Source organism: Leptinotarsa decemlineata, unplaced genomic scaffold (assembly GCF_025532065.1).
Source record: "Leptinotarsa decemlineata unplaced genomic scaffold, Ldec_3_MD MMD2_tig00000505_RagTag_RagTag, whole genome shotgun sequence".
NCBI lineage: Eukaryota > Metazoa > Arthropoda > Insecta > Coleoptera > Chrysomelidae > Leptinotarsa > Leptinotarsa decemlineata.
The window spans coordinates 752839-1300560 of NW_027412549.1; the positions used below are offsets into that span (position 1 = coordinate 752839).

The 547722-nt window shown below is 33.7% G+C and overlaps 34 protein-coding genes and 1 long non-coding RNA gene across 60 annotated transcripts; 17 read left to right on the forward strand and 18 right to left on the reverse strand.

Moving 5' to 3' along the window:
* Positions 1-12973: 12973 nt before the first annotated feature.
* Positions 12974-15261, reverse strand: LOC111518269 (uncharacterized). Its single transcript, XM_023174673.2, has 2 exons — positions 13834-15261; positions 12974-13773 (listed from the first exon to the last, which is right to left on the reverse strand). Exons 1-2 carry the CDS (start codon positions 14099-14101, stop codon positions 13106-13108), a joined length of 936 nt encoding a protein of 311 aa, XP_023030441.2. The 5' UTR covers positions 14102-15261; the 3' UTR covers positions 12974-13105.
* Positions 15262-22392: 7131 nt separating this feature from the next.
* LOC111518268 (uncharacterized) lies at positions 22393-29318 on the forward strand. Its single transcript, XM_074174210.1, is given in 10 exon segments — positions 22393-22414; positions 23768-23802; positions 23805-23838; positions 24514-24653; positions 24789-25133; positions 25300-25372; positions 25375-25839; positions 25842-26270; positions 26273-27567; positions 27570-29318. Coding segments are annotated over 10 exon segments (3972 nt in total). The 3' UTR covers positions 28704-29318.
* Positions 29319-31610: 2292 nt separating this feature from the next.
* LOC111518259 (cysteine-rich PDZ-binding protein) lies at positions 31611-32381 on the reverse strand. The gene is given in 3 exon segments (XM_023174654.2): positions 31611-32013; positions 32072-32224; positions 32226-32381. Coding segments are annotated over 3 exon segments (303 nt in total). The 5' UTR covers positions 32246-32381; the 3' UTR covers positions 31611-31883.
* Positions 32382-34319: 1938 nt separating this feature from the next.
* Positions 34320-39356, forward strand: LOC111518267 (uncharacterized). 2 transcript variants are annotated; one of them, XM_023174669.2, is made up of 6 exons: positions 34320-34498; positions 35555-35768; positions 35951-36103; positions 37464-37673; positions 37724-37858; positions 38934-39356. In XM_023174669.2, exons 1-6 carry the CDS (start codon positions 34475-34477, stop codon positions 39188-39190), a joined length of 993 nt encoding a protein of 330 aa, XP_023030437.2. In that variant the 5' UTR covers positions 34320-34474; the 3' UTR covers positions 39191-39356. The 2 variants fall into 2 exon arrangements, with proteins under 2 accessions (XP_023030437.2, XP_023030438.2); XM_023174670.2 differs by having other exon boundaries at positions 35951-36059; positions 37486-37673.
* A 1802-nt stretch (positions 39357-41158) lies between these two features.
* LOC111518270 (coiled-coil domain-containing protein 42) lies at positions 41159-44450 on the reverse strand. 2 transcript variants are annotated; one of them, XM_023174674.2, is made up of 6 exons: positions 44104-44413; positions 43752-43956; positions 43007-43180; positions 42779-42931; positions 42213-42350; positions 41159-41491 (listed from the first exon to the last, which is right to left on the reverse strand). In XM_023174674.2, exons 1-6 carry the CDS (start codon positions 44223-44225, stop codon positions 41270-41272), a joined length of 1014 nt encoding a protein of 337 aa, XP_023030442.2. In that variant the 5' UTR covers positions 44226-44413; the 3' UTR covers positions 41159-41269. The 2 variants fall into 2 exon arrangements, with proteins under 2 accessions (XP_023030442.2, XP_074029840.1); XM_074173739.1 differs by lacking the exon at positions 42213-42350 and having other exon boundaries at positions 44104-44450.
* Positions 44451-50511: 6061 nt separating this feature from the next.
* On the reverse strand, positions 50512-54107 carry LOC141481715 (coiled-coil domain-containing protein 42 homolog). 2 transcript variants are annotated; one of them, XM_074173741.1, is made up of 6 exons: positions 53874-54105; positions 53626-53824; positions 53185-53358; positions 52969-53124; positions 50699-50842; positions 50512-50644 (listed from the first exon to the last, which is right to left on the reverse strand). In XM_074173741.1, the coding sequence occupies exons 1-5, from the start codon at positions 53996-53998 to the stop codon at positions 50840-50842; spliced, it is 657 nt and encodes a 218-aa protein (XP_074029842.1). In that variant the 5' UTR covers positions 53999-54105; the 3' UTR covers positions 50512-50644; positions 50699-50839. The 2 variants fall into 2 exon arrangements, with proteins under 2 accessions (XP_074029842.1, XP_074029841.1); XM_074173740.1 differs by lacking the exons at positions 50512-50644; positions 50699-50842 and adding an exon at positions 52228-52608 and having other exon boundaries at positions 53874-54107.
* A 3030-nt stretch (positions 54108-57137) lies between these two features.
* On the forward strand, positions 57138-62435 carry RpLP2 (Ribosomal protein LP2). Its single transcript, XM_023174667.2, has 4 exons — positions 57138-57296; positions 57478-57649; positions 59927-60019; positions 62303-62435. The coding sequence occupies exons 2-4, from the start codon at positions 57478-57480 to the stop codon at positions 62374-62376; spliced, it is 339 nt and encodes a 112-aa protein (XP_023030435.1). The 5' UTR covers positions 57138-57296; the 3' UTR covers positions 62377-62435.
* A 3777-nt stretch (positions 62436-66212) lies between these two features.
* On the reverse strand, positions 66213-108854 carry nSyb (neuronal Synaptobrevin). 3 transcript variants are annotated; one of them, XM_023174665.2, is made up of 6 exons: positions 108728-108854; positions 83586-83794; positions 81672-81751; positions 80888-80939; positions 80620-80653; positions 75844-76056 (listed from the first exon to the last, which is right to left on the reverse strand). In XM_023174665.2, coding segments are annotated over exons 1-5 (357 nt in total). In that variant the 5' UTR covers positions 108730-108854; the 3' UTR covers positions 75844-76056; positions 80620-80639. The 3 variants fall into 3 exon arrangements, with proteins under 3 accessions (XP_023030432.1, XP_023030431.1, XP_023030433.1); XM_023174664.2 differs by lacking the exons at positions 75844-76056; positions 80620-80653 and adding an exon at positions 66213-69242; XM_023174663.2 differs by lacking the exons at positions 75844-76056; positions 80620-80653 and adding an exon at positions 66213-70030.
* A 10899-nt stretch (positions 108855-119753) lies between these two features.
* On the forward strand, positions 119754-133303 carry Cul2 (Cullin 2). The gene is given in 13 exon segments (XM_023174662.2): positions 119754-120061; positions 120148-120337; positions 120412-120692; positions 120787-120962; positions 126000-126212; positions 126269-126460; positions 126568-126828; positions 129215-129373; positions 129489-129710; positions 129987-130210; positions 130212-130251; positions 130303-130518; positions 132842-133303. Coding segments are annotated over 12 exon segments (2235 nt in total). The 5' UTR covers positions 119754-120061; positions 120148-120218; the 3' UTR covers positions 132974-133303.
* Positions 133304-133443: 140 nt separating this feature from the next.
* On the forward strand, positions 133444-147213 carry LOC111518263 (putative ammonium transporter 2). The gene is given in 12 exon segments (XM_074173738.1): positions 133444-134267; positions 134826-134912; positions 134998-135196; positions 135471-135616; positions 140701-140864; positions 140997-141186; positions 141588-141658; positions 141713-141770; positions 143627-143704; positions 145367-145545; positions 146298-146453; positions 146455-147213. Coding segments are annotated over 12 exon segments (1629 nt in total). The 5' UTR covers positions 133444-134149; the 3' UTR covers positions 146638-147213.
* Positions 147214-153024: 5811 nt separating this feature from the next.
* Positions 153025-153791, reverse strand: boca (LDLR chaperone boca). The gene has a single exon (XM_023174657.2). The coding sequence runs from the start codon at positions 153649-153651 to the stop codon at positions 153076-153078; it is 576 nt and encodes a 191-aa protein (XP_023030425.1). The 5' UTR covers positions 153652-153791; the 3' UTR covers positions 153025-153075.
* Positions 153792-154648: 857 nt separating this feature from the next.
* On the forward strand, positions 154649-160019 carry LOC111518261 (hemicentin-2). Its single transcript, XM_023174656.2, is given in 6 exon segments — positions 154649-154829; positions 155275-155603; positions 155698-155728; positions 155730-155900; positions 157593-157756; positions 159348-160019. Coding segments are annotated over 5 exon segments (1101 nt in total). The 5' UTR covers positions 154649-154829; positions 155275-155536; the 3' UTR covers positions 160016-160019.
* A 6234-nt stretch (positions 160020-166253) lies between these two features.
* On the forward strand, positions 166254-174372 carry LOC141481716 (uncharacterized). 2 transcript variants are annotated; one of them, XR_012465123.1, is made up of 4 exons: positions 166254-167320; positions 173173-173307; positions 173553-173709; positions 173802-174372. It is a non-coding gene; the product is annotated as an uncharacterized lncRNA (long non-coding RNA). The 2 variants fall into 2 exon arrangements; XR_012465122.1 differs by having other exon boundaries at positions 173553-174372.
* On the forward strand, positions 170149-171722 carry LOC111514923 (retinol dehydrogenase 11). The gene is made up of 4 exons (XM_023171165.2): positions 170149-170384; positions 170615-170944; positions 171061-171347; positions 171410-171722. The coding sequence occupies exons 1-4, from the start codon at positions 170240-170242 to the stop codon at positions 171587-171589; spliced, it is 942 nt and encodes a 313-aa protein (XP_023026933.2). The 5' UTR covers positions 170149-170239; the 3' UTR covers positions 171590-171722.
* On the reverse strand, positions 171867-173150 carry LOC111514927 (uncharacterized). Its single transcript, XM_023171169.2, is given in 5 exon segments — positions 171867-172309; positions 172361-172408; positions 172411-172478; positions 172538-172628; positions 172678-173150. Coding segments are annotated over 5 exon segments (480 nt in total). The 5' UTR covers positions 172820-173150; the 3' UTR covers positions 171867-172178.
* Positions 174373-174957: 585 nt separating the features above from the next.
* On the forward strand, positions 174958-181568 carry Acat2 (Acetyl-CoA acetyltransferase 2). Its single transcript, XM_074173742.1, is given in 9 exon segments — positions 174958-175082; positions 175140-175261; positions 176134-176183; positions 176185-176244; positions 176294-176361; positions 176364-176485; positions 176550-176811; positions 179379-179533; positions 181189-181568. Coding segments are annotated over 9 exon segments (1164 nt in total). The 5' UTR covers positions 174958-175039; the 3' UTR covers positions 181471-181568.
* Positions 179438-189004, reverse strand: Sse (extra spindle pole bodies like 1, separase). Of its 2 annotated transcripts, none has more exons than XM_023171167.2 (11): positions 188733-189004; positions 188414-188671; positions 188172-188339; positions 187935-188083; positions 187754-187878; positions 186007-186241; positions 185477-185784; positions 185235-185402; positions 184749-184897; positions 183649-183862; positions 179438-179563 (listed from the first exon to the last, which is right to left on the reverse strand). In XM_023171167.2, the coding sequence occupies exons 1-10, from the start codon at positions 188815-188817 to the stop codon at positions 183672-183674; spliced, it is 1836 nt and encodes a 611-aa protein (XP_023026935.2). In that variant the 5' UTR covers positions 188818-189004; the 3' UTR covers positions 179438-179563; positions 183649-183671. The 2 variants fall into 2 exon arrangements, with proteins under 2 accessions (XP_023026935.2, XP_023026934.2); XM_023171166.2 differs by lacking the exon at positions 179438-179563 and adding an exon at positions 183457-183579.
* A 3417-nt stretch (positions 189005-192421) lies between these two features.
* On the reverse strand, positions 192422-276851 carry LOC111506437 (uncharacterized). Of its 6 annotated transcripts, none has more exons than XM_074173748.1 (5): positions 276757-276798; positions 252262-252316; positions 197733-197975; positions 196033-196125; positions 192422-192756 (listed from the first exon to the last, which is right to left on the reverse strand). In XM_074173748.1, exons 3-5 carry the CDS (start codon positions 197956-197958, stop codon positions 192422-192424), a joined length of 654 nt encoding a protein of 217 aa, XP_074029849.1. In that variant the 5' UTR covers positions 197959-197975; positions 252262-252316; positions 276757-276798. The 6 variants fall into 6 exon arrangements, with proteins under 6 accessions (XP_074029849.1, XP_074029846.1, XP_074029848.1 ...); XM_074173745.1 differs by lacking the exon at positions 276757-276798 and adding an exon at positions 253694-253885; XM_074173747.1 differs by lacking the exon at positions 252262-252316 and having other exon boundaries at positions 276757-276851.
* LOC111506230 (solute carrier family 41 member 1) lies at positions 204038-221168 on the forward strand. 5 transcript variants are annotated; one of them, XM_074173743.1, is made up of 9 exons: positions 204038-204483; positions 208749-208849; positions 209979-210150; positions 210928-211107; positions 212924-213068; positions 213633-213779; positions 216228-216378; positions 216453-216658; positions 220259-221168. In XM_074173743.1, the coding sequence occupies exons 3-9, from the start codon at positions 210136-210138 to the stop codon at positions 220588-220590; spliced, it is 1176 nt and encodes a 391-aa protein (XP_074029844.1). In that variant the 5' UTR covers positions 204038-204483; positions 208749-208849; positions 209979-210135; the 3' UTR covers positions 220591-221168. The 5 variants fall into 5 exon arrangements, with proteins under 5 accessions (XP_074029844.1, XP_023017043.2, XP_074029845.1 ...); XM_023161275.2 differs by lacking the exon at positions 204038-204483 and adding an exon at positions 204520-204735; XM_023161352.2 differs by lacking the exon at positions 204038-204483 and adding an exon at positions 205872-206075.
* Positions 237076-317071, forward strand: LOC111506640 (Dynein heavy chain at 93AB). The gene is given in 55 exon segments (XM_074173750.1): positions 237076-237321; positions 237600-237718; positions 240532-240868; positions 244395-244756; positions 248189-248704; positions 248758-248868; positions 248942-249096; positions 252726-252921; positions 252973-253228; positions 255540-255900; positions 259551-260161; positions 260344-260942; positions 261145-261417; positions 261699-261728; positions 262033-262543; positions 262779-263110; positions 265123-265671; positions 268911-269045; positions 269110-269372; positions 271376-271577; positions 271728-271952; positions 272162-272384; positions 272537-272801; positions 278646-278796; positions 278798-278878; positions 278880-278930; positions 279478-279651; positions 279717-279972; positions 279975-280086; positions 280199-280547; positions 286818-286979; positions 287814-288013; positions 288226-288457; positions 288525-288878; positions 288938-289120; positions 291746-291847; positions 291849-292098; positions 292434-292819; positions 292927-293096; positions 293706-293851; positions 293900-294063; positions 304271-304464; positions 304539-304743; positions 305281-305586; positions 306260-306430; positions 306505-306821; positions 310542-310744; positions 310899-311110; positions 311179-311580; positions 311773-312015; positions 312115-312292; positions 312295-312470; positions 315443-315461; positions 315464-315590; positions 316493-317071. Coding segments are annotated over 55 exon segments (13440 nt in total). The 5' UTR covers positions 237076-237083; the 3' UTR covers positions 316788-317071.
* On the reverse strand, positions 273272-274855 carry Gas8 (Growth arrest specific protein 8). Its single transcript, XM_023161170.2, has one exon. The coding sequence runs from the start codon at positions 274768-274770 to the stop codon at positions 273379-273381; it is 1392 nt and encodes a 463-aa protein (XP_023016938.2). The 5' UTR covers positions 274771-274855; the 3' UTR covers positions 273272-273378.
* A 6828-nt stretch (positions 317072-323899) lies between the features above and the next one.
* LOC141481718 (uncharacterized) lies at positions 323900-335331 on the reverse strand. Its single transcript, XM_074173751.1, has 6 exons — positions 334940-335331; positions 333967-334130; positions 331464-331557; positions 327434-327663; positions 326785-326982; positions 323900-324155 (listed from the first exon to the last, which is right to left on the reverse strand). The coding sequence occupies exons 2-6, from the start codon at positions 334115-334117 to the stop codon at positions 323968-323970; spliced, it is 861 nt and encodes a 286-aa protein (XP_074029852.1). The 5' UTR covers positions 334118-334130; positions 334940-335331; the 3' UTR covers positions 323900-323967.
* Positions 335332-338004: 2673 nt separating this feature from the next.
* On the forward strand, positions 338005-375068 carry IntS2 (integrator complex subunit 2). Its single transcript, XM_023162042.2, has 14 exons — positions 338005-338327; positions 338379-338654; positions 340200-340568; positions 342130-342394; positions 342658-342867; positions 342929-343088; positions 343757-344039; positions 344871-345097; positions 345276-345567; positions 348990-349408; positions 349463-349660; positions 363429-363596; positions 366499-366712; positions 369792-375068. The coding sequence occupies exons 1-14, from the start codon at positions 338312-338314 to the stop codon at positions 370079-370081; spliced, it is 3387 nt and encodes a 1128-aa protein (XP_023017810.2). The 5' UTR covers positions 338005-338311; the 3' UTR covers positions 370082-375068.
* LOC111506711 (probable ATP-dependent RNA helicase DHX34) lies at positions 353513-363230 on the forward strand. Its single transcript, XM_023161932.2, has 7 exons — positions 353513-354443; positions 355950-356350; positions 356549-356744; positions 357768-358076; positions 359145-359718; positions 361192-361655; positions 362421-363230. Exons 1-7 carry the CDS (start codon positions 353615-353617, stop codon positions 363038-363040), a joined length of 3393 nt encoding a protein of 1130 aa, XP_023017700.2. The 5' UTR covers positions 353513-353614; the 3' UTR covers positions 363041-363230.
* On the reverse strand, positions 374128-403044 carry LOC111506892 (uncharacterized). Its single transcript, XM_023162144.2, has 16 exons — positions 402019-403044; positions 401411-401594; positions 397159-397419; positions 396762-397066; positions 394707-394770; positions 394414-394590; positions 392150-392363; positions 391772-391850; positions 391465-391682; positions 388554-388941; positions 388401-388503; positions 384060-384219; positions 383756-383950; positions 380252-380463; positions 377825-378040; positions 374128-375067 (listed from the first exon to the last, which is right to left on the reverse strand). Exons 1-16 carry the CDS (start codon positions 402792-402794, stop codon positions 374834-374836), a joined length of 3786 nt encoding a protein of 1261 aa, XP_023017912.2. The 5' UTR covers positions 402795-403044; the 3' UTR covers positions 374128-374833.
* On the reverse strand, positions 403043-409237 carry LOC141481719 (uncharacterized). 3 transcript variants are annotated; one of them, XM_074173753.1, is made up of 3 exons: positions 409069-409237; positions 406889-407017; positions 403043-406831 (listed from the first exon to the last, which is right to left on the reverse strand). In XM_074173753.1, exon 3 carries the CDS (start codon positions 404690-404692, stop codon positions 403043-403045), a length of 1650 nt encoding a protein of 549 aa, XP_074029854.1. In that variant the 5' UTR covers positions 404693-406831; positions 406889-407017; positions 409069-409237. The 3 variants fall into 3 exon arrangements, with proteins under 3 accessions (XP_074029854.1, XP_074029853.1, XP_074029855.1); XM_074173752.1 differs by lacking the exon at positions 406889-407017; XM_074173754.1 differs by lacking the exons at positions 406889-407017; positions 409069-409237 and adding an exon at positions 409001-409047.
* A 5443-nt stretch (positions 409238-414680) lies between these two features.
* On the forward strand, positions 414681-436156 carry LOC111506994 (small G protein signaling modulator 1). 2 transcript variants are annotated; one of them, XM_023162247.2, is made up of 19 exons: positions 414681-414938; positions 417934-418080; positions 419655-419886; positions 419937-420141; positions 424679-424923; positions 425010-425108; positions 426250-426389; positions 426440-426640; positions 426691-426880; positions 426958-427064; positions 427142-427337; positions 431434-431584; positions 431819-432083; positions 432149-432334; positions 432399-432547; positions 434454-434581; positions 434641-434904; positions 435471-435664; positions 435728-436156. In XM_023162247.2, exons 1-19 carry the CDS (start codon positions 414926-414928, stop codon positions 435814-435816), a joined length of 3201 nt encoding a protein of 1066 aa, XP_023018015.2. In that variant the 5' UTR covers positions 414681-414925; the 3' UTR covers positions 435817-436156. The 2 variants fall into 2 exon arrangements, with proteins under 2 accessions (XP_023018015.2, XP_074029857.1); XM_074173756.1 differs by lacking the exon at positions 414681-414938 and having other exon boundaries at positions 417918-418080.
* Positions 436157-441379: 5223 nt separating this feature from the next.
* Positions 441380-447133, reverse strand: LOC111505919 (uncharacterized). 2 transcript variants are annotated; one of them, XR_012465124.1, is made up of 2 exons: positions 445301-447133; positions 441380-441819 (listed from the first exon to the last, which is right to left on the reverse strand). XR_012465124.1 is itself a non-coding variant. In XM_023160860.2 (2 exons), exons 1-2 carry the CDS (start codon positions 444000-444002, stop codon positions 441515-441517), a joined length of 372 nt encoding a protein of 123 aa, XP_023016628.2. In that variant the 5' UTR covers positions 444003-445294; the 3' UTR covers positions 441380-441514. The 2 variants fall into 2 exon arrangements, 1 of the variants encoding a protein (XP_023016628.2); XM_023160860.2 differs by lacking the exon at positions 445301-447133 and adding an exon at positions 443936-445294.
* A 2980-nt stretch (positions 447134-450113) lies between these two features.
* Positions 450114-472337, reverse strand: Mdh2 (Malate dehydrogenase 2). The gene is given in 7 exon segments (XM_023162360.2): positions 450114-450636; positions 467232-467434; positions 467437-467467; positions 467545-467696; positions 471524-471606; positions 471671-471840; positions 472181-472337. Coding segments are annotated over 7 exon segments (1005 nt in total). The 5' UTR covers positions 472244-472337; the 3' UTR covers positions 450114-450333.
* A 9644-nt stretch (positions 472338-481981) lies between these two features.
* On the forward strand, positions 481982-482732 carry LOC111505455 (uncharacterized). The gene is made up of 2 exons (XM_023160305.2): positions 481982-482199; positions 482269-482732. Exons 1-2 carry the CDS (start codon positions 482103-482105, stop codon positions 482730-482732), a joined length of 561 nt encoding a protein of 186 aa, XP_023016073.2. The 5' UTR covers positions 481982-482102.
* A 46-nt stretch (positions 482733-482778) lies between these two features.
* LOC111507169 (pygopus family PHD finger) lies at positions 482779-499661 on the forward strand. Its single transcript, XM_023162474.2, is given in 6 exon segments — positions 482779-482867; positions 482869-483038; positions 483321-483578; positions 491891-492334; positions 494880-495108; positions 496891-499661. Coding segments are annotated over 6 exon segments (1311 nt in total). The 3' UTR covers positions 497012-499661.
* A 6936-nt stretch (positions 499662-506597) lies between these two features.
* LOC111507259 (uncharacterized) lies at positions 506598-527057 on the reverse strand. Of its 6 annotated transcripts, XM_074173760.1 has the most exons (8): positions 524767-525250; positions 524263-524408; positions 512340-512652; positions 510347-510454; positions 510092-510289; positions 509869-510039; positions 506955-507032; positions 506598-506896 (listed from the first exon to the last, which is right to left on the reverse strand). In XM_074173760.1, the coding sequence occupies exons 4-8, from the start codon at positions 510398-510400 to the stop codon at positions 506777-506779; spliced, it is 621 nt and encodes a 206-aa protein (XP_074029861.1). In that variant the 5' UTR covers positions 510401-510454; positions 512340-512652; positions 524263-524408; positions 524767-525250; the 3' UTR covers positions 506598-506776. The 6 variants fall into 6 exon arrangements, with proteins under 6 accessions (XP_074029861.1, XP_074029859.1, XP_074029863.1 ...); XM_074173758.1 differs by lacking the exons at positions 512340-512652; positions 524263-524408; positions 524767-525250 and adding exons at positions 520521-520776; positions 526391-527057; XM_074173762.1 differs by lacking the exons at positions 524263-524408; positions 524767-525250 and adding an exon at positions 526391-527053.
* A 6690-nt stretch (positions 527058-533747) lies between these two features.
* On the reverse strand, positions 533748-535311 carry Jwa. Its single transcript, XM_023162748.2, has 3 exons — positions 534943-535311; positions 534655-534872; positions 533748-534188 (listed from the first exon to the last, which is right to left on the reverse strand). Exons 1-3 carry the CDS (start codon positions 535134-535136, stop codon positions 534052-534054), a joined length of 549 nt encoding a protein of 182 aa, XP_023018516.2. The 5' UTR covers positions 535137-535311; the 3' UTR covers positions 533748-534051.
* Positions 535312-537955: 2644 nt separating this feature from the next.
* Blos1 (biogenesis of lysosome-related organelles complex 1 subunit 1) lies at positions 537956-538654 on the forward strand. Its single transcript, XM_023162863.2, has one exon. The coding sequence runs from the start codon at positions 538185-538187 to the stop codon at positions 538560-538562; it is 378 nt and encodes a 125-aa protein (XP_023018631.2). The 5' UTR covers positions 537956-538184; the 3' UTR covers positions 538563-538654.
* Positions 538655-545699: 7045 nt separating this feature from the next.
* On the reverse strand, positions 545700-546719 carry LOC111507596 (uncharacterized). The gene is made up of 2 exons (XM_023162971.2): positions 545994-546719; positions 545700-545941 (listed from the first exon to the last, which is right to left on the reverse strand). Exons 1-2 carry the CDS (start codon positions 546476-546478, stop codon positions 545803-545805), a joined length of 624 nt encoding a protein of 207 aa, XP_023018739.1. The 5' UTR covers positions 546479-546719; the 3' UTR covers positions 545700-545802.
* Positions 546720-547722: the final 1003 nt, after the last annotated feature.

Genomic DNA, 547722 nt, shown 5'->3' on the forward strand with positions numbered 1-547722 from the left:
GGTGATCTAGGTGGCCAATAATGTTCCCAGTTACGTCCAATAACTTTGCCTCTGAACATTTGTTGAAGAGACTGTTTTACAGCAACCGTGTGATGTATTGGTGCGCCATCAAGCTGATATCATAGGTCGTATTTAGTATTTAAAGGCATATTGTCTAAAACTTCACTAACCTCATTATTTAAAAGGTTGAGATAACCGACGGATGATAAAATTTTCCCTGAAGAAAAATAGCCCAATTATTTGTTCGTTAAGTATCCCACACCATACATTAGTTTTAAAGGAATACTGATCACCACATTCAACTGTGAAATTGGGATTTTCTTGGGCCCACCATCGGCAATTTTGAGAACTTACCGTTCCATTTGAAGAGAACGTTGCCTCATCTGTCCATAAAATTTTATACAGAATGAAAACCCCAAACGGACATCAAAATCTCGTTCTTTTAATGTGTTAATAAATTTTGGCTTGTAAGGCCAAAATTTATCCTTTAATAAAATTTTTCTAACACTTTCTCTCTTGTAATCGGTATTTTATATAATATCGGTTATGCTCGTTTGCCCGTGTTCAATAACTTTTAAACAAATGTTAAGTTGGGCCTCCTCATCATATTTACTTGGAGTGTGCTTTTTCTTAAATTGATTTGCTACGGATCTTATTTCCCTGAATTTCGACATTATCCTTGGCACAGTAGTATGTTTGAACAGGATGCCGTTCATTAAAAATGTTAGCTACTTGCCGTATTGGTGTATTCTCACCACATATTAAAACTATTTCTTTTTTCTGAAGACATGCAAACATTATTAAGAAAATATTGACAAGTAAATCAAAATACTTGACACTACCATAGCATGCATTTTGTTTGTCAAGACCTACTTAAAAATTTTATTCAACGTGATTAAGCATCCTTCCAACAATTTATTTGAATACAATTTAGTTTCGTTTATTTTAGTTTATTCTACATATTCAAAATTTCCTGAAATAAAATGTTGACATTTCTTGCAAATTTTATTAAAACAAATACTGATTATGCACCCTTGATACAAAAATAACTATTTCGCTTAAGGATGTCATAAAGGAACGTACCCAACAGTAATTACCTCTTCAAATGAGTAAAACGTCAAATTCATTTCCAAAGCATTCTTGTGAAAAAAGCAAATATTCGTATTCGTATAACTTCAACATGCATCGATTATCAAATAATCGACTTGAAGTTTTCAAGTCCAAATATTTAGAAAACGATTGCTTACAGCGACTAGTAACAAGGGTAGCTTATTTACGTAGATATGATAGAGGAATCGATTTTTTTACTGAAAAATGTGCTAGAAGTACGCCCAAAAAAGTAATGAATCTTTAAAAAAGAAAAAGACGTGTAGGTGGCGCCCCCTACGAGTAAGAGCAGTAAGAATATCAGGTTCGAATTCGACACCTCAAAAACCTCTTATTACCAAGTTTCGTTTAATTAAGTTCAGTATTTCAAAAGTTATTTGAAAAAAACAAAAATAAAACTTCAACATCCTGTATCTTGGAAACGAAGCGTTTCCGGACATTTATTTATTTGGACAATTCATATAAGAATATTGTGAGGAATCACCTCCTGAAGTTTGTCAAAGTACTTTTGAATCACCCTGTATATAATTATATTATTATTATTATTATTATTTAAATTTGACGTGTTTCTGGATTCTGTTAAAATATGTACCGTAGGTAACCAAAATAATGAATTTGTTCCATTTGGCTTTTACACACCGTATAAAACTTCCTCATGAATCAATCTATGTAATAAAAAACCCGCATCAAAATCCGTTGCGTAGTTTCAAAAATATAAGCATACATAGGGACAGACAGCGGAAAGCGACTTCGTTTTATACTATGTAGTGATTTTTGCCACAGAATGCATAGAAAAACGTTAATACCTCCTCTTGCATTGTCACTTCCTAAGGAAGTTCACCAACGGATATATACAGTTAATGTCTATTTATTCTGCATATCTTACGCACTCCACCCATAAATACATTGCGTTATGTCATGAGTCAGGAATGCAAATTTGCAATGGGTTCTAGCCACGGAATTATAAACAAATATGAATAAATATTTTGCCTGTTATTACTCAGGTACGCCTTTTATCGTCCCGCAGTACAAGCACGAATTCATACGGAATTCCTAGACAATTAAACATGCAACAGGGCGTATTTTTTTAACAAATTTCTATTTTGCAGATAGTCAAATTGTCGAAATATGGACCGAGCTCTGATATCGAAAAGTCTAAGTTTACAGCTTCAAAGTTCAAACTCATTCAAACAATTGGTGAATTGTTTATTATTTTATATTGAAAGAATATTGGAATTACACGTTGAGAATAGCTAAGAAATCGATTTATTGTGAGCCAATCTCTAAAATATGTTCTGTGATAGTTTGGTGCTAAGTCACTTCAACTACTGTGACTTCAAATATGGCCATACTTATATGAATCAGATAAAAAAAGAATACAAAATGTTCAAAATTCTTGTTGCCGTCTAATTCATGGAATTTGTAACTATGATTCCATTTCTAAAGCCTTCAAAAACTCCCGATGGCTCAATATATGAAACCGTATGATTCATCATTTGGGTTGTTTCGTTCATAAATTGATTCCCCCCATGCCCCCTCTCGGGTTGAGTGCCCTAAAGTAGAAGCTCCCCCCCCCAGCTAGTTAGCGAGGAGAACCTACTACACCACTCCATCCACCCCCGCTCTCCGAGCGTTCCTCAACTTACTGATGGGCACTTCAGCAAGATTGACATCTGACCTCTTTTGGTTGAAAGTCAGCCTTTAGGTGCTATTCTTTCGCGATCGGTTAAATTGTTTTGTCGTGACTATTCCTAACTGAATTTTTGCATGGGGCCCCCAAAAACTAACCGGCGGCTATTGTTGTTAGCGTCGAGCATTCCTCAGTGAATCTAAGGATAATTGAATCATTCATAGACGAAAAATAAAGATACTGTGATTTATCGTTATTAAGTTTAAGTTTATTAGCTGCAAACCAGTTTTCAGATTCATTGTCTAAGTCTTTTTGAATTCTGTGCAAATCTAATCTCAGTTTGCCAGAATATATAAACGTCGTATCATCTGCAAACTAATAAGTTTTAATTGGAACCATATACTTACTTACAATAACGGTCCTAATATTGACCCTTGAGGAACACCATGTTTATTGTGTTTGAAAAAAAAAAGGAATTTTTAATACTTACCGCTTGAAGGCGGTTTTTCAAATAGAATTGTATCAGATTGAGTGGTACCCCCGTATCCCCGTAGTAGTTTTATTTTTCAAGTAGTATATCATGACACGCAGTCAAATCCATAGAAAGGTCACACAAGGTGATAGCCGCTTGCATACCATCTTCCAATGTAGATATACTATGTCTTTCACGACATTCATGACAGCGAGAGCAGTAGAGCGAGTTGGTCGAAAACCATATTGGATGTTGGTAAACAAATTATTTGACTCAAAATAATACCTCAATCATTTATTCAGAATTGTTTCTATCAATTTCGCAGAAACAGATAATGTAAATAGGACGGTAGTTGTTGATATTATTTCTATCACCTTTTTTGAACAAAGGTGTTATTTTGGAAAGTTTAAAACAATCTGGAAATATTCCTGATATGAAGATTGACTTTATCAGATCAGTGAGTGGAACTAGAATAATGTCACTAGTATCTGTTATTATTTGGGAGTTGAGTGCATGAATATCGAGGCTTTTAGTTTGCTTCAGAGATGTATGGCATCCATTACTTCTGGAGGTGTTACCGTGATAAGTAAAATGACTCGCAAGGGGCTGGAAAATTTTTGAAATTTAGAAGTTCACTGGGCGATAACAATGGTAAGGACTTTATTATGTCAACAGCAATATTGACAAAAAAATCATTATAATCGTCAGGAGTAAGATCAGGAACCGATTTGACATGGAGATATTTGTTTCTTTCAAAGTTTATTGTCTGCCAGCATGCTTTCGATTTGTTTTCAGCTGAAGTAATATATCGGTCATAAGCTGACTTTTTTGCTTTCTTCAATGAACAGTTGTATGTAGTTTTGAATCGGGTGTAGTTGTTGCAATCAGTGTTTTTTAGTTACATCAGCTTTAAGTTTCAGAGCTGATAGCGAATCTCTCATAGATTTAAGACTATCATCGAAACACTTAACTGGAATGTATTTTTTATTTGTAGAGTATTTCCTTGATAGGCAGTATTTTGTCACCGCATCGTTGTAGGATTTTACCAAAAGATTTGCTAGGTAATCAACATTTCCACTAGATTCAAAAATTGACCAATCAACAGAGTCTAGGGCATTTCTTATATTTGAAATAGATTTCTTAAGACCTTCGATAGAAAAAATTTGAATTTACAACTCCTTTTTCCGGAATGTTCATAAACTGACCACGGTGGTCAGAAATGCAAGGTTCTAAGACGCCACTTTCATATACACGAATTCACTGAGATTTGTTATTAAATTATTCAGACATGTGGACGATGTAGATGTGATTCTTGTATAATCACTTAACGTAGCTAATAAACCAAATGACGTTAAAATACAATTCAGATCATTCAACTCTTTTGAGTTAACCTTGAAATTTATATTGATGTCGCCCACTATTATTATTCTTGTATCAGTTGAAATAATTTGACTCAGAACATTCTCTAATTTTTCAAAAAATACATCAAAATTACCCTTGCCGGATCTATACAAAGTTAAAATAGTAAGATTCATCTTTGGCAACTCGATTGCACAGAACTCACATGCCTGTTCTATATTAAATTTATTAACGTTTAGTACTTTAAAAGTAATACCGTTTTTCGAAAATATTGCAGTTCCCCCGTGAATCATATAGATTCTCGAAAAGGAAGCAGCACAGATATAACCATTTAAGTTTATACTACAAAGATTAGGTGCATTCAGCTAATGTTCACAAGTATCAAATTTGTGCCCCTGTAGAAATACATCAAACATTTCAATCTTGTTGGTTAGACATTAATATGAGCATTAATATAAAATATACGAAATATACTCGCCCCATCTTCCTTCCATTGTGGTGTACTGTCTTGATTTTTATCAAATGGTGCATCGTTGTTGTTCAATTTGTAAACTACGTGGTTGGGCTCGTTCTGGAGTCCTTGAACCGGAATCTGCGAACTTCGTCACCTTTCGGCCAAATAGCAGGGTCATAGGCGACTTTAATTTTATCTAGTGGAAAGGATACTTTGTATGTAGAAACTAGATCATTTCTGTGCCATTTCTCGCAGGTGAATGTCAATTTCAGGTGCAGATTTTTTTAAGTACCTACTTTCAAAATGTCATCGGCAGTTACTTCTTGCCCAATTCGAGACACATGTAAATATCCTCTTCTTGGAACTACTGCAACATTTTGAGTCGTTATTGCTTCCGATGATCGAATTGGTCTGATATATTCTTTTGAATGGGGGATTCCGTTGGTGATTCACATTGTTGATATCAGCTGTGTTCACCGATAAATGTTCCCGAGTTTTCATGTTTTTGTTGTACTTAGTTTATCGACAATTGTTTTTAAGGTATCGCTAAATGTTTTATAGCTATTCTTATCTTCTGGCTTTTTATCATCTGAATTTAAGCCATGATTGTTTAGTAGATCAGTAGATGAACTCGAACTGTTACTAAGAGATGACGCAATGGATTTCTTCATTATTATATTGCATTCTTCTTGCTTTTGTGTGCGCTTTTCTAAATGAAAGACTAGTTTGCTAATTGAACTTATATCACTTCTTGCTCTCTCCAAGTCTTTAAGGCTATTTTCACATGAAACAAAGATTGGATTATTCTGACAATCATCGAACTTCTCTGCTACACTGAACCGATTGTTGCTATTAAGTTTACTCACGTAATTCACTAATAGAATGTTTGTCACTGACGTAGGTGCTTTCAAAGTAAGGATTAAATCGATCAATTCGTTTTTCTTTAGCTTCTTCAGCTCAGCCGTCAACACTGCGACTACGCTGGACTCCGCCAGCATCTTGAAATCTAGGCGGGTTAGTAAACAGATTTCAATTTCGTGTCAAAACTTTATTCCAGTTTTGTTGGCCGTGAGGCCAAATGGCCGAAATGTTTTGCATGTCCTCAAAGTAGATATACTACAGTATTGTTATGGGTTTTCGAATTCATTCCATTGGTGGTGGGCTTGGCATGGTTGAAATTATTTATCTGCTTCTGAATTTTTATCTCCTCTTCCAATATGAGATCTATCGATGACTGGGGTCTCTTTAAACTCGATAACCTGGGTACCTTCTCTAAGTGCATGTTCCGCTGTTGCTAATTTTTTGTTATTATTCAGGCGACAATTTCTTATGTTTTCTGAAAGCCGGTACTTTCCAAATCCCGTCAGAAACATCATTAGTCAAGTGTATTTGTTATATTTGTTGTTGAAGAATCCACAAAGACGTAATGATACTATTTCACACTCCTCCAAGAATAAATTCAATGGATTGTTTGGGATATTTCTTTGTCCTAGGCCGCATTACAGCACCGCGTCTGATTTTGAAACCGCGACTTATTACAGAATGGCTAGCGGAAGAAACCGCGCCAAAATTTGTAGTTCATAAAACTTATATTGGAGCGCACACATTTAATACGGCACCATTGTCTAAGGATATAGACAATGGCGGCACATTATTCGGCACACCGCCATGAAGAGTCGCCCTCTTCTGGTGAAATACATAAGACAAAATGTTGTATTCATGTAAATGATGTGTGGACGTACAATATGCAAAATTTTATCGAAACTGGCTAGTGAAATCTGATAGAGTAGTTGAAACATTGCTCAGGATATTTTCCTAAATCTTGATACTTTTTATAAAAGAAACCTTTCTCAAATCTTCGGCTAGTCAGTGGATATACCTAATATTTGCGAAATATTTGATGACGTTTTCTTTTTCTGCTTCTTAGTATTAGAGCAACAATACATACAGCTCTCTTGAAATCCATCTTCAAAATGAAAATAGTATCCAGTTTCGCGGTTTTTAATCGTAGTGTGTGCATCTCGGGCGGTTTTGCGGTTTACTTGCGGAAAAAATCGTAGTGCGGCCTCGGCCTTTGTTCAGAATTTTTTAACATGTAAACTGAGTTCTCATTATTCCTATAAATCTGTTTTCCATTGACATTATTTATCACCCATGATCTGAAGTATGAGTACTAAAACAATTAAATATGAGTCAGGCTTCATTAATTTCCCGTTCGCGGTCACTTTTTTCCACTCCATTAATGCGTATTTACTTACTATAGCCTAGAGCATGTGTACCAGAAAAAATGGCAATGTCTTTCAGGATCTCACAAGAAAAGATGGATATCTAATTCTACGTGAAGAAACTATTTGAATAACGTCAAGGTCTGCCCGACTATAAAAACGTTGTTACATTGATATTCGCGAATGGTCGTGAACATGGGCGTATTCAGAGGATATTTTCTCTTCATTTGGTGAGATAGTAATACCTTGTAATCCAGTCATTTAAGCTTAAATTAGGTAAGAATCTCGGAATTCGAGATACCCAGCTGTAAGTCTGTAAATACTTGTATATTAACACCCTAAAAGTTGTCTCAAAACCTACATATGGTAGGGTGTAAGCAACTATTAAATTTCAAGGTCAAAGGTCACAAAAATCGGTTTTTTGTGCTTTTTTTGGAAATATCTCATTTCCTATGGGTTTGTTGCTATTTGTATTTATTATCAATATTGTAGAATACAAAATTCTCTACAAATTTTGTTTAAAAAAATTTTTTATACGGTGAACCGTTTTCGAGATAGAGGGCGGAGAGCGCGCGGTCACAGCATCACTTCAGGTCAACCGGTGCCTCCGGTCGAAAACGCGCCATATATAGTTGATGAACTATCGATAAATCAATGATTATAAATATTTGTCAATTTTTATTAACTATTATATTATATTTTATCATTTTCTTCATGCATTAAATCTATATCTATTCAATAATACTGATAACCGTTTACTAAAATTAAAAAATAATTAAGAGAAAAACTTAAATCATAATATAATTACATTCCCATTTACAGTAATGACATTTTAAATAGAAAATAATTTAGTGCCTCTTTAAAATCTGTAAATTTTAAAATTCTTCCACTACGTCAAATCGAAATAACAAAGATAAGTTCATTAATATGTTAATTGAAAAATTACAAGCTGCAAATATTACTGCTAAACAAGCCAGAGATGATGCGGATGTTCTTATTGTTGAAACTGCAATTGAAGAATCAAAGTCTAAAAAAACTGCAGTTATAATAGGACAAGATATTGATTTACTTGTCATTTTAATTGGGCGTACACTGTACACGAACAAGAAATTTTCTTTAAAAAAGTTGGGAAAGGTAATGTAAAAACGGAGATATACTCGACTAAAAGTTTTGATAATTATCCTCATTCTAAAAAACATATTTTATTTCTGCACGCATTAAGTTGCTGTGACACAACTTCTGCGCTTTTTAAAAAGGGAAAAAAATCATTTTTAAAAGTTTTTGAGAAACTGACAAATTTGGATGAACTAGCTGCAGCATTTGAGGAAGAAAATTGTTCGGCCCAGATATTATTAGAGAGTGGAACTCAAACCTTATTGGCAGTCTATAATGCTTCGAAATCTGTGAAAAGTCTCGATCATCTTCGTTATATGCATTACGTAAAGTCTACAAAACTTAATAAACCTGTGCAGCTTTCAAATATTCCACCAACAAGTGCAGCTGCTCATCAACATTTCAACCGTGTATATTATAAAGTTCAAACTTGATTAGGACATGATTTGGAACCCAAGGTATGGGGTTGGGCAATGCGAAACGATTTTCTGGAGCCTATCATGACAATTTTACCACCTGCTCCAGAAGATTTGCTAAATACAATTTTCTGCAACTGCAAGAGTGGTTGTGGTTCGCGATGCGGATGCAGGAAAGCGGGCTTGCAATGCTCTTTAGCTTGTGGCCAATGTAATGGGCAAGCTTGCCTTAATGTTCTACCATATCAGAGCGACATTAACGAAGATGGAACCTTTGACCCCGAAATCATGGAAGAACTTGAGACAAATGTCGTTGAAGACGATAATGAAGACCAGTTTGAAATTTACCAGCAGCCAGAAGACGACGATGAAGAGGAAGAAGATGATTAAAATTATAAATTGTAGTTTTTGTACCCTTTATTCCATTTTTTTACTTTAAATATAAATAAATGTATTCAATGATATTTTTAATAAAAAGATTAATTCATAATTTATTTGTTTTTTTTTTTTCATCATGTAAGAAGTTATGAATATTAATTAGGTTAGAATTCAAATATAATTCCTATATTTTCATTAACAATTCTGCAATTACATGGGCAGGTAAGTGTTGTTAAATAAATTAATACTGAATAAAAAGTGGATAAGTTAGGAAAAAAATGATAAAATGATAGTTAATAAAAATTGACAAATATTTATAATCATTGATTTATCGATAGTTCATCAACTATATATGGCGCGTTTTCGACCGGAGGCACCGGTTGACCTGAAGTGATGCTGTGACCGCGTGCTCTCCGCCCTCTATCTCGAAAACGGTTCACCGTATAAAAAATTTTTTAAACAAAATTTGTAGAGAATTTTGTATTCTACAATATTGATAATAAATACAAATAGCAAAAAACCCATAGGAAATGAGATATTTCCAAAAAAAGCGCAAAAAACCGATTTTTGTGACCTTTGACCTTGAAATTTAATAGGTAGGTAGGTAGGTTTTGAGACAACTTTTAGGGTGTCAATATACAAGTATTTACAGACTTACAGCTGGGTATCTTGAATTCCGAGGTGAACTTACTATAATGACTGGACTATTGAACCTGAGTGTAAATAGATAAGTATACCTAATTATCATGTGCTCAGAACTCAATCCGTTTTAAAAGTATGCTGAGTATAGTATACTATAAGGATACTATTAACGTGAAGTTAGCCACAGATTTCTAGCCGCACTTTCTGACGTAGGGAAACTCTAACGTGGGACAGAGGAGCAAACACAGGCGGCGTTGTCAGATTGTTAAAATCAATTGTCAGAGTTGAAATCAATTTGTTTTGTCGCAGAATAACGATGGGTCAGTAACGAAAGTGTGGCTGGGCAATTAGTACCAAAAATAATTGTTATGTTAAAAAAGTTGATTGAATCGACCCAAGACATATCAAAGTGCACAAATATGCAACTTAATCCGAAAATTAACAGAAAAACTTTTTTAAAGGCAATAATGCAATCCATTTGAATTGTCAGAAATTCTTGAATATGAAATTCTTATAGAGGATTGAGTCCATTGACACTGAACAAAAATTATTGCATGATAAAATATTCATGAAATTGCCTTCCGATTTCTTTGGATGGCCGCAGGAGGATCGGGAAAAAATTAAAACTTTTCCTTGTACTATGAAATTTCTATCTAGAGGTCCGCTGCCACTGAACAAAAAATGCCGTGAGAAAGAATATCTGAAAACATTCATGAAACTGCCTTCATGAAATATTCATGAAACTGCCTTCAAATCCCTTTGGATGGCCGTAGCAGACTTGGAAAAAAATAAAAACTTTTTCTCGTACTATGAAATTTCCATCTATAGGTCCGCTGCCACTGAACTAAAAATATCGTAAGAAAGGGCATCTCAAAATATTCATAAAACCGTCTTCAGATCCCTTTGTATGGCCATAGCAGACTTGTAAAAAAATAAAAACTTTTTCTTGTACTATGAAATTTCCATATAGAGGTCCGCTACCACTGAACTAAAAATATCGTGAGACAGAGCATTTCAAAATATTCATAAAACTGCCTTCAGATCTCTTTGGATGGCCGTAGCAGACTTGGAAAAAAATAAAAACTTTTCTTGTACTATAAAATTTCCATATAGAGGTCCGCTGCCACTGAACAAAAAAGACAGTTGTAAAGAGCATCTGAAAACATTCATAAAACTGCCTCCAGATCCCTTTGGATGGCCGTAGCAGACTTGGAAAAAAATAAAAACTTTTTCTCGTACTATGAAATTTCCATATAGAGGTCCGCTGCCACTGAACTAAAAATACCGTGAGAAAGAGCATCTGAAAGCAGTCAAAAAACTGCCTTCAGATCCCTTTGTATGGCCGTAGCAGACTTGTAAAAAAAAAAAAACTTTTTCTTGTACTATAAAATTTCCATATAGAGGTCCGCTGCCACTGAACAAAAAAGACAGTTGTAAAGAGCATCTGAAAACATTCATAAAACTGCTTCCCGATCCCTTTGAATGACCGTAGCAGACCTGAAAAAAATTTTAAAAAATTCTCGTACTATGAAATTTCCATATAGAGTTCCGCTGCCACTGAACAAAAAAGACAGTTGTAGAGAGCATCTGAAAACATTCATAAAACTGCTTCCCGATACCTTTGGATGACCGTAGCAGACCTGGAAAAAATTTAAAAAAAAATCTCGTACTATGAAATTTCCATATAGAGTTCCGCTGCCACTGAACAAAAAATACAGCATGAATGCTTTCAGATGCTCTTTCTTACAGTATTTTCAGTTCAGTGGAAGCGGACCTCTATATAGAAATTTCATAGTACAAGAAAAAGTTCAATTTTTTCTCAAGTCTCCTACGGCCATCCAAAGAAATCGGAAGGCAATTTCATGAATATTTTCTCAAGCAAATATATTTTTGTTCAGTGTCAATGAACTCAATCCTCTGAAAGAATTTCATATTCAAAAATTTGTGACATTTCAAATGGATTGCTTCTAGAGCCTTCAAAAATTTTTTTGTTAATTTCGGTCAAACAAATTGATTAAGTCACGTATTTGTGAACTTTGATATGTCTTTGGTCGAACATTCAATCAACTTTTTTAACATAACAATTATTTTTGGTACTAATTGCCCAGCCATACTTTTGTTACTGACCGATCGTTATTCTGCGACAAAACAAATTGATTTTAACCCGTATACTTATAACCTGTCTTGAGAAATTATAGAATTTCTGACACTCAAAATATTTTGGGTGGATTGCTGATTCTCCTGTAGAATTAATTTTTCCTGTCTCCAAGGGTCGAACAAATTATTTAGGTATATACCTATCTCAACTATCTCAACGTGTACCCATATTTGTGAAATTTTGGCACTCGAAATATATTGAGTAAATTGTGAATGATTAGAAGCTTCGTATCGAATTACTTCACTACCCGACTCCAATTACCTAAAGAAATGTTGATCGTAAGAAGTTAAGGAAAAAAACAATCTGACAACACCGCTTGTGTTTGCTCCTCTATCCCACGTTAGAGTTTCCCTACGTCAGAAAGTGTGGGAAATCTGTGGCTAACTTCACGTTAATAAGGATACTGCTAAAACAACATTCACTTGTGACTATACCAATAAAATTTCTTAAATGTTTAGTGAATAATATTATATTAGAAGTATCTTGTTTTTTTTTTGAGTTTTGTAATATTGCTTAGTAATGGGGTACTCGAGTACAAAGAATCAGTATGCACCCGATTCTCAAAAGTACTCGTTAGTACTCGATTACTCTCAGTGAAGTATTCGAATACGGTACTCGCTACTGTCAGTACTTCATAATTGTTTTTTTACATTTTTACCGCATAGTTGTAATAAGGGATGTGATTGAGAAATGAATGAGAACAGCACACCACAATAGTAAGCCGAGTCTCAACTTTAGCGTCAAATAGAAACCGGAAATTATAGATATCTGACTACGTAAATGAGAGATCAAGATGAGAAACAAAAAAAAAAGAAAATAGGGCTCGAAGAAATGGATGCCATCAATGAAAATCGTACATGTTACGTTAAAATTGTATCGGTATTAACTTATTTCTTTGTATTCGAGTACTCAGTACTCAGAAAGTACTCGATTCTTCTAGAAGAGCTTGAAATTGAAAACAAAAATAATTCTCAACCTAATAAAAATAATAATAGGATGAAATGAAGAACAATGCCCCAACCAACGCATTGTTCAATGTGTACCAAACCGATCGAATGTACACTCTTCTTTTCATTTCATATTTCATTTTTTTTATTATTTATTAAGGCAATTGAAAACTATTGAAACAAAAAAACCTACAACTTAATCTACTACAACTCATCGAAGAGGTTGCCCAAGTGAAGAAGTAATTTGGACATTCTCCCCTTGATACGTTTGAATCGAGCATATCTCTTTTTATGACGCTCAGCTTCTAACCGGTCACTCTCAGCAAGAAATTCAGATTCCCGGGCAAGTTCTGCATCTTTCCAAGCAATTTCAGCTCGTTGCCTGACAATCTCTTCCTGACGATGCTGATTATCTTCCCTTGCAGTCTCACTTTGTTGGCAGGCAAGTTTAGCAGCATCGTACTTCTTCCTGAGAGACAAGACGATATGCTCAACTAGAGCGTTCTCCTCTTCTGAAGAGTCAACCCCTTCGATAAGCACGGTGGTGGCGGGAGTATTGTTTATGGTAGCGGCTGCTGCAGGAGTCGATGGGGTCGCCAACGATGTCGATGGGTTCGCCGATGATGTACATGCCTCCACCTCCTGGGTTGAGGCCACTACCTTCTTCGACCCCGTAGTTGGGGCTGGATTTTCATCATTCCGGATCTGGGAGAGCATATCCGGGATGATTCCCTCACCTAGCACACTCATGACATCCTCGTAGCTAGGATCTGAAAGCTCACTCTCGATGGAGGCAGTCATGGCACCCTCCTTAAGATCCGGCATGATGTTGTCAATGGCAGCGTTGACCTCGAAGTCGGAGAAATCCATATCTGAAACACATAGAAAACATACAAGTGGACTCTGACCTGAATATACCAGTGTATATTTACCACTCGATGAATTGATGCAAGTTATATCATCATCACTAAATTGCATTGAGATTTGTTTGGGTAGCCATGTTTTGAATAATTTATTATTGTTCCTCACATCTTCCAAAGTTAATAAAATTGATTTACCAAACCGAGTGGAAAAAAGGGTCATATTCCTTATTACATATGCTTCATTTATTGGCAATGATGATAAGACCCTTTGCTCCAAAACTTCCACTTCCTGTATATTCACATTGATTTTTTGCAAGTATACTTTCGAAACAGGCATGATGAATAATTGAATGGAAGATATAAACAGTTTTCAACAGAAAAACGCACTCACACAATTGCTAACTGCTGCAGATATGGCACTGAATAACTCACTCACAAACAAGTTCTAACTGCCGCAGATACTTTCTTTTAAATGATTTCATATGGAAATATTCATTCCTTATATAATGGATAGCGAGCCACCTCCCACCACAATCTAGGCAAAAATGCGCACACATCGGTAGTAGGGCACTCGGCACGGACAACCCCACTACCAATTCTAACTCAATGCGCCGACAGAACGCGATCGGCGATACGAACATGCATGCATGCAGTGGTCGTTGGAACTTCATAGAGTGCAGACGTGTGTACTCTCCTACTCTCTGTCTCGAGAGGTAGCGTCCCAATAAAGTCGACGTCACAAGCGACCCCACCACTCACAACTCGATGCGTTGACAGAAGGCGAAATCAGTACGGCAGGCAATCATTCGTAACTGAAACTTCAGGGAGTGCAGATGTGAGGTGTAGTGAGTGCTCGTGTTGTTGAATCTTTGCTTGCTGGTGTGTGTATGTGTACTCTATGCAAACTAATTTGTACAGATGTCATAGTGGAGGGGGGACAGCCCTACCATTCCTAATCGATGAGCTTACAGAAAGCAGTGCGGGCATTCATTCGCGGCTGGAACTTCGTGGAGGGTAGATGTGTGGTGTGGTGAGTGCTCGTGTTGGTGAATCTTGGCTTGCTGGTGTGTGTATGTGTACTCTATGCAAACTAATTTGTACAGATGTCATAGTGGAGGGGGGACAGCCCTACCATTCCTAATCGATGAGCTTACAGAAAGAAGTGCGGGCATTCATTTGCGGCTGGAACTTCGTGGAGGGTAGATGTGAGATGTAGTAGGAGCTAGTGTTGGTGAATATTGGGTGGCTGGTGTATGTGCGTGTATGTGTACTCTATGCAAACTAGTTCGTATAGAGTACACATGAAGGATTATGCTAAACCCACTCTTTACCGTGTATGCAAACACTTGAAGGATTATGCTGAACCCGTGTATGCAATCTATTCTTCATACTCAAGAAGGATATCTTTACCGTGTATGCAAATTCCACTGTCATGTGTACTCTGTACAAGATAGTTTGTACTTAGTACAAAGGATAATCTACATTGTATGCACCTTGTCCAAGGTCAACCAATTGTCATGGCGTCACACACACCCAATGTCTCCCTAGAAATAAAAATTAACGTGTTCTTTGAAATTTTTGATTACACATCCGTTTCTGACTTACAGTGGGGGGGGGTCAAGTTTTCGTTGGAACGCCCTGTATAAGAAATTGACACGTGAAAAGTATATAATAACCTAACATAACCAAAACATATTGGTTTATTTTTTCTAAAAACTCTTCCTACGTGTAAAATGCCCCAGATTCTAAATATTTATACAGAGAGTTTTAGATAACCCTCAGATCTGCCAGATCTACTCTGCTGAATAACTTCATAAAGCCATTATAAGATAATTTCATTTATGTATTTCATGAATGTAAGTTATCACATTTTCCTGTATCGTACCTGTGTGAGAGAACTATTTTCAAGAATGTGTTTTATATTCAATTTGATTTGAAAAATGCATAGAGAATGCACTGTTAAGGTACCCATCTTTAGGAAAATTGATTTACAAGATGTATTCGGCTTGACTCAGAAAAAGAAACATGTCATGTCATATATTGACCGCTTTTCCTCTTCGCTATCATTCCGTTGATGAATTTTTTTATGTTGGTACACTCGTCTCGAACATATGTTCACAGTCTAAGCTGTTTAGTTTGTTGGCGGGAGGCATAAAAGATTGGAGTGTTTTGCGTGACGAATCATGGGTATAATGGTTATAACATCTAAACCAAAATCCAGTCCAACGATTATGGACATACAGGATTGCTTACTTACATACAGGGTCCTGCAACAGTGGCGCGGTGTTCCATATCTCTATTTAGGAAACAGATAGAAATCTAAATTTCTTTAATATTACCTTATTACTTGAGCTCGACAAAATAAAAATATTGGCGGTCACACAGGGTGTGCCTAAAATTACCTGTTGCTAGATAAACAAGTTTTGAATTACACCGCAAAATGTACGTTCTTGAGTAATTACAATAATTTCAATAATCTCGAAGTTTGTGCCATATTTTTTCGGTCTAAAACAATCTTCAGCGAATAAAATATAATTAAACGATTTGTTAAAACTGGATGTATCAATTATTCTAAACATGAGCGCATCAAGCCAGCTACTAATGAAGATAATTAATTGCAAGTTTTTCTTGCTGTTGAAGATCGTAGTAGGAGTCAACGACAAATTGGTGAAATAGTGGATATAAGTGAGAGATCAGTGCAACGAGTTTTGAAGAAACATCGCTTTCATCCATCTCATACTACTGTATACCGATTTCGAGAAAAGAGTGAGATTTTGCAATTGGACCATGGGAAAAATTCGTCGAAACGAATATTTTTTCAATAACATTTTATGGTCGGATGAATCGACATTCCATAAAAGTGGATTTGTGAATCGACATAATTACCATTATTATTTGACAGAAAATCCCCACTTATTGAGACAGGTGGACTATCAATATAGGTGGTCGATAAGTGTCTGGGGAGGCATCATTGGAGAATATGTAATTGGTCCATACTTTTTTCAGGTACATATGAATGTAACAATGTATATGCACCTGCTCACTATTCGGCAGAAGTGAGAGATCATCTAAATGAAGTATTTCCCAATAAATGTATAGGACGGAATGGGCCTGTACGGTGGCCCGCTAGATCACCAGATTTAACAAAACTGGATTTTTTCTTATGAGGATACATAAAAAATATGGTTTACGTCGAGCCACCGATCCACCTAGTCACCAACTTCTTCCGAAAATATGCGACTTAGAATAACGAATGCTTTTGGCAGCATTGCACCAGGTGTCTTGCACAGGATAGAACAGTCTTTTAAACATAGACTTCAGCTCTGCATTCAAGAAAATGGAAGACATCGACATGTCTTCATTATCAACCTTATCAACCTTCATTAAACTCTTTCTTTTTTAGTTTTGTAGTTTATCAGTTGACAAATTTAAATATCTAGAACTTAAGCCCTGAATAATTCATGAATATACACCATAACATGAAAAAAAAAATTGTAATATTCACAATGTTTTTTCATTTAATCTTGTTTGGTTTAATATTGCACGATTTATGGAAAAAATTCTGCATCCAATGAAAAAAATAATTTTCTATTCAGAAAATTGTGATAGGTACAAACATTTATTTCGTAAATAAGGAAGATTCTGCAAATTTTTATTTACAATATGTGGCAAGCGGTTTTTCATACCCTGTATATCACAGGTCTACTTCAGATACATCGTTTGAGAGAGTTACCACTGTAGAATATTTGATCAAAAAAATGCAATTGGACTTGGCACAACTTTATAATTTCAAATATCCTGAGTGACGAATATTGGGAAAAAATCTGTCATGCTAGATATCTCGAAAACCGTCAATATTTTCGAAGTGAAGATATACATAAAGTGTCTTTTATTTTCTATGTAGAAACCGAAAAAGCAATAAAAAATATAGGTTGCTATTTAAAAAAACACAGTTGGGATCAGCCCAGAAAAAAATTGAACACCCTGTGTGACCGCCAATATTTTTATTTTGTCTAGCTCGTGCAATGAGGTGATATTATAGAAATTTAGATTCCTAACTGTTTTATAAATTGAGATATGGAACACCGCGCCACTGTTGCAGGACCCTGTATATCGCCATGTTAAACAAGCGCCAAGCAGATGTGACGTAACACTGGTGACACTTTTAGTAGCTACCATAAGACTGTGATATTTTAACATTTTTTGAGGATTATTTTCGGACAGTATTACATTGTTTTTGTTTATTTTGAATACATTTTTATTTAACTATACCAATTAGGTTTCTGAAACATTGAGTTTGTTATTGTGAACGTAGTATTATTTTGTGCTTTTGGACATTTTTTAAACTGGTGTAACGAGTAGACGCCATATAAGACTCTGTTATTTTCTTCCGTTTTGAGGTTTGTTTTTTGCCATTGTGGAACCTTTTTTTTGTTTTTTGAACATTTTTAAATTAAATTCAGGTAAAAATGGGAAATATTCACATTTTTGTAAGTAATAGCAATAATTGTCTAACCATTAAATAACCTTGTAATTTTTAGTTAAAATGCCTGGTGTAGTGTCAACTTGCAAAAGCAATCAGTTGACTTTGAAGAAAAGTGGTGTTACTGATGTAATATTTCATTTTATTTCCTATTGCTAAGGATATGGTTTCCACAACTTTGCAAAAAGAATGGATCCGTCGTTGCAAAAGAGGGGATAAATTCACTCTCAAAAATGGATTTGTTTGTTACAAACATTTTACAGAAAATGATTATGAACGGGACCTTGAAAATTAATTGTTAGGTAAAAACCTATTTTATTAATGTACTGCTTAAAATAAATATGTTTTTTTATAGGTTTGCCTTTGCGTCGTAAATTAAAAAATACTGCAGTACCTAGTGTTAACCTAAATTATCCAACAATTGATAAAGATAGGGAAGTTTTACAGAATACAAGTCGCAATATTAGAGTCTTACAGAAAAAACACAATGAAACTATCAGTATGTTATTTGAATCAAATTTGGATAATGCTCTAATGTAGTATTATAATATATTAAATTGTAGATTAATCAATTCCATCATTTATGAAACAAAGTTCAAGTTAAATTATTCTATTTAAATTTTTTATTTTCCTAATAAAAAATTAAAACCATATCATGTATTTTCTGTCAGATAAATAAAAAAAGTTGTTACACCTATAAACAATTTATTACTTTTGAACCGTCGTATATACGATTGTGTCTATTTATCGTTTTAGCAAAAATGTTTTTTTCGTAGTCCCCATTTTAAAATAGATGGTAAAACCTAAAACTTCCTAGATATATTTTATAATGCTGAACAATTTTTTCAAATAACATTTCCCGAGATTTTTCAAAATAAGAGTACTCCACTCTTATCACAAAATCAAATATTTGATTTTGTGTTGTACTGTATTTTGTTGTTGCATGTTTAGTTTTAGGGATGCACAAACTTTTATCAAGAATAACTTTTTGTCGAAAAACCCTTAATAAATAAATTTCCCTTATGGTGCATACTTTGGGGACGACACTGTATATCCATGTTGGTATGTCATAGTGACAAAAAAGCAACCATCCTCTAAAGTCTAAAGCGATCGTTTCAATTGAATTTTGCATCAACCATATATTTTTCTCAATTCTATTGCATACTTTTTTTTTATTGTGTTCACATTTCGAAATAAATAGTTAAAAAAATTGTCAGAAATATTAACACGTTCAACTTTAAACACTATTATCCTGATATGTTCAAACGAACATATCGGGATAATAGTAAGTAATAAATAATAGTAATAATAATAATAGTACCTAACTAATAAAATCATAAAAATGTAATTTCTTTTCCAAATCACTAATTTGCGCAAATATTGAACTTCATTAGTGGAATTGCTTAACTCTTACCGAATTTAGACTTTAATCAGCTGCAATTAAAGTGGTAATAAATTATCAACAATTTTTAATCCATTGAATTTATGATGTGAAATTATAATCCCATAAGTTGTGAATTTGAAGCATGAGTTGTGAATGTAAAGCAAAATAGATGAATGATGGAATTAAATTTTTTCAGTGCACAGTTTTTTTGCAAACACCCTGTAGGAAATTCTATTTGCTGGTTAAGAGCTACTGCTTTTGGAATGTGAAATTTAGTGTCTAAGAATTTACCTGTACCGTGTACAGAGAAATGTAATTAGACATCGCAAAACGACATAATTGGTTTTCAGTGGATCCTTAGAAAGGATACAATTCAAACTCCTTTGAAAAATAGTTTCGTAGTGAAAACGGACGACGACGTGGTACATATTCAAACAATTTTTGTCTGGTCTACGAATTATAATTTGAAAGATTTACTTCAAACTGAAACCATCTAATACATGAATATTGAGCTTGTTCAGTTTGAAAACAAACAAACTTGTCGATCTAGTTAAAGGTTATTTTTGGTCAAGATGCTTTCTCTCTCAAAAACCCCCTAGACCCCTAGACAGTCTGAGTTATTTATTCATATACATTGATGAAAATATTGAAGATGTCATCAATACGCTTTAGTCTAGTTTTATCAATAACATAACAAGACATTTTTACTATGACTGTGGATTGTTTTTGGAAATTCATAAAATCGTAGAGATCAAAAAGATGCTCACACTTCGAAGAATGCAAATATTGATCATTCACCTCATAAACGTCAAAATAAATTTCCATCAATGTGCTGTCAGTATGTTTGAATATTCCTTAACGATAGATATAGACATACTCGTATACCGATATAGACTTATTGATCAAGAATATTGACCGTGCTTTACATTGATGACCAATTTTGTTTTGGCTTGTGCACAATAACAATATACTTAGCCGAAAGGAATGTATCGTGTTGACAACGTGATGCGTTAACAATGGAAAGTAAACATGGAAGATATCAGCTAAGATGACAACGATAATTACCTTATCTACTCTAATCAAACAAAGACATCTGTAGCTGCCTAGTGAAGATGTGTTTTTTGTATATATATTTATATCACCTTTGTAGATACTACTAGAAATAGTATTTGAATCGTAAATTCCTATAATTTTTATTTCATTTTCGATAACATTCATTTCGGTACACGGTCATCCTCATATTCTATAAATTCTAATAAACAGATAAATTAAAATGGCAAGGCATCATACTATCCAAGTCAAGTTCAGAATAAAATATGCCGAAACATATTTTTTTAGAAATATGATAAAATAATATGGAGAACTAAGTAATTAGTTCACCTACTATCGAAATACCAAGGAACTTAATATAATTAAAAAATTCGCGATTAACAAAAGGGGCACTAAAAGTCTTGTACAATTTTTTTCCATTTCAAAAACAATTGGCTTCATAGTGAATTTTTTGTAGAAGTTGACAAGTTTCTTAGTTTTTCATGTAGTGTCACAAAACTACATAAAAAAGAACGCCGTATCCGCATGCCACATGCCAGTAACTGAAGAATTCAATAATTAATAAGTGCAACTTACCTTAAAACACTAGTAGGGGAGACCGGGTTGAAAGTCACATTTTTTGTCTTTTGCATTTTTAGTGTCCTTTTTTATGAATTTTTTTATCAATAGATAGTGTTTTATACCCATTTGGAAAAAATATTCTTTTTCTCTCCAACATCATCAATAGAGGAAATATAACAATTCTAATGGAAAAGAAAAAGTGTGCCTTCTACCCCCGGCCGGGGATGGTTGTCACAGTAGAGATATAAAAAACATTCAAATGAATATTTTCATTGAAAGTGGAATAATATACGTAATTAATTTTATCCAAAAAGAGAAAAAAGTGTCTCATTTGTAGGAAAAAAACATATTTCTTCCAAATAACTTCCCTCTGGTAACTAAAATACCGAAAATATCCATCAAGCCGCAATGCAGTCAGTCTAAAATTCAGTGAATATTCGAAAACATAATTATGGTAAATATAACCTGGTAGCCTTGTATGGCATATGTAACCCGGTAAATGTAACGCTGTTTTTCGAATATACTTGGGAGACGAACCAAAATAAATACTTAAAGCCATGAGTATGTATCTTTCTGATTTGTTCTTCTATTTGTCGGTGAAGATTTGTCGATACCTTTGATAACCAATTTTTGTTGATGGTATTGATAACACCGAATTGCTTATCTCTTCGACAGAGTGCCAAAACCATGTCAGAGTGCGAAATTAATTAATACGAAAATCACTTCTTATGCAGCACGTAGTATCACTGTGTGTAATACTAGTCGTTCAGACTTTCTCATAAGATGCCATGACATGTCTATGATTTTTTCTAAATCAAACAAAATTGTATGTAGCAGAAGCTCAAAAAGCCAACAAAAAATGCAGCACACATATATAGTGTTGGTTGTCACATGTGACTACCAGCCTCCGTCAATGTTGAGACAACCAGCTCCAAAACACATTTCAAAATATAACCCCCTGAAATAACACGGAATCGAAATTCATTCAAAAAAACGAATAGTGATATCATGAACCACCAGGGCCGTCGCCATTAGGGGTGGGGGGAGCCTTCCCCCCTGCTTTTTCGACTTGGGAAAAAGTTGGGAAATTTTGGGCTGTGAAGATACAAAAAAAAATAGTAAAAAATGAATAAAAATTAAAAAAATAAAAATGGGAGAAAAGAAAGGGACACGTAATAAGAAAAGGTAAAGAACCAGGAGAAGGTTGGGATTTCCTAACATGCATAACTTGGAGATCTCATACTTTGAAATTCTGAGTTGTTTGAAAACTTCAAAAAAGTTGAATTTCTCCCAAGTAAGAGAACAGTCTTGAACAGTCCACAAATTTTGAAGTGACAATTTTACATAATTCTCAACTTTTCGCTGTTTTTCGACCTGGAAAAGTTGGGAAATTTTGGGCCGTGAAGATATAAAAAATAATAGTAGAAAACAATAAGCACAATATTATTCAAGTGTTGTTTCCTTTCATTTGTATTTAATATTCCTATACATGTTGGATATGGTGGAAGACCAAGGGCCTTGGTCCAAAGTAGAATAATTCTCATTATTATTTTTATAATTACCAAAATTTATTTTTGTTTGTGCATACCCTAACGGCATAAGCATTCAGCTAATCTTTGGATAGCTAAGTACGAAAATTAATATATTATAGTAGTAACTAGTCCCACGGCTTTAATTTTTTCGAAAGTTGGGAAATTTTGCTGGTGGGGTTGGGAAAATTTTGATTCCCTCCCCCACTGGATTTTCTTTTCGCTACGGCCCTGTGAACCACATATGTCACATCAAAAATACATGAAATAATATATAAATCTACATTCTAGTATACTTATGAGACCCGAAAAAAACAAATGTACATATCTCCCTCACAAAGTATGAGAGTGAACTGAAGTGAAGTTAGGATGGAGATATTGCTTTCGCGAACCTTCGATTTTGTTCGATAAACTCTTTCGTTTGTTCAATTTTCCAATATGACCGCTGTGACAACCAACTCGTGAGACAACCATACCCGGTCTCCCCTACTTATAATTCCGTAATTTTTTTCATTCATCAAATAACATTTCACAAATGTTTATGGTTTTTCTGATGCGTATTTTACATATGTTGTTTAATTTTTTATATTCACATATTTGTCAGATGGAATTCTTCTTGTATTTTATCTAGGTATTCTTCTTACTGTTTGTAGGAACTTTCTATCAATTGGAACTGCATTTCTGGTAGTATCTTCTGAATTGTTTTGTCCATAAAATTTCAGGAAGGTGGCTTTGTAAACTTTCTCTAGATTTTCCTTTTTTTTCCAGTTCTTCACTGCAACTCTTTTAATTTTTCATCCTTTGCTTTTTAATCAAAGTTTTTTTTAACAAGGGATCATTCTGTGTGCTGTGTATTTTGTTTGAATGTCTTTGAATGTGTTCTACTTTTTATAAATGCTTCACTGCTTTTTTTGTATTCTTTTGAATTTTTGCGACCAGATCCTTCATTATTTATCACTTCAATTCTTTAATTTTTTGCATTTTACTTTTTTTCAGACCACCTGATATTAGAAACCGATCCTGAAAAAGGAAAACCGAATATGCTTTCGATAATCCTGGATTCAAAGGTGAGTCAAACAACAAACGTTTTAGAATTAATAAATCTCACTTGTGGAATGTAAATGAAAATTCAATAATTTTTATGAGTGAGCAATATGATTTTCTGTAAAAAGTATTTCAGTAGTGAGCACAGTTCGTTCATTATTGTCGATTTTTTTAATCGTTTATTAAATTTTTCTTTTCGTTGCGACACCTTCATTTACAGAAAAGGTTCATTTTAATTCAAACCAAGTATTAATTTGATGCCAAGTAGAAAAAAAATGTAATTCGCTTTTATTATTCGAAGAATCAAAAATGCTATAAGATTCAAAATATGTATGTACCAAAATTCTTCTTTAAAAATAGATAATGAGCTTTTTTAGAAATCATATACTCGTATGGGACACCGACTGATACAGTTGTCGCCAAAATCGACTTATTTGGTAGATGTTTTGAATAGCTATTGCATTAATTTGTTCAACTTTCAAAATTGAAATTCATAGATGTTTGGGATAACCATTATACACCGATTGCAGAGGGATACGTAAGGTATCGGATAGGTGGCTCTTCTCAGATTTTCTACGAAATATCTTTGAATCGAAATGTTTCTTTAAAACCTCAAGCTATAAGTATAAGCATTTTTTTTCTCCTACTTTTTCGTAGCATACATTTCGAGTAATTTCTGCAATATTTTTCACTTACAGATGCGAGCTACTTGTCAGTTACCAAAACTCCGGAAAACAAATCAGAAGCCAGCAAATCGAAATGGAGTAAATGGTCTCCACTTTCGGCTTTAACTACCAAATCTGAAAAAAGAAAAACATTGGATGATATGGCTTTAGAGGTGAACATATGAACCCTTCGAATTTCAAATAATATTCTTATTCCTAACCAATACGAAGCAAGAAATCATAAGAATTTTTTTATGTTATTACAGTTTTCATATCGAAACGACAGACATATTGTCTTTTGTTTTCAGGAAAATGAAGCGAAAGTTGTCGCTCTCAGAGGTCACGATTTCACAGGTTTGGGATTCAACATATGTGGTAACATGAAAGAAGGCATTTACATCAAAGATGTCTTGCATAGAGGCCCAGCTTTCGAATCTGGAAAACTCTCACCGGGCGACAGAATCTCTAGCATAACCATCAACTTTGAGCACATGGTTTATGAAGATGCTTTAACGATTTTGAGTTATGCTAGTCCCTACGACGTCATGATCGAAGCGAGAAGCGGAAAATCATTCCATAGCAATACTTCAGGTCAAGGAGGCCAGCCAAGTCATCCAGTATATCGGAGCTCTTCCTGCGCTGATTTATATCATGTAAGATTTATTTTTATTTGTTTATTAGAACTTTGTTCATTTTAAGTATCTGCAATATGCACCAAGCACATAACAGATGGTTTACGTGATACTTCAGAACCGAAATAAATTTATTTATCTTTAAAGTGACAAATACACAATTTTCATAATGAAAACTCTGTTTCAGGTGGAGAAAGCAGCGAAAAAGAGACTATTTGGAGAGGAATACGGCGGCTCACTAAGTTCAAATTACTCCAGTTTGCAAAATCGGGAAGTAATATGACTACTCTGGAAAGAAGAGACTCCAAATCGCCTTTAACCAAACAGACTCATGCTAAAAAGCCATCGAAACATTTGAATCCTGAACAACTGAAAAGTAATTTAGAGCAACGTATCTTGACCGACCACCAGCATAATCTCAGGGTGAAAGATAGTACCCAAGAAGTCCAGGCTGATACCCAAAAAAACGAGTATAATTTTTCCAAATTCGGTATTCGTGTAATGCCTCTAGAATTGCAACAGAAAAGTCCCAAAAGTATGGAACAAAACGAGAATAACATAAACATAGAAAAACACTTGGAAATCATGAGTATTGACGAAGTGGACGATTTGTGTAAACCTGCGCCTCCCGTCAAACGTCGCGAAAAAAAGGCAATGGAAGCGCAGGAAACTTTTGAAAGGAACAGTTTGAACGGTTCTGGAATCAAACGAAACCAAGATGGTATCCCTTGGAATTACCCCCTCAAATGCTGAACGCTGCCAACGCTGCTCTCAAAAATCGCAAAAGCCAAAAGGAAGGGGATGAAGGTAAACCCATTAGAGAAAATGACGTTGGAGAATCAAGAGAAGAAGAGGCAAGAGCCATCAGAAAAAAGGGTAAAGCGCCTTCTCCTCCTGATGACCTCAAACTTCCCACTAACTTTGACGAGATCCACTCCATCGAAGACGAAGAGGCGCCGCCTATTTTACCAGACTCTCAATGGGAGTACATCGACGTTAAAAGAGGGTCTCCTCAAGAGGACGCTAAGGCCTACAACTCAGACTCTGACTTGGAAACGGATAATCAATCCTCCGTTAACACGATAGAACTCAACTCTACAGATATAACCATCCATCAAACCGAAGAAGAAGAACGTCAGAACCGGAAAACGGTGAGCACCGAGATCTTTCAAAAATCAGAACCAAAAAGTCTGTTAATGGGCTTGAGAGAGCACAGAGCCTGGATATATCCGACCCGAAACATAAAGGCGGAAGAAACAGCGATGAGGATGATCCTATTTTGAACAGGGAACCACGTCTGTCGCTAATTCTTGACGGTTTGAACACCTTTCAACGGAATAGACTGAAGAAATCTACTGAATGGGGTAATCTGGAAGATGCTATTATGAAACTGGACCACGAGGATCATAGTTTGAGTAACGAAAGCTCGCAGATGTTAGATATATCGAGTGTAAGCGAAGAGACTCCGGAATTTGACGCGTTGGTGAACAAAATCAATGAAATTAAAAGAGAATCTGGAAATACTAACTCGCCTGACAGAGACGTACAGGAAACGAATGTCCAGAAAATAGTGGAAAATCTTATTTGGCCTAGTTTGGGTTCGCAAGGATCTGAAGAAAAAGTCTATGTAGTGAGAGCCGATAAGCTTAATAGACAAGTTCAAAGAGAGGGAACTGCAGAAGAATCTGCTGTAATGGACGAAATACCTGTTTTTCAAAACTCAAGTGATGAGCTCAATTTTCCAAAAGAAAATGTGGTACCCCGCAAAGTAAATAACAGAATATTTGAACCCTTTGAAAAAAACACAGAATTCGAAAATGTGAATACCATCAGTGTTCCGGAATTTAAACCTTCAGAAGATTTCAGTAAATCAAAAACACCCACATTACAAAAAGAGAGCCAATCAAAAAATTCCGTTAAATCTTCTATAGTGCCAAATAGAATAAGTAGTCGACAAAGAGTACCTGAAGACATTCCCCTTCTGCCGCCAGAAACCCAATCTGAGCCAAATCAAGTTCAGAATATGACAGAGACTGGAATTACCAACACTTCTCCGTCTCTGCGACTGGAAGATGATTCGCTTGACATCAGAGGGGACTGTCAATCTACAGAGGTCCGAACGTCTTCCAATATTAAACCAGAGGAAGTTCTCTCAAAAATTCCGCTGCTAAACTCCATGGTGAAAAACCAAAAGGAAGCAATACAAAATACGCTCGTCGGCAATAAAAACACGGATGAGACTAAGACTGCGGTGACCCTTAATATCCAATCTTCACAACCGGACTTGCTAGACATTACTCAAAACTTTTTGTACACAGAACAGCTGAACTGTAATCAAGACGATTATACATACTCCTCCAAAGGCACAAATATTCCGGACGATATAAAAGTATCTCGGCACTCATATGGAAGTTTGGAAAGGGAGATAGTCCCAAAATCGGACGACGCGAAATCCAAAGATTTCTAAAGCATGTATGTAATGTGAATGTTAATTCGAATGGAGACACAGAGTTACACAGTCTAGAGCTTAGCATAAATGATCCAAGCGAACTATATACCACAGCTATGGACAGTACTGCATTAAACTCTGATATGATAAAAAACGCAACCCTTAAGGAAGTCCTGACTGCTTTGAAAGATGATGGCGATAGTGTAGCAGCTGATGTGTCTAAGGACAATGAAGAGCTAACAGGAGGTCAGTTCTCTTCGTCAACTAAGATCTTCCCGCTCGACACCCCTGACAACTCCGTAGAGAGTTCTTCATTCACGTACATCACCGAGATCCAGGTTACTCCAAATACTAGTGCAGAAACTAATATTTCAGAGATACAGATAATTCCAGAAGCAAAGTCCAAGAGAAATTTAGATACAGAGTTTGAGAACTACGTAAAAAGTTTTGACTCAAAGCTAGAAAGCTTCGAGAGCAATATCCAGGAGTTCGATAAGAATCTGGAAGAATTTATCAATGAAGAACCTACTAGCATCATAGTAAACGAGCAGGTTGATGAGAATGAGCTGCACAAGATTCAAGAGATTGCGGAGCAACAACAGTTGAAAAAACTGCCTGAAATGAAGTTCACCACTGCGAGCTACGAATCGTCGAGGATACCCGAGAAGCGACAGTCGCAAATCGAGCTGCTCAGATCTAACTTTGAAAAGAGTCCGCCAAAGACTGGCAAACCGGAAGTTGTCGTCAAGTCGCGAATTCCTATCTCGACATCGGCAAAGACGCCTCCGACTTCTCCTGAGAGGCGCGACTCCCACAACTTAGAGATGGAGAACGACAGAGCTCTTCTTGAGTTGATGTCATCTTCGGTTAGTTCCACGCCATACACTACCTCAAAGTATCAGACAAAACCACTCAGTAAAAATGTGACCGTTACGTCAATAAGAAGTAATTCAAAAATTCCGTCAGGATTGCCTACTCTTGGTGGAAGCAGAGCGTCTTTTACTCCTCGGAAGATCGAGTTGGGCGACTCAAATGTGGTACAGGTGGCTTCAAATGGAAATTTGGAGAGCACCTTCAAGCAATGGGTTTTCAACCCATCCAATGTGACTAATGTCATAGTCACTAATAATAAAGAGAAGTAATGTTGTAACTCAGTTTTTGATATGGTGCAATTATTATGCTCAATTATAGATATTACCTACATATTGACTGTGGCAGTCTTTGATCTCATTCAGTCTAACCTGAAGTTTTAACTAAGATAGTAATAACTTTCTTAGCAGCTGACTCTAGAAGTATTGCATTCAATTTGGGATAAGTATTTGTTTTATAGAGAATTTCAAAATTGATCCCATAGGTCCAGCATTCTTTTAATCATGATTCATATAAACGGGGGTCCCAATATTAAGTTTAGAGTAATTCAATATCCTAAAATTTTATATGAAACTGCAGAATTTTTATACTTATTAATATTGAAAGTATTTTAACTTTCTTAGCAGCTGAAAAGGTATATATTGAAATTAGATCGAGGACTGAACATTTGTTAACGTAACATTTAAGCAATAAACTGTTTTTCAGTTAACGAGATCACTCTCAGATATACCCTATATTTAAGATTTTTATATTGAAATTGTTAACGATTTTATGTACATACTGTAATGATATATGTTTTTAAAAGTTATTGTTGAAGGTTCTACAAATTTTAAAGGTGCATAACATATTTGTATATACTATGATACTTGAATAAACTTTTTTTTCCATGGCTTTTTTCTTTAACACAAATTATCACATAATTATTACTATGCTACATTGAATTGAATGAAACTGACTATATGAATCCGACGAATCACGGTTTACAAATAATGGCAAAATTTTCGGTACATGCCATGAGAGAAGGCAATTTTCAAAAAAGGTTTGGCATCAATATGTGGGCTGGTATCGTTGAAATCAGAATAATTAGGCCAATATTGTTTCAAGGTTATTTAATAGGGATTAGGTAAGTAGGTTTTCTTCAAAATAAAATCGAGGATTATCTTAATAATCTATCTTTAGCAAATTTACGTCCAACAAGATGGAGCACTCTCTCATAATACCAGAGACCTTCTTGATTACTAAATAGAGTGTTTTAATAATCAAGTTATTGCAACCAATGGTCCAGTATGGTGGCCTGCTCGCTTACCAGATCTGATTGTGCTAAATTTCTTCATTTGGGGATATGTTAAAGAAAGAATCTACTATGCAACAGACCCAGCCACTCTCGAAATCTTAGAAGAAAGTATTCTACAGGCATTTAGAAGTTTAACTCCTCTAATGTTATGAAACGTGTTGAGAGAAACAATTGAACGAACTGAAATGTGTCCTGAACAAGGAGGAATGCACTTTGAAAATTAACTATAGTGGAGTTTTCAAGAAATTAGGATATTGCAAAAAAATGTAAGTGCCTTGCTGAAATTATTAGTTAGGTAGTTGTTCAAAAATGATACAATATAAATTGAAAACCGGGAGCCATTTCCGGTAAAACCGGGAGTGAAAGATATGTGAAAACTCACCTCTTCACACACCATTTACCTATACCAAATCTCATTTTCATTCACCTAATACTGTAAAAGTTATGATTTGTCTAGTAGATTCGTTGACACCCGGTATAATGACAAAAATGGCTTCGATTTACTTTTTAAGGTTGATCGTAACGGTAATATAAATACAGTTTAGGTTGATCCGAAGTTCGAATTTTCTCTAAAGAAGTATATTCCGATAAAAGACATTTGGTGTTTCGGAAAGAGCTGAATATATTTTTAGTCTGATTATATTTTTTGTGCATTAAGTTTGATTCTAATTTTCAAGACTGAATCAACTTCCTCCACTGTTTACAATATTTGCTACTGGTCTCCCTACTGATTTGATGAATTTCAAGAATTTTGTTGGTTGTGCCTTCCTACTCTTCCATCTTTATACAAAAAAATGTGAGAAACTTCTAAAAGATTGAAGATGTGTAGATCATGCATACTTTCATACAAACATTGAATTAGATAGACAGATAATCTTTATTAGTTCCTTGGTACAAGGACCCTAATGGGTGTAAAACTTTTCAAATTATGAAAGTGTATGAATACAAAATAAAATGTTACATACTGAGAGACATACATATAATATAAGCGCTGAATTGGTGCAACAGCGGAATGTGCCCGACCCACCATTGAATGGTCGTGAGTTCGATCCATACCTCGACTAGATATTCTTGAGATAATTTATCTAGTTAAAGTTGGGATGTTTCAACAACGTTGCGTGGCTGACGGACTGTGAATAGCCATGACGCTTCCTAGGTGGCTCGGGTGGTTATTAACTAATATTGTTAATTTTGGCTAATCACCAAAGTAACCGATGCCGTTGATACCGAAAAAAAAATTATAAAAAAAAAGATTAAAGAAAACGAATACAAATTGGCAGACAACTCAAAGCCTTTCAGTGAAATATTCTTCTTCCAAATAATATGCCTTTGACAAAAGTAAATTTGAAGACTGTATTGAGGAAAGATAGTCGTATAAGGAAATGAAATTTTGGAAATAAAATTTCGAAATATTCATCTCTCCCAACTTACTCGACTGACTTCAGCATGGTCTTGCTGCTGGATGAACGAGGAATATCTGCAAGACTACCTCTGAGGTATCTTGGATATGGTTCAATGTCCACTGTGATATTAGCTGGGGGAAGTAGTTGTTTTCAGACAGGCATTTACCAGAACCTACTGTATAGGTAAGTTAATAGAGATTGATATTTCTATATATATATATGCTCCGGGTTGCCCCTTTCCTCTCATGCAGACCTACGACTTTGTAGGTACGTGTGGCAAATACCCAACAGAAAAACAAACAACCCACCCAGCTAATGCCGCGCAGAGTTGAAGTAAAACCATCAGGCACATGTGCAACGTCTTCGATTTGGAAGATTCGTCGCAAATTATTTCCCACTATGAAAAGCAGAAATAGAAATGAATAAGTTGGAAGCCAAAACCTCCCAAAAACTAATCTCTTTCAGAAATATACCTCTGTCAATTAGTTTTAACTTGTTTATTAAAATATTTTATAAATTGAATCAAATCACAAACATTTTGGTCACTCTTAAAACAAAATGCCCATTTACAACAACTATACATTTTTAACTGGATGTATGAAAATATCTGAAACAATAGTAATGTAAAAATGTTATCTCTAATACATGTAACATTCAATAGGTGTCCTTAGGCGGTACACAGGTTTTCATTTAGTCTTCTTGTTCCATACTTAGGATGGGCGAAAAGTTGATGCCGGTTTGGGTGTAAATCCTTTTCAAGCAGAGGACTGTCGATAATTTTTAGTACTGATTATTTTCTTTCCACACATAGCACAAATTCCTCTTTTATAGGCACAAGATTGACAATAATGCGACCCTACTTGATGAACTTTCTGTCTGCAAATTCTGAAACAGAAAAAATTATAAACACGTACTTTTAAAAATGTTTTATGTACAAGCATACTTGCAAGTTCTAAAGGAGGTAGTCTGTGAACTGAATCTATTTTTTGCTGCTGTAAGAGCCTTGTTTTCATTAACTTTCCTGCCACCAGATTCAGTAGTGTTTCTTGCACCAGTCTTCCATGGATCGGGAGTAATCACTCACTCATGCATTTTTCTGGCACTTATCACAAACCATTATGTTCGTCTTAAATTCGTGAGCAAAACGTTTCAGAAAATTCACAATTATGATAATGTTATTATTATGAATGATGTCAAAATACCAAAAAGTCAAAGACTATATTTCAAATATTTGTCTTCTTCTTCTTTTCGATTATATAATAATACAATGTCAGACAGAACTGTTTGTATTCTGTCACACTTTCGGTAACTGACAAGCAGTGTTGCCAATGGTAATTGTACAAAGCTAAGGACAAAATACTTGCGTTTCACTCGAAAATTAATGAAAATCCTTGAAATGTCTGACTATACTGATTTTTTGTAAATAATTGATTTTTAGTATTCCATAGTTCAACTTGATTCAGTGTTGCCACTACCATTCAGAAAAAGTACCAGATCCAAATATAGAAACAAGATCCAAAACAAGCGAATCCATGGATGATTGATATAATCAATTTACATCCATCGTTTCCAATCAACAAAAAAATGAGAAACACGAGACAACGTATTAACTTTTGTAAATGTGACCATGTAGAAATTATTTCATGTCGAAGATAACAAAAATGTTCGTGTGTAATGAATGTAACAATTGTATATGGGCAGTTTGACTCATTTCAAAAACAAAATAGTGAAAAAGTATTGAAACATTTGAAGGAGTTCTAAAAGTGTTTCAAGTTTCCAAATGTACTGAAGTACCATAACGGCAACGCTGATCTCAATGCAAACAAAGTGAAGTGGAAACCAGAAATAGGATTTGTATATAAGAACCCTGAAGTGGATAGATGAAACTATAATAAAAGAGTACTTACCATATGAATTGCCATCTTAGAAATCACACGAAAAATTTCTGCCTCTCGAATTTTAAATCTCCAATTCCATTGAGATATTGACCTTATTCATAATTGGGACAGACCATCTTATATTTTTTCATACTGATTCTTCATTTTGGAGCTCCAACTTCATATATAACGACTGGAAATCTCTTTTCAGACATATTCTGGAAGTCAATTTCTCATTTACCAAAATGAAAATGCAGAAGGAACTCAGAAAGATAGGTTATTTATTAGCAGGTGTCAAATTATCAAATGTCATTATTTTAACGCAGTTGGTAACCACGGGGTCGCATCACTTAATAATCCATACTGCTTTGATATATAGATTATGGAAGGATTATGTCTTGAACCCTTCTCATAGATACGCCACTGGCGTTTAGCGTTTGGTGCAGATTTGCCTCAGCATGCTGTTGGTTGTTACGAGTCCATATATCTTTCCTTGTCTAAGCTCAATAAGGTCAATTGCATGTCTAATCTATGTTTAACAATTATTTGTGATATGATTGATGAATAACTGCCTTGATTGTTCACAAAACGTTACTTCAGCTAATTTTCAAGAAAACTAAATCAAAAGTTACTGCAATGAAAACATCAAATACATATAGTAAATACACAACGTAGCCAACTCAGAAAAAATACATGTGCCACAAAAGTAAAATCAATAGAATGGAAATTGATTTAAATCTGTTCACAATACTCAAAATGGATAATCTATACCTGATATTAATAATAATCAATACACAAAATCGCCTATCCGATGAAGTCTTCAAAATTTTCTCCTGACTACTTTCATAAGAGTGACAATGAAATGTATTTTATCAGACAAAAGCTCTGTGAACAAATCTTTTTAGGCGAGATATGGGAACAGAAAACATAGATATTATGTTGAAATATTGAACTTGCTTTCAAAACGCAATAATGGCATTATTGCAAAAAGATGGAATTCAGTTGTTTCTTCCTAAATGTAAGCAAGAGAAAGATGGTAATAGATAGAACAATTTAGGGTTCGTTTATATTGGAACACTGATTTAAGGGAATATGAAGCTGTGTGCGGATTTTTGCTTCATGTGTAGCGATTTTATAATTCATCCAGTTGGCAACACCACATAGTTCCGATATTCTGTGTCAACACTGACTGATTTATTTCGTTACAAACTGGCCGGATAGCCTTAGTTGCTGAGACCATTGAATCGAATAGAAGAAGAAAGAAGCCAAACTCAACTTATTTTTCACTGCCGCAAGCCGCAAGCTAGAGTAAGTAGTTTGTGGCTGTGGCGCTGTGGCTATAATCAAATAGCAAAGTTAGGAGACCGGCGGACTAATAGATACGAATACAAACAAAACTTTCAAGTGTTTCTAAATTTTATTATATGAATTTCAGATAATCATCATAGCATATATTATCATTGGACAAAATGAATTTGAATAAATTCACAATTGTAAGTGTGATTTCAACAAACTTCAAAATGAAACATTCTCAAACATTTCGTATCCTACGACTGGCGGACAAATTATTATTTATAAAACTAAATTTTTCTTAGATTTTACTTCATATTTATGTTCTAATAATATACTTGTGATGTACTGTTTGGAACCTTCAAAAGAAAGATTAAACTCAGTTTAATCTTCCTCTAGAAGATGATCACTTGTTGATCGAAAAATGTGTGGAGGTGTTGAAACGGTTTGGAGTTGGGGAAAAACTCCATTAATATTCTAATAATACAGTTGTTAGTCAATTTCAACTTGATTTGATTAAAAAAACAAAGTATTCATCAAACAGAGGAATTAAATAGGACAATAGCTTATGGTCAGTTCTAAAATTAATTGAAGTATTCTGTAAATTTTAGGTTTGCATTTATTTTTTTATTAATGATATATCTATAATATATAGTCATTATGAATCAAAAATTTAAAATAATTTGATATGTTGAATGATGTTCACAGCTGATAAATAATCACAAAATATCTTTGAATTTTGAAAAACCTTCATAAATATACCTACATAAAAAAATGGAATGTATACATTAGCTTGACCATCAAGAAAACTTAAACTATAAAATACATTATAAATTTGAATTGAAGGGCTTATATATTCAGGAGTGATTAATTTTTGGGAAAGAAAGTTTTTGGCTTTCTACTACTCCATCTTGATACAAAGAAATGTGGGAATCTTCCAAAGAAAGGAAGGAAGTAATCAATTTCAAAATGAGTAACTCTATACATGGATGTGTAGATCATGCAAAGAAGCAATTTTCAGATGCAAACTGGGAGAAAGCCCTCCTGAAACAGCTACTTTCATATAAACATTGAATTACACAAAAAAAAATTCTTTCGCAAACTTTTTTGTGTCAAAATGGAGTAGTAGAAAGCCAAAAACCTTCTTTCCCAAACATTATAAAGTTGTACTTCCAAATACCTACTAAAAATGTTATGCAACAAATAAACACCAATAAATTATGCAAATCGATCAGAACATACATTGTACAAACTTTCAGGAATCTTTTTTATTCTCTTCCGAATGTGAAGAATACTCTTATTTGTTTGCAAGCAGTAGCAGTAGTGATGATTCAGATGAAGACACAGAAAAACCTAGAAAAAAATTGAAAAAAATAAACGTTTTTTCAAAGGCAGTTATTGATCCCCTATTGAACCCAGATGATTTCAAAAATCATTTTAGAGTTAATAGGACAACATTTGTCAAAGTTTCAGGTAAGTCCTGATTCAAATTGTTAACTTATATAAAGCACTATTCAGATATATTTAGTTATTATTTCATTTACTTGAGTACCTACATTATGGATTTTCATCAAGAATTGGCAAATTCCATCACATATCTTTTAACTAATTTAAATTAATCATACAGGTAGTAATGTTACTTTATTTTGTTTCAGAAGTGATACAGAGTGACTTCTGTATGAAAGGAATATCACCCCAAAAAGCAGCATTAGTCTTATTATGGTATTTGGGTAATCAGGAACATTTCAAGAAGACATCTGAAAGGTTCAATATCACCATGAGTTGTGTACATAATATTATTAAAATAGGTTGTTATTTATTATCATGAAAGATATACCAATGAAATAATTCTCAATGTATTGATAACACTTCATGTGAGACTAACACGAATGGTTTACAAAACTACAACACAAGTTTTTTCTATAATGGCTTCTTCAGGCGTGTCTAATACAGTATTAGATATACGAGAAAAAGCTATTTTCTGGTGGAAATCGCGTTGAAGTTTTTCACCTATTTTTGTGAAAACCTAGCAAAATGTATTTTTTCATTATGTTTTCGAAGAACTAACAAATTGATATTACTTTCGAGCCTTTGTTTTTCAACAAAGTTCTTCAGTAGACCCTGTTTTTCCAACAACTTTTTAATTTTCTTTCATATAGAATGGTTTACACTCTACACTATATCTTTCCAAATTTGGTCTGCCTCTCTTCTTGAAGAACTATATTCTATTAATTTATGTATACATACTTTTTCTTCTCTTCTAGGTATCATACTCATATACCATTGTCCTATTACATCTGATAGCACATTACTTCTTTTGATTTTTTCCTTTGACATGCTGCCTGCAAACATTCTTGTTAGCACACAGCATGTACTCTGTCAGTTTCTGTTTCTAATTATTTTTCTTTTCTTATGTACCTTTCATATCTACGTTGCATACATCATAATACTTTATACTAGTTAGTCAATTTTAATCGTATATCATAGGTATTTAAATGCTTCTTTTCCTCTTATATTCAATTTCTAAAAGGAATTGATGTTTCCTACACTAGAACAAAATACTTGCAAGACACGCCTACCAAGACACTATCTAAATTTTCTTTTCGGAATTAACTCATTCACTATATTAGAAGGATACTGATTACTTTCAGCTATTTCCTCGATAATTTCATATATTTCTTTGCTCAAGGTGAATGTGACCAATCTATGTACAAAAAAATGTAGCCCTACAATTTTTTGTTATTTGGAAAAATGACAATATAACAATAACTTGTTCTAATAAATTGATGGATGTAGCCGTTTTTACGTGGTAGGAAATAATAAGTTGTTCTATAAATTAATTTCATTTCATTGTATATAAAAACATCAAGATACCCATAAAAATTAGTTCTAGTCATCTCCTGATGATGGTAACATAGTTAACAAAACGCGTGTGTGGGAAAAGTGTTTTCAATAAAAAATTCGTCTATTTCCAAGTCATTTGTAGACACTTCTGTTTTTGCAAAATTGATTTTGAACTCAACTTCTTTCTAAATTAAAAATAAATTGATGTTAATTGTAACAAAATGTATTTTAATATTGGAAATCAATTTTGTGTATCAATTCTAAGTTCAAAATTACCAATATCATCATTTTTGACAAAACATAATACATTTTAGTAAATTTTAGGTACTAGAAATTTATCTTGCAGAAAATCAGAATACATTAAGTGGCCTGCTTCTTGTGAATACCCATCCATTGCTCGGTTGTTCGAAGAATCTTGTGATCTAAAGGGTGTAATAGGAGCAATTGGAGTATCACATATAAAAATTCCAAAACCTGAAAAAAATTCTCTACTTTATATTTCCAACAATGGTTTCAACAGTGTTGTTCTTCAAGGTAAAATCTACCCATTTATTTTGCATTAAGAGTGTAACTTTTGTTTGTAGGGGTAGTTACAGTTAACAAAAAGTTCATTGATTTTTTCATCAGCGAGGAATCTGATGTTCCAGAAGTTGTTCTGAATAAATCATCTCTTCCACTGGAGGTAAAAAATGGTTTACTTGGAAAGTACTTTTTAATTGGTAAGCATTGGCAAAATAAACTTAATGTTTGGGTCCTCAATGATCACTTATAACATAACATTGGTTGAAAATGTCAAGATTTTTGTAAAAAGTTTTATTTTCTGTTGGTATTTTTTTCTATTTTTTCACCACTAGTTGTTACTATGAATTTAGTATATAGTGACAACCTTGATTTTTACCTTGTATTTTTAGATATACATGTTGATCTATTGAAAAAAAAATGTTTCCTTCCCATATATTATTTTTAGATAAAAATGCAATAGATTTGAGAAATTATATATTTTGCACTGATAGTTGGAACAGATTTACTTTGTCTCTATGCCTGTAAATAAATTATGAATACAGGCAGTATCATTCAATATCTTGAGGTTTTCTAACTTTATTGACAAAGAAACTTGTTATTTTCAAAATTTGGAAACTTATGAAATAAAATACATTTGAGAATTGAAATCAAAGTCCACAGATAATTCACTCAACAAATAACATATTTTTCAAATTAGTCGAAAATACCACAACCAGCTTATTTGGTTCCAGTAGTTGTCAACCATAAAAGGCAACTCAAGCATTTCAAAATTTCGAAACTATAGAGCTCTAGGCTGGTACAAAGAATCCAAGTTATACAGACCATAATTTTCTTTAACTGGAAGTCTATTGTATGTCTACATCTACAAAACTCCAACATTATATTATAAATAGTTTTCTATGCATCAAGTCAAACAATCTATAACATTTTGAAACTGTGCAGGTCAGGTGTTGATATAAACTAGAAAGAAAACCCAAATTCTCATTTAAAATTTACATATTTTTTTCAAAAACTACTTTCACAATTTGTAATCCTCTCTTCATAATTTAGTCTCAAGTTATTTTTAGTTATTTCACTTATTAATCTCATAGTTGAGAATATTATCATATAACAAAATGATTTCAGTCATGTAGGTTAGTTAGACTTTTGAAAAATATACTTTTCTCTAGAAGAAATCTCCTGAAAAACGATTACAACGGTAAATTTACTCTTTAGAGTCAAAAAATAAAAAACGAATCTTATACAATATCAACATATTTTATTGTTTTCTAGGACATCAAGATCATCCAAAATACTCTTGGCTGCTACATCCTTTTGATAATGATAATATGCGTTATAAAACTGGTTATTATAATATTGCAGAGGAAGCTTTTAATTTACTGAAGGGGCGATTTCAGCATCTGCAGAATATTGAGAATGGGGATGTGGTTTTGATAAAGCAACTAGTGGAAGCCACATGTGTTCTCCATAATTTTTGTATAGACTGTGAAGATGAAGAAGAGAACTTTTTCTGTCATGATTCTGCTTGACTGCTTGAGAAAAATTCAGCAATGAATGAAATAGAGATTACAACTATGAATGAAACTGAGAATAATTGGCAAACATAACATACATTTTATGATTTTGAAGGGACAACCTTGAGAATGATACAAATTGTTTAGAATATGTTTTTTAATTACAATATTTGATTTAAAATGTTATGAAAAATGTACATAATTTTGATCGAAAGATATTTCAGTTTTACTTTGTAACAGAATTTTATAGCAGATTAAAAAAAAATTAATATGTGTAGTACTAAAAAGTAGAAGTTTTTCCAATATGGGCAGTGGGCATACTTGAAGACTGGTTATAAATCAAATCGTCTAAAGGAACAGTCGTCACGAGTCTCAACTCCCTACACTGATAGGGTGATGGGCACCTATTGGTGATGTGAAAAGTTTTCTTTCCATATACGAGGAATTGGTAAAATTTCGGATATGTGGTTGGTTACCTCGTTCACAGGCAGATAGGGCGATGACAAACCTGTTGTTTGTTGTCCGCTTTAACCTAGTAAGTTCAAAGAATAATACTCTAAAAGAATTCAATTTTCAGTTATCGGAAATCAGTGACTTTATGTTGATGATAGACACTACCTTACACTGACGAGTGGCCAAACAGTCCAAAACTGGTCTTCAAGTGTGTTATACTAATTGAAAATCTATTGCGGCAGTTGTATCGCCAACAGCATATGCAGGAATAACTTCAGTGAAGAATCATGCACTAACACCTGTCGAATATAATCCAACGCCCTTCGTGGTATAAGGCATGGGAGTAGTTGTTTTCTGATAAGTGTCAATCCATTTACCTACAGTGTAGGGAGTTGAGACTGGCCTGAACGAATTGTTCTAGATGATTTGAAAAGCTAGAAGGTTGCCTGATGTCAAACAAACCCAGTGTGTCTGCGAGTTGACAAGTATCCCTTTTGTTCCATTGTGCTCAGCACTCAATTGTGATTAGATGTTTTACAGTCTAATTAAATTGGCGTAAAATGAATCTATTGTCTCTCAGAGACACTATTTTTATTCTGGTGTGGAAAAAGTGGCAAGTTTCGTTAATACATAACATGATAGTTTTCAAGATTCACATTAGAATGATATAAAGTTTTCATGATTTTTGAAGATCAAGATTTGTTATAAAACATTGCAGTTTTGGAAAAAAATAAGGTAATAACATTTTTCAGATTGTTTTTTAAAAGTATCAACTTCCTGGGAAGACTCGGTATGGTACTACATAATGAAGGGCAAACTTTTCATGTTTGAATAGAAAATAATTTCTTTTTGAACTGCCTGAAGACATTCGAACTTTTGAATAAATTTAATGATAATGAGTAAGGAGTGTCTCATTAATCTGAACTGTATATGTATACTATCAAATGAAATTGCTGTATGATAATATGTACATAAATATTTTTTAATTAATTTTATCAATATGAAATGATTCATCTACAAATATATATTTTTGTTTGTATAGTAAAGAGTGACCTACAAACAAATCGCCCTCTTTTTGAATGTTCTTATTTTAAAATAGGTAATAAATAGTACATTAAAAATACTAATAACAGAATTTATCAATAATTATAAATCTACACCAATTTTCGAAGAATATGATGTGATAGATGTGATAAATAAACAAATTTATATATTTTTTTGTCAATGAAGTTAAGTATCACTACATAAATTTGAAAACATCAGTTTGCAGACAACAGAAATATGTGACACTTACCTAACTTCTGGCATACACGAGAAATCCTTTTAAGGAAAGGCTATTCACAAAACTGGATTCATTTTATTTGAAGAAATTATAATGATAGAATGTCATATGTTCAAATATTAATGACTTTTTTATATTGTACATTCAAGTGTTCATTCCAATGTTTTAATATTTCTGTTAGCTTACATTAGGTTACTTTTCACTTCAAACTTTACAACTATAGAAAGGTTTATTCATGAATAGGTCAATAGTGATAAAATAGTTTTTATTGTAATTTCTTAGTACATTTATATCTGCTTATAGTAGATCATAAAAATATACAAAAGAGGTCGCTATTTTCGTATTCCTAGACGAGTAATCTAATTGATCTTTATTCTTATGTCTTTCGCAGGCGATTTACTACGTTTACGTAAAATCAAGTTGACCTTCGACAACTCCGTGAGGGTTCGTTTTATGTACATCATCTGTTCTTCCACATTATCTTTCTTTATTTTCACTGGATGTCTCTTCGAATGCGCCATATGAGTGTAGACATTCCAGATGGATGCTTTAACTTGATCAATTTCGCTCATTTTCTTCACCTGTAGATTAACAATTTCAGAGTTTGAAACAAACTCAAGTAACTCTTCAAATATATTGACAAACATGAAAACTATACAAATTTTAGCAAAGAGAAAATACCAGCAACATTCCATAATGTAAGAAATGAAATTGTGAATAAGTGAACAATGGAGAAATGAGAATTGAAACTTTCTATGTTTTTTACCACTTTTATTTGTAACTAACGTTACTGCAGTTTCGTCCTATAAGGACATTTTCAAAGGGCCAAAATATACACCAACAATAATTAATAAAAACAGTTTAGATACTTGATGATAGATACAGCTATTGCATTGAAACGGACAGATAATAGGGATATTGGGGCAAGTTATTCAGAATCATCCATTCTCTTCATTGAACTGTAAAGAAACAGGCATAATAAAAACTATACAACAAAAAATAAGACAGAATGATCTGGTTCTCACGAAACCTGATAAATCAAATGCCATCGTTATCCTTGAACGAGAAACATATGTTCAGAAAATTGAATCAGTCATTCAAAATGAAAACCTCCAACATACCGAATACAAATGTAAGTCCCTTGAACATTTATTGGAATAAACAAGAGTGAGTTTTGAATAAAATTTGTTTCTTAAAATTTCGGCATTTAAAATTTGTAGGAGATTCACCCTGTATGTATTCTATTAGTGATGAATGACTTCTGATTCTGAGATTATTAATTAAAAGTATCAATGTACTGACCGCATTATTCTTAATCTGAAGTACCAGCTGTTCACTTTCTAGAGATTTAATGTTGGCATTTTCAAATCTTGCTTGTAAATTGGCGATCTGGTTATTCAAACCCATGATGACGAAATTATTTTCTTCAATTAGTTTCATCTGAAATGGTCAAACTAATGAATATAAACGTATATTCAAAAAATGAAATGAAAACAAACACGAAACAATTTAAAAATCTATCAAAGAACAAATTTGAGTTACCCAAGAATAAAATATCACATATTTTCACCTTCTCTAAAAGTTTTATTGGAGGCCCGAATTTAACTTATTTCCAAGCTATACTTATTATATAATATTTATTAATTTTGATAAAAACCCAGAATGTTATGGTCACAAATGTATTACTCCTGAAAATGACTATCTCAAGAGAATTATTATCAGATGCCAGATACCTGAAGGAATACAACATTTTCATCAAATATGATATCAACAAAATAAAACTATCAACTTATTAAATAAATGAAATAATGATAATTCTTGATTGCATATTATTCTTGAATGCCGGTGAAGCAACTCCACCTGCTCACCATATCACTCCTGGCATTTTCAAGAGCTTTCAAATTATCTTCTTGTAGCTGTGCCAAACTATTTTTAGCATTCAGTAGTGACAGGTAACGATTGATCATATCCTGGATACTGGTGAATTCTTCTGAATGTTCTACAACTTTATTTAAAAAATCCTACAAGTAAAGTCAATAAGATTGTATATCAGAAAGTTAACATTGGTCTTTTAATTTGGTGGAGATGCGACTTACTTCATATAGGCGATAATCTTTAATTTTTGCATCCATGTCAAATTTTGCTTGCTTCATTTCAATATAATTTAGTAAACAGATTTGTATATCGTTCCTTCTTTGCTCCTTCAGAGCTACATCATCTTTCATCTTCTTCAGTGCTCGCTCTCTTTTCTCCATGTTCTCCCTCACAAACTGGAAAAACATTCAGTATGTAGATTGTAGATCATAAAACAATAGAAAATGTTTATATGTTAATGTATATAATTTTTATCCCCATTATAACATTTGTGAGATTTCTTGTGTAATGGTGAAGGATAAGACATACAAGATATTGATTATTATGTTCTAGTTGAATGGGTGTGTGTGCGCTTGGGTGCGCGCGTGTAAGAGTGTGTGTGTGTGTGTGAGATGCTTTGCTCTGTATAACTTGGTAGGTAGAATTGGAACCTCCGGCATAATATGAATATCCACACGAAAACAAAAATACTATCTGTTGCTCACTTGGTTAGCGAAACCCGCGTCGAGAGACAGTATTTTTTCTAGCCACTGTCATTAGACAGTATTTTTTTTTATTTGCTCTGTATGAGTTTAACAATGATCAATTTGAATAATCAGAATTTATACAGTAGATCGAGACTTCAAAAAGGTAAACCTAAACTTCATTCCAACCTAAAGACTGTTGCATTTAGATATTAATTTACAAAATGTGTGAATTGGTGAATCAAATTTTGAAAAATCTGTATATGGTGTTGCAAATGCATACCTGATCGAAATGTTTAAAGTTTTCTCTTAATGATTTCTCTTTTTCATCCAATTCCTTCCACTGTTTATCGAGATTTGTTCTGGCTTCAACTAAAGTTTTTCTCTTTTGGCGAAGCACTCTTTCAGTTTTGTTCAGCTTAATTTCAAGAAGAGCTAAATTAGAGAATGGGTCATTTTGCCGAACAACATCGAATTCTGGATATAATCTGGAATATTAAAAATTGAAAGTAGAAAAAGAGTTTATATTTTTCAAAACAGTAGCTGAATTTTAAATGTTTTTTTCCGTTTTGTCAATACAGGTAAACCTGTACCTATTTTACTAAAATTTTATTTGAAACAAAGTAAATACTTACTTATCCAACTTTTCCATATTTTTTGATTGAATATAGTCCAACACTGCATCTTGAGGCTTAATTTTGGGAAAAGTGATACGGGGAGATCGTTCGTTTTTCATTTTTCCATGTGAAATTTTCATCAGAAAAAAAAATCAAAGGAAAGACCGAGAAAATCAAGATTAAATCACAAAATAATATTTACGAAAAAAAAAGTGTCAGAATTACTAACAGTTTGATGTGTTGTCATGGAAAATATCAAGAACAACAATTGTTATGGTATATCAGATAATATTCGAACAAAATCATCAGTTGACCAAGTTCAGTTTCTGATTTCATTTCAGAATTGAAGTTTCTAATTCTTCATATTTGAGAAGTTAAAGCAAAAGAGTTGTTTTCGACAAAAATAATCTTCGTCTAAAAATACTTCAAAAACTTCTATAATCTTGATATATTTATTTGCACAAAATCTAACTAAAGTAGTATCTGTTAAATGTAGGAATATTTACTTTCGTTTAGGTATTTTGAGTTGAAACAAAAATGTGTTCGAAAAACAAAAAAATTCACTTTTATTCACAGACATGTATACATTATATGTATATTTACCTACTTTACAATAACCAACATTGGTAAAATGGAGCACCGGTTGAACTATGGGCTTTCAAATCGATGATCTTTTGTTCAAATCACACCAATTGCAGTTATTTGCTTTTTTTTCAAACTATTTAAAATTCAATAAAATAACGAAAATATGACATATTTTTTCGCAGAATGCCTCTGATTATGAAATTTAATATTCACAAATGGATTTCATTTTAAAATATTCCTGATATGTCATAGAGAAAGTATGGTATTCAACTCGTGAGAAATATCTTTTACTCGAATGATTTGCTCGCCATCGGCTCAGGTCAACCGACTTCTTTTTCACTTCACTTCAATTGTCGTGTTTTTCACTCGTTGAATAATACGAGAATACTATTACACCAGAAGACTTGTTCGGCAGTCTTATTCTTGATTACCAGATTTACAATTACTGTAAACAAGAGCAAATTGGGAATAGCAGAGCATGTTTGACTCATCAAAATAACATCAAGTGATCCCAGAATGAGATCATCCACACAGAGAAGAAAACTGCTGGTTTAGCAGGAAATTCAAAAAAGCCGCATATATATTGTCCAACAACGCTTTCGGCCAAGCTAGCGTAGATATTTGCAACATATGGAAACCCAAAATCAAGCAGAAAACGTCCAACTCCCACCAAATGGTCAGCTCCCGATTAACCGGTGAGAGGAAAGAGGGGATATGTGAAAGCACTCGAATGACCTATAGTCATCTCTCAAAGGAATAGTCCAGTCACAGTAGAAAGCTAAGTATAGGTCCAGCAATCCGAAGATGATTGTGGATACTAACAATCGAAACGTCGTGAAGTAACTTGGCTTGAATTCTTTCAATTTTTATTTCTTTAATTGTTCAATTTTCAATTTTTTCTTGTATTTTATTTCATTGTAATTAAATTTCAGTTTTTTTTTGCTTCATATTGTAACGAATCTGAAGCCGTCTCTGACCGATACGCCAGGCGACTCATCGAACAAACACGTGACCTCACCGCGAAAGAAGCAGCCTGAAACCGCCGGTAAAATTCTAGTCGAGTACCGAACCGTCTACAGAATTCTCGAAAGGACCTTTACCGATATAAGCCTGTCTTCCCGACCTAAGAGGGCAGTTCAGAAAGTGAATCGAGCGGCTAAAGAAATAACTTGAGCGTTAGTTGCTAAGTGTTGTAATAAATAAATTAGTTTGTGATAATTGAAATATTGTTGGAAATAAATTTGTTGAAGACAGTTAATTCACGAATTTACCACAATATAATTTTTATTTTCAGCTATTCATTTTGATTTTCAATTTTATTGGTTCTTTCAGGGATTTTAAATCATTTTATATCATATTAGACAATAAAAGTCCGAATTAATGGAATTCACCATGAAACATTGTCAAATCACCTTCAAACAAACGGTGTAAACTTTTGATACTCATTAATTTTCAAAGTTTTTAAGTTGAAAGAAATATTTCAGATGAAATGAGGAAGGCAACACTGTGGATTGAACCGAGACCATTGTCTGAGACCATCATATTTGCCGTTTTTTGGGATTATTGACCGCCGTTTAGTTTGATCGAGATTCTCAACTTTTTCGCCAGTAAGTGATTCAGTGACGGATCTGATTTTCAGGGGAGCATAATGAAGAAAAGAAACAGAATATTTCTGATGTTTGATATATAATCTACCAATGTTGATTGACTTTTACAAACTCTTGAAATTTTGAATTTTCAAATATATATAGAAATACGGGCTGAGATCATTATTTATCGTAGTGGAGAGTGCGACTGAATGAATGTGTTTATTCTATAGAAAATATCTTAATATACATACAATATATAAAATGTACCATTAGAAATGACACAGTGATCTACATCTAATGGTAGAGAACTAAAATTTCATCACTACTACATTACATTACTACTAACTGAATTAAACATTATAATGAAAAAATGGTTCTATCATTTTATACTGTGACATCATTGAGTCAACATCATTATTGAGGAAACAAGGGCGGCTATGAGTTTTGTTTTCAAGTAATGGTTTATTTTCGATTTAAATGTTGACAAATAATTCACTGAAGTATGGCATATTCCCAACAGGATTAAAAACCTCCATTGTGGAGCCAATCTTTAACAAAAATGATCCAGAGAGCCTAGAAAATTACCGACCAATATGCATCCCTCCCAGTTATTCAAAATTATTCGAACTAGCAATGTCAGTGAGAATTATAGAGTTTATGAATCAATGTAACTTATTTAGTAGGCTTTAACATGGATACTTACAGGGTAGATCAACACAAACGGCCATATATCAATTCACACAAAATATAACGAACGTAATGGAAGAAAAATTGATAGCTCTCGGGATGTTTTTGGATTTATCCAAAGCATATGACTGCTTGAATCATCAACTAATGTTAATGAAATTAGAAACATATGGAATAAGAGGTTCAGCGCTAAAGTGGGTTGAATCCTATCTATCAGATCGCCTTCAATCTGTAAAAATAAAACGAAATGGAAGAGTCTATAAATCCGAAACCCTTCCCACAGACGTGGGAATTCTGCAGGGGAGCATTGCCGGCCCTCTTTTGTTCGTCATTTATTTGAACGACTTATGTAATCCAAACCTAAACCAACATCAGTTCAAAACTATCTTAGCAGATGACACAAGTCTGTTATCAGGTGGTGAAAACTTCCCAAAGATGATGTTGAATAGTACAGATCTATTAAACAAAACTAAGGACTGGTTCAATAAAAATCAACTTGTACTAAATGAATCGAAGACACATGATTTTGTTTAGAACAAACCAAGACAACATTGATTATCCAGTTAGGGTGGACCTTCAAAACTCTTCTTTTGAACTGTCCCACACCAAATTTTTAGGAATCCACATAGACGAGAACATGAATTGGACTTCTCATATTGATAACCTCGCAAACAAACTAAGTGGAATATCGTATGGAATTAGAGATACATCAAAATATCTGCACAACGAGGCTATAAAAACAATATACACGGCTAATTTCGAATCGGTTGCTCGATACGGAATTATTTTTTGGGGTAGCAATTGAAATATCGAAAAAATCTTCATAGTTCAAAAAACAATAATAAGAGGAATAAACAACTTAAATTATAACCAAACTTGCAGAACAGTATTCAAATCCACCAATATAATGACAATCTACGCAATTTATATCTATGAATGCCTAATGTTCATTTATAAAAATTCACACCTCTTCACTGAAAATATACCTGCTCATAAGTATCCCACTATATATATATATATATATATATATATATATATATATATATATATATCCCCTTCATAGACTAACAGTAACTGAAAAAAGCGCCCACTATATGTCAATCAAGCTATTCAACCATGTTTTCAAAACTTCTCATAGACTTAGAGCCCTATGATTTGAACGCATATCTCACTGGAACATTCATTTAAAAATATTTATAACAAAAAATCTGTACCTTCTTGTTTGACGCCATTTCATTCTATGTTACCCACCTTTTGCAATAAAAGTTTGTAATCTACTCTGAAATAAAGCTGTTTATTATTATTATAGACAATTATGAAACAAAATTCTTATTGTGGAAGGCAGGTTACATGTGGTAGGTGAAAATTATTAACTTGTTTTGTTTCATCATTATGAGTATTGCAGTGATAATTAATGAATTCTCTGAAATATGATGGTAACATATTATTGATTATTTTGAAGATAAATAACACTGCTGATCTGTACAATCTATCTCGAACTGATAGTCACTACAATGAGTCAATACATTTAAAAATCACTATCATACCACGATTCTGTAATTTTTGCAATGTTCATATCTGATTTTGATTCAAACCATATAACCATGAGCTTATTCATAAGTCAAAATTAGGTTGTATAATAGTATTACATTGTATATATTGTTATCTTGGCTGCAATTGATAAATGCTTAGAGATTCTTGTGAACCATTTTTTTTAAATCTTTTATCATAAGGTATTTGACATGTTCATTGAAAGATGAACTGTATTCCACCATAAGAGGACTGAAAACATCTAGTTTACAAATATACTCTTCTCACCTATATATTCCCTATGGAAGTATTATTTAAATGAAGAATATTTTTCATCCAGAAAGCCTTTGAATGTTCTGAAAACACATGGAACTATCATTGGAAAATCTGATGTGTCCCACAGGGGGTATAATCTCCTTTGTATCCGCCAGCAAAGTGATTGGCATGTTAAGAAGTACATAGACTGAATTGTATTTTCAGATTGTTATAATTTAGACTGCTAGCGAAGTGATTGGCATTTCAAGAAGTACAAAGACTGTACCAGGATTGTATTTTCAAACAGTTATAATCTAGAGTGCACCTTAAATATCTTCTGATGCATATACATTGAAAACACAAAGTTCTACAAGGTGTTTTCTTTGGCAAACATTTTTCGATGTGAGCTTCATCAATCTTAGTGTCTTACAAAAAAAAAAGAAAGTTTATACAGTTCAACTTTCATCAAATTGTCAAAATGAATAAATTGTTCAGGCCAGTCTTCCCTTATCTACAGTTGCATCATCAAAATCATATGCAGGAATTGTTTCTGAGAATTCTGCACTGAGACCTGTCTGATATAATCCAACGCCCTTCGTGGTATTAGCCAGGGGAGTAGTTTTTTCTGATAGCTGTCAGTCCATAAGCCTTCGGTGTAGGTAAAGGAAGACTGGACTGATTGAATGGTTCATTAAAACGATTTGATTTAAAGCCAATCTTCAAATGTGTCAACTTAATATAGGTGAAATTCAACATATATATATATATATATATATATATATATATATATATATATATATATATATATATATATATATTTGTTTTGATTCCCATATTGGGACCCGCAACACTTTTTTATATAGAATAAAATAGTCTGGAGAATATTTCTAATTAGAGGTTATATTTTTGTGAAACTTGAAAAATATAAATTGAGTTTGGGTTGTGAATAAATAAACATATAACATACTGTTATAATAGACTGTTGATGTAGTAGAGGTGTTAGTTAAAAAATACAAAATATGCCATCTAGTTGTGAGGATTTTTCTTATACTATAACATTTACTTATGTCTTGGTTGTCTTCACCACTATCTTGCTCGGATGCCCATCGATTGTGCAAAAGCACTAAAACATCAGAAATGCTACCATAAATATAACACAATCATGCTCGTTATAAATGTAGTAGTCTTTTGAACATTTTCCAAATCAGAATAAGATTTAAATAGATACAATTTGTGGAAAAATTGTGTATTCAATTATTAGGTGAAGTGAGTTAGTGCACCTGTAGAAAAGAGGTATATATTTTCCAGATTTTCAAACTACTTTCCATGGAAAACCATTTGATATTAGGATGTTTTTTGTTTTCTGTTTGCTACTAGAAAATAGCACAATACTGATTCAAGAGCTGGGATTTCTGAATCATCAAAACCTCTCACTGCTTGTGGGATCTTCTCTCTCTCTTTATCTCTCTCACACAGTTCGTGAGATCTATGTGCTGAGTGCAAAACCTATGGTTTGGTGAAGCCTTACACTTCATGTGTTTTTAACTAGTTCCATTAGATGGACAGGCCTTTTCTGATAATCTTAATTTTTCGTCTTCTATTGAAACTATCTTCTCGTTAACAAGTTTGCACTGCAGCAGATCTTTTTTTATTATTTCAAATTGTTTAGGATAATTATTTTTATAAATTGTTGGTAATCCCTTCCTATCGCAAATATCCTTATAGATTTGCCAGCATGAATCTTTAACGGCTTCTATTTCACTCAGCTTTTTTTGAGTTTCCAGTATTACAATGTGGTGAATATTCTCCCATTTTTGACAATTTGAATGGGCTGCCTCATAGCATGCCTCGATATCAGAGAGTTCAGTTTTCAAACAGGCAATTTTAACGTATTTATCAGCTACCAGTTCATCCTGAAATGAAAATATTTCATTACAATCTCTTTTTTTTCCAAAAAACGGTTATACCTCTGGGTACTGGAAACATACATTTTTGCAGGTTGGATGCAAGTAAGGCTGGGATTGGAAATTTTATAAATAAACTGAATGGATATGATATCGAATACAGTCTAAAACTCTAAACTAATAATATGGGTACCTTCATAGTTATTACTGTAACAAATTTTATAAAATTTTCTTAGAATAATATGGAATAGTTTACTTTTCATTCATGAGAAAATCTGTAGCAGGTTCAATACTGTCTAAAAAGTCAATACTGATATTGAATTAAAATATACTATAAATGTAAGTAAAAATATCTGTAAAATTAGACTTTAATGATTTTGACCATTTAACTGAAAAATAAATGATGATAGGTTAGTTGCATAGACAATTGAGAAGATTCTGAAGCAGTCACTTACTGTAGTGATCGAATCTTTTTCAACTTGTCTGATAAAATGTTGTCAACCATACATTACTTTCGGGAAAATTAGAAAAAAAGTTTTCGTGGTTTTGTATATAAATAATTCAAAACATACTTGACCAGCAGAATTTATCGAGTGAATGGAACCTCAAGTAAAGAGAGAATATTTGTGTATGGTGTGCCACAAGTTTCTGTGTTGAGTCTGATTTTATTTAATATTTATCCCAATGATCTATTTGGTTCAAAAACTGAAGGGAAAATTCATTCTTTCAGAAAACAAAATATATCCCATTCTCTTGTCGAAATTCTTTGTTGAATTTAGGATCCCTGAATATTTGTTTTAATGTAAAAATAAACCAATTGACTGTGTCAAATTTTTGGGAATAATAATTGATAAATATGTGAAATGGAATGATGACTTCAAACTACTTAATTACTTAATAAAATAGAAAACTGGATTATTGAAACTCCTAGACATTTTGTTTATGCTGTAATTTAAACTTTCAAAATTCAATATTCATTTGAAACAACTAGATGATTACCTAAAAAGTATTATGGTTGACCTTACCACACGTAGTTAACTTCAAAAGGTTGTATTTGTCCACTTATTGAAAGTAATACCATATATCAATGAATTTCAATTTTTGAACGAAAACACATTCAGCAATAACATGAGAGCAATCAGCATGCTAATAAAACCCCAAGTCCATAAGACAGTGAAACTGTGTTTTAGCAGAATTTCAAAGGAATTTATCATTCAAATAGATTGTAATTATACTTTTTATGTATATTTCATTAAATAAACTTCATTATTATTATAACTACAACTAATATAGTTTAATTTTTTTATGTAGAGAGTAGATACGCTGGATGTACCTATGCATTGTATATAAACAGGATAGGTAAAGGCATGAACCTTAGTTTGATGTACATTTGAATTACGGTGATTGTCCTTTTGTATTGTTTGTTGTTGGTAGTTTTTTCATCAGCATATCTATGTGGTTACTTCAGACTGATTTCTCATTAAGAGTTATACCCAAAAGTTTTATGCTCAAGTGACTCCAGTGTTTTCTACTGGTAGTGAAACTGAATATTTTATGTTTTTGTTGGTTTGTCACGACCTAACCAGTTTGGGTGGTTTTCAGTGTTATTCATTTAATAATTCAGCGATCGAGAAACCTTTTCATTTCCAATTTATTCTTTTTTGTGGGTGACACAAATTTCTTTATACTTTCAATATCAGTCGACACTTGCTCTAGAAGTCCTGGATGGTGATGATGTATGGGCACTAAAGGTTCTTTATTATACTTCACTATATAACCAATTCAGTTGGAGCTATCTATGTAACAACACTTTTCACAGTCTTTGGAGGGAGGGTAGCTGGTTGATTACCTTGAGTTGTTAGTTCGTCTCATTCAATCCATGCTAGGACGCACGTTAAAAAGTAGGACCTTACTAATCCTCAACTTTCACAAGTTTGCATCTTTGAGCATTCTTGTTCATGAGGGGACGACCGCTAGTTAACAAAAAAAAATAGATTTGCAAACAGTCTCATTTATAACACTTTGAATAGCTACAACTGCAAAACATAAGAACCAAGAGTACAGTATTTCATCAACATAAAATTATTTCTAATGAAATTACTGATATTTCACTTTGAATTATTCAGTCATCCATTTTATTTCCAAGTGATAGTGTTTGGAAATAGACAGCACGCATCTTAGCAGATTTTTATTTCAGTAAAATATTTAAGGATTGGGCACTTGATATACGACAATCAATTTGTTTTTGTACTGGATGTATAGTTACCAGGAAAGGTAATGGGATTTGTACTCTCCGGTATAGTAATGAATCATTAAAAACAGGCAATGCTTACAAAATTGGTTTTAAATTTTTCTAGTCGTTGCATATCCATTTCTTGCATACGTAGCAATTCTGCTTGAGCATCCATAAGTGCTTCATACCTCATGAGTATATCTACAACATCATTGAATTCATTTGGAACACTGTCAACAACCTTACTCAAAAAATTCTGAAAGATTAAAGGAATAGAACTTCAATACTATCATTATTCTCATTACAATTTATGTACCTCATAAATGTTCATCTTGGCTATACACTTGTCCATAGTCTTTTTTAGTTCTTGCATATGATAACATTCACCAGCCATTTCATGTATTTTTTGGACTCTTTCCTCTCGTATCTCTTTCATTTTATCAATTTTTTGCAGAGCTCTTTCTCTTTTTTCTATATTTTCATGTACAAACTGCAAATTGAAATTAATGATGGAATTGGTCTACACGTGATGAAAATCCATGGCGTAATCAAGTAACACTTTATTGTGAGATTTTCACGTGACACGTTTTTTGCTATAAAATAATTTCCTCAGGAGCGTTAATTCATATAAAACCACCTGACAAAAAAGTGTACCTTGAATATAAAAATTTTAAATGAATTCAAGCTTGATGAGAATCGATCATTTGGTTTATTATTTCAAACATTTCAATTTCATCTTACATTCCAATCAATTTACCTTACTAAAATATATGAAGTTTTCTCTGAAATGATCTTCTTTCTCCATGAGATCTTTCCATTGCTCCTCCAGATTCAGTCTCTGTTTGTCAGCCAATTCCCTTCTATGTTTCAATCTCTGTTCAGAATCTACCAATTTTTTCATAGCAAAGTGATGTTCTATACTTACATTTCTATTGATGTTGTCCTCAGATGGAACTCTAAAATTGAGGTGAAGGTTAATAGGCAAATAAATAAACTTCATACTACTTCTTCCTGTGGGTCATCAATTTCGATAGAAAATAATCTTGACATGCTTTGTAATTAGATATCTTTGGAAAAGTCAAAGCTACATTTGATTGTAAGGTAGATTTATCTCGATGTTTAAGCTCCATTATTCTTGTTTAATAATAAATTCCTGTATAGCTATAAATCTTGTCAAATTCAAACTTTGTTTATTTTGACTTGACTTTGGGAAAACAAAACTTGTAATTTAAGGTGCGTTTTGTTGGCAATAATCTTATTCCAAATTAAATCTTCTCTCTCTCTCTATTTTGGATGGTCGTTGCTTCCTATTTTCAGGCGCATTTGACCAATGCTCCTCCTGTTACGTAACTGTCTGTTACATAACAAAAGCTTCGTCGGGGGACAAAGACTGTCTTGCAGTTTGCAAGTCTGTGTCCGAAATGAGGTCTACTCTTCTTGGAAATAAAACTATTGTCTTCTTCATAAAATAGTATTGTTGCGATCCCACTCCCACGTAGACATCCGGTCCGCCCGGCCTCCAACCGGCGTGAATGGGAGCAGGTATTATAAATATTTTACACAAACACAAACAATTTTTATTAACACTATTATTTTTACCATTGCTGGCTCGTTATAAAACGGCTAAATCTTCTTCAGAAATCATCCACTAAAAGTTAGTCGCTTTTTTGAGATTAAAATGGCTGTCACAAAGTTTGTTGCTGTACTTTTTGGTCACAAATGCCGTATATAATCATGGTCGACGTTTGTCAATTTTGAGTAATGCACAAACTATAAGAAAAATATTGCCAAAAAGTGATTGAAAGTGCCTACTTATCAATTTCTTCTTTTTTTTTTCGTGACATTTGCGCATACGCAGTTTCCTTTTCAGTACCATTCAATCTCTTTAAAAATGTGACGACACTCACATAAATAACATCAATGATGACTGTTGAAATATTAATTGAAAGAATTTCAATAATAAATTCTACAAAAAGGATTTGAAGCAGTACTACCAACTGTCAAAAGCGCTCGCAGATAATTAATAGAAGATATAAAGTTTCAAATCCTTTTTGTAGAATTTATTATTGAAATACTCAAAATAAAGGAAAATTAGTTGCATCAATCAAAATAATTGAAAGAAATATAAATAAACGTCACGCAGCTTGTGAGATTTATGTAATAATAAAAATTTTGCAGGAATTTATTGATGAGTATCTCGTTTATATGAATAATTTTACGTTTTATCGATTTTTCAGATGTTAATGAAGACCTTGTTATTTTTTTTCAAATAATGTGTGGAATTTTTTTATGAATGAATACTGTGATGGTTTTTAATAAGTGATTTTATTTTGAATAGGCAAGGCTAATATATAATAAGATATAACTTAGAAGCTAAGATAATAATAGTTTTAACTCGTTCGATTGATGACTTATTTATTTTGTAGAAATTCATGTTGAATATAGAATAAAGAAAATACTTTTGTCTAGTTTCTACTGTGTTTATTTATTCGTTACGACCGGTTTCGGCTTATAAGGCCATTTTCAAGTAACTACCACAAATTGTCAAGTTGCGTCTTAGATAGTGTGGACAGGTATCTGCTCTAGGTACCTGACCTAACACGTTACCAGAATTACAATATGTCACGATTAACAACTATTGGATGGATCCTAAAATTCCTAAATTCAAAAGGGGCGAGCTGCATAGATCTAGTTGGTCGTTGAGCGTTATGAACTTGGAGTCCTTGTACAATTTATTTATTTCCAACGCTTCCAATAAATTCATCTCCCTTCATTTGTTACATGTATGAAGAATTTTCATGTTTTCTTTATTTTTTGTATGGTTTGTTTTTTTTAGATGTCCATATAAGGCTGATTTTGTATCTGATAATACATGTTCTCGGTATCTTATGTCGAAGTTTCTGCCTGTCTGACCTGTATAAGCTGCTGGGCAGTCCCTACATTCTAGTCTGTATATGCCCGATTTTTTCCATTCATTCCTTTTGGGTTCTGCGTTGAATAACATGTTTCCTAAATTATTCTTATTAGAAAATGATGTGCTTATGTTGAGTTTTGAAAAATAGTTCTTTATATTTTCTGAGAGCTTCCCTGAATAACTTATTATGCTAGCATATTTTTTACCTTCTTTATGTTCTTCCTGATTTAGTTATAGTTCCTTCATGATCAATTTATTGTTCTTATTAGAGATCAGTTTTTCAATTAAGTTGAAGAGAATATGGTTGTTATATGCTATCTGCTTTATAATCTTAATTTCTTCTTGAAAAGCCTCCTCTGATGACGGTATCATAAATGCTCTATGTATCATAGATCTGAAGGCAAGCAAATTATCGGCCTTCAGATCTATTATATTATATTACTATTATTATACATTGCTCGAATCTGTTTCCGGCAGAATTTGTTTGTTGAAGAGAAATTCATTTATACAATGTATTTATCATACAAAAGAAGGCTATGCAGATGCTCAAAATCAACATATCACTGTAAACTAATTGATTTAAAAATTGTATTATTGTTTTCAGTCACGGCACGCTTTTCAAACACTTGATTGAATCAGGAGTTACCTAAAGAAATGACCAAAATTTCGTTCAGTAACATTGATATTTCATGTTGTATATCTATATTGTATATTCACCTCAAATACATATCGAATTTCCCCATTCTTTCTGATACTTCTACTGGTACTTTACTGAATAGTCATGTTTGTTTATCTGATGAAAAGGAAGGAATGATTAGGAACTTTTTTCTCTTCAATTCGGCTGTGTGGAGTAGGATGTGCTGAATTATTTTACATTTTTTAGACTTATCTATAAACTGTATTCATTCTATATGTTATTTTCGAAAGTAAATGACAGTTGACAGAAGAATACAATATATGCATTTGAATATTATCAAATGAAAAACAACGAATCAATATTTCATCAAATGAATAAAATCAATAGGAAATAATAAGATCAGATTATTGGGAATGAATTTCAAGTATCTGTCTTTTATGAACTCTGCAGAATAACGTTATGATTTTGTAGTGAAGGAAAATAATTTTCAATTGTCAAATGCACTGATAATTACTAGATATTTCCATTAAATTTTCCAAAAAAACTGTTGCCAGCTGAGGATAAGTTGATCGTATTGATGTTTATTTTTGACTTTTTTGCTATAAAAAGTCAAAAAAACTGATGAACTGTTTCTTTTGTAGACAATCAATGGCAATTTATCTATTAGTAGCAGCTACTGTCTGCAGACGCTATCTCAGAGGACGCTACTTATTCCATGTGTCATATCATGCTGTCCCATTGAAGAAGAAGATTCAGAAGTCATACAACACTGTCCACTTTCAGTTCTCCCTGAGTGGCTAGTTCCTATTTCACTTCATTTCTTTCTCTTTAAGTTGACTTGTGTGGCATACACGTTTCGTGTCTTGAAGACTTAAAAGTAAGTAATTTTGAAAAAATATTAACTTCACATTCATTTTGATTATTATTTGTTCTTGCATACACATTTTTCCAATCAGATTGAAGTTAAGTGATTCAGATTTTTACGGATTAAGATAATGTTAGGTTAATGAGTATATTTATGTGTGGAATCATTGAAATGTTTTTAATTTTTTATTTAGATGCGTTACGTGGCTGCTTATCTTTTGGCCGTTTTGGGCGGAAAAACTTCCCCATCTGCTGCTGATCTTGAAAAAATTTTAGGATCTGTAGGAATTGAAGCTGAAGGAGAACGGCTGAAAAAGGTCATTGCTGAACTAGGTGGAAAATCTATTGATGAACTCATCGCCCAAGGTTAGTACCATGCTTTATTATCAAAGTTAATTGATATTTAAAGGGTATATTCTTAGGAGAGATTTTTTTTTGGAAAGAAAGTTTTTTGGTCTACTTCTACATCTTGATACAAAAAATGTGGGAATCTTCCAAAGAAAGGAAGGAAGCAATCAATTTCAAAAATTAACTTTATATAAAGATCTGTTGATCACGCAAAGAAGTAACTTTTAGACACAAACTGTAAGAAAAAACCCTCACGAAACAGCTACTTTCATATAAACATTGAATTACAGGAAAAAAAAAATACTTTCGTAACAAAGACTTTAATATGAAAGCTGAATTATCAAAAACACTTCTTTATTCCATTTGTTTATATAAGCATTTGTGTGAAATGAAATCAGATATCATTCACAGGATTCCTACACAATATAATTAATGAAAGAAGAAAAATTTCACTTACATGGAACACTATTATCCTCACTGCTAGACATCTGATGTTTCCTGTAAGACACTTGCCCCTTCGGCTCCAGTAGCAGAGACGGATGTCTAGCAGTGATGACACTGTTCCATGTAAGTGAAATGTTTTACTTTTCATTTATTATATTGTGTAGGAATCCTGTCAAATATATCTTGATTTGATTCCATACAAATGTTTGGTATACAAACTGAATAGAGAAAAGTATTTGTCGTATAATTCAGCGTTCATGTAAAAGTATATCTTTCAAAAGCATTTTTCTTTCATGTTATTCAATGTTTATATGAAAATAGCTGTTTCGGGAGGGCTTTTTCATCCAGTTTGTGTTTGAAAGTTACTTTGCATGATCAACACATCTTTGTATGGAGTTAATTTTTGGAATAGATTGCTTCCTCACTTTGGAAGATTCTCACATTTTTGTGTCAAGATTGAGAAGTAGAAAGCCAAAAACTTTCTTTCCCATTTATTGATATATACTAACATTAAATATGTTCTATGGTTCTCGTGCTTTAACTTATGTTCAACATTTTGAGGGCACCTATTTACCCTTGAAATTGTGTAAATATTCGCATTGTTGCCAGCACAGGATTTTGAAAACACTTTTTTGTACTGAAAAATGATCACCACATTTCCTTTACACATTGTTTCATCTTGCTTCATATTTTTTTTTTGCGCAAATTCATCTTTTTTCATGTAAAAAAAAATATTTTTAGTCAGAGCTGTTTTAGTTTATTGTGCAATTTACAAATTTGAGATTATTCATTTATGTTGGTCACCATCACATCACTGGAAACCACAGTGTAAATTTTATCAACATTATCAACGGTAATTACTAAGAAGTCATTATTTGAATAGAAATATAGTGTGAAAAGGAGGCTGAATTGTCAGTATTTGATTAGTCTAGTCTTTCATCTTATGAAAGAAGTGATGAAGGGAAACTTTTCAAAGAAGAAACTGTTTTTTTATTTTCACTGAAGGATAGGACTAACCAAATTTTCAATTTCCACACGTCTTAAAAAATCTTGGACTTGAAAAATAAAGTTGGATATGTAGTATGTTACAAAAAATGAGAGAATGTAAGCGTTCTTCAAGTTTAGAGAAGTTTGTATGTAATTTTTTTCATTATTCATGAGTTTTCATAGGGAAAGATTATTTGGAATATTTTTACATAGGGTCATTTTTGTAAAATTTATACTGTTACCATTTTTGAGTTTTCATTTTGAAAAGTAGTGAAATATTTTAAATATAGGATAGAGTAACTAACTTTTGCCTAATTTCTATTTAATGTAGAAATTAGACAATAATTATTTTTTCTGTACTATATTAAATATGAATTCACAAAATGAATAGATCATCAATCGAACAAGAAAGATTTTCCTTCTCTTGAATATTCACAATGCTATGGTTGCCATGCCGAACTAGCACTTGTTAAATACTGTGCAATCTCTACATCACTCCATGCATTTGGGATCAGTTATGCTGCACAGTGAGTTTTATTGTTTCACAGCATAATCTTTACACTCAAATTTCTGTGAAGACTGTTTGAAGTGACTTCAGAACTCTCGAAGCAAAATAGTCCATTGAAGGGAAACCACTTTGGACTCATATGGTACTCAAAATTTTAATTTGTTAATTTAAATACTACTCGTGTTATAATACCACAGTTTTCAGTATTGTTTATTAACATTAAAACATGATGATTTTAATAATTACCATCTTTCGTATGAAACATGCTGATTTTAAGTTTCTATCTGATATCTACTAGAAAAAAGTAATGAAACAACACTTCTATTTCGAAATTGTCATATTTTTTACATTTATAGGACGTGAGAAATTGAGCTCCATGCCAGCTGGAGGAGCTGCTCCTGCTGCTGCAGCAGCTTCTGCAGCACCAGCAGCCGCCGAAGAAAAGAAAGGTAAGTTATTGAAATTTTATTTAACCATGAAAAATATGTGTTATACACGTTCTAACCATTTTTTTTTCAAACAAATAACATTCAGAACGTCTGGACAAAATTTCACCATTTGGAGATTCTCTCTTCCAAAGAGCAACATGTAACTTTCAATTTTTTTTGGTAACTACAGTGAACTGTTTTTTCCATGGGCTAATAGTTTAAACAAATAATCCTTTATACTTATTGTGGCATATGCAAAATATGACAAGTTTTGAGGAATGATACAAACGATAGAAATTCAAATAGACAAAAACATTCCATAAAAAATTTGTAAGTTGGAAGGGAGGTCAGTAAATATTTATGTGCACTTTGAAAGCAGTCCATTTTAGTTTCAACTTATTAGATATTGAATGAAATTGATGTAGTCTATTTTGACGTTTTGTGAAGAGATTCATCAGAGAAATAAAGATTTTCAAATGTCATATGGTGCTGTATTGGAAAAGTTATAACAAAAAAGGTATTATGAAAGTGTTATTTTGGTATCATAGAACTAAAGACTAGTTTCAACGTAAGTCCAAAGGTTTATCTATAGAGGCCACTTTTTTCACTTGTAAAATTCTCAATAATTTCGTAACAAGCAAAATTTAATATTTTCTTGGCACTTGCAAAGAATATAGCAAAAGTGAATTATTTTCTACTGTTTCCACTGATATTATATGAATTGGAACTTTATGGTGTGAGAGGGCCAGCATTGAATAGGATTGTTACTTACTTACCTTAATGGTCATAGCTAAAGAGTATATCAGAACAATACCTTCTCGGATATTCAATACATATCGACATGCGTACCTCAGGGATCAGTACTCGGGTCTCTGCTGTTTATTTGTTTTATCAATGACCTTCCGACTTACTGTTCTGCTGCTTCTCTATCGATTGTGTATGCAGATGATACCAATCTTGTTATATCAGCTGATAGTATTCCCACTATGCTTAGAAGTGTGCAGAAGGCTACAAATCAACTCTCAGAGTGGTTCTCAATATAACCAAAACTCAAATTTTGTTACAAAAAAATTCTTCAATAGAGAGCATCCACTTAGTGAAACTGAACAACACATCAGTTCAACAAGTGTGTGACATAATATACCTAGAAGTCAATATTGATTCTAAACTCACCTGGAGCAATCACGTTGAGTATATAAAATTCAAGCTTAGTGAACACATATTTCTACTCTCTCATGAAGTCTTGAAACTGGTATATTTTAGTCTTATTCAGTCTGACATCTGCCATGAAATAATTCATTGGGATGCAACATCCAAGGTACAAGAAATATTTGCCATTCAAAAAAAGCAGTAAGGTTAATGATGGTGGTATGCCTGAAAGAACACTGCAAGCCACTCTTTGTTAAAATTGGTATAATGACTACCAGGTTTGTTTATATACCACTGCATTGTCTATGTACCCTATAATGCAGATGGTAGAGTTGTTCACAGGTTTACTTGACTTGTAGATGAGGCAACATTGTAAAATGTATTTAAAGTCAATGGGAAATGTTCCTCTTGACGAAAATCAAGTAGTTTTCATAAAAGAGCTCTAAAACAACGCATTTTAAACTTATCATTTCAACCTTTTTCTTTAAAAAATTATTTGAATACTTAAAAAAGAGGAATGAAATAATGCATTCAACATTTAAAGGGATTCGTTTCTATTTCACCATTTGGCATCATCGGTTATAGCTAATAAAGGACAATGAATCTGTTACCTGTATGAAACAAACAAAGATGACATATTTCAGAGGCGTGCTGTTCTGTTTACTTATGTTCCGAGTTCTGAGACATTCTGTGACATATTACATTTTGCGCACCTAACCTATATTCCTCTATATAAAACAACTGTTCTTTATGTGTCTTGTGGAGGTGGTATTGAACTATAATTTATATTTTGCCTTAATTGTTGATTTATAAAGATAATTTTCCTTTTTCAAAGTAGAATATCTAGGTACCTATAATTTATTTCAACTTGATATAGGCGCTGTTGCCAATATGTTTATTTATTTTTTTAATGAAAAATTTGACATATGTTTCATACCAGACATTTCAATGGTATGAGAATGTTGTATTATTTAAAAATTAAACAAAATGTGCTTTCCAGTTGAAAATATCTTTCAATTATTGGATGATGAATATCTAACACACCATCTTTCGCCTGAGAAAGTAATGCTGCAACCTTAGAAACTGAAGTTTATTTCTCATTAACATTTATATTTGTATTATGTATTAGGACTGATTGAATATATTTTATTTCAGAATCCAAGAAAGAAGAGAAAAAAGAGGAATCAGAATCAGAAGATGACGACATGGGTTTTGGTTTATTTGACTAAAAATGTACATTTGTATCGTTAAGATTCCAATTTTTTTTTAAGTAAAACTATAAATTAATGTACAGTCCTTTGATTTTTATCACCAGTTCCTGGTAGGTTGCTTACTGGGGACTTGTCTCCATATACATTGTAGATATTCTTCCTAGAACTTGACCCCCCATCATTTGTTTACATTTATTTTTATATGATGGAATTGGCCAATACTCGATGAAAATCCATGCGTAGTATGGATTCTTGAGGAGGCTATTATGGGAAAGAAATGTTTTGACTTTCTACTTCATCTTTTTACAAAAAATGTGAGAATCTTTCTTTTTAATTTCAAAATGGACTCTATAAAGATGTGTAGATCATTCAGAGAAGTAAATTTCAAATGCAAACTGGAAAAAAGCCTTCTCGCCACTACTTTCATGTAAACATTGAGTCACAAGAAGGAAAAAACATTTTTCATATTCCCAAAAATTAATCTCTCCTGAAAATATATCCCTTCCAATTAGAAGCAATAATTATATAACAAAACGTGTTGCAGTTGCAATAGTGTTAACTTGAATAATTTATTTTCAGTTCTATCTGTACACCTACTATTATACAGTAGATATGTGGTTAATAAACTTACATCATTATTATAGTCACGATATAAACACGTTCAATGTCTACCTATATTTAAAATTTTTGTAGCAGTGCCACTATCGTATATTATGTATAGTGGAATTTTATTAAGACAGTTTTATTAAACTACCTATATTAAATGATGAAAGAAATTTTGTTTATAACTAAATTGAACAAATGATACACCTATGGGTGTAAGTAGGAAACTAATGCAAATTTTAAATAAGATGTCAATTACATCTATAGGTGTTCAAGAAACACTCTGAAGCTCTTTCACAGGAATCACAAACAAACAGTGGCAGTTATTTTTTTTTAATTCTGCAAATCAATCAAAAATGTACTTTATTGTCAAAGAAAAAAATCTTATTAATGAAGCTTAAATAAAAAAAAAACAGTCAATTCACAGTAACAATGGAACAATATAGATTCTAATGCTATATGTAGACAGGACATAAGACGTGAGTAAAAATTCCTTCGCAAGTTCTCGGAATGTTTTTGACTCTACTATACTTTTCATTTCAAATGGTAGATAATTGAATATCTTCTGACTCTCAAATATTGTGGAATTTTTTGTTGAAGTTGGCCTTGGCAGAGGTATATTGGTATTTTGCCGGGTGTTACATATTCTTCTGAAAGGAAAAGTATTTTTTTCTCATTTGAATTAGACACACTGTTTCTAGAATGAAGATGCAGTAGATTGTTAGTATTCTACTCTTTATGAAGAGTGGTCCAAACGCTTGGTTCTACGTATACACCTTATCGCCCTTTTTTGTAGAACAAACACTGATTGCATCAATTGCTTGCTACATAAACCCCAGAAAGCGATACCATACCTCAGATGAGACTCTACTAATGAAAAGTAAGTTGTTTTTGCTGCTACTATTCCCAACTCCTTGGTGATGACTCTGATAGCGTAGCAGCCAGATGCAAGTTTTTTGTTGAGATGTTTTACGTGTTCATCAAACTTCAGGGTATTATCAATCCATAATCCCGAAAATTTGGTGCACGTCTTATTTTCGATGACATGCTTCTGAAGGCTTAGAGGTTTCCCAAAACAAATTTAAACGAGATTATGTTAGTTTTATTCACATTGAAACATAAAGAATTGGAATCACACCAAGATTTGACTTCTCTAAATCAGTTTCAATTATATTTCTCAGAGAGTCTGTATTATTTCCATGCCATAGTAAAGTTGTATCGTCTGCAAACATTGTAAACTTTCCTTGTATTTTCCTTATCTTGTATTTGTTCCTTATCTATTCACATAAGGAACAAAATGGGACGGAGCACTGATCCTTGGGGGTAGGTAGGTAGGTAGGTTTAAAGTGAGTGGGTTTATTCGACCCTCCACCGCAACCAATAAGGGTTTATTGTGGCTCACAGCTGTTCACACTCGGTCAAATAAACCCAGCTTCTTAACGAAGCCGATCAGTTTGTATGGTGAGTGGTCTTTCAGGTCAGATGGTGAGAGTACGGATCTGCCGAACTCAAAGAACCTGATTCGGTAACCAGCGGGGCAGGCACAAAGTATATACTCTGCAGTTTCATCATTTTCCAGACACTGTCTTCCGACAGTCCAAGTCTGCATGTGATGATTCAAATGACGGTAAGAATGCCTGTTAGACATCGTACTTCATCCTTACTGTAGCCCAACAACTGTTTGGAATCAAGCTTCGAAGGGTGAATAAACGCCTTGGATTGAGCCAATCCTGGAAGATTCTGCCAGAAGTCCATAACTCTTCTTGCCATCCAGGTGTTCAGTGTTTGTTTGGCAAAGCCCAAAGCGATGCCAATGACGGTTCTGGTCCAATGAAGCCACTTGCAGCACCCTCCTTTGCAAGAGAGTCAGCAGCTTCATTGCTTTCCAGGCCAGTATGGCCAGGAATCCAGACCAGAAACAATCTGCTTAGTCTTCCTATCGAGGCAGTTTGCTACCAATTTAGACGTTGCTCGGTAGGACCAAGAGCTGCCAACGCCGCTTGACTGTCCGAGAATATTTTTATTGACTTGTGAGTGAGGTTGGATTTATCCAATCTCTCCGCACACAATTCAATAGCGTAAATTTCCGCTTGAAATACAGTCGCATAAGTTCCTAGGCAGGTAGATAACTCTGTCTTGGATCTGCGACTGAAAATACCTGCACCAGAACCGGAAGGTGTTTTTGATCCACCTGTGAACCTATCTGCCCTTAATATTTCCTTCTCCAGCAGGATCCAGTCCTCTCTACTCGGGAATAGAACTTTATAAAGCAGTTCGTAGTTGACAGTTGGAGGCATAAAGTCAGAGGAGAGAAGAGAGAGAGAGATCCTTGGGAGACTCCACAGGTGATTTTTGAAAGACTAGAATTTTTGTTCTGCAACTTTACCATTTGAATTCTATCTGAAAGATAAGATCGGAACCAATTAAGGGTTGTTCCTTTGGTCCCATAAAGGAACAATTTTTTCAACAGCACTCTGATCAATGCAATCAAAGGCCTTAGAAAAGTCGCAGAATACTGCCGCAGCCACTTCACCTTTATTGAGTCTTACATATAACTCTTCTAGGAAGACAAAGATAGCATCATTTGTACTTTTGGATCTTTGAAAACCAAATTGTGAGCTACTCAGTATATTGTGCATCTCCAGAAATTTTAGCAACCTTTTTTTACAATCTTCTCTATCACTTTTGACAAAGTAGATATGGCCCGATCCACGGGTTTCATCATTTGCCCTGGCATATTTCATAAATTTCTGCACCAATCCATCAGCTTCACTTAATATTTATAGTTTTATAACATATTTCTGGCGTTTATTTTTAATAAACTGCAGACGTCCTCGTCATAGAATCATTTACTTTTCAAGATAGAGCTCTTTTCCTGGACTGTAAATAGATTTAATTTTCTTTTTAAAATAATCCATAATACAACGTATCTTTCCTGATCGATCGTAGGAGTTATTGTCATTATCGGAAAAATGTAAACATCTCAAAATCAATAAAAATCTATTTCTGGACATACCGAGCAACCAATGTTGCAATCACTACTTGACCCGAGAATACCTACGACCCCGAACTTTCTTCATCCGATTCCAAAATATGAATCAACTTCTCGCATTCCATTGAATTAGACCATAGTTTTCTTTTCTTACACAAACCAGAAGGTCCAGCTACACTATCCATTTTTTAATAAAAAATATAAAATTGCTCTTCACGACGATTCCAACACCAATTTGCCTTCCAATAAAATTCAAGACTGAATAGAAAAATGTGTATAATTTGTTACAAAATTTGTTACAATCTGTTTTGAGGGGATTATCATTAAAAATATAAATGGCTCATTGTAAACAGCAGTAAGAGTGCAATTCTAACTGGAAAATACATAATTCCAATTTTGCATAAATTACATTACTCATACACTTTCATCAGGCCGCCCAAATTTCAAATATGCATTTTTGTTCAACATGACGCTGGTAAAAAACAGGATGTAGGTATATGAATTTTACAAAAAATTATACAAAAATGTATACACATATTCAGGTAAGAACGTGTTCATTACCCACCTTACTACGTATATTTTCGTGTAATAGACACTAATAAACGATTTATTTTTAACAAAAATAAGATATAGAAATAAAAAATTATATGGTAATTTAACTCACACTAAGAAAACTGACAGTAGAAAAATTAAATTTAAAAAAAGAACAATTAATTCTTAAGCTTCTCGTCGTAATAATAGGTACTATTTCAGAAAATTACAGAAACCGATCTAAATTTAGTTGAGGTATTGAACGTGCTAAGATATATTATGGTAAAGAAGGTACGCGTGTTTATCACTGTGATTCTAGTGATTTTTTAAAACGTCTAGACTCAAATGAATTTTTGTTTGATCAGTAAGCCGTGTCCATCAATCGCCATGTTTGCGACACAAAAGTCAATTTTTCTTTTTATAAAATAATGGACTTGCAAAGAGTTCATTTATTTGAAACGTGGTTTTGTTTTTCATAAGTGGTGATGAAAATTTTTTATTATGACTAAGGAGACATAACTGCGTAAATGGATACAAAAAATAAGGTATTTTAACATCTGCAGTAATTTTGATATATTATCGCTTTTTTCAGAATGCCAAACTGTAGAATACAATTATTGAAAAAACAAATTTATAACAACCTTGTTTCTGTCGCCAGCTTTTTGTAGAGAAGGTTTTGAATTCAACAGCTTCCTTGACTAGAACTAATTTGTCGCTATTTTAACACAAAATTGAACGAATAAGTATTTCATTTTAATTGTGAATCTCTTCCTGAAAAATCGGAAATGAGTGGAAAAATAATTTTGAGAGCTTCTTTCTCGAGTATGTAATGATCGAGTTAATTTCCAAATTAAAATATTTCTTTTTGCTTAATTGTCCATATACATTTTTCAAATTCATTAACTATTTTATTATTAGGATATCTTCACGTTATCAAATCTGTTATCAAATGACCCCACAAAATATCGTGGGGTTTAAGGTCGGGATACAGGGGTGGCTATTCTGCTGCAAACTATTTCAAAACTTTGGTTTGTGCTGCTTCACCAAAACGTTTGAGGTTTCTCTTCTCTTATCTGGCCGAAGATTAGTTGTATTCGAGATGTAACCTTTGAAACATCTGGAGTTATGATAAAAAACTAGCGTTTTGTGTAGATGGTGAATAAAACTAACTTTGTATTACTATTCATTTATTATACACTTTAAAATAATATTCAATATATTGACTTAATAGGTAAAAAACAGCCACAACATAATCTCACAGAAGTGAGATTTATTCAACCTTTTTAAATAAAAATATTTCCTACTTCTTCAAATGAGGTATACCTACCAGACAAAACACCAGGGTATTTTAACTGATTTAACTAATAATTTAACTGATTAGTTGATATAGCAATGTGATTATATACATTCTCAAAAGTGTGAGATTACATCGTTGGAATTAGCCGTATTCAAATTCAAGGGAATAAATGCATACATTAACAACAAACTGATTAATATCCATTTTCTTCAAAAGTAACAACAATGTAACAAACACTGAAATTGAATTTTCAGGCACAATTTCAACTGTAAAATGAAGTTCTTTCTCGAATAGGTACCTATATTGTCAATCAAAACCTGCAAGGAAAAGCTGAAAATCAATTTCAAAATATATAAAGCAAAGCCGAGTTTGCCAACGCTACTTAGTGAAATATGAAATGGGAAAGAAATCAATTTAATTGTTTTTCCCCAGTTTCAACAAAAGGTAACGGTAATAGTTATTCAAATTCGAGAACAAAAGAAAATGGTCACGGTTTTCTTTCGAAAAGTAGCCTACTGGAACTTTTTTTTGGATAATCGATGAAAACAATCTTTAAATTCATAAAACCCAATAGTTGAAGTTACCTCAAAAGAAAATGGAAAATCTCTGTAAATTGCGATCAACAAATCAACATATTTCATTTATACAAGGGGTCTCGAATAAAACTGTTGTTCTGAACATCTCAGATGAAAACGACTTAATGAATCGCATTGCGCGGGTGTTTTAGATTGAAAAAGGCACCCAAATCAAAAGCTTTTTTTCATTCAGCCATTCGTTGATCATCAAGCTAAGCAATTGCTCAATTTATGAGATCGTCAATTGTAACCACTATGAATTTAGAGTGCATCACTATTGCTGAGTTTGACTTCTGAGTATACTTCCATTCGTTCTGAGATAGTTAGCCTCATAGTTTTAAGTGAGACAACTGGTATATACTGGGTGATTCAGAATTATTTACTCGGCTGCTCCTACAACATGGTCGTTTATCTTACAGAACACAAACTGGGAAATGATATAAGAATACTAGATTGTTGTCAGAATATCAACATTTTCAACAAGGGAGCATAACATATACCTAAGCGAATTTTATGTACTAAGGAAGTGATGACGTTGAAAACGTAGTGAATGATTTTTCACTTATAACGACTAATGTAGGGCTGTATCACAGAAAATGATTTCTGTTTGTTTTTCTGAATATTATTCCAAAAGAATGCGAGCGCATTGAAACCCCTTACTGGTCATTCCTTCAAAGTTTCATTTCAATGCTGTTTTAATGATTTGTTTTCTCCCATTCATATTTATTAGGAACATTACCCTTTGTTAGTGAGTGCGAAAATTTACAGTGTTTGTTAAAGAAGAACTTGAAATGTAAACCAATTATTATCAAATAAAAACCTTTATTTCCATAATTCTCAGAGCTGAATAGCCTAACTGGTCATACTAGGAACCGGATGAGGACACCTGCAACATATCGCATTCGAGTTAATCATCCTTAATAGTACAGCAGTCTTGGGGCCCGTGTTTCATTCGCTATTAATCAAACTTAAACAATACACTAATTAATTTGACAAAAGAGGTGTCATTTGATTGGCTAACACACCTTAATAATGAATGTCAAAAATTCAATCTAACACCATTTAAAAAAAAAATTCATTCGTAGTTTCAGTACACTGTAACTGCTAATTGTTGATTGAATGGTAGAATAGACATATATCATATACAGATAGGCATTTATAACAACTGACATTTTAATTGACAGTTCACAATATATTTTAGACAGCAAGTGTAGCAAAGAATTCTCCTCCTTTTCTTAAATGGAATACGGTCTATTAGATGACATTAGTAAACACACAATCTACAGCGTAGTTTTGTATGATGAAAATTTGATTGCAAATAATTTCGTATCACTTCCTGTTCTACAAATATACGTTGGAAATCAAGAAGAGTGTATTAAAAAATGTAGAAGCCTTCGGAATTTCAAGTAATGAAAGAGTTTTTAATGTTTTTAAGATAAATTAGAGACAGTTTTCGAGTTTAACGCTCAGTTCAGCTTTGACACAATACAATTCCGAATCACCCTGTATGAAAATACGTCCAAAATCACTTTTAGCCCGCTTGAACAGCTGCTCCTGGTGCGTTCCCGGATCCTGCCTCTGGGGAGTTGACTACCGGTTGCAATGGTTGAGATTGATAGGATCCCGCTGGCGCTGCGGCGGTGGCGGCAGCAGGATGGTCCGGCATGAATCTCACTAAATTGTTTAAAATTTGCTTGAAGAGAATCGGCAAATCTACTTACTTTACACAGTTCCCCTCAAACAGAATGGGTTCCAGAAAAATGACATACAAGTAAGCTATCTGCGATTATCGAGAAAGTTGGCTTTTAGCTTTAACACAGCGTTTTTTAAAAGCCTGTAAAACCTATGCTACTGTACAAAACATCAAACACTCATTCAAAACAATAACACATTGGTTTGTGATACTACAGTATTCAAATAAATTAGAATATTGCATCCAATTGCTTAGTCTTTCAAAACCTTGAAGTAAATCGCACAATGAAATGTAAAATGTTTAGAAGTTAAAAAACACAAATAATTGACATTACTGGAGTTTCATCCCAACACCAAACCGTGATCACCTTCAAGAGAAAGTTTAATCTTCCTCTTGAAGATGATCAGTTGGTGATTGAAACACGTATCGAGGTGTTCAAAATAACGGTTTGGTGTTGGGATAAAACTCCAGTAATATTCATTACTACACCAAAGGTTCCAAACAGTGCATTACAAGTACCAATAATTAAGTAAACTTTGAAGAGCATGTTTTAGATAGAAGCAAAAAACGAAAAACAATTTTATTATGTTTGATGTGATTCACATCCTTCACAGATTTTTTTTCTTGTCACTTTTATGGTATCTACTCATTTCATATCAAGGGGTACTGTGGGTAGGTATATCATAAATGCAAAAAGTATAACAAATTCAGAAGGATCTAGGACAAAATTCATTTTACAATTAAATGAAAAAAGGAAAAGCTTTTCTTACTTCACTTTATTTAGGGAGACTAAAGTATTTTTGAGAGAGGCTGACAATGTTTCGTGGTGACTATTACAAGTTTTCAAATCTGAGGAAGAATAAATGAAATGAAAATGAATGAAATGTTGATATTACTGAAAATACAAAAAAATAACCGTACCAAAATATTCGGATGTTACAGTTGAAACTGAAATAACACGTGCAAATTTGAGCAGGTCCATTCTGGCGATTTTCGGACCTCAGGCCCAGTTCATACAGAATGGAAGGGACAAAGGTCCGCGCCTCGTCTCTGCCAGACGTCCGTTCTGTGTGAATTGGGCCTTGGACTTTCAGCGCCGACTCCTCCACTTACCGAAACTGTCTGTCTGTCTGCCGTCATACAGTCTATTGGGAAAGAAAAGTTTTGGCTTTCTACTTCTCCATCTTTATACAAAAATGTAGGAATCTTCCAAAGAAAGGAAGAAAGCAAATAGCTCCAAAATGAATTCTTTACAAAGATGTGTAGATCATATAAAGAAGTAACTTTCAGACACCAACTGGAACTCGAACACCAACTCGAAATAACTACTTTCGTGTAAACATTCAATTACACGAAAGGAAAAATACTTTCGAAACAGGAAAAATTCGCAGGGAGGGAAATCTAGTGAAAAACGGTGGCTGAGGCATGACTACGGTGTTGTTTTTGGCCAAAATCTAAGCAATGACGAGTGAGCAGGTGCATTATCGTGATGCAAATGCCATGAATTGTTTTTCTACAATTCCGAACGTTTTCTTCGTATTGCTTCTCGCAAGCGGCGCAATACTTCAATATAGTACTCCTTATTGACCGTACGACCATGTGTCAAGCACTCATGATGCACTACGCCATGGTAATCGAAGAAAACAGTGAGCAAAACCTTGCCATTTGATCGAATTCGGCGTGCTTTTTTGGTCTAAGCTCTCCTAGGCTATTCAACTGGGACGATTGGACTTTGGTTTCGATATCATAACCATATACCCATGATTCGTCACCAGTTGAATTACCCTTCTAAGCAAATTTGGATGGCCGTTGACGTCATTTAACAATTCCTGAGCGATGCTCATGCGACAGTTTTTTTATGTGTGATTGATGACATGGTAATTCATGATCACTTAAATGAAATGAATGAAAACACTTTTGTCTAAATACCACTGGTAAATTTTATTTATACGACCGGTTTTGGGTTTGACCCCATTATCATAATGGGGTGAACCGGTTTCGGGTTTGACCCCATTATCAATGGGGTCAAACTCGGTCGTATAAATAAAATTTACCAGTGGTATTTAGACAAAAGTGTTTTTATTCATTTCATTTAAGTGACGTTCTTTTTGGTCAAAATTCAGCAATTTTAGAACGAACTTCCGCTGCCACACGCTTCATGCTCAAAATTTTCAAAAAAATTGCACGGCATGATCCAATGGATATGCCGACATCCTCTGCAATTTCTCTAATAGTGATTCGACGACTCTCCTTAACAGTTTTCTTCACTTCCTCAACATTTTGATCCGCTGTTGATGTGCTGCGGCATCAAGGGCGTAAGTCGTCGTTCACATCTCGCCGACCTTCTGTGAAAAGCTTGTACAACTTATGAACACTTTCAAGTGTTTTTGAGCACTTAATTACATTTTTTACACAAAATTTGGTGCAAATGTTTTGATCCAGTGTTTTAGATAGCAGAAAATTACCGAACACGCAAAACACTACCAACAAACTAAACAGGCTAAACAACAGAAACGGTGAACATATGTTCGAGACGAGTGTACCAACATAAAAAACAAAAAAATCGCTTTAGAATGTACGTAGCCCGCGAAATTTGAACATTCACTTTATTTTTTGAACAGTCCTCGTACAAAAACACTTCTTGCTATTCAGTTTGCACTCTGAACATTCGTTACGGATTTGAATCAGATATTATTCACAAAATTGCTATACAATACAGTAGATGAAAGAGGTGAAATTTCATTTACATAGAACATTGTTATCCTCAATGTTGGACATCGATGTTTCGAAATAAAACTTTTGTCTCATTGTTACTCTGAATTTGTCTTAACGTTTGTTTGAAGGTGGTTGACAAAAAAAACCTAAATGAAATTACAAAAAAATAGGGGTCTAACCAATTTGGGGGAAGGTAGCCGTTTTCCGCTTGATTATGGGTTTCCATATGTTGCGTATCTCTGTGCTAGCTGAATGCATTGTTGGACAACATATATGCGGCTTCTTTGAATTTCCTCATAAACCGGTGTTCCTCCCTGTGGATGATCTCAACTTGGAACTACATTTTATGTTGATGAGTTGAAACATGCTCAGCTATTTCCGATTTGTTGGTTTCTTCTCGCTGTGTGTGTTTTTGTGCTTGGTCATTGAAAGTACGCATTGCCGAGCACAAAAACACACAGCAAGGAGAAACCAGCAAATCGGGAATAGTTGAGCATGTTTGAACTCATCAACATAACATTAAATGGTCCCAAACTGAGACCATCCACAGAAAGAAACACTGGTTTAAGGGGAAGTACAAAGAAGCTGCATATATGTTTTCCAACAACGCATTCAGCCAAGCTAGCATAGAGATACGCAACATATGGAAACCCATAATCAAGCGGAAACGGCCAACTCCCGCCAGACGATCAGCTCCTGCTAAACCGGCGAAGAGGAGAGAGGGAAGAGGGGATAGGTGAAATCACTCGAATGATCTATAAATAGTCATCTCTCAGAGGAATGAGTCCAGTCATCACCTGAAGACGATTATGAATACTAACAATTGAAATGTCGTGAAGTAACTTGGCTTGAAATATTATTATTTTCATTTACTTTCAATTGTTGCTTGTATTTCATTTTATTGTAATTTCATTTCAGGTTGTTTCTTTGCTTAATAATTGTTATTTTTCAGCTATTTATTTTAATTTAATTGATTCTTTCAGGAATTTGAATTCATTTTATTATCATATTAGACAATGGAAGTCCGAACTGATGAAATTCATAATTTGTCTCCACAGATGAAACTTTGATAAAACTTATGATATTCCAATGTTATTTTGCAAGTATATATTAAAAATAATCTAAATTCATAGCGTTCGATTCATGTGATTGCATTATTTGTGACGATGATTGTATTTCTTGACGAACGCTAGTTTCCGTTCTCTTTCGGACCTAATGCGTATTTTGTCTGGAAAGGCGCAGGTTGTAATAATTCTCGATACAGCCCAAATGATTGGTAAAAATTTACTATTAGATATATTCAATTGAATTTTTTTGTTTTCGGTAATGTTTCACCTTACTATCATAAACTTAATTACAAGTGAAATCTTGCGAAATATCTTTTATCAATGTTTAATACCCATGTTTATTGAAGTTGATGTCATAATACCCGTATTTGTTAAAAACTCCTTGTGTAGTTAAAATTATTATTCACCCTGAGATACTTACCCAAAAAAATATGATCACCTCGTTCTACAATAAAGAAAACACACATTTTGGATTTGTTTGGTGTTGAATCTGTCTGTCTTTCAATGTTAGTATATGAATGAATGATGTGATGTTAAATGCAAGCATAAAAATGTATAAAAAAGTATTAGTTTCAAGTGTATGCGTTGTAACACATGCAGTAAACCTAATGAACTACCTTTTTTGTAGAGACTGGTAGGTTCTCTCGCGTTATTTAGGGTCCAGGACCTCTCTGATTTCGAAATGAAGGAAACATTGTGCCACATATTTTATTAATGTAATTTTGGAATTATACAATTTAACAAATTAAAAAAATCTACCAAGAAAGTAACATCGAGAAATTGCTAATATTTCAGTTTTTATTAAAAAGCGATTCATATGCTATATACATTTATAAACATTTCCTTCTAACAAAACGAAGTTCAACTCAAAATATTTTCAAGAAACTCTATATATTCACTGATATTTTCTGAATATGATCACTTACACTATAGTATATTTACATATTCAGTAATCTAGGTACGAGTTCCCAATCTAGTGGTACCTCGAAAGAAATAGTTCGTTTGGAAAAATCATATCCAAATATTAATTCTACATCCTTACCGATTCGGTTGAAAATTCGAGAGTTCAAATTCTATCTAGGTCGTTGAGACTCCAATCTAACATCAAAAAATTAAATAGTCGGTCAGCTCGTACCTCAACTATCTTATGGATCATTTCAACAAAACAAATGCAATGTCTCTATTTTCGAAATGTTGAAATTTTCCACACAATAAACAGTAGAAGTGCAATGCTTCCGCCGCAGTAAAAAATATTCATAGAATAAAATCATAGTCTTCACACTAGTAACAAGAGATTTTTGGTTTTTTTTTACCCGTTTCAATCTCATTATTATTTTTGAACAAAAAAATAAATGACAAAGTCGATGAATGGATCTCTCTTCATTCTAATTATGTGTTTCTGACAATCCACTGAATTTATCGAACGGTTTACATCATAGAGATACGTGCCAATGTTTTGTAAAAGCCAAGTTTTTTATGAGATACTATTTATATTTGGATTTTCACAAATATGAACGGAATATCATGTCGCCCAAAAACTACACGATATATTTCATAGTCCAGGCAAATAGTACATCAAAACATTCGGAATGAAATATAAAATTTTCGAAACCAAAGATTTCAATATAAAGTTGATACGATTTCAGGCTATTTTGTTACTGTTTGCAATGCATAATTCGAAATAAGAATAATGGAAATCTTCTGTCAAATTAAAAAAAAATACACTTTCAATTTATTTGCCTGAACTATTGATGTAGTGATTTAGTGAAATAACATAATTAGTGTACACTCTTAACATCAAAAAATATTTAAATACGGGGATTTTTTTCTTTACAGATGGAGAAGATCACTCTCATACGGCATCTTATTTCAGGAAACCCGAATAATTTGTTTATAAACATTTTGAGGGCTCAAAATGTTTTCATCATTTTGCTAAGAATGTACACAAAAAAAATTTGGAAATGATCTCGTAGGATATACCTAAAAAGCCTACATACAAAATCTTGACTATCAAGAGTTCTTTCATCTTATTAATTATGGGTTTTTTATTACAGATTTCATATAGTCCGATACAATTGTTTACACTTTTTTCAACCAATCATCTTATGATCCTACGTCAATCCATTCTATTTTTTTATTTTAATGACATTTTTTAAGTGATATTTGTTTTGGTGTATCGAATTCATTCAAAAATTGTAGTTTTATTTTCATGCCAATAACTCGGACTGCAAAAAAATTATATAACGTGTTACTTAATATAAATCTATATGTAATGGTTACAAATATAACATTCAACGGTGTCTAATATTAAAGACTCCGTTTTTGATATAGTGAGTTAATACAAATAGGCGCTAAGAAACACTTAGTAGAAAATTTTAATACACTGATACCTAAATTTTGGATCTTTTCAATCAAGTATTCAATAATTATTTGAGTTTTTCAAGAATAAGAAATGAACTAAACAAAACATTTAAATTAGAAATAAATGAGCTACAAGAGGTAGGTACTTGAATACGGATTCACAGTATTTTTCTTTTTGACTAGTTTTGAAGGAGAATTTCAAAACCCTTTCTATTTTTCTCTGATATGAAAATGAAACTGTAAAACTTTTCTTGGATCCAATTACAGAAATAGTATCATAATAATGAAATATATTTTTAATAATGTCAATGGGATCTTCAAATGAAGTCATTATTCTGACTGAACTTAGAAAGTTCTCTGTTTTGGTTTTACAAGAATTTTCACAAACAAGAGTTTCTTTTCGCCAATAAAAAAATAAAAGCTATCGATTTCCTATCATGCAGTTTTCATGCAGAAACACCTTACTCGTGCAAATTATGTATTTGAAACCCTCCTTTTAACTTTCCCAGAAACTCATACAATCATGACGATAATTAGGTTATAAAAGCCTCCCATCTTTACGGGAGTGGCAATTCCTTTAGAAACTTCATAAGAGTAACATCATAAATACAGTCTGTAAATCCGAATAAAGTCTTTTTGGAACGTTGTTCTCGTGTTCCAAACCAATAATTGGCACAGTCAGTAAGATCAATTATGTGTATGAAAGCCTACTTTTTGCTCAGTAACTCGTAAAATGCAGACGCTAGTTAGGTTAGGTTAGGTTAGGTAAGCATCCTATATTTATAGGTGCGGCAGGTCTGTGAGTAACTTTGCCAGAGTAACATTTCAAATGAAGTCTGCAAAGCTAAATGAATTCTTTTCAATAAGTGGTTCTCTTGGAAGAACCTATAGTTTGCAAAATATTATTCCCAAATAATATCATTTTCCATTTGCAGTACCTAACATGTTTACACCAATCACATACGTTTATTCAAATATTAGGTAATATTAGACAAGTTGCAATTTTCAATAAGTGAATTCACTGAAAATATTTTAACAAATTTTGGAAAATTGAAAATGATATTTAGGTTTAATTATTAGAAAAAAAAATCAATAGAGAACATTTCAAACAGAGAAGTGGTATGGTGGGTGTTATGACTACTCAATCTTCTTATCAAATTTTGGAAAATTATTTTTGCGCCTTATGCTACTTTTCAGCAATACTCTCAAGGGCATACGCTTTTTCAAATGTTTTTGTCTGTAAAACTTCAAGTAGTTGGTTTTTGGTATAGTAATCTTCAAAATACAAATTGTTATCCATTAAAAAAATTTGTATTTCATCTTTCCTCGAATTTTTATTCGGTACTTTGATGTGCTGTCGCGAATTATAGGAAGTATTGTTAAGAACTATTACACTATTCGCATCCAAATTTGGGATCAATGCGTTTTCAAACCATTCCTCGAAAATATTGGCTTATGATAGTAAACATTGCAGTCCTCAAGTTTTTTTCCACATAATTTCAAAGAATTCGGAACCTATCCTTTACTTCCTCTGCAATGCACAATGATTAGTTGCGATCCTTTGTTTGTAGGCATGTTAGGCGTACTACCATCGTAACTATGTCGTGAATGTCACACTGAGTTTCGTCCAAATAGAAAATTTGCCGTTGTTCTTGTCTATATTTAGTTATATGTTCTAAGTATTTGTTACAATATTCCACTACTCCTCTCTTTTCCATAACTGCTTGACGTTTGTTTATTTTTTCAAATCCAAATCCTAGTTTCTTTGTGAAGTGTTTTGTCACAGCAGCGCACGTTATGGCCGGAAATATTCAATTTTTTCCTTAACGTTTCAGTTGTAGGAATCTCATTGCTTTTCTAACAGTCGTATATTGTTTTTTTCAATGATTTTATTAGATGAACATCTAAAGGTTTTGGTAATCCTGTATTACATCGCGTCTTGCGTTCGTGAGGTTTGTTTTTGACTATTTTACGTACAGTTGGGAAAGGAATTTCGGTTAAATCTGATGTTGCTTGTAATAGTTGGTTTCCCTCGAAACTAAACTTGAGATGTAGATTCTTATATACATTGAAACATACTCTCTGTGTTTCATTATCAAATACATCCGAATCTTATTCACTGGTACCTCTTTTTTGCATTGTTCACCATCGCTATTGGAATCACTACACTGAAAAAAGTCTGCGTTGTTATCACACTCGTTATTACTATTAGTACTCCTCCAAGGACGCCACCTTTCAAACATATAACAAAAATTTCAAATAATTATAACTGCACCAATAACGAATTCCCACACTCAAATCGCGATCAGTTCCTGAAGTGAACCCGACGGCGATAACTATCCCCGCATTCTCAGATTTCTATTCGTAACCGTAACATGACTTCAAATTTAATTTTATGACTCTTCAGTCAATCATAAAACTCGGTTAGTAAAAATTATCCAATACGAACCGTATTCTGCAGTCCACGTGGATTATTTCGCAGGCGGTTCATTTCTATGTATTGGTTTTTTTGGCCATTGAGAATGCCACCAACTGTAAATGTTCACAATATCGTTTACTTCGACTATACCTACCCCATGTTCTACTATTTTATAAAACTTATTTTATAAACTTATTACGAAATAACGTTATTGGCGTAATTTGAAATCCTAGCATAAGGGTGTCTTTCAGGAAAACATTCTCGTATAAGGAAATAAATGAAAAATGGAATAATCTAAATGTTTTCATTTGGTGATTTGGATAGAAATATTCAAGCTATGACAGAAATATGTTTCAATTTTAACAGTATCATTTCAGGATATTAATCATCACAATGGACAAACGCTCTATAAGTAAGGTTTCAAAGTTTTTACATTTTTTTCAACTCGTTTATATTAACTACCAGTTCCCCGAGTCACTATTATTACTATTATAATTACCACTAACTAAAGTGCATATATAGCGTGTGCGGTGAGAATATGAACCATGCAATGAAAGAAAGGATATCTGGGATAAATCATCACATGTTGTAAGCAATGTCATAAATCTATGTAATTGAAAATTACTAGTCCAACATATATAGCATCCTAATCATTGAATAATAAAAAGGATATAATAGCAAAACTTGAATCTTAACAGTTTGTCTCTTGCTGACACAATGTTTTCTGAATGATAGAGGCTGAGACTGCTGTTGTCTGCAATATTTCAGTAGAGTTAGTTTTATAGATACACATATTTAGTATCTCACAGTTTTTTAACAGTTAAATCTGTTTCTATTTAAAATCTTCTTTACGTTAACCAGCTGTTGTCCCCCAACGAACGACAACCCTCAAAAGTAGAAACTTGTGCGACCTAGGTATTAACGGAGTCTTATCTTTTAACGTGCGATTCATAGCACGGGCTCGTATTCATTTCTATGATTACTTCGGTTATGTAGGGTCTATATGCCCTACAGCCAAAAAGGCTAACCTTTTTCATTCTTTTCAATTAATCAAATCTTCAGTACAGTTCCTATTTTAGCTCTTTCTTCTTAAATGAACATAATGGATACGATATATTTTCGGTTGAACGAAATTCATTCACTAGAAAATATGCATTCTGGAATTCAATATTCTCAGTTTATCAGATTATTATTTTCTATGCTGTCCGATTTATATTTAGGATATTCTTCAACTGTGCTAGCAATATCAATCTTGGAAGATTTTCTCAAGCCACATGAGATTCTAGATTTTCAACCATCAAAAACTCATAGACCAAACTACCTTCAAAAGCGGTACATCTGTCTATCAACATTTTTCAAATAAACCCATTGAAATTCTTGTTTATGATGATATATCTGGGTAACTGTACTAGGAGGGATTTATTGGTTTGTAACCAATTTCTCTCATCCAATATGAACAACTATTCTGCAGTTCCAAGTCTTTTCTATCTTTTATAAAGACAGACAATTCCTTGGTATTGTGCTTGTCCTATGATAGTCCTAAATATTATGAGTATTTTGGCTAACATAGTTGGAATGATCATACCTGGTTCAGAAGGTATAAACGGTTTCATGAGTCAATTAAGTGTTTTAGAAAATTGACAAAACGAAGTAACTTAGTTTGAAATAATGTAACGAATACGTTCCTTTATAGTAGGTATCAATTAGAAAAGTTTGAAAGACTTTTGAATTTTTTAAACAGTACAGATTAATAGGGACTTCGCAGTGTTCCAAAATAAAACAACCATGAGTGAACAGAGGAATTATTTTTTTTTCGTCACCACCAAACATATCTCACCTCAAACGGTGAAAGAATTACATTGGCTTGCTTACTCACATGTGATGATAAAACATCAATTACTTCTTATCTAATACGGGGTGATTAGAAGAAGAGAGTTTTTTCAGATAATCTACGACAGAAAGACAGACAGAAAGCCTTCACATCAAAACACAAATTTCATTCATTTACCGAATCTTTTGGCCCATGAGTTACATGAAGTTCACTATATGGAAAAAATCAGCTAGTTAATTAAAGGGTTCATCAATGTTTTCAAAGAATTATTGATAGTTTGGGATGGAAAGATATACATATTGACTCAAAGAAAATATGCTGAATGGCCTTGTGAGAGGAATACACATTTTTTAAATATTGCATTTCTTGTTGCAACTCTTTCATTATTAATAAACGGTTTGTAATATACAGAATCATAAATAATAATAATTTAGGTAATACTCACTGACAATGATGATTAAAATTACGAGTCCAATCACACCCATTATTATCATCATCTGAAACGAGAAGAAGAGTGTAGAGAAACAATTTCAATCATAAAATAAATTGAGAAGGGCTTTCCTCATAAAAATTAGATTCTAGGTTTGAATTCAATAAAATAAGTTTGAATGAGATTGACAATAGTTTATTTTTTATGCTGAGATCCTGGACGACGTACATAAAAAAATAAATAAATCCATAGTTTGCATCCATAAAAAAAAGATTCATCTCCCATTTTTACTTTCACCTTGGTAAGTTAACATTTTTTTTAAAAATATTTATGTTTTTAATTGAATGATCATGGTTTACTGTCTGAAAGATGTAGGATTTGAAACCTAAAAATATTAAAAAAAAGATATTAAAAAACATACGGAACTAAAATGACCGCTTGCCAAGGATAATGTGGGATACAAAAATATATTGGAAAAAGGAAATATAAACTGATCTGAATAATAGATAACAGTTATAAAATTAATTTATTTATACAACTTAAAAAAGTTGAAGAGATAATAATTTGTTACCAACCAACAAACGGGTAAGATAATTATAAGGTTTATTTAGTCATCATTTTTTCGAAGATCTAACTTCGATGTAGAAGAAATTGTGTGCTTAATATAATATTTATGTCGCCATACAGAACTAAAATATTTGAACAATATTTTTCAAGCATTCATGAAATCAATGAAAATAATCCTTGTTCAAATATCAACGTATTTGGAATTGTAGGAAACTGAATGAAAAAAACTCACCTTCAAATTTTGTAACCAAAACTTTCTCTTGAGTTTTCCTGCTTGTTGTTCAAATTGTGAGGCTCCTTGTTGTAGCGCATCTGCCGAAAAATAATTACAAGTCAGTGATGATAACAGTCCGTACTGCTATGAAAGATTCATTATTGAAATAAAATAAAAATCTAGTTCTTTATAGTCAGTCTCTCAATTTTTTAATACATTTATAAAATAAATATGGAGTAAGTTATAAAATTGTCCCGTCTCCTTCGCCATTTTCGCATTTCTCCATTCACCATTTCTTCGGAACGTTTCGAGTTGGAATAAAAAAAATCAGTTTGGGATATTAGAGGTTTTAAGATCCGGCACTCAACTACAAAAAGAGTTACTGAAAGTTAGTTTCCGACAATGTACAAAATTAAAAAAAGGAATGATGATTTTTCTCAAAAAGTTATTGAAATATTATTTTCAAATAGTTAGGAAATAGTAGTAGTTCATTTATTCAATTTTCAATACATAAACGAGTAACTAACTTCTGGATTATTCGTTCATGAACTCGGAAGGCGATTAGGCCAAGCAACGAAAGATTACCGTTCTTCCTCTTTTTTGATAGAAAGAATTAGTATTGCTATTCAACTTGGTAATGCTGCTTCGGTTCTTGGCACTATTCCTCCTTCACATAATTTTGATGATATCATGCATTGCCCTCCTTTCAATACGGAACGAAAATCTCTTCAAAACAAGCCGAGATATGTGTATATTCATCAGTCTTCTATCAATGTTAATTTTGCAAGTGATTGATCCACTTTCTTCTTTATCAATGCGCTCAATGGACATAGGTCATTGCAGTCCTCATGGTTCTGGTTCCCTTTCAGTGGAAAAGCTTCATGGAGTAAGAGCCGAATCGATCCCTCTTCGAAATTCTTCAAAACTTGGAAGGATCGATTGCAGCTTGAGACATGGTTCTGATACAAATTCTGTGGAACATGTTCTTCCTCACGAATCAATAGACAGTTGTCCTGAAAATCTTGCTGAAAAATTGGATTATATAATTTAGGAAACACTTGCTACATGAATAACATTTTACGAGTGTTTCAAACAAGGTTTCAACGATGTACGAGGTTTTAACGATGAACGAGAATGTTTCCTACTTATTCACCAAACTCAAACACCTGTTCATGCAGCTGCAGTTTCGTAAGAATGTATCGTAAGAATGTATCGTCTTCAATGGTACTGGATGGAGCCTGTAAAATCATCAGGAGTTTGGATTCCCTTCTCTGCATAGTCCACGCCATGATCAGGAATAGAAGCAATTCTCTTCACGGTAGCTGCCCGAGCGGCTGATGAACTCAGTTTAGTTTTCGGCACTGTCACCGTCTTGGTGACAGAGTTAAACAGAAAGCTCATATGAAAGCTGCAGATATTACCAGATAAGATACAAGATAAGCCAACGTATAGGTTCTCCTTCAAATACACTGAAGACCTGAAATCGCTTTCCTTATGTTGAGTGAGCTGAAGTCGGGAACTGAGGCGTTCACCGAGGTCTTCCAGGAAAGTTCTGCAACACTTCACTTTACCGTAGTCACGTGATAATTATAGAGGTCCCAAAGACCAGAAGCAGGGCCGTCGTGAGGTCTCAGACCTATATCCATCAACATATCGCGGAATTACGATCGCTATATTACAAGCTTCAACATTTCTACGGTATTCACGAGACACCGGTGTAGCCTTACGCTTCGAGGAAAATTGAATCCGTTTTGAGGAATGAGAAGTGTTGAATTTGTTGGAACTATTCATTCTTCACCTTCAAGCTCATGCAAGTAAATTTAATTAGCGATAACTGCAGTGATGTTTCATAAGAATGTTTTTTTCGAAAACCAGATTGATTGATAAGCATGATTTGATTTTTGTCAATGAATAATTGATATTATCACTTACCCGCTCTATCATCTAATTCAGATAATTTCTGATCGCGTTCCAGAACTTTTTCTACGTTCGTTTTCATAATATCCACGACTTCGTCCACCTGAGCTTGAGTCTGCTGCAGCCTTCGCTGAGCAGCGATTTGTTGGGGCGTCCGGGGTCCCCCAACGATTCCATCATCGCCTCCGGTGCCAACTGATGGGGTCAACGCATCCCCTGCAGACCTGCAATAAATGAATATTATGTATCTGCCTACCTTCTTGTGGAAATAGACGAATCAATGGTGAATCATGACGGAGGGGTTAACTAACAGCAGCAGCGTAGAGAACGATCGATTTTGGTGGTTTGTCGAGAATTCATGTTAAGACATCGGCATTGATAGCAAACGAAGAAAGCTAGTAAAATAGATGGAATAATTGTAAACATTTTACCGCATGACGTATAACTGCCAAAGAATGAAGTTTTTCGCAGAAATACAAAAATTATGTTGTTTATAAGGGAAACAAGTTTTGATCTAAAATCATTGCAAAACTCCGACCATCCAATTTCATGAAATTATTAAGGAGATAAAGCGATATCTCAAAGAAAGGGGCTTTCGATTCCTTATCTATTGCTGCTTTGCTTTTGAAAATAGGTTCATTCCTTCAGAAGATACTTAGCTTTGAAATATCAATGGATGGATTTCACTTAAAACATATTTACTCATTTAAGTGAATGTTGAAAATGTATAACTCAATGCTTATAATTCAGTGTTCGTTATCTTGTTCAAGTCAGATTTATGGGCCTAGGGCCCCTTATCCTTTCGGCTGTTTGAGTTTTTCTTGGGTTCCTGTGGCGGGGCGACAGGGATTGCATGGTCTTCTGTCGTCTTCTTTTGGCTCTTTGCCCTGTGTGTAGAAGTCGCAGCGTACTTCTTTGGCTTTGCGGCCGTTTAGGCACTGTTTCTTGTTTTATTTTCCGGCAAGCATGGATTGCAGTACCGGAAACTTCACTAGAAGCACCTGCAGCTGCCCTAAGGCCGTTGGGAGACCTTCGGGAGAGCTGCAGGCGTTCTCTGACGATGAGACGGCCCTCACATACGAGACGTCGCTTCTGATTGAGTTTCTTCCGACAGGCCTTGGGTTTGTGGTCTGTCTGTTTTCGTTCGGCCTATCTGAGGCCCTTTTATATTCAGGGCGTTCTGGGCATCCATAGAAGCTCGCTGGGTGTTCTCCCTTGCAGTTAAAGCATCGCAAGGGCGAGTTTTTAGGTCTTTTGCATTCCTTGGTCATGTGCCGTCCGGCACATCTAACGCAGGCTGGAACTGCTTTACAGTTGCGTTGCGTGTGAACCTGTTCCAATATTTTTTAGTTACCAATATTTTTTAAACTATTTAACCCACGGGTTTTGACTGAAAAATTTATCACTGAACAATTTGAAATTACTTTGAAACCCATTTGAGAATTTTGCTGAACGTATTTTTTCTATTTGCTTTCATTTTAATTCCATAAAGTGGTTTGTTATTACCTCTCTTTTCTTTATAAAATTGGTTTTCAAGAAACATGTAAATTTCATCAAGTTTTTTGGAATCAGGAAGAGTACCGAAAAACGAAGCTGCATTTCCTCTTTGAATGGCCATACTCATTTAATGAATGAGAAAAGATGTGGCTCTTGATTCGTGGGTCATCGGTTACTTTTTTCCAATTTCATTGATGAAAGATAAGGCTTCAGAGACAAAAACACCAAAAGTTTCAACAGCTATTAGGCGAAAGATATAATTATTTCCCAAATTCTGATATTTCCGTAGTTTGGACATTTCTCCTAAAGAGGCAGCAGCACCGGCTTTCGCAGAAGTAGCAGGAAGATGGCAAGTTGCTGATGTATCTACACAAGTAAAGTCCCAAACAACAGATTTACCATTTTTCCATGGAACAAGTGTCGTACCATCCGGCCGTTTTCCGTCGTCTCGACTTGTGTCTATGGGTTCTAAAATCGCAGAAATTTTTGCTGAAGTTGAAGCCCTTTTAATTAGATCATTAATCGCATAATGGTGAGATAAACGACCAGCGCTAAAACGGCAGCTCAACCCATGAGTACCTGATTCATCCACAAATGCACCACATTTACCAAAGTTTTGAACACACAGTGGTGTACCAAGTCAAAATCCGATGCCAAGTCTGAAAGATTCGTCATCCAATAGAGCCCCAAGTGATGCTACAGGAACAACATTTAACCAAGCACCAGATTCTTTCACAGTTACTGCGAGAAGACGAGCCTTATTTTTTAAAGTGTCAGAAACTGTCTTCAGTAAAATACTAGTTGCTTGATCTAGTAATGGTTTATCCCATGCTGGCCCCAAAGGTAAAATCAACACCTATGCTTTTTTTGATGAATGTTCTACGGTGACCATGGTTGATGCTGTATTGGCTGAGAAATTAGCTGCTACAGAAAGAATTTTCAACTAGTTGGTCAAAATCGTCATATTGATGGTTTATAAAAACGGAAAATTCTTGATCTACTCGTCCAAAATACTGTTTTGTGTTGATTCCATGCACAACCCATCGTAACTTCGATCTAGATAAAATAGGTTGGTTTTTTTCTCCTTCGTGAACTTCTCTAGCAATGATGAGACCAATTCCGATAGGAATTTGTGGTTTCACACAGTGCATAGATTCAATATTTACTTGTGGAAGATGATTCCATTTCTTAGATAGACTTTTAGAGTTCATTGAATGTACAGGAAGAGATAAGTTATGGATAGTTCTAACATCGTTTGAATCGTATTTAGTATCTTCATTTTTTCTCTAATCTTCAAACTGATCTTCTTCGAGTGGAGTTCTTCGCAGGTCATAGAATTTGCCCAACTGAGTTCAGCTAATTTCTCAGCCAATACAGCATGTTCACTGTAGAACATTCATCAAAAAGAACATAGGTGTTGAATTTATCTTTGGGGCCAGTTAATTTTACAGAAGTTATTCTCAATAAAAATTCAGACTCCTGGATCCTGGCGGAATGATGGCAGACTGGATTTTCAGAGTTTTCCAGTACTGTTTCGGGTTCTTTATATAACAAAGGATGATGTTACTAAAGGCAGTCATTAACATCACATGTTTTCTTGCTTTTACAAAGTTTTGTGTGATGTGATGATCCTAAACAACTGAATCATACTTTATTTTCTTTCACCCAGTCCCAACATTTCTCAACTTCTAATTTTTTGAAGTTGTGACACTTCTCTACTTCATGTCCGTCTTTCTTGCAGAATTTACATCTGAATTTTGGTTTATCTGGTTGAATGGATGTTGTACAGACATATCTCTTCTTTTTATCCAGTTCTCTTTCAGAAACAACGTACATTATGGCCTCACTTACTTCTTCAAGCCAAAGAGAAAATTCTACAATTGTGACAGACTGTTTGGATTCAACAAATATTCAACACGTTTTAAACTTTGCACAGTAACTGCCAGATTTTGAATTTTATTGGAATAGTCTAAAATGTTGTCTAATTTGTCTTCTCTCAAGCGGGAATCCTCCTCACACAATCTATTAGGTCTTGAATAATTACATCGGGTCTACCGAATCGGGTATCCAGTGTATTAATACCTGGCTTTACCTCTTAGACATTTTTGAAGTCGCACAATATTTTCGGCATTGGAAAATCCACAAATTTTAGTTTTTTCTTTGAACTGATTAACGAAATTGATCCACTCTCCAGCTTGTCCAGAAAATATTGGAAGTTCCTTGCTGAACTACTGTCTGGCCATGAATTTGTTCAGTTTCTGCTTGGATATAACAGGATATGGACAATTTTGCAGCAGAAAATGTGGCTACTTGTTGTTATAATCTATATGCACTTTTCAATCACAGTGGGACTACTAACCGAGGGCATACAGCATACTGCAGACCCCCGTATACTGGCGCGTGGCACAAATACAACGATTCACACGTGTCACCAGTTTCACCAAAATCGCTTGTGAGTGGAGAAACATATGTCCTCTTTTATGTAAAGGATGGAACAAATATGCACCTTTGACATAACCGAGGGAAAGTTTCTTTTGCAATTATTATTTATTTTTTGTCAAGTTCTCACATGTACCTGTTTCGTCAATATATTCTTTAGATAATAAAAAAATAAATTAAATAAATCTCAGCCCCGGATCCACAATTTTTTGACAATTGAGTGACATTTAGAAATAATGCATCCATCGCTGTTATTTCTGTGTCAGGCTTATTTATTTACTGATATGTAGACATGAACGTGTATGAATTATATTTTACACATAGCACCGGATAGGATTTAAAATAAAAATATGTATAATGAAAATATTGAAATTATAACTGAAATTATAATTCTACTCTCCGATCTTTTTATTCAGCAAATAAATATAAGGACTTATCATAATCCAACTCATATGCCATTCGATTTTCTATCTCTAAGATTGCAAGACTCGATGAGCTTTCCTGGTTCATAGAACAATTTTTAATTAGTTTCAGTTTTCTAAAACTCTCCTTGCAGCTTTCGGATGAAGTAGGAAGCGTAGAGCAATACAAATATTAGAAAAAGCATCCTACAAATCATTCGCATAGATCTGTTGCGAGAGATAGAAACCGTTAGCACCAAACAAAAGTGGAGCTTGTTGTTTAAAAACCGTAGAGTTCCTGGCAGAATTTAACGGTGCTTAAATCTCGATCGTATTTTCGAGACAGATCTACTCCCCGCACTTTTGCAGTTCTTCAATTGACATTTTCAAAATATTGGTACTATTAAGGAAAGCAAAATTCAAATTCAGCATGGTATATAGCACAATCAAACATATTTTTAATTTCTGATATCATTCGATCAAATACCATCATTATTCCTTTAGAAAAGAGTTGAACAGTTTAGACTGTTTGTAATTCGTCTTCACACATCTCATCAAAATATGTTTCAAGTTTTGAAATTTGTTTGTTGTGCAAAATAGGATCAACCAGTTTTATCAGCAACTTCTCCAGCCTTTTTTATGTTTCATTGAATGTTGTTTCATTTTTTGCAAAGTTTTGAGCATACCATCCAATAGTACGACGAAACGAGCAAGGATAATATCTTCATTCTGAATTTCTATATTCACTCGATTGATTTCGCGAAGCATATTCGCCCAAATAGTTAAATTAAGAATTTAAAATCCTTTATAGCAGTTACGAGATGACCTGCCTCGCACTCATACTTAGCTTTTGGAGCATGATAAGTTTCTAAGGCTTCCACTACTTCCACACAAATTATTCAATAAGGCATTCACAGCAATGTGTTTCGCTGACCATCTCATCTGGCTACTTCCTTTTAAATTTGTTTTAACATATTTTTTCATAGTGTTCCACCTAGTAGTGGAACCAACAAAAAAGCAATATACTTTTTGAATCAGTCTAAATAGGTTAATAGCTTCCTGGCATGAAGAGGCAGAATGAACACCAACAAGATTTGAGGAGTGAGGCAAGCACGGTACGAACTCGGCCAGCCCATTCCTTTCTGAAATCCTGGCTTGTACTCCTTTATAGATGCCGGTCATATTGGACCCATTATCATAAGATTGGCCACGACATACCTATTTAATATAATCGACAAGTACTGAATAATAAACACAAACAAATAATACACATGTTTATAATAAAATACTGTCGTAGAGAGAGATCGACGAAGCGATTTTCAAATATAGTTTCATCTCTTTTGCACACACAGTAGCCAGACGCGTGCTGCCGCGATTCCTGCGGGCGAGCGGGCGCGTATTTTAAAATATGCCTACGCGCCTTGCGAATAACAGTGTAAGTCAAAGTTAAATATATTTTTTTTAATTTCCTGGTTAATATACAGTTTGTTGTATGACATAAATAATCATTGAATTTCAATCATCTTGAATGAGTAATTTTCACCTAGACATTAAAATGCCTGTATTGTGTTATATTACTCATTCAGATGAGAGTTCTTTACATACATTTCATAGAATTAAATACTATGGCATAAATATAATAATATTATGACAAACTCAGAGGAAACAGAAACGAACAGAAACAAACAAAATAAAAAAAAAAATTAAAAGAAAAGTATATGTGAGTTGACTATATGCTTGTATAAGAAAAGATGGTGATGATTAGGTTATTCAATGTAGAAAACTTTTTTTTAGTATATATTGAGGTTGTGTTTGAATTTATTAATTAATTTTTTTAATTATTTTCAATTCTACTGGGAGTAGGTTGTACAATTTTGGACCATAGTAGAACACGAATCTTTGTGTCTCTTCTTATAGAGTGGTATTTTAATGTTCATTTTCTCGATTGCTCTAGTTTTTACTGTTGTATGAGTTGAATAGTTGCTGAATTTTTGGAACATCCATACTAAACACAGGTAACTATATAATGATCTTACGTTAAGTAAATTCGTCTCTTGATATAGATAATCCGTTGAGAATCGTCTGTTTTTTTTCAATAGTATTTTCAAAATTGAGTTCTGTGCTATTTGCAAACTTGTAAACTATTAATGTGGTTGTTGAAAGTACCACCCCATGATGTCATACAATATCTCATAATAAATCCTGCCAAGGACCGATATATTAATAATAATTTTTTTTTAGAGAGAATATCTCTGAGAGTATAAAATTTACGCATTAGTAGTCTCATCCTTTGTATTACATATGATACTTGTTTGTCCCATCTCATATGTTGATCTATAACAAGTCCCAGATATTTAATGGACACTGTTTTTTCTATAACTGGGCATTTACAACTGAAACTATTCGTGCAATTTAAGTTCATTAATTTGTGGCTGATCATCTGCATTCAGCGAAAAATACATGAATTTCTTTTTTTTAATATTCAAACTTAATAAATTATTATTCACCCAGAGAATGATTTTCTTCAGATTTATTTCAGAAGTTTTATAGACTTCATCCCAACTTTCACCAGTGAAGATCATGGCCGTATCATCATCACTATATGACCGTAAAATTCATTAATTTGTGTTATTGCTTTATGTAAGCAAGAAAAAGGATCGGGCCAAGTACTGTGCCCTGGGGTATACCCACATTGATTTGTAATGTTGCACTAAGCTTGCTACCAATTTAAACAGTTTGATTCCGTTCTTTTAAGTAATTTTGCATAAGTTCCAGAGCATAACCTCTAATATCCTAATTACACAATTTGAGTAGGATTTCACAGGACACAGTATCGAAAGCATTTGCCAAGTCCATAAATACCGCAAGACATTTCAAAGACTTGTCCAAGGCTCCCACTGTTTGTTCCACGAAATCGAGCACGGCATTTTCAGTATTTGATTTGTTTATGAACCCAAATTGTTGCTGTGTTATTACATGATGTTTAGAAATCTATTATTCGATTTTTGACAGATTGTTCGAATAGTTTAGCAAAATTATCGATGACAGAAATTGGTTGGTAGTTGCATAAATCATTTTGACTACCAGATTCAAAGACTCTACTAACTTTCCACTGAGACGGTATATTGCCCTTTTTGTAACATACATTAAATTTATCAAATGAACTAACGATATCAATAGGTATTGATGCATATGCTTTATCAGTTTGCTTGTAATTCCGTCAGGACCTGGTGCACTATTGTTTTTAAGCTTTGAAATTAAACATATTATTTCATTTTTTGTCACTGGTTCAAAAAATAAGGAGAATGCCACCTTTGTTTTACTTATTAAGTTTTTGGGTAAGTCACATTTTTCAGTTTTATTTGCCATATCTACACCTACATTTTGAACAAATAGCTTTTTCTTCATTACAACTTAGTTTCACCATTTTCTTTGACGATTGGTGTGTTTTTTACATTATTTTATTTGTATCCATGTTCGTGATATCTTTGATCATTTCCCCAAGTTTTTTTACAGTTACCATTTACCTCTTGTAACTTATTTTTATAATATTCATTTTTTTTTCGATCTATTAAGTTATTGAGTTTGTTTATATACTCCTCATATCTTCTTTCATTTTCTTGAGTACTTTTGAGCAGAATAGTTTTTTTAGGCTATCCCTCATTTTAATCGATTGTATCAGTCCTAATGTTATCTAAGGTTTTAGTTTTAATTTTTTTTATTATTGATGATTTTTATTTCAGTTGATTCCGTAGTGTATTTCTTCAGTAAATAATGAGTTGTCCATTCGTCTGTAAATAGTGAATTATGCCGCTCTCTGAACTTGCCGCCCGGGGTATAGGCCCCGGCTTGCTCTCCCCCCCCTAGATCCGGGCCTGCCGGCTATCTATGGAATGATTGCAGTTTTTGGGCTCCAGTTGGCCTTGCAGTGAAAGCTGCCTCCTATGCCGCCATTTTGAATAGAAATGGTCATTTGGGTTATATCGTTGAAGAAATAATTGCATATACTATCGAAGCGTCTAAAGAATATACCTACTACGTTCTATTTGACATTTTGAAGTTAGAATCATTTATATCAACCACTTGGTCTATTCAAAGGCGATCACGTGAGTGCCCCCTCTTTATGCATGTCCCGCTATTGCTGATTTGTTGGTATGCGCCATGCAACAAATTTTTTGTGTTCAGAGAGCCGGGTACTTATACTTCTTTTCTACGATATGACCTTTAGCAATATTGGTGGTATACCGGCCCTCTGGGATCTTTAACTAACCTTATGTACTCTGTTTGATGGTTTTCATTGGCCTGAATACCGACTTTAGGTTATTTTTTTATGTGTCCCCATGAAGAAATGGAGAAAGCTACTTCGTATACCAATCTCAAAATCTTATCTTCCTTTAAACAACGTGTTTTTGGTATTTTTGCGAAAATGTATTTCTCTGGCGGTACGTGTTTGACGGAACTCCATACATGAGAACAATACTCCAAATAAGATCTGATCTGAGCTTTATAAAGCATCAAAAGTTGCTGAGGTGTGTACAGTATATGTGTGTATAGTTGAATAAAGGATCCCAATTTACAATAATACGCTGGTTGTTGCTTTGGCTTGGATCTGAATAACAGGACTTATATAGCGATTCACTTTCAATTCCCTTCTATCAGATTGTTTCAAAAGTGTTGTCCGCTTTCATGTCATGTGTTTTTGTAGCTCTATACAGGGTGTAACATAAGCACGTTAAAACATTCAAGTGTCGTATTACTGAAACAATTTTAAGAAAAAAAGTCTATATGAACTTGTATCCGAAAATGCTTCGTTTCGGAGATACGGGCGTTGAAATTGAATTTTGAAAATAAATCTTGCAAAAAATAAGTTATTTGCACGAATTTCGTTACGCGGGGTTTTTTTGACGTGGGAAATCATAATTTCGTATTAATTTTCATATAACATCTAGAGGGCGCTGCGTACGCTGTCATTATTTATTTCAAACTGCACTAACTTTTTTGACAGTAAACTTTTGATACATTTTATGAAAAAACCTAATTTCCACACCTTTTCCAAGTAAAAAAGGTACAGCTCCTCAACAACGCTGGAGGTGATCGTTTTCGAGATATTTACAATTTTCTATATCGATGCATATTACTTTGTAGCCAAATTTGATTTCAATAATTTTTGTCACTCTCCGCTTGCAAATTAAGTTGATTAAATCGAGTAGGTTATGAGAGTTTGTTTATAAAAATAGAAGTCCGCTGTCACATTTTTGACTATTAATTGACAAATTCACAGTTCGGAGTTTATACAGTGATTTTTTGGTACCATGCACGACTTTACGAATGCTGAAATGGTTGATACCACGTATCGAATTTGCTCAATGGCTTCAAAGAAAAGTCGAACAACATCCGCAAATTTTATCGAAAATCCTCTTCACAGATGAGGCTAATTTTTCAAGAAATGGTATCATGAACTTCCATTACAACCACATCTGGGCGGAAGATAACCCAGATGCGATAACGCAAACTCATTTTCAAGACAGATTCTCTTTTAATGTATGGGTAGGCATAATTGGGGATCATTTAATTGGGCCCTATTTTCCCCCCTTACGTTCGAATGGAGATGCCTACCTACATTTATTGGAACACGAGCTTCCCCAACTTATAGGAGATGTTCCCATTGGTCTCCGAAATCACTCTTGGTTTATGCACGATGGAACTCCTGCTTATTTTAGTGTGATAGCAAGAAATTTTTTAGACGTAGCATATCCCCAACAATATATAGGAAGAGGAGGCACTGAGCATTGGCCCCCGAGGTCACCGGACTTCAATCCCGTCGATTTTTTTTTGGGGGACACCTAAAATCATTAGTTTATGCTTGCCCCATTGAAAATGAGGAAATGTTGAGGGATCGCATCATAGCTTGCTGCGAAAGGATAAGGAGCACTCCGGGCATTCTTCAACGGGTGTGGAATTCTTTGATGAGGAGAGCAGAAGCTTGTATTACTGTTGGGGGGTCGTCACCTTGAACAGTTGTTGTAATAGTTGTTGCGTTCAATTTTTATATGTTTATTTTCCTAATAAATAACATAATACTTTTCCGAATTGTTTTTTTACAAACTTCGAAATATAGCATTTTCTAATTGAATAATTAAACTTGACAATTTTTCTATTTGGACTGAATACGCAGTTCCATAATGCTCAGTTCAGAAGAAGTCTGTACGGGTATACTGCGTATAAAGTTTGATGAAAATAACTAAAATTGCAAAAAACTAATGACAAAAACCTACCATGTTTTGAAAAATTTCAACAATCTATATTTCGAAAACGAATCATTCTTCATTAAATATTTTATAAGTAAAAGTTGTTTATTTTGACGAGATCCACCACATACTTAGTTTTTGTAATGTTCTCAGCAACTTCACTTAGCGGCCTAGGAGCTAAGTAATATGCATCGATATAGAAAATTGTAAATATCTCACAAACGATCACCTCCAGCGTTGTTGAGGAGGTGTATCTTTTTTTACTTGGAAAAGGTGTGAGAATAAGGTTTTTTCATGAAAAGTACCAAAAGTTTACTGTCAAAAAAGTTAGGGCAATTTGAAATAATGACAGCGCACGCAGCGCCCTCTAGATGTTACATGAAAATTATTACGAAATTATGATTTCCCATGTCAAAAAAAAAACCCGGGTACCAAATCTCGTGCAAAGAACTTAGTTTTTGCAAGAGTTATTTTCAAAAACCGAACAAAAAAATTCAATTTCAACACCCCGTATCTCCGAAACGAAGCATTTTCGGACACAAGTTCATATAAATTTTTTTTCTTATAATTGTCTCAGGAATACGTCACTTGAATATTTTAACGTACTTATGTTACACCCTGTATATCAATAAATATTTATTCTACTGTGTCGTGGTGCATAGTGATCGATATAGAAATTTGTACTATACCGGGTGTCAACGAATCTATTAGACAAGTCATAATTTCTAGACTATTAGGAGAATTGAAATGAGATTTGGTATAGTTGAATGGTATGTGGAGAGGAATGTTTTCACATATTTTTCACTTTCCGGTCACTTCCGGTTTCAGCGGAAATGGCTCCGGTTCTGAATTTTTAAATGGAACACCCTGTATATTGTAACATTTTTGGATTTCTGAGACAATTCTGGATCAGAAACTGACATTTCCGTAAGTTTTTCAGCCTACTTGATTTTTTCAGAGTCACTTTTAAAATTGCATCTAGGTGGCCATGATCGGACGTAAACTAATCTATGGACCTCAGGTGATATCAGAAAATTGCAATAGCGAAGTTTTAGTGACTAGTGTGTTGAATATGAATGAGACAAGTTTACAAAATAACATTTTCGTGTCTAACTATTATTTTTCGAATGGCGACCATTTTTTGACAAGCAATTTCCGAAAAAAGGATTTTTTGACGAATCTAACCTTACTAATTTATTTGCGATTGGATCAACAAATTTAACAAATTTAACTAATAATTTCAGCGATGCACTTAGATTTTTTGCAATATCCTAAGTTCTTGAAAATTCCACTATAGTAAATTTTCAAAGTGCATCCCTCCTTGTTCAAGACACATTTCAGCTCGTTCAATTGTTTCTCTCAACACGTTTTGTAACATTTGAGGCGATATACTTCTAAATGCCTGTTGAATCCTTTCTTCTAAGATTTCGAGAGTGGCTGGGGCTGTTGCATAGTAGACCCTTTCTTTTACATATCCCCAAATGAAGAAATCTAACACAGTCAGATCCGGTGAGCGGGCAGGCCACCGTACTGGACCGTTGGTTGCAATAACTCTATTATTAAAATGCTCTATTAAAAAATCAAGTACGTCTCTGCTATTATGGGGTGGTGCTCCATCTTGCTGGAAGTAAATTTGCCGTAAAACTTCTAAAGGCATATCATTAAGATGATCCTCGATTTCATTTTGAAGAAAACCCAAGTATCTAACCCCTGTTAACTGACCTTGAAACAATATTGGACCAATTATTCTGTTTCCAACGATACCAGCCCAGACATTGACGCCAAACCTTTCTTGAAAATTGCCCTCTCTCATTGCATGTTGATTTTGTTGGGCCCAGTACCGACAATTCTACTTATTAAACATGCCATTATTTGTAAACCGTGATTCGTCGGAAAATAGAATGAAGTTGATAAAATTTGGGTTAACTCTATGATTTTGAAGCAACCAATCACAAAATACTACTCTTCTATTGCCGTCGTCAGCATACAAATGTTGATGTAACTGATATTTAAATGCTCGATATCCGTGCTTTTTCAGTATTTTTCTTGCTGATTCGTGACTTATCTGCATTTTCTCTACTAATTTCTCTTAAAGAAACCGTTTTGTCAACTTCTACCATAGCAAGAACGTTAATCTCAGTCTCCTCATTTATGACAAACCTCTGTTCTGCGTCTCGATTTCCCTCTTGCCTAAAACGACTCTCAACATAGGGAAAATACTGATGAGATGGGTGTTGCCGATTGGGATATCTCTGAGCATACAACTCAGCAGCTTTCCTTGAATTTCTGTGGCATTCTCCAAACAATAACAACATATCCACTTTTTCACTTTGAGTATACATTATTTCGACGAAAAATTAAACTAAAATTAACGAAAATCAAGAGAAACTTCTACTTTCTGCTCATAAAGCTTATGTCACTGTCATAACCTAGGTGAGCGTTTTGTTCTCCAAAGTGGACTTGATGGAAATAACCGCAAAATATTATGCATCATTCCTATCCATGGCACCCTTGACAAAAGTAAATGAATTTGTATCGAGTATTTTCCTCAGTAATATTTAATTTATGTTCTTATTTGTAATCCAATCGCAAATAAATTAGTATCGTTAGATTTGTCAAAAAATCCTTTTTTCGGAAAGTGCTTGTCAAAAAATGGTCGCCATTTGAAAAATAATAGTTAGACACGAAAATGTTATTTTGTAAACTTGTCTCATTCATATTCAACACACTAGTCACTAAAACTCCGCTATTGCAATTTTCTGATATCACCTGAGGTCCATAGATTAGTTTACGTCCGATCATGGCCACCTAGATGCAATTTTAAAAGTGACTCTGAAAAAATCAAGTAGGCTGAAAAACTTCCGGAAATGTCAGTTTCTGATCCAGAATTGTCTCAGAAATCCAAAAATGTTACAATATACAGGGTGTTCCATTTAAAAATTCAGAACCGGAGCCATTTCCGCTGAAACCGGAAGTGACCGGAAAGTGAAAAAATCTCGTTTTGATACACCTAATAGTCTAGAAGTTATGACTTGTCTAATAGATTCGTTGACACCCGGTATACGTTGATGCTGTTCACTTTTTTCAATTTTTTTAATATATTGACTCTTTTTAGCTTATATGAAGTCATTAAGCGATTTTTGGCCAATTTTCCTATACAAACTCAAATTGAACCCGAACAGCCCGAAAAATTAGCCAGAAATTTGGCAATGTGTTAATGTTAATGAACTCACAGTCCGACATTGGTTTGTAAAATTTCGTTTCGGAGATTTTAGCCTCAAAGATAAGCCCCGAAGTGGTCGACATACAGCAATTCAGGACGAGGATTTGAGGACCCTGATGGAGACTGACCCAGCATCACAAGCGGTGCGTGGGATAGCGGAAGAACTGGGCTCCAGCTTCCAGATGGTTTGAAACGTATTGGAAATGTCAAAAAGCTCTAAAAGTAGGTGCTCCATGATTTGAACGATCGACAGAAACAGTCACGTTTCGAAGTCCCTTCTTCTTTGCCTTTGCGCAACCAAAACGATTCTTTTTTGGATCGTATCCTCACGTGTGATGAAAAGTGGATCGTATACGACAGTGGTTGAAAGTTTATAAATACCCCTGGCACTTCCCAAAGGCAAAAACCCACCAAAAGACCATGGTAACTGTATGGTGGTCAGCGACTAGTGTGATTCTCTATAATTTCCTGCAACCGTATCAAACCAGCAGAGCGGGGTCCTATTGTGAGGAAATCGACGTAATGTAATCAAAATTGCCGGTCAACTGTTCCGATCCTGCTCTATGATAACTCGCGTCCGCACGTTTCATACATCACCATCCGAAAATTAAACGATTCGATCGTTGAAGTTCTGCCTCACCCATAATTATACCCAGATCCGTCGTAAACCGACTACCGTTTTTCAAGCACTTCGATAATGTTCTTACCGGAAGATCTTTCGCCAATCAGGACCAGACAAAAACGGCCTTCGTCGACTTCATCGACTCCCGATCGCCTAATTTTTATTCTGACAGAATTGACCGACTAGTGATACATTGGCAAACGTACTCTGACTCAAACGGCGCTTACTTTGATCAAATTGAAAAAGAATTCAGTGAGATATTACAGTTTCAAATAGACTCATAAAAACGGGCACACATTTTGAAACAACCTAATCCAACTGAACATGAACCCATTTTGACTTTCTACTTCACCATCTTCATGTAAAAAATGTGGGAAACATTAAAAAAACAGTTGTTTATAGTAAAACCAATAATGATTGAGAGTAAAGCGCGTTGTTATATCTAAATTTTACGTTACCAGTTTATAGCAGAATCAAAATATAGTAAGCAGTAGAGTTGTAGGTTGTGGCAAATTATAGATAATACACAATACTAGTACGATTAAAAGGTATTATTTATGACAAAAATCAGTAATGAGCTTGTAATGAGTAATACTTATACATTTCCTGATTACTGATCAGTTAAAATTCATTATTTTCTGTATAGTGTTAGATATTTATTACAACTAGTGGCAACGCTGTACGCAACGATATTTCTGTCTTTGTCACTTTACCGTAACTTCCATCTCATCGTTGCAGTCCTCACTAATGTACTTGCAGCCATGAGCGTATCATTGGTTTGTGAATTATACAGCGTGAATTGTACGTTTCACAGTTAAGTTAGTCAGCAATCGACGTGTTGTGATAACAATTGGTGAAAATAATAGTGCTAATAAGTGTTTAAGAGTTACATAATTATATTTCTACACCGTTCTCAAACTACTCAAGAAATGGGAGACATGGTCGGGCCTTCCACGTCGAAAAAGGTAAAACGGTCGGAGTCTCGGTCAATAAGAGAAAAACAAATTGTACGGCGAGTATTTCACTGTCTTGAAAGAGATCATCAGCCACCAAAAGATGACTTTGTGCATATGTGCTGTAATTCTACGTGTGTACCTCCGAATAACCAACCGGACATTTCTACATCATTAAGTTCCACAATTACAAAAGATAAATTAGTTGACATGTGCTCTGATTATACCGGTGTACCAAAATCATCGATTTACAAAATACTAAGAGAAGCAGAAATTCATGGGGACGTACAAACGCCAAAAACTAGTAGCGGACGAAAAAAATCACAGTTGATGAAGAAGCCAAAACCAGTATACGCAGAACTATTCGTTTCTTTTTCAGAAATGAGCTGCCCACACTACAAACAGTTCTGGAGGCACTTAGCGATCATGAATTGGTCCCAAAAATGGGTAAAGAAACTTTTAGGAAACTTGTACACGAAATGAAATTTACGTACGGAAAAGTTGACAGGAAAAGCATTCTCATTGAACGTCAAGAAATAATAGCATGGAGAAGAAACTATCTGAGAAAAATTGACGAATTTCGGAAGCTCAAAAAAAAATCGTACTTCATGGACGAGACATGGGTTAACCAAGGACATACGGTCAAAAAAGTATGGCAGGATGGTAATATAACAAGTGCACGACAAGCCTTTATTGAAGATTTGTCAGTTGGTTAAAACAGCCATCTGGAAAAGGTAGTCGTCTGATAGTTACGCATTAATAGGAAGCGACAGTGGATTTTTACCAAATGGTGAATTAATATTTAAATCTAAGAAAACAGGCGACTATCATGAAGAGATGAATGCGGAGGTGTTCGAAAAATGGTTTGAAGGCATCATTCAACTTGTGGAACCTGGGTCTGTCATCGTCATGGACAATGCCCCATACCATAGTCGACATTTAGAACCATTACCGAAACAATCATGGAAAAAAGCAGCAATTCAACAATGGTTAATTAATAAGAACATCCAATATAACAAAAATAGTTTAAAGGCAGAACTACTTCAGCTAACAAAATTACACACAGACAAATATAAAAAATTCGCAGTGGATGAAATGGCGTTAAGTCGTGGAATTACAGTTTTAAGGTTACCACCATACCACTGCGAATTAAACCCAATAGAATTAATCTGGGCGCAAGTAAAAGGATTTGTGGCACGAGAAAACAGGACATTTAAATTAGTGGACGTGCAACATCACCTACAAGAAGCTATTCGAACTGTTTCTGCAGAAGACTGGAAGAAATGCATGCAGCATGTTTTAAAAGAGGTGCAAAAAATGTGGGACGTAGACAACCGTATTGAACACAATATTGAACCAATCATAATTCACTTTGATGATAGCGGTAGCAACAGTGACGAATCTGAGGTTGAAGATTAGACGAAAATTTGTACATTTACATTTATATTATATTCTATTATCAAAAATTTGTAATTTGTATTTTCTAGTACCCCTGACGATGAGTTTAAGTTACTCGAAAGCTTGAGAATAGTTATAAAGAGTTCACTTATCAATTGCTGCAACCCAATAGTGAAAAAAAGTTATATATATATATATATATATATATATATATATATATATTGTTTTTTATTAATATTGTTAATTTATTTAGTACCTACTATAATTACCACGATTATTACTCCGTTTTCATAAGGCCCAACTAATGACTACAACGATTAGGTAAATTACGATATTACAAAGTTTTAATGAAATAAATAAAAAATGTGTATGAATATTTTAACTAATTGTACTTAGAATTTTTCTTTCATTCTTAACCTTCTCAAAAATTAATAAGCACGCCCCCGATTTGCTGTCTCTGGGCTTACTTCTACTCTCAATCATTATTGGTTTTAGTATAGAAAGGACTTTTTTATGTAATTCAATGTTCATGTGAAAGTAATTGTTTGAAAAGAGTTTTTTCTTCACATTTTGTGTTTGAAAAAAACGTATATGCATAATCTACATATCTCTGTAAAGTGTTCATTTCAAACTCAATTGTTTTCTTCATTCCTTCGGAAGTTTTCCACATTTGTAAGAAATTAAGTAGTAGAAAGCTTCTTTACCAAAAAATATCTCTACTTAAAAATATTTCCCTTTCAATTTGGAGGAACTCTGAAAGTTCATAAGATCCAAATTGGTGAACAAGACAATTCAACTCACTAAAATTGCAAAAAATTACATTTTGAACAAAAAAACCTGTTTGTAGAAAAATTGATAATGAATAAAGAAAGTAAAAACTTTGATTATACCCGATAAATGTACACATGTACACTCTTATAATACATTTATTTTTAACCGATTGTAATTATTTTGTCTTCATCAGGTGAAAATTCGAGAAGTCAAATCAAATCCAATCGAATCTTTTATTTTTCTGTTTGAAAATTTTATAAGTAATTGTATAAAGAATAGTCTACAAGAACACCAAATTTCATGAAAGATTTTTCGTTTTCAGGGTCAAATTTGATTACCAGTTACGAGTATATAATGATATACAATTGAAAACACCCAATGAGAAAATCACCTCAGCAATCTCAATGTAAGAAGCTAGACTTAATCATCAACACAAAATTGAGAATTGAAGAGAAGGTAACTAAGAAGTTGAAAAATGTATACTACTTCTTGAAGTCCATTTTTTCGCGAAAAATGTTTCTTGATTCTACTACGCCTGTTCGTTCACACATGCCTGACTGAGTAAAAACACTCCTGGGTTAGCTATTGCATAGCGAAACACGTCTTGCGGTTTATGTATTCCAACCACCATCAACAATATCCTGTCGATTTTACCAACTTTCGACATGTCATTGTTCAACAAAGCTCACAAACGTCATTCATTCACCAATCAGAAATAATTTCTTGAACAACCTATATTCTACTTTTTCTTCTCCCTGCTACTCTATCTTCACATCTGCCTTCAATGTTCTTTTCCTTCTTTTGTACTCTGCTACGAATAAGAAAAGTGAAATTATCCTTTACTGTACCCGCGATAAAGAACAAAGATTACCTATATTTTTGTATTCATGTGAACTTGGTGGAATAACAGAATGAGATTTCATGATATTTCTGACCCAGAAGTCAATTATTTGCCTGTATAATCGTACCTATATCCGCTAAATGATAAAATATTCATTAGCATGTTTCATTATCAAAAATAAAAAAATTGCGGTTTTTTAATTCTGACCACACAATAGTAAAAGTTTGCACTGATAACGAAGACTCATTCTTGAAATTGGATGTTCTACTACGCTTCGCGAATTTCTACATGATCTGTTGAAAAAATTTGTCTGTTAAAATCTGTTTTTCCGTTAACCAGCTGTTGCACCCCTACGAACGACAACCCTCAGAAGTCGAAACTTGTGCGAGCTAAGGACTAACAAGGTCTTACCTTTTAATGTGTGATTCCTAACCTGGTTGGACGATAGCAAGTGAAAATCGATCGCTCGGCCTGGGGCTTGAACCACCGACCAATACGGCGGTCGATTTGAGTGAGTGAACAAAGCACCCACGTCGAACCGACCGACTACCGACCGACCAATCGGTTAAAAAATATGTGTTTTACACTGTCACACTGTATGAATAATATATTATTATTGATCATCCGAAAACGATTGTGATAGTAACAATTGAAACGTCGTAAAGTAGCATGGTTTGGAATATTTTTTTATTCGTTTTTCATTTTCCATGATCATTTTTCTTGATTTTAATTTTGGTTAGTGTATTATTGACATTTTATTTATTGTTCAATGCATGAATCAATTCCGATTCAGGTGAATATTACTAAGTTTTTCCCTACACCAAACTGTTATTTCAACACCTCGACACGTGTTTCGATCACCAAGTGATCATCTTCAAGAGGAAGAGTTTGATCTTCCAATTTACAAATTAGTGTTCTTATATCTACTTTCACAATTCATATTCAATGTTTATTACTTCTCATTTTTATATCCTTTTATAATTAACATATCGGAATCCAAAAATAAGCACTTTTCCGAATCACCAAAAATGAAATACTTGTCTCGATGAGCGTTTCGCACCAACTAAGTTGGCGTCTTCAGTTGGCGTATAACATTCATATACCTATGAGTGATATAAGCAAGGAACCTCTTTTGTAGAATATTTTAAATCAAACAAAAATTGATTTAATCATATTATTGATAGTGCCTGAGATAAAAATGATTTTTTGAAATTTATATTGAAAAAAGAACGCGGTAAAATTTTCTTAGCAAACGGACCTTTTTAGTTTCTAATAGGCAGCACAAGCAGCATTTTCTTTAAAGTTACCAGAAAAGTGATTTGGTGACCCAAGAGCAACTTTACAATGGTTCTGACAACCGGTTATAATACTATGAAATACGGAATAATTTTGTCGACACTAGTTAGGTAAACTAAATTTGAACACTGTATATAAGATTTGTAAAAATTATGTACCTAACACAATACTTAGAATAGCCTATTGAGATATTCTGGATCTCCTGTACAAAACTTTTTTTTTATTTAGAAATATCGTTGCATCCACCACAAAGGTTATTAGCAACATAGAAAAATAAATATATACATATATGAACATACATAACATTATCATTTACAATAGTATTTTCTTACAAATTTAACATTGGAATAAGAAAGAGAGGTTGTCTGATACTTGGGATTTCACAATTTGTTGAGTAAATCAATTTCAGAATGGAATCCGAGTATGTTTGTGAAGTTACAGTTCACTGTAACTTCACTGTCTTTATATTTCCACTAATATTGTACTTCAGTCGTTCATCCACGAAGATCGGACACTCCACCATAAAATGTTTAACTGAAATTGGCACCCCACATGTATAACAGATTTTTTCTCCTTCTTCTTTGAGTGTTCGTGAGTATACTTTGTATGTCCAGTACGCAAACGAGTCATTATGATTTGTTGTTTTCGTTGTTTGGGGATGTCTTTCCATGGTTTGATGTCATCTTTAATTTCTTTCAATTTCATTTTAGATATTGACCACATGGATGACCAGTAACTAGAAACCACAGTTTTCATATATGCTTTCAGGTCAACATAATGTACTCCATCTTGTTCTTGAATGGTTTTATTGACGGTTTCACGTGCGATTTTCTCGACTCGTTCATTGCCAGAAATCTCGACATGTGACGGTACCCACATGAATTGTAGCCTTCTGGAAGCTCCCATAATTGTGTGAGTATACTTTTTGATGGATCTTGTCAGCGGGTGATCAGAATATATATTTTCGGTATACTTTGCAGGGAACTTAAAGAGTCTGTTAAAATTAACGTGTTCGGGATTTCTTTATCAACGGAAAATTTGATTGCTTGAAGGATTGCGAAAAGTTCACCACTATAAACGCTGCAATATTTAGACAGTTTGAAACCACTTGATATATTCGGGCTCAGAAAGGCTGATGCTACCCCATCTGTGTAGGTATGTGTGTATTCTTGATATTTACTCAGTGATGAGTGGAAGTGATTGTAGAGCAGACTGGGAGTGATTTCAGATTTATTGAATTTGGTAAGGTATAAGCTGCATGATGGCAATGCAATGAGCCAAGGAGGGGTATCTGAGGTTTTGTTGGAGAGGGTTATTGGGAAGGCAACGTTCAACTCGGAGCTGTAATTGTTAATTATTTGATAAAAAGTATGTGTTATGCTACTTCGGGTTTCATACAGATTTCGGAAGCGGTTTGAGAATGTATTAAGGTAAACTGGATGCTGGTTGTCAGCCGAAACTGTTGATGCATAGGCTAGGCTCAAATACTTTCGTCGAACTTGCAACGGTGATTCTCCAGATTTACTGTGAAGACTTTCAGTAGGCGTTGTCCTGTATGCCCCTAGGGCACAAAGCTATTTTATTATTAGCTAGTTGTTGCTCGCGCCTTCGCCCGCGTAGAATTTGGTTTTTCACATTAAGTTTCGTGACAGACCATTTTAAACAAATAAACAATATTTTTATATTAATCCAAAACTTCAGATTTCCAACTTCAAAACTGACAAAATTCAATACAATTTTTTCCCCTTGGAGGTGGAAATCCCTGATTTCCTTACTTGATGTATATTTAGGCTATACAAAGAATTTACCTGCATATTTCAAGATTCTAATTCCAGTAGCTTCGGCTGTACGTTGATATAAGAGTGTCAGCCAATCAATAGGTACCCACCTATATAATATTGAATAGCATCAGCAAAAGAAATTTAAGGATTAGAATGAAATACATTGGTAATCCTACCAATCCTACTCCTACTAGTATTATAAATGGTTAAAGTTTATGAGGATGGATGAATGTAATGTATATATTTACGTTTTTCACTTTTTGATTCAAATGTAAGTTGTTATATATATATATATATATATATATATATATAGATCATGACCTGGAATAACATATAGGGTAGGTTCGCACGGTAACGTCGGTTAAAACAGCGGGGAACAACTAGTATTGTATAATTGGATACCTATTCATTGACTGACACTCTAATATTAACGTACAGCCGAAGCTACTGAACCTAGAATCTTGAAATATGCAGGTAGGTTCTTAGTATAAGCATCAAGGAAGGGAATCAGGAATGTCCACCTTCAAGTGGGAAAATAGGGGTTCAAAGATTATATTGAATTTCATAACTATTTGTTTAAAATGATCTGTCACGAAACTGAATGTGACAAACCAAATTCTACGTGGGCGAATCTACGGGCAACATCTAGTAATTTATATTCTTACTTTAAAAACACAGTAACTGAAAATGAAGCCAACTGCACTAAGTAATGAATAGCTTCGAGAATCGAATTATGTTACCTATAAAGACATTTCGTAAAACTAACACGTCAATGATATCTGCCCTCACGCGTCTGCCCGCGTCTCGGCGATGGCGCTTCATTGCTTAGACCGCCCCTCTATCACCGCGCATCGTCTTCCGTCGTCTTACAGTAGACGTGAGGCGTACCTAATGGCATACTGCGATGCGTCAAGTTAATCTTATCGTGATAACTTTTAAACGATTCATCCAAATTAGTTAGTGTAAAAGACAAAGTTTATTTATTGAATACTTAAAACGACAATTGTATAACTTCAATGAAATGAATGAAAATACTTTTGTCTAATTACCACTAGTTAATTTTATTTATACGACCGGTTTCGGGTTTAACCCCATTATCAAGTATAAAACTGAATTGTGAAGTTTGAAAACTTGGTTAAATCGGGAGTTTTCAGGTAAGATGTAAGGTAGTTGAACGACAGGTACTTGTACGGACCAGGGTGCCAACTTTAAAATTCAACACTGAAGATTATAGGGGTTGTTAAACTTATAAATTGAAGAGAGGAGACCTTCATAACTCGAGTTGCTCGTTCAGGGTTATATATTTCTGGTTTTTAATTGATTTGTTCATTTTCATGGCTTCCAACAAATTCTTTTTTTTCCTTCATTACGTATGTTTAGGATTTTCAGGTTGTATAAAATTTATAAAGTATAAGAATTTGACATATATTCTAAAATGTGCATTGTAAAAAAGTATACAATTTAATTGTATTTGTGGCTCAGTATTTTGCATATAGTGGCTACCACATAAGAGGTAGATATATGCTATCGCGGACCTTTATTTAGAACTATTGAAGATAAACAGTCTTACGATACATTATCTTCATGTAACTCTAACGGTACCTATAGGCAGCGCACGCCAAAATAGCTCTCAGGGAGAAAGAATTTTTCCGACTTCCTTAATACTTATCGATATGGCCAAACTCACACAAAATCTTTGTAAATTGTAGCCCATATGTTATTCTGATGTATACGCTGTATTTATGTAAAATTTCGTCTAGATCCGTTCAGTCGTTTAGGCGTGAAAAAGCCCCAAACATACATAAATACATTTATCCATCCTCACAAACTTTGATATTTATAATATTAGTGCAGATTTTAACAACACACGTTTTCCATTCAAACACTAGGCAAGCAACATTCGATTTTTCTTCTAGAGACATGTGATCTTTGAAAATAACTATATTTTGTCATTCATTTTGTTGAGCAATTCAACTAACTTTTCGAGTGTTGTTGAAGCACAATCACTCGAAATCTTAATTTTTCAATTCCATCGTATCTTTTTATAAAACAGCAAGCACCTTGGATCAACTCTAGAACAAATACTTTGGTACGTCTCATAAACGACTTGAGAGTTATTTCAAGTACAGGGTTCAATCGTTGAAACTCAGAGATAACAATACAACCAGAATAAAAAAATGATGTGATATTAAATCCCAAGGAATGAATCCTATATTATTCAAAAATTAATTCTACTTCGCACAATTGCATATTTCAGTGACAAATAGTATATACACCATGTTCAAATCGGGAGGGTATATTTTTAGGGGAGATTAATTTCAGGGAAAAAAGTTTTTGGCCTTCTACTTTTCCATCTTGATACAAAAATGTGGGAATCTTTAAAGAAAATTGAAGGTAGCAATCAATTTCAAAAAATTAACTCTATACAAAGATGTGTAGATCTTGCAAAGAAGTTACTTTCAGACACAAACTGGAAGAAAAAGCCCTTTCGAAACAGCTTTTTTCATATAAACAATGAATTACACAAAAGAAAAATACTTTTGAAACAAATACTTTTATTTGAACGCTGAATTATACGAAAAACACTTTTCTCTATTCCGTTTGTATTCCAAACATTCGTATGGAATCCAATCAGATATCATTCACAGGATTCCTACACAATAGAATTAATGAAAGAAGTAATAATTCACTTACATGGAATGTAAGCAGTGAGGATGACAGTGTTCCATGCAAATGAAATTTAACTTCATTCATTAATTTTATGAAATTGATTGCTTCCTTCGTTTCTTTGGAAGATTCCCACATTTTTTGTATCAAGATGGAGAAACAGAAGGCCATAAACTTTCTTTTCCATATATATACAACAGTTTGTGAAATCAGTGGTAAATCTTCCAAACTGATTGAAAACATTTACTTGTTGGAAATATATTAGTAGGTCAGTAGAAGGAAAATGTGAATTCTGAAGGTGGGTACGAACGGATTGAATTTCTTTCAAAACCGGTATACTTCAAATGGGTTTCAAATCCAATGAAACGAGCATTTGTACAACATCATCATCTAAAAATAAAAACAGAGATCTTCTAAGAGGTTTCTCAAAAAACATGTTCTCGTTACCCACGCCTGCGTCAAGAAGTTTGATCGAAAAATCAATTTCAGCTCCTACTTGAAGACAAACAATTCTCGGAATTAATGTAAAAAATTAGCCACTGTAATTATTCAGATATGCGTTAACACCCCCTACGTATAAAATAATCGATATGCAAGTAGAATGATGTTTGCAATCGACTACAGCTACATGTTTATCATACTTGTTATCAATTATGTACTTGCAAAACAGAAACTTAAAAGTAGGCATACCTAATAATTTAAAGTTGAGCGATAAAATGTATATTTTCGGCGGTTGGAGACTTGATAGTGAGTCGATTAAAACCAAGTGTCTATATTTATAAGGTACGAGATATTGGTAATACTTTTTTGATGTATCACGGACTGACTGAAAATGATAGCTTTTTTTTCAAAATTTCAACCAGAATATATTATCTTAATTTGAATATATGTTTCTGCTCAGAGATTAAATGCGACAGTGGAAGGTTGATTAGCGAATTGAAACAAAACACGTCTACTCAGATAACTGAAACATTAAAAACATAGTCCAACATGTTTTCCAAATCGTCAAAGGGTACTTACATGTTTCAAAAGATTCCAAAACTTATTTTAATGAACAATCACCAATATCACTGAGGTATATGAGATTCAAGCTCTGTCCCCTATTGATCTCTACGTCACACTGGCGCGGCGGGCTTGCGCATTGACTGAAGACACAGCGCATTGTGATAGGTCAAGTTTCATTAACAAATCTTTGACCATTGGAGGATACCGATGCCTATACGAAGAAATTCAAAAATTCTTCTATCATGATAGAGGACGTTATACACTGTTTTCTTAACTTCGGGAAATCGCCTCAAAATATTTGAACCTTGACATAGAATCAGAATCGATTTTTGGCAGCTTGGATCAAGGTAGGTATGGCACAGGATGAGCCACAGTTGGAAACCCTTGGAGTTTCTAGGTAAACGTGTAATCAAAGGATTAGAATGTCATTTAAATATTTCTAATACATGTCTGAAAGGTAGAACTGGATTCCCTGGCGTACAAGAGATTCAAAACAAGCACTGGTCTCTAACACCAGAAATGAAAAATTCTTCTCAACGTTCCTTTTACCAACCAAACAATATACATTCACTGTCAACCTTTCAAAGCTACAAATCAGTGTTTTTTTCTCGTGAAATATTTTCCTAATTTTTATCAGAGGGATTCATATAAAAGTAAATAATGGGCTCTTGGGAATAGGACCTTTGTCCTATTGTATTTCCTATTGTATTTCCTTGTATTTCTAGACTTACGAAAGCATCCAAAAGTTCACTGTCATTTACAGATCTCGAATCTTTTAGACTTAGACAGTTGTTTTTAGCCATTAGTTCCACTACTTACAAGATTTCTAAATGGCTAAAATGAAACTTTCTCAATCTCACAATCGAGTTTAACTGTTGTTAACTCATCATTTGATAAATTCTCGTTGTTTTTCAAGTACCAAGAACTACAGGAAAATCCTCAAGGCGCTCTTAGAGCGGTGCCTGTGCGAAAGTAGTGATTCACATTGAATTTGAATCGCTGGAGATTAAATCCATTTGCAAAACTTTCTCAGGAAGTTTATTCCACATAAACGCCGTTCTCCAGATGAAAGAGTTCTTAAAAACAGTGAAGTTCGCGGTGTACTTAGTTGAACCTCAAAACGATGAGCAGCAACAGTCCGTCGCCGCGTATTTCTGATATGTGCCGCTTTTGGTGGAATCAAATGTGCCAAGTCACATGAACACCTCCGTGAAATTATCTATAGAAGAGAGAAAAATCCCTAACCTTTCTCCGATGTTATTCCAGACTATCAAAGTTGCAAGTGACGTTCGCGTCTCCAATCAGGCGGATGCCTGATTCTAGATGGAATCCAGCAGCCTCAGGGTATGTATGGATCCCAATACATGAGAATAATACTCCAAAAAAGGTCTGATTTGAGCTCAATAAAGCGTCAAAAGTTACTGAGGTGTGTACAGTTTTTTGGTTCGGAACAGTGTTCCAAGCTTTTGAGCGTTTGCAATTCCAGCGACATGATTGTGCCAAAACATATTAGTGACCATTTTAAACCCCAATAAACTTATCGAAGCAGAAAGCGGAATTGTCTGACCTGACATTATTATATCCGGTTCGGAGACCTGGTTACTTCAACCCCATTTCAAAATTACTCCTAGATCCTCATTAAGATATTCAACCTCCTGCTGCGGTGAAGATGTGTATCCGCAGCCGATATCCTGGAATACAGATGTAGTGACGAGACAAGTGTGCTGTCATCAGCAGAACATTATATTGGATTTTCGGTTTTTTCCAAGGAGTCGTTGATATACAATAAAAAGAGGGTTGGAGACAATATGGATATCTGAGGAACACCAGCGTTGATGGTGAAAGTATTCGAGAGATATCCATCAACGACCACTTGCAGGACTAGTTCTTTCAGAAAGCTGGAGGACCATACACAGATGTGATTCGAGAAGCCATAGCATCGAAGTTTGGCCAGCAAACCCTCATGTCACACACGGTCAAAGGCCTTAGAAATATCAAGCGCAACAGCTCTTGACTTTCCATGTTTCTCGATTGTATTATTCCAAATATGGGTGATACAAGATAGAAGGTCGCCTGTTGAACTTCCTTTCTGAAAGCCATATTGATAATCGCTCAAGATGTTGAAGCCTTCCAAATATTTGAGGATATGGTGGTTTACGGCTTTATAAATGAGTTTTGATATCACTGATAGCAAAGCGACTGGTCTATAGTTAATTGGAAGAAGAGTTCATTTGCGCACTTTTTGAGTACGATGACGGGTATTTCATCAGGACCAGAAGCCTGTTGATAATGAGCTGTTTCAATATTCGCCTGACTAGACGCTGTCAAAAAGTTATTTTTAGCATTGTGGATTCCAATGTGGGAATAGTGGGTAGTGCCTTTCCCGGAAAATCGACTGTGTGACTTGATAGTGAGTCGATTAAAACCAAGTGTCTATATAAGGTACGAGATATTGGTAATACTTTTTTGTTGTATTACGGACTGACTGAAAATGATAGCTTTCTTTTCAAAATTTCAACCAGAACATATTATCTTAATTTGACTGTGTGACGCAAATTGTTCAGCTAGTAGATTTGCTTTTTCTATGGCTGTTGAACCATCCGCTCATATTAGTGGTGGAATTGTGGATTTTGTAAAGTTCTGATTAACAGCTTCAGCTAGCGGTGAATTGGCGCAGTGGTTATGCGCCCGACTCACGATTGGAAGTTGGTGAGTTCGATCCCAACCTCGACCAGATATTTCCCTCGAGAGAATTTATCTAGTTGAAGTTGGGATGATTCTGCAACGTTACATGGCTGACGGACTTCGAATAGTCATGATACTCCCTAGGTTGTACGGGGAGTTATTAACGTTGCCTACTCAGAACACGAGGCTAATGGCCAATGTAGTCGATACTGATGACACCAAGAAAAAAAACAGCTTTAGCTACCGACCGGAAGTATCTAGACCCGTTGGGATTGGTAAGCAGTTTATCCCTAAATCTCTGATTGTGAAGTTCTTTACTTTCATTTATCCTAAGTTTGCAGTTGTTGCGAGCATTAACAAACCCAGTTCGGTTTTTGGCACTGGGATTCTTGCGTCGCTGACAGCAGGCGAGATTTTTGAAGGCGACAGCTTGCTCGGAATTTTTGTTGAACCAAGGTTTCATTGGGAAAGGAATATATGCATCCATGGATGATAGAATGACTTTCGTGACTTCAGAAGCATAAGTTAATGGATCTTTAGAACTGAAACAAACATCTAGCCAGGGGAAATTTCGGAAATGATCTTGAGGATCATCCCATTCAGCCAAACTTTGTGCGGCTTAGATTGTTCCCTAACATTTATCGGTAATTCACTCAATACTGAAATGAGTTTGTGGTCGTAAAATTTAGAACGACAAACGTGGGTGGGATACATTCAGTAAGAAGTGTAGCGAGGGTTGTCGTTGAGAAAACTGACAACAGTTCATCATTTGTAGTGCAATAGTTACAGAGGATTCCTAATTTTTTTGCACTCATCCCAATTTTTTAAGATCAATGTCTCTTACTAGACATGTTTGTATTTGATAATGCACTTGATAAATATGGTGTTGAACTGCTGAAGAGTAGGTATGTGGCAATAATGAAAATTTCACAACTGTGCTTTGTCTTGTTAGTTTAGCAAAGGTACAGTATCTGTAATTATCTATCGAATGCTCTGATTTTGAAGCACTGTACATTTCTAGTAGAAAATGTATTCCAGCATTGACAATGACATTCCTAGAGCCATTTTTATTCTTCACAATTAATTAATGCAAAAAATATGTTAAAGTTTTAGGAATTTCGTCAATAATATTATCTAACATTCGACTTGGTGGTGGATAAGAGTCGTGAATAATTGTAATGGAACGAATATCTTCTTTAATTATTTATTGATGCAGCAGCTTCTACAATTCGAAGACGTTTTTCACAAAATAATTTTGCTTTTTTTATCCATACCACAAATAACTAGACTGATATAGCAAAATTTAGATGTGAATGTTCGTTTCCATCGTCTCCCGATAATGCTAAATTGGTAAGCGAAGCGCGCGTCGAGAGACATGAAATTTTGACTATTACAGGTTCTGTTAAAAGATATACCTACTTTAATATTCATTTATATTTATTGACAAATTTTATATTACAAACAATCTGAAAATGACAAACAATAATGTGCTTCACCTGTTGGTGAAGCAGTTCTCAAAGTTGCCAAAATCAAGTTTTACAAACAACAATGCATGACCGGCATAGATGAAATCTTAATTCAGCCCTTCTACAAGACAATCAAAAAAAAGTTTCGTAACTGATTAGGTTTATTTCCTAGAGTAGCCCTAGCCAGGCCTGCCGCTACCTGTTTGATCGCCTGCGTGCAATACCGATTATGCCGCCCTACATTGATATAATTTGATTCTGGTATAGTTATTATGCACTTGAGATGTTTTAAGTAGTCTTGTGTATGGTAGTTGTGTAGATGGTAGGCTTTTTTGTGGTTGATTTCGATTCTGGTAGAGTTGTAAATGGTATTGATTATTAGGGTATACTTTTCACGCGGTAGTTTCAAACTGGTAAAGTTGTAACGTGGTAGATTATGCCGCCCTACATTGATATAATTTGATTCTGGTATAGTTATTATGGACTTGAGATGTTTTAAGTAGTCTTGTGTATGGTAGTAGTGTAGATGGTAGGCATTTTTGAGGTTGATTTCGATTCTGGTAGAGTTGTAAATGGTATTGATTATTAGGGTATACTTTTCACGTGGTAGTTTCAAACTGGTGAAGTTGTAACGTGGTAGTCTTTCAACTAGGTAGATTTTCTGATTTTGGTATATATTAATGTTAGTATAAATATAACTGGTATACTTGCAATTAATAGAATCGTTTAGGGGTATATCTGGATATTATAGAGTTGTCATAAGAGTAACCAACCAGCCTAATTGGTCAGACCGAGGCAGAAGAATTCAGATGGAAAATCACAGAACCAGCTGGCTCGGGAACCAATTCTAACATCTAACATCATCGATGAAGGACGGAGAGCTCTGAACGGCCTGCAAAGAGATAAAACACCACGAAAATCCTACCTGCATATAAGGGAACAGCTACTGTTGTGATGGATATGGATATCTACGAACAGAAGATCGAAGATGTTTTTCAGAAGGGACAATTTAATACATGAAAATTGTATGGGGCCCCACTGCATCAGTTGAAAAAAAGTTGTACCAGACATCAAATCTATTTTTCGGAAAAGGAGAGATCATTACTAACACCGCACCACAGAAAGCCCCCTCACCTGTGAGGGCTACCCAAAATCCACAAGAAAATTGTTCCGCTCAGACCGATCATTAGTTCCAGAGATTCAGCTATTCAAAACTTATACAACCACTACAAGGAAAAACTTCTTTTTTTGTGGAGAATTCAAGGCATTTTGTCGAATTACTAGAGGCAATCGAAGTCACGGAGCAAGATCAATTAATCAGTTTTGACGTGGAAAGCCTTTACACCAAAGTTCCGGTCGAAGAAGCACTTCAAATCATACAGAGGAAGCTATCCGAAGACGAGGACCAGGAAGATAGAACGAACTTACCTATAGAAGTAATCATGGATTACTAGCATACTGTATACGTAACTGCTATTTCCAACTAAAGGAAGCAAGATGGGGGGACTGCTAATGGGATCGCCTGTTTTACCAGTTATAGCCAACATATATATGGAGTGATTTCAAACTCTGACCATAAAGAAGCTCACAAGAGTCTGGTTTGTCGACACCTCCATAGTATGGAACCATGGGAATACAGGGAATACACCTTTCTGAAACACATCAACAGCGTAAAACCTTCCATCACCTTCACAATGGAGAAGGAGGTTGACAACGAATTGCCATTCTTAGACGTATTGATGAAGACCTACAATAAATGGGAAACATCTGTATACCGAAAACCCATTCACAAGGGACAGTATCTGAATCCTAATCCAACCGCTATCAATCTACCAAAAGAGGAATCATCAAGAGTCTAGTGAATCCTGCTTTTGGAATACGAAGGAGAGACTCGAGAACGAACTAGGCATCATCAAAAAGATCTGATCCTTAACGGAATGGTTACTCCTAAGTGATAGTGGAACAGATTTTGGCTAGAAGATAGTGATGTTGAAGCTAAGATTGTACGCCGCGACGGTCGTGAAATTTTTCTATGCGATGACTTTTCTTAAGCTGTAGATGGGGTGGCTATTTAATAGGACAATGACTTTGAGTATTACGTGATTAGTCGCTTAATTTGCCGCCCCCTAGGATGTGCCGCCCCGCGCGCAGTGCACGCCTTGCACGCCCGCTTACGGCGGGCCTGGCCTTAGCTAAATCAATGTTATTGTGGAATTATCAACTTGATTACAAAACCACGATAACTGTAGTACAAAAAAAGGAGCATTAGTTAAGGCGTGTAGGAAAAGAAATCGGCTTAAATTGTGTGCTAATAATTTTATTCAGAAGTTAAAGTATAAAATTCAGATTGAACAGGGATAGCTCGTAATTTCTTACATGCGCCTTAGAGAATTGGAATAATCCCTTATAAGTGAGATAAAAGTATACATACATCCAGTGGATCATGTTAGTGAATGAAAAAGGTGTTAGGAATCGCATGTTAAAAGACAAAATTTTGTTGAATTTTAGCTCGCACAATTTTCAACTTCAGATATTGTCGCCTGTAAGAGAATGACAGCTGAATAACAGAAAACCCATTTTATTCCATTATGTTCATAGTCTGGGAAAAATATTGCCGAAAAAATTATCCATATAAATTCCACCAGTTGAGAAAATATTAAGATATATATTATATATATTATATATATATATATATATATATATATATATATATATATATATATATATATATATAAACTAGAAGTTGATTGTTTTTTTTTCAAATTGTAGTAAATCCGAAACGGTTTTACTATTATTATTATATATATACTATCCCACTGAAACATCTACGGGTTTATAGCTGAGTCTGTGGCTGAGTCACCAGAGAAATAATACGTCGATAACTGTCTATCAACCCTTGGTAACCCTTTCGCCAGTGCCGTGTTTGTTTTATTCAAATAAAATATGACAACTGCTGTCACCAGATGCGAATTTCTCCACATCAAATTTTGGATGGTAGGCAAGTCTGAAAGAGGCTTGAATTCCGCCTCCTGCACTAGGAGGAGGTCTCTAGTTGCAGAGAGAAAAGTTCTTAAAAATTCGCAGATACTTCTTTTCAAAAGGTTACTATGGTAGATTTTGAAATAAAAGCATGCTTAAAACCTTCAGAAGATACTATATTCAATAATGAAGAAAATAAAGGAAAAAAACAATTATATAACAAAATAGACAAAGAACAAAAACAAACCAAAAAATTAAAAAAAATAACCATAATCAAATCTCAAAAAAAATAAAACTCAATATTTGTGCCTTCGCCGAAAATTACTATAATATACGAGAGTGACGAAATACTCTAACTTGGCCGATGATTTCTGACCGCCAAATATCTATAAGGCAATTATTAGGTCCACTCTGTATACAAATTCATTATAGCTAACTCCATTCCAAAATCATAAAATGGTTAGTACACTATGTATATTTAACTCACCGCTGCCTTTTCTCCTGCTCGTCCCCTATTTGAACTATTTGCACTACACTGCTCGATTATCACTCCAGAATAAACGACTACCCAAAATCGCGTTAATCGCCTGTTTTTTAAGAATAACAAAATTAAAGATTCCACTCAGGAAAACTACCTCCCAAAACAAAATACCCCTCTTGATCAGCCGTCATGAGAACCCTTCAAACTCTTAAGTTTTCGAACCTCCTCAAAATTCACGCAGACTTACTTCCCGCAAAACTTTCGTACCACTTCAAGACCGCTGCCTTAGGCGAAGAGCTCCCAGAGCTCTCTGTTTTCTACTTTCAAAAGCCAGGAAGAAATCACGGATTCATTGTCCCCCCCCCAGCTCGTTCTTTCTAACCGTCGCCCACGTGCAACGGAGATCATCAAAAAAAGAACTCATTAGGCTGAATTGACAAAACATTTAATGCTGGGATTTCGATATGAGATATGTGACAGATATATCTGACTTTTCAAAACACTCCGAATAATAGTGTTTATGTTACGGGCAACGTGATTAACTGGGAATTATCAATAAGGACCGGCCATTATTAATAATGCCCAAGAGCGATGAGCAAAGTCATTAATTTATCACTTTGACCGGCCATTATCAATACTGTCCGACAGCCCGTGGTCCATGTAATAAGTCAGTGTTTGAGATAGTTTGAATTTATCACTTGGACCGGGCAGCATAAATACTTCTCTACTTGTAGCGGCAAGAAATATTTCATATTTCAAAACTTCTTTGACATCTATCGAAGAAGTAAAGAAATGAGCTCTCAAAAAAAGGAAAACTGCGTATATATTCGAATTTTTATCCATTTCTGAAGACGTAGGCAGATTTTGGCCTCCGAAACGTAAAAGATAAGTATAATTTCTTAATAATTTTTTTGATAGGCAAAATTGTGAAATACGACAAGTTACTGATAAATAGAAGATTTTTCTTTGTGAAAACTACTTTGATTTTTACGCAGTAACTGATCGGGGTAAACTAAAAAGTTTGCCCTTCTACACTTGTATAAAGTTCTCCATTATAATTTTTATATTTTTTCAGATTGTGGAAGGTAACAATTACCCAAAAAAAAAGGTCGATAAAATAACTACTGATGTTATTACTTTTTAAATAATTATTTTTTAACTACTATGTTCAAAATTTTGTAAGTTTTTTTTCATTTAATAAACAAAAACACTACAGTTCACCTATTTTATTACTTTGCCCAAGATAGGGTGGGCATTATTCATAATGGCCGGGAAAAGTGATTATTCATGCTGTTTTAATCACATTGCCCAATTGAGTCGGGCATTATGAATACAGACTGGCCATTATTAATAGTGCCCGGAATTATCAAAATGCCCGTAACATTTATATAAACACTCTCGGTCTTGCCGTAAGTTACAAGATCACACGTTTAAAAAAATTATGAATTAAAGAAATCTGACTCTTCCCGAAGTTAAAATTTATATTACCATACATAGATTTCGCTAGGTATTACAAAATTGTTAACATGATTCCAAGAGGAATTGGTATCAATTCAAACAAGATATAGCGTTTGTATCTCATAATGTTACCATACTTGCACCTATGACGTTATCGCCTATAATCTGTTGTTTAGTATACGTCCCATGACGCAGAGTTTCTTGGTTATGTCGATGGTTTCTACATACAAAGATATTGCGAATATAAATAAAGTGATTGTATATTTGATATATCTATTTATTTTTTCAATGATAATTGGATTTCCGAACAGAAAATTTGCAGCTAGCATTTTTGATGGCCCAAGTGACAAAAAACTTAAAGAATAGAGGAGAAAATGAATAGTCGTTGACCCACACTACCTCGGTGAAATATTAAAAATTCTATAAAGAAAAGCGATGGAATTGGCCGATACTAGGTTACTTATTCGAGAAAAACTTCATTATGAGATTGCCATTATTACATTGTTCATGACTACGGTTTTTTGGAGCAATAATCAATGTTTTTCTTGAGTTTTACGTCGGCCCACACCGTAGACCTTCCGAATAATTCACTGAATATATCATAATGTAAGTATAATTTGATGAAAATTCACATCCAGTTGGAATAAAATCCAGTATTTTGATTACTGTACATATTTTTAAGGCATCCCAAACCAAGTCAATTCAGCATCGTGCAACCTAAAAATTTCAATCCCACAGTCAGACCCTGTCAAGTGATATTTACACCACTCAATTTTCAATTAGGGATTAATTCTAAAGTTTTTGAAATCACCTTTTGAAAATATTAAATACAGTTGATCGATAAAATCCTCTATATCACACTATCATTAAGAGTTTCTTTTTTATAATAATGAGAAAGAATGAGAAAACAAAATTATTCTTCACCTGTATGAACTGAAAATCAAAAACCGCAAAATAATATTGAAAAAATCGAATCTGATTCCTAAACCGAAAGTTTAAAAGGAAGACTTAGAATATCAGATTTGTATTATATTTTATATTATTATTTCATATTTCAATGAATTACATCAAAGTTAGCACCTATAAATTAGTTCTGATTTGATATAATCTCAAAAAAAAATTATAATATATGAGTACCTACTTCAATCCAATTTACGAAAAAATACATTTGGAAATATCAAATATCAACGAAACTCTTTTTCTTTCGTGTTCTGAGTATGCTATTTTATCAACTGCATGACAGGAGTCACCTGGAAAGCAGCATAGGTAGACATAGTCTACTATCAAATATCAACGAAACTCTTTTTCTTTCGTGTTCTGAGTATGCTATTTTATCAACTGCATGACAGGAGTCACCCGGAAAGCAACATAGGTAGACATAGTCTCGTCAGTCATGCAACGTGGGAGAAACCCACCGGGATAAATTCTTGTGAGAAAAATATCTGGCTGGAGTTGGGTTCTAAGTTCTAAGTCGGGGTCCAGGGATGAGAGCTAGGCCTGTAACCACTGAACCAATTCACCGCTAATGAAAACTCTTGAGAAAATATGTACGTATTTCGCAGAACTTCATTACAAAAACCACAACAAGTACTTGAGTCATTTAGGTTGAAACCTCATCACACATTACAGTCAATTTGAAGGTTATCTCGTCCTATAACCTTACGCTCTCATCCAAATTGAGCAGATTGATATAGAAACCGAGCTGTCAACGTTTTCCTATAGATATAGAAATAATTCGGACCGCTGACAATAGTTAAGTTCACCGATGAATTTGACGTATTCATATATTAGTGATTTCGAAACTTTAGCATTTTTTATTGGTTAATGTAATCCATCGAAAGTTTTTGTTGATGAATATAAAATCTCGCCTGAAATGGAAAGTGTCTGCTTCTCTTTCAAGTGTTTTGTAGATCACAGAACCAAAAACATGGAACCGTGGATCCAAACACTGAAAAATATGTTTCGTGAACGTTTTCACGGTCAGCCCAAGAAGGCACAAAGAAAACCTGTCAGTCGGTCAGTCAGTCAGTTATGAATTTTTACAATTTTTTCCAAATAAAGTGATATGTGGGTTCGTGAGTGTTATTGTGTTAATTCTTAATAAAATAGTCAGATATTTTCAAGATCGACTCAGAAAAAACACATCAATAAAATACTTTTTATCAAGGCCAGAAAAAGAGTTGTTAACGTAAGTTTATTTTCATTAATGGGTTATTGTGTTTTGAACATTCCAGGAAGGTTATAATCACTAAATTGGGTCGGGGGCGTTTGAAAATCAAGGTATATATACTATTAATAAACCAACATTTTCCTATCCTCAAATTAGACTAATGCGCGTATTTCAAAAAACTGTTTTTTATTTTTAGATTTAATTTTCGCTTTGTCACTTTGAAGATTGTCAAATTGTGACTGCAAGCTTTCACTGTTAGGCGGTAAAATGTCTTTAAAACCGAGAAGAGTGGATTTTAATGCTACTTGGGGGGCTATTAAAGAAACCATCAAAGGAGTAATTACGCTCGACCATGTAGCTAGGACAGTATGGAATGATAGATTTTCGTGAGTATTTTTTTTGGAGTGTCTAATATACCGTAGGACGGGAAAGTTTCGATTATAATAAATTTTTTTTTCAGAGATGTTTATTCCATTTGTGTAGCCCATCCTGAACCTATGGCTGATAGACTGTATGCTGAAACAAAGCAGTACCTTATTGATCATGTTGCTCGACTCCTAAACAAAGTTCAGGAAGAAGGAGAACAAAATTTGGTGAAAAATTATTTTTTGTATTGGTCCCAGTACTCTGTTGGGAGTCAGTACTTGCACAGTTTGTACCTATATCTGAATCAGCAACACATCAAAACGCAAAAGCTTTCTGATGCCGAGATCATATATGGAAGTTCAGATTCTACGGGCGGTATTTAACATTTGATATAATTATCATTTACCTTACTTTATTATTGAATTCATCGTGCACTGTTTTCACATATTTTATTCTTTTTCCTTTGCAGGGGAACAGATGGAGATTGGAGAGTTGGCACTGGAAGTGTGGCAGAGTGGAATGATAGCTCCCCTGGGACAGAGATTGGTAAAATTACTTTTAGAAGCTATTGACCAAGACAGAGCCCAGCAACCTCCAAGTATACCAATTGAAGCTGTTAGAGGAACAATTCTCAGTTTTGTTGAGGTAATAAAGTGTCTATAAACAATTCTGTTTTAGTTTAACCAAATCTAAAGTGAATATTTGTTTTAACATGCTAGTTATTGAAAGAAAAATTAAACTGATGTTAAAACTTGGGGAGCTCCAGTCTACTTTCGGAAATTCGGCCATTTGAAAGTCAAAACTGTCAAAAAATCAAGTATTTCAGGAATAACTTTTGGTAATAGAAACTAGTAAAGTGACACTTTACTTTCAGTATTGCATGTTCTTACACAGTATAAAACTTCTGTTTCATCAACGTTACCCTATTATTGGAATCATCTTCTAAATGATATCATCACTTTATAAGTGAACAAATGCAAATAATTTTTCGAGAGAAAAAAATAAAAACAGCATACAAATGCTTGTATAGAAAAAAGTGCTCATTACAAGAAAAGTAAAAAACTCGATCGAAAGGTACAGGGGATGAAATATGAGGGGTTAGGAGTGGAAAAAAGGTTTGTGTGGTATTCACAAACTAGTTGAATATGAAAGTGGTAGGAAATATGAAAACCATCTTTTGTATGAATCATTTTTCCACATCATCAGAAAATTTCCAAGAAAACTGAAATAACTCTCTTATCATTTTTAAATTTTGTAAAATGTAATGTTACATCGGATGAAATATTTGTAAACCGTTGCAATATGAGATATTGCAAAAATCATAATTTTTTTTCTGGGTATTAGATTTTAAATAGTACCGGTTGAAAAGCAAATATGACTTCAGATTTCAGTGACACTTATGAAAGAAAATTTCCCATTAAAAAATGTAGTGATATAGTATTTACATTTTAAGAAATATACATTTTCAATTTTATCATTGTAACGAAGAATTTGAGCAATATACAAATGTTATTCCACAAAAAATGTAATTGGGTTGAACACTTATGAAAATTGTAATCTCCCTAACAATAGTTTTGTTCATATTCATCAGAGTTATTAAAAATACAAAAAATCATCCAATTGTTTCTGCCTACACCGCTCGTTTTGTTTTAAAAAAAATCAATCGCAGTTAATTTAATGATCTACTTATTACCACCCAAATAAGTATGAAGATTATAACTTTATGTCTGTTCAGGCTATGTAAGGTAATAGGGCAGTGCAAAAGCCTGTTACAAGAAAAGCCATAGAAATTAATTAATTTTCTCAATTAACAAGAAATTGATAATATATAATGTTAACTATCATTAGAAAGGATATGAAATGTGATTATAACGGAAAAATCAACTTGAAACTTGATTTAAGCTGAAAGGAATGGAATGAGGTGAAGTTTTAGGAATGAAAAATGGTGTTCTCCAAGGTGTTCTACACCTTTTTGAAAAAGCAAAACTGGAACATTTGGCGTAGAGTAACTCTAAAACAAGCATTTTATCTAATCACCAGAAATGCAATACTTTTCTTGACGTATGTTTCAATAGGAGATGAAGAAAACTAAAACTCTATATTTATATTTAGCAGGGTACACTTTCACTTTCCAATTCACAGCCATGATTTAGGGTATAAATTAGCAGGAATTTTTCTTGTGCAAGTTCCCGCTGATTTCAACAGAGTTATTCATAAAAAGAAATTCAATGGGATGTTTTCTGTACAAAGAAATCAAAGGTAGAGGACTTTGTTTCCACTCCTAACAATAGAACCGCAAAAATCAAGTTCACATATGAAATTACAAACAACGATGAGTTACCATTCTTGGATGTCCTACTGATTAGAAGTAACCAGTGTCTAGAATTTGATGTTCATAGGAAGAATACCAGTACTTTCAGATATATTTCTGATAGCTGATATCACTATCCACGACACAAAAGGTCTGAACTTTCTTGTTCATAGGCTTGTTACGTTCCCCTTGATTAAAGGTAAGATATTGAGAAAAATGTTTTTAGGGACATAGCTGACAGCAACAGGCATTCTTCAATTATTGTAGATGAGTTGATGAGGAAAAGTGAATTTAGGGAGGATCTTTGAAACTCCACTTTTCAAAAAGAAGGATTCAAATGTTATTGTCCTTTCAGTATGAAGCAATATACACTTACAGATTACTTCGTACTTTCAAAAAGTTTAGCATGAAACTAGTACTCAAAACTTCTTGCTCACTTCAAAAAATGCTAGTTCACTCTAAAGACGATGGCGGAAAATGAAAAGTCGGGGATTTATGAAATAAGCTGTGAGAACTTCAACAAAAAATATATCAGATGGACTAAGCGAAAAATTGAAACTTATTTCAATGAACACGCAGCACATATTCGATTTCGAAGAATGTATTGTCGCCATAGAATGGGTGAAAACTCAGAAATTGTTGAAAAAAAAATGTTTAATGTCTAAACAGGAAAATATCCCAATAACAAGACATACAAATATTATTAACAAGCATGTTACAGTTTATATCTGCCTATATACACAATACACATACATATATACACACATATACATGAATACAGTACTAATTTATCAACTAGAAACACCCGAAGCGAGTAAACAAAAAATAAAATAAAGTAAACATTTAGGAGAGTTAAGTAAAAAATTAGGTGGAACACTTGTGTGCAGCAAGCTAGGAGAGTAATTGAAAAAAAACATAAGTCAGATATAGAGCTAACAAGTAAAAACATAGTTCAGGTGTATTACAAAAAAAAAACATGATTCAGCAGTAATACAGTAGTAGTAATAAGCTCACATGGTAGAATAACTTTCAATTTGGGCTCATGTATTTTGACTAGAGTGTAAAAGTTTCTTAACGTGGTTCTTAACTTGACCAATAGGTTCATAATAAATGTCGAGATTTTCACAGAGTTGATTGTAAAGTTTGCTCATTGCAACTACTGGTGACTTGAGTAATATGTTTGTTCTAGAATTTGGTAGATAAAAAGTCAGTTCATTTCTAGAAATGATTCGTGGAACATGAAAGTTGAAGTGGGAGAGTAGTTCGGGACAGTCAATCAGATTATTCACTAGTTTATAAATGAAAATTATAGAGTAGTAGGGTCTTCGGATTTGAAGGGATAATAGATTGAATTTATTCAGTAGTATTCTGTTGTCGATGCCTTGTTCAGGGTAAACTTCTAGCTTGTAAGTAATATATTACATGAAGCCTCTTTGTATAGACTCGATTTTGTTTATGTGGACAATGTATATGGGTGACCATATAAGGGAGGTACATGGCACTAGATTTTTGAATGCTTTCGAAACTTTGGAAATATCAAAGTGTACCATGGGAACTATGAACAGTGACAAAGGTCCCATTCCAAATAGCGCCCATTGTATTACTTTTTACGAATCACTGTGTTGAATTAACAGAAACTTTCACTAGAAAATTTCCCGCAAATTTATACCCGAAATCATTGATGTGTATCGGAAAGGGAAAGTGCGTTCTGTTTGACACAAATTGAGAGTTTTAGAGCTAGGAATTAGTTATCTTCATCTCCTCATGTCGCCAACTTCATTGATGAAACGCGCGTCGAGAAGAGTGTTGCATTTATGGTGATTGAGATAAGTGCTTGTTTTGGATTTTAAGACATTTTTAATACATAAAGAAAAAGATTGACAACTTTTATGGAAACATTTTCTCGCAAAATAAAATTTTTTGAAAAAAAAATTGTTTTGATTTTATGACATGAAAAGTACTTATTTGTGTCAAAGCTTTTTCTCCGGGTTTTTAGCCATGGTCTGCAGATTTTTATGCCTGACGTTTCTTGTACTACTGTGGTAGACTTCAAAGGCAGCAGTTGAAGTGCTTGACTTCTCAAGGCATAAACTACAATTCACCCCAATTCATTCTCCGTTCCTTGGATTGATTTTAATTCATGTTTCATATCACAAGCATAATAACTTCTACCTTTTTTATTCATTATTATACTGTTATTAATTTTTACTCTTGCATTCCTAAGAGGTTTCTTCACTATTATTATTTACTAGCAATATCACGAAAAGTCGCAGCCAAGAAATCGAAATATTATTCAGCTTTGCCCTAGAAGACAAAATAAACTTTCTTATTTATTAACGTGTAACGTGTCAATTCAGACTTCTTTTAAAATGAACACTTCACAAAGAAGTCACTTATGGAAAGTGCATTCTAAATGTCATAAGGAGGTAAAATTCGGTATCTTTCGATAGCTATATAAAGGCTCACTTTTCTTGTGGAAAATGGCGTTCTGTCAAATTTTCTGGTATATTGTCAAATTGAAGTACCCGGCCTTCTGTTGGACCCAAAGGCATAACTCAATCATATGTCACTAATTTGTAAGATACAGGATGTTGAAGTTTGGATGTCCATTTTTTTATAACATACAGGGTGTAACATAAGTACGTTAAAATATTCAAGTGACGTATTCCTGAGACAATTTTAAGAAAAAAAGTCTATATAAACTTGTGTCCGAAAATGCTTCGTTTCGGAGAACGGGGTGTTGAAATTTAATTTTTTTGTTCGCTTTTTGAAAATTAATCTTGCAAAAAATAAGTTATTTACACAAAATTCGGAACCCTGGGTTTTTTTGACGTGGGAAATCATAATTTCGTATTAATTTTCATGTAACATCTAGAGGGCGCTGCTTACGCTGCCATTATTTATTTCAAATTGCCCTAACTTTTTTGACAGTAAACTTTTGGTACTTTTCATGAAAAAACCAAATTACCACACCTTTTCCAAGTAAAAAAGGTACACCTCCTCAACAACATGAACAATTATGTTGTAGTTTTCTAGGAAAAAAATTAGAGGAAATCAAATGTTTTTTATTGAAAAAGAATGGAAGTGGCAAGTGAATGAAGGTCTGAATCAGGCAATTGTTGAAGGAAAGTCTAATTTCATGAGTTTTTTTAAACAATACAGAGTTCCTGAAATAGTCGATTTTTTACTTTTGAATGGCCATATGTTCGATATTAGATTTGAGCGAAAAAGTTTAGATTTTAGATTATTGATTAATGGACAAAATATGTAAAAGTAATTAAAAATATTTTTAAAGCTGCACGGCTGTTGAAACGAAGATTTGCCAAATCTAAAGATCCCCTGAGTTTGAACATTTCTTGACTCTCTTCTAGATGCAGGGCTATAGAAAAAAAGGACAGTTGCAATTGTATCAAGAGTTATTTGAAGGACCTTTTCTTGATGCCAGTGGAGAACATTTCAAAAGAGATGCAGAAGGTTTGTTACAAGAGAGAAATGTCAGTTTATATATGGAAAAGGTTAAGGCTAAAATAGAAGAAGAGTTATTTAGAGCGAGGCGGTTTCTTCACCATAGTTCTCTACCTAAAGTGAGAGTCAGTTGTAAACATTTACTATTTTTGCATTTATGTTGACTCTTTTTAAGGTATCCAACAGATGCGAGACTCATATGGTGGCTGAACATTTACAATTTTTATACAGCGAGTGTATGAATATGGTTCAAGGAGAAAGGAGGAAAGATCTATCCAATATGTATGACTTACTCAAAAGTGTTCAGAATGCTATGATTGTTCTTGTTGATACAGTGCTTGATCACATTAAAACTCAAGGATTAGTAGTAAGTAATAATGTGAACCAATTTTTATAGTTGCTGATTTATTGTTGTCAAATCTAACAATCTGAAATGCAATACATCAAATCTGACTATTGATTATTCATTTCCAGGCCATCGGTAACTTACAAGGAGAAAATATCCACATAAACTTTGTTGAGAACCTTTTGGCTGTATATAAAAAATATAAGCAATTGATACAGGACGTTTTTAAATCAGACCAGAACTTCATGGGTGCTCTGGATAAGGCCTGCAATTCGGTTATAAATCACAGACCGAATCAAGGCAGATCCTCCTGTAGAAGTCCAGAACTATTGGCAAAATACTGTGATACTCTCCTAAAGAAATCTAGTAAAGGAATTAGCGAAACAGAAGTAAGTAGATGTATTCAATTTTGAGTAAACATAACCTAATACAGTTTAATTAAAGTTTTTCACTACAAATTTCACAGTGAAAAGTTTTCATAAGTTTTAATATAGATTTTCATCAAGTATCGGCCAGTTAATTTTAGACCTATTGCTTTATTGTCAAGTTTATATAGAACTGAACGACAGTGACTCTGTCAGGGCTGTGTTCTGGTGATTTCTCCAAAGCTTTCAATTTTGTGGATCTCGCAATGCTGCTCTGAAAGCTAAACTGTTATGGGTTCGGAAAAATTGCAAACAGGTAGGAGGAATCATACCTCTCTAACAGAACTCGGATTGTTAAAAACAAATACTCAATCAAAAATAGACATTCGAGGGTCATTTACCATGTTTACGAGTGACACAACGCTAATGTGTTATTAACTTATAATTGAACTCCATAAAGCTAATATCTCCAAGGGCTTAATGAAGATTAAACAATGATGTGATTCAAATTACCTTTGTTTCAATAAAAAGAAAACCAATTATATTGTCATTTAAGTTCATCTCTAATGACTTTCATCTAGACAGGCATAATACCAACAACAAATCATATACAAAATTTTTGAGTATATATTTAGATGATAAGCTAAAGTTTGAGGAACACATAAGAAGTTTTGATAAAAAAGAACCCTCAGGCTACTTGCTAGGCAGTCATAATGATAACTAAGGAATTGAGCTTCAACTCAGACTGAATGGCCTCTTTTTAATATATGTGAGTTACCTGATATATCATCTTCAGTCTCTCAGGAGTATGCATTGCTGCATATGATGTTTATATAAACATTAGTATCACTTTTCAATGTAAAGTAACACTCTTTGAAATATCGGACACAATATATGATAGTGATGATATGAGCCAAGAAAAATTACTCAACTTTGAATCTCAGTAAAACAGCATTGTTGAAGTTTTAAGTTGTTTAGCCTAGGAATTGAAAATCTGTCTCATCTTCAATAATAATAATGACGATGAAATCTGCTATGCAGATTTCATCGAACCAGCTTACCCTCTAGAGCTAGGGATTTGATGTTGTCTGAACCACACTGAAATACCACTGCTACACCTAAAGCTGAAACTACTCAACAAAATAGATATTTCAATAAAAAATACACCAAATCTATTCATATTCAACTCAAAGCTGAAAATATTTCTCATACAAAAAAATGGCTTCAACATTTATTACTTTTAAATTTAAAATTAATGTGTTGTGTCTTTACCTATAATTGTAATTCTAATTATAGGTCCATTGACGTCTTCCTTGTTATTGTATAAAAATGATTTCAACAAGAGGAATATTGTTATTAAGGAATCACACCTGCAATACAGTAATTCATATTGGTAGTTCTGAAAGAAGCAGTTAATGAATTCAGTATTTCTGCCTCAGAAAAGAGCAGTTTGGTACGTTTGCAAAAGTAAGCCAATGGCTCACTGCACCATGTTTTTATCAATCGTGGATTATTAACTCGATGCTCCATATTCATCTTTAAAACAGTCCACCTAACATATAAGTCCACGTCAAATCAAAGATCATCTAATACATATCAAATTGGCAATATCTATTTTTCTAAACCGAGTGTAACCGGTTGTAAGCTGACTTATGAAAATATTTTTTTTTTTTTTTCTCTTCTCTTTTTCACCTACTATTTTTCCAATCGAATATGCCTTAAAACTTTTGTGGAAACATTGGGTTTCGTACTGAATAAAATATGATGACCAAATTTTTAGCAAATACATCTATATTCCAGTAGTTATTACTTGAAAAAAGGTTTGTGATTGTAAGAATTATATTTAAAAAAATATTACTACCGAGTCCAAAAGAAAGCTGAAAAGCTTTCTTAGCTAAGTTATAACTAGAAGAACAAGAACTACCACCAGTAAAACACTGACATTACCAGAGAGTTTTTATAAGAACGCAGATTCCTGTCTTAATTTACTAAAAATAGAAATTGAAATAAAAATAAAGAAGAATTGAAAATGAAATAAAAGTTGATTGCATTAGAAATTTTCGGCTCCTTTTTCAAATTATTTATTTTCTTTTTGTTGCTATGGTATAGTTCAAGTAAAAGATATAGTGCCCCCTACCTTCCAGCAGTTCCCCTTTAATAACACACACAACGGCTGTACTCATCGCTACATTCTGTTGGTCACCGTAACATGACTTCAAATGTAATTTTATGACTCTTCAGCCAATCATAAAACTCGGTTAGTAAAAATTATCCAATACGAACCGCTAATTCTTCAGTCCACGTGGACTAATTCGTTGCGGCATAATTTTTTTGTATTGGTTTTTTTGGCCTTTGACTTCGCCGACACCTTTAAGATTACTATATCAGTTACTTCGACTATACTTTTCAGGTAGACGAAAAACTGGCTGAAAGTATAATAATTTTCAAATACATAGATGATAAAGACGTTTTCCAGAAATTTTACTCTCGAATGTTAGCAAAAAGACTAATCCATCAGCAGACACAGAGTATGGATGCAGAGGAGGCCATGATTAATAGACTGAAGCAGGTATATACATGTTGAAGTTAATGTGTAACCAAAAATACTTTGATACATAAATCCATAAATAATTTTTGATTTAGACAATCACTTGAATGCATTTAATAAAAGTTATTTTTTTAAGGCTTGTGGCTATGAGTTCACCAGCAAACTCCATAGGATGTTCACTGACATGTCTGTTAGCACTGATCTGAATAATAAGTTTGGATCGATTTTGAAGCAAGACAATATAGATTTAGGAATCAATTTCAGCATATATGTGTTGCAAGCTGGGGCTTGGCCACTTGGACAGGCTATTGTCACCTCATTCTCACTGCCTCAACAGCTGGAAAAAAGTGTACAAATGGTCAGTATGTTTTAAATCAATTTGTATAATCTATTCGAGAGGTGCAGTGAAATTACGAGTTTCATAAAATTTTAAATAGTTTGCACTTATAGGAAAATAGGCTTTCAAGTAGTAACATTATTGATGTGTAATTCTATTCTATTCAAAATGTATCATTAATTTTTATATACTTATTTCAATAGAAAGGAAATAGGTAACAGTTACTTATTGAAATTAACATGACATTTGATCTAAATCTAAAATTTATCCAGCTTATATTCATTTATTCCTTTCCAGTTTGAAAGTTTCTATCACAACAGATTCAACGGCAGGAAATTAACTTGGTTGCATCACCTGTGTCAAGCTGAACTTAAACTTGGTCATCTGAAAAAATCATATGTTGTCACCGTTCAGACTTTCCAGATGGCAATATTGCTACTATTTGAAAACACAGACTCTTTGACATGTAAGGATATCAAGGAGACATTACAGCTGAATAACGAACATTTTCACAGACATTGTTAGTCTTATAGATTCGAAACTTCTTTTGGCAGACTCGGAGGTGAGTATTTTAATCTTGTAATCAAGAGTTTGTTAGAATTTAGACTTGTAGGAGCTTTCCTCAGAAGTCACCCTCAGGCTGAATATGGATTACTCCAATAAAAGAACCAAATTCCGAATTACAGCTGCTATTCAAAAAGAAACACCCCACGAAGTAGAACAGACATTGAATTCAGTAGAGGAAGATAGAAAAATGTACCTGCAAGCAGCTATCGTCAGAATAATGAAATCCAGGAAAGTCCTCAAGCACAATCTTCTGATTCAGGAGGTATGTCAAATCAGGCTGTTGTTGAAAAAATATCAGCTCATCTCAGGGATGTAATTTGGATATATGAATAAAATACAACTTTACTCAAATTTCAAATTTTGGACTGGTATTGTTAATACAATGACCAGAAATGTGACGATCTGAAGAAGACACAAAAAAATCTATTTTCAGAAAGAATGCATGTTTCATTTACATAGCAAATCAAATAATTATTTGGCTTACCCGAAGGAAAATTACTTATAATATTGAACTTGTCCAAGTTTAGACGAAACCAGTGCCCAGAACTATACCAAATAACGCTGTTTTAATTTCATATTAGTAATTTTTTTATATGTCATATTCTGCTGGACATAATTTGGATTGAGCATTGCTTGCCTTTTATGATCCAGTACCTCATCATTTTAGCTGTTATTTGTACCTTTCTTGCAATACCTGCAGCTAAGGACTCAATTCAGGTGACAATGTCCAGTGAGTAGCTCTATGTTTATTATTGGACAATCATTGCTGTGTTGAAGCAGTTCTCCATTTATTTTTTCAGACATTCCTTTATAAAGATTTTTCCCGTGTGTGTTCCAAGATGCATTTGCTCGTTACTTTCGTTTCTTATTGACTCATTTCCTGATATAGTTTCTCATAATAGATTATGGTACCCCACAGCTGGTTCAGGGTTAATATATGGAGCTGATGATCCTTGACACCTTATCCCCTATGGTGCTAGTAATTGTAATTTGTGCATATTTTTCTGGTTATAAGTACTATTCTTTTGTTTACAAATACTCCTTTTTGACTGTGATAGTCTAGTTTTGATTTTAATTTTAATGTTAGATTGATTGGTGTCTTTTGTTACCTAAGTTAGTATGTTACAATGTAGGCTCCTCTATTGCAATTGAACATTTCTTGAATACTTCTTTAACTAATAAATTGATTGATTGATTGACTCCAGATGACATTTTTGGGTACATCAGTGGCATGAGCGTAACCTGGCTGTCTATAAAAATGCTTATCCACTCATTTTTGGTCTAAACAAGTTCACAATTCTGACTTATTGGCTTCCCAGTTGGATTTTCAGGGGTTTCGATACAATCAAAGTAAAAAATCTTCCATTTTCAAATTAGAGAGTATTCTAATTTGATCTGATCAGCTTTTCTCAATAGATATATTCCATGGTTCATAATAAACACCTCTTTCATTGATGTCAGCAATCCCTCAGATCAGGTTGTGTGCATTAGCAATACAGCCAATTATGATCTGTGATCTGTCTGTTCGGCAGGCCCTAGCTAGCTCATTCTCATCACTGGTTTTTGACAGTTCTGGATTATTGTAGGGGAGATACGCTGATCCAGCGTTGATATCTTCAGGTCATCCAGCACCAGCCACCTCTAATTTGACTTGCGGCAAGTACCTGTTATATTTTGTGGATAATTATACATGTTCTTGGGGTTTCTGAGATTCTGTTACAAGTTAACTTTAAACCACTCCCCATTTCATAGCTTTCCCTTGAATGAGATCGCCAAATGAGATAATATAATTGAAGATAATATAATTTTTTTTTTTCAAGATAAGCGCATCAACCACTAGGGTTATTAGCGCTACGTTACATTTCACATTACATGATTATTGTGTTCAAATTAAATGATACATATTGATATTTGTCAAGAATGACATGAGATTTTCAATACTGCAAGTGTCACTAAGAGTTTCTCGTAGTTCGGTATTCCGAATTCTATTCTTGCTTCCTGATACTTGGGGCAAATTTGAAGAACGTGTTTCACAGTTACTGCTGTATCACATATATCACAGATAGTTTGTTTCTCGCGTGATAAAAGAAAATCGTGCGAAAATTTGGTATGTCCAATACGAAGTCGACAGAGGATTACCTGGTGTTTTCTGGTTTTTGGTAGGTGTGTCCAGGGTTTAACGGATGGCTTTATTTCGTTTAGTTTCGAATTCGTCTGGAGCCATTCCTTCTGCCACTCGTTTTGGTTATTTTGTACAGGTTTATTCTCAGTTGAACTGATCAAGAAATTTATTGATTGGTTGATCGGCAAGCAATACATTGAGAGAACTGTCTATTCGAGTGAACACTGTAGTTATGTGGCTCAATTGCCAATAAAAATTAATTCTTTAAATGAAATCATCTTGCGTTATTTTATCTCTCAAGTTAATTTTATATAATGTTGATAAAATGGTTCCATAATATATTATTCAATTATTTTAGGATGGATCTTACTTGATATTCTTGATATAATAGAGACCCCATGTTGGGCGTCCATTATAGAGAATTTTAATGATTGATTTAACAGTTTATTGATATTGTTTACAGGTCTATTCTCAGTCGAAAGTATCATTTGCACCCAGCATTCAGTTGATCAAGAAATGTATCGAATCGTTGATTGACAAACAGTACATAGAGAGAACTCCTCATTCAAGTGAAGAGTACAGTTATGTAGCTTAATTATCAATAAAAATGAATTCTTCATCCGATATTATTATTTTGAATTATGACTATGGTTGTCTTTTCATTTTTTTAATTTTATTTATTTGTTATTATTTATGAAGCAACTGTAATATACATATTTTGATTACCATTTAGATTATAATTTGGTTATTTTGTGGTTCACGATGCATGTCATTATCAAAACGTTTATTAACCGTGTATGACCACAATTATCAACAACTGAAGGGAAAATGTTTTCAACAAAAGATTTGTTAAAACAATGCCTTCTCTCTGTCATTGACTTTGTAATTTATGTAAATATTTAAAATAAAATTTAATGTTACTCAAGTGTTGCCTTTTTTTTTGAAACTGTTTTCATCATGATTTATATCAATGTTCGAGCTGATGAATGTCTCTCTATTACCCTTGGTAAATTGAAATTGTTATGAGTGAAGAAACAATAATAGAAGATGTAATATATTTGTATATAAGGTTTTTAATTTGTCAAAGTTTCTACTTTCTATGTATCTCGGAGGATTGATGTTTTCCAATATAAAATATGACAATACACAACGTTTTCTTTGAACCTTCTAATTGATACTAACCTTTCAATATGAAATTCTAATCCCAGGTGCATGATGATGAGGAAGGTAGTGGAAAGTTTTAATCTTTTCGAGGGTGCAGAAGGGCTACTATTATTTTTTTTATGATTCAATGAATCAATTATCAAAATTGTAAAATCATTCATTTCGAAAGATATTTCTGGCTTTAAGTGTGGATTTTGATTTTTGAATGCCAGTAGGAATTTACATTGTTTTTAAGAATTAACTGAAATCCAGGAATAGCTGGACAATACAAGGACTTCTGGTCTTTTTCCTGTTCTAGAATTTGCATGGCAGTTGATAATCATCTTGCACCCTGACAAAGAAAAGTGTTGAATGTCAGTTCTTTAATCACTGTTTCCAACAAAGTGTTCCAAACTACCCTATTATTTCTATTAAATTTTTATATATACATAATGAGAAACAGAACGCAACATACAAGGGTTGATCAATTATGAATTAAGAAGATTGCTGTACAATTATGTGAAGACTACCGCAATCAAATATTTACTTGTTTACTCGAGAAAAATGCGACAACAATGACATGTAGCGGTTAAAATCTACCTCATTACAACTAGTAAATTCAAATAACATGGACGAATCGAAGACAAATGAATCCACCAAAACTATACCATGGTTGTATGATATCAATCCCGAGGACACAAATTGGGTGATAACAAGTTCATTTATGATATTCACAATGCAGACGGGTGAGGATATTATATTATTTTTTTTTTTATATATAAATCCTTTATTTAGTCAAAGACTAATAATACATTTCAGTGAGTAACAATTTTAAAAGAAATCAATAAAATCTAAAAATAAAATTGATTTGTTGTCACTTGTAGATTGTCATAAAGCAATAACATATATATACATACATGTGCTATGATACAACATACATATACACACACATACATACAAAATTGTTAATTACTAATTTACATCTCGTCTCCAATATATTAGCATAAAATCTTGCGAATACATAAAAAATATAAAAATAAAATTAATGTCGTCATATAGAAAAAGTAAAATATATATAAAAAGTTTCTAAACTAGAAGTTTACGTCTCACAACAAATATAAATACTGTTCAAAATGTGTGTAAAAAAAAAGAAAAAATTCAAATACTTCAGATCTTAGTTTATATAATTCACAGGTGTGGGTTCGGTTATAATGAAAAACAATTTAGAGCAGATTTAGCCATTTTTTTTCAGCAAACCTATATTGTTGAAATACATTTTTTCTGTTATTTTTTTAATATTCCAGGATTTGGTATGCTTGAATCAGGTTGTGTTTCCATCAAAAACGAAGTCAATATTATGATGAAAAATGTAGTAGACATTGTATTAGGCGGTGAGTTATACCCCTTTCCATATCAGTAGTGGGTTTAAGAGTAATATAATAACGAAAATCAATAATTTCTCATTTGGGATTATAGGTTTGACGTACTGGATGTTTGGTTTCGCTTTTTCTTTTGGTAGAAGCGACTTGAATAATGGTTTTATAGCTCTTGGAGACTTCTTCATAGATCCTTCGTTGAAGGATCCATTAAAAGGTGCAATCTACGCAGCATTCATATTTCAATTATCTTTTGCTACCACGGCGACAACAATAGTTAGCGGGGCTATGGCAGAAAGGTATATATATAGATATATATATATATATATATATATATATATATATATATATATATATATATATATATTTTAATCATATTAGTGACAAATTGTACCTTTCATGATGGCACAAATGCCGTGAACCAAATCAATTTTGATTTGTATGACGAGTTCATTCCACCTTCATACTATATTGTATGCTAACAATAAAAAATACCTATATATATACCTACATATATATATATATATATATATATATATATATATATATATATATATATTGTGTTGGTTTCAGATGTAATTTTAAAGCGTACTGTATGTTCAGTTTTCTGAATACTGCAATATATTGTATCCCTGCTGGTTGGATATGGGGCGACCACGGATTTTTAAAGGCTCTTGGAGCTGTTGACATTGCAGGATCAGGAGCTGTGCACCTAATTGGTAAATTTTGTACATAATTGTAAACAATTCATAAGGTCGCTAAATTGTCCTAGTGATCTAGTGAGTAAGTTATCGTAATGTTATACATATTAAAACACTTCTCCAAGGAATTAACGCACCACTTCAATGAATCAATTTTATTTAGTCAGAGAAGAAATGAAACATTTTCAGGATCCTACATAGGATCTACTACTAATCGTAGTAGAGGAGAGTGACCGTATATGGAATAGTATCCCTAATATGGAATACAGGCATTTCTATCAAACGGAAAGTGACACACGCAGTAAACAGTGTTCGTCACTTTCTACGTATTCGCGTCCGCGCGTACAGGTCATAACATGTTAGTCGAGCGAGCCCTTTCTTCACAGTAGCTGTATATTGTGTCGCTGTCGCATAACTTTCTGAGGTATGTAAAAAACACGTATTTTTTGCATAAAAAATGCACAGTATTGTTGTTATACCTTTGTAGACATTATTTAGATGTTCTTTTGTGGGTTTTAGCGGTATTTCATTGTATTAACTTATCAAATATAAATGTCAGTTTTAAGTAGTTGGAAAATTCAAATATGGACAAATCATAGTATCCAATTATGGAATATTCCATAATTGGTTCTTTTGAGTATTAGATGATTGCGTTAATTATAAATTGAAAGTATTTTTCATTAGAATGATATCTCAAACACAAAACGAAAAGACTGGAATCCAGAGGACATGGCGCAAGCTATTAAATTAGTAAGAGAGAAAAAATGAGTTGATTGTGAGCTGCAAAACACTTTGGTGTGCCGAGGTCTACCTTGTTTCGATTATGCCAGAAAAACGAACTACCGCCAGAATAAGCCGCAGTTACACTACACTGAGGTCAACTGTTTTAGGGACAACTCTTGAAAATACTTTGATGGACTACATTTTAACTATGGAGAGCAAGTTTCACGGCTTGACGGGAAGCGATGTTCGAAGAATGGCGTACATGTTGGCAAGCTGTAATCAGTTGAGAAATCCGTTTGGTGACACAGGATTGGCTGAAAAGAAATGGCTTGAGCTATTTCTTAAGCGCCATAAGGACAAACTATCAGTGAGAAGACCAACTGGCACATCTTTTGCTAGAGCATTTGGATTCAGCGAAGAAAAAGTAGACACATTCTTTAATCTTCTTAAAGGCCCTTATGCCCAAGAAAAATATAGTCCAAACCGCATATATCATGTTGACGGGCTACCGTGTTACACAGCAAGATACCCAAGTGGTTGCCCATAGAGGGAAACGGCAGATAGCTTCACTAACCTCAGCTGAAAGGGATTCATTTATGACAATTGCTGTTGATATGAACGCTACTGGTCATTTTGTACCTCCCTTTATTAAATTCCCTCGTAAGAATATTAATGATCAGCTAATGAGAGGCACTGTTGGCATTGCACATCCGTCAGGATGGATCCAAATGAGCATATTTACTGAGTGGTTCAAACCTCCTATTAAACATACCAACCCTATTCCGGAATCGAAAGTATTACTGATTTTAGATGGTAATTTTTCCCATACTCGTAACATCGACGTGATAGAACTTGCTAGGAAAAATAATGTAGACATTCTGTCCTTACCTCCTTACACAACCCACAAGCTCCAGCCACTAGACAGAACGTTTATGGGACCTCTGAAAACGTATTACAGTGAAGAAATACGAATGTGGATCAGAGACAACAATAGACCACTAAGCCAGTGTTTCTGAAAGTGGGGCGCCGTGGGCCACGGGTGAGTCTCAAGGTACAACGTTTTACAACATAGATAACTGAGAGTAAAGGTAATACGTCGGTACCTAATAATAAAATCCTCTGATAATATGATAATATCGGTAATTGCAAAATGCAATCCGTTCAGACAGCCACCTACCTACTTTTATTAATTAAATATCTAGTATAGTCTTTATGTTCGGGGCGCCGCAATAACCTTCAAAAAACATAAAGGAGCCGTGAATTCGAAAAGTTTGAGAAACACTGCACTAAGCCCTTATATGATATTGTGGAGCTATTTGGTAGGGCTTATTTAAAAGTAAAAAAGGGTGAGATAGCAGCCAACGGAACAAGATGCAGTTGAAGATGGTTGCACAGTCGACGTTACACCAATGACAAGTTTCCAACCTTCAGAAGAATTGATGGCCAATCTTAGAACACCTCTGATGATAGTAAGCCTTTAACTGAAGTTTCTACATCCAGACAAGATACAAATATTGAACTTGTGCCCTCAACTTCCGGAATTTCTCACAGTAGTTTCTCCAGTACCAAAAAAGAAAAGTAAACCTTCTGAAAGAGAGAAAAAAACATCTGTTGCAGCAGTCATCACATCTTCATCTTACAAGAACGACCTCATAGAAGAAAGAAAATAAATGTCCAAAGAAAAAAAAATCCAGAACCAGAGTATGATGCCTGAATTTATGATTTTTGCAAAAAATTTGTGTTCCTTTCTATGTTATACCAATGTTTCCAAAGAATATCGTTTAAGTCAAAGTTAAAATTTCATAGTGTTTATAGTATTCCATACATGGGGTACCTATTCCACATTTAGATACCTTTATCATTATTTAGTTTTTTATTTAAATTTTATTTAAAATTAGTTAATGTAACCAACACTTGTTACAAAATGAAGCGTAAATATATGATTATTATTAATGACTACAAAATGTTTTTTATTTGTAACTTTTGGGCAAATTATGTCTAATAAACAAAGTAGTATTACATATTTGGTCACTCTCCTCTACTGTGTCCAATCGAGGGTTGACGTAAAAGTAAACTGCAAACAAAATATTGTTGGAAAGAAGTTGCCATGATGTTAATTTCAACCTCTTCGAGGTAAATTCTGACTATCTGTGCAACATAGGATCTGGCGTTGTCTTGCATTAGTAAGACATTTTCGCCGATATAAGGGGCGAATGGTACTACGTGTTGCTCCAAGATCTCCATTGCATACCTTTAAGCTGTAACGGACCCATTGTGTATAACCACGAGGTCCGTATGTGCGGTCAAAGAAATACTATCCCACGCCATAAAGGAGCCTCCACCAAATAATGTGGTTTGTGAAAAGTTACATATCGTTCATTGGGACGTCGTAACACACGTCTGTCGTTATTGTGTAAACAAAATCGGGACTCATCGGTGAACAACACTCGTACCCAGTCAGCCTCTAACCAATTGACGTGTTCCCTGGCAAAACGTACTTAGTCTCACCTCACGATTGTCTGCAGTTAATAGAGGGCCCGGGCTGCAATCCTAGGTGTTATATGTTGTACTTCCCAAGTCGCTGGCGAACAGTTTCCGTAGTGATTTGTATAGCATGCACGTTACGAAACTGAATTTGTAGACTTTGATGTGTAACAAATCGTTGTCGAAGTGCTAAAATCCTCAAACATCCATCCTGAATAGGGGTAGTTACTCGATTTCGTCCTTACCCTGATCTACGAGCATGATCGCATGTTTCACGGAATCTTTGCAAGATACGTGTGATGTATGTGTGGAACACATTGAATTGAGGAGTAATTCGTCGGTAACTCCAGCCTTCTTCCAAAGTATTAGTGCTTGGGCACATTCATCACGGGTTAAATTACGTGATTGACGCTCCATAATAAATACAAAAAAGAATCCTTTAGAAGTAAACAGTAGGTAATCGAATAAATACACGTCTTAAACTCGTTCAGATTTGCGAACTAAATAGGTAGGTACACTTCGTGCTTCTTTTTTATATTTTTGCGGATAAAAACTAAAGCATGAACCATAGTCGAAATATATCGCATTCACAAATTGCATATACGAGGGATTTGACAAATATAACATTGTAGTAGGAGTTTTTATTAACGCAAACAAAATATTTTGAAATTCAATGTGGTTCGTTAATTTGTTGGAGAAGTGTTCTTAATAAGTTATAACATTTCATTGTCGCCAATAGCAAAAATTTCAAAATTAAATTAGAAATTGATCACCAATCATACATAATATTTAAAAGAGTAATTATAATTTTAACGCTAACTTTAGGGTCATAATGCTGAAAATATGTATCATTATTATATATATTATAAAATACATTATTGATTGGTGTATCTATTTTCTATATTCGATCGGAAACCAGTATCACTTCAGCCACACACTTTACTTCATTTAATTATTTTTAACGATATTAACAAGGTTTTTAAAAGTTTATAAAACAGTGATTTCAAATGATTTAAAACTCTTACTCTATAACACCGTTTTATAGTTTTCAAACAAATAATCTTTAATTTTTTTTTCAACTAGGACACACAAAAGTAAAATAGTTTTGCTCTTTTTTCTAACTTGTTCTGATGTGATTCGTTATACTAAGATATATTAAATCATTTCTTTACAAAAAACTATGAAAAACTAAGCTCATGCTGACGCATATGCACAGAAAAAAGAAAAAAAATTGTGATGAAAATGCCTATTTTCAAAGTTTAATTCGAAGTGCATACCTACCTATCCTGAAACTATTATAATTTAACCAAATGCTTGATATAGAACACTACTCATACCAATGAAAGTTATTCATTAAATAACCGTATAACATAATTCACTGAGCCATACATTCGCATATTTAATCTAACCTAATAAATAGATGCGATTTGTTGATTGTTTATAATTGATAATCTCAAAAATCATCTTAATCGATTTTAAAAATTCTTTCACTTATGCGAAGCTCAATTATCAGCAAGTAATGTGGACTATTTTATTTCAATAAAATTGGAAGACCCAAAGTATAAAAAATTTGTACATAAATATCAATTTTTTTGTGTGTGCGCGCCAGTAGAGTCGCTAGTCAGTTGATAAAATAGAAACTATTAATTAGCTACAGGCCAATTGTTCATAACCAAGGTTTTATTCAATATTATCAAGCAGTACCGTGAGCAATAGATAATCTATGGTTTTTATTGCCTCACAGACGTTTCATTACACAAAATGAGTGGGCATACTTGGAGACTGGCTGTAAATCAAATTATCTGAAAAAACAATTCGTTCATGCCAGTATATTACCTACAAAGTAGGTAATTTGATTTGAGACAGGTAATACACTTTTATTCCTTCACTAATAGGTGGAAGTGCAGCTTTTGCCAGTGCGCTAATGTTGGGACCCCGTCTGGGAAGGTACGATGCTGGAATTGCCCCTTTACCTTTGGGGAATCCTGTGAACGCTGTTATGGGTCTTTTCGTATTATGGTGGGGTTGGTTGGCATTCAATTCAGGTAGTACTTATGGGGTAAGTAGTAACATCACACATCTGCGAGTATTTAGGGAAGTCAACTGACTACTTAAAGACCAATAAACTATACCTACATCCTATATTTATTATATGACAGTAGGTATACGATAATGTAGTGGCGTTTTTCAGTTGAGTGGTGAAAAATGGCATTATGCCGCTAGAGCAGCAGTCATGACGATGATGTCTACTTTTGGAGGCGGTACAGCAAGCATTTTTTATACTATGATCAAAATGAAAGGAAAAATTGATGCTATCGATATTATTAATGGAATTCTTGGATCTCTTGTGTCCATAACAGCAGGATGCTTCCTTTATAAAGGTGAATGAAGTTTAATATAGTCCGTTCACCGAACAGAATGAAGTGATCATGTGTAGTTTACATGTTCACAAAGTTAAAGTCCAGATTCACAAATACAAAAAACTCAATTTTTGCAGAGAATAAAATGAAAATATACAAACGCAAAGACATGATGGTACAAATAAGAGTGAAATATGAGGTTTCCTGTGTCTGAAAATGGTCGACCATCAATAATATTGGACCTGTGAAAAATTATGCGAATGTTGCATTCTCTTACAACTATATAACTTCATCTGTTTTGTGAACAGACTAATAAACCTCCGATTTTCTAATTTACATCAATGATACTTCTCTTTCTTCAAAGTATCGCTACAGAAAAAGTAAATTTATTTTCACATCTTCTGTGTATATTAACTTTCAAGGTTGGGAAGCAGCCTTAATTGGGACTATCGGATCTCTATTAGTATGTGGCTCTATGCCTCTTTTTGACTTGGTAAGTGAATATCTTTATACATCTTTATTTAATTTGATATGTCCATTTTCTTAGGCAGGCGTAGATGACCCTGTTGGAGCCAGTGCTGTCCATGGCGTTGGGGGTATTTGGGGTAAAACTTTTATTAGATTCATGTGCTTCTGTACGTCACTTTGCTTGAATCCGATGTTCAAAATATAAAAATAAATATGGCCTAATGCGCCTCAATGGTAGCGAAAGCCATTATTATAGAGAGAAATATGGGAAACCAAAACTACCTTTCTTCACTGATCAACTCAATTTTATTGAAATCGTTTGTAAGTTCTTGTACATGTTTTTTGAGAAATGGACATTACATGTTTCTATCCTATTTGGCTACAGATTCGTTTGACCGATTTCATGTACCATTTCATTTACTGTGTGCAAATATAGTTAGGCATGATGTGCACCTAGTATAGAATATTACGGAATGAAATGGTGTAAGATATTGAAAATAACTGAAGAAAACAAAGTTCAATATAATATAAAACCCAATCTCAATACACATAAAACCAATAGATATTAGGCATATAATCCCTTGTCAACTGTCCCTTCTGTAGTTATGAGGTGTTTTCTGGCGTTTAATCGTATTTAAGCGTGTATTCAAAAACGATTCGTGTTGACGTCATTAATAATAAGATTCGCCAGAATGAAATGATTCAATTTGAGTAGGACGTAGTAGGATTCAATTTGAGTAGGAAAAAAGCTTTTCAAATTTCTCTAACCTCAATTATAATCAGATATGTGCAAGTAATAATTTCCCAGATTTATTTTTTACACCCTTAAAGCGTAATTGAAAAAAGTTTTCAGCATTTTATAAACTACATCAAAATAAAGTAGGAACTGACAACTGACGTAACGGCAAATTCCGTTTCAAAACCAATCTCACGTTAGTTTTGAATCATCATGAATACGTTTCAATCTTAGTTGATATGACGTCATCGTTTCAAAGCCAGAACGAATGTATTTGAATCGCAGACAAATACGTTATTTTGAATACATGAGCGCCACAAAACATCTATGACTGAAGGGGACGATGAGTATTTGCTCAACCAAAATAATAAAATGAAAGGTAAAAACAGGAAACAAAAGATGTAAAAGTGAACTAGCCCATAATTAAAAAACAGAAAAACAATTTCATATTTGGTGTTTCGACTTCGGGTTCCTATACTTGAATAAAATGAAATTTCACAAACGGCCTGGTCCGCGTTCCTGGAGACGCTGAATAATTCTAGAAACTCCAATGAAAACTGAGATGTTATTGTATCAAATGGCATTCATTTCATTCGAGCACCTGCACTTTTACAAACAATGGAACCCGTTCCACTCTCATGCAGAAATGGGTACTGTGGAGACAACATATGCTTTTTGAACATTGCTTTTTTCAGATTTCGACAATGGTATTGTCTCATGACAAAACATGAAATGTTTTCGACTTCCGTTTTTAATTTCGACAAACCACGCTATGAACAACCAATTTTCTGGAAAATAACTGCTCCAAGATTGGACGATTTTCTATTGTCAAATAGTTGACTATCTTTCGGGAAGGAACACATACTACGGCTTGATACAAGTTTTTTTAGTGTTAGGATATCGATTAAAAAATTTGAATCTTCCCTATACCTCAAAAGTATTTGTAAAGGAAAAGGAAATAATTTTATCTTCTTCATTGGATCCCAATCAAATATAAATGCGCGCGCTATCTTGGTTGAAAATAAAATGAAAAATATTGATACATATCCTCGATAGTTTAAAAAAATCTGTTTACTGTTGATTCGACAAAGAACATATTAATTTCACAATAATTACTTTTTTTTTAGATTTCTTTTCGAACAAAAAAAAACAGTAACTAGGTACCTACACAAATCGTTCAATTGGTAGAATAAGAAAGTTAAATTCGCAACATGTTCTGTATGACATATAATTGTTTCATCATATATACCTTTTTAGGAATTATTGCAGTAGGAATATTTGCTGAAAATCCTTATCCTCTGGGTACAACGAATGGAAGAAGCGGTTTAATAAAAGGTGTGCTGTTTATATATTTTGAGTTTAACTAAAAGCCAGTGAAGAAAACTGTATTATGATACAGTGGTTAGTGGTTTTTGGTTTTTGCCGTTATCAAAATAATTACCTATTTCAGAGTAAATTGATTCTGTCTTTCCTGATTTGGAAACCAAATTGAAATTTCATTAATTTGAAATTATTACGGGAGAAAATACTTTTCTGACCAGAAAAAAAGCAATGAAATCCACCCTTATATATGGGGGTAGTTTACCAATGTGATTTTTCAAAATATTTGCCTGTCAAAGCCTTACCATCGGAATTTTCCAATCAAACTTCGTATGTTCATCTTTGTTATTAAACATTGCTACCAATGAGAAAATTTGATTCTACCCGTTAGCCTTCCAATCGGAATATTTAGATGAAACTTCATAATTTCATCTCTTTTGATATGCGATCATTGCCATCAATGAGAACATTTGAATACATCCCTTTCGGAGATTAGGTTAGGTTTAGTTGATTTTTATTTTTGATAATACTGGTTTAAAAAAATTACCAGAGTCAACTTTCTTCCAAAAGTGATAGTTTCAAATTTTCTGATTGGTATCAAAAATAACATATCAAGAGAGTTACAATTATTAAAGCTTGTTTATCAGCAATTTTCTTTGAAAAGTCAAAATAGTTTAAAAACGGTTGAAACACCAATTCAGAGGATGATTTGGTTTTTTTTGAATCTGCTGATATATCTTTTATGTTCCCTCAGACCGTGGTAAAATAACTAGCGCCAAATTTTTGTCATTTTCTTTAAAATCGGGAGGAGTAGGTATTCCATTCAACTCGATGTTAACTGTCTGATTTCAAAATTAGTTCTGCAAATGTTGATCCTAATAATTGCCCATTATAACTCTTACCAAAAGAACAGAATATCTATGAATGTAAGTTTTTTATATTTCTTTCTGTGTTGTTGGATTTTTGTACCTATTACCTATGTGTGAGTATAGATCTCAGTGTATTTTTTGTTTTATAAGAAGTTCTAGCATCATATTTATCTTCAGATCGGCCTTATCTTTCCAAGTAGTCATGTATTATGAAGTGTAACGTTAGTTGTGAAAGGTGTAGGTGGTTGTTGAATTAATAATGGTCGAATTGGTGATTGTTGAATTGGTGGCTGTTGAATTGGTGAAGCTGTCTGTAGGGTCATTTGATTTTCAATTATTTATTTTCTATTGCATTTATTGTTGAATTCACGAAAGAATTTGGATGAGCGTTCATGTTCGGAACAGGTTTTATGAATGATACTTCTTTATCAAAAAAGTCTATAAAAAAACTTTGATATCCCTACAAAAATTAACTTTCGCTCAATACTTTAAAATACATCTGACAGACTACCACCGAAAACCATGGCCTCCTTAATCCAGATTTACAGAAACTGTTGGCGCTTTGGAACCCTCTTTTATAGCGAAGATATCGGTGTATGAATAAAATATTAAATACACCATATTTTTCACATAGTCTAAACCATGCAAACAAATTTCACATAAATGTATAAAATTATTCACTTTCAGGTTTTTTTCCATTGTGTTCATTGATGTTTTTATAGCAGTTGTACAAAATATTTTTTTAATGAAAAAACTGTTCCAGGAATCATGGTAATGATGAACATTAATGAGAAAATACTATTTCCAGGTGGAGGCTGGTATCTCTTTGGAGTCCAATGTCTAACAGCCCTTTGCTTACTATCTTGGGGCATTATATCAACTGTAATTTTATTATGGATAATAAATAAATTCATAACAATCAGAATGGATGTCCACGTAGAACTGTTGGGTGCAGACTTAACAGAACATTTGGTCAAGCACGGACAAGTAAATGTAGTTAGTGATATTTAGTAGTACTTTTTTAATAGTATTTGATTTTATCATTCTGAATATATTCAAGCTTCATTGACTTGAAATTGAAAAAAAAAATACTATCGCATATGATAAAACTGACTGATACTTGAGGCGTTTTCTGGCGCTGATGTATTTAAAACCTATTTGTCTTGTGGTTGAAATACATTCCTTCTGGCGTTGAAACAATGACGTCACATCAACTATGATTTGAACATGATTCAAAACTAGCGTGAGGTTAGTTTTGAAGAGGAATTTGACATTACGTTGCGTCAGTTGTACGTTCTGGTACACTGGTTTAAAATATGCAGCTACATTTGTAATGAATATTACTGAAGTTTTTTCCCAACACCAAACCGTTATTTTAACACCTCGACACGTGTTTCGATCACCAAGTGATCATCGTCAAGGGGAAGATCAAACTGATCTTCCATCACAAGTACATTTGTAATATCAATGCAAAACATTGTATGCCAAAATCCGATTCTAATTGAGGTTAGAGAAAATTGAGAAGTTTGTTTTTATTATTCAAATTTACATCTGACACAAATTGAATCATTCCATTCTGGCGAATCTTATTGTTAACACTACGAATCGTTTTTGAATACACCCTCAAATACGATTATACGCCAGAAAACAACTTTGATGAAAATCCATTATAACTTACTCAAAAAACACATCTTGTTGTCTGTTTTTTTGAAAACGTTAATATGACAATTTCATTTCAGGTAGGGGTTTCCCGGGCTCTTTCTGCTTTCCGACCAGTTCTTGATACTACTGATGTAGAACAATTGAATAATGTAGGGTTGAATCCGGGACACGATAAACACCTGGAAATGGTAAAAACAATGGCTAAAAAGAAGAGATACACGTTATCGAAAATTTTTGAGACAAGTAACCAAAAACAAAAATTTAGGGATCAATGTTGCCAAGAATTTATTTCCAAAAAATAAAACTCATCCGAGAAGATTATCCAAAAGATCCACTGAGAATTTCAAAATGAAAGTGACAAATCTTTGTAATGAAACTGATTATGGAATAACCCCTCATGTTGCGTGGTTGGATTAATTTTTATTTATTACTAATCAAGTCATGAAAATACTGTAGCAAGCGCCAAAAGTGATGGCGAGCGCGCCCCCATGCGCACAAACTAATTTTTAATGTAACTCCCACTACAGCTCTTGCAAGACATACAAATGCTTTGTACAGAGGCGTATCATTACTTGTCCTCCAATGCTGTTGGCGTTTGGCATTGTTTGAATAATTTGTGGTGTTTCTGAAAAAGTGTCATTGCCTAGCAAAAGTTTATTTTTGGATAATTGTTTTATTATATAACATTTTAATGAACTGTACTACTACCTATAATACTAAATGAAATATGAAAAGAAATTACAATGAAGTCATCTTCCATTTATTACCCTAATTAAAACTAATTATAGGTACGACACTGGCCGGCAAGGAGCTTATCGTAATCCAATAGTTATTTAGTTGTGAGAGTCTATACCTGCGCGATCGCTCGCCATCACGTACTCTTGCTAATCTCAAATGAAGTTTACATTGATATTGCAGTGATATAGTTTTTTCATGAGTATTCTCCGATACCATTCATCTAATTCAAATAAATATAAGCAAAAATATTGTAATTTTTATGTTTCTTGTAATTTCTTCTGTCGTACCATTTATCCTCGATTGTGTGTTGAGAGTTGAGAGTAAGTATAAATTTTAATATTGAAGACTGAACCTGGCTGTATGTATTACAATATTTGAGAAGAAGAAGAACTTTTCAATTTTGACGTGAAAAATAAATACGAAATGTCATAAGTTAAAATCAAAATAATGTAAAAGTATTTTTGACTTGAAATGAATGAAAAATTTCCAAGTTTGTCCAAACAGTGTATTTCAATACATATTAAATCATCTAGCTCCTATTAGCAATAGCTATCGGCTACTCATCATTTAGGTAAGAACTTCAGCAACATGTTTATCTAAGTCTCGACAAGATTTTTGATTTTTCCTTCATCATTCATGGCAAAAAATTTCACACTGAGACTGTTCAATTTTTCGAATCATTTGACAAATTTCCAATTTTTCTAAAGTAAAAGCCCCGAACTGTCAATAGTGCGAAAAATTGATAACCTTCCAATAACTGATTCATAAAGTCTCAACTCATCTATATGTAATTTTATTCTCATAGTTTTTCCAGCTGATCCCACTATTGTAATCTAACGGACAAGGTCGGTTAAATTGGACAAAAGTTCCCTATTTTGGGTAACTAAAATCTTCACAGATAGAGAATATAAGTGATTGTTTTTGAAACAGTTTTCTGACTCTACCGTCTCCATTTTAAATGATGAAGAAAAAAGGCAGAAGAACTTTCGATACTGTTTGATATTGGTTATAATCTGATATAAACCAATTTACAGTGCAAGGTTTCGTTCACTGGATTTCATCAACTTAATTTTTTTTGAATACTGACCTCTTGTTTTTTCATCAATTTTTGTAGCCACTATAATAACAAATTCAGCTTTGTATTACAATACAGGTCGGTATTTAAAAAATTAAGTTGATGGTGAAATGCAGCGACCGAAATGTCGCATTACAAATTGGTTTATATCAGATTATAACTAATATGAAATAGTATTCAAAGTTTTCTCGTCTTGTTTTACATCATCCAAAATGGAGGTGTTAGAGACAAAAAAACGAAATTCAACAATTCCAATTTTTGGCTAGTATTTCAAAAACAACCACTGATAATTTTAATCTGAAAAAATATTCTAGTTTCCCAAAGTAGAAAACTTTTGTCCAATTTAACGGACTTTGTAGGTTTTAATGTTTCCGAAATAGCAATTGTAGGGTCAGCTAAAAAATTACCTATATACAGTGTCACCATTAAAGTGCGCACCATATGGGAAACTTTTTTTTCGAAAAATTTCAATGAAGTTTAACTTCGGCACTTCTTTGTGCTTTAGATTCAACTTAAAATGATGCGGCCAACTGCGACCCACTGACGTTCAGTGTTTGTCAAATTCAACTTTTTTTTTTGAAAAAAATTGAAAAAAGTGCATTTCTAGATCGAATTTAACAAAAAGTTACTTGAAAAAGTTGTGTCTACGGCAATTTTATATCCATATGCCAAATTTTATGCAGCAAAGTTAACGTTTTGCTTATTTTTGACAGATATCCCCTTTACTTTAAAAAACAAGTTCGGTTAATTGTCATAAATTCATGTATACATAACAAACTCATCATGGAGTTTAACTTTTCTGATACATTTTTACTTATACGGACATTTTTAGAGAGAAATTAAAAATGTGCTATGAAAATTTTAACATGACTGGTGCAAAGTTTCAATCACTTGTCTATTTTCTTGAAGAAACGTCAGTACCTTCAATTTTGAAAAAGCAGACACAACTCAAAAACTGCAATAAGTATTAATGAAATTACTAGAGTTGAAATTATACTAAAATCTCAATATTCAGTATTTACAGATTATTTATAAACACTAACTAGGGCGGTAAGGATGCTTAATCACATTGAATAAAATTTTTAAGTAGGTCTTGACAAACAAAATGCATGCTATGGTAGTGTCAAGTTGTTGATTTACTTGTCAGATTTTTTCAACAGTTATTGTTGCAATAATGTTGTCTCTTCAGGAAAGAATAGAAATAGTTTTAATACCGGCAAGTAGCTAACATTTTTAATGAACGGCATCCAGGAAAAAATGTTCAACATACTACTGTGTCAAGGATAATGTCGAAATTCAGAGAAACACGACCATAGCAAATCAATTTAAAAAAAACACACTCCAAGTTAATATGATGAGGAGGCCCAACTTAACATTTGTTTAAAAGTTATTGAACACGGGCAAACGAGCATAACCGATATTATAAAAAATACCGATTACAAGAGAGAAAGTGTTGGAAAAATTTTATTGAAGAATAAATTTTGGCCTTACAAGCCAAAATTTATTAACACATTAAAAGAACGAGATTTTGATGTCCGTTTGGGTTTTTCATTCTGGTTTCAAGGAGAGAGAGAAGAAAATGTAAAGTTTCCGTATAAAATTTTATGGACAGATGAGGCAACGTTCTTTTCAAATGGAACGGTAAGTTCTGAAAATTGCCGATGGTGGGCCCAAGAAAATCCCAATTTCACAGTTGAATGTGGTGATCAGTATTGCTTTAAAACTAATGTATGGTGTGGGATACTTAACGACCAAATAATTGGACCATTTTTCTTTAGGGAAAATTTATCATCCATCGGTTATCTCAACCTTTTAAATAATGAGGTTAGTGAAGTTTTAGATAATATGCCTTTAAATATTAAATACGACCTATGGTATCAGCTTGATGGTGCACCAATACATCACACGGTTGCTGTAAAACAGTCCCTCCAACAAATGTTCAGAGGCAAAGTTATTGGACGTAACTGGGAATATTATTGGCCGCCTAGATCACCCGACTTGACGCCTTTATACTTTTTCTTGTAGTGTTACCTGAAACAAAAAGTGTACCGAAGTAGACCATTTACTGACATACAACATCTGGAAAATACCATTTGCGACTGCTGTGCAAATATAAATCCCCGATTTATTAAAAATGCAGTTACAGATGTCAGTAGAAGGACCATAATATGTATTGAACGTGGAGGACATACTGAAATGTAGGCTATAAGTGTTTGACAACCTCATTTAGATCAATAAGTAATTTTTTGTACCCATTGGTATTTTCTATAATATTATTGTTGTTTAAAATTTATAATAATAATAATAGTTCTATCGAAATTATTTGCATTTTTTTTAGTTGCCTCTGTTTTTCGAAATCAAAGGTTTGTTTAAGAAAATAGCCAAGTGATTGAAACTTTGCACCAGTCATGTTAAAATTTTTATTACGAATTTTTAATTTCTCTCTAAAAATGTCCGTATAAGTAAAAATGTATCAGAAAAGTTAAATTCCATGATGAGTTTTTTATGTATACATGAATTGATGACAACCGAAATTGTTTTTTAAAATAAAGGGGATATCTGTCAAAAATAAGCAAAACGTTAACTTTATCCTAGTTGCATAAAATTTGGCATATGGATATAACTTTTTCAAGTAACTTTTTGTTAAAATCGATCTAGAAATGCACTTTTTCAATTTTTTTCAAAAAACAAAGTTGAATTCGACAAACACTGAACGTCAGTGGGTCGCAGTTGGCCGCATCATTTCAAGTTAAATTTAAAGCACAAACAAGTACCGAAGTTAAACTTCATTGAAACTTTTCAAAAAAAAAGTTTCCCATATGGTGCACACTTTAATGATGCAACTAATTAGAGCTAAGAAGATGATAGCACAGCCAGCTATCAAAAGCACTCGCATATAATAAATAGAAGTTATAAAGCTTCAAATCTTTTTGTGACATTCGTTGATATTTTTTACTATATTTGTTACTTTATATCATCAGTTTCTGTTTTGTTCACACAATTTCAAAAGTTGTGAGAAATTCAATGTTTATTTCAGATACAAATTTGAAGAAAAAAAACCCTTTCGAGATAAGTAATTTCACATGAACATATGATAGAACTTTTCCTTTTTCATGTAATTCAATTTTCATGTAAAAGTAGTTTATATCTTATTCGAAAAACACTTAATTATGAGATTTTCACTAAACAGTTTTACAAAAACAAAACACGTGTTTCACTGTACAATTAGGTGCAATTTATTTTAGAAATATATCAAATATTAAAGAACCAAAATAAATTCCAATTGGAAATTACTTCAGTTTAGTTAATATTTTTACTAATACTTCAGCTGTTATTTTCAATTGAAACTGTAGTTGTTGATCCGAGAAAAAGGTGAAAGAGTTGATCCAAGGTAAACAATTCATATCCAAACATTCATTTGAGAACAATGATTTCAACATGTAGATATTTGTTCTTTTTTACTTTTCAAGGAGTGTTCATTTTAATTAATTCTAATAAAAGAAGATGGATTTTTAATTTTGTGAAACACATAAAGTTTCTATCATCCGAAGTGATCTTGGAATCAATATGAAATTTTGAGGGAATTTTTGGAACAATATACCCTTACTTACTTATGATTCTGCACGTTTGTATTAGGAATACAATTTGTAAACTTGTACACTTTATAACTTTGCAATAATTTTTGTTTTAAGAAATATTTAGTTCTTTGGTGAATCTTTATATTTCCAGATAATATCTGTAATCCCCGAAACTATACTCCAAAATTCCTCCGCCTTTTACTTCGTGATTAATTTTTTTTAATTTCCTTTCTCAACAGTTATTGTAAACAATCTTCAAATCGAAGTGATGTTAAATAATTCACCTGGTAAACATCACACCATTTTGTTTGAATTAAGATGTTTTAAGGAATAATTGTAAAAAGCCTCAGGGAATATTGTTTTTTTTGGTTGGATCGAATTGTAGTCTTAAAGTTATCATGCTCTCAAATAATTAGTAATATATAAATATCGTATTTATGATTTGAATAAATCTATATTTTGGTGAGGGTTTCAAATACCTTTCACAAAAAAGTTTGAGTATGGTTGAGTTTTCAATAATTTATTAAGCAAGTCCTTCAATCATGACAAAAGGTTATATTTCATCTGAAAATTCCAAGGTGAGGTCCTACTAGATTTGGATTATATTTTCGAGAGTTTACATGACCCCATTTTCCTAATTCAGACTTCTTTATGATGAGCTTGTTTCTTATAGATTCAGAGATCAGTTCTTTTAAATCTTATTTCCCAATAATGGTTTACTAGGACAACTTATATATAAATATATGTATTTTCCCACTTGGGGCTTTGTTCACAATATGGAGCTGCTAATAGTTAACAATATTCTCTTAGATAAAGGTTTCATACATGCAGTTGAGCCGTGTTGGGATCTTTCTTGCACTGATGAGAAGTAATACCTCGAAACCGCTCTGTAGGTGATCTACTCGAATAATTTCAGCATGGTTCTGTTTCTGGATGAACAAGAAACATCTGCAAGACTTTCAACCTCTGTGAGGTATCTTGCATAAATGTCTGTTGGATATCAATATCTAGCGTAGTAGTAGTTGTTTTCCGACAGGCATTTTCCAGAACCTCTACAGTGTAGGTAGTTGGGAAAGATGAATATTTCGTGATATTATTCGAAGTTTATTCGACTACTTGTAGCTTTCATTCATTAACTTAATCACCATGCAATCTGCACTGACAGAAGTCTCTCTGATATTGCACATGATGTTTTCATGATAGATAATTTTACTCATCTCCATCAAATTTTACAATGACATAAGTCACAATACTTGCTATGTAGAAAACCACTTAACACAGATTTTCATCTGTTTGTACTACATTGAACTAGTGACCGTAGCAGTCTTCTTTAAACAACAATCTTTTCTTGCACAGTAATTTTGTCTTTTTTAGCGCAAGGAAGTGGATTTACCCAAAATTATAAATGACGGGTTAATATTTGAATTTTATTAACAAAATATAAATGAAGTGAAATGAGTATTTTTACAATTCTTGTTTAGCTTTTTTGTATTTTCCTTCATACACTTTTGATTCTATTGTGACACTTTCACATTTTGGCTGATCTACCAGAAATTCTTTGGCTGTCCATGCCTGCGAACCATCTTTGAAAAGGAATATAGCTCTGTTATCATCGACAAGATATCTCTCAGCCTGAATATGGCTATTCCATAGGCTGGTTTGCCACAATTTGGTTATTTCCTCAGTCTCGTCTCTTGTAAGGTCTTCTCTTACCTGTACAAATGTCATCAAGGTTCTTCCTTTCTTTGTGGCTTGTAAAAGCCCTTCGGGATCATCAGGGTTCAACTGATTAAGGTTTATTTGAGGCATTGGGCGAAGATGTTCTGGTAACTCATCTTCTTCTAGTGGTTCTTCATCTTCCTCCCATTGATCTAACAGTCTTTCCATGTCGGCATCTGTGTAGTCTCTGATATCTTTTTTAGCCCATTCAGGTTTCTCTGCATGTTTTTTTGCTGATACGAACAACAGAGTGGAAAAAAATAATCCGAGTGTTACTATTTGAATGATTTTCATTTCAGAAATACTCCCACTTCCAGGCATTTTTCCAAGAAAATTCAATTCTTGTTTTTCCGTTACTTATTTTTTATTAACCTAATGGAAATTAGTGTTCGATTTTTCTTGCCAACTGTCATTAGTGTTGGTTTTTAAAACTAGAAGTAAAATTCCGAGTCCGAGTTGAAACTAATAGAATAAAAAGAAGAACAAGACATCGACCAGAGAGGGCGCCCAAGTCATAGACTAGAGAGGGCGCTGCCTTGTTCAAATGGGTTCGACAAAATATGTATTTTTCTCCCTAATCTTATTCCATATCAGTCATTCTTGCCGAAAGTTATTTACTCTCTACTAGGTCTAGCAGAGATAGCGAATAACTTTTGACAGAAATGAGTCATCTGATTGCTGACAAAACACAACTAAAGATAAACAGGTGATATCACAGAATATCTCACAGAAGAGACACTCAGTGCTGAACGGGAACTATGAACTTTTTGACAATCTTGAGATGATTATTGTTTACTTAAAAATGTTGTCGACTTGTGAACGTGAACATGTAAAATAAAACTTGGCCTACCTGCCGAGATGACATCGTGATAATTTCTCAACTGCAATTGAATTATATATCCCATGACTTCCAATAATTTAAATTTACAACGGAGAATATAGATCACAGAAACTCGACTCAACATCATAATACCCCCAGATTGTATCTTCAGTAAGATTTTCTGTGATACGAGTTATGAAGTCATGGAGTCACGGGGCATTAGATGCTTTTTGTTTAAATAGAGTAATGTAGTATTATTGGTACCCTCACTGTTCGTGCTATTCAGGGCGTTTCATTGGAGCGATCATCTGTTAACTTGAAGCAAAAAGCGTTTTGTTATAATAAATTCAGTAGTTTTCACGAAAATTTCGTAATGTCTGCCTTCAATAATCTAATTAAACAACATGAAGTCATGTTCATTTAATTCAAACACAAATCTGTTGGGTTTCGAAAATTTGCCTGATGAAAGAAAATTCCTCAGAAATGTTTGGTTATGTTTGATTCGATTTTTGACAGCTACTGAGATCTCTACTAAAATGTCACCCAAGTATTGCTCATGAGCTTGTGAAATTATTAATGAAAAATTATTCACCAAATCAAAATACACATTTGTTTGTGAACATTTTTGTACAAAACGTTTTATTCTCGTTAGCTGCAGTTCTGCAAGTTTGAATTAGTAGTAAGTAGCAATGTTTTCGAATTTTTGTTGTTTCTATCCTTGAAAATGAAGTCCATTTTCCGTGAAAAATGTTCATGTAGGGTCATGAATTGAAGTTAGAGTTTGATAGTTATTTGAGAGTTCTGGGTTTGTAAAAGTAATGTTTCAATGCACAACAACACATTTTCACTTTAAGACCAAAAAGATCAATGAAATGTGTTGATCTGCAATTTTATCATATTCAATCTGAGATTTTCATCATATTATTTCTATTCAGCTTTTAGACAAAATAAAAAACAATTCGAATGACAGGGTAGATTTTAATTTTGTCTTCAAGAAACATGTCTAGTTTTACTAAAACAAAGCAAATTCATAAAATATTTCAATTAAATTGTGTTATTCTATGTAACATACAAGTACAATTTACTTACATTTTATATACTAATATAAATTTTTTTATCCACAGGCCTTAACCTTATGTTAACAGTGAAATTAACCTTTAGATATGGAAAATACAAATCGACAACTTCTACGTAAACAAAAGAGATATTTTTCCAGCACCCCTGTAGTTTGGAACAACTTTATTATGATTCAATTTGTTGACCTCTGGTTTTAATCAGAAATGTGACGAGAGCAGGAAAACAAATGATAAAAATGTATGTTTCGATAGCACCAACCTAACGTGTAGTGAACATCTGTTGAAAATATTCCTCCAACAATCCAACAAAATGGAATTCCCCTCTAGGCTTCTCATTTATACTTTATGGATGCTGGTTTTTCCTGAACTCTTCACAGGTCAGTGAAAGCTAGTAGGCTAGTGCTTCCCTTAGCTTTTATATTTTGTGGTATTTTAAAGCAGTCTGTGATTTTTTTATTTTTGTTTTGCTAGTCTTCCATGAAGGAGAAGCAGCTCACGCTGTTTAAACGATTCACAGGGTTATATACGGGTCCATATTTTGATCCGACCACCACCACAAATATCACCACCCAGCTAGGAACTCATGCCTATATCCCTTGCAAAATAAAACAACTTGGCAACAAGTCTGTGTCATGGATAAGAAGGAGAGATGCCCATATCCTCACCGTAGATAGGTAAGTTTTTTGTTTAACTCATGCATAAGTGGTTTTTTTGGTGCCCAACTGGCATCAGTAGAATAACCAGAATTACTTATACCAGAAAAACTCCAAGAATATTGTCAGTATCGAAAATTTTGACCAGACCTCGGACATATAATCTTATATTTTGTATTTCCTCACTACTCCATTCCAAAGATTCCGTTGATTGAGATGAAACGAAAAGTAGCAATACAGCAGGTTTTGAAGATCATGAAAATTATGGGAAGGATTATCAAATATGTTAGCAGATTTGAAATCTATAGAGGAAAAATATCACAAAAATATTTGAATGAGTTGGTTAAAACCCAAATAATTTCTTTTTAGAATCTGTACATAGTAATATTGGCTTAAATAATCCCATTACACTATGCATGAAAACTTTAAATATTTTTCCCAAGGAAATAACTGTTGGCCCTAATATCAGTATCTTTAAGAATACAATAGAGTTTTTATTCTAGCATACTCAACGAAGGAAAAGTTTAAATCTTTTAATTTCTCTGTATTAATTACTTTTAGATTTTTATTTTGTTTACATTTGAATTATGAATTTTTGAGTGAATTTTGATAGTATTATTTTAATGAAGAAAAGAGACTTGAAACTTTCTATGTTTTTTGCTACTTTTATTTGTCTAAGGTTACTGCAGTTTCGTCCTATAAGGACATTCACAAATAAAAGTGGTAAAAAACATAGAAAGTTTCAATTATCTTTTCTTCATTATGATTTTCTACCACTTAGTAACTGCTACATCCATCAATTTAGTATTAATTTGTTGTGCTGTATAAAGTATTATTATATTGTTTTTAGCTCGTTTTCCGAGACCAGCATGTTGGTGCTGCTTTGGATTTTTTTTTGATAGTGCTGCTATCTCAATAACTATTCAAAATATTGATTGTAACTATGATTACATTATCTGAATAAAGTTCTTTAACAAAAACAAATACAAAAAATAAAAAAGTGAAACAATAGAAGAATAATGTATTTATTCAAATATGCAAACATAATTACATGCATATTCATATAAATAGCAAATATACTAAAAATCACTAAAAAAAACATTTACAATCAAATTTAATTTTGAAAGTTGATCTAAACATAATGAATACAATGGTTAACTGATGCTATGGTTTTATATACCTACTCTCTAATTTATTTTTTGAAAACTATGACTGATGAACTATTCTTCATTTCATTAGGTAGCTTGTTGAATTCAATAAAGCATTTAAAAAACAAAAGAAATAATTGTTATGTTTTTGAATGAAAATATTGAATCTATTTGTGGTGGAGTAAGAATGGATTTCAAAGTTGAATGTTATATATTTTGAAAATAAGAATTTTTGAATATGAATATCATTGTAAGATATAAAGATGAGTATGAAATTGAAAAAAAAATATGTAAGATTGTGAAGAAATTAAATTATTCTGAAAAATGAAAATGAATTAATAAATAGGTTAAACAAGTGAATTGTCAATTATATGTAAACAGTAATAATAAAAGAAATAATGAATAAAATGAAATAATGAAAATAAATTATGAAAAATGATAAAACATGAAAAGTGAGAAAAAAATTAGAAGACATAAAATAATTGTTTTTAAATCAGTTGTATTTTTTTCTAGTGTACTTTTTGAAAATTTCAATTTTCAATTCATTGACATTTTTTTCTTCCAGGTATACTTTTATAGCTGACGAGAGGTTTCAGGCCTTTTTTGTAGAAGCAACCGATACTTGGACTCTTCAGGTGAAATATGTACAAGCAAGAGATGCTGGACAATATGAATGTCAAGTCAGCACAGAACCAAAGATGAGCCATTTTATAACTCTTAATGTAGTTGGTGAGTGTCTTCTTTTCTTTAAAATGAATCAGATCTGTCATCTATTTTATTCATATTGAATCTTTCCTTTTTCTGCAAAATAATTCGTATTGAATATCTCTAACTCTCACAATAATTGAGTTAACTCATTTTCTGAAGAAATCTATTTTCATATTTTCTTAATGTTGATAACTCGGTATGTGAAACAGGCATTGAGAAGAATGTAATAGTCCCTGCAACATTTTTGACATTGCAAAGATAAGCATTGTCAAAACAATAAAATACTCTTAAGTTTTTATTCAATTTCATATTAGAAGGTCAACCTGAACACTTGATTTCAGTCTTTGAAATGTTCCAATTGGGTATTATTGATAACTAGTAGTGAAAATAACAGAAATAGGAACTCATTTTGTTTTATTTAAGTATACAATATAGTCCTAAATTTAACTATTTAGTTACTGTCGAAATAGTGACTCAGTTTAGTTTTATTAATAGAGTTTTATTTTCACCCTGTTTGAATTAATTATTATTTTGTTTATTATGTTTTGTTGTATGAAAGATGGTTCATGTTTATACACTTCAAGAGTGGATTGAAATAGTGGGTCTGTACTACAAAAATAGAAAATCTGCTAGGGCACATGTTTTATCGATATTCATCTGGGCAAAAATGTAAATAATAAATATATATTGGAATTGCTGAACAAATTCATGGAAACTGTCCATGTTGTCTTGATGAAAAATATGCAGTCTTTAACTATTTTGTTTTGAGCATCTGGAGTGATTCGTATAAACATTTTCAGAATTATTCTTCTACAAAAAATCCACCATTACAAAATGAAAATGATTTATGAATTCAATAAAGATGATTCTGACAGAAGAGTTAAATTTTGTGAGATCCTAAACCTAAATCCAGCTTTGTTATACACTACATGCTTCTCAAATGAATTTACCTTTTATCTCAACGGTCAAAATTTCCCCATTCTGGTGTGATTCAAATCCCAATATGACACACCAAATTCACACTCAATATTCTTAGAAACTGAGTGTTTGGGTTGAAATTATGAGTTTATACACACAACAGCAAAAAAAATTCACTTCACAGTACCTTCTTCAGACAATAGTATATTAGTGTAGTTAAGTGAAAATGACACATTGAAGTGTTTTTTTCTCAAGAAGGTATCATAAGTATCAGCCAATTCCGTCACAGAAATCTGAAATCTTTATCCTCGAAATTCACAGAGACAGTGCAAACAATACCCAAATCAATTATATCGTGTAAAAAATATATTTTTATAATTGTGAAATACTTTTTTTTTTAATTTGGTTTTAAATAAATTTTTAGTTGTGTGTTTTATATCTGTTTACACCCCTTAACTACTTGATTCATGTTCTTAGACCTAGTTTTTTGTTATTTTATTTTATATTTCCAATAACCTTTGTAACCATGATGGCACCATGCATACAATAAAGCATATTATTTTTCTCTTATAATCTTTGTACTGCATGTAAATCTTACTGAGATTTGTGAGATTTACGTTGAAGGAAATGTTAGTAGTATCATAGTAAATATATAAGTTCTGAATCATAAGCACTTTACCTTTCTTACTTGCAGTCCCTAAAATCGAGATTGAAGGTGAATCTGATATCTACGTCAAACGTGGCAGCACTGTTCAACTAAAGTGTGTCATCACTCAGTCCCTAGAAGAACCTGCTTACATCTTCTGGTACCATGATGGTGAACGAGTCCTGAAATATGACCAGAGTGCAATCGACATTCGCATGTCGCGGAAGGGTACCGACACCACCATCAGTACTATCACCATCTTCAGAACCAAACCAGAGGATGCAGGAAATTATACCTGCAATCCTTCGAATTTGGATTCAGCAAGTGTTTATTTGCACGTTCTTAATGGTAAGTTAGGGTATGATGGTAGGTATTTGTTAAAGAAGATTTTTTGGATTGAGTTTCAATACTTGCAACATTTTATAAATGTGATGGTTTTCCTAGTCATTGTTATTGTTATACCTGTTTGTGTTATAAATATTTCAGACTTTCAGGTCATCCAGAAAATACCTCGGCTGAACTTTAGTGGAAATTTCATTAATGCATTAATGATTTTGAAAAATAATAAACTTGTTTTTTATATGTTTGTATCACAGGCACTAAGGATTATGTTTATATACAGTTGTCACTATGGAATTATTTTGCAGTTTTTCAGAAGTTCCAGTCAAAGCATCCAGCTGATTTGTAGAGAAAAAAATAAAATATTTCAAATATAACAAATTATTTTATTTCACGTTATAACTTTTCAACAGATTTTAATTAATCTTTATAATATATCTGTGTATAACGTTATCAAAAACATATTTTATTTCTTCATTATTATCAAAATAATTTTGAAATTCTTGAAAACTGACTTTTATGGATGGCAATTGAGAAGTAATTGTTTCTTTGAATAGTGTTAACTACTTTTTCGGCATCTATAAATACAGAGTGAAAATATTTCATTTCATCAGATCAATCAATTTGATTGAAAAAAATTGTCGTTTTTTGAACCCTCAGAAGGCAAAATACAGAGTTATGCCATCACAGGCTAATTTGTATCGAAAATATTATAGAACTGACTGATACTTGATGAAATAATATCAAATATCAGATACATAATGTTAAGAAGGTAAACAAAAAATACATATATAGCATACATTCACTGTTGATAAAATAGATAAAATATAATCAGATATGAAAATGGTATTTTTGTCATAGTGATTTTACTGCCATCAATTGCATGAAGGTTAAGGGCAAAACAAAATCATTTTAGTTAATATCTAAATTATGATCTCTATCATTTTTTGTGATGCTGAAATAGCTTTGAATCAGATTTGAATTTGTAATTCAGAACTGTACATGAATATTCAATAAATAATTCAGGTTAATGTCGAAGTGATTTGCCATTTCATCAACCGTATCGAATATATATTCCCAGTCGATACTGTCTGAAGTGAATTGTGCTTTAAGTTGAAGAAGTCAAAGTTGATATATTTGATTGGCATATCAATTTTCCACATTATTTAACATTTAACTGAACAGTGATCCAAAATATCTTTCATTTCCAATACACAATACAATAGAATTATAAAATTGATATATGTACTGCTAGTTTCTGTAATTTTTGTAGGTTCTTAATTTTTCTAAACAGACTATATCTGCGAAAAAAAATTAATAACTGTTTGGTATTGCAGTTTTCCTCGTTAGGAATAATAATGAAATAGAATGTGGATTATCTGTAAAATGATGTTTTCAAGATTAACCAAACAATTTGTTGAATATTTTTTTCGGAGATGATGATTCCTTCATCAAGTAATTGGTATTAAATTTTTTTCACATATAATGGTACACCTTTTATATTATCTGAATAATCCTTACATTTCAAAATATCATCTGTTATGTTGAACTTGTTAGGAAGCGACCTGACAGGTTTTCTGACAGACTTAATGTATTAAGTATTCTTGAATAAATTCAGTATATATATATATATATATATATATATATATATATATATATATATATATATATATATATATATACTGCCCTGAAGAAGCTTCCCATTAGAAGCGGAAGCTTGGCAAAGTAAAGCAGAGTTTTTGACTGAGAGACCCCGTTATTCCAAACCTATCAAATCTTGTCACTAAGAATTTCAACATTTAAGTGAAAAAAATTTATAAATTGGGAAGCATAGATGTACTTGCTACATTAATAACAATATCATTCTAGGATATCAAAATATAACTGTTGGAAGTTTCATAAACAAATGAAAAAGTGCTAGACAAACAAATATTATCATTACCACAAGTCCTCAAAATTTTATTGATAAATTTTAATTTTTTTTTAACTTTGTTATTTAAGAATACCATCAGAGCAACCAGCATGAAACCATGAGTCTGTAGTACGAGTGATTTCATCTATTGATGGTGTTTGAGATTGGTATTGCTCAAAAAATTGAAAAAATTAACATTCAGCTGGGAAAATTTTTAGTTTCAGTGGCAATTCATTTTTCATTTCGGTTTTTTGTATCCATTGTATTGATGAATTTTATTTGCTTATTTATTTGAGTTGTCTCAGAGAGTCGTGTATGTTTCAAGAATAATTACATCTAGATGGTAATTTCATGGCTGTTAGTTTTGCTTGCTTTTGGGAAGAAGTGTTTTATCGCTGAAGACCTTGTTTTGGTGGCCTAGCCTTCAATTTTTTCATCATTTTATCGGTTTGAAGGAAATAATCGTATTAAAGAACAAAAATATAGAAGTTGATAAGATTCAAAAGTGTGCAGCTGTTGGTTCAGGCCACAAAGTCAAAAACATCTTGCTCATCATTATTATTATTTTTTTTTCTTGTTTTTTTTATACATATATTTTGCCTCTAAGAAACCACTATTCCTTGCTCTATCTCTTTTACATATTCAAGAAAAACTGTTGTATAGCCTAACAAAGACATTTCATTAGTTCAGACTTCCATTGTCTAATATGATATAAATTGATTTGAAATCCCTGAAAGAATCTGTAAAAATTAATTTTCTTTTTAAAAAGGTTAGCTGAAAAATAACAATAATAAGCAAAAAAACTGAAATAACAATTAAATAAAATACAAGCAAAAACCAAAAAAACACCCGAAGTCATATGTGGATACTAACAATTAAAACGTCGTGAAGTAACTTGGTTTAGAATTTTTTAATTTTATTTCTTGTTAATAATTTTTAATTTTCATCTCGTGTTGATAATTTTTTTGTTTCTGCTTGTATTTTATTTCATTGTAATTTCAGTTTTTTTGCTTAATATAATTGTTATTTTTCAGCTAATCTTTTTTAATTATGATGCACTGTTTGGAACCTTTGGTGTAGTAATGAATATTACTGGAGTTTCTTCCCAACACCAAATCGTTATTTTTAACACCTCGACACGTGTTTCGATCACCAATTGATTATCTTCAGAGAGGAAGTTTTAATCTTCCTCTTTGAAGATGATCACTTGGTGATCGAAACACGTGTCGAGGTGTTAAAAATAACGATTTGGTGTTAGGAAGAAACTCCAGTAATATTTAATCTTTTTCAATTTTATCTATATATTTTTCCAGGGATTTCAAATCAATTTATATCATATCAGACAATGGAAATCCGAACTAATGAAATACACCATGAAACATTGTCAACCACCTTCGTAATAAAGACATGTTGCGTCAATATCTTCTTCAGGCGTATAGACACGTGTTGCAGTTTTGTAAACTGTGTAGTGAAAATCTCACCGTGTTTCTTGGATACGTTATGGATTTTCATCCAGTACCAGCCGATTCCATCACATTTCTCTTCTACCTGTTTCTCTAATTGGAAATTAGTTTAACTCGAATATTCAAGAATGAAAACTCGGAATTTACCAAAAGTATTGTTAAATGCAATCTCAGAATATTGTTACATTATTCTGACTGTGAATTTGGTATTCAACAAAATTCTGACATTGAACTGGAATTTTCGTATCAATTCGTAAAATGCGAACAGCCACTATTTGAATTTCGCGCTATATCTCTTAGGTTCGGCTGCCAAACACTGGAGGCGCTGAGAAAAGTGGTTCTGTCGTCAACATTGCCGTTACCGTTCTATGTGTGGCTGTTGTGTGCTTCAATCAGTCGCTATCACCTGAAGAATATTGAATTATAAACCCCTTGCGTCTTAATCAGTGTTGTTATTAGTAAATTATACTCAACATGTGAATTAAAATGTCGAAGTACTTTGGTTTTTTCATCGGTAAACTAAATGAGCAACTGTACTTTTTCTGTTAAAAAAAAAATATTAATTAAAATTTCATTAGTTCGGATTTCCATTGTCTGATATGATATAAATTGATTTGAAATCCCTGAAAAAATCTATAGATAAAATTGAAGAAGATTAAAACTTCCTCTTTGAAGATAATCACTTGGTGATCGAAACACGTGTCGAGGTGTTAAAAATAACGATTTGGTGTTGGGAAGAAACTCCAGTAATATTAATTACTACACCAAAGGTTCCAAACAGTGCATCATAATTAAAAAAGATTAGCTGAAAAATAACAATTATATTAAGCAAAAAACTGAAATTACAATGAAATAAAATACAAGCAGAAACAAAAAAAAAATATCAACACGAGATGAAAATTAAAAAATTATTAACAAGAAATAAAATTAAAAAATTCTAAACCAAGTTACTTCACGACGTTTTAATTATTAGTATCCACATACGACTTCGGGTGTTTTTTTTGTTTTTGCTTGTATTTTATTTAATTGTTATTTCAGTTTTTTTCTTATTATTGTTATTTTTCAGCTAACCTTTTTAATTTTTACAGATTCTTTCAGGGATTTCAAATCAATTTATATCATATTAGACAATGGAAGTCTGAACTAATGAAATGTCTTTGTTAGGCTATACAACAGTTTTTCTTGAATATGTAAAGAGATAGAGCAAGGAATAGTGGTTTCTTAGAGGCAAAATATATGTATAAAAAAAAAACAAGAAGAAAAATAATAATAATGATGAGCAAGATGTTTTTGACTTTGTGGCCTGAACCAACAGCTGCACACTTTTGAATCTTATCAACTTCTATATTTTTGTTTTTTAATACGATTATTTCCTTCAAACCGATAAAATGATGAAAAAATTGAAGGCTAGGCCACCAAAACAAGGTCTTCAGCGATAAAACACTTCTTCCCAAAAGCAAGCAAAACTAACAGCCATGAAATTACCATCTAGATGTAATTATTCTTGGAACATACACGACTCTCTGAGACAACTCAAATAAATAAGCAAATAAAATTCATCAATACAATGGATACAAAAAACCGAAATGAAAAATGAATTGCCACTGAAACTAAAAATTTTCCCAGTTGAATGTTAATTTTTTCAATTTTTTGAGCAATACCAATCTCAAACACCATCAATAGATGAAATCACTCGTACTACAGACTCATGGTTTCATGCTGGTTGCTCTGATGGTATTCTTAAATAACAAAGTTAAAAAAAAATTAAAATTTATCAATAAAATTTTGAGGACTTGTGGTAATGATAATATTTGTTTGTCTATTTTGAAAGAAATAATTCAAGGATAACGAATAATATATAATCTGACGATTTCCGCAAGCCGAAATAACAAACATTCGTCGATAAAGTTTAATGCGTGCAGCTGTGTGATATCTATATCACAGTATTTATACAGAAATACTGTGTATATTTTCCTCTTCGAGTTTCTATTCATTTATTCTCTATTCACTTTTTCTCTATCTATTACTCTCTCACTCCGTCTCCACTCTGAATTCTGTTGCCATGACGCCATCACAGCTGATCACAGAGACTAGTTCGTGATGAAGATGATGATTAATTAATCAATTAATTGATGGATGTAACCGTTACTACGTGGTAGGAAATCATAATGAAGAAAAGAGAAATTAAACTTTCTATGTTTTTTACCACTTTTATTTGTAACTGACGTTACTGCAGTTTCGTCCTATAAGGACATTTTCAAATTTATATATTGTATAAGTTTGAAAATGTCCTTATATATTGTAACGTTAGTTACAAATAAAAGTGTTGAAAAACATAGAAAATTTCATTTCTCTTTTCTTCATTAATTAAAAAAAAAAATTATTTTTTTTGAGCATTTAAAAAAAATATTTTCTTATAAATACAAGTATTCTACTTAAAAAAACATACACTTATTTATTTGCATGCTATTCCCTGAGCTTTTCAATTAAGTTCAATGAATTAAAAAATATCAAAAAAAAATGTTTTTGTCAGATTAAACGAATCCCTCTAGATAATCGTCAGATTATGAGACAACACGTCTGAAACATATCATCATCTCAATGACGCTCGAGTAAATCCCCATTTTGCATCGTGGGCCCCCCTGCTATTTGCAGTTGAGGCAACCACAACATAACCGCACTTGCAGTTGAGGCAACTGACAACAAAAATTGAATGCTGTGAGACCAATATGAGAAAAAGTACACGACGGTGTACGCGGTTGGGTACGACTGCAAGTTTGTGGATAGTGTACGGCGGATGCCGCGATGACATCTCGGCGTTCGTTTTGACTTTTGTGAACGTCCGTGTACGTGTAGTACATACAGTATTTCTTATGGGCGGCTTGAGTTCGCTGGAACGCGACTGCAATTGTGTGGTCGATCCGACCGCAAAATGTGGCTCGCGTACGGGCGCTCTAAGTATAAATGAAAAAAAAATGTTATGAATGTAATAATTCTTTAAGAATACAATATCCGCCCGAAATAAAAAGTAAGGAGGAAGTAGTTCAAAAATGCGCGAGTATGACCGGTGTCAATAGATCGACAATTTTTAGAATTCTCAAGGAAAACAACAACTTTTTCGAGCCGAAAGTATCCACTGGTAGAAAGTGTTTGGTTATCGATGAAGAAGTGAAGAATTCTATTAGGAGAACAGGACACTCTTTTTACATAAAAAACGAAATACCTACATTAAATAATAAAGTTTTGTCAGTTATTCGTAAAGATAGTTTTTTTCCTGATATAAAAAGAACTCGATTATGGAAGATATTATATGAGCTGAATTTCACTTTTGGAAAGCAAGATAAAAATAGCATGTTAATAGAAACATCAGAGATTGTAGAAAGGAGAAGAAACTATTTAAGAGAAATAAAGACAGCCAGAGCACTAGGTAAATTTATTTTTCATTTGGATGAAACATGGGTCAATGAGGGTCATACCGTCTCGAAGGTATGGCAAGATCTGAACATCAGAAGTGGAAGACTAGCCTTTATGGAAGGTTGGTCCACTGGTTTGAAAATTCCAGTTGGAAAAGGTCGTCGTCTTATCATCACTCACATAGGCAGCAGTGAAGGATTCGTGAAAGATGGATTGATGGTGTTTGAATCGAAGAAAAATGGGGATTATCATCAAGAAATGGATGCCATAGTATTCGAAGAATGGTTTAAAAACATACTTGTAAAACTTCCGCAGGGATCCGTAATAGTAATGGATAACGCAAGTTACCACAGTAGACGAGTCGAGAAGCTACTGACGTCGTGTTGGAAGAAAGCAGATATTACTGAGTGGTTACAAATGAAAGCTATTCCTTTTGAATAGACCATGTTAAAAGCGGAGCTTCTCAACTTGGCTAAACGTCATAAGTCAAAATCTGTCAGGTATGTCACCAATAAGATGGCGAAGACTAAAGGAATGTCGGTTCTTCGGTTGCCGCCTTATCACTGTGAATTGAATCCAATAGAGTTGGTTTAGGCTCAAGTTGAAGGATTCATCGCAAGGAATAATAAGACCTTCAAAAGCTGTGTGAAGTAAAGAAATACCTATACAGTGCTCTGGAAACAGTCGACCGAATGCTTGGAAAAAATGTATCCCCAAAACAATCAGAATCGAAGCAGATATGTGGGATCTGGATGATCGCATAGACTCATTATCAGAAAAAATTATTCCAGTTGTCATCAATCCTAATGAAACTGATTCATCCAGTGAAAAATCACTCAACGATTCCCTATAGACTTTTTTCAGATTAAAATTATCGCAATGTCTTATTCGAAGTAAGTATTCCCATTAAATCTATAAAATTGTTTCTGAATCAACTATAAAATCCAATAAGAAATATGAATCTTCATTTCCAAACTAACAAGAATATATAAAGTGTATCTCTCAGTGCAGCCACACTTTTCTACTTCCTGAAAATGTCAAAGTCGAAACGTTGAACAACGCAAAATTTTGAACGCGGTTCAACTCGAAATCAGATGTTCAAATTTCTAACCGCGAAAATCTATTCTATTTGTATATTTACCTGGTGATGTTTCGAATATTTTATCCATCTTCATTATCATATCGACGATCAATTTGATATTATCAGTGCCAATGATAATAATAATAATTTCAAATTTATTTACATGAAAAGACGAATCATAACTACAAATTATAATGTTTTGATTTAAATAGGTTGGGTAAAGAAAATGGAAAGAGTCTTTAAAACGTCGCCGGATGATACATATTTCTTTTAATATGCAAAATTTTTTAAATTGAAGTTAATGACAAATTTAATTTTTTTCCAAAAAGCTAATTTATCAAATGCAGTAACTTTTTGCCCTTTCTACATTTGTATTTGTAAATTTAATATTCTGATTATTTTATAGATCTGTAGAAGGTAACAATTCTAAATAATGAAAAACTATTTCAAATATAAATTGTCCTTCCCAAAATAAAATATTTAAACAAAATTAGTTTTCACCATATTTTAATTATCTTCTCATCATACAGAATATATCAATGGAAAATTTATATTAATACCCCCAGTCCGACGCCTATTAATATTATCTTAAAGGTAATATTTTATTATTATTTATTATTATTATTATTATTATATCAGAAAAAACATCGAGCAGTTCTCTTGGCGGTATTTTCGCATTCTTTGTCGGTGTTTTCGCGTTCTTTGTCGCATATCACTACCTTAAAGGCTCGTTAGCGGCGTCCTCAAGGGATATAGAGGGTAGACATATCTCAATGATTATGTGGGTGAATTGCAGTACTATTTGCTTTAGACGAATATGTTGCTTTCTTTGATGTAGCGACATGTTTGCATTCTTTTACTCTCTCTCTTTTACTCTCAGACAATACTGAACGAACTATAGGTACCTATTTGGTTCTAGTATAAAGATAGTATAAGATTATTATCTTTATACTATGGTTTTATTGAGAATATAATTTTCCACGCGCTTCCTTCCTTATCGATATAAAATGAGTGCCTCGGTGCGACATGTGTCTGTTGAATTGAGTAATCGAAGCCATACGGTCGGAGAAAGATTCTAGTTTTACTGCAAAGTAGTGATTGTGAAGATATCCATAATTTTGTGTCGAGTTTCATAATTGTTACGATTTTAGCATTATGATAGTGATTGCAGCCTTTTTCAGTCTGAATGGGAAATTGCATATTTTTTCATAGAAGGGAAAGGTAAACCACCGTGTTTGATTTGCAATCAAACGGTTGCTCTTTGTAAGGAGTTTTACTTGAAGAGGTACTATGATTCGAAAATCATAAATCAAAATTCGATTGTCACACTGAAATAATAAAAATTGACACATTGTCTTCTTTTAAATCCAAACCTGAAGGTCAACAATCGATGTTTACTAAAGCTAATACTGAGAGCGAAGATGCCTGACATCAATGATCTTGGCAAAACAAGAGAAGTCAGGTAAATAGATCCTCGAGCACAAATAGTTATCCTTTGATATGATTTATAACAATTGTATATTACATACTATATAATTTAATAAATGAAATATTATAATAATTCACTACATTATTTTTATTTGAATGTGGCCCGCCTATGCATACTGCAAAATTGAGTTTGGCACCTCTGCTCTAAATTCCTATTTATGAGGTCATCCAAATGAAGGCTCTTGTTTATAAAACTCCTGTACTAGATGTGAATGACAAGGAATCTAATAATTGTAAGGAATACTCCAGGTATTTTTGAACGTGTCAGACAAAGAGATTGTAGTCGTGTATTTTAATAGAAGGTGGACATTTTCCTCATTTACTGGAAGGTCGAAATTGTTTATTAGTGACTTTTGGTTTTTATTTTATGTTGCCCATGGATAGTTTTTAGAAGTGCTTTTTTTGTCGAAAAACAAGCTTGATATGAAGAAAACACAAGCGACAACAAAGTCGTATTTTTAGTTGCCTACTCTTAAAAAATGATAAACTACAAAAAACTCAGTGGCGTTCTTTTTTTCTAAATATTGTTGGTTGTAGTGCCCATTGAGACGCCACTGGACCTAATAATTTTAATCTAATTTGGGCTGCAAATATGTCAGACAAAACAAAGTATGAAAATAAACAAAAGTTTAAAAATAAAATTGAATCAGAAGCTGATCTCAAAACCTGTCATCACGTATTCTGCCTAATGAGGATTAGGCAGTGTTTGTTTCTATCGAACTACTAGCACTGCTAGTGAGTGATTTTTCGTACTTCAGGAAAAAGGTTCATTCGGCGGGTAGGTAAATGTTGGAATAGGCAGTGTTCCATTTTTTGTTGCTCACTGTATTTTGAGATTTGTTGAATCAAATCATACAACATTGAATTTTTCAAATGAATACCTCATTTTTTCAATTTTTAACCAACTTAATCAGTTATGCCTATGGAACAGATAGGTATTCATAAATGATTTTATTACTTCACTACTTAAGGGAATAGACTATACCTATGTAACGAAAAAGTTTTCTGGAACATTGGTCAATACTTCAAGGAATATCCGACGTATTAATGCGTGGTGTGGATTTGCAAGAACTGTATGCTTGCTAAATGGAATTATGGAGGGCAATTCCATACGATTTGTTGTTTTCCGGAGTTCCGTCGTCGTAGACACTTCCAAATCATGCGTAAAAAAATATAAAATCTAATGAGATAAAAAAATATGTCCATTTTGTCTCACTTTTAGGCGGTTACTGGTAGAAACACAATGTATTTGGAAATTTTATTAGCTACTTCCTGTACTGCCCTTACTTTAGTGAGTTTCAAACTGTACATTAAAGTAACTACAGGGTTGTGCAAAAGTCAAGTCTGTTTGAAAGGAAAAACTGCCCTCATTACAGGAGCTAATACTGGTAAGTAATTTCTCTAATAATACTGGGTCTCTATTTTACAAAACGAATCAAATTTATTCGCAGTACACGAAATATAGAACGAATAAAGTTAAAAGTGTGAATTTGGTGTTGATCCTACTGTATATAAATACGAAACAGGGACGTTTTGTAGATTGAAATGTAGGATTAATACTTACTTTTCAGCTATAATTACTTATTCAAAAATTCGTTAACCATTTTTAATTTTCAAGGTATAGGTTATGAAACTGCTCTGGATTTTGCCAAAAGAGGCGCTCGAGTTATTTTAGCTTGTAGGGACGAGAAACGAGCTAGACAAGCATGTAACCAAATAATGAAAGAAACCAACAATACTGATGTAGTTTATAAACTGGTAGATTTGGCTTCTTTCAAATCAGTCCGAAAATTTGCTGAAGACGTGAATAATACTGAAGAACGTTTAGATATACTGGTAAATAATGCTGGAGCAGGTCGTTTGGGCAATCAAAGAACAGAAGACGATTTGCCAATCATTCTGCAGATCAACTATTTCTCCCACTTTCTATTAACCAATCTGCTTTTAGGTATGTCAAAATATTGAAATTTTGAAAATTGAAATTTTGAATAACAGGTTCTGTCCATTTATTGTTTTTTTAAAGGATTCATTATAATTTAGTGGAAAATATATTATTTCTTTTAGATCTGTTAAAGAAAAATCCTAGTAGAATTGTCAACGTGTCGGCAATAGGAGCTAAACTTGGAAACATAGATATAAAAACTCTCACAGTATACAAAGGAGATAGTGATCAGTATATAACTTCAAAGCTTTGTCAAATTTTGTTTACCATAGAATTGTCTTCACGGCTGCAAAATACCAATGTAACTTCTTACTCATTACACCCAGGAGTTATCAAGACAGAAATATTCAGAAACCTAGAAGCGTGGAAGAGAAGACTGATTTTATTTCTAATAGAGATATTTTATAAGGTGAATATATGATTTTTTATTTTAATGTCGACTGTTTTAATGTATTCAATATCAACTTTCAGACCGCTCCTGAAGGAGCTCAAACCCAGATATACTGCGCCATAGAGAATGGGTTGGAAAAATACAGTGGACAGCATTTCCATGATTGTAAAGTAGTCAGCAGGTATAAAAGTGCTAGGGATCCAGAACTAGCAAAGGCAGTTTGGGAAGAAAGTGAAAGAATTGTAGGTTTGACAAGGTGAAACAAATAACTGCAATGTATTTTTTTCAATCTTCATTGTTTCCAATGGAATATCTTGATTCTAGTCAGAGAGAACCAAGAATTAGATAATTTAACAGTGTTCAAACATTTTTAAAATAAACCATTTACAATAATTGGGGAACTTATTTTTCTTCCTATCATCTAGGTACTTTAATAAAAATTACTGTAATGAGGAGTCAGACTTGCAATAATTATCATCATCATATGTTGTTATGAACAACCTGTGTTCTACAAAATTATTTGAATAAAAAATAACGATCATCAAAATATTTATTCAGCAAATATTGTTTAAAAATGGTTTTGTAATTAGTATCACAGTGAACATAAAACCAAATTCAGATAATTTTTACAAAACATTTTTCATCATTCAATTTTTAATGACTTACATAAACCTGTTAATATGAGACAAAATTGGTATGAAAGCAGATAAATGATTTTTTGTAATAAACTTTTTAGACAATTTTTTAGTGTTTGCAACCTAGGTACTTGAAAAATAGGTTAATTCAAGTTACAGATGGTTTGATTCAAATATCTTCATTAGTTCAAACTTGCATATGAATCCATTACAACTAATTTTCTCTCTTAGAATTTCGTTTCTTCTTCATCAATCCAAATTTAAATTTATGATCATCCTCTTCAGTTTGATAGTCCCATATTTGCAAATGATTTGGCAAATACAGTAATCCTGCTAGTGTTACAACTGAAATATGAAAACAATGCATTCAACATATTTTTAATGCTTTCAGCTTACCATTGAGAATGCATGGGAATACTACATAAAAATTTAGAGTGGCTGCCGAAAGTAAATGGTTTCGGTGCAGTATAGTATTATTGTTATAATTAAGGAGCATATTCCCATACTGACTACCCTAAAAATCTCAAAAATAATATTTCTAGGACAGATAATTACATTTTAAATATAACTTACGGTTTGTAGTGTATGAACAAGGTACAGTGTATTAAAACTAGTGCCTTCAAGATAGAATACAACCCTAGTATTCTAGATATAGTGAACTCATCTGGAAGAAAATGTTATGAAAGAGAATTTAAGTATTTTCAAGCTGATACCATCTACATAGTTCTCAACATTTGATATTGACTTGCTAAGAAACGATTTTTTTTCTATGTAACTTTTCACTGCCGTTCCGAGATCCATGAATGCTACAAATGCAATCCAACCTCTGAAAGCATACATCATCTTCCTGTCCATCTTGGATTTGTAATATCCTTCCAGTTGGAGGAGACCCTCTTATATTCCAAATGCATATATGATAATGTATTCAATTCAAATGTAGAACTTCCAATTATAAATTTTCTAATATAAGTACTTCAATTTTCAGTTACCAAATATAAAGTAGATATTTTATACTTAAACAAATTACCTACAGTGATTTGAAGCAAAACAAATATAAACTATGTATTTATTTTCTCCTCACATTCTAACCTATTGTAGCTGTGTGGCTGCATACTTTTTATAATTAATGTCTAGTTTTGGTCTTTCCTTAAAGTTTATTGAATAAAATTGAATATATAAGTGATAATATAACCCAGTTTTTATTTTAGGTTTTGGAAATGTCTAAGAATGCGTTACCGGTTACTGGCTGGCACAGTGGCACATACTCAATACTGTAGTCTCCCGCTGCAAATACTTCAATTAGTAATGCATGTTGTTTTTAAGCTGGAATAGACACGATGACAGTAAGTAAAAATCACTGAAATGATGTATTTTTATAATGAAACCCTATTAATGGTTTGCAAATCATGCATTTATTGTATTAATATGTGGGAGATTAATAATATTTTGATGAAATAAAACTACACAATACGGCAAGCCGCCGTGATATCTTGAACGCCAATTAGAGCGAAAATAATACTCGACGCTAGTTTTTTCCGATTTTTTACGACTTGAAATTGTTTATAGTAAGTTTTATTTTGTTGTACAGTTAATTCAAAAGGAAAATAACGTGGACCGTGGAACCAGGATTTACAATGACAAACAGGGGAATATTCTTAGGATCGTCTTGTTGATGCTGGGAGAGTTTCTGGCGTATAACGAAGACTTTTGTTCGGTAGATATTCGGTAGATGTTAAAACTTCCATGTAAGTATAATAATGATCATCCGAAAACAAATAACAAAAATGAGTCCAAAGCCATTGGGAAATACTTTGAGACAATAATTCATCTTTTTCAGGTCTTTCAAATCATTTTATGATGATAGTACAGAACGTAACGCGAAGTTAAAAACGCGAAGAAAATTTGTGCACACTAAAAGGTAACATAACATGGGTGAAATACGAGAGATGAAACCTAACCTCAGAAGTTTGTTTATTATTGAATTTAATCCTTGACCAAGATAATACTGGTTTATGATCTACAAATTTTGGTAAATAATTACGTCAAAGTGTTCTTCACAAAAATTACGCTGGGCAATATTTCCGTTGAATCTCATCTTGCAGTTAAGCCACTTATTTCGTGTTTTTTTTTGTACGGGACGAACACAAATATCTTGTTCGTAGTCTTTATTGATGTATCAGTGCACTAAGGGACTGGTTTGAATTCGTATTCAATAATAGTTATCACGAAATTTATGTATGAGCTTTTGGTGTTTTCATAAGTCTTCTCAAACGTGACTTCACATCACAAGCGACGCCATGACACTTTCAAGTGTTTTGGTGTGAATTTTGAACTTGTAAATTGAAGTGTAATTATTTTATACTACTCTTTTATTCTTTGCGGAAATATAACATACCATGTAATTGTAATACATTATGTCTATTGTTGCTTATTCAAATCAACGAGTAACTGTCGCCGATTAGTCTCTGTAAATGTTAATCATATGAATTACAATTTCCTATTCCTATTAAAAAAAGTGAAGAACATCAAGATAGCAGGGATTCCAAAAATAATCTAAAAAATTCACATTTTCTGTAATAAAATACATTACCTTATCAGACGAATCTGTGTTCATGGACTGTCCAAAATATTCAGCATTAAGTTATAAAATTGATGAACTTTCATTTGAACAGAAATCACTCAATTTTTTTAGACACTGATCACTGAACATAACATTGTACAGGAAGGGGGACAAACTTCAATTACTAAATTTCACTCAAACAATCAAACAGGGTGAGCTGAAGAAAACCGTTTAATTAAAAAGAACACTTCGTCAAAAATTTCTTTGACTCCACATTTGAAATCCGTGAGTACTTTCCTCTATAGTCGGCAACATTGCATCATTACATATAAAAGTGAGGTTATGCTATTTGTCAGCAATGTCACCATGGAAAACCGATGTGGGAATGAGAATGTAGGGTATAAAAGGGGGTTAAGAGGTGAAAAATTAATTTATAGGAAATTAGAAGTGTTATGTGAAGGTATTTCCTCTTCAATTTCGAGTATTAGTCAAGTATTCATCAGTAGTATTGTGAAATGGATAAAGTTTACATAATTTCAGCTTGTAGAACTCCTATAGGTAAGATTTCTATAATTTTTCAAATGGATGTTTTTAAATGTCTTGTTCAATGTCTAGGTAGTTTTCAAGGACAATTTGAAAAATTTTCTGCTTCGGAATTGGGAGCAATTGCTATTTCTGAATCTATCAGAAGGGCCAAGCTTAATCCAGAAGATGTAGAGCATATTATAATGGGTCAAGTGAGTCAGTTTCTAGACATATTTCAATAAAAACTAGTAAATCCAGAAAGGCAGTGTTATTCACCTTATTTCCAAACTAGTTCATGATATTTTAATGAAATATGTAGTGATCTACATTGCATTTTAGTTAGCATTTCAATTAGAGAAAAATCAGTTTTTTTCTGGTAATTTGTTTTTAATTATAGCAAATAGTTCAATAATTCACCAATTACCTCTATGGCTATTAACTTTGGCCATAATTATGATCATTTATCATTCTTTATATTTTCTGTCATATTTTTTGTGAAAAAAAATTAATTATTATTTTTATTTGGTTCTGAACTACATTGATAATTGAAATTCGACAAAAAATGAGTTTGAAATTTGTAAAATATTTTAATTTTACACTTCAATGTATTTATTTAAATTGAAATGGGAATATTTTTCAGGAGAGATTATTTTTGGGAAGAAAGGTTTTTGGCTTTCTACTTCTGCATCTTTATACAAAAAATTTAGGAAACTTCCAGAGAAAGGAAGAAAGCAACTAAATTAAATTAAAATAAATTCTTAATAAAGATGTGTGGATCGCACATAAAAGTTTCTTTCATATACAAACTGAAAAAAAATCTCATTTTGTAACAACTGCTTATTTATTCTAAAATGTTACTTCAATGTGCAATAATTTATGAGTAATGTCCTTGTAAAAGTTATTTTGAAAGAATTCTATTTCACTCTAACCTGTTGATAAACATAATTTTTTTGAAGGAACATTTCCATTTACATATTCAGTTTAATCATAGGTAGTGCTCAAGAATAGAATTGTAAGATTAACTAGTTATGTGTCTTGAAGAGCATTTATACATTTCTTTGTTATGATGTGGATTAATTTTTAGGTGCTGACCGCAGGTCAAGGTCAAAACCCAGCTAGACAGCAGCCATTGGGGCAAAATTCCAAACACATCACCCTCATATACGGTGAACATGTTATGTGGATCTGGCTTGAAGTAAGATATTCAAAGATGTTAATTTTTTCTTGAAAAATATATCATTTTGATCTGTGGCCCTTGGATTCCAAGCTATCAGGAATGGAGACTATGGCATTGTGATAGCAGGTGGCCAGGAAGTATGACAAAAGCCCAACAGCAGCCTATCTCAGAGGCTGTAAAACTAGGACAGACTCAATTTATCTGATACCTGTTGAGTGATGGTTTAACAGATGCTTTCAAAAGATGTCTTAATATGGGAATACATGTAAAGTTAAGTTGATCATAGTGTTATGTTTGACATAGACAATATATAGTTGATGAACTTTTCAGCTGAACATCTGTCTAAACTATACTCTATTCCTCGAGAAGACCAAGATAAATACGCATGCCAATCCCAAAATAAGACGGAAGAGGCCATCAAGAATGGATTCTTCACAGAAGAAATAATTGGTGTTCCGGAAAAAAGAACAAAGAAACTATTGGATAAAGATGAGTTTCCAAGATTTGGTACAACTGTAGAAACTCTGACAAAACTAAAGCCTTGTTTCATCTCTAACGGAACTGTCACCCCTGGAAATGCTTCAGGTACTTATATTTATACTTTGTCTGGTATTTCTTAGAGAGAAAATTTTGCTTGTAAGGCGTGCAAACTTACAATAGTTTCACTTGTTCATTCTTCAAGTGATGTTGAATGAAAATCACACATTTGATGCACTTTTAATATAATGATTAATAGAGTATAATTTTTTCTAGATGTTTATATTTGTCAAAGATTACTGACAAACATTCAATAGCATATCTAGCAAAAATTATGATGCATTCTGATCTTTCCTAATAATTTTGTAAAATGTTAGATCATTTGCAAAAATCAGATAATGAAGTTAGCTTAGCTCTAAGTTAAAAAAACACAAATAATAGTTTTGGTTTTTGGGGGACACCAGATGAAATTTTGATAATTTTTCTACAGGCCATCTGTATTATGAAATAACTTGGATATATCTAATTTGCGTCAGTGCCCTCAGTGTAGAGTTAAAAAAAAATATAATTCTTGTGGTTACACTAGCAGGCTTGAATATACAGTACGGTTGTAGTAGTAACCTGATTTAGTGCCAAGCCATTCTATTTAATTCATAAGTTTGAACTTAACAATGAAAATATGCGACCTCTCATGTCTTAAAAAAGAGGACAGTTTTCAATCATTCCATTTTAATTATCAGATAAATTGAATAAATATTCAATTCGCATTCAAAATGTATTTAAGTTTATACATGTACTTGTTTACACATGTGTAAAAGTGAAAATATTAAACTTGAAAGTATTTTTCATATTGGCTATTTATTTATTCTTTGTTTTGAGGTTGATAAGTTTGGTTAGGGTATTATGAAAAGTGAAAATTTATTTTCGCTTCTCTGGAAATGAGAATGGCATTATTAAGAACTTTTCTGTTTTCTTTCAAGGTCACAACGAATTTGTGATTGCAAGCACATCCATACGGAGCATAATTTCTCAACTATCAATTAGGGTTTCAAAAATTGGTGCCTGTTTTTGTAAATCAATGTCGTAGACTACTATGTTTATTAGCCTACCGTCCAGGATAGGCTATGATAATGATTCTCTGAGCCACCTACCTTAGAATAAGATTATTTCTACGGAAAAAAAATTATAGAAAGTATTTAAACCTACCAGCTTTTGAATGGTAATCTGGCATCACTGCTGACTAGTTTTTATTGAATTTTATTAAAATATGTGTTCAGTTCCAAGTGAATAAAGCAACAACAAATCCAGTGATGAGACTTGGGGGTAAGGTAGATTACGACCCCGTCGTCTGGTCGCATATCATCAGTTTCAAGTGGTCCTTGAAAATGGCTTCAAAGCAGAAGTGAAAACGTTGAGGAAACTATTGTATAGTTTTTTAAACTGTTCAGTGTAAATCTCACTAAGTTATTCGAATTAGTTATATGTATATATCCCAATGATATGGCTCCTCTTATTTCAAGTAAAACACGAAAAAAAATTTTTTCTTAGGATTATACATTGATGTAAATTTGACATGACATGGACATTCAAAATCTTGGAAATATATTTTCCTGATATATTCTAAATTTCAGTACTCAATATTTATTTGGGGTACTGCAATGAAATCTGCGTTGAAACCATCAAAGTCATTACAAAATAAAACTATAAAATTACCAGTTCAAGAGCCAACAAATGAACCTATTAGTTTGTTTTCAAGTTAAAAATCAATATTTTTATTCATTTCACAAAAAATAAACGTGCAAGTATTTTCTGTATCATTATTTCTGATAGCCATGATCATCCCACCAGACAATTGCATAGTTTGAAAACCATACAAATGAAAGGCAATTTTGAGAAAAATCATCTTCACTGTAAACATAATTTATAATAGTGTGCCCAATTCAAAATAGAAAAATATTACACATCAGTTGATGATGGTAAATGATTTTTGCAATGGAGTAATATCAGAATTAACTGATGTGTGAAATTAATTTATTTCAATTTCCATTGGGATTTCCACCAAATTTTGACTGAATTGATAGTTTTTATTTTATTTACTCCAAATCTCTTTGTATAGTGATACATATTTGTATTTGTATAATTCAATTTTCCATATAAACATGTTTAGGGTTTTATTGAAGTTATTATTATTAAATCTGAGGCTAACCTTCTCACATGTCAATCTCCTAGTGTTCATGTTAACATTCAATAGATATTTTTAGCTTAGTTTATATTTTCATCCACATATATACAAAGTATTTGTAGATAGTCATATTTGAAAACACGGATTCCAAATTAAAATACAAAGAATAAAAATGTCAGTAAACACATAAATAGATTTACAAAAAGTGATGAAATGATGTCAAAAGAAGTGCCTATCACAAAAAATTCGAGTCACTCATTCGAAAGTTGAGGAACTCATGAACTGAATGAAAAAGTTTTTTCAGGCTCAAAATAATTTCAGTTTTCTCAAATGTTCTGAACAGTCTTTCTTGTTCGTTACTCGGAAGTCTATTGAATTTTTCCTGTTAATTGAAACGAGAAGTATTGGTAATAATTAGTTAGAATTTCTTATTGAAAAATAATGAATTTCGTTGGTATCTCAACAAAGAATCCAAATAGAGTTTATATTTCAGGTATAAATGATGGTGCTGCAGCTTTGGTACTGGCAAATGAATCTGTAGTGAATAGTAAACACCTAATCCCACTGGCAAAAGTTTTAGCATTCGCAGAAGTTGGAGTTGACCCAATGTGTATGGGAACTGGACCAATTGGAGCCGTTACAAATGTAGTAAGTGTTGCTTTGATGACTTTTCACTCCCTAAAAAACAAAGTAATTTGTTCGATATAAACAAGAGCCTGCAGGAGTTACACGGTCAAGATTTGTCGGTTCTTTTCTGTAGAACCAGCACAAATTCTATTAAGTACTAGTTATACTTAGTGCAAAATGGAACATCATATCTAATAAGGAACTTGATTAAGACAAAATATGCAGTTTTAGTAATATGGGTCCCTAGATTTTTGGAAATTCAAGCTTTTAAGTCTCAAAGTAGGATTCAAATTTCAGGTGATTGTCTGAATCTGGTATAGTTTATATTTTCAATGTCACTCTCCAATTGCAGATCACCAAGGATAGTATGTTTGTTTTTTATATATGGAATAATAGCAAATTAGGGTGTCATAATGACTGGATTTTTTTCAAGTCACAAAATTATTCAAATCATCCCCAGTTTTACTTTGCAACAACATTATGTTATCTTCTGCAAATATGGTTCGTTTACCAGCTGTGCCTGTTTTCAAGAGGTAGTTAACATACATACAAGGTCTGTTCCGAAAAGAAGGTGAATATTCATTTTCCTCAAAAAATATTTTTTTATTAATCAATTTCTATTTTGACCCCTTCAACGTAGTCCCGCTCAGATATAATACACCTGTGCCAGTGTTTTTCCCAATTCTTGAAGCAGTTCTGATATGAACTTTTTGGTATGTCCTTGAGCTCTCTCAATTGTCGCAAAACCCCGTCCTTTCATGGGTCTTTTCAATTTTGGGAACGGAAAAGTCGCAGGGGGCTAAATCTGGTGAATAAAAATTTGCATGGTATGAGCCAATCGATATGCCGACAACTTAGCAACTTCTCTAATAGTGATTCGACGATTCTCCATAACAATAATCTTCACTTTCTCAACATTTTTATCGGTTGTTGATGTGCTGGGGCGTCCAGGGCAAGCGTCGTCATTCACATCTTCTCGACCTTCTATAAAAAGCTTGTAAACATTTTTCTGTCTCGACAGTACAATCACCGTATGCCACTGTCAGCATTTCAAGTGTTATTGAGCACTTGATTCAAAATTTTGCACAAAATTTGATGCAAATTCTTTGATCCAACATGCTTAATAGCTGAAACTGTGAACATATGTTCAAGACGACTGTACCAACATAAAAAAAAAGGAAAATCGCTTATCAAATTCACGTAGCCCGCGAAATTTTAACATTCATCTTATTTTTTCAACAGACCTTTTATATATCAAGAATATTCGACCTAAAAGTGACCTATTTAGAATTCAATTTATTTTCAACCCTATTGACATTAGGAATGCAAATAAATTTTTGTTTCATTCGTTACAGGTATTTTTAATTGTGAAATAGCCTCAATACATCATTTTGTACTATGAGATTTTATTATACAGATATTTTAGAACCAAAATATTAGCTAGTCTTGGAATTCAGGACTTTATTAACAGATTCAGAAAGCTGTTGGTTTTCATTTGTTAAGTTTATTGACAGACTTAGAATCTATAAAAAATTATATTGATTTTTTTTTGCTCTACCTTTTGTCATATCCTCTCAGGTTCAACATCATAGATTATTTTATAATTAGTTAATATAGATCAAAGCTATGTGGTATTGAGTCAACAAACAAATCACTTATTTTTATATTTATTTCAGCTGAAAAAAGTTGGATGGTCAAAAGAAGACGTGGATCTGTATGAACTAAATGAAGCTTTTGCAGTACAGAGTATCGTTGTCAACAAGATGTTAGAAATAGATGAAGCCAAAGTAAATATAACGGGTGGAGCCATAGCTATGGGTCATCCTATTGGGTGTTCGGGAGCTAGAGTGTTAGTTACATTGATTCATAATTTGAAAAGAACTAAGAAGTCGAAAGGAGTTGCTGCCCTATGTATTGGAGGGGGAATGGGAATAGCGATGGCCATAGAAATGTGTTGATAAAGAATGGTGCCCTATTTTGTTGAAATTTTATGTATGTGACAGTATTTTTTACAAGATATATATTTGTTATTATAAATAAATATACAATCAATTGATTTTGTAATTTACCATTTCAAATCAATCAATCAATCAAGATGATTACATTTGAAGTACAGTTTAGTAACCAATCTCCTCTTCTGAGGAAAAGGGAGTATTATTGTCTATGAAATACAAATATAGATATAAAATGAATAACAATGAGAAAAATGCAGAAATATTCCTGTTAACGAACTTTATCCTCTGAACGATTTGGCTATAAGTGAAGACTGCTCAAATAAGTATTATCAAATACAACTGACCATTGAAATTTATTTTAACAACCTCATTGGATATAATTAAAGATGTTGAAAATGCCTTTCAACATGTATTAACAGGTTGACTGCCGACCATATTTTTGAGGTACTCTCGGATGCCGTTATGTTTCTTTGCCTTCCTTTATGTCACATATTATCTAAATAATAGTGTTATTATGTTTGTTATTCTCTTTCTATTTTTAAAATCAAGATAAAATAAACTCTGATTGGAGTGCGTGGCGTCGAGCATTAAATTTTCACCAGATACCGAACACTTCGGTCAGAGGCGTTTTATTTTAACAATAATACGATTAGAACATACCATAATTACGTAAAATACGTTTATTTTCATTGACATAAAAACTAAACTGGTAACATCACATAAGAATACAAGAATCAATTTGGTTCATGCCCAAATAATCATAAAAAATTAAAGTAATATGAATATTCTCAATGCAACGTGACATTGCAGATATTCCACTACTAAAAAAACTTGAATAGTATAATCATTTGTCTGGTCTGCAATTTGGGACAAAAACGTGTCGTCAATTATAATTCTGAAAAAATCTATAGGTCTGCCTCTGCCCGAAATCGGTACTAACAGCTCTTGATTTTTTTTTAATGTAAACTGTTTCAATGTGCCTGTTTTTGTGCACTTGAATTTCTCTTGCGCATTAGTTGAAGCTGGAATATTTCCTAACCACTGGTCATCACCATGTGCATCTGAATCACTTTCTGATTTATTTATTTATTTGACACTTTGGTACATTGAGTACATGTGCTAAGTCATAATTAAAGCTACACAAGTTGAACAATACAAAAACAATAAATATGGTTCACGTCCACAAACTTTCACAACATAGAAGTATTATATAAAAAATCGGAGAAGCTCTAGCAAATACTCTCAAAATGTCATGAAAAAGTGTCGTGCAAGAATTCCTCAAGACTGTAGTAACACTTCTGTAAGAGAAGTTTCTTCACCTCAATTTTAAAAAGTTTATCTGACTCGATTTTCCTAATAGATGCCGGCAAGTTATTATAACAGTTTGTTGTATTAAATAGTGGGGAGCATCTAAAGTGAACCGTTTTGTGTGAGGGGGTTCTTAACAGTTTCCCATGACGGGTGTCTCTACCATGTATATCCGCATTTGTGACAAATTCAGTTATATTGTTACGGGCAAAAGTGACACACTTCAAGATAAATAAAGGGATTCGGGGGGATATTCATCTTCGGACTCTGGCAAATATTCGTCACCACCGCTATCTTCTAAACACTTCTGTGAGTGCTTTCTTACTGTACACATGTAAATTATGTTCTTTTTTCAGCAATCCAGAAGGTCCAGGTTTGGCGTCCATGTTTAACGACACCAAAAATAAAAACCGCGTAACCAACTATAACACGTGCTCAATAATTGTGTTTAGGACACCAGTGCAGCTAAAACTTTTTCTAGCCAACGCCGAATGAATACTGATCTTTACAAGTTAGGCATACACAACACTCTGATCGGAGTCAGTGGCATCGCCGATTGGTGCCCTTATACTCCGATCGGAGTAGTTGGCTTTCAACCTGTTAAGTCGTTTTTTTAAATATCGAAATGCCTTTTTCTCAGTTGTTCAACTAGTTGTTAAAATTGGAAATGAAAACGTTTCATGCTCAGTAACGATGACTTTAATTTCTGGAAAAATATCAGAGTAATTTACACACATAGAAATTACAAATATTCATAAAAGTAATCTTTATTTCTAATAGATTTAAAGATTTAATGGGAATTACCTGAAATGAAATTACTCAGTTTATTTAAAATTTTTCATAATTAAATTATGTAGGTTATTTTTATCTCACCTTAAATATATTCTGATTTAATTTCACAGTTGTGTCCCTTTTGACTCGCTCATCGATCCCAGTGATTTGATTATAACTGGCAGGCCTCTCACTACACATGCTGCCTTCGTCATATTATATCTCAGGCCTTTTTTTGCTAAGACTAGTGCTCTAAGTAACTCGGGTTCCCATAGTTGTCCATCCTCAAGAATTGTTACATTTCGAACCAATTTTACTGAAATTAGTTTAATATTATCCAAAGCTATACATTTTGTTACTTTTTCTGTCAAATGAATGGTATCGAAAGTAATTTTCTGTGGAGAAATTTCATATTAATAATAATAAGGGTTTGCTTTGTTGCCCAAAGAAACAAAGTATCCTCATGAAATTATTCTAAATTATAATATGGTCAACTACAGAATAGTTTTTAGTGATTTCCAAAATTTACAGTTATTTTCTCTAATTTCAACATGCACAGGTTAGCCTAGTCTTTGACTAGAGTAGGGGCCGGAAAGGGTAATCAATCTCAGGTCATTGGTCTGATGAAAGATTTTTGTTGATCATAGAGACATTCCCGGTAGCCCGGTGGTTCGACATGGGTGCTTTGTTCTCAGTCAATCGGCTGATGTGTGAGTCGATGGTTCAAGCCCCAGGCTGAACGCTCAATTTTCACTTGCTATCGTCCAACCCGTGTTAGGAATCACACGTTAAAAGGTAAGACCTCGATAGTCCTTAGCTCGCACAAGTTTCGAATTCTGAGGGTTATCGTTCGTAGGGGTGTGATAGCTGGTTAACGAAAAAAACATTTTAAACAACACATATAGTGAAAATCTAATGGAATTCAAATATCTTTCACAAATTTATGAACTAAATTCTTTTTTGTGAAAGGAATCAGAGAATTTTAATGAACTCCTTTTCAGAATTTGGAAAGTGAAAAAAAAATCTTTCACTACTTGTGTATGCATATATTCCCAAATTCCCATTAAACTGATTCTTTCCCACCCAAAATTGGATTACTTCATGAGCCCATTACTTGTGCAAAATTAAACTTCCAACTATCAAATCTATCAATTTGAACAATCTTTCAACTCTCCCAGATAATATTTAAAAATTAATCTTACTCTTTTCTTCTGCTTTCTTCCATTTGGTTTTATCTACATACTTCCAGTGGATTGGAGCTTCTGAAGGTATCCAATGACTCAGAAAATCTGATGTAAGTGTATCTGTGTCAATATCAGTTACCTCCCATAACATTCCAACAACACATGGGCTGAAAATTAAAGAAAAATTACCAATTGACCATAATTGGAAGCACTGATTAAGCCATGTTAGTGACACATGGAGTTTTTAATTATTGTAAGTGCAAAAGGTCCTAGATAAAAATGTGCCCTCATGATTTAATGGTGTAATTGGATATTATTTTCCAAAGAAACGGCAGATGGTTAAATCATAAGGAAATAAACATTGTTTTATGCTCCCCTGTAAAGTGCACCATTTTTACATATGACCTTTTTCACTTCACATTGGGTTTATAAGTAATTATCATTACCATAATGGACATATTTAAATAGATTTTAAACCATAATGGACAACGGAACTTGACTTACCACCTAGCTATGAGGTACATATGGTAATGTCCGAACATTTCCACTTGAGGATCCAATCGTGTAATTTTTGTGCTACCACAACCAAAAAGAAGAACAACAGCCTTAACATGGGTCTTTTGAATCTTATCCATCGACATCAGATGACTTCCACTTCCATGTCCGATATACCTTCAATGTACAAAAAAGTCGAGAAGAATTGACCTACTTAATCGCTACTTTCTAGCTATCTAATGACTACTTACGAGAAAATATCGCTAGATGTAAGCAATTCAAAAAACTCATCTTTGCTGGGCTGGTATCCTGAGGTTCCCGTCCATCCTGGAGTCCAATAGTTGAAAAAATTCATCATCCTCGTCTCCATTGATTGAAGATCCATGTCAGGATTGACAATATATGTGCCTTTGTCGTAACTTGTAATCACTTTGTGACCATCCACAATATCGTTTTGGTGTTCTTTAAATAAGCAGTATACGAAATGGAGGGAAGGCAGTCTTGAGACAGATTCGTCTTGAAGAACATCTATCATTTCCCATGGAAAACAGTCAAGCGTCTAAGAAAATAATTGAATATTTTAAAATAAATAACAAACAATTATAATTTTATTGGAATTAAATTAATTATTCATACTTGGATAGTAATTTGTTTTTTTTCTGCAGATGAAATTCATTCACAAAAATGTGGCAAAGATACTGGTCTAGTACTGTCCAATGTAGTAAAGTGACTTAGTAACTTCATGAAGATGAAAAATTGGGTGGCGGGATAACATACTTACGTCATGTAAAACTAGGATAACAGGATATTTTTTGGTATTGACTCCTTTGGTAATGAGTTTGTTTCCCAAACTTCTTATAAACTGCACTATATTTCGAATCAAAATCTTATCCAAGAGATCAGGAAAACAAAATTGCACTATTTTCTTCACTTCATTCAGTTTCAAGTGTAGACAGTTTTTGAGAGCGCTGCATAGAATGTATTCAGTTTTTTTCGTAATTTCCAACCCAGTTACTCTATGAATAAAAAGACAAATATTCATTTGGCCAAATTGTGTGATAATTAAAAAAATTACATTCAATGAAAATCGGTTTGGACTTGAGAATGTTTACAGAAAAGATGATTGGAAGATTTATACAATTTTCATTGAAATTCATAGCAATTTAATAATAGGATTTTTTTGGTATTGACTCCTTTGATAATGAATTTGTTTCCCAAACTTCTTATAAACTGCACTATATTTTGAATCAAAATCTTATCCAAGAGATTGGGAAAACAAAATCGCATTATTTTATTTATTTCATTCAGTTTGAAGTGTAAATGGTTTTTGAGAGTGCTGCATAGAATGTATTCACTGTTTTTGTAATTTCCAACCCAGTTATCCTATGAATAAAAAGACAAATATTCGTTTGACCAAATTGTGTGAGGAATGAAAAAATTACATTCAATAAAGGTCGATTTTGACATGAGAATGTTTAGAGAAAAAAATGATTGGCAGATTTACACAATTATTCAATAAAAATCCTATGCATTTTAATGCACAATTGAATAAATCTGCCAATAAATGATAAAAAAATACAATTGAAACGAATTGTGTCTCATAATTAAAATGTAAGCAAAAACAAAACTGCTTTAACATTAATGAGTCTTAGTTTTCTATAAATTTTGGCAGTATGATCATGAAATGCACTATTGGTATGATAAATTCCAATACTCATGTAAATGTCCAGTGTAGTTTGAGAAATACACATTGACAATCATCACAATAACAGTAGCCAACATTCAGAGTTTTTTTATATCCAAGTGCAATAATAGAACAATACAGGTGAGGAGTTTTTCAATGACACAAACAGAAAATTGAACCGAAGCTTTTATATTTTTGGTCTATATGTGTTCTCCAATTTGAAACATCATTAATGACACCTTAAAAATTGACCATTCTGTGTGATACAAAACCATTACAGGTGGATAAAATGCGTTTCAGTATTTAAATTTGATTTAATTTGGGGTGAGTCAGTGCCCAAAAAATGTGATACAATACTAGACAGTGCATCAGCAGAGCTAGACTGAACCACTAATGGTTTGCTAGTCCCAACTTTCCTTGAAGGACATGCCTGCGTAAGTAAATGTGATAATACCTCCCGTTCATGAAGATGGCATCTATGGGATTGATAGAAGACCCAATCCATGAATATCAAAGATAAATGTGGCTCTCCAAGATGATTTGTTGCAAAGCCAATCTTGGACGTCACACATCAACTGTATTTCAATAAAACTAGTTGAAACCAGAGTTCAGAAATACAGTATTGATGATCCAACACTAGCTTTGTAGTAAATGACAGAGGGCAGAGGTAGATCAAACAGTTTGATCTCCCTCTTGAAGATGATCACTTGGTGATCGAAACACATGCCAAGGTGATAAAATAACGGTTTGTCTTTGGGAAAAAACTCCAGTAATATTCATTACTACACCAAAGGTTCCAAACAGTGCATCACGAGTTTATAAAATGATATTCTTGAAAACTCACTCTTTTTTAAAATAGGTGTCCATTTCAGTCTTTATTTTTTCTTCCAAATTTTCATCACAATATTTTCCCGTTAATAAACATCTCCACTCTTTCAGCCACATATCCTGCATTACTTTGACAATATTCTGAAAAAAAGGAGACATGTATTATTGCACAAAAGCAACTAAAATATAAGTATCACCCTTAATCTGTCTTCAATTAATTGTCTTCTTTCAATATAATCCATTTTCTCTTTTTGATTTCTAAACATTTTTTTCTTGTTACTTGTGAGCACTTCAATATTGCCTTTGACTATTGAGTTCATTTCCTGGGCAAGCTCTATATTATTTCCTATTTTGAATTAAAATACATTACAAAAAATAATTGGAATTTTATATGTATTGAACTACATATTTGGCAAGGTTGATTTAATACATACCAGTTACTGGATCTTTTGGTGCCCCAACATTTATTAAAAATGGTCTAGTTTCATTTTGCCCACATGAGAAAACAGAAATATGAATGGGGTTTGTATGATATACATTGTTATCTTCATTTAAAATGTCTCTTGAATTATATTGGGGTGTCAACTGTACAACCGTCCATTCTGAGAAAAAGATACAAATATGTTTAGACTTGTTAACATTATTCCTTCACGAAAAAGAAAACACATCAAATTACCTTTTGGCATCTCTTGCATTTGTTCTAACATAATTCTAATTCTGTCATTTTTTGGATATGTAGAGCATTTGAAAGCCAGATTATCTCGACTCTTTTGCAGGTGAGTGATGTTTTGTGAAACAGGATCATTTGCTAAAAGTTTTTCATACCTTAATACTGTTCTACTTCGTAATCCTGGAGAATGTGTTTCAGAAAGGTAGTAGATGCTTTCTAGTTCATTATCATTCTCGTTGATTAGAGCTTTACAACTATTTATTCCTGAAGAAATAATTTTCATGATCATTGAAAATATTAGGAATTACATTTTTTTCATTTTTACTCTGATATAAGGGCCCTGCAGGATAGTGAACATTTTCTAGTTCTTTCAGTAGGTTCAAAATCTTGAATTTCTCGTTTGAATCCATGTCTTATTTAAAATTCTGGGTTCCGGACTGTACACATATTTAAGACAATTCAACGGCTAAATAACTGGTTCGCGGTTAGATCACAGAATAGATAATTTACTATTCTGTGGCTAGATCATTTGGAGAATACATTTCAGATTTCAGCCAATAAACACCTACCATACACACACCGATTTGCACTATCTTGTCGTTTGTCATAGATCAAATTGGATAGAAATTCTTGTCATAGACATTACATTTTGAATTGCTGGTTGGTTAAAACCTCAGAGTAATAATAACTCTGAGATTTCAGAGTAATAATAACTCTGAGGTTAAAACTTCATTTATGATGCAAAGCATATTTTATTGCACAGGGTTCGCATATATTTCGTACGAACCACAGAACTAAAACCCAGAGATGAACCCCGGTTCTGAGAGACTGTAAGTCAATTCCTGCTACAAATCATCTGAATCAAAAGGGAATGTTAGTTCGTTTGGGATAAAAAACCTGAATGTTTGTTCGTAACGATTAACACACTTAAATAGATACTTTTCACTCATGATCATAGTGGAGCATCGTTGATTTTTTTTCTTTTTCCCAAAGTAGTCAACTATAAAAACTTTGTCATCTACATATCTGTAATATCACATTTTGATATAGAACGGTAGATGTCTCTGCGGTATTGAAATATCTTGGTACAGACAAGTCACAAGTGGAGTTCCCCAGGGATCTGTTCCTCTTCGTTGTTTATGCAAGTAATCTTGCTCTTCACATAAAGTCCAGCAGGCCGTTTTATGCCGATGATACTAAACTGTATGGAAATGCCTTAGTCGAACATCATTCCCTTCAAGAAGACCTCAACTCGATTAGTCAGTGGTGCGAGGATTGGCTTCTACCTCTTAACGTCGACAAATGCGTCGTACTTCATCAAAGAAAGAACAATCCACTCCATACGTACACAATAAGCGGCCACTCGTTACGTACACTGTCCTCAAATGTAGACTTTATTAATACCGACTTAACTTGGTCCGAACATATAATATCCACATGCAAACGCGCAGATTTACTTCATCCGCAAAACGTTACTCCATCTATCATATTCAAGTTCTATAAAACTCTACAAAACCTACGTTCGTCCAATCACCACACCAGTGTGGTGTCCTGTTCTGGTGCGTGATAGGGACTTGTTGGAAAATGTACAGCGTCGAGCCACGCGTATGACTTTTGGTGAAGTGCGTCCAACTTATCCCGAAAGACTGAGGATTGCACAACTGCTAGCTTTTGACCAACGTCGACTCCGTGGGGACCTCATCATATCTTTCCGTATAGCTAAGTATAATTATGCTAATCAGAAAGAACTTTTTTCAACACTTATTCGCGGTTACGTGGTCACACACTCAAATTAAAAAAGAAAAAATTCGCAACGAGGCAGAGACAATATTTTTTGGTGAATCGTATTTTCGAAACATGGAATAACTTACTCAACGCGATGTTATGAATTCCGACTCAGTGAACAGTTTCAAAAACAAAATAGACATTTGCTTAATCGGCTCTATGTATATATTAATTATTTTTCTTTTCTTTTTGCATGCATTGTAATAACTTGTTGATATCCTTCGTTTTTAGGCTCACATAGGACTTTGTCCTCAGCCTTTATTTATATGTAATAATAATAATAATCTTTTCGATGTCAACAAAATGTAATTTTGTACCATCTGAAAAAAATTTGTTTATTGCCCGTATTCACCGTTTTCTCTGCAAAGCGAAGTTTGCGTAAGCCCACTTGAAACTCACGCCAAGCTTGAAAGTTTGCGGTATGCACCATAGAATATTAAACGTAGTTTAGCCAAGCGCCAAAATGACTTGCCAACGTTGTAACGTTTCGGCTTCGGGGAAAATTACTGTTTACGCGTCAATTTTTAAATTACGAGAACTGAATGTTAGGTGAATTTAATGAAAACTGGGGTGTCGATGGTTTACTTTTACCTTGTTGTCGAAAAGTATCAGAATCAGACAAAAGAACAAACTTACCAGTGAATTTTCATATCTATAACAAGCGAAATGAATGAAAAAGTAAGGGTTCCAAACTTTACCTCAACGGAGAATAAATTTTTGCAATTCAATCATAGCCCCCTGTATTGCAAAATAAGATCTAACTGACCACGTATAGAGAGAGAAATGTTCTACTCAGGGCTACCTGCATCTCGGCCGATGGCCAGCTCTGCTGAACAATAATAATAATACTATAAAACCACTTATGAATTTTCTATTTTACATGTGGTCAGTTATATGATCACTTAGAGATTGTATTAAAAAAATGTAAAAACTGGTATACGGCGAATACGCCTCTTTGTTATGGAATCGCAATAGATGTATTATTCAAGATGCATATAAATACCATGGTGTAATCACTTGAAACCCTCCTCCCTCCGTACATCTATCAACATGTGAACAAAGTTTAAACACTAGGGTTTCTATGCATTTTCATGTGGTTAAGATTTTAAGATATAATTTTCTTACATCGTCCAGATGAAAGTAATATAGATGAGATATGCGTTAGCAACTTTAAGAAAGTATAAATTCCATTGGAGGTTATGAATTCTTTGTATCCATATACATTCTAGTGAAGTAAAACATGTATATGGGACAATTAACAAATATAAACTATAAAATAATGCTTAGAGACAAGAGCATAGTATATGGATAGAACAATAAGTCCAGCTGAACAGATACAAATATAAGTACATGAATTTATATAATGCTACATAATGAACATTGATAGCCATTTCGTGTTTCAATAACTTGTTTACACAAAGCTACATGCCAATTACTCGATAGACATTGGTAGAATTTGTCCACACTATAATAGGGCCTTCCAACAAGGAATTCTTTCACTTTCTTTTCTGAATTTCTTTTCATTATATATTCGCCTTAAATTAATGGGAAGGTGATTAAAAACATCTTGCTATTGAAAATAATATAATTTTGTGTAAGGGCTAGAGAAGGTGTGGGAAGGGAAACGGAGTAAGACTGACGTGTACTATAAGTTGAGGTGTTACTAAATTGATTTTTATTTTTTTTGTGGATAAGACACACTGTTTCCAAAATAAAAAGACATACTAAGGTCAGAATTTTTTGCTTCACAAATAATGGGCGGCATGAATCCCTGTAGCTATCCTTGCATAAATATCTGATGGATCTTTTTTTGTAGAGAGAATACCATATTGAAACGAAATTTTGCACAATTTCCCCAGAAACAAATTCCATAACGTAAATAGGACTCAATTTGTGCAAAATAAACTGATCTTGTGATAGTAGTGTCTAACTCTTTTGCAACAACGAAATCTCTCTTGCTGAACGAAAATCGCGTTTTCAAATTCTACTTATTTTTCTAGAAACGTGTCATTTGATATATTTGAATAAAAACTGTAATATTTTACAAATATAACCCATATGAAGGTTGCTTTCAATGTTTTTATTTCACGATTATGGGAGAACGAAATTCATAGAGAAAGAGGAATTGAAAAAATATGTAAATGTCTGCTTTTTTCTGAGATCAAATTGAAGTATATAATAAATTTAGTCTTCGGCATTCAAAAACAATTTGAAAAAGCACAATATTTATTAATTAACAGTATCCATTGAAATATATTTTTTAATTTCAGTGACATCGTCATATATGTCAGCGTCAATTTGTCCGTCTGTCGTAGTTGATGGCGTAGATATGGGAAGCCCTCCTCCATCTTCTGGTTTTACTAGCGCAATGCCGTCAGTACCCATTCTCATGCAGTCGAAATGCAGAACTAAAATTGCAGCATTTTGAATTCGTGTCTCGAAATCAAAACACATGTGCAAGTTTCGACCGGGAGTGAATACGTTGAACAGTTTTGCACATGCTTGTACTTGCACTGGAATATAAGGAACAGGGACCGGCAAACATAACGGCGGCGGGTTCTTTGCTGAAAATAAAAATATATTTATCAAGAGTTGACCGCATGAAGAGTACCGTAAAAAACCAGTTGGCTTGTAAATGCCTCATGAATACAGTTTCTGGTACCAATCATCTTCATTACCAATAATCTTTATTACCAATCGCTCGATCGATCCCAACCGCGACCAGATATACCGCGAAATACTATGACCAACTCATAAAGCATCTTGAACTACGGTATGGACAGGCACACCTAGAACACGTTTACATTCACAGCTGAAGAACCGCTGCCAGAAATCAGGAGAATCCCTACAGGAGTTTGAAGCCGACATAGCTCGATTGGTCCGTCTGGCATATCCTGCTACACCGCGAAAATGTAATGGAGCGGTTAGCAGTTCAGGCATTCTGGGATGGACTTCGCGACCAAGAAACGAGGCAGGCCTTAACTCTAGCTCATCTCAAACATCTCGTGGATGCACTGGCAATCGTTCTGGAGTTTGAGGCTGCAAAACAATCCTGCAAGAGCCAGGCCACTATTAGAAAGGTGATAAAAGGAGTTTTGTCTGAAAGAAAACAAATAAGATGCTGGAACCGTGGGAAAATTGGGACATCGCCGGCCCGTTCCCAGAGTCCGACCATGGGAACAAATGCATCAGGAAGTATATAAGAATGAACGTTATAAGTTCTGACTTCCATTGTCCGAAAAATGTGTTAACAGAATTGGAATCTATGGACGAACAAATTAAATAAAAATGATTAAATAATAAAGTAGATCGATGGATGTAGCCGTTACTACGTGGTAGGAGACCATCATGAAAAATGAGACATACAACTTTCTATTTTTTTTCCACTTGTTTTTGTAACCATCGTTACTGTAGTTTCGTCCTATAAGGACATTTTGAAACGAATTCAATAAACAGAAAATAATAGATAATGTTAGCCCTTATATATCTAAACACCACAGGTAATAATAGAGGTACTTAAATGAGTACCTGAATTTTATTTACCTGTGACAATGTCGATACGCTAATTTGAAAACCGGTGAGTAAACTAGATCGATTTGATCTGTCAGCAGGTTACATCCGCAATGCTTATGCATTTCCAAAAATTTAAATAATTGAATTTCCAACCCTTGCTTGCAAAATTTTCGCATCCTTTGGATTCGGGAACTTGTGGTTGCATTCCAAGGAATGGTTTGAAAACGTCGAATTAGTTTTACCTAGTCTAAAGGACCTTTCATATTCAGCATAGCGTTTTGAGACATTTCGGCCACATAGTCCCACATAAACAGTATTACACTCCGGACACTTAAGCTTATAAACTCCAGTTTTCTCCATCTTGTCCACTTTATCTTTGGCATTAAAAAATATGTTTTTCCGTTAACCTGCTGTCGCCCCCCTTCGAACGAGCACTCTCAAAAGTCGAAACTTCTGCGAGCTAAGGACTAACCGGGTCTTACATTTTAACATATGATTTCTCCGTTAGATAACCTGGCATGTGTGGCCTGATTGCCACTTCCACATTTTTTTCTGAAAAAAACCCGCAATTGTATCTGTTCTTTCACCAAAACATCTTACAGTTACTTTCTTGATTTCTGATCGTTTAATCTGGGGTGGAAAGTCGTCCTCGTTCAGGTTGGAGCCTGGCTGCCTTACCCTTTCAACTGATGTTTGTCAGAGGGACAAATGGGTCATGACTGATGGTAGGATGGCGACATGAATGTCCTCAGACATCAGTGCCGCCCTTCACGGTGTACCCTTACCTGGCTAAGGTGAGATGGATGAAAAGATTGTTCATCTTTTAACGGAGGCTCATTCGACAGTGTCGGGGCCTTCTATATCGGGAGGGGTTGTCTTCAGCATAATCCATAGCTTCCCTAACTAACGGATTATTGTGAGTTTCTGCGCAATCAAAAACTCGCTGATTCCTCGACTGAATGGACTTACGAATGGAAGGTGGCTGCAAATCTTTGCGGATGGCTTCATTCCGCACGAACCAAGGAGCATTCACAATCATCCTTATTAACTTGTTTTGCAATCTCTCCAGAATGGAGATATTAGACGGAGCCGGGTATATTAATGGTATATTAAACTGTACGTAAATTTGAGGCTTTGTTTCCAGTTAGTTAATTAGTCAGAAAATTACTTCACTACGTTTCGATTATCAGTATCCACAATCGAAGCGACCGTGAAGTGAATTGTTTTGGAATAATTTTCTTATTTTTAATTTTTTCAATTTTTGCATTTATCATTCATCTCCATCATTTTATTTCTTTTTAATTTAATTTTGTATATATTTGACATCTCACATATTTTTTTTATATGTCAACGGCATCGAGTGCTACGGTCATTAGCCTCGTGTTCCGAGTAGGCAATGTTAATAACTTCTCGTACCACCTAGGGGAGTATCATTGCTATTCGCAGTCCGCCTGCCATGTAACGTTGCAGAATCATCTCAACTTCAAATGTATAAATAATCTCGCCAAAAAAATTTATTAATTTCAATTTATGGCAACAATTACTTATTTATTTGTTTTACAATTTAGCATTCTTATTTTTGTAACTTTCATACTTGTTGTTTATTTTCAGTATAGATTTTGCAAAACCAGCAGATGTGTAAAAAATCATAATAATTTTTGCATTTTGAGCGCTTTATTTTGAAAACACATTGTTACGTTTTTACCCGTGGGTTGACCAATAATTGACTACACTGAATAATCAAACTTAACTCTATTTCACTTTCGAAACACAAATACTTCAACTAAAACGTCAACTATTATTTGAATGTCTATTGCCTTACTAGATCACTTCGCGTACCGCACTATAACATCCACTTGACTGAGTCGATACGTTCGTAGCTAGCCTTTAAATATCGTAATCGAATGCCGTAGAAATTCTGTCGAAGTTCCGTCGAAATCGGTAGCATTATTCCCGCTGATTCTAGAGCGGCAGAAAATATTGTGAATTCGCGCACTCTTAGCTACGTCACGTTTAGTTAATGGTTTCCAGTGGCGACCGGCGTTATTTTCTTTCGGGCATGATTTACAACAAAACTGATAGAAAACGATATTTCATATTGTAGGAATGAAAATAAGTAGGTAAATGTAGTGCAATAAATAGCATACTTGTATTCGTAAAATGAAAAATCTATATATTTTATTGATGCTGTATCGAAGGTCGAAGATATTTTAATTGCCTCAATTATTATTTTGTCTACTTTCAAGTTCAATTAATTCGAAAGAAAATCATTTCTAGGCTTTTTCTGAATGAAAATTCAAATAAAAGAATTACTTTATATTACTTACCAGAAAATGAGTTTGAGTAAATGCTGTTTTCGTTCATGAACATATTCATAGTTAATGCAAATTCATTGGGATCGTAGGTGAAATTCATACAACCTGAAAATGAATGATATTTTGAGAAAATGATCAAGTAGACATCAAAAACAAAAATTTGAAAACACCAATTTTCCTATTATGTTGGTTTACTTCCCCGTTTTCTTTATACCTTCTTGTACTCAAGAAATACCTAAGATTTTTAGAAAAAAAGACAATTTTCTTGCTCAACCGTTGCGACAGCAATAACGTTTATATTAAAATGTACAAGGTATATTAATTTGAAGTTCCAATGTAATGAGGGGATTAATTTACTCACAGACAGCTGAGCTCCTCTGGGGGTATTGATGATCCAGAGAGTAACACCGAGACTAGTCTAGGAAAGTCGTGAAGACCGAAGGAACTGGTGGACACGAAGTCGATATATGGACCTTGAATCAGCTGAGGGAGTATCAAAACCATTGGTATGGGACCAGATCAGAAAATTGGTCAATAAAATTGAAGATATATTTTCTGGGAGAATATTTCTGGGAACACATACGCGAAAACCTTCATGAAGAGACTTCATGAAGAAAAGAACTGGACAACTATTTCAACAGAAAGAGAGGCTCCTAGTAAATAAAGAGTTACTCACTGCACATTGTCCAAGACACCACTGAACACAAAATCGAAGGACATGTATAGTACCGAGAAGAAAACTTTTGAAGTGGAAGTCATAAAAAGATGGAAGGAAAATCCATATAAGCCCATGAAAATGCAATGTTTTCAGAGAATTGAAAAAGATGGACAAGCTAGTCGGGTTCCAAGAACCAAAATGAAAATAAAATTAGATGTATTATTATCTATTTTTATGATTTTTTTTCATGACCACGAAATGAAAATTTCTGAATGTGGAAATAATAAAACCATAAATCGAACAAATGAAGAACTTGATAAGATATTTGAAACAACTATTTTGATCTTAGTTTTGAGCAGACACACTTTCATGTTGGTTTGTTACTTGATACCATCAGTCGTCATGACAAAACCCACAAAAAATGAGTTGAAGTATTATTAACATGTGAGAAAGCTGAAATGTGTAAATTTGAGAATATTTATATACCTCTGTTTATATAACTTATGTGGAACATCATCTTATGATAATAAATTGTGATACTTATATTAAAAGAAAGAAAAAAAAAGAAAAAATTTTATTTCGAAAAATTGGTGTACCTACATCATTACCTTTTGTTATAGAGTTTAAGAAGCATTGTTAACAACATTAAAGAAAAGTTATGAACATATGAAAATATTGTTGAAACTAATGTAATTCGTGGAAAAAGTTTTAGTCAAGTTCACTCTTATTTTCTCAGAAACATTTAATATTTTTCTGAAGATAGTATGTGGTATATGTGCTTAATAGATAATAGAAAATATGTCACTCAGCAGTCAATAAGAGATCATGAACGTTAACACTGAGGATAATGATAGTATTATTATTACTCTCTTACTTATACAGGTATTGATATTATGTTTGCTAGGAAATTTATGTTTATTACTTTATGAAAATGAATTGAGTGGGTGAATAATTTTCTCCTGGGCATAAAATAAGAAAAATAAACAAATCGATAAAAATATGTACCAAAATATAATAAAAACTATATTAGAAGAATCAAATCCCGAATCCTCACCTTCTCTCTTAAAGTTGAACTGGTTTAAATTGATTCCAAGGCAACAGCCACAATTTAGTTCCTGACAAGTACATCCGTTGCTTCTGTAGCCTATTCTCCTAATATTTTTTGATTGTACCTTAACTTGAGCCGTTTTGGTTGAAGACTTCGTGACGTTCACGAGCATATTCTCTATGGAAGTCACCCTCATGGGACGTTTGGTGATTGGGTCATAATACACGTTCATAAAAGGCAGGTCAAACTCTGAAATATAAATGTTCAACTAAAATATTTGATTTATGAGTGTTAAATATTTATGAAACGCCTATGAAATGAGTTGAGTAAAAATGTCTGAATGAGATATGAAGTCGGTTTAATTAGGTATAATCTGAGTGACCTTTTGAAATTTAAAAAATTCTGATTAGTTTCGGAGATATTTGAACCGAAATTGGTTAATTTTGTTCAAAATTTCTGATGTTATTTGAAAAGATATTAAGAACCAAAAACACTTTCTCTTTGTCATTTGTGAAACTGTACAAGATGGCTTCTATAGATTTTTAATCCGTTTCGTTCCCGAGAAACCATCATCAGTTTTATTTCATTATAAGGGGCGACAAAAAAAATAAGCCGATATATATCAGTTTTTCTGGCGACAACTTCACTGATGTATCACCATAATCGTTTGACTAGTTAATTATTGAATTCAAATTTAAATACGATTTGAAATGGGAAAAATTTTCCGGTCCTGCTTATCAGGAACATCTTTTATAGAAATTCAAAATTGGAAAAAAAGAATTGATCAGTTTGTTAGGGTGCTTCGGCTGACAATGGACCAGAAGTGTATTGATAATTGAAAAAAAATACTAATGTTGTTCATTATGGAAGGTTCACAAAACCTCGACCCGTTAGGTTAGGTTAGGTACAAAGTGAGTGGATCTATTCGACTCTCCACCGCAACTCGCAAGGGTTTATTGTGGCTCAGACATATTCACACTTGACCAAATAAACCCAGCTTCTTATCGAAGAAGCGTTTAGTTTGTATGGTGAGTGGTCTTTCAGGTCAGATGGTAAGAGTACGGCTCTGTCGAACTCTCAAAACCTTTGAGCAGAGCACAAAGTATGTGCTCTGCTGTTTAATCATTTTCCAAACAGAGGCGACATACACTGTCTTCCGACAGTCCGAGTCTCTGCACATGATGATTCAAATGACAGTGACCTGTAAGAAGGCCTGTTAGACATCGTAGTGTATCCCGACTGTAGTCCAACAACTGTTTGGTATCAAGCTTCGAAGGGTGAATAAACGCCTTGGAGTGAGCCAGTCCATAAATCTTCTTGCCATCCAGGTGATCAATCTTTGTTTGGCAAAGCCTAAAGCGATGCAAATGATAGGTTCTGGTCCGATGAAGCTGCTTGCAGCACCTTCCTTTGCAAGGGAGTCAGCAGCCTCATTGCCTTCCAGGCCAGTACGGCCAGGAATCCAGACCAGAGACAATCTGTTGAGTCTTTCTATCGAGGAGAGTCGTTTTTGGCAATTTGCTTACAATTTAGACGCTGCTCGCTAGGAGCCAAGAGCTTTCAACGCCCCTTGACTGTTCGAGAATATTTCTATTGACTTGTGTATGAGGTTGGATTCTTCCATAGAAGATGGCTTCTATAGAGTTTTAATCCGTTTCGTTTCCGAGAAACCATCACCAGTTTTAATCCATTATATGGACTGACAAAAAGAATCAGCCGGTATATATCAGTTTTTCTGGCGACAACTTTACTGATGTATCACTATAATCGTTCGATTAGTTAATTTTTGAATGGCATTTAAATACGGTTTGAAATGAGAAAATTTTTCCGGGCCTGCTTATCAGGAACATCTTTTATAGAAACTCAAAATTGGAAACAAAGAATTGATCAGCTTGTTAGGGTGCTTTGTCTGACAATGTACCAGAAGTGTATTGATAATCCAAAAAAATACTAATGTTGTTCGTTGTGGAAGGTTTACAAAACCTCGACATGTGCTTCCTCGAACAATAACCTGAGAAAGCTATTGCATAGCGAAACACATATAAAAACTTTTCATGGTGAAGAACACATCAAACTATATTAGTAACAAAATGCATTTATGATCCAACACCAGACAGCGCTGTTTCGACCAGCCATAGGTCTCATCAGTGGTGCTAGGCTGAAACACAAACTAAACTAAATAACAAATTAAGAGCAAAAAGCGATGACATCTCTTCTTTGAAAGACGTCATCTATGGGATCTCACAGAGAACCCAATCCTCGAATATCAAAGATGAAAGATGCTCTGGTTTTCAACTGGTTTCCTGGCAGTGAAAAGACAGAGTATGAATCTCGTCGGCGATCGATGTCGAAGTTTAACTTTGCAAATGACCGCCTGGGGCGCCTCGTTTATCTTTGATATTCAAGGTTGATATCCATTCGAGTATTAATACATTACTAGCCTTTTTATAGGCAATATCAACAAGAAGATAAATATAAAAATAAGACAGAAATTCACAAAAATATATTTACATGTAGCATATGTAATATTGTATTGCCTTCTGGGTGCAATCTTCTGAAATATTTATTAGGTTTTCCAATTTTTTATACCTATAATTCTCGGCGGCAAAAGCGCTCTAATATTTTTTATAAGTAATAATGATATTTTATGGAAACACATTTTCCTGGTCAACTTGTTTTCTTTCAGATGATCACGTGTAGCCGAAATTAGGAAATTCCTTTAATTCATTAGTTAGGTAGTTAGACCTACCTCCTCTCCACATTTTTCTGGAGAGAGAGGCTAGGTAGACTGCATATAGACTTGTGCATATTGCCAATTGCACAAATCAATTTAATGCAGAGTGCAACAGACTGTTGCACTTGCACAAACATAATAATATTGTTATCGATACATCAGAAAGCCCTGATTGCAAGTTTCCATTTAATATCAATTTTAAATCCTAAAAATAAGGTAGAAAATCTCCAATATCGAGGGCCAGATTTAAGGAAGGGGAGGTGGGGCTACTGCCCCTGGCCTAAACAAGAGAGGGTCCCCCAAAATAAAGATAAAAAAATATTAAAATTCTGACGGGTCAGCAACGTTATTTCTACCAAAGATTTTTTTAAATTTTTACTGAGAATACTTGCACAAACATAATATTGTTATCGATATATCAGACGAAATCGCTTGAATGGAAATTTTTAAAAGACACTATCTATTGAACGCATTCATTTTCGCCCGCTTCCCCTTTTTTGAAAACTTTTAATTTTCTTAGCGTGAAGTTGAAAATTAAACTTTTATAAAATCGTGATCCTTTTTTCTTGTATATATATATGTTTGGGTAATTAGTTTTGAACAACTATTCTGTTTATAGCAAAAACCTTTGGCAACTCCAGTCTTCCGAATCCGGCCCTGTCCACATCACTGTAGTAGCGAAATAGAAGGAATGAAAATAGGTAAGATCTTTATTCTGATAGCAACGACAAAATTTCCCTTAAAGCTGCCGAGAAATTAAGAAAACCATAACCAAGTTGTTTTCTACTGAATACTTGAATATTTCTTGAAAATTATCTGATAATTTCATTCAAAAGTTTATAACAATGTCAAGAGTGGACGAAATTTACATTAGAAAAACCACATTTCTTCACTGAAGTATTGGGGATTAGTACTGAAGAATTCAGGGGCGACAAAGGTTCAGGAGCTGGTCTTCTGTCAGAGAAATCATTTGTATCGAAAATTAATTAGTGAAGTGTGAAAAAAAGGAATTTGAAAGTGCAGATTTGAATAAAATTTCTACTTTATACAATTGAAAAATTGCTAATGTGTCTCTTCAGATTTTGCTGCTATAAAAGTTTCGCCCCATTGAGCTCCACATATCATTTGAGAAAAAACACGAAGGGAAGTTGAAAATGTATTCATCATAAATCATAGTCATCAACTACATTTTTCATTTGTATTCATCAAACTTTTATGCTATTAATCTCCGTTTTTTTCTGCTTCTTAAAACAAAATATATAGTTGCACAATAACTTAATCAAAAAGTTCATTACCTTTCGTTTCATATACATATATTCCAAAAATAGCTACAATAACTACACAAATACCAAACTTGTTCATTTTTTGAAAGCACAGGTTACTTCTGGACGAGTTTCTACCTCGAGGACTATTAAAACTACTGAAAGAGATTGAGGATGGCTAACTCGATCGTTAATACATATACAAGCCATCAAACACATATTTACGTGCAGAAAGAAACCCGCATTTCTCATTTTACTCCAAAGAAAGTGAGATGAAATGTAACTAATTTGAATACATATACCCATAAATCAGAATAGCTCGATTCTTCAGTTATTTATTGAAAGTGTTGACAAACCATTTCAAGGCTGGTTTTGAGAGTTTTCTAATATAGTTTATGAAAAATATTCAAAGATATTAATGTGCAATCAATATTTTGAACAGTATACCTAATTTGCTTGGAGTATTGAAAGTCCTGTTTGAGGACTGTCGTTGATTTTGAATGATCAATAACTATAGATCATTTGCATATCCTATGAATTTTCGGTATACTCTTCAGAAGAGAAAGTATTTGGACGAATAATGAGTTGTCAACAATACTTTCATACTTATTCTTGAATGGGTGCCGTTTTCAAGTTCACAAAGAACCGCATCTTAACGTACTTTCTATTGCCTAGAAATTCAATAGAAATTCAAAAACACAGGGATGATTTCAAGAGGCAATGAACATTAATAATATATGGCTACCTGTCCTTTAAGATATCTAAACAAGGTCAGGTAATAATAATATAAAATCGAAGTTGAATATCACCATCGTAGTTACCGCGTTCGGAACGGAAACAACTCAAGCACTAACAAGGGCACTGCGACCGTTGCCACATCGCCTTCGATAAAGTCTACCGCAGTAGTAGATAAAACATCAGGCATAAAAACCTGTAGACCACTGCAAAAAAAACGAAAAATAGCTTTCACACAGTAACCTCCGGTCGTGAAGTTTACATACTTGAATGATTATCAAATCGAGATATCCATCTGAACAAGTTTTGAGAAAATTTTTGATTGAAACTGAAATGTTTTTAACCTACGGCCTATGACTCATGTGACCCTGAACCCAGACTCCGAAGAAGCTTTAACCCCGAATTACACCTTGATGAGACCATCATATGCTGGACTTTCATGTACCAAGGTCACTGAAAGAGATCTCAATTTGAGTTGGCAGGCGTCTCAAAAATTACCTGATTTGTTTTGGTGTCTATCGATACAAAAATATTTACCCACCATGATAAGAAGAACGACATGGTTCGAAAAGAAAAGTATACAGCTGGACGACGTTGTTATCATGGTGGATCCGAATGGGCCCACGAGTGTTTGACGAAAAACTGTTGTTGTCAACCTATAACCAGCCAAAGATGGGAATGTTGACGTTAAAAATGATGCTGGAGTTGTATTTGGGCGACCAGCGTCCAGACTGAGTGTTTTAGAAGTGAGAAAGTAATTGCTTCCTTGTTGTGGTTCAATTGCTGGGGGCAGAAAATGTTGAGTGTCACTTCAAATGTTGATATTTGATCTGTTACTTGAATTTTTTCATTAACATTCTGTATTTGATGTGACATATTCATTGACATAACTAAGTTATCGTGAAAAAAAGGAATTTTAGAATGACAGAAAATTAATAATTTTTGTACCATGTTTTTGGTTCTTCGAGCTCAGATATAATAAAGCACAATTCTAGGTAGGGAATAACAATGGGAATTACCGTTTCTACAATGCACTAAACTATTGTTTAAAAAAATGAAAGGAAACTGAATAAATTTCTGATTCCTATGAAATGATTGAGCAACATGTTTCAACTGTAAGGTATAGACAGAACATCTGTGTGGCATTGGCGTCGGGCTAGATTGTTGTGTTGTAGATCTAATGTGTTGCGTCATGGAGCAGGCGTAACATGCTCAACTCACACTGAAAAGAAAAAAGAAACAGACATTTAGTTATCTACGTGATGCTACGTGAGTGGTTTGTCCTGACCACCTTAGCCACACATCCGTTCTGTCTGGACTGCGCCTAAGGTAAATTAAAGGTGTGTCAACACGCCCTGACATGAAGAGCTTGGCTCACTATGAAAACTTTATAGTGCAAGCATTACGTACTCGACTTTACAAGAGAATGTTTTTGGTGGGATAAATGAAATGATTAGATTAGAATCATCTTCCGAAATTTAAAAATTTTAGTGTTGTACATGTATAAAAAACAATCCATTACGTAAAAATTGAAAACTTCTAGAAAGATATAAATAATAATAACTTCAAATGTGAGACCATGTTACTCCCCATCTCTCAGAAGTTTCGATTTTTTAAGGGTTATCGTTTGTACGGGATGATAGCTAATTATCATAGATAATTGAGTCCAACTTCTCGTTTCTCTAAACTCAACTTGTAAGGATGGATTAGGTGGCTTATATTAATGATTCACCAAAAATTTTAATTTCGTTTAAGAAGCATTCTGGATACATTTTCTCTACATCATTATTTTCAATAGCTGAATAATCTTCATTTTGAAATTACAATGTTATTCCCAGTTAAGGAAATGTACTACGTATTTTATAAAAATAACTCTAATGAGTCTAAAGGAGTTTGGTAAAACATTATTCACCAATCTCATTTGTAACATTGAGTCTTGAGTTTTTGATAAGAGTTTAAAAAAAATGTTAGTTTGTTCATCTATTCTATATATTTTTCCACGAATATTCGTGTAACAAAATATTCGGTATGTGATCTATCCGGGAAATTTTGCGGTTTTTAGAAGTTGTAAACAGAAAACAATTGAATTATTTTACAAGCGTTTATGGCTTTATTCATGAGAGCCTGGGCTTCCCACGGTTACCAATATTATACAATATTTTTTCTACATAGTAATTATAAACGATTACGGTGCGAGTTTGAAAATGAGCTTAATCTGGTGAACAGTTATTCGTATATTTTCAATCCGTATCGAACTTCTCCAATTGATTGTGATTCCGTGAGTATACGACTAGAATATTTGAAAGCTTTGATGGGTATGTAGAAACAAAAAAATTATAAACTGGGGTTGTTTATAGTCATTCTTCTTTGTTATTTATTTCCATCAGATTCAGCAAGAAAAAGTTTTTTTTGTGTTCAGATTGTGTCTCACATAATATAAAATTACAAGTGGAAAAACGGAACGTTACATACCTGTCCGTATACAACTAGAATTTTTTGGACATATCACACGCTGGGGATAACAGGTTGAAAAGCAAAAACTTTGTCTTACCTTAGAATCCTGACAGTGGAGCATATCTATATGTCTATCTATACATTAATAACAATAATGCCATTTGGTAAATAGTTTTCAACTTTAGTAGCAGTAGCAAAAGTCCTAATGAAAACTAAGTTTCTAAAAAATCTCTCTGCATTGGAAAATGTTCTTCAATTTTCAGGAAAAATAATTAAACTTCATTGCAATGAGCCAATCAAATAAACAAATTATATTCTTCAATTTCAATTATTAAGATGGATCATGAGATCTTCCTGAGTGTTACTCACTACATATCTATTCAAAGTATTGCTAACATACATTATTTATTTATACAACTTTAAAAACAGCCGGCAACATACTGTTGAAAAATTTCAAATATAAACATAACCCTATTTTTGAAAAAAAAAATAGATCAGATTTCTCAAGATTAAATATTTTCTGCTAAAAATGAAACACACCATTGTCGAGAAGCTTTTTTTACTACTATCTGTCCCGACTTGACTCCATTGCTCATCCCAAGTCTCCGGAAACCACTGCCGTCTCGATTTTTTTTTGATACGTTTTTTATAAACTAGATTTAGTAATTTCGCAAAAATTGAAAAAATTAATTTACATCCTACAAACTCCATCATGTAACTACAGTAACCGTAATATTTGCATTAGAATGATAGTTTTAATTATCTACTTCTAGTAAGTGTATGTTGCAGCATTCACATCGTCGTTTTACAATAACAGTGTTAATTAATTCTGAATCCTAATTGAGCAACAGAGTACAAATTCGAATATCAGTATCTACATCATCAGTGATGATGTAGATACTGATACATTGAAAATCTAAAAATGTTTGTCTACTCATTTTGGGACGTGGGAAGGGATGATACCTAATCTGTGATTTTATTAGTTCGACATTTCGGCTTTGACTTTGAAAATATTTTCGATCTACCTCTTTCCCAGGTTTCAATCTGCCTACCCCCAAGTGTGGACTGTCGATAGAAAGACTTGATTATCTCTGGTCAAGATTCCAAGCCACTTTGGTCTGGAGGACAGCGAAGCTGCTGACACCCTTGCAAAAAAAGGGTGCTGTAAGTGGTTTCATCGGACCAGGATCTGTCATTCGCCATATGCAGAGGCTTACGTGTTGGTCTGTTTAGAAATTGATGAAACAGCCACTTCCCTGCAACCTTACTTTCGATCTAGCCTAACCTAACACTCGAAATAGATACTTACTCCATATTAAAAAAATATGTTTCTTATGTGTTTTGGAATTTTTTGAGCAATCACTAATGACAGAAACTGAAATTCTTTCAATATAAAATCATCAACATAAATCATACTTCAAATCTCAACAGTCAGCAAAAGTTAAATTAAATTAAAAACTAAACAAAATTTCAAAATCAATAAAAATTTTATTTTTTCTGCTACTTCAAGGCGTCATTTTGTTGTATAAGATAAAGAAAATACTTTTGCCTAATTTCTAGGAAGTTTATTATTTGCTAAGACCGGTTTCGGTTTGTTAGACCATTCTCAAGTAATTGGTAGATTTTGTCAAGACAAGTTTTCGAATATACAATGATATAGGCAGGTACCTGTAGTAACTAATTTTACCTGAATTATCAATAACAATACTACAACAATAACTAATTATCTTTTTTTGATTGATTTGGCCGTTACTTGATGAAGATTCATAGTAATTTCATGAACTACACGTATTCAAATCACTGTTGAAGAAGCTACTGTGTTAGCGAAACATGTCGTGATATATTTTTCAAATAAAGTTTGTGGTGATCAAATCGTGAGGTGTAGTTCATGAAACTAATTATCTTCTATGATATATAACGATTACCAACTATTGATCCCCAAAAATCTACTTGTGTATTTTTCCAGCTATCAGTGGATCCTAAATTAATTGTCAAAATTCACAAATTCAAAATGGGAGAGCTGCATAGTTCTAGTTGTTCATTGAGGTTGATCATTAGGGTTTTTATACAATTTATTCATCTGCCTTTTTTACATATCGATAACATCGGTCATAATTTTTACTTAACGTATGGAAGAGAGCCTTCTTGAGGTCTCTCTGATTGGGTGGAACTTAGCGCAGTTCATTCATCGCTGAACATGATTTGAGTGCCCTGTACAAGTATCTGCGAACACAGCAAAATGATGTAGAAATTTATTCCTTTCTCCTCTTGGAAGTTCTTGGAATTTTCTACAACTTCGTGTCTACTAACGAACCATTGTATTTGAACCTGAACCTAACCCAATAAACAATATGAAACCGGTACTAGAGCGGTCCTATAGCGGTAGCGGTAGGAAGTCTGAGACCGATATTCGATTCTTTATGAGATTAGGTTCAAGAAGGTTCTATAACGGTTATCAATCCATTTCGTCGATGTTCTTCGGATTCTATCCATGTGTTCGTTTAGGTTTTTTCTCTAAAAATAAAAACCTGAAGTTCTCAGAGTTTTTTAGTGATCTGGACTTTTTCCGGGAGACTACTGTGACAATGCTCTATATCGTTTAAATGACCTCGAACAAATAGGCTCTGCCTGTTCTTTCCTAGGGTTAAGATAGACAGCCTGGAGGTGACTTGTGTTATAGAGAAAAGACGCAGAAAGTTATTCAAAGTTATTTTGTTTATGCAGGACAATGTCTCTACACCCAAATCATGTGTTTTCCTGCAAACAATTCGTGATTAAGGGTTCGAACCATTTGAACATCCCCCTTATTCACCTACTGACTATCATATATTTTATAAACTGAAAAAAAAAGGCTGAAAGGCCGTACATTTTACTCTAACAAAGAGTTTAGGAAAGTTGTGAAGGCCTGGTTTGCAGCGTAAAATTTTTTTTTGCAGATTCGATGCAATAAATATATCCAATTGAGAAGAGAGTATGTTGAATAGTGAAATACTTTAACTTTCAAACTTCGTTAGGTTCTACAGTAGGTTAGGAATTTTTCAATGTATACTCGTGTCTATTATCTGAATTGAGAAAGATACATGAAATTTATTAATTATTCTATAATGAGGGTCAATTTTATTAGTTATCAATAGTCAAATTATTTTAATTGCAGAGTACCTACCAAGTGATCAAAATTTTGTTTCCGATAACTTCACAATAAAAAAATTAGTGGTCATTTTGAAATTACCATAAAAAAATTATTGAGCTTTCACCAAAACAGAAGAACGTAATTGTGGTAAAAAATTGATATAAAAACTCATTTATCATCGATAAAAAATTATTTTAAATATTATAGTTTACAATTCTATAATAGGTTTTCACTCTATAACTCTCAATAGGGCATCTTATGGATTAACGGTTCCTACAACTAATTATGAAATTGAATATTGTTACGTTTTTCCCTGTGGTTGACCAATAATTGACTACACTGAACAATAATCAAACTTAACTTTATTCCACTTTAAATACAACAAACACTTCAACTAAAACTTCAACTTTTATTCGAATGTCTATCGCCTTACTAGATCGCCTCGCATACCGCACTGTAACTTCAACTTGACTGTGTTGATATGCTCATGACCAGCATTTATTATATCGTAATGGAAAATTCTTCAAACTTTCATCGAAATCGGTATTATTATTCTCGCTTCAACAAGAGCGGCAGCAAACATCTTACATTCGCGCGCTCTTAGCTACGTCGCGATTGGTTCATGGCTAGCAGTGGCGGCCGGCGTTGTCTTTTTTCGGACATGATTTACAATATATATTTTAACGAATGATTATTTGGAATTTCAGGTTTGATGAAGATTTTGAAATAGTTCGTATGACCACTGGAAAACAAAAACAACAATTAAAATGGAAGAAAAAGGAATTGTAGGGTATCTACACATCATCCAGTAATTATACTTTTATAATAAATGAATTGATCATCGATTCCATTCACACTTGCACGAAGGGAATTGAAAAGATATGGATTTGCATAGATTGATGAATGTAGCCGTTACTTCGTGGTAGGAGATCATATTGAGAAATGAGAATTGAAACTTCCTATGTTTTTATTAAACGGTTTTATTTAGCTTGCCCTGTTTGTTTGGGTCAGTTGAATTTTGATCCCCTTCCTGTTGACAGATTGATCTGAAATCTGGTTCACATATTTAGTTTTGATGACGATACAATTTGATGAATTCTGTATCATTGTAAATCCAAGATGGCCGCATCTACAAAATTGCGGATCACATATTTTTTCGCAACTACCTTAATATGAGTATCAAATCACAGTGCTTGGGACTGGTAGAATAGTAGTACACTTTGAAAAATATTCAATATGGCTGTAGCTACAAAATGGTGGATTGAATATTACTTTGTAATACTGAGGCATTAAATGAACTAAATAGAATGAGAATAATTGAGTAACAAAATTAGAAATTAAAAACTTGAAAACAAAGTAAGTTAATTTTTTTATGTTGAACGTTTTTATTGGAAGAAAAAGAAAATAATGATGTAGATAATGTACTGTAAAACTAAAAAATAATTCGGAACGTCCTGGGTAGCAGTCATCACACCACTTTCCTCAGCAATCTGCGGTATTGATCAGATAAAAAAATTGGGCGTTGTATTTACACTCTTACTCAGATTATTCTACGCCCGTTGATTTTATTATTATTTTACCACTTTAATTTGTAACTGACGTTACTGCAGTTTCGTCATACAAACACATTTTCAAACGAATACAAATGTTTGAAAATGTCCTTGTTGGATGAAACTGCAGTAACTTAGTTACAAATCAAAGTGTTGTAAAGACAAAAAGTTTTAATTCTCATTTTTCAATATGAATTTCTATATCTGAGTTACAAAAAATATACTCATATAGATTATTATATTCAGAAAACACGGCCGATCATTTTTTCAATTGTTTACCATCCTTTAAACACTCAAAAATGAAAGCTCCCATTAGTTTCGAAGCTATATATAGCTATATTTTATATACATAACCTCTTCAAAAGTAAAATTTTCTATAATTTCCAGATTTGGACGTACTTCACACTTTTACTGTGCAAGATGCTGATGAATCTATCTCGAATCAAAAAAGGTGGCCGAACAAGAAAAATGGTACAACATCATAATTCAAGTCAGCATACCTTTTTTTATAGCAGGGATTGGAACCATTGGTGCTGGACTCATTATGGCAGACGTCACAGTAAGTGTCACTTTACTGTAATTTTTATTTTAAATTATGAAATCATCAGTGATTCTAGAGAATAATTTTAATTCACAAATAATACATGGGCTACAGTATGTCAGGGAGAATAATATTATTAAAATTGAACAATATCAATTCAAAGGAAACCAGTGCAAATTACAAAAGACTAAATAGAACACAAATAAATTTCAACCGCCAAGAAGTTGAAAATAATAATCATTGTAATTATTGTAAACTTTGGAAATGTTCCTATGGGGAGAATAGAAACGAAGTTAATTCGGAATGGAAATCAATCTCACTGTTTTAGAAAAAAGAAAGAGCAATTTTTCTTTTCACATATAGTCAGTGGGCATACTTACGGTTGGTTACCTCGTTCACAGGCAAATGGGGCGATGACAAACCTTTTGTTTTGTCCGCTTCAGCCTAGTTCAAGGAATGATACTCCGAAGGAACAGACCGAAACCGGTCTGCAAGTGTGTTCCAATAATTGAAAATCAATTGCGGCATTTGTATCGCCAACAACAGCATATGCAGGAATAACTTCAGTGAAGAATCCTGCACTGACTTCTGTTGGATATAATCCAACACCCTTTGTGGTATTATCCAGGGGAGTAGTTGTTTTCTGATAGGTGTCAGTCCATTAACCTACAGTCTAGGGAGTTGAGACTGGTATGAATGAGCATTTTTTCATTTAAAATGAATTGAGTTTATACTATTACGATAGTTCAAGTTTCAACGTCATTTCGTGGTGGTCTTCTAGTTTTACTTTTTTAGACAAACGAAGTTTTCAGAGAGGTCCAGGCACTATATGTTCTTGTGCCTGCACTTCTAGGTCTCAAGGGAAATTTGGACATGTGTCTGGCATCAAGGCTTTCTACCCAAGCAAATTTAGGTAATATGAGATGCAGACAAGAACTAGTCAAAATGGTCATAGGAAATATATCTTTAGTTCAGGTATGTGACATTTCAATGATAGTAATCTTTTACGTACTTTCTCGTTTCACCACAGTTTCACCAACTCACATTATTGTTGGCTTTTTGCCCAGAAATGTTTTTACCTTTAAATGAAATTCCAACTAATCTGTTTTAAAACCTATTATTGATGTTATGGATTAAAAACTTCATCAATTAGATAATGCCAGAGCTCAAAACCTTTAGAAACTTAATCTCATGCCAAGCAACACTGTTTCAATTTGCCATAGAAATTTTCCACGGTACTGGCTGGGTCGGTCACTTTTGAACTCTTGTATTTCTGTACCTCTTAAATCAACAATCTAACAAGTTAATCGAGTACAACCTATAATAACAGTAGATAGTATTATGATGTCTCAAAAACTTTTTCCGTTTTTATGAGTCTAGTTTAAACAATAATATCTCAGTGAACACTTATTGAATTTATTCGAAATTAGCTCCATTTGGATCAGTGTACCTTTGCCAACTTTACGCAAGTGTATTGATTCCATCAGTATAAAACTCGTGTGATAGGGATAGAATGAAATCGATGAAGGCCGTTTTTACCTGGTCTTGATCGGCGAAGGCTCTACCGGTGAGAAAATTATCCAAGACGCTTGAAAATATGGTAATTAGTTGGCAAGAAGTCTGGGGAGTATGGTGGACAAGGCAGGATCGGACCTCTTCTGTTGACCGGTGCTGGCTGCTGCTGACGCAATTTTCGGTACATTTCGTTGATTTCTTTACAATAGGACTCTGCTGTGATGGATTGGTCCCGTTGCAGGAAGTTATAGTGAATTACACCAGCCGCGGTCCACCATACAGTAACCATGTTTTTTGTGGGTTTTTGCCTTCTCTTATTGTCGTAGAAGATCCACTTTTTATCACACGTGACGATTCGATTCAAAATTATTATGGTCACGCAAAAGCAAAGAAAAACAGACCTCCAAATGTGACAATTTTTGTCGATCGTCCAAACCGTGGGGTATCCACTTTTCGAATTTTTTGACCTTTCCAATACGTTTTAAACCACATGGGAGCTGACGATCAATTTTTCCGTCATCCGACGCACCGTTTGTGATGGGTCAGTCTCCACCAGGGTAGCCAAATCCTCGTTAAATCACCTGGATTACTGTTGGTCGACCACTGCGAAGCTCATCTTCTTAGCAAAAATATCCTGAGCGAAATTTCGCAACTCAACGTCAAACAGTGCTTTCAGTCGGTAGCCAAGCGGTTCGGCGTGGGTGCTTTGTTCACTCACTCGAATTGACTGCCGTGTTGGTCGGTGGTTCAAGCCCTAGTCTGAACGATCGATCTTCACTTGCTACCGTCCAACCCGTGTTAGGAATCACACGTTAAAAGGTAAGACCTCGTTAATCCTTAGCTCGCACAAGTTTCGACTTCTGAGGGTTGTCGTTCGTAGGGGTGCGACAGCTGGTTAACGGAAAAACAGATTTTAAACAGATTTTTTTAAACAGATTATCTGAGGTTCATTAACACTATCATTGCCAAATGCCTGATTGACTTTTCGGTCTGTTTTGGCAGTGATTTGATTCAATTTGAATTCGTAGAGAAAAATTGGCCTAAAATCATATAATCGTAAGCTGGAAAAAGGCAAAAAATTTAAATTTGGAAAAAATGAACAGCATCAATGTATTAAGTACAAAATTCCTAATCGATCAGTATAGATATACCACGACACAGTAGAATAAATATTTCATTGAGTTATGGAGTTACAAAACTGATGACATCAAAAGGGACAAAACTTTTGAAACAACCTAATAGTATTATCATTTCGCCAAAATTTTGATTTTTACAGGTCCAAGCAATTGTTTGTTCGTGTATAGTATCTGTTTTTGCAGTAGCTGGATCAGCTCTAGTCAACGGAAACTTCAAATGGTTACACACATTACTTCTGGCAACGGCAAGTACTTTGACGGCGACACTTTCGTGTTTAACTTTGGGTAAATCTATTATAGCAAGCGCCAAACGCGATGGCGAGCGATCGCGCAGGTATAGACTCTCCCAACTGTATTACTATTGGATTACGACGAGCTCTTTGCCGGCCAGTGTAGTACATATAATTAGTTTTAATCAGGGTAGAAAATGAAACATTATTTCTTTTTAATTTCTTTTTCATATTTTATTTAGTATCACAGGGAGTAGTACAATTCATTGAAATGTTATATAATGATACACTCTTGATGACTAGTTTTTTTGTCAGGCGATAATATTTTTTCAGAAACAACACAAATTATTCAAATAATGCCAAACGCCAACAGCATTGGAGGACAAGTAATGATACGCCTCTGTACAGAGCATTTGTACGTAAGAGCTGTAATGGGGGTTGCACTGAAAATGAGTTTGTGCGCATGGGGGCTAGCTCACCATCACGTTTGGCGCTTGCTGTGTCTCTGTTGTAAGGTTATATAAACATTGAAATCAATTGAAAAAGTGACAAGCTTCACTAGGCATTTTTATGAAGTTCATCATGACAACGCTATATCCATTTTTAATTTTTTTTACAGATATGGTTCTGATTAGTATTATTATGATATCCCATAAAATGAAACTAAATCCAGACAACTTGGCCACACCAATGGCTGCCAGTATAGGGGATGTAGTTTCTTTGGCTACTCTCTCAATGTGGGCTAACTTTCTTCATTCAATCCACGGTAAGTGATTTTACTTCCATAATAAAAAAAAACTCCAGATAAAAGCTGCATAATACAAAACATTTATATATGGTAAAGGGGATTTATAGTATTGTGAAAACATTACACCTACTATTTTTTTCAACATAAAAAATTATTAAGAACTAAAAAAAAATGATTCTGGGCGAATTTCATTGTACACTGGCCATAATTAATTCACTTTAAAAACAAACTTTTTATTGAATAACATATTTTTTATTTTTTTATTCTAAAAATGAAATCGGTATGTAATTTGAGGAATATTGGCAACTAATTTCCCTGAGTGAATGATTTGAAAAACAGTCTCGAAAAAGCCATTCAGCGAAAGGGGCGTGAAGTCACAATATTTGCGGATGGAAATCATCTTCAGTTTCAGACTTTTCTGTATAAGATATATGAGTTGTTTGTATGATGCCTATGTTGTGGAAGTATGGAGGAGAAAAAAGTAAAAAAGGACAAAAAAAAGAATTGTATAGTGAGTACATGGGCGTAATTATCCAATCCGAAATGCACCAAACAAATTGTTTGTAACTTTCACCAAAAATGAAAAAGTTAAAAAACCTTGCAAATAGCTATCCGAAGAAAACCAGTTCGTTCAATGAACTTGTTTTTGTTGCGAGTATCATTTCAATCCAAATACATATATTTATTTCAAAATAATAATGAAATAAATGCATTCATAACTGTTAATGAATATGTTGGACAAAACTTTATTCATTGCGTAAATAACGCTTCACTTTCATTTCTTACTGCTATAAAACATTTGAATTATAATAATTCAACATCAGAAAAACTTTTGATCATTGAATTAGATAAAAGAACTCAGTACATATTCTCACTGAAACATTCCACAACCATGAATAAGGCCACTCTATGGTGAATTGCATGTGCTTGGCTCAATAAAACTTTCCAGGACTGGATACATCTCAATCCAGTCATTAAATGTTTCGCTTTTTGACAGATCAGACATAGTTTAGACGTTGTAGCTACAATCACACATATCTCGTGATGTCACATTAGCTTTCGCTCAGTTTCAAAGTTGCATATCTTGATAACTGTAAAAGTTATCGATGATAAATTGCCATTGTATTATGTATGACAAGCACCATCAAAATATATGAAAAAATGCACAAAATTAGATATGAAGAACATGTTGGACATACTAAAGAATATAAGAATAGCCTTTCACGGTAAGAGTCAAGATTGAAGTTGAAAAAATCTGGACTATCAGGCCGTGGTCGAAAAGGAACTTGTAGTTACTGACGATCACGACCTGATAACCCGGATTGTGATCTCACTAATACTAATACAGATATAATTTATTATTCTTGCAAGGTATCTTAATCTCTTATAAACAGTCAACGTGATAAAGAGAGAGATCGTGGAAATCATACGTGTATTGAGGAACCAAATGAAATTATTAAATGCAGCAAAGTCAATGAACCAAAAAGTATAGCATGAAGTATACAGTGCTTTTCTTTAATATCCTCCCCTTATTTTTTGAACGGGTCAACTCAAAAAGGTGAAATTTGGGATAATAAAATTATTGCACTTTTATGATTTCGCAGAATTCTGTTTTTCGATCAGGGTCATCTACAGTTAATTGGTGTACCATTTTAATTTTGTATGGATGATACCTATTCATCTTCAAAAGTCTCCATACAATAGAAGGAGACACCTCACAAACATTAACGACGGAATAAGTAGACTGTTCAGGATTTACTACCATCTCACCAATTATTTGCACTTGGCTGTGATTTATAGTAGGTATATACGATTCCATCGTATATACTATAAATCATTCATCACTTATAATCACTGCAGTAATAACAAACACGGACTTATTTGTGGAAATATGATTCAGATATTATCCAGTAATACTGATTGGAAAATAATCTGAAATAAATCGTCATGAAGTTGATAAAATTACTACCATAATAGAGTGCTGTAGTGATAAGAGTTGTTTTGTATTCTTTTAAGATATTAATAAAGCAACAAGAGACCAAACCGGTTAATATCACTGTTTACTTGCTGTTTTCGGGTTTTTACAAGTTTATGGACCTGACATTGCCTCTTCAATGGCGATAGACATTATGAAATGCGATGCGGCAATGATCGCAGTTTCAGACGAAATACAATGCATAATATCATTGATATTATGGGTCGTACATCTAATATATAAAATAAAGTCGCAAAATAATGTTAGTTACACTATTCATAACTCAAGAACTGCTGGACCGATGCTCATGTTTTTTTAGAGGAATTGTCTCCGCCCGGAATAGCCGGAAATAAGGATCAAACGAATTGATGACGTTCGGTTTGTTAGGTTATGATAGTAGTTATAGTGCACGCAAAGGCAATTGGGATTATGATATTTGGGATTGTGCATGCATGAATAGCTGTTATGAACAAGAGTCTTTTGATTTGCAGACGAGTACCCTTGGTTGATGGCGGGTATTTTAGTCATATATGTGTTTGTATTGCTCCCGATTTGGGTGATCATTGTGAGTAATAACAAATATACCAAAATGATTCTCTTGCACGGGTGGACTCCAGTAATTTCTGCTCTATTTATAAGCGGGTGAGTTTTAATATCAATATATAATCATAAAAATGCACTTCTTTTCACTGGTGAGTATTAACGTTGTTCTTCAGATCAGGTGGTCTAATTTTGGATCTGGCTGTAGACGAATTCAAAGGCTACACAGTTTTTCAACCGATCATAAATGGAATCGGGGGCAATTTGGTTTCCGTTCAAGCAAGTCGAATTTCAACGTTGTTACATGAAAACTCTTTCAAAGGCGTAATTCCACCTCAAACAAAACAATGGGTCGCACCATGGACTGCCTTGATCAAAGGAGGTAGGTATGCCGGTTATGATTATGAAAATGGTGTTAGATTGCGATAAAAGGAACCCTATTCAACTGAAAATATTTTCATTCGGTTTCGATTCTATATCTATTAAAACATCGTCGTTTTCTCTCCACATTTTTATTAAACAGTTTTAGTTAGCTCGCCCTGTGTGTTTGTTTGTGTCAAATTTAGTAATTGAAGTTTGAATCCCTCCCTGTTGACAGATTGACCTGAAATCTTGTACACACGTTTAGTTTTGATGACGATACAATTTAATGAATTTTGTGTCATTGGAAATCCAAGAAGGCCGCAGCTACAAAACGGCAGATTACATATTGTTTACTACTACCTCAATATGGGTATCAAATAACAGGGCTTGACTAGTAGAATAGTAGTATATTTTGAAAAAGATGTAGATTCAAGATGGCTGCAGGTACAAAATGGCGGATTGATACTGAGGCACTAATAATCTGAACAGAATGAGAAGAATTGAGTGACAAAATACGAAACTAAAAACTTGGAAAAAAAAAGATAAAAAATGATGTAGATATTGTACTAAAAAATAATTAGAAAGATCATAGGACAGGCGGTCATCACACCTCACTCCTCACCAATCTACGGTATATATCAGGTTACGCTACACCCCAAGATTTTATAATTTTTTATCTGATCAATACCGTAGATTTTTGAGAAGAGTGGTGTGATGACTGCTACCTAGAACCTTCCGAATTAATTTTTAGTTTATCTACATCATCATCATCATTTTATTCGATTTCAAAACTTTGAAAGGTGTCTCAAATCCTCTGATCATGTACCGGTCTTAACAATTTTGTTAATTCTGTGGCTGTTCTCTGAGGGATAACATTAGACTTCTTTGGTCTACAAAACTGAATATGTGAAACTTGTTCTTTGAAACGTAATATCATAGTCTACGTAGTTGGACCAAAGTACTTTTTTTTTGCAAGCCTCATAGCTTATTTCGTAAATCCCAGACTTTCCCGTTTCCATCATCATGTCTTTCAAATTACCTAACACTTGTTGAAGTGTACGATGTATTTTGAAAGCCAATGTTTTCGAAAATTCGGTGCAATCAATTGGTGTGTTCTGGCTCATTAGGAAGATATATTAATTTTGAGTGTTTTAATTTTTAAAAAGTTGGGATTCACAGACACTCTAAATTTTTATACACGAATAGAAGCTTTCCGTTGTTTTCGATTCCATACGTAATATCCACGTTATATTTGTTCGTTCATTTCAACAAGTGAGCAACCTGAAAAACAGAATGACAAAAAAAAAGTTTGGGATCCACAGATAAGCTGTGGGAGTTATGACAAAAAATACGTTGGTGAAACTGAGCGGACCATACGAACGCGTTTCAAAGAACACGTTTCAACATGCCTAAGAGAACGACCACAGCATGAATGGAAAATTCTTGAAATTATTGAGACCAGTAAATGACAATAGGCTCCTAGGTGCCTTTGGAAGTTAGGAAATATATAATGTGGAAATAGATTAATAAACAGCAATAAAGGTTCCTTCCCAAACAGTCCGTTGTTTACTCTCTCACATGATAATTACGAGTAGAAACAAGAGGAGTATAGGTATAATTAGTCATTAACATACAGTGCATTTCTTTATTTTTTGAACGGGTCAACTCAAAGAATTAAAATTTGGGATAATGAAATTAATGCATGAATACTTTATTTTGAAGTGAAATTGACTGATGAAACTTTCAATATGACAACAGGGCACCATCCGGGAAATTAAAAGGAAAGGGGGGTTTTGTGATACATCATTTTGAAGCTCCTGACGAATACTTCACAACCCTAGAAATAAAGTCAATATCTTCACTTACTATAAAATGGCGGAAAATTTGATAATTTCCTGAAAACAAACACATTAATATCGATATTTCTAGAAATATTCCTTTTTATCTGCCATATGGCAATTCGAACAACCCGATTAGGTTTGTAAAGTTATTTTTTGTTTATAAAAACGTCACAAAATGTCAGTACGACAATGAACATATACATAACAAAATGCCCCAGGTCATCTATCTATTCTGGAAGAACAGCAAGTGCAAATAATTGGTGAGATGGTTAGTAAATCCTGAACAGTCTACTTATTCCATCGCGAATGTTTGTGAGGTATCTTCTTCTACTGTGTGGAGACTTTTGAAGAGGAATGGGTATATACAAAATTATCCATATAAATTAAAATGGTACACCAATTAACTGAAGATGACCATGATCGAAGAATAGAAATCTGCGAAAACATGACGGAAACCATTGCAAGACATCCTACCTACGTATCTCCACAATATTTGTTTTAGTGACGAATGTAAATTTTTCCTAAACGGCAATGTTCACAGACAAAATTGCCGTTATTGGAGTGACACCAACCCTTACGTTTTCTGGGAAACACATACCCAAAAAAGTAACGTTTGGGCAGGAGTATTGGGAAAATATATTGAAGGACCTCTATTTATTGATAAAAATTCAACAGGGGAACTGTATTTGAATATGCTGGAAACTACTGGTGACCCTCTCATCACTGAAATCGTCGAAGCGAATCCTAATGAATTCGATATGGATATTGTATTCCAACAAGATCGAGCACCACCACATTACTCCAGACAAGTAAGAAATTATTTGGATATTACTTTTCCTGGTCGTTGGATTGGCCGTCGAGGTCTTACAGACTGGCCAGCCCGCTCGCCAGATTCGACACCTTTTGACTTTTTTATGAGGCTATTTGAAGCAAAAGGTGTACGAAACTGAACCTGCTTCAATATTGGATATACAGCAGAGAATAATAAATATTTGTAGAAATATTGACGTTACTGTGTTCGAAAATGTTCGGCGTGAAATATCGGATAGGCTGTTCATATTTCAAGAAGTTCAAGGCAACCATTTCGAGCATCTTCTGATCTGACCTCAAGCTTATTACCTCATATTATGTAGTTAAATGTCAATGTATTAAAAGTTATTAAAAGTTCCGCCATTTTGTAGTAGTTGAAGATATTGACATTATATTCTAGGGTTGTGAAGCATTCGTCAGGAGCTTCAAAAAGATGTGTCACAAGACCCTCTTTCCATTTATTTTTTTTTCTCCAGATGGCGTCCAGTCGCTATCTTGAAAGTTTCATCTGTCAATTTCACTTCAAAATAAAGTATTCATGCAATAATTTCATTATCCCCAAAAAATATTAGGAGTGGAAATTAAAGAAATGCACTGTATAAATTAGGATACAACAAACTAACACGATAATCAATTCTGGGAACCCATTTAATAACGCCAATTCAGTGACCCTTACCGAAAGCAATGGTTGGTCTAGATATTATAAAAGGGTCTGACTTAAATGCAATTATTTCTTGATGATGCTAACCTGTTTAGCGAAACGCGCGTCGAGAGATAGTGTTTTTGTTCTAGTGTGAGAAACGTTTTTTTCATTAGTTTCATTTCAAGCCTATCAAAATAATAGTTTGTTGTTAATTAAAAATCCATAATCATAACTTGAAGATCTGTTGAGTCCCTGTTAACTGAAGTCAAAAAATATGTGGGACAGATTCAAGACTAAGAAATAATCCGAGCATCTTTTGTTGCAGTACTTCCGGCTAAAACAGCTAGACTCCTACTTCTGATCTCCATTCCCGGACATGCAGTATTCGTCTATGTTGCTGACATTATTTACAATGGAGTATCGACTCTCACTCCGGTTTTTATTTTGGTTTATCTTCTAGTCGGTCTAGTTCAACTTTTATTACTATTATACGTATGTCATATAATGGTCCACACTATATGGAAATATCAGATGGACCCCGACAACTCAGCAATTCCATATTTGACAGCACTGGGAGATCTGTTGGGATCAACGTTACTACTTGCTGGATTCTTCTTTTTAAGGTCCATCCACCAGGAATATCAACCAGTTGGATGATACTTGAAGTGTATGGAATATGAAAATAATGGCTAAAGTGAAGAGATTGTGAATGCATCCAAATCAATCTCTGAACTTTTAAGATAAAATATCAAAGTTATAAAATGTTCTCAATATGTTACAAGATACGTTTGTGGTAAATTGTCAAAAGATCTGACGGTGAGAATACCACTGAATATCAGTTTTTTGTGGGATATTCAATTTATGGGTGAAATTAAATGATATCACGTCTTTTGGGTATGACTGAAAAACGCTTCTCTTAGATATGCTTTACTGACGCATATCTGAAGTATGAGGCATATCACTTGAGGTCTGATGAATAGGATCGTTCTGTAAATTTCGTAGGTATATTGTATATTCAAGACAAATTGTTTAACTAATTTAAATGAGTCTTATACAAACGTACTATCACACTATAATAAAGTTATTTCCCACATATTACCTTTTTTGAACAAACAATGGCTGCTGAGTACCATCTTAAACAATTTTTTTGAATAACATTTGAGAAGTGACATTTTTGTCATTTCAAACTCAACCAAAAACATGAATATTATTTCAATTAAATTTTCATTGTCACAGTAACTCTATTTAATGAAAAATGTGAAAATTGCTCAAAAACCCTATTTCGAGGACATATTTGCGCAAACTTTCATATAAGCTCCAAACGATTGGCATGCTTAAAAATGCTCCAAGATCTCCATGCTCCAACATCTTTAAGAAAAAAAAGATAGAAAGTGAAGTAACTTCAAAAAGTGTCCAAAGAAAGAAATGTTTCACCCCTACAAAATAAGAATGCTCTCATGAAGGAAAATCTAGAGAGAAATATTGAATTCAGCAAGAGATTCACAAGAAGAATTTATAGCACTTTTCTGCGAGGTTTGTATGATCTTTAAAAACTGTTTCAAAATTTTTTTATAACTGAGTCCTGTAGCTTTGATGTAGCCTATAAAGGAATGTTACCTACATATCACTAAATAAACATTACACGATATGTCAGTTAAAAATTTAACTTCCATTGGGATACATTTCATGAATCCACTTAAACCCTTTGATTGCTGCATACATTGAACACTGGTTGTTGTGAATGTTATCCGGTTGTTTCAGAAGGTTTGTCCATTTTTATGAGTATATTTTAAACTGTGATATATCAGTGAATACATATTCAATTTATTGGAAATAAGCGCCACATTTGCAAACGTAATACATGTCGATTAATTCCGTCAGCATAAAAATTGGGTGCGCCCCGTATTCGATGAAGTCGACGAAGGTCGTTTTTCCTGTTCCTGATTGGTGAAGGTTCTACCGGTAAGATAATTATCAAAGTGCATGAAAAAATGATAGTCGGTTGGCGAGAGGTATCGGGAGTATAGTGGGTGAGGCAAAACTTATTCGACGCTCAATTCGTTTAATTTTCGAACGGTAATTTGTGAAACGTGTGGATGGGCGTTGTCGTGAAGCAGAATTGGATCTCTTCTGTTGACCAGTGCCTGCTGCGAAACGCAATTTTCGGTACCTTTCGTCACAATAGGTGAGGATGGTTTGCAGAAAGTTATAATGAATCACACCACCTGCTGACCACCTGCATTTGGGAAGTGCTTGGGTGGCTCATCAGAGTTCAACCACTGTTCTGAACGTCTCCTGATGATGTAAAGGATCCACTTTTCATCACACGTGACGATCCAATTCAAAAAAGGATCGTTTTGGTTGTGCAAAAGCAGAGAACTGATTTCGAAACGTGAGAGATTCTGTTGATCGTTCAAATCGTGTAGCATCCACTTTTGGAGGTTTTTGACCTTTTCAATATGTTTTAAGCCATAAAAAGCAGCATGGGAGCTAACGCCCAGTTCTTCCGTCATCCCACACACTGTTTGTGATGGGTCCTCAAGTCTGGTACTGTATTACTTACTGTAGGTCGACCACTTCAAGCCTCATCTTCAAGGCTAAAATTTCCGGAACAGAATTTCGCAAACCAACGTCGAACAGTGCGTTCATTGAAATTATCATTGCCAAATGCCTGGTTAATTTTTCGGACTATTTCGGCAGCGCTTTGGTTCAATGGTTCAATTTGAATTCGTAGAGAAAAAACGGAGCTACAAAAAGACATGCCATTAAAACGGGTAAAACCTAATAGATAAGCAGAACATTCCTAGTTAAATTTTTTTTCTCAGTATGGGTAGGCATATTCAAAAGCCTTAGGTACTTTTTGACTACAAACATACAGAAGAGAAGGCCTGTTCTTCTTCGTTATCCTAATCGGTTCAAATTTTCAGGGAATAGTTGGCCACTGCATACTGATTAGGGTCTCACATTCAGGATGATTCGAAACTAAATGAACCCTCAATCAAAATGAAAACGGGATATTTTTAGGAGAGATTAGTTTTTGGGAAAAAATATTTTTGGTTTTCTACTTCTCTACCAAAGATAGGAAGACATCAATTAAGTTGTAAATAAAGTATTTACAATAATATGTAACTCATGCACAAAAGTTTCTTTCAGATAAACTGGAAGAAAAAGTCAATTCTGAACAACTAATTCCAAACATATGAACATTGAATTATTGAAAATCACTTTCTCCCATTTACAAAAGATCTATATAGCGTAATATATTGAAGAGCATTGGTATAAAATTTCACTTACATGACAATCTGTCACCCTTAAGGTGTAGGTACTATTTTTATAATAATACTAGCTTTTACACGCGGCTTTGTTCGCATTTATGCCATTAAATAAGTGTCAATAGAGATAAATCAATATGAGAACTATATTTTAATGCTTGGCTGGGATTATCAATTTTTTAAAATTATTACATACGATGAAGTTTCGAAAATTTAAAATATGCTTTATTGAGTTGCAACAACAAATATTAAAATATATTCCACTGTAAGAAAAATAAATAATTTTCAATTTTTTTATCTTACATAAAAAATATTTTCTTTATAAAAAGTATCCTATGTTACTTCAATAACATGATTACAAAATTTAATGATGATTGATTGAGTAGTTTTCGCGTGAAACCGTAACAAACAAACTTACATTCGCATTCATAATATTAGTAGGGAAGTAGGGATAGGGATAATATGAGATATATTCAATTCGATACAATTCAATTCAATTCAATTCAATTCAATTCAATTCAATTCAATTCAATTCAATTCAATTCATTCAATTCAATTCAATTCAATTCAATTCAATTCAATTCAATTCAATTCAATTCAATTCAATTCAATTCAATTCAATTCAATTCAATTCAATTCAATTCAATTCAATTCAATTCAATTCAATTCAATTCAATTCAATTCAATTCAATTCAATTCAATTCAATTCAATTCAATTCAATTCAATTCAATATAATTCAATTCAATTCAATTCAATTCAATTCAATTCAATTCAATTCAATTCAATTTTAATTTCCTTAAAATTAGAGTACAGATTATCAAATCTTTACATATTGCTCTCGACCCCATTGGCCTAGGCAAGATTGCCTGTCTGCCATGTGCTCGATCAGAGAAATTAAGAGTTAAATGTACATTATTTGACATGGTGAATAAGCAAAATAAACTAGATTTCTGATATTGAATATTTTACTTCCGGATGTGATCAACATAGGGGAGAGGATGCCAAGACGATGGCATTTTTTTATGTTGATTTTGTATTCAGTATATCATAAAATTTCTCAGAATAATTCATAACATATTTTTTTGTTTCAATATTGTATTTCTTCATTTTTGGAATCTGTTTTAGGTCAATCGGTAAGGCGTTGAAAAATTTGGGACCGAAAAAAAATAGAATGTCCTTTGTGTTAAAGTTTTTTAAAGGGTTAGATATCAACATTCATGTTTGTGGTATCTGTTTATCCTAGTACTTTTCTGGTTGAATTTTTCTTGATTCATAAACATTTTCTTCAAACATTGGTGAGTGTATAATAGTTTAACATTTAATATATTTGCTTGCTGATATTACTTATCGGTGGAAAAATGTTCATTTTTTTCCAGGATGATTTTTAATAGTGTGTTTTGTGTTATTTGTATAACGTCCAGTGTGTTGTTGAAGCCTCCACCCTATATTGTGATGCAGTAAGACAGAATTGATTCGGCTGGGGGCTAGGGAGTTGTAGAGTATCATGAGGTTTTTTCTGGAGAGGATGTCTCTTAGAGAATAAAGACTGTGTATAAGTGTTCTAAGGCGTTTGTTTACATGCATGATATGATCAGACCATCGTATGTGTTGGTTTAGGGTTACCCCTAAATATTTAATCGATGACACTTTTTTAATAGTAGAACATCCACATACGTTTTTGTTACAGTTTATAGTGTATAGTTTCAGAGACAGATTATGTTGTTGACTAATGACCTTTGGTGGAAAGGCAACAAATTTAGTCTTATCAATATTTAGAGTAAGCTTATTTAAATTCAACAATGCATATATATTCTGTAAATTTGTTTCGGTGGTGTGTTTAACATCCTCTATATTCTTTCCCACGCAAATCAAAGCCGTGTGGTCAGCATAACAAATAAGGTGTTCTAGACCATCTATTGTTGGTATACTGTTCATGTATACAAGAAACAGTATTGGGCCCAACACTGTTTCTTGAGGCACCCCGATGTACACTATTGACTGCGTACTTACCTCATTCCCAATGTTTACTCTCTGGACTCTATTTGTTAAGTAATTGGACATAAACATTTGTGGGAGACCACGAATACCGTAGTGACTCAATTTGTTTAGTAGAATTTCGTGTGATACTGTGTCAAAGGCCTAAGCGAGATCTAGAAAACCTGCTATGCATTTCGATGATTTGTCCAAGGCCTCTACTGTTTCCTCTAGAAAATCAACTACTGCGTTTTCAGTGTTTGAATTTTGGATAAAGCCATACTGTCTGTCAGTAATGACGTTATGTCTGCGAAAAAATTCCGTCAATCTTTTTATAACCACTTGTTCAATGATGAATGATGAGTGATTCTTTCCATTGTTTTGGAATGTTTCCACTTGAAAGGCATACATTGATTATATGGATTAATGGGTGTATTATGTATTCATGTATAGTTTTTACACTTTTCACAGAGAATTTATCTGGGCCCGAGGAACATTTATATTTTAGGTTTGGAAGATGAATAATAATTTCGTTTTCCGTTGAAGGTTCAAGAAAATGGTTGAGTCTATTTTGTCACCTTCAGGAAAGTTTTGTTTCATATTAATATTTTATATTTTTCAGACATATTTATACCCAAGTTTTTAAAGAATTCATTGAATATATTTGCTTTATCTTAATTATTTGGTAATATCTCACCTTTACTGGTTATTGAAGTGTTGTCTATTTATTTATTTGATTTTTATGCCGCGCTGTTATATATAATTGATAACCGACCAAATTTTTTATATTCGTTTCCTGATTCTGCTATTTTATTTTGATAGAATTCATTTTTTGTTGTTTTGATCAAAATATTAAGTTCATTTCTGTATTCTTTTTCAGTTTCATTTGAGAAATTTCTAATAAGTTTTCTTTTCAAGCGATCCGTGTTCAATAGATGTAATAAGACCAACAGTGATTCATGGTTTAATTTTTTTGTAGTATTTATTTTTGAAAGAAGCTATAATAATAATTTGTATGTATCTTGTTTTCCGCCAGTTTTGATTGTTTCCTTGAACCCATTCAAACTCTTTCAGTTAATACCCATTTCATGGTATGTCATAAAAAACTAGTCCGCCATCTTGGGTGGACCACCATATTTGATGTACAATGGTCGTCAATAAAATTTCATCTCAATCGGTTGAGGATTTGCAAGATTTGACCCGAACTGAGTTACAGGCCTAAATGTAAGTTGATCTGTTGCAATTTAAGTACCAACATATGCTTATATTGATTTACTGGAATTGGCCGCGGTGGTAGTGCGCCCGACTCACGATCGGAAGATCGTGGGTTCGATTCCCGCCTCGACCAGATATTATTCTCGAGAGAATTTATCTGGTTGAAGCTGGAATGATTCTGTAACCGTGTTAGGAATCACACGTTAAAAGGTAAGACCTCGTTAGTCCTTAGCTCGCACAAGTTCTCAACTTTTGAGAGTTGTCATTCGTATGGGAGCGACAGCTGATTAACGGAAAAACAGATTTTAAACAGATTTTTTTAAAAACTATTAAAACGATGTATTCACTGAAAATATACAAGTTTTAAAATAATAATTTTTTTTGCTTGTACTACTGTTGTTCGTATATTCCTAACAAAAGAAATAAACTCTCAAGTTATACTAAAAAGTAATAATATTATATTGATAATATAATTTTACTATGTACTGCACCCCTCTTTGCCCTACCAGGACAAAAACAAACTAAAAAAACTGGCTGCGTTAGACGTGCTTTTGACTATAATCATAAACTCGATTGTTTTCTTTGGAGAAAGTTATTAGAAATCAATTAAAAAGTATTGCTCTTCATCAACTTTTTCCATTAATTTTTGTAATTAGCGGGGAATCAGTGTCTTATGAAAGATAGACACATTCACGAACTCCAATTATTGAAACGGCTATAATTAAGTTTCCATTATAAACTAATAAATTTTCTGTTAAAAGTATGCATGTCAAAGCGAACGAAGTTACTGAAATGAATGTAGCATCTTTTATAGTCCAAGCAACAACGCGAAAAGTTTTTTCACTCGGATCTCGGACTGTGACCCGTGTAAAAATGTTATACTGAGTCGAAATATTTATATTGCAACTAATGACTGGGAAACGTGACATACTCCTTCACCATTATGAATAACTTTTTCAATTATTTTATTATTTCTTTTCTTCGTCCTCAATACCATTAAAAATTGGATTTTCTTTTTACACTCAATTATGCAGAAAGTAAATATGTGCCCGATATCTTTTTGCTTTTTTTAGAAAATGCTTTATCACTAACTGTACCATCAAGCCATTTATCAGTGAGAGAGAGCTAGCCACTTGATGTAACAGTATTGTTACGTTTTCCCCGTGAGTTGACCAATAATTAACTACACTGAATAATCTGAATTGACGAGGTTATATTTTAAGGAGTGATTAATTTTTGGGAAAGTAGGAAGATTAGTAGAAAGCCAAAAACTTTATTTCCCAAAAACTGAATAATCAAACTTAACTTTATTTCACTTTGAATACAACAAACACTTCAAGTAAACTTCAACTATTATTTGAATGTCTATCGCCTTACTAGATCATTTCGCGTACCGCACTGTAACGTCCACTTGACTGTGTCGAAATCCTCGTGGCTGGCCTTCAAATATCGTAATCGAATGCCGTATAAATTTCGCCGAAGTTCCGTTAAAATCGGCAGCATTATTTTTGCTGCTTCTAGAGTGACGGGGAATCATTGTACATTCGCGCGCTCCTAGCTACGTCACGTTTGGTTTATGGTTACCAGTGGCGGCCGGCGTTATTTTCTTTCGGGCATGATTTACAACAGTATTGATAATAATAGAGACCACCCACGTCAAAGCCGCAATGACCCCTTTTTTCTAAAAGGATAAATCTTTTTTAAAAATATCTCTGCTTATCAAGGCATCCAACTTTTGCATTCCTTGAGTCAATCGGGCTGAAGTTAAAGACCGAGGGGACGGTATCTTCAACATACATGTCATCTATGATGAAATATGTCTGATTGAAGAAGTTCTTGGTAGAATAATGCCTTTCTTACTTTCGTACCTCGATATTGTACAGAAATGGTCTTGAAACGACAGAAATATCAGCCAAACAAATTCAGAAAGCTATCATTCTCAATTTTCTACTTCCACGGTTCTTCTGAACAGTGAGCACTTATTTTGTATCGTGTTGAGACAGAACAACGGTTAATCATCCATCCGAATATAACGGATTTTGGGAGAATGGTCCTGGTAGCAAAGCCTATGAAATAAATGATATTTACCATAGTAGGGGGTACCCAGAGGCACGGATTGTAGAAACGGACCCTACCATTAATATTGTAGCATATCTCAGTCAATCGTTGATATGAAATGAACAATGCTTGTCATCACCACAAATCCTTATCTGGAAAAGTAAGTATAAAAAATATATAATTATCATTTCCTTCATAGCGATGAAATGATGAAAAAAATTGAGGCTACGCCGCGAAAGTAGAATTTTATAGCGATGGTTTCTTTTCAACCGATAAAATGAAAAAAATTGAAGGCTAGGTCGCCAAAACAGAGTTTTATAGCGATAAAATGCTTCTTCCCAATAGCGACAAAACTGACGGCCATGAAATTGACATCTGGATGTCATTATTGTTGAAAAATACGTGAGTATCAGGGCAATTTCATAATTTCAATCACTGACACTGTGCTAATCATATTGAACCAATGAAACCAAATATTCAAATATGCTTCTATAAGTGAATATTATAGTTATAACGGTGACTAGAGCCTAAATCAAACAAAACATCGAACAGATATAAACAGATACAAAAAACCGAAATAGAAAACGAATTGCCACACTTCACTGATTCACATAACCCCACGAAAATATGACAACAATACTTCAATTCAAACTCCACCTTGAATACCAACAATTTATGCATCATTCTGAACAGAAGGAGTTTCATTGAAATCGAAAAGAATACGCGACGTACAGTTAATGCGTCTAGCCGCGTCAAGTATGTCGGGTGACTCGGGTACCGGTGCTGTGGTCTCATGTCAAGGCACGATAGATTTTGATAATGAAATCCTACAAGTTCAGTCATTTAAGTAATTTGTTCATATATCAGTTCAATAATTGTACTTTCAAACAATTTTTGCTGTTGACATTTCTTCTTATTCACTAAAATGTATTCAGTTTGAGACCTGATATTTTGTTGTTGTATCGATGCATCCAGCTGAAAATATTTCAGGAAATAATCTTTGCGAATACCACTCAACCTAAAAATTTCCTTTTTTTTTAAATAAAACCACTCGTCCTACGAGCTCGTTGTTTTATTATGCTTGTTGCTCTCATGGTATTGCTCAATTTATCAATAAAACTTTGAAGTCTTGTAGTATCAATTTGATAAATGAAACGGTTCGAGATTGTATACCAATGATGTTTTGTTAATTCCGTTGAAAATAGAAAAGTGTTTCAAGGATTCCGTTATAAATCCAACACAAATGAATAATGAATTACTAATGTTTATTTATTTCCTCCGATGGTAAAGCTATTTGGACCGTTAAGGATTTGGTTTGCATACCAAATGACTATTTCTGTTTACTGAGCTCATAATTATTGTAAGACCGCTATTCTTCTTTAAGATGATTCGTAGATGGTAAGAACGATTTTGAACAAATACGTTTCTCATCATAAATATTATCAATATCTGTTTGAAGGTGACTTCATTATCAATATCATCAATTATGTAACATTTTTTTGTTTGGTAAAGCAGCAACTCATTCCTTCGAACCAATCATAATCCACCATACTATAACTCCAAAATAGTAGGCACTGAATTCTCAGAAATGACTGATGTTTTTGCCTAAATCTGTCTCTTACAGTGGCATACCAAAATTATACTAGGTTAGGTTAGGTTAGGTCCAAAGTGAGTGGGTCTATTCAACCCTCCACAGCAACCCGCAAGGGTTTATTGTGGCTCACACCTATTCACACTCGACCAAATAAACCCCCCTTCTCAACGAAGCCGAGTAGTTTGTATGGTGAGTAGTCTTTCAGGTCAGATGGTAAGAGTACGGCTCTGCCGAAATCTAAAAACTTGATTCAGTCCCCAGCGGGGCAGGCACAAAGTATGTGCTCTACTGTTTCATCATTTTCTAAACAGAGACGACTCACACTTTCTTCCGACAGTCCAAGTCTCTGCATATGATGATTCAAATGACAGTGACCTGGAGGAAGGCCTGTTAGACATCGTAGTTCATTCCTACTATAGTCCAACAACTGTTTGGTATCAAGCTTCGAAGAGTGAATATATGCCTTAGACTGAGCCAATCCTGGAAGATCCTGCCAGAAGTCCTTAAACTTCTTGCCATTCAGGTGTTTAATTTTTGTTTGGCGTAGCCTAAAGCGATGCCAATGACAGGTTCTGGTCCGACGAAGCTGCTTGCAACACCATACTTTGCGAGGGACTCAGCAGCCTTATTGACTTACAAGCCAATATGGCCAGGAATCCAGACCAGAGACAATCTGTTAAGTCTTTCTATCAAGGAGAGTCGTTTTTGGCACTTTGCTACCAATTTAGACGTTGCTCGGTAGGAGCCAAGAGCTTCCAACGCCGCTTGACTGCCCGAGAATATTTTTAATGACTTGTGTATGAGGTTGAATTCTTCCAATCTCTCCGCACACAATTCAATAGCGTAAATTTCCGCTTGAAATACAGTCGCATAGGTTCCTAGGCAGATTGATATCTCTGTCCTGGGTTTGCGACTGAAAACACCTGTACCAGAACCGGAACGTATGCCTGATCCATCTGCGAACCAACAACTATCTGCTCTTGATATTTCTTTCTCCCGGAGGATCCGGTCTACTCTACTACTGCTACTACTACTACTCTACTCGGGAACAGTATCTCGTACTGGCAGTTCGTAGTTGACAGTTGGACATATATGCAGTCCATCTTTCCTATCTCTCCAGAAAAATATGAAGAGGAGGTAGCTCTAGAAGGATCTCCATGACCGCTGACGGTATGATACTGATGACACCACTGATGGCCAGACAAGCCTGTCTCTGTAAGCTAGAGATCTTCACCTGAGCCGTTTTCTGTAAATTCAGCCACCAGACAATTGCACTATAAGTGATCATTGGTCTGACAATCATCACATAAATCCAATGGATCCTTCGATATGTCCATTGGGACAGTCTGGCTTTGTGTAAAACTTTTTCCAAGTGAGCGTCCCAGGTGAGTTTTTTATCAAGGACAATGCCAACATATTTCACCTCAGTTCCAAATAGAATGACCTCACCATTGAGAGAAAGTGGCGTTAGATCGTGCAATTTTCTCCTCCTGGTGAAGGAGATTATCACAGTTTTGCTGGGGTCGACAGACATCTGCTCCCTCAGCAGATGTGAACGTCCATCGTGCTTTGAAGGATATTACAAGCTATCCTTCCCGACGTGGACCTTGCCAAGATGACAAGATCATCTGCATATGCTTGCAGATCTACTTTTCTTTTGTCGAGGGCATCAAGCAGACTATCCACAGGAGCGACCACAGAAGGGGAGATAGTACCCTGTCTGGAGGGTAGCCTCTGATGACCCTGAATCTTATGGCCTCGCCTTGAAGAGTCGTAGTTGAAGTTCTGTTTACCAGAATGGCATAGATCCAGACAGTTTTGGTCGATTCTATACCTTTCCTAGCCAGAGACGATCCTATAGATTTAGGTAGTGCATTGTCAAATGCTCCTTTAATTTCGAGAAATACAGCAACTGCAAACTCCTTGTTGACAAGGGATTGGGAATTATACTAAACAGATGAGGAAAAATTATGATAAAATATACAAAAATGTTTTCGTTTTAATGCAATAATATTTTTGAGAATTTAGTGCCCACTCTTATGGAATCGTAGTATACCTTTGGGGCCAATTACAGATGAGCAAATTCATAATTTTACAGTTGTAATTTAATTATTTTCAATCGCAGGTGAGCCTTGAAAATTTCCTACTTCAGAATATGTTTCCAAACATCAAACTTAATAATTTCCAACGAGAAACAAGATAAAAATAGTTGTATGTCATACTAATTTGTATTCGCCACGGTGCGGTGGAGTACTTAGTAGGGCATGGAACTTGTAAACCAGAGTTGTATTTGTAATCGAATAAAATAACAATAATAAGAAATAATTTTGAGTGATTTTGTAGGTTGTTTCTTGTTATGAAAGTCAATGGTAATTGTTCACAAATTAATCTTATTTTGAAATATTTTTGATACAACTGTTAAAAAAAGTATAGTATTGTACTCACGAGTAATGACATCACTTGCTTGAATTATTTAATACGTTTGCCTGGTGGCAAACTTCATTCTCGTAAATAATGACCACATATTTTGCTCGTTGAATAATACCCTATTTTGTAAAACTGCCATTAAAAGTGACATTTTTAATGGTTGTCAAGAGTTTTAAAAGATGATGTTTACAAAGTAGTGTTAAAAATACTTTTAACGCTATTGTTAAAAGTATTTTTAACACTATTTTTTTCGACCAAATAGCAATAAATAAAACATAATTATTCAATTTCCAAGGAAGTTTTATTATGAACAATAGATATAGATACAATTAAATTCTGTAACGAATGTATTATATACATTAAACACCGGCAAAAACTTCAAATGTGACTTTAAATGAAACGCGTGAGCTGTAAACAATACTGATTGTTGGTACCAGGTGATTCATCGGCGTCACCTGACATGGCTACTTCACAGCAAATGCGATAACATGAAAATAGTTAACTGACAGGAAATGTCAAAATGTGTTTTTACATAAATATTTATTATGAAAACAGGACACTTATAAAAAAACTGTGTATGATATTTGTGTTAAAAGTTTTATTTTTTCGTTTTTTTTTTAGTTTTTCACTCACAAAATAAAACCTTACTTTTGACACTCAAATCATAAATAGCTATTTTCAAATTAGCATTGTGACCCAACCTTTTATTATATCTACATTCTGAATCTGAAAACCCGGACTATGTTAACTTTATTTGTGTTTGTCATTTAAAGTAAGGAAGACCGTGTCTTGGTACGAAACAGGCAAATTTATGAGACGAAGAGACCACGCGAATATTATAACGTGATTGTGGCATGATATATGTCATACCGAAGACTTTTAGAAAATCTTGATGCTTCGGATCGTTAGTAGTTAACCTACATTTGAACAAAGCCAACAGATGTTTTCACCGGTACATTGTCTAGTCTTGAGATGATATTTATTGGTTTTTGTTGTTCGATGAGGTAATTTTATTATTATTACTTGTTGCACATTTTGCGAAGACATGTATTGAACACAAGAGAGAAAATATATTTTATTGACTGGGTAGTAAAATACATATTTGAGTACCACGATTAAAATTGCCTGTTAGGGCCCCCACTTTTGTCAATTTTCGATTTTTTTGCAGTTAATTTGAATTTATTGATAAACCCCTCGAAACCCCTATTTCCTCTTGAAACCCCTATTTCCTCTTAGGGTGGTTTTGTGGAGTAAATAGAAAATTTGGAAAAAAAATCCAAAAGAACTTGATAGGTAGATAGAATTTGAACCTCTGGCGTAAAATGAATCTTTTGGATACATTTTTCCGACACCAAAACAAAAGTACTGTATCTTGACGAGCATTTCGCTGACCAACTTAGTCTCATCAGAAAATGACTAAAACGTGTGAGTCATATTCTGATGATGCGCTAATTTGGTTAGCGAAACGTGCGTGTGTTTCAGTGATTTTCTCAAAAAAAGTTCGCTGAGTAGAAAATGAAAAAAATCTGTCTTCATCAAAAAGGTCCAATCCGACCTCCCAACTCTCTACTCTTGACATTTCCCAAAAGTTTTTATGGGCTTGATAGAGAATGTAGAGTATTTTTCTCATATATTCTAGGTGGGAAATGAAGAACGAAATCACCTTAAAATCCTCCACTTTACTTTATAGTAATTTTCCGAAACAGGTATTCATTTTTTCGAATTCAATTTCTCATTCAGCCCAATAATAATGACAAATATTTTTTAAAACAAGCTTACACTAACATGTTCTGTAAAGAAGAAAAAGTTTTAAATTATTTCAACTGCCACCAATTCATTAAGGTATACATTTCACATAATATAAAAGTTTTGTTACACTTGCATATTTTATAAAAAAAACATATTTTTTTCTTATAATTACTAATGTCAAGATCAAGTTACAAATTTTATTCTTATTTACATGCACATGTGAATCTGACGACAAGCTTTTATATCATATAAATTGTGTAATGTTATGTAATGTAAAACTTATTTTCTTATGTATTCAAGAGAAATCGTACATATATTACTTATACTTCAATTGATTATTTATTTAAATAATATATGTTTCTTAAGAAATCGTTTTATGAAAGAGAACCAGTTAAGTCATTTTGATTGATTTCAAGCAGTTTTCTTTTTGTTAACCCTATTTTTCAGGAGGGTTTAATAATATGTTATTTAGATGCATTCTCTGTCGGAAGTGAGAACTAAATTTAGTGAAAACCATCAAAATTTCGATCTGAATACTTCAGTGTTTATTTTTATTTCAAGTAAGCAAGATATATAACTCTGCTCCTGTGGACAAAAAAAATAGCAGTACCAAGTTTCAAAATGAAGTTCAAGGAAAGGTAGTGACGATTCTCACATTCATAGTTTGGGTAGGTAATGTATTATTGTATGAATAAGTACTAAGAAATACATCACGCAGTAGGGTATTTTTTGGTGTTGACTGGAGAAACAATTCAGCGGAAAATGGTAGGTACCTACTTCCATAGATTGAAATTTGCTCCTTGCTGCTTTTAAAAAAATTTCATTTTATTATAATGATTGGGTCTTTTGAAGAAATAAAAACTATTATCAATGTTATTATTATTTTCCCAGAGGATACATTAGTCGAGTCCTGTATTATTATTATTATCATCAATATTATCCCCAAAGCCCTGGTATATTCGGGAGGGCTCGCCAGCCTTATCAACCAATGATACCGTGGAATGGGTTATCATAAGTTCCGGTTAAGATTTCTGCCAAAGTTCGGCAAGCCGACATGATTTTGAGATTCAGAGTAGGGAGGGCATCATTCCACTAACGACTCCAATATCCAAAACAATCATATAATTATTTCGATACCGTGGTCTGGATAGAGTATGTGGAGTTCGAAGAAAAAAATTCCGATATTTTATTCGTTTTTCCTGCTCTTTTTGGGCGATATTCGTAATACCGTAAAAGTGCCGTGGTAGTGAAGCACTCTTAGGACCGCATTATAACGATGGATATAGGCTGATACCGTATATGCTGGACATGGACATGCTGACAGCAAGTGCATTAGGATATCAGGTAGCTCCCGGCAGGTCCTGCATCTTGTGTCGGAACAACTATACACATCAGGAGACTACGGTAACTGAGGCGTTGAAGACACCACCTGGCATGCCATGAAGAGCCCTCAATTTCCGACTTCAGCCTATTCGACAAGAGAAAAGCAATGATCATGTGCTTTAATGAGATGAAGTCTTCAATGTTGTTAGAGAATTTGTTAGAACAGCGCTACGAGAGCTGTTCTAAAGAGAAATGTTAAAATTTCTGTTGTCTCATGGTCATGGACCATGGTTGCATCTCCTATGATGATGTATCGAGGCTTTACGCAGATGATTCAGCTACTCCAAACGGGTAGAGTAAGATATTCACAGCAACGAGTTTGTTCTTTAGCGACAGTTCCGATGACCAGATCTGTTGGAGTTTGTGCTGATTTTTGCCGCGGAGAGTTTTTCACTGCTGCTACCTCTTGTGAGTGGCGTTGTTCCACCCCGAGACGTCTCTCCGGCATCCAGATGGTACGGGATGCTTCCATTTTTGCACATTTGTATGTCTCGAATACCATACTCTTCCACCATCCTCAAGGACTAATGGAAATCCTTTTCCCTAAAGGCATAAAGTTTAAAGTTATCCATATAGAACAAATGGGAGATATTTTGTCTCAGGTTTCCGGGGTTGCCAGAGAATACTTTCGATAATTTCTGAGTACATCGGATAATGGCAATTGCGAGATGAAGAAAAAAAGGGGACTAAGGGAATCGCCCTGAAATACACCCCTTCTGAAAGTGACCCACCCTGTTTGTACTCTAGTTTGACTAGATATTCTGGTGAAGCGGGTCCGCCAGAGTGCTAATAGTTGTTCAATGCATCTCACTATTTTGTCGGGTACAGCAAGGCATCTGAGCAAATGCAAGATCAGTTGTATCAAATGCCTTGCGTTAATCGATCCAGGCCATAAAGAGGTTATTTTATATTGTATTGAGTCCTGCCTAACACATCTATCAATGGGCAGGTCCTCTTTACATTCAGCGACTCCTCTCTTCGACCCTTTCTGCTCATATATCCGTTCGAATACTGGGTCAACTGCGGTAAGCATTCGTGTGCTCGTAAACAACTTATAACACAAATTAAAGCATGTTATCGGTATGTATTTCTTAGCTATCGACACATCTCTGACAACATTCAAATTTTACCATTCGAATAATTGTAATCACTAGAAAATTATCACATTCAGTTCAGAAAGAAAAGTGATTCAACGGATCTATTCGGTAAAATTTCCTGGTCAGTTTCGAACAGTTACAAATAGCAACATAATAATGTAGATTCCGTTTGAAATAAAACTGATTCCAGATATTATGTTAACGTGAATATGTAGACATTGGGAATAAAATACTTGGCCGAATTTATATAATAATGATTTATGTTTGATAGTAGTAGCCCTGTCTAGTATTGGGCCATGAGTGCGTAACTTTTGTGATATATTATCAATTAGTTTCAATGTAAACCCTACTATTGATATTTCAGTGAATAGTATCAGAAAATGGACCCGCCAGCGCCACAAGTAGACATTAGACTGGAGTTCTTGGGCAATTTTGTTCAGAAAACATTGAAACTGAAACCTGAAAAATGGACACGAATGATGTCAATTGAGGAAAACAAATCCGTTATAAAGAAATTCTTGGAACGACCTTTTCCTATTCTTCTTGTGATTGTGCTTACTCAAACCGCCCAGTTAGTAGCCTCGAATGGTTTTCCTTTAGCACAACTGAAGAGTAAAGGTGAATTACTTTTTTCTGATTTTATTCAAATTTCTACATCGAATGCACGATTATAATTCACTACTCAATAACAGAAAAGTCCCTTTTTGCGCTGTTATTTTTTTCAGCTTTTGAGTTTCATCTGAATGAAATATTTGTAGAAAATCAACAAATTGTAACATGTTTTTAGTCAATTATACCTTTTCTATATTTTAATTTCAATGCTGAAAGCAAAATTGAAGTTTTTTCTGGTTTATCTAAGCGAAAACTGAGCCTTCAAAATTTTTATCACTTTCCAGGAGTATACTTCATAAAGAAATCCCAAATACCTGTGTCCAAAACGGTACCTTCAGAATCCATTATATCTGGGGATCTTTCTTCGAAAATTATCGATCAGTTGGCATCTTTGGTGGATGAGGTAAGTGTTATATATTATAATCATGTAAGGTAAGCTGAAAAGTACCAAACCTTCAGTATTTAGAAAACATTAGAATACGGGTTTGGAGAACTGTCGGTTTACTGTCAAATAGGAATGAAGTTGTAATGTCAGATAATTCTTTGTAATAAAGTTTGATCTAAAAGTATTTGGTCTGTATCCGAAAATACATAACAGTAAGTAAATACTCTTGTTGGAGTTTTTTATTTCATGTTTGTGTGAAATAAATGAAAATATGAGATATACAATACACCGATATGAATTAATATTCAACAAATGAACCTGAGTAAATCTTCATTTCTAATAATATTTTAGTATAACAGATCTTTCATAACCAATATCAGTCATTGAAAAATTATCTCGATATTCCAACTCGTGCCATATCCCTCCCTGACATGATATTTGGCGCGACAAATCACCACCGAATACTATTACCAAATTGATATTTCGTAGTAATATGGTACTTCAATTCATTTTTAAGCTTTGGTTTTATTGAGGCAATGCAAAATTTCGAGAGATAAGATCATTGGCGCCAAAGGCAAGAACATAATAATAATAATAATAAGTCCTTGGTGAAATGATGTCCTCTCTACTCTCGAATCTTAAAATCATACTGGCTTGCCGCACTGAGGCAGAAATTTTAGCCGCACAGATGCAGAAGGCTGTCATTCTTGGCTCACTGCGCTTGCTCAGGACAGATGATTCTCGGACCCAATGATCACTTACCCCACGGTGTGGGGAGTGGTCATTGGTTGATAATGCTGGCGCGCCTTCCCGACTGTATCGGGGCTTCGGTGGATAGGGCCTGACTAGCGCACACTACGGCGAAAAAAAAAATAATAATAATACCGAGATGAACTCGGTATAGTTTTCGACTCTGAACGAGGTGACCACAACTCTGTCATCGAGTTGGAAACCCGTTCAGCAAAAATCTCAGATAAAAGCTTACTTCTGCGGAGACACAAGGACAAGCCAATGCATGGGGTCTTCTTCAATAACATTGGAGACCGTGGCTTATCAAAGCGCCTGACGTTCGCTTTTCTCAGGTCTAGTGGGCTGAAGTCGGAAACTGAGGGGTTCATCATGGCTTGCCAGGATGGTGTCTTCAACACCTTAGTCTACCGCAGTCGCGTGATGGGTATAGAGGTTCCTGACACAAGGTGCAGGGCCTGCCGCGAAGTGTTCTTGCTATCAGCATGTCCAGCATATAATGCTGCCCTAAGAGTGCTATATTACCATCTACGACACTCTTATGGTATTGACGAGATACCGGTATTGCCCTACGTTCCGGGAAGAATCCGTTGTGGGGAACGAGAAGTGCCGAATTTATAGGAACTATTCGTTCCCCACCCTCAGGCTCATACAAGCTAATAAGCCTGATGTAGTCCCTTCTCGACCATCAGAGCAAAACGATATTTGTCGTGGAGTTTTCAGCTCCTGGCGAGACAAATATTGTCAGAAAAGAGGAGGAAAAACGGATAAAATATCGAGATTTTCTCTTCGAACTCCGCAGACTCTATCCAGATCACTCTGTTAAGATGGTTGTTCTGATTATTGGAGTCTTTGGTGGAATGATGTCCTCTCTACTCTCGAATCTTAAAATCATACAGGCTTGCCGCACTAAGGCAGAAATCTTAGCCGCACATATGCAGAAGGCTGTCATTCTTTGCTCACTGTGCTTGCTCAGGGCACATGATTCTCGGACCCAATGATCACGTACCCCACGGTGTGATGAGTGGTCATTGTATCGGGGCTTCGGGGGATAGGGCCTGACCAGCGCACACTACGGTGAAAATAATAATAATTGTATTTATCGTTTCCCAGCTGAAGTAACATAGTAACATACAAATATTTAGATGAATTACAGAGCTAGTTGCTGATATAACAAAAGGCTCAATAATTCAGTTAGCACAACTGCTACTGAGTTGTTCTATATTTTGTAACATGTATCGCTTTACTTTGAAATACAGTACCCAAATTGTCAAGTTATTCATACGGTTGAAAATCATATTTGATTAGTTTTCATTTGAACTATCATACGTGTACTCGTCTTGTGATGCTTGAAGTTTCTTAGGGAGTGAATAAGGAGACTACATTCTATGGGAAGTTCCCTATCATTAACCTTCGCTCAAATTGTATAATAAATATTCATTGGTCAAGATGATAGCTCCAAGACTTTTTTGAATCGTTCTGTCTCATTTTATCCCAACCTGGAGTTTCAACATCGAAGTCCATATCTCACTGATATAAACTTTGTATAATTTAGAGATTTCCTGAAAAACGTTTCCCAAAATTCCTGTTCGTATTCTCAAATCTCAAATTTATTTTTCGGGACATGCATTATTTTTTCTACACAATGTGTTAGAACGTAGTCTACACAAAAATATATTTTTCTACTGTATATAGTTTCAGTTAACCCCTGAAGATGATTGTATATACATACGGTCGAAATTTTGTTTTGTAATATGATTTAAAATATTCAAATTTCATTTAATGAACTCCTCAATGGATCAACTCTAATCGAGGCGATCTGTCATCATGACGTCACCATATAAACGTGATAAAATTCTTCAATGAACGAGAAGATCAAACTGTTTGATCTTCCTCCTGAAGATGATCAGTTGGTGGTCGAAATACGTGTCGAGGGGTTGAAATAACGGTTTGGTGTTGGAAAAAACTCCATTAATATTCATTACTACACCAAAGGTTCCAAACAATGTATCACAAGCACTCATGTGATGACTTTTAATTGAATATCAGTACATCACTAATCTAGCCTATATTTACCATTTCAGATTTTAGTCCCACTTCTTTCCAATCCGATGAACCACACTGAATGGCCAGCTGTTATAGCAAAAGACGTTCACAAACACGTCCACAGCCTTAAAAGCACGGTATATCAGGTAAAAGGCCAGGTAAATGGCCAAACCGTCCTTCCAATGCCAGTAGGCATAGATAAAGTTTTCGAGGTTGAGCGGTCACTCATAGAGAGTAATGGAGAAATTTGCGATTTGTATCTGAAGAGTGCAATCGAAGGAGTGATCATAAAGTGGTCAGCACAAATAAATGACGTTCTTTTGAACGATTCGTCAGAGAAATTGGCATCTAACGTCAATCCAGTTCCAGCTGTTGGTAAGTTCTTCAAATTCATTCATTAAAAACAATTTGAAATGGAATATTATCCTGAGCTGCTATGGATCCAGTTGAATTTGAAATCTCATCTACAAGACTTGTAATTTTGCATCCTGTAACGACCAGTATGAACCAAGTTCATTTCTACACATTCAGCTGCATAAAAGTCTCACACATAATTCATTGAATGGAGAATATCAGGATTTTGGGTATCACTATTTTATTTCAAACCAAACATAATCCAGAATTAAAAAAATTCAACACTCATTTGATCGGTTGTGATTCTAATGAATGATCTCGCATAAGATTGAGATGGGAAATACTATCATCTCACAATGTTTCATTGTGGTATAATAGATAAGCTTGAGCCAGTAAACCTTGATAATTCACTTCAAATATTCCTCGAATTCAAAAAAAAGATTGTAAAATTCGTATCGCAGTCCATACGGCATGTCACGCTAATTTGATGATTCACCCTGTTAGCACACTCCTCTGAATAGTCTTTCACAAAATTTTATGGGGTACTCATCGTAGATTGGAAAATACGAATTTTTTATTTTTCGAAAAATATAAATTCGTATCGCAGTCCGTACGGCATGTCACGCTAATTTGATGATTTACCCTGTTAGCACACCCCTCTAAATAGTATTTCACAAAATTTCATGGAGTACTCATCGAAGATTGGAAAATACAATTTTTTTTATTTTTCGAAAAATAAAAATTCGTATCGCAGTCCGTACGGCATGTCACGTTAATTCGATGATTCACCCTGTTAGCACACCCCTCGAAATAGAATTTCACAAAATTTCATGAGGGTACTCATCGTAGATTGGAAAATACAATTTTTTTTATTTTTCGAAAAATAAAAATTCGTATCGCAGTCCGTAAGGCATGTCACACTAATTTGATGATTCACCCTGTTAGCACACTCCTCTGAATAGTCTTTCACAAAATTTCATGGGGGTACTCATCGTAGATTGGAAAATACGAATTTTTTATTTTTTGAAAAATAAAAATTCGTATCGCAGTCCGTACGGCATGTCACGCTAATTCGATGATTCACCCTGTTAGCACACCCCTCTGAATAGTGTTCCACAAAATTTCATGGGGGTACTCATCGTAGATTGGAAAATACGAATTTTTTATTTTTCGAAAAATAAAAATTCGTATCGCAGTCCGTACGGCATGTCACGCTAATTTTATGATTCACCCTGTTAGCACACTCCTCTGAAAAGTCTTTCACAAAATTTCATGGGGGTACTCATAGTAGATTGGAAAATAGGAACACATGAGTACCCCCATGAAAAGGTATACCCCGTAGAAAGGTATTCCACAAAATTTCACGAAGTTCTCGTCGTGATTTGGAAAATAAGAAGTTTTTTCAGAGAATATGAAGTATTCATCTTCAAAAAAAAATTAATGCGTGTCAAAATCGATACTGTTAATACGCTTCATATGCTTACTCAATACGTTTATGAAAAATTATCAGTGAAAAATTTTATTTCAAGTTCTTCTCTGTGTGTATACGTTTAGAAAATTTTTCTTGTTTTGTTCGGTCATTTGTATGATATCGCCCAATTAAATACCAGCCTTAAATTTATGAGAAACTTGGCAACACTGCTTACAATTTCTCCTCTATCCCAACATGGATAGTCGGCAAGTCAGAAACTGTGGATGGAAAAGCGTGGCTAACTTCACACTAATTTATTCTAATATGTGCTTTAGCAGTTTCGTCAACAATGTATTTATTATATTAGGTTTTATGTTCATTCTCTATCCTTGAAAGTTTTGCTTAAACCATGTTATTCTCAAATGGTTTACTTTTCAAATGCATCCAGTCTTGAATTACAGCTTTTTTGTGGCTGCTGTAAGGATTTTTTCAGCTTTTACGAAGTGGTATGGAGCGTTGTCTGAAACAATTACACACTTCTCTTCTAGTTTCGGAACTATGTTCCTGAACCAATTCTCAAAAGATATGCCATCCATTTCCTCATGATGGTCGCCCGTTTTCTTCGAATCGAAGGCCCATAAGGCGTCGGGGACAAAGCTGATTTCGCTTCCTATGTTACATACTATCAAGTTTTTTTTTTTTTCCGGAAAGTGATTTATTTTGTTTGAGTTGAAACAGGAAAAACGTTTCTTTTCATACGAATAACATCACATAAAAATAACAAGTTACCTTGTTCACAAACATACACGCTTTCTTGAGAGTATAATAATGTGAAAGAACCCTTCAGGTAAGTTCTTCAAATCAGTTGAGAGGCCACCTAAAAAGGCTTGTCTCAAAGAAGTTATTGATTCATCAACCCAAAGTGTGATCTGCATTTACACACGTTTCATCCAGGTAATAGACTTTTCTATTTTCTCTTCTGTAGGCTCTCCTCTCTTTTCAAATTTAAAATTAATTTTTTTCAATAATTTGTGGAATGTCGACCTCTTGGTAGATCAGGATCGTCGTTTACAACTTTTAGAACTGAATCTATTGTTGACATTTCGTTTCGAAAAAAAAAAGATGTATTTTCCTTCTAATATCGTGTTAATCATAATCGTCTACTTTATCAATAATTTTCTCTCGTGAGTGATGTGGTTTTGGAGCCAAAAAAGAATGCTTTTGTTTATATTCTCATAAAACTTGAAGGAGACATTCCAGCAATGTTTTCTACTTTTCTCACGATTCCACCAACGGACAATGAAGGATTTGCTTCAGTTTGATTTATGTAAATGTTCATAGTTACATTTTTGTCATTAATATTAAGGTGCAGTTTTTTTAGGTGGAGTGTAGGGGCACAAATTAGTAGTTTCTTAAGCCGTATCAGCACTTGAGATTTCAAAAATTTTAATTTCTAAAATAACGTAATATGTACATACCACAGGTGTTTAAACATAACTGACTACTAAGATACTGTAACGATGAATTTCGCCAGCCGATTGCAGTTGAATCTGATTGGCCATTGTAAGGAGGCTTGTTTAGGCAAATGTGCGTGGTGATCATGCTTTGATCAAGCATCTACCGTTGTTTGGGTTGCTTTGTTTGTTGGATAACGAGAGTTTAGACATCTACTTTCAATTTTTGATAACTCACAATCATTTCTTATTTTTTCCGAATTCATTTTACTCCAAAGGGTTAGTCTCATTAATACCGTATAGACAAGTGTCACTTTTAATGACTTGACTAACTCCATTCAAAACTGGTATATTGTTTGATAAACAATTGAAGAAGGTGATTCATTTGCATGATAAATGTTAGTCGAACCAAATTGCAACATTGCGATCATCCTAGATATGTATTGGGTAACGTACACGAGACTTTCGACTGAGTACACGTGATTCTGAACAAATATTATTTACGAATCACCTTCTCTCGGACTGTGGTTCGTAAAACTCAAAAATCCTGTTGGGTAATTACAAATGAAAAAGGTACTTCATCATAACACTCCTATACACTTTCATACTATGGGAAAAAGTTTTCATTGAAATAAATGGTTAACAAATTATCGTCATTAAATTTGATGTTTGAAACTTCTAGAGTTACAGTTCTGGAGCCAGCGGCTGAAAAACCTCCAGTACATCTATGAGCAACTGAAGGAACCTAAAGTGAAGAGTATGGCTGTCGTTTTAGAGAAAACAAATAGCGCGTACTACAGTTGCTTCAAAAATCTTTTTAAAAGCACTGTGGTGGCCCTATCCGAAGCTAAAGACGTCAATTTGTATTTGTCCCCACTGAAGAAGCACATTCAAGCCTTGGAAGAGACCGATTTCAGCGAATGCATTCCACTTTTGGCTCCCACGATGCATGTCATCTGTTTGATATGGGTGAACTGCAAATCGTACGATCAAGTCAAACTTATAATTCTGTTGAAACAGATCTGCAATCTGTTGATACAAGAGGTAAGAGATGAGGTTTCAGAAATTCGAACAAAAACTTTTCAAATTGGAATTCAAAATTAATTCATAGATTTAAAATTCAAAAGTGATGTGATATTAGCTTACAGTTCCAATAATAATTAGAATTCAATTGTAAACTTCAATATTCAGGAAATTCAAGATGTTATAAAATTAGTTTGAAAGTGGTTGACAATGTTTCGTGGTACATTTCATCAGTTTGGACTTCTATTGTCTAATATGATATAAATTGATTTGAAATGCCTGAAAGAACCTGTAAAAAATTAGAAAGATTAGCTGAAAAAACAATTATATTAAGCAAAAAAAAACTGAAACTACAATGAAATAAAATACAAGCAACAACCAAAAAATCAAAAAGTTGAACTATCAACACGAGATGAAAATTAAAAAATTATTAACAAGAAATGAAAATTAAAAATTAAAAGATAATGTCGTCGTGAAGTTACTTCACGACGTTTTGATTGATGGTATCCAGAATCGTCTTCGGGTGATAAGTGGACTTATTCCAACATTCATCTTGGTTTAAACTGGTTGGAGCCTGGATCCCTTAACCTTTCGACTGGTGACTGGACTTATTCCTTCGGGATCTGAGTATTTATAGGTCATTCGAGTGCTTTCACCTATCCCCTCTTCCCTCTCTCTCCTCTTCATCGGTTTTAGCGGGAGCTGACCGTTTGGAGGGAGTTGCTCATATTCCGCTTGATTAAAAGTTTCCATATGTTGCGTATCTCTACGCTAGCTTGGCTAAATGCGTTTTTGGACAACATATATGCGGCTTCTTTGAATTTTCTCCTAAACCTGTTTTCCTTCCTGTCGATGATTTCAGCTTGAGCCAACTTGATGTTATGTTAATGAGTCCAAACATGCTGTGCTATTCTTAATGCTCTGCTATTTTTAATTTTTTACAGATTCTTTCAGGGATTTATAATCAATTTATATCATATTAGACAATGGAAGTCCGTTATAAAATTAGGTCATTCAAAAACTTCATATTATTTAAACCGATGAAGCCGAGGAAAGCAAATGTTCTATGACAGGAAATATGCTTTTTGGAGATTATGACAATTTCTAAAAAACAGGATTGATGATTTTTTTTCACCTATTGTACTATGATAAAAATAGTTTCAATTTTCTTTTTAAGAAAATCGATGTTGATGTTGACATGAACATTGACTATAATATACTGAGCAAATTTTTTCTGGCTTTTTCTAGAAAGAATAATTATTCTTTATATGGTTGACTTAGATCCTTCTTCGGCCTAAACAAGATTTATAAATAGAATAATAATAGAAATATATCACGTGTTGCGTCGCTAGAAATAATTTGGAATTGAGATTTCATTTCAAAACCTTTTAATGGAACTAAGGTTGGAAATTCCACGGCTTGTGGGCCTGCAGTTTGGCCGTCACTTCAATAGCATAATAAAATTGTCCAGACAGATTGAAAAGGTCGACAGCCGCAGGCTCATACAGTGTTATCCCCAAAGTATGCACCATATGGGAAACTTATTTATTAAGGGTTTTTCGACAAAAAGTTATTCTTGATAAAAGTTTGTGCATCCCCTAAAACTGTACATGCACCAACAAAATACAGTAAATCACACGTAATATACAAGGAGCCTTCAAATATTTGATTTTGTGACAGGTGTAAAGTATTCTTACTTTGAAAAACCTCGGGAAATGTTATTTAGAAAAGGTGTTCTTCTAGTCAAGTCATGACCATCTAAGTGAAGTTTTATTTTTTTACTATTTTTTTTAAAATATGGACTACGAAAAAAATTTTTTACGAAAACGATAAATGGACAGCGTCCTGTATACGAAGGTTCATTTTAAAAGCCTGCAATATTACGAATAACACAACTATAGTGTTAACCACGGTCAATTTTTTTGAAGAGTAAAATAATTTTCAGTTTTTGGTGCAAAGTTATTTTTATTTTTTATTAACACCGAAAATCACCTAAAATTATACAGTATTGTAACAAAAACTTAATATTCAATAATATCAAATCACAAAACATAAAAATAAAATAGGTATTTTGGAACAAACTCAGTGATTTTCTGGAGATTATTTTGAAGAATTATTTTGGACAAGAAAATCTCCAGAAAATCAACGAGTTTGTTTCGAAATACCTATTTTATTTTGATGTTTTGTGATTTGATATTATTGAATATTAAGTTCTTGTTACAATTCAGTAGCACTTTGAGTAATTTTAGGTGTTAACAAAAAATAAAAATAACTTTGCACCAAAAACTTTAAAAATTATTTCACTCTTCAAAAAAATTGACCGTGGTTGACACCATAGTTGTGTAATTCGTAATATTACAGGCTTTCAAGATGAACCATCGTATACAGGATGCTGTCTATTTATCGTTTTAGCAATTTTTTTTCGTAGTCCCCATTTGAAAAAAAATGTGTAAAAAATAAAACTCCGCTTGGATGGCCGTGACTTCAAATCTAGATGTATTTTTCAATGCTGAACAACTTTCCTAGATAACATTTGACAAAATTTTTCAAAATAAGATTACTTTACTCTTGTCTCAAAATCAAATATTTGAAGGCTCCTCGTATATTACGTGTGTTTTACTGTATTTTGTTGGTGCATGTTCAGTTGTAAGGGATGTACAAACTTTTATCAAGAATAACATTTTGTTGAAAAACCCTCAACAAATAAGTTTTCCATATGGTGCATACTTTGGGGATGACTCTGTATAATTATAAAATTGTGAAAATTTCAATCTTTCCTACCCTGAGTGCTAGTAAATATTTGGCAAAATTTATTCTTATTATTCTTTATAATGCCTTCTTGTAATGCCTATTAAAATGACAAGGGAAACATTTTTATCATTGTGAAATTGCAATATTTTTCTTGAAAGTATACGGTCTGGGTCATCTAGCCGTATGTTATAAAACCTCGCTAATGCATTTTCTATACAAGTAGTGGGTTTTTATAAATGCTCATTTATAATTCATGAAAGGTGCAGGCCCAGTCAGATGCTTGGCTTTTCCTGCCACTCTTAATTCTGTACCGCCTTGACTTCCCCAGCTACTTTCCTGATTGATTAATTTTCCTCGCCAAAATCGTTCCACCCCAAAATTTTGACTTTTCCCACTCATCATACCTACGGTCCAACCATTGTAGCGAATACTCGCTTTCAAATAAACTCAGAGTATATTAATTGTTCGTATTTTCAATTTGGTATCAAGTCTTATTGATAGACTTGTACGTACCTGTCCTATGAAGTTACCCTACAATTCTTATGCACAATTGTCAGTTTTGGAATGTATAACATAATTATTATTATTCGTAATATCACAACTGGTGGTAAACTAATCGTGAGTCAAACATTGAGAGTGGCTAGTTTTGAAATGAAAGTCTGTATTTTTATGTGAAAATATTTAAAAACTTATCTATTTCAGGCTAAAAAATTTCTAGACCCAACTACATTATTCCACAGTGACATAGATGAGGCGATGCTGAGAGTGAATCACTGTTTACAAGCACTCAATCAGTTTTCTTTCGTTTTCAAAATGTACAAACAAAATTTACACAGATTTCGCAAGGACGCCGAGCCAGAACCCTGGAATTTCCATTCCAATATGGTTTTTCAGAGATTCGATGCGTTTGTGGAAAGACTTAAAACGATACGTTGGTTTTTCAATACCGTGCTAGAATTTAACAAGCTCGAAAAAGTTGAAATCGGAGGTATAAAAGGGAGAACTCTGAGTTCTCGCGTAACTGGTGTTTTTCATGAATTCCAGCAATGCTTTGCACTCTTTTCTGGAAAGTCCTATGATGTGCTTGATCCAGATGATCCTTCATTTGTGTCAGATTTTGAAAATTTCAAACAGAAGATAGTGGAGATGGACATGAAACTAGCAGCTATTTTGTGTCAGGCATTCGAAGACTGTTCTAACTTGGACAGTATATTCAAAGTAAGAATTTTCCTATTTGATTTAAATATGTTAATGGATGTCTTCCGATGTAGCTCATTAGTATTTCCGGATCTGTGCTAGACAGACCACTAATAAAGGATGAATTCACCAATAAGTACGAGAAGATTTTAGATATGTTAGAGATTGAGATCAAAATGACTGAGGTAGGTCAGTGGTAAATAGAAACAGGTACAATTTTTGAAATATTGAATAATTTTTTTATTATTTTATTTCAAGGCAATTTTTGAAGAACAAATGCATCATAAGGAAAAAACTGGACAGTTCATGTTGGACAAATATATGCCTCCAGTGGCAGGGACATTGCGATGGACGCGTAATTTATGCTCCAGGCTTACAGGCCCCTTAACAAACTTCAAATCGTTACAGCACCCGTAAGTAAATATTATCTTTTTTAGGATGTTTGACATATTATATCAGAGTAATTGTTACACCAACATGCATGATTGGCATCCTCATGAGTACTGTTAATGTACGTTTCTCTTGGCATATTATTTCTCTCAACAGTGAATCTGTTCGCGTTTTCAACATACCACTGTGCATAATGTTCCAAAATTATCAAAAGTCGGTAAAAACTTATTTATATGTATTCTTTCGTGATTTTTCGCCGTGTTGACATAATAAATAACAAAAATGATCGAATTTTGTGATTTCATCACCACTAAAATATTTTTGTCGATAGATCTAATTGAAATTCGACTTCGCAGTTAGTTTTTGTTCAAAAAATTAATAAATATGAGTTCAAAATATTGGGTTACTTTTCGACATTTCCAATAAAGTCCCAAGGAAAAAAATATTCCGTTCTCAAATTTTATACCTCTTCACCGTGTTTCTAAAATTTTCAATTTTTTCGAATATTTTGAAAAATCTAACAGAAACCATTCGTTTCTATTCTTAAGTAGGGATGTATTCGACCCCGAGCTGAAGTTCGGCCCAGTTCGAAGCTCGGTTCGGCTCGAAGCTCGACTCGACTCGAAGCTCGGCTCGACTCAAAGCTCGGCTCGGCTCGAAGCTCGGCTCGGCTTGACTCGAAGCTCGGCTCGAGTCTCGGCTCGAAATCGATAGATACCAAAAGTTGTGAAGTGGTTGTCCATCTCCTGAAGAAAAATAATATACAGGATGGTCAAAACAGTATCTAAAATTATTTTATTCGATTGATGATCTATTTATTTTGTAGAAATTAATATTGAATATAGGATAAAGAAAGTTTATTTATTACGATCGATTTCGGTTTTTAGACCATTCTCAAGTAACTGAGAACTGAGCAATGAGAACTACCTCAACAGCTGCATTGGAGATACTCCTGAATCTACCTCCTTTACACTTTGTGATACCGGGGGAGGCCAGGATGAGCCAATTCAGACTATAAAACTCACCGAACTACAAAAGATCGGACCGAACAGAAATTTCGGAACAAGTGGAGGAGCACATATTGAATATGTGCACAGACCACATGACACCGAAGTACACCTTCAACACAAACTTCAATACCAAAATCATAAGCCGTGAAGTGTGGAAGACCATTAGTCATCCCGAAAACATGTTTGGAAAAAACACGGTATACAGATGGATCGAAGACCAAACATGGAACGGGAGCTGGAATATACCGGGCGGATATAAATTTAAACTACAGCTATCCGCTGTATATACACATCTGTCTTTCAGGCGGAAGTGTACCTATGCTATCTTGCAGTGTGCAAGGCTTATTAAATTGAGACCTCAAAAAATGAGCGGATCAATATTGTAACAGACAGCAAGAGCACACTAGGGGCTCTGACAAACCCGAAGGTGACATCAAAACTGGTCTGGGAATGCCATGAAGAACTGAATGAACTCTCAAACAGAAACAAATTAACTTTGTACTGGGTGCCAGGGCATTCAGGAATCACAGGTAATGATGAAGCTGATGAATGCGCTAGACGCGGATCATCAACTTCATATATTGGTCCTGAACCAGCTCTGGGGGTACAAAAATCATTGGTATGAAACCATATTAGAACATGGACCAATAAGAAGCACACAGAGTACTGGACAAAAGTACCTGGCAACAAACACAGTAGAACCTTCATTAGGGAACCGTCCGAGAAAATAACCGAAGAACTACTTCAATACAGTAGGAATCGGCCCAGAATAATAACAGGGTTACTAACCGGTCATTGTCCGCTTAGAGGACACCTGAATAAAATGGAGCTGTACAACGGAGACCTCAGCTGCAGATTATGCAACGAAGGGAGGCACTGAATTTGAGGTACTGAATCACAGGAGGCAGGCAATCTATGGACGTACGAAATTACGTCCAGAAGAATATGACGAACATCCAACACGGAACCTGTACAAACTAGTACAGGGAACGAGACTGATAATATTGGGTGTCATGAGAAGATGTGAGAATAAACGCAAAAAGCCCAAACGGCTGCAGTGTTTTCTGGAGACTTGGACTAAATGGACAAGTTAGACAGCTCCCAAGGTACCAAAAAAAAACTGAGATTGATCTAACAAACCGAATCCGGTCGTAACAGAAATCAGGCAAAAGGTATTTTCTTTATCCTATATCCAATCTAAAATTATAATTTATTTTCCAAAATATTCCCATATCTGACGGTATAAATTATATCGGTATACATTTTATACCGACTTTCGTGTTTCTGATATTGGAAATGGCAGGAGTAGCCCACCACAAGAAGGTGTAGCCCACTTCTTCTCCTCTTTGATATGAAATTTCGAAAACCCCCAAAAATCTCCGAAACTACACCCCCAAGAGAAGTCTCGTTTTGTATCTAACAAAGAAGATCAGTATCAAGTTCATGCTTTTAACGTTGAGAATATCGAATGAAAGTAGGATTTGAAAAACCCAGCTTTCTAGTATTTTTTCAGCATAAAAAAGAATGAATAGAAATGAATAAAAGCTCAGATCGGCTCGATTTGTCTCGAAGCTCGGCTCGGAATCGAGCCGGGGATTCAGAAGTCGACCCGAGCTTCTAGCCGGGCCCAAGTTTTTGAAGTCTAGCCGAGCCGAGCTCAAGTCAAAGCTAGTTTGTTCCTGAATTTATTCGTGATATGAAGGTTACTCAAAAAGTGATAAAATTCGTGTCCCAGTTGTAAAGGATGATTTCATACCGTTCAGTCAGCCTTCCAGTTATTTGCCTATTATGTCCAGTATGTTGCACTATGGGGAAAATCTTTCTCTATTATTATAACCAACGTACTATTCCTTAAGGCCAGAGAGTTTCTAGCGGTTGATTATTATAAAATCAATTTTGATAAATCGGACCATAAACAACTATTAAATTTCCTCAGTGACATAAATGTATTAAACAAAATCCAAATGACATTATAACATTGTAATAATGATACATACTTGTAAATGACATTCAGCTAATAACCCTCTGTGGTTGGAGCTGAATAAATGAAAAAAAAATGATTACGTTGTTGCGGTAAAAAACTGGTCGCACATGAACATTAACAACTGAATCATGATAATGCGTAGCCTAGGTGGATGATTTGTCAAAATTCGTACGTCGAAGCTGTATTCCACTCACCATATAGTCCAGATTTGAGCCTTAGCGATTTCTGGTAGTTCCCGAAGTCGATTTTCTGTAAGGAGTCGCAAATTTCAGACCAAGATATTCGTGTTTAGCAAATGAGAGGTATGGTGCAAAAATTTATTATAACCTAAGATTAGTTCATAAAAGAGTGGACATCAGATTTTGAAGATTAACTGAATATTTCTGTAGAGCATTTTTATCATTACTTCTGGACGGGAAGAAATATTTGACACTTTTGCTACAAATCGTTTACGCAAAAATTTTAATCCTCAAAAATAGACTTACGTTCACTCGAAATTTTTTACTAGAGTAAAGGTTAGAAGACATTTTACTTTTTTTAAAGAATATTTAAATACCACCCTGTATGAGTGATCGCGTACCTAGTAGCTTCAGGTAAATTATGCTTCTACAGACAAATTATTTTTCATCGGATACTTTTTCACTAATTTTCATTTCAGGATCGTACAAAGCGCCAGATCTTGCGATTTGATCTCTAGGGCGGAATCTTTCATAGATATGATCAACGAGTTCAATTCGAGAATATTCAACGAATGGGCGGAGTCCGTCCCTTCTCAGATAGAAAATAATTTGAAAAAAAGCCTGTTGAAGCGGAATAAAAAAAATAAAGAACTACTTCTGAATTTCAGTCCTGAGGTGAGTTCATCCCAAAGAAATAATTGAAACTGTTGTCTTATTTTTTTAAAGTTAACTGCAATTCTGAGGGAGGTGCATTACCTAAAACTAACTAGAGAGTTGAATATCCCTAAGATAGTATTGAACTTAGCGGACAGAAACGAAGTATTTCAACAATACCTCTCGAGCTTGAACTCTTCGATCACTTGGTATAATAAAATTAAGAAAACTTCCAAAGATGTTGAGTTCGATTTGATTGAGATCAAGGTAGCTGAAATAGACAAGATGGTAAAGATCGGAGAAGAAAATCTGATTTGGGAATCACAAGGTAATATCTCAGTTGAATAATATAAGCAGTAGGCTATCTTACCACGTGATCCGCCTGAGTTGCCGGGCACCTTCAACCTTTCTTAGAATGAGATTCTCATCCAACACGTTCAGTACTGTAGTATCGAAGGATTATACGGTACTACAAGCATCGGATTAGTTATAATAAACGGTCGGAAATTGATATTGTGTTTAGTTTATTCGTTGTTGTTATTATTGTTTTAGTTTTTATTGTTGGTTATTGATGTTATATGAGGGCACGCCTATGGTAAAAGAACGAAATTGACTCCGCACTTCGTTTCGAGGTCACCGAGAACATTGTGAATTTATGAATGAAAGTAGTGGGAGTGGACTTGATGGTTGATTTTTACTGTAGTAATATCATCGATCTTGAAAGTTGCAAATTCTTGTAAACGAAAACACATTATTGCATGACAAAGATTTTTAAGAATTAGATAATACATACATTAATTGAAATCAGAGATGAAAAACAAAGCACGATCCAACAACAGAAAGCTCTGGTTTGACCTGTCATAGGTTTCACTAATGATGATAGGCTGACGCAGCATTTGTTTGAAGATGGTTGACAACGTTTCACGATGAATTACATTATTTCGGACTTCCATTGTCTAATATGATATACTATGATTTGAAATCCCTGAAAGAACAAATAAAATTGAGAATTAAAATGAATAGCTGAAAATAACGATTATATTAAGCAAAAAACCCTGAAATGAAATTATAATAAACTAAAATCTGGAATATCTGAAAGATAGAACGAAATTACCTATAGAAGTAATCATGGAATCACTTGGATGCTGTGTACGAAACTGCTATTTCCAACTGAAGGACAAATTTTTCACGCAAGATGAGGGACTGCCAATGGGATCGCCACTTTCGCCATTGAACAAACCCACAAGAAGCCCCGAGTCAGGTTGGGTTACGGTGCGAAGACACCTTTATGTAAATACAGAACTAGACACCTTTCTGAAGCACATCAACAGCGTAAGACCTTCCATCACCTTCACAATGGAGAAGGAAGTCCACAATGAATTGCCATTCTTAGACGTATCGGTGAAGAGGACCGTGTTTTTGAGGAAACTTTCTTATTCTAGTAATGAAAGAAAACACACATATAGTGCGCCATTATTTGATCAATATGATTCATAATATTGAAAAATAACATTATCCTGAGGTGGATTAAAGGGCACGAAAGGAGTAAAGGTAATCGCATTGCCGATTCTTTAGCCAAGGAAGCGGCTGGACTAAGAATTTTAGGACCAAGTGGCACCCACGGCCTGATGACTTCGACAATTGCGGAACTAGTCAAATGTTACACCCATGCTCAATCTTTAAAGAGATGGGATGAAATCAAAGGATGTAATCTTGCCAGGATCACCTTGGGCGACCCTGGGAAGCTGGCGCCGAAGAAATATCTGGTGATGACCAGGAAAAATTTACGCCTTACAGTAGGATTTCTGACTGGCCACTGTCAGCTAAGGAAACACCTACATAATATGGGGCTAGTGGACACACCTCTATGCAGGATGTGTGAACAGGAAGATGAGACTGTCAGGCATGTCCTGTGCGAGTGCCCGGAGTTATCGTCAATAAGAGAGTGTGTGTTCGGCGAGTCTTGGCCTACACCTGCCGATATAAAGGAGATGTCTCCCAGCGACCTGTCCACCTTCCTGGAAAGGACAGGATGGACGACGACCTAGGAGGACAACTCCTTGGGAGGATGTACAATGGGTCACATGTGGCCTAAGTGCGTGGGCTTACACTCACCCTCCCTACTCTACAGATACAGAACATTGAAAAATATCATGAGTCCATTCAGTATTGTATACTTCAGATGTTGGCGTTCCAAAATTATCAATGAAAAGAATATTATGTTTGCATAAAAGCAATTCTACTGGAGTGATAAATCATTATCTATTGCCAAGATGAAGTTTTATTTCAAATTAAAAGTGAGGGGGCATGAAAAATTGTTTCATTTGCGTTTTTGATAGTTTCAATAAAAATGTTTTTCTGTTTGAAATAAATGAATTTGTTGTTATCAGTTGTGGACTGAACGGCGAGATACACTTTTTTCATAGAAAGTCGTTATCTTTCCAGCACAATCCAAATCTTTTCAACTATTTGAATTTTACTAGATGAGAATGCATTATAAAATTGATCTCTGTGAAGGGCTCACTTCACCATCACTATCAAACTTTTTGCAATTTATTTATTTTTTAAATAATGGAAAATATATTTTGTGTGGAAAGTTAACAACAACTGACAACAACACAACATCATTTGTATTTTAGATTTGTGGAACTACATGACAGAGTTGCACAACTCGGTTGGCAGGCTGCAGCAGCATCTCCAGAAGTGTCAAGATAATCTGAATGAAATCAAACAAATATTGATACCGTTTGCTCGTCAACCCCTATTCGAAAGAAAAGACGGGAGAAAAGACACGGTTTTGTGCATCGAAGAAAAGGGGGAGAGACTCGAAAAAAGATATGCAGGTATCAATTCCGCAGCAGCCAGAATATCGGAATTATTGGAAGAGAACATGAACATTTTCCAAATGAACGATACGCCTGACAATATAAAATGGATTAAGTATATCGATTATGTTGATGGTGTGGTCACAAGTTATTTGTATCAGTCTGTAGGATGCAGGTAAGTGGTTAGAGTGAAAAAAAATCCCTTTGGCTGTTGCTACTGTGATAGCGACCACGTTTTCATGGTATTCTGCAGGAGAAATTACAACAACCCATGTTACTGAAATCAATAATAATCTTTGAGTAAATACCATTTTCATCAAACTTTATCAAATCGGTTTAGTAACACTGAACCTTGTGTAAAGAGGATTAGTGTTATACAACTGTAAAAAACACAAGAACTACAGAAAAATTCTCAAAGAGCTCTAAGAGTGGTGCCTGTGCGAAAGTAGTGATTCACATTGGATTTGAATCGCTGGAGATTAAATCTATTTGAAGAAACGTACTCAGGAAGTTTATTATTCCACTTGAATGCAGTTCTCCAAATGAAAATGTTCTTAAACAGTGAAGTTCGCGGTATACTGAGTTGAACCTCAAAACGATGAGCAGCAACAGTCCGTCGCCGCGTATTTCTGATATGTGCCGCTCTTGGTGGAATCAAATGTGCCAAGTCACATGAACACCTCCCGTGAAAGTATCTATAGAAGAGAGACACATCTCCAACCTTTATTTGATGTTCCAGATTATCAAGGCTGCAATTGATGTTCGCGTCTCCAATCAGGCGAATGGCTCTTTTCTGGATGGAATCCAGCAGCTTCAGGATATGCTTAGGGGCGGAGCTACATACAAGAGAACAATACTCTTAAGAAGGTCTGATCTGAGCTTTATGAAGCATCAGAATTTGCTGATGTATGTACAGTTTTCTGGTTCGGAACAGAGTTCCAAGCTTTTGAGAAGCAACCTTTGCAATTCCAGCGACATGATTGTGCCAAGATATATTGGTGTTCATTTCAACCCCCAACAAACTTATCGAAGTAGAAAGTGGAATTGTCTGTCCTGACATTATTATATCCGGTTCTGAGACATTTATCTTTTTGGAGAAAACCGACGCCTGGGTGTTTGTGGCATTGAATTGAACCTGGTTACTTTCACGCTACTTCGAAATCACTTCTAGATCCTTGTTAAGATATGCAACCTCCTGCTACCGGTGAAGATGTGCATCATTTTTCAATACTTATTATTTTATTCCTGACGAAAACAAATCCAAAAAGACAAAAATCAAAAATTGGTCAACCCATTCTTGATTTCTTTTTTTTTTATTATATTATTTTTATTGATAAATTATTATATTTCAATACTTATTATCCTATTCCCGATGAAGAATTCAAAAACACAAAAATCATAAAAATTAGTCCAGCCGTTCTTGAGTTCTATATTATTATTATTTTTTTTCTTTTTTTCCATATTTACTCACCTTTTAAACCTTTCCTGGACTTCTACAAATAATTCATTTTTATATATTAGAAGATATAAAATTCTCCGATTCAGTGGAAGCTATGCAAGTAATGGCTACTTGAAAACTCCCATTAGGATGTAAGTTTATATTTGATAAAATAACTTTTATTATCATTCAAGAATCTGTTAAATAAGAATTATTGGAGCAACTACATTTTCAGTTATCTTCATCTCTGAATATGTTGCCTCACTAATTCAAATTTCTAAATGATATGGTCCTAGAAAGAAAGTGTACCTGCCATCATAAAATTCATTTTTTTCAAAGTTTTCCCTTTTACAGTAAAAAAAATGTAACCTTCTTGACATCTTACATACCAAATTCACGAACAGTTATTTAACTTTGGCTACGATGGTGGACAGAGACGGTTTTGAAGAGGTAGATATATAGTTACGCTTGATTCGTGTAAATACTTCCCAGAGAGTGATTGTTAGGTGCTCCTGTGAACCTGGTCAATTTTCTCAATCAATTAGTATTACAAAGAAATTCCTTGAGGAATAATATTTATAAAACTCTAAACATATATTTTCCAAATTCGTTATTGATATTACCTTCGTTTCTGATAAAGCACGGTACCATATGTTGATGTGACAGATATTCAAGAAATTTAAGACTATCTTACATTGCTGTGTCAAATTGATATTTTTGCTGCACCTAAAAGAGTTGAAATGATATATTTCCATGATTATCGTAACTTTGATTACTTAGACGTTTTAGATATTCACTTAGATCTTATATATGAAATCGAATACGTAGACTGCATGGTCTCTTTTTGGATAACAACCACAATCTTTTCAAACCCTTCTCAATTGGAGAAAGTTTGATCAGTTTGTCGTACAAAATAAAAACTCCAAATCAACTTGGAATTTCTACAGATTGCTCGATAATTTAAGAAAAAAATTAAATATGGGTATTCTTGATTTAATTGAGAAATTTCAATATATTAAACCAGTATATCAACCTATTAAATTCGCTAGTCAAAAGTGTTCTGTGTTATGTTCATTCGAAATAATCCGAAAATTCATTTCACTTCACCATCATCATGGGAGAAAGTGGAAAGTTTTCTAGGATGTATCAAAAGCAAAGAATCAGATCAGATGAAATATTCCCCAAAATAATAAATCTCATTCACTCTTTTTTGATAAATTACTTAATCTTTCTTATCAACGGCAACGGTACGATTATCAGTTGCCAGGTGTTTTGAGAAATGAAACGGTAATCCCTCTGGCTAAGTGTAACTCATATACAGACTTTTCTGATCAGAGACCAATCACAATCCTCCCGTGTCTTTCTGTCTTTCTTGAAGTTCAATTGATAGGTTTTTCAATGAAAATCATATTGTTACATCAGTACAATCTGGACTCAAACCTCAGCAAATACCGATTATTTTGAAGCTGTAGATTGTGCAGATGATGATATCGTAACATGTTCGATACTTTTGAATTATCACGGAATTTTATGTGACAAACTCATCCACTTTGGTTTCTCTGGAGAAGCGGTTTCACATTTAGGAAACTAGCTGTCCATTTGAAATCAAAGAGTTACTGTGAATAGAGTTGTACCGCTTTCCTTGCCGGTATCAAAGCGAGTGCCACATAGATCTATCCTTGGGCTCATGCTTTTCAGCTTGTATATATGTGATTTTCATCTGTTTGATAGAAAATGCAATTGTTCATTATTATGTAGATGACACTCTGTTATATTTTCCATTCCCTTCTGGAGATTCGGATCAGTTATATATTATGATCTTTAAACCATCTTCGACATTTCGACAGTTACTGAATCAAATTTCTTATAGCTTTTTCAGGCAGCTATTCTTTAATCGAAATTTCCTGAACACAAAGTTGAATCTACGATTATGTGATTTAGTGATAATGTCAAAAATTTATTACTATAACAGCATTTATGGACATGTCTCAATACAATCGGACCCTTTTCCCTTTCAGCGTAGAACAGCTGTCTACGCTCCTCATTTGGTAAATGAAAATACGTCTATATATCTTCAGCGATGCAAGAATCAGGATGGTTGAAAGTTGAGAAACTGAGAACTTTGCAACTTCTCACTAACAAACATAAAATCTTGACATGTCGTGATTCTGATTATTAATTAAAGAAGCTTAAAATATTTCCACAATTAAAATATTCACATGAAATAGTTAAGTTCTAGTCTTCTAGTCATCTCTAAATATAAATATTCTATCCTTACCCGCTACTTCTCGTTAAATCTACCCAAATTTTTTTTCCAATATTTATTGTTACTGATTAACGTTTTGTTTAGTCAATTATTTTGTAATATGGATGTTTCAATTTTCTAGTTTAGGATACATCAACGAGCACATGGACCCATCAAACAATTTGGCGCCCCTTTTTGAATCCCAGTTGCAACTGTTAGAACCCAACATCGTTTTCATTCCTTCGTTGGACCCCAATGATCCTGATGGCCTCAAAAGTTTGATCATTGATCTCACGAACGAAATAATAGATACTTCGTCAGTAGTGAACAGATTCTCGAAAACTAAGTCAGTAACTTACAAAGAAGAAATAGAGACAAATCGTGATATTATAGAAATAAGAGAAGATATTCTGGCCAGTATCGATAAAGTTATAGAAGAAACTTACGAATTTTGTGATCATTTTCAGTCGTACTCGTATCTGTGGTTGGACGATCGGGAGCAATATCTGGATCAATTTTTAACCTACGGGCGACAATTGAGCAATGAGGAGATGGAATACGTGGGGCTTCAGGATCCCATGTCTCCAAAACTGTCTCCACCCAAGATGGAGCAATTCAGGGAACAAATAGACAACTTTGAGAATCTTTCGGTCGAAGTGGAGAAAATTAGAGAAGCAGAAATGTTTGACAATTGGTTCAAAGTGGATATTAGGCCTTTCAAGCAGGCTTTGATGAATATCATCAGAAAATGGGGTAACTTACTAATTCTTTTTCAACGTACTTCATGATTTTGTTTCAGTATAAACAATTATTTGAATAGATTTTGTACCAAAACATTTTGTTTTTCAAACGTTTCTTCTTCACCTTTCTAAGTATCTTTGACGTTAGAACTTATTTACGAGAATATGTACCAATAACTGTTCAATTGCTTCAAGGGAACATGTTCAAACAGCACCTGGTGAACAACGTAACTAACAAGCTCTGCGACTTGAGTCAGTTCATTCGTTCCGCCGACGAAGGTCTCCAGCAAACCGTCCTAGAAGGCGACTATCAAGCTCTGGTAAACGTCATGGGATACCTTCTCCACGTTAAGGAACGTCAAGCTACTACCGATGATATGTTCGGCCCTCTCAGAGAGACCATTGAGCTTCTCAAGTTTTATGATCAGGACATTCCAGAAGAGGTCAATGTCTATTTACAAGAATTGCCTGAACAGTGGAGTAACACAAAGAAAATTGCTATTACTGTGAAACAGCAGGTAGCGCCACTTCAAGCCGCGGAGGTGACTTTTATCAGAAAGCGTATAGTTGACTTCGATAACAGGGTGACCTACTACAGAGAGGTCTTCAAAAAGTACTCATTCTTTCAGTACAGTTGTCCCAACCCTTATGAGAGTATTGATAAGGTCGATAAGGATATGAAGTCACTGGAAAGTAAAATGAGGGATATACAAGAGTCTGGTTCTTTGTTTGAAGTTAGTGTGCCAGATTTCAAAATATTGAAGCAGTGTAGGAGGGATTTGAGGTTGCTGAAGGTGGGAAAAATTCAATAACTAAGTCAGATTTTCTGTGATATTTTGGATTCTTTATTTTGTACTTTCACTCAAAATTTGTTGATTCAAAAGTGGGGTCAGTAAGGGATTAAAGTATGTTAGAAAAATATTTCCACTTAATAATTGAGAATGCATATAAGAGTTCGATCCAAAACTGAGATAGTCTAAATTTCCCTTTTTCTAGCAACTATGGGACTACGTTCAAATAGTCCACACTTGTGTGGATGACTGGAAAACAACGCCTTGGCGTAAGATAGACGTGGAGAACATGGATATTGAATGCAAAAAATTCGCTAAAGAGGTTAAGATGTTGGATAAAGAAATGCGTACCTGGGATACTTACATCGGTCTAGAAGCAACCGTGAAAAATACTCTAACATCTTTGAAAGCTGTGGGTGAACTTCAAAATTCGGCCATAAGGGAAAGACATTGGGAACAACTGATGAAGAGTACTAAGGTAGATCGTGTTGTCTTTTATTGCTGTATATATGTAAATAGCTTTCATCAATTTTTTTATGTGAAATGGATTGTCATGGTCAACTATTTCACTAAATATAAGATCTCGAACCGATTGTGTTAGCAGTTCAAAATTTAAAATAACGCATCTTTCAATTCAACAAGTAAATTTATCACGACAATCTTTGAAATACATTTAAATCATAAATTCATCAGTTATTGTTCAGAGGTGTAGGCACATCATCTGTATATATCACATTCTGTTATAATAATCTGTTACAGAATTTGGCTGCCTTGCCCCAGGAATTCACAGTAAGTAGGTATTGAAATATTATTAAGCAAAACAAACTGAAAAATTTCACAAGGATAGAGTTGCTATTCACATTTTATTTCACTGTTGAGTTTCCAATACAGACAGATACGGAGTAGAACGCTCAGTATCAATCTAATTGTCATCACTCTAGTTGATCGATACGATATCTGCACTTCAGCATGGCGCACATTATTCAATCTACATTGTTATGAAAAATGAGTAGATTTCAACATTTCAACCATCCCCATCATGTTTCATTGATATTGTTGATTTCTACTATTATTTTTGTTATTGTATTTTTAGACCCGAATAGTTATGGATCATAATACAACTCTAGCAGATCTCTTAGCACTAAATTTGCACGAATGTGAGGAGGAAGTTAAAAACATCGTTGATAAGGCAGTCAAGGAAATGTCCATGGAAAAAATCCTTAGAGAATTGAACACGACCTGGTCTGCGATGGAATTCGAACAAGAAACCCACCTTCGAACTGGCTGTAAGCTACTGAGAGCCAGCGAAGAGCTAATAGAAACCCTAGAGGAGAATCAGGTGCAGTTGCAGAATTTGATAACTTCTAAGTTCATTGCCCATTTTTTGGAGGAAGTTTCCTCTTGGCAGTACAAACTGGGATTGGCGGATCAAGTGATAACGGTTTGGTTCGAAGTACAGAGGACTTGGATGCATTTGGAATCCATTTTCATGAGCTCTGAAGATATTCGGAAACAGTTACCGGAAGATTCGGAAAGATTCGATAATATCGATACTGATTTCAAGAAGCTGATGATAGAGATGGCGAAGGTTCCAAATGTTATAGGTAACTATATTTCAACAGTATTGATATTTTTCAACTGATAGATGTTTTATGTTTTTGAAATATGTTTACATTTATTTGAGTAGAAATGAGTAAGTAAGCATTACTACATACATACATATGTATATATATATATATATATATATATATATATATATATATATATATATAAACATATGCTTACATATCAAAAAGTATATCCCACAACTATGATTTTTCAATGTCGCTTCTTTCACAGACTCAACAAACAAACCTGGTCTCTATGAAGTTCTCGAAGAACACCAGAAGAACTTAACCTTATGCGAAAAAGCTCTTGCGGTATATTTAGAAACTAAAAGATTAGCTTTTCCCCGATTTTATTTCATTTCTTCTGCCGACCTGCTCGATATTTTGTCAAACGGAAACCAACCTGAGCTCGTCGCTAAACATTTGACGAAGCTTTTCGATTCCATCGCCAAATTAAACTTTGGAAGAAAGGAAGATAGCACCTTGGATAACGTAATTCACGGGATGCACGCAAAAGATGGAGAATACGTGCACTTCAATAAACCTACCACGTGTGATGGACCAGTGAGTTATTTTCTTAAGAGCATTCACATTATTCATTATGATATTCAAAAATTTGTATTCACACTTAACATAATCATGTAAGTTAAAATTTTGATAAACCATCCTTCAACTATGATATTTCAGAATCGACTATTCACACAGCAGCAGTGATCACTTCACGCCTTCTTTAACAAATTTCCTTTCCTCAGGTCGAGTGGGTAGAAGTTGAAAACTGAAGGGTTCTTGATGGTCTGCCAAAATGTTGTCTTCAACACCTTAGATTACCGTAGTTGTGTGATGGGTATAGAGGCTCCTAACACCAGGTGCAAGGCATGCCGCAAGATGCCTGAGACTCTAAAGCACTTCAGCATATGCGGTTTCAGCCTAAATCCATCGACATAACTCGGCTCTTAAAGTGATTCATCATCATCATCTACGGCAATGTTATGATATTGATACGCTACCAGTATTACCACTCTGTTAAGATTGTTTTGGTGATTATTGGAGTCCTTCGTGGAATGATGCTTCTCTTCTACACCCTTATTCTCGAATTTTTGGGAAATAGCAATACAAGTTTATTATTTTTATTATATAATTTTATGAAGGTCCACTATGGCATGAATATGGCCAGCCGTTTGTTATGTAATCCATATCTCGAATACCTTTGATTAGGCCTATTATTCTTTGCATAAAAATTACGCATTTTACTTCTGTAAAGGACGTGTTCCTCCTAACAAATGAATATAGTGAAATGGTATTCTAAGCATTTCTGTTTTGTTTCGTGACATCACTATCTCACTAGGAATCGCTTGGTTTTATTTGTATATCTAGAGCTAACTTGTCCGGCTACTGAGGAAATATCTTGAGCCAAATAACAAATTAAAATAGATATATTTCAAAAAGAAATTAGTTTTTGGGAAAGGTTTTGGCTTTTTACTTCCTCATCTTCATATAAAAAACTTGGGAAACTTCCAAAGGAACGAAGAACGTAAATATATTCAAAACAAACATTCCATATAGAAATTATTTCCAGATATAAAACGGGAAGAAAAACCCTTCCGGAAACAACTAGTTTCATAGAAGCTTTACACAAAATAATATATGATGGAGTTATGATACAAAATTATAGTCTGGTTCACAAGTACTTTTTTTTGTGAAATTTTACAGACGGGTCCAAAAATTACGACCAAGGTATCATTGGATTCGTATTTTTACCTAGAGAGTTTAAGGAAAGGTCCGAAAAGACGCTGAAAAAAATTACAAAAGTTATAAACAATTAAGTGAAAAAAATTGGGGCTTTAGTTTTTTCAATATCTCGAAAAATTTTCAAAATTTTGTAAACTTTAAAAAGATCTGAAAAGATCAATAAATATGCGTTGAAAAAGTACCTACTCTCGAAACTGTATCTCAGATATTTATAATTTTTACAGAGCCCTGAAAATAGAGCCAGAAACGGTTAGTCTGGCTTCCGTGCGCATTCCGTCACTCTGACATAAAAACAAAAAAAATGATTTGAACATATTAAATGCGAATATTAAGGAATGAAAAAATTCACATAATATTGGGATACATCAATAAACAATAATCCGCAGTCGAAAAATTTTTATCTCAATTTTAACATTAATTATGCATTTGTTAATTAATAACTTTTTTTGAATTGAAAGTTAATATGAAAACCCCTATAATTATTAAACTAAAACCCTGGAATTTTTTGCTCTGGTGAAGTTATTTTTAATAGGCTAAAAAATAGATAACCGTTGCCAAAATAAAAAAATTGTTATACTCTACTTGCAATAAGATACCAATAATTTATAATATTTATTTGAGAAAATTGATAACATTTTCGGTACAAGCAAATTAAAATACTTGGAACTTCATAGTTTGAAATAGGAATTGAATGAAAAACAAAAGTGGTACTTGACTGCAAAGCATGTAAATGTGTCCATTTTTTTTCGAAGATCACAAACATTTTTCATACCTTTTCACTATGTTATAAACAGATAACATATGAAACCTAAAACGATTTATTTCAGGTCGAAGTTTGGCTAAATTGCGTCCAGGACAGCATGCGTGTTACGATAAGAACGTTAATCGGCGATGGAGTTCTTTCCTATGAAGAGAAGCCTCGAGATCAGTGGCTTTTTGACTTTCCAGCCCAAGTTTCGTTGTGCGGCACCCAAATCTGGTGGACAACCGAGGTTAACATCGCCTTCTCCAGACTCGAAGAAGGATACGATAACGCTATTAGAGATTACTACAAGAAACAAGTGTCTCAGCTGAGCACGCTGATTTCTCTGTTACTGGGTGACTTGACCAAACAAGATAGACAGAAAATCATGACCATTTGTACCATTGATGTGCACTCGAGGGATGTGGTCAGCAAACTTATTCAGATGAAAGTCGAGAGTGCCTTGGCTTTCCAATGGGTTTCACAGCTGAGACACAGGTGGGGAGAAAACGAGAGGCAATGCTTCGCCAATATTTGTGATGCCCAGTTCAGCTACAGCTACGAGTATCTTGGTAACACCCCCAGGCTCGTCATAACACCTCTAACAGATAGGTGTTACATAACACTGACACAGGTATATTTTTCCATGTTATCCTTTAGAATGGGTTAAATGTCCGTTTCCTATCGATAACTTCTCAAAGTACAATTCCGATTGTCAAACTTCTTTCAACCACTGCAACAATATTAATATCAAGAAAGGGAAGAATCCATCTATCTTCTTTCAAAAAGAACAATATTTGGGCTGATGAGCCGTAGTTGAATGGATCTTGAAACGTTTCGCCTGCATCTGCGGCAGACATCGTCAGTGGTCTCAAGTGTCCTGGTTTATGAATAAAAATTGTCATTGCCCCATTCAAGAGCAATCCTGGATTTGAAAAAAATTTAATGAACTTATTGAGAATTGTTTCTTTGAGAATCAGTATGTTGAAGATTCGGATGACAATAACATGGGAGCTCATAAACTATAGAATGGATTCATACTATGAATTGGCATACCGGCTTTGATCAGAAGATATGATATTTTTTAATTCGAAAATAATATTTTGAATTTCACTTAGTAACGTATCAGTGTGTACTAGTAGTTTACCGCTTTCTTCAAAACTAGTTTTGTCAGGCAAAACAATTTTGATATCTTAGTGTAAAAATCGATTCAATGTAATATATTTGTATTGAAGTATTTGGGTAGACCCTTCCTTCATATTCATACCCATCTGTGGATGATCTATACTTTTTTCTGATCATGGTTCAAGAAAATAGGTTGGTAATTGGTAATAATTAAAAATAAATCAGTGATTTTGAAATTTTCGATGCATCGTTAAGACGGCTGATGCGCCGAATATTCGGTATTCGGCATCTTTTTCATTATTTGTATTTGGCTGAATTGTTTGATTTTGCGCCGAATATATTCGGTTCGAGTATTTCTATTTTCCTGGATACACGACACGGTATAGAACTAAAAGACAAAACTTCTTAATGTAAGATTCATGTTATATTAAAGTCAAAGAAATTCTATGACGAATGCGTTGAATAAAGCTGATAAAATAAAGCAATTGAACTTCGAATCAACATTTATTTTTAAACCTCAAATCAAAACGATACTTATTTTTAAACTTTTGACTAAATCAACGTTTATTTTTAAACTTGAAATCAACATTTTTTAAAACCTCAATCAAATCTACATTTTTTTTACAACTGATATCAATGTTCATTTTTAAACCTCAAATCAATATTCAACCGAAAAATTCAGCCGCCGAATATTCGGTTCGGTAAATGTTAAACCAAATTGTTAAGACAAAATCATATACCGTATACTTGCATTATCCGGGAATAAGTTGATTATTTAATGATTAATACAACCACATGTGCAACCACAGATGAAAAAATTATTATAAACACCCCAACTTACAATGTCAATCTCTTTTATGACTTATATGGTGATAACTCAGTACTATAAATCAGAAGGTGAATTCTATCTAAGTGTGACTATTCAAAATCAGTAGTATGAAATATTAGAAAATTATAGAAAATAAAATTAGTCATTTTTTCGCAAAAATAATCACTGTTAATAAATTAGTAGAAATCTTAGAGAATTAAAATTGTTGAGATAGGAAAATGACAGGAAGTCTTTCCATGAAGATGTATCAGTTTTTTTCTTACTCTATGAATATTACTGGAGTTTTAAAATAACGGTTTGGTGTTACGAAAAACTCCAGTAATATTCATTACTACCCCAAAGGTTCCAAACAGTGCATCACAAGTTTTCTTACTCAGTTGATATTAACATGTAGGTTCTCAGGTCAAAATTCCCAGCAGCAGCAACACGTGGCAGTAATCGCTGAGTATTTTGAAAGCAACTTTGCCTAGAAAATATCCTAGGCAATGTCCCGTTTACGGTCTATAAACCTCGCATATTCTGTTGAATATATACCATAACTTGTGTGCAAATTGAGTGGTTATCAAATTGAAACTTTTCTATCGTTTTCAAACATGAAACTGAAAGTGTTTGTGATACTTTGTAATTAAAATCAATATGCAACTCGATTAGAGTTTCATAATAGTTTACTCATATAAATTTCATTTTGTTACCAATTCAGTATGTTACATTCTCTATGTGAAATCAAAAAATACATTTTTGTCTCGTTAAATAAATCATACGTCTTAGACTCTGATATATAATTATATATTTGGTTAATCAAATATAAGATGTGCCAAGGAAGGGAATACAGTATTACACTTCACAAAAAATTAATTGATGTCTAGAAAGTATTTTCTTTCAAAAAAACATCTCCTCCAAACTATTGAAATATTTCTATGTAATTTAGCTTTCAATGCCGTTTCATTCTTTTCAATAGTTTGAAAACTAATAAATGGAATAAATGAACATATTTCATTTCAAATGAATAACAAAATTTAATGAATTAAAACTATACATAAATGATGTATAATACCGCGATAACAATAAATGTTTTTACCACATCACTGAATGGGTTCAAATATTATCGCTGAAAACTCTGTTGAGTTTGGTCCCACTATTGGGTACTTGAAAATGTTATTGTTGGGACTGGTCAGTCTTTATGAGCTCCACAAATAATAACATTCAGTTCCCTTTTCAATTTACTACTCAAAGCTTTTACATTACGACGAGGTTATATACATATTATATCTTGTATATTGTCTTCATTCTCCCATTTTTATTTGTATTTCTCTCTCCTTTCTACTCCCTCGTTCAGAGAATAATTATTTTTGAAATGAGAGGAAGTGGATTCAAGAATAGCGGTCCAGGAATAACTCATGAATCTTCCCAAATAACATTGGTAAACTAAATTGATGAGTTCAGCATTACATGAATGAATATAACTAGATAAATTTTCACTTTCATTATCGATTTTACGAAATGTCAAGCATTTGATAGTCCATTATTCAGAATTTTGAAATAAGTCCATAATTATTAAATTTCAATGACAGATCTTATACACATTAAAATGTATAATCAATAGTAGTAAATATATAACTTCATATTTGTACTATTTACTCAATCATGAATGAAAGAGATCACGATGCCTTGGTAGTTCAAAGGAGCGAGTAGAAAGTACATTATTTTTTTAAACCATATAAGAATACATTTTCTTTAATTTTTGATGTGACTATGAAATGTAATGCCCATAGACACTGATGACTATTCTATTACAATTTTCTCAGGTGTATTTGCCTTTTCATAAGTGTTCTCAAGGATCACTCTCCCCCATTTCTTGCAAGTCTATTGAAGTGTTCAGAAGGAAATGTTAGCTCTAACATTGACTGAATTATTTCTAGTCGTTGCATTTAGTCATGGGAGGAGGCCCAGCTGGACCGGCTGGTACAGGAAAAACAGAAACGACTAAAGACCTTGGCCGTGCATTAGGGATCATGGTTTATGTTTTTAATTGTTCAGAGCAAATGGATTACAAGGTGAGAGATAATTTTTCGAAGTTGACTTTCTATAATCTCTATCGTACATGATTTCGTCTGTCAGTCTTGTGGAAACATCTACAAAGGCCTCGCTCAAACCGGAGCATGGGGATGTTTTGACGAGTTCAACAGAATATCAGTGGAAGTTCTTTCAGTAGTAGCTGTCCAAGTAAAGTCCGTTCTGGACGCAGTAAAAAACAAAAAAGTGATGTTTGACTTCATGGGCGACTCGATACAGTTAGTACCCACCGTTGGTATCTTCATAACCATGAATCCTGGATACGCAGGCAGAACTGAGTTGCCTGAAAACCTAAAGGCTCTTTTCAGGTACGTTTTGTTTAAAAATTTAGATAATTTCAATAGAGTCGAAGCAAGTGAAGCAAATGCTGCAAGTTTCTGTGACCTATCGAAGGTATTCGACTATTTCAACCATGAGAATGTATTGAATGAATTGCTTAGAAATACTGCAAAGAAATACTAAAAAAAATATAGGGCTTTTCAAAACAGGCCATCAAATGTGGTATATCTAAAAGTTCAATCCCAACCCAACTTTATTTCTCATTTATATAAATGATTCTCATAAACTCAAACCTCTTGATCACTTTTCTCACTTTCTTAATATCTTTCAAGATTACCTCATGCACATGAGGTCATCTCCAAAGACATTAACAAAATGAAAGGATGATAGGACTGTAATTAGTTATCACTCAACCAGCATACTTTGTATTCACTCTGACTCATTTGAGATATGGTTCGGTAACAAAATCATAGAAAAGTTACATTCAAGTACAACCTATGTTGCCCTTATAGATCACCATAATAGATATGGAATTGATTTAGAGATGCATTTCAAATGTTTTTGTAGATAAAAAAGGCCTGTCAGATACATGTGCAGCTCCCAGAGGAGATAACTAGCAAATCACTACTCAAAACCCAAGTTATTTCAGCGGTATCCGCCAATGTCTTTTATAAAAAGATAAAAACATTATTTATCTTGTAGGACCCCCATTTTTTGTAAGTTTTGAGTCGTTTTCTTCCTGACTTTTGGCAAAGAGGAAGAAAACGATTCGAAACTCAACTACGTGTACATAACTATCGGATACAACCACAACAAACCAAAATTTAAAATGGCAATATACAAGAAACCCACACAAAGACGCTCGCAAGTTCGAACTATCCACCATCACACAAAATGGCTGCCTATAACGTATTCATATACAGAATGCTAAGGATACCACTTAGCAATGAAGCCCAGAACAAAGGGAAATTATATACCAAATAGCAAACGAGAACGGATACACCCAAAAGACAATAAATAAATTAGAAAACAGAATCAAACAAAATATACAGATCAAGGATCAGACTACTCCAACAGATAAAACAACATAACGATTGACTGCATTCACATACATAAGTCACCAAACCAAAAAGTTAACAAACATCTTCAAACCCTTGAAATTCAACATCACTTACAAGCCGAATACGAAAATAACACAAAAAATAAATAGCTATGAAAAAGAAGATAACATTTACGGAGTGTATAGCATACAATGCTCGGACTGCGATAAATTCTATATCGGCCAAACCAAGAAAAAACTAATCCAAAGATACGACGAACACAAAAAAGCATATATAAACCCAATAACATATGAATCAAACCTCGCAACACATGCCATGCAAAACAAAGATAACTTTCCCCCACCAGAAAACATCAAACTCATGAAACCAGTCAATAAAGGAAACCGTACGGACATCTGGGAAAACCTAAACATCCATAAATTCAAAAGTCTTAATTCACTTATCGAGGAACAAATACAAGACCTAACACTCAATATACTACACAACACAATACACATTCCTAGAAACAATGAACCTAGAGGAACTCAAACCTAATGTAACACAAATACAGGCAAATATAAAGAGACATCTGGATGACAGGTGGGGACAAATACTTGCACTGAGGAGTTCTAACCGTATAAAAGAAAAACAAAAAGATAAAACGTTCAATTTGAGTAGAGCTATGAAGATGATAGCACGGTGTGCTATCGAAAGCGCTCGCATTTAATGAGTAGAACTTATTAAAGTTTCAAATCCTTTTTGTAAACATATGTTAATATAGTATATATATATATATATATATATATATATATAATATATATATATATATATATATATATATATATATATATATATATATAGGATGAAATATTATAATCTTCAGATTATTAAAACAGGTACAGACAATATATTAAATTTGATTTGATGAAGAGCAACTTTATCCCCATTGCAAATTCGAGGCACCCAATCCTACATGTGTTGTTATTTTACAGGCCGTGTGCTATGGTGGTTCCTGATTTCGAACTCATATGCGAAATCATGTTGGTTGCCGAAGGATTTCAAGATGCCAAAATTCTTGCACGGAAGTTCATAACCCTTTATACTTTATGTAAAGAATTGTTATCAAAGCAAGACCACTACGATTGGGGCTTGCGTGCCATAAAATCAGTTTTGGTAGTAGCAGGATCTCTCAAGGTAAATCTCCACTTCGAACTTTCATTCGTCATATCTTGAAGATAATCTCAGGGGTGGTATTATCTAGTATTCGAATCTAAACTGATGCAGAACGATCTGAAATTAATTACATGCGGTACATTCTACTTTTTTTTCTAATTTACATTTCAGAGAGGAGATCCAGGTAGACCCGAAGAAGAAGTTCTAATGAGGGCTCTAAGGGATTTCAATATCCCAAAAATAGTGACAGACGACACTCCGGTGTTTATGGGTCTTATAGGAGATTTATTTCCAGCCCTAGAGGTCCCAAGGAAACGAGACGCAGAGTTTGAGAGAACTGTTAAACAGGCTGCGATAGATCTAAAGTTGCAACCTGAAGACAACTTCATTCTAAAGGTTTGATCATCATAACATTACAATAAAAATTTGAGTATATAGTTGATTTGTTACTACAAAATTAAAAGATTGAAATAGAGCAATACATAATGACTATCTACCTCCTAGATTGGCATTTGTCTCTCCAATATCAATTTGAAACACCTCCCAGTAATTGATTGAAAAGTTGCATTTTGTTTACATGTGGAGTGAACTGAAATATTCTGTAGGTAGTTCAGCTAGAAGAACTATTGGAAGTTCGTCATTCAGTTTTCATTGTGGGTAACGCCGGTACCGGTAAGACGGAAGTTTGGAAAACTTTATTCCGGACCTACATGAACATAAAAAAGAAACCCGTTTGCAATGATCTGAATCCGAAAGCCGTCACAAATGATGAACTCTTTGGAATTATCAATCCTGCGACGAGAGAATGGAAAGATGGCTTACTATCTGGTACGCAACGTAAATTATATTCACTGTTAAATACTTTCACAACTGTTTTCAAATATTTGTCATTGTTTGAAAGTTTTAAAGTTTTCATACATCAAACATTTCTTGTCTAACATAATCTGTAGCATTAACTTTGCATTCATCATTCGTTCCAGTATTGATGCGAGATCAAGCGAACTTACCTGGAGACAATCCAAAATGGATAATACTTGACGGAGACATAGATCCAATGTGGATAGAATCTTTAAACACCGTCATGGATGATAATAAAGTGCTTACTTTGGCCAGCAACGAAAGAATTGCGTTGACGCCTGTGATGAGATTGCTTTTCGAAATTTCTAATTTGAAAACGGCCACACCAGCTACAGTTTCTAGGGCTGGAATTTTATACATCAATCCTCAGGATCTTGGCTGGAATCCGTGAGTGTCATTATCAATGTTTTAACACAGAGAATTGCAAAATTTCAATGATCCAATATTATGAAAAATATTCGCATGTTATGTATTCTCCTACTATAATCTAGTATTCATTAGCATTCAAAACCTTTTTTTCCCAAAAATTATAACTTCTGAAAATATACCCTTTCAATTTAAGTAATTTTCTAATTGTCAGTTGATTGAGAATATTTTTGTTGAATTCAACTAGAGCTTTATAACGTTTTTTTAAAGACAATTTTAAGTTAGATATACCAAAATTTTAAGTAAATCAAGTTTAAGTAAATTCATGATATGAATAGTTTCTTTCAAATCACATAAATTCAATATTTATAAAAGTTTAATGGAATTCATTTATCGGTATTTATCGGTTTAAAACTTTGTTCAATTCCTCGAAAAAATGTTGATCATAATATATTTATCAGTAGGTTTCATAGCAGAATAAAAAACATAGATCGTGTTAAAATTTTTATTCTCTTCAGTATATCAAAAGATATACTAATAAGGACATATTACAAATCAATCGTCTCACCGGTTTTCCGTGACCAATCCTGCAGGACCTCTAGCCAAACCTCCTTGGCCGTCCGGGATGATACGAAGCGGTAAATCCTAGCTCCTGTTTGGGAATTCCATACTGCACAAGCTTCTCCTCGAAGGTCTCCAACAAATCATCATGAGCTTTACAAACTCTGGCTAACTCGTACTGCAGGTCACTAATCACGGCGTTCTTTTTCGTCAAAATGTCCTCCAGTTTCTGATTAGTTCTAAGTGGAGGATGTTGTAATGAGGCGTTTAGTTCTCCGATAATGATCTCTCGGTGCTCAGCAACTTGACTGAGGGTCTGGATGCGCTTTTGTAGCAACATATTCTTCACTCCGGTCTTCTGTTGCACTTCCAATACTGCTTTAACGAACCTGTTGTGGAGCTCGTCTCTTTCTCTTTGGAGAGTTTCGAATCGCAGCTCTAGCGCATCGTAAGACCATCTCAAGTCTGTTAACTCCTTCAGTTTCTGCGCCAAGGTGGCTTTGGTATTAGCCAGCGAGAGCTTGTCCTTTTCATAGTTCTGTAGCTGTCGCTTGTACTCCTTCACGTCATCTAGAGCTTGCTTGAGCGGGGCGAGGAGTTTTTTATTCTCAGCAGTTAAGTCGGCTACCTGCTTGGTCATCCTCTCGTTCTGCTTCCGCAGCACCTCCATTTGGTCTTTCAGGCTGCTTATGAGGGCAAGGTTATTCAAAGTAATGTCGTTATAATAGTTCTTCATTTCGTTGAATGCCTTTTCGTGATTTTTGCTCATTTCGGAGATGTGGAGGTTCTTTCGTTCTTCCACTTCCGATATTTCCATGTCGTGTTTTGCGTTCAGCTGGACCTTCAATTCGGTGTATTTCTTCTCATACTTAGCTTCTAGTTCTTTGGCCTTGTTTTCGAATTCGTTTCGTGCCTTGCTCACTTCTTCGCTGTGCTGCAACTTCAGTGCCTTAGTCTGATCTTGGTGAGCCAGTTCTGTTTCCCGAGCTAGTGCTTTTAGATCCCGTTTGTCTTGAAGAAGTTCGCGTTCTTTCTGGGAATGTTCATCTTGAGCTAATTTCAGTGATACCAGTGATTCTGCTTTGCACTCCGTCAAGTTATTTTGATGTTCGTACTGAAGGTGTTTCACTTTTTGTTTGTAAAATTTGAGTTCGTCCTCGTTCTTTTCTGTGGATTCTTCAATCTGCCTATCTTTGTTCCTCAGTTTCGCACGAACTTCCTCAAGCTCGTTTCTGGTGATTTCCCAAAAGGTCCGGATTTTATCCCTTTCCATTTGGAAGAAATTGCGTTCTTCTCGTTCTCGTTCATTCTCCTCCTTGATTCTGTGGCAAAACACTTCAAGTTGTTCTCTGGTCATCTGCGTCGTATCAACCCCATCGATTATGTTCCCGGTACCTCCTTTGCCACCGCCTTTTTTCTTTGGAGGCATTTTTTAGAACTAACGTGTTTACTATCGACACAGATACTTGTTAAAGTGACATTGATTGAAACGTTAACTTCGAGGAAGTTAGCTTGGAAACGATCGCCATGGTAACAAAAATGGTACATCGTCGCGTTGGATCGAATTTTAATAAATGTCAGTCCTAGTCAGTTCTTATTATACAGGGTGTCCATAGCTATCATGTTGGAAAAATTATATTTTATGAATGTCATGACAATAATAGCATGGAAGAGTGCAGTATATTATTGATTGAAAGAAACTAAAGTTCATAAGGAAATATCTTCAAAAAAAAATATTTGAACAGACAAACACTTATTTTTACACTTTCAATTTCAAATTGTATAGATTTGAATTCGAGGATATTTACTCAACATATATGTTCAACAATATTTAAATGAAAAAGTCTTCAAAGATCCGAGATGCTTTCTAATAATCTCGTGGAGAGTCAATAAAAAAAAGTTTGAATTTTTTACGTTCATCTATTTTTATATGCAAACTTATACAATAAAAGTTACAGAATATCGTATTTCCTTTGAAAAAATACATCGAATTGACTGTAAAAACACATAAACAAAAAAGTGTTGATTTATAAAAAGTTCGGTCGTGAAGTCTGGAACTTTATTAATCCAGTGATGTACCTAATATTATTTAGTAAGGCATTGATTAGTTTATAAAGATATTTCCAATTTCACAAAAAAGTGATGGATAAAAAGAAGTGCTTCAAATGCGAAGGTGAATGTGAATCAACTCAGCTCTTTCCCTGTGATGTGATTTAACAGGATCTGAAATCAAATGCCTACAGCTGAAAACAAAAAGGAAACTTATATTTTTATGTGAAGACTGTGAATCAGGATTCTGGAAAGTTCCTTCACTGATTAAGCAGATGCATGATTTGGAGGATAATTTTGAAAGATTGGCCAACAATTCATCGTCTTCCCAGAATGAAGGCGCAGATATTGATTAGTCTTCAGAAGAGGTAATATCTGAACTATTGAAGAGACAAGAAAGGGAACGAAATATTGTGATAGGAGAACTGAAGGATTCCCAAGCTAATACTTCTCAAAGGTGTGTAGAAGAGGATTTGAATGTAATGTAACTAATTAGTAATGTCAAGGATTGTAGAGTTGGAAAAACTATAGCTAATAAACTACTCAAAGTTATTCTCAAATCACGAGATGCTTTGAATATCCTAAAGAACAGCCGGACTGAATTACTAAACCTACGAATATTTAGTGATCAAACAAAAAAGCAACGAAAATTCTACATGAAAATCAAGAGCCAGCTGCAAGAAATAGAAAAAATGGTGATTTCTCGAAAACAATCAAATATATTAACAACAAACCCCTTTTGGTAACTGAAACTAGGATGGCTACATCAAAAAAGAAGTTGAGCTTCCTAATATACAGTATCATTGTGATATCATTTATTTGAACAGTCAGAGTATTTAAGCAAATAAAAACGAGCTTATAGTAAGAATCTTATGGTATAATCCTTCTTTATTGCTTTTAAGTGAAACCCGTACAACTAGAGACATAGAGGATTTAGAAATTTACCTCCCAAACCATAATAATATCCGTTGTAATTCGATGTCCAGACACACAGGAGGGGTTGTATTGTATTCAAGAACAGCTATTAAATTTTCGATATATAGAACATTCATACTTGAAAAAAATTACTGCTGTAAAGCTGTAAGGGTTACTTCAAATAAACAAATTTACATTATTGGCTACTTTATCAATCACTAAATTCCAGTCATTCTGTATTTTTGGACCATTTTGAATATATGTGAGAAACTTTGTTCAATTCCAAATATAAATGTGTTCTTGCTGAAGACTTCAACTTGAATTTCCTCAGTAACGAATATTATTGCACAAAAATAAAAAATATATTGAACATGCTTGGAATTGAACAAACTGTAACTCAAATAACCAAGTGTGCTATATATAGCAACACCATTGTCGACTTTGTACTCACCAATTTCGATGTTAATACTGTTGTTGTTCATGATGCCCCAAAGTTAACTGATTATTCTATAATAACAGTCAATTTGAGAAATTGCAATATATATAGCACAAAAATATACAGGACCGGATTAACTTGAGTTTGATATCATGTAACTTTTTGTAGCTGTGTTGACTTCAAAAGTCAGTGTGAGTCAGTTGTTCACTCAATTGCACCTGAAAGATCACACACTATAAAGTCAAATAGGGTACCATGGTATGACAACGAGGTTCAAATATATTGTGACAGATGAAATCGGGTTCACAAGTTGTTCAAAAATAATAAAACTGAGGAAATTTAGAACCACTTTGAATTTCTTCGAAATACATGTGTAAATTTAGTGAAACTCAAAGAAAAAAATTTAAATTATGATGAAATTGATCAAAATAAGTTAAACCCGAGTAATATGTCGAAAACATTCAAACATATTGTAAGTCCAAAGACTACAACACGTTTACTTATGATATTCATTTCAAAATAAATGGTCAGTCAATCATTCATAAAAATAATCTAGATGTTGCAGAATCATTTAACAATTATTTTATTGATGGCGCACAAGAAATTGTGAACACTATCGATCAAACTGATTAACTTCATGAGAACAGTGTTATATTGATTAACTGCTCCTTTGAGAAATTCAAAGTGTCTAAATTGGTCAACGAAATGGAAATAAAATTCAGCAGTGAGATACTTAATTGTATACGTTTGGTGTTATAGGATATGCATTGCTCAATTTTATGAATACATCTTTGTTAAGCAATGACATATTCCCGAAGGAACTTAAAACTAGTGTCCTTGTGCTAGTATAAAAAGTCCCTAATACAAATAAATCCTGGGAATTTAGACCAATCAACACTTTGCCTTGCACCAAGAAATTATTAGAACCCGCAGTTTGTAATCAACTCATTGAATATCTAGGAAATAATGATATTTTACTAAAATGTCAGTCAGCTTTCAGTCTGTATTACAAGTCACAATTTCAAAATGGAAAGAATTAATAGATATCGGACATTATATTAAGCCGCATTTTTAGATCTTGAAAGAGCTGAAACAATTGATCGCCACATATTACTAAATAAACCGAAAAGAATTGGTATCAGTGGAACTATTTTGTTATCGCTGACTGACTGTTTATCACAACGTAAGCCATGTAACCAAAATAAAGGATTCAGTGTCATCATCTCGAAAGGTCGTTTTCGGTGTACACCAGGGGAGTGTTTTTGGGAACTATATTATTTTTAATTTCGTTGAAAGATCTAATAAATCTTTTCCAGTTCAAGAAAGAACTCATAAACTATATAAAATCTCATTCCTGATTTTTTTTCTGTTTTCTAATATATTTGTTATATATATCTAGATGTATGAACCATCTTGAAATCAATGTGAAAATTTTTTCTTGTAGTGTTGTTTCCTCATGTTTGTTATTACTTTGTCATCAATTAGTTGTACACACTAATGATAATGTAAAATGAATATTTCATAATAATGTATGTATATTAGGATATCCTAAAGAAATCAATAAATATTATTATTTTTATTATCTGTATAAAGATAAGAATCTCATATCAATAAATTGATATTAGATTCAATATTACCTCCACAAACAAAATTGATGTGAAATATTGTCTGTGCAATCCTAGAATGTATATAGAAATTATAAATATCTTAGTATTTTTTATTGTTTTGAAGATGGGGACCTCCTTTGGGTTTATTAAGTTTTTTGGAATCCGAAATATATCAAAAATACTTGGTGGGTATCCAGACACTACATAAACCATGACTCAACTTTTCGAAACTTATGTTCTTCGTAAAACTCCTAGTCCCTAATAAAATGAATATATTTACAATCACTGCTCTTTCAGATATGTCACTAGTTGGATCGAAACTAGGGACGTCCCTGGGGAAAAATCAAACTTGATAATGCTTTTTGATAAATACATTCCAGTTTGTTTGGAAAATGTGAGGACGAGGTTCAAAAAAATAACCCCAATCACAGAAACATCGCACATCATGCCATTTGTGTCATTTGCTAGACTGCATTTTGACGCCCAGTAATACACCACCTGACTGTCCAAAAGAGTGGTATGAGTTGTATTTTTGTTTTTTGTTGCGTCTGGGCTTTTGGATCGGCAATGTTTCAGGAACAGGTATGTGTTATAAATCAAAGTTAGTTCTGAAAACAACAAAACTTCGATAACGAATAAACTATGCAGTAAAATATTACAGAACAAAGGTTTTATTCTGAGTTTACTACATTTTGAGTGTGAAATTGTAATAAATGTTGATATTTTCGATATTACACTAGAATATAGTTCAATAATGAATCCTTTGAGACAAAATGTTTAGAAAACAACAGATGGAGTAGATATTTTACATTTAGTTGCAATGATGTCGATCCAATATTATATATTTAAAACAAGTATATTGGTTAATTTAACCTGGAAAGTCCAGGGCCTATCAAATCAAATCAAATCAAAATATACTTTATTGTCAGAAAATTTTGCATCCCATTGACAAAGACTTGTAAGTATAAATATAAATAAAAACTGGTAATTTACAAACGTTTGAATACAACAAGTACAAATACAATAAAAATTAAATGAAATACACTTTTTTTTCTTAAAAAAATTATTCATTGTATGTTGTTGTACCCAATGTGCTCTCAATGAGTGTTAAAGATATTCTTTATTTTAGGCAACCGATTATAGAGTGGAATTTACCAAATGGTGGGTGAATGAATTTAAAACTGTCAAATTTCCGACAGGAGGAACAATTTTTGACTATTTCATTGATAATGAAACGAAACAATTTGTTCCGTGGACTGAAAGCTTAGGTCGCTTCGAATTAGATCCAGACATCCCTCTTCAGGTAATCACTTATTGTTATAGTAGTCATATCTATGAAACTCTTCTTCTGAGGTATTTTTCTTGTAGGCAGTGCTAGTTCATACAACCGAATCCATCAGGATCAGATACTTCCTGGATCTTTTGATGGCAAAACGCCATCCTGTAATGTTAGTGGGAAATGCTGGATGTGGAAAAACTGTGCTAGTCAGTGAAAAACTCGCTTCTTTATCTGATAATTATGCAGTGACAAACGTTCCATTCAATTTCTACACAACCTCAGAGATGCTTCAGAAAATTCTGGAAAAACCGCTTGAGAAGAAAGCTGGTAAAAATTACGGTCCTCCTGAAATAAAACTCTCATTTATTTCATAGATGATATGAATATGCCAGAGGTTGATGGGTACGGAACTGTGCAACCCCACACTCTGATTAGACAACACCTAGACTATAAGCACTGGTGAGTATCTTTGAAAAATTCAACTGATCCGGTGATTCAATTCAAATAACCCCTTTTTCAATTCAATCCAAAATCCATTTTTTATTTTCATTATATTCAAATCTCTCCTTAGGTATGACAGAAATCGTCTCACTTTGAAAGATATCCACAACTGCCAGTATGTGTCCTGTATGAACCCTACGGCAGGCAGCTTCACCATAAATCCAAGGCTCCAACGTCATTTTTGCGTCTTCGCCATCAGCTTCCCTGGTACTGAAGCTCTCACATCCATCTATTACTCGATTTTGAGCCAACACCTTTCCAACATGGAACACAAGTTTCCATCTTTCATCGTGAAAATGGGGGAGACCATCGTTACAGCAACGGTTGCTCTGCATCATAAAGCTTCGCAAATATTTCTGCCAACAGCTGTGAAATTTCACTATATTTTCAATTTGAGAGACATTTCAAATGTTTTTCAGGTAAGATTGAAGTAGCAATTTCATAATTATCGTGTCTCAGATTTATAATCTTTCATCCTACTGAACAATAATGGAAAAAAATTCTCTGCATTGATTCACTCAGAAGGAATTGGATCTCTTACCCCTTTGGATTGGTCGTTTACTTCTTTGTTTTTACAAAAATGGGCTGACTTGATTGTACGTCTTGTGTTCTGTTATAAATATAATTTCAGTATTTTTCAATGTGGAATAGTCTCTTGGGTAGTTTGTCAATGTAAATGTCTGTATCTTTCAACTATTTTTTTGAATCCCACAAAGAGCCTATCACTAACTCTGGTTATGAAATTGACAATGTGTGTTGTTCCGATCACGTTAGGTTTCTATGAACAAATGGATAGCACTGTACCGGACAACTCGGTGAGTCACTTGGTGGAAAAATTCGAATAACAAAAAATTCGAGCGGCCAAGAAACAATATTGATACCTGGGCTACTTTTATGATACATTCGTAATATGAAAACATAGTAATTCGCAACATATTTTCCTTTAACAGTGAATCTCTTTAATGTCCCCCCATTTTATTTTTTGAACGGGTCAACTCAAAAAATTGAAATTTGAGATAATAAAATTAATGGATAAATACTTTATTTTGAAGTAAAATTGACAAATGAAACTTTCAAGATGGCGACTGGGCACCATCTGGGAAAGAAATAAATTAAATGGAAAGGGGGCTCTTGTGACATCATTTTGAAGCTCCTGGCGAATTCTTTACAACCCTAGAATATGAAATCAATATCTGCACCTACTACAAAATGGCGGAACATTTAATAATTTCCTGGAGACAAACACATTAAAATCGATATTTTTATAAATATTCTATTTTATCTGCCATATGACAATTCCAACAAGCCGATAAGGATTATTAAGTTATTTTTTGTTTGAAGGTGATTGACAATGTTTCATGATGAATTTCACTAGTTCGGACTTCCATTGTCTAGTATATAAAATGATTTGAAATCCCTGAAACAACTAAAAGAGAAGAATTAAAAATGAGATAGCTGAAAATAATAATTATATTAACCAAAATAAACCTGAAATGAAATAATAGTGAAATAAAATACAAGTAAAAATAGAACAATTGAATAAATAAAAATAAAGAAATGAAAAAAGAAAGAAAATAAAAATAAAAAGTGAAGAGATTCCAAGTCACGTTAGTTCACGACGTTTCGATTGTTAGTATCTACAATCGTCTTCGGGTGATGACTGGACTGATTCCTCCGAGAGATGACTACTTATAGGTCGTTCGAGTACTTTCACTTATCCCCGCTTTCCATTTTCCGCTTCACTGGTTCCGTGGGAGATGACCGTTTTGGCGGTAGTTGGCCATTTTTCGCTTGATGATGGAACGAGTGGTCCCAAGCTGAGATCTTGCACAGAGAGGAACATACAGCATGCATACATGCTGTCCAACAACGTATTCAGCCAAGCCAGCGTAGAAATACGCAAACATATGGAAACCCATCATCAAGCGAAAAATGGCCAACTCCCGCCAAAACGGTCATCTCCCACGGAACCAGTGAAGCGGAAAATGGAAAGCGGGGATAAGTGAAAGTACTCGAACGACCTATAAATAGTCATCTCTCCGAGGAATCAGTCCAGTCATCACCCGAAGACGATTGTAGATACTAACAATCGAAACGTCGTGAACTAACGTGACTTGGAATCTCTTCACTTTTTATTTTTATTTTCTTTCTTTCTTCATTTCTTTATTTTTATTTTTTCAATTGTTCTATTTTTACTTGTATTTTATTTCACTATTATTTCATTTCAGGTTTATTTTGGTTAATATAATTATTATTTTCAGCTATCTCATTTTTAATTCTTCTTTTTTAGTTGTTTCAGGGATTTCAAATCATTTTATATAGTAGACAATGGAAGTCCGGACTAGGGAAGTTATTTTTTGTTCATACAAACGACAAAAAATATCAATACGACAATGAACATCATTGTTCAATTAGAATATTCTCATTTAGTTTTCAGTTTTACTAGTAGAAAGGTACCACGTCAACAATCTCTAAAATGGTCAATTCTCGTCCATTGGAAGAAAAAATTGAAGAGATTTTTATTTACGGTGCGACACGTAACTTTCACGAGACCGAAAGGATTTTCAAAGAACGTTTTCCGAATCGTCCTATCTATAGAAAATATTTGAGGAAACTTGTATCCAAATTCACAACTAGCGGTAGTGTACATAACAAAAAGCCCCCAGGTCATCCGTCTATTCCGAAAGAACAGCAAGTGCAAATAATTGGTGAGATGGTTATAAAACCTGAACAGTCTATTAATTCTGTCGCGAATGATTGTGAGATGTCCCTTCTACTGTGTGGAGATTTTTGAAGAGGAATAGGTATATACAAAATTAAAATGGTACACACGAAGAACATAATTCTGCGAAATCATGACGGAAACCATTGCAAGGCATCCTACATACCTCCACAATATTTGTTTTAGTGACGAATGTACATTTTCTTCAACCAGCAATGTTCACAGACAAAATTGCCGTTATTGGAATGACATCAACCCTCACGTTTTTCGGGAATATTGTGAAACCATTTTGTAGGACCTCTATTTATTGATAAAAATTCAACAGAACTGTATTTGAATATGCTGGAAACCACTGTTGACCCTCTCATCACTGAAATCGTCGAAGCGAATCCTAATGAATTCGATATGGATATTGTATTCCAACAAGATGGAGCACCACCACATTACTCAGACAAGTAAGAAACTAGTTGGATACTACTTTTTCCGGTCGTTGGATTGGCCGTCGAGGTTCTACAAAATGGCCAGCCCGCTCACCAGATTTGACACATTTGGACATTTTATGGGGTTATTTGAAGCAGAAAGTGTACGAAACTGAACATGCTTCAATATTGGATGTACGGCAGAGAATAATGAATATTTGTAGAGCTATTGATGTTACTGTGTTCGAAAATGTTCGGCGTGAAATATCGGATAGGCTGTTCATATGTCAAGAAGTTCAAGGCAACCATTTCGAGCATCTTCTGATCTGACCTCAAGCTTATTACCTCATATTATGTACTTAAATGTCAATGTATTCAGGCAATTATTAAAAAGGTCATTTTGTAGTAGTTGAAGATATTGACATTATATTTTTGGATTGTGAAGCATTTGTCAGGAGCTTCAAAAAGACTCCCTTTCCATTTAATTTTCTTTTCCCAGATGGCGCCCAGTCGCCATCTTGAAAGTTCAATGTGTCAATTTCAAGTATTCATGCATTAATTTTATTATCCCAAATTTCAATTTTTTGAGTTGACGCGTTCCAAAAATAAAAGGGGGGGGGGACATTGAAGAAATGCGCTGTAACTAAACGTTAATAACCCAAAATGCAATTAACAATGGAACAGGAAACTCGTGAAACAATCGCTTTTATGGAGGTACTTTTGAAACTCATAAAACAATTGCTTTTTTGGAGGTACTTTTGAACAGATGTGAAAATGGGACTCTGGGATACAGAGTGTGTAGGAAACCAACACGTACAGATAAATATCTAAACAAAAACTCCCAACCACCAACGATAACAGTAGTTGACTCGTATTATGAGAAACTGGTGAACTTGATGGATACGGGTGACTGCCCTGTTGGGATCTTTTGTAATCTCAGCAGGACATTTGACTGTGTAGATCATAGTATTTTACTAGATAAGTTTCAAGAGATATGCAAAAAGGGCATTCCCCACTATTGGCTGCACATCTTCGATTCAAGAAGGCACTACATTTCTATCGACATAATTGTATCTATAAAACGAGCAGTCACAATTGGTATCCCTCAAGGCTCGGTTTTGGGACCAATTCTTTTTATATTACTCATGAATGATTTGAATGACTTACCAGTTCAGTCTTCTTTCACTATGTAAGCAGATGATACGCCACTGCTCATTTCAGATAAATCAGACAAACTTTTATCATATAAATGCAAGGATTTGTTCAGTGCAAACCTTCTTCACCTGAACATGGAAAAACTTCATTAGATTCCATAATCGTCAGAAAAGCTATTCCGATGTGATAAAAACTTGTTAATGTAGAAATTGTTCAACAAGTCAGGTTTTTAGGCCTTGAAGTGGATTAGTGCCTCACATGAAATAATCACTGTCAACGCTACAATTCAAATAAAACTCCAACACATAATAACTCAGAAATCTCAAACTCGTACATAACGAGGAACAACTCCTAAAATTATAATATGCTCAGCTTGATTCCAGACGGGATTCGCTTCTGGGGCCTATCTACCTCATCATCGGATGTTTTCATTGCGCAGAAGCTTATTATTCGTACTATAGTTGAAGTTTCGAAACGCTCATCGTGTATCTAAAAATATTTACACTTCGATCACTGTTAATTTTTGAATTGTCTTAATACGTAAAAAATCGTAGTAATTTCACACCGAACAACTCCAGATACGAATACAAAACACGCCAACAAGACCATCTTTATATTTCTTTCAGTTGTACAAAAATTCATTATGTTTGTACTAGAATAATGGCTCCCCGGATTTACAATTCATTACCCGACGGAATAAAAAAGTGTTAAATACTCTTATGTTTTTAAAACAAATTAAAACAGTTTCTAGTGATGAAGTGATTATATTCTGCAAAGGAATATTTACAAACTTAATATGTTGTCTGCTCATTCCTTTCTTTGGTTTTGTAATGTGACTATATAGTCTTTATTTATGTGTTCAATTTTATTTCATTTTACTCACCTTTGTTGACGAATCCAATACCATTTTTAATTATCAAATGGAAAATAAAATATTAATATTATTATAGCTTCGACAAAAGAGAGAGTAATTTAAACGTTAGTTCAGACAACGCCTTCCAAATGAATGAATATTACGAAGCCCAAGTTGTTGAGGCAATTCTACTAAGGAAAGGTAAGGCTATGGAGGCTTGGAGAATCACAACACATAGAATCGATATTCAGGCCAATAAAAATCGTCAAAGAGAGTCTAAATTCAGTAAACGTCTGCAGGTTACCAACAAATGAGTATTAGCTGAACTCACACTCAGAGAATTCACGTTATCCCATTCAAAGATATCCAAGTTGAATCCAAAGTTCAAAATACTGGGTGTAACTGAATAAGTGTAAAACATTTAAGAAGGTGATTCCTCAACGAAAAAAAGATAGGATCTTTCATATAAAGAAACATTCTGGGAGAGATTAGGAGAGTCCAAATTCATAACTTTTTGGTCTCCATTTCAAATTCCTGTTTCCATATTTTATTGAACAAAGGTACAATGAAAAAAATTTAAATAATAGCTCACCTTGCCTAAAGGTTATTGATATGAGTAACAAGACATTACGTATTATCTTTCACGAGAAGACAGTAATGGATTATTTGGCTATTCAATAAATTCTCTCGATATTAACATATGTCACAAAAAGGATTTGAAGCTTTATAACTTCTATTTATTATATGCGAGCGCTTTCGACAGCTGGTCGTGCTATCATCTTCTTGGCCCTACTCAGCAGAGGTGATAGCACCAAACCGTTATTTTAACACCTCGACACGTGTTTCGATCATCAAGTGATCATCTTCCAGTAATACTCATTACTACACCAAAGGTTCCAAACAGTGTATCACAAGTGGATACCAATATGTCTTAGCACAATCAAATCGCTGAAATTACGAAGGCTGCTTCTCAAAAGCTTAGAACACTGTTTCGCACCAGATCAGACCCTCTTTGGAATATTTTTCTCATGTTTGGAGCTCCCCCCAAGCATACACTGAAACTGCTGGCTTCCATCCAGAAAAGAGCCATCCGCCTGATTGGAGAAGCGAACATTAATTGCAACCGTGATAGTCTGGAACATCAAAGAAAGGTTAGAGATTTGTCTCTCTTCTATAGATACTTTCACAGGATGTGTTAAAGTGACTTCGCACACTTGATTCCACCAAGAGTGGTGCATATACCAAATACTCGACCAACTGTGGCTGCTCATCTTTTTGAAGTTCAACTCAGTACACCTCGAACTTCACTCTTTAAGAACTCTTTCATTTGGAGAACCGTATATATGTGGAATGAACTTCTTGGGAAAGTTTTTCCAAATGGATTTAATCTCCAGCGATTCAAATCCAATGTGAATCACTAATTCCGCACAGGCACCGCTCTGAGAGCGCCTTGAGAATTTTCCTGTAGTGCTTGTGTTCTGTCCTTAAAAAACTCATTATGTAAAAGCCAAATGTCAATCTTTCTGATACATTTTTTCAGGGTCTACTTTTTAGCACCAACGAATGTCTCAATGGACCTACAGATTTAGTTAGACTGTGGTTACACGAGTGTCAAAGAGTATACGGAGATAAACTGACAGAAGAGAAAGATATCGACGCTTTCGCCAAATTACAGTTGGATACGTTCAAAAAGAACTTCGAGGTATGAATAATCCAAAGAGAATCAAACGAAACAGTATAGTTTAGCATATCATGGGTGGGATATAATCGATAAGAATATATTAAAAATACCAAAAACTGTCTGACATTTGTGCAATGGTCTATCTATAATTATTTTTTACTCCACTATAAAGTACTTGAAATGCACGAAATGCACGTCGAGAGACGATGCAATAGTTCTATTGTGTAAAAAGTAGTCTAAATCAAATTATTTTTGACGTGTCATTTTTCAGACGTACATGGGAGGCATAAAACTGATTCATTAGATACATTTATTACATTTAGTTCTCAAATTCATTTCAGACTGAAAACTTGAAAAATTATTCGATTTACAAATGTGTATTATGAGGTTTAATACTTTACAATTAGGAGGATATTATGTTGTCATTTCACTTTTGATAACACACAGTATACAGTGCATTTTTTTATTTTTTGAAAGGGTCAACTCATAAAATTGAAATTGGGGATAATGAAATTAATGCATGAATAATTTATTCTGAAGTGAAATTGACAGATGAAACATTTAAGATGGCGACTGGGCGCCATCTGGAAAAAAAATTAAAGGGAAAGAGGGGTCTTATGATACATTATTTTGAAGCTCCTATGAAATACTTCACAACCCTAGAATATATGAAGTCAATATCTTCACCTACTACAAAATGGCGAAACTTTTGATAATTGCCTGAATACATTGACATTTAACTACATAATATGTTGACCTGTTCAAAAAATAAAAGCGGGGGGGCATCATTAAAGAAATGCAATGTATTAATATTACAGCAGTATTCTTGAACATCGATTTTTGAATAATTTTAAGGAAATAGATGAATCCATAGTATTTGAGAAACCAAACATCTACTGCCATTTTGCTGGCGGAATAGGTGAACCGAAATATATGCCGATAAAAAAGTGGACAACACTGAACAAGTTGCTGAACGAAGCGATGTCTAGTTACAACGATTTAGTAGCAGCAATGAACCTGGTACTTTTTGAAGATGCCATGATGCATATTTGCAGGTAGGTTAAGCTTTCTCTCAATGCATTTTTGAAACTTTTGAAAAATCGGTACGTCTTCAAGAGTTTTGGAATCGAAGTTCTTAGACGTTCAATTCTTGGGCCTCTATCATTGTATTATGAAGTTGTCGAATATTTTCTGATGTATTGAATTATTCTTTCTCCTATATATTTTATTGCCGAGGTATTCTTATTATTTCCATTATGTATTTTAGAATCAACAGAATTTTGGAATCGCCTCGAGGAAGTGCACTACTAGTGGGCGTTGGAGGAAGTGGAAAACAGTCATTAGCTAGATTAGCTGCTTTCATCTCATCACTGGAAGTAGCACAAATTCAACTCAAAAAGGGATATGGCGTATTAGACTTAAGAAATGAAATGTCGTCATTATTCCTGAAGAGTGGATTGAAGAATGTTGGAATAATGTTCCTCATGACCGATGCTCAGGTTTGTACTGATATATTTCAAAAATCTCGAGAGGCCATGTTTGTGTATTTTGTTCATTGTCGACCAGGTTCCCAATGAACAATTCCTTGTCTTGATCAATGACATGCTCGCTTCCGGGGAAATACCTGACATGTTTCCAGATGATGAAATTGAAAACATCATAGCTGGAGTGCGGAATGAGGTGAAAGGAGCTGGGATGCTTGACACGAGAGAAAACTGCTGGAAATTCTTCATAGATCGAGTACGGAGGCAATTGAAATTGGTATTATGCTTTTCGCCAGTTGGTTCCACTTTGAGAGTAAGATCCAGGAAATTTCCCGCTATCATAAACTGTACCCAGGTTAACTGGTTCCACGAATGGCCACAAGAGGCGTTGGTATCGGTCGCTAGCACCTTTTTAGAAGAACTAGAAGTTCTACCGGTGAGTTATTGAAGATGACCTTCTTACATATCTTTAGCATTACTGGTGTCATACTTCAGGGAGCCTTGCGAGATTCTTCGGCTCGTTTCATGGCGTATGCGCATGCATCGGTCAATAATATCTCGAAAGTATTCCTTGCGAATGAAAGAAGATATAACTATACCACTCCAAAGTCGTATCTGGAACAAATTACATTGTATTCCAAATTGCTCCGTCAGAAAAACAAAGATTTGCAGTCCAAGGTAAGATTACGATTATTAATATCATTATTATCCTGAAAGATAAGCTGGTCGGGCCCTGTCTCAGAAGCTCTGATAGAGTTGGAGCTTCGGGGACATGGCGTTATGCACTCCATCATTATGAACTAATGACCACTCCCCACATCATGGGTTTAGTGGATCATTGGATCCAAGAATCATGTGCCCTGAATATACTATTATTATTACTATCCTAAGGTTGTGCTGATTGAGCCCTATTCTTTGAAGCTCCTATACAATCAGGAGGGTGCGCCAGTATTATCAAACAATGACCACTCCCCATACCGTGGGTGAGTGATCATTGTTAGCGAAAATCAGGTGCCCTGAGCAAGCGCTGCGAGTCAAGAATGACAGGCTTCTACATTTGTCCGACTAAGATTTCTGCCTTAGTACGGCCAGCCGGCATGATTTTGAGATTCGATAGAAGAGAGGGCATCTTTCCACTAAGAACTATAATGATCAGAGCAACAATTTCGACAGAGTAGTCTGGATAAAGTCTGCGGAGTTCGAAAATAAAATCTCGATATTTCATCCGTTTTTCTTCCTATTTTCGGACTATATTCGTCTCGCCAGGAGCTAAAAACTCCACAAGAAATATCGTCTTGCTCTGGTGGTCGAGATGGACTACATCAGGCTCGAATAGGGAACGAATAGTTCCAATGAGCTTGGCACTTCTCGTTTCCCACAACGGATTCGAAATCTCTCGGATCGTAGGGCAACACCAGCGTATCGTCAATACCGTAAAAGTGCCATAGGTGATAATACAGCACTCTTAGGGCCGCGTTATGTCGATGGATATGGAATTGGCCGCGGTGGTAGTGCGCCCGACTCACGATCGGAAGACCGTGGGTTCGATTCCTGCCTCGACCAGATATTTTTCTCGAGAGAATTTATCTGGTTGAAGCTGGGATGATTCTGCAACCATGTTAGGAATCACATGTTAAAAGGTAAGACCTCGTTATTCCTTAGCTCGCACTCTGAGAGTTGTCGTTCGTATGGGGGCGACAGCTGATTAACGAAAAAACAGATTTTTACAAACAGATATAGGCTGAGACGCATATGCTGGACATGCTGACAGCAAGTGCATTGGGGTATCAGGCGCCTCGCGGCAGGCCGTGCACCTTGTGTTAGGAATATCTAGAACCCTCACGCGTCTGCGGTAGACTCAGGTGTTGAAGATACCATCCTGGCAGACGATGATTAACCCCTCAGTTTCTGACTTCAGCCCCCTCGACCTGAGGAAAGTGAAGGTCAGGCGCTTTGATAAGCCATGATCTTCAGTGTTATTGAAGAAGATTCCAAACATTGGCTTATCCTTGTGTTGCAGCAGGAGTGAAGTGTCTCTTCGGCTTTCATATGGCCCTTTTGCTGAACGGGTTCCAACTCGGTGACAGAGTTGTGATTACCTCGTTCAGTGTCGAAAACTAAGCCGAGTTCACCAGCTGCTCGGGCAGCTGTCCTAGAGAGAAATACTCTAATTTCTGCTCTCTCATGGTCGACGACCATGTAGAGAAGGGAATCCTAACTCCTAACGACTTAACAGGCTCCATCCAGTACCATTATGTCATTTAGACATTCCAAACTCAAAAGACCACGGCCTCCCTGTTGTCTGGGAAAGTACAACAGTGGAACGTACGATTTGGGATGCAAACTCCTATTGAGGTGCATCGTTATTCGGATCTTTACGTCGAGTTAATACAGCTTCTCCCGAGTTCACTCCACTACTCCAAACGAGTAGAGTAGTTTGCAACGGCAGACATATTCGTTACAGAAACTTTGGTTTATCCCCAATTCCGATGACGAGATCTGTCGAATTTTGTTCTGATACTTGCCGCGGAGAGTTCTTCACTGCATTTTACCTCTTGTGAGTGGCGTTGTTCCACCCCAGGTGAGTATACACCTCTCAGGTAGCCATATGGTGCAGGATGTTTCCATCTTTGAGCTGCACACCCTTTCCTTAGTCCCTGCACCGTCCTCTTTTGAGAAGGGCCGTTGCACATTTGCCTATCTCGAATTCCATGCGCTGATGGAATGATGGAGATCCTTTTCTCCAAAGGCATGAAGTTTGAGATCATTCGAATGAAACAAATGGGTGACCTTGTGCCTCCGGTTTCCGGGGGTACCACAGTTATACCCTCGAATAATTCTGAGCGTAAAGGATAATGGCAATATTGAGATGCAGAAGAGAAGAGGAGTGAGTGAATCGCCCTCAAATACACTCCTTCTGGAAGTGGCCCACCCTGTTTGGACTCTTGCCTAACTGGATGTTATGGTGGAGTGAGTCTGCCAGAGTGGTACCAGTTGTTCAAGGCATCTTACTATTTTGTCGGGTACCGCAAGGCATCTGAGCAAATGCAAGATGAGCTAAGGCGATGTTGCATCAGATGCTTTGCGGTAATCGATCCAGGCCATAGAGAGGTTACGCTTATACTGTATCGAGTTCTGCTTAAACATCTATCGATGACTTAAATACAAGTTGAAACTCCTCATCGATCTCAGATATGATGAGGTGAATCTAGCAGAAAAATATTTTTCAACGTGCCATATTTTGCTATATTTGATATTTTATTTTGCAAGTTGAATAATTTTGAATTTATGGATTCCATCAAGGTACTCAGATTAGAAAACGGCTTAGACAAATTAAGAAGCACTGCAAAACAGGTGGATGAGTTGAAGAAAAAACTGGCTATCCAGGAGATCGAGCTTAAAGAAAAAAAATGATGCAGCAGACAGGCTCATCGAAATAGTGGGAGTAGAAACTGAAAAGGTGTCGATCGAAAAGAATCTGGCTGATGAAGAGGAAGAAAGGGTTGCGGCTATCGCTGAAGAAGTATGTAAAAAGCAGAAAGACTGTGAGGAAGACTTGGTGAAAGCTGAACCAGCTCTGCTAGCAGCTCAAGAAGCCCTGAATACTTTGAACAAGGCGAATTTAACGGAGTTGAAATCTTTCGGTTCTCCACCAGGTATTTCACATTCCATCTGAGAAATAATACACTTCTTATCACAATAATATCTTCCTAGTAACGAATGATTAAAAAAAATCTATACATTGCAGTTTTTGTTTGTATTTATTTCAGATTTTTTTCATAGTGTACATGTATGATGCTATGATAAAAATCCCAATTATTGTTTTGTGGTGTTGTTATTTTAAAGAATTAATATCACACATTCTATGATACCACAGGGAAAAACTCTAAAAATGTATTTATCTGCATCGTTATTCATTTTTTTAGATGAAAAATAGATACAATTTTCAAAGCTCAATATATCAACATACCAACATATTTTTCACTTTTAGGAGCTGTCACCAACGTTACTGCAGCTGTTATGGTTCTCCTCTCTCCCGCTGGTAAAGTGCCCAAAGACCGCAGCTGGAAAGCAGCAAAAATCGTCATGGCGAAAGTAGACGCCTTCCTTGATTCCCTCATTAACTACGACAAGGAAAACATTCATCCTGAAGTGATCAAAGCGATAGAACCGTATCTGAAAGACGCAGAATTCGAACCTGAGTTTGTAAGATCAAAATCCGCTGCTGCAGCTGGCCTCTGTGCTTGGGTTATCAATATAATAAAGTTCTATGAGGTATTCTGCGATGTGGAGCCCAAAAGGAAAGCTTTAGCTGCGGCTAATGCTGAGTTGGCAGCTGCTCAAGAGAAACTGAATAGTATTAAGAAGAAAGTAGCGGTAAGTGCAAGATTGGTTTCTTTTACCACCAAACTTATCAAAAAATGTGTTCTTTGGGAAACATTTTTTATTCCTGTTCTGAAATATTCAGTTATGGATTTTTTCAGTCTCTGGAGGAACAGTTGGCAAAACTGACAGCAGATTTTGAGACAGCTACCACAGAAAAACTCTTGTGTCAGCAAGAAGCTGATGCTACTAATGCCACAATACAGTTAGCCAATAGGCTCGTTGGTGGCTTAGCTAGCGAAAATGTTCGTTGGGCAGAAGCCGTGAACAGGTAATTTAGAAATATCTGTTTCAAGTTGAACCAAAACGAATTTTCAAAATGATTGAGGTTACTACTTCTATTTCTCTGGTAACAGTATGGATGTTTGGTATACCTAATGAAACTTAGAAACAATAGAATATATCTTTCAAATAAAATATGTTGATTAATATATGGAAGTTTACTTAATTGCAGAGAATCATTTTTGATTCTATTTAGGTCTGAATATCAAATCCATAATGGCATTGTTTTGTCATATTGATGACGACTGACCAATAATACCTAAAGATAATTTTCTCTGATCTCTTCTGCTATCACCGTAAACTAATATTGAATTTTGGCAAACCCTTTTCTATAAATACCCAAATAGTACCCATTTTTTGAAAATTATTCTTCAATCGCAATGAATTTTTTACTCTGTACCTATAACAAAATAGTTCAGTTATGCTGAGAGATTTTCGCCTCCAGCCTCCACCGTTGAATATTACCAAAACAAACCTTTCGAAACTCCTAGCTAAGTTGGCGGCGCGACTCTGGTGTATGAGGTCAGAATTTGTTTTGGTTTTCTCCTCATAGTAATTTTCTGGCGTATCAAAAAATTGTTTTAAAATGATTTTCTAGTTTCATAGAGAACGGGAAAATGATGCCTGGAGATGTACTTTTAACGACAGCTTTCATATCTTATGTGGGATGCTTCACGAAGCAATATAGACTGGATCTACTTTACAAAATGTGGTTACCATTTCTCAACACCTTAGAAGTGAGTCGCATTGCTTCTGAAGATATCTGAAGTATAAAGTGTAATTGTGTTTCAGCACCTGTACCCATTACGGCAAATCTGGATCCTCTTTCACTGCTGACAGACGATACTATCGTTGCCAAATGGCACAATGAAGGACTACCAAGTGATAGAATGTCCACAGAGAATGCAACAATTTTGTCCAATTCTGAACGTTGGCCTTTGATGATTGATCCACAAGTAAATAAAACTTAAGTTTCAAACAAAAGATATCATGTCGTGAATATTACTGGAGTTTTTTTCCAACACCAAATAGTTATTTTTAACACCTCGACACGTGTTTCTATCACCAAATGATCATCTTCAAGAGGAAGATTAATCTGGAAAACTTGTTAAGCTAACCCTATTTATGCTATACAGGTATACCACACATACAGGTATATCACACCTTTGGTATCTTAAATTAATTTTATAATTTGCCTTATCTATTAATTTTACAATATGTCCATATGTAATGTTTAAATGTTATAGTTATATATAAAACAATTTTCAAGCTGTATAAAAATTAAGTTTCACAATATTACCTATCTAAATTTATTTTTACAATGTGTCCTTATGTAATAGTAAATCTAATAATATTATTTTAACAAAAGCTATATAGTATGCTGTTTTGTATTGATCCGTCAACGTTATTCATAATTTTATTATGTTTACTTATTTCTACACCCTCTTAGGTATCTAGTTGCCAGTTGTTGTTAACTTGTCTAACTAATCTTAATGAACTAAAGTCTATGGAATGGTTTTGTTGCAAAATATGATGAGTGACTGCCGATTTTTCAGGTCTTCCATATTTTAAGTGTGCTAGGCTTATATCTTACTTTAATAGATCTTTTTGTCTGTCCATAATATTTTGCATCGCAGTCCTTACATTCAATTTCGTGAATTCCAGACTTTTCGGAATTCTTGACTTTGTCGTTTGGACTTCCAAAAGGCTCTGTGGATGAATGTGTGGCTAGTGGATGAATTGTTTCAAAAACCACCTTCATACCTAGTTCCTTGAAAATCTTTCCAAAGTTCTTCGTGTATTGATGGTATGGAACTGAGATGTTTTTTTCTTGGTTTTTGTCCTTTCTGGAAGTCGAGATTTCGTTCATTCTCAACCTAAACTTTTTCTTCCTTATTATGCCATCTACAATACTCCTCGAGAAACCGTTAGTGGCAGCTATTTCCTGAATTGTACGTTTATCTTTTGTGAACATCTCATGTGTTAGAGGGAAAGTCAAAAGACGCTGCAGTGAAAAGTTCAACCCAGTACGTTTGTGCTGTCCACAGTGATGTGAACTGTCAGGAATCTACCTGTACGTGCTTGTTTCTTTTCTAATTATATCGTATTCTAACCTTCCATATTGACTCATCTTTACCAAAACGTCAAGAAATGGTAGTTGTCCCTTATTTTCTAACTCATACGTGAATTTTATTGATGAACATCAATTATTTAAAAAAGGAAACAAAGTCCTCAATATTCGATCTTTTGGTATCGAATATCGCGGAAATATCATCCATATACCTTAGCATTTTCTTTGGTTTCCATTTCAAATCTGCTCATGAACAGGTCTGCCAGGTAGAAGGACAAAGAGTTTCCTATAGCCGGTCCTTCCAGTTGTTCATAAAAGCAACCTCCTACCTGAAACCGATTTTGTTTCATACACAAATTAGTAAGAGAAACGGATTCATCGATTTCATTATTATTGAAATTATTTTTTTCCAGTAATTCCCTGAGGCATTGCAAGGTCTGTGGAATTGGGACGCTAGCAAATAAGGAAGTAACATCAAAAGAAACCAAAATCTCACCTTCTTGCAGAACGATGAAACCACCTTGCAAAACGATATTTTTTGTATGTTGTATGAAGAGTTTTTCATACTAAAACCTTGTTCTGCAATAGACAAGGTTTCAAATTCCTTAGTGAGCCACTTTGCTATTTGGTAGGTAGGAGCTCCAATAGCTGACACGATGGGGCGCATTGATTTTCCCGGTTTGTGAATTTTTTGGAGGTAGGGGAAAGTGGTTACCATTCGTACACTTTTTAGATTTAATTTTTTTTCTTCATAACTAATTGTTGACTTTATCAACTTTATGTACCAGAGTGTAACAAATATATTGTAGTTCATTACAAAAAAGTTCGAATCTATTATGTAAAAAGGTTAAAGCGTTATAGCGATTTTTCTACGATAAGATATTTGTACGAACGTACCCCACCTACGGGGTACGTTCGTACAATAGGTGGGGTACTTTCGGACGCCATGGGGTAGATTCATACAGGGTAATTAAAAAGCCAATTAAAGTCGTTGATTTTTCATTAATGATTATAAAAATATTTATCTATCAATGAACTAACTTAAAAATATGTGACTTGACTAACAGTCGATAAAACTTTCTTTTAAAAAAATAACAAAAAATAAAATCGTTCATCTTTACAATCAGTCTGAATGAGATGTTTACAATCATTTTGTATGACATTGTTACAGAGTCTTTGACAATTTAAACTCAAAGTAGGTAATCATACATTTGGTTGTTTCTTTGAAACGTATTACACATTATAATTATTTAAATCAACTGCGAATGTATAAAGTCTAGCCATTCTAGCTGCACAGCCCGTTCGTGGTTGAGGATCAGGGAAGATCATGTCGACATCTCAGATACACAGATAAGATATATTCATCTTAATACCGGAATAATGACTGACAACTTTTTAGACGTAATAAACAACAGAAGTCTTTTTTTTTTTCAAACTTTACCAAAACATAACAATTATCTTTGATTTTCTCTGGTATCATAATTGAATTAATATTGATACTATTATCATCAGTCTCTTCGTCCATTTTTAAATCAACTGGAGATGTTGAACACTCCCGCAAGGTAAATTGCGATCCTACAAATTTCTCTGAATCTTCGACGCTTTCTATTTTCTTAGCTTTCTTTTTCTTTTTTATTGAACTGAGTTCCTTCAAAGTACGTTTCACTGCTTTGGCTCTGGCGTTCCTTTCTTTTTTATTTCCAATCATTTATGTCTGTGTCTCTCTTCTAGTTCAGTTTTTTCAGGTGTATCTATATGTATATATATATATATATATATATATATATATATATATATATATATATATATATATATATGTATATATAACCGGGATTTACTCGGTTTTCTCCCTTTATTGGTTCTTCTGTTTCTAACAGCTGTAGGATAAGGTCTTATGACCTCTGGTGTTATGGGAAGATAAGAACTCGGTACAGATTGCGTCTCGGCGGCAGAGGTGGAACATTCACCAGTTCCGATAACAATGTCTGGAGGACTATACGACAACCGTCCTTGTATTACATCATCAATTGCTAGATTCATGGACTTTTCATCCACTTCTTGAGTACGCGTATCTTTTTTTTATATTTTCGCACCATGATTCTGCAATAAAATAATAATTATAACGTTGACTCATCAAAAATACCTCATTTTTTTAGTAGTAGAATATTTCATAAAAGAAAAATATTGTGTTATCTGCACGATAATTTAAAAGCTGATACTATATTTTATTTCATAAAAATTAAATTTTATATACTAGTGGTTAATACAATCTAAAGGGGAGCATTCGTACGCGTACTAATGTGCCCCCTGTCTGGTCCGAATGCACCCCATGCCTTTGCACAAAATTAAAATACAACTTTATACAAATTCTAATTCGGTTTGAGAAATATAACAATTGAAGTTCAAACTAAACAATGTTAACATTAATCATTCATCACCATTTTGTCGAAAACATAACAATTCTACTTACAATTACGAACTGAACTTAGGTAAAAAATTTACTCACCGCCCGCAAAAACACGTTATGTCTTATTAGCTGAAACGCTGTGGTGCCATTGGCGCGACACTCCGCTAGCAACATGGTGGTCGATATGTCTATGCACATAAGCAAAGATGTGTTTGTGTGCCGTTTAGTTTTTCTGTTATACCAACTATACGAATGTGCCCCGCGTACGAATGGTGACCACTTTCCCCTAATATAGTTTCGACACCATTGGGTTGGAAACTTGTTAATTCCGTTTCAGTTGAGGGGTAAGTATGTTGTCGCATCTCTTGAGGACGTCTTTTACTTCGGCAATCATCTTTGCTAACGGGTTCCTGGACAATTTCGCATACGGTCCATTAGTAATGAGAGTATTATTAACCCTTTTGTAGTAGTCCGATTTATCCAGAATTACTACTTTGTTGCCTTTGTCGGCTTTCAAATAAAAAACGTCCTTGTTTTTCAATCGTTTGATAATTTTCTTTGGTATTTATCGTTGTTTATTGAATGCTTCCGTTTATCTGTTATCATGTTCCTGGAGATTTGATTCCTGACTTTTTCTCGAACTAGTCCCTTCGAGGAATCGGGCATATATTAAATCGAACTTTCAACACTAGCAACTATATCCTCAAGAGCTTTCTCGGAAGGCGGGATGCCAACTTTCAAACCGTTATTCGAAAGGTTGATCTCTTCCTATCAAACGATTGTAATGAATGATTTTCATCAATATTTATGACTTTCCAAGTGGTTTCTTTTGGTTTATTCTTAGATATGAGGGTTTTGAGTGTCTTGTTCAGCGTACACATTTTTCTGATATATTTTGATTCAATCATCCGAAATATTCCTCTCTGAAAGTCATTCCATTGTACGTAATCATTTTCATCTAATCTATATGTTAGTTTTTTATATAGACTATAGCTATCTAATTCTAAGAGACTACGGTTAGTTAACAGATGATCGATTTCTAAATCAAGCCACTTTTCTTTGGTGAATTTTTGGACTTAATCAACAACCCTTGCCTCAGTTGCTGATACTAATAATGATATTCATTACTACACCAAAGGATCCAAACAGTGCATCATAAGTACATAATAACGGCCAGGTCAACGGAACTGAATCTGTATTGTAAGTACTCAACTAAAATTAGGCTAATTCAAGCAGATCAGTCCAAAAATTCACCAAAGAAAAATAGCTTGATTTAGAAATCGATCAACTGTACACTAACCGTAGTCTCCTAGAATTGGATAGCTATAGTCTATATAAAAAACTAACATATAGATCAGACGAAAATGATTACGAACAATGGAATGACTTCCAGAGAAGAATGTTTCGGATGAATGAATCAAAATATATCAGAAAAATGTGTACGCTCAACAACAAACTCAAAACCCTCATATCTAAGAATAAACCAAAAGAAACCACTCCGAAAATCATAAATATTGTTGAAAATTATTCATCACAACCGTTTGATAAGGAATAGATTAATGTTTTGAATGAAGGTTTGAATTTTGGCATACCGCCTTCCGAGAAACTTATTGAGGATATCGTTGCTAGTGTTGAAACTTCGATTCAATAAATGCCCGATTCCTCGAAGGGACTAGTTCGAGAAAAAGTCAGGAATCAAATCTCCAGGAAGATGATAACAGATAAACAGAAGCATTCAATAAATAACGATAAAAACCAAAAGAAACTTATCAAACGATTGAAAGACAAGGACGTTTTTTATTTGAAAGCCGACAAAGGTAACAAAGTAGTATTTCTGGATAAATCGGACTACTACGAAAGGGTCAATACTCTTATTAGTAACGGACGGTATGAGAAATTGTCCAGGAACCCGTTACTAAAGATGATTACCGAAATAAAAGACGTCCTCAAGAAATGCGACAACATACTTACCTCTCAAATGAAACGGAACTTGCAAGTTTCCAACTCAACGGTGTTGAAACTATATTAACTCCCAAAAATCCACAAACCGGGAAAATCAATGCGCCCCGTCGTGTCAGCTATTGGAGCTCCTACCTACCAAATAGCAAAGTGGCTCACTAAGGAATTTGAAACCTTGTCTATTGTGGAACCAGGTTTCAGTGTAAAAACTCTTTAGAGTTCATACAACATACAAAAAACGTCGTTCTGCAAGAAGGTGAGATTTTGGTTTCTTTTGATGTTAGTTCCTTATTTCCTAAAGTCCCAATTCCACAGACCTTGCAATACCTCACGGAATTACTAGAGAAAAATAATTTCAATAATAATGAAATCGATGAATGTGTTTCTCTTAGAAGGTTGCTTTTATGAACAACTGGAAGGAACGGCTATGGGAAACTCCTTGTCCTTCTACCTTCTTCCATTTGAAATGGAAACCAAAGAAAAGGCTAAGGTATATGGATGATATTTTCGCGATATTCGATACCAAAAGATCGAATATTGAGGACTTTGTTTCCTTTTTAAATAATAGATGTCCATCAATAAAATTTACGTATGAGTTAGAAAATAAGGGACAACTACCATTTCTTGACGTTTTGGTAAAGATGAGTCAATATGGAGGGTTAGAATACGATATAATTAGAAAAGAAACAAGCACGTTCAGGTAGATTCCTGAAAATTCACATCACTGTGGACAGCACAAACGTGCTGGGTTGAATTTTTCAGTGCATCGTCTTTTAACTTTCCCTCTAACACATGAGAGGTTCACAAAAAAAAAAAACGTACAATTCAGGAAATAGTAGTCACTAACGGTTTCTCGAGAGGTATTGTAGATGACATAATAAGGAAGAAGTTTAGGTTAAGAATGAACGAAATCTCGACTTTCAGAAAGGACAAAAACCAAGATAAATGTATATCAGTTCCATACCACCAACACACGAAGAACTTTGGAAAGATTTTCAAGGAACTAGGTATGAAGGTGGTTTTTGAAACAATTCATCCACTACAGAGCTTTTTGGGAAGTGCAAAAGACAAAGTCGAGAATTCGGAAAAGTTTGAAATTTACGAAATTGAATGTAAGGACTGCGATGCAAAATATGGACAGACAAAAAGATCTATATATAGGGAACACCTAGTACATTTAAAATATGGAAGACCTGAAAAATCGGCAGTCACTCATCATATTTTGCAACAAAACCATTCCATAGACTTTAGTTCATTAAGATTAGTTAGACAAGTTAACAACAACAGGCAACTAGATGCCTACGAGAGTGTAGAAATAAGTAAACATAATAATATTATGAGGGACCAATACCAAATAGCACATTAAATAGCTTGTTTAAATAATATCATTAGATTTACTGGCTATCATTACATAAGGACACATTGTAACAATAAATTTAGATAGGCAGTATTGTGAAATTAATTTTTATATAGCTTGAAAATTGTTTTATATCTAGCTATAATATTTAAACATTACATAAGGACATATTGTAAAATTAATATATAAGGCAAATTGTAAGACACCAAAGGTGTGGTATACCTATATGCGTGGTATACCTGTATGGTATACCTGTATAGCATGAATAGGGTTAGTTTCGCAAGTTTCCCAGTTCAATCTTCCTCTTGAAGATGATCACTTGCTGATCGAAACACGTGTCGAGGTGTTAAAAGTAACGATTTGGTGTTCGGAAAAAACTCCAGTGGTACTCATAACTATACTTAAGGTTCCAAACAATGCATCACAAGTATCATGTCGTGATGCACGACATGTTGTGCATCTTCCTGGTTGATTACCTTCAATAATATTTTTGTTCTGTTTTGAATTTGAGTGAAGGCCAATTCACAAAGAAAAGACGGCGAACGGGGACGAGGCGCGGACATTTGTCTTTTCCGTCACAGTCTAATATTCTGTGTTTCCACATCTTTCCTATGTAAACATATCATCCGTCGAACATAGAAGCGGCGATTGCGTCCCGTCTCCGTCTGACAGTCATTCTCTGTACATCAGTGCATATACTCCCAGTTGTTGTCATTTTTTAGTATCATCAGTAATCACCATAAACGTAATAATATTTTCGTAAATATATTAGCTCTTTCTTGCCTATCCGTGAAAATATAATAATTACACGATTATCGAATATAATAAACAAAGGAATAAAATATTACAACTCAAATTGATGTCCTAAAAAAATATTGAAATCGATAAGTTTCAGTCAATATTATATTCACTATTTCAATTCTGATGTGGAGAGTGTTCAATTATGAATAAATCATAAAAATTTCTGACAAATCTATTGGCTATGATAGTATGTAATGATCAACTTGTGGCAACTTGAACGAAAACGGCCACTAACAGTTTTTTCGGATAAATCTTTTAGCTTTCTACTTCTCCATCATCACATAAGAAGTAGAAAAACATACGAAGAAAGAAAGAAAGAAATTAAATAGATCAATAAAAACTCTTCACGGAGATGTGTAGATCATGTACAGGAATTCATTTCATGTAGAAGTTGAGAAAAATCTAATTCGATACAACTGCCTCCAAATATATGAACATTTATTATCTCTTTTTCCATTCAGTTTGTAATTTATGAAACATACTCCCTATCAGCACCTGATTGTATAATATTGAAGAAGATACACTCAATCCCTGCGAAAAATTACCACTTTATGTCACCGAAACAGACATGTGGTCTTGAGATACATTGATGGTTCTTGAGAAAAATTCCTACGATTAGTTGATTTCATCCCTGCTATAGAAATATAATGATGGATACATAGAAATAAGTCAAAAGATGTTTTCTCAAAAACTAATCTATCCTCAGAAAATATCGTTCAATCAATGGCTATGGTTGGGAATAAATAAACTACCCGTATGAATATTTTTTACGAACTGTCGTTGTGTCAAGAGCACATGTATCTCCTCCGGTATCATAAAGTCGTAATTATATGCAAGGATTGAGTTTATCTTTTTTTTCAAAATTATCCAAAATGATACTAATGAGAAGATGAGGTGCTAATGAGGAGTTGAGGTGTTTTTCACCCGAAACTTTGAAGTACACCTAGAAATTAGAAGTTTTCCAAGTGGGTGTAAATTTATATCAATGCTCTTTCATAACGTTTTTGTGAATAATTCAATTTCAATTCCATTACTAACGTTTAGAGTACAAAATGAATAGTTAAAAGTGATATAATGTTCATACAGTTGAACGTAGGTGTTTTAGATAAATTTTTTCGCAGATTGTCTGAAAAGACTTTTGATCCAACATATTTGCAAAGAGTTTCTTTTGAGACATTCAATTTAGGGAAAGGCCGGGCAAAGTGAATACACTGGGCAAAGCGAATACACTACTCCTAAATTATTTGTGCGTGATTCAACACCCCACTACTGTAACATTTGACCATCTTGGGCCAATGAGCGGAAAACACCAGAGCAAGGGGCCGCGTCGCGTGTTGCCGATAGAGTGGAGATTTGTATTTTTGTGAAAAAAATATTGATTTTCTGATTGATTCGGCCGTTACTTGATGAAGATCCATAGTTATTTTAAAAACTACACCTCACGATTTGATCTTCACAAACTTTATTTTGAAAAATATATCACATGTTTCGATAGCACAGTAGATTTTTCAAGTGATTTATGAGGAATGAAACATGTGGGCATACTTGCCAGTGCAGAACGTAGTCAATTAACGATGATCATTGGTTATTGTTATGCTGCTGGTTCTTTTTTACCGCCATTTTTAATTTTTGCCAAGAAAAAAAATGCAGCTCAGACTACTTGATGGTGCGCCTCCCGGTACTCAAGGAACCTGTACTCCAAATGGTTGGATTACATGTGAGGTATTCCTTGATTGGATGCATTTTTTTGTGAAACATGTTCGACCTACCTCTGAGAAAAGAATACTTCTTCTATTAGACAACCGAGAGTATTAGGTATTAGGTGAGTATTAGGTTCCCAGCTTTAGATTACGCCAGCAAAAATAACGTCGTAATTTTATCCTTGGCCCCACATACAAATCATAAAATGCAGCCCATGGCGTGATACAATGCAGCCACAAACTGAAGTAAATATTCAACAAAATGGGAGCATTTCACTGGATCCCAAACCTGGATGCTCAACTTCTCACTGCATTCCCTTTATGTTGAGACCTATACCAAATCCTGCCAAACCAATCACTACTCGTAAAAGGTAATCACAAAAATAGAAAATATTAACCAGTTCACCGATCAAGAAAGACCAAAAGCAGAAATTTAAAAAATAAAGTTAAGAACGTTATTGAAAGACTGAATGATAAATCATAAAATGTTCCTAAACAGATTGTTAAAGATATTACTTTGCTCGGGAATCCGGGCAAAGTGAATAATTTCGTTCTTAATACAATTTTATTTGCAGTTAAAAATTGTTCAATTTTTAAGGGTAACTGATGAGGGTTATTGTGAAGGAAATAAATAAAGACTGATTTGTGCTAGTTATTTTGTTTTTGTACCTTATACCTTTTCTGCTAAAGCCTTTAATATCTTAAGGTATACTCTTTGTCCGACCTTCCTCTATTTTTACTTTCTTCGGAAGTTTTCTAGTTAATCTGTAATGGTGGAGAAATAGAAATCCATAAGATGTAACGTTCAATTTGATCAAAAATTCATATTTCATGAAGGCAGGAAACAGTCGAAACTAATTTTTTTCAGTTGCAAGGTATAAAGTGGATTAAACAGAGATACGGGGATGACCTGAAAGTGATACGTTTAGGCCAAAAAAGTTATCTAGATGTGATAGAAAAATGCATTACCGAAGGATCTACTGTTCTATTAGAAAACATTGAAGAAAACGTAGACCCAGTTTTAGATACGTTGTTGGGGAGATATTTGATAAAAAAAGGAAAGTAAGTAATGTAAAACAATAGCAATGTGTCAATGGGTTTTCAGAATTAATGTTCTTCAATCGTAATATTTTTAGGGCCATCAAAATTGGAGACAAGGAAATCGAGTATAATCCAAACTTTCGCCTAATTTTACATACTAAGCTCGCTAATCCGCATTATAAGCCTGAAATGCAAGCACAGGCCACGCTTATCAATTTCACAGTAACAAGAGATGGTCTAGAGGATCAGCTCCTAGCAGAAGTTGTGAAGGCAGAAAGACCAGATCTAGAAGAATTGAAGGTAAGATAGATAGATAGGTAGGTTACTCTCCAAGTGAGTGGGTTTATTTGATTCTCCACTGCAAGTCGCATAGGTTCATTGTGGCTCACACCTACAGTAAATATCCATTACACATCCCTATCGGATGTGCGATGGATATCCGAATTGAACCTTTGATGGACAAGGGACGTCTTTTGACAGACAAGGGACGTCCAGAGGATTTCCCATGGATATTCATAGGCCACCAAATTGACATCCGATGGATATCAAATTTTAATCTTTGATTTGGACATTAATCGTACAATAAAGGGAGTTCATCTGGGCCTTCTTAGATGTCCTCTTTGAACCATCCATGGATGTGAATTGGATGCGAACTGAAACTGTGGTGAAACATGTTTAGACGTTTCCTTCAAGTCATAATTTCAGTCGTACCTATCACTATTCGTATCTGACCTAATATTGAAATATTTTGCTATAATCATTTTGATTAGTTACCTTAAGTAAAGGCAACTGAACTCTAGAACCCTCCACTCGATATTCAGGTAATATATTTTTTAGGCAGATCTAACCAAACAACAAAACGATTTTAAAATTATTTTGAAATCATTGGAAGACGACTTACTGTCTCGTCTGTCTTCAGCTGGAGGAAATCTTCTGGGAGACACGACGCTGGTGGAAAATTTAGAAACTACGAAAAGAACAGCTGCAGAAATAGAAGTAAAAGTTGCTGAAGCTAAGATAACTTCTAGTGAGATAGATCAGGCACGAGAACATTATAGACCAGCCGCAGCTAGAGCTAGTTTATTGTATTTCATTCTGAATGATTTGAATACGATCAATCCGATTTATCAATTCTCTCTGAAAGTAAGTCTGAAAAATTATGATGATTTCACTTCCCATTTTGTCTGAATGGGAAAAAGTGACTTTCGTGTAACTCAATGTTCATATAAAAGAAGTTATTTCGAAAATAATTTTTCCTTTCGTGTAATTCAATGTTCAAGTGAAAGTAGTTATTTTCAAAGTATTTTTGATTCTAGTTTGTATGTGAAAGAAACTTTCATGCACGATCCACATATCTTCATGGAGGGTTTTCATTATAGTTATTTTCTTTTCTTCTTTCTTTGGGTGTTTTCCACATTTGTTGTCTAGTGATGGAGAAGTAGAAAATCAAAAATCATTTTTTCTCAAAAAATGTATAATACCGCTTGTATTATTTGCCGATAAGAATGTTTGAATTAACTCATCGGGTTTAAAATAGATGGCACATTTAATAATGTGATTAATATATATTTTCATCAAGTGTGGGTCAATTCTATCAAAACAAAACTATGATTTCTACATGCACACTATTCGCAAATATTTCTTTTCAAAGTCCCAAAAGAAAACATTTTGCAATCATTTCAGGAATATATGTTTTCTTGTCAAGCTATTGATTTGGTTTTGAACATCTTTTTTTTTCAGTGTCAACTTGCATTTGATGGTTAATCATAGGTATGCAATCAAATCTTTGTCTTTCTCAATTGATTACATTTTTCAGGCATTTAGTGTTGTTTTTCAAAAGGCGATAGCAAGAGCAGATCCTGCTGAATCTGTTATAGACAGAGTGAACAATTTGATATCTTGCATATCTTTCTCAGTTTTCCAGTACACTACCAGAGGTTTATTTGAATGCGACAAGCTAATATTTGCTTCTCAGATGACTTTCCAGGTAAAAAAATATGTGAAAATATTTTTCACCTGATTTCAAATTAGAAAAAAATATTTCCGCTAATTTTTTTGAAGATTTTACTAATAAGTGAAGAAATACTAGCAGCAGACTTGGATTTTCTCTTGAGATTCCCAATAAAACCACACGTGACTAGCCCAGTAGATTTTCTATCCAACACTAGCTGGGGTGGAATCTGCAGTCTTGCAACCAAAGACGAGTTCAGGAACTTAGACAGAGATATCGAAAACTCTCCAAAACGATGGAAGAAGATCGTAGATTGTGAGTGTCCAGAAAGAGAGAAATTCCCACAAGAATGGAAGAGCAAAACAGCCTTGCAAAGATTGTGCATGATGAGAGCTCTTAGACCCGACAGAATGATATACGCAATGATGTAAGTCTACATACATATTCCTTTCCCTGTAGGAATATTCAACCCTACTATGAGGTGGCGATTGCAAAACGTTTCAGTTTCAAAAATGTTAAATATTACTCTTGAAATAACACATTTTGAATTTTTTTCTTCATTAAAATTGTTTCATTGTTTACTTTATAATTTTAACACATGTAGTTTCCCAATGATGAAAAATTTGGTACCATTCTTATATGAATTCTAAACAATACTAAATTATTAATATTAGTAATATCAGGATATTACCTCTCGTTACCAAGTACATGAAAAAAAACATTGGTGAATTTTTGAAAATGTGGTGAAAACTGCATTTGTGAAACATAGTGATGAGGAATACCTAATGATGGCCTAGTATCAGATCCACAATCAGTGCCAGAATCCTTCACACACATCATGTGGTTGTATTGACTTCAGACCTTCTAAAGAAGAAAGAGGTCACAGGTATACATGAGTGAATGTCCACAGAGTTGCTAAATAACACCCCATTTATTGACTTATACTTATGTATCAGCAAAAGTGATATGTCAGTTTCTAGGTAGGCCTTCATACAAGCAGTATGGTGCTAACTTAGCAACAATACTGATGTGATCAACTTGTTCAAGATCGATAATAACAGCAATTGTTTCAAGAAGAAACACCCCAGTTACTATCTAGTCATAATCATAAACCATGAAGAATTGGGATCCGAATTGCTAAACTAATTGATATCATTTTTCTTTCGCAAAAAGTTCAATGGCTTTCCAATTGTAGCAATTGTTAACCATACATGCATCTCATGTGTTGTCGACTTGCTTCTTCCTTCGAGTATGGGCGACCTGTCCTCTGTCCTTTTTCTCCCTACCACTTGGAAACTGCCTGAATTGTCCATTTCTCCCATGTCTTCCAGAATGATCTACTTGTTTGTGAAAGTGAAATACAGCAAAAAGACAAAAAATTACTCTCACTACTTAAACATGAATAAAATATCTCACGAGGATACAATATAGCGAATATATATACAAATATATTACATTTTCTATACCAATTAGAATCTCTGGAAATCAATAAACGCAAATATTCCAATTTCAATTCAAACCACCAACAGGAAGTTATTCATTCGTCATAAAATGGCATTAATTAACATAAACTACAATGTAATAAGTAAAAAAAATATGTATTATTTTGTCAAACATTCATATTTATAAAATAGTTTATAAGTGCCTTTATTAAATTTAACTTACATTGTTCCAAAATGCTGTTTGGTAATACGATTGAAAAGAAATACAATAGAGTGCCAAAAATAAATAAAATTAATTTCACAAAAAAATTGAGAAAAATGTACATTAATAGTGAGTACTTCCACCTCTGGCTCTAAGAAGTTCGGCAGAACAACGAGGCATGCTTTCACCAAATTTCTAATTATTTGTTGTGGTAACCGGTCGTAAATCGTCGAAAGAGCATCTGCGACTTGGTACAGATTTTAGAAGGGTTGATGGTCCTTCAAAAGTCCTTCCAGTTCATCCCAGAGCTGCTCAATAGGATTTAAATCCGCACTATTAGCTGGCCATCTCATGACATTAATATTGTACTCCTGTAGGAAATTTCTCACGACCCTGCCTACGTGTGGCCTGGCATTATCTTGTTGTGAAATGAACCCAGCGCCCATATTTTGGGCAAATAGGACGACATGAGGTTCCAATATCTCCTCTATGTAACGGACAGCCGTTAAAGTCACTTCCCGAAATACCACAAGGTCCATGTGTCCTGTCAAAGTTATACCAGCCCATACTATTATCACAGTCATCCAAATAGCGTTCACCGGGACGTCTCCATACCCTAACACGTCCGTCATTGTTGAATAACATGAATTTTTTTCATCTGTAAACATTACATTGGCCCACTGCTCTAAATCCCAATTACGATGCTCTTGACAAAAGTTTCTACGATTTCCTCGATGAGCTGGAGTTAATCTAGAGGCTCTAGCGGGTCGTCTTGCATGGAGTTTTACTTCGTGAAGTCGGTTTCCTATCGTTTGGTTCTAAATTCGCTTTCCCTTAGCTTCTATAAGGCGATTTTGCAGTGTTATAGCAGAATCGGTGCGACCCCTAATTGCCCAAAGTCGTAACAAACGATCTTCTCTGCGTGTTGTGGCCCTTTGTCGATTGAGATAAGGAGCTTTTTACTATGCCGTAAATTTGGTAACGATTCCAAGCTCTGGAAACCGCAGAATGACTCACATTAAGCATTTGGGCTACACGACGCCTTGAATACCCTACTTCAATCAATGCCACTGCTCCAGCAACTTGAAATTCGTTGAGGTACACTCTACGTATCATCCTTCTACCCAATACATCAACATTCATCGTTTAAATTTTAAAATTTAATACCTATCACGAACCAAAGTAAAGTGAAACTAAATACCGAATTTTTCATATTAATGATTTTGTAGCTGAAAGTACAAAAAAAGTAAACAACAACGAATGGAACATGATAAGAATTAGTATGGAGTACACACCAGAAGTTTTTATCATGAAATAATTTTGAGTAGTTTATTTGCATATTTTTCTAGAAATAATATTGTTTTAATTTGTGCTTTCTAAATCTAACTGTTTTGCCAGAATCAACAATTTATCTAATTAGGATTCGAAATGCCAATATTTAACCTGTTTTCTAAAAGTAATATTGTATTGTACCTAATTGTTTATTCAAAATCTACCAGTTTTACTAGATCCATTCATTCATCTAAATAATAAGTTTCGTTATTACCAAATGCTATATAAAAGATATTGTAGAATAGTTTGATATAACAGTAACTGATGAATCTACTTTGTAACGAAACACGTTTCAAATGACATTTATTTTGAAAATTATATAATTATTATTATGGATGACATCTGGTTGCAACTCTCATCATTGACCAGCATCAATGCTACCTTCACCCTTCTTTCTGTTGGGTCCAGGTCAGTCTAGGATCTAATATCTCTTCAGGATTTCGGGTTCGAAGGCCGTGAATTTATGGAATACCTTCCTGACGATGACTCATCGGATATTAATCCAGGATCTATAAACCTCTGAAAAAGCTAGCCACGCGCGCCAGCGAAACGTCAGGAAGACATTCCAAATATTCACGGCCTTCGAATCCGAAAAATAGTGAAACTGAAAACCTCTGCCGGGAAAACCTTAACTATTTTGTCAGATGTATCTCTCCACCTCAAAGTTTCAGAGGTCCTAGTCCCCCTATTTTGGTCCTATTGGTCGGTAAGTATACAGTCCATCCACTTAAGTTTTTTTTTCTGCAGTTGATAAATCATTCTTTGTTTAATATGAGTCTATCATCATTTTTACGAGTACTAGTCCAGGTGAACCTGTCGTTATAAGTTGCAGCAACGCATCTTGAAACTCTTACTTTTCAACACAACTCTTTCGATTTATAGTTGATTTGTAGGAAATTCTCAACTGTTTCAGTTGCATTTTTCGTAGTATCAATCTGTAGTTCAGTTATCAATGCGGCGTTTATAGTAAGACGTTTACCTAGCCTCGTGACGTGCTACATATTGGTGGTTAAATGGTGTTACCCCAGTTGCTCTTAAATTCTTTTTGTCTTGGAGACCTGAATCGAACTCCTTCTAGAGAACGAAAACTTTCTCAACCTGTTATATGGAAGTTGATGTAGTGTACGAATGTACTACATCTACTTATGGATTTTCGCTAATGTTTTTTTAGGGCATTCATAGAAGAGAAATTAGGATCCAAGTACGTAGAGAACAAAACAGTAGAATTCGAAAAGTCCTACGAAGAAACCAGTCCGTCGACACCAATTTTTTTCATCTTATCCCCAGGAGTCAACCCTTTGAAGGACGTGGAAGATCTCGGCGAAAAAATGGGTTTTACCTCGGACAGACAAAACTTCCACAATGTCAGTTTAGGTAATTTTAAGGAATGAACATCTATCACTTGGTTGGGTTCAGTCTTTCCTTCCCTCCCAAAAATATAATAACATCACTTAGCGCATGTAAAATTGTGAATAATTTAATTATAAACTTTACTAAATATATGTTCAAAAACTTCTGCTAATTTCAGGTCAAGGTCAGGAAGAGGTTGCTGAAAAAGCCATGGAGGTTGCTGCAAAATATGGTCATTGGGTGGTATTGCAGAATATTCATTTAGTTAAAAAATGGCTTCCTCTACTGGAGAAGCAGCTGGAAAAGTATGCCGAAGGATCTAATCCTAATTACAGAGTGTTCATGAGCGCGGAACCTGCTGCTAGTGCGAGTGCACATATAATACCGCAGGTACTGTAATATCGTCGGAATATTCTACTATCCACTTCTGGAATTCAATAATTCCATTCAATTTTCAGGGTATTTTGGAATCTTCTATTAAAATAACGAACGAACCTCCTACGGGCATGCAAGCAAATCTTCATAAGGCACTCTCCAACTTCAACCAAGAAACTCTGGAACAATGCGGCAAGGAGGCTGAATTCAAGGTCATTTTGTTCTCCCTTTGCTACTTTCACGCGGTAGTAGCAGAACGCAGAAAATTCGGACCCCAAGGGTGGAACAAAATATACCCATTCAATGTTGGTGATCTCAATATCAGCGTTTTTGTTCTCTTCAACTATCTAGAAGCTAATTCGAAGGTGCCTTGGGAAGATTTGAGATACTTATTCGGAGAAATTATGTATGGTGGTCATATAACTGACGACTGGGACAGGCGTTTGTGTATAACTTACTTGGAAGAACTTCTCCAACCCGATTTGGTGAGATGAAAGTTAAATGTTATAACTTTGTTGAAGTTTCATTGAACCGTCAGCAATCCAATTTCTGATATCATGTTCATGCTTCATAAAAAGGGCCTTAACCCACTTGATATGGCAAACCCAAAGATTTTTGTAGCTATCGCTTTCAAGTTCAATTTCAGGAACTTGTTCAGTTGATAATTTTAATTTCAGGTTGATGGTGAACTTATGTTAGCTCCAGGTTTTCCAGCTCCACCCAACACCGATTACGTTGGTTATCACACTTATATTGACGATATGATGCCATCGGAGTCTCCTTATCTTTATGGACTCCATCCGAATGCTGAAATCGGTTTTCTGACCACCACAGCAGATGAATTGTTCAGAACAGTATTTGAAATGCAGCCTAGAGATGGAGGCTCAACAGGTGGCACCACGATCACGAGAGAGGACAAAGTGAGTTATAATAACATGTAATTGAAAAATAATATACAATACGTCCTTCTTCAAAATATTTCCCGAGAGGTACATGAGTTTGATAGACTGAATGTATAGGTGAAGCAAATGGTAGACGAAATGATGGAAAAACTACCAGAAGACTTCAATATGATCGAAATAATGGGAAAAGTTGAAGAACGAACTCCATATGTCATTGTAGCCTTTCAAGAATGCGAAAGAATGAATCATCTAACCGGAGAAATTAAAAGATCCCTAAAAGAATTGGAACTGGGAATCAAGGGGAACTAACCATAACATCAGACATGGAAGATCTAGAAAATGCTCTGTTCTTGGATCAGGTACCTCCGATTTGGGGTCTTAGAGCTTACCCATCATTACTGGGTCTCACATCATGGTTTGTGGATTTATTATTGCGTATAAGGGAACTCGAGACGTGGTCCACGGATTTTGTGGTGAGTAGTTTTCGAAAAAGTAGGAAATGAACTTCGTTCACATTTGAAACATTGGAAAGAAATTCAAAATCGAAGGTTAAGTCAAAATCGTAGTAATTACAATCAAACAATAATTTAGTCGAACCTTCATTAACTATTATGAACATTGTGAAGACAGCGACTCTCATGTAATGGAAGAAAATAAAACTTTATCAAATGTTTGGTGTAGTAACCTCAGAATTCATAATAATGGAACTGAAAGTATTTATAATATAATATCTCCAAATATCAGCATGCATGCTAATGTGCAATATTTGGAAGGTTTCTATTTGTTATTAGAAATCGTTGGTAATTCAACTTCAAAAATGGCGTATTTTTCTTTACTAAATTCAGTTATTTCTGATATAATTTTAATATGGGATCATCAGTACACTCACTAAAAATATAAAATGCCATAAAAACTTTCAGAATCCTTGTCAACTCGAAGTTTCAAAAACACTCTCGTCTTTCCTTTATTCAGTTTGGTATCAAAGCATTCTGATGTCCATAAATGTGTCACGATATCTGTAAAAGTATCAAATTATTTCACCTATATGTTACGATTATGCAAAAAGAATTCACCTAACCGGAATCTTGAAAATAATTAACGCAAAAATACTTCTGTCAACTTGAATCTATATGCTATTCATCTAAGCAACAGAGTGCTCCAAAACATTATCATGCATGGTGCATGATGCCCACCCAAGGCTGGGTGTACAGAGTCGCACTAAGGAACGACCAATTTTTGTTTGATAATATGCGGCTGGTTATAGAAAATTGTTTTAGGTGGAGTGTAGAGACACCAATCAGCAGTTTCTTCAGCTTCATCAGTACTTGACATTTCAAAAATTTCAAACTTTAAAATATCTTATATGTAGACACCACAGGCGTTAAAACGTAACAGACTACTCCGACACTGTAGGTAACATGAATTCCGCCAGCCGATTGCAGTTCAATCTGATTGGCCAGCGTTTAGAGGCTTGTTTATTTTACCCACTAAATGCAAATGTGCGTAGTGATCATGCTTTGATCACGCATCTATCTTTGTTTGGGTTACGTTTTTGTTGAATGGACAGAGTTTAGCTACATTATCTGCCATATTAGTACAATAGCACGATACTAGTACATATCTGTATCTGTAGAGTAGGGAAGGTGAGTGTAGGCTCACAGCACTTAGGCCACATGTGACCCATTGTACATCCTTCCGAGGAGTTGTCCTCCTAGGTCATATTCCATCCTGTCCTATCCAGGAAGGTGGACAGGTCACTAGGAGACATCTCTTTCATATCGGCAGGTGTAAGCCAAGACTAGCCGAACACACACTCTTTCATTGACGATAACTCCGGACACTCGCATAGGACATGCCTGACAGTTTCATCTTCCTGTTCACATAGCCTGCATAGAGGTGTGTTCACTAGCCCCATATTATGGAGGTGTTTCCTTAGTTGACGGTGGCCAGTCAGAAATCCTACTGTTAGGCGTAGGTTTTTCGTGGTCATCGCCAGATATTTCTCCGGCGCCAGCTTCCCAGAGTCGCCCAGGGTGATCCTGGCAAGACTGTATCCTTTGATTACATCCCATCTCTTCAGGGATTGAACATGGGTGTGACGTTTGGCTAGTTCCGTAATTGTCGAAGTCATCAGGCCGTACGTGTCACTAGGTCCTAAAATTCTAAGTCCAGCCGCTTCTTCGGCTAAAGAGTCGGCAATGCGATTACCTTTACTCCTGTCGTGCCCTTTAACCCACCTCAGGATAATGGTATTATCTACCGAGGCTTTGGCTAAAACTTGGTGGCACTCTAGTACTAGCCCTGAGGTAACACGTTGTCTGTTCAAGACTAATAGGGTTGTCTACTATCAGTGCAGATTGTATGTTTTTTGCCAGAAATTCCTTTCCTGGTCATTTCTTCTGTGGCGATTGAGATACCAGCCAGTTCTGTTTGAACCACGCTGGTATTTTTTCATTACCACTTAATCCTTAGCTTTAGTGATCTGGAGTAAACTCACACTTGCTTGAGCTTTAGTTTTTGATCCGTCTGTATATATGCGTATTGCATTTGTAGATGACTCTGTGTGTTGTTTCATTTGTATTTTGAAGGGTTTTTCAAACACAAACCTGGGTTCAATTGCATCACCGGCCGCCTGCAGCAGAGGTTGCGCAGTAAGCGCTTCTCGCCTTAGGCTCAGCCTCAATTGAACCATTCCTACTTCGAGGTTTACTCCAGCCGTGCGCAATCGTAACATGGCCATTATTCACGCAACTTCCTTAACGTACAGGTACAGAGAGGTCAGACCAGTAATTAATTTTATTGCCGCGGTTGGTGTTGTTCTCATGGCTTCTGTGATGTTTAAACAAGCCAATCGCTGTATTTGATATAATTTTTGGATGGCCGTTGCTTGTAGAACTTTCGGTCCCTATGCAATGGCTCCGTACGTTAACATAGGTCTTATTATTGTAGTGTAGATCCAGGTGACCACACGGGGTGAAAGACTCCATGTGCGTCCCACTGTCCTTCGGCATTGCTCATAAGCTACATATACTCTTTTTGCTCTACTCTGTAGGTGAGAGTTCCATGTTAGCTCCCTGTCAAGGATAGTACCAAGGTATTTCACCTCTTCAGGGAACTTTAGTTTGCTTTTGAAGATTTCGGTAGGTTTTAAGCCCGATAAACTTCTTTTCCTGGTGAAAAGGACCATCTCAGTCTTCTTGGAATTGATCGACAGTGAGTGTTCCTTACATCATATTTCTATTAATTTGAGCCCATCCTGCGCTCTATCGCACAGTGTGTTCACAAATTTGCCGGTCTGCAAGATAACTATGTCATCTGCACATGCAATTGTGTAGAATCCATTATTGTTGAGGTGATTAATCAGGGTATCCAGTACATAAATGAAATATTCAACATTTATTATTGTTCAAGTAGGATATTTCTCGATTTATTGTTTTTGTTGCAGCTTCCTGCATCAGTATGGCTGGGGGGTTTTTCAATCCCCAATCACTATTAACTGCTATCATGCAGAGTACCGCAAGACGAAATGAACTACCTTTGGATAAAATGTGTCTGCAGTGCGATGTTACGAAAAAACAGAAAGAAGAGTTCACGTAAGTTTGTATTATTTATGAATTCGGAAGGGTGCTTATCAACATTCGTTGTATTAGTCAAGGCAGTTTCACTTGAACGTCATATATTTCTTCACAAATCTGTGAAGGCGAACTACAGTAGGTGCTAGTACCCACATACATCATAAAACGACGATAGTAATTGGGTAATTGGGTATGTGAATAAACTCTGATCAACTTTAGAAAAATATAAGCAAATATAACAAAGTAACTGAAAATTAAACAAGCTCATTTTGAAAGCCAAAAAAGAATTCATTCAGTTTTAAAAATCCAATATTTGAGGAATGGAAATTTAACATGTTCAATTTCAAAACCCAAACTTAAAAAAGAATGATTTTTTTTCTGAATACCCAATATTCTGAAAATGAACATTGAACAAGATGTTTTGTCTTGGAAATTGAATGGAAATATTTGTGATTAAATTGATCGAAGTAATAGTTAACTACATGGTAGGAGATCATCATGAAAAATGAGAAATAAAACAGTAACGTTAGTAACGAATCCAAGTAGTAAAGAACATAGAAAGTTTCATTTCTTATTTTCCATGAAAATGTTTGAAATGATTTAAAATAATATAAGATATCAAAAAACTCTATAAAAATATGTCAATATTACTTAATGACTGAAATGCGCAAACTGGACCCTCAATCTCCAAGCAGAGCCAATAAATAAAATGAATCATCCACTGAAAGATCACCAGTTTCCCACTAACACTTTCCGCGGAGCGGGTAACCAGTTTTTCAACAAATAGAATGAACTCCTCCATCATTTTACTAATTGGCCTCCTCATCATTTTGTTTATAGTTACTTCCACTTGGTTAATCAAACAGTATACAGGGTATTTGGGGTCTACCGTAAACACGATATGTGGCGTTTTTTTCCAGGAGTGCCCCGAGAGATGGAGCTTATATCCATGGTCTACACATGGAAGGAGCCAGATGGGATGTCCAGACGGGCATCATCATGGATTCGAGACTGAAAGAGCTCTTTCCCGCCATGCCAGTTATCAATGTAAGAGCAATCACGCAGGACAAGCAAGATTTGAGAAACATGTACGAATGCCCGGTGTATAAGACCCGAACGAGAGGGCCCACATATGTTTGGACGTTCAATTTGAAAATCAAAGACAAACCGGCCAAGTGGACCTTGGCAGGAGTTGCTTTGTTATTACAAACTTAACTTATAATATTTTAGCGGACTTTTTATGTCCTTCCACAAAAGCCAATTATTCAGTATTAATAGTTGAACACTAAGAATATAAAATGCAATAATTCGTGTATTTTTTACCCAAACTTTTCCGAATTGTCGCAGTTTTGGAATGAACAAGGAATTTCAGATAATAATGAGCTACAAAGAGATTATGGTAGTAATTTGTAATTCACAGTTTTGAATCGCATCAGTTTTCTTATTTTAGCACCGAGACCGTGTTTTTACAATATCCTCATTTAAAATGTTCTTATGTTTTTTCATCAAATATTGACAGTGCATAAAATTTTTCAGAAATTCAATGTTATCCTCAATGTATGATTGTTGGATTTTCATTCTGTGACATCAATAATAATAATAATATAGCATCGTTCAATCGCTTTTCAATGAACTTTGCTGCTCTAGGCCTCGATGGGCTGAACACTCATTGGTGGAAAAAACTTATAAGCACTCACCGCCATCTGGCCAGAGTTTTTAACTCAAGGCTGGACGGAGAGCAGCCGATTCCGGACCGTTCTCATCCCCAAAAGCGAAGATTTGTCGATTCCTAAGAATTACAGACCGATACATGCCTGATTTCGTGTTATAAGTTGTTTACAAGCATCTTGTATTGTTATGCAGGAATCCTGCTAGTTTTTACTTTTACATAATTGACCCAGTCGTTTGAGAAAATCATCTTATCCGCAAACTGAAACTTATGGAAAAACTATAAAAATGTTTCAAAATCTTTCGAAATTTGATAACGAGAACATTTCAAAAGATCTGTCCCGGGACAGGTGGGGACAAAAAGGGGTTCCTCATATGACTAATTCAATTTCCGTTCACCTTCATCTGGACTTATGATTGAGCTGTCATTCAATTCGTAATTTCACACAGAGTAATTTACGATTTGAGCCAATTTTTTCAGCAGGAATCTTTTTTAAGCCTTCAGAGGCTTCAAAAAAGGAAAAAACATCCATGCTCCAATTTTAAAAACTATCAAGGTTTTTATGTAAACTTTGTAAAATTGTTAATGATTTAAAGAACAATTGATCAAAAATTTTGCTCTGCTACCTACCAACTACCTGATTTTCTTCTTTTTTTAATATTCAGATTTATTGAGTTTCAATATTTTTTATTGTTAAAGCTATATCTAATTGGGCATTGCCTGAATGAACCGAACTATCTGTTTCTACCTGTATTTTCACTGCTCAAATAAACCTATTAATCAAGGATCTTTTTTCAAATTTTGAATATCTGCAATAGTTATTATATTTGCAAAAAACAAATTCCGCTTTTTTTCTCTCATTAAATTTTTATAAGTTAAAAACTGTCTGTTCGAACGGATATATGAGCAGAGAGGGTCGAAGAGAGGAGTCGCTGGATCGCTGGATGTAAAGAGAACCTGCTCATCGATAGATGTGTAATGCAGGACTCGATACAATATAAGCGTAACCTCTCTATGGCCTGGATCGATTACCGTAAGGCATTTGATACAATATCGCATGAGCTCATCTTGCATTTACTCAGATGCCTTGCGGTACCCGACAAAATAGTGATATGCATTGAATAACTGATACCACTCTGGCAAACTCGCTTCACAATAACATCGGGCCAAGCCAGAGCCAGAGTGGACTCGGGAGAAGCTGTATCAACTCGACGTAAAGACCCAAAAATGATGCATCTCTATAGGAATTTGCATTCCAAATCGGCCGTTCCACGATTGTACTTCCCCCGACAACAGGGAGGCCGTGGTCTTTTGAGTTTGGAGTGTATACAGAATGGTACTGAGAGAGCAGGAATTGGAGCATTTCTCTTTAAGACAGCTGCCCGAGCAGCTGATAAACTCGGTTTAGTTTTCGAGACTAAACGAGGTGACCACAACTCTGTCACCGAGTTGGAACCTTACTTCTGCGGAAATACAAGTATAAGCCAATGCTGGGATCTTCTTCAAAAGCATTGGAGACCTTGGCTTATCAAAGCGCCTGACTTTCGCTTTCCTCAGGTCGAGTGGGCTGAAGTCGAAAACTGAGGGATTCATCATGGCTTGTCAGGATAGTGTCTTCAACACCTCAGTCTACCGCAGTCGCGTGATGGGCTCGAGACCCTAATGCACTTGTTATCAGCATGTCCAGCATATGCGGCTCGGCCTATATCCATCGACATAACGCGGCGCTAAGAAAGCTATACTACCATCTACGACACTCTTATAGTATTGACGATACACCGGTGTTGCCCTACGTTCCGGGGGAGAATCCGTTGTGGGGACGAGAAGTGCCGAATTTATTGGAACTATTCGTTCCCCACCCTCAGGCTCATACAAGCTAATAAGCCTGAGCAAGACGATATTTGTCGTGGAGTTTTCAGCTCCTGATAAAATATCGAGATTTTCTCTTCGAACTCCGCAGACTCTATCTAGACCACTCTGTCAAGATGGTTGTTCTGATTATTGGAGTCCTTGATGAAATGATGCCCTCTCTACTAGCCGGATAGATGCAGAAGACTGTCATTCTTGGCCCACTGCACTTGCTCAGGGCACATGATCAGTGATCAGGGCCCAATGATCACTTACCCACGGTGTGGGGAGTGGTCGTTGGTTGATAATGCTGGCGCGAATGCTTTGGGGCTTCGGAGTATAGGGCTTGACCAGCTCCCACTACGGTAAAAAAGTATACATTTTACTAATTGTTAAATATAAAGTAACATTTTCCAATAGAAGTTTAAAAAACCTCACTTTTTATAACCAGTTGAAAAAAGTTTATTATTTCATGAATGCTTAAGAAAAAATCATTCATCAGATTCGCTCACTGTCTTCTAATGCACTTTGTACTGAAAGGCAACTGGATGAAACTAGCATTTATGGTGCAACACCAGACAGCGCCGTTTTGACCAGTGACGGCTCGTGCATTGAAGAACAGGGGAGGCTAAAGTCATAAAGACTATATATACCGGGTGTCCCACATTTTATGTGACAGGAAATATCTGGTTTGTTGAAGGAGATACACAAAAATGTTTCATACAAAAGTTTTAGGAGTTCATAAGAGCTATATTTTGATATAATTTTGAAATATACAGGGTGTTTGGTGTAGGTGCTACAGACCAAAATTCCATTTTTAAAATAGAACGCCCTGTATATCATTACATATTCAGATGCTACGTTAAATTTTGATATCATTTCATGTTTGGTTTTTGAAATTCGGTTACGGCGTTGTTGAGTTATTGCACTTTTCCTTAAATATAAAGTTTCAAAAAAACTTATATACTCGTACACGAATCCAGTCTATATCTTTTATTAAATTGAACTAGACTACTACTGAATACAAACCATTATTCTCACCTCTACGATACGATATCGATATCAGTTGAATATAATATTGAAATTCTTGAGAATGTGACTAACTTGAGGGTGAATTGCTTTATATTGCACAATTTCATCAAGTAGCTTATGCTTGTTGATGCCATAGTAACAAATGTTGTTGAATTGTATCTACCTGTCAGTTCGATTCAGTGATTCTTTGCAAAACAGTAACTGTGTTCTTTGTGCGAAAACTCCAGTATGCCTGTCGCGTTTAGTCCAAGTGATTGCATTGATATGTTATTAATTTTTGGGGAATGTCAGAAAAACTGCCGTCAAGCACAACGTCTATACCAAGAACGTTTTCCAGACAGACCCATTCCGTCACGAATGACTTTTTCGAGAGTTGTAGAAAAATTGCGAACTGGGTCATTTCCTTCTACTATAAAGCATCGTCATCATACGAGATCTGTTACAACTGAAGATTTAGAGATCAATGTGTTGGCTAATATTATTATTCATCCACATGTTTCTATCCGTACTCTTGCAGAAGAAGTCGGTATGAGTAAATCTAATGTACAGAGAATTCTGAAAGAAAATAAATACCACCCATTCAAAATTCAGTTGGTACAAGGTTTCAAACCCACGGACTTTGAACGACGACTTGAATTAATTGCTTGTATTCAGGTAATATTACATGAAAGTCCTAACATATTCAGTCAAATTTTGTGGAGCGATGAATCGCGATTCCACAATAATGGAGTTGTGAATCGACATAACAGTCACTACTGGTCTCAAGAAAATCCCCACTGGGTCCGCGAAAGTAATTTTCAAACTACTTGGGGTCTTAATGTATGATGTGCATTGTTCAATGGCCGCATCATAGGACCTCACTTTTTCAATGAAAATCTCAATGGATTGCGATATTTACATTTTCTAGAAAATGATTTGATCCAGATGATGGAAGATATTCCCATAGCAGAACGACAAGGAATTTGGTGGAACGAGATGGTGCTCCTCCTCACAATTCACAGGTTGTTACTGAATATCTGGATAGAACGTACCCAAATAGATGAATTGGTAATAAGGGTCCAATTCGGTGGCCGGCTCGTTCCCCAGATTTATCACCGCTTGATTTTTTCCTATGGGGTTATTTAAAAGATATTGTTTTCACTACTCCCCCTTTGAATGTGGATGATCTGAAAATGAAAATTCGACTAGCGTGCAGTGATATTACGCCTGATATTATAAGAGCGACTTGTACGAGAGAAGTGATTCGACGTTTCGAAGCCTGTATAATATCTAATGAGCATCACTTTGAACAATTTTTATGACTTATTTCTAGGTACCTACCATTCTTATGAAATGATTTATCAAGTTATATTATTTACATTGTTATTAATTAAAGATTTGTTTTCGAATACACCTCTTTCAATTTCACAATTGTTTCATATTCAAAATGATTCCTGACTGAATTCCACAACTCAAAATTGAAACCATTACTTCGAACACCCAAAATTTTGACTAATTTTCATGTGATCTGATGCAGAGAGAATAATTGTATGAGATATTTTTAAAAATAATAGTCGTTCTCAAGACTTTACATTTTAAGCAATAACTCAACAACGCCGTAACCGAATTTCAAAAACCAAACATGAAATGATATCAGAATTTAACGTAGCATCTGAAAATGTAATGATATACAGGGCGTTCTATTTTAAAAAATGGAATTTTGGTCTGTAGCACCTACACCAAAACACCTGTATATTTAAAAATTATATCAAAATATAGCTCTCATGAACTCCTAAAACTTTTGTATGAAACATTTTTGTGTATCTCCTTCAACAAACCAGATATTGCCTGTCACATAAAATGTGGGACACCCGGTATACACACAGAAAAGCCCGCCGGAGGCGCGAAAATTTTTTGGGGTACCACACCTATTTAAAGCAAAATACGTAATATTTGCTTAAATGCAAACAAAAATTATGTATTGCCGAAAATTATACGTATAAAACTTACCATCAAGAAACACTAAAACGATTTACCGAAATATTTTTCAGTCCCGGTCAGTCACGGCATCCCGTCCGAATTGAATCAAAACAAATGCAGTCGTACACTAACGAAGACCAACTGGAGGCTAGCCTCCTCTAACGCCATAATTTCTGCAACTAAAATTACAAATCGAGACGTATGTCGCTGGCTGGATCGGTCTCGCGGAGCTTGTGTTTTTTTAAGCGGTCGGAGGCTTGGCTCCCTTACAACGTATCAACGTATGGCATTTATTATTTCGGATTGATGGTTTCTTCGTTATTCGTTCTGGGCGGTGCGTTTGAGTTTTGTTGATGCAGGATACAGTGTGGTACGTACTACGTAGTGAGTGATAGTGTTTTTTCGGGCATATTATGTATTTATATTAAAAATGAATGGTAAAGTAATGATACCCAAGCATTTTCAGAAACAAATAATCATAATTATTTGTCAATATTTTTTGATTTATTGCGATGAATAGCCTCAATTTTTATGGGGAGGCTAAGCCTCCCTTCCCTCCTCTAACGAGCCGCCGCTGGTTTTGACTCACCTTAGGGCTCATCGGTGATGCTAGACAGAACAACAATTGGATTTCTGGACTCTGCTGTACAAGCTTGGGTAAGTAGAAGCGATGACATCTTCTCTGACATCTTATCTAGTTGCCTTGTAGTGAAAGCTGCAGTGAAAGGCAGTCGATGTCGGTCGATACCGAAGCTTTGCTTTGCAAAATATCGCTTTGGGAAACTCGTTTATTTTTGATAATCATGGATTGAATCTTCTGTCGATCCCATAGATGTCGTCTTCGTGAGGGAAGATATTATCGCTCCTACCTATGTATTTTGAGACTTTGTGTTCTTGTTAATTTACACGTTTTTATTAGCTTCACCTGTATGTATGTATGTTTATTTGTTTGTCAGTTTGTTTGTAACTCCAGAATTATCGACATTATTGCTTGATCTATTCGCGGGCAGATGCGCTGTACGTAACCTCCTTGATATAATTCGAACTCATTTTATATGTATTTCTTCATTTGAAAAAAGTATTTTTTTATTAACACGCGCTCCTGCTACCTTGGGCTTGGTAGCTGATTTTCAGGTTCCCTCTCCGGAATCGGAAAATATCGATGGTCATTTTTCTAAACAATATACAGCTGGTTGATCCCAAAGTTTTGATAAAATAAATATAGTTCAAAAAGACTAATGAAACACGCTTTTATAGCATACGAAACTAAAAAATTAAAAATTAATATAGTTAAAAAACTAAAAAACACGCTTTTATAGAACATCGAACTAAAAAATTAAAAATATTTTTTTTTTTCAAATAAGCCTAAAACAATAACGAACGAAAAATACTAGTATTATTGTGAAAAAACCGTGGGCTCTTTGTGCCATATTTTTTGTATATCAAGCGCTCGTCGCTTTTTTCACAATGATGCTTGTATTTTTCGTTTGTTATTCTTTTAAGCTTATTTAAAAAAAGATATTTTTAACTTTTTAGTTCGATGTTCTTTAAAAGCGTGTTTTTTAGTTTTTTAAACTATATTTATAATATCGGAACTTTCAACTCATGGACCATTGCAGTTATTGAATGTATAGAGACCCAGATTATTCAATTTATTATCGAAAAAGTGTATTTGACAATAGATTACTTTTACTGCCACAGGCGTTATTCAAATTTTTGATATGATCTTCAGCTCGTTACTTATTGTTGATAATCAGTTCAAGTCAAAGTTTGACATTCAATCAAAATAAATTGTAACTCGTTCAAAAAAAAATAAACGGAAAGTTTGCAGTTTTATTTCACCAATCATTATAAAACCTTCAGGTTGCCATTCATCTACGATATTACTTAGTTATCATCGTTTTCCAATCGATTTCTTTGTGGTTTCATGGTCAGCAAATCTGGATCGATGGAGATATCCGTATCAGCCGACGATATGAGAGTTAAACTAGTACCCATCCTTTCTCCCAAATCATCCTCTAAGAGAATATTGTCTTCCATCATGCTACTGGTCTGCATCGAGTTCGTTATTCTATCTGTGAGAAATATTTTATAGAAGCCAAACAGAAAGTAAACGATCAAATCGTAATACAAAGAAGCAATAATATATTGTTTCTCATGTTATATAGGGTGGATTATCAAAAATGTATTGGAAGTTATAACTGCCAGAAGAAGAACTTTTGGAACAAATCCAAACACGTGTCAATCTTTTTTGCGAGGGGGATAAGTTTTGACCCAAAATTATCGTTGAATTATCAACCCGCTGATGATATCCCCATTTTCTTCAAATATTAATGGCGGTCTAATGAAAGACTTTCGAATCGCTCTCCACTGCTATTGTATTTTGAAAATTGGACCTCTCGTTTAGTATATACGAAAATTTGAAATCCCCATAATACGTTTTTCAAAAAATTTTAAAATCAAATAAATTTTATTTGAAATCTACTATGTTGATCAAATAAATGCCGGAATAGGAAATATGCATGATTCTGCCCTTCTCCATGCAATAAAACAAGTTATTTTTTAGTGCTCTTGTGCTTCGATTCCACAAATGAAACATTTGATTTTATTGTGTAAATTTCCCAAGAAAAAATCTAAAGGATTCAAGTCAGATGGCAAGGAGGCTACCACCAGAGCTGTCGAAACCTGTCGTGCCGTGATTGAAGTCGTCTTCATTCAGTTCTCCATTAACAGAATATCAAACAGATGTCATTTATAAATTGATAGATTTAGCCGTTACTACGTGGTAGGAAATCATAATGAAGAAAAAAGAAATGTAATTTATACTTTTTTGATATTCGTCGGGCAACTAATGTGACTCAGACTCATCGCAGTGGTCAATTTTTTTGTTCTACTTACCCTCTACTTCAAAGTTGATTTGTACTGGAGGTTGTTTTTACTTTGCCCCTTTTCGGGGCTGAATAATATTTCATAGAAAATAAGTTCGGAAATTTATTGATTTATGAAAAAATAATGTTGGATTCATTCATTCCCTAAATACAAACCCAATTGAAAATATCCCTTAGCACTTTACAATTCACTTCATGTGAATATGCTCTAGAAAGTTGATCAGATTACAGAGCTTAGTTTTGAAAATAATTGAACTTTAAGTGAAAAGAACATTTTTGCAATTCCGCAAAAAATTGCCTTTCGATAACTATTACTCATACGTCAAAATATATCTATAAGGTTATTATTGATGCTTACTAGCTGGAGTACCCTGTACCACTCAGAAAGTTTATATGAGATTGTATGGAAGTTCAAATAAAAGGATAAACCCATAGATGTCCCACCCATTCAATAACATTTCACAACTTCTGAGACAATTATGGAATGTTTTACATTAACCTGGGATGTTTCGGGATGTTGCTCAATGTTTCACATCAATCAGCATTCCAGAATGTTCTAGAATGTTGTGGAATTCTCTCAAATTCTCCCGAATTTTCCGAACTGTTCTAGTAATATCTACAGTTTGAAATCTTCCGCCTTCATATCTTCAAAGCCATCCTTTCGGGTAAAACGTAAACCTTCATCTTGAATGCGAGATAGAGGACTACCAGGCCGTTACTTTCTTTGTTGTTCCACAATGAAGAAGGTTGCTCCGCATAATCTCGATTGTTCCGGACTGTTGTAGAATTTTTTAGAACTCGAAAATATTATCTCTCATATCATCAAAAGCACGCCTATCAGGTAAAATTAGGAACATTTATTATGGATGGGGAATAGAGGGCTACACAACATATAATTCTCGTTGCTCGTTCCTCAATGATCTGGGATCTATTTCCGAACTTATTTTCAAATAATTGACGAACATTCCACCATATTTCAGAATGTTCTGGATAGTTATGAAACTGTTCTAAAACTTTTAGATGACGAAGTTTCCATCCCTAACATCTTCAAAAGCTTGTCATTCATCAGTTAAGCACGGGAACTTTTTTAATGAACGAGATGTGACAAATATGACAAATGTAGATGTTCATGTTCTGCTGCCCATGGGAAGCCGATTCAGGTCGCTAGTAATTTTGAAGGTCATGAAACAATGTTCATAAACACTTGAACATTCCACCACAATGGGATCATTCAGGCTAATTTAGTTTTTTATTGAAAATTACATATTATAAAGTAAATCATCTCCCAAGTATCCACAAATTTTTCGGTTTTTATGTCAATTAACAACTGAGCAAGAGCAATTGAAAATGTGATATGCCCGCGGTACATCCGGATGTCACACAGGCAACGAACTTCGAGCGGTGGCAACCGGGCCTGTTGTTGGAGATTATGAATCGGTGCATCGTCGGATTTTGTTTCATTTGCTGACTGTTTTGAAAATCTGATACTCCATGAACAGCAAAAACTGCAATTTTGTAACTTCAACTCCAACTTATTTTTATCATTTTGAATGTTCCGTAACTTCTAAGGAGTTGACCAATTTTCAAACAAAGCACTAGCAGATATCCTTTTTATTGACGTGTAACTCGACTTTACATCCGTTCAAGAAAACTGAGGTATGGCATCCCCATTTAGAGGACTGAAGATTTTGCAATAGATTTTAGGTCACATCGTGTCCCCTTAGAAACGAATTTGACGTGTTTTTGGATTTTTGTGTGCTGTTCTTTTCCTAACCGTTCTACTTTGCAGTACGTTCTATATAAATTGAATTCCTACCTGCTATTAGAAGGGTTTCTTGAAGATGATTATCCATAGTACATGATTGATCATTAGTAATTTGCTCAGTGTTTACTGATAACATCGAAGAAGACGGAAAGGATAGGGGCCATTCAAGATTCAAAAACATGTTCGAAGAGTTGTTTTGATCGGAATTTGGAAAATTTAGAAGTGGACTCTCCAATGGAGTGGAACAGGCTGAAAAGTATATTGGTTGTGATAATTTTATTTTTCGAGACATTTTTTTTATATTCACATAATTATATATGTTTCATAATATTGAAGATATTTGGAATAAAGAACAAAAAAACAAGTGTTTTTCTATTTTTAACCCTCTGACCACGAAACTTTCATCATTTTTTCCATCATCTAACTAATAAACAATAGTTAATACCAAATATTGAAAAAAGTCAAACATTTTCTATTTATTTGTGTCCTTATTTCCAAATATTCCAATATGCATTCTCTTTTATTTGTTTGTTTGTTTTTTATTAAATTTTCTGAGGCGGAGAGAATTTCACTTTCCACAGCTGAAAAAACTATAATTGTAATAGATAACTTTATAAAGACATAAAAAGTCAAAAAATGACTAGTGTTCAATAAAATGCAACTTTCACTATGATTTCTTTAAAGGTTCGAATCAACTCACCAGGTACACTAATAGGAATGTTGATGTTAGTTATTTGCACACCAGTGTTTTTATTCAAGGATTTTTCCTGTTTCCGCCACTTTGCTCGTCTGTTTTGAAACCATACCTGAACTCTAGCTTCAGTTAGGTCTATTCTAAGGGCTAGCTCCTCTCGGAAAAAAACATCAGGATAATGCGTCTTGTGAAAGGCTCTTTCTAGTTCTTCTAATTGGTAGTTGGAAAAAGTCGTCCTACAAAATCATTATTTGCAAGACGTTAAAAGTATATTTATTATTTTTTTATTTTCAGAAACAAATAGTAATTGAGGAGAACATGAACTATTCTAGTGAAAGTTTTCGTTGCCTTCAGCTTCATAAATAAGACAATAAAGTTAAATTCAGCTGTACACATGTCTCGATTAATCCGTACTAATTGGTTTACACCGCTGGTTCACTTAGGTTAGACTGGGGACAATTGAAACATTTCTGCTTCTCGATTTTTTTCCTCCGCGGCTATCGCAAATTTCTAAATTATGATGTGAGTAATAGGGAGCATATTCAATCGAATTTCTATTTACATTTCGCCTATAATTATAGATAAATAAGATTCAAAACAAAAACTGTAGCTTATCAAACTGTTTCAATCGTACCCGTGCCGGGGACGAATGAAACGTATACCTGGACAATTGAAATCTTGTCGAGTACATTCTTCGTGGGACCAGTGACGACATTCAATGCATTGGATTTGAATCGCTGGAGATTAAATCCATTTGGAAAAATGTTCTCAGGAAGTTTATTCCACATAAACGTCGTTCTCCAGATGAAAGAGTTCTTAAACAGCCAATTTCGAGGTGAGCTGAGTTAAACCTCAAGACGATGAGGAGCCACAGTCCGTCGCGTATTTATGATATGTATGGCTCTTGGTGGAATCAAATGTGCCAAGTCACTTGAACACTTCCCGTGAAAGTATCTGTAGAAGAGGGACAGCTAGCTCTATAAACTTTCTTCGATGTTCCAGACTATCAAGGTTGCAAGTGATGTTCGCGTCTCCAATCAGGCGTATGGCTCTTTCTCTCCAGGGCAACTACTGCCATACATTTCCAGGAAAACTAGACAGTAAGTTTCTTCTTCGTCGCTTTCACTCTGTTCCTTATCGTGTTGGCATTGTTTTGGTTTGTTTGGGCTGGCGAACTGCCTTCGGCTTGTCTTTGAACTCCGTAATTTTTCTCTCAACTTGCCTTTTCCTTTTTGCTTCATATTGCACCTCTTTTTTTCAGGAGTGTTCGTATAGATTGCAGATTTTCTAGTTTTTCGTTTGCAACATGTTTTCCTAAAAGGAACTTTCGGCAAGGGTCTAACGATTTCTGTCGAAAATACGGCCTTTGAAGTGTTTGGTTCTGCATCAGTGCGTGAAAATACAGATTTTGAAGTGCTTGGTCCTGCATCAACTTGCGAAAATATAGGTTTTGAGGTGATTGGTGATGCTGGCGGAGTGCGACGAGTGCTTGGTGATGCTAATGGAGTGTGATGAATGCTTGATGATGCTGGAGGAGTGTGACGAGTGCTTGGTGATGCTGGTCTATCCGTGACATACTAGGGGGCAAAATCTGCTTCCGTAAATATATCTCTAGCAGAGTGACATATGCCAGTGCAAATAAATCCAGCTACAATGTTTGACGGTGTGTGAGCTAACAACAGAGCTAGTTTGCCTATGCTTGGGATATCGTAAATTGTTATTGTTTTGCCTGGGTTATTTCTCATCCAGGCATCGCAAATTGAATTTACAGCCTTCTTGAATGGACCGTAGACCGATTGATCTAGCGGTTGCAATTTGTGGTAACAATGTGGGGGGAATTACAAGATGACAATGCCATTTCCTTTACAGAAGTCCAACCATCGTATAGCTATTTGCCACTGATGATTTTCAAGTAAAAGCCATACTTCATTTTCAAAGAAGCATTTGAAAATGGTTGAGGTATATCAAGAACTCATCTTTTCGAATCCAGCCGCTCGCGTTTCCTGCTCCAATGCACCCCACGGGACCGTGAGATACAAGTGATCCTTGTATCTCAACCGTGGGAATATAAAAATGGCAGAGTAGACTGTTACATTTACAGCATTTCTCCTGATGTTATTGCGCCTACCTGTTTGGTTCCCTTTTCGGCTACTACTTTAACAAGTTTCTGGACCGTCGTGACCCCTGTCTCGTCGACATTATAGATATCTTTCGGTTCAAATTTGTACCTGTCCATAACATTATCTAGGTTGTCATAAAAAAGTTTTACGTTTGTGACATTGAAACTAGTTGCTCTGGAAAGACTTGTGGCTTGAGCGCAGCGGATTGAAAGATCTGGGTTGCGCTTCATAAATCCAGAAAACCAATCCTCTCCTGCCATAGCATTTTGTCTCCATGTATCAGGCATGTTCAGCGAATATTTCACGGCCAACTGAAAAGCTAATTTCTGAATCTCTTTGGGTGGTAATCCGAAGAATACCTATATGCGCTGCTTTGAGTATATAGCTGAAAATTATTTTTTTTTGGTTTGTGTCAAATACCTCGCCTCACACAATAACCCATAGTGACAGGAACACTGGATACTTTCTCAATTGCTTGCTTTTTCTTCTTGATAAATCTACTCAAAGACACGTAATGTAGTTCATATGTAGCTGCTGCAGACCTTATCAATGCATTATTTTCAGTAAGGTCTTTGTAGGCTTCTTCATACGCCAAAATGGATTTTGAACCTCTCTCAGTTCCCCCATGTCAACTGTACCCGCAGCATATTTTCAAGAAAACACTCAAATATTTTCTTACTCCTGGATTAGAGTAATAATTTAAACTATCCCGACTAAAGGACATATACCAAACAAGTCGAAGCTGGATACTTACGTTTTTATGTCTTGTGACACACTTTTTCAATCAATGTAAAAGTTAACTTCGCTAGCGGGGAAATTAAGTTATCGTGGACGTGTACAAGCACTTGTGATTTAAACCGCGAAATCCGTCTACTTCAGCGGTTATTTCTAGTGTCCTCTGTTTCAATAATTGTCCCCTATTTCAATTATTCCCGGTCTACCCTATTACAAATATAGGTATGTCATAGTTATTCAGTGAGGCTTAATAATGTTTTATTATCCTATTGCCTGATGTGAATTTCTGCAAAGTTTGGTCATGAATTTGAAATCGTACCGTTCGGCTATACCAGTATATATAGATTTATGTGTTTATAAAGAACAGGTCGTGAATATAGACCTATCAACAATAAACAAAACTCAAAACTGAGAATATGAACATCAATGAACTCAATAACTATTAATAAACAATGCGGGTTTCTCGTTGTGGTGTAATCATTCTATCTAAATGTCCGGTAAATTCTCGCTGAATGCCGAATCCCTTGTCTTCTGAAAAGCGGAAATATAACCTTAGATTCCTGCAACTGCATTCATAACTTGTCTGTCTAAAGTATAGATATTCGCTTGGTAAGTATAGTGGCTGAAAAATTCTTCAGTTATAATTGCAACTTGTTCCAAGTGGAACAAGTTGTACACACTTTTGACTATATCATTGTTTAGTAAGGTTATGAGAACCATTCTCATTATTGCATCTCTTTCAAATAAAACAAACTTGCTTCATTAGTCCATCTCTTATTGCATCTATTGAAGTTTACTCCCTATGAAAGGAGTATGGGTATTGGACTTATAAAAATGTTTCCATTTCATTGAATTCATGATATCCCAATTGGCACACCCATTAATATGACTCAACATTTTTTTCTATTACTATTTTTGTAATAATTATTTTTTCCAGTTGTTATCGTTAAATTGTATGAATGAATGCGGGACTGAAAATATTAGTGAATAATTTGAGTTGATGTAATATTTATTATAAGCGAACATCTTATCATCACGTTCATTTCATAACAATGATAAAACTACTGAAATTAGGGTAATGACACCCGCATAAAGTTGAGTCAGTTTAATAACTATCGGAAAATGTAATGGTAATGAGGGTTGCTAAATCGATAAAGTATACCAGACTATCTCATATGTACCTGTATCTTCTTTGTTTCCTTTTCGAACATGACATACTGGATGGGCCAGATTCATCTTCATTGGAATTATAGTTTTGTAGGGATTCCGTGTAGTCTAAACAAAACAATGATATTTATCAGTGTGAGCAGGTGATAAAACTTCCAATTGATCTAATAAAAATGTTATGCACCATCAACTTCCACAAATTAACGACGGTTCACATTTTCGATCCATAAGCCTTACTTAACCTAATACAATGAAGTATTTTATAAATTATTTTACTATTGGCAGAGAATTTGCAGAAATATTGAAAATCCGTTTATATTTTGCCCAACTTTCATTAGGCTATTAGAATATGTTCCTGAGAGTTTTCTACAGAAAATCTTGTAACTTGAACCACCTCTAATTCGTTGATGAACTATTCCTTTGTTTTTGAGAAAATCAATTTTTTTTGATATTCTTGAAAATTTTAGTAACTCATTGACCATCAGATGAATTATTGTACTCATTAGTTCCGACAGAATCACTCAAATAGAAGCAACACTTAGATATGCCACTTTATACAGTGCGGACATAAAAGTCCCCTTCTTTTAAACGAGACAAGATGTCAAGATTGGACAAAGTTTACGTCAGAAGGCATAAATTTCAGTACTTTTTGAAATGAGAGGGTGCTATCAACTTTTTTCAAATTCATGGAGGTTCTTGTGGTACATCGTTTGATATGCCTCCCAATTCTCTATCCAACAGTGTTTTATTTTTGGAAATCGAATCAACCGTTCCCAAATAATCAACTTTGTTCGATTCTGATATCTGTTCCCGATCAAAAGTTGCGTTGGGGGAACTTTTTCTCCAGTACATTCGTGCTCTATAAAATAAAGAGGTAGAAAAAAGGCATAACTAAGTACCATGCACCCGACTGTCAAAAAATTCTTCGACACTTCATTTTCATTTAAATAAATGAAGCACCAAGTATCGACCTACCTGATCTGTGTTGATATCATAACTGATATTTTCCACTCGAACAATCTCCAGAAGGTTAAGAAATACTGAACTCACTCTTATTTCACTGATAATAGGCTTCTCTTGCAAGAATCATTCAGTAATAAAAATATGAAGTTGTATGAGGGAAATGAGCTGATATTAGCCTCTCCCTGTATATGGATTCAGCTCTTCTGATTCGAAACTCATACGAAATTTCTGAAAGAAATTGCGTAGTCCGGAAACCAAATATATAAAATCTTAGTTTTGAAGTATATTTCATAGAAAATTCGTAAGTATTGCAAATAGGAAAGATAACTATTCCGTCTATGAAGTTGTTGCATTATTTATTCAAGTATTGAAATATCGAAGAATTTTTTGAGAATAATCAAAATTCGAAAAAAAATAATTTATCTGATGATTATCAAATCTTCAAAACTCTCAGAGATATTGGGCAACATTGAATTTATCAATAGTGAATTAACATTGTTTATCAAAAAATTTATAAAAAATTTAGGTCAGTATTCAAACTCTCAAAGTTAAAGGTTATCCAAGTCAGATGAAACTTTGTATAAACATTCATATTCCGATAGTTCATTGATAGTTCATTTCTGTGACAAAAACTTTCAATACTTGTGGAAATAAAGAAAATGTATCCGAGAATGGAATTTCGAATTGCACGCAGAAAGTGAAATTTGAAACGCCCTGTATAACCAGTTTCAGATTTTTCCAAATTAGTGTCAATGAACCGTTGACACTAAAATGCACGTTGACAGTTGAAATGCATCGAAATCTAATTAATTAATGTGATTGAAACTACAGAGAAAATTGAATTACGGACACAAGATCCCTTAATTCAATAGATGGCCCTAAGAAGGTCCGTAATTCAATTTAAGATAATTCAATTTTAGTTATTTCGAATTGTTTCTCACTTTTGTAGCCACATCACTATCTGCGCTAAGCTCAAGTACTACATATAAGTACGAAAAAATATTTTGTTTTTTTTTATGAGTAATGTGAATTTGTAAAAATCAATGGTTTATGATATTTTCAAGTCTGATAATACTGGAAAATTTGACATTCTCGGATTGTGTGTGCATGAATGAATCTTAAGAGTGGAATACCTTTCAACGATGATTTTTTCCAAAAATATAACGAGAGCAATGGTGCCCCTGTGTGACTATTCTGTTACTGAAGTTTTGATGAAACCAGATTAATAAGAGATACCTACCTACTGCAGGTAAGTTGAAGGTAAAATTCAGTTCATTCATGAAAACAATAGAGAGGTGTTAAAATTGGAAGCGTATGAAATTATGGCGATTTAAATTTCTTGCTGTACAGATGTTTGAGAAGTACAGCAAAATTTATATTTCTGATTTCATGTTTTATCATTGAGAAAACATGGAAAATCGTGGCTTTCATAAAAAGAATAGAAATAACATTCACGTAAAGGCTTAGATGGATTAGAATTCATCGACATATACGGGTATATAAGTGAGGAGTAAATTATTTATATAATTAATTACCAACAAAATCTCATCTCACCGTATTTATCATGATCGTCCTCCCTATTATTCTGTATATTTGTAAAACTGCTCAAAAGACCGGTCATTGTATAGTTTCCACCATTTAGGGAGTCCATGGTTTCGGTGAGATCATCCTGCAAGTCATTTGCTTTATCGATATTCAAATCCATAATTATTGTAAAACTGGAACAAATAAAATTCGGTTTCTTTTCAGAAGGTAACTAAAAACATTTATTTATTTCGCTTTTGTATTAGAACTCAATTTCATTTTCTACACAAAATTTGATGCAAATTTTTTATCCATTTTTTTTTAAATAGCATAAAATTTCCGAACATGCAAAACATTTCTAATTTTCATGCTTCTAATCAACAAAGTAAATATGCAGAACAGCTAAAACTGTGAACATATGTTCGAGACGAGTATACCAACATATAAAAATAAAAAATCGCTAATCGAATGTAGGTACGTAGCCCGCGAAATTTGATCATTGACCAACAGTCCACTTATACGAACTGAAAAAGTTTAATTATTCGATCTGACAAGTAATTTTAATGTCTCATATTCAATAGTTCCTATATATTAAAATGAATGCATCATTATAACTAAGAAACTTACTTAGTAGTAATAAATATTATTTAAGAAAGCCATCTTCCGATAAAACGGCTCTGAAAAATGAGAGATGATATTGTTGATAATCTCTTTATGAACTATTTTAGGCATCGTTATTGAAATATTATTAGCTTTTTTTCCAGTGTGTAGTCAACCACATGAACAAAATCAAAAATTGGTCGTAAACGATAATATTAATAAACAATCTTCCAAACAGTGAACAAGTCGTCATCACCACTGATCATCTTCAGAGGCAAAAACTAATCATGAATTTCATAACGAATAATACAGAAGAACTAAAAATAATTTTGGATCATTTTCAAACTAATTTTATTTTTCCACTTCCTTACTATGTTCCACTATGTTTCAAGGACCTACTTACAAATGTTTCTTTTCAGGGGGTAGAATCTAGGATTTCCACCTGTGCACTAACACAAATAACAAACTTTCACAGTTCCTATGCGAAGAAACAAAAAACAAATAGTGACAAGCGACGAGATTAATTATTATTGTAAGAATTCACTATTATCTTTTCTACATTCACGTTTATGATTTAAATTGATTTTGTTCTTTTCCTTGAAACTCGCTAGCTGCTTTCAGAATAATAGTATTCAAGCTGGATATCTAGGAAGCCGTGAGAATGTCGGAATAAAGCTTAATATTTTAAGGACTCTATAAGGATTCTCTACAAACACGAATGTTTTCAATATAATCCATGCTTCATGATTACAGTTCATTCGTGTAGATAAAAGGATCAACACACAAAAGAACAACATTAAATTGATATTCAGAATCTGATCTGCCGAAAATTTCCACTGTTCTGAAGTGGAGAAAAAGTAATTTCCGGAATAATACTTTTTCCGTCACGTAGAATTCAAACTCAGCATTCAATATGAAAAGCCATAAATGTTTTTCTAGTCTCTCAATACGATTTATTATGACATAATTTTGAATAGAGTACGAGGGCTGTTGCATACGTAATGATCAAAATGCTCTTCAGAAAAAAAGTTATTCAGTCTTGAAATTCTACAATGTAAACAATATTTTCACACCGTTCCTGCCACTTTTCAAATGCAAACGCAAGACCATCTTTCTTGATTTCCTTTCAGCTCACGTGCACAGTTTTCATTCAGAAAATCGTTAGGAACCTAAATCGGGACTGTACAGGGGATGGGTCACGATGCCACGAGCGTTCAAGACATACACAATGGGGGGCAACATTGTAATGATGGAGTACAATTCATCAAATGTTTTTGAGGGTAGGTTTTTTTTTAAATGGCAATATTTCACTGAGTTAGCATCGTCAACAGATGATAAAACTGAATCTTACAACTGAGTTATAGGCCTTTGATATACCTACATCATTACCATTGATAAAATAGAGGTCATCAAATGAGGGTTTTTAAAGAAATGCCTAGTATTAGTTATCGTGTTAGTTTAATTGTAATTATATCTTAATTCCTAATTTATAAAGGTAAAATATATATTCAGTTTAATCGAAATAGGGGTCATTTGAATCAGTGCACTTTTGCCAATGTAACACAAGTCAATTAATTCCGTTAGCACAAAAATTGTGTGCTCGGGATTCGATGAAGTTGATGAACACCGTTTCTGCCTATCGGTCCTAAATGGCGGAGGTTCTACCGGTGAGAAATTTATCCGAATGCTTGAAAAGATAGTGGTCGGTTGGCAAGAGGTCTGGCTAGTATGGTGGGTGAAGCGGAACTTCGACGCTTAATTCGTTTAATTTTCGGATGGTCATTTGTGAAACGTGCGGAAGGGCGTTGTCGTGGAGCAGGATCAGACCTTTTCTGTTGACCAGTGCCGGCTGCTGCTGACGCAGTTTTTGGTTCAATTCGTTGATTTACTCTCAATAGGACTCTGCTGTGATGGTTTGACCCGGTTGCAGAAAAATATAGTGAATCACACCAGCCGCTGACCCTACAGTAACCATGATGTTTTTGATGGGTTTTCGTCTTTGGGAAGTGCCTGGGTGGATCATTGGTGTCCAACAGTGTCCTGAACGTCTCCTGTTGTCGTAGAGAATCCACTTTTCGTCACACGTGACGATCCGATCTGAAAAATGATCGTTTTGGTTGCGCAAAAACAAAGAAGACCAGACTTCGAAACGTGACAATTTCTGTCCATCGATCAAATCCTGGGACACACACGTTTCGAGCCTTTTAACCTTTCCAATACATTTTACACCATCAAAAACCTCATAGAAGTTAACGCCCCGATTTTTCAGAGTGCTTTGGTTCAATTTGAATTCGGTAGAATACATTTTCATTTATTTTTCTAAACATTCAAAGGCGTGTGAAAGCTTGTTGTGATTGATATCAAACAATTTTCATTCACTTCGTGGCCGTTCTTTAAGACATGTTGAGCAACACCAAACTTCTCTGTTCTACGAAACCGAATATATAAAACATGTTCCTTAAATCGCGTTATCACATTCCTCTCAGTTTGACCAGCATACTTTACGTAAATAGTTGTTCAAATTTCTTCTAGATCTTTCTCTAGATATAAAACTTCTTGCTTACGTCGAATATGTCCAACCCAAAATGGGTTGATAGTAAGGATATCCGAGAGAACAACCGATGGCTACTCACGGAATAATCTTTAAAAAAAGAAGAAACACGTACGATCTGACGAACCATATAACATTGAAGTGTGATTAGTAAACCTTCTTGCCATACGATCAAAGGCCTTAAGAATATTAAGTCCAACAGCCCGAGGCTATCCTACTCGAGGAGTAAATATGAAGTAAAGTTGTCTATTTTTGCTCCTGGAAACCATGCTAATGATCGCTCGAAATGTTAAAGAATTTCAAATCTTCAAGAAGTGTACTGATATCAACGATAATAAAGCAACTGTTTTACGGTTGTTATTTGGAAGATCTTTAACATTTTTTGATTGGCGTATTTTCAAGGACCAGAAGCTCTGTTGATGATGATTTCGTTCAAGTAGACGCCAAAAAATAATTTCCAGCATAATTTGTCATGCAGTGATGATCAATCCTACGCTAATTCGAATTTTGCTAGAATTGAATTTATTCTTTCTAGGTGTTTAACCAAAGACTGTTGACAATTATATGAATAAACAAAATCTCACCATTATTAACGTTTCAATTCGAACTTCTGTAAGTCTCCTGAAATTTGAAAACAAACAAGTTTGAAATGAATGTCTAATTTCTACTAAGAGTTTTATTTGTTACGACCTTTTTCGGTTTATGAAACTATTTTCAAGTTAATTAAACCAAAGTCAGTCACAACAAATGGAAATTTTAGTAGAAATTAGATAAAAGTTATTTTCTTCATCCTATATTAAATCTGAATTTCTACAAAATAGATAGGTCATCAATCGAATTGAAGATTGTCCTTGTTCCCTAATGTGAAAGTATGTCTGATAGTTGTGAGAGGTGTGGCACATTAATTGAAATAAAGAAGAAGAAATATTTTGTGAGGTTATTAATCCGTAAACAATTGTGAAGATTTATTAAAAATGTTATGATAAGGGTAATTGTTAATTCAAATCAAAAAACGGACTTGATACAGAATTACCATATATTTTATTAAAAGTGTAAAGGTTTATATCACACACTTTGAATGACGACAACTGAAAGTATGGAAGATATTCAATAGACTGATTCAGCCAATGTTTTCTCTACTCTGTGGTACCCTTAATGACGGTTCCCAAATAAGAAATGATAAATGAACATTAGGAAGTCATCCAAACAATTTCGATCACAAAAATGACCTTCAAAAAAGGTGATTTCTTGATATAACTAACACTCAAATACTAATTGATGTTTATTTTAGGTGTTGAAGCCAAAGTGTTTCGTGCAATTCAACATGTCGACATGGAAGTCTTGGCCAAATGTACAGAACAAGAGATCAGACCAGTCTTACCCTGTCTTGTTAGAATGGGGCTGATATCACCTCTTGATACTTCTAAAAAATGTATGAACATGAAAGTCACTATTTTGACTGTAGTATCGGGAATGGAACTTGTGAATTCAATAGTGGCGTTACTATCCATTGATTTTCATAAACTAGAAACAGATGTAAAAAAAGAGCAGCAGTTGAGGCAGAAGGGTTAGAGATTCATAGTATTAGAACTTTGTGGGAACTAAAACCTGGATTTAATAATTTCACCATCATTATGTAGTGATTGAGAAACTAATGAAATAAGAATGATAAAACTAAATAAATCAATGAAAACTCTACAAATATGTGTAGATAATGTACAGAAGTTTTTTTCAGATACAAACTGGAAAAAAATCAATCTGAAACAAGTACTTTCTAATTTATGAACATTGAGTTATGCAGAAATCATATATCCTCGTTCAATTTGAACTCTGAACCATAGGAAAGTTGAAATTGATATAGCCCTCAGAAATACTACACAAAAAGATATATGAATGAATACTATTATAAAATATCACAAAGAAAACTTTCAATTCTTAAGTGTATTTCAAAGTTTTAGGTGAAATCACCAGTTTTCGACTCATCAGCACCTTTTTGGATAACTAAAATACAATTTAAAAGATCTTCAAGCTACTTTATGTTTGTAAAACAGATTTATACAGAATCCCTGTTGAGCTATCAGAACCACTTTTAATTTTTGTATTCATTCACTGATTTAAAATAACAACACAGAAAATTGAAGATAGGAGGCAATAGGATGCTAAAATTATGATGTAGGCTTATTCAACAATTTTTTTTTGAGGTTGGATTCTGTTGACTTGACGTTAAGCTAACATTCACCACGATATCTCCAGTAAATGAAGAGCAAAAAATTCAGGGATAGAGTACAAAATTATGGTCTATATAAACCCCTGTTAGTTCAACAGGGGTTTATATAGAAGTGGAAAATTACAAAATTTCTCTTACTGAAAACTGATCTATCCTAAAAATTGTCCTTATTGAAAAAAATTCCTATGCTAGAAATTAAATTAACTAACTGTGTGAGTGTGTTTTACAAATTTTCATTGTGACAAGATCTGATGTGTTTCTTCTACTGACATAAAATCTTAATTTTTTTTTGGTAGGATGATACATAGTTGCTTTGCTTGAGTGGTTCTTTCTATATATTCAATAAATTATATGTAAACCGTAGTTTGAGTTTATTTCTATTGTACGCTTTCAAATTTTGACTGAGTATCATGTCAGAACCGCAGTAAATTTTTGGCTCTCACAATTTTTTTTCATGAGGGATGCAGTTTGTAAGGGGGTGACACCAAGTTGGCAGAAAAACACATTTCTAACACATAAGTGAAGTTTATTTCAATATTCTCTTATATTCTACTTGTAGTATTTCTGTGTATGATATTTGTTTAAAAGTGTAAAAAAGTTATTTTTATGTAATTTAATATTCATAATTTTTAAAATAATTGTTTCAGATCAATTTTTTCCATTTTATTTTTGAAGAACTTCTGTATATTATATGCATATCTTAGTTGAAAGAGTTTATAGATATATTCAATTTTTTCTTCCTTTCGTCAGAAGTTTTGTACTTTCTGTATAATGATGGAGGAATGGAGAGTTAAAATTAATTTTTTTGCAAAAATCAATGTCCCCTCAAAAATATTCTCTTTTGAATCAGAACTAACTTTGTATTATTACAAATTTGTCTTCCAGGAAACACCATTCAAAATGATTCTATACTCATTGGAAACTTGTCTAATACCAGTATGGCACTAGAATATGAAAGAAGTGATATGACTCGCCGTTCCGGAATCCTATTAGGTGAAATACTATACATTCAATCCCAAATACAAGAAGCTGCAGAACCAACTACATCTGACCATGATCCTTATATTAAAACTTCGGAGTTATTTGACAATGATATCTTTGCAGAGGAACTATCTGATATAATTTGCATTGCTCTAGCTGAATTGCCAACCACTTTAAATATATTGTCAATTACAGAGGCATTACTACATGTACATAATGGACCTGCTATCATCTGCAGATTGGTAGCCAATTTTCCAGATTGTTTTAAAGAAGGTAGAAATTTGATAGTGATACAATTTTTTTATCCACAGGCAAATTTTTTATGTCAGATGCCTTGAAGGAAGAGTGGTAGATTTTAACTAACTTTTTCGAAGCATCTCATATCATACTCCAGTAATTTAGAAAGATAAGAATTGATGTATTACTGCCCTCTTATCCCTAGATAGGTTTAACAGAACAAATATATCAAGGACTTCTCAAATATGCCCAAGGATCTCACCTAGAGCCCTATAAATCTCAACATAAAAATTTTACAGGATCGGTTGATTCAACAATGGGGTAAATCTCAACTCTACGACTTGTAAAGCTATTACTAATTCCTATCATTCATTCCTATCTGGACTATATATGCATCTATCTAATTTTCATTCTAAGGCATCCATATGCATATCCTTGAAATCCTAACAGAAAATTCTTGAAACATGTAGTGTACAAATTTTACATCTTGGATTTCAGTTCTGCTTACCCTCCTAGTAATCGTACATAGTCTGTCAGACTAAGTCGTGTATCTATAGAGGGGTACTAATCTCCCTAGATATTCCTAACAAAATTTCAACAATAGTTTTACGAGGGATTTTTTAAATACACTGATCTGTTACTTGGTGAAGATCAATAACATTTGACGATAACATATTGGAAATGAAGTCTATATTCTGAAGATTTGTAATTATTATCATGAAAAGGTGAATGTTTAAAGTGTAATAACTACAGCAAAAAAATAGTTGTTTGACCAGAATGAATATCAGTATATACATCATTCTCTTAACAAATAATGTATATAATGAAGCGATTTCTTCGACCCAACAGTTTTTTTTTTACTCAAATATTCATCACATATAAAAGTTGTTACTAAAAATAATATGAGGCTGAAGATTTTGTTAGAAAAGTTGATTGGTGATAGGAAGTGAATAACTGAAAATTTAGAATAGTATTTTTTTTTGTAATTGAAAGCAAGTTCAAGGTAAGGTATATAATTGATTATAGAAGTCTAAATTGTAACCAAGTCGTAAAAAAATATTGCATTGAAAAATTAATGAATGATTGGATCCTGGTTTGACAGACTGGCACAACCGGTGTCATGAAATTTGGCGCTATTACTGAAAATTCAATAAGACAACACAAAAAGAGATATAATTTTTCATGGAAGTAATGCATGAAATTCAGATTCATGTTCCCTTTGGAGCAATTGAAATTGAGATACGTATTCCTGTCAGTTATTAAAACTTCAATTTCATTAAATATTCTATGTCGAAGTCCTAAATTGTGAAAATCTGTGAAACTTCAACATTTATTCATTATATTATATCACCATATTTATTATATCTACGGTAACTGAAGTCAGATGGTAACCGGTTGGTCAGCGTTAATGTTTTGTTCCACTCATTTATTCTACCGCTTTGTGAACATTGATTAGACTCCCAACTATCGGATTTTCCATTTTAATTGTGTATTGTTCAACTCGTACTAGGAAATGTACACTAAAATAAGAAAATATCAACACTATGTGTAATCGGCTGTTAATAAATTGATATCTACTTTATTTTATTTGTTTTAGTTACCACATATCTGATTCAAAGTGGGGAAAAACAAGAAGAAAATATTTCTAGTGTAGTCAGAGCTAACACTATATCTCTTCTGTGTAAAATGAATCCCTCACAAGCTCTGTCGATCAGAAGCAAGTGTGTGGATCTTTGTAGAATGCCAGCATTAGCTATAAGTTTGTCTTTGAAGCACAATGATAATAGTGGTGATATGGATGCTGATGGGGATATGGTAGCTTTTATTTCTGGATTATTGCTAGGCAATGATCAAACCATAAGGTGTGTATTTCTCTTTTCCAGTGCTTGTGTTTATTTAGTCTTCGATTCTTAATATAATGAATCATATAAACTACATCGAAGGATATTGAGTGTTTTTTTATATCCCTAATATTCACAAAAGTTATATAGAGATGTGATTTGTATTTTTCAGAAATTGAGAAACGAGTGACGACCATTGCTGAAAAGCTTATTTAAAAAAATAACCAGAATAAATATAAAAAACCAAGCAATGAAAAGTATTAATCAAATTATGTATTTTTTAGAAATTGGATAGCCCTATTTATTCGTACTGGCCAAAAAAGAAAAGGAGAAATTTCAAGTAATGCCCTCCATCAATTGAGAGAAGAACTACTAAGACGTTTACAGAAAATTCTTGAATCTTCACCAGAAGGTGAATTACCAGATACTATGGTAGTTCAGGCCTCTGCATTACTTCGTCTTTATTGTGCCCTAAGAGGCATAGCAGCAATCAAGTAGGGTTTTTTTTTCTTGATGTAAATGAAAAAAGTATTTTCATATATATCTATATTTTAGGTTCCAGGATGAAGAAGTAAATCTCATTGTGCAACTTTTGACCTCTCATCCAAATCCTACGCCAGCTGGTGTTCGATTTGTATCAATTGGTCTTTGTATGTTGATTGCATGTCCTTCTCTAGTATCTCTGCCAGAACATGAAAGGAGGAGCATTGAATGGGTAAGGTCAGAAAAAAAAGACCATAAAACAAATTATGACAAAAAGTTGAATAATAGTCTTGTAAATTGTAAACAAAATTATGATGAAATCGTAAAATTTATTTAAAGATATTCCTACATCTTCTATTTGATTACAGCTAATGTTATGAAAACGTTTTTTTGAATAAGACCCATAAGTCTTGGGAATGGTTACATTAAAATGCGATGATATTTCCGGAAAAATGTAGAAATGTCACTGATATCTAAACAAAATTGTATTCTGCATTTACTTCCAATTCAATCAGAACTTTTTCTACAACAATGTATGTTGTTCATATAACTCCAGAACTTGATAAAACATCATGAAACTATGTTGAAATCATATTATAATAAAATTTTAAATATTGACTCATAAATTGTCAGGTTTCACTTTACAACAAAGAACAGAATTAAATCTTTGGAGTAAAACCCATCAGAGTAAAAAATATTGATTGATTAACAGATCATTGGATAAACGAAAATATTCGAATTAGTTCTAGAATTTAATTGCAAACTTCTTGTATTAACAAAATAACTGCAAGCAATTCTGGCTTACTTATATATTTCACAGTGTTTATAATGCATCTTGAGTTAAGTAAAATTTTGATTTATCTATATAAAATATACAATTGAAATATAAATCATTCTCAGGTTCAATGGCTTGTTAAAGAAGAGGCCTATTTCGAATCTGCCAGCGGTGTAACTGCCTCTTTTGGAGAAATGCTCCTCCTTATGGCGATCCATTTTCACAGTAACCAATTGAGCGCCATTTGCGATCTCGTGTGTTCAACTCTGGGGATGAAAATTGTCATCAGACACAACAATATGACACGGATGAAGCAGGTTTTCACCCAGGAAATTTTTACAGAGCAGGTGGTCACAGCTCATGCAGTCAAGGTGCCTGTTACCAACTCACTGAATGCTAATATGACAGGTAAGAAAACTGGTTCAATCGGAATTTAAAGCAATATATACATCCACTGAAAGTTCGAAACAGGTTTTGGTTAGAAAAGAAATAAAGACACTTTGTACTTAATGCTAAATGTTCAAAATATACTTCAAATTTCCTGTTGTACTTTCCCAAATTGGTTTTTCTTGAATAATCCAATAATATGAAGATAATTAAATTTAAAGGGGAGATTTTTACAGCAGAGATTAGTTTTTGGAAATAATGCTTTTTGGTTTTCTACTTGTCTGTCTTTCTGCAAAAAAAATGTGGTGGATTTGTCTCATCCGGTGACATAAAGTAGTAATGTGCAAGAAATGTGTGTTTTTTCATCTTCAAAACTTTAAATAGGTACTGACGAAGTGTTAGAAACAATCCGAAATTTCAAAAAGTATACTTTAAAGATGCTAGATTACCATGATTATATAAATGCTTGTTAATGATATCGTATTTATTCCAGACTGAATGAAAAAACTGTTTTTCGTGTAATTCAGTACTCACACGATAGTAGTTGTTTCAAAATGACTTTTTTAGTTTGTGTAATTTAATGTTCTTATGAAAGTAGTTGTTTCGAGATAACTTTTTCTTCCAGTTCATATCCGAAAGAAACTTATGCACATGATATACACGTCTTATTAAGAGTCTATTGGAAACTCAATTGATTTCTTCCTTTCTTCGGAAGTTTTCCACATTTCTTTATATGAAGATGAAGAGGGAGAAATAGAAAGCCAAAAAGCTTTATTTCCATGAAGATGCTTATTCTTAACTAGTTCATTTGTGAAATTGTTGAATTTACTTTCATACTTCTTTTTTTTTAAGGATTCTTGCCCATCCACTGTATACATCAGTTGTTGAAATCCAGAGCCTTTGCAAAACACAATGTTAATATTAAAAGCTGGATATACAAGCAGATTTGCACAAGTGTCAGTCCTCTGCACCCCGTTTTAAGAATGTTAGTCGAAGTATATGTCAACAGTATCATATTGCCGAATGCCAAAAATTCAGAGCACACCAACAAGCCACTGACTGAAAATGAAATAAGAAAAGTAAGTAAAAACCACGTTTTCGAAAAAAAAAATTGTGAATCTATTGTTATGAATATTTTTTATCTATTATTGGATTCAATATTGACTCTATTCATTGGGATTGTGATCCACTCTGTTTGTAAAAAAGTTTCTGTTTTGATAGTTTGAGATGGTGAACTCTATTAAAGTATATTTTCAGGTGTTCCAGAGCTCCATTTTTGGTCAATACTTTGATCAAAAACAATCAATTTTCACAATGGATTTCGACTTGAATTCAGAAAACCAAGACGTTTATGTAGACAATACAAGTTTAACTCCACAGCTTCTGTTGTTGTACTATCTTCTTCTCTATGAGGATTGTAGATTGAACAATGCTCACATCCTAGCAACCTCTGGCCGTAAAATCAAGAGATATACTCCAGAGTTCATGTCCGAGTTGCCTATCAAATATTTACTCCATCACGCTCAGAAAGATCAAAGTTCATACTCAGGTAGTACAACATATAAATAGCATCCGTTTTTTTGGTGTATAACCTTCCATAATCTGAAAAATGGAAACATTCAAAGTAATAGAGAATCTGCTGAAGTGTACAAATGGCAGACTGTAAAGTTCACCCCAAAAAGTTACTGTATAATATAAACCATTGAGTTCAATTAATCCGTAATTTGTCGTATTCGTAAATTTTGCCGACGAATTGAATAATCAATGGAAAAATGAAATTTCAATCCTTATCTTTCTTTATATGATTGACATTTCATTAAATATTCCTTTTCTATTTTCAACATAAATAATATATATTCTTTGATGCACATCAAAAAATACATAAATAACAATTTTTAAACCGTTAACCATTCAGAGACAACTACTAAGTAGAGGACTGATTTGTGACGACTTTAGATATTCTTGGTTTTGTAAGGAATTATTATTATTGCGAATATAAAGTCAACCGACTCAACGCAGGATCGGAAATTAAAGTAACTGTGAATTTTTGAATTTATTTATTTATTCATTTATTCAACAGGTAACCCCTAATTTTTATACAATATATTAACCTTAGAAAGTTAACTATTCTAGTATCTAACTATTTTCGATTGTCTACCTGAATGTCATTCTAGGACGCAGATGCCAATATTATAAGATGATAATTAAGAAACCCTCATAAAAATCACCATGTTAGTTGTTAATTGCACCAATCAACATCATTCCCAAATACTTGTTCATCAAACTCGCAAATACTTCACGAAAAGCAGGTGAAATTGTTGTAAATTTGTAATTGCATTTTTTCGACAGGTTAGATTAATGACTTCAGACAGAGGAATTGAAACCTTAAAGAGAAAAATCACTTTACTATAGATATAATGGAATTCATTACATTACATTTTGGACAAGTCAGATTTACTTGGTAATTAATAAAAAATACAGTCAGAACTCAAATCAGATAAGGAGAAAATTGAGACATTCAAATTATTTATTCATTTATTATTCTCAAAAATCAATAACAGTTTTTCATTGAAATCATTTTCAATTCAAAAATAAAATTTTAAAATAAGTAGTATATATGATTGAATTAACAGATACTTGATGAAAATCCATAACTAACGTATTCAAAAAACACTTTATTGTGAGATTTTCACTAAACAGTTTTACAAAAACGCAAGACGTGTTTCGTCATACAATGGCTTCTTCGTTCGTGTCTTTACTCACGCCCGAAGAAGCCATTGTATGGCGAAACACCTGTTGCGGTTTTCTAAAACTCTTCATTGTAAACCTCACAATAAAGTGATTTTTGAATACGTTAATAAGTAGTATTTGTAACCTCTGGCGTGAAATTAATCTATTGAAAACACTTTTCACTGATCAGAACAAAAATGGTGTCTTACGAATTAGGTTAATAGACGTAGATATTTGGTTCTTAAAAACATTTTTATTTTATTTTTAAATAAAAACCCCAAAAAACTTGGATGATAAAACGAAAATAATCCAAAGAAAATTATCAATATTGTAGAGAACCTTTCAAGTCACTATTTTGATGATGAAGAACTTGATATTCTGATCTCTTGAAATTTAATTTCACCTCTCCGAAGGAAGTCTTGGAAGATGTGGTTTATGTCGAGAGTGCAATTTAGTGCTTGCCCGAGGCAAGCCTACAAAAAACAAATTGTTACTAATATTAAAGCAGATGAGAGCAATAATTTTGGACAAATCTGATTACTATGATATAAATGATAATTCAATTGAAAACGGTACTTATAATGAATTATCAAAAAAAACCACTGCCTAAGATGGTTTCAGAAGTGAAAACTACAGTCAAGAAAAGTAAAACTTGATCACACTGACTTTGGGCAAAAGTTTGCAAGTATCTCATTCTACAGTACCAAAAATATACAGTCTGCCAAAAATTTACAAACCAGGCAAGTCAGTGCAACCAATTGTTTTAGCTATAGGTTTCTCTTTGTATAAGATAGACAAAAGTCTAACAAACAGTTCGAAACTCTATTTATTCCACAACCCCGTTTGGGTTTTGTTAATTCACAAGAATTCATCAAGAAAATTTGCGAGACAGTGACATTTAGTTTCTTTTGAAGTAACTTCGTAATTTCCAAGTGTCCCTATATAAAAAACAACCATATATCTGAACGATCTTTCAGAAACAAATCAACTAGGCGGTGGTAGTCGAGGAGTTATTCAGCTCACATAGATTTGCATGGGACAGAATTGCTTCCTGTTTTTACAAGCAACATTAGGGTACGAAGTGGGCAACCCCTTATCTCTTTCCATGGCTAATTTGTTCATGGGCAGATTTGAAATGGAAGAAAGAGAACAGTTAGATTACTTTCCAAGAACTTGGATCTGATATGTGGATGATGTATTTTCCACACGAATAAGAGCAAATTTTGTGACTTGTCTCATCAACAGATCTCCAAATATAAAGTTCATATATGAAATTGAAAATAACGGAGTTAGAATTTGATGTGTATAGGAAGACAATTGAATACAACTGGCCGATACTTGATGAAAATTCATGTTTAAACTAATTAATACAGTTTTTTGTATGCTTTCCACTATAAAGGGTTTTACAAAAACCTTTATAGTAAAAATCATACAATAAACTAAATCAATTAGTTTTTATATAGAAAAAATACTAGCACTATTAGATGCATCCCTGACAGCTCAAACCATTGTCAACTACAAAAAAGTCGGGACTAAATTTTCTTGTCCATAAACTGGTTACATTCCCCTTGAGCAAAGAGAGAAAGTCATCAAGGAGATAGCTGAAAGTAACAGATATCCTTTAAAAACGGTGGAATTGTGAAAAGAAAATAAAGAGAATGTCTTCGTAAATCCTCTACTTTTCTTCCATACGAACCAAAATACACCAACAGATTGCTTCAGTTTTTTTTAGAAATTGAGTAGGAAAGTGACTTTTGAAACTGCTCGTATCTTTCAACAAGTGTTGGGCAACCCGAAAGGCAATATGACTGAAAAGGAAAAGTCTGGGATTTACCAAATAAGTTGTGACAATTGCGATGAAAAGTATGTTGATCAAACTAAGCGGACTACAAGGAACATATTTCACATATTCGGTTTCATAGACCAGGAAAGTCCAATATTGCTCAACATTCCATAGAAAACAGCCAAAGAATAAGTGAGGAAATAGTTGAAGATTAGATATTAGTCAGGTAGCAGTTAACATTAGGTACTCGTACTAGGTAATAATTCAATGTGAGATGATGATTCATCTAGATATATGTATGGAAACATTAGCGTAGTCGTTAGAAAATTACTCTTCAATCATCTCCTGATGATGCTAACTTGGTTAGCGAAACGTGCGTCGAGAGACATCATTTATGTTCTGTTGAGGGAAAAGTGTTTTCAATAGAAAAATTAAATTGTCACAATGTCTTTTTTAAGGTTTATTCGGTCCTCTCCTAAAACTTCTCGCCACCCATTTCCCTCATCTAACGCTTGTCGAAGACTGGCTCGACGACATGGCCATCCGTACAGAATATAAGCCAGTTCAACTGAGTGAACTCACCGTAATTGAAGCTTTTAACGAAATTGAATCAAAACCTTCCAAGTGCGCGAAGCTCTTGCAAACATTGCTGAAACAAGAAGCTATTGACATTTGGCCATTTGTTGAGATAATAGCTCAAAACTCCAGAAACTTCCTGAGTGACAGTGTTCCTCGATATCTGCAAGATCTGTACAAAGATGTTTGGTTCAGGCTTAATACTGTGTTGCCGAGGAGGTTGTGGGTATTAACTTTGAAAAACCTGGTAGATCATGTTTCTAATCTGACCAGGATTGACGTAGCTGAGGATCCACTCCAGGTAGATTGTAATAATTTTGAGATTATTTTTCCATTTCACAGTCAATTATTGCAGATAATGCGATGCGACAAAAGGGTTTTCCGTTGTGCCCCTTTATACTCAATAGTTCTGAGGGTTCTAAGGGCCAGTCTTGCTTCGTCCAGGAGTCAACTAATGCAGCACCTACAGTCTAATTTGAGGTTAGATTCGTCAGGTCAGGTAATGAGTGAAACTGATAGAGACGAGATGTGCAGAGCTTGTATTGCAGCTCAGGTAAGATATTCTATTTAATGAAAATTTAACTATGCAATATCTTAAAATTGTGTAAGATTCAAAACTGTCAATACTTGAGGTGTAACTATTAATTTTTTCAATCAGTGATAATGAATATATAGTAATGTTGACATGAGAAGGTATTTCAGGTTATTATTATTATTATTATTATTTATTTACGGGTTCAAAATCCATTTCATTCAGTACAGTTACAGAAAATACAAATATTTGAATGTCAATATAACAATACAAAAAACAATATACAGGGCTATTCAAATTCGTTTCTGTACATGGGGATCTCGTAAACGATAAGAGATAAAGTGTCAGTTAAATTGTGGCAAAGTTGCGTATTTTAGAGACCTATTCAATGATGTAAAGTAATCGAATATAGCTCTTTTGGTTCTGGAGATATACAGGAAAAACAAAAAAAATCCCAAATAATTTTTTTGTCTATACCTATCTTCTTTATTTGCAGACATATTGAAAATCTGTCCACATTTTGCTATTGGCACTTGATGTGGGCTATCAGAATATGTCCATGAATCTCTTATGCAGGATGTCATCTGACTTGGGCCACCCCCATCTTTGAATTTTTAAATAGGGACCTGTATTTTTGTTGTAGTTTTTGTATCGTCGACGTTCACTTCATACTAAGAAATTGAATTAAATTTTATAATTCGCGATGTTTCGGTAATATTTGATTATAATTGGGTCATTTATTTCCTTTTAAATTACGGCCCTGGAAATTGGTTGGTTGACCAAGTTAAATAAAAACACAATAGCAACTTTCACGTCTCCATATTATGTACCGTAGAGTTTTTCTAGTTTTTTTTTTTCATTTTTAGGTTACTTTTCATATTTTTCTATTGCTCTGAGTTTTCTATAATGAACTTCGAATAAGAGAACCATTTATGATTATCTGAAACATATCTACATCAAAAATATATTATATGTGTTTTAATAAGCAGAAAAAGAAATGATAGCAGTAATAACATCCGAAACAAACACTATAATTGTAAAAGAACGAAGATACTGATTTATTCTGCAGTGTGATTGAGTGGATGTAAACATTGACATGCCCTACGCACGTGAAAATCCCAAGAATTGGCCAGGGTCGTATTCAGAACCAACATCTTGTTGATCGCAAATGCTATTTCATACTTAGGAAAACTTTTTTATAATAACGAGTGAAATGCCCTACGCACGTGATATTGATAATCCCAAGAATTGGCCAGGGTCGTATTCAGAACCAACATCTTGTTGATCGCAAATGCTATATCATACTTAGGAAAACTTTTATATAATAACAAGTGAAATGCACAAGTTTTGCAGTTTAACGGGAAAAATGCAGATAATATGTGTAATATAAAAAGATTTTCATTGGATTTTTCACAGCGCACTCAAGCATTATATGAAAAGAGACGTAATTATTTCTTTATTGATAATTTTTATTTTATGTAAAATCAAAAGGAATATTAATCAAAATTATTCAACTGGATGAATTTGTCTCTTCATCAGTAGTGTCATCCTCACCAATCTGAATTATCAGTGGCACGATTTGTGCCTCTATTATGTTATCAAGCTTCCACATCTTTGTCTCGACTTCCGATATCACATGCCGAACACACTTCTCCCATTTCTCCGCTGTGACTCTTTTCAAAGCGTCATCAAAAAGTACTTTGAGATCTGCAAATTTGAACGTGGTGTTATGCTGAGCTACAAAATTCTTCACATCCGCCCATATTAACTCGATGGGATTGAGCTCGCAGTGGTATGGAGGCAGGCGAAGGACAATTTTGTTTTGGCCTGCTGCCATCTCATCGACTATATATTTTTGGTATTCAAGCTTGCGCTCCTTGATAGTTTTTAGTAGCTGTACTCTTAGCATTGAGTTTTCAAAGCTAATATTCTTTGATCGCAGCCAATTTTGGATTTCAACCTTCTTTGATGACGTTGTCGGAATCTTTTCTAACCGTCGCGAATGATAAGGTGCATTGCCCATTACAATCACAGCATTATCCTCCAGATGGGGTGGAACTTTGGAAAACCACTGTTCGAAAGATTCACCGTTATTTCTTCGTGATAATCTTCAGTTTCCTTCGACTCGAAACACTACAGCCCTTCAGCAACAAACCCATTCTCATTGTCGATGTGACAAATAATAAGCAGTTTTCCTTTACCTGAAATTATGAAGAGGTATGTAAGTAAATAAAACAAATACGAGGGTTACTTTTTATATATTGAGATTGAGGCAGGTCTTAATATAAATATAAGTTTACTTGATGGATTTGTTAATCTGGTGGATAGTTCATCTAGAAAGGCCCTCCTAGATGAGGTCACAGTTTCATCGACCCATACTTTAGGGGTAGTATGACCAGCATTAACCCAGGTTTCATCCATATAATAAATTGTTCTCTGTTGTTCCCTATAATATTTAATTTTGGTCAAATACTCTCTCCTCCATAACACAATTTCTTCTCTATCCAATAATAAATTATTGCGCCCTCGTTTTTTCCATACAAAATTCAAATGTTTCAATACTTTATGGAATGTTGACCGCTTAAAACTAGGCAATAAAACATCTTCATTTATTTCTGTGAGTACTTTGTCTATCGTGGGTATTTCATTTCTGAAAAAGTACTTAGGCACTTTTCTCCTGATTGCATGTTTATCAGCATTATCTATTGATTTTATAATGGGTTGACGATTCTGATTTGTATTCGGTTTGGAAAATGTATGATTTTGTTTATATTCCCTTAAAACATTATAAATCGAAGCGCAACACACCCCAATTTTATCGGAAACTTTCGATACGACTTCGTCGACAGTCGATGTCTCAATTTCTTCCATCTCTTTCTTGAACACATTTAAAATCACGTCTTTCATCTCAACACTCAAATGTCTTTTTTTGGATCGTTTCCTGGCTGGACTCAGAGGATAGCTCACAGTCTCATCAGCAGTGTCTGTACTGGACATCTTAGAAAACAATTTCAAACAATATACTATAACGCACGCCACACAAACACGCAAACGACTGATTACAACCCTGTGCTGGTACCGAACTCGTACCAAGAAGGCGAATTCACCAATGAACGCTGCCCTTTCCATCTGACATTGGGCGATCACATGAACATCACGCTTCGGTTTTGTTTTGTTTTACTCTATCTTGGATTTGGATAGACTTAAGTTATGCATGATATGAATAACCCCAATTTTGCAAAATTACGAAATCTAATATTGTTTGTTTCATTTATTAGATTCCAAAAAATTTAGACAACCTACTTATTTTCAATAAAGCTAATATGACAATAAATAGTATTGTGTGTGTCTTGATATCAGGAGATATTTTTACCGTCAATTTTAGATTAGTTCTATTACTTTTAGATTGTGACAATATAGTACATTTTCTATTACAAAGTCAACCATAGATAGCAGAGTAAAAATAGTTATACATTTTATATTAAACAACGATATACATTATTCTTAACCATGCGGTGGAGAATGATAAATATTGTCACATTCTAAGGAATGTCTTTAATGTGAGGAGTCGATGATATACTCTATAATATTTTCAAAAAGTCCCTCCCCCCCTCACTTTCAATATACATTGTAAGCCACATATTAGTTTATTTATAGTCAAAAAATTAGCTTTGCTAATATTACGTAGATCGTTCTTCTTTTCAATCTTGGACTAATAGTTTCTCAGTGTTTCGTTTTTTATTGAAAATAAAATGTTCTAATGATATTTCATTGCATTCTTGGCTAAGGATGGTGATAACTTATTTAACGGTATCGGGACAAGAGCCACGGCGTCGAAGCTTTATAGACACGGCGTATTGTATCATTGTACATATCTGTTTTCAATTATTATTTTCAAAACATAACCTAAAATTTCAGATTCAAAATGAATTTATTCTTATGAATTTGTGAATAATTAATTTTGTTGTAATTACTATGGAAAGTTCAAATAGGAGACCTCCTGTACGACATTATTCTAGACGTAGGTCTAGATCTAGTTCTCCAAGGACATCTAAGACAAGACGACAAGACAAGGACTTAGAGGATTATAAATATGAACTCAAAAGATTTCTGGAAGAGCAAGCTGCTATAAGTAAACCAGATGACTTCTGGAGATTTTATCAGAAATACAAAAACCTACAAACTTTGAAAAGATCTAGTATTGATAAGACTAAGATTCTAAACTTCAATTTTCTTGAAAAGGTTTCCCTATTGTATGATAGGCTTCCTGTGCTAGATAAAAAAGGAAATAGAATAAAGATATCTTTAGCCGATTTTGAAAGTTTTCTAATCACTATTAAAGTATACCAAGATTTCCAACAAAAATCAAGTTTTGCGACACTCAAAAAACTTAAAATTGCTCAAAATGATCTACCGATTGCTCGACACAAAACAGAAATTATTGAAAAACTGAATGACAGTAGAGTATTGCTAATAGCTGGAGATACAGGCTGTGGAAAATCGACCCAAGTCCCTCAATACGTACTAGAAGCAGGTTATAGTAAGATAGTATGTACACAACCCAGACGTATCGCCTGTATCAGTTTAGCTAAACGTGTTGCTTACGAAACTTTGACTGAATACAAGAATACAGTAGGTTATCAGATCAGATTTGAAAAAACTAAAAGAGCTGATACTAACATTATATTCATGACTGAAGGGTTATTATTGAGACAGGCCTCTGAACAAGACACTCTAAGTTCTTATGATGTTATTATCCTAGATGAAGTGCACGAGAGGAACTTACATGGAGATTTTCTCATAGGTAAGTATCTGAAATATTTGTCATATAAACTCCAAGTAACTATTTTATCAATTAAAAAATAATAATATTTTCCACAGAATAGTGCTTTTAAATATAGTTAATTTTTTCTAACAAATCTCTCAATAGAAACAATATGATTACACAAATTCAATTTTAAATAAAGTCATTTACTCAAAACTGAAACAATCTTCAAAACAAGCATAACAACAACACTATAAAACATGACAATATAGAATGATAAAATCTGAACCAGATTGCCAATGTGTCTGTTTGAAAATTTTGCGTTTTTATCGCTTTCGAAAATCTGCTTAAAATAATCAGCAATACAACTTTTTTTATTAAGAACATGCTTTTGGAATAGTTTTTTTCTCTTTTAGCTTCATATTCATAAACAATAATGAACATATTTCTGTTGCAATTTTTGCAGAGACATTCCTTGTAACAGGTTTGACTTGAAAATTGTTTAAGTTACAGGTATATAATTATTTGCTACTTGTTATACACAGTATGTTTCACTTTGTGCTTCCATAGGAGATCGAGGTAGAAGAGTCAAGTTATCAAAAAATGTATCCTATAAAACTTTTATATATCACTGCATTAGGTTTTTCTTAAATAAGAATCTTGGCATATCAAGTTAAGTAATACCGAATACGCTTGATAGCTAGGGTATAGTAAATTGCATGTCGTGATTTTGTAAACTGTCAAGTGAAAATTTCGGAATAAAGTTTTATTAAAATATGTTTTGTTTTTCATCAAGTTTCGGCCGGTTCCATCACATGTATTAATTTTTTTCAATAATATATTGCTTTCCAAAACGTAGGTAGAACTGAAATCTCTGCCGTAAAATTAATCTAATGTAAACACTTTTTCAACACTAGAACAAAAACTCGACAGAAAAGTCTTCATATACAAGCCCAGAGCTCTACTGCTACTCCGCAGTGATCATAACAAATTGGCGTGATATAAAGCTAATAATCAAGCTTCTTACTACTATCATTTTGTTATCAAGTGCTGAACTTTTGAAAAAATGAATTCCTTAGTAACAATTTTCGGTGAGCTACATTTGTTTTACCTTCAGAGTCCAAATTTTAATTTTTGATTTTGTTCAGAAACCATATATTTCAAAACGAACTTCAAAATACGCAACTATACAGTTATGAATTTAACGGTCAACTATTATTGGTTTAGATCTGAGATATGGACCTTTTTACCTACTTATCCAATAGAAAACAGTCACTTTTTTGAATAAATACTATGAAAAGCAATTTAAGACATTTCATTAAAATAATATAACTTCAATAAACTATGCTTCTACTTGGTGCGGGACCCTGTATATTGGCGAATAATTTATAAAAGCTGAAACTTAGACAAAATGTTTTTCGATAACTTGACTCCTTAACCCTTAACTTTTAATGAAAACTCGATGTAATACACACTGTATGAGTGTCATATATAACTTAATGAGTTAAACTTACAGTAGTTCATAATGTGTGATATTTTTTTGAGGTATAATGAAATGCTTGTTACATCAAAGAAAAGATTTCAAGCTAATACTCATGTCAGCAACCATAAACCTTCAACTCTTCACGAAGTATTTTGCTGAAGAAAATATCCAAGTGATACAAGTACCTGGTCGACTTTATCCAATAGAAATCCAGTACAAACCTATCATCAAAGACCCTTACGAAAGAAAGCGTGAGAAATTTGATTGTAGTCCGTACTTACAGATTCTGCAAATGATAGATGATAAATATCCTTCGCATCAAAAGGGTGACATGTTGATTTTTCTGAATGGTTTTTCTGAGATTTCTACTCTTTCTGACGCTGTGTCAGAGTACGCACAGTTGAAAAAGAACTGGATTGCTCTTCCATTGCACAGCACTTTGTCTTTGGAGGAACAAGATAAGGTAAGTAGAAAAGAAGTTAGTAAGTCTATTCAAAAAGACAACCCTAATATACAATACTCGTACGGTAAAACTCAGGAACTAAGAGCATAATTGTTTTAGTTTTCACAGAAATTATAAAATATAACATAATTTAATCAATTGAATTAATTGATAAGGACATTGTAAATCATTAATTTATTGTCGCTTATGTACTTTTAGGTTTTCCACTATCCTCCAGAAGGTGTAAGGAAATGTATAATTTCGACTAATATAGCAGAAACGTCTGTTACCATAGATGGAATAAGATTCGTTATTGATTCTGGAAAAGTTAATAGGATGACTTACAATACCAATGTGGGAGTGAATAAATTAAGTGAATGTAATATTTCTCAAGATAGTGCTAAGCAAAGAGCAGGTAAAAATAATATTAATAATTATCATTTCTTCTGTGATTTCCACAGTAATCAACACTCAATATAGCATATTGTTTCAATTCACTTTAAAAGACATTCAGTTATTCCTTTCAAGGATTCTCAAGAATCTTCAAGAGTCTTGTACAAGATGAGGAAATGCAGAAGTCTTCTAAAGTAAAGACCCAACAAGTCAATAGATAAGAACTGAATTTGAAAAGAATCATATACATTATTTCATGACTGAAATTCACTAACTGCCTGGCCAACTTGCAGTTAGTGGCATTAAATATGATATATTCGTATTTTTTTTTAATTCAAATTTTTTCTGTTTGCTTTTATGTGCCAGTTATTACAGAAAACAGTTTTACTTATTTTAGCAAGTATCTAACTGATTTCAAGGTGCAAAATAATCAATGAAATCAATTTTTTTGTCTCAGTCATAATGTAATATTGATTTTTAAATTTTAGAAATGTATTTTTGTTTTCAGGAACTTCTCAATAATGATTCGATCATAATTCCCCAATTATTGAGAAATTCTAGTTTTAAATCACTGCAAATGGTTTTGAGTCTGTGTTTTGAAAGAAAAATTTAAAAAACGATCAACGTTGAGTCATACATTTTATTCCAACAGGTCGAAAGTCCAACACATATGGCAAAAATTTGTGAACTAACAGTTCGACATGATTTCATTTTGTCCAAAACTTGATTTTTCCCATGCCAACAGAAAAGTTTTTCATTTATTCTACTTTATTGAGAGATTTTCACTATCCAGTGAATATCACACAATAAAGTGTTACTTGAATACTTGTGGATTTTCATCAAGTACTGATCAATTGCATCACATATGTTATTTTATTTAATGGCAACATAAAGAAGTGCATCATTTCATGTGTAGAAACCACCAATTATATAAAAATTATTTACAAGGCAGAACTTATCAATTCTCGTGGAAAATATGAGAATATGCATATAGATTGTTGTAGAGAGAAACGTGCATTTGTTTCAAAATAAATTATTTTTCAAGGTAGAGCTGGTCGTACTGGTCCTGGAACATGCTTTCGCATGTACTCGGAAGAAGACTTCGCTAATTTTGAGGCTTTTACTCCAGCCGAAATCCATCAGGTACCATTGGATTCGCTTTTGTTGCACATGATCTCGTTGGGATTGAGCGAAATAGCTAACTATCCTTTTGTTGAGAAGCCGGCTGCCAGAAGTTTAGAAGAGAGTATAGAGAAACTAAAGTTCATCGGCGCATTGAGATTAGACAAAGAGTGTTTGGCATTGACGCCGCTGGGAAATGCTTTGAGTCAGTTACCAGTTGACTTGGCAATAGGTAATAGAAGAATATTGTTCGAAACAAATTAACCTTGAAAACTATAGCCAAATATGTTTTTTCTACTCAAATTCTCCGAATTATGTGAAAGTATAGCTAGTAAAGTAATTCTAAATAATTCATACAAAAACATTTGATTCAAATATTCATTTGATTTGATGGTCGTACTTCATATGAATTTTTTGAACTTCATAAATTATTCATATTCTAAGAAAAAAATCTTGTTTAGCATGCCAAGAATCAATATGTAAGTCAAAAGCACACCATGAAAGGTGGAACTATTTGGGCAAAGTAGCAAGCGAGGAATTATAACTATATAGTACCGATCATTTCAATAATATTTACTACTATCTTCAGGGAGAGAAGTGTCATTGAGATTGTGATGCTAAGGAGTAGCAAAAACAATTTGAAAACATGGAAAAAATCCCAGTGTGCATAATAAAAATGAAAATTGTAAACATGTCCAAACATATGCTCTAAGTACGTAGGAGTATTACTATTTACATCAAGGAATACTCTTAGTGATATACAGCAGAATTTATTTCTTTGAAAATTCACAAACTTGTAGAGATCCTTTCGAGTTATCATTCTTAGTTTGTTATGTATCAGGTCTACAAAACTCGAAATTTCAAGTGGAGGGGTGGTATGAAGTACATTTCAGCTTATGCAGTAAATTTTTTATTTTCAAGTAGTATTTATAAAACCTTATATTAGTTGAGATATAGAATTTTAGACTGTCAGTGAACTAGCTTTTTCTGTAAACATGTTCATCTTTACAAAACAAATTTGTAACTTCTAAGTAGCTCACAATCTCACTGGCAAATAAAGTGATGAACTTTGTCTGTAGTTATTGAGTTCATTTGAAAAGTATAAAAAAATCGTAGCCTTTTCAACTTCATTGGGAAAGAACCCATTCCTTAAATAAATTGAAGTACTCACTCATGATTCTGTATTATTTTCTGGAGATTTTGATGTGGACAAGTCAGAAGTCTTCTAAATTAAAAAAAAAATGATTTATGAAATAATTGAGAGGTCAGTTACATCTTGAATGACAGTTCATTTTTCCAGGTAAAATGCTTATTATGTCCACAATATTCGGCAACGTAAACTCTGTCCTCGCTCTAGCCGCACTTCTCAGCGTGCAGAGCCCTCTGACTCAAACTGCTCAAAGAAATTTGGATGCCCAAGACCTGAGAAATCCTTTAGAATCCAACCACGGTGACCCAATTACGCTCCTTAATTTCTACAAGGAATGGCTGACTATAAAGCAAACGTCGACAACCCAGCAAGGGCATTCCAAAAAATGTGGTGAGAATTCTAAATCTTGGGCCAAAAAGCGATGTCTGGAAGAGCAGAGATTCTACGAAGCGACCAAGTTGCTTGAGCAGTTCAGGGACATCTTACACGAGGCAGATTTGCTGGCCAAGATTGAAGATGAGAATTTGAGCAGTGCAGAGAGGGCCATCAGGCATGGGGAGTTGAAGCATCTGAAATCGATGCGGTATCAATTGAAGAATGAGACAAAGTCAACAAGTAGAAAGCAGCTAAAGTATGATATATACAACTTTTCAGATAAACCGGAAGATGGTGATAAGGCCGATATCAGGGATGTTGAGTTCAGAATAGTGAATGATTTTAACAGGTAATTAACTAAAATGCCCAATGATAATTTTATCAAATCAATTAGAATCGTAAGAAAACTTTTATGTTGGAAAAATAAGTATGATGGATGTAAGCAATTTCAGGTTTGTGAAAGCAAAAAATTATACAGTCATATTTTAAATAATAATGATATTATGAAATTTCTTTACTTTTCTTTGAATTTGATGAAACTGATCAAGCATTTAATTTCTTTTGGTAATTTATTAAATAATATAATTACCGCATAAGACGGATGTTTTTCTGACAATAATTATCTATGTGTTGGATAAATTATATCATTACTGCGAGTACAATAGTCATGATTCTCTCTTCAAATTTTTACCTATTTTTAAAAAGAGAAACAGTCCATTCATAAATGTATAAACCTAATATTGTCAAAATGCCATTTTTTTTCTAAAGATGCTGCGGCAGGTTTGTCTGTAATTTTGAATATTTCAACTATATTCATATTACTGCAATACTCTACTCAAGAGTAGAGTGAAGTACGAGTGAGAGAGAGTGCTTATTTTGGATTCAAAAAATATTGTTTCATAAATATCAAGAGGATTTTGATGATAGTTTACTGGATCAGTACATTTGATACCTCAATGATTTTCTTGGGTATAGAAAGCAGTTACTCATTGAAGAGGTCGGCAATTTTTTGGAGATTCGTGGCATACTCACTATTGAGGTAGTTAATTTTTTTTTCCACTCTGAGGAAACTGCTGATGTATCATTTGCCACGCATTGTTTTCGTAGTATTGTCTGATATTATTATATTATTCTAATGTGTTAGGAATCTCGTGTTAGGAATGACACGTTAAAAATAAGACCTCGTTAGTCCTTAGCACGCACAAGTTTCTCAACTTCTGAGAGTTGACGTTCGTATGGATACGACAGCTGATTATCGGAAAAACAGATTTTAAATAGGCAGACAGAGATTTTTGATAACTTGGAACAGATCCTTTAATTTTTTTACATGCATCTTTAATGGATTGCAGTACACAGAAATTCTTCTCAATTGCTAGACCCTCCCAGTTATCAGTTCATGATGAGTTTTTTAGTGAAAATAACTTTAAATGTCCGTAGGAAAAATATTTTTTCTCAATAAATGGTTTCTTCTGATATATAACTGCAGCAAACAGCTGTCATCGTCATTTTTCCTATCATTCAATGGGAGTTTTTTTTTATTTTTCAGTAAAATAAGGTGATTGCTCCAAGAGATTTTATTCAAAACCTAATACTCTTGTCATTTGTCAATCTACATCAATTTTTTTTTTTTTTGTAAATCGAGCAAAGATGCAATTGTATCAATAACAACAGTACATTTTCTCATAACGGTTTGGGTTCTTTTTTTGAAATCAAAGTAATGTTGTGTTTGAATAATGAAACCACTATAAATTGCAACTCTCTCATGAAGATACGGCGTTGTTTTTGTGTTATTAACAATATTAGTTGTTGTTTTCTCTTACAGGTTGCAAAGATTGCTGAATGAAGCCTCGGCAGATAGCCATAAAGATCTTATGATGCTTAAACTAATCTTAACTAGCGGACTCTATCCCCAGGTAGCTGTTGAGGACGAGTTCAATTCTTCCAAAACTGTATCCGAACGTCTTTACCACACCAAACATAAAAACTACTTATTTCTCAGGCCAATGAACTATTTTGCATTGAATCCTGAGATCCTGGAGTTGCACAACAACGACATTGAAGTACCGCCTCCTGGATACTTCAGCAAACGACCCATAAGTAAAAGACATCAGATACTTGTTTATCAGTCTATTTTGGAGACAAAGAAAGTTTATTTGGTGAATACCATGCGAATGCCTGCTTTGCAGACTTTGCTGTTGTTTGGTAAAACTATAGCTACTAACAGGACGCTGACACAATTTGTGGTTGACGATTTTTTACTTTTTGATGTTCCATATATTGGCCAAGGTATATTATGAATTTCTGATATTATACAAAATGACTCATTTAAAATGGAAGCACTTTCATGAAACATATATTTTTCAACCAATTGGAATTACTTTTTTTTATCAGAAAATCGTTTGAGTCTTCATTTCCAGAACTAACTTAGACGAGTCCAATAAGTTATACATTCTGTTCTCCTTTTTGTAATAACTTCAGTGACGAATAATGTTCTATTCTATTATTTTCCAATATCAAAAATCGAAGAAAATGAATAGTGATTTTTCTTGAAAAATTTTGACATGAACCATTGCAAAGCTACATAAATCTGTTCATATATGTGATGGAATTGGCTGATACTTGATGAAAATCCATAACTTATTCAAGTAACATTTTATTGTGAGATTTTCCCTTTAATCTGTTCAGATGGAAAATATTGTTTTTTTTTTATTTTTTATGTTGAAAAATAAAAGTTGGTCTTGGAAACGAAGATTCATTCATGAAATTTGGTTTTCAAATAGACTTCAATGTCAACTAATTGAAAAACAATCTGGTAGAAAATATAATTTTTTAAGAGTGTTTCCATTTCAAATGGAACACCCTGTATTTACAAAATGGTAAGAAGAGAACACCTTTTTTGGAATAAACAAATTAATTTTACATTGAGCCAATGAAAAATTAACACTTAATCAATTTTCTAAAAATCAAATTTATAAAAATTATATACATTGGTCGTTTCTAAAAAAGAATCTCAATTGTAAAAATCCTCACTATATTATTTTCCTTTTTTAGGTAAAACACTTCTTCTCAGGGCAATTTCTCTTAGAAACAAATGGAAAAACAAATTGGATACCAAACTGCAAGACCCAAAAAACAACAAACATGTGAACAGAAAGGAAATTTTTTATTTTATTGAAGATCTCGTCAATTTCATGAGTGCAGAAATTAGTTATAACATGAAGCGGTTGCTACCTGCTGATCTAAAAGAAATATATTCTTTTGACACGAATTTCTTTGAAACTGAGAATTTCAACGAAAATAATCAAAATCCCTTTGACAAAAACTATACAATTGTAAAGAATTATGAAATAGGAGGAGTTAACGTCACAGAGAATGTTGTTTTCGATTGTTTGCTCCAAGAGCAGTGGGCCTGTGCTATCGAAGAAGAATTATTTCAGACCCCTTTGGAATGTCGTCACTGTAAGATGTCAAAGTTAGGGTCATCTCTTTTCAGCTTTATGCAGCATGAGACATTTTGCAAGGATCTGATGGTCGAAGAGAAAGAGGGAGAGAAAGATGAAGAAATAACTATTGTGAAACCAAATTCTAGGTTGTTTCACTGTCCAGTGTGCGATAAAGATTTGTTATTAACCCCTACTGACATTTTGAAACATAAAAAATTGTGTAAATGAATATAGAAATGTCTTTATTTTTATGTCACATCTGGTTTTAGATTATTAAAGGTCTGATAACCTCTTCTGTAAAATTAAACAAGCAAAATGTTAAAACTAAAAAGCTAATTAAGTTATTAAACAATGTATTGAAGATTTCTAGATTGATATAATAAGATATAAACATAATAAGTATTTCTTTTTGGTGTAACTTTGAGTATTTCATCTTTTGGAATCCATATGAAAAATTAGTTTTCCTATTAAAAATGTGGCTATTAAAATAATTGTAAAAAGTCTTCATATCAGTTTCTGGTATTTTCAAACTTATCATTTCAAATATTGACAGTTTTGACCTATAGTTAATGTTTTGAATCATAAAACTGTTTGCAATATTTTTCTGTCACAACAGGAAGCAGCTGCTATCCAAATGTTAATAGAAACTTGTTCTGAAACGGAACAAGACAAAACTATTCCAGGACGACAGTGGGCCCTTCAAGAAGTCAGGTCACTGGTGTGTTGTTATTTGCATCAAGCTTTCATCGCTGATACCATGCTTTGCAAGCTGGTTCATTTTCAGGTCAGTATGACACCTCATGAGTAGGCGAGTTCTAAAACTTATTAATGAACTCATCAACCCACCATAATCGTTTTCTGTTATTAAGGTCATCGAATGTCATCAATAGTTATTTATTATACAAGGGAAAAAAGTATTAGATTTTAGCTCGAGATTGGGAAAAACGACGATTTAATATTGAACAATTTAATTTCTATCTTTACTTATGTCTATATCTATGTATATAGTACTCACTTTTTTCACGAGGACCGGTGAAAAAAGTAATTTCATGAAAAGTGATATTTTGTTACCTGTCATCAGAGATAAAATGTTAAACTTTTTTCCCGTCACAGAAAAAAAAAATCTCATACTCGGCAAAATATCGAAATTTCGTAATATCAATAAACTCGTTTTTATGATGTACTGTTTGGAATGTTTGGTGTAGTAATGAATATTACTGGAGTTTTTTCCCAACACCAAATCGTTATTTTTACACCTCGACACGTGTTTCGATCACCAAGTGATCATCTTCAAGAGGAATATAAAACTAGAAACTACTCAAAACTAAAGCTATTTATGCTATTCAGGTACATCATACAGGTAGGTAATCAGTAATACCACCCATACAAATGTACCACCCTAAATTAATTTTACAATTGGTCTTTCTATTATTTTACAATATGTCCTTATGTATGTTTAAATGTTACAGCTATATATAGAACAATTTTCAGCTATATAAAATTAGTTTCACAATATTGCCTATCTAAATATATTTACAATGTGTCTTTTTGTAGTAATCAGTAAACCCAACAATATTATTTCAACAAGCTATATAGTAAGCTATTTGGTATTGGTCCGTTATTGCTATTCATAATATTATTATGTTTACTTATTTCTACACTCTCATAGGCATCCAATTGCCTGTTGTTGTTAACTTGTGTAACTAATCTTAAAGAACTGAAGTCTATGGAATGGTTTTGTTGCAAAATATGATGGGCTACTGCTGATTTTTCAGGTCTTCCATATTTTAAGTGTGCTATGTGTTCCTTATATCTCACTTTAATAGATCTTTTTGTCTGTCCATAATATTTTGCATCGCAGTCCTTACCGTAAATTCCAGACTTTTCCGAATTCTCGACTTTGTCTTTTGGACTTCCCAAAAGGCTCTGCAGTGTATGACTTGTTTTAAAAACCACCTTCATACATAGTTCCTTGAAAATATTTCCAAAGTTCTTCGTATATTGGTGGTGTGGAACTGAGATGTATTTATCTTGGTTTTTGTCCTTTCTGAAAGTCGAGATTTCGTTCATTCTCAACCTAAACTTCTTTTTCCTAATTATGTCATCTACAATACCCCTCGGGAAACCGTTAGTGGCTGCTATTTCCTGTATTGTACGTTTTTCTTTTGTGAACCTATCATGTGTTAGAGGGAAAGTCAAAAGACGATGCACCAAAAAATTCAACTCAGCACGTTTGTGCTGTCCACAGTGATGTGAACTGTCAGGAATATACCTGTACGTGCTTGTTTCTTTTCTAAATATATCGTATTCTAACCCTCATCTTTGCTCCTCATTACCAAAATTCAAGAAATCTCATCTTCCTCTTGAAGATGATCACTTGGTGATCGAAACACGTGTCGAGGTGTAAAAATAACGATTTGGTGTTGGGAAAAAACTCCAGTAATATTCATCAATAAACTCGAACTAAACGTCAATAAAGTCAAATCACTCATTTTGACAACTCACTATAAGTGAGTGACAAAGATTAAAATAAATTGAATTGGTAGAAGAATACAAATACCTAGGATTTGTTGGATAATACCGTGAAACTGAAAAATCACTCCAATCATATGTGCGTGTGTGTGTATTCGAATAGGTTTCCGCGGTCAGTAGTATGTTGTCGGTTTAGTTCGGTTTGACCCGCGTCTGGAGTTTTGTATTCGACGTTTCGGCCCCGATTTTGGAGCCATTTTCAAGAAATTCATGCGATCTCATCTAAGATCTCAATCTGCCTACAAGTCAAGTCACATCAACTTCTTGAACATAGCTCCAAAATCGGAGCCGGAACGTCGAACACAAAACTCCAGACTGTCACAGTCCCCACAGCTTACTTCATATATTCCAGACTTTTCATTTTCCAACATCGTGTATTTTCCAAAAAAAATCAATATATGATACTTAAAATTCAAATCTCGTTAATATTAACCTGATGTTTTGTTGTTTTCCATGTTCTGTAAGCTCCTATTTTCTATAAGTTCCTAATGTCAAACTCAAGATCTTTTAGACTATCTACTACTATGAATACTCCTTTGCTGTCCTTCAAGTGATTTGATAAAGCAGTTTTATTTTCGTGTTAAAAGTGTTTCATAAAAACTCCGAAAGTTGTTCTGGGATTGAAAGAAAATCATTTTTCAAAACATTCAATCTCTCATTGTACCAAAAATCTTGATCTATTGTGTAATTGTATTTTATCAGCAATACTCTTTAAGACTACATCAGTGAAACTGGATATTTTTTTTCAACTACACACGAAAACAAATCATCTTTTTTTTAAGTGAGGTAAAATAATATGTCAAATTCAATATTACTATTTTTCCTTCTCGACCTAGAATCTACCAATCTCTCAACGCACCTTAAAATTGTAACAGAAAATCAAAAATGAAGACTTTTTTTAATACTGGGTGAATTTTTGTTTGTAATATATTATCAATCACACCCAATTTCAATACAATTGTTAACAGTAACATTCAAATGTTATTTCCTATAAAAAGTTAGGTACTATACACTTACATTCCTGATTTTAGTTAATGTCTTTCAATGGTATATCCTCACAGTCTCATATTCACAACCAATAGCAATATAGTCCATACTCAAAAAATCGAAATCGATCTCAGGTTATTTCTTTTACCTTCAAACATATATTTCAGACTTATCCAAGTGAGTTACTAGAAGTTGTGATAAAAGGTGTACCTTCGATGCATATTTGCTTGGATTTCCTCCAGGAATTGATGCAGCAACCCAGTCTCAGCAAGCAGATATTTGGAATTCAACTACTGTCGCACATCAGCTTACAATATGCATTACCAAAAAGTTTGAATTTGTGTGTCCTAGCTCTGAATCTACTTTACGCTTTACTTGGAGGTATTGTTTTATTATTATTATTATTAATGTAGTTTATTGAAACCTACATCAGTTATTTTAAAAACTTGATTTTTTTTATTCTGATGGGAATAACAGTTTTCTTTCAACATTACAAATCGACTAATAAAAATTCAGTTGATTCATCCATTTATTTTTGTATACAGCAAAGACGTTGAAAAGATAATTGATATCACGTAATCGCCAATAGGATTTTTCCTCATCAGACAAGAACTTGTATCTTATGTGAGATAATTCTATAACATATTCTTGAGCTCGATGTGCAATCAGATATTTTCAAGAAAGTTACATAGTTGTTCGGTTGAAGTCTTTAATTAAGTTGATATAAATAATGAACGCTATTATTATTTGATCTTTTTAAGTCAGCTGAGTTACATATACTAGATTGGTTTGACACCATGAAACCACATTACATTTCATGATCTCGTCATTCAGAACTAGTCATTCCATGATTCTAATCGTGAGCTGATTTTATTTTATTATAAATCTTCTTTTTTTTTCAAAATCTTCTGTAATTACGTTTATTTCATTATTTTGGAATATGCTCCTTATCACTTAAAGGTTTCCAAAAATGTTTCTGCAATAGTTTAGAATTAATTTCATAATCTATTTCTGTCACAATGTTCCTTCTCAACACCCATTTGCCAACTAGTGAAAATAAAAATAGATGTTTTGAATTGTTTTCACAAAACAGTAGCTAACAGTTTCACTATGCAAAAGCTTAAATTTATTTTACTTAGATACATTTATCATTCAGTTTCAACTATCAGCCGAGTCAATCACATGTCAATGATAGTGGTATTGTTGTTTATTGTACTCTTCATTCTTATCTAATGTTTCTTTCCAGTCAAATATATAGTCTATCTATCTCCTTAAAATATTCTTGAAAAGTAATTAGTTTATGATTTTGTTTACATGGTTTTTATAAAACTCTCCTGATACAATAAGAAAATCTGTGCTGGTGGGCCGTTGTTGAATCAAACTCCTTGTACCAAACGTTTCTTTTTCTACTGTGGCAGACATCTTCAACTGAAACTTCGAGATACTCGTACTACCTTAGTCCTCGCAGGCTATGCAGATGCCACTGAAGATATCTGGCTTTCTATCGGAAATGTATCTAATTGTTCAAGAAAGTATAAAAAATGAGTTGAATCAAAGCAACGTTTTTTTTTATTTAATGCAATTCAGTTTTAGTTCAAAATGGCGGATTCATTAATATCTGTACTAACACACTTCACAGAAAAAGGAGAATGTCTGTAAACATTGCCAAAAAAGTGGTTAGCACAGTGAAATGTGCCATAATTTTAACAAAAGACGACTTTCTCAGAGAAGAAAACAAACTTCTAAGACAAATCGTTCAAGACAAAGACATAATCATAACTGACAAAGAATCAATTATAGTGATGCAAAATAATAAATACTGGTTTCTCACAGTAGACTCATCCCTTGACATACCTCTAGATAACAGTAATCTAAAGAAATGAGGTCTGGAAACCTTACCAGTCCCTCCATAAATGAATCAATTACAATTTCCCCTGTGCTTTATTGAAGATTCAGGACATCATTCTCTTTCTTCCACGTTTTGTTAACTCCTTGTCCTGTAGAATTCCTGTTTCTCGAAACCTCCCATTTGAAATATCCTAAGTAGTACCTTACTTGAATTAGAATATCGCAAGTAACATTTACCCAGAATTTAGATCATCTCATTTATATCAAATCACCTTTGGAATATTTGAATGTACTAAGAATTTCTCAACATACTTGACATAAATTGACAGGGAAATATTTTTAGAAGAAATTAATTTTTGGAAAAAAAGCTTTTTGTATCTGAAGAAACTTCTATGCATGATCTATACATTTGTGTAATTAATTTATTTTTAACTAAATTGCTTTTATTTTTTATTCCGGAAGTTTCCCCCAGTTTTTGTATAAAGACGGAGAAGTAAAAAGACAAAAAGTTTTTTTCTCATATTTGACATTATCAAGAAGGTGGAAGAAAAGGAAGAGTGAAATATTTTTTCTCCAAACGTGAAAGAAAGAACAATGATGTGAACTCTTCTTCTGAGGACTGCTATATCCCCACACCTCATTCTCTTAGATTTATTTAACGTTTAGACATTTCAAGTAATGGATCTATTGTGAAAAACCAGCACACCGGAAATAATAAAATCAGTGATGATTTTCGCTCTATCATAAGATAAGCATTAATTAAAATTGGAAAAGAAATTAAAGATAGATTTAATTCATTCAACTATCTTCATGGATGATAGTTGGAACATCTCTTGTTTATGCTTTTTAAAATTGGTTGGGGTCATTTTGTTGCAGTTTTCTCTAGTATTGAATAAAAAAGTTGTTATTGCAACTTTTTCAGACTTTCTTCGATGATTAGATACGTTTCCAATAGTAATCAAGTTATTAAATCCCACTCTTTCTGATAGCTCATAGTTTGGACTATTCTAGTATGGTATCTTATAAAGGGTATTCCATTTCAAAAACTAAAAAAAATGATTAAGTTTTGATTACCCTTTTATAAAAAAAAGCGCCACACGGTAAAATTATGAATGAAAAATACATATTCTCAATGATATTTGGTTAGAATATTTTACTATTCTATTTAAGCGAGGAGATATTGCGTATTGAATATACCCATTTTGTCACTAATTTTCACCATAACTTCACAACCACTCTGTATGAGCCCAAACAAGCATAGATTCTTGATAACTTATCTGAAGGTAATCAATAAGTGAAAATATATAGGGTGCTCATTCAAGAAAACAGCTTTGATAAACCAAACATTTATTGAACACTTTGAATTAAGGTCAGTTTCAAAACATAGTTTCCATTACTCTCTACAACTTGTATCCAAGACTTTTTTATATTTGATGGAGAAGCACTCATATAGACACACATCGTTTATTCACCCTGTATTGATTTTTTTTAACTTTTGTAACTAAGATTGTCTAATGCTTGAAAACATTCATATTTTGGAATCCCTAAAATACATTTAACAACTACTTGAATTTTGCTACAGAAAATTGATGCTTAGTTTTCAAATTTACAGGTATATCTAGTGCTCAGCGTGTAAAACTATTCAAGCCAATTCTTCCTGCTTTGGTTCGCATCAGTGAAGCATTTCCTCCCTTAACAGACGATATTATCAACCTACTCATGCAGTTGGCTAGAGTATGTGAGTCACAGGCTTCCTTGGCTTCCCATTTTGACGCACATCTAGGCAAGGGTCTGGAAATTGCTTCCCAGGAAAGTGCGGAATTGTGTGATTTGACACAACGGACCTTCGCAGAAGTATTGGACAAAGCTGTTTTAAAAACCAAAGTTTATAAGCAAGAATGAAAAATAGTGTTGTGCATTTGGTGTTTTACCACAGACTTTGTAAAATTAGCTCCTCATTAGAGACCAAGAGTAATATCAAATGTTATGGAACTTGGTTGTGTATTGAATTTCGTTTCAATTGATTATGATTATTCAAATTTAGCTAATTGTATTTTGTTGAGATAAATACATGACTGCAAAAATCACGATTTAATTTTATCAGAAGTGAGAATTTGTAATCAAAAAAAGGTGGACTTGAAATTTGAGTCTAATAAGTACTACAGTTTCTCAAGAATATTTTAATTAACTCACATATAATCAATTCAAATCAGCAATTATCATCATTGTGTTATATTTCATTTAAAAAATGTATGTGGGCTGTTTAAAAAATAGGGTGAATGTTTAAATTTCGCGGGATACGTACATTCAATTAACAATTTTTTATGTTGGTACACTCATCTCGAACATATGTTCAGTTTCAGCTGTTTAGTTTGTTGGTGCGGGGCATAGAAGTATGAAGTGTTTTGCGTGTTCGGCTATTTTCTGCTATCGAAAGAAATGATAAAAAAATTTACACCAAATTTTGTGTAAAAATGGTATTAAGTGTTCAAAAAACACTTGAAATGTTGACAGTGGCATACGGTGATTGTACTCTGAGTCAGAAAAATGTTTACAAGTATCCTCAGCATATCGACAACTGATGAAAATGTTGAAACAGAGGAGAAAATTGTTATAGAGAATCGTCGAATCACTATTAGAGAAGTTACTGAGGATGTCAGCATATCGGTTGGCTCATGCCATACATTTTTTTTATAAATTTTGGGCATGAAGCGTTTCGAAATTGCTGAATTTTGACCAATAAAAACCGTCGCATGAGCATCGCTCAGGAATTGTTGAATAACGTCAACGGCGATATAGATTTGCTTGAAAGGGTCATAACTGGTGACGAATCAGGGGTATATGATTATGACATCGCAACCAAAGTGTCCCAATGGAAGAACCCAAGGAGAGCCAAGACCAAAAAAAGCATGCCAAGTTCGATCAAATATTAAGATTTTGTTTTCTTCGATTACCGAGAGGAGTTCTTACTACATGGCCTTATGGTCAGTAAGGAGTATTATCATGAAGTTATGCGCCGCTTGCGAGAGACAATACGAAAAAAACGTTCGGTATTGTGGAAAAATGAGTCACAACTTTTGCATAACGATAACGCACCTGCTTACTCGTCATTACTTGTTTGTAATTTTTTATCCAAAAACACCGCAATCATGCTTCAGCTGTCATATTCACCAGTTCCCAAGATTGAAGAGACCCATGAAAGGACAGCGTTTTCTGAAGATTGAGGAGATAAAAACCGAATCGTTGAAAGAGCTCAAGGACTTACGTTTCTGAACTGCTTCGAAAATTGGAAGAAATGCTGGCGCAAGTTTAATATATCTGAGGGGTACTACTTCAGAGGGGAAATAGAAATTGATGAATAAATAATAATTTTTTGAAAAAAATGAAAATTCGCCCTATAATTTGAACAGACAGCGCATAGTTCATTACATCGGCTTGATAATTTTTGTCTGTAGCCTATTATTGCCTAGACTGAATCCTATTACTTTTAAAACTGGAGAGTAATAGTATGAGCGAAAATTTTTTGAATGATTATACTTCAATTTGCTTGAAACTGTAAACCTTATTCGATTGATGACCTATTTTTTTTGTAGAAGTTCATATTGACTATTGCATAAAGAAAATGTCTAATTTCTACTACGATCAGTTTCGGTTTATTAAACCATTTTCAAGTAAACAGTTATTTTGACAAACAAGTGCTTAAATTTACAATGATACAATGATTGGTACTTTAGGTACCTGAAATAACAAAATATCACCTGAATGATCAATACCTTATCTGAAATACTAAAACAATAATTATTGAACTTCTATAACATATCAAAATTACCGACTATTGAACCAAAAACACCACTTGTGGATTGCTCCAAATACCAATGGTTCCTGAACTACTTTTCAAAATGTACAAGGAAAGAGCTGTATAGTTCTAGATGGTCATTAATGGTTTTGAAATTGGGGTTTTTATACACTTCATAATCATCAGAGAAGGCTTTGCAAGAAGAAATGAAGATCAGAAAGCAACTAATAACCATATTCCACTCAATTTAATCGAGAAACTCATTTCAAATAAAAACCAGGAACGAACTATATCTAAATCATGAAGAACCTGAAAAAGCTAAGAAATATGCTAGCATAAGCTACTCGGGAAAGCTCCCCGAAAACGTAAAAAACTATTTCTTCAAGATTTAACATAATTACATCATTTAGTAGCAAGAATAATTTAGGGAACATGTTTTTCAACAAAAAACCCAAAAGGGAAAATCGGACGTATGTAGACTAGAATGTGGTGACCGTTCAGCAGCTTATACGGTGACACAGGCAGAAATTTCAACATAAGGTACCATGAGCAGTGAGCACGTGTTATCAGATAAAAAATCAGCTATATATGAACATCTAAAAGAAAAATCACACAATAAATAAAAAAAACATGGAAAATCGCCATGTGTGTGATAAAGAAAAGGAGATGAATTTGTTGGAGGCATTGGAAATAAATAAATTGTATAAAATCCCCAATTTCAAAACCCTTAATGACCAATTAGAATTAAGAATAGAAGTAAGCATTGATTCTGTGTTTATCGAAAAGTGTGTGAAAATGTCATTTCAGGCAGAAAAGGCTTGGAAAGTATTAACTATATGTCCAACATCTCAACTAAATATAATGCAATTAAAACTGCTCTGTGATTGATGAAACATTAAGAGAACAAATCCGAAAAATACTTAATAAATAAATAAGCCTTAGAAATGAAAAATTTTTCAAGACAATTTTGTTCTGAACTCGATAGGCCTCAAGAAATCTTCCGAATAATACGTGAAATGAAAACATATACAAGAAATGGCATAGATGCAGCGGGGGAGTGGCCTTTTAGGACACACCCAGCAAAGTGAAATTAATTGATTGACGAAAAAATACCCAGTGAAAGTGAAAGAGTGCATTTTTAAAGCCAGATGTAGTTTTATCAAAGCTATCTTCCGGATTTGTGGCCGTGGTCTGCAGAATTTTTTAAACCTTACAATTCATCTATAACAAAGGTAATAGGTAACGAATGTAGTGCCCTGGTTGTCCTTGCAGCAGTTACCCTCTGAATCTGCAGAGCTTTTTGTAACTAATAAATAAAGTTTATTGTATTAATTGTTATTATTAATAATTAATATTGATATTTGAGCGATGTATAGCGAAACACATGTCGCGGTTTTTGTAAAACCCTTTATAGCTTTAATATTCAAAAAATAAATATCAGGAAGATGTATAAATAAGTGAGAAATTCATTCATTTGAAATAAGGCAATCAGTAACTTTCTCAATCTGTAGAAATAAGCACCTATTTTCAATCATTACCTATTTTAACATTTTTCTTCATTTTCATATCTTACAATTACTTCGAAATTCGTTATAAAAATCTTTTGCTTAATATCAAGTTCATAAGTATATAAATTTTGAATTGGTCCTTTCAGTCTGTTATATTTTTGTCTCAGTATATTTTGACGATATACATTTTTTCATCAGAAGCAGTTGTTTTTTTAGAACTTTCTGCAAAGTGTAAAAATTAATATCGAAAAATTACCGTCCCCTTCCCTCTTGAAACTTAATTGACGCAGGTTATGATTAGCAACGCATAGGCATTTGCCTATGTCCCAGTTCGTCCCTGACGATGAAAATGTGAAAGTATGCAACAGCCCAGTGAGTTGCTGTGAAGTGTAATTTTTTTTCAATATTGATGGGATAAATTCTATATTTTAATTATTCTAAATTCTATTGATATGGAAAAAAAGTGTAAAAACTTCTTGCATTCATATCTAAAATTGATTGGAGGGTTTTCTTGTTTATCGATTTTCAAGTACAAAAGATATGAAAACAAAGTCACTTTAAAACTTATGACAGGGAATAATTGACGTATGACCATTATAGACAATTATCTATGGGTGAGGGAAATTATCAATTGAATAGTAACATAACAATTATAAGATATAATGATATTTCAATAAATTACAGAATACAACAGATGGAAAAAATATAATGAACAATAAATATCAAAAACATATTAATTACATATATATAATTTATACAATTGTATATCAGCTCAAAAAAGTTACGTGGTCAATTCAGTAATTAAAAAAAAATTACTCAATTACAAAGCAAAGATATTGAAAAATTGAAACTCAATTATACAGTTTATTGTGTGATTTTCACTATAAAGGGTTTTACAAAAACCACGACACGTGTTTTGCTATACAATAGATCTATCTCTCAAGTGTTAATGATAAGTTACTTCTAAATTGAAATAATTTTATACTCTGACATATTACCTACTTGTTTGCCTACTTTCTAATGAATTAATATACCCTATACATTCATTAATAATAAACTTTATTTTCATATTCATATAGTTAATGAAGTTATACCTGACCTTTGCAGGTAGATTCATTCATTAAAAAGTAGGCAAGCAAGCAGGTCATATGTTAGAGCATAAAATAGTTGTAATTTAGAAGTAACTTATTATTAACGCTTGAAAAAGCTATTGTATAGCGAAACACGTGTCGCGGTTTTTGTAAAACCCTTAATAGTGAAAATCATACAATAAACTGTACTAATGAGTTTTAATATGGTTTTTCATCAAGTATCGGACAGTTCTATTCAATTAAAAAATTGTTCCAAAAATTATTTCATCGACTGTTTGACCTGAGGATCGTTTTCCAAAAACTTCAAATAGCTCACTCTGACGAATCCAGCCTGATAACCTGTAGCGAAATATAAACTTGCTTGGCAATTAGGATTGTAACAAACTTTGTTGGCCTTTTGTAGGGAATATAAAGTGGGATTCGATACTTCTAGGTCTTCATGGTGACCAGTGAATTTCTTCTGAAGAGACTCTGGAAAGTCATTGAAACTATTCTGAAATTTAAAATTTTGTTAAAATATTTATTCCAAATCAAATAAAAAAAATGCTTTATTACCCAATATTTGAACATCTTATTGGCAAAGTCTAGTAAAGTATAACGTGAATATGGGACATTAAATTATCAAATACAAGCTATAAAATAATGCTTAGGGACAAAGGCAGCATATATGGACAAAACAATATTAAGCCCAGATAAACAGATACAAATATAAGTACATGAATGAATGAATATTGAATAAATGTAAGTATATGCTCTCTCCATTGATATATAACTTATACAGCTCTGATATTTATCATCACCACTTCAGGCATGAAGCATATATTCTCCAGTATGCAGATGACACCCCCTTAATTGCTCACGATCAAACGCTAGACAAAGTTATTAACAATTTGGAACATCTTGCAACAATAACAAATAACTGGTTCAATAAATGGAGGCTCTAGCCAAACCCGTCTCAGTTCATCATATTTAATCATCGGAATTCCGCAACTTCTCCAACATATCTTACATGCCAAATCGACAGTTGATTACCTAGGTGTTACGCTTGATTCCAGACTAAATTTCAACAGCCATGTCAATAACAAAAAAAAGAAAGTGATTGCAAGAGCCGCATATTTCACAAGTTTGACAAACCCAGGAGCAGGTGCAAATGTAATAACATCAAGCCGAATATATAAACTAATCTGTTGTCCACTTATTGAATACTCGCACCCACCGTTTCTCAATATCAAACAAAGGGCCAACGTGACCACATTTGTTTTGTTGATGTTGAATCAATCAATCAAACTGTACTTTATTGTCCAAGAATAATTATTCTTATTGACAAAGTGAGTAGATAACAATGAAGTGGATATCCACTGTGTCCAATACATATGAGAGACAAAAAATATGAAAATATAAAGATGAATAATTATATATTATATACACACATATATACATATATATACACATATATACATATATATACACATATATAATATATATACACATATATGTATAAATAAAATGTCCATATAAAATGTCCATATAAATAAACACAACCATGACAAATAGAATGATGACATTCACTCACATATATTCGAAACTAATTACAAAACAATATCTAGACATGAAGTTGATACCTATATCTTTATGCAAATATAAATGATTAAAAATGGTCATTGTAATATTCCTGCAGGTCATAATACGCTTGCTTCAAAATGTTCAGGCAAATGATTGTACTTTTTTTTGCTTTCGTATATTATTGAATTTTTAATTTGAGTCGACCTAGGTATTGGCAGGAAGATATGGCAGTTATTTCTGGTGTGCCTGGGATTTAATGGGTTATCATTCGATAAATGTCGGTTGTGAATCAAGCATACAGTCTCCATAATGAAAAGGCATGTGAGCGTAAGAATTTGATGCTTGATGAATAGTGGTCTACAGTGATCCCTTGCTTTGGCCTTGTACAAATAACGGATTGCTCTCTTTTGTAGAATGAACACAGAATTCCATAAGGTTTTCCTACAAAAACCCCAAAAGGGTAGTCTGTATCTAATATGTGAATCTATGAGTGAAAAATATGTGTTTCTGCCAATAGCTGTACCAAGCTCGTTTGTCACTACTCTAATAGCATAACAGCCCGATGCTAGTCTTTTTTTCAAGGACGTTATATGTTCCTCAAACCCTAACTTTCTGTCAATGTGTATACCCAGGAATTTAGTGCTCGTTTTGTTTTCTACTTGATGTGTTCCTAAGACCAAGTATTCGAATTTGAAGGTAATTATATTAGTTTTTTCCACATTGAAACAAAGATTCGATTTCGCTGAGTTCATTGGAAATAACTGTTTTTAGAACATATACATTTTTTCCATGCCATAGGATAGTGGTATCATCCGCAAATAATGTGAATCTTCCTGTGATTGGTAAATATGTTAGATCATTAAGGTATAATAGAAACAATAATGGTCCGAGTACCGATCCCTGAGGAACTCCTGATTTGACAGGAGAATAATCCGAACACTTTCCGGAAATTTTCACAATTTGTTTCCTGTCACTAAGATATGATTCAAACCATTTGTAGACAATTCCCCTGAATCCATAATGATGCAGTTTACTCAGCAGTACTCTGTGATTGCTATGCCAGAATATAATGGTGTCGTCAGCAAAACATGTGAATTTACCACTTATGTCAACATAGACTGAGTCATTGACAAAAATGAGAAACAACATCGGCCCCAAAATGGAACCCACAGCCAATGAAACGTTCCTCTTGTGAAATTCCATCTAATAGAACATTCTGTCACCGATGAGAAATGTATGTCTCAAACCAAAGTAATGCAGATCCTCTAAATTCGTAAACTTCTAGCTTGCGATGGTAAAAAACATAGAAATTTTCAATTATCTTTTCTTCAAGTAGTATGTGGTCTACACAATCGAAGGCCTTGGATAGGTCACAAAACATGGCCGCCGCAGATTCTCTTCCATTAAGATTGGTGTACAGGTTTTCCAGGAGTGAAAATATAGTGTCTTTTGAAGACTGAAAGTCAAACTTTCAACGAGACAGGTAGCTAGGCCTAAAATTAGCTGGGTTGTCAAAATTGCCTCGTTTATGTAGAGGAATGATTGTGGCAATTTTCAGACATGATGGGAACATACCTTCCCTGTCGGGAAGAGTTATCAGGATTTTTAAGGAAATAGATACATAACTACAAATATAACTACATACTGTATATACTATATATATATAAATACTACAATAACTACATACCAATTTCAAATCACAAAAAACTAATCCATATTTATGCTTTGCCCCTCCATAGGTTAGAGGCTCAGGATATTGATAGCTAGGAACATTTTCCATGCTTTTAAGTAAATCATCTTCAGTTCTGGTTACTCCTTTGAGAATCTTTCTCTTATTGGCATACTCAAGCGCCCCAACTTCTGGGGATTTATGTTTGTCTACTAATTTGGTATAACTAATAATCTGCAAAAAATTGATATTTCAAGATACACAACTATTAATTCTTATATTCCAGTTTAGATCTACGGTTCATTTTTAAAAAGTGGTGCAGTAATAAAACCTCTTTATGTATGTGAAACCCTTAAAAATGTAACTTCTATTTATTCCTTCTCATTTTCTATTGAGAATGGGTATTTTTGTCCCCACACAGGAAGGTTATCCCTGAATTCAGATGATTTTAAAGGTCTGCCTATTTGTTACCATCGAGTAAATTGTCGCAAATGATTTAACAAGCGTGCGTTTGGAAAATGGTTAAACATTTCAAACAGATTTGTGACAAATTATATTTCTCAAACACATCATTGAAAAAGTTAATAATATAATAAAATAATATGTAAAACGTTCTATTGTCGTCACTTTTTAACTGTATTATTATTGGTTTAATAGTTTCATCAATAATGTGTTCCAATTCCCATTTCTTCTTCTTATTCAATCAGTAATCTTTAGCGACTTGCCATACTAGCTCAATCGAATACGATTCACAATGATAAGAAGGAAGTCGTTGCACTGTATTTACATATTTTTCAAACTTACATTTGTCTATTTGCAAAATGTAAGAGTTCTTTTTTTAATAGGTTTTCTGGAACGTTTTCTAAATGAAACCAATCTAATATGTCCATTTTGCGTCAATTACTTTTTAGCAGTTTCTTCAGTAACCCAAAATGATAGCTTACATTGTCCATTATAATGACAGAGTCTCTTGGAATCATTTTTCCAAACAAGTCGTTAGTCCTGTCTTCATGGTAGTATCCACATAGCTTGGAAACAATAATAAGAGGCCCCTTTCAACAAATCTTTCAGAACTTTATATGCCTGATTATATACAGTTGACCATCCTACCTGATTTGCCTACGGCTCACTGTGTATGTTTGTTCTTTATTCAACCAAGCTTCATCCAAATAATCTATTCTTTTCTTTCCTAGTTTTTCAGATACTCCATACATATTTTATCCTCCACGCTACAATATTGCATTTTAATAAAATATATTTTCTACTGTATTTATTCCATTGAAAATAAATGTGTTTACAATGTGTTCAAACTGTGATTAGGCTCACTTGGGAACATCATGGATATTCTTGTATAGCTGCACAAATTTAGTCCACTCTTTATTAAAGAAAAAATCTTCAATTTCTTCGTTAACATCCAATGGTGGTCAACCTGGAGTTATTGGCGGTATAAGTTCAATTTTCCTCTTGAAGATGATCACTTGGTGATCGAAACACGTGTCGAGGAGTTAAAAATAACGGTTTGGTGTTGGAGAAAAACTCTAGTAACACTCATTACTACACCAAAGGTTCCAAACAGTGCATCATAAGTATTAGAAACATCTGCAATATTCAACTTCCACCTGATTCCACACGAATGCCCCTCCAGAAGAGTAGCACAAACTTATAAATGAAATGGTACTTAAAATTACACAAACCCTTTAATTGATTCAGATATCATTGCACTAATATCCACGTGTGTAAACAAAAATTATTTTGAATTCAATAGCACCATATATAAAAAAGGAGTCTCAAAATGGAAATTTAAAAAATTAATTTTTTTGTTACAAATATGTGTATACGAAGTTTTAGCCTGTTTCATAGGTACACATCGACAATTTCAGTAATTTCTCCAAATTATCAATTCCATTCACCAAAACATAAAATTCACAATAGTGAAGTAAAAATTTGAAAGATATGAATTGAAGAAAACGGCGGTTTTACATAAACTGCATCTATGATATTGACAAAAGACTCATCCACAAATATCAAAGATAAACAAGGTTCCATAAGGTGTTGTGTTCCAAAACCAAGATTTTCAACAGATCGCCTCGAGTTACCTCGTTTATCTTTGGTAATCGTAAATTGAGTCTTCTGTCGATCCCATAAATGGCGATTTTGTAACTGAAAATGCATCAACGTTTTCTACTCAGGCTTGTCCTTTAAGCACAGTTGTGTCCAAAAATGCACCATAGTTTAGTACCATCTATGAGACCTAAGGTAAGTCAAAACACCGCTCTGTGGTGTTGGATCATGAATGCTTTGTTTCTGGGCTATAGTTTCAACTACATAAATTATAGAATGAAATATTTCGTTATAATCTACGTTAGAAAGCATATGTTACTTATACGATATGGAAAATTCGTGTTTTTCAAACCAGTAAAAACTTGTTTAAATTTAGGTACTTACATATTTATTCAAGTACTTTTGCTTCACGGAATCATAACAGTATAACAACTGGTGTTGGAAATTGGCCACAATTTCTCCACCTGAACTACTGTGAACAAAGCCATTTAACCAATCACTGGACGTAATACTGGTGATTGTTGTTGGGGAGGAACCAATTATGGTTGGAGATGATAAGTAGTTTCGATGGGGATAAATTGTAGCATGCGCCAAATCTGGAATATGAAATCGGTGTCAGGAGAAGATGAGTAAAGGCCGACTTAGACATACTAGTCTTTATCTCTGTTTCAATTTCAGTCTGAAAAAGTTCAGTGTGTATGTTTCCACAAAGTTATTTATACGTTTTATCGTCCTTGTGTGTGTCTTAAATTGTGACCTTGAAAATTACTGTCAATAATGTGCAGGTCCACAAACAGGTACTTCTTCAAGAAATCAAATTTGTAAGAATTGTATGTAAATCACATAATTACATACCCACTGGTAACACTGAATGTGACATTTTACTAGTAACGATTAGGATTGAAATTATGCTGAAGAAATTAACCAGTTTTGAACATTATTGAAACAGAGAGACTGAAATTGAGATGAAGAGACAAGGACTATAATGTCTGTCCTAGCATTTATCTGAATACTGGAAAAATTATTAACCGACTCACGATAAATAATTGTACAGTTGGGACAAAGAAAGAATATATATGCGTGTTCGATATAATACGTGATAAAACAAATACTTTTCTTCAACAAGTAAAAAAAAAGACATAACAGTTAACTTTTGTGTTTAAAAAGTGAGAGCTTCATTTAAACGAAGTAAATTGAAGAGAGATAGCTCAAGAAACGTGAGTCATCGGCAATTTTTTAGATTTTGAGATCAATTAATAATAATATTTATTTATTTGTAGTTCTTTATTACATATAAACACAATAAATTATTCAATCTTCAAAAACTACAAATTGATGATGTATTAATATCATTTGACAGTTCATATTATTTACATATTTATTAAAAGGTTTCTATGGTTTATCATGATAATAAATTTTGACCTCCAATTGAAAATGACTCTGTGTGAAAAGGTTCTAAACTGAACTACTGCAACATATTTCTAACAAATTCATTGCAAATAAGATAACTCATAATTTTTGGAATAATAATTAATTATTTCTTACTTATAATTTTGTTATTGTATATTAGAAATGTATCCTATTCACCAAAGAAACATTATTATTATTATTATTATTATAATTATTATTATTATTCAAATAGTCAGATATCAAAGTTTCACAAAATAATCAATAGGGCTGATGAATTTTATATAATATACCCAAAATGGTAACATGGGGTTTCTTCAATGAATTTCGAAAATAAAAGCAATTCTCCAGTAAAAGGTTGAGTTGTTCAGAGCCACATTGTTTCGTTTTTATTGCTTTGCAGGCTGAATTGTTCAGAGTAGTAGCAAAATTTTGTTTTCATTACTTTATCGGCTTAGATCGTATGCAGGCCTATGAAATTATTCTATTGTCCCAACTATATCTAGTCAATCACTGAATACAATTAATATTATCTTAGTATAAAGATGTAACAAACAGTTGTATTTGAGATGTCAAAACAGATATATGTGAAATAATAAAGAATCTGAACCGATAATTCAAAAATATTTATGCCAATATGTACATAATTCTTGCTTAAAAATACTCATCAATCCTGGAGATAAGTACTTGTAATGATTGTATGTTTCTTGGGATCAATAATCATTAACTAAAGAATCATTTACATATTTTGATAAGTTCTTCGGCTAGTCTATGACCTTGCACTCATAACAAATAGTCTAGGAATATTGCTGCTAATACAACTACAACTAGTTGACTATTATTATCCTTTCCGCTGAAAAGTTCAGATAAATGAGAGCAAGTTGAAGAAAAAAAAAATCAAATTTTCAATCTCCCCAGAACGAATATTATGAAATTCTACAGACAAACGTTTCGATGTTAATTCAAGGAATCTCTTTTAATCAGCATATTATTCACAATCATTATTGAAATATCTCAGAAACTATCAAACTTGTATAAAAAAATCAAGATCTTCAGATGATGTGGTGCTAGTTTTTTCCGGGTTTTTCTGAGCTGAAAAAGCAAATGCGCCACTGGAATCAATAAAGTCGCCCCGGAGCGCCAATTAATTTTTGTTATTTCATAATTTCATGATTTGTATTACTTTCTTCTTTAATATAATTACTTATATATTATGGCGACAGACTTTGAATAAAAAAACTGCTCATTTCAAATTTGCTCAGACTCCAGAAATAAACTTGGGAAAGAAAAGTCTCGATTTTCTACTTCTCCATCTTTATACAGAAAATTAATCTCTCCTAAAATTATTCAAACTGAATCAAAATGCTGCCAAAACAGCCGGAAAAATTAACCAGGCATTTGGCAATGATAGTGTTGATAAACCCAATGTTCCAACGTTGATTTACCTAATTTCGATCCAGGGATTTTAGCTTCGAATATGAGCCCCGAAGTGGTTGATCTACAGTAATGGCAAAAAAATTGGGCCTCACCACCATAAGGTTTTTGATGGTTTGAAACGTATTGGGAAGGCAAAAAAGCTCGAAAAGTGGGTGTCCGACGATTTGTACGATCGACAGATATTGTTACGTTACGAGTTCCCTTCTTTACGATCCTTTTTTGGATCGGATCGTCACGTGTGATGGAAAGTGGATTCTCTATGACAACATGTAACGTTCGATCGGTGGTTGGACACCGATGAGCCACCAAGGTACTTCCCAAAGGCAAAAACCCACCAAAAAAAATCATGGTTACTGTATAGTGGTCTGCGGCTGGTGTGCTTCACTATAACTTTCTGCAACTGTTGAACGCCGAAGTTCTGCCTCGCCCACCATACTCGCCAGACCTCTCGGCCACGGACTACTATCTATTCAAGCACTTCGATAACTTTCTCACTAATCAGGACTAGGCAAAAACGGACATCATCGAATCCCGAGAACACAATTTTTATGCTGAAGGAATTATTCAACTTATGTTAAGTTGACAAAAATACACTGATTGAAATGGCTTATTTCGATTAAATTAAAATAGAAAGAAAAACTAATTTGGAGTTTATAGAGTGAATTTGAGTACAATAAATAGTTTGATATAAATAAGTTTAATGTTAGTTTCAATTTATATTATTTTTTCTTTTTTTTGCAAGGACAAACACAAGCACTACAGAAAAATCCTTAAGGCGTTCTAAGAGCGGTGCCTGTGCGACAGCACGATTCACATTGGATGTAAATCGCTGAAGATTAAATTTATTTGAAAAGATGTCCTGAGGTTTATATTCTGTTAATATGCGCAAATGTAGTGAACAGGAGAGCCGGTTTCGAATAACGGGCAAACATTTTTTTCATTCAGGTTTTCTTTCACACCTCAAATCCACTGTTTCATATTGACATTATAGGTATTCTTTGTTACAGTAATTCGCAGAGATCTAGATAAAAATATGATACTTACTGTTAACTGAGCTACTTTCATCGCTTGTGATCACATAAGATACCCAGTTCGTTAGCCAATGACCATCAGTTACTATTTTCTTGACGTTTGTGGTTATCGCATGAGTTATTGGCAAATCCCACAACTTCACAGATCTATCGAATGAACCAGTCAGTAAATATTTGGTGCCGCCATCCAAATGAATCAAGGAAAGAACTGAGTGACAAACAAATATATTATAAAAATTTCAAATGTGGCCTCAGACTCAAGTAAATAAATCCAACTAATGGGGTAAAAGGCATGATAGTTTTTTTCATTGTCTCACCTGAGATGTAATGGCTGTGTGCTTGGATTATCTTACAAGGATATATCACATCTGTATCTTCATCAAGTCTTAGCCTCAAAAACGGTGATGTAGTTTGCAAATCGTATAATGCGACCATACCATCCGTATAACCTACTGCGACGTGTCTGTGCCCTGAAGCCTAAAAAAATTTAATCATGTTCATCCAACATGGATGTAAAGACCGTACATGGAAAATAACTGTATAACCAAATAAAAACTATTAGATTTCTCATCTTTACATAAATTCAAATTTTGTGCCTTTTCATTTGGTCAAAAATAAGCTCAAACATTAAAATTTGACTTTCAAAATCACTGGTGACCTACACAACAATTTGACAAGATATTCAGGCAATCTAAAGTTAAATCATCTAAAGGAATAATTCGTTCCAGCCAGTCTCAACTCACCTACACTGTAGGTTGATGGACTGAAACGTATCAGAAAACAACTACTCCCCTGGCTAATACTACGAAGGGCGTTGGATTATATCTGACAGGTGTCAGTGCAGGATTCTTCACAGAAGTAATTGCTGCATATGCTGTTGGCGATACAACTGCCGGAATTTATTACATGCTCCAATTATTTAAGTAAAAACTATTTGATTATATGATTTTCTCCTCAATATTTCCATAAGATAATTTCTAAAAGTGCCAATTTATATAATGAAATTGCAGACACCAGATTTATTTACCAGTAATTAAAAAACATCACATAATCTACGCATATAAAACATGCAAGTTCAATTTCTATACATACATCTATAGTACCCAAAAAATCTGCCAGATGCCTTATAAATCAACGTTTCTCATTTTTCTAGTATACCTATAACAACCACTGATATGTAAACTCTCAATAATAAATCAGCCTGGTTTTAGATCTAAGCAATCTTATGGAGTGATTTCAATTCACTTTATTTTCTTATACGTATGTATCTCTCCTTGATAGTTTTCACTTTTGTGAAAACTAGATAAATGAAATCTTCAAAAATAAATGTATGCAGTAACAGTCTTTAGAGTTCAAATAAGCTTTTGGGATGGTAAATTGTGTGTATTATTCCTTTTTTATTTGAATGATATGCATTACTGACTTAATTCTAAAGCGGTTCCTAGGTTCTAAAGCGTTGATCCTAGCTCAATGTTTTCTAAATTGTTAACAAAGGAATTTCATTCCAAACGCAAGAAATATTTTTTTAGATTTAATCTTCACAAATGTACACAACTTAGAAATAGTAACACCAATAGATCTTCTTTTTTCAAATAGCATGCACCGTATGAGTTATACTTTTAATATATTTAATTATGAAACGACTCATAACTTAGAATACACAGAATTCTATTATGACTTTGGAAATGCAGATTGCCAAGGTCTCAATAACTATTTGTATGCCATAAATTGGAATGATAGCCTAAATTTGGCCGATATAAATGAGGCAACCACTGAATTCCATCACATTTTGAATATGGCAATAGCCTTGTTTGTACCTGTGAAAAGATTAAAAACGTCCACTTTTCCCGAATGGTTTAATGCAGATTTAAGATACCTGGTGAAGCAAAAAAAATTAGCCCACAAAAATTTTATGCTTAGCAGGAGTGATCAAGATTATCAACTCTTCTCTAACTTGAGAAGTGCTTGCAAAATTCATTCAAAAATTTGTTATGAAAATTACATACAAGGAGTTGATGCCACGCTCAATTCAAATCCAAAATATTTTTGACAATTTATTAATGACAAGAAATCTCATGGTAGTTTGCCATCTATAATGTATTATGAAAATTCTATTGCAACAAATAAGGAACAAATTGCAGAATGTTTTGCTGAATATTTCTCATCAGTTTACGACAATTGTCATGGTGAGTTTGACGATCACCCTTGTTTGAATATTAACTCATATTTTTCTAATCCCAGTATATCAGCTTCGATTATTGTTTCTAAAAAATTGTATATACTCCATAACTCATCCTCTGTACCTTCTGCTCAAGAATTCGTTAGATCAGTCAGTTTATCCAAATTGTTGGAAACACAGCTTTATTATTCCAATTTTCAAATCGGGTGACAAGAAAAATATACAAAATTATCGAAGTGTGTGCAGCCAGTCATCTATTCCAAAATTGCTTGACAGTATAATTTCAGATCAACTTAACTTTTCATGTAGGGAAAGATTGATTAATAACCAACATGGCTTTTCTCGAAATAAGTCGACTGCCTCCAATCTTCTCATATATGAGCAAAAAATATTGAATATGTTGGAAGGTAGAGGTCAGATGGATGCCATACACACAGACTTTTCCAAGGCATTTGACAGAATAAATCACAATATTCTATTGAAGAAGATCGGAAATTTCAGTTTTACAGAACTCTTGGTAAATTGGTTTGGTAGTTTTTCGACTGGTCGTTCACAACAGGTTAAATTTCGTGGATACAAATCGAGTGATATATTAGTAATATCTGGACTGCCACAAGGTTCACATTGTTCACCCCTGTTATTCAATATTTTTGTGAATGACATAGGATGCTGTTTTGAAAACAGTGAATTTTTAATGTTTACGGATGACCTGAACTTTTCAGACTGACAAAGTCTTACAATGACCAAATTCTTCTTCAAGATGATCTAAATAAGTTTATGAATGGTGTGTTACAAATAACTTATTTCTTAATGTAAATAAATGCCATTTTATTACTTTCTCAAGAGTTGGTAGGAAATTCGATACATCATACAACATAAATGGTCAGCACTTAGAATACACTTCCTCCATAAAAGATTTGGGGGTCATTTTTGATGAACAACTCAAATTTGTAAACCATATTAACCAAGTGAGTGTGAAATCATCCAAAACACTGGGTCTTATTTCACGTCATTGTTCAGGATTTTCCATTGAAGAAATGAAAAGGATCTATTTAGCTCTAGTGGTGTCTAAGTTAGAATATGCATGTATCATTTGGTCTCCATTTTACAATGTGCACTGTGTCTCTCCAGAAAGAGTGCAAAACAAATTTTTTTGAGATTTTGTTCTTTTAAGTCGGGTCTTCAAATACAGTACCATGACTATTCAAGTATATTACAAGAAATGGGGCTGAAACTATTGCAAGACCAGAAGAATTCATGCAGATCTATGCTATGCATTCAAGCTGCTCAATGGACTAATAACTTGTCCTCAATTATGTCATCATACAAATTATGGCGAACATACACCCTTGGAAAGAACCCTAAAGTAAGTAGATGACAAAAACATCAGTATTTTTGGTGTCTTTCATGGTCGTTTTAGACAATCATTGAATAATTTAAGTTAGTAATTGTTTACATGAGGTAGTTACAAGTTTAATTTTAATTCTATATCCTATAGTATTTTATAATGTTATATAGTTGTGTGCTGCAGAAACATTCAGTAGCGTTTTAGTTTATATTTTACATTTTTATATTGTACTTTTTTTTTCTGTGAAATTTTACATTGTAATGGGGTTTATCCTGTATAAATAAATAAATAAATAAAATTGTTTAAAAAAATATGTATTTCAAATGTGTTTTTCCGCTAACCTGGTGTTGCCCTCTCACAAACGACGAACCCCAAGGTTGAAACTCAGAGACAAAAATTAATGTAATCTCACCTTTTAACTTGCCATTCCTAGACTCGTAGTGATTATACATATTCATTTAAATATAAAACTGAACTATTTTAATAGGTGTATTCACTGAATGTTAATGTTTTTTAATTAAAACTTTAATGATATTTAACATATTCTTTTTTTTTGTACTATTTCCATCAGCAACAAATGCATTCAATTGAATTTCAACAATCTAATAGTAGTATATCAAAACTCAACCCAGTGATTCAATTCTTGTGTAATTTGCCTTTGTGGTATTAAATTTAATGCTTTGGAAACTTAATTGAGAGTTTACCATTTGTAAGTGAATAAAATGTTGCCATTAGAAGCAGTTGATGAATTTGGATATTCATTATTTTTATCAAGTGATCATCACCTTTCCAACAAAACAAAGTACATTGGTCAAATAAAACTATAAAAAATTAATTAGCAAAATGTTATTAATAATTTAGAACACAATTTAAAAGGATATGATGTTTCAGTAATATTTTTAAAATATTAGTGGATTTTGATTTTCCAATTGCCTGATGATTTTAGTACTTCTATAAAATCAATTTTTTTTCCCCTAATATTATTTCAGTTTTGCTTTTTCAAAATAAATTTTATTTGGATTGATGTCATACTATATGCCTGTTTATGTTATTGATCATCAAAAGAAATAATTTTAATAACATACCATATTTAAAAGGTGTTAATCAAACTAAATATATAATTATACTTACTTTGCTCCAAGATATTCTAGTAGGATAAAAAGGGTCATCCACCTCACTCAAATCGCGCATTATCTGCAACCTCAACAATGGCTTCCCTCTATAGACTAACTCCCTAAAAGTAAACTGTTACTAACAAGTATTATCAAAACATATTATTAATACCTTTGTTCCTCTGTTACCTTTGGGATGAGATAAATATATACACAAAAATCAGACCCAGCTACAGCCAATAAACCTGTTCTGCCCACTTCAGATTCTGTCTGATCATAACATCCAGAAGGGCACCATTCCAGATACCATATCGGACCATAGTCAACGGCTAGAAAAAACAGCAGGCTTGGTTCAGGGTATGGTCCTTTATTGGCTAAGAGTCCAAAGTCCCAGAACTGTATCACAGACGGTTCATTGTAGTTGCGTTTCACACTGTATTTCCCATCGAAATTTTTGCCCGCTGCCACAGCTAATATTTGATTGGCATTTCTAGCAGTGTAAGGAGTAGGTAGCCAGGCCAACGCATTAATTGGTCCGCCACAGTATATAGTAGTATGAACTGAAATGAAGGGAAATATTAAAGAAAGTTTTAAGTACAAGCTTTGTTGTGACATTTATCTATTTAAAAAAAAACATATATTTTTTCTCAGAATTACTTATGTACATACATATTGTACTCTTATTTATTTGCACAGGTAAATCTTATGACAAGCTTTTTCATCATATAAATTATGTGATGTAATAAATCTATTGATTTGAATTATTTTCAAACCTGATATATTTTTTTAAGAGCCTGATAAAAAAAATGTGCTTGAAAAGATGTTTTACTATTTTTTTTAATCCAGATAATCCTTACTGAAATTTGAAAACAACTCACTAAAAATTTCTTTTTTGTTTTATTGGGGGTTAAGAGCAGTGATGGGATCATTCAAATTAAAAATAATCGGTCATTCGATTATTGCAATCACTCGAAATATCTCAAGATGTAAAATGGAATCATTCGAATGATTCAGATCATTCGAATGTTGAATGTATCGAATCAAATTAGTAGTGAGTGAAATAGTCAAAAACAGTATTAAAGTCTTGCGCCGCTATGCAGCAGTACAGTGCCTGGCTATATACTAACATTTGTTTGTAGGATGTTGTGAAATACAGGTTTGGGCTGAGAATGTTCAGAAATTTGTTGACGATAAACTTTGAATGAGTACAAGTACAAACTTTATTGAAATTTAATGGTGGCTTGTTAAAATATATTAAAAACATAAACAAGAAATAAAAGTCCTCACAAAAATGAAAATCAATCAAATGTTGGTTTAAATTGGTAGTGTTACCAAAAACTTGCAAATTCGACACTGAATTAACTTGCAAATTCGACACTGAATTTGACCATTTTCTATTTTGTCGAAATGTTCCCAAATAATAAATTTCTTAGTTCTAGGCCGCATTGTTCAATATTAAAACAGTAATAATAACGAAATGAAGGTATCAACTACACAATAAATAAGAGTAGAAAAAATAATGGAATATATGGGTAATAACAAAAATTTCGTTACAACGCCTTCGAATCCTCCAAACTGAAAAATTATTGACACTGTTCAGTGCTCTCTGTTTGTATTCTTAGTGCGACAAATTCAAACAATTTTAACCCATAAAGTAATCCAGTTCATTCCGAATTTCACCATTCATGTGGGCGTTTCACATGGCACATGACCTCATGAGCATCGAGTGATTGCGTGATTATTGCTCGAATCGCCGAAACTCGAATTAAATCGGTGAGTGACGAGTGATTTAATTCGAATGATATTTCGATTTTTGGGATCACTCGAGTACTCATCATTCGATTCTCAGAATCATTCGATTATGCCCATCAATAGTTAAGAGCTGAAAATGAGGTATTTTTTCGAGTCTAACATCAGAATGAAATATACTATCTCAACTTGAAAAAAATATGGTATTATCATAACTCAAAAAGGTAATATTCGAAATATCTTTAAAAAAATTGTAGGATAAAACATCGAAGACAAAAACTTAGACTGTATTTGAAAGCAGATTAGAAATAGTTGAAGAGTTCCAGATTGGAAAGTACACATCCTATATTACATTTACACATGTAAACTCCAATTTCTATATTACACATTCATGAACGATATCAATTAGTTTGGATTTGCATACCAGTCTGTCTATCCAGAATACAATTTGTCTATATTGTAAATAATTCTAGCCACTTCTAGTAACAAGAGCACTCTTTTTGCATATCACTGTAATTAACCCCAATCTCTCATTCACTTTCCACAATATCCTTTTAGACATCAATGACTTCACATTGATAAAGTATTTCTCCTTATTATCAATAGGGTAATGGGGAAAAATTCAAATCGAAAGTTTTTCAAATAGCCCAAGAACTACTTCAAATATGTAAATTTTTATTATAACTTCAATAGCCCTCATTTAAGAAACTTGGAAGTTTTGATCATATTTTCATAAAAACTTTCAACATAAATTATTTCAAAATTACCTCGACATTAATAACACCCCTTTTTTTAAATGAAATGAATAAAAACACTTTTGTCTAAATACCACTGGAAAATTTTATTTTACGACCGGTTTTGGGTTTCAACCCCGAATCAAAACCCGGATCAAATCCGAAACCGGTCGTTAAATAAAATTTTCCAGTGGTATTTAGACAAAAGTGTTTTTATTCATTTCATTTAAGTGATCATGAATTACCATAAAGTAAACAAGTCATCAATCACACATATTACACCCCTTTTTATTGTATGAAGGCATAGAAGGACTAGGTACACATTTTCTCAACAATAAATTTAATTAAATTCCGAGTGCAAATTAGAATTCAACAAAATTTCGACTTCACTGTCAAAACTTATCAATATTCTGCGATTATAGTCGAAATTTTGTTGAATTTCGACTTCAATCTCGGAATGTTTGTTCAATTCCGATTTCAATCTCGGAATAAACTAGGAATTTAAGTGATTTTTTTTTCAAAATAATTTGTGGTCCTTCATACTTTTGTGATTGATAATGTGAAAGATTATATTCAATAGAACTTATTATCTAGCCTTACCATCTTCACGAACTACTTCAAATAAGTCAAATTTTCTGAATTCGGTTTCTTGTTCTAGTATGTTTTCGAATCCACTAACACTTTTTCTGGCAACATCACAAGATTCTTCATCCTCTGGTAGATATGTCTCCACCAACTCTTCAGGAAGAAGCTCCCACCGCAAATTAGAGTAACAGAAATTATCAAAAAGTGTTGGCTCACTATAATATTTTGAACAACTGAAAAAAAAAAGAAAAAATTCTACTTTTGCTATTCAGTAATTATTTATAAGTGAAATTTACGTATTTTTTCAAATGAATATACTTACAACTCCCAGGTAGTACTGAATGCTTTGGCATATAACGTTCTTTTTTTCTTTGGAATATTACAAATAAATGAGGGTTTCACTAAAAAAAAAAAACAAATGTTAATTTGTATGTGATGGAATCAACCGATACTTGATGAAAATCGGTGACGTATTCAAGAAACACATTATTGTGAGATATTCATTCAACAGTTTTACAAAAATGCAACACGGGTTTTGCTATAAAATAGCTTATTCAGGCGTGTCTTTACTCCACGCCTGAAGGAGCTATTGTATAGCGAAACACGTGTTGCGTTTTCAAAAAAATGCTTAGAGACAATCTTACAAGTGTTTCTTGAATAAATGTTAATTTATTAATATATAGAGGAATTGAAAACTCACCTTTGAAACTACTATCTTTGAGTAACTTCGATGTATCATTTTTTCTCTTGATTTTCTTAGTTGTTTGTTCGTTTTCATGACATTCTCCTGATAAGGAATCTGTTTCCATTTCACAGTCCTCGATGGGTAAAAATAAGTCATGGCTATCTGTTATGTGACTTCTAATATCTTCCTCCGACAATTGTATCACAAAACATTCCGTGCAAATATAAAACTGGAATTCAGAAAAAATTGTTGACATTTTCAGCCTCAGCAGGATATGTGATAAACATTGGGAGTGGTAAGCACCATCAGTTCCAACATAATTGTATGAGGAGGGTCCTCAGAAACATCCAAAGACTTTATGAAACAAAAAGTTTATCAATTTGATTAAAATCATGCAGGAACACATTTAATGATAACAATATTTCAATATTCACATCTATTTATCTATATAAATTACCGACATAAGTATATGTCGGTCCGTTATATTTAGTGCCAAAAGTATTCAACAAATTAGATTTTTTGATGAAAAAGGCACCAACTTTTTTCATATTCAAGACCAGGCTGAAAAAGTGCCTCATTGAAAACATTTGCTACACTATTTAAGAGTTTTGGATTGAATTTTAAAGTGTTGTGTTTTTACCTGTTAAGTGTAATTTGTTATATAGTTACATGACCATTGACATCTTCCTTGTTATTTTATAAAGATATTTTCAAATGATTTTATACTTTCAAACAAGAGAAATAAATATTATCACTATTATTATTCAAAATAAAATATGTCAGAATACTCTTTGAAGAGTTCTGTGGAAATTACATTATTTAGTTGAGGAATTTTTAGATTTATCTGATAATACACCAACATTTTGATTTTTGTCTAGGATGAGCATACTTATTTATTATTAAGTAAATATTTCAAAATGAAAGGTTATAACAATACTAATTGTATAACTATAAATAATAAAATTTAGTTTCAAGTTTTAACATATATTTTGAGCCAAAAGAGAGAGAGAGAGTTCATAAAAACTATACATAAATATTTGTTTGAAGGTGATTGACAATGTTTCATGATGAATTTCACTAGTTCAGACTTCCATTGTCTACTATATGAAATTATTTGAAATCCCTGAAACAACTAAAAAAGAAGAATCAAAAATGAATAGCTGAAAATAACAATTATATTAAGCAAAATAAACCTGAAATGAAATGATAGTGAAATAAAATACAAGTAAAAATAGAACAATTGATTAAATGAAAATAAAGAAATGAAAAAAGAAAATAAAAATAAAAAGTGGAGAGATTCCAAGTCACGTTAGTTCACGACGTTTCGATTGTTAGCATCTACAATCGTCTTCGGGTGATGACTGGGACTGATTCCTCCGAGAGATGACTATTTATAGGTCGTTTGAGCGAGGGAAAACCAGCAAATCAGAAATAGCAGACCATGTTTGGACCCATCAACACAACATCGAGTGGTCCCAAGCTGAGATCTTGCACAGAGAAGGACATTGGTTTAGGAGAAAATTCAAGGAAGCCGCATACATGTTGTCCAACAACGTATTCAGCCAAGCCGGCGTAGAAATACGCAACATATAGAAACCCATCATCAAGCGAAAAATGGCCAACTTCCGCCAAACGGTCATCTCCCACGAAACCAGTGAAGCGGAAAATGGAAAGCGGGGATAAGTGAAAGTACTCGAATGACCTATAAATAGTCATCTCTCGGAGGAATCAGTCCAGTCATCACCCGAAGACGATTGTAGATACTAACAATCGAAACGTCGTGAACTAACGTGACTTGGAATCTCTCCACTTTTTATTTTTATTTTTTTTTTCATTTCTTTATTTTCATTTATTCAATTGTTCTATTTTTACTTGTATTTTATTTCACTATTATTTCATTTCAGGTTTATTTTGCTTAATATAATTGTTATTTTCAGCTATTCATTTTCGATTCTTCTTTTTTAGTTGTTTCAGGGATTTCAAATCATTTTATATAGTAGACAATGGAAGTCCGAACTAGTGAAATATATACACAAATATAACTTCAGCTACTCTCTATGAGTTACCCTCAGCTTTGAGGGAGTTGTAAAATCTCAAAAAAAGTGAGGGCATTACCTTAGCATACAAACCCAAAAATAGATGAAAATATTGAATCAATAAAAAAAATCAAGTTAATTTTGACTGATTACCATCTCCAATGTTATCTAAAAACATCCTATACTCCGGTACACAGCACACTTATATTCTTTGTCAAAGAAAGAAATTATTGTCTTAGTTACCTCCTCCGGTTTATTCGAACAAGAATTCATGTGGTCTACAATTGTATCCACATTATCAGTCCAGAAAATACAATTTTGAAATTTGCACTTTATTGTCAGGCATTTTTTCAATTCACTTTCTAAAAGAGCAATCACAAACTGTTCCTCTTTGAAGTCCACGGGATTCTTTTTGTATGCCTAGAACAGGAAAAGCGGCTATAATATAGTAGGTAAATTGAGACATTGACGCAATTTCAGCTAAAAAATAACCTCATTATTTTAGAAATTTGATGATCACATCCAAGTTTACTCACCACTGTTTGTGATTCGTCCATATTCATTGTTCTTTTGGTCAAGGAATCAATGATCAGCAAAGCACTGAAAAAAGAGACAAAAATTTTATTGCATTCAGTAGCAATGTTTGAAAAAACTTTATATCAATGTATAGTTACAATATCGAGGTTCAATCATTCATAAAATTCTCCTTCTGACAAATTTTAGTCATGAAAAACATATTTCAAAAAATTCTAAAAACAAACATGTTAGACAAATAACAAAAACCTCTGAACTGAAATACACACACAAATACTTAAGTTTGGACTGCAAAAACGCATTTGAACAGTGAATCTCAAAAAACAGGGAGCCATCAGAGCAACTTACTAAATGAAAACAATCTGTAAACAACTAAGTAATATTGGTTCAAAATGGGTGGAATATCAAAATAATTGTATCAATAATCATCATAATTAATGACTTGTGTCAACTGAAAAAATTAATGTGTTTCATAATTGAATACTGACCCTGAAAGGCAATAATCCTTGGATGATTTAAAAAAAATCTTCATATGAACATAGATCCGCAACCGCTTTCTTTCTGAGATACAAGATGTTGAAGTTCAACAAAAAAAATCGTTTCTCCTCTTTGCAATTTTTTAAAATTTTGGTACATTTTGCATGTAGGCATAAAAATAAATGTTTCCCATGGTGAAGGTTTTCTAAATGTTCATCAGTGACGTACCTGTTAACATGCCTTGCCATTGTTTTTATCAAAATCATGATACGTCACTTTCTTTTTTAAAATAAATATTATTTTTGTAACTGCCCTTTATCTTCTAATAGAAATGGTCTCCTGTCCTTTTTCATCCAACGAACGGTTTTTGAGGTAGAAAATAAAATGCATTCATTTGCTTATCCCTATTTGATTTTTTCTCTTACTCTCAATTTCACAATTGAATTAACCAAAGAATCTAGGCCTGATTTGTATTTATAATTTTTACACTGTTAATGATTCATTCAGTTTTTGTAATGAATACACATAAAAATACACTTTTTATTTTTAAAAACAAAACTATTATGAACAAAAATTACCAAAATCAAATTAACTGTTCAAAATGTCAGCTTTCTGCAAGTGTGCAAACTTCAGCTCTCCTTCTCATTGAATTGCGTACTCTTTGAAATGAAATAAGCACTCTAGATTTGTGTAGCCCACAAAATAATCCTACTAAACTACAATGGCTGATTTTGCTTAGGAACAAGCAAATTAATGCATTTTATTTTCTACCTCAAAAACCGTTCGCCAGACGAAAAAAAGGTAGAAATCCTGCAACATGGAAAAAATTTATTTTTATGCATATTTACAGGGGAAAAATGATTTTTTTTTAATTCAATATCCTGTATCTCAGAAATAAAGTGGTTGCAGACCTATGTTCATATGAACAATTTTTCTTAAAAAAATCAACCAAGGATTATTGTCCTTCAGTATCAGCATTCAATTATGAAACACCCTGTATATGATACAGGTGAATGAATAATTCAATAAGTAGTTTTTACATAAACAAACTTGAACCGTTTCAATAAAAAATGTATACAAACAAATATGTAGGTTTCACAAATACACCTGAAAATTAGAAATAGTTTTCTTTTATCGAAGGATTAAACAATGTCGAAATTCGAACTTTGTTAACATTCGGATGAATTAGTGAACAAAAAGAAATAATATGCAGAAAATGAGAAAAAATGAACAATGAATATGAAACTCAAAAATATAAGAATGTATATTTGAACATAACATAATGATCTATTTTATAAATTAGTGTTCATATAAATATATATATATATATATTATATATATATATATATATATATATATATATATATTTTAATCATATTAGTGACAAATTGTACCTTTCATGATGGCACAAATGCCGTGAACCAAATCAATTTTGATTTGTATGACGAGTTCATTCCACCTTCATACTATATTGTATGCTAACAATAAAAAATACCTATGTTGATTGCTAATAAGAAAAATGCCCAAAGAGCAAAGATTTTAATTGGTCTTATGTTCACAATTAAATTACAAATACTCACTCTTTAGCAGCTTTCCTCTTGTGGTCGCTAATTTTGTAATCCACACTGAAATAATTGGATTGGTTTGGACTCTCCTTAGCTTTTTCATGATAGAGTTTTATATGACTTGGCATGCTGACGGGCAAAACCATTTTTCTGCATATGTCACAAGCAACTTTTGCTTCATGGTCACCACATTGGGATCGATGCGATAAAAAACCAATGACAGATTTCTTGACCGTCTCACATCTGTCGCAGAACAAAGGCTTCTTCATTTTGTACATGTTATTTAGAACGGATAAAACATATTCTTTGTCGTTTAGATCCTGACAGATTTCAATACAATCATTACAGAATTTCAATAAATAAAAAAGATTGTTTATCAGATTAATAAAAAAAACCATATGTTCATTCTTACCAGTGGAAAGTCTCCCACTCTCCAAGCGAGATTGTTGTGACGTTTCATCTTGTGATTTAACCAATTTTTGCGCTCCACTTGCAAGTTGCAGACAGCACATGTTACCAAACCATTAACAAGAATGCCTTCACATTCTTCTCTGTGAATTATAAAACCATTCACATCTTTGTACGATTGTTCACACTTTTGGCAGGTCAAAATTTTATTTTTTGGTAGTATAATTTTCAGTTTATTTTTGACAACCGAGTCTTCATCTAAATTCTGAAAACAAATGTTAGTTTTTTCCTAATTTCCAAACTGAAGGTTCATATGAAACCCTGATTATTACACCAGAAAATTTCTTAAATGAGACATATATATTGTTACTAACATATCGATTTCACTATTGTACTTTTAATTAGTCTAAATCCAAGAATTTTCATGGAAAAATATAGTGAATGATATAAAAATGTGTAGGCTGTCATCTTAGATATGGAATCTTGAACTGGTGCATGAGTTCCGCTGCAGAGAGGGTTTTCATACAGCAAAAATATGCCATTAGAAGAATTCTCCAATTGTGTTGGCGACAGACCAACAAGGTGGACACAAATATAAAAATTCGCCCAATACCTCAATTTTCAAATCATGATTAAAACCTCTAAAACTAATTTTATTTAGTATTTTGACTATGTGATATAATTGTTTGTTACTATAGGTTTATAAAATTGACATTCTCTTTGTTTCTGTATGAAAATATTACTGATTTAATATTCCTTACTTTTCAACAAGTGAAATAAATATTATTATTATTATTATAACTTCTACTAATATGATTAAAACTGACAGGTGGTTGAGAATTTCAAAATCATAATAAAATATCATCTTTCACAGCTGAAAACAACTGTGTAAAAACATTTTCAGATTCGATTGGCCGTGGTCTGCAGATTTTTTTAGCCCGATGCTTTGTCTACAACTGCATATTCATTATCAATGGTGTTTTCGACTTTATTAGATAGATGATGGGCGTGACTGTGTTTCTATTGGTTGAATTAAATGACCTAATATGTATACGATGGTATTATCGATGGAAAAAAGGTTATTGGACAAAGCACTCATAGGAAGGTGGGCAAACCACAGAGATGTGTTTCTGGCTATTTAGCCTTCGTCAGTACGGTACAGCCAAGTGTAAAGGATAGACAACACTTGGTTGCAAGAAAGGGGTCAAACAAGCAAGCGGATTCATCATCAGGGGCCAACTGCGATTTCGTGTCATCTAACGGCTGTACCGTACTGACGAAGGCTAAATACCCAGAAACACGTGTCTACGGTTTGCCCACCTTCCTATGAGTGCTTTGTCCAATAACCTTTTTTCCATCGATAATACCATCTCACTCACTATCCCTCATCTTTTTTGATTTATCTTGGACCCGGATGTCACGCAGGTTGCTATAGCTGCACCCGTGACGGAGTTGGGAGTCCTTGTAATCACAAGGTCTTCCAACGATGACACGAAATCGCAGTTGGCCCTGATGATGAATCCGCTTGCTTTGTTTGGCCCCTCTCTTGCAACCAAGTGTTGTCTATCCTTTACACTTGGCTGTACCGTACTGACGAAGGCTAAATAGCCAGAAACACGTGTCTGCGGTTTGCCCACCTTCTCTTGGATGTTAGCCCCGACTACTATCAAGCTCATGTGATTTTTCGGATTACTGATTTGTTGATACAACCGGGGCGACCATTTCTTTTGTTTCGACATAAACCCAAGAGAACAGAGTAAATGTATATAACGGTTCTGATGAAATCGGCGTTCAAGGGTACGGAGATAGTGGTTTTTGATGAAAATCTATAAGGTGTACACTTTATTGCGAGATTTTCGTCGCAAAACCGAAAACAACCGCGACACAAGTTTCGCTATACAATAAATTTCTCATACTCATAGTTTGAAGACTATAGAGCAGAAAAATATCATACTTTGTTTTTTTATTGTCATTGCTCTTATTTCTGTTGGATCAAGATCTGCATATTTTTCATGAAAAACTACACTACAGCATTCGCATTTTTTTGGACAATTTCTGTTTTACACTCTTCACATAAAACTTTATCGTCCGTTTGTTTTAGGTCTCAATACAGTCCTGTTAGTTGTTTATACTGTCTCAGATGTTTATAAATCCTCAGATGAGTTTTTGTGAAACCACAATAATAAAATAATTTGAAAGGGTAATATTTTTTGGAGTGATTAATTTTTGGGAAAAAAGTTTTTGGCTTTCTACTTTCTACTACTCCATCTAGATACAAAAAAATGTGGGAATCTTTCAAGAAAGGAAGGAAGCAATCAATTTCAAAATAAGTAACTCTATACATGGATGTGTAGATAATGCAAAGAAGTAACTTTCAGACACAAATTGGAAGAAAAAGCCCTCTTGAAACAAATACTGTCATATAAACATTGAACAAATACAAAAAACACTTTTCTCTACTCAGTTTGTGTTCCAAACATTCATTTTGGAATTGAATCAGATATCATTCACAGGATTCCTGAACAATAAACAAAATGAAACACTGGAACACTGTCATCCTCACTGGTAGACATCCGATGTTTTGTCGTAAGACACTTTGCCTTCAGTACCAATCGGGATAACATTATAAGAAAAAACTCACAATTCATTCATGAATGACGACTTTATGTCACAGAATGAGTGTCATCGATGACATCGTAATGACATTCATTCGGAATACAAACTGAGTAAAGTGTTTTTTTGTATAATTCAGTGTTCATATATAAATGTATGTTTCAAAAGAATTCTTCTTTTGTGTAATTCAATGTTTATATGAAAGTAGCTGTTTCAGGAAGGGTTTTTTTTCCAGTTTGTGTCTGAAAGTTACTTCTGCGCATGATCTACACATCTTTGTATAGAGTTACTTATTCAGAAATTGATTGGATAATTCACTATACTATTACTCAGTTTGTGAGACAATCAACTATAGAATATTTTTTAACAATTTTCAATTTAAAGTTGAAAATTTCCGTACCCTACTGAGATTTTAGAGAGCTAATTACTTTACCGTGTTAAATTTAGTAAAGACACGCCTGAAGAAGCCATTGTATGGCAAAACACGTGTTGCATTTTTGTAAAACTGTTGAATTAATATTTCACAATAATGTGTTTCTTGAATACGCTGTGTATATTCGTCAAATATTGCCGATTCTATCAAATAGGAAACTGAAAAGGTCACCCGAAAAGTCACTGCATGATATAAACAACCTGTCATATTCACAATTTTTTTCTGAAAATTGAATAATTTATGAAAAAAAAATTAGCTTTGTTTATTTTTCAGATTGTGGAAGTGTAATACCAAAAAAAAGGAAAGAAAATGTGATTATTTTCCAGGGTTGTGTTCATGAAGTTACTCAAAGTATAATAAGCTTACTCTAGTGATGTAAATCGTATTCAGAAACATACTTGATCTAAACTCTCTTACAAATATATAATGAAAAGTACATTCGAAACAAAAGTGTATTTTATTCAATTGCTAGCCTCAAATCCAAAAAACTAAAAATTCCCATCTTACATTGGTTGTGTTCATCTGCAAAATTACTTTTGAACATCTACTTACTACCGTTAATTGACAATATATTTCTAATCACATGATCATACACTGCTATCAGCGGTAGTAAGTTTATGAATGCATAGCTATTATTCGAACGGATACGTCAAGACGTATCAAAACCACCCCCATTTCAACTTTTTAAAGGAGTTTCTTCAGTATTTTTTCTGTAAGATGATACTTGTTCTTTTTTGCATAAAAAAATTAGCTCTTTAAAATTACAGTAGGGTAAGGAAATGTTCAACTGTGAATTGCAAGTTGTTACAAAAATATTCTATAGTTGATTGCCTTACAAACTGAGTAGTAGTATAGTGAATTCTCCACAAGTTTTCGAGTTATCAAGTGGTAAAACTAGAAATTTTTGTTTTCAAATTCAACACTGATGTGATCTCAGTGGTTTACTTGTTTAGTAGATATAAGATTAGATCTTATCAATTCAGTTGCAAAAGACTTCCAATAAGTATTCTATTATTGGGAAAGAAAGTTTTTGTAAAACTGTTTAGTGAAAATCTCACAAATTGTTTTTGGAATATATTTTCAGTTTGCACTTTATTACAGCAGATTCTCTATCGATTCAGCTGTATTTTTTTTTATTGTGGAACGTTAAATGTCTTTCAAATTACTTTTTTTTACTATTTTCAGTTATTTCAATACTCCAATTACTTACCAGTGCAGATTCTCCTTTGCGCCAGGCTAAGTTATTATGTTTTGTTACATTATGTAAAAACCATTCTCTATTTGGCATTATTTCTGAACAAATAACACAAGTGACTTCAACTTCATCACTGAATGTATTCACAGCGTCTTTTTTAGGGCGACCCTTTCTTTTTTTCTTTGTGGAATCCTGAGAACTTAAAAAACGAAAATTGAAACATAAAAGGTAATAGATAAATTAATGAAAGTACTAAGGCTTTGATTAGCCTTGCTGACCGTCTCCTTCAGTTTCCCTGTGATGACCCCAATATTCATTTTTCATTCATCTAAATGGTTCACAACTTCTAGGAACAAATATTTACATTATCTTTGCATAAACATACTTCATATATTAGTACCTATATGCTAAATCACAGCAAAATTAGGAAAAAAAATTATGTTCCCAGCCTGTTGAAAAATATATACTGAAATATATTTTTCTGTCAACCGACTATCACCCGCCTACAAACAACAACCCTCTGCTTCAATATAAAACAGAAAATGGAAAGTTTCGATAGCCAATTGGAGACGGATTTTTATTTCATTTCATTTCAAAATTACATACATAGCAAGCAAAATTACCTTGTACTTGGAGACGAATCACCACCAAAAGCTGCTGAAAATACTGAATTCATCATATAGCTGGTGTGCCCATTAAATGTGTATTTATTTTTAACGGTAACATTGCTGTTCTCAGTGACATCTTCATTACTTTGCCTATCTGTTTGTTCGTTTTCTGGAATGACAGATGATGGGTCCATAGGTATGATTATAGAGTTGGTATCAACATCTGCATTTACAGTATCAACATCTGCATTTACAGTACCAACTGTGGTATCTTCAGATTTAATTATATTATTTTCAGCTTCATTTTTCAGTGGTATTTCTTCGCCTCTCCTGTCTATTTCTATCAGAGAATCTGACACTTTTGATTTTTTCTTCCCAGAAGTTTTTTTTGTAGGAATAAAATTATCATCATTATCGAAAGAACTATTCTTCTGGGGTTCTTGTGATTGTCCTCTTTTTAGAATGTTCACTCCCCTGTCTTCCAATTCAAGGTAATCTACCCTTTTGCGCTTCCTGCCTCTCATGGATTCTTCCATAGGATGTGTTAAAACGGGTTCTGATATTATATGATCACTTTTGACTTTTTTTTTTGGCCTCCCGCGTTTCTTGGGAATCTTGGTAGAACCATTTGTGAAAGTAGATTCAGCATTAACATTTGCCAATGAATCTAATTGTACACTGTCAAACATTTCTTCACTTCCTAGTTTCATTCCTGTGTTCAAGATGGCCTCACCAGCTTTTAGATTTTCCATCTTCTTTTCACCATCCACTTGAATGCATTCCAGTTTCATGTTGTTTTTCTCATCGAATGATTGCTTTTTCGGTCTGCCCTTTTTTTTCACAATGCTCAAAGGGCAATCAGCATTTTCATCTGAAATAAAGGCTGAAACATCAGCTTTCCAATTATCAGCAAACGGAGTTGCATTTAGCTGTTCAACATCTGCATTTACAGTACCAACTGTGGTATCTTCAGATTTAATTATATTATTTTCAGCTTCATTTTTCAGTGGTATTTCTTCGCCTCTCCTGTCTATTTCTATCAGAGAATCTGACACTTTTGATTTTTTTTCCCAGAAGTTTTTTTTGTAGGAATAAAATTATCATCATTATCGAAAGAACTATTCTTCTGAGGTTCTTGTGATTGTCCTATTTTTAGAATGTTCACTCCCCTGTCTTCCAATTTAAGGTAATCTACCCTTTTGCACTTCCTGCCTCTCATGGATTCTTCCATAGGATGTGTTAAAACAGGTTCTGATATTATATGATCACTTTTGACTTTTTTTTTTGGCCTCCCGCGTTTCTTGGGAATCTTGGTAGAACCATTTGTGAAAGTAGATTCAGCATTAACATTTGCCAATGAATCTAATTGTACACTGTCAAACATTTCTTCACTTCCTAGTTTCATTCCTGTGTTCAAGATGGCCTCACCAGCTTCTAGATTTTCCATCTTCTTTTCACCATCCACTTGAATGCATTCCAGTTTCATGTTGTTTTTCTCATCAAATGATTGTTTTTTCGGTCTGCCCTTTTTTTTCACAATGCTCAAAGGGCAATCAGCATTTTCATCTGAAATAAAGGCTGAAACCTCAGCTTTCCAATTATCAGCAAACGGAGTTGCATTTAGCTGTTTTGTTTCTTCCCTCTTAACTTCTGAAAGTGCCCTCCCAGTTTTGTCATTATCCGTTGTGAAAGTGATTGATTTTTTCTTTTCTTCTTCTCGTAAAATACTTTTCTTAGGTCGTCCTCTTTTCTTCAGAGGAGTTGGAGAATGTTTCACAGTAAATGAAAAATCTGATGTTGTTGACTGACCAACTGACTTGTCAATATTTTTTCCATTGCTTTTTTCAATATCAATAAAGCTACCAACATGTTTTTCTTTTTCTGGTGCAGTATTACAATCAGTCTTATTTAGAATTCCAACTGACTCTATACTTACGTCCAGAATTGAACTCTCCAGGTTTTTTTTTCTAGGTCTTCCTCTTTTCTTAACAACCTTTGGTAAAATAATAGATTCTGCATCTTCGGCAAGCTTTACAAAAGGCTTTTCTACGAGCGATGATTCGTCTGAAGATGTTTGTATTGGTTGGTTTATTGTACTTTCATATTTTCTTTCAATCTCCCCTGTGGTGGGGAGTGAATGTTTCAGAGAATTTTTATTGATGATATCAAAACTCTTAATAATATCTGTGGCATCTGTTTCAATGTTGTCTGTGACATTCACGTTATTTTCTTCTCTCGTATTTTTGATGATTTGTAAGGAATCAATATCGTTTTCAGTGAACAATGTTCTAGGTATTTTCAGTACATTTGAAGTACACACAGTTTCTGCTATTTCTTTTTTCAGTTCATTTCTTTTATCAGAATCTTTACCAGAACCTTCAGAAGCTTTGTTTGGAAAACAGTTCTGTTGATCTTTAAAAACTGATTGACTAACATGAACTTTTGTTGAAACTGCAACGCTATTGTCGAGTTCTAAATTATTCATTGTAATATTTTTTAAATTGTCTGTTGCTGCCTCATCTTTTTTTCTCTTTACAAGTACGGGTATTTTATGTTGCCGTTTTCTCCTAATCGAAAACTTTTCATTTTGAACTGTAGAAAGATCAATTTGTTCAGCTAATGTTCCATTTTGATCCGAATTCATACTATCTTTGATTTCTTGGGAGTTATTCTCGTTTTCATTTGGCATTTCTCCTACATCTTCTGAGGAATTTTCCTCCGAACTTTTTTCCTCATTACTTATATTCTTGTTTGAATATTCAAAGCCTTTATCTTTGTGTAATACTGAAATGTGGGGAAAAATCTGCTGTTCCTTGAAAACTGAATTTTTACAGGGTTTTTGATACCGATTTCAATACTTCTTTCGACAGTAGAAGCAAGTGTTGTAATTTCAGAAGGAACCATTTCTGGAATATTTTTTTTTTCGTTATCAATATGGGTTTCTTGGAATATCGTCTTCTGTTGTATACATTCTTATTCTGACTCTGTATAAGGTCAATTTTTTCATTTAAAGTTGTATTTGTGTATTCTTTATCATCTACCTGATTTCCAAAGATATACTCTCTTTTGATGTTTCGGCTGGTTCTTTCTCCAAATCTTCTTTTCCGTCACTATTCAAATTTTTGAAAGAATCTTCTGAAGACCGATCAGGGTGTACCTCTGAAATGGACAGAATATCTTCATCTTGTCTTATTTTTCTTATTTGTATATTCTCAGGTTTGTTGGAATGTTGCTTTTTCTCAATCACCAGTTGATCAGTACTCTCATCTAGTTCTGAAGGATTTGTTAAAACATAAGGAAGAACTTTTGGAGTATTATTAATAAAAGATTCATTTTTCTTTCTTTCAATCAGTACCGGCTTTTTGGAAAATCGTCTTCTCTTATTAGGGAATACTTTTTCACAAGTAACTTGTGAAGTCAATTCAATGCTTTTCTTTTCAGTTATTGTTGATGTATGTATTAGATCTGAAACAGATTCTTCTTGTCCATCTCTTCCCAAATACTTGAGAGAATCTTTAGAGGAATTTTTCATTAACGTCTCAACAGCCTGGTTGAGTTCTGAATCATTTATCATCAAATCATTTGAAAAAGAAGTACCATCTAATTCATGGTTCTTAAATTTTTCACAATCATTTTCTTGGCATATTTCGGAAGCGGAGTCCAGCTCTTCTTCAGAAACGGGAAAGTCTACAGAATTTTCCATAGAAATTTCTGTATTCTTATGTGAAGTATTCAAAAAATTATTCTCTTTTCCATTGAAACTACCCAATTCATTTTGTGAATTAACGATTCGGCCAGGCCAACTGTCACGTGTTTTTCTGAATCCTTATCAAGGTTTTGGTAAAACCTTTTTCATCTTTATCTTGTGATAATTGTCCAACATAATTAGATTCTATGTACTTGTTGGGTTCTAAATTATTTGCTGTAATAACAGCAGTATTTGTTTCACCACCCTTATCAAAAGTTGAACCTGACTGCGGGAGAACTGCTTTTATTTGGTCACATTTATTAGCAATAGAAATATCATTTTTCCCTTGACTAAATTTTTGTTGAATCTCTGATTTCTCCAACTCTTTATCTAAAGTAATACCTACCTGATTTTCAGAACTTTCCATCTGAAAATTTTTGGAATAGCCTATTTGCTGATCAATATATGTAACAACAGTGGAGGGAACGGAATCTGTTCTCGGATCCACAGCTTTGTTCAAATCACCAACATATTTACTTTCATTCCCAAATGACTCATTTGTTATCTTCAGTTTTATCTTTGAAAAGCTTTCTTCCTCCTTTGGAACACAATCCTTTTTTACAGTAGCACTTCTAACAATATTCATCAATTCTTTGCTATTTAAACTAACTAGGTTGTCGCTGATTACCTTAACTTCCTTCTTCTTCACCGTTTTGGCGGGAAGAGTTGTACTCTTTGGTAATCTTGATATTATGGATTCAGTCATAATTTTTTTAATTTCTTCCAGATTATTCTTCAGAACTTTTTTTCCCAGAAGTTTTTGATTTTCTATAGGTTTGGATGTAACTGGAGTTTTTCTCTGCTTGAGACTAGTCTCAGGTTTCTTGAAAATGTTTCCATTTTGTTCAGTCCTCACAGTGTCACTCGAAGTACTCTCAGATTGTTTCTGTGAGGCAGTTGAACTACTAGCACTCGAATTATTTTTGCGTTTTTTAATGGTTTTTTGGCTAGATGTGGATGGTAAAGTCGGAACATCTTTGAAAAGTCCTAATTTCGCTAACTCTCCTGGGCTTATAATAATAAGGTTGGTCTTTTTGTCTGAGTTCTGTGAGAGGTTTTTGTTATTCATGATTGGATTTTCTGAAAATAAAGTTGTGAATGAATTTTTGATAGATTGGGTAAGTTTTTAGTGGATACATTTTTGGATCTAACCCAAGAGAAGGAGAATCTGTAATTGTGTTCAATTTGATTAAGGCCTGCTATCCCGGATTTGGTTCAATTGGATATGTTTTGTTGAGTATAGTTTTCATTTAGTGATTATCAGAGCTATAATAAAGAAAAACTATGATTTACCTAATAAGTAAAAAATCTACAAAGATTATCTGAGAATATTCAATTTATCAATATAAACGTTACCAAATCAAAAGTTACAACAAAAATGCAGGTACTCATGCACTATATGTAAATGTTTTATGAACATACTCAGATAAATTAATTTTGTTTAATATTTCTTATGGACTACATATTGAGGAAATCAATACCAAAAATATAATAAAGGTAACAGTTTACTGCAATATCAGTTTGTTATATTACAAAAAACTGGTTTTTATATTTCCAGAAGATAATCAAATTAAAATATTTAAAATCAACATCAACTATAATTCACTCTGAAAAAAATTATGTTATTCTTTGATGAAGTGTATAGAGTGTATTTTACATTTGTACAGGGTTCGCCTATATGTGAATAAAAATCTAGTTATCAATATTTTCAACATTTTTCTGTATTAATTCGTTGATAAAGTTGACTGACTAACTGATTTATATATATATATATATATATATATATATATATATATATATATATATATATATATATATATATATACATTTTTTAATAGGTAAAAAATGTAAATATATATAAATTTCATATAAACGGGAATTTGATTTCAGTGTTTGTTATGGAAGTTGCTGATCTGTGTTTAAGAAAGAAAACTGGCCATAAGCTTTAATTAACTATGATAATCAATAACACCAGATCAAAACATAATTAAATTTACTATCATGATATACGTGATTACCAAGGTTGGAAATATTTTTTGTTGGTTTTCAGTAAGTATTTTATTATATATGCAGACCAATCTTAAATATTCCTTTTAGATAGGAACTTGAAGAGAGAGTTTTAATAAGTACTCTCCAATATCAATATGTAATTTATACAACAAAAATTTCATAACAGGTACTGAAAAATATATTTGTAGAAGAATTCTGTACACTGATATAAGGTATGAAATAGTATTAATATTACATGAAAACACTTTTAGTTTCAAACTGTTTTTTTTTAAATAATGCCCAATATTTGAAAAATTCCCAAAAGTTCAAGTGATTGATCAGTCGTTCTTATTATAAAAAAATACCATTCATCAGGACTGTGTATTATGAATATCTATTTCAAATCTGATTATTAGCGTTTGATGAATTAAAGTTTCAAACAGGTTGTTTTTCCAAATTTTTATTGGAAAGATTTTAGAATAATCTGTACATTTGCTTGATGAGTTTTCATTGATGTTTATTTTTTCACATTTCCATACTGATTTCAACTTCTTTGATAATTATAAAAAAAGGTTATTCTGAAGATTTTCTCCCCAAAAAAATGTATATATTGAAAACACTAAAAATAAAGTACATAGCTATTGCTTGTATAAATTAATTTTGCTATTATACCTACTACTAAATGATACATTCTATGAACAATTGAAGTATTAACAATTTTCAAAAAATGTAAAAGACATGTAATATAAGATTTCATCATTTTCTGAATATGCTTCAGCCCTGCTGAATCAAAAGGCACCAGCAGTGACAAAAAATTAATAATTATATACTCTATGAACATGTAGTAGCTATTAGATGTACTTTCTTCAAAATTCACAAAGTATGTTTACAAAAAGTTCAGATGATAAATTTTCATATGAAATTGAATATTTTCTTCAATGTTTGACTTTGTATCTGAAAATATCAATTATAAAGATATTCCACTTCCCAGTCCTCGGACTAAAGTACCTAATCAAAAATTGTATTTTTAGCAGTACTCAAAATAAAAAATTTTAGATCACAAATTATAATATTGACAAAAAACATCAATATGGCGACACATGCACAACTTTGGGAATTATCTTTGTAGTTGACGCTGAACAGAATAAGCATTTATCACATATAATTATTATTTAGAATATCGTCCATCAAATTAAAAAAAAATCTATGAACTGGATTCGAACCACAGATCTTCCAATCAACAGGCGAACGTATAATTACCTATTCCATACTCGTGAAACAAATAAATGTCACTTTACTCATTTTTTACCACAAAGAACTATGCTTACCTTAAAATTAATAACGTAGTTTTTTTCAAATAGGTATATTTAAATATCTATTTAGGAGAACCTTACTGAACATCTTGGCAATACTGGCATTAATTTAATTTTACTTTTACATCGTAATACATCACATTTCAACTTAGTTTCCATTTATCAATGTTGCCAATGGCATGAAATGAAATATGCCAGATGCCATATCTATTTTCTGATTTTGCTTTATCGTCTAGATACAGCCAAGTCTCCTTGGCCGGAGAACTGATTTCTCACCTAACGGTGCTTAGTAAATGGTCGGTTTCAATAACATTAATTTGTCAGGAGTGTATATATTTTTTGGTGTAGCCCAAGAAAACAGAGCGGTCATTCTTAAATTACTCGTCGTTCGCAATTCGTCTGAAAATTGTTATTTTTGAACTCATACGTATTCGCATACCTGCGATTTGATGATTACTCACCGAATAACGAATTTGTTGAGACAGACACTTAGATCTCAATATGTAAATATAAATGCATAAGAATGGTCTTCACCTGGGGGGTTTGAGCTAAACTTAAATCCCTCGATATGCAGAACTGCAGTTGGTTCAAGAATAAGGTCCCAGATCCGCCATACTCCCGCCATTTTAGTGAAGCTTACATTCTGGCAATACATATTAATAATCTTCACACTTGTTACCTTTTTACAAATTATAGATAATGTATTTTCAACGTCTCAAAGTCATTACACTGTTAGTAATAAACGACATTGTTGACCAATCATTCCTATGCTGCATTCTATGAAAAAATATATGTTCAGCATATAACGAACGAACAGTGTGCACAAAAATCTATAATATAATTGTTTCACCATTCACACTTGTAAGTGTGAATTTACAGTCATAAGTGTGAATTCACAGTTAGAACCAGGAATTTCGCAATTTTCACCTATAACAGTGAATTAACACTCATAAGTGTGAATTTCCAGTCATAACTGTGAATTCTCAATTGAAACTCTAAATTCTCAAATTCAAAGTTGTAACTTCACCAACCTGCGAAATATGCCACTGCCCCCTAACGGTGAAACATATTTTAATCGAGTGATATATGGATTTCCTTCAACTTTTGCCGAACTCCGGAAGGAAGGTTGCAATCCCTCTCAGCTTATAGATTACCTAATTGATATTGGTTTAGTCAATGAAATTTAGATTATATTAGATTAAGTGTATCAACTATTATGTATGTATTAACTATTTATTTATTAACATTTTTATATTTACTATGACATGTAATATGCCGTCTCAAATAACATGAATGTTTGAAGGGACAATAAACAGTTTAAATTAAAAAAAAAAGTTGTAACTTCAAAAGCGTCCGAAGACAGCAATATTTTCATTTGTACACTATTCATTCGACAAAATAGATGTCGGTTAATGAAAAAATCTAACTTGTAACCTAACCTAACCGAAGCTATATTCAACTAATGAATTTCAATACGTGATATGTTTTCAGCAAGTTCTAGTTACACTAGTTAGATTAAGTTAGGTTACAGGTTGTCTCATTGACAATCATATATTGAATAAATTTGCAATTAATGTAACATAATGACATCTATTTTGCCGAGTACAAAGTGTACATGCGAACAAATTGCTGTCTACAGAATCTGATCATAATTCGCAGTTGTAACTGTGAATTCACACTCATAACAGTAAATTTACAGTTATAACTGTAAATTGTGAAAAAATGAGATTGATTTTGGTGACGTATTCAAATGTTAAAATTCGAAGGCACCACAAGATCAGAATTCAAGAATAGATTTCCTCATATCTATATGGAAGTCTCTATTTCGAAATAATAAATTTGTATATATTCCTAATTCAAAATTACCCTATTTATTTTTCAAATATAAAGTTGCATGTCAAACTATATTTTGATCTGATCTGAAGGGATCTGAAAAATATTAAAATCTGGTTGGATCACAACTTATTAAGCTTAAACGTTGCGAAAACGAAATATATCACCTTCTCACCTACGATAAGCGATCAACCTAATATAAAAATCAAATTACACTCTCCCAAATGCGAGGATTTTTATGGTTGTAACTGCCCTGACTTGCAAAAAGTTTCAGTCTTGAAATACCTTGGTGTCATGATTGACCAGCATATCAGGTGGTCTGACCATATTACCTATGTGATAAAACGACTAAGAGCTCTGATTCACAAATTTTATCTGCTACGAGATATTCTAACACGAAAAAATCTTATTATGTTATACAACTCGCTAGTTGAATCTACCCTAAGATACTGCATAACAATTTGGGGAGGTGCTTTCACAAGCACACTACAAAACTTACAAACAACTCAGAACACTTTACTAAAAATTATACTTCACAAAAAAAAACTCTTCTCTACTAAATTACTTTATCAGGATACTAATTTATTCCAAATAAGACAAACCTACATCTACCAGTGTCTCCTGCGAATGCATCAAAATCATGAACACTTTCCGAGAAAGCCCCTCAATACTAGAGCAGCATCTAATCTTAACGTCGAAGTCAATCATTTCAAAAAGGCTGTCACACAAAGATCATTCCTTTATTATGGACCGAAACTATTTAACATTATTCCAGCTGACATTAAAAAAATCCGCAATAAAAATAAATTTAAATATGAAATAAAGAAGCTTATTTTCAACAGTGATACACAATTCAATATTTTCTGAGAAATCATCTGAATCCCTCTTCCAATCATCTAATCATAATCTTATATTGTTCCTCATTAATTAATTAATTAATTAGTTAATTAGTATTTTTCGTAATATTCCACTTACTAGTCTCTGTTCCAGGTTGTCTGCCTCTTGTAACTACCTACCTCTACATATCGCTTTTATTTCCTTTTGTTATATAATTCTATTGTCTGAAATGGACAAAGACACAACAGGCACCTGTGCCTAGGTCGTCCTTTTCAGACACAATCTCTACCTTAAGTACCTTAAGTTAAGTTTGAAATGTTAAGTTTGAAAATGTAATTAAGCAACAACAATAAACCTGATAATATGCATAAACATCATTTAAGAAGTTGATGAAATGCGCGTAGAGAAAGATGTTATTATTCTGATGTGTACTAAGGGCCCGTGTTATGGGTTTGAACTCCAGTTTGAACTAATTTCAAACCTCCTGCCCTGCATTTGTTGCCTTTTTATAGGTTTTGATTATAGCTGTCAATCAATCAATCAATCAATTACCAAGTAAGGTCCTTGCCATTGTCTCTGAATTTTGAAACACAAAACCTTTCCGCCGTTGGGGTTGGAAGAGCCACACTGCATAGCCTATCTTGAAACTCACCGGCACCGATTTTTTTGTCAAATTTTATTTTCATTATGTCGCTGAAAATCTTTAATTTGTTTCTGGCAAATTTATGGTTGATTTCTAGTCTCTCCTTCAAGTCATTCACTTACTCTGATAGGGGTACCTCTTCAGATTCATTGGATGAACTGCTACACATTACGTCTATCGGAAGATGCAGTTATTGACCGGTTTACAACAAGGATGGTGTGTAGCTTGTCAATTATTGTTCAAAGCTCCAGTATTCCAACAAAAATATAGGAACCAATTTATTCCAGTCCCTTTGATTTTCGGAGACAAACATCGAGAAGTAGCTGTTTGTGGTGCGATTATGTCTCTCGACCATTCCATTTATTGTGGGTAACAGGCACTTGTTACCGGATGTAGTCGCTGGAAGAGGTCCCAGAATATCAACTGCGATTCTGAAATGATGCTTCAACTTTTAACTTAGCCTTGTCTTCGGACCCTTTCTTCACGAGCATAGGTCACAGCCCTTGTATCACTTCTCTAAGTCTTGGCGACAATTGACCCAATAGTACCTCTCGCGCACTCTCGCTAGGATTCTGTTTACTCCGAAATGCCCTCCATCCAGTGCAACCATCGTAGAGCTGTTTGAATATTTTCGGGATTATGTGGAATTTATGGGTCCTTCCATCCGGGCTCTCTCGAATGCACATAAAATCCCATTGGAGCCAGTAACCCTTTTCCTGCTGGTCGTGCTCGGAAATATCTCTTCATTCCGGTCTCACATCTTTATCAATCCATTCTTGTACAGTTTTCAAGACCGAATCTTCTTTTTGAGCTACGGTGATATCTTGCCTCGTCATGAAGATAGTGTACCTTCGGGAGCTGGTACCACACCATGGGCAGGTGACTCCTCACATCTTCTATCCGTATCCCTAGACAGTTGTCAAGGGACTCTGACAGGTTACAGGGAACCCGAAGCAGCGGAAAATAGGAAATCTTATATCCCTATATTCCTGTCAGGGATATACGCTCTCGCTACCTTAACAAGTTGAGAGGCTATCTGTGTTTTCGTGACGCTTTTCTTTCCGATGTCAAATTTCAAAATCGTAAGTTTGTAATTTCCCGAGCCACCGGGCTATTTGTCCTTCTGGGGTTTTGGTGTGCTAAGTGGAGTACTGAGTGATATGACCTGACCAAGAATTTACGGTCATATAAAGAGTTGTGGTAGTAATACATCGCTACTAAAATAGCTAATGAAGACTTCTTCTCTTTGTACCTGAGGGAGTTCTGCTCCTATCCCATATTGGAATGCATCCTTGTCGAGTATGAACAAGTCCTCCTCCTTTAGCAATGCCAGGAATGGGGTACTGGTCAAAAGTCTTCTCAGGGCAGCAAATGCTTGCTGGCAGTCTGAGGACCAAACGGAGGGAATTCGCCTCTCAGTCAAGCCACGCTGCGGTCAGGCAATTTTTCCAAAGTCTCTCACGAAACGCCAGTAATAGTTACAGAGTTCAAGGAAACTTCTTACGTCTTGCTTACTCTTCGGTCGGCCTTGAATTTCTCTGGATCTGTTTCAACTCCTTTTAAGGAAACAGCGTGTCCCAAGAAATTCACTTTTTTCTGGAAGAGGTTGAACTTCTTGGGATTGATCTACAAATGAGTATTCCACAGCCTCGGGTAAGCACTGACAGATACTCGTCAAAACAGGCAAGCGGTTTTCGATTGAAGACAATCTATGAAAAATTAAGAGGAGTAACAAAATCACTGCGTGAACGCAAGCGAGCCATAAGTGGAACCACCTAGTGGTATGACATCCAAGTCAGCGTTGCGGTACTTTGACCAATTCCAGAAATACAGTGGGAAAATTAATCCACATGTATGTTTCTAAAAATTATTTAAAATCATTTCAGGAGGGCTTCCAAATTTTTGCTAACGCAGTTGTAGGTTTTAAAGATTGGTCAGGTATTATGTTTAGAAGAAGAAATGGAAAGCGTAGGTATGTTTTTATGTAGGTATGTAAAATTTTGAACTACTTTTGCAAAATACTCATTTACTACATTACATATTATATTCGGATCAGTTACTAGCTTAACGTTTTTAGTAATTATTTCTTAAATTCCCTTCCTACCTTTCTTCATCTTCATACCTATGAATCGAGTTGGTCGGTGATGTAATGATGCCCTAGTGTTTGCTCTTAAGCTTTTCTATTCAATTCTCTTCTTTTAATTAGTTTTTTTTCTACCCTCAAAAATTTTAAAGTAGCACGCCCTGCTCATCACCTCCAATCTCTCCGGAAAAGCGATAAGCAGTGGCGTAACCGCACACGATTAAACCGTGAGCTAATGAAATGCAGGCGTCTTTGGGGTGCGCAAGCGACTCCCCATTGATCGATTACATTTCAAGGTGGACAAACATCAAGAAGGAAACATAATGGACACCGCCAGCCACGAATTTTAAGTCAATTTTATCGAAACTTAATGCGTTCTTCTGAACAAATTAGTTATCGATCGTTTCCGTGGTCTGAGCCTTGGCAAAAAACATCTGTGCATCGAATAAGCAGTGGTTGGTAAATAACTCAGAAATATGTCACAGAACGGTGAGTTGTTTGTTTTTTTCATGTGATTTTTCAATAAAGGGCTGGGTTACTTTTGTTTCCAAACAACGACTAGGTGTATTTTATACGAGTAGATATATATTGTTTATGTAACGGTTCATAATCTCGGTAAATTCGGGCGTGAATGAGTTCAATATTTGAAAAACATTGTTTGGCCTGGTGGACGCCGAATACAACATATTATATATTGGTCAGTGTTAGGTACAAAATTCATAAATAGCAACATCCAGAGAAAATTTGCGCAAAAATGTATGGTGACAAAAGATTTTGGCATTTTTTTGCTCAGTATCAATAACTGTTGTACCGATTAAAAATAAACTCGCCATCAAAGCGTTAGGATTTTGAGTGCGTTATCTCATTAAAATAAACGTTTAATCCATTCAAGATCAGAGTATATGGGATATGAGAGATTAGTAGAATTTACAAGATATTTATACTACTATCAACATTCAATGGTTTTATACTGTTTTAAAATAGAAAGATATTCAGTTGATTCTTCTAATTATTTTCCAAATAAAGGGCGCAACAGTGGAATTCTTGAAGTGAAACAAAAATACAAATTGAAAGAGATATTTCAATAAGTTCGCTCTCTTGATGTGACAATTCGTGTCTAGAATATTAATATAATCTTGATTTGGTGTAGCAGCAATAGTTCCTTAACCTATCGTTATTTGAGCATTGATATGTCACATTTTCAATCTATTCACAATATAATCAAAGAACTGCAATGACGGTTTTCGAAATGGTATTCGAGGAAATCTAAAATAAAAAACATACATGCATATTATAATGAATAAAGCTCACCCGCGGATATCCTCATGTATATTTTTGGTCTTTTGACATCTTGAGGAGTATGTACATGATGGGTTTTTCTGAAGATCCAACTATACTCGTGTCGGTGACGCATTGAGAAACGCAGAAAAAATCGTTAAGGACAAATATCAAAGTTTTTTAAATTCTACATCTTTAATTTGGCGAGGCGCTTGGAGTTACTTGCAGAAATAAAACAGAATCTACTTATTTCTGTATCATGAGAATTTACAGAAACCATTGTATTATATATATTTTTCTAGTTTCTGTAGGTATTTGTGAATCTCACTAATACAGAAGGAACGTATTTAATAATCCAAAATCTAACCTGTAACTTAATCGATAATAAATGCAGTACTTAAATACAACAAAAAATATCATCAAATTATATGAATAGAACAAATAATAAATAAATGTTTTATTAATAATGAATAAAATATAATGAATATTTTTATTACTACACAAACACGTAATCTGAGAAAGGACAAGTTTGTATTCTTCACCACCGTGAAGAATACAAAAATAAATGACGTCACTGTGAATTCAACATGGAGGATTACCAAAAGTGATGAACTATATAGAACAAAAATCATTTTTTGTGCAGACCTAGTATTTTAACCTTGAACAATCTTAATGAATAAAAATTGTAATTAAAAGCATTATACCGGTGTAGAAAGGACAAATTTATCAGTTTACCCCGATAAGTTACTGTGAAAAATAATTTTCATTGAAAAATATGATCTATTTATCAGCAGCAGTATTCAATAATATCGCCTATCAAAAAAAGAACTGAGTAATTGTGCGGATGATATACTTAACTTATCGGGGGCTTAAATCTGCCTCCTGACATTTGTCAGGGACGCATGAAAATAAAGCCAACGAAAGCAAACCAAAGAAGTTCATAACATTAGTTTTTTTCCAATTGAGATTCATTACCCATTGTTTTTTATTGTTATCAACCAACTCACCTAATTATTCTATTTCGTGATCCTTCAACGAATTGATGTTTTGGTTTTCAGTGTTTAAAAAACAGAATTAGGTTACAACCTTTATCCTTATTTTTCAAGAAAGTATCCAAATGCAAAACGAAAACATCTAAATTGTTTCGATCTCTTTTCCTATTCCTTGACTGTATCCCCCTCTGGAGTGTAGGGGGATACAGTCAAGAAGACACACTGTATTCCAAAACATAGCTTTCTCTTGATATAAACGTGTCCCGCTGTTTTTGGCTACAGAATATATTTATTGAGAATTTGAACGTGTACTGTTTTCAATGGGACAACCAGTATATGTTGATGTACAGCTTTTCAATCTCTAATAATTTCGGAGTGACGGAAACCTAGGTGCATGTTTAGAAAGTTTAATATAATGAGTACTTTTTCAATGAATTGTTTCAAATTCGACTTTGAACTCGAAATTTGGACTTCTGAGTTTCAAAGTACAAATTACCAAGAAACAAATAATAAAAATATGTGGCCGTCTACGCTTCCGTTAAATTCATATACTTGAAACAAGCTAAATTTATTTTCTAAAAAAGGTGAACACAAACTTTACATTAATTGAAACCCATCAATTTATTAAATTTGCACAATTTCTAGAATATAGAAGCTTGTCGCAAGATTCATCTATGTGTAACTCGATTTTGACATTTATGAAAAAATCATGTGTCTTTTCAAAAAATAGGTGAATCTCAGGCCATGCTTTATATTTTATGTAAATTTTGAAATATAATTAAATTGAAATATAATTACAAACTCAAAGTTTGTTTTTATAGCATGTGAATAAAAGCTTTTTTGCTATAAATTGATTCAATTTCAAGTTACTCGAACACTTTTTTCGAAACCATCAGCTCTCAGACAAATACTTCCATCAGATCATACTTCCGAATATATTTTGATATTTTGAATTCATACTTACTAATTTTGTATGTTATTGTATACTAGAAATCAGTAATCTCAAAAAGTGTTACGCTGCATAATGTATTATACCTTGTTATATAAATATACAACAATATACATAACAATAATAATAGAATAACTTTAACAAGGAGATTCAAAAAGTAGGAAATTTTTGAACGCCACACCCTTGTCTTCCTCAGTACCATTAATCGCTATAGATATTGCAAAATAGTCTTCACCATGAAACGCCTATATGTTTTATTTTACAGAAAATGATTTCAAAGAAAGATTAATCGGGGCAGTCAAAAAGGAAGTGAAACAGGTGATGGAAGAATCGGTTACAAGGAAAGTTGTACACGAAGAAAGTGGATCTGTGACGTCTCTTTGTGGGGCCGTGGAAGCGTGCTTATCGCAAGGTAACTATTTTTCATAATCATGATGTAATGTTGATGATAAAATCTCACTTGCATATTCCTCCTTGATGCTCTTATAAGTCAGTTATGTCTCAAAAAATCTGGAAATTCAAACAAGCAATACATTTATCATCAAATAAATACTGGATTGTTAATCATCATAAAGTGTTGGGTGTGATATGAAAAATATTTGTTTTTTAATCTTTGAATAAATAGACTTTTGTTCACTTCACTACCAGGTCACGAAAAAGATGTGTCCAAGAATTGAAAAGAATGTTTTCAGAATTTCATTTTATATAATACCGTATAAGAGTCTAAACGATTCGAACAAATTCAATAAATGTGTGTGTGTGTGTGTGTGCCAACATGATTGTACCAAATAATAAAAAGTGTTGTTTCTTCAACCAACTATAGCCCATTTATGAATCACAACCCTCGAAAAAGTAAACTTGTGCCAGCTAAAGATGATTTTCGAAATCTTACCTTTCAAAGTGCGATCCCATAGTAATAATCAAACCAACGTTCACATAGCGTAGAACGAACCACTCACGCTAACCAACATCAAAGAAAGCAACATAGTCATCTCAAGCAAGTGGCGCTGCAATTCATTCACAAAGTCACTGAGATATTTATACCCGCTATGCCTTTTGAGGACGCCGCCATTAAAATAGTTACCTGCGACAAATAACGTCAAAAGAGGCGGCCGACGCTTTTCATAGACACGAACATTATTATTCGCGAGGCGCGTAGGCATAGTTCAAAATACGCGCCCGCTCGCTCGCAGGAATCGCGGCAGCACGTGTCTGGTTACCGTGCGTGCGAAAGTGAACACATATGTTTGAAACATATGTGTTGTCTGTGTTTACTATTTAATACTTGTTGATCATATTAAATGTTGGCCCATGTCGTGGCCAATCTTATGATAATGGGTCCAATATGGCCGGCATTCATAAAGGAGTATTAGCTAGAATCGTAGAAAGGAATGAGCTGGCCGAGTTCGTACCGTGCTTGGCTCACTCTTCAAATCTTCTCAGAAGAAGTTAAATATACTTCTCATGCTCTATAGAAGTTAAGTACGAGGTTAAAAAGAATATAAGTTTTTGCCCGCTTAAAAAATTAAAATACGGGGTGCATTATTGTTGTTATGATGGTTGAGTTGCTCTCCTTCAACTGCGACAATTTTCTCAAGATTAATGAGGGTTACTCCCAAAAGGGCAACTAGTTAATGGTGGAAATGATGTTTTGAAATGATAACTTCAGATTTTATTTATTCTCTCACAATAAATATGTATCATTGAGATTTAGAACTTTTTTCATCTAATATGTTGATGAAAATTGTTATAACATTTCTGAAATGCAGATTTACAGAAGTGTTTCAAAGTTCTCTAATGAATACACTTTTCTAACACCAGAACAAAAATACCGTTTTGATGTGGGAAAAGCGTTTCTGAAGTATTCATTTAACGTCAGAGGTTCCAATTATACCCATTATCTTTATTGTTGATTTAAACAATTTCAAAGTAGTGATTGAAAAATTGTAAACCGTTCCTGCGGTACTTTAACTACATTTTCTTTAGGGCTGCGTAGACGAGCATTGGGCCTGTTCAAAACATCTTCCACAACAGCTCTATTGCACAAAATTGCCAGGCACAGTCCCGAAGCAGCAAATATATCGAAAAAAGTACAGGAAATCGAAAATACCGATCCTAACAGAAGATCTTCCAGCAGTAGTGACAGCGTAACCAAGCCCACTTTGAAGAAGAACGCTTCATTGCCAACTAATCCTCTACCTAAATATTTATGGATAAGGTAGTAATAAAAAAATTTGAGTCGAACCATATTCATCCATTTTTTTGCAGGCTTGCCCTATTCGAGAAGCAACTAGCAAAAATTATTGACTATTTGGTTTCGAATGCTCACAAATATTATGATAAAGACGCCCTAGTAGCAGATCCCGACTACGGAAGTATTCTGAGTTCTCTACTAGTTGGGCCTTGTGCCCTCAATTACTCAAGGATGAAAACCCAAGATCATTTTTGGACAGATCCCCCAGCTGATGAACTGGTAAATGCCATCAACTGTAATATTCAATATAGTATAATCAAAATCGTCTCTAGTTCTATTTAAGCTATTATACTTTCAATTAAGGATTGATGTATTTAGGTATACTAGATCGCAAGCTCATGCCGATTTTCGGCATGAGCTTGCGATGCCGTATTTCGGGGAAAAGTGAAAACACAAAAAAGTCTTGTTTGGCTTTCATAAATTCAGATACTAATCATGAGTAGGATCTTTCCTAACCAATCATCGCACACGGACAGGAGAATAGGAAAAAAAATCAGTTTCGAAAAACTGGCCTCTATGCAAATGTCATGAACTCCTCTACAATATAAAAAAAATTCGTTCTTTATATTAACAAGGTTCGTTTAAGTTGTCATGCCATGCCGTGACGTTCAATTAGTTGGTTGTTGAGTGGTAAACGTAATTGTAACCCCCTACCCCAGAATTAGGATTGAAGGTCATCCCTTTTTGCATGGAATGGATTCAAAAATATTATTAGACATCTGAAATCTTCAAAAATATAGCCGAACAAAATATTTGGGTTATTTTTAAGATCATTTGAGACTTAATAACAATTATATTTTTATCCCGTCAAGAGTAAGAATTTGTTCCAAATTTATCGAATTAAAAAATCTTTCAGTTTTTTATAATAATTTTTTACTTTCTTCAAGTATGGAACAGAAATAAGAAACATACGCCATACATTTTCGTGTTATGGATTTCAAGTTTAAAAACTATGTTTTTTCCGTTAACCTGCTATGGCACCTCTACGAACGGCAACCCTCTGAAGTCGAAACTTGTGCGAGCTGAGGATTAACGAGGTCTTACCTTTTAACGTGTGATTCCTAACACGGGTTGGACGATAGCAAGTGAAAATCGAGAGCCTGCGGCTTGAACCATCGATTTTTACTTGCTATGGAACTCACTTCTTCTTCTTATAACATTGAAAAACGTGCTGAAAATTGGTTTACTGCAAACAAACTCAAGTTGAACGCAAGCAAATCCCAAAAAATAACCTTCTCCTCTAATATGAACTCACATGGTCGAATCACATAGAACAGCTCTGTAACAAATTAGCAAGTACTCTATTTCTCTTGAGGCAGTTAAAAAAAGCAATTCAACCTGATACTCTGAGAATGACATATTTCTCTCTGTTTCATTCGCAGATAAACTATGGAATAATTTTATGGGGAAATACCAGTCGTGCAGTAACCATCTTTCGACAACAAAAAAAAGCAGTAAGAATTTTAGCTGGAGATGGATATAGAGAACATTGTCACCCACACTTTATAAAGTTTGGCATCATGCCTTTACCTTCATTATATATCTACAATGCCTTATTAGAAATACACAGAAATATCAACCAGTTACAAACCCATTCAGATATAGGTACATGACCATAATACTAGGTATGCCAAGTTATTAAAAACTCCAAGGTATAGATTAACCAAATCTCAACATAATTCTCTGAATATCAATCTATATAACTGCTTGCCGGAGAGAATCAAATCACTATCTTTTGATCAGTTCAAAAAAAGCACAAAAAATATATTCTTGAACACTGCTTTTATTCCACAGACGAGTTTCTCGTCACAACAAAGCAACTGAGTCATGCACTCAACACATCACTTCTCTGAAATATTCCATTCTATTTACGCTATTTATTTATGCCTCACTTGATTATGTTTGTAACACTTTCAAAATATACGTTTTATTGTATAATTTTATTCATTGTGTACTTTATATTGTATCTATTAATATATTGACATGCCATATATGTATTTATAGGTATAGGTATATGTAATGTGGTGAAAATACATATATCTATCTATCTATCTATTTTGGTACTTATCACTTCTCGTGTGGCTTCGGTGGCCTTTGAAGGTCATTTAGAGTTCATAGCTTTTTCAAATTATTATTAATGATAACAAAAAAATTACAAAAACTCATAATATCCTATATTTATGATTGCACATTTTGAATAACGAAAGAAAATATATGCCAGTAAAATTTCAATACGACTTTTTCCGTCAAATTTGTGTAAATAGAATAGAAAGGTGAAAACACTAGTTTTTAAAAATCATCCATTCAAACAAATCGAATGAATTATCCGTTTTTTTAATGAGTCTCCTTTTTTAACTTTGCAGTGTAATAAAAATTATATATTGACGTAAATATATATTGATAGAATTTTTAACTTCGCAAAATGGATTTATGAACGTGCCAGTGCAACTTAATTTGTGTTAATTTTCTGATATTTGATAGTTCACAAAAGTAATCTTTGGAAAATTGCAGATATTAACTGGTATCACATTTAAATATTTCAGCTAGTATGTCTGAGTCTCATCCTAACTGTAGTATGCAATTTTGCTTTCAGTAGACTTCATTTGTGATGTCAATCGTCGCCGAGAGGAAACTATCAACTTGTCTTTTTAATAAAAAGGGAGTCTTATGATATTTAATTTGATAGGACTTTCAATTCAATTTTAGGTAATCGTACCAGTCGTTCTTGAGTAATTAGTATTTTTATATTCATCGCTCGATGAGAAGATCTCGATATCGAATATCGTCGGAGAAAAAATACATGGTTGAAAAACACTACATCAGGTGTATTATCTTGTATCAGCCTGAGGGTGGGGAATGCATAGTTTCAATAAATTCGACAATTCTCATTTCTCACAACCAATTCGATATCTCCCTCCCGGAATTTCGTCAGTACCGTAAAAGTGCTGTGGGTGATAATAAAGCACTCTTCAGACCGCGTTCTATTATATGGATATAGGCTGAGACCGCATATGATGGGTGCGAAGGGCGCCTCGCGGCATGCCTTGCATCTGGCATCAGCAAACTCTAGATGTATCAAGCGACTACGGTAGACTGAGGTGTTTAAACTACCATACTGCAATGGAAGGACATGATGATACCCCCGCAGTTTTCGACTTCAGCCCACTCGACCTGAAGAAAGCGAAGGTCAGGTGCCTTAATAAACCGAGATCTTCAATGTTGTTGGAGAAGACTCCATTTATCGTCTTATCCTTGTATTGCAGCAGGATTGAAGTGTTCTTTGAAGGTTCATCAGCCGCCTTCTCTATTTATTTTTTTACCGAACTATGCGCTGGTCAAGTCCTATCCCCCGAAGCCCCGATACATTCGGAGGGGGGGTAAGTGATCATTGTGTTCGAGAATCATGTGCCCTGAGCAAGCGCAGTGAGCCAAGAATGACAGCCTTCTGCATCTGTCCGGCTAAGATTTCTGCCTTAGTGCGGCAGGTATGATTTTAAGATCTGAGAGTAGAGAGGGCATCATTCCACAAAGGATCCAATAATCAGAACAACCATCTTAACAGAGTGGTCTGGATAGAGTCTGCGGAGTTCGAAGAGAAAATCTCGATATTTTATCCGTTTTTCCTCCTCTTTTCGGACGAGATTCGTCTCACCAGGACCTGAAAACTCCACAACAAATATCGTCTTGCTCTGGTGGTCGAAAAGGACTACATCAGGCTTATTAGCTTGTATGAGCACGAGGGTGGAGAACGAATAGTTCCAATAAATTCGGCACTTCTCGTTCCCCACAACGGATTCAATATCCCCCGGAGCGTAGGGCAACACCTGTGTCTCGTCAATACCGTAAGAGTGCCGTAGATGGTAATATAGCACTCTTAGGGCCGCGTTATGTCGATGTATATAGGCTGAGACCGCTTATATGCTGGACATACTGATAGCAAGTGCAAGGGTCTCGGACGCCTCGCGGTAGGCCCTGCACATTGTGTCAGGAACCTCTATACCTATCACGCGACTGCGGTAGACTAAGGTGTTGAAGACACGATCCTGGCAAGCCATGATGAACCCCTCAGTTTTCGACTTCAGCCCACTCGACCTGAGGAAAGCGAAAGTCAGGCGCTTTGATAAGCCAAGGTCTTCAATGTTGTTGAAGAAGATCCCATGCATTGGCTTATCCTTGTGTTTCCGCAGAAGTAAGGTGATCTCTGCGGCTGTTATATGAGCTTTTTGCTGAACGGGTTATTAATGTTATTGTTATTATTATAATTATTTCTTGTATTTTTAAATGTCCTCAGATCAAACCTGTCAAAATTTTGTACTGATAAGGGGGGGTTGAATTGTACCTCGAACTTTGCTCTTCCGTATTGCTCAATTTTTCCAGTATATTCTACCATTTCGCGTGGTTTGTATTTCCCAACTGAATAATTAATCGTTGCCACCTGGATCTGATATATACACTTCATGTGTGTAATGGTTAATTTTGTCGGATTTACAATAGTAAATTTCACTAGTATCTGCATTCAAACTCCGATTCCTTACGACTAACTGACTTTGTGTAAAGTATAAGTTATTTCTCCATTTCGGTTACACAAACGATGTGACATCAGATATCGTTCGACAAAATATTATACATTAAAAATTTTAATTAAAAAACTTCAAAATATTTGTAATGCTGTGGATGGTAAATACCACATTTACCTACGATATGATAACTACCAAGTATTTATTCCCATTTTTGTGCATTGTTGACTTTCTTGTAGGTTCAGAGACACAGAATTTCTAGCGCTCACTCCACCCCTCCATCGGTGAGAAGACCCATTCTGAACTTCCGGAGATCTCTTAATACAAGCTCAGAAGATACATTATCTTGCAGAACGTCTGCTCAACATATAGCAAAAGACTACGTCGAAAGTTTACACCAAAATTCCAGAGCAACGTTACTTTTTGGGAAAAACAACGTTCTTGTTGTGCCTTTGAATGCAGACGTGTCGGAACCGATGCCTGGGTAATATATGTAGCGTTTGAATTGTTTCAACTGAACATTTTTTCATTTCTGGCGTAGGTATAATCTGATTTTTTTATTTATTAAAGGTATTTGAGTCTCCACCAAACGCCTAACGGACTAACTATAAAATGGACTCCAAACCAGTTGATGAATGGTTTCGTAGATGAATCTGGCCAGGATAAAAGGTAAGTAAGTATAAGAATATTTCTTTCAAATATATCGAATAGTTCATATAACTATATAACTTTGCAAATATAGATACCGAATAGTTTATGGATTAAAAGCAGACTTATAACTTTTCAATTATATCACTCTAATTTGATACATTTCGAGATCAAATCTAGACTACATATTTGAATAACATTCTTCCACGTAACATTTTACAAAACCACAACACATATTTTATTATACAATAGTTTTTTCGAGCATATAAGTAGGCATGGACATCTCCCTTAAGAAGAGGAAAGGTCGATCTCTTGGGATCGACAGAAGATTTAAACTAAAATGATAAACGGGGCTTCAGTATCAACCGCCAAACGAGACTCGTCCTCCACTAAAGCTTTCACTACTAGGCAACTAATTGCAACCAGAACCCAAAAACAAATCTTTCGTAATCCAACTCTAGACTGTTTCTCTGTTTCGACTCACCAACTGCCCTTAAAGGATGAACCTAAGAAAGTGAAAACAATGACATCCCCTTTACGAAAACGTCATCTATGAGATCTACACAAGACTTTTTCGTGGATTGAGTCTTCTTTCGATCCCATAGATGGCGTCTTCTTATAGAGAGATGTCATAGTCTTCACTTTTGCTAAATTTTCCTCATGGGCTGCACCAGTATAAGATCTATGGCGGATCGAAACAGTGCTTGACTTTCCAATAAGGCGGTCCCTTTGGAAAAGATAGTAAAGGATAGTGGATGAATCTCGTTCGGCCGTCGACATCGAAGCTTATGGAAGCCTCGTTTATCTGGAATATTCGAAGTTAGAGATTTTTGCTGATCCCGTAGATGGCATCTTATTGAAAGGAGATGTCCATGCTGACTTTACTCAGGCTTGCACTTTGAGGAGAGTTGAGTCCAACAACGCCTTCGTAGTTCAGCCTAGCACTACTGTAGAGACCTATGGTAGGTCGAAACAGCGCTGTCTGGTATTGGATCACAATGCTTTGTGTTTGGGTACTGGTTTCAACTCCTTCAAGCGTATTTAATACTGAATTACAAGTAGTGCTTTTTGAATATATCAGTTGATATCTTGGGGTAGTGAAATAATTTCGAGAATCTATATCATGATTTTTAAACCCGGGATAATAATGCTCAATTTTCAGCGTATATTGGGATTACGCCTTACAATTGCGACTTGATGAAATTGTGTATGTTCATTGTCATCAAGACAGTGATACGGGGGGAAATGTTACATTGGTTGGTCAAGACGGAGTACAAAGGCCGCCCATACATTTTCCCAAAGGTACTCGACCGTTGTTTTTCAGACACCGTATTAATAATTGATGTTTTCAGGTGGCCATATGTTGGCATTTTTGAGTTGCATAGAAACGGGACTCTTACCTCGTGGAAGACTGGATCCTCCTCTATGGTCTCAAACACCCGGAAGAAACTACACGAAACGTAGAAGACCTCTAGCAGCTCTGAATGAAACTGATGAAACAACGAAGGACTATGTTTTCAGAATCATCGACAACAGTAACCATAAAGAAATTCGTGAGTAAAATAATTTATAAGTAAATAAATACCAAACTAGTCATCTCTAGTGAAGCGGAATGAGCTTATGGATACCCACGTGTCTTTCCCCACAAAAGTCCGAGTTCAACTTTGCAGCACGAGTACTAGCTCCGAAAGTTCTTCCAAAAGCTTCAGTTTAGATCAAAATGCCCCTGACAGTCCACCAAGTGTTTGTATCCAAGCAGTTTGTGACTCTATGAAGCGGCAAATCATATCCAGGTTTGAATTTTAGATAGTCACTAAATAAATTTGAATCGAATCAAAGTTTAAAAAATCCGTAATGTTGAAAATTTCAGGGCCTTTTATGGATGGTTGGCATACTGCCGACATTTATCTACGGTAAGAACTCATTTGAGTGGTTTGGTTAATGGCAAGATAATCAATGGTGATGGAGCAAATGAAGGTAGAGTGTGCATCATATAATGATTATATTGTTTCCCTGCAGGTGTTGAATTATTCTAGTTTAATCATTTTGTACAGGTATCACCCTTGAAAAATGGTCTGAACTCTGTTTAGAAGGAGTAGTGACCGATTATGCAGAAGTTTATAGGTTAACGTACTTCGGTGGTATTGCAGAGGACTTACGAAATGAGATTTGGCCATATTTATTGGGTCATTATAAATTTGGAAGTACTCCAGAACAAAGAACTGAATTAGGAGAGGAAACTCGACAGGCGTAAGTTGAAAATAGTATATATTGTTCTAGTGAAGTCTCGTTAGTCATACTTGGGATGCTTATTCTATTATTATTAAGGAATCTGAAACCTACTCAACCTGCTATAAATATTTATGAGATAAGACAGAATTCCTTGACATGTAATAATTTGCCAACTAAGAACGATCGCAATATCACTGGATGTTTTAAGTGAGCTAAGGGATAACCGTACACATTGTTACGAGAGTAATTAGTTCGCACTAAGAGGATAGGTACATGTGAGAATGCATGTCTATGGGTTAAAACGCATCCGCATATCCGGCTTGGTATCTTATCTTCTTCGGAAGACTCCGTAGTTATTTCTCGGCCTACTGAGGAAGTAGTCGAAGTGGCCGTTCTACTATCCGTTGGCACGGCTGGAGAAGAGATTCATATCATGCCACCAGTAAGGGGGGCATTTCACAGAACCCACAACAGTTGTCTCATTTGGATGCAAAGGTTCATATTATTCGAATAGACTGACATCTGGCCACTGAAGAGTGAATTGCTACACAAAATAGAAGCCCAGATCAAATCAGCGATGGGTTCTACGTGTTGTGAATAACCTACAGACGGCTAATAGGGTGTAATCGTTCTGGAAGAGCATTTATGAATATACACATCTACTCAACCTAGACATTACAGCTCCAGGCCCAGATGAGCTGAACACTTATTGGAAGAAAATATTACCCACCATCATCTCTGGTAAGAGTTTTGAATCCATGGCGGAGAGAGGCGAACCGTATTCTTATATTCAAAAACAGAGAATTGTCTATTCAAAAATACTACAGGTCGATAACATGCTTGAATTCGTGATATAAGTTGCATTATTAGAACGAATTGCAGAGAGTATCAAGATTATTGCAAACAGAATCTGCTCATCGACAAAGTGGCTTTACGCAGGACTCGGTTCTATATAAATATTACTTCTCTATGGTCTGAATTTATTTCTGTAAGGCATTTAATATTAAATTGTATAACTCTGGAGAAGAAGATATTTATCAGTACATGCATTCGGGATGAAACGGTGATTTCAGAGAAGTTTAGCTCGTTGATAGATGTATACTCACCTAGGAATGAAACAACGCCACACACAAGAAATAACCACCTTAACAAGGAACTCTCTCTGTAGAAATTATCAGTACAATCTCTAACATATCTAGTAATTGGAAATGTCAGGGATTTACAGAGCTTTTGGCATGTCCAGCATATGCGGTCTCAATCGGCATAATATAACACGGCCCTAAAAGTTTATTACCACCTCCGTCACAGTATTGATGAGACAACAATGCCACATACAATGCTTCCTTATGCTTCGGGGTGTGTTGAATCCTTTGTAAGGAATGAGAAACACGAAATTTACTGGAACTTACCCCACCCTTAGGCTGATGTGATTCCTCTCGATCAACAAAATAAGATGAAACGGGAAAACGTCAGAAAACGGGAGGGAAAACCTATGAAATTTAGCCATCCTGATAAAATAGTACTACACTACAATAGAAATTTAGGCCAGGCAAAGTCGTCATTTTTCGTTCATTGCGTCTACACAAGATACATGAATTTCGATCCCAATAACCACTTTATTATCATTGAATTCCGACTGCTGTTTCAAAATACTGTTAAATTCTGACCTCAATAACGGAATTTTATTAAATTTCGTTTTCAAACTCGAAATTTTATTGAATTCCGTCTTTAAACTCTGAATTTTATTAAATTCAGACTTTAAACTCGAAATTTTACCAATTTCCGATTTCAAATTCGGAACTTAAAAAATATGTGCCCTTCTTTCCTTTTGTATAAAAGTTTATAATGAAATAGTAGGATTTTTTCAATTTTCACTTCAACTTACTTCTAGACTTGTTCCTATTGCTTCATTCTCAGTGTTCTTACAATCCAAATGGTTGGTGTGATATTTTCTTTCCGTGATATAGCATATATATATATATATATATATTTATATATATATATATATATATATATATATATATATATATATATATATATATATATATATATATATATAGATAGATAGATAGATAGATTTTATTTGACTACGTTATGTAAAAAGAAAAAACATTTGTAGCAAGTCATATCATTCAATATAAAATGTAAAACTAGGAAGAATGTGTCAGTTTATAGTAAAATACCGACTTAAATAAATATAACTGAAATACAAATTGCCTAAAACGCACGTACAGTCGTGCAATATTTAAAATAGAGGAAGAACTTCTTCATATATATATAAATACAATAAATGGGTTCTGCATATCAACGTACAGTGTTCTATATGTCCATGTGGGAAGATGCAAATTCTTCCACAGAGTAGAAACAATTTTTAAGAAGGTAACATTTTAGTTTTTTTTTGAAATTCTGTATTGGAAGCTGCCTTATTCTCTCCGGTATTTTATTGTAAAGCCCTAGGGGAGGGGAGTTGTTTTTTGATTTTGTAAGTCGAAAAGACTGTGTTTTCAGGAGATTAGATGATCGGGTGTTATAGGTATGGGACTCTGACATTAGTGTAAAATTGGTTTTGTGTTTATGAATATCAATCATAGAATAGTATATGAACAGACACGGTAATGGCATTATTCCATATTTAGCAAACAAGGGTTTGCAGTGATCATTAAAATTTGCTCCAGTTATTATTCTGACACTTTTTTTTGCAGTGTAAAAATTTGGTTGGCGGTGGATGCGTTCCCCCAGAGGATCACACCATATGTTAGGTGGGAGTGCACCAGTGAATAGTAACTAGAGAGCAGTGTGTCAATGTTCAAAACCTTTTTGAGTTGTCGTAACAGGAAAATATAACTGGATATTTTTGAGCTTAATTGATATACGTGTTCCGACCAGTTGAGTTTGTCATCGAAGGTTATACCCAATAATTTCGCGTGGTTTCCGTTTGCAACTTGGTTGTTTGTAGAAATCGTGAGGTGTTGTGTTTTCTCTCGATTCAGTTTGAGGTTGTTGGAATTGTACCACGTTTCGGCTTTGATTTCTGCCTCTTCCATAGCAGTATTTAGGCTCAAAGTATCCTTGTCGAGGTTAACCAAAGTAGCGTCGTCTGCAAACATAATTAGAGTTCTTGGAAAAAGGTAGAAGAACAGGTCGTTTATGTATATAATGAACAGTAATGGGCCTAAAATAGAACCCTGTGGTACTCCATGCTTCACTGTTCTAAATTCTGATAGCTCATCCTCAACATTAACGCACTGTTCTCTGCCAACTAAATACGAACTCAGCAGCTGGAGTGGTGGACCTCTAATGCCATAGTATTCGAGTTTTTTCAATAGACTATTGTGTGAGACACAGTCGAAGGCCTTGCTAAGATCGCACATTGTGATTCCCGCGTGTTTACCAACTTCGAGGCCCTCTACGATGTTCTGTACAATCCTACAGATGGCATCAATTGTTGAACAACTCCTCCAATATATATATATATATATATATATATATATAATCCTTTGCGAGAATGCAGTTTTCCATTTGTACATTAGAATAGCTGACCAGATCTATACCGGGTAGTTTACTGATGTGCTGAAACGTTTTTTTCACATCACTACACAAGGCGATCTTCCAGTACCAGTAATTCATCGAAATTTTGTATCCAACATAAAATTTTAACAACCAAATTGGGGTAATCAAGAAATGACTTTCAATTATTATATTAGTGCAGCAGCTGAAGTTGTCATGGTCGATGAACCACCGTGACATCTTCACTGATATATCGTTATAAGATGACTGTGAAATGGAAAAATATGAAAACGTGAATGATAGTGAAACTTCAGTTAGCACCACTGCAACTCGTGATGTAGGTACAAAACGGAGAAGCCTTAATAAATGGGAATTATATTATATTATTGAATAAATTTTGATATAGACAATTTTTTTTAATTTAACCGATTTTGTATCTCCTGCGGATTCTGATTTGACAAATACTGGCCCTGGACACAGTGTTATTGGCCAATATGCTTGTTAGAAAAAAATACTTACTCCGAAAAAATTATTGTTATTATCGTTGCAAAAATCCCCCATATGTAATCTGTCACTAGATAAAAACTGACTATGTTTCTACATTTAGGTATGAAAATACGATGTCTGAATGGTTGGCAGTGGAAGCTATAGTTAGGCAGAGAGACAAAGAGACCCAAGCACATGCTATAGCAAAATTAAGTAGTGAAAGCATGTCTGGAGATCAAGTCCCGCAAATACACCGAGAGTTGAGTAATGAGGTGATTATTAACTGTCTGAATATTTCTGAAAAATTTTACAGAAATATTCTTAACGAGCATGCTACAAGGAGATATAAACATTAAAGAAAAATCTCTTTTGACTTATACTTTCAAAAATATTGTAGAACAAGTATTTCACTCAAAAATCATTCAAGCATTCCTGTGCAAGAAGAAAGGTTCTTAGTTGTTGTTAATCAGTTAACAAGCAAACTTGAACTAATGATGATTCAACAGGTTTTTGAAGAGGATCCCATTACCGATGACGAAGAAGAAGAAACGTCCGATGAAGACAATCAAGACAAGTGTGCCAAGAAACTATTACGAAAAAAACAAAACACTATCAAGTACGTCAGTGACGGAGAAGATGACTGTGAAGTGAAGAAAAATGAAAACGTGAGTGATGGTGAAACTTCAGTTAACACCAAAGCAACTTGTGATGTACAAAACGGAGAAGCCTTAATAAATGGGAATAATAGTGTAGCGATTAATTCTAAAATAGGTAACGGTGAACGGAAAATTCTGAAAATATTTCATTTGATTGTTTAAATAATTTTACTGTTATAGGTGAAGTAGAACAAAATCAGACACAAGATTCAACTCAAGTTAGTATATCAGTAGAAAGTAAGAACAACGTAAATGTAGAAACCCCTGAAGAACATGGATACTTACTTTCGAATAAGAAAGAGGAACTCCAAGACTTTATTCATAACGTGGTTGTGATCAATGCTAGTGTGGACATGTGCAATATAGGTACCTAAATGAATATTAGCTTCATTTGAAGTCCTTATAAAAAAACTCTAATATTTCTTTGAAGGCAACGACAGCTCTCGAATGGCAAATTTGGATGCTGTCACAGAAGAAAATAATTCTTCCTTGGACACCTGTATAGAAACACATGGACTTGCCTCTCCTGCTAGATCGGCCTGTGTTTCTCCCGCTAGTTCGAATGGAGGAGTATATAGTGTAAGTCTAAAAACGTGATGATTACATGAATCATGTGACAAGTTATACATCTAAAGAATTATGAAGGGTCTACAAAGCTACGAACTCTATTATCTATTCCTCACAATACCTATTAATATTTACGATTGACATAATATCTACTAGAGACTTGACGGCGACGATAACATTAATCCAACATTCCATACAACCATCTTTATGATACTATTAGCCACTCTGACTCTATATCTCTGACCTGAAAATTCACGACCATTGTGAATAGACGATTCTATGAGTCTAGGGAACAATGTTGAAAAATTGCAAATTTCAATATTTAACAGCTGATATTAATTGACGTGAAATGCTTATCTGAAAACTCACGGGATAAGTAAAGTATTGTTTTTTTAAAAAAAGTCCAGTGTGATTATTCTTGAATATTATCTACCTAAATCTGTTTTGTACCTCTATTGAAATTGGCAAGTCGGCATTTCGGAATGTGCTTCTTAAGTGCAAGGCTAACTGCCTCATTGATTCACATTCCTTTCTGAATACATTATTTCCCCCTGACCCAACAGTTAAACAAACTTGTGTATATTTGTCTCCTGAACTTTCTTGATACGTAAAAGTGTCAGAATCTTACGTTACAATGATTTGAGTAGGCCAAGTAGAAATGTATAGAGTGGTGTCCTTGAAAAAGATCTATTGACGAACCTACTTGGCATATTCGTCCTTCATTCGTTCCACTCCGTTTGTTTAATTTCTTATTTACCCTTTCAATAACATTGTACCCTTCCACTGCACTTCATCCATAATTTTCTCGATTTCCATTAGAACTTCCCAGACTTCACCTTGTACTTGCTGAAGTTATTTTTTTATTTATTTCTGGAAAAAGTTTAGTCTTTGTTAATTTTGTTAATAAGTTCATCCTGCTGTTGCTTTTTATTTCTTTCTCATTGCTCAACCTCATTAAAAATTTCTTTCCCCTTACCTACTTGTTTTCCATTGCTTGTTTTTCACATTACATGTTGTTTTTTGAAGGAACTTTTCTTTTTGATCATTTATTCTTGTTGTTCTAATTTTGTATTTCCTTCTCTTCTTTTCTCCCCTTTAATTCCTACCAGTCTTCTTGTAGTTGAAATTGGTTTGACAAGATCTCCAGATTCTTGCCATCTCATCGAACTTTTATCCTTTCGTCGGTGCCCACCGGTCACCGAAGTCAGTCTATAATTTTTTCATTAAATTATTGGCACACTTATTGATTGAGCTTTTCTAATGAAAAACACAGAAACATATTCACTAAAATACTTACACTGTCTGTATTGAAATGACTTGCTCGAATATCACTATATAGTCCGGTCAATTTAGACATTCTAAGCTACCTAAATTCCCACCAAGCTGAAAATCAGCAAGATTGTTTAAAATATGATTAAAAATAAAAGTTGAAAGTTCCCCATATTTCCCCTGTATGAAAAAATTTTATTTAAGGTCAACGGTCAAAAAAATGAGTTTTTCACGATTTTCAGCAAAACGGTAAGTTTAATCATAAAAATACTTCACACAAAAATTGGAGATCATAAAAGTATCTACAAAAAATGTATCGATACTTTTTTTTCTACGAGCCACCGTTTTTGGGATATAACGATTCAAAAAGTTGTAAATAAATAGACAACACCCTGTATTCGACAGTTCAGTTTCAAAGCCTGTAATATTACCTATTACATAAAGATGGTGTTAACCACAGTCAATTTTTTTTAATGAGTAAAATAATTTCCAAAGGTTTTGGTGCAGTTATTTTTATTTTTTGTTAACATCGAAAATTACTCAAAGTTTTTGGCCAAACACGCCGCACATTTATATACGCATCGAATATTTACGGAGCAGGTAACTGGAATATAGATTAACTTATTCAGTTCATGAAACTTGTTTTTAGCAAGATCTACTAGAAACATTTGGCTTGAACTTACATAGAATTGAGAAAGACGTACAACGTTGTGACCGAAATTACTGGTATTTCTCAGAGAAAGATAATCTGGACAAATTGAGGAATGTCATGTGCACGTAAGTAGTTTTTCGTTTCTGTAGTACGATCATAATTATTGATAAACGTTGTAATACAGGTATGTTTGGGAACACCTGGACATCGGATACATGCAAGGAATGTGCGATTTGGTGGCGCCCCTTCTTGTAATATTTAACGATGAATCGCTCACGTACGCCTGTTTTTGTCATCTGATGGAACGGATGGTGGAAAATTTTCCCAACGGCAATGCCATGGACTGTCATTTCGCCAATATGCGATCTCTGATACAAATCTTGGATTCCGAGATGTACGAACTGATGCACGCGAGCGGAGATTACACACACTTCTATTTCTGTTACAGGTAAAATTATATTCCGAACAGAAAAAGGGTTGCTGGAAGACATTTACAACTTTCGACTGCAAGAATTTACAAACTTGACTTTTTTAGTCACTCTACCAGCAATTTCCAAACTAACATTAATATAATTCTCATACATTTTCAATTACGGAGAAAATCAATACTTCAAATAATTTTCGGAAAGTTAATCTCCCCCAGCTGTCCAACTCCTCTAGTTCTCAATTTTCCCAGTTTAAGAAATCTATTTTTCACGATTCCTTCATTAGATTCATTTTACACCAGAGGTTTCAAAATAGTACAACGAGGTAATGAATTTAAAAATCAGAGAAATTTTTGTCATTGTGTCAATTAATTGATACAGCTATATCTTTCTCATCAGCACTTCTAACAGTTTTTTACTCTGCTTTTAACGCATAACAAAAAAAATGCGCTTTTAAAGAAATTCAAAATCACTATATAAATGCGAACTAACGTGAATGGCATATAAACCTATTTTCTGTTTTATTATCCATACTAGTAAAAAGTAGAGAAATAAGTAAATAAAAATTATCTTATTCTCGATTTCATAGGTGGTTTTTATTGGATTTCAAAAGAGAGCTAGTGTATCCTGATGTGTACGCAACCTGGGAAATAATTTGGGCTGCACAACAAGTTGCTTCGACCCACTTCGTCCTATTTGTAGCACTGGCTCTTGTGGAAACCTATAGAAATATAATACTATCAAACAGTATGGATTTCACGGACATTATCAAATTCTTCAATGGTAAGACTGTCTTCGGTACATCTGCTCGAAACCTGTTTAATTCTTAATTTTTTTGAATCCCAGAGATGGCGGAGAAACACGATACTCAGGCGGTATTGAAACTAGCCAGAGAACTAGTACTACAGTTACAACTATTAATAGAAAATAAGTAAATGTTTAAGAAATGTCATGCACGACAAGAACATTTTTGAATTATTGAGACAACTCAAGGTGGGCAATTAGAATAGTGACTTTTCTAAGGCATTCTAACGGGTAAGAGGTCAATCAGCAATTCTGTTTCTTGACGCTGACCATCTACAGGATCTACTTAAAATTTTAGGTGTGAGGATATATGTATTTGTGATAAAACTTATTTTCTTACATAAGAGATACTGCATTCGATCTGAAACTTTACCATGTACCTAGTCTTTTGAGTGTTTCAACTGTTACATGAATACTGGAACTATTTGTTTCATTATATAGGTACCCAAAACAGAGGGTCTAATATGTTTATACCAGTGTATAATATTTGCTTCGGCCCGTTTGAAATATAAATTCTACCTCTTCATCAATTTGTCTCTGAACTGAAAAATATGTTGAGTATAGCCGCCATGCACTATTTTATTTGTATTTGCTTATTCAAACTTGTGCCTATTCCAAAATCATCGATTTAAGAAAGTGACAAGTAGCACTTTTAATAATATCTCTTGTTATATGAAATTTTTATATAATTTTATAATTACTATAGATTTTATTGTTCCATTCAAAGCAATCAGTTAAAATCGCTCTTGTATCATCTTAGCACAAGAAATTAGATTAGTAAATTGGAATTGTGCCAAACATGTATAAATTATATGATTCCGAAGTTCTTAGTTTTCAGTTCATTTTACTTATTTTATACAAAGAAAATATCAATAAAATGGAATTGCCACTAAACTATATACTACTCTGAAATCTCAAATCAAGAGAAATATGTTATTTTATATAAATCTTTTATAAATTTTAAGAAATACCTATATGTGATGCATGAAATATCTGAAAATAAGTGTGTATCAAAAAACTTGTTTCCAAAATAAATATTTATTTATTGTTAATCAGGAGAAATAATATTTATTTATCTGTATTAATACACTATGTGTATAAATGTTTTATACTAAAACAAATCATATAAATATACTCTATACATATTGATGATGATTAGTTTTCCAGAGTTTGAATAGTTATATTTATTTTTTTTAACCTGAGTGAAAACCGTTAATAGTTACTACATAGGTATTTTTCTTGTATTGTTGGTATAAGTATATAATATTTTATTGAAAATTAGAAGTTTATTATACTATATAAATGAATTTTTTTTCATGCATTACCCTTTTTATACTTCACTTTAATACTCATGAACTTTACAACAGGACTGAAGTTGAAATTATTGTTGAAATTATTTAGAACCTTTCGAGACCACGTCGAGTCTAAAATAGTTCTATCAAAAAAATAAAGTGATTGAAAAATATTTCTATCTACAAGAACTAGGTAACAGGCGACAGAAGGTTTGTTTTGCATCAGGCTCAATAATAGGCAGACCAAGTAATCATTATGAAAACGCATAACCTGGGACCATACAAAGTGCATACTGTTATTGTAGCCATTTCATATAATTACGTTTGGTTGAAGGTGATTGACAATGTTTCATGATGAATTTCACTAGTTCGGACTTCCATTGTCTAATACAGGGGTCTCCAAACTTCGAAGCCTTCGACTAGGATAGTCGCAAAGTGCGTGACCTAAGCAAACTTTCGCTTTTTTTGCATTTCAATTATTATTGTGTATTCGTATTGTGTATTATTGTGTATTCGACATCTAGTGGCGAGTAGTGGTACTATGTACTATCTATCACCTAGCTACCCGCTAGGTGGCATTAGGCGTAATTAAATATTTGGAATTACCGCGTTGGTTCGAAAAAGTTCTGGTTCTAGCTAGTGTATTCCGATCACCTCGAGATGGCAGTAATAATTGCATATAAAAAGGCTAGCGGAGCAACTGCGAGTTAGTCTGCGTAGGAAAGGCGAAGGAAGCGAAACTGTCTATTGTGAAATAAAGTAACACCCGTCAATAAAAGTATTTTGATTTGACTTATTGTTTTTATGTGTGATTTGTTAGTATAGAAAAGAAGCGAAAAATCGACAGTGAATGCAGAACGTTCCAAGAAAAATGAAACTTTCAGTATTTTGTGATTGAGTCCAGTAATAAGGCGCTATGTTTAATTTGTAATGAAACCATAGCTGTTCTCAAAGACTATAACATTAAACGACACTATGAATCGAAACATCTTCAAAGTTACTCCAAGTATACAGGAAGTTTGCGGAAGGAAAAATTTGAAGCTTTGAAACGCGAACTCAAATCGCAGCAATCTCTGTTTACCAAAGCGAATACTGAACAAGAGTCTGCAACTCGCGCCAGCTTTCGTGTGGCTCTTGAAATCGGAAAACGTGGCAAACCATTCATCGATTGAGAAATGATAAAAGAATGCTTGATTGCAGTAGCCGAAGAAATATGCCCCGAAAAGGTAAATTTATTTAAAAGTGTCAGGTACTGCTCAGGTGTTGATTTTTATTCGCGGAGTAGATAAAAGCTATGAAGTGTATGAAGAACTTCTTGATATCGATAGTATTCACGTCACGACAACTGGGGCAGATATTTTCAAGGGAGTTGAAAATGCTATTAATAAAAAGAACCTTCGATGGAGAAATTTGAAATCTATAACAATGGAGGCAAAAATATGTATGGTAAAAATAAAGGAGTGGTTGCACTTGTGTCAAAGGCTGTAGAAAATGATGGTGGTTCAAAACCATTAGTCTTACATTGTATCACTCATCAACAGTCCTTGTGCGGAAAATGTTTGGATATGTCTGAAGTTCTAAAACCAGTCATATCAGTTGTTAACTTCATCAGATCCACTGGGCTGAATCACCGACAATTCCGCGAGTTTATTCAACAGATTGGAGAAAATGATTTACCATATCATACTGCCGTACGCTGGCTTAGTTGCGGAAAAGTCCTTAAGCGCTTTTCTGAACTTCGAGCAGAGATCGAATTTTTTTTAAATGAGAAGCAGCGCCCTTTTGCCGATTTAGAAAATAGTGAATGGATGTGGAAGTTAGCCTTCTATGTCGATTAGACAAATCATATGAACTAACTGAATTTGAGATTGCAAGGAGAAAATCAGCTTCTCCCTGATTTATACACCAATATCAAATCCTTCATGCAGAAAATAATACTATTTCAATCGCAATTACGTAAAAAATGTTTCATACATTTTGAAACATGTGAAATATTCAGCCACACTACAGTGACTGAATTTCCCGTCAATTTTGCAATCGAAACTTTGAGTGCTGTGAAGATGAATTTTGATACTCGTTTTTCAGATTTTGATGTCATTGCGAATGAAATTAAGCTTTTTCAAAATCGTTTTATTCTGACATTGAAACCCTGGCTCCGGAAGTCCAAATGGAAATTATTGATTTATGGTGCAGTGATATGCTTAAGAACAAATATCAAAATTCCTCTTTGTTGTAATTTTATAAGAGTCTTCCACTGGAACAATTTGATAATTTGCATACATTTGCTCGTGGGTTGTTTTCTGTTTTTGGTACTACTTACTTGTGTGAGAAAAAGTTTTCCAAGATGAAGTACACAAAGAATGTTTACAGATCTCAATTAACCGATGAGCATCTTAAATCTCTTTTGATAATTGGTACAAGTAAAATTGATCCACAACTACAAAGTATTGTCGGTGGAAAATCAAAATTACATAAATCTCATTAGTGTTTTTGTTTTACTGTGATTCATTTCAATTATTTGTTAGTTATTAATATGCTTAAACTTAGATACTTAAGTTAAGTTTTCTTTGTCATCATTTCTGTCGTTAAGTTTTACCTTGCAAGTAAATAAAACCGAGTAATTATCATTCTGTTTTCTTCTTCAACTTATCACAGCAATAGTAACAACAATTAGGTAATCATTGGCTGTCGTGGGCCAGATTGATGACAGTAAATCATTGGCTGTCGCGGGCCCGGATTGATGACACTGGCGGGCCGGATTTGGCCCGCGGGCCGTAGTTTGGAGACCCCTGGTCTAATATATAAAATGATTTGAAATCCCTTCTTCCCGTCCATGCGGCATGGAAGCCGCTTACATGTTGTTCAACAACGTATTCAGCCAAGCTAGCGTAGAGATACGCAACATATGGAAACCCATCATCAAGCGAAAAATGGCCAACTCCCGCCAAACGGTCATCTCCCACTGAACCAGTGAAGCGGAAAAAAATGGAAAGCGGGGATAAGTGAAAGTACTCGAACGACCCATAGTCATCTCTCGGAGGAATCAGTCCAGTCATCACCCGAAGAAGATTGTAGATACTAACAATCGAAACGTCATGAACTAACGTGGCTTGGAATCTCTTAACATTTTATTTTCATTTTTATTTCTTTACTTTTTGTTCAATCGTATTATTTTTACTTGTATTTTATTTCACTATTATTTCATTTTAGGTTATTTTTGCTTGATACATATAATTGTTATTTTCAGCTATTCATTTTTAATTCTTCTGTTTTAGTTGTTTCAGGGATTTCAAATCATTTAATATATTAGACAATGGAAGTCCGAACTAGTGAAATTCATATAATTACATTATGCCTTCTTGGAAAAGTATGACGAAGTATCACTCAATTCGTAATTTGACACTGAGTACCTATATACGTAATTTACGATTTGGGCCAAGTTGCGATGAAGTTATAAAGTTATTTAGTTGAACAAAGAAAAAGATCCCTGAAGAGCAGAGACAAAAAAATCCCAACTGCCGAAACTGTAGTAGGTAGGTGTAGGTACTATTTTTATAGTTTCAATCCGATCTCGGGTTTCAATTGAGTGATGGAAATATGTATTAAGTGGTTCGGCTCGCGCACGTGAGGCCCGAGAACATCGCTTCAACAAAAAAATTTAACCCAATGAATATTAATATTGAAAAGTTGGCAAAAAAATTATTGCAATTTTACGCTTGATTATGCTTTTGTTAATTAATATTTTTTTAAAGTTTGATAATGTTCAAAACTGGATTTTTTTCTTTCATGGAGCTATTGTTTGAAAACTAGAAAAATTTTCAAAAATTGTATTTTCCATTTATTCATGAACAAAAAAAAATTGAAAAATTGAAATCGTAAATAAAACATCGAACATTTTTTTCATTTTTTATAATTTGTGTATTTTCTTATCGATTAAAGCTACATTGATGTCTTATGTTTATTGTTTAAAAAATATTAAAAAACTAATTCAATGTTTATGGGATAATTGAATTTTTTCTATTCTAATTATTAATGCAAGTAATGATTAAGAAAAAATCATTTTCTCAACATGTCGCATTGAATAAAAACACTTTCATTAATCAACTACCGTAAAATGGGGTCAATATGTGCCACTTTTTCATGTTTTTATTTTGTTGCAAAAATATTGTTAGAAAAAAATTAAATATATGACACCGCGTAGTTTGCGAATACATTACAGTACCTACAAGGAAATATAAAAATAATTTTAGTTATATCTGAAACCTGATATATTTTTGACACATTTTGAACCCATCTATTGGGGTGACTATGTGCCATATCGGTTTTCAATGCATATTCAATAGAGAAACACAACTGGCATGTTCTCACCTTTATCTTGTCACTCAATAAATAAAGGGCTAAATGAATTTACACAGTTGTGTACAAAAAACATATATTCTATGAAGAATTTGTATACAAATAGAAGAGAAATGTATCTCTTAATGGTGACACAAATGAAAACCAAACTAATAAGACCAAGCACAAAATAAATCAAATTTTAATAAGCAAAATATTTAAGTTGCGGTAATTCAGGAACTTTGAAGATTTCTCTCTTAGATATTTGACATGGCTTGTCAGTTTTTCGTTTAATGTCATCATAGAAATACCAAATCGCATCTGGTTTTCTGGGCCACTTCCAATTTTCCCCACACTTTTCCATTGCTGAAATTAAAACTGTATGCACAGCTACTTCTTTTACTTGTCCTGGAAACACTTGATTTTCGTACATATCGAGTACATATTCACCAGCACTAACTTCGTTTTTCTGCACATTTGTGTCAGGAATTTCAATGGCTACCATGTCTAATAATAATAATAATAGATTTTATTATAATAATTGATTTTATTGTTAGGAACAAAATACAAAGACAATAATATATATATATATATATATATATATATATATATATAAACAAAAATATAACCTATCAAATGGCAGGATTCAATTTCTGACCATACTACGGAGAAATCGCAACATGAGCAGACCTTGCTCTTCCATCCAACCAAAAAATGTGTGCACCTATGTAAACATAAACACAAGTGCACACAAGCAAACATATCACCAAACGAACACGATTAAAAATATACTACATAAATCGGTATGCAAGACACATTGAACACATGTATAATACTATAATTAAAAAGAAAAGAAGTAGATGCAAGAAAAAGAAAAAAAAAAGAAAATAGATATTAGCAATAGAAATTCAGCATGCTAGGAAGTTCATTCATAAGCAAAAGATGTTTAATTTTCTTCTTGAATATAATACAATTTGAATTCTTTAGTTCGTTAGGTAATTTGTTAGAGAGCTAGGTTATGTTATAAGAAAACGATCCACGATAATGGGAAGTGTTGTGGTGAAGGGGTGTGAGCAAGTTCTTGAATCCCAAATTAAGATTATGAACGTCGGTCCGAAACCTGAGTTTGTTGTTGAGATAAGCAGGCTTCATGTGATTTATTATTTTGTGAAATAATGTACATGCATGTAAGATACGCCGATTTTCCATACTCAACCAACCCAGTTTTGGTAAGTGATGTGTCACATGATCCCGTCTCCGCGAACCAGTGATCAATCTTCTCTTATCGGTTTGTAACAGATAAGGACCGTACACCACATCAGCATAGTTCGCATGGGATAAAACAAGTGCGTCGCAAAGAATTTCTTTAGATTGGCGATTCAGTATTTCACGGTTACGGTAGATTGTTTTGAGGTTACAATACCCTCTTCTCAAAATCAGTGAGACATGCGGATTTATCAGCAAACCAAGAATTTTTATATTGTCATCTTCGCCTTTTATTGGTAACGACACGTTATCGATAGTGATGCTTATATTATTCAAGCACTTTTTCCTAGTTGCTGACCTCCCAAAAAGCATGATAAACGATTTATTGACATTCACGGAAAGACAGTATTTTTCCGAAAGTTCAGTCAGACTTTTCAAATCTATATTAATTTTTCGGCAACTATCATCTACAGAAGATTCCTCGAAATGCATGTATATCTGCGTATCATCAGCGTAGCTATGTATGTTTGTGTAACGAAGGCAATGAAGGAATTGGGAGGTATATATTACAAACAAAAGTGGCCCTAGGATGGACCCCTGCGGGACACCATTCCGAGTAGCAAGAAAATCTGATTTTGTTTTTATATAACACACTGAGAGCGATCACTAAGATAGTTTTTCATGAGTTCAACTGAGTTGGGTGAAAATCTGAGATATTTTAACAAAACTAATAAAAGCTGATGGCTAATCGTGTCGAAAGCTTTTGAATAATCTAACAATACAAGTAAACACAAATTATTACTATCAACCGAAGTATGAATATCGTCCATAACTTTCAACAGTGCAGTTGTACAGCTATGTTCAGCTCGAAAACCTGACTGAGTAGGAGGCAGTTTATTAAATGTATCAAGATAATCGCGCATTTGAAAGTTCATAATTTTTTCCAGCGTTTTTGAGATTGCACAGAGGATGCTAATTGGGCGAAGGTCATTGATACTCTGGGGATTTGCGGTTTTTGGTAACGGGATGATTTGAGATTTTTTCCATAATGAGGGATATGCTGATTGTTGGATGCATATATTGAATATATGTCTGACATGAGGAATGATAGGGCAACAAAGCAATAACATTTTGATGCTGATATTATCGGCACCAACCGCATTGGATTTTATTGAGAGAAGTGTTTTATACACCTCAATCTCCGTAATATCATGGAAAGCAAAACTGTGATCATCAAAGGAATTGTTGTTGGAAAGAAATGATAAGATATCATTACCTGGATTCGAGATAAGTGAAGAGCTATTACAAAAGAAGGTATTGAGATCATTGGCATTAGTGAGCTCTTCAGGGATGGTTCTATTGGATTTTTTATGCATGCCCAAGGAAGCTAAATCCTTCCAAAATTTATTTTTATTACCTTTGAGGCGGAACTCCAGGTAGGCCTTCTTTTCCCACTTGATTGTGCGGTTTGTGAGGTTTCTCATTTGCTTGTAATAATCCCAGTGGGGGGGAGCTTGCTTCTTTTGAATCTGGTAAAAGCTCTATCACGCAGTTTCATCATGAATTTCAAGTTTGCTGTCAACCATGGATCCCTTTCTTTCGAAATTCGAACAGTTCTAAGAGGAGCATGGGAATCGAAAGTTTTTAGTTTTTAGTCTGTATCAAATCGCTCCCTCAGTTGAGGTGAATAGGGACTTTGATGGCTTTTTGCATAAGAAACATGTCCTGTACTGTCATTTTCGCCATCAGATTCGTTATCAAGTCTTGTAACCCTTTGAGAAAGATTATGTTGCTTATGAGTCTGTCCTGATGAAGTTGAAGGTTGATTCAAGCTCACTGGTGAGTTATGAATATCTTGCGGGTTAATGTCGGAAGCTGATACTTTTTCCTGGAGAAACGTTAACTCTTTTTCTTTTCTTCTTGGTCCTTGTAGACGTGATGGTCTGTCTCTTCCTGCACGTCGTCTTGAGTTCATTCAGGTTGGAGCCCAGCTCCCTTACCCTTTTAGCTGATTTTTGTCGAAGAAGGACAAATAGGTTCATGACTGAGGGGATGTTTGCGGTATGAAGTCCTCAGACATCAGTACCGCCAATCACGGGGTACCCCTGGGGTGGGATGGATGAAAAATCTATTCGTCCGTTAACGGGGGACATGAGGGCCTCATTCGACAGAGTGTCGGGGCCTTCTATATCAGGAGGGGTCGTCTACAGCATAATCTGTAGCTTCCCTAACTAACGGGTCTGTCTATTCGAATTAAGGTGTTCAATAAATATTTCACCATTCAATGCTTTTACTGCAGGTAAGGCTTCAACAATATACAATGGCAGTCTTTGTAATACTTCGTGACGATTTGCAGAAAAAATACAACATTTACGTAAGCCAGCTATAAGATTTTGGGCACAATTTTCCTATAAAATATCCAAGAGTTTTTTTAACAGTCCTGGAAATTCATCTTTGGGAACTGTCATGCAGCGACTATGTTCTTTCAATCCATTTAAAATCTTTCTCCAGGAAACTTTAATAGGTCTAAAAATGCTACATCTAGAGGTTGTAGCAGGTGGGTAGCGTTTGGGGGCAAAGCAATGCAGGATATGCCATTTTCATGGCAGATATCTATAACTTTTGCATTCATATAAGAACTTTAGTAGTGCCACTGAATGGCACAATCTCACCCCACAAATTTGTGCTCTTATCTCAAAATAGTTTTAATTCACAAAAATAAATTAGTATGCAATAGGTATATATTATCATGATGAATAAATGGGTAATCGAAATTATTTACCTAGATATCTCAATTTGTTCCACAAATTTCTCACCACCAAAAAGTATACGGACTTTTGGGACAAGTAGAAAATATGCGTCATCCGTCAACGCCGACCTCTCAACAAATAGCGGGAACCACGTAGTTAGGAATTACCCCACAAGGTTGCCTAACTTGTATAGTCATCATAATAAAGGCTGGTTGACATAACAAGAGTATAACGAGCGTACGAATTTTAAATATCTGTAGAAAGACACAATGGCATATTTTCACCCATGCAGGCACATTTTGACCCCGTTCTACGGTATTTATTTTTGTCCGTGAATATCAATTTTTATTTGTTTATTTCATAAAACAATGTTTTAATGAATTTTCACTTTTTTACTAGTAGTAAAAATAAATGAAAATAATCATATCAGACACATATGTCTCCATCTTCTCATCAGCACCATTTTGTATAACTTCACATGACAAACAACTCATTTCTTTTTCAACATGGTGTCCGGACACAACGGTTCTTCTATATTGTCACGATGTTAGTTCTTAAAATATTCACCAACTTGTTAATTCAATCCGATTCTTAATAGAAGTTTCGTTTGAATTGAAAACAAGTTTTTTTTTTAAATTTGTGTCTGAAAGTTCCGTGCATGATCTATACACTTTTTCTAAGAGTTTTTCGTCTTCCATCTTTTTTCAGACATTTCCTAAATTTTTGTGTATAATGATAGAAGCTTTTTTTTTCTCAGTGAGTGGGTCTATTCGACCCTCCACTGCAAGCCGCAAGGGTTTATTATGGCTCACACCTATTTACACTCGACCAAATAAATCCAGCTTCTTAATGAAGCCGATTAGTTTGTATGGTGAGTGGTCTTTCAGGTCAGAATGGTAAGAGTACGGCTCTGCCGTTCATCGTTAATGAGGTAGTCGGATAGTTAAGGTGCAAGATTCCCACCTTGATACCCGCGACAACCTCCCCATATGAGGGTTTTTGCACGTCAGCTACACCTGACGATGTCTTACATTCAACCGTGCAGGGCTTTTTCGCTTCTGGTTTTGATGATTAATCACTTGAGCGCAAACGTTTGCTAACCTGCTCATGGTGGGTTTGTACCTCCACCTGAGACAGATTCTGCGTACGCCGCTTAAGAATTTGTTGCAAGTTACCCCGCTCTTGAGGAGACGACTCAGTCGTTTCCTGGCTGCACCACCAACCCTTTTTTAGGTTCAGTTATTGGATCAGGAGTTGGAGAGTTGAGAAGCTCTCGATCCTGAACTAAATTTACAGGGAGGTCAGTTGGAGTCATAAACTCGGCATCCATCTCCTCTGTAGACTCGCTTCTGAATTAAATTTACAGGAAAGTCAGTTGGAGTCGTAAACTCGACATCCATCTCCTCTGTAGACTCGCTCCTGATCTACATTTGCAGGGAGGTCAGTTGGAGTCGTAAGATCGGCATCCATCTTCTTTATAGACTCAGCGCCAGAAAGAATTTTTAAGTTTACTCTGTCCATAAAAGTCCCACGAGTAGCTAGGGAAAGAAGGTCAATCACGGCAAAGCCCCGCATTACCGTGACAAGGCGAAGCTACGACGAGAGGCGCCTGGTATCTCGAAGGTTCCATAGAGACAGCTGATAGGCTCAGTGTCATTCATCCTCTCGGCACGGATACACACACCTTGGGCCATCGTTGGGATGATATTCAGTTAGGGAATAATAGAACCACAAGTGATTCTGTCATTCCCGTATCCAGCGGGGCTACGTAGAAGCAGGCATCCGATGGCTGGTTTGCTCAACCCCCACATCCCAAGCCAATGCACTCGCCAAAAATAGCATGCACACTGGTTCAGGCAGTGAAAGATGAACATGGACAGCCAACCCGCCAAAGTAAATTAAGTTATATGACTAACATAACCACTTGCAATGAATATATCATAAAACATATTTTATTTAATTGGTAACTGGGTCACTGAATAGTTAACTCAATATTTCTAACAGAAATTTGAACATTTATGAAATAGAATCAATAATTTCATTTTTCAGACAGTTTTCTTTTATACTTGTACTTATGTAGAGTTTGAACCTCTTTCAAAATTATAAAAATTTTGTGACTATGGATGCATAATCCTCGGTAATGCTAGAAATCGCACATTAAAAGGTAATACTAATATGTTGCTTGCACAAGTCTCTTGAAAACTTTGAATTAGGTTCATTGCTGTTTGCATGAATTGTGTTGTATTGTATTGTCTTCATTATCCCAAGAAACATTGAATATTTATGAATAGGGATTAGCTAAATCAACCCTAAAGATACAAATTTAACAAAATAATAATAATATTTATTAATCCAATAAAGTCATGTACAAACAAGGGGTGAGTAACATAAGTAAAAAGGGGATATTCTAAAATAGATTCAAAAGAATATCAAAATTACATAGAAGCAAAGTGGTAGTAGCTGGTGTAAAAGTGCGTGTATAGATATAAATAAATTATATAACATTAAGACTAGACAAAGATTTCGTTAAAAAAATAATTCAGTCTGTATGAGCATTTTCCTGAGTTTCAATTCAAAGTTACATATTGGTAGTGATTTCAGACGGGGGAGGGGCGGTAGTTTGTTGTACACCAGTAACTATGGGATTCTGGCTCGTTATTTGAAGAATATGGTTTTGAATGATTTCTTATATTTTCCTTGTGGAATATGGATGTGTATTATCTAGGCAGTTGGCTTGGTGCTTTCTAACATGTGCAAAGCAAGCTATTTCCAGTATATACAGGTTGATCACAGTTTAAATGCCTAGGCATTTAAGAAGTGGTTTGCATGCTTCGTGATAATGAGAAGAGGTTATACATCTAATTATCAGTTTTTGGGCATTCAATATTATTATTCAACGCAGATGATATCCCCCAAAACGAGATACTATATCACAGCCGGGACTCAATTTCACACTGTGATGGACAGGTACAGTCATTGAGTCATTTGAAAATTCTGTAAAAGTTTTTAAAATATGAAATTTTTTACCCAGAGTAGTTAATTAGCATACAGCAGTGAACTCCCTATTTCAGATTCTTTCCTAGGTATACCCCTATAAATTTAGTTGAGCTGTTTTGTTTGAGGTGCTCTGGTTCTATAATTATTGTATATGAATGGTATATAGTTTTTTGGCGGGGGTGGAAATTTATGAAGTTGGTTTTGGTTGTGTTCAGGACCAGATTATAGCAACCATTCACTTGCCTTTTTCAAAGCAAGGTTTGCTTTTGCCTCTGTATCTAGGGAATTTCGACCAGTTATCAGAATACTTGTGTTATATGCGTACATTATGACGTTGGGGTCTCCGGTGTAGCATGGTAAATTGTAAGTGTACAGAATAAATATTATAGGCCCAAGTATAGAGCTTTGAGGTACGCCTCAACAACAGTCAAATGTGAAACTATCCATATTCAATATAAAAAGATTTAGATCATATCATATAATACTGTATCTTTAATTCAATTCATTAAATACTTTTTCAATTGATTTTTTAATTTGAGAGCAGTTATTATTATTCCATCACAATAAATTGATTTCTGTCCAAAATTAGATTACTAATTGATGATAATTGTTTGTCTAGTGTTATGACTATGAATATTATTGAGTTCTATGAAATTTTTGATTTATTTAGTATTGAATGAATGATGCAACAAATTTTTCGACTGTATATTGTGTTCAATTCGAATAATTTTTTTGGTTCAGACAAATTCGCTGTAGGTTCTGAGTACGGTAATTTATATATAATTGAATTTATTATTTTTATTTTGTGAAGATTTCAAAGTTTATAAAATATATCTTTTATGTAAATTTCTTATAACAAGGTATATCTATATTTTCTTTGTTAATACCACTACACAAGTTTCCCTTCTTTATTTTTTGGCATATGATTTTTCATGCTAGACTTCTACTATATCTGTTTGTGACGGATCCAGGTGACATTCAGAGAGTGCACGATTAAGAAAACATACAGGTTTTTCTAATACTGTTGATGTTCCAATAGTTATAGAAATTATTGATTTTATTCACTATTTTCTTGATATTTGGCAAACTCATACTTTTTTTTAAGTCACTGTTGAACAGGGACTATAGTCATTTAGGGGGGACCACAGCCTCATGCCCTCGTCAGTGTATAGTTTCTTCTAAGAATTTTCTTGACCTTTTATAGATTTCTATATAGCTAGACATCTAAGACTCCCAGCTATATAGGAGAGTTATCCAATCTTTCTTAAATTCAGTTAACTATGTACTATACCGCCCCCAATATGACACTTAATGCTTTGACATTATACTGCTTTATAATTATACAGACATGAAGTAAGTTTTGATGAGTATGTATAGTACTATTTTCCAATACTATTTATTTTACTAGACAGTATTTTGCCTACTTTGCTACCGTTTATTTTTTATTTTTGAGATATATCCCTTTTCTATTTTCAATTTCCTTCAAAAAGAATTTCAAGAACATTCATCTAAAATGATTTCAAAACTATAAAAATCCTTCTAAAGTAAAAAATTGAATATGCACTCTCTAAGCTATAGGAACCCTGAATTATTGGAGAAAATAAAGATGAAAGGAAAGCTCAAAAAAATTGATGAAAAAAGACTAGGGGATTGATAATTATTATACATGAAAAATTATTTTTCATGTATAATTAATTACATTACCCACATTATGGACAATATAATTTTGTTGAGAATTTGACATTCTTGATAATCTTCAAAGGTTTATCCAGTTTTAAGGTTTATTCAGTTTTCAACTGAATGATAGGAAAAGAGGGTTCTTATATCTAACTTACTTTAAAATAGCTGTTCTGACATCAAACTTCATTTATTTTAAAATATATATTACATGAAATGAATACATCACTGCCTCTTCCTAACAATAGGAACCAAAAAAATTAAAAATACAGTTTTGAAATGCACCTTGATAGGTTCTGATGATGACATAGAACAGATATAGTGACAAAAAATAGAAATAGAAACAATTGGACTAGAACAAATTCTTTCCACACATTCAAACGCAATACTTTTACTGGTTCGCAAACTTCACACCAGAGGCAATATTCTTCTTCAATTCTGGAAGAGCAATTTTGTATAATTCTTGTTCAAAATCGTTCAGATGTCCTAGTCCCAAGTTCTTCTCAATACCACACTTGCCAAGAAGAAGAGGTGTGGCAAAATACGGAGATTCTGTTACATCTGACATCACGTAGGCAGGTTCAATTACGTTGGATTCTCCCTTGAGTCCCCGAAGTAGAGAATTGGCAAAACGTGCACCAGCATAGGCCATTGAAAGGGTAGCCGACCCTGCTCCAGCTTTAGCTTTGACAACCTACGTAATAAAAAAAATTCAAATATTTAACAATATTAATTTAAAATGCATTGCAATTTGATGTGCCCATTGTTTGTTAGGCAAAAAACCTAATAACCACCAAAAACGTAATTTTCACTTTTACTGAAAAAAAGCAATGGTACCCCAGAAATCTCCATGTCATTGTAAATACTGGTACATATCTTACATATCATTTGTAAACAGGATGTCCCAAAATTTAATCAACACACTATATTTTCTCATGCGTTGTAAAAATGGAGGAGTCTGCTTGGACAGAGATACCTTCCTGAGATCATCAACATCATACTAACCATCTTTTAAAAAACTATCTCTCTAAACCATTTGATATTTTCATGAAAAATTTCCACTCGACTAAATGATCACTCATCACCAACACGAAAAAAGGATTTTTTTATAAATATGTCAGTTCTCCACAATGAATTGAATGTCAGCTCATCTATTCCAGTACAGATCACACCGTTTAAATAGAGTTTATGACCTATTACAATGCCTTCGCCATTGACTCCCAACGAAGGAGGAGGAATTCTCGAAAAGCATCATAATTATATTGCGAACTCTATCATTATTTGCCATAACATGTATCTTTTCATAGAATTAAACAAAAATTATGCTCTGGTTCGTTTCCAATGTTGAAACATACCCAACCTAAAACACATACGAGAAGTAAGAAAATTAAATGAATTTTCTTGTCATTTGCTGAAATATATCCACATGTTACAGTTCAAGTGTTAGCATCAGAAATTGAAGTTAGTAAGAGCCCCTTTCAGAAAATTTTCAAAAACAAAGATACCATATTTTCAAAGTTTATTTTGTGCACGGTTTGCGGCTCGTAGATTAGGAACAATGGCTAGAATTTTCGGGTGCCTCCAAGTTATTATACATGATAATCTAGGTGTCCTAAACCGATCCTCTGGAATGATTAAAGTAGGTTTCATAATTATGGTGTAATCAACACACACAAAACTCGATAAGCAGAATTTGGGACCTCTGGCATAAAATTACTCGACTTAAGTCTTAGTTATCTCCCGATGATGTTAACTTGGATAGCGAAACACATGTTGAGAGACAGTACTTTTGTACTACAGGGAAAAGTATTTTCAATAGATACTGGTCCAATAACAATTCCCATTGGATAGCAAAAACTCGTTTCCAAAATATATGGAGTATGAATGTGTAGTGTGGACTCAATAAAGGATTGAGCCATATTTTTAAACTAGTACCTCAACAGGATCACGTTATTTAGATTCCATGCTGAACACGCTGCCTAAACTAATAGAGCATATTCTTCTGTCCAAACGTTCCAAAATTAGTACATTGTTACCCAACGTCTCATATGTATGTATGTATGTATGTATGTATGTATGTATGTATGTATATATATATATATATATATATATATATATATATATATATATATATATATATATATATATATATATATATATATGTCTTATTTTTTACATTATTCCCGTTGCACCACCTCATGAATTCTTCATACACTTTGTGGTATATTTTTTTGGATTCGCTTGGCAATAAACTCAATTTCACATCCTCAGCTGTTTTACTATTTCTGATGAAGTACACTTTCTTCGTCGCTTGAATCCATTTCAAAATCACTAATAAATTATCTGTGAAATCGACAGCAAATATGGCTACTAGCCTATATAATCTTATTTCAAAAAATTGACTGAGTTGCCATGATACCATTCATTCCATCACTTCTTGATTAATCCTCTTTCCGATATGATATGAATATACAGCCTCACGTTAGCCTTGATGTATTTCTATTGTGTTCTAGATATAAAGAGGTATCTATCTACATGACATCAAATTTACCGGTTGTACATAAAATGTATATATATATATATATATATATATATATATAATATATATATATATATATATATATATATCCAACTATCAATAGAGCTTCCGTACATTTACAATTTTCTATCAATCGGGCGTCCGGTTTCAATGAGGCGTCCATATATGGACGCCGAATTGTTTCACCATGCCAGGCAGTTCAGAGGTTCCCTATCTTCCATCTGACAAAATTTCAGATGGGCGCCTATTTATCAATTTCATTGTCAAAATTATATGTATTGGCGTATATTCTAGTTGAGTCTTTTTTATTTTGGTGGCGCTCGGGAGGTACGCGTATACTTGTGCCGTATATTTTTCATACATGTGAGCGATTATGAGGCGTCCATATAACTGACAACAATGCAATAGTTTTTGCGAGAGGGAAGTCTCAATGATTTGTTAGAAATATCGTTGATTTGGTATGTTTGTAGGTCGGCGCCGGTTTCATACACAGGGTGACAATTTGAAAACTTACAAGGTCTATCTCTGAGCAACCAAATAAAATATAAGAAATCGCTGAAAACAACTTTCATAATACAAAGGGAGAAACAAATGATGTGATGACTATAGTCTATTTCAAAAGAGTGTAGAGTAATAAAATCTCATTAAGTATTCAAAAGCGCTACAGGGTGATCCGTCAATAAATTCTGTCACTTCCCTAGTCCGCATTGCAAAATTATGTCGTTTCATAAAGAGCAGGTAGGTATCACCCTGTTTTAAGGGATTTGTCCATTGTTATCGACGGATAAATACTGAGCCAGAGGCGCGCTAGTGGGATAATTGCCAAAGAATATGCATTCATAAAAATTATATTAAAGGAAATAAAAATTTAATACAGCAGAACAGTGTTATTAAAAAAATATAAAATGTAACAATAAAATATATACGAACCGAAATCGGGAAATACTCACAAACACACACGAACGAACTTTACGTATTGAAACACTTGTGGGGACTTTAAATCAATTTATTCACAAAAACGACAAGAACTTTACTGGATACGTTATTACAATTTGACACTTGAACAATACTAAAACTGTGAACTTCCCTCAACGTTTAACAACACTCTATTTATACCCTAATTGAATGTTCTAGAGATTACTAGGTACAATTTTCGAGAACCTTCCGAGAAAATAATTATTCAGACTACCCTTAATTCTAAACCCTAACCTAAGCAAAAGTGTCACTGTCACTGATACACTGGTCTCTGTCCAGATTGCTTATCCGGCTACAGTATATTTACAATTCAATTAAATTATTCTACATCAGTATAGTCTTCATCCGAAGAACTGTCATCATCCCCTGGTGTTATAATTATAGGGTCAACCACCTGATCGACCAAGTTGTCCAGTTCCCACATTTTATCTTCCTCTTTTAAAACATGCTGGATTGCTTTTTGCCAGTTTTCTGATGTGATTTCCATAATGGCTTGATCAAACAATACCTTGACATCTTTCATTTTAAATGTGGTATTGTGCCTTGCAACATATCCTTTAACTTGTGCCCATATAAGTTCTATAGGATTTAATTCGCAATGATATGGCGGTAGGCGCAGCACAGTTACTTTATACTTTTCTGCTACATCTTCTACGGCATATTTCATGAAGCGAGATTTATGTTGTTTTACTATGGCTAGTAGTTCCTTCTTTACTGAATTCGTCTCAAACTGAATACCTTTATTTGACAGCCAGTTAATAATTTCTTGCTTTCTCCAAGCTGAAGTTGGTACCTTCTCTAAGCGCCTTGAATGGTAGCTTGCATTATCCATAACCACGACCGAATCAGCTGAAAGAAATTTTAACATTTCCCCGAAGTAGTCTTCGAAGACATCCGAATTCATGTCCTCATGATAATCTCCCGTCCGGCACGACTCAAAGCTTAACAAACCTTCTTTTAAAAATCCGTCTTCGCTTCCAATGTGAGCAATTATAAGCCTCTTCCCTTTTCCCGAAGGCACTTTAATACCCGTCGAAAGGCCTTCTATGAAAGCTTGGCGAGAACTTGTTATATTTTTATCTTGCCACATTTTTTTGACTATATAACCTTCGTTTATCCACGTCTCATCAAGATAAAAAATTTTCTTTTGCTCTCTGCGGTACTGCTTTATAGTTGTCAAATATTTTCGTCTCCAGCAAACAATTTCATCACTTTCCAGTAATAGTGCCTTTCGATTGTGCTTTTCCCAGGCAAAATTCATACTTTTTAAAGTTTTCCATAAAAGTTTTCTGGATATCAAAGGAATATCGTTATCTTGGCTTATCTCGATAAATATTTTTTCAAGAGTGGGTATTTCCTTTTTAAAATAAAACGAATGAACTTTTCTTCGAATGTCACATTTGGTGTCTTCATCTAAGATTTTTATTGGTCTTCCTGATTTTCTCTTGCATGGACTTACCTGGCCTGATATCTTTCTTTCTCGCAATAATTTAAAAATCGTGGACTGTCCAATTCCAGTCATTCGGGCACATCGCTCAACACTTTCTTGCACAGACAAACTAGGGTGATCGTGTTTTATGCAATCATATACATTTAAAATTATAACTTTTTCGCAAACAGATAGCGAAGAATTTTTTACACTTCTTTTCTTTGGAGTAAATGTCCCCATTTTATAACTTTTTCACTATTTCTATATCACAATATCACTGTACGTTTAATTGGTGTAGTAACAATTACTATTATAACTCGAATGTTTAAGACACCATTACAATATATTTAAACCCTTTTTCTTAATTACCTGGGTTTAATAGGTATTGCATGATTGGTGGGCAGGGTCAAAAAGGGATTATTATAATGACATGGCACCTCGGAACTAAGTGTTAACCCTTTTTTGAGAAATCATGCTCAAGTATATGAACCCAAATTGCATATTAAATAAGTTTACAAGAACCACTAAAATTGATCTTAATCTTTTTTTAAGAAATTTTACTTACCTAAATACATGTAGGTACTTAGTTTTAGACCAAATTACTTCCCAAAAATGGCCTTTTATTATTATCTATGTCTGTAATTTTTAATTTACTTTAATTATTAAGTTTAATAATCCTAAGATTTGCCTACGCCCATGGACGACAACGAAATTCAGGCAAATTTTATGACACTTCATGATTTATTACTCTACACTCTTTTGAAATAGACTATAACTTGTTTTTTCTCTCACACCCTTGCCCCCAGCCACCACAACTTCATATTTTTGAAAGGCAACCACCTACTTGTGATACATTATCTGAAAGCTCTTAAGATATGCTCTTCAATGGTACTCTTCAAAGCTACATTCGATGCAGTAAGTTTTGGTTCATCAAATAAAAGAATTCATTCAGAATAAATTTTATTTTCTATTATTAATTTAGTAAATTTTCAAAAACATGATTTTTACCATCGTAGCATTAATATTAAGACTTGAATATTTTACGCCTCTTCTATTTTTTTTATTCGTCTCGATAATAGATAGGGATAGATAGGGAAGGAGAGTGGCACCTTGTTTTAGAGGTCTTTCGAATACCTTTACTACTCTGTCAACAGAAAATTTTTGTGACGATTAGTTTTCGAGATAATTTTGAAGTTTTAAGGTATTTGCATTGAGTTCAACTCTTTTTAAAATAAATCAAATTGTTTTTAAGGTGCAAGTTACGTTCAGAACTCTCATAAAAAAAATAAATTTTTGCTTTTTATGACAACCTGCTAATACGTGTCCATTTGATGTCGAATTATTTGTTTATTACGAGGAGATTTCTCCGGGGGATGGGGTTGGTTACCACCATTACATTTTAGGTAAATTGAGTGGCACCTACTTATGAAGGTTGAATTGCCTCTTCAAGAAGTTGTTAATAAGAATCACCGGTTGAATTTCCATCAATGAAAAATGAACCTATAATATGATTGCCTAATATTCCGGCCCAGATATTCAACTTTTGGGGATGTTGGGTATGTATTTCTGCGTATTGTCTTGGGTTTTCATCCGACCAATAACGGCAATTGTAACGGTTCACGCAACCATTTGAATAAAATGAGCTTTCGTCCGAATAACAGATGTTATAAAGCAGTTCGGGATTTTGCATTAATATTTCACTCATGCCCTCACAAAACTCCTGTCTTCGGTCAAAATCATCCTCATTGAGTTCACGAACAAGTTTAATTTTGTAAGGATGGTATTTGTGGTTTTTAAGGATTCTCCATGCGATCACATGGCTTATTCCTGCCATTGCGGATAAACCTCTGGTACTTAACCTGGGATTGGCGATGACTTGACCAAACACTACAATCGCATTATCGTCATTCACTACCCTTCTCTGAACATCACTTTTTTCATTTAAAACCGAACCTGTCTCCCTGAATTTTGTGACCAAATCCAGAACGTGATTTCTGCTTAGGTGTTTACCAGGTTTTTGCTCGTTAAATAAAATTGATGTTTTATTAGCATTTTGGTCGTTGCCAAAAAATGAAGCAATAACTGAAACCCTTTCGGCAGTAGTGAAAGAAATGTTTAAACAAATAACAATACACGACCCGTTTCAACAAAACAATCGAACGTTGTTATTTAACAAAAAATTGATAAGAAAACTGCTTAAAATTTTTTTTATTTAGGCATACAAGTTACCGAGTGGTCTGTCTAATGTATTATCAACATGGCAATTTTAACTTCAAATTATCTCGAAAACTAATCGTTACAAAAATTTTCTTTTAACAGAGTTGTGAAGGTATTCGAAAGACCTTTAAACAAGGTGCCACTCGACCTACTTTCCCCATCTAAATAAAGGTCGTCGGACGCACCTCTCTGAGGGGGTGCGTACTACAAAAAATCTGATTAGTCTGAAAGGTGTCCCCCTTCAATTCGAAATCGACGTGTCCGAGCTTTTTTGAAAATCTTACTTTTTATATTCAAAAACGGCTCTGTTAGGTTTTCGTTGTTACACACTGTATATAGAAGAAAATGTAAATGGCGAAATGTATGATCACATGCTAGAAAGATCTATCGAACCTCGGATAGTTCATGAATTAGAGAATCACAGAGACATACACGGCAATTTATCTTTGAAAGAAAATGTATTACATTTTCAACAGAATGGGGAACCTTATTATTTTGTAGTTCCAGTTATTCAATGGTTAGATAATAATTATGCTGATCAATGTATTGGAAGAAGAGATTCTACTGAATGGCCTCTCACATCCCTGGACCTATCTCCTCTAGATTTTTTCCTCTGGGCCACTTACTTAAAATAGGTTGTTTTAAAGACGACGCAATCTGATTCAATAAAGCCACTGAAGGAAAGAATAATCCAAGAATGCTGAGCTATTTTCAGAGAAACATTTGCCAATGTTTCGGAATGACTTTCGGAAATGAAAATTGCGAAAGTTATAAACAATTTAGTGAAAAATAAAAAATGGGTCCAGTTTTTTGGAAATATCTCAAAAACTAATTGGAATTTTCAAAATCGAAAAAAAAAAATTCGAAAAGAGGAAGAAATTTCCTATCGAAAAGTCCTGACTACCGGAACTGTAGGACCAATATTTATAATTTTCCCGGAGCTCTGAAATAGAGCTCTAAATCGGGTGTTTAGCCGCGTGTAGGCCGTGCGTGTTTAGGTTAATTTTACAAAAAAAAATTTATAGCATATAAAATATATAAATTGAGGAATGAAAAAATTCAGTCATATACTCAAAAGATAAATTAACAGTAATCTGTCGGTAAAAAATTTTTAATGCAATTATTAGATTTATTATGCTATTGTTAATTAACAATTTTTTATCACTCGATTATCATTATTGCAAGTGTGATATTTTTCAAACTAAAAGTGTGGAATTTTTTTTCCTTCCATAGAGTTATGATTATAACGGTTAGGAATTGATTTACTTCCAAAATATTGAAAAATCATTATTTTTCAGTTATTTATTAACCATTTACTGCATTTTTGAATTAAAAAGTTTATTAAATAATCGAAGAACAATTTTTTTTTGATTATTATTATTAGTATATTTTTTTTTCAAATCAGAAGCTACATAAAAATATTTTTTTCATCACCTATTGTTTAAAAAATTTGTTATAAACAAATGCGTTTATAACATATTTGAATTTATTTTGGATCCTAATCTTTAATAAAAATTATGATTAAAAAAAAATAGCGTTTCTTGAAAAATTGTGTGCAATGCAAAAAACCGCATTTGTTAATTTACAATTTTTTTACCACTAATTGTCAATATTTCAAAAAAAAAATTTGTAAAAAATTAGAATAATTCGAATGAATAATTTTATAAAAAAAATCAAACTTCAGCTGAATATATTCTTTTATTAATGGAGAAAAAATGAGTCTAGCGATTTTTCATTGTATCTCCATTAGTTTAATGAATATAATAATTTAAATGATGAAAAAATAGATTGATTATAGAGCGCCAAAATTTATAAAATTCGATAAAAAATTAAAAAAATTAAAAAAAAATACAGGGTTGTTTTTCATTCATTAATTGCAACAAGAACAAAAATGAAATGAAAAAATTCATTTGTTTATTACAAATTGTTTATTTATAAAACAATGAAAAATTTTAAAAATTTTAATTTTTTTTTTGTTCCAAATAATTGAAAACATTTAAAAACATTTAAAAAAAAAATTGTCAACTAGTGGTGAAAATAAAAATATTAACAATAGCGTAATAAATCGAATAATTGCAATAAACATTTTCACCGACAGATTATTGTTAATTTAGCATTTGAGTATCTGCCTGAATTCTTTCATTCCTTGATTTATAAATTTTATATGCCAAAATTTTTTTTTTGTAAAAACGGCCCAAACAGGCACGGTTCACGGCGGCCAAACATCCGATTACGATCTCATTTTCAGGGCTTCGGGAAAATTATAAATATTGGTCATACAGTTCCGGGAGTTAAGACTTTATTATAGAAAATTTCTTCCTATTTTCGAATTTGAAAATCTCAATTAGTTTTGAAATAACTAAACCCGTTTTTTTATTTTTCACTAAATTGTTTATAACTTTTGCTATTTTCATTTTCGGAAGTCGTCCGTTTTCAAAAACTTTCTAGACGCTATTCCGAATCGAATGACACCTCAACCATAATTTTCGGAGACTGCTGAAGAAAGTTCGGAAAAAAGCACTTCTTGATCAGATTAGTCAAGTTCAAACATAGCTTAACAATCTTTCAACAGCTAGAGATTGGGAATGAGAAAAAACAGAGACTCTGTTTTTGCCCATGAAAACACCATAATCATTGGCAGGTTTAGAATTACTGAAACTAGTTCATTGTAGTTGCATAGTAGGTATCTAACTGCAGTAAAACTTAAAGCAGTAGAAAAACAGTGATGAGTGCATCCGATGTTGTTGGGATGATGACAATTTCAACTTCGAGTACGGCATGATTGTTGATCAACAAAATACTAACCATCCAGTATATCGAAAACTGATTCAGGCATTCTACGTATCAAACTCAGATACTAACTCTGACGGTAAGAATGCGTTAATAATAAATTGTTTTGGTAATAAATGATAAAATTAATTATGAAAAATGTTTCTGTCAATTTGTAGAGAAATGTCAATTATGATTTTCAAAATAGAAAACATTCTCCGAATAATCATTTGAACATTCGAGATATATAAAAAAACGTTCATAAACAATTAAAAATCGTTTTTTTTTTCTGAATATCATATTATGAAGATAAAAATTTTTTGAATTCCCATACGGTCATACACAATTTATAAACAAATTGCGCTAAAAACAGTTTGTTCAACTTACCGAATGTCTTTATTTGATACAGAAACAGGATATAATGATAAATATATAGAAAAATTAAAACAATATGTTATGTTACTAAAAAAAATCATAATGAACAAAATATAATGTTTTTGAACTTTTATAATGTGATCTTGTGGAGCACATTGATAAAAAGAGATTCACGTTCATTACAAGACCAAACACGACTATGATACGATATTTCATCATGGAATCCTAGTGCCTATCTTCCGGCTCCATCATCAGATCAGCTCCAGAGTACCTACCATATTGTCATCAAAATCACATAAAACTGCCAATTTTCATAACGCTACGATCTTTAAAAGATGGTTAAATTAGTTTTCTTAGATTTGACTACATAGTTACATACATACATACAGGTCGACCTAATAAAAGCGTATTCAAAACGAAAAACTCTAGAAAAAATTTAAAAATATTTAGGTCAGTCCTTAAAGAAATATTGAAAAATGCATGACTCGAAAAATCGTATACCATACACGGAAATGAATCTTGACAGGTCTTGATGCCTTCTAGATGGCTATCCTGTGTAGTGTGTGTATCAGCCAAATGGAATAAATATGACACTGAGTAAATATGACTGTGCTCAACAAAACACTCAGGCACGTCCAATTTTCAACAACCAATTTTTCAATGCTCAATAACTCAGTTAACGGCAACAAAAACTCGACCACGAACTCGGGCTTTGCAACCGTTACCACATCGCCTCTGATAATGTATACCGCAGTAGTAGACGAAACGTCAGGCATAAAAACCTGCAAACCACGCAAACGCTGAAAACAGATTTTACACTGTCATCTACGGCCGTGAATATTTACATTCTTTGGTAATTCATATTATTTATCCTATCGTCTGTCATTTTGGCGTCTTCAACTAGTTTGAATACTTTGAATTCTTGCTGTTTTCTAATGGAAATATACAATGAACTTTTTGTAATTAAAGTTGAACTTTCAATAATCACACCATGCATGTGTCGGTTTCACTTCTCCTATCATTATATTCGGCTCGCTTAAATATCATACAGGGTTAAAATGGAAATATGCCAACCAAGACAAAAATTATCGAATGATATTGAAAATTTCGTTATGGAATAAACTTTTCATGATCAGTCAATATCACTTGGTACCTATGTAAAAATGAAATACATACCGGCTACCTGAAATCCATACGCAATTTGTCGTTGGCACAACGCTTGTTGAAAAACAGATGTGAAGAAATTAAAACCCACTTGCTGCCTACATTTAATGCGGTAAATATTGGCAACGTTGTAAGGATTCCCAATAATCTATTTCATGTATGAAAATATACTTATTGGACTCCCTATTATCAATCAGATGTCTGATGATGGTGTATACTGAGGAGTTCTTATGAATGTTTGACGGACGGACGCTCTACTATCGAATCAATAGTGAACTCAATTTTTTTATGGTGGTAAAAATGTCATGCCAGCCTACAGAAATCAGTTTTCTAGTACTTACCATGAAATATATTCGGTAAATTCTTCAAATTATGATGGACGCCCTATCAGCGCATTCAATGTATGGATGCCATATTGATATCGGGATGTATATATATATATATATATATATATATATATATATATTTATATATATATATTATATATATATATATATATATATATATATATTATACAGTGTGACCCATTTAAAATGGAACCACCCCTGTAGAATGTGCATTTTTCAATTATTCTAATTTTTTTTTATTGCAATATTAAGCATGAAAAACTGTATCTTGACACTAACTTTCACAATTTTAGTTTCATTTCAAGGCACTCTATGGTTTTTTTTGTTTGTCAAAAACGGCAAAAGTTTATTAGGCAATTTTTGTTTTCAAATTTGACTACACCACTGGATTCGTAGTCGTTATAAATCGAAAACTGTCAAATTTTCATTAAAAAATATTAGTTAACAACGAAGTTACAACAACTTCAATTTTGGAAACAAAGTATTTGTTTGTAATTTTTATTCAGCTTATAGACATATTTGAGATCTGACAACACTGTCATCACCAAGTAGAACACCAGTGAATTTGTACAGTGAAAATCCGAAGTCAACAGCTCATTGCGTTCTACAGTTATAACTCCTGAAAATATGGTAATGTGAGAGATTTGTGGTGCAAGCGTTTTGTAATAAAAATCTGACTACGCCACTGGATTTGTGGATAATATTCCCTTAAAATCATTCATTTGAGTGTAGGTTCCGAGAAGTTATTATTAAAATAAAAATTGAATAATTGAATAACAGAAAATTAAAAGTTCATTTTCAAGTTACGCAGTAGTAGACCAAGTTCAGAATCTCATGTCATGGGATCTCCCAATTGCGCTTTTACAAATCTTGATAGAATCTTGAAGTATTAATGGTCATACTTGTAAGCTTTTTGGAAGTTTCCCAATAATAAATAATAGTACTTTTGTAACAGCGCACCTGGAAAATCACATTTTATGAGATTCTGAACTTACTCTACCTTCTTCTATAGTGATGAAAACAAAATGTATACAAACAAGTTTCAAAGTATTTATTCAACAATTAATTGCCATTAAGAAAAAACTGATACTAAAATAAACATTGATTTAAAACTAAACATTCAAATTTTTGTGGCTTCTACCAAACCTCCATTAAGTTCAATACATTTATCGTATCTCTTCCGAATATTGTTTACACTATTTCTTATTTGTTGAACTGTATTTCGGCACAAGCTTGTCGTATCCTTTGCATGAGTTCAGCTCGATTCGTTGGTCTTGTTCTGTATACTTTTTGTGTCAGAATACCCCACACAAAAAGTCTAATATTGTTAGATCAGGCGATTTAGGTGGCCATTCAATTAAGTCACTACCTCGTCCTATCCAATGATTTGGAAACTGGTTATATAGCCACTCTTTAACAATCCTCGAATTATGCACGGAACAGCCGTCGAGCTGAAAATATAAATTTACTTGTTCCGCAAGAGGCATTTCATCTATTTCGTCCGATAATTGGTTATTTAGAAATTCCAAAAAATGGTGCCCGTTTATGTTTCCATCAAAAAAATATGGACCTATTATTCTATTTTGTACTATACCACACCAAACGTTAACTTTTTCGGAATATTGACTTTTACAATTTATGATCCAGTGCGGATTTTCCGTAGCCCAATACCGAGCATTTTGCGATGAAACTACCCATTGGTGCTGAAAGAAGCTTCATCACTAAACATTATGCAGTTTAAAAAAATTTCTTGTATTCAGGTACTCGCCTTGTGCCCACAAACAAAATTCCATACGTTTCACTTCATCACCTGCCTTTAAAGAGTGAAGAAATTTAGGTTTAAATGCTCTCATTTTGTTTTGTTTAAGACATCGTCGAATAGTCTCTCTCGGTAAGTTTAAATCCAAACTGGCGACTCGTAAACTTCTGTTTGGGTGGTTTCTAAAATAATCTAAAACAGCACCTTCGTTTAAATTTCTTCTTCGGTGATTATTTTTTAAAATATGTTTGCTGACTGCACCGGTTTCTTTAAATGTTTTGTTAATTTTACTGACGGTGCTTCTGTCAATGGGAAGTCGATTTGGATGTCTGTGATTAAATATCCTAGCTGCTTCTCTTTCACTATGATAATTGTCCCCAGAAATTCTCACAATTTCAATTCTTTCTTCTAATGATAATTGCAAAGCCATTATTAAATGCACGTAACTAACAACTATTATTTTATTTATGATTAACTGTCAAAATCACAGCCTACTGTTGATTTATTATAAAACCTTTGCATAATGAGTTCAGCTTCCTCAAATTATTGATATCTCCTCTCTAAAGATTGTTTTAGCTGAGTTATGAAGAATTTACAGGGAACAATTTTTGTCCTGCTCTCTGTTTTATTATTGAATAAATGATTTCCATGCTTTAAATCAATTTGATTTTAGCGGCTATGCGGAAGAATGTACTTAAGTACTGCATAACTTGAAAATGAATTTTTAATTTTCTGTTATTCAATTATTCAATTTTTATTTTAATTTTCACTTCTCGTAACCTACACTCAAATGAATGATTTTAAGGGAATATTATCCACAAATCCAGTGGCGTAGTCAGATTTTTATTACAAAACGCTTGCACCACAAATCTCTCACATTACCATATTTTCAGGAGTTATAACTGTAGAACGCATTGAGCTGTTGACTTCGGATTTTCACTGTACAAATTCACTGGTGTTCTACTTGGTGATGACAGTGTTGTCAGATCTCAAATATGTCTATAATCTGAATAAAAATTACAAACAAATACTTTGTTTCCAAAATTGAAGTTGTTGTAACTTCGTTGTTAACAAATATTTTTTAATGAAAATTTGACAGTTTTGATTTTTAACGACTACGAATCCAGTGGTGTAGTCAAATTTGAAAACAAAAATTGCCTAATAAACTTTTGCCGTTTTTGACAAACAAAAAAAACCATAGAGTGCCTTGGAAATGAAACTAAAATTGTGAAAGTTAATGTCAAGATACAGTTTTATTATAAAAATGTACTACCGAAATTCGGAGTCGGTGACCGCAACTTTAAGAGCGTTAACTCCAATTTTCGGTCGTAATTCTCGCCCCAGTAGACAAGCAATAACAAGTTTAGTGCAAAAATTTGAGTCTACATATTCATTGTGTGATGCTGTCGTGCCAGTGAGACAACGGGCTGGTCGAAGTTCCGAAAATATCGCTACCGTTAAGGCGTCCGTAGCAAATGATCCAAATCAGTCGATTCCGCGGCGTTCTCAAGACTGGGCATCGCCAAGACCACTTTATGGCGAATTTTGCGTAAGGATCTGGGTTTACACCCATACAAGATTAAGCTGACTCAAGAATTGAAGCCGAGGGACCATTTGAGTCGACGTACGTTCTCCGCTTGGGCTCTGGAGAAGATGCACCAGATGATGAATTTCATCGCAAAATCATTTTCAGTGACGAAGCTCATTTTTGGCTCAATGGGTTCGTCAATAAGCAAAATATGCGTTATTGGTCTGGTAAAAATCCACATGTGCTTCACGAATCACCACTTCATCCACAAAAAATTACTGTTTGGTGCGCTTTGCATGCCGGCGGCGTCATTGGGCCATATTTTTTTGTCGACAATAACGATCGTCACGTTACTGTGAATGGCGATCGTTATCGCGCCATGATTACCGATTATTTTTGGCCCGAATTGGAACACATGGACTTGGATGACATGTGGTTTCAACAAGACGGTGCTACAAGCAACACAGCGCACGTTACAATCGATTTATTGAAGAGTAAGTTTGGCGAGCGTGTTATCTCAAGAAATGGACCAGTCAATTGGCCGCCTCGTTCTTGCGATTTAACGCCTCTAGATTTTTTTCTTTGGGGCTACGTCAAATCATTGGTCTATGCCAACAAGCCGACAACGTTGGAAGAACTTAGAGCCAACATTGGACGCGAAATAGCGGCCGTTCCGGCCGAAATGTGTGACCGAGTCATTCAAAATTGGGTCCAACGAATCGACCGCTGCCGACGTGCCCGCGGTGGCCATATGAACGAAGTCGAGTTCCATTCATAAATGTTTTGAATGTATTTCAAGTCGGTAATAAAGTTTTGGAAATATCTCAAATGGTTGGCGTTTATTTACAAAAAAAGTTGTCAAGTCCTTATTGGAAAACCCTATATATATATATATATATATATATATATATATATATAATATATTTTATATATATATTATATATATATATATATATATATATATATATAAAATTAGAGACAAGTCATATTTTAAAAACATATTTTATGCCCTTGATACATAAATAACTATTATATTCTGTGATAGGGTGAGATTGGTATGGATATATATGGATAGTTGATGGTGACATTTTCTTCTCTTATAAAATTTATTGACATATTTTGACCGAATGATTTACCTTCGCAAAATTTTGATGGATTTACAAAATGCTCATTGAAAGTTTGTGACTGGATAAGAAATAATGAAAGTACGATATCATTTTTTCTATGTTCCTTTTAAGACATGATTGGATACTTGTAAGTTTACAGGTTTCTAAATTTTTTTTGATTTCTTTATTTTTGACGTGATCATCCCCATTTGCCTTTTTTAACTTTTTCTTGGTGATTCTTAACTTTTAGCCTATATCCATCCTTAAGATATGAATTGGTTTTATGAAGGTGTGTGATTATATACAAAAACATTTCCTGACACCCCTTACTTACTTCCTTCAACTATTCCATTTGATACCCAACTTTTTTGATATTCTGATATCCTGATATTTTTGATATTCTGAATAAGTAAATGTTTATTTGAGCACTGTCGAAATACCATAGTACACTATGGGTAAAAATAATGAAAATCCTAATTTAGAGTTAGATTGTATACTGAAGACCAGTTTCCAAGAGTTTAATATCATTCTTATGTAATAAAATTTTCAGGACAAATCCTACGTCTTAAAAACTGAGTTTTCACTATGTACTTCCTAAATTTTGTCAATATTTTCCTTCCTTTCGTTTACTGAAATATGAGCAAGGCGATCAGCGTTATTTGGTCAAACAACATTACACTGATAACTTGATTTTGGGGAATTTTTTGACCATGTAGTCAATAGAGGCTGAGCTCGTATAGCGAAAACTCTTGTAGCTAGTCTGGTAGCCTCCAATGAATGAAAAAAGTTGAAAGAATTATTTGGTTTAGAATAAATGTTTGGAGCATTTCGATTATTAAAAATATATTACCTCTGTGCATTTACAATGACAGAGAGGCTCAAATAAAATATACAAGTGTTTGGGATACCATTTGAAAACAAACTTAGATGTAGTTCCTTGAAAACTGTAATAATTACTATAAAAGTATCTATGAAGAGCATTAATTTTTCTAGCTTCTTAACTAATTCTGGGACAACAGGTGAAAGTGAAGTAGGAGCTGAGCTCTAAAAAATACTAAAATAGAATGAGAAATATACTTACTTCTGTACCAGCTTCTTGTATTCTGGAAGTCAAAGCCTTCAGTTGATCTTCAGGGAATGAGACAGATGGTGTTGCTCTAGAAATTAGAGGGATAATGGTTACACCAGAATGTCCTCCAATCACAGGAACGTTCACGTTCTTGGGATCGAGACCCTTAGCTTCTGCAATGAAGGTATTAGCCCTGACAATATCCAAAGTGGAATTCCAAAGACACGCCTAGGATCTAATTTTCCAGCCTACAACAAAATTCTATTCAAATAACCATATTTCTATATGACAAAAGTTTTGCTACAGTGTAGCATCAAATGACTACCTTTTTCAAGACTTCACAGGCAATTGGCACAGCAGAGTTTACTGGATTCGTAATGATCCCAATTAATGCTTCAGGAGCAACTTCAGCAGCAACTTCAGCAAGTGCTTTGACAATGCCAGCATTAGTATTGAACAAGTCATCTCTGGTCATACCTTAAATAAAAAAAAATCAAGTTTCTATTTTGAAAACAGCACCAAATATAACCAACGTTATATATTTATTTATTTTTAATATATATATATATATATATATATATATATTATATATATATATATATATATATATATATATATATATATATATATATATAAATATATACAGTGTGTCAATTTGAAAACTTCCCACCCTCAATATCTCCTTCCAGTACATAATATGAAAAAATGGTCAGACAGGTCAACTTTATTTGCAAGGGGGGGACACTCTGAATGAATATTTTCAACCCTCGGGGTTCAACCCCTAGGAGGGGTGGATGTTACCCTCAGAATTTCAAATGGAAAGGGGGGTCAAGTGGTACATCATTTTGAAGGGCATTCAATTCTCTTGCCAATGATACCTTTTTCATTAGTTTTTGATGAGCAGTTTTTGAACAATAACGTTCCAAACGAACGGTGATTAGAAGTGAATAAGAATAAATTATTAAAAACTCGCCCGCACTAGATGTTTGGTATTCAGGTTGGTATTCAAAACAAATGATTGTAATGGACTATTGGAAAAGGTGAGCATCGTACTAGGTAGCATCGTTCCAACCTTGAGTAATATTCGAATTCGTGGATGTGAGAGGAATGTAGAACTACTTAGTTAACGAAATACGCATCGAGTGCAAACAAAAAATACTAAATTGCAAAAAACAAATTTCAACCATCTTGTTACGCTTTATTGATAATATGTTCAAAATGTTGTCCATTCTGCTCTAAACAGTAATACAGTCTGTTTTCGAACTCCTCTCGAACATTTTGGAAAACTTCACCACTAATTGACCGGCATGCTGCTGTAATTCGTCCTTTGAGGTCATCCATATCAGTGGGCTGTGTTTTATAAACGACAGATTTGAGATATCCCCAAAGAAAAAAATCTAATGAGTCAAATCCGGTGATCTCGGTGGCCACTCAATTGATCCCCTTCTGCCAATCCATCTCTCCCGGAATCGCTCGTTCAACCATTGTCGGACGGGGCGAAAATAATGAGGTGACGCACCGTCTGTTGGAAATGTAACAAATCTTCCTGCAACAGTAAATTACCGTGTGCATCAATTGAGTTTCGAGCTCGTGAGTTATAAGTGGATCGATAGGTGATTGAAGCATATCTAGGTACAGATCACCATTCAAGTTTTCTTCAAAAAATAAAGGTCCGATAATGGCATTTCCAAGAATACCAGCCCAAACATTAACTTTTTGTGGGTGTTGTGTATGTCCTTCTCGAAAATTGTGAGGGTTTTCGTCACTCCAATAGCGACAATTTTGCCTATTAAACATTGCCATTCAGGAAAAATGAACATTCATCACTGAAACAGATATTGAACAGAAGATTAGGTAAAGCATTGATTCGAAGAGTCATGATTTCACAGAATTCTATTCTTCTGTCATAATCATCCTCATGGAGCTCGTGGAGAATCTGCATTTTATATGGATGAAATTTGTGCATTTTCAGTGCTTTCCTTACAGTCTCGTTGTGACATTCCCGTCTGTTCTGCTACTGATCGTAAGGAGCTAGTCGGCTCTGCAGCAAATGTTCCCAACACCTCAATTTGAGCATCCTCATTCAGTACTCTGGGGTTATTCCTTTTTTTTTCTTCACCGAAACAGTTTCGGAAAAACTTTGTCACCAAATCAAGCACATACCGGTGACTTATATTAAGATTGGATTTCTTTCATTAAAAAGAGATGCCGCCCTTCGTGCGCACTTGCCCACCTCTCCATAAATAAAAATTATTTCAATTCGGTCTTGGATAGTGTAAACCATTCTTACAATTTTTACACTTTCTAAGGTATCGCTGATCAGCTCAAAAATGAAACTGAAATGATAGTACTACCAAATGGCTTGAATGCGATGAAACCTTTTTTGCTCAAAAAACGTTACGTTTTTATAGCAGAGTAACAAAAAAGGGATAAGAGTTTTAAGTCCGATAATAAACCCAAATGAAAGTCACCGAAATCAGATAACTAATTAATGTTAATTTTTTGAGGCTTGTAATATTTTACCCTGATGGAAAGTTGAAAAGCTGACCCGTCATCACATAGTTTTTACTTATAAGAGAGTCAATAAATTGTATTTCTTTGCATACTAACTTGATAACCAGGCATTTTAGTATTGGCCAATTTTAAATTACTTCTATTTAGTTTTGGAACTACATTTTCGGATACTGCTGAGCGGAATATAATATGAGGGGCACCGTCGGCAAGCGAATTGAATGCCCTTCAAAATGATGTGCCACTTGCCCCCCTTTCCATTTGAAATTCTGAGGGTAAACATCCAACCCTCCTAGGGGGTGTTGAACCCCGAGGGTTGAAAATATTCATTCAGAGTGTCCCCTTGCAAATAAGTTGACCTGTCTGACATTTTTTCATATTATGTACTTGGAAGGGAGATTTTGATTGAGGGTGGGAAGTTTTCAAATTGACACTGTGTATATTTCGATATTAAATTCTGCTCTGGCACTCCTCAGTGCCTCAGTGAGGAGTGCTAGAAGATGACAGTACTACCAACTGTTGAAAGCGCTCGCAGATAATTAATAGAAGATATAAAGCTTCAAATCCTTTTTGTAGAATTTAATATTGAAATACTCAAAATAAAGGAAAATTAGTTGAATCAATCAAATAAATAAATATATATATATATATATATATAATATATATATAATTATATATATAATATATATATATATATATATATATATTTATATATATATTATATAATATATATATATATATGTTTAATATGTTGTTTGTTGTTGTTTAAATATGTTTAAAATATGTTTTTTTCCGTTAACCAGCTAACGCATCCCCAGGAACGACATCCCTCAGAAGTCAAAACTTGTGCGAGCTAAAGACTAACGAGGTCTACCCTTTCAACGTGTGATTCCTAACAGGGGTTGGACGATAGCACGATAAGAACAATTCAAAGAGGGTTCAAAAAGTAATAATTTTAGGAGTGATCAGTTTTTTGGGAAAAATCTTGGCTTTCTACTTTGCCACCATTACACAAAAAATGTGGATAACTTTCAAATTAAGAAAGAACAAAATAGCCACAACAAAACCTCTTTATAAAGATATGTAGTGTATATACAGAAGTTCCTTTCAAGATACAAACCGTTTGATTATGAAGAAGTAGAAAGCAAATAAAGATTTTTTCCCAAAAAGGAGTTATATTGATGATGCATGTTCATTGTAATGGCTAGAGCTAGTTTTTGATTTTTTTTATTAGACTTATATAAATATTTTACTTCTAAACGTATTCTTGATCATAAATCTGAAGTCAAAATTTAGTGTTTCAGTCTACTTTTGCAGATACAGTCACACAAATTTTGAAACATCAGTATTTCACATAATGAAAAACCTCTCATGAAGCATTGACATCCCTTGTACATGATCTCCAAAAAGGGTTAATTTGATGAGATTGATGTTTTTTATTCTGTGAAAGCAATTAAAATGGTGAATAATAGTTCGGCAGCATATGATCATAACAATTTTTTCACTAGTTGGGTAATCATGTATTTGTGAATAGTATAAATGAATTTGCTGAAACACTCTGGAAGTAACTTTATTATTTTCAAGATGAAGATCATATTTCGTAATTATATATTTGTGAATAGAAAACAATGAATTTGCTGAAACACTCTGGAAGTAACTTTATTATTTTCAAGATGAAGATCAAATTTCAACAGTTTCGACTTTTGAGTGGCCTTATCTCCGAAAGTAGACCAGTAGACAAAAATACATATCAAATATAAAATGTATATTTATGATTTTTATGAATAACATACCTGGTTTTCTTGGTACCCCAGCAGGAATTATAATAACATCTGCACATTTAAGGGCTTCTTTGAGGTTTTCAGCTCCATTATATCTACAAATATAGTTTTAAATATACCACTAAACATCTCCACATTCACTTCAGACAAAAAGCTCACCCTTTCACTTTAGCTGCAGTCTCAATATGAGATAAATCGGCAGCTACTCCAGGAGTGTGAACAAGATCATATAAGGAAAGTTCACTTACTAATGGGTTGATTTTCAAAAGAAGTGACAAAGGTTGCCCAATTCCTCCAGATGCCCCACATACTGCGACTTTGTAATTATTCTTACAAAAAAAAATCATTTGAAATATACCATTTTTATAAGTATTTATCAAATTATACAATGTTGAAAAATGATAAGTTAGTTGACCTTGTACAGGAGATGCTAAGTTGCATAATGACATGAGATATATATTTTTCAAATAAATTTAGGTTAAGTTCCCGTCATTTATTGAAAGGAGTTTCGTTCATTCATTGAAAATAACATAACTTTTAGAATTCGATTCTCATACACTGTTTAATTTTTCCTGTTTATTTAACTACACATAAGTAACTTATGTACCATAAAAGATGTAGTCATGAAAACAGATTATAATTAGATCAGTTTTAAAAAGTGAATCTCACCTGTTTCGAAGTACTGAAATTTCTAGCCGAAGCCAATGTAGGTCTCACTACCCTGGAAAACATTTTGGAATAAGATTGACTTGCTTTCGACCTTCTCTAGGACGTGCAAATGTAAAAGTGAAAAACTTTCAAGCTGACACGTGACACGTTAACGGGATTTGTCATGTCACTGTAACCACAGATTAAAATACTGTAACCACAACTATACGGTACTGTAACCAAAGAGTACACCAACTAACCAGTAGCTTAATTCTTAGGCTGATTCACAGTATTCCGTAAATATTTGGTTACGAAATACTGTGGTAGTTTTTATTTCGTAAATATTTGGTTTGGTATTGATACTTTGAAATGGTTTAATATACCCAGGACATACCTAAGTGCTGCGTAAATAAATGTTGGATCAATTATCAGTAGGTAGAGCATACATTTTTGCCACATTGGGTACCCCTTAAGTGATCAAATTCAGAATAAACTCTTAACAAAGATGTATGAATCATGCACAAAAGTTCCTTCAAGACACAAACTGAAGAAAATAAACCTATTTCCAAAATCTATTGAACATTGAATTACATGAATATCACTGGTCCGTTTGTAGTCCAAATATTCGTTATGAAATTGAAATAGATATCTAGTATCCACAGGAACGCTAAGCAACGTCATATATGGAAAAGTATCAATATAAAATGTTACCTACACGGAAATTCATCATCTATTATTACAAATTATACGTATATATATATATATATATATATATATATATATATATATATATATATATATATATATATATATATATATATATATATATATATATATATATATATATATATATATATATATATATATATGTGTATAAATGTGCTGAAGGTGAAGCTGTATGAATTGATTTTGTATTTTCTTTTCTCATCTTTTCTGCTGAATATAATAATCTTCACTTTGTTCATGTCAGAAAAAATAAGCATACACTTTTATATAATGGAAACAATCCCTAGTTCACACACCTTTTTTATTGGTGTGTTGAGATATTTTTTTGTAAGAATGTTTCAAAATTTACTATTTACCTATTACACTTCAATACTTGGTAATATTTCTAGTGATAAAAGAAGTATGATACTGCCTTTTTTGAGAACATAATTTGAAAAGAACCCTTTTTAATTACAATTCTTCCCCATATATTTGGGAAGTGCTTGTGTTTTGTCCTTAAAAAAAAGAACAAAATACGTGGCCGTAAGAGCTTGGGAGACGATGAACGTTTGCGACGTCCAAAAACTGCAACTACCGACGAAAACATCGCTAAAGTTTATCAAATGGTGCTAGACGACCGTTGCATCAAAGTGAGTGATATCAGATGAACATGTCAAAAAAACGTGTTTGTCACATATTAAATCAACATTTAGGCATGAGAAAGCTGTTCGTGCGTTGGGTGTCGCGTTTGTTCACTTTATAGACCGAAAATGTGTTGGAATGAATATTTTCAACGCTTTGTTGGCGCAGTCCAGACGAAATAAATAGGAGTTTTGGCGCCGATAAATTAATGAAACTTGGATACACCATTATACTCCCGAAACAAAAATACAGTCCAAACAGTGGACTGCAAAGGGGAAACGGCTCCAAAAAAAACTGGTAAACTGATGCCGACTGTCATGGAGTTATTTTAATTGATTATCTTCAAAAAAAACATCACAAGAGCATATTACGTATCATTACTTGACAAGCTGAAGGCAGAACTTGCGGAAAAATGGCCACATTTGCAGAAAAAAAATCCTGTTTCACCAAGACAACGCACCGTCTCATACCTCAGCGGTTGCCATAGAGAAAATCCACGAATAACGGTTTGAACTGTTCGACCATCCGACTTATGACTTCTACACACGTTACGAAAAATTCGTACGGTACACTTCAAACTGCAATGATAAATCTACATGTGAGTGTGAGAAAAACTGTACAGTTTGTCGGATTTTATAAAACTGTAAGTACAGTTGAACGGAGCAGTACGAAATTTTGGATAGATAAATCGGAATCGGAAGAAACAGTGTCGATAATCGTATCATGTGGTGTGTGCCTAGTCGTTCAGTTTTCTCGTGGATCGGTGTTTGCGTTCGAATATTATAGACGACAACATACCAGCGGAGGTAAGTAGACACTTTAATAAATCATAATCATTATGACACTTTAATAAATCATAATCATTATGATTTTTTGTAATTCTTTATTTAGTCAGTACAAAATTGTTTTGCCAGAAAACGCTGCCTTCATTTACAAAGTAGTTGATGAAATCTTCTCTGACTTTTTTGCTGCAATGGATGTCTAAATTTGTCAAACCAGATTTCACTGTATCAAATCCTGGATTAAGACTTCTTTCATCACAGTTTTCTCTATCAAAGCATTTGGGCTGACAATAGGAACTTGATGATTTAATTGAATAATTATGTAAAGCACAACTGTCCATCATGACTGACTCGATTCTCTTTGTGTGAGGTATTCTGAACTGAGACGCCGAAATACCAAACGCATTTTCGACTATGCGTCGCGCTCGTGATACACGAAAATTTATAATTTTCTTTTCAAGTGTGCTCAAATATGCCTGTCTAAACGGTTTAATAAAATGTGTTCTAAGGGGAAATGCATCATCAGCCACAAACACGAAAGGCAAACTTCTGGTACTGTTTGTGGTAGGTCTGGCGCTAAGAATATGTAGCTGACCATTCTCAAGTTTTTCATAAAAATTTCTCTTAGTGAGCAACTCCACCGTCTGAAATTCTTCCATTAGATCCAAAATCACACAAAAGAAATTGATAATTTCCATCTACGATTGCCAATAAAACCATAATATTACGGTTTTTATGGTTGATCCACATCCTGGTGGGTGAAAAATGGCGATATATTTCACTGTCAATAGCCCCAAGGCAGTTTAGAAAATTCCATCTTTTTTCAAACACTGTCGCTACTTCCTTCCATTCGTGTTTGGAGCTTGGAAACTGTAAATAAAAAATATATATATATATCATTTTCAGGAGCTGATAGATGAAAAACAGCCTCCACCAGCCGTAGGTTCAGAGATTCTGCCAGCTACAGGGGCAACATCACGAGCACATCCAGCCACAACATCAATATCAGGGACACTACCGGCTACAGACTCAACATCAGCATTAAATGCATCGTCGAGCGTTGTGACAGCTACGAATTCCAAACGGTCAGGAACAAGGAATGCAGATACATCTAATGACAACCTAACTGCTGCTGTTTTTCGGAGTGTACAAAACCATTTTAAAAAAACCGTTTACAATAATGACCGTTTCGTCATTTTTGGGACTAACATTGCAGCAAAGCTCAGAGACCTTACAAAGCAACAACGCATTTTAGCCGAAAAACTTTTTCATGAAACATTACCTATTTGAAGCAGAGATGGAAAGCTTAACTACGTCCTACCGAGTAATGGATCCAGCAAATGTCGGTTTTGATTACAACACCCCTAGTCCCAGCACCATTATACATACGCCCAGCACCAGGCATATTACATACACTTCCAGAGTCTTGTGCATTTTGATACAACTGCCAATTCCCAAGACAGCCAGCCGATGCTTACGAATAAGTATATTTCTATACCTGAGTCAGCGGCCACTTACCTATCTCATTTTGACATTAATACAAATTAATAACAATTTAATACGATAACAAAATATTTTTGAGTTTTTTTCCTCAAAATAATCTTTACGTAGAACATTATATATTGCTTCACATGTTTTTGGTAGAGTGTATCTCAATGCTTGAGGTAAAATAATGCTAGAGAAGTTCAGATCTTCATAACTTCTTCCTGTTACTAGAAACCTTATAGTGGCCACTAGTCTATCATGGGGAGGAATAGCATTTCTCATAACTGTGTCTTGCTTTTCAATTATTGGCGATACCATGGCAGAGATGTAAATAAGTATCACTATCCATTTGTAATAAAGTACGCCAATTTTTAGGAATACCTTTAGGTCCTTCAAAAAATTAACATGGTAATGAGCTTCTCTTTTCATTAGCAATTCTTTACAACAAATATGTGTTTTCTTTTTCTTGACTTTTTCTTCCTTGTGGTTTTTTATGTCGAATAATAAACCAACAACTGCTAATGCGTCATCAGTCGAGGCCTTGACTCAACAAATGAATAATCGTACAGTTTTCTAATAACGTGTGGGCACTTCGAAAATTGTGCAGTTTAAGCTGTACCGTCCGATCGTAATGATTTTTCTTAACGTGTGTAGCAGTCATTACTAATCAGATCCAGCCCCAAGCGACTTATTTTTGTTCCCTCTTCTAAAAATTGCGCCCGGAGGACAGATTTTCGTCAAATGAAAAGGCAATCACCTTCGTGAACAATTATTTTGCAGAGAAAAACACCGAGTACTATTTGGATGTGTTACAAAGATGGGAGCATGTTGAAAATAAAAAAAAAAATCTGAAAATAGGACTTGTATCGTTTTTAGGTCAGAAACTTCAGACCAACCTCGTACTTTGGGTCTCCAATCAGACAGATGGCTGTTTTTTATATATGTGAGCAAAGGTATCTATAATTTGAGCTTCACAGAGTATCAAAATTTTGTAGAAGCCTATTCAATTTTCTTGTTTGAAAAATTCATGCAAGTTTCTGAAAAGCTGAAATTTCTAAGTCGAAATTCTTATTCGATGATGCGGTCTCGTGTCCCGTGACAATGGTATGTATTATTCCGGCACATTGACCTTCTTTACCATGTTCTGGAAACTTGATAAGTACAATCATTTTCTTTTCGATACTTTGAAAAATCTCGTTCTGTACAAATAATATTGAAAAGTTCAACCAGCGCTCACATTCATCAATTATGTTTGCATCTATAATGATATTAACTGTTCTTCACTTTTATACCCAATGTTCATACCAAATGTTTGAAGGACAAAATATGAATTGCCCTATTAGCCAGTTCTCTGTTTGCAGATACATTGATTCTCTCACTCATATGTTAGTGAATCACTTTAGCCATAAAGTGAGCTTTCCTTTGAATGAAAATAATAATCAGAATAAATAATTAGAATCTAAGCGCTTCATGGAGAATAACATTTTCCTGGAACTCTATAACAAAAAACGGTTATTATAGTTTCTATGGCCAAATTATTCGTGGAGCTGATCTGAAAATTCTGGGGGTTAATATATATCCAGAATCAGTACATAATGCAGGCATTTGGACCACCAGCCTCATCAGGAACCATTTGGTTGAAAATTTTAATGATAGAAATAGGTCTTTTTGGCTTATAGAAGACAATGGATATCCATTGGAACCATGGCTAACATTACCAATTCAGGAAGTACATTTGAATGAACAACAGATTAACTTCAATAGAGAACTGAAGATAATCCGAAACGTTGTTGAAAGAGACATTAGAATTTCAAAATCCCGTTTTCGATCTTATTTTTAACACCGTGCTCTTCATTATTAACTTTTTGAATGTAGCAAAAATTATATCAGCTTGTGCAATTTTTGCAACATTTTCATATATCATCAAGATATTTTGGAAAATGAAGATAACGATGATAATCCAGTACTTAATGACAATATTCCTATTCCAGAAAAACTACATAATGCTCGATGGTTAGTCCAGGGTATTGTGATTACAAATCAATTTTTGTAAGAATCCTTTTTTGACTTCTGTGTTAATCATTTTAACGATTTTGATGCTTTCAGAATATTTTTATATACTACATACTACTATAGCATACCTACTAGTATATGAAAATTATGTCAAAATGTTTGAATTCAAAAGTGTTTTCTGGCGCTCATGTATTCAAAACGTATTCGTCTGTAATTGAAATACATTCATTTTGGCGTTTAAACGATGACCTCACATCAACTATGATTTGAAACGTATTCATGATGATTCAAAATTTGAGTATGAGGTGTTTGATCGTATTCGAGCGTGTATTCAAAAACGATTTGTAGTTACGTCATTAATAATAAGATTCGCCAGAATGGAATGATTCAATTTGTGTCAGATGTCAAATTCAATAATAACAAACTTTTCAATTTTGTCTAACGTCAATTATAATCGGATTTGTGCAAGTAATAATTTTCCAGCTTTATTTAGTATATCCCTACAACGTATTTGATGAAAAGTTTTCAGCACTTTATAAGTTATAACGATCAAAATAAAGCAGAAACTGACTACTGACGTTACGTAATGTCAAATTCCGTTTCAAAACCAATATCACGCTAGTTTTGAATCCTGAATAATATGTTTCATAGTTTATGTGATGTCATCGTTTCAACGCCAGAATGAATGTATTTGAATCACACCTTACAGTGATCCTTTTCAATTACTCAACGGACTGGAATCTATTCTCTCTGAATTACCTTCAAAAGCAAAAATTATTTTAACTGAAGACTCAAATATTAATTACACAGAACAAAATTCAAAAGCAACACAGTTTCTGCTTAATTTATTGCAAACATATAATTTAAATGCACGTGAAATCTCCTACACGTGTGTCTCAATTTACCGAATCCACCATAGATTATTTATGTTCAAATTTAGACTACGAGCTAGTTTCTTGTGATGTTCTTCCTTCTGGATTGTCAGATCACGAAGTAGTCCATTCTAATAAGGTGTATCACAATCTTAATGTAAAAAAATCGAAATTTAAGTTAGGACGATTTTGTATAGTTCTGCTAATTATAACAAGTTTTCTAACTTGTGTCTAAGCTCTGAATGAAATCATATAGAATTTTCTGAAGACCCTTTTCTTGAATTTTATGATAAATTACTTTATATATTTGATAAAAAGTTTCCGGTTCAAAAAATCAATTTTAGACACAAAAATTAGTTGACAAGAGGTATTCGGGTTTCGGCAAAAAACATGAGGGTATTACATTATTTGAGAAAATTTACATCTGCTCCATTTTTTCTTAATTACTTCCTCCGCTATCGCACCATTTACAGAAATGTAGTTAAACTAGCCAAAAGCAAATATTATAAAAGTAGAATGGATAAAGCTACGAATAAATGAAAAGAAACTTGGTGTATCATTAATGAACTTACTGGCAAGAGACACAGAAAAATTATAGATATTTCGTTTTCTCCTACTGAACTTAATGACTTCTATTGCTCTATTGCGGAGGACTTGACAAAAAATATAAAAGCAGCCGGACCCCTTAGACTATGTGAATATCGAAGTTACGAACACCTTCATATTATATGATACAAATATTACCAAACTGTATGAAACATTATTTTCCATTAAAAATAAAAACTCCACAGGCTCAGATGGTATTTCTATAAAAATCCTAGAAAATATTCCGATAAGAATACTCGATATATTAGTTAGTCTAATAAATAATTCATTTAGAGAAGAAATCTTTCCATTTTTTTTGAAGAAGTTGATTGTGTTAGCACTGCCAAAGGGAGAAGTCATCAATGGTCCATAAAGTCTTCGTCCAATTTCTTTAATCTCTGCAATGGCCAAATTAATAGAAGAAATTGTCAAAACAAGACTACTTTGGTTTCTGAATGAAAACAAACAGTTTGGTTTCCAAAAGCAAAAAAAACACTTCCGATGCCATATTTTCATTTCTTCACAATGTTTATTCCAACATAAATGACAACATATAGACATATAGACAACATATAGACAAAGCATTTGATTGTGTGAATCATAAAATTCTTTTACGGAAATCCAGTAGATACGGTATAACTGGAATAAGTCTTAAGTGGTTTGAGTCATACTTAACAGATCGCACCCAGATAGTCAAAACCACTTCATATGAAGGTAAAATTACTTGCGGCGTCCCACAAGGTTCGATACTGGGCCCACTTTTATTCTTGATTTACATTAATGACCTATCGTCTACAAACATCCAAAGAAAATTTACTTTATTTGCTAATGATACTACAATTTAATGGCATGCTCCTAACAACCATACGTTGTATGAAGTTATTGAGAATGACATCACAAAAGTGAAAAACTGGTTTGACTCAAATCTCTTGAGCTTGAACTTATCAAAAACAAAAGTAGTGTCCTATCGTTGACAGATTCCAGCCGTACATCTAAATAATATTCAAATTGACAATGTACCAACTTATAAATTCCTTGGCTTGTTCATTGACAGTAATTTAAAATTCAACAAACATGTAGATACTTTGAAATCGAAGCTCTCCTCTGGATGTTATGCAATACGAGTAACTGCATTTGAGCTCGGATCTGCAGAAGCTAGAATGGTTTATCATTCCCTTTTTGAATCCCATCTTCGTTATGGTATTTGCTTTTGGGGTGTGTGTTCTACCACATACCTTCAATCAGTATTACTAATACAAAAACGTGCAATACAATCAGTATTACTAATACAAAAACATGCAATACAATGCATATGCAAAGCCAAGTCTAGGGACTCTTGTCGGCCTCTTTTTCCCTCTAACAGAATCCTCACTGTGATCTCCTTATTTATATATGAGACAATCTGTCTTCTCTTCAAAAATAGGGTATGTTTAACAACTTGGACGCGCAAATGTATCAAACCAGGCAAAGATTCAGCTTTGAATTACCGCTGCCTTCTTCGACCCTAGTTAAAGATGCCATTATTAATAACGGTCTCAAAATGTTCGATCACCTTCCTCAAGCTATAAGAACCATAAATGACCTTAGAGCTCTTAAGAAAGAGTTGAAAGACTTGCTTTCTGTGAGACCTTATTATAGCTTAGAAGAATTCTACGATGATAATTTTAATTGAGAAGACTAACTGTAATATCTAAGGTATTTTATTGATTTGATTTTATTTAATTTAGTTTAAATTGATTTATTTAGTTTTATTGACCATGTTATTATATCCTGAACGTTTGTTATTATGTACATGTCTCTTTTCAGTTCATGTTATCACTTACTTTTAGTGATTTTACTTTTGTGATACTTTTTTTGTGATTTCATGTATATGTTATTCATATTTCGCATAAGGCTTTGTCAATAAGAATTTATTCTTCAGACAACAAAGTATATTTGAATTGAATTGAACAGACGAATACGTTTTGAATACATGAGCGCTAGATAACCCTATGGATTTGAAACGTAATTTGACGTTACGTTACGTCAGTTGTTAATTTCTGCTTTATTATTATCGTTATAGTTGCTGAAAACTTTTTATCAAATACTGGATAAATAAAGCTGGATGATTATTAGTTGCACAAATCCATTCTTATTGAGGTTAAAGAAAATTGAAAAGCTTGTTTATAATATTGGATTTGAGATCTGACACAAATTGAATCTTTCCATTCTGGTGAATCTTATTAATGGTGTCACTACGAATCGTTTTTGAATACACGTTCGAATACGATTAAACGCCACAAAACACCTCAACTTATTAGCAGTTGATGTTACTTTCAAGTTCTACCTTCTGATCTACAATATAATATCGATCCATTCCGATACAACTGAAACGCCCTCTCTGAAACATTGGAACTAAGGGATATAACGATTCATTTGTTCGTAAGAGGTTTTATTTTCAAAATCAAGTGAACTTTCACATCGATATAGAAATTGGATATCTCTTTCAGTTCTACTTTAAAATACTGGGGAAGTTCACCTAATTTGAAATAATTTTCAATTCCGTTTTATGAAGAAATTGAAATTTCATTTGTAATTCCAAGCAGTTTTTACAATTTTATTAGGGGTGGTGTACTAGTTGAAATCATAATATTTTAAAACTGAGGCATAGGTGCTCTTTATTGAACGCAATTTACTACAATTTCATTTTCTGTGTTGGTACAATTTTTCGTTCCTAAACATCATAACTGCGGAAGACATAAATCACAGAACATTGTTCATATACTTGTATAGTGTTTCGTGATATAAATAGCTAACGCGAAACGCGAGTCAAGAAAGAAGAAATGGAAGTTGTATTTTCATTTAACCTGATGAAAAAAAATGTCTTGTAGTAGTTCAGACGATGAAAATTTGGAATTATTGAAAGAAGCTCAAGACAGACAATTTTTAAATGATCGCTTGTTCACTGGAAATAAAGGTGAGACTTAAAACTAGTAAATTGACTAATAAAGTCAAATGTTCATTATACTATTTTCTTACTTTTTAGAAAAATTGAACTCAGAAATCACTAATAAAGTGTCGGAACCATTGAGAAAATCTGCAGATGATGAAAATTACAATTTTTTCAAAGTGACCCCCGAATTTCGCACTCATGTTGCTAAACATCTCTCATCACTTCTAGAGAAACACCTAAAGAAAAACTTGGAATATACAGCTTCAGATGACATTACAAGGAAAAAAAGAAAGAAAGGTGGTATCAAGTTACTTTCAGATTCAGAAAAGTATTTAAAAGTGGAAAGTGAATCTCTGGAAGTATCACCTAAGCCTAAAAAGTTGATCCGTACCACAAAACACCAAATCCAAGTAGATGAAGAATCTTTGCAACAATTATCAGTTTCAGGGGTTGACATATTGAAGAAAAAGGGTATAGAACATTGGTCGAAGAGATCGAAAGCACAGGTTTTCCAGTACAAGAAAACTTGCTCTGGGGAGTTAATGTTGGTTGATTAACTATGTGTTCTGGTCATTGGTGTGAAATTCACCAAAGACTTTAAAGATGTCTCACATGCCTCCTTTTCGTTTGAATGTACCAAACATAGGAGGTGACTTACCCCCTGCACCTCCTAATCCGAAAAAAAAGAAAAAATGCTCAAGCACCAATACAGCCCCCTCCAACTGTCCAAGATTTGCTACCACCCCCTTTGTCTGGATATGGAGATACAATTGTAGCTTCCAATCCATTTGATGATTGCCCTAGTAATGTCAACACTGTTAATCCAATGTCTAGAGGACACGGCCCTTCTATGGGACTTGGAGGTAAGATGGATTTTGAGAAGATAAGAAATTTGCAAGTTCTATTATTATTTTATCAATGTTATCCTAATTGAAGATGAATTATTATCAATATAATCAGGAATCTATTTTTGGCAATTGTAACCATATGAATTGAATGAGAATAAATTATGAAATGTGTTTTTTGAAGACTTCCCCATTATGAAATATTAAGTAAGATAGGGAAATAAGTTTGAATAACCTAGAAACCTAAGTTATTTAATTAACTTAGGTTTCTATGACTTACATTATTATTGATCTCCACAGGACCTGGACCTAATATGGTGATGGGAAATGCCATGGGAATGTATCGATCCATGTGTCCAAATCCTCCAATGGGTATGGGATCTCCTCTTATGCACAGCCCAAATGCCCACCAGATGAACAACTCAATGATGATGAATGGTCCTAGAATGGCCCACATGGGGCCTGGACCCGGTCAAGGACACGGTCCTCCTCATATGATGTCAAGTCCCAATGGGCCAGGCCCAGGAGGACCTATGGGTCCTAATATGAATATGACAGGTATGTCCCAATTATAGTGGTTGCAACCACATAATCATCAATATTATTTGGATTTACAGTACTAGGAATGATAGATGACTGATTATTAGAGAGAGAGAGATAGATAGATAGATTACCTGAGACAAAATCCGTTCACACTGTGCATTTGGATACATTTTTTTTATTGCATTTTTTATATGGTTCTGACAAAAATGGAGTGAGTACTGATAGATACGTGACTACGAGTGGGCAACTTTATATACAGGATGTTACAAAATATATGGTAGATGACTATCAAGAATTAAATTTGAATGATAATGATATATTATTTCAATAATTATTATACCAAACATACAAGTTTAGACATATATAATTCCTTTAAGATGACTTGATTTTTCCGCAATAATTTTTAAATTTCTGCTAGTAGAAAATCATAGAATGACAAATTTGGTCTATTGTCATATTTTATAAATAGTAAGTCAGCATTTACCAGTAGGAGGTGAATGAAGTGAAGACCCAGTTTTTTGCACCACCTTAAAGTTTTTCGTAACACTGGATAGTATTGTGTAAATTGATCTTGACGATCCACCCCCATCATAAATTTATTATATTTTACTATCGGCAAAGGTTTCTGCTTTAAATGTTTTCTTCTATCTTCAACCTCAACCTTCTCCCATTTATATTCACTCAAAAAAAAAAAAAAATATATATATATATATATATAACGTCTCGTTTATCTCGCCATTTCCCAATCACCACACCATTCAAAAATTGGGCCTTGTGTTGACCTGTTTTCAATTTGGCCCTGACAACTTCCTTAGGTGATTCTGCTCTATCAGCACGAAAAGTACCTGTACAAAATGTCCGTTTGTTTAGTAAGGCAACAGCTGTACTATAACTGTTGTAAGTAAATATTTTCCATATACAAGGAATGACCGTGATTCAGCAAGTCACGCATCAGGTGCATTACCACCTTTTGTATGTGACCTTTGTCACTCACTACATCAAGTTGGCCAGAATATACAGCAAAATTCAATACGATTCCATTTGGTTCTGCTATTACGTATAGTTTCAGACCATATTTATGTCGTTCATTTTTAACGTACTGTCTAAAAATTAAGCGGCCTTTCCATAGAACCATCGACTCATTGAATGACAGGTGTTTGCCTGGATAATATATCTGGTTCATCCTGTTCCTGAAATATTCTAATATAGGTCTGACAGTATAAAGTCGATTTTCCGGTGGTGGATAATCAGCCTCTGGGTTTTGGCAAAAATGTAAACAACGCAGAATGAGTAAATAGCGGTCACAACTCATGTAATTTGAAAAACAGCTAGAGAAAAGTATGTGTCGATTCCAATAGTCATTTATTCTACTCTTGTGTATCGTAACCATATGCAAAGTTAATCCCAAAAATATACGAAATTCAGGAAGTGTTGGATCCTTCCATTCTGTGATTCTTGCACGTTTCTTTCCACTAACAGTTGCCAGTACATCAATAGCATACGAATTGGATTGTGAAATTATATCTTCCAAAAACTCATTCTTAATTAACATTTTAAACCAACCATATGGATACCCACTAGGTGGATCTGTGAAAAATCTGTTTTCTCCTGTAAATTCAAAATCGTTCATTTCTCCAATTGGGTCCTGCCACTAATTGTCGTTATCATCTGGTATAACTGCTGCATCTGGTGATAATGGAAGTATTTCTGAAGTCGCATCATCTAATAAAGGTGTTCTGGTTGGAGGTCTCTCAGCAATTTCTTCAACATCAGCTAATATAATAAAAATACTTATCATACATAAATATTTATGTGTATATCCTGAGGGCCTGGTACATTTAGGTCATCCATTTCAAAGAAAGAACACAAAAAATAAGCACAGTGTACAAATAAATAAAACGTATTAGATACACTGGTATTATTATGCCTTCTGTAAACTACTAGCAAACCGATGTCACCTAGGAGCGAGCGGTTTATTTATCTGAGAAACGAATATTGTAGGAATCTTCTCCACATATGTCCAAATATGCGGAGAAAATTTTATAACCTAGTCGTGAGTGCGGGATTATCTACGAGTTCATTATAATTTACAGGACTCAGGACGCTCAAGCGCGTCGTCCGCATATATCTGTACCTAACTAAGCCGCACATGTGCCCTTTCCGCATTGAAAGTTAATGAAACTTTGAGGAATTTTTTTTAGATTCAACACATAGTTTGATAAATTTCTTGTATGATCTTCACTTTATACAAGTTAGTGATATTCATCAAATATATTTGAAGAAGGGAAGCAGTACAAGCAGAAAACTTAGTAGAGTAAAAGTTATCAATAATGAATATAATAGTCGCTAACGAGTGTGCTCATAAATTGGACTCATAAAACCAATGAAGTTTTGGGAGCGGGTTATATGTTTTTGAGATTAGGTAGCTGCAGTATGTCCCCTAAAAAATAATACTGATAATATGAGTAAAAGAGTTTGACATAATCAAGCATTAACGTATTTTTACTCTTTCTTATTAGTCAGTGGGCTATGCTTGAAGACTGGCAGTAAACCAATCTAAAGAAATGAACTTTAAACGTTCCAGTCAGTCTCGGATATACCTACACAGTAGGTTGAATGGACTGACGCCTATCAGAAAACAACTACTCCCCTGACTAATAAAGAAATTAAAAAAAAAAGGTTTATTGTCTATGTCTAACAGGAGTAATCCCACTTACAAGACAAATATAATTAAGTTCACAGCTGTGACTAAGTATGAGTACAATGGAATATAACGAATAGCATATAAAATCAGCAGAGTAATAGAGTAGTATAGATATTATACAAACAGTGATACATTCATATAATAATAATAATAAAAAACACATATACTGTAGAATTCTAATAGAATTGGCAGTGTGCAGAGAGTTGAAACATAGTATTTCACTTATGGATTGAAGTTAGATTCTAGTTCGACTTGCATAGAAAATAGCTTGTTACAAATTATATACTTGAAGCGTCCAAATAGAACAACAAAAATATCACATTCTGAATAGAAACTATTATAAATTTTACAGATGTTATAAACTGGAGAAATTATTAACACGTTGATCCTAGGCAAAGGCAAATAGAAAAAAATTTCGTTTCTACTACTTCGTCTAGGTACGTGAAAATCTAGTTCAGATAACAAATCAGGGCAGTCAACCAGATTATGAATCAATTTATATATGAAGATACAGGCATAATATGTTCTTCTGTTTTCTAAGGATAAGAGGGCAAATCTATTTAGCAACACTCTATTATCAATCTAAAACTGCCAGATAAAATTAATGAGCATTTCATAAAATCAGTTGAAAACATTGTGAATAAGCCCTCTAAAAAAATATTAGATCACTATAAGACAAATAGTTTTAACGAAAACATATGCTTTAAATTTATACCACTAACAGATGAACAAACTTTCTCAATAATAAACAATATCAAATCAAATGCCACTGGTTCTGATGGAATCTCCATAAAAATGATCAAACTATGTACACCTTACTTGATTCCGATAATCACTTTTATGGTAAATAAATGTTTAACAAATGGTATTTACCCCTTCTCATGGAAAAAATCACTAATTTTTCCGATTAATAAAATTTCTAAGCCAAAAACATTGTCATATATCAGACCTATCAACATATTACCATCAATTTCAAAAATTCTTGAAAAAGCAGTTCATGAACAAATGTATAATTATGTGAATGAAAATAAAATACTACCACCACATCAACATGGATTTAGGCCAGGTCATAGTACTACTACTGCACTCTTGGGAATAACTGATGCAATTATAAATAATCTAGGTAAAAGTAAAACACAACTTTTATTATCCATCGATTACAGCAAGACCTTTGATACAATGAATCATCATTTAATGTGCACCAAAATTAAATACTTTGGCTTTGATAATATGTCGTGCTCATTCATTGAATCCTTTCTAAATGATAGAACTCAACGTGTCGTCATGGAAGACATAAAATCGTCTGAACTTGGGTAGCTCATGGCGCACCCCAGGGATCAGTATTAGCTCCCCTTCTTTTCACTATATACACTTCAGATTTCTCAAAGGTCTTGAAAAAATTTCAAATACAGACATATGCAGATGACACAAACTTATATTTGAGTGATAGAATCGAGAATATTATTAACCAACAAAGTTATTTGAATGAAGATATAAAAAAATTAATTGAAATATCCAAGGATCATTCACTCACTATCAATCCTACCAAATCAACAGCGATAATATTTGGAAGTGATAAAGATCGTCAGAGGGCCATAGACAATATATCTTTACAAGTTGATGATCAGTTGGTGATATATAGTGATTCCATAAAAATTTTAGGTTTGATAATTGATCACAATTTCAAATTTATAAAACATGTAAGTAATCTTATAGGACACTCTTATTCAATACTGAGAAAATTGTATTCCAATAGGCATTACCATAATAAAAAAATTAAAATCACATTATGTGATTCACTTATATTATCTATTGTGATATTGTTTATGGCCCATGTTTTGATTATCTAGCCCGCTCTATACAGAGAGTCCAAAACGCGTGTACTTGGTTCATCTGTAATATCAAATATAGGGAGAATGTGACACCTCATATTAATGACATCGGATGGCTGAAAATAGACGAGAGTTGTATCAAGTTTATTTCCTTTTCAAATTATTTTTTAATAAAATACCAGAAGATTTAATGAAAAAGCTCACTCCACGTCATCAAGTTCATAACAGATACCTTAGGACAGTTACCACCCTTACCATACCCAAACATTTCACTGTTTTTAATGAAAAATCATTCACATATCAGGCTGCTACCACTTTCAATATATTTCATAAATATATAATACCACAACCATGTTTATCGTTCAAAAAGAAAATTAGGAAGATCATATTTGATAAACAGTGATCACAACAATCTGTAAGACAATTCATCTATCAATAATTTTCGTTTATTTTTTTTGTTGTAACTATATATATATATATATATATATATATATATATATATATATATATGTATGTATGTAATATATATATAATATATATATATATATATATATATATATATATATATATATATCAATTTGTAAATGTACAAAATACTGGTTGAGTGGAAGAGTAGCGTAAGCTAAACTCCGCCAGTATAAATAAAGACAATTTATTATTATTATTATTAATTCCTTGGAATGGGTAAGCTCCATCCAGTTTGTTAGCCATGTATTTCATAAAGATTCTTTGACAAGATTCGAGTTGCTGTATATGTACATTGTATATAGGTGACCAGATTAGGGAGCCATATTCCAGACGAGATCGGACATATGCATTAAAAAGTGTTATAAAACCTTCTTGGTTTTGAAAGTCTCTACACGTCCTGAAGATAAGGCCAAGCATTTTTATTGCAGAAGATGTGATTTGATTAATTTGTGACGTGAAACAAAGTTTCTTATCGAATATAATGCCCAGATCTTTAGTTTCAGTGCTTTGTTCTAAAGTGATATCGTTTATTGCATAGTCAAACTGTATATTGTTGTGCTTGAGGGTGTATTTCATAAATTTACATTTTTGAATATTCAGTGGAAGCTTGTTTAGTATGCACCATTCATGTATCGAATTAAATTCCTTTTGCAGAATAAGACAGTCCTCGGTTGATTCAATGGGTCTGAAAATCTTCAAGTCATCAGCAAAGAGTAATATATAAGTAATATAGATATATTTGAAACAATATCATTTATAAACAAAGAAAATAGAAGAGGAGCTAGATTACTTCCTTGAGAAGCACCACTAGTTGAAGTGAATTCTTTAGATTTGTGTCCTTTGTATTCTACAAATAGCGTAGCGTAGACTGTAGCAAATTCAACAGTTGACTATCGAAATCAACAGAAAAAAGTTTATTCAGTAGAATTTGGTGGTTCAATTTATCAAATAAGACTAATAAGAAAATTTTTCTTCCTTATTCAGAGGAATCGGGCAAATTTCGGATATGCAGTTGGTTAGTACATCGTCCACTAGATGGAGTGACATTTTGTTGTTCGCTCCAACTTAGGAAGGGGAATGAAATACTCTGAAAGAATTCCGATATTCAATTATGGAATATCATTGACTTTAGGTCGATGAGGGCCACTATCTTGCACTGATGAGTGGCTAATAAGCCCGAAACTGGTCTGCAAGTGTGCCCGTTCCAAAATTGAGGGTCCACTCTTTCAGTTGTATTGCCAATTGCATATGCAGGAAATTTTCTGTAAAGACTTCTGCACTGACGCCTGTCGGATATAATCCAACGCCCTTCGTGGTATTAGCCAGGGGAGTAGTTGTTTTCTGATAGGCGTCAGTCCATTCAGTCTACTGTGTAGGTATATCCGAGACTGTCTTGAAAGTTTAAAGTTCATTTATTTAGATTTATTTTTACTCTGATGAGTTTACATGATGTAATCAGTGTTTTTATGCCATAAATTCATCGCAGGGATGGGGGTAAATAACTGTAAATTTTCTGGCTTAACTATCACTGAATCACTAACTATCACTTGATAATAAACATTATTCCAAAATTTTCCACATACCGCATCATATGAGCATTGTCACATGTATAATCATTTCAAAAAAAGTTCTATTTCTTTATCAACATAAAGTAGCAGCATTCAATAGTTGTTTTTTTTTTTGGAAAGAAAGGTTTTGGCTTTTTACTTCCCCATCTTGATATAAAAAATGTGTATATCATGCTTCACAGACTATTGGATTTTCCACTTTTAGAATGACAAAATGAAAATACACAATCTTCAATGATATTTGATTGAAAAATTTCCTCATTAATTTTGATCGACTAGGAGATATTTTGTGTTGAATGAACCTATTTTTGATTTCACTATAACTTTTGAACCACCGGGTATAACAAACAATCCTATTTTTTGTGAAGTACTCTGCCCAAGAAATTCAATTGAATAAAAATATTTGGAGTATTCTATTTAAAAAAACTTAAGTTTGGTCTGTCACACATTTATTGGACACCCTATAGATTAGTACTAATTATTGAAACATAGCTTTAATTTTTCTCTACAACTTTTTTCCAAAACATTTTTTATGTCTCTAAAAGGAAAGCAGCTATCGTCCACCTACCTATTGTGGGCACAACACTATATTATACATATATACTGTGCGTATCATAAGTGTTACCCCCTATCTAACTCGTTACTGGACTCGTTGTTAGGAAAATCGCCGAGACACGTCAATTTTTTATTTCTACAATGTACATTTGAGTATGAACAGTTGTGACACCCATAATTTCATTCCTTTCAAAAAATTTAAATAGCATGGGGTGTGGTGAGTAATAGCTCATTTGATAGTGGGTTTTATTCTCTATTAAACCATGCATAGGAATTGAACTTTGCTAGATTAATTCAAGAGTTTAAGAATAATGACAATTAACGTAGCGCAATCACCCTTAGAATTAAAAATTCGGGCCAGTATGATATTGGTTTTGGTTCAGACGTCAAATGACGTCTACAAAATAAAAATGGTGAATAAACTGACGGACGATGATTCAGGCCGCCGTCTAGAATATTGTGAAATTTTCTCCATCAATATTATGCAAAATCCCAGATATTTGAAACATATTTGTTTCAGTGATGAGGCTAATTCTTTTTTAAGCAATCAATTGTTTAGACAAAATGTGAGGTATTGGTTCGATGAAAATCCACGAGTTTTTCGCTAAACTCATACCCAGTTTCTCCAAAAAGTCAATATGTGGGTAGGAATACTGGGTGACCACATTGTAGGTCCGTTATTCATTGAGGAAAATCTGACTGGTACCCTCAATTTGGAAATGCTGGAAACTGATAGATCCGTTGATAGTGGCAACTGTCGAAAATAATTTTGATGAGTTTGACATGAACATTATTCTGCAACAAGATGGAGCTCCTCCACATTTTGCAGTGGCTGTGAGGACTTATTGGAATACTGTTTGTGCAGGGCGACAGATTGGGCGCCGAGGATCTGTGGAATGGCCTCCAAGATTTCCAGATCTAACTCCTTTAGACTTCTTCCTATGGTGTTACCTAAAATGTTAAGTCTACGAGACTCAGTGTCACTCTATTCAGGAGTTGTGTGCGCAGATTACGGAAGTGTGTGCAACTATTAGTCGCGATACTTTGCAAAGCATCCGGACTGAAACTAAAAATATACTCTTTTTTTCCTAACAAGAGTCCAGTAACGAGTTAGATAGGGGGGGGATAACATTTATGATTCTCACTGTATTTAATATAAACACACACACACACAGCTATGTATATGTATGTATGTTACAGGCCCTCCGATGCATAGTCCCATTGGAAACATGGGTCCCATGTCAGGTCAAGGTCCTGGAAATGGGCCACCCATGGTTGGCAGTCCCATGGGTCATAATGGTCCAATGAATGGAGGTGGTATGAATAATCCCATGGACGGACGAATGGATGCAAGGATGGATGGCCGAATGGATGCGAGGATGGATGGCCGAATGGATACGAGGATGGATGGCCGAATGGATGCGAGGATGGATGGCCGAATGGATGCGAGGATGGATGGCCGAATGGATGCCAGGATGGATGGCCGAATGGATGCAAGGATGGATGGCAGAATGGATGGAAGAAATATGGGAGGCCAGCAGGGACATCACGGGCCACACGGACCTCATGGCCCTCACACTCACCATGGACCACCGGGAGGGCCTGGAGGCATGAATATATCATCACCCAACGGTCCTCCTATAGGTAAGTGTTTATTTAAGTCTACAGTTTCAAATTTTTGTTTCAAGAAGTTTACACAAGTGTTTGTATATACAGGGTGATTCAAAAGTACTTTGACAAACTTCAGGAGGTGATTCCTCACAATATTCTAATATGAATTGTTTAAATAAATAAATGTCCGGAAACGCTTCGTTTCCAAGATACAGGATGTTGAAGTTTTATTTTTATTTTCGTTTTTTTTTCAAATAACTTTTGAAATACTAAACTTAATTAAACGAAACTTGGTAATAGGAGGTTTTTGAGGTGTCGAATTCGAACCTGATGTTCTTATTCCTCTTACTCGTAGGGGGCGCCACCTACACGTCTTTTTCTTTTTTAAAGATTCATAACTTTTTTGGGCGTACTTCTAGCACAATTTTCAGTAAAAAAATCGATTCCTCTATCATATCTACGTAAATAAGCTACCCTTGTTACTAGTCGCTGTAAGCAACCGTTTTCTAAATATTTGGACTTGAAAACTTCAAGTCGATTATTTGATCATCGATGCATGTTGAAGTTATTACGAATATTTTGCATTTTTCACAAGAATGCTTTGGAAATGAATTTGACGTTTTACCCGTTTATGACATCCTTAAGCGAAATAGTTATTTTTGTATCAAGGGTGCATAATCAGTATTTGTTTTAATAAAATTTGCAAGAAATGTCAACATTTTATTTCAGGAAATTTTGAATATGTAGAATGAACTAAAATAAACGAAACTAAATTGTATTCAAATAAATTGTTGGAAGTGTCCACCTTCAGCGAAGATACAGGCAGTCAGTCGTCTAGTCATTGAATCTCGTACCCGCTCAAAAATTATTGGTGTGTTTCTTATTGTTTCACAGGCGTCTACTATTCGGTTTCTTAGATCTTCCTCGTTCACTACTGGAGTCTTATAAATTAGTGACTTCAAATGTCCCCAAAAATAAAAATCTATCGGGTTTAGATCTGGGGACCTTGGTGCCCACGCCTGGTTAGGTTCTTCTACACCCCTACCGATCCATCGATTTGGATAGATTGTGTTAAGGAATTCCCTGGCTACAACGCTAAAATGGGCCGGAGCCCCATCATGCATAAACCACATGCGGATACGAATTTCTAATGGTACATTCTGAAGTAGTCCCGGCAATTTTCTAAAAAGTGTCTGTAAGTTGCGCCATTCAGTCGGAGCGGAAGAAAGAAAGGACCTATCAAGTAATTATCAATTACTTGATAGGTCCTTGATTACTTGATACTGATAATGCCTTTCACTAACTGCGTGCGGATTTTCGAGAGCCCAAACATGGTTGTTATGAAAGTTTGTGATAGCATTTCGGGAGAAGTTTGTCTCGTCTGTGAAGAGTACATATCTTAAATATTGAGGATTTCCAGCCAATTTTCTCAAAAACCATTGACACATAGTAATGCGTTGGGGAAAGTCTCGTGGCAAATGAGCTTGTACCCTTCTAATATGGTATGGATAAAATTGTTGATCGTGGATAATTCTCCAAACTGTGGACTGAGTAAAATTGACAGATTCAGCAATTACTCTTGTGCTTGTTTCTGGATTCTCCTCGAGAGCGTTCAAAACAGCTTCTTCCAATTCTGGGGTTCGGACTGCTCGTGGTCTTCCAATAATATCAGCTGCCCTCTTAAAGCTACCTGTTTCTGCCAAACGACGGTGGAGACTAGCAAATGTTGGAGCTGAAGGCAGTACTCGATTAGGAAATCGCTCCTGGTAAATATGTCTTGCTTCGCGCGCATTGCCATCCGCAAGGCCATAAACGAAATGCATATCGGCTAAATGAGCAATATTATTTAAATAATCCATTTTTTCAAAATAAGTGTTTTCTACTTCTACTTACAGAAACTTCAACAAACGTCTAACTGTCACAAAATATGTAATTACCAAAACTACTCACCAACGTCAAATTTATTTCCAAAGCATTCTTGTGAAAAATGCAAAATATTCGTAATAACTTCAACATGCATCGATTATCAAATAATCGACTTGAAGTTTTCAAGTCCAAATATTTAGAAAACGGTTGCTTACAGCGACTAGTAACAAGGGTAACTTATTTATGTAGATATGATAGAGGAATCGATTTTTTTACTGAAAAATGTGCTAGAAGTACGCCCAAAAAAGTAATGAATCTTTAAAAAAGAAAAGACGTGTAGGTGGCGCTCCCTACGAGTAAGAGCAATAAGAACATCAGGTTCGAATTCGACACCTCAAAAACCTCCTATTACCAAGTTTCGTTTAATTAAGTTTAGTATTTCAAAAGTTATTTGAAAAAAACGAAAATAAAAATAAAACTTCAACATTCTGTATCTTTGAAACGAAGCATTTCCGGACATTTATTTATTTGAACAATTCATGTTAGAATATTGTGAGGAATCACCTCCTGAAGTTTGTCAAAGTACTTTTGAATCACCCTGTATATCTAATAATTTTTTAAACCTCTGCAACTTTTTCAATCCAAATTGACGTCTTTTTTGTTCATTAATCTAACTTTTGTAACTATGTGAATGATATGGTTGATATTTCAGGACCACCCATGAATAACAACAATTTCATAATGTCCCCCCTGAACAATATGTACTCCAAACCTATGCCTGTCAGCGCTGGTAAAGTGTATCCTGTTGACCAATCCATGATTTTCAACTCTCAAAACCCCAACGCTCCACCCATATATCCATGTGGGATATGCCATAAAGAAGTACACGATAATGATCAAGCCATACTATGTGAAAGTGGGTGCAATTTTTGGTTTCACAGGTAAGAAACTTTATCAAAACTTGAATAACTATCAACAAATTCAAAAATCAATAATTCAGACTCCATTAAATTTTGCTTCAAAATTAATTTGAATATATTACAAACTCCTGAATGTATTTCATCAACAATTGTTTGAAAAAATATTTTCTCTAGTTTATGTGCCATTAAGCAATAATGGAAACAATACTTGTATCAAACTGAAGCAATGTATAGTCAAATTAATAAACAGCCATTTTTCAATTGAAAAAATATGTTCATGGCATTTCATAAAGTATAAAACAACTATTTGCCTGGAAATTTGAAACTAGATAATTTTTTTTTAATGGGAGGTTTTTCACCAAGAAGAATATGAAAACTGCAACTACAGGGCACATTCTTTAAAAAAGTATAATAGGCTATGTTTATAATTCAATTTTTTCCAATAAAATTTACATTTTTCTCTTGAAAGATTTGGGATTATGAATATAAAATAGTTGGTAATGGACCTCTTAATTTTAATGTTGTTTTTTCGGTCTCTGGCATTGACAACTATAGTCTTTATGATTATGTGTGGGTTGACTACGTTAATAACTTTTTTTACTGAATAGATTCTCGATCTTAATTCAATCACTCGAATAAAAATATTCTCAATTGTCTGAAGATAGTATCATATTGAAGCCGTTTGTTTTCTTGTTAAATCAATGACATGATTTTTTAAATTAAGATCTACGTCTGTTATTTATTCTTAGCTCTTTACTATAGAATAGGTAGAAACAATAAAGATGCTCTGCATTTCACGTAGAGTACAGTAATTTTTACAGCTGCCTTAAAAATGATACAATTTTGGATGAAAATTATAAGATGTGCACCATAAGAATCAGTATTTATGTAAAAACAGGTCTAAAAGAATCAAATGTACATACCATATAAATGAAGAGACTTGAAAAACTTAATAAACATCATTATTTGTTTACGTGAAAAACAAAAAAACCATGTAAATTTTTTCAATATTTAAGGTGTCTGTAAACTTTTCTGTTATTTCGAGGGAAACTTGCTACCAAGAAATTAATAAAATTTTACATTTGTTAATTTCTCAATTGAAATCATCAATATTCAATGAACTGAAAACCCCAACTATTCTTAGGTAACTTGTTTTAGATATATCAAATTTAAGAGAATTTAGGAAATGTACATGCCACAAAAATGAAAATTTCAACCTTTATTCATGATTCGTTCCATTTGCATGTAACTTTATCTCAAAATATTTCAGATATCAGAATATATCTGAGAAACATTTTGCATAAATTTTAAATGCATATAAGTATATGGAATCATACATAGGATTGTCTTGAACTCGTAAAATCCTACTATTTTGACAATTTCTCATATCTCAATGAAATCAAGTCCCATGAATGAAGATATATTCATTATGCTTTCTCTTTGAATAGTATCATGTAATATCATAAATAGTATCATAGAACTTTGTTATTTTACCTGGAATCTACTAACCTCTTGGGAATATTAGACTATTTCTAAAATCTCTATACTTATAGCAATCTGGCCTAAATCGTAGTCAGTTGGAAAGGGTTGATATTTCTTTTTTTATTTTTTTCTGCTCTCAGCAACATTTCTTGTAATAATTGTGCATGATGTTCTCTTTGCTGTATAATTCTAAGAATATTGAATTGATTAACTGTTGAGTAGATGTTGTGACAAAATCATGTTTTGATAAAAGTAGCCCTTTAACAATCTTGAACTATTACCTTAATAACTTCATACAACTTTTTTTAAATCAACTTTCAGAGGATGTACAGGTCTGACGGAAGCAGCTTTCCAACTCTTAACGCAGGAAGTGTATGCAGAATGGGTTTGTGATAAGTGTTTGCAATCAAAAAACATACCTTTGGTTAAGTTCAAACCTTAATATCAAATCCAGTGAAGACTTCTTAGATGAATAAGTAATAAAAAGTGTAGGTCAGAATGTGCTGTGACTGGGGGTGAAAAAGTCTCCCAAAGACTAATAGAAAGTGAATGATTGGTTTATAATTCTTTATAAAAAGTCTAATGTGGTTTTGAGATCTCAAAGATTTTCAGTATTGTATTAAGTTAGTGGCCAAACTTAGCCACTATTGGAAAAACGATGGCTAATTCAGGTATCTGGGTATCTGAATCATTTTTTTTTATAAATTCATTATTTCTTTAATGTACAGTAGAACTTCGAATACCTGGATCAATTGGAACCAACCCTAGTCTGGATAAATCAAATATCTTGATAATAATAATATTTTACAAAAAAGGCTATTTTAAAGCAAAAACGTCTGAAAAATGTTCGAGTGAAAGAGGCATAAAGTGTCTGTAACGCTGTATTTGAAACATTATTTCAACATTAAGTCTGTCTACAGTATAATGTAAATGGTGCTTATGTACAGTATGAATATTATTGCTTAAACATTTTGGCGAGAGTTAGGAAATATTCTACTATAGCTCAGCTTCTGAGCTTGTATAGTTTGCAATGTGGTTTTGTCTTAAAAATCGAAACTAAACAATTTGATTTCTACTTCAATTGATTTTTTGGTGTGTATGTAATAAGTTAACAAATTTGATTTTCAGTACTATTAGTTCTCCCGGTTTTGCAATTCAAAACATACTAGGAAATTATAAGAACAGAACAAATGTTTGAAACAAACACCAGAACCGCAACACTGAAGAGTACATTTTGGTTCTGGTCTTTAGTAGCGGCGCTTGTTTTCGGATTACTTTGCTTATGCCAGAGGTTCCAGTTCTACTTTTGAAAACAAATGTTTTTTTTTTTCAAAAAATTTAGGTCCTAGCTGATGAACTATATCAAAACTCTTAAATAAAAATTTTTTAGTTGATATTAATAAAATACAGTGAGCCACTGGATATTATTATATGAGGTGGAATCGGTCAATACATGATGAAAATCCACAACATATTCAAGAAAAACTATTGTGAAATTTCTACTACACAATTCACAAAACGGCAACACGTGTTTCGCTATACAATAGCTTCTTCAGGCATATAGGCACACAAAGTTGCTACAAAGTAGGATCTACAAAGGTATTTGTATAATATTGCAGATGCTTTACCTCTCATCAGTGCAGGAAATGTCAATTAATCCTTATTCAGAGTTCCAGGAACAATTTTGTTTGTGTTGGATCTTTTCTATACTGAGGTAATGCCTCAAAACCCGTCTGTAAGTGATCTACTCGATAAATTTCAACGAGGATCTGCTGTTATATAAATGAAAAGCAATTGCAATACTTTTCTGGGAGGTAACTTGGATTAGTGTCTGTTAGATACAATTCAATTCCAATCGGCGTATAGACACGCCCCAAGATGCCACGTGTTGCGCTATTGATAAAGTGTGTAGTGAAAATTTTTTATTAATTGTTTCGTGATTAGGATATCATTATATTACAAGAGGTGTGATAGACTAAAAGTTTCATTTTAAGATTGTGGGATTGAGGGTCTTGGTGAAAAATGAATTGTAAGAAAATCTTCGAATTTTGGAAAACAATGTGGCCTTGGTGTAAAGCGGAAAGTCATTTCCTCTTCAGGTAATGTACCGTTTTTGTTCATCATAAGTCTAAGTGTTACCAAAAAAAGTTGTTCAAGATGAGAAATTATGGCTCTATACAAAATTTCAAGAAGATTCAGCTATTTTGATCAAAAGGCCTTGTTTTGAGGTTCAACATAAATTATATTCACTCACAAATTAATCGCAGATAATGCTAGAAGGTACTTTGAATAGATATATACTGCCTTGCTAATCAAGATCGTCGTATTTATATTTTGTAAAAATAATTTCAAGCATGTTACAGTAGTGTTTGCACCATTTTCCATTATTGTACTTAAAATAGAAGTCATAAGATAATGATTGTTCGAGATATTTACAACTATTACCAATATACATCCACGATAATCATAAATCAAGTAACGGGTCAGTATACAATTGAGTGCTCATATCGCTTCAACAATTTGTAAAAAAAATTTTACTTTCATCAAGTCATGCAAAATGTGGATAAGAACTTCCTGAGTAGCAGCAGTATTGAACGTAGAGCAATGATCTTCTTACGTTCTGTGAATCTTATTTGAGAGAAACTAAAATTTAGTTTGTTTTCATTTTAATATATTTTGTACAAAAGGGATACCTGAAAAGATAAACGTTTTTTGCTCGACAATCAAGACCAACTTATTTTTCAAAAACTGAAAATATTCTTGAAATTATTTTTTTGCCAAGCAGTGCTTAAATCTACAAACTTGAAATCAAATTCAAATATTTTCAGTCCATCACAGTAACATCAATCTTAGGACACACTGTATATATGTACTTTATAGCCAGTGTGAATTTGAACCGAATGATTTTAGCGAATATATTACTGTCTTGATACAATACTTATGTAAATTTTTTCATTTTTATAAGATCATGAAATTTGGTCTAGCTAATTAAGGACTATGTATAATTATGAATTATTTATGTAATAAATTAAGATGATTATTTGTAAAATACTTTATAATGGATGATATTGTAATATAATGTTAATCACTGAGTTTGTTTTTTCTATCATATAAAATGTAACTGGTAGGACCAATTACAATTGAAAAATATAATGTTGAAAAGCAAAAATCTTAAAAGCAATATGAAAGTATAAACAAAATACAAAATAATACAAATATATAGTGTTACAATAAACATATACAAGGACAAATTTAACTGCAGTCAAGCAAACGACTGACTTATTTCAGTCAATGATATTTCTTGTTTCTCATCATTCAAGTTATCAGTAATTGTGAGAAATGTCTCGTTGCTGGCTGATCTTATTGCTGACTCTAGTTTGTCTATTCACATTCAAATTGACTAGAGATAACATTTCGTCACATTCTTCATTAACTATACAAATTTTGTTCAATTATGTTATTAATTATTCTCTGATTTTCTAATGTTAATGAATATTTTCGAATATGAGTAATCACCTTGTCTGAGGCCCATCTCAAACGCACCAGTCCTTAAAAAAGTGTCCCATACAGCTTCAATTTATTTTTTATGAATTTCATAATAGAGACTCCAACTAAGATCTGATGAATATTATTTGAAAAATTCTTTAAAAAAGTGGGTAATGATTTCTAATTTTGACACATTTCTTTTTCATAATAGTTTTGAATTCTGAATTGGCTCAAATTACTTTTGTTACAATGGATTTTTTTACAAATTTTCGGGTAGGGGGTGGGTTAGGTTAGGTTAGGTTGCACACTGATCATGACAACTACAAAATATTTGTATCAAAAACTTATCATTTTGAATTGCCATTTTTTAAAAGATGTTTTGACGATATTTTAATTTCCATTTCGAAAAATAAACAATCTGAAATATTAAACTTTTCACAGTTTCCATCCAAAACTAAACTTTACGCTGAAAATTGAGGAAAATTTTTCTTTAGCATTTCTAGACATTTTATTGCATCTCCAATTATTAAAGATACAAACTAAATTTTAAAAGTAGACGTATCCTAAAAACAAGTTTTTCAGAAAGATTTTTAAATTATTACTCAAAATAGAATTTTCATAGAAAAATCAACATTATGCTAAAATTGAAGTCAAGAGCAATTGCCATTTCCAGTTCAATAACAAAAAACTCCAAATATTCAAGAGTTTCTTAAAGAAAAATAATTTTCCAAAAGCCTCTCAATTTGCAAGAGCAAACACAAAATATGAACTACCATAAGTGGAAAGTTTGCCTGGAAAACTTAGTAATGAAAATACAATTGATTTTTTTTCTCAAAACTATGACACTGTAAGATACAATCCAACATAGTGAAATGTGGAAACAGTGCCAAATGCTATGTTGGCCTAAACGGGCATTATCTTATATGAATATATTTTAATTTTAACATCCGACCATTCTATAGTCCGTTCATAATTTGTTGATAGCTCACTGCAAGTTTGACCCTCATTAGAGAACTGAAATACAGAGAGGACAGCTAATATGATATAATAACAAAAACCAAACTAAAACTGGCAGTTTAATATGTTTTTGACTAACCCACCTTGTATCTGAAGAAATACAATACAGCTATAAAACTTTTAATCCGATTATGTAGGTATTTTGAGTGGAAATGAGTGACCAGTGTCATAGAGTATATGATTAAAACATTAGTTACTTTAAATAAATAAATATATTAATATTCTCAAACTGTAGGTACTGTAAACTGTATTTTTATTTTAAAAAAAATTTCTTTATTTTAATCAAAATAATAAGTTACTTGCAATTTGTAAAAGATACATTTATTTAATTAATACCTATTTTTAAATGATATAAACTACGATTACTTACAAAACTATTCAAATTCAAAATAAACAGGATCATCTCTTCGGAATCCGAGTCGTCTTGCAGGTTAATAATTAGCGGTTGTGTCTCTACAGTCGCATCAATTATATTGTCAAGATCCCACATTTTTTGTTCTTCTTCTATTGCATGTCTTACTGCATCTCGCCAATTTTGTTCTGTAATATGTTGTAAAGACTCATACAGTGTGGTCCAACGAAAACTTAACACCTCGAGTTTCCGGCGTTAACATGAAAATGTGGAAAATCGCTCGAACCCGTCAATTTCTGATTCGAGGGGAACAACTGTTCCACTGTTTTCATCCCCGTGACTTCAACCCCCTAACGGGGGTGAGCACAACCCTTGATTTTGAATAGGGATGAGGGGTGTTGAGATACCTCATTTTGAAGATCTTATCGTGTACTATCTGACCGTAAAATTTCGCTCCAAAATATCCATCGATAACGACATGACAGGTAAAAGAGTGGAAGAGTACGTACTTTTGTGATTACTTTATTAAATGTTCGAAATGGGCACCATCCACTTCCATGCAGTAATATAAGTTTTGCTGAAAACGTTCACGTACATTACTCAAGATGTCTGGTGTAATTTGACGGCATTCATTAATGATCCGAGTTCGCAAATCATCCAGTGACTCAGGCTGGGTAGCGTAAATCTTGGATTTCAGGTGACCCCATAGAAAAAAGTCCAGTGGAGCCAGATCCGGTGATCTGGGTGGCCACTCAATATGTCCCCTTCTTCCAATCCAGGCGTGAGGAAAATTGTCATCTAAAAACTGACGCACCGGTTGAACAAAGTGAGGTGGTGCGCCATCTTGTTGGAAAATGATCGTTTGATGGTCTTCTGCATTCTCCAATACTTGCACGAGGGCTGGATAAATAGCGTTCTCCAATAGATCGAGATAAAGTTGGCCTGTGAGATTACCGGGTAGAAAAAAAGGGCCGATTATGTGATTTCCATAAATACCCGCCCAAACATTTAATTTTTGGGGGCGCTGTGTATACACCTCACGAAATAATCGTGGATTTTCATCTGACCAATACCGACAGTTATGCCGGTTTACAATGCCGTTAAGGTAAAATGAACACTCGTCCGAAAAACAGATATCGAACATGTAGTTTTGATTGCAGTTAATTATTTCACTGATCACTTCACAGAACTGGAGTCGGCGATCGGGATCATCCTCATTCAGTTCCTGAACCAATCGTATCTTATACGGATGGAATTTATGTTGTTTCAGGATTCTCATGATTGTTGTTCGTGAAACACCAGATACCTCGGACAATTTCCTAGTACTAACGGTCGGATCCATTGCTATATGACCTAAGACAGCCACGTCCCTCGCTTCGTCTCTTTCATGCACCCTCTTTTTGTTTCCAACTGACCCAGTAGCGTCAAATTTGGCAACCAGTTGCACAACGTAAGCAGCGGATACATTTTTTCCAGGATGTCGTTCGTTAAATAAAGCCGCTGTTGTGCGCGCAGAGTCGTTATTTCGGAAAAATAATTTTATCATTTCCACCCTTTCTTCTACGGAATACACCATTTTAATTCCACTACAAATTTACAATCGCTTGTACACACTTGTACCGTTCTTAACAATTCACGATAGACTAAGGTACAAAAACAAGGTCCGTCTACTTTTTTGGACAAAAAATTAACCACTCAATACCTTTGAAATGCGTCGGATACGAATAATATTCTCGAGATAAATTCCATATTGCCTCTTTCACTATTTTCGCTGTTATTTCATTATCGATGGATATTTTGAAGTGAAATTTTACGGGCAGATAGTACACGATAAGATCTTCAAAATGAGGTATCTCAACACCCCTCATCCCTATTCAAAATCAAGGGGTTGTGCTCACCCCCGTTAGGGGGTTGAAGTCACGGGGATGAAAACAGCGGAAAAGTTGTTCCCCCTCGAATCAGCAATTGACGGGTTCGAGCGATTTTCCACATTTTCATGTTAACGCCGGAAAATCGAGGTGTTAAGTTTTCGTTGGACCACACTGTATAACAATTCACGTACAGCTTGTATTTTATATGACGTATTTTTTCTAGCCACATAGCTTTTCATTTGTGCCCAAATGAGTTCAATTGGATTTAATTCGCAGTGGTAGGGTGGAAGTCTAAGGATTGTGATGTTTCGTCTTTCCGCCATTTTGTCAACTACGTATTTCTTGAACTTAGATTTGTGTTGCCGGGCAATTTTTAAAAGTTCTGCTTTAACCATTCCATCTTCGTAAGGCAGGGACTTATTCCGCAGCCAGTCAATGATATCCTGTTTCTTCCACGCAGTCGTTGGAAGTCTTTCAACTAGTCGTGAATGATAAGGTGCATTATCTAATACTATAATTGAGTTTGGTGGTATATGTTCAATCATCTGCTCAAAATACTCTTCGAAAACATCAGCTGTCATCTCCTCGTGATAGTCTTTTGTGCTTTTGGATTCAAATTCCAACAAACCATGCTTAGCAAATCCTTTTTCACTGCCAATGTGAGAAACTATTAATCTACTGCCTATACCAGAGGGTGGGGAAATACCAGTAGACCAACCTTCCATAAAGGCTTGCCTGGAGCTTGATATATTTTTATCTGTCCAAATTTTTGTGAGAGTATGACCTGCGTTTACCCACGTTTCGTCCTGATAGTAAATTGGCCTTCCTTCAGCCCGAAATTTTCGTATAGATCTTAGATACTTTCTTCTCCAACATATTATCTCTTCCCGGTCAATCAAAAGTGATTTTCGGTCTGATTTCTCCCACCGGAAATTTAATTCTTTTAAAACTTGCCACAATTTGGTTCGTCCGACATGAGGCAAATCCGGGTCGTCTCTAACTTCTTGTAAAATTTTGTTTAAGTTGGGTATTTCTTTTTTGTAAAAAAATTCGTGAATTTTCCTTCGAATACCATTTTTGGCAAATTCATCAATTTCAATAGGTTTTCTCCCCCTCTTTAAGTATTCGTTTGTATTTGGGTTAGCTATACCTTTTTTTTTTCTTTTTGATAGGAACCTATATATTGTTGACTCCCCTACGCCCGTCATGTTGGCACAACTCTTGATTATGTTCTGAACAGTGTTTGTGGGATTCTGAGAAACCAGAGCATCGTGAACGTTCAAAACAATAGTCTTCTCTCTTGGTGAATAGACAGACTTACTGACTGTACGCAACAGTACCGGTGTAAAACTTGATGATGTTGATGATGATGACGAAGCCATCGCAAGCAATCAAACAAAACAAGCAGGAACGAAAGGTGCGTATATGTTTGTAGGAATATGAAAAAAAGTTACTCACGCACTGCACAAAATTCGCAAAATAAATATTACAGACGTTAATTACTGCCGTAGACGCCGAAACACCAACGAGCCGTAAATTAAATGCGATTAAAAAATGTACTAAACCAAAAATTATTTTCGTTCGTAACAACTTCACCCTTTCAAGGCAAGTTTCGAATATAAACTGAAGCTTTATATTTAATGAATAAACACCTCAGGAACCTCCGCCTATGATTTTACGAGTTTTACGACCGTTTTATGACTTGGGCCCTCATTTTGTGCTATCGACAAATTATGAACGGACTATAGATGTGTAACCATATTCATCCAAGACTTTTAGGTGAACTGATAGATATCCTTAAATAAGATAGTGTGAACACTAAAAGGTATGTCAATAGCCTTCAATACTGAACATTTGAATCTAATCAGTAAAATACCAAAACAATTGTTTTTTATCTTTATTATTTCTTACGTCAGTCAATAAGAACAGGCAACACATCAAAATTATAGATGAATCCATTCCTTTGTTTCATGTCTTTTTTGTGGTGGTCTCAAATATTTTGTTACTACATTATTTTTTTATTATTTATCCGATATGTCTGAAGTTTTTTTTTATTAATGTTTTCAACACAGAAAAACTCCTTTTTAGTAAGTTATTTTACTGAAAAAATTCTTATAACACTAAAACTGCAACAGTTATCAAGTTTGTGACAGGTATGTTATGAAAATTAATTGCTACAGTGCTCTGAAGAAATCATTCAAATTCGAAACGTTGGCCAGAAAACAATTGTTTTTCTAAAAATAAGTGATTCTGTAACCCAACCAATCTTTTCAGAGATCTTGATATCTTCGGGAATACAAGAAACCTATTATTCGTTATATATACGAGGTCTGTTCAGAAAATAAGGGAATGTTCAAATTTCGCGGGCTACATACATTCGATTAGCGTTTTTCAAATTTTGTTTTATGTTAGTAGGTACACTCGTCTCGAACATATTTTCACAGCTTCAGCTATTTACACAACATGTTTAATTTGTTGGTTGGAAGTGTTTTGCGTGTTCAGTGATTTTCTGCTATCGATAAAAATGGATAAAAAAATGTACATCAAATTATGTGAAACGGAATTTGAGTAATGGATTTTCATCAAGTATCGGCCAATTTCATCGCATAATCTAGAGGATGCATAATTTTTAATTTTTGCCAGACGATTTCTACCTGATAGAATATTCTCAAAAACAATATTTTGGAAACATTCAATTTGGCAGAATTGAAACTCTTATTTTCAGAGTTTTGTTCCAGGATATATGATGTGTTAACAAATGTATAAAACTTTGAACTATTTTTCCAAAGTAAGAAAACAATTTGAATTAATAAAAATTTAATCAAACTACAACAAAATAATTGTCATATAAAAATAAGATTTTTACAGAATGTTTTGTGAAAACTTTCAAATAAGAGTACACGAAAATGTGATTGTTTCTAATATTTTAAACTAATGTAGAAATTAATTATTTCACAATGGACTAAGACAAACGAAAAATGTACTTTATAGCAATGAATTAAATTTTTTTAAATGTGCTGGTGTGTATTACAACAAAACAGATTGAAATTTATTCATATATAAATAGAACTACACCATTATTTTAACAGAGTAAGTTTAGGAAAATATTAAATAATGTGATTTTATATTTTATCAATAAATAAATTAGTACAGCCATAAAATTATCTTGCAGATCAATATATCATCTCTTCATTCGTAAAAAGATTCAGAGAAGTCGAATAGTCTAAATTATTGAATATTTTTTTTATTTCTATACAGTTGACAATAATCAATTTTTCCATCCTTTTGAATAAATATTCACGCATTTCAAAATTTTGTATTTTTCAAACCTATGGATAACATATAAATTATACATATTTAAAACTGACTATATACATAAATATTTACATTTTACAACTTTTTTTAAAACACAATTTTTACAAAATTGTATGTTACAAATAATAAACACTTTATTGAAAATGTCTATGGCCATTATCTACCTTCATTCATCATTACAAACAAATAACAATTGAGGAACATCTTGTTGCTTCAACTGATTCTGCAGAGATATTATCCGACTTTTGAGTGTTGCAATTTCCAATTTCAGTTTTTTGTTTTCAATCTAGAAAATACATAGTGTAAAGTTGAATATTTTCAAACTATTCAATGGGTATACTCACTTCAAGACTTCGGTTATCAGTCTGGGTAGATATTGTTCTGATATTTACATTTTCTTGATAGTCTTTTTCTGCAGATGCCTTGAAAATAAAATAGACAAATTAAAGCTGTACCCACCAATAATGAGGACCACGGCCCCCTAGAAAATTTTGGTACGAACGAGCTCAACAAGGAGGTGAAGTTACAAGGTTTTTGTGAAGTATAGAAGTGAAATAAATGACTTTCTAATATGAATATGATGAAAAGGCAGTTTCCAAGTTCCATTTTCAATGGGCAAACTTTTAAAATATATATTTGAAAAAGAAACATCTGATATCGTCACAATAGTGTTCGTTTATTGACTTGCTCTAAAAAGAAGAAATTTAGTTTCAAACCTATCAATTCATTATATATTTCAATTCATATAATATTAAAGTTTGTCGCGAGATTTAGCTTTGCAGACAAATGAGAATACAATATGTAATCTTGGCATCCTAAGAAAACATTTTTGTTTTGTTTATGCAATACTTTTTTGGCTACTACTCGAAAACAACAATGGCCATTTTTAGGAAAGCAGAATGTATTCATAACGACCGGTGTAAAGTCGGCGCCACTTTTGATCAGTCATTTCGATTCCAGCAGCCAAATTACCAGTGGCGCTGGTAATAAATAATATCTCACAATATAGTATTTCTTATATTTTTAAACTTAAATTGCACACCAGAAAACACACCTTCCATACTCCTTATATCAATTTCAGAGATTTGCAATGGGGGGTGAGAGGGCGTAAATTTACCCCCGAATAATGAATATAGGACCAGGTCCTTTCAGAACACTACTGTCACATTGAAATTCACGTGGTGTGTAGAAAGATATATTGAGATGTGTTGGGAGACATCTGACGAACATTTCATATTTATATAATCTATTTGCAAATGGGATGATGTAGTGAAATGCACCTCCAAAATATTAAGAGCCCCTTCATAAAAATACTGCTAGTTTGAATTGCACAGAGTGGTTAGGGAGACACCTTACCAACATTTCATATATCCAAAACGAACAATTTTCCCAATCACCAGAAATGCAATACATTTCTCGATGTGTGTTTCACCACCCAAGTTGGTAACTTCGGGAGATGAAGTTTTCTTTTCCCAATCACATTTCTGGTGATTGATCTCATTTCATATATCATTCATTTGCAAAGGGAATGACGGGGTGTAATCCACCCTCGAATCATAAAAATCAGACATTTTACAAAAATACTGAGCTCCAAATTAACAGGGTGTGCTGAGACATCTTACAAACATTTCATATTAACATCACTTATTTGCAAAGGATATGACGGGGTGTCATCCACCCCCGAATACAAAAATAATAGGACATAAGTCCTTAACAAAATTACTGCCAGTTCGAAATTCACAGACAGTGTTGAGAGACATCTTATGAACATTTTCATTTTGCAAAAAAAAAGACAAAGTGCAGTTGAAACTAGAACGGTAAAAACCGGATGTCATTTCAGAAAAATACTGCTGGATTGAAATTTACAGGATGTGTTGTAAAACACTTCAAGAACATACTCTATCGATATCATATTTGCAAAAGGCAATCCCGACATAAAATCCGTGAATTAATTTAGCATTGCTAATAGAATATAATTTTATTTTGTGTCGTTACAAAACGTACTTGCAATCATCATTATATATGAGTCGTCGAGTTTCAAAGCCACATAATTATTTTCAACAAATTTTTCATGAGGTGAAAATAACTAGTAATACAGTTGTGTTTGATAAAAAAAAATTTTAGGCTGTAAATTGTCCCCAGTAATTCTGTACCTCGTAAAGTGTAAACATATTTTTAACTGAAAAACAGTCATTTTCTCACCTTCTGCAATATTTGTTGAAATTTACTTATCTAGTTTTTAAACTAGATGCCTCATATACAAAAAATGAGGAGATAAGTAATATTGGTGAGAAATAAAAGAGAAAGTGATATATTTCTTTTTTTATTTGTTAACATGTCTTCATTAGAAACATGTATCTGTTTGAAAAAAAAAAACTGTTTTTCCGTTAACCAGCTGTCGCACCCCTACGAATGACAACCCTCTGAAGTCGAAACTTGTGCGAGCTAAGGATTAACGAGGTCTTACCTTTCAACGTGTGATTCCTAACACGGGTTGGACGATAGCAAGTGAAGATCGATCGTTCAGACTAGGGATTGAACCACCGACCAACATGGCAGTCAATTCGAGTGAGTGAACAAATCACCCACGCCGAACCGCTTGGCTATCAAATCAGAAAAAAAATGAGTTCATAGTTCTCTAAATGATATCTGTAAATATACTATTCAAATATAAATGTACAAATACTACAGAAAGAAGTTCAAATGAAGTTGATGAATCTGTCTACAGCAATTGTTAAAAACAAGACAGGAAATCTAAAAATCTCATTATATAAAGAATTGTGAGAAATATATTAAAGAAGAAAGTAATACAAATCATAAAATTATGAAACAACAAAAATTAATTGGCGCTCTGGGGTGACTTCATTGATTCCAGTGATTCGAGGAAAACCCGAAAAAACCTGCAGCACACACATCATCTGAAGATATTTCTAAAAGGGCTCATGTCTGATTTTTATGATGTGGAGATAGATTACATCCCTTCATGCCTTTTGCAAATACAAATTTTTGTAAGATATCTTTCAACACACCCTGAAAGGAGTTATGTCTTGTTTTTATCCCCTTTGCAAATAGATGAAATTATTATAAAATGTTCCTGAGATGTCTCCCAATGCACCCTCTGATACCTTTCTATATAGATATGCTGTTTATAAAAGTTATCAACAGTGTTTGTTAAAATCAGAATTCATTTCAGGTGTGTTTTAAATATGTTTATAGAGCTTAAAATGATTATTAGAGAAACAACAAAATAAATCTTACTATGGTTTTCTCGATATCCTCAAGCATTTGCTCTAAATTATCTTTAGTATTGTTAAACGAAGGCTTGGTACTTCCTGGCTTGTTATTGACAATCACAATTTGTACAGATTGCTCTTTGTCGCCAGCTGATGTGGTGAGTGTGATCTGTTCATTGTCCAAACCCAAATTATCCTTAAAGAAAGATATTCTAAATAAAAAAAACATATGCTTCCATTCTACTCACAGGATTATTCAGTACCATAGAATTTTTCAACTCATTGCACATTCCTTGGAAAATAGTTGTTGTTGAGAGTAAAAGATTATTCAGATCAAGAGGATCAAAATCGTCAGAATTCAAATCTATCTTTGGAGCATTTCGAAGTTTCTTTTTTGGCAATGATATATCTGTATCTCTGTCTTCATATTGTGTTGTACCTGATATCTGCGAAAAATAAAGGTGATGAACACATATTTTTAATATTAAAAAAATTAAACTTACACTTGTAGAATTAGAACAATCAACAATCTCCTCATGTTCTTCTTGAACTGTCATCTTTACCAAGGATTTTTGCAGTCTTACATTTTTTCCACTGTTCCTTCTGGACCTCTGAAAAATAAGAGTTTTTCTATAACTCTGTATTTTATGCATATTCTCCACTAAATATTCATTCGAAAAATGCTTTTAATATCTATATATTACGAATATCTTTAAAAAATACAATTCCAATATTACATTTTTAGAGGAATGATAAAGGTGAAGGCACCAATTCTAAATAATCCAACGTTTTTCAGTAAATGTCATGTAGTCTAATCAACAAGTTCAAAAACATGAAAAATAGAGATAAAGGTTCTAAAAATATGAGCGATAGCTCATTTGATTCGGAATCACCTCTAGAAAAATTTTTTTGAAGGATTTTGGTGCAGGTAAAAAATTGCAATTGTTATTAACAAAATATTTTAAAAAATGGTATTTAGTTTTTCGTTAATAACTCAAAAAAAAATTAGGAAATTTTGAAAAAAGCCCGTTAAAGAGGAGGAAATTTCCGACAAAAAAGTCCCGACTCCCGAAACTCTATCTCCATTATTTATAATTTTAATTTGACGTTGAAAATAGGGTTCCTCGCGGCTGTTACGGCATGCGCGCGCTACCGCTAAATAGAGTTAGTCAAAAGAAATAATTTTTTTATAACATAAAACGTCATTTTAAAAATTTGAAAAAAATCTAGTATCTTCTTAACACTTGAATGAATCGAGTTCCGTAGAAAAAAAAGTTTTATTACCATTTTTCAAAAAGTTATTCAATTGTCAACTAACACATTTTTTCCCTATCTCCGTTGGCATAAATAATGAGGATAAAGTGTAAATAATTGGCCTATAAATTTTAAACTTCGTGGAGCCCTTTTTACATAAATACTTCATACGATCTTGCGATAAAAGTTCACAAAAATTTATCAATTTGTGAATTATGATTTTTTATAACTATTGCAAAATAAAATATCTAAAAATTGTTGATAAACATTTTTTTTTCAATTGATATTTAGCTGTCTTTTTCACATTAAACAATGGCAGTTATTAACATAGGATATACATTTTTTACGTAATTTGTTTATTAAATTGTTTCAAACAAATAGAGAAATTCAATATTTTTGAAACATTTTTTTTGCTATTTTGTTCTCTAGAGTAGAATATGTTAATTTTAATTTTCAATTGTTTTAAATCGATTTTTTTATATTGAGATTGTTTAAATAATTAGTTGAGGAATAATTTTGCTTTTAATAATCATAATTTGCACTTTTAAATAGTTTGGCAAAAAAAATTTCATTCATTATTTAATTGTTTATTAGTTTAACATTTTGTTACAAACAAATATTGACCAACGTTATATTTTTTTCTGAAGCAGAAAAAATTATAAAAACAGCTATATATAAAAAAGTGCCATAAAATTATTTTTTTAATTTATTATAATAGAATTAGCGACTTTTGCTTTTTGAAGTCTGTTTTATGAATAATAGTGATGACTAGTTTTTCTGATTTTTTTTTGAAGTATCATAACCTGCATAACTTCATCACAAAAAAAATAAATCACATCAAACAATTTCAATGATAGTGTTGACCTGTCCCATTGGTATCATCGTCTATGAATATGGACTGCTCTAGTCATAATGACCAATATAATTTCACCTTCAGCAATATCAAACTCAATAATACGTTTCAATTTGATTTAATCATACTTTATAACAATGCATTTTTCCATTTCGGTGAGATTTTCACCAGCCAATTTTACGAACTCGATATTCCCTTTTCCATCTGAATTCCCACTGACCACCTTCTTAAAAATGGTAGACTAGGAAGGAGATACCTAAGGTGGTTTTTGAAAAAGTGTAGCTTTTTTTTATAACACCTCAAAGTGAATGCTGTAGCTATTTCTGTAGGCTTCCAAGAAACACACTTTTTTTCTTCAATAACGAACTTATTTTGTTTTCACTTAATACCTGCTTTTTTTCTTTCAGCAATTTACTTCTATAGTATGTTACATGTTTTCCCAATGCCCATTTTTTTTGTCAAAGGTTTTGTTTTCAGTACACAATTTTGATTTCTCCAATCTGAGCCTTTCATTGTCATTAAGTTTGTAATTGTGGATATCCGAGATGGTAGGAACTTTTTTCAGAATTCCTTCAACAGTAACTTCCATTTTCTCTCCTTCGTTTTCTTTCTTTTCATCTATATGCAAGGTATGACGTTCGCCATCAGAGTCTTCAAGACACGGTACAGTACTATTTTTCAGTACCTTCTTTGGAATGCTACCTTAAAATAGAAGTGAAATTAGTAAAGTAAATGTAGATAAAACATAATAGTACCTACAATTCTATCACATTTATAGCTGAAGAGAGTGAAACATTTCTTGGGCTTACTTACAATAACAATATATGATTATTGAATATTCTGTCTTAGGGATTGTTGTTTCATAAAGAGCAACCAAATCTAACCATGTTGAAACTATGATTCTCATCAGTAAAGAATTTTCAGATACTTTTGTAATACAAGAAATATCCAAAATCATAAATTTCTCATACAACGGGATTTTAAATTTTCTCTGATCAATAGCAAAAAATACAAATTTACCATTTCGCATATAAAGGGCACCAAATTCTAATCTGGATATATTTCCCAGAAATTTTTGAACAGACGTTTAATATATTGTATCTGTAAATAACACACTCTGTACCGATTTTCTTGATGTCCTTATCAACTGTTAGTGAGTCAGTCAAGTTACTACATTGGATTAATTTTGAATTTCATTTTCATTGTTGTGTTGAACTTGCTTCTTTCAAATAACACATTTTTGCAGTAAACCTACAGCAATATAAATATATAGAGGGTGGCCCACCACATTCGCCTCGGTCTTTCTACGAGAAATGAAGACAGTTAGGGAAAAACTTCCAGCACAGGTATATGTGGGTCCATGAGGAGCATATTCCAAAATTATTTTGAAATATACAGGGTGACTCCCAAAAAAGTTACATACCGAAGTTATATTTTTTCTTATGGAACACCCTATATTTTTTTATATTTTTAGATACTATAGACAAAATAAAAGGGAGTTACTATTATATTTCCCATACTTAAAATTGACCGTTTCTGATAAGTTTCGAGAAATTTAAAAATACAGACCATAATTTAAAAATTGTTTTCACCCTGTAACGTGTAACGAGCTGCTCGTGATTAAATGTACTGCTTAGCTCAAAGGTTAAAGTTGACTACTACATGAAATTGTTAATGCAATATTATTCCGAGTGGCGAAAAAAATTGCCTCAAAATTTGGACACACATTGAATTAAATAATTTCTCAAAGTTGAATGGAACACCCCATATTTTGTGGCGTAAATTTGACGCAGGAGTAGATTCCCTTTAAAACTATCTATCTAAACCTAACTATCAGGGTTCCCTATACCTACCTCTTCTTTTTAATACACAAAAGGCGTTTTTATATTTTACTTATGATTAATTTTTTATCTTTGAAATGAAACACGCTGTATTGTAATGAAAAACCTAAAAAGCGTTTTAAACACATTTTTATTGTAGAATACGCAGCACAAGTTTGACGTTTGTTTGAAGGTGATTGACAATGTTTCATGATGAATTTCACTAGTTCGGACTTCCATTGTCTATTATATAAAATGATTTGAAATCCCTGAAACAACTAAAAAAGAAGAATTAAAAATGAATAGTTGAAAATAACAATTATATTAAGCAAAAAAACCTGAAATGAAATAATGGTGAGTGAAATAAAAAGACAGCAGGAGCCTCGCAAGGAAGAGAAGCCGTCACAACCAGTGCTTGCACTTTCCTACATCAGAAGATTATCGGAGAGGATAAGAAGAATTGGTTTCAAGTAAAACATCAGAACCTGCTTCAGATCCGGTAACACTATCCGTAGCAGCCTCACGAAAACCAGGCCACCAAACGCAGACTGCGATTCCAAGAATTGCATTTACCAGATACCCTGTGAGTGCGGAAAATCATATATTGGTGAAACTAAGAGGCCATTGAATGTTCGCATTGCCGAGCACAAGAAACACACACAGCGAGGGGAAACCAGCAAATGAGGAATAGCAGACCATGTTTGGACCCATCAACACAACATCGAGTGGTCCCAAGCTGAGATCTTGTACAGAGAGGAACATTGGTTTAGGAGAAAATTCAAGGAAGCCGCATACATGTTGTCCAACAACGTATTCAGCCAGGCCAGCGTAGAAATACGCAACATATGGAAACCCATCATCAAGCGAAAAATGGCCAACTTCCGCCAAAACGGTCATCTCCCACGGAACCAGTGAAGCGGAAAATGGAATGCGGGGATAAGTGAAAGTACTCTAACGACCTATAAATAGTTATCTCTCGGAGAAATCAGTCCAGTCATCACCCGAAGACGATTGTAGATACTAACAATCGAAACGTCGTGAACTAACGTGACTTTGAATCTCTCAACTATTTATTTTTATTTTATTTTTTCATTTGTTCATTTTTATTTATTTTTGTTCGATTTTTCTATTTTTACTTGTATTTTATTTCACTCACTATTATTTCATTTCAGGTTTTTTCAGATCACTTAAAATAAAATAATTGATATGAAAACAAAAACACATAAGCATTTCATGATGTCTTTTAGAGGATTTAATGTAAATATCTTTAGTTCGTAAAAATTGCCACTTGGGGGCATATTGCTCCCATAGACAGATAATCAATCAAGTAGACATTAGCAAAGACGATGAAGCAATGGATGAAGTGCTGTAGCTGTTCTTACATAAGATACATTATTGGAATTCATAGCCAGATTTTATATATGTCAAAAGCGTCATCCTTTCTATTGAAATGGTCTTTGTGTTTATGAATTTCTGTTGTTAACTCCCTATATACACTTGGATAGAAATTCTGAGTTTTGGATTTTTTTTCTTGGAAGGAGATAATGTGAGTGCCTGAATGAATTTGTGTAGACTCTTTGTTCCGTCTTTACCTCTGGTTTGAATTCAATTTTGATTCATTGTTATTATTTTTACCCTGGTGTTTTCTGAAAATATTTTTTATTAATTTGCAATATTCAACCCACGATATCACTGTGCTTGTCTCCATTTATGACTAAATCTCGCACCCCCCGTATACGATATTCCGTCAAAAACGGTCGCTTGAATACTCGACATGAGATAAGTGCCGCTGTGAAAACCTATATTATTCGAGACAAGTCGCTGAAATTATTATTCTACAAAATCATTCATGACAAGCTTTTCGTTTCTACACCCTATATCAATTGAAATATTGAACCTCATATCAAGCCACCAAAAATGTAATTATTTATATTTCATAGAAACGTCAAACAATGGAAAACCTTCATTGGTATGTTCAACTGTTTGGTAAATGAAAATAAATTTTTGAAAAATATTTAAATATCTGATCTCTTTCCTTTCTGAACCACTATTGGCTCTTGTCAAAAGAAATAACTCAATAAATGCTAACTATATACTTGCTTATAACTCTTTAATGAAAAGAAATGAAAATGAACGTGGTTTAGCTACTGCCCATATTATTGAAATGAAAAATTGTCAAAGACTTGATGAGAATAATGTCACTTCTCACAATCTCCGAACATTGATAGACACTTTCACGGAAGATCTTGTAACAAAACAATGTGGCAGCCTCGAAAGGGTTGCTGATCAAACTCATTTAGCCAAAGAAAATCAAACAGTAAACCTCGTAATATATCTCCATTTCACATCCGCCTCTCGACGTGCTTCTTTTCATAGTCAAACCAAAACTAGTTGCTCTCTGTGTAACGCGTATCGTCTCATATACACATGTCCTCTGTTTTTGTCTATGTACACCCGCGAACGATTCAATGTTGTAAAATCGCATGAGTAATGTGTGAATTGTTTGATTTTCATGAGTATTTTCAGTGATTGCACTTCACGTTCACATTGTATGGAATGTGGTCAATTATTTCCTCATTCTGTCAAACGAAAAAATGACAACTATCTCCTCAACAGCATTCGTTAGTCAATGCCCCTTTAACTGATAATTCTGCTTCCAGTAATCAAGTTTCAAATGACACACCTTCCTCTCCACACCTGGAATCTGATTATCAATCTGCCTCTACGTCCACCAATACTTACTACTCTTTATCACGCTCAAATTCGACTGATCTAGCGACAACTCTCATTGAAATTCGGGATGCCTATGGGTCATATCAAAAGGCTAAGGTTTTACTCGAATGTGGTTGTCGATTAAGTATTCTCAGTCATAAATGTTTGAAACGTCTTAGACTGCCATCCTCAGCTCTAGCCCTATAGACTCCAAAAGAGTTTGTCTTCAAATTCGACCGTATAACGTTCCAAAATTTATTATCTCAGTGATTGCCATTGTCCTTTCTTAGGTTTCTAACCCCCCGTGCCTGATTGTTCGATAGATATCAAATCTTGGAATCATATTTCAAATTTGAAGCTTGCTGACCCTTTGTTCAATATCCCTCTAATTGTTCAAAAAGATCTTATCTTCAGAAAACACAATGAAGCAGTTGCACACCACACTATTTTTGGTTGGATTGTCATGGGCTCAGTCCAAAGCCTGAGGATGTTAATAAATCATTACATTGCACCTGTAAATCTCCTTCAGATTCCTTTTTCAAAAAGTTTTGGGAAATTGGAGAGGTTCCTAAAACTCGCTATGAGTTCCCATTATGTAATGCTTAGGCATTGATAAAGTGAGTCAGTCTATGAAAGAGATGATTGAAATAAAAAATAAATTGATACCTGAACTTCCAAATGAAGTATCTTCAAGTTCCAATTGTTTTGTAGCAATAGTGCTTCTTTCTTGTAGTTCTTTCTTACATTGTTCAATTGCCATCTTTCTTTGCTTTTCGAGAATACATTGTAGTTCTGTTGTATCAGATGTACGTTTTCCTCTATCGGGTTAACAATAGAATTTTGTGGGAATACACCCCTGTTTCATACGTATCTGCGACACCGATCCCATCAAATGATATTCCATATAGTTTTCCATATCATTCGGTAACTACAATCGAAATATAATACCTATTGTGATACATAACAAGGGTGAATGATAGGAGAGATGAAACTTAAATTAAAAAAAGTTGTTTATTATTGAATGTAATCTTTGACCAAGATAATACTGGTGTATAATCTACAAATTTAGGTGAATACTTACGTCAAAGTGATCTTCACAAAAGTAAAGCTGAGTACTGGGCAATATTCTCCTTGAATCTCGTCTTGCAAGTTTAAGCCACTTATTTCGTGTTGTTTTTTTGTAAGGGACAAACACAAACAACTTGTTCGGAGTTTTTATTGATGAATTAGTACAGTGAGGGACTCCACACCACCGATACCCTTTTGAATTCATTTATATTATTCAATAAAACTTATCATCAAATTTATAGAAGAGCTTTCAGTGTTTACATGTAGTCTACTCAAACGTGACGTCACAAGCGAAGCCGTGACACTTTGAAGTGTTTTGATGGAAATTTCAAACTCATAAATTGAAGTGTATTTATTTTATACTCAATTTCAATTTTATGCGGATATATGAAATTATTTTGTTGTTATTATAATATATTTCCCAACATTATAGAACAGTATTTCAAAATCTGTCATCATGCCTATTGGTACAAGTGTAAAATAATCTAATATTTGCTGTTATGAAAAGTTTTGAAAATCTTTTCCAAAAGTTTTTATAGTGATATTAAAATACATATTTTAAATGTTTTTCAAAAATCTGAGCTTTCAAAAAAAATACTGTGGAAGGTAGTACTGAAATAAGAAACGGTACTGCCTCTGTTGTCACTATCTATTCATCAGCAGAATACTTCCTGTGGAAGTGTCTTTAAAAAGAGCTTGAGCAATTTGGATTTCTACAAAAATTTATAGAGGTCTGTTCAACTGTCAAGTTTGAACTCTTATTTCAAGTTTCTGAGAAGCTGCAGAGTTGTGTCGTCTGATGACGATGGTATGCATGATTCTGGCACATACACCCTTCTTCACCATGTTCTGGCAACTCGATAAGTACAATCATCTTCAATTTGATACTTTGATGAACGATATTGAAAACTTCAACCAGGGCTCACATTCATCACTTAATTAACATCAATTAATTCGACCAATCGCATAATCACATAATCACAATCGCCAAATACAGCCACAAATGTCAATAGAAAATGATGACATTTCACAACCCCCCCTATATAGTAACCCTTGTTTAAACCAAAAAAATGAGTAATTTCAGATTGGCTTTCCTGGAAACAAGGATAGAATCTTCAAGAACTTTCCTCTTTATTTTCAAGGTCATAGCAAAAATGTATATATTCACTGACAAAATGAATTGGGATATATGAAAAACGTGCTTATTCGTTTGGTACTAATTTATCAAAGCAGAAATAATAATGATAACGTTAATTCAACAACATTTATCCTGAGATGTCTACCATTATTCGAAAATATTAGTTTTTAAGGAAAATGGAAATGATAGGTAAAATGTTCATAACGAATTTTTATAATGCAAACACGTTTAACTAACGAAACTCAAGAGCCTCAAGAGCAAACAGAAATGAAAAATCCGCTACAGAAACTGCTCGATATGACCACCTTCTCTCTCTATACATTTTCTTAGTCTGCGAAGACACCCTCTCTGTACTTGAAATAGCATTCCAGGGTCGTTTCGTATGGCTTCACAATGTAATGTTATTCTATTCAACAATGCATCTCTTGTGTGAATAGGTGTAGCGTAAACAAGGCTTTTTAGATGCCCCCACAGAAAGAAATCCAATGGATTTAAATCCGGAGACCGCGATGGCCATGAATATGGCCCACCTCTACCAATCCATCTATTGTGGAAAATATGGTTCAGATGGTCACGCACAATCAAACTAAAATGAGGAGGAGCGCCATCATGCATAAACCACATATCTCTTCGGGTTTGCAATGGAACATGTTCCAAAAGTCCATTCAAATCGTTCTGAATGAACTCCAAATAACGTTCTCCATTCAATCGGTCCTGTAGAACGAATGGTTCTATAAGATGGTTTCCTATGATACCAGCCCAAACATTCACGTTGAATTTCCGTTGGTGTTTGGTTTGCAATATCCCATGGGGATTTTCTTCGGCCCATATATGGAGATTATGAGAGTTGATAACTCCATCTCTACTGAAACCTGCTTCATCAGTGAATAAAACTCGATCAATAAAAGTCATATCCTCTCTTTGCCTATCCATGAACCAATTGGCATATTCCAGTCGTGCTGGAAAATCTTGAGGTGTCATGGCATGTACCTTCTGGATGTAAAATGGGTGGAGCAGTTGTTCCCTAATTATTCTATGAATAGTGGACTTGGATGTATGGAACTGTTCTGATAGATTTCTGATGCTCATTGAAGGATCACCAGCGACGGCTTCCAAAATATTTTCCTCCAATACAACGGTACGTACAGTCCTAGGAGCGCTCTCACCACCTCGTTTTGGCAAAACTGTACCTACAATAATATCGAAATAAAACAACGTGCTCAAATTAATTAATCTGTTCTCCATTCGACTCATCTCTGCTACCTACACTGCCACTTGAAGAACACAAGGTCGAGTTGCATAATCTCATTTTTCATTGTAGAGTAGCGCATATTCGGAGTGTAAAATATGGATTTCGTTTACTCTCCACACATTATTATAATTATATATATATACATATATATATATATATATATATATATATATATATATGAATATATATATATAAAATCTAGAAAGGTTAATGCAGTCAAGCTGCTGGAAAATAATTCCATGAAAATAAAAAAAAAAATAGGTACTCTTTGATCATTCCCATATTGATTTCAATTTAAGAGCCACCGGTATATATATATATATATATATATATATATATATATATATATATATATATATATATATATATATATATATATAATGTATAGAAATATTTTTAATATTTTAATATTGCTGTAAGTTACAAAAAGGATTTGAAGCTTTATAACTGCTATTTAATTATATGCGAGCGCTTTCGACAGCTGGTCGTGCTGTCATCATCAAGGCTCTACTCTACTCAAACTCAAAATGATTTGAAGCTTTACTAACTTCTGCTTATTACATGCGAGGACTTTAGATACCTGAGCTATCATTTTCATGGCTCTACTCAAACTTAACGTTTTATCTTCTTGTTTGTTCTTGTATACGGTTAGAACGCCTTGGTGCAGGTATTTGTCCCCTCCTGTCATTCGGATGTCTCTTTAAATAAATTTGCCTGTATTTGTGTTACATCATGTGTTGTAGTTTCTCTAGGTTCATTGTTTCTAGGAACATGTATTGTATTGTGAAGTATATTGAATGTTAGGCCTTACAAACCTCTAAAAACAGTTACCATTTCTAAAACGGCAAAGCAAAAAACTCACAAAAATGATAAACAAGATGAAAATATAACCAATGAATCTTTTTCCTGAAGTATGAAAAATCACTCACTAGCAGCGCTAGTAGCTCGGTAGGGACAAACACTGCCTAATCCTCATATAAATATATAGTAAAGTACAATTAAAATAGAATGATTTTAACAGAAGAAGATGTTCCTGGAGCAAAACTAAAATTTGCAAATGTAAAGGATAACAATGTAACATTAAAACGTTGGCTTGCATGCCGTAATTTAAATGTAACTGGAAAAAAAAGTGAATTAATAGACAGGGTTGTATACTAGTAAAAGAGTAGCTGTAGATTCAAACTGTAACAAAAGAAATTTAAAATAATGAATTTCAGATTTATTCCCGAGTAAAATATGAATCAAATATAGATGTTAATGAAATAAATTTAATTTAATATAATAAAGGAATATAATTTAATAAACGATTGAGGTTACATCTCATTCTAATCAATGGTAATCAACTATCAACTATCTTATTCATTTAATTAATTTCAAAAATAATTTCGAAACCATATGTAAATGATGACTCAGTGATCAGTTTATCTGTTAGTTAGTTAGTTAGTTAGTATTTAATATTTTAGTAATCTTTTATTGGTATGAATTAGGGTCAACAATTGTATAAATAACGGAAGAGAAGGAGTTATTTTTGAAGGTGTCGATAAAGGAATATGGTTATTGAAGAAAAAACAATGTTTGCAAGCAGCCTTAACAGTTACATCAGCATCTACATCTGGATCAACAGTACCATTTGTTTCTTCTACAACATTAACCATCAAAACAGATTCCCCGTTCATTTTGTTACGGTATTATACATGAGTACATACACAAGGTATTTACAAGCATGTACATTACAGGTAGATGACGATGATCAAGAGCTGGATGATGATTTAATGCCTGTCTGTGGTAATTCAAAAGCCATTCAATGTGGTCGACTGTACTGTATTAGTGATCGTATAAAAGATTTGCAAGATAATTGTTGTAAAAATATTTATTATTTTAGGGCAAAAATCCAATCATCTTTTAAAACTACAATTTACGACGTGGTAATAGGTCTTGATGATGATGGAAAAGTAATAAATGCTGCATGTCAAAGTCCAGCATCCGAATCTTTAAAATGCTATAATATTGTCGCACTACTTTTTAAAAGAATATATGCTTCAACATGGTTTTAAATCGTTAACTTGTACTTCTAAAATCAAAGAATGGAACCAGGGTCGCAAAACTGGAAACAATCCATCAAGTATCATCACTGCTGAATATAAAAAAGCTAAATCTACAAACAATCCAAGTGAGAAGCGTAAAAAAATGTAATGAGGCTAATGAAAAAAAGTAATTAACTTTAGAGCACAGTCGGACCTACGATGTTTTTGAATGCTGAAATAATGACAACAGACTTTATCCAACGCTTACAACACAAAAATAAAAAATCAATGTGGACTGACTTATTGCAAATACATTATGATGATTATGATTTGAACTATGATCAAAAATTAAAATTAAAAATTGCAGAGTTTCAAACGAATTTAAGATCATCAACGCTTGGTCCGTTTGAAATTGAGGTGGAACAAAATAGTCTGGCATGGCTTAATGCACGCAGATACCGAATCACTGCATCAAACTGTAAGTCATTTTATACAAGCAAAGATTCAACAAATTTGATAAATATAAAGTTATCGCAAGAAACAAAAGATATAAGTCACTTTCCTGCGATTGCTTATGGTAGAGATAATGAATCAGCTGCAATCCAAGAATACCTTACGTCTATTAATAGGACTCAGATTAAAAAGCCAGGATTGATTGTTAATGGTCGGTTCCCAGGTCTTGGTTGTAGCCCAGATGGCTTAATTTTTGAAAATAATGAAATTCTCTACTGTATTGAAGTAAAGTGTGCTTACAAGTTAAAAATTAGCTGAAATCAAAGTACTCTGTGCTATACCGTTAAAAATAATCAAATTACATTAAAAAGGAATCATGCTTATTACTACCAAATTCAGCTAACATTAGCTATTTTGGAATCGAAATTTTGTGATTTTATTGTCTGGACAACAAAGAATGGTTCTGTAGTCGAGAGGATTTCTCGAGATGAAACTTTTATAAATGCTCTAAACTAAATTATGCAAAGTTCATAATGTCTTAGCAATGGAATTTTTTGAGATGAGGCTACCATAAAAATTACCACTGTTTGTGATTGACATATAAGTGCAGTAAAAAGTACAGTTAATGGTTTTAAGATTTTTAATAATGGGATGATAAATGTGTATGTTATTATATATAAATGTTTTATGATTGTTTCTTGTTTGAAAATATTCAAAAATGTATGGCTAATGATGCTGTGCTGACTGAACTAATGAAAGAAAACAAAATAATAATAGTGTTATTGTTATTTATTGCAATTACAAAAACAATTTGTGGTGCAGTAGGCAATAAAGTTTAGGGTATAATTATTTGCATTATTCTAAACTGTTTCATTTGAACAATGAATCGTTCCACGTGTATTTGAGTCGAAGCAATTTCTCTTGCCCTCTTAACTTCATTTTTTGTAAATTTTTTTTCTCTATTTCAAAAACGGAGGCATTAATACAGTACATTTATATTCATTACATAAATCTTTAATGTTAAAACCACGATCTGCCAATATTAAGTGACTTTTCTCTAGAGTTTTAAAAAATCCACTTTTTTCGGTGATACTTCTATCACTTATGTGTCTCTCGAAACCGTCTGAAAGAAAGCAACACCCTCCAGTAGGTATGATTCCAATCAAAAACTTTACTGTGTTTGAGATTTGTAACTCGAATACGTATTTCCTTGTTGACTAAAATTTTTTGGCTTTTCCATATTCCATTCAAACAAATCAATAATTACTCATACATTTTTAAATTTCTTAAAGGATTAAGATAAGTTCTTACTGACATCTTTGGCTGATGGAAAATGACTCAGTTGTTCAAATTTACAATACATTAGTTGTATCCATGTTGTTGTAATTTTTGAAATATAGCTCATACCTACTTATACCAAACCGGCAACTCAAATCATACAATAAAAAGCCACATCTTAATCTTACAAGGGTTAAAAACAGTTGATTCTTCAAAGATAATGCTTTAAATTGTTTTATCGATATGTGTTTATTAGTTTCTGATCTTGACTGCCATTTTATCAGTGATTATTCCGTTGTAGGACCTAAGAAATTCCACACAATATCAAAATCTTCTGGCATTAAGCCTGTATAAAATTTAAACTTTTCACTATCATTCATACATGATTCATGATTAAGAGTAAATGTACTTAGTTTTTTTTTGTGATTTTTTCAATCTCCTGTAATTTTATTACAAAAATACTTTCAACTTCCATACAAGTTTGACTTTCTGCATGAGCTACGGATTTATTGACGTGTTCTCCATTAAGGGGCGGTGATTCAGTGGGTTCAGGAGTTAAATACTTACCTAATGGAACATCTTGAGTATCATTTAGATGGATTGGTTTTGAAGACTCTGGGTTAACATCTTTCCCTTTTTTTTTTTTTTTGAAGCGGACTGCACAGAGAAACTATTGCTGACATTGAAGGACGTTTGTTTCGTGCTTTTGGTACCTGTAGAAATTATTAGTTGGTTACTTGGAAACATTTTTTTAAGAGTTTTTTTTAATTATTTATTTTATCATGCTTTCAGTAATGAAATTGTCAATAATTCATGATTTAGACTCTAGCAGACATTAACTAATTTTTTCAAGTAATCAATCAAGTAGCCAACACTTTACAATAAAAAGTGCAACATGTAAGAAATTACTAAATCAGTATGTGTATTTTTTATAAATAGTATTTTTTACCTTATTTTTACTGATTTAAAATTTTTCATGTGTACTACGTCTTAAATCATTAATATTTCATTGACAATTTTTTTTACTCCAATCACAAGTATTAGTTTAAACATAATTTTATTATTGCTTACTTTACTAATCCTTGCAGAAACAGGATCTGGATTCTCCTCGGTAGGGCCTTTTCCACCAATAAAATGTTTAGAGCATACATATGAATATTTATTTATTTTTTGCACTGTTAAATCCACTCTCCTCGAAGCATGTATCCATTTCTTACATCTAACCTCATTAATATGAGGTTTTATAAATGGTATAAAAAACACGTTTTCTTTCGGATATCGATTATCCGACGTACAATCCGCAAAACAGCAATGCTTTGTTGGCATTATACCAGCACAAAATAATTTTTTATATCAGATTTATATTTTTAAATAATTAATTAATATTAAGTAAATAACACTGCTTTACATGTGAATAGTTTGTTTGTCCCTACTACTAGTGCTGCCTCTCGTGACACGTTCGCTGTACTATTCTCAGGAAAAAGGCTCATTGAATGTCCAAAATAGTAAGACGGTTCGTCTATATACAATGGTAAGACAATCTGGTCATATATGTTGAATCATAGCCTTTTAAATATACAATATATATGCATTGACAAAACCCGATTTGAATCTATTCTTCTACATTAATGAAGGTTAGAGTATGAACAAATAATTTTGGCGAAAAAGTAAAGGAGGGCATCTCTATATTTTTTCTTCTCGTAAGGTTCTGTTGCAACACAGAACAAGCTCCCTAATTATATATATATGATAAATCATTATTACGTCATATTTTCTTCTGTAAAGGTTGGCAATAATTTTGACACAATCTATAATATAATCGACATTTCGTCTATTACAATATATAGACAGACATCTTGAGTAGAATCACGCCCGGAAAATGTTTTCATCAATTTTGGCAATGGCCATTATTTCATTGGGATGGAGTTTTTCAAATACTGAAAAAAACATTTGATACCATCAGTTCAACATTATCACTTGTTATTAAATCAATATTACAGTATCAGGGTAATTCATCATCCAACCAAAACAATTAATAAATACTTGTTTCGGAACTTGATAATCGAATGTGTTCCGAAAATAACCATGTGTTCCATGTTTTTTTTCTGGCAACCTTTTTCAAAATTCCCGGTTAACATTTGGTTACTTGCCGACCAAATCGCAATGTTAATAATTGACTCAAGACTCGATATTGGCAACATTGTTTTTAATGAGAAATGACTACTGAATCAGTAAATGTTTCAAAAAGGCACTTGCAAATCTAATCGAATAACCTAGTAGTGATGGAAATATTGCATATGTTAAACGAAATTGTATTAGAAAATTACAGACAATATGCAATGTAAATTTCCAAAAGTTTATAAGTTGACATTAGTAAAATAAAGGCCTAGTAAGCAAATTGATGTCCAGGCCACTGGGATCTTGGACACCTTCATTCCATTTTTTTTCGATTTTGTGGTATTACCACAGATATTTAATCTGTGGTATTACTATCAGCTCGTTTTTAGTGCATAAATGAAGATTTAATGGGGATATGTATATACGTCATACTTAATGAAAAGTTCTCTATTTCGTTGGTTTTTATCTCCATATAAATGTTCATTGCTTTTGAATTAATACAAAGTATAATTGACAAAATTCAACAAACATATTTCATAACCTATAAATAATGATATTCAGAATAATTTTTCCATACCCGTATTTTTAGTACTTCTTCTGCTGGCAATGGATCTGGAAACGATTCCGAAGGCTGTCTGTCAACGAAATGTAATCCGCAAACGTATGTATATTTGTTCACATCGGTTTATAGAAACAAGACCGCACTGAGTTACCCACCTATGGCATTTTTGACATCCTGGACAAACGTCAATGTGACGCTTTGTGGGATTTACTAACTTATTCTTAACTCTGAAACACGGGCTCGGAAAACTAACAAAACAATTGGAAGCATATTTACTATCTGTCCTACAACCTCTAAAAAAACATCGAAGATTTTTATTCATAACAGTATCCACAACCTTTTTATTCTGTGTTCTGTTCATAGTGAAATTCCGAAGGATCAAGGATAGAACACTGATAATAACACTTTGAATATCTGAAAAACCAAATCTCACTTATCACCGACCACAAAATATGACACTATAATGAAAAATGTATCTAACGTAACGAAAGAAACCGTGCGTGCAAGGCAAATTACACTAGAGTTTCATCAGAACAAAAAACTAAACCAACCGTAGGTCCTTCGAACATAACCTACATAACGTAAAATATCGACTCATTCAATCGGTAATATGGTTATATACTTTGGTTAGAAGGACGCAGGACTAAATAACCCAGAAATTGAGGTACCGTTTGTACAATCACTAACTCAACATCAAATATACCATGTCATAATGAATACTATACTGTTGCTAATGACACTATTTCACTTCACTTTTCACTACAACGATAATCTAACCTACAAACAGGATAGTACGTCACTCTACTCTTTGGCGAAGTGATTGTTCTTTATCAGATATACACTATACACTCTTCTAATACGACTAGTGCCTAGAGACGAACGTGCAATGTAGTGAATGTAGACAAGCTATGAATCATTCTGAATGTCTAATGAAATTTGACATTTGCATTATTAGATGAAGTAAAAGTAATAACTGCAGAAAAAAGTATTTTCTAAAAATGTGTTGAATACTAGTTTTACAACATACATGTGAATAATTGTTAATGAAAGATATTTTCTACACAATAAAAATAATTCGTCCAGCTGAAACGGATGTTCGTTTCTAGACTCTTTTAAATCTTTCAATCAAAAACTGAATTCAGCGTAGACCAAACATTCAAATACGTAAATCGTGTATTATCATTTATTCAGAATATTCGACATGGGCTGAATTATTTGATGATAACTTTACGTTATTGGAAATTACATTTTTTTCAATTCCTTTTTCTGATAATTATAATTCTTAAAATGAAGAGAAGAGAAATGAAATTTTCTATGTTTTTACCACTTTTATTACTAACATTACTGCAGTTTTGTCCTAGGTATACAGACATTTTCAAACTTATACAATAAACTCTTTTTATTGTATAAGTTTATTGTATAAGTTTGAAAATGTCCGAATTATACAATAAACTCTTTTTATTGTATAAGTTTGAAAATGTCCGTATTGGACGAAACTGCAGTAACGTTAGTTACAAATAAAAGTGGTAAAAAACAAAGAAAGTTTTATTTCTCTTTTCTTCATTATGATTTCCTACCACGTAGTAACGGCTACAATCATCAATTTAATTCATAAAATGACCCAAGTGGTCGTTTTCAACACCGGAGGATGTGACTTTCTTTTTTAAAAGTTATTCTTATTCATTAATTCATGGGTTAAATATTTGATAAACGGGCGGTTTTATAACTACCTACTTCCTTATAATAATTAATTATGAATGAGTCGACTTATATTAAATATATAATTAAAACAATCGGTTAGCATATCTTCGTCACGTTTTTTTCAGACAACTCAACGCTACAGCGTACAGTTGTAACCACAATATGAATATAATCAATATTACTGGAGTTTTTTTCTCAAAAACTCCTGTAATATTCATTACTACACCAAAGGTTCCAAACAGTGCATCATAATCATAAATGAATATAATCTTTTAAATCTATACCTATATCAAAGCTGTGTTAATACTTCATGTAAATGAAGTGTTTGTTTTCAAGAGAAAACATTTTGTTGTTCACCCCATTAATATATACTTGATTTATAAATTCGCGATAATCAATATTTTCTTAAAACAATGATCAAAATACTACGTTTTTCTGACATTATATTGTAATAAAGGCTGCCACTTTTGGTGAGTTTTGAGGTTAGAATAGCGCCCATAGTTGAATTGAATCAAGTGTTTTTATATACCCTAATTCTTCATTAGGATATTAATATCTAAACAAACATGTAGATATACTATATCTACATTTGTTATGATGGAACTGAGATATATCATCTTTCAATAAGTTTCATGTTATGTTATGAAATAGTACAAACAGCTGCAAGATGCATGTAGTTGCATAATGCAGATGTATGATAATGAGAACATTTTACAACGCTGCATGAACGAGTCTTGTTTTTATTAATCTGGGAGATAGATATTATTTTGTTAATTTTGTACACCTACTAGAATCATTGAACTTGATAGTAAACAAGTTCAGTGACTTGAAACTAGGACATAGGAATTGGATAGATATGACATTATTGTTCCTAAGTTATTTATTATATCATTATATTGAGTGGAACCTTTTCAGCTTATTTGCAGAATAACGCTGCATCAAAAGAAAATGAAAAAAGGTGTTTCGCCGATGAATCAAACTATTAATCTCAAGTTTACTAACATGACAATACGCTAGATGAGTCACCAGAGTATCTTGTTAAATTATTAGGTTCTCTAATTGAATCGGCCGTTGCTAGATAAAGATCCATTGTAATTTCATAAACTACACCTTACGATTTGATCTTTCAGTACGTCATTCACTACGAAAAAGCTACTGTGATAGCGAAACATGCCGTGATATGTGATATGGGACAAAAAAAATGTGGGAATCTTCCAAAGAAAGAAAGGAAGCAATGAATTTCAAAAATTAACAAACATGCAAAAATAAGTAACTCCTAAAAATATACCTAACCCTTTCAATTTATATGTCATATATGTTTCATATTGGCGTAAATATTCGAAGGTACAGAAAATAATTCGTGTCTAGTTAATTATTTTGTAACTTAGGTATACAGTAGGTTAGGTAACGTAGGTTAACAAAATTTGAAACCAATTGATGTCATAATACATGAAATTTCCCAACCTTGTCATGTTGAACGAACCCTATACAGTTTGTTGAGGGAGAAAATACTTAGAAGAATACCCAAATCCGACATTCATAATCAAAATCACAAGCTCAAATTCGAAAACTTTCTTGAATTTTACTTGATATTGTTTTCATCATAATTAATATGCAATCAACCTTTCGACCTACGGCACTCTTGATGAAAAAATAATAAAGAGATCCTAAGTTTCAGCCTCCAATTCATGGAGGTGCAGAGTACATTTAAAAGCAACTTGAAAATGTCAAATTGCTACTTCAATTTTCAATGTTATTTATATTTAGAAATGAATTGATATCTGTTGAAAAATTTGTTACATTATGTTTCATGAATTAGGTAAAGATCTGAATAAAATACGAGCGACAGATTTCGATTCATTCTCTTTCAACATGTTTAGAACTTTGGGTCAGTCTCATTTTACGCGTCGAGAGATTAAACTTCATAATTTTATCTCTCTTTATTTGCCACCAATGAGCAAAGTTGAATCTGAATTTACTCTTTTTGGGGGTTAGGTTAGGTTAAGAGGTTTGGTTGGTTTAATTTTCATTTTTTGCCAAGAAATTTCTCAAATCCAAAGGCTATAGAAATGTGAAGAAAAATGGTTTGATAAAAAAATGTAGGTCAAAATTACAGGAGTAAATTACCCCCCAAAAGGGTAATTTCAACTTTTCCTCATTAGTGGAAATATTAACATGTCAAAAGAGATAATATGAAGTTTGATCAAAACATTCTGATAGGAAGGCCTTAGTCAATGAAATATTATGAAAAAACACAAGAGTAAAATACCTTAGGAAGGCAATAACATAAAAAAAGATACAAATATGAAGTTTGATCGAAATCCTTAGTCAGCGATTTTTTTAAATCGCATTAGTAAAAACTAACCCTTATAAGAATAGATTGCTTGTTTGGTGTATCCAGTAGGTAATATTCTTGTACATTTTTTAAATGAACGATTCGGATTATAATGTCATATTTGGGGGATCCTTTTATGGCCAGCAAATTATCCACCCTCAGTTATTGATAATATAGGTACTTAGAGACATTATTGGTGTAATGTTGATCATTGTTTCATTATGCCCTTATGATGATTATTATGTTACATTGGTGGGCAGTGGCGGACCAGCCAGTTATTTGTTGCTGCAAACTTCAACTACTATATCCAGTGTATCAAATCGATTTAATGGAAACATGTTTGTTACCTTCGCCTTTCTAAGTCCAAGAAGCAACACCACAAAATTTGAGAGAAAAATTACCAAATTTTGCAATAATTTTAGTAACTTCAGTTTAGGTTTAAAATATTATATCCTTAACACACATGAAGTATAGGTACAAGATGAATCAGATTCTAGAAGTGAGTTGGATGAAATTGACGAATTGATGAAAAAAAGTGAAAAACTATTTGGAAAGTTGTAATACATGTTTAAATTTTTTTGTTAGTTAATGCCAATGTACATCTAATCACCTTCCCTTCCCACAAAATTATCCTCAATCACTATCTTGGACAATGCCTTAAATCCCTGTAGACCAGTCTTGATAGAAAAAAAATCAGATGACAATAGGGTTATCACATCAGCTTTTAATCACTTGAAGACGAATCATGTAGACTTCAATATAGTCTACTCTGATGCATCTAAAATAGAAAAAGGGGTAGAAGTAGTTATCATGTACAGATGACAGAGGCAGCCACAGCCAATCATCAAATTCAAGTTAGTTTTATGTCATGTTGAAATCGAAGGTAATGGAAACGCAGACCTAAAATAGCAAGAAAAGCTATTATTATTCTACTTACTCCTGTAGAATCGAGAGTAGTTTTACTGATCTGAAATCCATTCATAAATAAATAGTTATTAACTGGGAATAGCACCACAACCATTCTTCTAAAGTGAAGAAATTGGTTCTTCCACGGAAAAACCTCCCAGTGAAAAAACAAGTCTTCTAGTACCTAAGCATAGGCCATACACGGCTAACACATGGACAACTCACAACCGGAGATGAAATAGATGTAAAGTATGTGATACTACCTTCAGTAACAAATACCTGTTGACAAAATACGTGCCACAAACTAGTACAGGAAACAATATTGTTAGAATTGTCATAAGAAAGATAGGGGAGGAACGCAATAAGCGCTTATAGGGCTGCAGTGTTTTCTGGAGACTCAGAAGCAATGTACAACTCAGATAGCTCCCAGGTGGAAAAAAATGCCAGCTACACCAGAATGACAGGCTGTGAAAGACAGGAGAAAGTTGAGATAGCGAAAGATTTGTTATATTTCTTAATCTTATATTAATTTCACAAAAGCCTTGGTTGTTCCACTTACCATAATGTTTACTTTTTATCAGCTGCAATTTGTAAAATTTAATGTTGTAAATAGAAATGTAGCTAATAACTCTTGTGGCTGATGGGAATTTGTTGATATAAAAAATTTGTTTTAATAATTAATATGTACTAGTTTTTGTACCTGTATTTAAAAACTCAATTTTGGATTGTAACTTTTAAAATTTTCGTTTTAGAATATTTTTGTAAATTATCCTACGTTTTGAGAATAATACCATCGGCTTCCGAAGACTTCCATCGAGATATATAAGCACTACCAACAGACAGAGGAGGAAGTGTAATTGAAAGTGCAGTACAAAGTGAGCTAATAAGGTGATACATTTGAGTATTCGTCCTAAGTTCAGTTAGAACGTTTTTGTTGTATTGTTAGTGTAGTAATGAGATAAAGTCGGATTTAATCCTATAGTGTGGTGAATTATTGCCGAACCTACGGGAAAAGTAACATTATCTTTATTTAAATTGACAGGAAAATATTTTTAGGACATATTGGTTTTTTAAGAAAATGTTTTGCTTTTGGACGAAAAAACTGTCAAAAAACTACTTTCAATTTGAATGAAATTACTTAGGCTGAATCAACTGACCGTATGAATTTGTATACCTACTGTCATCTTGACAAGAGCAATTTTGTCTCTTCGGGTGGTATACAGATGTAATGGTATGAAATAAATTAGTGCTTCGTGTTGTAATGTTATCCAAAACAGTAACGTGATAAGAAATCTCTTCCGAAACTTCAAGGTACACCATCGAGGATGACAGTGTTCCATGTATTTGACATTTTATATCAATACTTTCATATATCAAATTATGTAGCAATACTAGGGATGATATGTTTAAATTTTATAACGAATGTTTGTAGTTCAAACTGAGTGGGAAAAAGTTATTTTCGTGTAATTCAAGGTTATGAAAGTATTTTGAAAGGGAATTTCGTTGCAGTTTGTGTCTGAAAAAAACTTCTGCATATTCTCTATTATAACTATATTTATAAAGAGTTTTTATTGTAGTTAATTCCGATTTTCTTTCCTTTGGAAGTGTCCACATTTTTTGTTTGATGACAGAGAAGTAGAAAACCGAACGGTTTTTTCCCAAAGTATTTTATGTGTGTGTCACCAAAGCAGTTTACTGTTCAAGAAGGTATATTTGGTTTTTATAAATAACTTTCATTGTCTTCCCTACTGTAATTAGTACTCGGCTCCCAGGCGTCCCGGGGTTTCTATTTTGCAAAACTATTTCTACAAAATGGTTTCTTTTGCTCTCATTATTGCATAAGAGAATTTTTGAGAATTCAACTCTCAATTCACAATACAAATATATTCTGTCAAAGAGTACTTTTCCTTTATCATTTCAAAGGTAAAGAAACAGGTTTTTTTCAACTTTGGTTTTCCAAAAAGAAAATGATATGTAACATTTGTTGTTGAGTTTGGTATTCATTTACTTATGACCTACATCAATAGTGACTTCAAGAGCCTCTTCAATGCCAAAGATAAAAGTGACAATGACCTCAATTACTCAATGATTTAAAAGAACGGTCCACTGAAAAATTCTATTACAAAAAAATTTTTTTAGCAAGATAAACAAAATTCAACAAACGAATCCAATCTGACCTTCAGAAATCTAGAAAATAAAGGAGTACTACATTCATCTTATGCCATTGATCAGTTTGAAATGAAAATTCAAAATATATCCTTAAATGTTCTAATTGAATGACAGAAATAGCTGCAATCTACTTTTCAAGAAGATCAAAGCTGTTGACACAAATAAATATACATACATATTGGATATAAAAAAAGAATGTCTAACAACTGAGATAATCTAAAGTTACTGGGAAATGAAGGTATTTGATTGAAACCTTTCAAATAAATGATTTTTCAACTTTAATATCTGAGCATAAACTACAGTTACTAACATATACTTTATATTCATTAAATTGAATATGAAAGATTTGGAGTATATACTGACTGGATGAAAGACTAGATATATTTATAATATTATACAATGATTATTTCTCAGTACATATAGTTAGTAAAATATGAATATGAAATAAAAACCAAGAAATAAAACCTTGGAATAAAAAAGTCATTCATTGAAAAAAAATTTTTGAAACCAATCACATATCAAATCACACAATGTTAAAAGACGTTGCTTCAAACCACAGTTTTTCTCAAAACAAATCGCTATCCAATCCAATTTCTTCAAGAAAAAATCCCATTGGAGTTCTAGTGAGTCCCAAATTTTCCACTTTATTCACAATTTTGTTTTTGATATTTCTGAGCCTCAAGGAAGCATGGACAAATATTGCTAAAACAATTGATACAATTGAGCCAATGTTAGTTAATTGTTACTTTCATCCCATGAATATATTCATATTAAAAAATTTTTTTAAATGATATAGGTAAATAGGTGAGATGGCAAGATATCTTGATATATTTATATGGACAAGCATGAACAGGTTCTAATAACTTCTTCATCCACTGCATGGGTTGCAAATTTCCCGCTGCTGAAGATTTTACATATCATTGGGTATATTTATAAATATATCATTACCAGTTCAATTCTCAAAAAGAAAATTCTTAGGAATATCACTCAATTTCACAAGGGATAGTAAAAAACTAAATTCATTTAATAAACATCAGTAAAACTTATATAAAAAATGTCGTATACTAACAAGAAATATTTTTGTTGAGAAATACATTTTTTGACAATTTGTTCTCAATTTTCTATCAATATAACACTGAAAATATAGGGATGAATAAAACTTTCTTACCTGAAACTGGTAGAAGGATACCTAGAAAAAATACAAGTAGAGACTGCAACATGTAGGCCACAAAGTAACCACCAGCAAAGATTATAAATACTGAAAGGATAGGGTGGTTTCTCTTGAAACGTGCAGCAGTAGCTTTCTCATTTGTTACATAAACAAAAATCATGAAAATAACTGCAGTCGCTAAAAATCCACAAGCCATTTTCACCGGATGTATTAGTCTGAAAATATTAAATTGAAAAAAGTTGTGGAGAAATAGTTCTCACACAAGAAAATAAAAAAAATTCTTACCCAACTAAAACAAAAATCAAAATGGACATCAGGAAGTAATTGGTTTGGTAGTACAGAAGATTGCTTGTAACTCGATTGCCCCATTTCTCAAAGTCTTTAATATTTGGTATTTGAAATCTAGCAGCTTCCATCAAAAAATCATCTAATGGTCTAAGAGGAGCAATCTCAAAATCACTGGACTGTTTTTTACTCATTTTAATATGGTGAGTATTTATAAATATACAAATTGAAAAATTCAACCAAAATGAAGGATGCCGATACAATTTCTGGTCACTTATAGGAATAGGAATTTAACATTCAATAATAAATCATTTCTATAAATAAACAAATGGTAATACAGTAATATACACATCACAGCAAGACACCAAATGTCAAACAGTCAAACAGCAGCACGTCGCACATCACAATGGTCACAAGCAGTGTTGCCAGAAATATTTTGAACGATTACAGTTCTGCTGGGAAGAAATTACCGTTTATTACCTACAAAACGTATAACTAAAATTACAAAAAACTGACAAAATGACAAAAACCAAGCATGTTTTGAAAAATTTCAACAATTTGTATATGTGAAATGAATGATTCTTCGATAAACATTTTATAGAAAAGAGTTGTTTATTTTGACAAGATCCACCACATACTTAGTTTTAGTTTTTATAATGTTCTCAGCAACTTCACTATCTAGGAACTGAGTAATATGCATCGATATAGAAAATTGTAAATATTTCGAAAACGATCACCTCCAGCGTTATTGAGAAAAGGTAATTTTTTACTTGGAAAAGGTGTGGGAATTAGTTTTTTCATGAAAAGTACCAAAAGTTTACTGTCAAACAAGTTAGGGCAATTTGAAATAAATAATGACAGCGACGGCAGTGCCCTGGGTACCAAATTTCGTGCAAATAACTTATTGAAGTTATTTTTGAAAAACGAACAAATAAAATTTAATTTCAACACCCTGTATCTCCAAAACGAGGCATTTTCGGACACAAGTTTATATAGACTTTTTTCTTAAATTTGTTACACCCTGTATTGTTCTCTGCAACGCAACTATTTTTATTTATTATGAATAATCTTTATAAAACAGTAAATATTTTTCCTGAGAAGTCTATACTTATATGTTACCATTGAAAACCATTTCAAAATCTTAATTGAAATTTAAATAGATTGCTATCTTCAAATTCCTGTATTATTGGTACACTTTAGGCTGTTTCCGATTATACCGACATTTTTATCATAAACAGCACAACAAAAAAAGTTAACGATCAAATGGGGGTTGTATTTAGTTACTGTAATATTTGAATTGAATGTTAAATTTTGTTATGTAACAATAATTTCTACCAAACCAATCTTAAACTCGGCCAGTGTCTCTGTCTTGTCTATTAAACGAATAGTTGAGTCAATGTTTTTGGTTTTCTCTCGAATAATTATGTGCTTCTTACCGTAGAAGCGACGCGCAGATATTTTTGAGATCAAATACATCTATTAGTTTTTTAAATCCATATAAATTTTCAAAAGATCAAAATTTCAGTTTTAGATTTTTTATATAACAATTTTTTAAAATCTCTCACTACTACACGGTAACCGCATTACGGAGTTAAAATTAGCGTGTTTTTACTGAAAAAATTGTAATCTTACTGGTTTTGGCAGCAACCCGATCAGCCTTACCATTTGAAAATTATCATATTTTTCAATTTTTCAATAAAATTGACATTGAAAATGATATCCGACATATCCACCAGTTCACAAAAACTACATGAAGTCAGTGGAGAAAATACCCGTGTTGAATTACACAAAAAAAAGGAATATTTTTTATAGTGTTTCTTCATTCGTTCATGTCGCACAGAAGTCAGTTTATTTAGTATAAAAAAAATTAAAATGAAAGATGAAATGTCACAGTTCAGCAATCAAAGAATCATGAATTTTGTGTTTTTTACCACAGAGTCTATGACTATTTGATACTATCTACTGAAAGTTATGGAGAATTTTGATATCAACAGAATAAAGTATCTTCTGTATATTTCAGTGTTCATATAGAGTATTTGTTTCGAAAAAATAAAAAAAAATCATAATCATCTCTAGACAACAAAATAGCAAAAAAAAAATTCCAAAAATATTGAATTTCTCTATTTGTTTAAAACAATTTAATAAAGAAATGGCATAAAAAATTCATATCCTATGTTAATAACGGCCATTGTTTAATGTAAAAACAGACATAGCTAAATATCAATTGAAAGAAAAAAATTTATCAACAATTTTTAGATATTTCATTTTGCAATAGTTATAAAAAATAATAATTACCAAATTAATAAATTTTTATGAACTTTTATCGCAGGATCGTATGAATCATATATCAAAAGGGCTCCACGAAGTTTATAGGCCAATTATTCATATCTTTTATACCATTATTTATGTCAACGGAGATTGGGAAAAAATTTGTTGGTTAACAATTGAATAACTTTTTGAAAAATAGTGATAAAACTTTATTTACTACGGGACTCGATTCATTGAAGTGTTCAGAAGACACTAGATTTTTCAAGTTTTTAAAATGACATTTTATGTTATGAAAAAATTATTTCTTTTGATAAACTCTCTTTAGTGTCAGCGCGCGCATGCCGAAACAAACGCGGGGAACCCTATTTTCAACGTCAAATTAAATTATAAATAATGGAGATAGAGTTTCGGGAGTCGGGATTTTTTTATCGGAAATTTCCTCCTCTTCAACGAGCTTTTGTCAAAGTTGCTTAAATATTAATAAGTTTTGAGTTATTAACGAAAAACTAAATACCATTTTTTTAAATCTTATTTTGTTAATAACAATTGCAATTTTTTATCTGCACCAAAATCCTCCAAAAACATTTTTCTAGAGGTGATTCCGAATCGAATGAGCTATCGCTCATATTTTTAGGACCTTTATCCCTATTTTTAATGTTTTTGAATTTGTTGATTAGACTTCACAGAATAGTTTACTATTCTGTGTTTCTACTGTGTTGTGGAAGTGTGGGAGATATTTACATTTACTAATCATCCAAAATAGATAGAGAGAGAGAATAATTTAACAATTTGTGTATTTTGCGATATTGAGGTTAGGGAAAATTTCAAATTAGTGCATGATTTTGATATTTTATATTAAATGAACATATCCTGCCCCACCACTCTTTGGTTCTAAAATTTCAAACGTTTTAAACCATACCATTGACAAACTAAATATTTATTTTGTTTATGAAACACACCCAGACTAATACAAAATGTTGTCTTCAATGGTTAAAGAGCACCAAACCAAACAATCTATGAAAAAAGAAATGCAGGAAGTTAAACGAAAGGAAGCATGTTCTGCAGCAAACGATCTTACGCAAGCTCTGGTAGATCATCTGAATGTTGGAGTAGCTCAGGCCTATTTGAACCAGAAAAAATTAGATGCAGAAGCTAAACAACTTCATGCTAGTGCAACAAACTTTTCAAAGCAGACTCAGCAATGGCTCAGCTTAGTTGAATCTTTCAGTGGAGCACTCAAGGAACTAGGTGATGTGGAGAATTGGGCAAAGACAATTGAAGGGGATGTTAGAACCATCACTAATGCACTGGAAATAGTTTACAAGACTTCTCAAGAAAATGATCATGTATAATGTAAAACTTTCTTATTAGAATATAAAGAGCAACAACAATTTTGAAAGAGATTATATATAATTTCAAAAAAATCTAATTTTTGGGAAAACTTGTTTTGCCTTTTCAATTACATAATTTTTTTCATTATACAAAAAGAACCTAGAGAAGAACTGAAGAAAGTAAACAACATAATAAAAACTCTTTATAGAGATATGTAGGTAGGCAGAAATGTCTTTCATATACAAACTGAAAGAAAAAGTCCATTCGAAGCAACCTAAATATATGAAGTCTTTTACTTATTCGCAATTCAAATTTCAACTTACATAGAGAAGTTTTCCATAACTTTACAAGACGCATTCATTTATTTCATAAAATTATGACTTGATGTGACTGAAAAAGAAATTCTGTTCATGTCACAACAACAGTTTGTAAAAGCATTCTTACGGTTAGTTAAATTAATCCCACCTATAGGAATGAGCAAATGAAGACAAGTGTTTTCACCTGAAACTTGAAAGTACACTGGAAGTTTGATTATTTTTCACACCAATGAATTTTTAATATTAATACTTTTCAAATATTACATTTCTGATTCAGTACTATCAGGGATCATTGGAGCACTGAATGAATAAGAAAAAGTGATTTCCATATATGATTCAATATTTATATTTGAAATCAGTTATTTCGTATAGCATTCTTCTTACTGTTTGTATCTGAAAGAAACTTTTGAACATGATTTACACATCTTTGAACATTGTTTTTATAGAAGTTGATTACATTCTTTATATCTGAAAATTTTTCATTGTCGAATCTCTGAACAACTCTCTGTACTTTCAAAACAGCTTCAATAACTTTAGTCGTTACAAATAAGAAAAAATATCGACTTTTCAAGAAGAATGTCAAAATTCCTCTTTTTTTTATCAACAAGAAAAAAATTCCAATGGAAACAGCTCAATATACAACGTGTTCTCTAAAAAAAAATAACATATTTTTTTCTTGCCTACGTCCAATGTTTACAAAAATTAGTCCGAAATATATTTAAGAAACACTTTATTGTGAGATTTTCACTATACAGTTTTACAAGAACGCAACACGCTATACAATATATTTTTCAGTAGTATCTTAGATTATTTAGAGGACTTTGACTCCTCAAAGGCTTATTTTTTATCAGATACTGAAGTTCATCAGCAAAGCTGTCAGTGTGAATGTCAGACATAAAGGATATACTTCATCCAACTTTTTTATTATTGAAATCATAGTCCGAGAAAATTCATAAATCCAAGCAGTTTCTCGTAAAACTCGGGCTACGTAATTAATATCTGGCAGCAGTATTTCTTGTGTTGAAATGTGAACTGATGAGATATTATTCTTGTCCGTCATGTTTGTCCTAGTTGCAATGTATGCGGCGTTTAGCTTAGAGTGGACCCAACGCTAGTCCTTAGGGTTAGTAATTACTCACCGAATCGGGGAGTAATCTCCCCGATTCGGCGAGATCAAATTGTCCAAGTTTTCTTGGTCGAGTCTGTCCACATATATATTTGTGGATCATTTTGCTATTACAGCACCTCGGAGTTCCAGTATTGGAATCGAAATAGGTTTTGTCAGAGCGACTCTAGCACGACCTATAATAAAAGTTATCTCTACACTGTCGAAGGTCAATATCTTCCGGTAAGCGGCAGTAGCGAAAGCTTTTTAGCTGGCATCGCGAAATACGTGAAGCTCCAACTCAAAAAATAGCATAAATAGGATTTTAAAGGTTTTTAATGTTGATTAATATGTTTTCTACATCAGTCAGTGTCGATTCAGATCCTCATCTACATGGTCGTCCCATCCCATAATAGAATGCCAAATAATATCTTGCATTAGGATACGTGTGTTTCAATTGTAAATTTCACAATAAGTCCAAGAGGGTCAAAAATGAACATTGTTGTCTTGGGAACTTTTCTTTTTGTCGGTTGTCAATTTTGGTAATTTGGAGTTAAATGTCGATATCTGTATTCCACAAAAGTCCCAAAAATCGCTGTTTGGTGATCGCAGTCTGAGTCTTTTTGGAATTCGTTGTTTTCAGATAAAATATTCATTAGGTATTTGCTGTATATATATTTAACTAGTTCAAATCCTATCTTTTTGTTACATTTAACTTCGGAAATGATGTGGAGAGCTTGGTCTACAGTGTATGTGCAAAGTAATCGTCAAGAAAATGCTTCTTTAGTATGGCTTTAAAAATTTATTTTCGGTCTGTTAGCTGTTCTGTATTCAAGTTCTTCACAAACTGAGCACAAGAGAGTAAGCACGTTGTCCCAAAAGTCATGACTTGCATTTCATATGCATCGAGTTCTTGTGCGTTCCGTCACAGGAATCTTTGCGAGCTATAAGAGTGGATAACTTTTTTTGGAACGGTCAAGTGGATACTATCTCGTCCAAGTAATATCATCGGTTGTTCGTCAATTTTAGAAAAACGAATTCCTCAGATATGTGGAAGCCTTTCCCATCAGTTTTTCGTATGATTTGAGTTGTAAACAAGAAGAGACTTCATGTCTCGAGATCATATTATTTCTCCACTGTATGAACAGTACCCTCATCGTTGTAGAGCTTTACCTTTATCGTTCGTTGACTGGAATTTTGCGTCTCAAGTATTATCTTTACCTGGATATCTTTATGGACTAATCGATGGTGATTTATTTTGCAGCCATTGATTCCACACTGACATTTTACTCGACATTTGATTGTCTGATGGTTATTAGGGAGGCATGAAAAGCATAATTTGAGATTTGTATCATATTCTTATTGTCTGTATATTGCGACAGTCTTCATTTTGAGATAATATGACCTCTAGAGTAGCAATATTTACATATTTTGTAACTTTTTCCATGATCAGAGAAAGTCATCAGCGTACCTACTTTCATTCCTTTTTCATGTTGTGAAAGGGTCTGCTTCCGATTAGAATTATAAAATTTCTTGGAAAATTTGCGAAACATGTTGCGGAAGCTTTTTCATCCAACCAAAAGGAAAAATCTTGTATATTGACTCTTTCAAGTCAATATTTCAAGTCCATATTATATTGTTTGATATAAAATAACATTTTTATTTTGGTGATGCATCCGTATAGATTACCTATTTGATCTGGGCATTCAAGACGCCTAGGGTCCTCAACCTCAAAATTAAATCTATGTTAGATGGTGAAGTCATCATTCCTGATACTGCAAGTTTGTCTTTTCCATGCATGAATTTTTAGAGTTTTAACATTTTTTCTCAGAGGAATAGTTAGATAGGGTATACACACATCCGAACTATGTAATAAACCCAGGCCGGCCATTCTTCAGGTTTACCATCAAAGTGTGTGAAGCCTTTTTCAACTACCTGTCTCGCAATAAATTTGTCAAGGTTTTTTATAGTGGAAATGGATTTTTAGCACCTATAGTTTCATATATTTGGCATATTTCTGACTTTATTATCAATTATTTCATTGTCTGCTTGTTCTGCTGGAGGAAATTCAGAAACGTTGGTGATCTTCTGAACGATATTTTTTTCTGTCGATATATCATCAGTTGATATGCATATTATTTCAGTTTCCAAATTGTCTTTTTTCAGTTTCTGAATTGTCTTTTTTCAGTTCCATCAATTCAAGTTGGTTTTTAAGTTTCTTGATTTCAATGGTCTGTTTGAGTGTTTCCATATTAATGGCAGGTAGGTAGGTATTTGAATAATCATGGATTATTAGAAAGCCAAAAAGCGTTTCCCCGAATAACTAATATATCTTTTATAAAAAAATAACCTTTTCTATATTACATTCATTTGCTAATAGAAATACCATTGATAGATTAACGTGGATTAATTTAAGAGATTTTTTATGTCAATTATATACATGAATATTTTGTATGGACATAACTTGTGTTTGGTTATCATGATATTGTATTGTATGGGCTTGATAATTGTATATACTACAGAAACAATTTATAAATTGCGTTGAAGCTATTTTCCTGGTTGGCTGGCTGTGTTTTGGGTGTCCTCGAAACATATTCTACAGAATTGGTTTGTGTTTCCGAATTTATTCTGTTGGTGGTGAGCGTTTCTCCGTTCCTGTTGGTTGAATTAAATAACCTGTTATGAGAGCAATTAAGTGCAGGTAGCCATATTTATTATTGTTAATTCCCTCTTAAAATTATTTCTGTTTCTATTGTTTCCCTATATAGGCGACAATTTATTTCAGAGAGCCGGGTACTTACACTTCTCTTCGCAGTTACATTGTAGACCGATTCACCGCTACAAGGGATCCGGTAAACCCCCGTTGTTGCTTAAGGCCCTTAGCTCTTGAGGATTTAGTTCACATATGGCAGGATTTTTTTTTACCGGCGGGCCTATTTGGAATAGCCTTGGCATTCTCATTTCTGGGTATCAGCTTCGCTACACTCATTCCCTTTGAAAGCTTTAAGCTTTTTTCAGATGATTGAGTTCCTTGAGAAGATTCTAGGTTCACAAATGCATTTGACTCTTTCAAGTGGAGTTTTATTTACCTCTCTGCAGAAGTGCCAGTATGCCAAATCTGTGAAGAATGATCAATAAACCAAATTTTTGTTAGAGGTGATTTCTGCACATATTTGGAAATCCTGTAATAATATGTGGAAAGCTCTAATTCGCATCCGAATAAAAAGTATACCTAAATAAACATATAATCAGAATTCATTTATGTAAGTAAAAATATCTTGTGATTAAGGTCATATAAAAATAATAACATGCATATGTAGGTAATTATATATCTTTTATTGAAAAAAATATTCCTAGCATGTGATTGAAACTGGGAAAAAATTATTCGACAAATGAATTAATTTTTGTGGGGATATTTCGTAGAACATGCTTCCAGGCATAGTACCAAAGTTTACCATAGTATTCTGTAGTCTTTGATAGTACTTCTTTTTAATTTTTTTGAATTCTCACAATCAACATTCTTCTCTTGTTCGCACACAAAGATTCAGGTTTCTGTTTTTATAAAAGAAATTGATTCACCATCCAACAGAAATTATACAATAAAACGTAAAAAATTATAAAAGAAACGAGAAAATTCCGAAGCACATTGAACAGAGTTACTAGAATAAATCATGCTCTATAGACATAGCAACTTTTGTGCACTTCCAACAACTTGCTGAATCTATAATTGGGATTTAAAATCATATTCAAATAGGACGGATCGCGCGCCATCCAAGTTTTATCAAACATCCATTGGACTTGATGTCGTGAAATGGGTAGGGGGAGATGGGGTGCATTGATACATGGGGCACATAGATACAGTCAATACACATCGAAAAAAAACGCGCTAGAAGAGCCGCCCGTCACATATAGGAAGGTAATCACATACCAAAGAGTACACCAACTAACTGTAGTCTTTGAATCATACACCCTACACGCACACTAGCGCGTTTCTGACGTTCGCAACAACATTTTCATAAGTTGTTTTCCGGATGTGATTCTTCTCATATATTTAGCGTTGCCTGTGATATATTAGGATATTTGGTAAGTACATATATATGGTTACATTATGTAGACTTCAATTTTTTTTAGAATATTTGTTGCTTTAATTTTATAAAATATTCATTTCGATTGTAGTAAGCAGGGGAACATTGATGCAAGTGCTATCGGGGCACACAGATACGTATCAATGTTGAAAAATATATTTAAAATATGTTTTTCCGTTAACCAGCTATCGCACCCCTACGAACAACCACCCTCAGAAGTCGAAACTTGTTCGAGCTACGGTCTTACCTTTTAACGTGTGATTCCTAACACGGATTGGACCATAGCAAGTGAAAATCGAGCGTTCAGCCTGGGGCTTGAACCATCGACTCACACATCGGCCAATCGACTGAGTGAACAAAGCACCCACGTCGAACCGCCCGGCTACCGACAGACCAATAATTTGTTAAATGTATGTTCATGTAAGAATTACATATTTTTATGACTTTATAGAAAAATGGTTCGAACATTTAAATGCAAAACGGAGAGAACTTTCATCGATGAAGTTTCTGTGGCTTCTGCGATATCTGACGTGTTGGAAGAGTAATTATCAATAAGAAAAACAAAGAATAGAAGAGCTGCAAAGAGCTAAAGATGAAGCAAATCTAAAAAAGAGAAACGAAAACGCGCAAAAGATCTGAAAACTGCTCAAAATTTGATAGGCATAACTGTTAATCCCATCAAGAAACCAAGTAAAAGGAAAAGGTCTATATCTACAGAATCAGACTTTTCAATTCAAAATTCTTCTGCTAATATTTTATTACAGAAAGCATTCAATTCTGAAGGATCTACCATGGAATCATCTAATGATGACATTGTTAATACTGCCCCACCTGCAGTAAATAAGTTCATGATGGTGACCATGTGATAACAAAGGTAATTAATGTAGGAAAGAAGTAACCTCATAAGCATTTTGTTGGAAAAATAGTGTCAAAATAACACAATAGCCAGAACGACTTTCTTGTCTCTTTTTTAAAGCTTAAGCCAACTGGAACATTTGTGTTCTCTGATATGATAGACGAAACTTTGGTTAATATTTCTGATATCGTTCTAAAGTTACCAGATTCCATAGTAAAGAAAGGCCCTAGTAGAACAGCTTCTCTATTCAATTTTAAGATACATTTGTTACCTTACAACATTTCAATGTAAGCTAATTTACTTCATAGAAACTAGTGATGACTGTTTAAGTCAATAAAAGAATGATTATAGCTTATTGTCCGAGTATAAAACTGGTGATGACCGTTTAGGCAAATTAAAGAATTTATGATGCACTGTTTGGAACCTTTGGTGTAGTAATGAATATTACTGGAGGTTTTTCCCAACACCAAATCGTTATTTTTAACACCTCGACACGTGTTTCGATCACCAAGTGATCATCTTCGAAAGGAAGATTTAATCTTCTTTTTTTTTTTGTCATTTGTTTGTCAACGTATCCTTTTTTTGAAGAATTCGTAATGTATTTCAGAATTTTATACAAGTGAACACTTATAATTCCCCAATTGAAAGTATTATATCCCATTATAGTAAAGCGTTCCTGATACTTCAAAATGACACAGTAATATCTACAAAAAAAAATTGTGCTACACTGCCATCTAGAAATTAAGTAGGCAACTGCTAGAGTTCTAAATTCATCAGTAAATCCCACACAAACATAAAATCAAGAAAGTATTTTATTTCAGGTAATAAATTAGTAATGTTAACTGTACAAGTAGGATACTGAATTGACTTTGATTTTCCATTAGAAAACATCAAAACTCAAGTCCTGTTCAATGTTCCCACATCAAAAACAGTTTCATCTTCTTCATCCTCATTTAGCAGGGGCAAAGGTGTCATTTCCACATCTGATCTTCTGGTTCGAACTCCATATTTACGTACCTTAACATTGGGTTTTCTCCTGGAACATAAACAAGAGTAATAAATCAAAAAATGTGTCATTTACTCTTTACCTATAAGTTTTACAGCCTACATATACCAAAAATAGCATTCCAATTCCAACAAAAACCAATACTCCTCTCATCACAGCACCACTTTCAATGTTTTGTGGTTCAACAGAATCAATTGTGTTACTTTTCTCTGAGGTTTGCACAATTGAATTATTTTTATTTTGTACAGGATTATTCACATGTGAATATTTTTGGTCCAGTTGTTTTTTTACACTAACTTTGCCGAGCTTTTCCTGATTCTTCGAATGATCATCAGTTTGCTGATTACTTTCAAGGTCTTTCTTAGGTTCATTATTCTTGGATTCCTGATCTGATGATTCTATGTAAAAAGAAATTTGAGAACCATCACCATTAAGTACATTGGCAGTTTCAATTTTTTTCTGAGCTGTTGGTCGCATTTCTATTGGTAATCCCTTCATGAATTCAGTTGCCCCTAATACATTGGTAACACACAGAAATCCGACAAAAAAATATTTTTTATATTCCATACTTTTCAGTTTGATTCTGTAATGTTATTTTTTTCAGAAGGGAAATAGTACACATGAAAAAACTGTGGTTATTTTCAACTTAATTCTAAACAAACACAAATAAAAATAATAAACATTTTTGTATCTCTCAACGTTACATTGGTCAACTGTGAAATTGTTTACTATTCTGTGGTGAAATCACCGACATCCTACATCAAACGTCATAGAAGAAAAGTCAAAAGTACATGCTGCATTCGAGTTGATGCTCGGTTCACATAAAGAGTGTAATAAATGACCTCACAGCAGTGCTGCCGTTAAGGTACAAGGTACCGCATTCGGTACTATTCCATGATTTTGATACGAAAGTACTACCCGGATCAATATGTAGATTATTCGGTACTATTTACTATAATTTCAATTTGACTCCCATTGAGTCGTCTGTCAGCAGTACAGCAGAGCAGAACAGCAGTTTTAAGTTTTAACTTCAACTTTGGGAAATTGGTTTTGTTGTTTTGTCAAAATAAATAGGAATATGGACAGGTAAACATAAAATTGACTGAAAATGAACTCAAAATATGTATCCCTTTATTAATTATAAGGTACCTGATAGCATTGGGTCGAGACACACCAAGTTCAAAAGAAGAAAATGGAAATATTCTAGTTCTTGAGTTTGAAAATCAAAGATCAGACCCAGATCTAGATAATAATTCTGGGGATAGAGGTGATGATACATTCCATAAAAAGAAGTATAAAAGAACTTATAAGTATAATTTTAAATGGGATGATGTGAGTAAAAATAAAAAATGTGTATTTTGAAGATTATTATATTACTACTTTTAAGGAGTTCTCAAGAGTTTTGTAGAGGTTTGCTAGAAAATGACCATTGTTTCACATGGATACCTAGCCAAAAATTATTATATAAAACATATTAGATATTATTCATGCAAAAACGTTTGCTATTTTTCATTTGAAAGATTTCATGATTGTTTCTCATTTATTTTTGTGATGTAGGTACAAATAAAAGAATTTCAGTTCTAGCATATTTTTTTGCCTTTCATATTCAATATCACACAGAACCCCGTGTCAGAAATTTCAAATATTCAGAAGAGGAAAATTATCAAATATCATATTTCTTCCGATTTGAAAATAACAATATCCATAGAAATCTAGCTGCTTAAAAACGTTTCTAGTATTGTTCATTCTACTGTGACAGAAACCTAATTAAAACAAAACACATTTGCAATCGTGAAAGAGCAATTTAAAGA

Excerpts from the sequence above, each read along its gene's own strand:
- LOC141481715 (XM_074173740.1), bottom strand. The coding sequence starts at position 53,998 with ATGGAGCTTAAACATCGAGATAAATCTACCTTACAATCAAATGTAGCT. Across the intron at positions 53,825-53,873 it reads TTGATGACCCACAGGAAGAA|AGTTCCATCTGAGGACAACA; the intron begins GTAGTATGAAGT and ends CCTCAATTTTAG. Across the intron at positions 52,609-52,968 it reads AAAAATTTAAAACCAATTTT|CGGTCGTCCCCTCATGAACA; the intron begins GTAAGCATTGCC and ends TTTGTTAACTAG.
- LOC111507259 (XM_074173758.1), bottom strand. The coding sequence starts at position 520,628 with ATGACAGGAGGGGACAAATACCTGCACCAAGGCGTTCTAACCGTATAC. Across the intron at positions 510,455-520,520 it reads CCATGAAAATGATAGCTCAG|AGGTCCAGAAGGAACAGTGG; the intron begins GTATCTAAAGTC and ends CTTATTTTTCAG. Across the intron at positions 510,040-510,091 it reads CTATGGTACTGAATAATCCT|GATAATTTGGGTTTGGACAA; the intron begins GTGAGTAGAATG and ends TCTTTCTTTAAG.
- LOC111506994 (XM_074173756.1), top strand. The coding sequence starts at position 417,918 with ATGTTTTATTTTACAGAAAATGATTTCAAAGAAAGATTAATCGGGGCA. Across the intron at positions 420,142-424,678 it reads ATCCCCCAGCTGATGAACTG|GTTCAGAGACACAGAATTTC; the intron begins GTAAATGCCATC and ends ACTTTCTTGTAG. Across the intron at positions 424,924-425,009 it reads GTGTCGGAACCGATGCCTGG|GTATTTGAGTCTCCACCAAA; the intron begins GTAATATATGTA and ends TATTTATTAAAG.
- Blos1 (XM_023162863.2), top strand. The coding sequence starts at position 538,185 with ATGTTGTCTTCAATGGTTAAAGAGCACCAAACCAAACAATCTATGAAA.
- LOC141481719 (XM_074173752.1), bottom strand. The coding sequence starts at position 404,692 with ATGCCAAATGAAAACGAGAATAACTCCCAAGAAATCAAAGATAGTATG.
- LOC111507596 (XM_023162971.2), bottom strand. The coding sequence starts at position 546,478 with ATGGAATATAAAAAATATTTTTTTGTCGGATTTCTGTGTGTTACCAAT. Across the intron at positions 545,942-545,993 it reads GTAGGCTGTAAAACTTATAG|GAGAAAACCCAATGTTAAGG; the intron begins GTAAAGAGTAAA and ends TTTATGTTCCAG.
- boca (XM_023174657.2), bottom strand. The coding sequence starts at position 153,651 with ATGCCTGGAAGTGGGAGTATTTCTGAAATGAAAATCATTCAAATAGTA.
- LOC111506230 (XM_074173743.1), top strand. Across the intron at positions 211,108-212,923 it reads GAAATATATCTTTAGTTCAG|GTCCAAGCAATTGTTTGTTC; the intron begins GTATGTGACATT and ends TGATTTTTACAG. Across the intron at positions 216,659-220,258 it reads GACTGCCTTGATCAAAGGAG|TACTTCCGGCTAAAACAGCT; the intron begins GTAGGTATGCCG and ends CTTTTGTTGCAG.
- LOC111505455 (XM_023160305.2), top strand. The coding sequence starts at position 482,103 with ATGTCTTGTAGTAGTTCAGACGATGAAAATTTGGAATTATTGAAAGAA. Across the intron at positions 482,200-482,268 it reads CTTGTTCACTGGAAATAAAG|AAAAATTGAACTCAGAAATC; the intron begins GTGAGACTTAAA and ends CTTACTTTTTAG.
- LOC111505919 (XM_023160860.2), bottom strand. The coding sequence starts at position 444,002 with ATGAGAAACCTCACAAACCGCACAATCAAGTGGGAAAAGAAGGCCTAC. Across the intron at positions 441,820-443,935 it reads CCTGGAGTTCCGCCTCAAAG|ACATGGTAGCCATTGAAATT; the intron begins GTAATAAAAATA and ends TATTATTATTAG.
- LOC111518267 (XM_023174669.2), top strand. The coding sequence starts at position 34,475 with ATGAATTTGAATAAATTCACAATT. Across the intron at positions 35,769-35,950 it reads AACATTTGTCAAAGTTTCAG|AAGTGATACAGAGTGACTTC; the intron begins GTAAGTCCTGAT and ends ATTTTGTTTCAG. Across the intron at positions 37,674-37,723 it reads CAACAGTGTTGTTCTTCAAG|GGGTAGTTACAGTTAACAAA; the intron begins GTAAAATCTACC and ends TTTTGTTTGTAG.
- RpLP2 (XM_023174667.2), top strand. The coding sequence starts at position 57,478 with ATGCGTTACGTGGCTGCTTATCTTTTGGCCGTTTTGGGCGGAAAAACT. Across the intron at positions 57,650-59,926 it reads TGATGAACTCATCGCCCAAG|GACGTGAGAAATTGAGCTCC; the intron begins GTTAGTACCATG and ends TTACATTTATAG. Across the intron at positions 60,020-62,302 it reads AGCCGCCGAAGAAAAGAAAG|AATCCAAGAAAGAAGAGAAA; the intron begins GTAAGTTATTGA and ends ATTTTATTTCAG.
- LOC141481718 (XM_074173751.1), bottom strand. The coding sequence starts at position 334,117 with ATGGATTTGAATATCGATAAAGCAAATGACTTGCAGGATGATCTCACC. Across the intron at positions 331,558-333,966 it reads GGACGATCATGATAAATACG|ACTACACGGAATCCCTACAA; the intron begins GTGAGATGAGAT and ends TGTTTTGTTTAG. Across the intron at positions 324,156-326,784 it reads AGAAACCCTTCTAATAGCAG|ATAGAATAACGAACTCGATG; the intron begins GTAGGAATTCAA and ends TATTTCTCACAG.
- nSyb (XM_023174663.2), bottom strand. Across the intron at positions 81,752-83,585 it reads TGAATTAGATGATAGAGCGG|ATGCGCTACAACAAGGAGCC; the intron begins GTAAGTGATAAT and ends ATTTTTCGGCAG. Across the intron at positions 80,940-81,671 it reads TTTGGTTACAAAATTTGAAG|ATGATGATAATAATGGGTGT; the intron begins GTGAGTTTTTTT and ends TTCTCGTTTCAG.
- LOC111506711 (XM_023161932.2), top strand. The coding sequence starts at position 353,615 with ATGGAAAGTTCAAATAGGAGACCTCCTGTACGACATTATTCTAGACGT. Across the intron at positions 359,719-361,191 it reads ATAGTGAATGATTTTAACAG|GTTGCAAAGATTGCTGAATG; the intron begins GTAATTAACTAA and ends TTTCTCTTACAG. Across the intron at positions 361,656-362,420 it reads TGTTCCATATATTGGCCAAG|GTAAAACACTTCTTCTCAGG; the intron begins GTATATTATGAA and ends TTCCTTTTTTAG.
- LOC111518269 (XM_023174673.2), bottom strand. The coding sequence starts at position 14,101 with ATGCCTGTTTCGAAAGTATACTTGCAAAAAATCAATGTGAATATACAG. Across the intron at positions 13,774-13,833 it reads TTGCATCAATTCATCGAGTG|ATATGGATTTCTCCGACTTC; the intron begins GTAAATATACAC and ends TATGTGTTTCAG.
- Sse (XM_023171167.2), bottom strand. The coding sequence starts at position 188,817 with ATGGATTCAAACGAGAAATTCAAGATTTTGAACCTACTGAAAGAACTA. Across the intron at positions 186,242-187,753 it reads GACACCTATTTTAAAAAAGA|AGTAACTGGGTTGGAAATTA; the intron begins GTGAGTTTTCAA and ends TTTTATTCATAG. Across the intron at positions 183,863-184,748 it reads GAAGAAAGCAGAAGAAAAGA|TAAAATTGGTTCGAAATGTA; the intron begins GTAAGATTAATT and ends AACTAATTTCAG.
- LOC111518270 (XM_023174674.2), bottom strand. The coding sequence starts at position 44,225 with ATGAAAATTTCACATGGAAAAATGAAAAACGAACGATCTCCCCGTATC. Across the intron at positions 43,957-44,103 it reads AATATGGAAAAGTTGGATAA|ATTATATCCAGAATTCGATG; the intron begins GTAAGTATTTAC and ends TTAATATTCCAG. Across the intron at positions 42,932-43,006 it reads AAGATTATCGCCTATATGAA|GATTTTTTAAATAAAGTTGT; the intron begins GTAAGTCGCATC and ends CTTTACTTGTAG.
- LOC111506892 (XM_023162144.2), bottom strand. The coding sequence starts at position 402,794 with ATGAAACTGGAATGCATTCAAGTGGATGGTGAAAAGAAGATGGAAAAT. Across the intron at positions 392,364-394,413 it reads GTTCGAATAAACCGGAGGAG|TTTTATATTTGCACGGAATG; the intron begins GTAACTAAGACA and ends TCTGAATTCCAG. Across the intron at positions 384,220-388,400 it reads CTAGAATATCTTGGAGCAAA|GCTTCAGGGCACAGACACGT; the intron begins GTAAGTATAATT and ends AAATTTTTTTAG.
- LOC111514923 (XM_023171165.2), top strand. The coding sequence starts at position 170,240 with ATGTATTTGGAAATTTTATTAGCTACTTCCTGTACTGCCCTTACTTTA. Across the intron at positions 170,385-170,614 it reads CATTACAGGAGCTAATACTG|GTATAGGTTATGAAACTGCT; the intron begins GTAAGTAATTTC and ends TTAATTTTCAAG. Across the intron at positions 171,348-171,409 it reads TAATAGAGATATTTTATAAG|ACCGCTCCTGAAGGAGCTCA; the intron begins GTGAATATATGA and ends ATCAACTTTCAG.
- LOC111506437 (XM_074173745.1), bottom strand. The coding sequence starts at position 253,762 with ATGACAGGTCAAACCAGAGCTTTCTGTTGTTGGATCGTGCTTTGTTTT. Across the intron at positions 196,126-197,732 it reads GTTCAACTTTAAGAGAGAAG|GTTGTATGAATTTCACCTAC; the intron begins GTGAGGATTCGG and ends ATTCATTTTCAG. Across the intron at positions 192,757-196,032 it reads TTACTCAAACTCATTTTCTG|CAAAGAACCCGCCGCCGTTA; the intron begins GTAAGTAATATA and ends TTTTATTTTCAG.
- IntS2 (XM_023162042.2), top strand. Across the intron at positions 342,395-342,657 it reads GGCAATGATCAAACCATAAG|AAATTGGATAGCCCTATTTA; the intron begins GTGTGTATTTCT and ends TGTATTTTTTAG. Across the intron at positions 345,568-348,989 it reads AGATCAAAGTTCATACTCAG|GTTTATTCGGTCCTCTCCTA; the intron begins GTAGTACAACAT and ends GTCTTTTTTAAG.
- Jwa (XM_023162748.2), bottom strand. The coding sequence starts at position 535,136 with ATGAGTAAAAAACAGTCCAGTGATTTTGAGATTGCTCCTCTTAGACCA. Across the intron at positions 534,873-534,942 it reads TTGATTTTTGTTTTAGTTGG|ACTAATACATCCGGTGAAAA; the intron begins GTAAGAATTTTT and ends TAATATTTTCAG. Across the intron at positions 534,189-534,654 it reads TATCCTTCTACCAGTTTCAG|CAATATTTGTCCATGCTTCC; the intron begins GTAAGAAAGTTT and ends CAATTGTTTTAG.
- Gas8 (XM_023161170.2), bottom strand. The coding sequence starts at position 274,770 with ATGCCTCCAAAGAAAAAAGGCGGTGGCAAAGGAGGTACCGGGAACATA.